At 47.0% G+C, this 511,235-nt stretch overlaps 8 protein-coding genes across 16 annotated transcripts; 2 read left to right on the forward strand and 6 right to left on the reverse strand.

Moving 5' to 3' along the window:
• Positions 1 to 9,508: 9,508 nt before the first annotated feature.
• On the reverse strand, positions 9,509 to 97,103 carry FAM219A (family with sequence similarity 219 member A). 3 transcript variants are annotated; one of them, XM_061477251.1, is made up of 6 exons: positions 96,885 to 97,103; positions 44,547 to 44,646; positions 15,298 to 15,400; positions 11,131 to 11,211; positions 10,714 to 10,768; positions 9,509 to 9,803 (listed from the first exon to the last, which is right to left on the reverse strand). In XM_061477251.1, exons 1-6 carry the CDS (start codon positions 96,909 to 96,911, stop codon positions 9,645 to 9,647), a joined length of 525 nt encoding a protein of 174 aa, XP_061333235.1. In that variant the 5' UTR covers positions 96,912 to 97,103; the 3' UTR covers positions 9,509 to 9,644. The 3 variants fall into 3 exon arrangements, with proteins under 3 accessions (XP_061333235.1, XP_061333234.1, XP_061333233.1); XM_061477250.1 differs by having other exon boundaries at positions 9,509 to 9,800; positions 96,852 to 97,103; XM_061477249.1 differs by having other exon boundaries at positions 96,852 to 97,103.
• Positions 97,104 to 97,304: 201 nt separating this feature from the next.
• On the forward strand, positions 97,305 to 251,183 carry DNAI1 (dynein axonemal intermediate chain 1). 4 transcript variants are annotated; one of them, XM_061477139.1, is made up of 20 exons: positions 97,305 to 97,432; positions 108,641 to 108,709; positions 110,493 to 110,591; positions 111,489 to 111,569; positions 113,129 to 113,255; positions 114,636 to 114,715; positions 116,720 to 116,875; positions 119,144 to 119,203; positions 121,443 to 121,583; positions 131,259 to 131,343; positions 131,658 to 131,775; positions 134,403 to 134,446; positions 165,879 to 166,120; positions 189,810 to 189,899; positions 194,588 to 194,675; positions 196,470 to 196,549; positions 203,588 to 203,736; positions 204,603 to 204,702; positions 219,440 to 219,625; positions 250,901 to 251,183. In XM_061477139.1, exons 1-20 carry the CDS (start codon positions 97,400 to 97,402, stop codon positions 251,003 to 251,005), a joined length of 2,133 nt encoding a protein of 710 aa, XP_061333123.1. In that variant the 5' UTR covers positions 97,305 to 97,399; the 3' UTR covers positions 251,006 to 251,183. The 4 variants fall into 4 exon arrangements, with proteins under 4 accessions (XP_061333123.1, XP_061333125.1, XP_061333124.1 ...); XM_061477141.1 differs by lacking the exon at positions 219,440 to 219,625; XM_061477140.1 differs by lacking the exon at positions 119,144 to 119,203.
• A 927-nt stretch (positions 251,184 to 252,110) lies between these two features.
• On the reverse strand, positions 252,111 to 253,976 carry ENHO (energy homeostasis associated). Its single transcript, XM_061477136.1, has one exon. The coding sequence runs from the start codon at positions 253,509 to 253,511 to the stop codon at positions 253,326 to 253,328; it is 186 nt and encodes a 61-aa protein (XP_061333120.1). The 5' UTR covers positions 253,512 to 253,976; the 3' UTR covers positions 252,111 to 253,325.
• Positions 253,977 to 256,398: 2,422 nt separating this feature from the next.
• Positions 256,399 to 257,771, reverse strand: RPP25L (ribonuclease P/MRP subunit p25 like). Its single transcript, XM_061477135.1, has one exon. It carries the CDS (start codon positions 257,658 to 257,660, stop codon positions 257,100 to 257,102), a length of 561 nt encoding a protein of 186 aa, XP_061333119.1. The 5' UTR covers positions 257,661 to 257,771; the 3' UTR covers positions 256,399 to 257,099.
• A 2,351-nt stretch (positions 257,772 to 260,122) lies between these two features.
• On the reverse strand, positions 260,123 to 264,995 carry DCTN3 (dynactin subunit 3). Its single transcript, XM_061477145.1, has 7 exons — positions 264,840 to 264,995; positions 264,637 to 264,721; positions 263,325 to 263,411; positions 262,631 to 262,714; positions 261,927 to 261,985; positions 261,144 to 261,203; positions 260,123 to 260,513 (listed from the first exon to the last, which is right to left on the reverse strand). Exons 1-7 carry the CDS (start codon positions 264,984 to 264,986, stop codon positions 260,424 to 260,426), a joined length of 612 nt encoding a protein of 203 aa, XP_061333129.1. The 5' UTR covers positions 264,987 to 264,995; the 3' UTR covers positions 260,123 to 260,423.
• A 3,200-nt stretch (positions 264,996 to 268,195) lies between these two features.
• Positions 268,196 to 288,138, reverse strand: ARID3C (AT-rich interaction domain 3C). 2 transcript variants are annotated; one of them, XM_061477172.1, is made up of 8 exons: positions 287,920 to 288,138; positions 286,920 to 287,255; positions 275,710 to 275,788; positions 271,792 to 271,975; positions 271,352 to 271,596; positions 270,781 to 271,050; positions 270,514 to 270,603; positions 268,196 to 269,626 (listed from the first exon to the last, which is right to left on the reverse strand). In XM_061477172.1, the coding sequence occupies exons 1-8, from the start codon at positions 287,956 to 287,958 to the stop codon at positions 269,484 to 269,486; spliced, it is 1,386 nt and encodes a 461-aa protein (XP_061333156.1). In that variant the 5' UTR covers positions 287,959 to 288,138; the 3' UTR covers positions 268,196 to 269,483. The 2 variants fall into 2 exon arrangements, with proteins under 2 accessions (XP_061333156.1, XP_061333157.1); XM_061477173.1 differs by having other exon boundaries at positions 275,716 to 275,788; positions 287,920 to 288,137.
• Positions 288,139 to 294,336: 6,198 nt separating this feature from the next.
• Positions 294,337 to 296,812, reverse strand: SIGMAR1 (sigma non-opioid intracellular receptor 1). Its single transcript, XM_061477129.1, has 4 exons — positions 296,610 to 296,812; positions 295,689 to 295,889; positions 295,087 to 295,179; positions 294,337 to 294,800 (listed from the first exon to the last, which is right to left on the reverse strand). Exons 1-4 carry the CDS (start codon positions 296,761 to 296,763, stop codon positions 294,574 to 294,576), a joined length of 675 nt encoding a protein of 224 aa, XP_061333113.1. The 5' UTR covers positions 296,764 to 296,812; the 3' UTR covers positions 294,337 to 294,573.
• Positions 296,813 to 296,858: 46 nt separating this feature from the next.
• GALT (galactose-1-phosphate uridylyltransferase) lies at positions 296,859 to 300,388 on the forward strand. 3 transcript variants are annotated; one of them, XM_061477126.1, is made up of 11 exons: positions 296,859 to 297,021; positions 297,246 to 297,415; positions 297,493 to 297,568; positions 297,700 to 297,748; positions 297,968 to 298,097; positions 298,341 to 298,397; positions 298,690 to 298,812; positions 298,941 to 299,073; positions 299,515 to 299,598; positions 299,685 to 299,839; positions 299,939 to 300,388. In XM_061477126.1, exons 1-11 carry the CDS (start codon positions 296,895 to 296,897, stop codon positions 300,002 to 300,004), a joined length of 1,170 nt encoding a protein of 389 aa, XP_061333110.1. In that variant the 5' UTR covers positions 296,859 to 296,894; the 3' UTR covers positions 300,005 to 300,388. The 3 variants fall into 3 exon arrangements, with proteins under 3 accessions (XP_061333110.1, XP_061333112.1, XP_061333111.1); XM_061477128.1 differs by lacking the exon at positions 297,246 to 297,415 and having other exon boundaries at positions 296,915 to 297,021; XM_061477127.1 differs by lacking the exon at positions 297,246 to 297,415 and having other exon boundaries at positions 296,998 to 297,021; positions 297,700 to 298,097.
• The last annotated feature ends 210,847 nt before the right edge of the window (positions 300,389 to 511,235 follow it).

The raw sequence follows: 511,235 nt of genomic DNA on the forward strand, positions 1-511,235 counted from the left end.
CTTGGATATGACCAGTGAAGACCCATGTCCATCTTGGCAGGCTGAATGCCTACCCCTTTACCCCCTGGAAGGGCTGCAGAGCCCTGCTCTGTTTGCTGGTGGAGCTGGGCAGCCTGGATACTGTCCTGGGTTCAGCAGTAGCAGTCATCTTTTTCCTTCTTAGTAGCTGGTGCTGTGCTGTGATTTTGACTTTCAGCCTGAGAACAATGCTGATAACACCGATGGTTTTAGTTGTTGCTAAGTTGTGTTTACTGTGATCAAGGACTTTGTGAGCCTCATGCTCTGCCAGGGAAGAGGGGAAGCGGGGAGGAAGCAGAGACAGTACCCCTGACCCAAACTAGCCAAAGAGGTATTCCATACCACAGCACGTCATGCCCAGTATACAAAGTGGGGGCAGTTACCTGGAAGGGCCAGATCACTGCTCGGTCGGGCTGGGTATTGGTTGGCGGGCGGTGAGCGGTTGTATTCTCTCCCCTTGTTATTTATCATTATTATTATCGGTGGTAGCAGCAGTGGCTTGTGTTATACCTGAGTTACTGGACTGTTCTCATCTCAACCCGTGGGAGTTACATTCTCCTCCCCATCACTCCAGGAGCAGGGAAAGGAAGAAGGGGTGGTCGTGGGGGGGAGTGAGCAACTGCGTGGTTCTGAGTGGGCTTAAACCATGACATATGGTCTAGTGTGAGGTGTCCCTGCCCATGGCAGGGGGTTGGAAGTAGATGATCTTAAGGTCCTTTCCAACCCAAACCATTCTGTAAGTCTATGATTCTATTATCTGGGCAGAGCCACTCTGCAGAGATGTGGACTCTGAGCCTCCCTGTTGAGGAGGGATTAATCCTGCACTGCACCAGCTGCCAGCATGCGCCACTGCCTCCCTTGTGGCTGTCTTCTGGGGTTTCCAGGTGTTGGACTTTTCACATTCAGTGCTTGGCTCTTGTGCCAATGGCTTTGAGGGGCCAAAATGGCTTCAATGCTGGAGAAAAGGTTATTTCACCCATTGATATCATACAGATACAGCACTTCTACTTCTGTCACAGCCCAGACACACAAGCATGAGGGCTGGCACCCCCTGATTTCAGTATCCATGACTGCCGGGGGTCAAGGGAGATGGTGCAGTTCGTATCATCCAACCTCAGTTCACTCCAATGAGAAAGGCTGTCAGGCTGGTTTTCATATGTATGCTTTTTAATATCATTAATTCTGTTACACTACACACAACCAGTAACAATGATAAATACTGCAATGGAAATGTTAAAAAAAATATTATACATGTTTCATGATTTTGGGAAAAAAAAAACCAAAACCAACCCACATTTTTTTTAAATAAATTAACGCATAAAACTGATGGTAGAAAAAAAGAAAACCCCAAACAAACCACAACACAAATGATCTGTTTAAGGCAATACTCTACGCAGACAGGAACAGAAGTACAACAGTGTGCTACATGTTCTGAATGAGAAAGAAAGAGAGAAAAGAAAACCTTTACAAGATGCAGACTGATGCTTGCGGAGCAAAAAATCTCCCCAAGCCAGCTAATAAAACCAATGGCCAAGTTAAGTGCAGCATTAATACGCTCTGCATGTCAAATGATTAGCAGGTTCCTAACACAGACTAAGGTCAAGCTACAACAAATTTATCTTCCTAATTAAAAGGTTATTCAGGTCAAACCCTACATTTAACTCTACTCTGCATTTGGCTGTTTCAGCTATGTTTCACTATATGCAAGGACAGCCGGAAATCCATCTCCTGCTCTTGATTCTAACGCAAAGGTCGGAAGGTTTCTCCTCCTGAAAGATATTTCCATTCCACACATCCAAAAAGGATCTCTCCTTTGGTGATCCCGAAATGCATCCCACCACCCCCTACCCTGGGCACTGCACAGGGAAAGGAGACCGGCAAAGCATTTGCTTGGGTTGAGTTCTTCCCAAGCTGAGGACATGAAATGGAAGTACAGTTCTGATCCGGACTCGGAGTGCAGTTTCCCTGCCTCCCATAAATGTCTGTCTGGAGCCTCCCGAAAGTGCTTTGCCAGCATGGGAGAAACCCTGCCTGTATCCAGGCTCTGGATACAGCCGCAACATTTGCCGTTAAGGTTGGTGTGAAGCTCCATACCTGCCTGGACAGCCAATGATCCCCGATTATTAATGCAGCCCTGAACTTGGCCACTGAAAGGTGGACTATAATCACAATGCCAGAAAAATCCCCCTCTTCTTCAGGAAAGAAAAGAAAAAGGACAGCAGCCACTTTCTGCCAGCTTCCCCCAGCGGATCCCCATCAGCTGCCACCTACACGAGATGAGCAGTGCAAGATCTCATCAGCATCGACCCAGTACATTCCCAGTAAGGTGCATGTCTGCAAGGTGCTGTCAGGGGGCAAGGAAGCTTCTTGGGACACGGTCAGAGCCTCCTGTACTGCCCTGCTAGGGTGTGCATGAAGCTATGGTACACAAGGAAAGAAACCCAAGCGGAGTTACTAGATGATGGCCAACAACTACTTGAGGCTGCCTTGGGTTTGAATGGGAGAGGGGGATGCAGAACTGGACTGAGTCACTTTGGTGCAACTGCCTCTGATGCTCATCACTAGTGCATGTGGCAGGGAGGAGGAAAGGCAATGACTGCTTTGAGAAAAGAGATGGGAAGGACATGTGCAATATAACAAGGCTTGCAATTCTAGGACTAACCACTGGACACGGATACCAAAGATTACCTGTGACAACTAGCTATCCTACCATTGCTGCTCCTTCCTCCACTTCTTGGTTTGATTCTTCTTCAGTTTGGGAAGCTGTGGCTGGTTGGCATGATGGCCAGCACTGACTCTCCTACCCCAACCCTGCACAGCACACGTGGTGACTCAGCTACAGGATGTAGAGTGAGGTCTGGACGCTGCATGTTCAGCACAGACCAGCTCTGCATGCAAGCAGCACCTGCTTTCAGACCCTTCAGAAAGCTTTTTAATGGTGGCTCGTTTCCCTTATTAAACTGAAGGTTCAATAACCTCTGTGGAAGGAGTAAAAATGGTTTAAAAATGTGCAAAAAGGGAGGGGAAAAAAAGCAACCTTCTGAACTTACTCCTCTGCAAAGACTTCATCCTCTGCAAGAGTCTTTCTCCCTAAAGAACGACAGCCCTACCAGCATGCCTTACAGCATCCTGTGGGCCTCAGCACAGCCCACAGGCATCCCTCCTGTGCCTCTGCTGCAGGTCTGAAGCCTACACCATGACAGCACATGCACTGTCAGTACTGGGACGTGGTTTGTGGGTCCCAGACCTTCTGCATCTCCGAAATGTCGAGGGTGAAGGCGGCTGGCTCAGCTTGCAGGATCACACCAAGTCTTCACATGGGCCTCGTGAACCCTCAGCTCCACAGCCTTCAGGAGGGTGAAGAGAAAATCCCAGCTTGCTCCCTGGCTCACCCACCATCACACTTGTTGGATCTCCCACTGGTCTGATGTTTGGGTTTGTCTCAGCTACAAGATGAACACAGCTGCTACTGCAGGTTTTCCATGTGAAAAACTAAGCAAGAAGTCTGTGAGTTGGGGATGGAGGTGAAGATCATAAAACCCATAAAGACTGTTGTGAAGAGGTTGTCCAAGTGTTCCAGCCCTCTCCATGCGTCTGTATTACATCTTTGCGTCCCCCAAATCATGCAGGCTTGAGGAAGGTGGGTAACAAATGGACTCACAACATTTTTTTGGGGTGCAGAAGCAAGAAGGCAACCTGGGTGGAGAGCAGTGCTTTCCAATGAGCTCACCTGGGGGAGCTGGACAGGCAACGAGCATGGGAATGCTGCTCCAGGAGGGCAAACATCTCAGCAAGTAACAGGACTTATCTCAGCATGGCATTTTGTTGGCCTTTTCTTTTCCTGGTGCCTACTGTGCTGGTTTCCAGTGACATAATGAGTCTTCTTTTGTACTTTCCACTCCCTGATGCAGTCCCACCACCACCTGTATCACTATCTTTTACTATAGAAATGGCTGCATAGACCAGGCACAATCAGAAAAGCTGCAACCACCCCTGCCAGTGTCTGCATGGCTGCATGGCCCATGATGCTCTGCTCCATGTAATCTCAATTAGTCCCTGGCTTTTGCCTCCCCAGCAAGCTGTCAAAGCACTGCTCAGTCACCATTTAGCTGCTGTGGTCCTGATATTGCCACCAATGTCAAGGCAGGCTAAAGAGGGGATGTAGCTGTAGATTTTTGGAAGCAATGCCTCAGCTCAGCTACAAAATACAGGGAGCTGAAATATGGATGCGAGCACCTGTGAGAAACCTGCACTAATCTTCTGTAGGTAATTCCAGGTCACAACCAGTTCCTCTATGCTAAATTCCTGGTCCTTCTGCTTCAGGGCTCGTGTGGCTCTGTAACAGATGTGGCTTTGTCTAATGAGATGTTCAAGGTTTGGAGCAAGTCCTCTCACAGGACAGGAGAGCTGTGAAAGGAAGTGACAAGGACGCAGTGTTCTCCTAGAGGTAAAAACGCACCTCAAAATCAAGACCTTTCCATGCCTTCCCCTTATACTCAACCTAGCCCGGATTACCCTATGCTGCTGCTCATCAATGTAGATGTGAGCCTATGTGACCCTAAAAGGAGAATGAGAAGTGAAGGGGGAGTGTAAGCAAAACTGCCAGTCTACATCCTCACACGGTTACATGGATGTAAGAGTGTTAAACTGCCAACTGAGCCCTTCAATGCCCTCTTCCCTCTCATAAGCACTCTCTGTCCCAGTTGTTCTCCTGAATTCCTTAATTCTACTAGCAGGGGATGGAGCTGTTGGGACACCAAATCTTCTTACATGCTCCCTGTGGCATCATGCAGATTGAGAAGCCAGTTGTGCATGAGCCAGCTGCCACATAACCGGGAAACACATGATGCCAAAATTTAATCTCCCTACTAACCTCTACCCTGTCACATGCAAGCAACACCAGAAGCTGGTAAATAGGAGGAAAGCAAATTAGTGCTTTGAAAATATCCATAAAATGTCTATAGCATGCTTTTTACATCTTGCTGGCACAGCTATCCTATCAGTGGTTCCCGTCACACATTTGGCAACATCCATGCAGGGTGGTGGTAGCACCTTCAAAAGGCAGGTTTCCTGTCCATTCCTTTCTGTGCTGCAGAAGGGAATGGACATCAAGAGGGTACGTGACTTGCCTGAGGTTAGAGCAAATGTTTACCATGTGCCAACAGCAGCAAGGGACTCCAGATCTCATTCCCCTGCTCTAACAGTCCATCAGATTCTCCACAGTTGTATTTGGCTGCAGTGCTGGCTCAGGGACACGGTGTTTCTGGTGTGTGCATCTGAAAGTGAGCTTTGCTCCCTGCTGGTTTCAGCACTGCACTGAGATAGATTAACTGGGACAACTGGGATCTGCCCTAGGCCAAGACAGCACTTGGCAACCTTTCTAGTTACTGCTTGTTTTCCCTTTCCTGTTGTTCCATCTGGTGCCCAGCTGGGTCCTTCCTTTCTTCAAAAGCATCTTCATGTTTCTGTTGAGTCACACACAGGGAGCTGTACTTTTCAAGCCTCCTGCCTGCTGTTGTACATCTTGCAGGCCAGCCTGAGGACAGACTCTGCATGGAGAGGAAACGATGCTGCTCAGTATCATGGATCAATGTGCCAGCCAGCAGGCAGCTGAGCTGAGTGGGTGCTTCCTTTTGGGAAAGGAGCTGGAGAGACAAACCAGAAGCAGCTGAGTCCATCCTGTCCATGGGTGAGCATCCTGAAGTCCCTTTGTAAGTTCATGCAGCAGGCTTGGTCACCTGCTTTTGCAGTCACAAGGCATCTGCAGGCAAGACATCCAGAACAGCACAGCAGACCCAGCGACCAAGCATACATGTTGGGGGTAGACGTGTAGCAACATCAGATATGATCCAGTGGCTCTTCCAAGGGTTGGATTCAAGATACGTCCAGTAGGACATCAAGCGAACCTTAAAGATGATTGCTTGAACATCAGCCTCCTTTCAGCCAAAGTTTATTTACAACCACCATGACTAAACCATGCTATCTAAAGACCTTCCTCACACAGACATCTGGAAATAGGGAGTTCGTGGACAAGAGTTAAGTGCTGAGACACTGGAGTTCAAAGCCAGCTTACACTAAAGAGCAAAATTATCATGTGATAAACGGAACTTTGCTTAAACTTGAGCAATTTGGTGACTGAAATTACATAAAATCCTAACAAAAAGCCAGTCTGGCTTTAGGAGGAATCAAATGCAAGTTCCTTTGTGAAGACACCAGATCAATATCCTTAAATCCTATTTGCATGGTAATTTAGATGGACAGCAATGTCTTTCATTGTGCTCCTCTCCTTGGTATTCTGTACAACTTTGGCCTGAAAATGGGGCCTGAGAAGACCATATGGTTTGGTGCAAAGACTGGAATACAGAATAATTTGCTTTTTTGCATGCAACCTGCATTTAGGAGAATGCCTAGCAGCTCTGCAGATTCTAGGGCTTTATAATACTATGACAGAGTATAGACAGGGCTTACACTCTTTGTTTTTCCAGGCCATGGTGGCAAAGACTGGTCTAAGGAGAGCAGTGCCAGAATGGCCATGTACCTGTACACCTTCCCACAAAGTTACTACAGCATAACCTGCACTGAGGGCACAAAGAAAACCTTCTGGCAGAAGCAAAGGTCTGAACATGAGACCAGATAGGGAGAGCCAGCCTTATCTGCCATTAACACAGACTGACAGGCTCTCCACCACATTCCATAATGAGCCAGCAAACATGCCATGTGGTTGTAACCTGCTTAAGGGGCTGTGGTTCAGAAGGGTTAGTGTTCAGTTTTCTATGATAGCCACATGTGCGTTGCCTTAATCCATTCAGCCTTCCTGATAACGACCCTACACAGGTAACTACTTTTCCCCACCCTTTCTACTTTATCCCCCTGATAAAATATACGAACACAAAGCATAGAGAGGAGAAGCCAAAAAATTGCCATTTTATGGTCCTGTACTGTCATGCCAAAACAGCTATTTGTGCAACCAACTCCTTCTGTGTGTGCACGGAAAAACACTTGGCCTGTGCTTTGGTCTGTATTTGGTGAAAGCACTGGCTGTTACATTTAAATTCGTCTCCCTCCCTCCCTCCCTAAAGGGTTGTGCAAGAAGTAGATGCACATTACACAATGCAAAGGGCTGAGGGCAGGTGCAGGGTTGAGGAATGCCTCAGGGCACATGGCAGGCAAAAACCAGCAATAGGGGCAATAAAAGGACTTGGTCATGGTGCCATGGGGTTATCAGGGAAGGTCTGTCCTTTGGAGGGGAGGTGTTAATCCTGGGAGACACAGTGTCAGCAAGCCTCATTCTGTCTTAGGCCAAACACAATGGCAGCATGACACAGACCTGTGGGACCTGCAGCCCTTCATGGCTGACCCATGTAAACAGATGGCTTGTTGCTCTAGCAGGCACACCGAAATGCTCCTGAGCAAGGGCTGTGGGAAAGGCGCAGTGTGTGCAGCCCGGCTGGAAGGCACAGAGACTGACCTAGAAGGATAAATGTGATGTAAAATGCTGCATGGTACCAATGCTGAACTGCAGAGTCCCTCTTGAGAGGAGTGATGATTTCAACAGACTGGGTCATGTCCTACAGGGTTTGGTTTGACCATGGTGTTTCTGTTAGATTTTGACTACAATCCCCATTAAAAAGACTCCTTAAGGAATGTTTTTTCTCTTTTATCTTTTGTCTCTACACAGTGTTGTTAGAGCTCTCCCTCCAACTCCAGACAACTTGTTAACTTCATCCTAACCTATTATGTATCCCCCCAGCATTACCAAGTGGTGTGAAAGGGAGAGGAATTCACTTGAGGAACACCCTTCCTAGAGGAGCTGGGAAGTTAACCAGCACTTCTGCATGAGGAGGCAGGGATGCTTGGTAAACAGCACCACTCAGTCCTCTTTCTGTGTTCTGGAGCCAGGGTGGCAGCGTGCTATTTAAGGGATGGGGGGCCAAACATAGCTTTAACAATTTTCCATACCAGCTAGTGAACAACAGAGCCCAGAAATCATGTGTGCCTGCTCTTTTGCTCACACGGTGGATGGTGTTGTGCTTCACGCTGCACAGACTGAAACCACAGGATGTCAAATAAATCTTCTAACCATGAAAAGGATTTCTTACTCAGCTCACTTCATGCAGATTTCAGATGCGGGATCTGTCTGCAGGGATGGAGCTCAGGCTCTGCCTTGTGACTCAGGAATTCTGATGGGAAGCTCAGAACTGTCTTTGCTTTTTCCCTTCCCCAGGCAATAAAGCAAGTGATACCCAAGGCAGGCAGTCCTTCCTCCTGGCAGGACAGAAAAACACACAGTTGTGGCAAAAGATTTCAACACGGAGAAAAATACCAGCCCATCCGTTGCCTGAGCCCCACACATGCTGAAGCCAGCGATGTAAGACCAGCCAGGAGAGGATGTATTTCCTAATTCCAGAAATTATGCTGCATTCAAAGCAATCTGCTGGTGAACTGGCAATCCAGTCCAGCAGATGTAATGCCAGCTCTCCTGACTATTCCAGCAACAAGTAAACACAATTGCTCCTGATATGGGACAGCTTTAATACAGAGCAAGCATGGCTCACAAGTGGGCAGAAATGGATAAACAGTAGTTTCCTCTCATGGGTTTTTTTTCAGATGAAGCTGCTTATAATCCTGCTGTTGCTGAAAACTCCCCTAAAGTCTGATGCCAGCACACAGATGCCTTCAGCCTTAACAAATCTCTCCCACAGGCACCAAGAGGCGCAGTGTCAAGAGAATATCAATAGATGAGTACTGTAAAAGCATGCTTTCTTTAAGTAGCTTTTCCAGCACTGACCTTCAGGCTGTATGGCTCCAGACCTGTCTCATGCAGGACTTACTTTTTCTTAGTTGAACAGAGTTTAAGATTTTTGGAAACAGATGGGTCTCATGGGAATTAAATAAAGGCCGGAGTCAGTATATGTGACTGGACTGAACTCAGGAGTACGGTGTTCTTAGGCAAGGACTGATTCCTCAATGGATTGCAAATCAAATTGGATGTGTTTGGTGATAATTTGATGTGAAGCTAAGGGCAGATTGCACTGGATATGTGACACGACCGTTAGTACTGACTCACAGTGAAATGCTACCTATTTGTCCTCTTTACAAGTGAACAAATTGTGCCATGCTAGTCCTGGCTAGCCTTGCCATGAGAAAGGATGCTCTGCTCATTCCTGCGCCCCAGTATCATTGCAAGTGAAACAAGGTTAGTGAATGAATTAAAACCCAACATCCTCTCACAGGTAAAACCTCCTGGCTCCTCAGACTCACCCCTGATCTTGCAGATGGATTATTTTTGGTGGGGCAATTACCTGCATCCCCATCTGACCCTTCCCATTCTGTAACAGACACCTTACAAAACATCCCCAGTGCCTACACAAACCAAGGAGGTATCTCTGGACAACTCTGCATTCACTCTCCAGACCAGTCAGTTTTGCCAGGCACTGCCTGGCGCTTTGAGCAACTTTTGTTTAACCATAATTTAAAATAACTTATCAACCAATCATAAAATGCATTTTTTGGTTTCTCCTGGCTCCATGAACACAAAGAGGTGCACGTCCTACCATAGGAGGAAGCAATGGCTGTTAAGTTTTACAGTTATAGTGGAAAGCATTGATCACAGCCTGCCGGCCTCACTACTGGATGTGACAGGCGGTGGAGGAGGTGGCTTGGCAACACATGCAGGTTGGGTTGACCGATTTAGGGGGGATTAGGTCGAGGTCCTCGTCATCTGGGATCTCATCTAACCGGTACCCATCCTTTAGCAGCTGGATGTTCAAGTCTTGGTTGATCTGCTACAGACAAAGGGACAAACAGTCAAACACTTGAGACTTCTGATGGTCAAAAGGTGAAGATGAAGGAGGTCCCTTATTCTGGAATGCATTCCCCCATCATTAGCAGCTGAGCCATCAATGAAAGAATCCCAGTTTTTGACCACAGGTGAAGACTGCCTTCTCTATTCTAGCTTCTTCCAGAATAGGAATATCTATGTCTAGAGTGAGATAATCCAGAGGTCGATAAACTATTATATTGTGGGATAATCTTTTAATGAAGACAAACCTTGATTTAAACTGATGTAATAATAATATTAATAAACCAACTGACAGTGAGGCACCCGTCTCACAGACTGGGGCACCCTATAGCACTTGAAAAGTGGTAAACCCTTTTGCCTCTTTGTAATCTCAGTTTCAAGAGCTGTCTAACCAGATCTGGGTGAACACCACTTTATCAGGGCCCACAGCTGGCCCAGATAATTTGATCTGGTCTCTGCTCTGGATGAACACACACTGGGTGACCTTGACTGCCCCAAGAACTGGAAATCACAGCACACCCTCAGAACCTTTATTTGTATCCTTAGCAAGCATATGGCTTCTAAGCTGGCACGACAGCCAAGTTGATGCTTCTGTACCACATGGGCCAACACCGCAGAACTGGGAAAAGCCTGAGTGAAGCCAAAGGTAGCTGTGAAAACAGCCAAAAGGCAGATCTCTGTGCCACAGAAGTGTGGGGATGGAGCCAACTGGATCACCAGGGAAGAAAGAAACATGACACAATTTCTGCAATGGCCCCTTCCAGACTCACAGTCTACAACTGCTAGTAAACTGCTGTGTAGCCATTTCTGGCAGTACGAGGCCACTTTAAGCTGTTTCTGGATGCTCTACTATTACCATTCATGGCAAGGACACATAGGAGAGTGTAACTCACCTCAGCTGATGAGTATCCCGAGGAGGAATATCTGGACATGTCAAAGTCATCATCACTGCAGGGAAGGACGAGATAGAGCAAAGAAGGGAACATTTAAAGAGACCTGTATTCCCTGGTTAGACCTATCTGTCTCACGTGAAACTGTCCTTGAGGCACAGAGAAGTTACCTCAAGGGGGCCTGGAAAGCAACTTTCACCTGTGACCCTCGTATGTTTCCATCACAGTGCTCCTTACTCACATCTCTTCCTACTTGTTTACACATACAGACGAGGTATGGCATATGCCAGAGGGCACAGCAAGGAAGAAAATGAGTGGTGCACAAAAGCAGTTTCTGCAGGAGTTACCTTCAGTTCTGCACTCTGGCACGAAAACTTTCTAGCTCCATAATGTATAGTGTCTTCTTAGCACTTTGCATACCTGTCTGTATCCAGGGCTACCAGTGGCTTTTCATCTGGACTCTGGTCTAATGATGAATAGCCTTTATTGGGAACGACGAGCCTGAAACAATTAAATGTCCATTAACCACACAGTAAAGCTCTGTACCACACACAGTCTACAGCAAAGCTATATGATAGTTAGGCTTTCCCCATCCCACTTCATTGCAAACCCTCCCTTATCAATGAAGATGTTTAAATGGGTGCAAATTACAGAAAGCAAGCTGTGTCTCTGGGCAGCTCTGCGCAATTTCCCACAGATGAATGCTGGACATGTGCTGGAAACATGCTCTTCCCTGGTTAAATAAAACACTGGGACACTCCACCCTTCATTCTGGTGAATTAGCACTGCCTGTCTTATCAGATTGCTGGGTTTTGTGGTATTTTTTTCCAGCAATGAGTACATGACACAAGCAATAAGTAAATAGGAGAAGGAGGCTGCCTAGGGAAAGGCAGAGGCCCAGTGCTCCTGCTATTCTACTGCTGGAAATCAGGGATGTAGTCTTTCTGCCTGAGTCCCTATCTATCCTCCCACAACTGAACTCTTCTGAGGTCTCAGTCCTAAGTTTAGAAATATGAGATGTATGAGCTGGTGGGTGCAGCATAACAGCCCACTCTGCCTAGCACTTTTTCAAATCCCATTATCTTATAATGACTTTCACTTCATCAGGAGTGTTACAAAGTCTGACAATGACTTTGCACCTTTAATTGCCTGAGAGCATGTGTAAAATGGAATACAGGCTTCAGAGCTTCTAGGATAAGGAAAATCCATTAATACAATGGTATCTAGTTCATAACAGGGTTCTTTCACCCACAGAAATGAACAAAGACTTTGGTTCATATTTAACATAAGATCAAACAAACAAAGAAAATGGAGTGAGATTCTGTGTTCAGCAGGTGGGAACCGTGAAAGTGATGAAAATCAGCTTGTTCAGTGGGTTAACTCGAGTTCTCTCCCATACAAAGAACTGGTCTTCAACAGCACACAATGATGCACAGTGACGCTTCACTTAGTTTGGGAGGTAGAAATTTAAAGGTTATAATCCATCTCATGCATGCTCCAACTGCTCTCTAACTACCTGAAATGTTTTTCTGCTTCTGCTCAGAAAATTTCAGGAAGCCACTACAATTTTAGCAATACAAAGGCCTGCCAGGAACTGAAGAGGAGTTAGAGAGAGTCAATATATCAAGTGTTATCACAAAGCAGATATATAGGTTCAAGACTACTTGTATTTTCTTACTGTGTTGATTGAAACACAAGATTAAAGAAATCAATTTACAAACTGATGCATCATTTCCAACTTGCTGCACCAGGGGACTGAAGAAAATGGGACCCACTTGCAAAATTCAATACCCCTTCTCATAGCACTAGGACGATTCTTCTGCTCTTGAAGCACATAGGAAGGAACTCAAGAAGCAAAGAGGACTGAAACAGAAGATGTGAGCTGGCAGCAGCAGCCTTTCCATACAGATATCAGAAGTATTGACTTCCATTCTCGCTCTCCAGTTTTCAAGTCTTTGATCCATATATACTCACTAATGATTGTTACTATACCAACAGTGAACAAAGCATTATCAGGGGATCAAAGAGAAGAACCCTTTCTGGTGCTACCTATTTAACTAAAAAAAAAATTAAAAAAAATCACTACATCTTTTTCTTGAGAAATATCTTTTTTTCTCCTCAGTAACATAGAAATTCAGTCTTTCTGCAACAGACAAAAACCGTGATAATGTCTCTTTCCCTCACATCCTGATTGTCCTTATTTTTGCTTCCCACTGCCCTTCGAACAAAGCTGCGTAGCAGTTGTAGCTGCTTTCATCTGCAACTGTCCCAGTATGAGCTTCTTGTCTCAGTGCCTTTGCTCACTTAACATGAAATATGTTATGACATATATCTGAGTTTAGGTTATCCTCAGAGTAGACTGCAATATCTGGCTGTGCCCAAGTGGTGCAGGCTCTGCCTGTGCTCGTAGCATGTGTGCCAGCATCACCCCAACCTTGGTCACATTTTATTTGCTCTTAGGGAGACTGAGTGTATTACTGATCCAGATCCTTTCACCTCTAAGGTTGGCTGTGCGCTTGCTCCAGGAGAAGAATGAATGGTGAAGTCAACCTGGAACTAGAGGCTGGATGTCAGAAATCCATACAGGTAACACAGAAGAACAGAAGCCTTGGGGAAGGAGGAGGCGGTGGAGTAAAGACTAGAAGAGGCAATGTGGTTTGCCTGAATGAAGGAAAACATATTTGATGAGAACAGCAGAACTCTTACAAGGGGGGAAACGGCTTTATTTATTTATTTATTTTTCCTCCTGCAGAGACCAGAGAAGGCTGACAGTTAAGACTAGAAACATAACCTGGATGTTTTGCAGTGTATCTTCTGTTATACTGCAACCTTTACACTGTGAAAAGAAGCTGCTTGAATAAACTTGTGCCATGTCTGCATTCCCTGGGTTGCCCTGTCTGTGGCAAGAGAAACTGAACCAGTCCCAGGTATTACTAGGGCTGTGCTCATGGTACAGCTTGGTTCCCAGAAAGCCAAGGAAGCTGAGGGATGAAGGCACTTGGACTGGTGAGACTCTGTGCCAGAACCTCCCAGCCATATGGGAACAACAGGGCTGGCTAAAGCAGTGGCTGCAAACCTCAGTTTTGCCGATCCCAAGGGATGCTTCTAAAACGATGTGCGACAAGTTACTAAGAAAAGCAAGGCTAGTGCCAGGAGGCTATGACTGGCTGTGGAGGGGTCTAAATGTCTTCTGAACAGTGCTCACATGTCCCCAGTGGAATAAAACTTAGCTGCTTGTTGGAAAGCTTTTGTTAATAGATGTCACTGTCACTGCTTTGCTCTTCCCCACTCAAATAACTTCTTTCATCAGCAGTTCGGAAACAGCCTCTCCAAGCAGAAGTCACTGATTTTACAGGTACGCACCTGTACTTATTCCATCTTCTCTCCCTCTGCTAATTTCAGTGCTTCTGAATCTCTCAAGTGACAAGTCTACTGTGATTTCTCCTGGGAAGCTAGCACACAGCCTATTGCCAAAAGAAGCCAAGTCTTTCCAGCTTGTATTTGCAAGACAAGGAGGAAGAGTGGGCATGGAAAACCCTGCATTTGCTGAATTTCTTGCTGCCACGAAGGGCCTGGCTCCTTTGCGTGCCAAACTCAGAGCCGGGAGCAATGCAGTATATTCCACCAACATTGCAGAGGCTTACAGAATAAAACTTGACAAAGTGCTGGCATGATTTATGACTACTAGTTTGGGTTTAGGGAATTAGTGGAACAAGGTACTTTATCTGTTGGATGTGTTGCATACAGAGAGGGTCTGACCTGCAGCTCCTGTTCTACTTAATACATGGTAATCTATGCAACTTTCCCATTCATCAGTAAATACTCAGCGTTCATGCAGATTCTTCTGTCTTTTTAAGTGAGATCCTGTACTAAAACTTGCCACCTTTCTAACTGCATGCAAAGCATGCAGTCCCATGGGCTCAGGGGGTTTCCTGCCTCCTGAATGCAGGTAAGTCATACACTGGTGTACTGGAGCTTGCACGAAAAAAATGGAAATACTCTAAAGCAACGTATTCAGCTAGGAATCTTTGTTCACAGCGGTCTGCAGCACTGCCTGATACTGTCATACAGAAATGTGCCAAAGCAGCTCCAGCAAAGTATGGCCATGCTATTCAAAGTGTGGAGGAGGTATATGGCAAAGCCATATGGCAAAGACATGGATTATTTACAAGCCTTAATGAAGTCTGTCAGTATGGGGAAGGGGGACATTGAAAAGGAGCAGGGGTACCACTGTGATAAAAGCAGCCAAAGAAGAACTAAGCTCTAAACCAATTTGTGTTACATGAAACAGCATCGTGCCTCTCCAACTGGCAGGTTTACATGGTACATGAGGCTACACAAAACATGCAAGACAGCCATGTCAAACCCCAGACTTTGACCAGGCTGGCCTGCACTGTCACTGGTCCTGGGCTCAGCTGTCCCTGCAAATCCCCAGGGCATGGGATGCAACACAGCTCCAGGAAGGGTCAGCACTGCTTTCCAAATGTCTCTGGCAGGGGTCAAATGGTGATGAACATGACCTTGCCCATTCTAAGGCCATTAGGGATTGCAGCTTAGAGTTCAGCTGAGTCCTTTTCAGTCCCTTACCTTGTTCGTGCCATCACGTTGTTCTTCTTGGGCTGCTGATTAACTGGGCTTCCCATGTTGCCATTCTTCAGGGAGCCCTTCCGAGCCAGCTCTCTCTGCTTCTCTGCATATGGGATACAAAGGGAAAAGCAAAATCAGGGCAACAGCCTGGCTGGCCATCATACAGCTGTAGAAATCCAGATCTGAAAGGTGCAAAAGGCATAGCAGAATTAATAGCAAAGTATGTAAGCTATCCATCTCCCAAGGAGGGACACTGCAAGGGCAGGATGAGCTGTGTCCCACTGTGTCCAAAGTCACTAGGGGTAAAACTCATGTACCTTGATTCACAGTAGCTTGTTGAGAATGCCACACTAAGATGCTCATGGAGCTTCTGGATGAGACCCAGACCCAGCTGAGGAAGAGAAAGGGCAGCGAACTTGTCTGTACCTGCACCCAGATGCTGTATGGACCAGAGGACTGTGCTTTGTGCCAGGCAAGGGAATTTATCCTTCTACCTTTTCTCCTTCTACTGAGGCTGCTGCAGAGAGGACCAGTGGGGACAGAAAAGCAGCACCATCATTAAGCGTTAGTCCAGCCCAGCTTGACACCATGCCTGAGTTACTACTGTTTCCCTAGACAGCAACTCACCAGACCAACACACCCTACAGCAGAAAGTGTTGCTGCCTTTCCTGCTTCTCCTCCTGGTAATCTGTGATGTCCCCTGTGTGCCTTTCTCTTTTATCTCACATTGATTCTTGGGAACATGCTTTCTTTACTAAAAAAAAACCAAACAAACAAGCGAAACATTTTGCAACTGTATTTTTAAACAGCATATTGTTCGCATAAATTTTCAGATATGTTTTATTTACTGCTGAAATGTACCTTAAAGCCATCAGAATGGCAAACTTTATGTATTCAGTGTAAAAGGGGATTTAAATTAGCTTCTCTTTTAGGACAGATTGTTTATTTTAACTTCTCACGACAGGATCACAACTAGAATTCAGGTCCTAAAGCTAAATAGGTATGCAGTGTCTGTTATTAATACAGCCCTGACTCCAGCAGGGATAGAAGCCCATGGATGATGAGGCTTTCATACAAACCCATGTTCAGCTTTCTGATTCAAAGTCCTTCCTTGTTTCCTGTGGGCAGTCAGTTGAGTTGAGTTAGCAATTGCAAAAGTGGAGCTAACTGCCCCAGTCTCATCCCAAAACACCAGGCAAGGCTTGTAGGTAAAAGCTGAGTGTGGAGTCAGTAAGGCAGGAAAGGGACCAATTAGAAACATTCTCCAGAGCATTGAGAAAATGTTGATAACAAATTTGGTGGCATGCCTGAATAATAGGGGTTTACCAGACTGCTTGCTGAGGAACCCGAATAGTGAATTTGTTTTGCTTCCCCTGCGGTGTGTGGAATATTCTGCTATATTGCAGATTTCATTTGCCTCGGAGAGGCAAAAAAAGAGCACTTTTTCCCCACTTGTTGTGGAAAAGCAGCATGCCTACCAGGGTGTGCCAGTGCAAGGTCTCTGTTCCCCCCCTTACCATACAGGTAAGAGTAGGGGGCACATGTCCAAAGCTGCCTTTTCTGAGGGACAAATAAGCTGCAGAGATGCCTCATGATGATGAGAGTGGCTGAGGAACCTGCAGAGAAGAGTACATACTCCTACAAGCCATGTTCAGCTCTGCTGACAGCAGAGGTGAATAAATGCTCATTAAACTTGGCAGGAAAAGGATTGGATTAATAACTCTCTGTGGCAAGAGCAACAAAGACTGATATAAGATTGAAGTCAAAACCTTAAATCAGGGTAATTTCTCTGGACTGGAACTTGCAAATTCACTGGTTATCTCTGTCTCCAGCATAAAAGGCTGGCGTTTTGCAGGCCATGTGAATTTTGGTATTCAGACATAGAGGAATAAAGGGTGATTCATGGAGGCAAATGTGCACAGCCCTAAATACAACACAACTGTCACCCATTCACACCAGAAGCTCCATCACTGATCACAAATACACTGTGCTGAGACACCATGCCAATGCTTTGAGAGGGTGTATATCATACAGAGCACCTGACTTAAATACAAGGTTACAGGTTTCATTTTCTGTCAAGGCAGTTAAGGCCTGTCTGAGCCCTTTAAATGGAATGGCACTCTCTGCTGTCTATTGATTGCCTGGTACAAGCACTAATGCTCTTCTCCAACTCAGATTACTCATTCAGCTGATCAATCAGGACTTTCGCTAAGCGCCTTCTTCCTTCAGTAGGTCTCTCCATGACTATTTCTGTGCTATTACTGAGTGCCGTCACACCATGTGGGTCTGAACAGCACCAGATTTCCTATTTAACCCTTTCTTTCTCTTATTTAGTGGCTTGGAGTGAAAAATCCCAATGCACTGTGTTTGCAGTAGGATCACCCATGCTTGTGTCCCCAGCCAAATTTCTTACGCGTGAATCAACAGTTCATCTCCCTCTTGGATGCTATGAATCCTGAGGCCCTAGTGGCTAAAACGTGATTGCTTTCAGGGTAGATGGGAGGCCTACTCAGCCCTGGTGTGTCAGGAAAAGTTCCTAACACAGTGGGGATATGCATGAGTCACGCCAGGCTTTGAGGCAAGGGAACCTAGTATTTGAGCTTTACAAGTATTAGGAACTACTGCTGCTTCCACCATCACCCGAGGGAGCTTTTGGGTGCCCATCTCTTGCAGTAATTCTGGGCTATAAATTCCAGCTTTGCACACCAACCTTCTGGTCCATCCAAATGGAGGAAGGAGTTTTTCAGTGCCTGTTTTCTGCACGGTGCTTCCTTCTGGTGTAGCAGTTGGAGTTTGCAAACCCTATTTCTAGGCAGTGAGCTCTTTCCCTCTGTTCTTTTAGAAATTGACTTCTGAAGATGTTACTTTCAAGGTCCAGCATTTTAGCAAACCCCCATAATTTCACAAATTAGTATTTCTCATAGCATCTGCGATCAGACACACACCCAGGAAAGAAAAGACAAGGTGAGAGAAGGAACAGCAACCTACCCTTGATACATAAATGGCATTTTCCTTTAGAATGTGTCCCATATTGGCTGATGCTACGCCCACATAAGTATGAATCCTAAGCTCGCAACCCTCCACTGACCCAGTTGTGCTAAGCTTTGTATGAAACCTGGCAACTGTGTATATGGGCAATTCACTGGGAATGAAAAGCCAAGATGCTCTTTCTTTTTGGGCCATCCCAGACTCTCAGATATGGTAGTCAGGCATTCCAAACTGGACTTAGATGAGACCTGTGTTCCCATGTGCCTCCACCAGCCTCAAAGCCACTGCTTAGCTTGAAACACTGAGAGCATGGTCCCACCAGAGGGGATAGGCATAGTCTGTCCTCAGCACTTGGTGGTTTTTGGTGCTGGGTATGGAAAGGGTTTCCATGTCTGTGACTGCCTGTGCTGCCTGCAGTGCTCCAGTACTTGTAGCAAACTTTGAGAAGGCAACACAGCTTGATGGAAAATGGATGCTGGCCCTACAAAACTGCCTAATTCTGTACAACTTTTGGGCACCAGAAGGATGAAGGAGGGTTAACGGGCACTCCTGCCAAATACAGAGAAAATGGGACATAAAAGAACAACTGAAAAAACAGAAGACTGTGATTTAAAGCCACTGGTGGTATTTTGTGTTCAGTAAGTTGGCTGCTGCTGATCAATGAAAAGCTAATACAGCAGAAATACAAGGTGAAGGATAGAGAGTTGGAGATGGGGAAGCCAGAATGAAACAAGGCTGCTCTTCAGCTGCTTCAGATAAATTACTAATAACTGGCACTAAAAGAGCAGTGTAACAGCAGAGCTCCAATACTGCTGTTTACATGGCAATTGCAAGTATTTGAAATAAGTTGATTAGCTTTCATTTTACTTGGCTGTTCTACTTTTTATCATTGTACCTAGTGAAATATGCACCCTCCTGTGACACCCCTTCCCATGAAATGGTTATGGGTGACCAAGCATACTCTGAGTACATGTGTGATGGCTTGCAGAGCCAATAGGCAATCATTTAGCAATACCAGCAGTGCAGGTACAGCTGGGGGAGAGACAGCTTTAACCAAATCCAGGCTCCTGCTGGCTTTCCACTAATTTTCCAGACACTTCTTTGAAGCATCAGCATAAAGCAGAGGAGATTGGAAGGGTGTGAAGCAGCCTGTGTGTGCCTTTGACATTAGGAAGTATGCTCAATTAGGAGTCTGAACATTCTGTCTTATCATTAGCAGGGTTGCTGTGTTGAGTAATATATTTGGTTTGCAGGGCAAGGCTTTTGTAGCAGCAAGGATACAGAGGGAGTTTTTCTGTGAGAAGCTGCTAGAAGCTTCCCCCATGTCTGATACAGCCAATGCCAACCAGCGCCAAGGCTGGTTGAACTGACCACAGTCCCCATTCTCCATCTCCCTGCTCTACTTCGTGGGGATGTAGGTAGAGAAATCATGAGTGAAGTTGAGCCAAGGAAGAACAGAGTGGTGGGGAAGGTGTTTTTTTTATGACTTGATTTTATTTCTCATTACCCTGCTGTCGAGGTTTAAACCCAGTCAGGTTTGATTGGCAATAAATGAAATTAATTTCCCTGAGCTGAGCCTGTTTTGCCCATGACAGTAATTGGTGACTGCTCAGTTGGTGAATGTTCTCTCCCTGTCCTTACCTCAACCCATGAGCTTTTCATTTCTCTCCCCTGTCCAGCTGAGGAGGGGAGTGACAGAGCGGCTTTGGTGGGCACCTGATATCCAACCAGGGTCAACCCGGCACAGGTAATCTACCTGCTCCGTGCTTGAGTGGAGTGAAGCAGCATTAGCTTCTTTTAGTGTGAGGCGTGCCTGCCTATGGCAGGGGGGTTGGAACTGGATGAGCTTAAGGTCCTTTCCAACCCAAACCAGTCTATGATTCTATTCCATGATTCTGTTCCAGTGGAGAGCTCTGTGAACCCAGACACAGCTGTGCTGTCAGCATGATTCACAGGAATTCAGCTGCACTAGCTCCATTTAAGCTACTCCTGGACATTGTGTCAGAAGGGGAACACATGTGTGTGTACATGTGTGTTTGTATGTGAGGAGGGGGTCCACTGTCCTTCTGACACCACAATACTGCTCTGAACAGCACACGGGGCCTTTTGTCTGGACCTGCATCACATCATGCCTCTCCTTTCTTGTCCACTTTAAGACACTTTGTCTCCTTATGACATTAAAATAATTTAAAGAAAGAACATGAATCTGCTCAATGAGCAAGCTGCTACCTTTGTGCTAGCCTCAAGCTAGCCTGACCCCATCTGAGTCATTCAGCATCTGTTCCGAGTGCTGCTTCAACGTAAGCTCTACTGGTTAACAAGACAACAGCCAGAGAAGGCCAAAAACCTTTCAATGAGGCAGCAATAATACCTACATACAGCAGAGCAAAGGAAATGCATTTTACAGACGTAATCAGGATCACAACTCTCCCAGCCTTGCATCCTGTCTGGAAGAGGTCTCGTATTATAGCTGTATGCAAAGGTCCTCACTAAGATGGTCCTCCAGCATGCGAAGCACTCAGCTAACCATCCCACTGTGCTTTCACCTACCTGATTTAGGATGTGTCAGACGACAGGCATGCTGACAAATGAAGCATGGTCCCACAGGGAACCTCTGTTACAGAAAATAATGTTGAGAGGAGCTGAATTCTCCCCTTACCACTGGGAACAGCTACAGCCCTTACGGATGATTTCAAGCACTGCTGTTTAGTGCAATTTAAAATGGTTACCTGTTCAGCTGGCTGGATGTGTCTAGCTACTTTATGATGGGGGAAAACAGCAATGGAGTATGTGAAGGAGAATGGACTTAACATGGATGTGTTTATGTCAAAAATCAGACTAGAATAAATACTTAACATTATTCCTCTAGTTTTAGTGTTTAAACAAAAGCACAACCAGTTTTAATAACATCTTCCTGTTTTAAAAAAAATTAACATCTTCTTTGGTACATGTTACTGTGAAGCAGGGGCATTGCTCTTCCTTACATTCTGCCCTGAAACAGAAATGGCAAAAGCAGAAACATGCTTCAGTCTCCTGCTTCTTTTGCAATATGAGGTAAAGCAGACAACCCAGAATTTGGTCAACATCACCCTGTACTATGCTGAAGAGCTATTTGGAGGGTCAGATCCCTCAAATCTGTGGTTCTCATTTGTCCCAAGATAGTGAGTGTCTCTGGCTAAGGTCAGACAGTGGTGAGTGGAGAGCATTTTAGGATGCCATTGCCTCTCACTTTGTTCCCTGACTACATGCATCCTCTTCAACCGAGGCAGCCTCATCAGCACAAATGCCATTCAACGGCAGACAAGGCTGATTTGCTTCCTTTGCACTGTGGGTTGGAAGCATGCAGATGCTGACTGCTCCTGTCTCTTTGCTGAAAGCTGCTGGCTGAAGCTTCCTAACTCAATTGCTTGTGACCTGCCTGACCAGGGAGAGATGGAGCTTCCTGCTATGGGGACACTGCAGTGTGGGTCCATGGGATTTGCTTCAGGGGGAAGAGAAATTAATCCGGTGTGACAGAGTGGTATTTTTCCATCTTCAAGGTCTATGAGATGAGGTTTGGGGATATATTTGCCTCTCTGTTCCCCAGGGTCAGCCAAACTGTTTCAGAGCCTGAGGTCTGCAGTGATTCCCTGATGAATTCTACCTTCTCAAGCAGGCTGAGAATTTAAATGACACAGTAAATAAAATTAATCTGTCTGTTCAGATCCCACTGAGTGATGAAGAGAGTCATGAGCAAACAGAGGGAAAAAGAGCAAAGTCATGACTACAACTTCCTGTTCAAGCCCAAGTCCTGCTTTCGGCTCACTTGCACCATTTAGCTCAGGGACATTAGCATGCATCTGGTTAACACTCAAACCTTCAATAACTTTCACCTCTAACAGAGTATTTGTCAGTGGGGACTGTGTCACTTCTTGGAGAGATTTCAGGGTACGTACATCAATAGGAGCTTTGCCTGCAGGCTGTACAGAAAGGGAGGTATAAGAAAGCTGTGTGCTGGAGCCATCCTGATCCCCGTGAGGGCTGCACTCCCTCAAGAGGTTTGGAGAGTGTATATGTGACCACATGCATGGCATTAGCACAGCTGATGGCTGTGCCTCCCTGCATCCCAAAGAACAGAAAAATAAAAAAGTTATTTTTACTAAACAGGGGTAGCAGAAGCAGAAGGGATCTCTCCGTGGCCAGCTTTCTGCTCTCAATATAGGGAATATGGTTTCAAGCTGACAGGTACTGGGTGTCAGTGCTGATTATTCAGGACAGGCCATCTGAATCTGAATCTTAATAAGGATGGTTTCTCCTAGCTTCAGGAAAAGCTGTTGAGATATATGTCCTGGTTTCAGCTGGGATATAGCTACTTTTCTTCCTAGCAGATAGCACAAGGCTGTTTTGGCTTTAGTGTGAGAATAACGTTAACAACACAGGGATGTTTTAGCTGTTGCCAAGCAGTGATTATTCTAAATCCAGGACTTTTCCCTTTCCCATGCTATGAGGAGGGGCACAAGAAGCTGGCAGGGAGCACAGCCAGGGCAGCTGACCTGAATTAGCCAAAGGGGTATTTTATGCAACATCCTGCTCAGTATATAAACTGTGGGGAATTGGTTGGGAGCCACCAATTGCTGCTTGGGGCTGGGCTGGTCATTGGCTAGTGCACGGTGAGCAATTGTGCATAACTTGGGTTTCCTGAATTTTATTTCTGTAGTTGTTGTAATTTTTTCTATAATTATTATTATTATTTTACTTCATTTCAATTATTAAACTGTTTTTATCTCAATCCATTAATTTTACCTTCTTCTGATTCTCTTCCCCATACCACCTCGGGGAGAGGCTGAGCAACTGATTGCATGGTATTTAGTTGCTGGCTGGGATTAAACTATAACAGTGGTCAGATAGCTAAGTTATCCAACTCCCAACTTGGGCTAGACATAGTATTTTTATCTGAAGTACATTACTTCTGCTGACCCACCCAAACATGGGGTAATTAGTGAACTACATCTAATTGTGAGACCTGGCTAGCTGGCATATAAATCTGTCTGCCAAGGTCTCTCTTGGACCAGGTTTTAAACATCCAAGTAGCTACATTTCCTTATGTTTTGTTGATCTGGCTGCTGTTCTGTCCCTCTGGCATGGCTGATAGCTGGCACAAACAACAATGGATAGCTGGCACAAACAACAATGGGCTTTGGGTGCTTTTAGCTCCTTTCAGCTTCCAAGAAGGCCTGAGCAGATAAAGAACTGGTAAATGACATAGGGAGTACAAAGGTAATGTTTTCATCTCTTATTCAAGGATACAGCTCTTCAGCTTCTACAGGAGGTACTATAACAAGGGCTCAGTGCATTGCATGCACAGCAACACAGGGCTCATATTGGGTCGGTGCTCACCTAAAGCACTGCCTGCACAAGCTACAGAGAGGTTTATGATGGCCTGGCTGATGTCACTTTTTGCATTTCCCATCAGAAAACACACCAAACTGAAGTGCCATGCTATTTGTTAGCACAGAGGAGGATGGGTGAATAAGTGCTTCCATCCTGACCAAAGACATCATCTACTTACATTACAAGCATCTCCAGAAGTGGCTTTATGTTCTAGCAAGCATGTTCCAATCTCCTAGCCATGCTATCCCATCCCCAAAGCTCATTTATCTGACCCTCATGTGATTATAGGAAGGAGTGACTTCTCTGTTACTGCGATTCAGTACGTAGGAGAGTAGGGCATCCATGCAATGAGCCACCTAGCAAAGAAAATCTTGTGGCTTCTCCCCTTAGCCAAAAAAAAAAAATCACTATTTTGAACACTATTAAGAGCATTTTACCTCTTCAAGGCACAACATAATCACAAACCATCTTTCTTACACAGTAAGTTGTGTTTTACTGCCAGGAGAAACTATCTAACTGCTTTAACCTTAAAGCCACGTAGAACATCTGTGGCAGCAGGGAAGCACAAAACCAGGATTCCTGGCTCCCAGTCCTCTGCCTGCGCTGTCTCTGCAGCCATTTTAGACAGGTTGTGACTATGTAGCAGCCAGCAGCAATTCATCTCTCTTCATCTCTGAACATCCCTCTGTACTGATTTCAAGCACACCTACTGTTGCAGCTCCCAGCCCACAAGGACATTCTGTTGCGATTCAATCTGTGCTTTTTCATGTAATTTTAAGGGTTGAGACTTTTATTCCTAATGGCTGCAAAATACTGCATATAAAGATTTCATTTATCACTGTCAAATTGGAATATATGAAATCAGTTTAATTTTTTTTTTTTTTTTCATTTTTCACATTTACCTTCAGAAAGGGATTTATTTGGTATTTTCATGTACTTTTCAAAGAATATTTTTCCTGCCAGCAAGAAGCACAAAGTTAGATAACTGGGGAAGTGTTTGCATCCTGACAAACCCAGCTAAAAGGTTTCAGTTTATAAACTGAACTCTACAAGATGTAATTCATAAAGCTCAGCTACTCTGTCCATTAACATACTTTAAAGGGAGAGAGACAATGAAGTTATTTCACCTAGACAGAAACTTCTGCAAATACCCCATTTCTACCCAACTGAACAGAGGTTTACGTAAAAACCATCTGCTGGACCCTGCTGAATGTCTATTATCTGCAATTTTACTCTCTTCATTTAAATAGCTCTCATCATTTAAAGCATCACATGCTAATGGCATAATCTGCCAGATGAACAGAGTTAATATTAGCACACACATCACATTTGTTGTGGGTCCTGATGTTCTGTGAAGAAGCATTAAGGTCATTGAGGCATGTAGTTAAGTAGGGTGTATATTTAGGAGAGTAACAATACAGACTTGCTTAGCTGAATATTCACAGCCTTTGGTTACTCAGGAGATCATCATATAGTGCATATTTGTATAATAAGCACTTGAATAGAGCCTGACGTAAGTAGGCCTGAACTGCATGCACTTAGTCAAATGTCCACACTTACATGAGTCTAAATGCACATTAAGTAACTGATCTACAGCAGAGAGCATCTGTTTTATAGCCTATAAGAACTACAGATTTAGTTCATTTGAAACACAGTGTAATTGTGAAAGCTTTCACTGGCCAGCAGACACCACTGTTTGCAATGACTTGTTGAGTTCCCATCTAGTAGCCAAAACAAATGACAGAAGTGCTAATGCCACAGGCAGTCCAAGAGCTTGGAAGGGACTCAGCTCCTGACTCCAGCTTCCTGCTTGGAAAGAACCCTTGGAATTATTCTTGTTGCCGGAACTGGACTGCAGCTGATGCTCCCAGCTGTGTTTCTGGCTTTGATTTAGCACCAAGAAGTTATATATTTGATCCATTCTTCTTTATCACCTGCTGCACTGGGTTTCTACAACCCTGTGCATTTGAAACGAAATTCTGTATTTTCTATTGAGTAAAATGAAAGCAGACGGAGAAAGGCAATGAGGCTGGTTAACACAGTGAATGGATGCATATTCCTCACCCCACCATGATTTGAGAACTCCCTGCTCTGCAGTAAGATACATACTGTTTTCTTCCCTGGAAAACAGAACGAAAGAGTGCTATTAACTCTGCTCCCCACAAGAGGACTTTCAGGCATTGTTTCACTAGATGAATTGCCTGTTTATTATGAATCTCTACGGGAGAACAGGATATGTACAGCCCAGGGTGCCTCTTCCTGCTATTCAATTTATCAGCCCAGTTCCGGGTACTTGGATCAGCAGTGGCTCAGCCAAAGAGCCATCCTGCACAGCAAACCTGCTCCCTTAACAGGATTAATGACCTGATCTCTCCCTTAGCGAGACTGCCATTGTCTGGGAAATGTGACGAACAGCCTTAGAGCTCAATTAGTTATTTAATAAGTTTATGATTAACCAATCTGCTGATTAAACTTTCATTAATTAGGTTGCCAGAAATTCTATTTAGAGGGATGGTGGTCCCTAATTTAATACGTTTTCTCTTGGAGCAGGATCAGGGATCTCTGTGGGCCCCTGTGTACAGCATATCCTGGCAATTCTCTCTCCTGCTGCAGCAGTACCTGCAAAAGTTGTTTGGAGGCACCTGGGGCATCACTGGGGCATGGTGGCCCTCGGGGACAGCTCGACATTGCAGCCTGGTTGTTACACATCATGCGGCTCAAAGACTCCTGCTCCTCTCTTCTAAAGTCTCGCCAAACAGCGTGGAGAGAGGCAGGCAGGGCTTATCTAGGGCAGCCACAGACCTCACAAGTACAGTTTCAAAGAGCCTATGCTGTTATTTTGATATCCATGCTGCTCTCATCTGGGTTTGGGTGGGTGGCCCACCCCAGGGAAGAACAGGAACTCCTTTCCTCTTTCTTTTTGCAAAGGGTTTAGAGAAAGCTGATGGCTTCATCTCTGGCTCTGTCCTTTGCCACATGCTCTGAAGGATGGGGCCCACCACGTGCTGCAATTTGTTCCTTGTAGGGTGTCTCAGCAGAGGGGGCAGGTTGTTGCCACTTTTCTCCTCCAGCTAGGACCCTGCTTTGGAAGAGAAATCAGAGCTGGGCTCAGCAATTAGTGCAAATCTATCTTAAACGATTAAACCTTTTCCTATCCCCAAGGGATGCTCTGTCTCCTTTCTCAGGTAGGTTTGTTATCTGTCAGTCTTAGCCAGTAGATGCTGGTGGAAGGGATGCTATGATGCAGTTGCCAGCTATTTTACATTCCATAATGTCCTTCTCCTTTCAGATGCAGGGCTGAGTGTTTGGCAGCTGCCTTTTCCTTCCACCTCTCAAAGGGGCTGGTGGTAAAACATAGCCATGCCCCAAATGCCAGAGGGAAACAGGACTGCCCAGGGAAAATTTGTCCCTGCTGAAACCCCTGAGAATAGGGCTTGAAAGACAACATGAAAGACAAGGTTATCGGCTGCATCTGCTTTGATTGCTGCAGGAGGGGAAGCAGGGCTGGGGGATGAGAGATGTCAACCCAAACTGCAGAGCCCCACAGCTGGAAACCAGATGTGCACATTGCTGAGCTGAAGCCTCTGTCAAAGGAGCAGCAGCTATAGTGGCAGGGACTCAGGGAACAACTGACTCACACTGAAGGCAGCTGTATTGTACAGGTAAAGATGATAGCTCTTAAAAGGGAGCTCTAAAACCACTGAAACACGATTTAGTATTTTAATGCTGATGTATTTTACATCTTTGTTACCCTTTGTCAGGGCAGCGCATTTAGGAGTGATTTGCTAACAAAAGCTGTCAGGTGCTGGTGTGCACATTCAGGGTTGTGGTTCTGGCACTGCCACCCCAGCGCTGCTCACTGCTGGACCAGAGGCAGCCCCAGGGAGAGAGATTGGCTGCTAAAGCACTGATGGCCTGGGCAAGGTTTAACACTGCTTTTAGGGGGACTATAAAAGAGAGTCTAGGCAAAGGGGAGGCAGGTATACCCTGGACTCTGAGTGTCAGACCCTGTTCTTAATCTTGCACAGACTTACCCTTTCCTGTCTTGCTGCAGCTAAACGCCTGATGAGATCCCACTGATTGGCAAATGAGCCCACCTCCTGGAGACAGCAGGCAGGGGAGGTTTCCCACTCTGCCTCCCAGCTGCCAGCTCTTAACACTGTAACACCAAATGAGATTGCTGAAAATGCTGCAGCTGCCAAGTCCCTCCTTTCTGACCCACTCTCCTAAATGACCCAGTGAGGCAGAAATCCTGGCAGACTAATATTTTTACCTCCCCCCTCAATGGTCAGCTGTATGTACTGAAGGGAGGAAAAATCCCAGCTTCGATTTGCTTATCGAAAGACCATTAGCTGAGGATTTTCTACAGCATTTCCAAGAGAAAAAGGAAGAGATAAGCAAAAGCAATTACAAGAACTATCATCATTTCTGTGCCCCTTGCATGCCTGTGTCAAGATAGTGCTGGGCCACAGTGTACACATCCTCAGCTTCACTTGGCACATATGTATCTGTGAGCTAAATTGCCTACTGCATTCAAACATAAGGCTTATTGTTGTACAGTTACCTGTTTGGCTACCTAACTGGAGCTGGAGGCGAGATGACAGGAACAAAAGAATTGTAAGAGTAGAATAAAAGAGAAGAGAAATAGCCTACGGGTGTCAACAAGCAAGGCTTTATTGCAGTAAGTGCTAAGGGACTAGTGAGTGTGTATAGAAGATGTGTAGTTCCTTGCCTGAGGAAATCAAGACAGAAAACAGACTGCACGTAAGGAGTACAAACAGCTAAAATGGTGGGTATTTCAGTGATGTACCTCTTGGTTCCAACTTCAGATTGAATTATCTTTCAATACTTAAGACTTACAACAGGCCTTAACTTGTATACACAGATATTTAAGCACAGTGAAAGTAGGTTGAACTTAAGGATGAAAAAGTGGAGTGAGGGTTAGCTTTTTTTCCCCTCATAAAAAACTTTGCCAGAGCCTGTGCTAATTCCAATCCCTTTCAAAGGACTTTGTAAGAAATGACCCACCTGCCCTTCAGCCAAGTGGTACTGCAGAGATGAAGGGGAGGGATGCAGTGGGGAGATGCTGGCTGGACACCCCGCATCTGCCAAAGGAGCAGGCAGCGGGATGTGCAAGGAACAAAACCCTACAGACTCCAATTTAGAGCCAAAGACATGAAGAGCAGGGGTTTGTTATCTTAAGGCATGGCAGTGTTTCAGAGAGCCTCTGCAGAGATAGAAGCTTGCTTTATTGGTTTATTTTTTGTTGGTGGTGTTTGTTGTTTCTTTTTTTTCCCTCCCTTATGCATTTTTGTAAAGAAACTTATTTTCCTGTTCATAATCTGTTTTGAATCAAGAACACAGATTTCCATTGCCAACCGACTGGACGCAGGGCTATTAGTATCGACTGTCATCTCTTCTTCCTCATTATTTCTCTCCATACAAGCACTAGCAACTTTTAGATCTCACTGTATCTCAAATTACCCAGGGGACAGTACACGAGGGTGATGGGATCGTGTGTCCTGAAGACAAATTCAGTGTGAAGCAACATGAGAGACTCCCGGAATACAGGGGCTGGGGCATCTGCAAGAGACTGGGAGTGGGAATGAGATACTGGTTCCCTTAAGGCAAGAAGTTCAAGCAAGCGCAGGGAGGAGGAAGGAGCCGTGGTGTGTACACACACACACACATTCAGTGACTCATCTCAAGCCTCTAACCTCTTTCTCAGGCACAATATTCTGGAAAGAGCCTGGCTTTTGCTAAGACCCAAACAGGAATAGCTGTAACAGATTTCCTTATAGTCCCTCCACCCCATCGATGTTCGCACATTTTGGTGCTCAAAAAGGACTCGAAAAAGCCATGAACAGAGGGAAAGGGTGGCAGAAAATACTCTCTGCTTTCAATAGGCCTTCGTGGCTGCTAACAGCTGTGCTTGCAAGGTGAACAGAAACGTGATGCCAAGCTTCAGGAAATAAAACACCTTTAACTTTTCTCCAGCTCAGCACCAGTGGAGATATGGAGGAATCCCAGGGACAGACTGCCTTGTCCTTTCCAGGGATGGCACTTAAGCCAAAATCTGGGGGCAACAGGACCTGCTGAGCTGTCTTCAATTGAGTCTCTCCTTGGGCAGCATGTCCACTGCGGGAATGAGAGGAGGAATCATTTCCCAATCACCTAGTACACAACTCAGCAAAGCCATCTGATTGAGAGGATGTGTTCTGACTTTGAGCTCACAGGGATAAAAAATGAGGAGAGACAGAAAAACAATTCAAGCTAGCATTTTTCTATCCCCTGCATCTGTTCCCCGGGTGCCATAAATCACATTGGCTCACCCCAATGACAGAAACAAGTTTTCTTCCTACCAGGTCTCCAAGGTCCTGTAAAATATAAGGGAAGGCAAGCTGCATCTCCTCTCCATACCGCACTGTGACACAGCTGTCAGAGCAGCTCTGACAGTGTCACCTCTGCAGCAGTGTATGTGGGAAAGGCATGGAGAGCCATCGCTCTTACAAATATCTCTGGAGAGGACGGTATCAGAAACCAGGGGCAGAAAGTCTTTTCTCTGTAAATGCATCAATTTGATGCTTAAAAGCAGTGAACTGGAATAAATGAGTATTCCAGCAAAATGCGCCTGCTGGTTCTGTGCTGATGAGGGTGCTCTGCAACAGCAAATTCCAGTAACACAGAGAGGTAAATTTGGGAGTTAAATCTACCACACTTTGTCCCTGGGCACTGGGACAGTGACTGGTTTTCTTAGTTTACTTGCAGTGTTAAATGCACTCTGCTTATTTTGCTCGACCTTGTGAAAAATCATACTTGGGATTCGCCACTGGGTCCACAACCTGATCGTCTGCAATAGACCTCACAAAGGTCAACCAGCATCTACCAGTGACAGTGCAAGGTGCTGGGGACCTGGCAAGGCATCACCCTGAGAGAGTTTATCAGGTACATCTGGCAGTCTCCAAGGGAAGGAAGAAAGGAAAAGGCAGTGCCTGGGCAGATGGTGCCCATGGGGCACTCTCCCTCTGGAAATCCCTGAGGACCATCACTTAAAGGCTACCAATTGAAGCCACTTGGGTGATTTCAGCTCTGCTGGACAGGCACAGGGATCTGTATGCAGTAATCACAGGGGCTCTGAAGGACTGCCCCAAAGAACAGGTTTTACAGCGGAGTTGTTTACAAATGCCAATACTTACGCTTTTCTTCCACCTAACATAAGCCCGTTTCCACCACAGAACACAGCTCAAGAGCACTCAGCTTTTCAACAGCCCTGTTGGTAACCATTGCTAAGGGCCCTTTTGAGCACTAGCTGCATGACGAGTACTCAGAAAGCTGGAGTGGATAATTCGTTGAGATAAAGGACCCACGAATCTTCACTTTTAGAACCTCAAATATCCTCTGTTTAGTTTTTCACAATTCTGTGATTCTGCCTCTGGATAATAGAGCTGGTCTATGACAAGTTGCTTTATTGTTGTATCCTGCCTTTGAAAAGTTTCAGTATTGTTCTATAACCTTGTTAGATGTAACAAACAGCTTTTCATAAGCACCTCTTTGTTCCAAACTCCAAGACCATGAAAGAGAATTTATTTCTTCTTGGCTACAGATGACACATCAGTATACATTTTTTCCCAAGGCAATCTCCACACCTTTAGCAATCTTGAACATCTGCCCACTGCCTCCACTCTTGCCCTGAAACCCTCACAAGAAGATCAAAACACTGTTTTTCAAGTTATTAAAATGGTGGACCTCATTCTCCAGGATAGATCTTAACTTTCTCTGCTTAAAATCCATTCATTCACCTGCCCTACAGAAAAAAAAACATGGATGCAAATGAGAATAAAACATGGGATGGGAGGATTCAGGAGGATTCTTTCTTGTAATTATTGTTGGCATGCAGCAGGCAGGGATCTGTCTCTGATAGCCAGCCTCTAGGTCATTATCTTTTCCTGCAAAGTCCACTAAAAGCCCCAGATCACACTAGAAATAACCTCCTCTGCCAATCTAAGATTGAAGTGCATTTTCCAATTGGCTGGTTGAGACATCAGCAATGCTAGGACCAGCTCAAATTGTCCTATGAAATGGTGGTGTTGTACATCTGCCTTAGCGACTGCTTGATTGTCACCTGTGCTGCACCTCACACAAACATGTGCACAACCACCTGGAATTTGGTTTTGCTTTGTAATATTCCATCGGTACATTCTGTGAATGTCCTTCTTTTGCTAGGACATAGAGGGTATAAGAAATGAGCTGCTTCCCGCTATTAAAAGAGCTCTCAGCATCAAGAACTATGGATGAAATGCAAGTACGGAAACGTGTCTGTAAAAGAACAAATTTCTCTGTCTGTACACTGGAGCCTTACCAGAGATACAAGCAGAGGAGAAAATTAGTTCTAATATACTCTAAAATTCAATCACTGTACAGTCGAGGAGGGTGAATTAAGGAGAAGGAACATTTTTGATGGAGTGAAAATCAAGTAGCAATTGGGTTTCTCTTGTTTACCAGTGGGCATACCAGTGCTGATGGAAGAGGACTGCTTTGTGCAAATGTATGCAGGTTACCTAAATTTACCTCTGGAAATTACTACCTACGATGCTTGTGTTGGGAACTCAAGAGAATAACTAGATAGGACTTAGACAGGCTTTTTCAGTAGCAAGTAGAAAGTATATGACATTTATATAACTGCAGTCCTAACTTGGAATAAGTTCACAGGATACTTCAATTTGAAGAGCCCTCAGGACCTTTCCAGCCCAATTTCCTCCTCAAAGCAGGATGAGCTATGGGATCAGATTCTGAGCTTTAGTCAGTCAGGTTTTCAAAACCTTCAAGAACGGAGATGCCACTACCTCCCTGGGAAAAGTTTTCCAGTGCTTGACTGTCCTCATGGTGAAAAAGGATGTTCTTATAGTGATTAAGGTGAGAAAAGGAACAGGTTGGGAATGAAGCACCCAATAGATACTACAGGCAATTTACTGCCAAATCAGGCATGCTGGTATCATTTCTCACTAGCACAGATGAAGCCTCACGAAGCTTTTACACGCTTTTTACATCCCTCCTCATTATCTCCTATCTGATGGTCATTACCAGATAAATGCAGGCAGCAGTCACTGTCTTTGCCTCCTTTACTCCTGCCCTTTTTGCTTTCTCTTTCTGCCCTGAAGGAGAGGAACTACAGCCTGGTTCTAGGTCAGATGCATGCCCTGTAGCCCCCCTGGATGCTTCAATTCACCCAGGCAGTAAGACCCAAAGCAGTCATAGCTTTTTTCTAACGCAGTCATGACACTGCTTTCTATGGAGGTGGAAATTTGCAGGTACCCATGGATGTTTAATTGCAGATAGAAAGAAGAACGCTGGTAACAAAGGAGCTGAGATCACCTCCTTGTGTTATTGGTCATCCTCATTCCATGAAGAGAAATACCCAAGGGACTGTCCAAAGAACCTAAAGCCAGATTCAAGGACTGTCATGTATTGTAGCTCTTCTGCACATAGGCAGAAGCGAGTCAGCTATGTGAGCTGAGAGGAACTAGAAACATAACATCTGCCTGCACAGAAAAAACTATGTTGAAGATTTGCTTTCACATTTTGCTTCACCCCCTGCCCCACAGATCAGAGGCTGTGTAAAGCCACATTTTGTCTTGGTGGTTAAAGCATTCAGGCAGAAAAAAGGAATTTAACTTGCATCATCCATGTTCTGGCTGAAAATAAGGAGCTCAAAGAGGCACAGCTATTTTGTGACCAATTACGTATTCTTTCAGTGAAATTACAAGCAGTTAAAAAATAGTGCTAGGGTTTACTAGGGAGTTTTTAAGCCCAAGATACTTGTTTTTTCTTTGAAAATTGTAAGTAAAACCTGAAAAAAACCCCTTAATTTAAGTGGCCTCTATTCTGGATTCAAACTACCCATGCCAACAGCATCATTTTAAATATTAAATATGCTAGCCTTGTTCAAGATATATTTTTAGCACAGTGTTATTTAGTATGTCAAAGACGGCTTCTCAGATGAACTTATACAAAGTACAATTGTCTCACTTGTACTATTCATCTCTTTTCTCAAGCCCTTAGTCCAACAACCAGTATTTAAAATAAAGCATAGGAAATCTTTCTGTTCTGAAAACCTGCTCTTAGTTTTGGGCTGGGTAATGATGGGGGATAGAGGGGCTGTTTTCAGGAATGGAGTGGCTGATGTTACTTAGGAGGTGCACTGCAGTGAAGGGGCTGCCAACAACCTGCAGCTCTGAAACACCTGATGTGATTAAACTTCATTCTCATAGCCATGTTTACTCATGGCTCATGTGCCGGGCAGGAGAACTGCATCATTCCTCCAAAAGACATCAGTAATTGCTGACTTGATTGTACCAATTTCATAGCAGGGAGCAAAGAAGAGAACATGTAGATTGCCTGTAAAAACTGGGTAGTGTCTTGCATTTAGAGCAGAAGGTAGAAACCTCAAAGTTACAGCAAACATGATAGTTTTGGGTTTACAGTAGAATTGCCTTAAAACCCCATAGAGAATTTACTTTATTGTGCTATAAACAGTGGTACTCTACAGTACAGTTCCCCATTCGCACCAGCTTAGGCTGAATCATTTCAAGCTCTTCTCAAGGTAAGCAGTGAACAGGGAGGGGAGGGGATGATAGATGACTTCACTGATACGGAAAGTGGGAGGAAGCCTGGAAAAGGAGCAATTTGCAAAGCAGAGTGGAGAGGACAGGAATCTGCTACTTACACTGTGCTGAGGCTGGAGGTAGAGATGAATGGATTGCAATGGCTACACAGGAGAAGCTGGAGATGATACTTTGAGCAAATATATGAAGATTCAGATCTACCTGCCAAGAAAGTACTTGTTTCCCTTCCTCTCCCCTTGTAACTGGACCCAGAGAGAGGATGCAAATGTTTATGGGGCATGCTTTTTCTTTAGGTCAGTTTGGAAAAAGGTTGTGGGGAATGCTCAAATGTTTTAAAATCTGATGAACAATTCCCAATTCTCCTTCTGGAAGAAGATTCAAAACTGCAGCTATTTTGCACAGCACCAGACCACGACATCTCATTTCCATGACGATGCAATAAATGCTTACCCCCAGCACAAGCTTTTCAGCCACGATTCAAGCAGTAATTAAAGCTTTTTGAATGATAGTTATGTTTAACAACTGGAGAAATGGGATTAGTCTGTTCAATTACTGCTGTGACTTTACAGCTTCTTAAATAAAACCTTGTCTTGGTAAATATATGGTATCTATAAAACCAGTTTTATTTTCCTTCGGTGTGACCTTTTTTATAGAGAATGACTGCCAACCAGAACAGAAAAAGAGAAATGCTGAAAGTTTAAGGTTTGAAAGATAAGGAGGAGAAGTGCCAGAGGTGCTGCACACAGCAGAGCCCAAAGGCAGTGACTAGTATGGGCTGTGGTCTTCCCTGGAGAAGCTACTACCTTGTCACTGCCAGGAGTGAAGCCACTGTCAGGGAACAGGCAAAGCTCTCTCTTAATCCCAGCCAAGACTCACAGATCCAGACGCCTCTTTGCACAGCTAGTCCCATCACCTGCACTGCAGCTTAATTCCTGGTCCTGAAACTCCATAAAGCAGTTGTTTGGTTGGTGTAAGAGGCTGGTGGTATTCCTGACCCCAAGTTGACATACTGAGAACAGATGAATTTGCAGTAGAGTTGCTTCTAACGTCTGCTAATCAAGGCAACAGCCTCTTTTGCATGTGCCCAGCATAGGTCCATATTGCTGCATGACCTGCTTCAGTCAGTGCTGAGTCCATGAAACCTTTGTGGTTTCTTCTGTGCTGTCCCCTGCTTTTGGGAATTGCTCCTCCCCAGGCTTCTGAACCAAAAATGATGGATATGATGAAGTCTGACAGTTACTAACTGGGCAAAAATTGTGCTTAGTTTGTTACTGCTGCTTCCATCCTTCCTCCTTACCATTTCATGTAGGACATCTCCCTAACTGCCACATTAAGAGCTTGGCCATGTAGGTGATGCTTTAGCTGCATCACTTGCTGGGCCTGGCACATTGGGCTCTGTCTGCCAGTAATGCTGTCAGCTATACTTGGAGCCATGACTGTCCCTGGGTTCAGAGGGAGAAGGGCTTCTTGGGTGTTTCTCTGGTCATGCTCAGCTGAGTTCTGCATCCAAGACCACAACAGTACCCCCACCTAACCAGGACCCTGATACTGACAGGACACATGCTATTGAGGACCTCCTCATCTGTTCTGCTCTCCTGTTGTGGCACACCCAGGTTTATGTGTTTTTCTGAGCTCCAAAGGATCCTTTAAGATCTCAGAAAAGCAACATGACATTTAACAGGGTGCTGTGAGCATGCTCTGTATGTAAGGATAGTGGATAAACAAGAACTGCAGTGAACTTCCTATACCAGCAAAACTCTGTGTATTATTTCTATTTAACAGAGCCTTATCTGCTGATGGAGCACTTTAGCTCCAACACTCAATAAGCAGACAGTAACCTTCCCTGGCTAAGAGCTGAGTGTGCAGCACAGAAAAGACAAAGGACAAGCCCATGTCACTGAACAGTCAGAACAAATTCAATTAACCACCAGGTACAATTTAAGGCTCATCATTAATGAATCAAACACATTAAAAAATATTATCATCCAATACTGTCCACAGATGCTGTGATCTGCTCTGGAGCCAGTTTACATTAATTACACTGGGCTCTGTTTGCTTCCATTGAGTGCAATGCCTAAACTCATCTACCTATGGAGACATCAAAAGGAATACAGAAATAGTAAATCCTGCATAATTCAGAATCAGGGAAATATTCCCCTGCGGTGGGCCAGAGGATCAGGCTGAACCTACATTTAAGGACACAGGGCTCTGAGAAGCCAGAAAAAAGTACTAGTGCCATTTTCTGTGTTGTTTTGTCAAAGATGCCAACACCTGAGCAGGCAGACTTGTTAACTCAGCTGGTGTTAAGACTTTTTAATTTCAGGAACAAGGTGAAGATCACCTTTTGGTCATCACTCTCCTTTAAACCAGCTTTCTAAGTACTTGATAGAGAACAATGATGAAAGTATAATGAGACTTCTGAACAGACCATCAACCTATCACTGCTGCGGTGCTGCCTGCTGGGGTTAGGCTTTGCTAGACCAGGTAGTTTTTATTCTCATCACTACTTTAATTACTGAATTTTTCCTTCCTTCTATCAGAGAATCTCAATAATCTACTCTATTTGTTTTGCCTCACAACCTCTGAGCTGCTTCTCCTATGAAAGGTGGCATATTATGGTGGGTCAGGACAAAGAAAACCTGTGATCTGGAGCCCTGGTCTTCTGCTTCAGGCAAAAAACCCCATTCAGACAGCAGATGCTTTGGCCTATTCTCATTACAAAGTAAAACAATTTGTGTAGAAGTGGATCTTCAGGGTTAGCTCTTTCCTGGACCATCATACTTGCAGGCACTGTAAAAAGCTGGAGTGGCTAAAGGGTGGCCAGATAAGTTTAAGTTTGGGTTCAAACTTAAACAGGGGAAGCTCAGGTTAGATATATGGCAGAAGCTCTTTACTGTGAGGGTGGTGAGCCAGTGGAATGGGTTGCCCAAGGAAGCTGTGAATGCTCCATCTCTGGCAGTGTTCAAGGCCAGGTCAGATGGAGTCTTGGGTGACATGGCTTAGTGTGAGGTGTCCCTGCCCATGGCAGGGGGTTGGAACTAAATGATCTTAAGGTCCTTTCCAACCCTAACTGTTCTATAAGTCTATAATGCCCAACAAAATTATTCAGCTAACTTAAAGCTTCCTCCCTCATGACCTCTTATCTGAATGTGTATTAGCCAAGAGTGATGTGTACAACACAAGATGTGTGTCTACCGGCTTGCTAAGTCTGTGGGTTCCCCCTAACATGTCATGGGAGAGGTGCACATATGCTGATGGAGAAATGGGAAAGACCAGTAAAATACTGCTGAGGTGCCAAGCAAACTGTAGTGACAGAAATAGCACGCTCATTTGGTGAACACCATGCCACATCATGCTCATATTCATGTACTTAGGCTCTGCTCCTGGGATTTGCTGACTGGCACCTCCCTTCCTTCTGTCTCACCCACTAACATACTCCCTCCTTCCCAGAGCACTCTGCTGAACTCCAGTGAATTGCTCTCTTCCAGTTTCTCTTAATGGCTTTACTGTTTACCCAAGTCTGTGTCAGCTACAGTGTCTCACACGCCTCTTCCTTTCTGCCCTTCTATTTCTCCTCTAACTGACCTGCAATAATATGCCTGCCACAACTGTTTTCCTGCCCTCATCTTTGCTGTTCTGTCCGCAGACAGCTCTACTGCCCTTAATGTGATGCAACTGTTCATTCTCTCATCCCCTCCAAAAAGACCCTGGAGATGCCCTACAGGAAGGATGCTTCAATAAATTGCGTACACAATTGCTATTATAAATGGGAAGAGTAATAACACATGAAATAATGTTTAAATAAATTCCTCCCAAGCCTCAGGAGGCCTCTGAGTGGTAGGCTATGCTTCCACCTTCATGAAGAAAATCAATAGCAGTGCTACACTGCCACTGCACTCTGGCTTCCACACTACCATCCACCTCCCCCCCGTACGAAATACAGACAGTGTTCAAGGAACTGGGTGCTCCTAGGGGACGAACACGGCTCTGTGCACTTAAGGTAATGATGTCACTTGAGGTCGCCATGTAAACAGTTACGGGTATGGAAATCTGCAGTTTTGTCAACAGAGGTGGAACCTGGGGACCCAGCTCAAGAGTGGAAGCTTCTTTATAAAACGTATCCCTAATTTACCTTCAGAGCTTCTTCCCAGAAACAACAGATGCTATAGCTAATTAGCATTAATCGCCTTGTTATAGAAACGCAACTGGGAATAGCCAGCACTTGAGGTACTGACAAGGATACACTAATGGCATTGATTTGTCCAGCCTCCTACAACCTCCCTTTACTATTCTGTCTTCTGTGTGAAAAGTTTAGAAGTCTGGGGGTTGGGCTGCATCTCCCAGTGCCAGTTTTTTCATCTTGATCTGCTGCAAGAGCAGCCCTGGAATGGGATTTCTGAGCGAGGCATTCTTCTGACCAGCTCTGGGATAGGATGCTCTGCTGTGTGCTTTGTGGATTTTACCACAGAGTAATAGAACAGTTACGACTGGAACGGACATTAAGATCATCCAGTTCCAACCCCTCTGCCATGAGCAGGGACACCTCACACTAAACCATGTCACCCAAGGTTTCGTCCAGCCTGGCCTTGAACACTGCCAGGGATGGAGCATTCACAGCTTCCTTGGGCAACCCGTTCCAGTGCCTCACCACCCTTACAGTAAAGAACTTCCTCCTTATATCCAATCTAAACTTCCCCTGTTCAAGTTTGAACCTGTTTAAGTTTTTCAACGGAGATGCTTTAGAACAAGCTCTGAACCCACACCCAACCCTAGGAGAGGGGTTAAACAACTACATCAACTGAAAGATCAGTCTCATGAGCCACATGGGGAGATAAAGGCATTCTGTTCTTTACCAGGATTAGAGACCATCTGTAAAGTTTCAACCATGAATGCACCAATTTTGTTATGTTGAACCCTGAGGTCTTTGTAGTTCTCAGCTCATTGAATGATATTCCCAGTACTACTCCTCCCTGATTGTACAGCAATTCAATATCTGCCATGAATACACAGCAGCAGGCTGGAAGGTAGAAACTAACACCATAGATTTGTCACCAGCCTCTGTCTTTAAAACAATTCTCTCCTCTGTCCACTTCAGTCTCCACTTTCCAGCAGCAGGCTGGAGGGTAGAAGCTAATACCACAGATTTGTCATCAGCCTCTGTCTCTAAATTGATTATCTCCTCTGTCCACTTCAGTCTCCACCAAGACAGGACACAGACATAAATCAGATTCTCAGTTTTGTCCAAATCAAGCATGCCAGAGAACAACATGCTACATTTCCTGACCAATCTGGTGGCCTTCTATGACGGAGCTATAGAAGTGATGGACAGGGCAGAGAAGTTGATGTCAATCGACCTGGACTTGCACAAAGTGCTCTACACTGTCCCACACGGCATCCTTCTCTCTAAACTGGAGCGACATCAATTTGATGGATGGACCACTCAGTGGATAAAGAACTGGCTGGATGGCCACACACAAAGAGTTGTGGTCAATGGCTCAATGTCCAGCTGGAGACCAGTAATGAGTGGTGTCCCCCAGGGATCGGTGTTGGGACCGGTCTTGTTCAACATCTTTGTCGCTGACATGGACAGTGGGATTGAGTGCGCCCTCAGCAAGTTTGCCGATGACACCAAGCTGTGTGGTTCGGTTGATACCCTGGAGGGAAGGAATGCCATCCAGAGGGACCTTGACACACTTGTGAGGTGGGCTGATGCCAACCTCATGAAGTTTAACCATGCCAAGTGCAAGGTCCTACACCTGGGTCGGAGCAATCCCAGGCACAGCTACAGGTTGGATGCAGAAGAGATTAAGTGAATAACAAGACTTCCTTCACCTCTCCCTGAGCCATCTGCTTGGCTCAGACACTACCATGGCCACTAACTTGCTCTCATCCCCTTCTTGCTATACAAAAAGCCAAAAGGCCAGACTGGGGTGACTCAAGAGGCTTTTACGCTCACCCCTGCAACAGGTTGAGGCTCCTGGTGAATAGAATTTCCTTCCAGTAGTAGTTGGGCTGTGGCTGACCTGCACCATGTCTCCTAGAGAAAAAAAGCAACATCCTACAATGCAGCTGGCAGTAGGAATGTGTTCATACCCCTATTAATTAGTGAAATAGCTCTCCTCTGTTAGTGTTACAATAGCTTCCTGCCTCTTGAAGCAAGGAAACTTCCTGGTTAGGCTGGTGGATTGATTATATATACTTGATCCACAGCAGCTGACACTAAAAGCAACTTTATGACACTTGCTTCTCCTTATGGGGTTGACCAGAATCAGCCACTGTGTTTTCTGGTATTTTTGGCAAGCTAAGTACCAGCATGAGATCTAAGCTTGGAGGGGAACAAAACGGTAGTTAGGGTTTACAGCCAAGTTCCTGGTGTGATGAAAATGCCACTGCCACAAACCCTCATCGCCACCGTAGCTTGTTCTGCAGCACTCCAACCAATTGGCACATTGCCCATTCTGTTTTAACATAATCTGTAACGTCACTGATTGCTGGATAAGACAGACAGACAGTCTGCATGGGGATTTCAGCACAGGGAAGAGAAATTAAAAATGCAAAATAGAAAAACAGATGGCATAAGCTTCATTAAAATAATATCTCATCTCCTGGGGATCCCAGGAGGATCCATTGCTTTCTGGTGGATATGGTGCCCCTGAGACTTACACTTGGGGATTATTCTGTTCCTACATCTCGCCTTATCACAACTCTCTTCTGTTTTCACAAAGCTTGTGGTATATGCTCCATCTGGACATGCCTCCTAATAAGGATGTGCTGGAGACATCCACACTAAGCACTAATGTATACCCAGACTTCCCTCCTTCTCTCGCCTGTGCCAGGACCCTCCTTATCAAGTGATTTTAAAGACAGAAAGAAGCAGTTCCTGACAGAAAGATGAAATGGGAGTGTTAGAAAAGTAAGAAATACATAATTAATATGGACATAATATCAATAAAGGTTTAGGATGATAAACTACACGAACTGGGAGATGTTATTTCCACTTAGTGTGAAGCTTTCCTCTTTTTTGTTGTGTTCCCAGCAGCAAGCTGAATGTTTTACTGGTTCATTTATAACCCAGGTGTAATCCTTAGGAATTCACTAGAACTATGTCACCTGCAAAGTTTTTCTTGTATCTAACTGACCCCCAAAGCAAACACATGGCCAAATGTATTTATTCAGAGGGGGAGAAACAACAGAGGAAAAGACCATTCGAGCAGTAGGATGAATCTGTGTTCCATGCATGCAGCACAGGAAATTCCTTCTGTCACACTTCAATCACTGCAGCCTCTGGAAGCAAAAGCTGTATTCATGCTGGGTTGGTATTTAACTGAGCTCACTTGAACCAAGCTTCCAGCAAGCACATGTGACAGATTTCTATATGAATCTTCATGGACTGAAAAATGACATTTATCAACCTTCCATCCGAGCATTTGACATTTGAACAATTGATTCTGATTTAACAGTGAAAAATGCCACTACCCATATGGAAAATCCACAATAGGATTAAAACCCTAGTTGCTACCATCCCAAACAATGGCTCCGCCAGTTAAGCTATCAAACATTTATGTATTATTTTAACTTTTTCTAGCTTTAAAGAGATTAAAAAACCAACCCAAATCCTGAGAAGTTTAATGCAGAAGAGACAAAAAAGTCTAGTTGGAGGAACAGGGGCCAGAGCTAGGAGATGTGAGCCATTAAACTGCTCGCAAATTGTAAAGGCTGGGCAGATTTTAAGAATAACAGCAGCAAGAGCTGATGTGGATTAAAAGCACGCTACACTGGCTACCGACAATACCGTCAGTCTCATTTTGCCACAGGTAATTCAGAGTTTATCTGAGTACGGCTAAGAGTAGAGTGTCAGTCCAAATGCTACTAGATATGTGTTCACCTAATTATAGAGACATGCTGTCTCCACAGGCAGAGAGGGAGATGTTTGAGCAGATTTCTCTCTGGAGACAAGACAAGATGATATTTGGCAGCCTTGCAAGACAATTCCTCTTAACCATGTAGGTTTCTCCCACTATTACCTTCATGAGAAGCCTGGAGAAGAGAAGGCTGTGTGGAGACCTCAGAGAAGCCTTCCAGTGTCTGAAGGGGGACTACAAGGATGCTGGAGAGGGACTTGTCACTAGGGACTGTAGTGACAGGACAAGGGGTAACGGGTTAAGACTTAAACAGGGGAAGTTTAGATTGGATATATGGAAGAAGTTCTTTACTGTAAGGGTGCTGAGGCACTGAAATGGGTTGCCCAGGGAAGTTGTGAATGCTCCACCCCTGGTGGTCTTCAAGGCCAGGTTGGACAGAGCCTTGGGTGACATGGTTTAGTGTGAGGTGCCCCTGCCCATGGCAGGGGGGTTGGAAGTGGGTGATCTTAAGGTCCTTTCCAACCCTAACTATTCTATGATTCTATGAGTATATAGTGGTCTGCATTGAGGGTAAACCAGGCAGGATCACTAGCTGGAAATGAGGTCCTGGCAATACTACACCTCTATCTACAGCAAAAAGTGTTCAGACTCTTCCAATACCTCCTTTTACCTCTCTATTGATGAATAGCAGCATTCAGCAGTGGATAAGTGAAATAAAATCTTCCCTGTGTGGAAAAGCAGAAGTTCTGGAAGAAAGACTAATCATTCCGTTGTATTTGATCTTGGGAAAAATATGGTAAGCTATGTAACTGTGGCATATTTTCATGTATTAGGCCATTGTAATAATCAGTTGTCTTGCATTCAGCTAATGTAACAGGCTTCCTCTTAGTCACCTCCAGTTGCTAAATTCCAGTTTACATCAGACTGTCATATTTTTCTCATTTCTATTATTCCAGTTTTCATGTTTCCTCTGTGGTATTTCATAGTCTTTGTTGTACTTTTGTCTCCCAAATATGCTATGACTAAATTTTCTTTGCAGATTCATGCATTTTATGTCAAAGTCATTAATAAACACTCCATTAGCAATGTCCTTTCATCTGATAATTTCTCCCTCTCAAAAAACATAATCTGATGTGTTTTAAGTTCCTGGGTTTCTCAAACTACTGGCTTTGCTTAAACACTTAAGAGATCTACCTCAAATTACTTTTTCATTTAATTTGCATGGTTGAACTTGTTAACTCTGAATCCAAATCTATTTCCCATGATCAGATCACCTATAATGTCCTCATCACTAAAGCCAAGTCATGTCAGCAAATCTCTGGAGGGTATTTTTACTGCCTACAAATGCAAGACTATCTCAGACTTACCAATAATAGAATCAATTGCTCTCCAACTTGATTCTTGATGTTAAATTACCTAAAACAACTATTGCAGTAGTAATTATCATTCTAAGAACATTACAGAACTCTCTTGGCAGTAAAAAAGGATCCTGGTGGCATACGGTATGCTGGCAGTGACAATCCTTAACCAAACTGTGACTGGTGCTGTCAATAACACATAGTGCTGCTCCCTGCCTTTTCCTGAGAAGCAGCCACTTCTTTCAAAGCCTTCCCAACATGGCACAGTCACCCTCAATAAGCTCCAGCAGCATCCTCTCAATGTCATTTGTACTGATGTGAAGGACAACCAGGGGACTGCTTCCTGATCCCACTGCAAAATTTTTCAGATTTAAGATTCTATTTTATATCCACATTCTAAGCAAAAAGCACACTGTTCCTTCATCAGGTTCTTGAGGCTCTGTGGCAAAATAGTGGCCCAGGTTTTGGAGGCAGAACAGCCATGTATGGACTGCTGTCCTCCTGTAAGCGTTAGCCTTGCAAGGAAGCAGTGTATTGTGCTCACTGGATGATTCTGCTTCCAGGACTTAAAAAATACTGCTCAGAAGTAGAATGAGGTATGTGAACCTTTACAGACCTACAAGTCCTCCATCTCATAGTAACACAGCTCTATCTTTTTCTGATAGTGGCCCAAGTCTCTGATGCCTTCCCTTTTGTTTGCAGTTATTCTGTCTTCTCTCCTTTTTTACAGTCCCTCTATATTATCTACATTCTTTATCTGGCCAAGCCTTGATCTTAGCTTGATAAAAATCTGTGGGTTAAAAAAACTATGTCTTCCTTTCAAGGAATAGCTTTCTTCCTCTACCACAGCCCAAGGTACAGGGTCCTTACATGTTTGTAGGTCAGTTCCCTTAGCAGCAGAATCGCAATGATAAAACTGCTCTGAGAGTTGTTTGATCCAAGCTGGCTTGCTCAGCCACATATGTGGAGATCTGCATACGATCCCATGAGTACCTCATTGTATTTCAGACCTTGGATTCAGCCTTTTCACTTTCCATCAGCAGACTCACCTAATTTCACTTGAAGTGGGGACGGCTTATAGTTCATGGCTACAGTCTCTCCCTCCCTCGTATCACAATCTCTGTCCGAAATAGATGCAGCTGTTGGATCCTGTTGAAAGACAAAAGGAAACAAAACAGAATGGTTTAGCTAAAAGTTATGCAGTCTCTTCTCTAACTTGCTGTTAGGCAAGTCCATCCCCACCCGCATTCAGAATGAACAAAGAACATGCCAGTGTTTTGAATGGCTGAAACCCAGAGGCAAACCACAGGACTTTGGAAGCACATTTAGTATGCTAAAAGTACCTCTGGAAAAGCCAGATTTCAACATCAGACTTACATGATGGATGATACTGGGAATATAATGTGGAGGGTGGGTCACCAGTTCAAATTCAGCCTGGGTTGGCAACCGTCCCAAACCATTTTCACGTGATGACTCTGGGGTGTTGCATGACATGCATTTACAGTTTCAGCCGAGTCCCAGGTGGACCAGTCAACCTCATGATTAAAACTAAAAAGTTTGTGACCAGCTCTTTGTGAAAGTCCAGCTCAGAAGGAATGAGGACTGAATGAGTGGGAGAATTCAATCTCTGGTCCCCTTGGGAGAAGAATAAAGATGCACGTATTTCCAATACTGAATCACTTTTCATGGCTAACTGGGGAGATTTAATTTCAGTTATCTCTCAGCAGCACAGCATCCTTCTTTGTCACTAAAATGCTCCCAAAACCCAAAGCTCCCCGTTATGCCTACTTGCATACAACCTAGTCTCTGCTACCGCACGCCAAAGGGTTCAGAGAGGGACAAACTACCAATTCAAGCACTTCTACCAGTATCTAAGAATATTTAAAGTCCTTTCAAGCAAACTTCACACCTGTTGGAACTCTCTCTACTCAGCACCATCACAATTAAAAATGTTTTCAACCATGTTCACTTTTTTCCTCCACTAAATTGGACATGCATGCATATACATACACCTATATTTGTATGCAAATTTGGATTTGCCACACTGAACAGCAGCTGAATGGCAAAAACACAGCAGCTGAAATTAAATGAAGCCAAAAATGAAGTGGTGCACCAAAGAACAACAATCCCAACTTTATAAATTAAAATTATGAGCTGTAGCTAGCTAGTATCACTCAAGGAAGAGATCCTCGATGACAGGTTCCATCAGGTAATAGGCACAGATCTACAGAGGGTGAGAACTAGGGAGGCACCACCACAGGTTCATGATGTTCTTGTACTCTTGGGGATATGATATAGGGGTAGCCGAGACCTTTCATATGACTTGAAACAGCCATCCTTACTTTTTGTGTTAGAATCTATTCTATGATATATCTCAGCCAAAGGCCAGTTCTTGTGGTATCCTCTAAGTACAGGATCGGTCTCAAACACACTCAGATGTAGGAGCTAGATCAGAATCCAGGCCCTAGGAAAGGATATTCATGGGAATAGCCAGATAATGTAAAGGGCATGTCTGTTTCCCAGGCATGCTAGAAACTCTCCAAGAGGAATGTGGAAGATGATAAGTGGCACCACCTGAGTGCAGGCTTCCTGGATGAGAATCTTACATCCAACAGTCTGGGAAAAGACAGGATATAGCCATTTTTAAGGAACATGACTCCAAGAGCTGGATGCTCCCTTAGTGCTACTGAACACAAACAAGTCCTTGGAGCCCTAATCTGCTGGCGGCAGGAAGGCATGGGAGTTATTACAGTTAAGGACATGGTGTGATGGCCATATACTGCCTCCTATGATGGTGCAGTACAGCACAGAGCCAAGTGAGCTCACAACCAGCAGTTCACATGGCAGAGAAGGAGCCTGGCCACCCAGACTACCAAAGATTCACGTTGTTAGAATCATGTTTGAACTCTTTAAATCAAAACCAGACCTTACTTTTCTCAGCAGCTGATGTGCTGACAGTAGCTTTTCCTTGTGGGTGACCTGCCAGTGAGATCAGACATCCATCTGCATGAACAGAGTGAGAGGAGAAATATTTTGAGGTGCCTGTGATGATTCGGACTCTGGTCCTGGACCAGAGGACTCAGCTGGAGCAGTCTCAAAGCTAGGCTCTAGACCAAACAAATAGGAAACGATCCTTAGAACTCCAGAAAAAAAACAAAGATGATTTTCAAGGAGCAATTCATTCCATCATGTCTTAACACTCATCTTAAAAGGAGAAGAATCCACCCTTGGAGATGTGTCTCCCTCTCTCCACTGCCTATAGAGGAGGCCTCGCAACTGGTGGAGACTGCATCCCTGCTTCCGACATGGGGCAGATGAAGGACACAGCAGCAGAGTCCATAATAATGCCAGTCCATACCAGGAATTCATCTCCAAGGTTTGGAACAACACTTTTCTGCCCTAGCAGCATGGCATCTCTACAGCAGACCTGCAGGGCAACATGTTATGGCCACACAGCAGACCCATGGCTTGCACAGAGGGATAACAAAGCACCAGCAGCTTCTGGGTGACCACCACTGCATACACAGGCAAGACTGCTCTCTCCTGAGAGCAAAATGTATTGAAAAGGAAACCAAGCTGGGCCAGAGACAGCATCCCCAGTGCCAGTGGGTATTCATCCCCATCCCAGGAGTGCCAAGGCACTGTCGTATTTCCCATCCATCACTTCATATATGTTCTGCAGCAATGCACAAGACTCCATAGTAACAACCCTGGCTGCGAGAATGACAGCATTCCCACGCAGCTCGGCTGGAGCTGCCTCTTTGCACGAACACGCTTTTCTTCTGTGCATACTGAACGGGTTCTTTCTCTATATCTCATCCACTCAGAGAAATGTTTACTTGACTAATTAGCCTCTTGCTTGTGAATGCCTGTGAGCACACCGAGACTCACCGCAGGCTTTCGCTACCGCAATTCACTTGGTGATTTTGTCATTTTTTACAAGCCTCTCCAGGCTGATGCATTCAGCACTGACCCCGACATCAAAATCTCAGCTACGTGGTGAGACCAGTCCCAGGCCAGACAATGTGATTTTTCTCTGCTTGCTGGGGGTACACTCCCAATCAAAAGGCAAGTGCTGAGATGTAGCTGCAGGGGTTCTAAATGGTGATGGAAATTTAATATTTTCAAGGGACTTTTTTGTTCCTGAGGCCTCCTTGTAATTTCATTCCTAGGGGGAAAAATACATTAAATGAGGCCACTTTATGAATATTTGGCTGGAACCAGCGTTTAACCAAAGTTTTCTCCCCACATCCCGCATGCTCACAGCTTGATTGGGTATGCACAACTACAGCATTCAAACGGTGGGGTGGTTCCTTACTAGTTTGTTTTTTTCTCTAGGTTTGACAAAATGGACCTCAAAAACTGCTCTCCTGCTAAGTACGGCCACGTCCTACTCTGTGTGTACCATGTGCTGTTTCTGAACAACAGAAATTAATTGCAGTGAACCTTTATGGAGCATGAGTGCTGTGAATCCTCAATGTACAGGAGCACAGAGAGAAGCTGAAAACACTTCAAACCAAAATCAGGAGTTTAAGGAGGATGACACACAGCAGGCTTTTTATTCTTCCTCCTTTTTAAAATCCCTCCTTCTGTTTTTGCAGTACTTAGCAAAAAACACAACATCTGCCTTAATGCAACAGGTCAGTAGCCTTTTTACTCTTGTCACCTACCTCTCCCAATAGCCCACACTGGACAGTAGCTTAACAAACCTCTTCTTTCCATCTGTCCTCTGGGACCCCAGTGCATGTGGAAGAGAATGGACACACACACAGTTTCTGAGAGCTTCAGCTCCCTTAGAAACATCCTGGCGGTGTTCAAGGCCAGGCTGGACAAAGCCCTGGATGACATGGTTTAGTGTGAGGGGTCCCTGCCCATGGCAGGGGGGTTGGAGCTGGGTGAGCTTGAGGTCCTTTCCAACCCTGACTATTCTATTCTATGATTCTGTAATTGCAAACTGAGATGTCTGTACCAGCCCACTCTTGCCAAGTGGAAAAATCAGTCACTGTTACAGCCCTAAGAAAATGTTCTCCACTTTGCTGTCTGTGGGAAATTCAATGATCATTAAAGCAGCTCTGCTGTTTGATAAAAACCAGAAGGGCACAATTGCCCTTACCCCCTAATTCTGAGGAAAGACACAATATACAGGGCTTTACTTGCCACTTCTCTCCATAGTTCAGAGATTTTGCTCTGATCACCAACTGAAACAGTATGAGCTGACTGCTCAGGAATACCATCCAGCTACCTTTGTCTCTCTCCGCTATCAAGCAATGATGTGCTTGCTGTCTTCTAACTTAGAGATGCTGGTACTCTCAGTACCAACGTGTGACAGCCTACAGTGAGTGCTTGCAGCTCAGCAGACTTCTGCTTTCTGAAGCTGCCCATGTGGATTCACTTGCTGCAAACAAATGCTAACAAGAAAGGACAAGCCCAAGCATTTTGCTTCTTTTCTACATCAAATATTGAGTTTGGAGAAAACTGATAGATGTTCTGTGCATGGGAGACTGACTTAGTGTGCAGGAAAACAAGTGAGAAACCGCATGCACCCCCAGTACAGGGGGTACATTCAGGTCACTGAGCAGTTTCTATCATTCCCATGTTGTCATCCAAGACTCTCAGGCAAGAACATTGCTACTGCTAATAAATATTTATGCCTTCAGTCTCTCTGCCCTGGGAATAGAAAATCCTATGCCCTTTGCAGATTTCCTCTGCCTCAAGCTGTACTGCACTAGGTTATCCTGAGAAAGGCAGCTGTAGGCTGCACGCTTCTGGGGAGTCCGATGTGCACGGGTGGTTAAAAGCAGCATCTCACCAGTATGTTGGACAGCAAACCTTTGCAGCATCCAGGTATCACTACAATACAGGCATCAAATATCTATGGACATAAAGTGCTTAAACCCCCCACATCCCCCCTGGGAACCAAGATATGCATCATCTGTCCGTGTAAGAAACTGCATAAAAGGAGAAGCTCAGATTTACAGTGGATGAAGCTGAATCCACCATACAGACGAACAATGGTCAGTAATGGCATGTCCAGCAGGAGAAAGGAAAGCGCCACTGGGGAATGAATGGCATGAATGGAACTTGTAAGCCTCACAAAGGACTCTGTAATGCTCTCCTCTGCATCCTTTGGGCTTCTGCTTCAACACAACTGTATGCTTAAACATACAGTTTTGGACCTCATTATTTCATGGAAGATGCAATCCCCTCAGCAGTCCTATAGATAAAACTTGAAGCTGCAACCATACAGGAACACTGGAATAATGGGGTCGTTCAGAGAAGAAAGGGGAAGACTAAGGAGAGGTACAATAGCTGCATTCAGATATAGAAAGGGCTGCCACAGTGAAAAAGGGAGTAATATTTTTTTTTCATGTTTTTTGTAATCAGAGTAAGAAATTATTACTTTAAATGCAGCAGGATTGGAAGGCAATTTCAGAGCAAACTGCAGAGGTAAGGGTAAGGAGCTGTACATTTGCCCGATGAAGTTGTGAAACTGCTGCTGCAAAACCAGATTAGAAAATAATTCGTCACACAGGAAAGTCAACAGAGCTGATTTGGTTTTGAAGAAGCCTGATCAAGATTTGGTACAAGGTGATGAGATCCCTGATCTTTTTAGGTCCCTTTCCCCCATCTGTGTTAAGAGAAGAGGAGCCTGCTTCTAAGGCAGACTCATTTAGGCAGAAGACCAGTTTATCCTGGGAATGAGAGGTTCTGCAAACTCCCCTACCTACTGCCAAGGACCATAGCTGGCCTTCACCTTATCTCTGGGTGAGCTGAAGAAAACCACCTTTTTTCTAAGTCTCACATGTTAAAGGACCTCCAGAATCACATAGAGACCAGAGCAGAAGGCTCCCAGGAAGACATGGTTGTCATTTTATATCCACATGTGCATGCTGCTGGATCCAGAGCACTAACTGCTCATCTCAGCATCACCACCCTGTATCAAAGTGAAAATAAATGCATTTTGGTGACACAGCAATTGATGCACTGAAATGCATCCTGACAGCTACTGACTCAGTTTCAACAAAGCCATAAACAACAACTGTTTATCAACTTTCTTCTAGCGCTGCCAATGCACAACACTGCTGTTCTTCTTCTCTGAGCAACCCCTGAACAGATCTTACTTAGCAGTAACAAATTAGGCCTGCAATATCCCTACAAGATCTGAATTTTGAAACTGATTCATTTATAATTGTAAGACAAACTGGTAGTTGAAGCCATTTCTTTCAGCAATTCAAAAGCCAGCAGCATCAATTTTCTGCATGATTAAGACGTCAAGTCGTATCAATTAAACTGAACCAGAGCGTCACTGAAGTGACTTTTTACTGTGTACACCTGCTGTCGGGGTAGCTCAACTCACTGGCATGTAAGTTCAGATCTTTGCTTCATTTCAAATGGGAGCAGAGGAGAAGTGCTAATCTGCCTGTGTGAGCCACACCGCTTGTGCTGAAATGCTCCCTTGGAGCCATGGATATGAAGGGTCTGCCTGACTGCCACATTCAAGCCGAGAAAAAGCAGCAAACAGAAAGGCATAAACTGTGGAAAGGGAACAAGATGTTTCAGAGGGTCTGTTTTCCTAATCAAAGCCGATGTACACAGCACAGGGAAGGAAGTTTTTTTAGATGATGATGTATGACTAATCCAGGGAGTCTACGGTAACAGAGGAAGCACCAGTTCAGTAAATAGACCAAATGGTTTTGGGAAAGCAACTGAGCGACAAAGAAAAAAGGGACTAATTACACGATTTCTGTTAGATTTCCCTCCAAGAAACCGGCAGCACAAGCAGCCCCCAGTCCTTTCCTTTCAATCATGATAGAGTATATTTAAGACTGTATTTCCCTCCAGGCTCTTCTCACGCACGTAAACCATCACTATTAACACGTGCTTTTATAGTTTTGGTACCTTGTGCTAACTTTACATTACTTAAATTGGATCATTAACATTGCAAATTAGAGAAATGCCACACTGCACTCCCCTAACTCCCTGAAGCCCTTGCCAGGCAGCTGGCATGCAATAACTATTTAAAACCAGCTATTAACTGAGGTATGCTTTCAGGATGCTTCAATACCAAAACATTTCCTTCCTTATAAAGGATATATATATGAGGACATTACACCTTTCCTTTTGTACCACTTTGGGAGACATATGAGCATTTAAGGCAATAAAGCACCACAAATTCCTTGGTAGCTATTGTCAGAGTCAGTTTAGCAACCGGCATCTGGCCAAACCAGGATCTCAAGAAACCCCCAAACAACTTTACAACTGCTCTTTAAAACTTGACTCATGAGGAAGGATACCCTCAAAATGACTGAAAATCGAGAAGCATGTCAGAGACAAAGTCAGGCTGTACTTGGAGGACAAAGGCAAGGATAGAATCTCAGGCTCTTGGCTACTGTAGCTGAATCCTACAGAAAATTTCAATGCTCTACATAGTCCTAGTGCTGCCCATAAGGGACCACAGCAGGATCTTGTAGTGACTTGAATTCATGCTTGTTAGTTAGTATTTAGACCTTCGTTCAAAGTTGTGTCCCATCTTTACTCCTTCAGGACTTTAAAGGAGCCTCAACAAGAGAAAAAGTCTTTTTTCAAAGAGCAAGTTGAGTTTTCTAGCTGAAATTAAGACAATCAGAGACTCTCCCACATAACAGAGGAACTGTGCTTCCTTCCCATGGGCAACTCCAACGTCTGGAGAAACTGGCTGAGAAGGTGGAAGACAAGCAGTGCATCTCTGCTGAAAAGCCATGGTCTTGGGCATATACAGAATGCTTTACATATCCTCTCCACATGCACCTAGGCTGTTCCAGCTGTACATGGAAGACGAAATCAAAGTCTGCCCAAAGGAAACACTAAAAATGTTGGCTGGTTCTGGTAGATATTGCAGAAATGATATATTCTGACAAAAATATCCCAGCACAATACAAATAATAGTAGGAGAGTTTTGTTCCAGTGATCTAAGTAAGTGCCCTCCCAAACCCTGGAAATTGGATAATAGCTTTTATAAGCTACGGACTGGATCCAATGTAGCAAATATGACATTACAAAGCTTTCGAAGCCTCTGGCTGTAAGAATAATAGCAGGAAAAGCTAAGATGGCTCCACATCTGTACCTTTCAATAGACCAAAGTCTCCAATCTGTGGTTCAATATCACAGCTATTACTAGCATTCCTCTGGGGCCACTTGTTCTTTTCCAGTTAGCAGTCAGGACCTTTAGTTTAAAAAAGCTGGCTGATTTTTACGCATCCAACTCCTATACATGTATGATGAATGAGGTCTTGCTTTTTGCACCTGGAATTCACCTGGCACCTTTAATCCAATGCCTCAGGATCCCATTCTGAGCTGTTTGATTGCTTCTCCTGTTCACTGCTTCACCATCAATCATTTTTGATGCTGCCTTTCTCCTGCACCTAGTAAATCTCCCATCTCCCAGATGGCAGGGCTAATCTGGCTCTGCAGGTTCTCTGACTGAGGCCTCAAGTCATCGAGACCCCCACAGTGGACAACGCCACCCACTGAGTGTTAGCTTAACGTCAGACATTTCTGGAATGAAAACGTGTGCAGACTGCAGAGCATTTTCTTAGCCTCTGGATTCATGTCAAAACCACAGGATGCCCTCTCATCGCACACCTACTTCATGTTTGCCAGGTCTATTGCCTTCAACCCAAGGCACCCTCAGCAGGGTGTCTGCTGTCTACTTGTGTAGACAAGCAGACAAGTCTACTTGTACTATTGTGCTGAACTTGTACACCTGTACTTTGCCTGCACTCACAATCAAGGGCACGGATGGATGCTGTAAGTGCTATCAGCAGGGAATCAGTGAACCTCCCCGTGGGTACTCAGCCAAAACTGGGTCAGGAAAGAGTTAGAGTCACCAGCATGGAAATCTCAAGGACTCAGCACCCTGCATTCTAGGGAAGATGAAGATCTGCAAATGCTGAGTCAGGATATTGAAGGAAGGATGCTGAATGTAGTCAGGATGCTGAAGGAAGAGCAAATACCTGTGCATTTGTCCAAGATCAAAGCTACCTCTAGCCCCAGGAAAGAAGGATGTTAAGAAAACCAATGAAAGGAGACAGGCTGTAAGCAGGATCCAAACAAATGCTTGAAGAAGCACTGTGAGGGCCCACCATCCTAGGACGGAGGTTTAAAGAGACTTCTCAGGAATAATAATGGATTCCCAGCGGCGTCCAAAGATTTTCAACAAATCTAAACCCAAAGACTCTTCCAACACAACCCAAAAGATGAGCAGCTGCTCAAGGCTCATGCACCAAGCTTATCTGTCACACTGCAGACAGGAGGGGATCTCAGTGTTGGACACCACCCTAGGCTATGCTTTCATACCTACCCAGTGCTGCCTCCTGACCCCACAGCCCAGGCTGAGTAGTTCAGCCAGGATCATGGTGGGTAACACTAATGCTTTTGAAAGGGTAGCCCTGGGCAGGACAGCTCTTGTCCTCATCTTGCCACGCTCAGTGTGGCCATCAGTTCAAAGTCTTCGGCAAATTGCTGTGAGCATGGCCTGAGAAGTCATTTGCCCATTATGCAAAACTGGATCCCAGCATAAAAACCATCCTGTTTTTTCTCCACTAGTACAGAAAATAAAGCCACCAAACTGACTGCTCAGCAGCCTTTTTCTCTTTAGCACGCTTTCAACTTGTCCCAAGAGACAGAGAGCTCAATCATCAGATTTCCATATTTATGAGGAGAGAGTTTCTGTTTAGCCAAGCTTGTGACAGAAATAACGCCACAAACAGCAGCAGGAGCAGCAGCACGGCAAACACGTCTGAGGAGTGGGGATGTGAAAGCCAAGGGAGATCTCAAGTCACTCTCTACCTTGGCACAGCTTTCCAGCTCTGGTGCGAGGAACTGTGAGGGCACAGAAGCTGTGAGGGCTTCTAAAATAAGAGCTTGCCTTGCCCCTGCTCCCCATGCCTGTGTCTCCGTGGCTAATTAGCAACCGGGGGGATACAGATTCTCCTCTGATAAAGTGCTGTGTGGCTCCCCTGACATGTTGTATTAGAAATATCCTCATTATGTGACTGATCAGGGAAGCTGAGACAAAGGCACAGGAGCTGACTTAAAGGGAAATGGTTAATTTTTATAAGTATGGCTTATAAATTATTGTCTCCAACAGGCAAGGATGCTTCTTGCCCTCCCAATCCTGACGAAAAAAGTACAAAATTGAGGACCCTGAAGAAAAATCTATTTTTATACCCAAAAGTGGCAGATTTATCATCTCCCCTATTTGCTAAGCTTGCTCCCAATTCCCTCGGTTATTGCACGGTTGCAGCTTAGGTCTTGGAGAGCCTGCCAGCCCCATGCTATCTGCTGGGGCTGGGGTCAGCAAGGTTGTCCGACAGCCCCAGTGCTGCCATATACTGCAGATGGGAGTGACAAACCTGGTTAGCATTTTAACACATGGAACTTAAAAGTCAGCGGCACACAAAATGTCAGTGGCATTCCCAGCCATCCCTTGACAGCGGATGAAGATACTCAGCGCTGTTATCTTTCATGTAGCATATCAGGCTGAGAAAAGACCAGAGCATACCTTAAATATTAAGGTAAACTGGGCTTAGCAGGAGCTGTCTGAAATAAAGGCAAGCAGACACCATTTAGCAGCACAAGGAGAGGGTTTTTAGAGGAGAATTTGTCTCCCCTTGGTGCTCCTTCTAATGGAGCTGATCTCTATCCGGCTCCAGCTCGTCTCCTTGGCCTCCCGTTGACAGCACCAGAAAGAGATATCAGACCAGACGGCTTCCGCCTCTCTTCTCCTTTGAAGGCAGCCCCTTTATCAGCTGAAAACAAGCCATCTGTCCCTGGCCCCCTTTGAGGAGCCGCAGCAGATTGCAGCGCATGGGAGGAAGCACCACTTCAGGTGGGAACAGGAGGTCCAGGGAGCTCACTGCACGCACAAAAAGCCAAACCAGATCCCTGTTTGAGCTGGGGAGGCAGATGAAAGGGTGGCCACAGCATCGGTGGTCCCTGGGACTGGATCAGGCACATGCACGTCCGCTCCTGCTCTTTATTTGGCTCCCTCGGCACCGCTGCTGCTTCTGCTGCAGAGGTACGGACCAGCCCCAAAACTCTGTGTTGGGGCTCCCAAAGGCCTTGCTGGAAGGCAGACTCCTGTGAGCCATGAAGGGTTTTGCCTGCTTTGCTCAGCAAGTGTGACTGCCCAAATCTCTGCATTTTGACATTTGCCAAATGTCCACTCTTTGGGGTGAAATTTTGCACTCTGGACACTTCTCTCTGACTGATCTGAAATGCAGATGTATTTTTACATAATTTATATTATATATAAAAATTATTTTACATTACATACACAATGATTTATTTATATATAGATTTCTATTTTTTGTTGTGGTGAGGCGCTAAGAACACATTTTGCCACCCTGAGCTTTCCCCTCTAAATAACATCCCTCTCAGCATCTTCAGGCTCAGGCTGAGGCTGATGAGGGCAGGGGACTAACAGGGGATGAGCAGGGAAGAAAGGCATGGTTTGCCAAGAGGACTAGAGCTGACTGGAGAAAGGGAAACAAGCTAGACAGGTAGCCAGGAGGGAAAATAGGAATGGCTGAGTAATGCTGCTAGAAGAACACGTCCAAGTAGACAAGGAAGAGACAGGGCAGGGACAGTGAAAGGCTACCAGGGTTAAAAGACATAGCTGTCAGACATCTGTGGCACAAAGCACCTCTGTGCTCTGCCAGGGCTTGTGCACATGAAGGACAACAACCTGCCTTTGCCATTACTTCCCCAGCCAGTCGTAGACTACCTTGGAGTGAAGCTCCAGAAGGATTCTTGCACTGAAGGGATTTAGGAGCCTAACTGGCTCTGTAGTCTGCACTCAGCTAAGGCTGGTGGCAGAGCAATGTGCTCAGAGTGGCTGTGCAGGGCCATGCTGGCTTTCCCTTGTGGTTCACTTCCCCCTGTTAACACTGCAGGGAACTGACATTAGAAAAATCTAGCAGGGCTGGTTTGCCAAGCTCTCAAATATACCTACTGCAGCCTAATTTGAGCCCCTGCAACCTATATGCTGCAAATTGGCCTTTTAAAGACATATTCATGTAAACCCTTCCCCCTTGGTAATTCAGGAGCCAGCACGGTCCCACACTGGAGATGAATCAGGGCTACACAAGGAACAGAAGCCCAAGTATGTGGTTTCTTGTATAAGTTGCAAGTCACGTAGGTAACAGGGGAGTGGAGCGCAAAGAAAGAAAGATGTGGTTATACAACATGGGGCTGTCCTTGAGAACTGGGAGCTTTATGCTCTTACATGAAATATGCCAAGTCTCTAAAACCAGGTTTCCCACAAAAGGTCACTAATAAAGTCTCCCTCCTCTGCTGGGCTCCTGGATCACAGCCCTGCAGTGTGATATGCTAAGCGCTTACAAATGCTACCAAAGTGAGCGGGAGCTGCGTAGGTGAAAAGATATAACTCTGGAGGGGGCGAAAAATCATTAGGCCTTAACAGGTCTCTGTCTCAAGACCTTATTCATCCAGTCACACGATCATGAGAGGGAAGGGATTTTAAAAGGATTAGGGGGATCTACGCTTTCCAATCCCTCACCTTGCAGTAGGGCTGCAGAGATGAACAAGGACTTTGTGAAGTGCTTAGACACTATCTGTCATACCAAATGCCACGGAACAGCCTACAGAATTACCTACTTGGCTGTCAGGGGAATTTTGGTGTTATGCCTTCATCATATGTATACATAGCTCTGCCATGTCGTTCTGTATCTGGCAGAGCCATCCTTCCCCCAGTGCGCTGGCATGTCTTGCAACCTGATTTGCAACCCTGGCAGTTTTCTTGCCAGCAACATGCCGAGTGCCTGCACAGCCATTCTTATCTGAGAGTTGGGAGAGCAGGAGTACTCCAAGTAAGAGCAAGAGAACAATTATAGCAAATCAGAGCAGCAGCCCTGATCTTTACCTCCATCTTACCAAAGGCCTGTGCTCATTGACCTCAAACAAGGTAAGAAATGTCTTTGGGATGACATGGTGCTGGGGAAAGCTCCCTTTCAAGCTCCAGTAATTAGATGGCTGCCAGAGATACTGAATAGAGAATGTGCACTCCTTCTCAGACTGTTTTTACTTTGTGTAGAACCCTGCATCCTCCTTGTCTGTTAACTGGTATTTTGTACCAGCAGGTCCATAAACTGTAGGAATGGATTTGCATCCCAGCCTCCTCCACTCCCCCCACTGACTGAGCTTTGGGATCAGTGTCTTTTAGTCCCACTAAGGTCTTAGTAGCTTGTGTTTTGGAGCAGGAGTTCAGGTATCTCCTAACCCCTTATCTCTTTTTTTACCTCCTTGATTACTTTATCTAGAATGCCTCCTACTATTTCCTTCTTCTAGAAGAAACAATCTCAGTATTTTCATTGTTTCTTTCTTAACAGACTCCCAAACTCTTCCTGATTCCACAATATCCTTTATAGGTCCCAGGCAATACATTACTGATCTAGAATGACTTCACAGTTTTTTTGTCTGCATTTTAATCTCCATGACCTTTTGTTTGCCTTTTTGTCTCTGTTGTCACAATGCACAGATGGCTTCATTCGTGTTCCATGCAGTGACACTAAATTATTTTCCCCACGTCTCAGCCTTTCTACCCTCCTTTTCATCTTTCAAAGTGTTTTTGCAGGAGAGGTCTGAATCATTCCCTATTTTATATTTGGGTAAAGTGAGATCCAGAGAAGTGAGGCTGTTCGACACAGAAGCAAGAGAGCTGGGTTCTCCTCCAGGGTTCTGGCCCCTGCAACTGAGCATCTTCATAAATGCATTTCTACTGAATACATTTGATAGTATGCACAAGAAGGCAGTAAGTACCAACATTACATTTCTAACCACACTGCAGGGAAAAAAAGAGCAGTCAGGAGCTGCAGTTCCAGGGCTGTATTGCAATCCTGAAAAGTGGTCCCTTCCTGCAAGCGCTTGATATTAAGCAGAAAATTACATAAACAAATCACAAGTCTCACAGGCCAGACTGTTCCCCAAACATTTTGAAGGCTGGTCTCAGAATACAGGCTTCTTTCTTCATCCAATCATCTTCCTTTTCCAGCAAAATGTTTTTCCAGAATTGCCTTGTGAACAACTTCATGCCCTTTGCTCAGTTAATTTTCTCAGGAAGTTACTCTCATTATCATCCAAACTACTGTAATGCAGACAGAGCTCCCCACTGTCACACATCCCCAATCAATGTACAGTTGCCTCTCTACCAATCTCTCACATCTGAAAATTTCTTCTTCCTGTGGTTCTCATTCATATAGGAATCTTGCAATTAAAAGGGGAAGAGCAACACATGACCTTAAAAAGCAAGTAAAAATGCACAGCTACCCTCTTAAGGTGCCTTCTTGGTTGTAAGTTTGGAGGCTAGGTCCATGTTTGTGTCTGTTTCTTCTGCTGTGCTCAGGGTGAGAAAAGTAGAGACTAGAGAAGAGTCAGCAAAATGTAAGCATGGGATTTTCCGCAAAGAGTTTCAATCTGGTTTGTAAGCTGCCTACAGAATTAATAAAAGGGGAAGCATTAAGAAGACCTCTTATGACCACTGAAGCCTTTTAGCTTAATGAGGATAGCTTAGACAAACACAGGAGAGATGGTTCACATAAACTTTATGCAAGGAAAGTCCCTTGAGCCTGGTTCTACCTCTTTGTCTTCACAGCTTTCAATTAACATGTGGGTGGGCACAGAAACACTTTTGGGTCATTATTCTCTTTTCAAATACCAGTGGACATAAGATACTTAGCTGAAACAGCCCTTTATAGATCTTTTAAATGCCATTACCATTAAGAAGACAGTCATGCGAAAGACATACTGTTTTCCTTACCTATTAGTTCCATCTTATGTGGTGTAGAAGCAGTTTTGTGCATTAATTTAAGGTTTGCAACATCTACGCTGCTGGAAAAAGCTATCTGAAATGTGTATCTTCAGAGTAATGATATATTGAAGCTGAACTCAGGCACTTGACTTACGGAGGAACAAATCTATGGAGGAACACATCAGGAACGTTGCTGGCTCAAATATCCGGAAGCCTCCCAATGAAATAAAAAATGGTAAATAAATTGATGTCTCTCTGGGTGATCACTCTCATTATCTGGCTGTACAAGATAACAAGAGAATCAGGGAAGAAAGCTTGTCATTAGCTGCTAATTGAAGGCACTTTCAGAAAGTGCTGCTTAAACCCTTGAAAGATGGACTGTCTTTCTGACCGCTAACTAATGTGTATGTTAGAGCTGTACTAAAGCAGTCTCATTAGGTCCCTGCCTCCAGCACCACAGCTCAGAGAGAGCTTCTGATGCTTTAGATGAAATGCACGTTTTAAAAAGCTCATCTACATATAGCCTAACGCCTGGGTGTATCTTCAGCATACTTTACTGCACACAGATCTAAGCTGATGCTCATGTTGTACAAACAAAAGATACCTAAGTGCATTGTAATGACCTTCAAAAGAAGCAGCAGAGTCCTGCCCCATTACAATGCATAATCACAAGATGTACCGACAACATAAATCATAATGATTAGCTTGTAAGCTAAGTGCAGCTATCTCAGGACATGATTTTAGGTTGGCTTGTTCTTTACTGCTCTTTCACATACCTTCTTTTGCTCTTACCATTTTCCTCTCCTTATTCCCAGACCTTTTATTTCCACTCACTAATGGGAGCCCATTAGTCTTGAAGAGGGTCTTTTGTAAAGAGTTAATAATTCCTGGGCGAGACATCTCACTTCCCATGAAGCAGCCAGCCTCTACCTTACCTGTAATGTGTGCTCTAACTTGACAAAACTTGGGAGGCTCTCAATTTACTTTAAACTGGTTACATTTGCACTTCAACTCTTCTTCATCTCTACAACTGTCAAAGAAAAATTCCACCTTGTACCTACTTTACTTCCAGGGCAATGTTTTCAATCTAAGTTACACGACCATCTATCATATCTCAAAATTGGGCATCATCACAAGAGCTTGTGTAAAGCGTCTGCAGAAACATAGCTTTTAACGGAGGGGTGTGACGTGGGGTGATCCTGAGACAGCACACAGAGGTGGCCTGGGCCAAACAGAACAGCGTCACAGAAACGGGTCATGACCAGAAAACATCTCAAGTGGTTCACCTGTGGCAGGGAGATCAATAATTTAGCTGTAATCTGTGTCTCACCAAGTTTGCACAGCCACAGAATAAACATCATATGCAAAGAATGACATTAAGACTGAATTACGTTTACCATCAGGGCACGGTGTACATCTCCCCTGTCTCTGCCTTTTATGCTTCCACTTCTGCAGAATTTGCAAGCATCTGAAGCTGAGCAATATTCAATACTGACTATACACCTGTGCTTACACAGAGCAAATGTAATTCTCTCAAATTTCCCACCTCAGTCATTTCAGAGTTATCAAGAAACTGTGAACTATTTCCTGTTTGCAGGAGAGCTAACAGAATTTAACACAGCAAAATTAAATTATTCTGCTCTTACACTATGTGAAATCCCTGCAGAATTGCTTTGAACAGAAATGGATATTAAATTGCACAAACAGTACAGTTTAGGGCCATTTACTCCAACTGCTCCAAGGGTTTTCAGATATAACTACTCCCACAGCTGTAATGGAGCAGGGTTCAAGGAATCTGTGACTGCTTTTGAAGTTTCCAAAACTATACGAATGGCTAAACTCCAGTTTGAGCTGCGAGTTCTCAGGTACAGCTTTTATATCAAGCAAATTATGGAGGTAGCTGCCTCCTGCCATCATGCTCATGACAATCCTGAGGTGCTGACAGTGACACATGCACAAAGAGGCAATGTGTAGCATCTTAATTATACAGGAGCCATGCCAAACACATTTTCATTTACAGCCATGCCCAGCACCTTGAACTCATGAACACTCCTGCTCATCCTGCATAAACATTTCAATAATTGTTCTATATTTCCATCACACCAGTGGGTATCCAACAGCACTAACACGTTATGTTTTAAATCCAGAAATTAAAAATACCCCAAGTAGAACAGGAGCTAGTATTGTGGTTCATACAGAGCCAAGATGTATTTCACAAGAGCACTGTCATGTGGAGAACACAGATGCTAAAGTTGCATTATCTCCCTGCTTCAGTCTAACTTCTCGCTCTTCCTGCCATATCCAGCAACAGCTGTAAGGCTTTTCTTGAAGAATATTATTTCCCCAAAGGCTCCAGAAGTAGCCTGGGTCTTGTACCATCAATACAGTTGACTGAAGGCAATTACCACAGCGAAGGTGTTTTCCTGTGGGAGTAAACAGGGTTTCTTACTGAACCCCTGGAAGAGGGACCTCCTGCTCCTTCTGTCAATGTGACTCCTTGAGACTTCTGCCTGCAGATGACGGATAAAAAGAAAAGTTTTGAAAATCACTTTCCAGTCACATCCCCACAGACAGCACAAACTAACAGAGCAGGTGAACACAAACCAGTCTATAATAACAACCTGAATCAGAGCCTCGTACTGCAAATGCAACGCATTCCCCCTTCAACTGCAATCAGCTGCCAAGCTGACAAGTCGTTCACCCACAAATTGTGACATTGCTCACAGTATGTGTTTGTATTTCCTCCATCACTTACAACTGCACAGTTCAGCTGGCAGCCCTGGCTGGTATGCTGCTTTTTCCTTGAAACAGGGTGGGTTTGGCTCTTCTGGCAGCATAGGCTGCCTTATCATCTGATCACCTCCACAAAGTTGTGGTGCTCACCAGCCTGAGCAGCTCTTGCAGTCCTTGAGGGGATGGAATGAGGCTGGGATCACACCACTCCTTTCTCATGCATGCAGCCCAAGTTCTTTCTGCTGGAGCCACGACTGCATCAACTGGTAGGATCCAGCTCTGTGAAGCCGCTGCAGCTGGGCTACACTGATTCACGGACTCTGCTGGCACATCAAAGGAACAGGGTTGGTGGCTCCCATGTCATATTCAAGATGACTGTCACAAAAATGCCACAGGTGAAAAAATAGACTCTGAGACTCCCACATCTGTGTAAGTATGTGAGGTAAGTGTCCACGCGTCTCTGCAATGTGAAGACTCATCCCTGCTTCAGAAACAGGAGATTAAATGGTATCTGAGCAAAGCTGGTATTTTATATGCGAAGTATTACATGGTCCAAACACCATCTCTTCTTTTTAATAAACCTTCCTCAGTTAAGGCAATGGGGGGGAAGAAAGTTTCAAGGGCTAAAACAAGTGTCTTTGACAAAACTGGCCCAGTATCTGCCTTGTAAAACTATTTCCATCTGGAGGAGCTTTACATTTCCATTCAGATCTCTCTAACTGAAAGGTTGCACTAGTGCTGAGATTTAAGAAAATAAATCAATACTTTTGTTCCCTTGTTTTAGAAGAAAAAAATTAACGGGGAGAGGGGCAAGACTTCAGTGCAGAATTACAGAGGCAGCACTATAGTTACACTGCAATGAAAGCAGCAAAGTCTTACTTGAGCCTTCTCAAGATACCAGGGTCTAAGAACAAACAAGCCACACCAGGATGGAATATGCTGGTTTCATCCCAGCCAGTGTGACAGCCATCTGCTAAGACATTCACTTATGTTGTTGGGTAACAATTCCACAGCTGTTCTCCATGAATTGAAGACAAAGTACAAATTTAAAAGAATCATGTGTGTTTCAGATGATGGTTAAAGAGACTATAATTCCTTTTGCTGCATTTCAGAAAAACACAAGAAGGGAAATGCCACTGGCAAAGTTCTCTTTTTTCTCATGAGAAAACAGCAAAGCACATCACTTTAATCCGAAACACATTAGTGGTCTTCTACATCTTACAACCCAAGGAGTTTCATTTAACACATATTACATCCTGTAACAGAACATTTGAGAACTGTATTAAAGTATTGATCCTGTCTGCTAAGAATACCTCCCAAAGTTCAGATATATTCAGAACTGAACGCCCTGAATATTATGTCACCTACAAACAGAGGCGGAAGTAAGCGAAACGAAACATAAGGATCTCCAACCTCTTCCCCAGCACAAGAACTGCTTATCTACAGCTCTTCTTTTTAGCCAAGTGAAAGCTCCTCTCCTGTGGCTGTTGAACAACTAGGGCAAGCCTCACGCAAACTGGCACCTATTAAAATCCCGCAGGAGGACAAGATGTCAGTTTTAATGTCCTGTGTCCCAAGCCAACTAACGTAATTACTTAAGATCCTACCAAACTATCTCTGATGGCATCTGAAATGCCCTTGGCTCCCACTGCAGCTAGCAGATGAAGAAGAGTCTGTATTCTGACTGCTAGCTCCAGAAGTCAGTCTCAGCCAGCATGATGGCTTCTTTTCACAGACCAGAACATTACAGCTTTAGACAGTGAGTACTCTGAATTACTCACTGCTCTCTGGAACCTAGATGCATGTGGTCCCAATCCCTACTCACTCCTTTGCAGCTTTAGTTCATTTCTTCTTGTGCCAGCTGTGACATTGCTGCTCTTGTTTCTCCATGATCACCGCGATGAATCAGTGATGGCTGAAGGTGTGCACCACAGCCTTTAATTAGCAGTCAGCAAAGCATTCTCATAAAAGCAGCCAGGCTGGACCATCAGGATGCAACTCTGCACATGGAATTAAAATCCAAGCAAAACTGCAGAACACACACACACACAACTTAAATTACAATTACTATTACTCTTCCCTGTACAGAAATCTACACATAATTATTTTATTTCTTTTTAATTTTTTACCCTGCAGATACCAAAACCATGACTGAAAAACTAATTAAACGTAGCCCTTTCAGGAACGTTGCCTAATAGATCTTGGTAAAGCAAAGACAAATTACTTTCCATTTAAACCAGACTAATGTGCAAAAGCCTGGAAATGTAAAAAAAATCCCACAACAAACCCATCATAAAAGAATTCTTTCCAAAAATTAAACTGTTCTGCTTTCAAGAGACTGTCCTCTCAACTTTATGGACTCACTGAACATTACGGGATGTGTAGGCCGTGCAGCACCATAAACTGTAAAGATCAGGGCTACTGCTCCAGGCTAATAGTGTAATTTTCCGCTGGATGGTTTTCATTTACAATTCCCCTATTGTATCTGGAGGTCTAATTGTATCCAAGTACATTTTCGGGTTGTTCAAGGTATAATAAAGAGCCAAACAGCTTAGAAAGGCAGCTTTAACTTTATAATTAGAAACGTGCTATTTTAGGTGGCTTATCCCTAGCATGTCTGTAAGTTTGCTATTATACATTTCAGCATGCTGTAAAAATAAATTATGACAAACCGCAGTGATTCACATGTACAGCAAGAAACAGGGAAGAAAGCAACTACACAGGGGGAGTCTGAATAAACCTGTGACAACAGAGTATCTGGATGTTTATAAGCAAAGCGTCTTCCCGTAGGAGTGAGGACAGACAATGAGCATCTGCATTTGATTCCCGGGAGGCCCATTAAGCAGGAGGTGACAACGGAAATCAGTCCCCATTTGCCCACCTATGAGATGTGAATAGGTTTACCAGTAGATTTCAGAGGCACATGCAAATGTTGCGCACTGGTAGCCATCACCCTAGCGTAACCTGGCAGCTCCTACACACTGGAACAGCTAGAAGTGCTCGTTCAGCTACTTCATAGACCCAGTTAATCCTAACACTCTAGACTGGCACCAACCCAGCCTCTCCTAGGAACAGTGTCTGATAGCAGTCTGTAGTGGTGGGGGCAAGGCAGGACATCCTGAAGAGCCTTGTAGTCTCTCCAAGTTAAGCATAAACATGTGAAACCAGATCTATTGCTAGTAAGAAACAGCAAATTCATTATCCTGGGGTGATGGCCAACACTGGTTTCCTTTGCAGCTAGTTTGGTGAGCCCAAGAATGAGATTAGTACAAGATGTGTTTCATAGTAATTTTTCACATGGGCTCTGGTAGAGTAGAACTTGGTCTTGATGAAAAGCTGTGGTTTTCTGTCCAAACAGCTTTGTAACAAACTCTTGGTTATTGTTTTCACTGGGCTGGAACTGGCAGTTCAAATGTGAAAAGTTTCCTACCATCTCATCAGTTCTCCTACTCAGCAATTTGCCTTGAGAAGGACTATGAAAACTATGCTAGGGAAGACACGGAAGACAAAAGCTTGAATTTAAAAGGCCCTGAGCTGGTTGTTCCAAATGGAAGGGTTATATAAATAGGTGGTTGAATGAAAATATAAGTATTCTTTAACTTGGATCGGAATTTAAGACTTAACACTACTGTTGCCCCTAAACGAGGTGTTGAACAATGCTCAGCAGCAAGCACTTACTGCTTTACTTTCTGAACTGTATCAAGGCAAGTTATTTTTGCTTTAACATGTTTATGGTTATGGCTGCCATTCCAGAATATTCAAGCAAGCACCACACATCAATTCTTCTGAATACTCTCTCCCTCTTCCCCTGCTAGCATGGTTTGAATGTTGCTACAAGCATCCTGAATGTCATGGGTGATACACATAAGCTCTCCTTACGGCCATGTGTCACAAACATCTTGTGAACAGAATCACACACTAGTTTGTGTTGGAAGGGACCTTAGATATCATGCAGTTCCAGCCCCTCCTATAGGCAGGGACACCTTCCACTACAGCAGCTTCCTCTAAGCCCCGTCCAACCTGGCCTTGAACACTGCCAGGAATGGGGCAGCCACAGCTTCTCTGGGCAACCTATGACACTGCCTCTCAGAGTAGAGAATGTCTTCCTCATTCCTAATCTTAAATCTCCCCTCTGTCAGGTAAGCCATTCCTCCTTGTCCTGTTATTACCTGCCCTTGTAAACCATCCCCCCTCCAGGTTTCCTGTAGCCCCTTTAGGCACTGGAGCTGCTCTAAGGTCTCCCCTTAAGGAGCCTTCTCTTCTCCAGGCTGAACCAGCCCAGCTCTCTCCATCTGTCTCCAGAGCAGAGCTGCTCCAGCCCTCGCAGCATCTCTGTAGCCTCCTCTGACTTGCTCCAGCAGGTCCACAGCCCTCTTGTGTTGGGGGTCCCAGAGTCAAATGCATAATTGCAAGGGGGATGTCACAAGAGTGGAGTAGAAGGGGAGAATCACCTCCCCTGCTGGCTACACTCCTTTTCATGCAGCTCAGCATCGGGCCGGCTTTCTGGGCTGGAAGTGCACACTGCCAGTGCATGTTGACCTTCTCATCAATCAACACCCCATCAATCACAAAAAGTAGGTCAGGATTCTACTAAATAAAGAAAGCAGAGCTGGACATAAATACAAGATCGAACACCACCTCTTCCAAGAAGTTCTGTGTGGCTGTAAAATCATCCTGCTGCACTGCTACAAGATGTACAACCAACCAACATCCTCTTGCCCGCCCTGTGCCACACACAGCCAGTGCTGTGAGTGCAGCTCTGGATGCCAGCAGTACCTGGGGTCACCCCATCCAGGCTGCACAGATGTTCAGTAAGCAAAGGGACATGGCCTGGGGGTGTTTCTTTCCCTTTTGCTGCTATTTTTTGGGTGCTCTGTGCAAGCGTACACGTTGCTGATGGCTGGGTTTTCTACTTTGTAACTTCAATCAGTACAAAGATATACATGCTTAAGACGCTACAAAAGAGTGCAGACCGCACTCTGCCTGCAGTCCACCAAAGAAACTGGAAAAAAAAACCCTTTTCTTTAAAGGCATTGCTTTAAGTTTTACATTAGTATAACAGCATGCTTCTGCAGTCCCCATTGCCTTGTTAAACACTCTCATCACTGTAAAAAAATTATGAGAGAGAATGCAACATCTAAGATGAAGTTCTTCTCTTTCTGTATATAAGAACATGAATGCCCCTATGCAATCAACATTTAAAAGGTATATTTACATTTAATATCTTTTGTATTAAATTCACATTAGGCTGCCTAGCCAGGTGATCTGTTTAAACACACAGAATATTGAAGAGATGACAGGAGCCAGCTATCTTGGCTCTTATGCATATAATGCGTGAAAGTCTGAACCCTAAAACTGTATTTACATTTATTATAGAGAAGAAAGGAAATTTCTGACTTTGCAACCTGAGGAAACATTACCTGCAGCCCAAGGAATTAAGTCAGGAATTAGACAACCTGATAAACAGTGACTGTTGATTAGGTAAGCTTAAAAGGAGACTAAAATTAAAATTCTTGCAAGTTTCACCATAAACAAGAAGATCAGAGAAGGTATCAAACATATTACTGCCTGTCCTGCTAAACAGGCTGCAGCAGACGGACAGGCTGGGAAAAAAGCAAAGATACCCAAGGCTTTTCCATACAGCAGCGCTCACATCCACAGCGCTTGCAGGATGCAGGGCATTCCAGAGCATGTTCGCCCAACCACAAGGGCTTTAAAAAATGAGACTTTTATCTATGCTAAAAAGCAGTGAGATCCACCTCAAAATAGAGGCACCAAGTCTCACCTTAGGCTTAGATATGCAACGCTCATATACCGAACAGCAGCTGAGTGGCCATCCATTCATTATCTGCGACGCATATTTGCCTAAGCAGCATCTCCCCAACAATATCCTGCAGCAAGAAGGATTTGGCTTATTATAGCCAGAGAGCACAATTGGCTCTCAAGTGTTTAGACTCACTTGAATGTGACAAGGTCTTCCCCTGTTATTGGCTGGCCGCAGTCGTTCTAAGGACCACTACCTCTCTGCCATACAAATTAGCTCTGCAGGCAATGGATCACACACATGTCCCAAGACAGTGCTTCTGCTCTGAAGTTGTTTATTTTATATAGCTATCAGGTTAAAAACCATTCTGCAAGATGCCCTAAAGAAGAGGCAGGTGCTCTCTGGAGTTATTTTCTTCAGCAGTTAGCACTGCATTGCATGTCAGGTAACACAGGGGCAGTTTTGTGCCTGCAGTGCTGTTGTTCACCTTTCCATTCAAGGCTCCAACAATTTTCCCTCCTCCACACTGGCCATAGTGCTGCATCATCACACCAGCTCCTGGCCCATCAGCTGAAAGTAATTGAGGGTTTCCCAAGGCCATTTTTCAGGTTCTCCTTGAGCTTACGTCTAGGCTCAAGAGAGAAAATAGAATAGTTTAGAAAGGTTAGGGTAAAATGGTTGCAGATAGCACAGTTGTGCTAGCAGACTCCAGCCAATGGGAAGGAAAGGATAACTAAGCCATTCTAGAGTTAAAATCATGTCACTGAGCCTATGGAAAATGTTTTAGGGCCACAGGAACACCCTGGTCATAATGATATGCAACATGCACCTACTTATCTCACCTACAGCAGCTTACACAGAAGAAGAAAAGAAAGAATTTTCTTTCAATCCTGCGGTATCTTTAACAAGATTCTCAGGCCTAAGGTAGAACAAGGAATGCAGGGAAGAAAATGAAAATGCTAGAGATTAACTAATTTCAGAATCAACCACACGCTGTTTGCTTGCAGCTGGTGACTGACCTTTGCATTATTCTGTGCTAGCAGGAAATTCCAATCTACATTAATAAGCAGAATATTGCTCACTCTTCCAGCAGCGCTTGTTTTAAAGGTTTTCTTGCACACACAGTCCTCTGGCATTTTCTATCCACTTCTTCACACTGTCTGCTCATCTCAGTGCATCTGAATCAGTGGTTTGCAACAGTGGTAACTACCATGTGGCTGCTCTCTCAAATGAAACACAATATTTAAAGAATTTTATGCGGGAAATGAGAGAGATTGTCTTCACCCTTCATAGCTATGCTGTAACAGGCATTTCCAGATGGCCACTGCTACAAGACAGTTACTTTTTACCAGGGATTCACGCAAAAATTGTCTGAGATTATTTTAGCAGTGGAGGATTTTATGAAGACAAATAGGGAGCCATTTGTTGCAGATACACAATTTTCATTAAGCTCAATAATGGCTGTACACAGATGTGACTTGATTTCCAGGTTTTGGCTACAATGCGCTGAAATATGAATTCAAGCTCCGTATTGTTTTCAGCCACAACCAAGCAGGACTACAGGCTGGCTGAGGTTTGCAGGGACCTCTGCAGGTCATCTGGTCCAATTCCCACCCTGCTCAAGGACCATGACAAGATGGCTTTTGAGTATACCCAGGGATGGAGACTCCACCTCTGTGGGAAACTCTACCTCTGTCCGTGCTTTCATCAGAGTATGTTGCTGTTGCCTCCCACTACCTGCATCATCTCTGAGGGAAAAGCAGACCAAGGCAGGCAAGTGGGTGCTCAAGTGAAGAGTTCACTTGGCAGAGGTCACTGGTGAAAACTTTGGCAGCAGTGTTAAGTACAGGAATCCTGGCTTACACTAGGTTTCAAGCATTCAAATCCCATAAGCATACACACTTCCAGTAGGAAGGCGTTTAACCAGCTAGGGAAAAGAGCCAATTAAACATTTCCCTGCAGGTCATAACCATAACCAGAAATTCTTAATTAAGTTAAAACTCATTTACAAAAGGCTTATTAAAATTTTTAGGACCAGTACACTCATCTTGCCAATCAGAACATAGCCTGAAAAACCACACGGGAGTCACAAGATTAGAAGGCAGCCAGCAGATTTACCTCTTTTACAGTTGACTTCTCCTCTTGAATTTGTCCCAGCTCACACACAAGTTTCAGAAGGAGGAATCTAACATGCTGAAGGTGTATTTATCTCAGGGGTGTTTTCACTAATTAAAAGAGCCTTAAAACTTATATTTGGCTTTGGAAACTAAGCTTATATTTAAGCTTATAATTGGCTTTGGAAACTATGTCAAGGTATTTACTGTCCAAGACAGTGATCTGAAGGTTTTGACTCATTTAAGTGTCAGTGGATCCAACTGATCACCACAATCCAAAGGCAGCTAGATTAAAAAAACAATGACTTGTCAATCTGCCAATTCCTTTCATAAGATTGACCCTGATGGCTTATGTTGTAAGGCGCTGATGAGAGAAGACAGAGCTTTTCACCTCGGGGCCCTGGTTTAAATTGTAGATTTTATTAGCAGTCATTTATGTAGTCAATACAAAACAACAGCCTAGGACTCAGTCCCTAACACAGATGACCACACCTTATGGAAAAGCAAACTGCATGGGAAAGCAGTAAAACCCTGACTGCTCTGCTTCCGCATGTGAGGCAACGTGATGCTGTCTTTCGCCTGCAGATGGACAGGACTTCTGCGGCTGTCTGTGCTCTGCCCACCAGCAGCACAGCGAGAACAGACGTTCTACGTACTTGTTAGGGAAGAAAAAAGGATCACGAGCAGTAAACCTTAACAAAACTAGCTCTGTTTCACTCTGCTGATTTTGGAACAGTCTGGTTAGCAACTATCTCTTATTTAAAAATATCAAAAAACAAAAAGAAGGATGGAAGAAAAGACAATGGAAAAATCTCTCTTGGTCACAACTGAAACACAGGTTCAAATATGTAATGCTCCTCCTTTCCAGCAATGAAACTAACTGGAAGATCCAACTCAGATGCCTCAATTTCTCTAGGTGCTGCCTAAACTAGGCTCCACCATACTAAAGAGCAGGACTACTTTATCAGGAATCGTGACATCTTTTAATTCCAGCAGCGGCTGTGACAGACAATGCAATGTCTCTCCCCCAGTCTTTTGTCCCAGCTCTGAGAATACAGAGGTGCATAAGTATGTCTTTTGAGCCCCATATGAGCTACAGAACTGACGTACTACTCCACCTATCCAGCACTCTGCCACATGGAAAGCCTCTGTCCGAGTTTCCTGAAGCTTGTCCTTTACTTTGAAGGTCAGACTGTGCAATCTTGGAGAAGGGGGATATAGATTTCTGGCAGAATGAAGCAGCTCTATTGTCCTCCAGCACTGTGCTCCTTCACCATTTTCCACCATCCTCAGCCAGCTTGGAGGATACTGCTCCACTCTGGCTACACACAGCTGGTAGAGGAGGACCCCAAGGAGGATGAGGGTTTACAGGTCATGACGACTTACATGTCATAGCTCCGTCCGAAAAATACAAAATGATCCTCCCCTGCAGTGCAGTGTTAAGAGACAGCAGCTCTGAAATCTAAGATAGTGGGAGAAAAGCCACATCCACCAAGACCCTTCCTTCCCTCTTTGAATTAAACAAATGATCAGTGATTAGCAAAACCACCCCTAGAGCTGCAGCCTGGTAGCAGAAACAGCAGAGGGCTGGGAGAGATGCTCTGGGCTGTGCAGAGAGAACAGCTTGTTTCCACAGGGACAAGCACAGTGCAGTGGACTGCCTTCCCTGCAGAAGTGGCTGTGCAAGAGCAGCTCAGTGCGCCAGGGCTCAATCTGTCAGCGCTGCATGTGGTGGAATGACTATTTTTAGTTCACAGCATCACCATCTCTGCTAACCCCTGGCATCTGACCCACCCCGGATTCAGCTGGTGCTTTCTCAGCCTCTCTGCAGGCTGGAAACGTTTAGGACTTCCTTGCTATCCACCATACGAGAAAGTGTTTGCACAAAGTTCTCAGGGCATCAAACACGCCAAGATTGTTACCCAGCACTGCTGTGAAGGGCAGATGGTTTGCACTGAATCTGGCTGGTAGGCTGGCCCATGCCCCGCTGCCAAGGCTCCCCACTCACATGGGATTTGCACTGTGTGAAGGCTAGCAAAGTTGGGTGACAGATGATTTTGTGCAAGAGCACAGTGCTTGCACTTCGCCCCGGAACATCAGAGCAGCAGAAAGGGATTAATTTTCATTTTTACTTAGATTTTGAAATGAATTTGTACAAGCAAAAAGAACTCTGCTAACGAAAATGGATGGCAGCATGACTTAAGTGGCTATGCTCTCTTGTGATGTAATGGACAGCCAATTCATTTCAAGGATCTGAAACACTAGTGCATGTTTCTCCCAATCACATCTTCCTATATAAGACTGTGTGGGAGACGGAAATGCCAACATTATTGTAACCGAGGCTTTCACAGAACAATTCAATCTGTTACTTAGATTTTATTTTTCTTCCATCTTCTGCCTGAAGGAAATCATGATTTATCATTTAAACAACAAAAAAATCCACAACCATCAAAACCCCAAACAATACATAGAGGAACACTGGCCTACTGGGGACAATAGGAGATGCATCATAGAAGCAGCAACAAAGAAACAGAAGCACAGGGTGGAAGGAATTAAGCTTACAGCCTCACAGAAACAAGATGAAAGTTAAGAAAACATGATGCTCAGAGGTCCTTTCTGAATCAGCTCATACTGTCCTGACCTCTAGTGCTCTGCTACCATGTGGTCAAAGCTCACCCTTCATTAACATGCTTTACACTTCACAAGTTGTTACATTACACTGATCCATAGCCAGATTTTTCTCTAAATATCAACCTTTCTAATTTCCTTCTAAAAAAAAAAAAGTAACAGGCTGTTCCATATTCAGAAAAACTAATGAATCTTGGTTACGCTAAGATTTATTTTGCCCTTTAACCACCGTCTCCTCAGCTCTCTGCAATATACCTTCTAGATCATCACTGTTAGGAAGCATCACACGGACCAGGCTAGAGCACGGCCCAGCTTGCAGGCAGATGCCACAGACCCCAGCCTGCCTGAGTTCCATCCGTGCTTCCCACAGTGGGGCGCACTCATTTGGGTTCCTTCTGCCTTCTGCTGTTTTTCAGCGAACCTGAAATATGGTGTCCTAATTATCTTCGGAAAAGAGCTATAAAACTGGCTTGTATCAGCCAACAAAAACATATGCCAGAGGAAAATGGACAGATTCACTGTCGCATAAGCCTCCTGTCCTTCCGCAACCAAACTGTGTTATGGAGGCAGGCTCTACACTTCAATAATTATCTCATGATACGCCTTTATGTTTCCACGTGCTGCTGAAAACATGCTGTCATTTTCTTGTGTGACACAAGTGCTTGAAAGCGGCATTTACCACAGCTAAGAAGCAGGGCAAATCAATAGCATTCACCTACATTTTAACCAAGATGAAGTGTGTAATAGCATTTACCTCTAGAGATCTGAGCATTATTTAAAGATTGAAACATACTGGGCTTTTGCGCACATGCCTCAAAAACTGGAAGAAACTAGTGAGAGGTTTCCCAGGGTCACTCTTCTTCACCCCCCACCATGCGTATATCAAGACACAGTCCCTCTATTAAAATCCTTTTCTACTCACCCAAAGCTACAAAGCAGCAAGTTTTTAATTTCTAATTAGACCCATTAGACACAGACGTGCTTCTTTCAAACCCGATCAAGCATTTATAGGGGTCAGCCAACATGGTATTCTGGTCCTGCACAGAAATTAAAGCATGGCTCTACATTTGGAAACCAATTCTAAAAATACCATTGCAGAATTCAAAGTTAGCAAATCTCAATGGCCAAGATCAAACACATTCCACTTAGCACTCTCTAGGAACGTTTTCCTGGTGAGCAGTGTGCAATGTAACCCTGTGGCAGCATCCTTTCCCTCACCTGGAACTGAAGTGCTGAATGCTTTTAAGGACTCACAACCATATGCTGCCAACAGAGAACTGGTAGTGTCAGGAAGTGTGTGATTCGGCCCGCATCGCTTCCATCACAAGTGATGCTGCATGAAGCAGCATGATGACCTTTTGTGGCCACTTAGTTCTGGACTGAGCTGCTCTTATAAAAAGAGCATCTTCCTACCAATGCAGAAGAGCTAACGCAGCCAGCAGACATGGAAGAGTAATACAAGTCAGGACCACTCTTCGGTTGAACATTTGGGAGGTTGAATTCATCCTTTCAAGTTCAGAGTTTATGCTCTTTATGCTGGATTCTTTTCCTTATTTGCTCTGTACCCAAAACACTGAAGTTTTTCAGTCTTACAGAGAACAAAACCCAGCAAGGTCTCACCTCCTCAAGTAAACCATCCTTTGAATCACAGAAATGTCAGTGGTAAAAAAAATCAATTGACTTACTAAGGCCCAGAGAGAGGTGGGAAGCTTCCTGGAATAATGTACCTACCCTCTGCACAACTCCATAAAGCAGCACTTCCTTGTGGCCCTTTGTCCCAGTTCCACATAGGGCACTGTGCTGTGTCTATGATGATGCTAATGAAGGACTTTCAGACCTAAGTCTTACCAGAAAATCCCGCATGTCCTCCCAGCACGCCCTCCACAGCCAGGACTCATGAACTTTATGCCTCAAGATTAGGACCAAAGCTATTGAATGAAGACACAATACAATGATTGTTAGTCCACAGGCAGCTGTTTCTCAGATGAAAGTTTATTTGCAGTGATTCCATAAGCATACATTCTTCTTCAGTGAGTGTCATGGGTTCAGCAGTAGCAGTCATGTTTCTCCTCCTTGGTAGCTGGTGCAGTGCAGTGTTTTGACTTTCAGCTCGGGAACAGAGCTGATAGCGATGTTTTGGTTTGGCCAAGGACTTTGTGAGCCTCATGCTCTGCCAGGGAGGAGGGGAAGCTGGGAGGAAGCAGAGACAGGACACCTGACCCAAACTGACCAAAGAGCTATTCCATACCACAGCACGTCATACCCAGGATGTAACTGGGAGTGAGCCGGAAGGGCTGGGGGACTGCAGGGTTGGAGGTGGTATCGGTCGGTGCTTGGTCGGGCTGAGGGGGGGCAAGTTATCGGTCTGCTGGTGCTGAGGTCTTGTATTCTCTTCCCTTGTTATTTCCTTTATCATTATTATCACTGGTGGTAGCAGTAGTGATTTGTGTTATACCTTAGTTACTAAACTGTTCTTATCTCAACCCGTGGGAGTTGCATTCTTTTCGATTCTCCTCTCCGTCCCTCCGGGAGCAGGGGGAGGGAAAGAAGGGGGGGAGTGAGTGAACGAGTTACCTGACTGGGTTTAAACCACGACAGTTCTTTTTGGCGCCCAACGTGGGGCACGAAGGGTTGAGATAACGACAGATTTGACTGGATTAATAGTCACTCATCACAATCTGATTTATTGGCTCTCAGAGTTGTGCCTCTTGATCTCACAGCTTCAGAATGTTGTAACTTACGTAGAGCCGGTATTTGATGTGTTAGTGTTTATTAAGTGTGGGGCCTGGGCTAAGGTTCTTGTCTCACTGTGCTTTATGGCAATGGCTTGTAAGACGGGCGGGCTCCAGCAGCAGGGCGGGACGGACGTGGCCGTGGACTTGTACCTGGCCGTCCGGCTGCTCTTCACCGCCCTGGCCCTCACCCTACTCTCCATCTTCGTGAGGCTGCGGGGAGCCGAGGGGGAGCGGCCCCGGGAGCCGGCGGCAGCCGAACCGGCCCGGGAGAGCGGCCCCGGGGACCAAGCGGCGGCGGGAGCGGGGCCGGAGGACGCGAGGGGACGGCTGCCGGTGGAGGAGGTCGGGGCGGTCGAGGAGCAGAAGGAAGCGGCTGCTGAGCAGCGGGAGAAGGCGGCGGAGGAGCCGAGCCCCGCGGAGGAGCCGAGCCCCGCGGAGGAGCCCAGCCCCGCGACGGCCGAGAGCATTCCCCGGAAGCCGCCCGCCGAGCCCCAGGAGGATGCAGGAGACCACGCAGCATTTCCCAGCAAGGCAGAGGAGGAAGAGCTGGACTGAGGAAAAGAGAAGCTGGCGGTGGGAGAGCCGGCAAGCACAGCAGCTACACCAGCCCCAGTGACAAGTACAGCAGCATCAACTGAGAGTTCTGAAGGCGCTGAATGGCCTTTGGTATCCTTGGGACCTGCCTGCTGATTGTGATGGGGATCAGCATGTTGGCACACATACAGACTGTGTTCTACCCACAACCATTTTGTCTGATCTCAAAAGTTAAGCAGAGTCAGGTTTGGGTCTTGTCTGGGGTTAGACGACAATATAGGGGGACCAAGAGATTTTTCCCAAGGCTGGAGAGTCATGAGTGGCAGGGTGTGTGGGACAGTATGGGCAAGTATCTAGTCCACTGGGCCCCCCCAGTGCTTTGGAAGCGTCGGAGATGGAAGGCAGCTGTATGGAGTCCCCAGCAACAAGCTGCAGAAACTGCTGAAGGGGACAGTGAATTATTTTAAGCCTGGTGGGCCCATGGCACTTCAGGCCATCAGAGCAGAGATGCAGCACAAAGATGGACCCATGATCGAGGGGTGGACTTAGCAATGGACACTATTGCCCTAGTTATTCATGAGTGTGAACACTGCACACAGTCTCTCCTATTCTGGAAGACTGTTACAAGAGATGGAGCCTGACATCATGGACCAGACGGACACAGCAGCTTTATAGGGACTGGTCTGTGCACTAAGATAAGAGTGATGGTATATTGAAAATGTGGGATCTGATCATGACGTGAATGGTATGGAATAAGGGGTGGATAATGTCCTGGTTTCAGCAGTAGCAGTCATGTTTATCCTTCTTGGTAGCTGGTGCAGTGCAGTGTTTTGACTTTCAGCTCGGGAACAGAGCTGATAGCGATGTTTTGGTTTGGCCAAGGACTTTGTGAGCCTCATGCTCTGCCAGGGAGGAGGGGAAGCTGGGAGGAAGCAGAGACAGGACACCTGACCCAAACTGACCAAAGAGCTATTCCATACCACAGCACGTCATACCCAGGATGTAACTGGGAGTGAGCCGGAAGGGCTGGGAGACTGCAGGGTTGGAGGAGGCATTGGTCGGTGCTTGGTCGGGCTGAGGGGGGGCAAGTTATCGGTCTGCTGGTGCTGAGGTGTTGTATTCTCTTCCCTTGTTATTTCCTTTATCATTATTATCATTGGTGGTAGCAGTAGTGATTTGTGTTATACCTTAGTTACTAAACTATTCTTATCTCAACCCGTGGGAGTTGCATTCTTTTCGATTCTCCTCTCCGTCCCTCCGGGAGCAGGGGGAGGGAAAGAAGGGGGGGAGTGAGTGAACGAGTTACCTGACTGGGTTTAAACCATGACAGTGAGAAAACAAACTTGTATTATAAGTTGAGTTGTTAGCAACTTTACAAAACAGCAAGTAGTGTAAAGAAACATTTATTAATGAGAAAACCAGGCCACGTTGAAATAAGGGCTCCATAAAGTTTTACAGAACATTAGAGTAGAGATCTGGTTGTGCTGTACCACTCAGAAAAGCATGAAGACCCAGGGCTTCACCAGGTTAGAATAACCTGGTACATAGTGCTGGCAAGGAAAGCACGTCTTTCCTACTGCCAGTATATTCTTTGCAGCACTGTTTTCATTGCATTGAATTGCATGGTAAAGGTAGCAGGATGTGTTTAAGCCATTTATGCCCTCATAACATCAGTGACTTATAAATAAAATCAGCAAGCATGGAACATAATTTTCAGTCACTGACTAACTTTCTCTTTATGCATTAGTTTCCACTCCGATGACGGACGTCTATCCATTTTTCAGACAAGGTTAACTTTCAGTTTGCCACTAAATCTAGTCTTACATCACAGTATTATTTTTTGCTACTGGTAACAGTCCGCATACAAAAGTAATCACCCACTGATATGTTTATCAAGTCTCTGGTGTCATGATAAATTAATCTGATTTCCCTTCCCCCCCAAATTCCTAATTTTTTGTTGAAGCTACATTTGAATAGACCTGGAGGGCAAGTGCACAAATCCAACTTCAAACAGCAGTGAAAAGTATTAAACCCCACTGCATTGTCTAAGATTATAAATGCACATTTTGAAGCAACGTGTTGCAAAATTGATAAAATCTCTGACCACAGATCCAATAAAATTTCAGGATAAGCAGGTCTTTGCCTCAGACCCCTTTCACAGCTTGAGAAAAGGAAAGACTTCTTCCTTTTTACTAACTCTCAACTGATTTCTCAACTGTGAAATTATTATTCAACTAGTTCAGCCTAATAACCTGAAAAATCTCTCATGCCCCTGAAGAGATGACTACCAAAGAAGGTGGGGCTTTGCACATCAAACCTAGACACCAGGTGTTCAGCTAGTGACTTTTCCAGTTTGCCAGTTTGACCATGAAGTGATTTTGTCACACGGTCTTCTGAATGGTTTTATTTATGTAGTAGCAAGTTTCATCCACACAGGTTGATTCTGAAATAAATATTTGTCTTGAATCTTTAAAATAGCTGATTTGATTTAAAATCAAATTCAATTACATTAGGCAGTGAAATGCTTGGCAAGTTCCATATGATTATCTCTTGCCACCAGACAGACGTCACTGGGTTGAGATTGCAACAATGAGCAATATCATCATCCAATTTTTTCCTGCAAAGCACTGTGTCTGCACTATCTTTGTAATTTTCCTTCTACTACACCCTGAAGCATCTCCCTCTATTCCTAGATAGAGCCTTTAGTAATCACTACATTCCCTACTTTTGCAGGATTGTTCCCAGAAAAATCTTTCTTTAATGTGGCAACTGCTTTTGGTCTGCAACATGTCAATTCCTGTACCTTTACTGACCTTGTTTGTGCAACCCACTTACCGGGGCAGGAAAATATGATGGGTCTAGCAGAAAACAGAGGCTTCTCCCCATGTAAATTCTGAAAAGGGAGGTAAATTTGTCTTGACTTGTTTAGAAAAGGAGGCTTGTGCTGAGAGGACCACAGCAGCCACCAGCCACAGCTAGAAGTCCACTCTCAACGCATATACCAAAGTATTGTATTTAATATTCCCTGGAAAAGCTCCCAACATCCCACTAAGTTTTGGTGGAAGGTTTGTCTACCAAGGTTTCAGAGATTCTGATCTTGGAAAAGATTTGAGTTTCAAGGGCTGTGCCTTCCCATCAAAAGCCTTGTTGGAGGACACTGGATTCTGGGATTTCTTTATCAGCCCTACTGCTACCTAATTACAGCTTAATTGCTGCTTTCATGGCAGAAATCCCATCCCACTGAACACCAGACAAGCTTGTGGCTCCCTGTTCTGCATGTGGGACTGATGGATGGGTTGTTGCTTTAAAGTTCTCCAGAGGCTCTTTTCCTTTTATCAGTTAGCAACTTGTAACAGATGCAACAGCCTGTGCCACATCTCAGGTGGTCCCATGACCTGTGTGCTGGTGTCTGCTGTCACTGCTTGCCAATAGTTACACTCAAGCTAAACCCCTTACAGACCTCTGCTGGGAAACTGCAAGCCATCTTTCCTTATCTGCTTCATCTGCAGTCTTTTGCAGGCACGCACAAAGCTCAGTGGCTCTCACATTAAGGACAGGAACCTGCAAGTTGCACATAAATACACTTGTCTGCACCCCAGTATTTAAAGTAGGATCTGACCCCACAGCAATCTGAAGTAACATGGTGGGGCACAACAACAGGAGGTCTCGCAGCGAGAAAGACTGCTTAAGGTAGGCATGTTTAGTGATACCTTTGAAAGCAAACTAGCTGATCTGCAGAACTGTGTCATGCAAAATGCTGACACCTTAATCAAGGGAAAGTCTCAACCCAAACAACCCCCTGCACAGAAAAGCCTCACGTCTCTGCTGAGATATGTATGTTTATGAACAAAAGGGCTGTGTCACAGAGCTGAGTGCCTTACAGACTGGCCAGGAAACACCTCACATTCAGTCCTTTGGCACTACTTGCCCGAGAGAGACAAAGCCCTGCAAAGCAGCCTGAAGCCAGAACCAAGGCACAGCCATACTACAATCAATTGGCACCAACCTTTTACATCAGTCTTTTTTTTTTTTCCCACTCAACACACTGACCCAGCAAGCACCTAACAGAAGTTTCTATTTTAGCTCACACATTTACTGTATTTGATATGACTGTTCTGAAACAAATTCTTACTAAAGTAAAGGTCCTGTGTAGTTGCTCCTTTGAACATAGCCCTCAGAAAGCAGGTGGAGGAATCTTCACATGAGTCTCCATTTGCCCACCCATGCATTTATTTATTTTATAGGCACAGCCAAGGCTTTCAGGTAATTTAAAACTCTTACTTTACGGCTGTCACAGGGGCATTGTAGAGGTCTTCCTTGGTTTCCAGTTGCCTCCAGAGCCTAGCATACCTTGGCAGCATAGGGGTCACCTATGGAAATCACTAGAACTATTAAAAAAGTTTTATTGAATAAAATTATTCCAAGTAAAACCACAACAGATAGAGGCAGATTCACACAGCTTGCCCTGTTCTGAAACACTTCTCCAATAACTGCAAAATATTCTCCTCCCAAAACACCTTACAGACAGTTTTTTTAGCAGGGAACATATCAGCAGAGTAACTCCTGTTATTCTGTAAAACCTCTAGCCACTAGCCCCAGTAATCACTGCCTTCCCTAAACTGCAAAGTTGTGCAACCACATGCAATATTCTGCAGCACTTACAGGCTTCTTGGAAGTTTAACTACACTTTGGTTATGAAAGTGACTGTTGAGAGACAACAAGCTTTCCTCCATATTCTTTAAGGAAAGACACTCGTGCCCAGTTTTCCATGCTGGCACCCCTGGAGAGTTACCTATAAAACACATCCTTTAGGCCCATAAAACTAAAGTTGAACCAGTGAACATCAAAAAAAGTCTCCCTCCAGACTCTCTGTCCACAAGTAACCTCACCAGAAGCTGCTTAAATACGTTAGTAAGTGGAGACATGTAACCAAGAGGCAATACAACCTCTGCATGACTGGCACGCACTCTTGCATAGCTCAGAGGCAAATCTCTTCCATGTGGCTAAGAAAATTACAGTGCTCTGAGGGGCTAGATACTATCTAGGTTACTGCAGTGCAGCTGAAAGGCAGCTTTAACCAAGTTACCTGAAGTATATTTTTCATCAGAAAAGCACAAAGCTCACTGAAGGCTAAATTACCTGCCTTTTGGGAAAGACCTTGTAGACCTGTTGGCTCTATGCTGGTTTGCCTGGACAAAGACAGTTTAGCATTAAATCAGGAATCTCTACACTATGTTGGAGTTGTTGGTGTGGTTACAGCACAGATGCACCCTCAGAAGTTCCTCATAATGGAGAGCAGTACCACATACCCATTCATTTTCGCAAGTGGTTTTAACAGCCATCACCACCATGAAGCCAAAGACTACCCATTTACATAACATCTTATTCTATACCAGACAGGAGGTTTCCTCCATGAAACAGACTTAAGAAACCCATTAGGAGAAAATGACACATCACTCATAATGAAATGGATAGTTACATCCCATGCCAGTTAGCTGAGAGACATGGCCAAAGCATTAAGTTGTAAGACACAAAAGCTGGTATAGAAATATCTTTCATTTCTGGTAAAGGCACATTCATATACTTCTTGTCTATATAAAAGTGAAACCACTTCAGAATTGCAGGTCCTATATTAAGCCAGCTTGTAACAACATCCTGTTTGTAGAAACAAGATGAGTGGTGGCTGTTCAGGGAAAAGAGGGGATGTGGACATCACACTCATCGCAAAAGGAAGTTTCTAGCCGACAATGGCTGCTGACCATCATCTGACTTCAGTGAGAACACCCAGAAGGTATAAAGACAAAAATCAATGCTGCAGGATCACAGAGATCTGTGGAACACAAGTACCTAGCACGCAGGAGTCGTACGGCTCCCCACACTGCTTCATTGCCAGGACAGGATTAATTTTGATTTGGGTTGTTTTTGTTGGAGAATCCCCGCTGCTTCCAGGAAAGCCAGAAGCTGCTGTGCTCCAGAGGACATTTGATGCAAACAGTCTATTCATTTAGCCCTGTTTCACCCTTATCTGCCTTGTTAGTTTCTTAGGAAGGCAGCCAGTACCTGCTGCGGGGGACCTGCCAGAATCTCAGAGGCGATTGCTTAAGTGTAAAATCAAAATTCACTTTTTAGCCTCAGACGTGCAGGGTGAGCTTTGTGTGGTTCCAGTGTGTTTGCCCCTGACCACCCAGGATACAAAGACAGACTTAAACAGAAAACCTCTTCTACAGTGGAAAGACATTTAAAAAATAATCAATTGAGAGCAGGCATCTAAAGCCCTGATCTTGTTAGCATTGGCTCTGTGTACTCACAGGGCTGTCAGAGCTCCCTTCATCTATGAGAAGAAACCTTGTTTTTAGCAGAAAGACAATGGAAACATTAAATATAAATCTAATATTAAGTAAGTTTACAACGTGTTGGTTGCCTATAGCAACACAAGGGTACTATCACCAGACACTATTTAACTGAGACTGCAATTTTAATCAATATTAACTAAGTGCACATCCAATCAGTGGTTTTTGTCTTGACACATAGCTGACATTTAAGTACAACTGTCTATTTCAAGAGCTATTTTTCTAACACCCGGACCTGTTTATGCGAATATTTAAAGATACAATGATAGAGCACCACAAAATGACCATTTTTGTAATCAACACTGCATACAGAAAAGTTAAACCTTACAAAGAACAATCATTTATTCTAGAGAAAATACTTTAAATTTGAGGTGTCCACTGTCTGCCATTTCCTTCCTCAGGAAAGCAGAAGTCACTAGTTTCTTCCCTACAGCTCTTTTTAGAGATATAAGTGCCCATAGAAGCCCAGCGTGGCACCAAAGAGCGGTACAGCAAGGCTTTCCCACTATATCAAAACCAGCTTTCACAATATGAGGGTACACCACCCCAAGTGGACCATAAGCTTCTTTGATGGAAGTTTGGGCAGAAAGTCTCTTTCAGTGACCAGAAAATGTTACTGATTTTTGGCTCATCAGGTTTCTGTGACTCTTACCCACCTTCTATACAGACAGAACTAAACCCCTCCACCACCAGTTGTCCAGGTTCACCCCTTTTTCAATAGCTCTTTAGTAGAAACAAGTTCACAGATAGGACAGACTCAAACAATTTGGAGCAGAGAAGAAATATTTTGCCTTTTTAAAAAAAAACAAACAACTCCTCCCTTCAACAGAATACAGTGCACAGACCTTGAGTACAATTTTTACCTTAACCAGGGAAGAAGAAGCTTTCCTCAGGGCAAGGCCAGATGGATGGAAATAGCAGTGTAGGCAAAGGGGCTATAGCAGATGACATGAGCAAGTATGATAGTTTTAGCTGGCAGCCACATATCAGATGCACACTGCCCACATCTCAAGTCCTATACACGTGCTTTTGGAGTAGCCCACAATCTTCTGATTTCTTTACACAGCTAAGTGTGTGGCTGCTAAGCCAAAACAGCAAAATGACAGTTTACAACAAGGCTTTTACCTTGCAAGCCCTGAAGTACAGGTAGCAAAGGACCTGCCTCATATACCTCCCCACTATCCATTGGATAATCAGTCAGATGGCAAGTCACCAAGAAAGCCACCATAAGACAGTCCATATTCCTGTTCAGTGAATCTTATAATGCAGCTTAATTTCTCCAAGCTAAATACCAAACCCTGAAAGCTGCTATATCTCTTGCCCATTTTCTAGATAACATTAGTATCCAGAAGGGAGCTGTTTGCATTAAAAATAGAACGTGGCACATTAAGCCATTGGTGCATTTTGTACAAGCTGGAAAAAAGCTTCTTAAGAAAGCAATCCAAGTAATACTTGCTTTTCTTCTTGCCACCTGGTCTCTGCATTCAAGGGACATTCAGCATAGTAAAGGTTGAGTTCTAGGGAGGAAAGTCCTATCACCACAAACATTGCTAAATCTGTAGAAACCCTTCTCTGACCTATGAGAAGGAGATAAAGACTTCAAAGCGCAGGTCTTCTGGAGGATCATGAAGAATCCCTGCTAGCTGCTTTACTAGCAACTTTTAACCCAGCATCCTGGATTTGTTTTCAAAAGCTTTAGCTTAGCAGAAGAAGTCACTCCATATGCAGCACAAGGCACAGCCTGACACACTAGGGCTGGTTGGTGTCCTGGGATGCTTCCTGGCACATATGGTCACAAACTCATCTCTGTCTGTAACATACAAGAAAGACTGACCATACAGCTTGCTGTGGAACAAGTGACAAAAGCATGCCACAATACCACATAAGGTGGAAGGCAGCTGAGTTTACACATATGTGTAAACAGAACTTAAACACACTGAGGATGTTAAAGACTGGCCATTGCACTGTAAATATACAACCTAGTGCTCATGTGTATTTTTAAAGGCTGAAAACAGGACTTCGGACTTGGATGATATTTGTACTTGGAATATTACAGATTGAAACATGTTAAGCCCTCTGTCTTGTCTCATACTACACTCACCACTTGCTGCTGCAAAAGTCTTCTTCAGGAGGTATATACCTGTATCCTCCTTCCAGTCCACTCTCCCCTTACACCTCCTTTCAGTTCCTCACCTTCACCTGGAGGATTCCCCTGCCATGAGTCTCCCTGTGCTCAGACCATCCTCCTTATGGCCCTGAAAAAATCTGCCACCTGTAGACTAGTAGGGTCCTCCTTTGTGGTTCTAACAGAGATTTTTAACAGATGTTCTATCCCTGAGGCAACAGTCACCCTGATGGTCTTCCTCAGACCCTCAACTTTGTAAGCCCTTCAGAGCACAACCTAGTGATGCAAGACAGGACAGAGACTGACCTCAGTAACGAGCAAAATGGCTTTCCACCTACTGACTCATAGGTATGATGTCCTCAAGCATGTCATCAAGACATGACTTGGAGGCACACCATGAGGTAACAGCTCCTTAAATCTCTCTAAGATACTATTCTCTCTCTGCTCTCATCAGTGGGGCTGAGATCTCAGGGACCAACTCTTCTATCCCAAGAGACACCTTTACTTTTCAGTTTACAGCTCTTTGATATACATTTATTGCTCAGCATACCCCTCTGCCCTAAAGGTTTTGCTCTTTCCTGGTACAAACCCAAACTTCAGAGCAGCAACCAAACTCAGAAAACATTAATTAGGCTGAAATAACTTGCTGGACACGGTTGGTAGTTTCCCAGGTGCTCTGCCAAATTGAAAGATGACCAGATTTACAGAATCACTTACCACAGTTCAGCAAGCAGTAAAACAATTTTGAATAAACCCCAGTGGTTTATTAGCCCTTTCTCCATCCTACTGTAGAGGAATTACCAAGACACCTGTAAATATTAGAGGGTACAAACAGGACAAATTCAGACAGAGCTGCTAATTAAACTGGTAAAATACATCAACAATTCCTTTTTAAGATTTTGTTTTTCCGATTTTCAACAAATGTTTCTCTAAGACAAAAGTAAGTAGTTTTAAAACAACTCCAGCAGACTCCCATCTGGTTGCTCTAGCCTTCAAGTCTGCAACTTGAACAGTTGACACTTGGGAGACAGTTATGAGACAGCTGACATTTAGGGAAGGTTTAGTCTGAATCCTGATCATAAGTAACCATGTCTGTTAGGTGACTCTTGCCCTGTGAAGGGGATGATACATCACACCAGCACTGGAAGAAATCACAGCACAATTCTCTCTTTCAAACAATACCATATGTACAGAGGACTTGGCTGCAGCACATATTTGCAGGACTTTATTGAAAACTAAGTAAGTATCTCTGGTTTAGAGATACCACATGAGCACTGCCTGCACCAGTTAATCCAAAATGAAATTTGAGTTCAGACAGTGTTTGCTTTCAATAGACTCTGGCTGTGGGCAGGCACTTGAGGTATTAACTAAAGGTCACGATGACCAATACAGCAAAACTTACCTGGAAATCCAGGGAAAGACAACAGGTGGCTTTTGAAAAATCTAACCAGGCAGTACAAAACAGAAATTGCTATCAGCAGGCTGCTTGAGTAAAGAATGGTATTTCCACATGCATAACACTATTTTGAAGTTTGAGAAGATTCTAGTAACAGTGACACAATCATAATAACATTCACTGTTCACTGTACTACACGATGCAGAGCAATGCAACCTGCCAGGGAAGCAGCCTTGTCTTTGAAAAGCCGGCATATGTCCATCTAAGGACTATTATTTAGGCACATTGAGGAGTTATTCCAAAAGATAAGACAGAATGAGGACAACTGCAATTACCAGAATACTCCTTTGCATGTGATCCCCACTGAGGTTTTTAGATTTAGCAGTTAAGCTAAAGGGGTTTCTATCATTGGCAATCAACAGAATTAAGTCCCATGCCCCTAGTAATGAGCAAGGAAGAGCACTTCTATCTTCACATAATAAAAAGGATGAACTGACTTTAACATTGAAAAAATAAAGGATTCGTCATGTTTATCAATTAAGACCACAGCCTGAAGTACAGCTTCAGACTATTAAGAGAAGTTCTTCAGCCCTGCTAAACCAAAAGAACAAGTTTGCAACATCAAGGGAATAAAATCTCAGCAAGAGCCTAATACACTTCAGAAGGTCAAGCTTGGAGCAGCATTTAATAGGCCTGCCTCAATCATGCCTCTTGGCTGTGTGTGTATCAGCATGAAAACGTTATCACCATTGCAACCAACTGCTGTCAATTCCCTGTGATGTTAATGAGTTTTGAATTTATGCAAAGTCTCCTGGCAGGTTCTTCCGCAATACCTACCAACTGCCATACCAATGGAGGATACCTATGGTAAAAGCATCTAGCTTTCTATCAGCTATTAATATAGCAAGCCAGACTTAAGTGGCTATTTGAAAAATCTTTCAAAAACCCCAAAATCAACTGGCCTCAAAAGAAGGAGTCCACAAAAACATTAGGACTGGTTTTGAATTCCTATATATCTATTAAAAAAAAAAAGCTCACATGTTCATATAATTCTGAATAATCTCTACAAAAGACAAGTCAGAAGCCAAGTATGAAGTATTTGATCCTCAAGGAGATTAAGATTTACAAGAGCTGTCAGGATCTTGTGCTATCAAGTGAATCGGCAACACTAGAATGCCCTAACAGCCAGATGGATGCAGAAATTGAGAACTCTGAAGACTTAACATTGAATTTTTCTGCTTTTTACAGAGTTATCAACAGCCATTCACCATCAGAGCCACTGTCAAACTACCAAAACTTACTAAGAAGAGTAAAATTGCTTGCTAATAACACAAAATGATAAAACATATGAGGAAATTAAGTAAGCCAGCACCAAATACACACCTCAACACCAGAAAAAGCACCAGCCAGGTGCTAGGCTGTTAGCCACCAGCTACTCAAATCAGCACTGCTATATAGGCACATAGTACTAAATATTGCTTCAAGGGTTAATCATTTGGACAAGCAAGGGAAAAATTTGGTGCTATCTGTCTGCATCATGGACTACTATTATCCAAAGCAGAGATGAAATGAGCTGCTGTCTTCGCAACACACACTCTTTTTCCATCTCATAAGCAGACTGAAAAACATGCAGGGCCCTCTTACTGACAAGAGGTTAAGCATGCACCTAATTCATGCATCTCCATTTGTCAAATAGAGCGCAGCCTGTGGCCACAAACCAAGTACCAAGCACTGCAAATTTCACACCTCTGCAAGTTAATACATAAGCACCTCTAGATTTAGTATGTCCTACCATTTAACCTCATGGGACAAACTTTTTTTGCTGGATTGGTCTCTACCTGAAGAAATTTACCCCTCAAATTCAGAGATTGATCTTTAAGAATTCAGTGTTGCAAAAAAGGAACTAAGAGTTAATGAAAGAGTGTATCTGACATTTCCACTGCAGCACAAGGAAACTTCCCTGCAGAAAGCACAGATTACAAATTCTGTGTAGCTACGTAATCCAAATGAAGCATTCTCCCATAACCAGATAATCTCTTTATAATAATTCTTACATGCACAGCATGGATCATCTCAGTTATTTTCACAATTTCTTTGCCCTAATTTTTGCAAGGGTTACAAGATACTCTTTTCAAGGAGAAGTACTTTTATGATATGCCATCTGAAGTACATACACCTAAGGGAGGGTTTCACTCTGCTGGAACAGATGAAGACAGGAGTGGTTTTACTTTTTACACCATCAGAACAGCAGAGGAACTGCTACTGCTTTGCAGAATTCTAGAGTCTATTTCAGGCTTTGCATTAACATCCTGAAGTGACAATTCCTGTAAGACAAACTTCAGTACTGATGCATCACAATTAATTTTCAAGAAGAGTTTGACTTCTTTTAACTTTTCTACCATACCCATTCCCCTTAATCCTAGCACAGTGGTCAAAACAGTACTCTAAATCCAACTTTTGACACACACATTTGCAGAATTGGAATCACTAGCCAGCTAGTTTCTCCTAGGCTTATCAACTGCCAACAACCCTAAGTGAAATGCAGCTTTTACATGCTCCAGTGGGCCAGGTGACCTCCATCTTCAAATCCTGTGAACATGCTGTTCCTGTAACTATTCTTGTGACTGCTATTCACTTTTTTTCTAACCCTTACATTACGGGAAATTAAGATTAGGGATCTAGATAGATCCACAGACCCAACAGATGTTGGCAGGGGGAGAGACAGGAATGGTTAAGTGTTTCCCTGGACTACAACACTATTTTGCTTCAAGATTGTTTGAAGTTTAAGAATTCTAAGCTTAAGGAAAAAGAGGTTTTCCTGCTACTTCCATATCACACAGATCCTATAAAAATCCTGTTACACATCCCTATCATGTTCATACCCCTCCAGCTTGTCTCAAGGGATATCGTGCCTGGCTTTCTCTTACTCCATATGTATTCCAGAGCCAGATGCTACAAGAATCAAGGTTCAGTTACTGCACATTCCCTTGTGCTTCCAAAAAAGTCCATGTCTGCAACCATTAGGGGTCATTGCTACAATTCAGAAGACACTACACCATTTCCATGATATTGATTGCACTTACACTATGTCCGTTTTGCCACTGGAACAAAGCTGTCCCACAGAAGCATGGTTCCAGAAGGGCTACTGCAGAGTGGAGGCTATACCAGCCTCGCTGGTCCCTGTACAGGCACAGGAGCACTGCACATTTCTCTGTACACCAAGACACCCTACTCCAAACTACACAAAGCAAGCCTGGAAGGGTAACCCTTCACTAGTTTCAGCCCATCAGTGCAATCACCTTTTTCCATGCCTCAGCTGACAAAGAGATGCCTGCAGAATGTCTATGTGGTGTTCAACTGAAGGGTCTGCTCTGCCCATCACATGCAATATATTTTCCATTTGCATCACGTGCATGTGGTTGGAAAGAAAATCATGCTTTCATACAAAGGAGCATATTATTTTTAGACATGTCAGTTACAAGATTCTGCCAGACCAAAGCTTTGCAATGCCAGGAACACTCCTATTTTTTTTTTTCTTTTCGATTAACAATAGGCACCCCATGCAATGCAGAGCTCTCTCCCTGCCTCTCCCATTTCTCAGGTCAGCCTGCTCTGACAGATCCGTGGATGTTCAGGTCCTGCAGACTTTACAAATCTTGAAACTTTTATTTTACTACACCTTAAGCTACTTGCAACAACTGACCACAAAACAAGTTTCAGATTAAAAGTTAAGCCCCACAATCGAGTCACTACCATTGAGGATGAAGCCCCATGAGTATTAAAATAGCAGGTATATTCTTCTACTGCATTAACAACTGCAGGCAAAAGCCTTTACTTTATAGATTTATACCGTGGCCACAAACATTAGGATTTGAGCAGGAGAGGCTACCTCATCCCAGCTCAAAAGCTCTTTCCATGCCTGTAGCAAACTTCGTGGACAGCAACACACCCCAAATTCACTGGGGGGATAGGGAAGGAAATATTAATTAGATTAGCATAAGCATCTCTGACATTGAAACAGGAACCAAGATTTATTTTCACCTGGGACCACATAAAAACCTGAAATAAGACATAACCTAAGTAAACACTTTAATTGAATATGGGTGTACTAAATGACTAACCTACATTCCCATGCAATCAGTAGAACACCAAGAGAGAGAAACGATGATCATTAGAATACCACTGCTGCGCTTGGTTTAGCAAAATGGACTGTCTACAGGATTTATTAGACTGAATGTGGCAGAGCCCAAATGGTGAGCTACTCATATTAATGGATGTTAGTTCAGGAAGGACACTGGAAAGAAACTAAGAAAAACAGGGCCAGACAGGTATGAGGCAACTCACCTAGTAAAACCTGTTGAGATGCACCAATATACTCTGCATGTATGTAAGAGAGCGTTTCCCTGCTAAAGGCTTTCCCAAAGTAATAAACCTTGCTGTCCTGTCAATCAGTGACAGATGTGTCCAACACCCAAACAGATTCCCTAGCAAGTACTGCTCAAAATGAAGAAAATTTCCACCTACAATTTTGTTCACTCAAACTCCATCCATTCACTGATACAATGGATACTGAAGATGGACTCTTCATTAGGGACTGCAGCAATAGGACAAGGGGGAATGGGTTTAAACTGAAATAGGGGAAGTTCAGGTTAGATATAAGGAAGAAGTTCTTTACTGTGAGGGTGGTGAGGCACTGGAATGGGTTGCCCAGGGAAGTCGTGAATGCTTCATCCCTGGCAGTGCTCAAGGCCAGGTTTGACAGAGCCTTGGGTGAGATGGTTTAGTGGGAGGTGTCCCTGCCCACGGCAGGGAGGTTGGAACTGGATGATATTAAGGTCCTTTCCAACCCAAACCATTCTATGATTCTCTGATTCTAACTCACTATCTTCACAGTCAAACCAGTGAAGCAAGTATTTGCTTTCTATTGCATACTACAAAATGGACACCCATCCATTTCACAAGATTACACTTTAAAACTCCAAAAGAATAACAGCCAAGAACACTACACAGGGTTCAGGCTGGACTGACAGATTTACTAGTTGCAAGTGGCTGCATCATTATGATGTCAATTTTATAGTGGCAGATAAAAGAATAACTCCAGAGGGACCTTATATTCAAAATGGCATAAGACTTCACCGAAGATGCATGGCACGAGCAACTGTGAGTGGAAGGCATAGATGCATTTCTATGTAAAATTTCTACCTGGCTGCAGAAAGTGACACATAACTGATGTATGTAGAAGCAAAAAGGCAACTACTCCAGCCAACATTTTAAATGTCTGGAAAAAACAGGTATATTATGATGACTGACGAACTCTCAGTCTTACTGTTAGCCAGCTCCACTCTTAATCTCCTGTCCCATAGATTGCACCAGCGATGGGGTTTGATCTCTAATCAAAGATTAGAGATGGAGTTCCTCCTCTAATCTTAATCAAGTTCAGTCTTCAGTTTCACAGCAACGAATATGTAACTCTAAAGAGGCCACATACTCCCTACAGCCTCACTGGTAAGTTGAGGGCTTTTCTTGAATGAAGGCTTGCAGAATTGAAGGCATGTGTTGCTCTCCTCTTTCACCCTGGCATTTTGCTCATCTTGTCTGACTCTATACACACCTGCTAATACCCACTGGCACAAAGAGTATACAGCTCTATCAGTAGCAGAAATTGGTGTCTGAGTACATATTAATATCAAGCTACATACAGACAATGAGCTCTTGGGAGTCACAGAAGAATCCCAAGAGGGCACTGTGCAGGTTGAATTCCTCATAAGAGTACAGCGCCCCATTTTAATCATCTTTCTTCATTCAAGAAGAGATTGCCAAACATGACTGACAAAACAACCATAGTCACAATCATTTCTGCACAGAGCTTGTGCAAAAAAAGCGGAGAAGACAAACCAATGTGCCTGCAGAGACAGTGCCAGCCACAACATGCTCCCATGTCACGACAGGTCATCCTCTAGCTACAGCGGCCACATCCCTCACCATGGCTGTTTGGGAGCCTGTGCTGGAACACTGCTGGAGTTTGAGGCTGGCATGGAGTGGCAATAGAAGTGCTCCTGTATCTCTGCACTGAAGGTCTGATACAAGACAGGGAGGGGAAAGGACAGAACACCAATGAACTGAAGTATTCAGGGAAGCAATGCTTAGACTACCGTTAAAGATGACACTGCAGCACACCAAAACAGGCTGCATAACTAAAGGCAGCATTATCTGAAATAGTTCTGCTTCAGAACTCATAGTGTTGTGACATTACAAATCTCATGTACTGTAAGCATTCACAAAACATATAGCTGTGTAACCCTTGGGCTACATTACAATGAATATACATACAGACATTTTCATTTTAGAAATATTTTCCTTCCAAACAAGAAAGTGTATTGTGTAGCTACACTAGAGACCTAATGTTACATTAATCCACTATTCCGAAGCCCTAGATGTATAACCTTTCTCTTCACCTCTTGCTTAATTTCAGTTTTCTATTTTTAGGTTTTTCTCCATTTTAGGGATGCAGAAGACAAAACAAAGAGATCATAACACACTTCCTTGGGATGAGATAATCAATATTTTCCAAAAATAAAGAATTCACATTATATAAGCATGCTGAGCACTTACACTGTCCACTGACAAAATAATAGTTGGGTGTTTTTTTTTAAATTAAATACCCAATAGATAATATTTTTCTTTTCTGTTTTTCTCCTCTAACGTTAACATTTTTGGCTCTGCAGCATTCAGACTAGAAATGCATCTTCTGTATTTTCAAAGTTTCTGGAAATTTTACACTTCCAGGACCAGCGCAGATTTGGCATCCCAGCTAAAAAGCCTACAGCATGACCGTAGGATGCTGTTACTAAAATCCTTAGGTTGGCTGTCATCATCACAACTAAAGCTACCAGTCTGAGGTCCCACAGCCTGACAAACTTCTGCAAGGAACCTGCCTGGCCACCATGCTTCAGAATGAGATAAAAGAACCATCAGCCCAATTTCTTTGGAAAGAGTTCCCATTTCTCACGTGGGCAGAGAACTGGGAAACCAAAATGCAGCATTCCAGCTGCTGCCTTCAGGAAATGAGCCAAAGCCTTAAGAGTTTTTTGTCAAAGCTCCTCAGAAGCTACTGCACTTTGACAGGTGCTTTTTCTTAGGAAAAGTCATACTGGTGCCATGTGGGCAAACACACTTTTACTCTAATTCCATTTTTGTGCTAAAAACAGAAACTGCCTGCGTCAATGTACGAGAGCAACGTGTGATCCAACACTGTCATCTCTCAGTTTGCCATCATACGCCAGCAAGTACTTGGTGTGTGATTCCAGCAGAATTCAAGATACAACCCCACTGCATTGTGCTCAGTACATTTTGTTTCAACAAAAATACTACAGATTTTGCAAGAGTTTAGCTAACATCACAAAATACAGACTTAGAAATCTCAGGGAGAGCATGCAGGGAGGCTTCAGTGCTAAAGAAAGGATGGGTCTACATATAGTTGCAGACTCCGTCATTCCTATTTCAAAAAAGTATTTTGATTCTATTTCTCTGCAGCATCCTCACTGTGCATATGTCCCTTCATCTCTCTCTCAAAGATGTACGTACCCTCTGTAATCAGAACTACATGTTAGGAAACCTTCCAGACAAAAAAAAAAAAAAAACAACCCCAAAACCTAGAAAAAAAAGTCAACACACATCATCATAATGCACCAACAACAACATAAGTTTGAAGTTAACACATCAAATACCAACCCCATCAGCCAAGACAGCTATCTACCAAGTATAAGTGTCACAGAAATAGTCAATTTCAGACCTCATCACACCACGCATTCCCGAAATCCTGGGAATGGACTGTCTGTTATGAACCCACCACCCAGGAGTTAACAAGGAGAGAGACCTTTTTGTGAGCGCAGAAGGATCATGATGAGTTGAAGATCAAACAGAAACTAAGCAGAACTAAGAATTTCCACAGTGGAGACTGCATCGCATTGATAAGGAAGACATGACACTAAGAATCCAGAGTAAACAAACCCCTTGTAAATTAGCCTGTATTAATTTGAAGAAGCAGGCATTTTTGGGATGGAAGCCAAGAGTCACCAGCATCCAAGAGAGGAAACAGGAATCAGAACAAACCATCCCATTTTCATGGAAAGGAGCCACATGAACGAGGAGAACTGATGGTTACCAGCCTTTCTTTCCTTCCTTTACGAATATGTACATAATTGTGCCACAATATCAAAATAAGCAAAGTAATGTGTCTTGCAAAGATACAAAACACTAGGCTTCATCTCATCCTACAGCCTGCCAGCGTTTAACCAGGGTCCATATGCCACCCTGTCCACCTGCCCACAGCAGCTCCCCCTCATTAAGTCCTGCACTGAACCTCTCCCTGGGTCTGCATTAGTACACAGTTCTCGCTACACATGTTTGCAAAGGCCAAGCAGAATCAAGACAGCTTAGGCTTATCCAAACCGTCTGGAGACAGGAGAAAATGGTTGCCTCCCTTCTTCATATCCCCGCATCCAATGCGGTGGTAGGGTAAGAAAGTCACACATAAAAGAGCAGGCCAACGTTGAGCCTGCAGACCAGATGCTTCCCGGCTCAGAAACACAACCCCCATCTACTTGCTATTAGCAGAGAGAAAACTGCAGAGGGATCTGGTGGGCTTTGTTGGAGCAAGCAGTACTCCACACAGCTCCTGTCTGTACTATCTAGGTACCGCCTTTAGGCCTGCAGTGGGATGCCAGTGCACTCCTTGGTTGGTCAAGGCTGTCAAGGAGAAAAGATTCTCCCACCAGACACATTTGAGTTTTAAAGAACTTACTTTTGCAAGAAGCCATGGATATGTCAGGTTCTCTGTCTCTGCTCAGTAAATACAACACTGGTTATTGTCAGGATGTACTCAGTGGACATCAGATATTAGCATACTATCATCCCTGACAGACAGCTCATCAATAGTGTCAGTATCAGTGGCAGGTTTGGAGGCTGAGGGGCTCAGAAAAGCTTCAGACTACCTTGCAAGAATGACTTCCCTTCAGCATTTAACAGCCGTACCTGTCTCTTGATTTCGAACATCAGAAGATTAGCAGACCTGCCTGTCAGATGGCTTTTAGACAGATCTCTGGCAGACTGAAGGTGCACAAGATGTTGGGAGTGAACACAAACAGGACAACTGACCTCAACTGAACCAAGGGATATCCCATACCAAATGGAGTCATGCTCAGCATACAGAGGTGGGGAAGGAAGAAGGAAGCAGGGATGTTCAGAGTGATCTGTTGTCTCTGCTTGATAAAAACTCAGACAAGTAGCACATGCAACAAGCCTGTATCAGCTTGAACGGACAGTTTTCTTTCCCACCACAAAGGTGGGAAAAGATCCAAACAACAACAAAAATGAAACTAAAATGCATGTTCACAATTTGTCAACACTCGCACCATTGAAAGGGCTTTTTTCTTGCCACTAAGGGGTAATTTGAGTTTGTAGACCTTCACAGGGTCCTTCTGTTCATGAGACAATTACAGTGTTCTCAACTTTTTACAAACACCAGCTGCAACAAGAAACCAAGGATTGATAGATAACTCTAATGTACAGTTTGATATACTGGAAATCTCAGTAGCGTCTTCAGTGGTAACATAAACCTGCCAATAACCTACCCTCACCTGCTGTCAAATGGATCCATGCAAGTATTTCATTAAAGTTCTTTCCACCTCTTCAAACATTTCATATTCCCATCTCACACAATCAGAGGCTGAGATGGAATGTGCTTACTCCAGGTGCCAAAGAGAATCAGCAACTTGAGTGAGTCAGCCCATTATCCAGCTTTCAGTTTAATGCCAAGGTGAACTGTATTTCAACAGGTCCCAGGTTATACGTAATAATACAACAAGCAGAGAGCGAGGCAGACTGGAATAAGGGCAAAGGAACCCACCAGTACCTCTCTCAGATGGGAAACAGAAGTGGAAACATTCAGATGTTCTGTGGCATGCAGCTGGGGCACAACATCATACAAAGGCAAGCCTGTAGCATCAAAGCAAAGCAGCTACGTGCTCATAAGAAGTCTTTCGAGTGCTTAGTCTAGCATCTCCTATGGCTGCCAGCCAGCTGGCCTTCCTTCATAACTGTCATTTCAAAAGCTACCAAAAGCCCAGGGCCACTCTACCTGCCCATTTACACAGCTGTGAAGCCCCACAAGCCGTATACTTCCTTTGCTGCAAACATTCCCCAGGGTCCCATGTAGTAGGGTAACCATCATGTCAACCTCTTCAGAGCTCATTAACTGAATATAATTGCATCTATGAAGTGAAAAAACATCCTGATATGAAGAACACACGCCCTGGCAAAGGGAAGGAGGGGGAAGGAGCGGAAATCAAGCACTCACAGTTTGGGGGGTGTTTTTTAATGTAAATTATTTTGTCAGCAAAACGGATTTCCAGAGCTGTTTCTTTGTAAAACACCTGGACTTTTCACACGACGAGCATCCAACAGCAGCTCCGTACTGAGAGCAGCGGCTGTAAAATCAGCCATGGGGAAGGTCCTCCAGCCTCGCACCGCACTTATTTCACACCCAACCCGGGAGGCTAATCCAGTCCCTGGGGATCACCGCGCCTCGCAGCTCCCAGACCGCGCTGCGCGCAACCACCACCTAATTTTCACCCCAGATCTCACGTATCTTGTGAGACCCAACTAAAACCCCGCAGTCCCCAGCGCACCCGGCTGCTCTGGCAGCCCGCCCTTCGCTGGGGAGCCCGGCTAAGGCGGCGGCGAACACCCGCCCCATCGCCAGCCAGGCCGGGATGATGCTCGGGAGAGGCGACGGCTGCACGGAGGCAGGAGCGCAGCTGCTGCCACCCTCCCCGCAGGCGGGTTCTGCCGTAGCTACCGGCGGCGCCGAGGGGATAGGACGATCGAGGCGGACGGGCAGCCGTGCCTACGGTGACCGCGGGATGACACAGCAGCAGCCGCCGCTGGGCACAGCCCCGGGGCCCGGCGGGGATGGCGGCGGCGCTGAGGGGACGGCCGTTACATAACGGTCGCGGCCCGCAGACCCGACCCCAGCACTGACACCGGTTCCCCCCCTTCCTCTTCCTCCTGGCACTGCTGCTCCCGCTCCGTCCCCGGACACCGCGATGAGACAGCGGCGGCGGCTCCCGGGGACATCGCGGCCCCGCCCGCCCCTCCCTCCCCTCACCAGCGGCTGCATCTCGGCGCGCACGGCGGGCACCTGGAACCGGTCTATCTCCTCCATCATGGTGGCGGCGGGGCTGGGGCGCGGCACGGGCGGACTGAAGGCGGGCGGACGGGAGAGCGCAGGGAGGCTCCTCACGCGCCGAAGGACGACACCGACAATACCGCCACCAGCCGCGATCACTGCCTCAACGCCGCCGCCGCCGTGACTCAGCCGCGCCGCTTCCGGGTCCGGCCTCCACAGCCCCACCCCTTATCTGCATATTCATGAAGGGAGGGAGGGGCGTGGCCACTGTCAGCACCCCAGGAGCCCGGATGCTGGGTTCCCCGCTGCCCCCCCCCGCCCGGCCGGCCGGGACGTACCATTCCCCACCTCGGGGGGAGGTAGCGAGGGCACTTGGGGTGAAGGGAGGGGAGGGGAGGGGGAGAAATAGCTGTGGCCAGCGGCTTTCCGCACGCCGCTTCCGGTACGTTGCCATAGTTACAGCTGTCAACTTCCGTCCAGCTGCGGTGAGAAGCGGCCGGTGTCGGGGAGCCGCCGGGGCAGTCGCGATGCCAGGCAAGGCGGCCGACAAGCACCGGCAGGTAAGGGCTCGTCCCGTGTCGGCATCGCAGTAGGGCGGTGGCGGTGTGAGGTCACCGCCGCCGTGACGTCGTCCCACCCCGAATGGCGTCACGGCAGTGCCTCGTGCAGCGGGAGGTAGCGGTTCACACGAGGGAACGGCGCTCCGCTCCGCACCGCCTTCTGTAGCCCTGCCGCCCTCAGTCCCTGCTCTGGCGGGGTGCCACAGCGTGAGGGTGACATGACGGTTCCCAGAGCTACCGTATGTTATGCCATCATGTGTAGCCCAGCTTGTTCCCCCCCCTACACCCAGAGTGCCCTGCAGACCTGTAATCCCACAGGGCTGGGTGAGGCACCAGGGCTTGGAACTGCTTACTGCGTGGTTACACGATGTGGCATCACTGTCCCAGCACTGAGGTGCGTCATCACCCTGGTAGGACACCTGTGTGTTCTGTATCGATTCGTAGACTCAAAGAATCAACAAGGTTTGGAAAGATCATCAAGCCCAACTGTTACCCCAGCACTGCCAGTTCACCGTTAAACCATGTCACTGAGGGCCTCATCTACACTGCTTGTGAACACTTCCAGGGATGGTGATTCCACCACTGCCCTGGGCAGCCTGTTCTAATGCTTGAGCACCCTCCTGGTAAAGATTTTTTTCTTAATATCCAGTCTAAACTGGGTATTATTGTACACACCAGGCAAACAAGCATGTCCCAAAGCTGCAGCACCCCACACTCTGTCACTGCTATAGCAACCCTACATAGTCTTCAGATCATTGTCATGCTGTTTCATCACTGTTACAGCATATGATGCTTCCCTTCATGGCAGGTTTTAATGCACTTAAGGTGTCCCCAGTCTGCCAGAGAATCTTTGAGGGACACTGAGCAGACAGGTTGAAATCCTGTTTTTAAAAACTTCCGTAAAAATTCTTTTAATTACACCTAGCTGTAAGTTTTGTCACTTTCCTTTAGTTTTACTATTTGGTCTTTGCTCAGTTCAGACAATAAAGTGAGGCTGTGTCCTAACCTTTGTGGCTGTAACCCTACTCTGGGAGTAGTGGTGTGGGATGTATTCCGTGAGACCTCACTGTCTGCCTTCAGGCTCTGCATGGGTATGTCTGTGTGGATGCCTGTACAGGATGAACAGCCCAGTCAGATTTATTTCTGGATCTCATCTACTAGATTTGCAAAGTGTTTGATTTAAAAGCAGAAGATGACCTGGCTGATAAAACCCTTTTCATATCCCACAGACTGTGTTACATCAACAAAGGCATCACCAGCAGAGACAAAGATGTCATTATCCCACTCTACTCAGCGCTTGTCAGGCCGCACCCAGAATACCGTGCTTAATTGAGGTCCCTGTTAAACAAGATAGATGTGGTCAGGCTGGAGTGGGTCCAGAGAAAAGCCACAGATGATCAAAGGACTGGGAAGCCATAGGAGGAAAGGCTGAGAGAACAGGGTTTGTTCAGCCTAGAGAAAGATGGCTTAGGGCAGAATTTTCCACCAGGTTCCAGTATTTAGAGTGTGGCTACAGAGAAGATGGAGACTCCCTTTTTGCAGGGAATCAGATAGAAAGCATAAGGGGTCATGGGCAAAAGTTTTCCTGGGGAGATTCTAATTGGACAAAAGAGGAAACTTTTTTCCCAATGAGAACAACCAGATATTGCAATAATCTCCCTAGGGAACTGGTGGATTCCCCAACACAGGACACTTACAAGGTTTGGCTGGGCAGGGTGCTGGGACATTAGTCTAGCTCATGCTTTGCCTCGAAAGGTTGGACCAGATGAGGTCCCTTCCAGTCTGGTATTCTGTGATTCATAAATGGTTTAGGTCAATCTGAAAATATTTGATCTTTGGGGTGGGGAGAAGAGCATTAGCAGTAGTGGCCCACAGTGACTGAGAACAAGCAGCCTCCTTCCTTGGTCCAGAACATGTGCCAGAAAGCCGTAACTAATCAAAGAAAGCAGAAAAAAAGAGGGACCAACGTGATGGTCTAGAGCTGTGAGATGGTATCTGAGATTCCTGGACAACCCCCAGTGATCTGCAAGAGGATCTGCACAACAGGAGCTCTTTCAAAGAGAGAACAACAACCCTTGCTGATCATCTGATCCCCTTCCAGTTACACAAGCATGTTTCATCTTGTTGGTCTATCCATGCTGCAGCTGTATAGACCATACAGACCCATGCAACTTCTGAAACTTGAGCTAATAAAACTCAGTAATGTGAGCTGGCTTTGTAGAGCCTGAGGACATCTTCTTGCTCCTGCAACCAAGGGTTGGAGCCCAAAATCCAGAAGTACTGAAATAGTTCCTCATGGCCTCTGAGGTCTCTGAGAGCCACCTGGGTGTTTCTGCAGCTGTAGTAGGAGGGCTTGTGGGCTTTAGAGCAGGCAAGAAGAAAAGAGGGGATCACTGTGACATTCCTAATTTTGTACTAAGAGGTAGAGATTTAGTAATTTTCATGTTACAAAGGGCTTTATAAAGTTTGCAAATGGCACAAATTCAGAACCATAAACCAGATCCACTCCTAGATTATGATGTTTATGCTAAAATTGTAAAACTCAATAATGATGACGCAAGCTAAACATGAGATGAAATGCTTGCTCTGAATTTCAGTTTCTTTTATTTTTAGATTTCCACATAAATATTTTCAATCATTTTTGGTAGCCATTATCTCAAATATTCTGGAACAGAGAGGCTTTGATTCACAAGTTATTTGAAAAACTTAATTAATGTGCTATGAAGGCATTAATTTTATTTTAAACATCTTGGAACATTATATGAAATTCTTAAGATTTTTGGCTTTTCACATAACTTTCATTACAGTAACTTAAAAATAATTTTAACTTCTCCTGTACTGCCTTTCCTATATTTGCCTTGAGCTTGTTAAGGCTGAGGCTGTTTCATGTCCTTTTATCTATCAGAATATTCTTGCAGTGGATGAATTCTGTAGTTGACTAGCTGGCTCTGGAGTCCGTAGACTTTTGCTTTGTTTTCCCTAAGTCAAAATATAGCCCACATCTCAGTGGCTTTGGGAGTTCAGGATGTAGACGGCAGTGCCTTTGCACTTCTTACTACCCACTCAGGGCCTGATGATTGGAATTTACTGAGCCATAATGGCCACTATAAAGTTAATTGGTAAGTTAGGGTATAGATCCCAGTTTTTGACAAGAAAATCTCTGAAAATAAGTAAGCTCCTACACTTCTCCCTCATATGCATACCTTCTGTGTGCCAGTGTTTGTAGTAAGGCTGGAAACAAGCCTGCTATTTGTTGCTGAGGCTGTTTTTTCTGCTAAGCATCATTTCCCTAGGCTTTCAATCCTTGTCCCTTTTGTTGCTAATGCTCCTCTACTACTGCTCTTTTCCACTGTCCTCTGTTTTTCATTCCTCTGTTTCTGTATATTGCTTTGTTCTGATTTGCCTCCTAGGTTTTTTCAATGCTGACTGCTTTCCCTTCGAAAATTTTCTTCTTGAGGTTGTACTCAAAGCTGAGATAGTTACCCAGGCACTATCAGGTCCTTCTCTTTTAGTGTCTGTCACTTCAGTCCCTCCTCTGCTTTCATGGTTGTGCATTCTTCAGGTGCTTTGTGATCAATTCTTTTTGTCGTCTTCTTTTCCCTTACAGGTGGTGGTTGCTTGCCCTTCTTCTGCACCTGTGTTGTATCTGCCTTCTTCTCTGACTCCAGTTTCTTGCTTTATTTCACTCTTTTTTTTGTTTTTATCTGGGCAACTTTAGCCTCCAGTTCAGTCTCCAGCCATCTGGATGTCTTTTTCTTTGAAAGAAATCTCCCATATTCCCAGGTGAAAATATGTAAAAGACCATCAGAGATAAAGGCTGTGGTCTTCCAGATTAATCTTTTGGCTTGATCTGAGCCTTGATTAAAAGCATCTTCAGGCTTTTGCATGTTTTTGTACATAAATAAGAATGCATTTGTATGCCTGGATCTTTGTGTTCCCAATGCAGCTTTGTAAATAGCTTTCTTATGCTCTGTTCTTCTATAACATCCTTCCTTTCAGGTCTGTAATGTGTTATGGACAATAACAGAGCTCCAGAGCATTTTGGAAAGATGTGGGATTTTGGAAAGGCATAAACCAGTAACCCTGCATCAGACAGAAGGGAATGGAAGAATTAGATTCTCAGCTTTCCTGACATGACTAGGACAAGAAGGACACTGAGAAGTGCAGTATGCTTTTAAAACACTGACCTTTGTGGCATATGCATGGAAATACAGAAAGATGTTGATAGGGCCGGGATTAGCACCTAACCTGGTGTCAGGCCCACATGTAGTCCTGGGTAGTGAGAGAAAGGGGCCAATGCTCCCAAGATTATTTTAAACATAGGTATCAGGTGTGCTGTTGAAATACAGATTTCCCTGTCTTTGCTTTATGGCTTTTTTTTGAGCTGTGGGAAGCACTCTGTGCTGCTGTGTACCTCTATAGCTGAACCCCCACCAAGCAGAAGCAAGATTGCTTATGGTTTCTTAACTGACATTGCATACACTTCTTCACATTTACTGTGTGCAAAACGAGACTGGCTGGTCTTACCACTTAGGGTCAAATCCTCTGTCAGCAACGGATCACTTATGCAGTGTTAAGAAAGCATCTGAATTTTGACAGCAGATGTTAAAACACTTGCAGTCTTGCACCCAGTGACCTGTCAGCAGCTCCTTTGCCGTTCAGCAAGATGTCAAAGAGAATCAGAGACCCTCTCTCCGAACACAGTCAACAAGTAGACACATTTTACTTTTTTTTGCCAGCCAAGGCTTTTAAGGTGCTTACTGGCTCTTAAGCATGCATTAAACTGCCCACAGAATATAAAATAAACAGTTTAGTGTTTCTCAGAAAACAGATTATAAGATGTATTGGCAAATAGCTCTTCAGTTGGCATCCCTAGTGTGTGTAAATGGATGTCTACTGCAGGGCTAGCTGGAAGTCACTTTGTTTCCTTTGGCTTTGTTTCCATTTATGTGCTTATTTGCTCCTTGTGTCTTGTGGTGGTTTGGTATGTAGTTTGCTAATAATCAAAACAAGAATAAAAAGCTAGCAGGAATTTATTAAATGGTTTTACAGAAACATCAGGCTTAGCTCTTAATGTCTCTCCCTCTTCACTTTAGAATCCTTCAAGCAGCTGTGTTCTTTTCATACTACATGCTAACCTCTATGCTTCAGAAGTTGGAATGAAAATGTCTTTTCTCAGAAAGATGAAATAAATTTAGCAAGAGTGTTCTGTGATTGTTCAGCCTTGTAGTCTGATTGTCTTATGCTGATGGCGAGCATGGGAAGCAGAAAGGCTGCAGGAATGTCTCTTAAATGGTCCTAAAAAATATAGTTTGGGTTTGTCATTGCCCTGATGAGTGTTTCATTACTTTGTAATTGATTTTCAGCCCTTGGAAAATTTGGTTAATAGGAACTGACAGTTGAGCTTTGCAGACTAATCAACCTTCATCATCCCTGCCTCCTGAATTTCCTGGTATTTTGGGTTGGGTCTGCAAATCCAGATCTATTCAGCCCAGCTGATGCTTTAAGCGTTGTTTAGTTTCACTTCACCTTACTCAGTGAGTTACTGTATAGTGGTGTGTCTGGGTCCTCACTATAATGAAAAGCTGCAAGAGCTAGTTTGGAAGGGGCAATTTAATCTGACAGTATAGGAGAAGGATGCACCACCCAGCAAAGGCTGTAGTGAAGAACTTACCCTGGATGGCAGGACTACACATGTGGTAGCTTCATTGCATCTCCTACTTGATTTGTCATTGGATCTGAAAGTGCGGGATGGATACATTTTTCCCTGAAGGATTTCTATGGTCACAAAATCAGGATTCAACCCAGTTCTTGAATGAACACTTGCTCTTGAGAGTAAATCTCTGTTTGGTAGGACACTAAGATGATTTATTTGCCATCAGCATTGCCAGTGACAAATTAGGGGTTTTGTACAGTGAAGGATGAAATAGTTGAAAAACTGGGCCATAGAAAATAGCTGTTAAAAAAGAATCATACATGATTGTTCCAGGATATAGAAAAGCTTCAGAGCTTTTGCTATTCAGTCAAAAAGTCAGGTACTGATAGTCTTTGTCTACTTTGTACAAATTCAGTTAATGAGTCTCAGAACAGCAATTTGTGGCTGTCACATTGCCAACAAAAAGAGAGTAGTAATCATTGTGGATAGAGGGAGCAAGGACAAGATTAGAATGAATGGTTGGGTGTGATTGTTTTCCTCATTGCAGGACAAGCTGAACTCAAATTGCTAGGGTCTTGAGAGCAAAACTTCCACTAGCCATCACATCTCTTAGATGCTTTCCATCCTATTACATGTTTCTGTGTTTAGAAACAAGATAGCTTTTAGGAAATGCCAGCCTGGAGAGCTTTTTTCTTTTACAGCTATGTCCTTTGGAAAGTAGCCAATAGTTTCTTCTTATTTTATTTTCCTGGTTTGTAACTTAAATAATAAATAATTAGAGGAATTTCATTTGGAGACAACCCAAGTATCCAACCTAAAAATATAATTAGAAATGCTTGTTGGATAGTTTAGCAGTAGGAAAGCTTCCTGCTGAAGGACTTCATTTTGCAGCTATTTGCACCTCTTGATGGTTTACCTGTGTGAAAGAGGGCTGTGGCAAGGGGAAAGAAAATTAAATGCATTTAAAGCATCAATTTTCAGCTGTTTCCTCTCTTAATCTGTATCATCCTGTTGGATTACTGTATCTTTGCTATATTAAATAGTCAATTTGTCTTGTAGCGTAGTCGATGTCTGTCCCAGTTTCTAGCTGCTGCAATCATAAACACATCCTGGAAGAAAGGTCCAGAAAAGAAGTCAACTTAGTTTTCTGTATCCTTAATTTAAATATTGTGACTGTTATGGAAAAAATGATAATCTGTTAATTTATTCAGTACAAGATGCTCATCAGGGTAAATCATGTTTAGCATGCATAAATTCTTACTCTGGAATTTTTTGCGGGAGCAGTGGAACACCGACCAGGATGGTCAAAGTTATGATGATGACCTGGAGGTGAGAAATGCCTTATAGCTCCTTAATGCCTCCTACCCATTCCTTAGTTCCCTAGCAACAATGTCACTTTTTTCCTAATATAAATCTTTCATAATTATTCACACTCCTCCTCTTGTTAATTATTATTAAAGGCAGGGATAATAGCACCATTTATTAGAAAGATTTAGGAAGACTGTTAATTTTTTTCTGTAGGAAAATCATCCTCAGTTTATATGGAATTCACTAAAATGTTAGTGTTTGGCTTGTGATTGAAATGTTCTTTGCTGGGTGTCTGATTTAGGCTATGCATTAAAAAAAAAGAAAAGATTCTAGATGCTGAACAACATTCACCAAAGCACTAGTAGCAACATATTGTCTGAACTCTGTCCATGTTTGTAAGCCTGGGGGAACTTAAATGAGGAAGGGAACTTACACAAAACAAAGTGTATGGTTATGGAATTAAGCTGTGTACCATGCCTGTCCCTGATGGGATGAATTGAAGGTTGCCCAAGCAACCTTAATTCTCACATTTTCTAACTTCTGAAATGCTTCTCTTTCAGATGCTGATAATAGTCTGTTAACTTTTTTTTTTCCTGTAGCTAACAACAGCAAAAATGTGCTTGAATTTTAGAGATGTGTATGAAGGCTGGTGGTTGTGAGTATCTTGCTAGTGAATATACAATCCTTATGTTAATTCACAGTTATCCTTTATTGTTTATTTGTATTGCGGGTGCATTTGTGACCTCCTCCCTGTTGTACAAACACTGCGCGTTGTGGAACAAAGAAAAGGCTTTTAGAGCAAAAGGTTTGCATCTTAAATAGTAACTTACGGATACATTAAAAAGAAGAATAAGGAAGCAATGGCTGTCATTCTGAGCTGTGGTGGAAGTTCATCAACTATCTGGGTGCTGTTGAGTACTCTTTACAGCAGATGTGGCAGAGAAGTTTTAATGAAAGGTGTGAAGGAGGACAGTGTGCAGGCTTTGGGGAAAGGTTTACAGGGAGAAGGAGCTTACAAAAGAGATAGCAAAAGGACAAAGCACAGGCGCACCAATAAAAAGGAATGTCAGGATTGCCCTTTTCAGCAAGTGGAACAGCAGTAGACTTTGTGCTGTTACCTGAGTTAGGAGGCTATGTAAAACACTTTATATTTTTGGCTGACACATAGAATCACAGAATAGTTAGGGTTGGAAAGGACCTTAAGATCATCCACTTCCAACCTCCCTGCCATGGGCAGGGACACCTCACACTAAACCATCTCACCCAAGGCTCTGTCCAACCTGGCCTTGAACACTGCCAGGGATGGAGCATTCACAACCTCCCTGGGCAACCCATTCCAGTGCCTCACCACCCTTACAGTAAAGAATTTCTTCCTTATATCCAATCTAAACTTCCCCTGTTTAAGTTTGAACATGTTACCGCTTGTCCTATCACTGCAGTCCCTAATGAAGAGTCCCTCCCCAGCATAATGTTTGGTCCCTGTTTTGCTCCCTGTAATAATTTTAGAGATCTAGTCATGATGAGTGTTGTCTAGTGATAATATTGCCAGAATACTAGGATCTCACCTCTTCATGTTTGTGTCACCTTCCAGCTGGATTCCAACAGTTCTAGACCCACTTGGAGTTTATTTTATGTTAGCTAACACAGTTCCACACATTTCATCATTGGTATGGCATGTAGTAGTATGCTAGATGCTATTGTTTTGTTTTCTTTGTTACCCCTAAACCCAATTTTCTTCAGTTCCTCCCTCTGCAAATCTACATTTCTCTAACCGGCCAGTGATAAGATGCTTACACTTGTGGGGTCTCCCTGTGTCAAGCCTGTGCCCCATCACTTATCATCACCTGCCTGTACTCCTCTATGCCACACCATGGGTCTCCTCAGGGTCTCCCAGTCATATCAGGACTGTATTATATCATTAAGTTACAGTCTTAAAACCATGAAGGTACTGTATGAGGACAAAAGAAATAAAGCAAATTAGCCATAGGCCTCTGGTTGATTAGAAAAATTGCTCACGTTGTGTTCTACAAACAGTACAGTGCAGGGAGCAGGGCAGGGTTTGTGCTGTCTCCTTCCAGTGCACTCTAGCTTTTCTTCAGTGCCATTTTTGTGTTTTAATACTGTTGCATATATGTATTCACAGGTGGCTTTTCGGATTATGTTAATTGAAATCTATGCAACTGCCAAACCAAATTACCCTCAGATTGCCTTGTCGATGCCTTTGCTGCAGGATAAATGCTTTTATAGACTCATTTACAAAGGGCAGTAGTGAGTAGGCTTTGTTTCATGTTTAAAATCAAAAGTTTGATTTTGATTTGGATCTGAATAAAACTCTGCTCTGAAAATCTGTTGCTTAAATTGTGTTGCTTAAATCACCTCTGATTCACATGTAGCATGCTCTCTGTAGGATAGGATGCGCTGGGGACCCAGGACAGTTGTGTAATCCAGTAGTCTCAGCAGCGGTTGTGATGTAGGGACTCTTAGGCTCTCTGATCTGCTCTGCTACCAGCCCACTGCAGGATTATAAAGGAAATGTCATAACTCTTTATTTTTCCTACTTGAGTCATAATAATTTGTATTTCAAAGCAAGGCACATTTTCTAAGCATATAAATGTATCGGACTGTTCATTTTTCATCGGTTTTAATATGTATCTTCCAGAATAAAAGTAAATGCAGTTTTAGGTGACTTAGGTGGTACAAGGAGAAGTAGTACTGAAAGACACAGCCTCACATTTCTGCTGCTGTTTCTTCTTCTCTGAAAATTTTTCTTTTCTGAATTCTTATTGTCGTGTCTTAACAAGTAAAAGGACTTTAGAAAAAAGGCTTGGGGATCCTGGGTCGAAGTCATTATAGCTGCTTAATTGTTTAATGCGTAGGAAGCAGATGGTAGAAATGAATATTTAATTTTCCTAATGAAGGGGAACTATAAGAGGCATCTAGGAATCTCTGTAGAGACCATGCTCCTTAAGGTGTTCATAAGAAGTATGGAAAAGGGGATGAAAAATGGATAATATGATAAAGCTGGGATTGTGAGTAGAATAACTAGGAAAACCAGATGAAAACAGCAAGTGGCAGACTTGAAAAGCAAGCAGGGGTTCTTTGCATTTGCATGTAGCTGTACCATGGGAATCCTTGCTGTGGAAGCTGTGCATGCTAACAATGTGCATGGATTCCAAAAGGACTGAATAAATTTGTAGAGAAAAAGGTTCACTGGTATGAAATAAAAATGACAGCATTTCTGTTTTAAGTCCCTGTGGCAAGCTGAGGGGGTATCCTGGAGAAAGTTCCATAGATATCTGCTTTGAATACTGCTGGAGGGGGATACTTGGCTAGTTGGACTTTTGATCTGATCTGAAAGGCATACTCTAACATTCTTCTAAAGAAAATCAATAAACCCTTGGGAGCTTGCTCTTCCACACCTTCATTTTCCTTCCCTCTTCTCTAGTTTCCTTTCTTTCCTGTCACAAAGACAAAAACTTTTTCCAAGTACCTACTTCGGTGTTCCTATCCATCCCATCCAGTGTTTTTCTGGCATCCATCTTGAAACCTGTTCTTGCCCAGGTTTTGAATATTATCTCCTTTGTTTAATTTATCAGCTCTCCCTCCCTGTGCCATATGGGTTTTTGGTCTTGTCTGTCCTGCAGTGTCTTAAAAGGATCCTCTTCATTTCCTCTCTCACCTTCTGTGAAGTTTTCATAAAGCTTTGTCACTGGTGCCCTTCTGTTATTCCTTAAACTCTGTCAGGCTCCCTATAAACAACTATTTCTTTGTTTTCCTTGAAGCCTGTTATAGATGTTTTTTGGTGCTTGGGGAGGTTGGCAGTGGTTAACTTTCCAGCTGTTCATCAGTGTTTTCCGTGTTTTTTTTGCACTTGTGTATTTGTAGGTGTGGATCTGCTGTCTCCAGTCTCACCATGACATGCAGGCATTTGGAGAAAAGCAGCTTTTCTGTGTGTTTGAGCAAGGCACTAGAACGCTCTCTGTGTGTGACATTTAGGGGTATCACAGATAGACAGTAACAAGCAGAGAGCGTAGTGTTTCTTCATCCTGAAAACTGCCGTCTTGTATTGTTAAAGGGACAGCCTTTCAATTAAATTATTCATAGACAAAATACTGGAATGTTTGGCTTTTGAAACATACCATTGGAGCAAACATTATTAAACACATTAAAATTTTATTCTGCTTTGATTAAATTAGGAAGAAAAGGTGCTTTGAAGGTTTACATCTGGTATGTTGTCGCTTCAGGGCCAAGGTGGACCTTCAGGAGGAAGGGCAGGACTACCAAGGGTTTTGAGAGCGGCAGCTAAAAAACGGGTAAGATCCACAAATCCACAAGTCTCAAAAAGTGTTTTTTTCATTCTTTATCTGTGAGGTGAAAACTAGATGCAGTCCGAACAATGGCCTGTTTTATGGAATTGGTAACATTCCAATTGATTTAGCAATAAGGTTAGGAAGCTCTAGATTTCCACTGAGAAGGGAATTACACCAGCACTTTAGAATAAAAGTGGCAGCTAAAGCAAAAGTACAATGTAGGTAATTTGCAATATGAAAAGATTAAAATAAAATGTATGGGGTGTAAATTCCAAAATATCAGCTGGAGAGGGTGAGAAAACTGACTGCTTGATTTAGAAAAATCAAAACATATCCCATATTCACTTAATTAACATAGAAATGCAAACATTAAAAAAAAAGGTAGTAACTTTTTGATTACAATCCTTATTATAATGTTTTTACTTTTGAGCAAATAAATGCTTAAAATAGCTATATTTAATCTACCTTCCCCTTATTTTGCTGTATTGGCTTGGATGGAAGAACGACAGTTTACGTGTCTTTAAACAGACATGGTAATAAACAGCTTTTCACTTTCTTATAACAAATCACAGTCTTGTTAAACGTTCCTCTTTTGACCCTTTTCATTTACTTTTAAATGAAAATCATAAATAAAAACATTAAACCCACAACACTTTTTATGTGATTCACTGGGGAAAACAGCCACTGATCTAGTTGGCATCGAATTGTGAATGATAAATGTCCTACAAGCAGGTGGGGAGCATTAAATCACAAACAACTGTTCTGCCGTCATAATCTCTCGTGTATTAGAGCGCCTGACCTTCCTTACAGCTTGCCTCATTTCAGCTCCTTTAGGGAAGAAAAAGGCTGCAGTCTGTGACTTTCCCTGGATGCCTGGCATATGCAGAATTCTCTCAGCCACTGCATGGTTTTACACATCCTTGTGCTATTTATGTTTGTGGCACTCTGCAGATAGCAAAGCTTTGCTGGGTCCAGTCTCTGTACCTGCAACCAGCCTTCACTTATTCCCGGCATTCACCGCCAGCTCTATAATGTTTAGCAGACCTGAGAGAACTGTATTTAAAAGAATGATTGATTTATTTTAAATCAACCCATGACACATTTCTGACTGAGGGATAAATTTTGCCTGGAGCAGTTAAACACTTTAATCAGCAACTTTGTGTTCTGGCAGTTTATCTGTGATGACAATTAATTGAAATTCATCCCTGCAATGATTCATTTTCCTGTTAATGATATCATACCATGACATCAACCCAAACACAGCCTAAGGAGAGCAGCTCTCTGTGTTGGGAGAATGCAGACCTGCTGGCCTTCATGAGAAAATGGTTAACATTCCTCCAGGATCCCCATCCCTGCATCTTTGTATCTCAAACTAGTTTCTAAGTGTAGCTTATAGAATAGCCCTTCGGAAGTAATTGCAGGTCCTTGACTTGTGCCCTTGAGTAGTCCTAAGGTATGACTCATTTGGGTGTATATGGTCAAAAGAAACAGAATTGCCAACTTTTAAATCAAAACTGAAGTACAGTTACTTAAGTTTTGTTATTGGAGTTATTCCAGTTTTGTTACAGGCCAGGAATTATCTCCAGACAGCAGCTCCTCGTTGCTGAACTCTTGCCATCAAATGTAGCCATTCAACAATCTTCAGATTTGGGCCTGCCTTTTGGGGTTATCTGCTCTGCTCAAAGTACAGATGAGTTGGGGGGATGCTGCTTTTATCTCCTTGTTCCATGCCTGGAGAAGTGCTGCTCTGGGAGTTGTACTAATGGGTTTGTCATTCCTCTGCTAGGATGACGATGTCTCCACGGAAGCAGGAGACGTGGCAGATGCAGGGGCAGGAGTAAAGGCTCTAGTCAAACCCCCTGATCAACTGGAGCTGACTGAGGCTGTGAGTAAAACAGTGCCTGTAGCTGTCATGAGATGTATACAAAATTCTATAAAATGAAGCCTACCTCTTACCCATTAGTTTTGGAGGGATTCCTGTGAGATGAAAACTGTACTTGCTGAAGTACAGTGTCTGCTGCATAAACTGAAATGTCTTTCAGCAGGAAAACAGAGAATGTGCTTTTAATCACAGTTCTGGCCTTAAGGCAGTGTAACTGCGTGGAATTAATCCAAGAGGGGAATGGGGCAAAGGCGTCACTTAGACAAGGAGGACCCCAGACCCAACCTTTTAGCTTTTCAGGTGTCTGTGTGTGATATACAGTTCTACAGTTTTATGGCCATTTTCTGTCAGCTTGGTTCAGTACTATTGCTGTCAGTCACCATTTCAGCTGCAGTTGGCTCTCTCTTCCACTGCCATATAAAACTCTAGTCTGCTTCCTGTCCTTCAAGTGTTCTCAAAGGGAAGATACACCTCCCCCTACTCAGGTAGTGAAAATAGTTAACTTGAGTACTGCATTTTGTCTGCAGTGGTCAATCCTGCGAGCACTGCTACTGATCTTATTGTTTATGCATTTTTGGACAGTGTACACTTCAAGGCACTGATGAGCTTCCTTGCCCTATAGAATGCAGCTAACATAGCTTAGATAAGAATTAACGTCAGCTAAAAGATTCAAGAAAGCCCATTGAAATACAATGGTGGGAAGCAGATGACTGTTTTGGATTCCACTCTGAGCTTGCTTTGCCGCAAGCATTGTTCTTGTGAAGGCATCAGCTGTACATGAGGTATCTGCAGGAAATGGAACATCATAGAACTGACCCTAAACCTGCTGATTTTTGTATTGTGTATGTTGTATTAATAGTGGAGTTTTATTTACAGTAGTATTTTTTTTCCATTCCAAAGGAATTAAAAGAGGAAATTACACGCGTCCTGAAAGCTAATAATCCCCATGCTCCCCAGAATATCGTCAGATACAGCTTTAAAGTAAGTGTGGCATGACCTGTAAATCACAATGACATTTTTTGCAGTTAAATGGTTTTGTGTTTACTTCTGATTTATAACTAGGTAAATTTCCTTTTAATGTGACTTCATCTTGTTACATATTTGCTGCCAATGGTTCTTAAAGGGTTTTTGCAGAGGGCAAAAGTATAAAAGCATTGATGTATTAATTCATAAGTAGGGTATAACAATTATTCAGCTAGATCTGGCAGTGAACATAATTAGTACAGTTAATCTCAGGCGGTAACTTTCTCTATTCTGTGGTGGTTAGAGGACAAAAGGCATTGCTTTACTCAGTTTGTAAGACAGTTATACCTCAGTATCCCCATATTAAGATTCAGTTTGAATTACAGGAGAGCTCAGAAATGTGCTTTATGAAATCACTGACAAGCTCTGTTCCTGGTGAGTAGGAGTGGGCAGGAGAGGGTGCAGGAAAGACTGCCAGGAAACATCTAAGAGTCACACCTTCATGTCTGTATGTGTACAGCATATGTTGCATTACCCTGGAGCAGTCTCTCCAGGTAGCATGAACATCAATGCAAGCTGTGGGAGGGGGAGATTGGAACCGTGTCTTCACCTCCCACTCCTCCCTTGCAAGGGTTACACCCCCTGAAAGAAAGGACACAGGGACAGCTCCTTCATCTTTGGCACTAGATTATTCACAACCTTAGGTAGGGAACAGTCAAGTGGAATATCCCTGGGCCTGTCTTACCTCTGCTACAGTAACTAGTTTGACCAACCATTACATGAGATCACCAGGGAAGGGAAATCAGTTTTGTGGAAACAAATAAGGTCACTTTATCTTCCATTTGGAGTTGATGTTTTCTGTATTCATGGGATAGAAGCAGGTGATGGATGATCCGTAACTTCTAATCCTGCACAGTGACTAGAGTGGGCTCAGTGCTATACTTGGTGCTATGCTGTGATTGGTACAGAAAGCAGTCATACTTTTAAGAAGAAGCTATTGAAGCATCTGTGGTCTGCAGTGGCTTCTGATCACTTTTAGCTGCAGCTTAAAATCTTAATAGGTGGTTTGAGACCAGGTGCTTGCCTGCACTGTACAATGGTCCACAAGAAACTGCCAATCAAGCTAACATCAAATAGCTGAATTAGTACAGTGCTTGTAACCAGGGCACAGTGGTAAGAGCCTGTACTATCCCCAGGTCAGAGTTGCTTTCTACATATGGTGAGGCTTTTGTGTAGCTACAACAGCATGTTCTGGGATCTCAGGGCAAAAGGACATGAGAGTCTCCTACGGAGTGCTGTGTGTAGTAGAGGTCGATTAGAGCTATATTTAAACTCACTTGCTGTTACAGTGCTGGGGAACTAGAGGTCTCATGTTGTTGCTTCTTTTTGTGGTATTTTTAATTTATGGCTCTCAAGTGTCGAGAGATATAGGAAGAAATTCAGTGTAAATATGCAAATAGCAAACATATATTTATCAGTATGGATCTTCTTAGCCTCAGCAATTTGGTCTACGCAGTATTTCTGTTTTTAAAATACTTTTCCTCTTCTGATTTTGGTGTTTTTTTTCTTCTTGGTAGGAACGAGCATACAAACAAATAAGCCATGTGAATCAAATGGCCATTCACTTCTCTTATAATGGAAACCTGATACCCAAAGATTCAGATGAAGGCAGGCGACAGAGTATGAAATCAACCACTGGAGCAGGTATGTTTATTATCTGAAGCCACAATAATCTTCAACTGGGTACTGTTGCCAGTTACTAAACATGAGGGAATGATCATGTTTTATCACCATGGAATTGAACAGCTCCTGTTTTGGCTTTCATCCTTCTTGGGAAACAAAACTAGAAAAAACAATCAGCCAGATGTTTGCTGCTGTGTAGAAAATGGTGCATGCTTTCTGAGCCATGTAAACACTAACACTGAAACTTTCAGAGCTATTTACTGTCTTTTAAACATCTTCAATTACCATTAGTTGAACATAAATGTCTAAACTCCCTAGCTTGATTTGAAGGTTTCAGACATGATTTAAAGTATCAAAGCAGAAATGTTTGGAGGCTGGGTGATCATACAGGAAACTGGGATACACTTCACCAATTTTCACACTTTAACAGGGACATCTCCTTCTAGACAATGTGGGATACAAGATATTGGGCTAGTTAGACCTTTGATCTGGGCTATTATCACCATTCTGAAGTTTTCAGTCCAAAGACACCTTAATCAGAGGCTGAAAAGCTCTGTTGTTAGTAAAGAGTTTTAGGTTTGAATTTTCAGCATGGAAAGATGTACTGCCTAGCAATATTCTTGTATTTCTGTTCTTTGCAAAAAGAGAAGTTGTGTCACAAAGAGTGTACTTTCAAGGTGGTAACTGTCAGGCGCAATGAGAACACAGGATAAGCTCCTGGGAGAAGTTGTTACTTGCAGCTTCTGAGGGTCAGCACCTCTTTTATTTTACACTCAACAAAATGTGTATGATGATTTGAAGTAGGACAAAGTGCTGTAGGGGATCTTCAATGCCACGAAAGCACGGATTATTGTTGTGGGCAATGTTTTTTGTAGATTCATAAATATCTAGTTTCAAGCAGCTTGGTGCTAGCATGACTACACACTCAAGACTGTGATTGGAATGTTGACATCCACCATTCTCTAACAAGACTAGTATATACATATTGATCCATATAAACAAGAACAAAATATGCTGTAACTCTTACATGCCTTGAAGGCATTCTTCACAGTTACATAAAATTCCAACCATTTTTTGAGGGCAGAGAGGTCCAGAGCTGATTGGATACCCAGAGACAACTATTCATGTCAGAACTGGATTTAGGATTTGATTTGAGTTGAAATCAGATTTTTTATTTCAGTACAGCCAGAATGACTGCAGTTTTGTTCTGGTAATAACATTGTCTCTTTCCATGGCTTCAAGCAAAAAATCAGCTTCCAAATTAGGAATTGGTTACTGTGTTGTCTAATGAGAAAAGGATGCATCTGTGTGTTAATACTTCAGAAGATAGAAAGATCTGTGGAGTATGGGATAATACATCCTATTATCCTGGACCTACTCACTTATCCTTTTTGTCATCAGAAAAGGCTCCTGCTGAGACTTCTGCAGAAGCATCTGAAGAAACACAGGTTAAAGATGAACAAAGCACAGGAGATACTCAGGTAATTCTTCATAGTCATCAAAGAGCTGTCAATTTTATTTTTAGTATCAGATTTTACATGCCTTTCTTATAAAATGGGCTTGGTGAGATGCTTCTGTGATTGATTCTTTTATGCCTGAGATGTCTCTGCTGTAGGTGAGATCCTTCAGATTCTACTGAACAACTAGGATCCTGCTGCCATTTTTCAGTATGCAGAAGCTATGTAGGAGGATGAGGTCTCTCACACCAGCTCTGTCTTTATGCAGATATTATATCAAGGTAGAGTGTAATTTGAGGGGATCTGGAATCGTCCTGCAAAGGATGTCCATTCCTGAAAGAGAAATTGGTGAAAAAAAATGTGGAGGGGTGAAAGCAGCAAGCATAACTACATAGAATCATAGAATCACAGGATAGTTAGGATTGGAAAGGACCTTAAGATCATCCACTTCCAACCCCCCTGCCATGGGCAGGGACACCTCACACTAAACCATCTCACCCAAGGCTCTGTCCAACCTGGCCTTGAAGACCACCAGGGACGGAGCATTCACAATTTCCCTGGGCAATCCATTCCAGTTCCTCACTACCCTTAAAGTAAAGAACTTTCTTCTTATAGCTAACCTAAACTTCCCCTGTTTAGTTTGAACATGTTACCCCTTGTCCTATCACTACAGTCTCCAATGAAAAGTCCATCACCAGCATCTCTATAGCCCCTCTTCAGATACTGGAAGGCTGCTATGAGAAACATGCAGCTTCTCTTCTCCAGGCCGAACAGCCCCAACTTCCTCAGCCTGTCTTCATACAGGAGGTGCGCCAGTCCCCTGATCATCCCTGTGGCCCTACTCTGGACTTGTTCCAACAGTTCCATGTCCTTTTTATGTTGAGGACACCAGAACTGCACACAATACTCCAGGTAAGGTCTCATGAGAGCAGAGTAGAGGGGCAGGATCACCTCCTTCAACCTGCTGGTCACACTCCTTTTGCTGCAGCCCAGGATACGGTTGGTTTCTGGGCTGCGAGCACACACTGAAGCCAGCTCATGCTCATTTTCTCAACGACCAGCACTCCCAAGTCCCTCTCTGCAGGGCTGCTCTGAATCTCTTCTCTGCCCAACCTGTAGCTGTGCCTGGGATTGCTCCGACCCAGGTGTAGGACCTTGCACTTGGCATGGTTAAACCTCATGAGGTTGGCATCAGCCCACCTCACAAGTGTGTCAAGGTCCCTCTGGATGGCATTCCTTCCCTCCAGGGTATCAACCGAACCACACAGCTTGGTGTCATCGGCAAACTTGCTGAGGGCGCACTCAATCCCACTGTCCATGTCAGCGACAAAGATGTTGAACAAGACCGGTCCCAACACCGATCCCTGAGGGACACCACTCGTTACTGGTCTCCAGCCGGACATTGAGCCATTGACCACAACTCGTTGCGTGCGGCCGTCCAGCCAGTTCTTTATCCACCGAGTGGTTCACCTATCAAACTGATGTCTCTCCAATTTAGAGACAAGGGTGTCATGTGGGACAGTGTCGAACGCTTAAACATTGAGTTAACATGAGTTAAGCAATGTCTTGATTTAAAGGCAGTTGGCTGATAAGGAAAGGAGTATGCTGTGAGAAGTTTGTTCTTATCCACACAGTGTCAGGCCTTTGAATCAAATTCAGACTAGTTTCAGATAAAGCTCACTGTCTAGCAAGGAAATGAAATCACAGGTAGTGGGATTTTAACACAGTCTCCTGATCTCTAAGTCCATTTTCGGAAAGGCAGTCATGATGTATTATGTTGCTTATGTCAGGCTTTGTTTTAAGTAGCTTCCATTCCTGTTTTTCCATATTCCTGTTTGAATACCATTCCAGAACCTCATTGCTCTAATTGCTGGAAGTCTCCTAATTTCCATCTTAAATATTGAATCTTCAGTTATAATCTGACTTACTAGGCAAAAGAACTGGAGCCGTCTGAGAAGAATTGCTTCTGAAGAAGGAGAGAGATGTCAGGTTCTTTCAGGGTGGAGTCACTGCTCTATTTTGTTGCAGGCTGCGGGAGAGGAAACGGCAGAGGAGTCAGGACCAGAAGTAGCTGAGGCAGCGGAGGATGAAGAGGCTCCTCCCCCCAAAAAGCCAGAGAAGAAGCTTGCAAACCAGTTCAACTTCACCGAGAGAGCTTCAAGGACACTCAACAACCCTTTGCGGGTATGCTGCTATTTCCTTGAGTGACTTGAGTGATCTTTACTTTGGGATCATCTGTGTTTGTTTCATATCCTGTGATCTCTATAGCTAGTATTAGGAGGAAGAAACAGTGTTTTACTGTGGTAAAACATTCTGGGTGATGAAAATGGTGACAGGAAAGTTCTTGCCTCTTGTACAGCCTAAAGAAGTTTTGCTGCTACTGTAAATCCTTAAACTTCTACTTGGATATAATACTTTTTATATCTATTTTATCATCTGCAAAAGTATAGAGCAGTGGTTAGGGTAGTAGCTGAGGGCTTGGAATCCATTAATTCAATTTCCTTTTGCCAGAGAGTTCTTTTATGGCCTTGTACTTCAGTTCTTGCCCATGGAGCAGGGATAGAAGTGCTCCTATGTTACAGAATCACAGAGCAGTTAGAGTTGGAAAGGACCTTAAGATCATCCACTTCCAACCCCCCTGCCATGGGCAGGGACACCTCACACTAAACCATCTCACCCAAGGCTCTGTCCAGCCTGGCCTTGAAGACCACCAGGGACTGGAGCATTCACCACTTCTTTGGGCAACCCATTCCAGTGCCTCACCACCCTTACAGTAAAGAACTTCCTCCTTATATCTAATCTAAACTTCCCCTGTTTAGGTTTGAACCCATTACCGCTTGCCCTATCACTACAGTCCCTAATGAAGAGTCCCTCCCCAGCATCCTTATAAGCCCCCTTCAGATACTGGAAGGCTGCTGTGAGGTCTCCACGCAGCTTCTCTTCTCCAGGCTGAACAGCCCCAACTTTCTCAGCCTATCTTCATATGGGGGGTGCTCCAGTCCCCTGATCATCCTCATGGCCTCCTGTGGACTTGTTCCAACAGTTCCATGTCCTTTTTATGTTGAGGACACCAGAACTGCACACAATTGAAAGGATAATGGTATTTGTGCTTGTATTAAGCACAGGTACTACACTAACAGACTCGCGTAAGTACGACAAATATTTACTGCTGCTACATGGGACTTTTCGCTCCGTCTCGATGCATGCACTTTCCTATCAGTACAGATCCTAGACTTTCCCCAAGCTTTTTACTGAGCCTGCAGCCACTCCCATTGAGTGTGTCTTCAGCAGGCCTTCTGACTGAGCCGTAGTGGTGATGCTGGCCCCTGGTTCAGTGCTCAAAAAGGAGCTTTCTGAATTGGTAATACAACTTGCAGAGAGAAAGTTCTCCTATTTTGCTTGCTGCCCTGGAATCAGAGTACATACAGCTTCCCCAGAGAGCCTGTCTGCCTTCTTGCAGCTATTATACCTCAAGTGACATGTCTTTAAACTGATGGGCTTGGAGAGATCTAGGAGTTACTTTATTGTTGGAGCTACTATCTCCTTGAAGACATACCATCTTTGCCCACTAGGACAGATGGAGGATCTCAGGAGAGTTTGTCCAACAGAGGGGTGCTTACTGCAAAATCTGAGCTAAGATTCTGCAGCTCAAAATCCCCTGTGGAGGCCACTGAATTTGTTAGTTCTCTGTTCTCAGGTCTGCATGTTCTCTTCCTATTGATTTTACTGGGAGAGGCGCACGTGCCGCTGTGTGATTCTGCATTTGAAAGCAGAATATAGACCATGTAGCTGTGAAGTGCCACAGTATGGGGTACAGGATGTGCAGTTTCCACCTCTGAGACTGCTCCATTTCAGAGGTCAGTGAACTACTACAGGCAGCTTCTTAAAAATGTCCTGACACAACAGTTTTTCGAACGAAAATGCTGCTCAATGAAATGAAAGTATCAGAAATATATTCATTTATTTCAGAATGTTTATGTAAGGGTGATAAAAATATGATTTAAGTAACATGAAACTGACTGTTTATAGGTTATCATTCTGTTCAACTCTTTTGCTTTGACTGCTGTACCCAAGTGGGGTTTTAACATGTAGGTCAAAACTTTTCAAATTTGGTGGGATATCATAGCTGATACTGTAATCAGTAGCAGATTGTTTCAAATGGTAAAATGAAAGAAGCCATTTCAACTCCTTCAGAATGAAATACTGAAATTAGTTCTTTTAAGTATGTTGGAAAAAAAATAAGAACAATCTTTTGGTCCACCAGTAAATCTATTTGTAATTGCATGATCACTTACAATGTTTGTGCAGTGCTCTAGGAGTCATTTGGATGTTGAATTAATCTTAGATCAATATTAATCTAACTACCTGCTATGAGAAGGCTGTTTCCACAGATGTCACTGAAAAGAGTTTCAATGCAAAGATTACACTTCTTTATGCTTGTTCTTTATTCAGGAAAAAGCGTGTCAGTCGGAGCCTACACCTTGTAAAGATTTCTCATCCACTGTTAACCAGGTATATTCTTTCAAAGTTTTTTTAGAGTTTATGTATGAAACTGAGATATGAGAAAGGAAAAACCTAATTGCTATGTTTACGTTCCTTGCAATGGAATGAAATCCCATACTGTGGCCTTGCTCTTTGGCTTAAATTTGAGAGCAAACTAGTGTGGCCCTCTTAAATGAGTGAAAATGGGGAAACCACAGTGAGAGCATGATTCTGGACTCAGCAAGAGGTGGACTGCAGCTTGCAGGCACTGTCTCCTCTGGGGCATGGCTCTCTCTGGAGTGGGGACTGTCCTGCTGCTGAAGATCTCCCATCACTGTGTGGTGAGTGAGCTGGTTATTTAGGAGGAGCTGTGATCCAGAATTTAATACCTGGTCAGCTGCAGGACACCTCTATCAGCTGATCCCATCAGAGGCAGGATCAACGGGGACTAAAATACACAAAAAACCACCAAAGAAATAGTGCTTAGGACACGTCTGCATGCTAGCTCCACTTTGAGCACTGTGTTTAGAGAGTGGAGAACTCTGAGGATTTCATACAGCTGGGATTTCAAGAAGGTTCTTTGAAGTTTTAGGAAAGTTGTTAAGAATTTGATGTGTGCAACACTGTGTTTTTTACCTTGTCTAAGTTCAGCTGTATGTGAAAGCAGGTTTCTAAGCCTGAAGCTGAAACTGGTGAGACCTACTGCATTAGGAATGTGGAAGGTCCACACTAAGCCTATTGCAATAGACTTAGCTCTATTTTGTGTAATGGGAATGTGCCAATTGATTAATGATGAAGAATTATATAATATTTCCTCTATCTCTTAAAAATGTAAAAAAAATGTGCATGCTATTTTACACATTAAATATGCTATATCTTTCACTGGAAAGGCAATCCAGCCAATTCTGCTAATTAATTTTCACAGATATTTTCAACATGTATTTGTGTTTGTCACTGTGTTGCAAATACTGCTTAAAGTAGTGTACCCAACTGGTATTTGTTACCTAGTGTACCACAGGGGAAGGTATAAGGTAATGGAAGCAACTTAAAAAATGCTGTTATGGAAAACTGATAGGAAGCGGAGCGAAGGTGTCTTTGTAACCCAGTCTATTCCTGAACTTGAAATCACAGAGTAATTGGCCTAAGATCTCCCTCCCCTCCAGTTAGTTTCCTTTCTTTTTTGATGACCTGAGAATTAGGGAGAACAGAACTATTTAAGACAATTAGGCTGTTGCTGAAGTTAACCTACTGGACCAAACTCAAGCAAACAAACTCATGAATTTGGACCCCACCTAAGTTCTGCATGAAATGTCTGAAAATTAAAAGTTTTCCCATGTTTTCCTTTTAGTCTGCTGGATTTTTGAGTGGATACAAGATGAAATCTTAACACAAACTCTTTTTTACCTCAATTCTTTTTTCTTTTATTCTTCCTTATGCTCACAATTTCTTATTTCGAAGTTTTCTGTTCTACTCCTCCTACTCTTCTTATCACATCTTCTTTGTCATCTTCCTGATGTCTGGAACATCTTTCAATGTCATTTTTGCCTGCAAATTTAAAACACAATGCAGGGATTTTTTGCTACAGATTTCTGTTACCATTTTTTTTTCCCAGTGCTCTAGTCTGTATTTTGTGTTTGAATCATACCTGCTTTCCTAAACTTATGTGTCAGAATTAGATTGCCTTTGTTTTGCCCTGAAAGTAATGTACCTGTTTCAGATACGGTACTAGCATTCCAATACTGATGAATAATTCTTAAATAGAAAAATTACTTTTGTATCTACTCAAGTAAGGCATTTGTGTCATGTGGCATAGCAGAAGATACAAAGCTGCTCTCAGTTTGCATTTGATCATATGCTTCAGAGTTGGAGTCCAAGATTTCAACTGTGTTAAGCAGCTACGATTTAATTTTCCAGCGCCACATGAGAAATGTCATAGAGCGATGTTTAATGCATGTTTCCTGTTAAGCTCTGGTAAACTGACCAAACACAAAGTCCTACAAAAAAGATACAGGGTCAAAGCACCAAGAAGAGTGTTCAAGGAATAAATCATCAAGAATGCAATAAGGTGTTCTTAAAAAGTAAGACATACCCCATCAAGCTTTAAAAATCCTGGGCTTCAATCCTCTACTCTTTGTGCAACAAGCCAGCTGTCTTCAGCTGATTCCAGTGGCAGTGTTTTTGTTGTGAGGACACATGTTTTTTGATGGTGTAGGATAGCTGTTTTGTGGCATATAATCAGGTCCTGATAAATCCTGCCTCTGTCTCTCAGTGGGAGATCTATGATGCCTATGTGGAGCACATTCAGAAAATGGAAAAGGAAAAAGAGAAAGAGAAATCAAAACCTCAGGCAATAAAGAAGGAAGAGGTGAAGAAGAAGAAGGAAAGAAAGTTTACCTCTCTGGAGTTTCAGGTACATTTCATAATGCTGGAAGAAGGCTGCTCAGGGTGGTGGTGGATGCATCCATAATGAAAGTCAGGGGAAATATAGCAAGTCATGCTGACTGTGTAGCTAGTTGTCTCAATTGTCAAGTAACAACCGTAAGAAATGAAAAAAATTATTTTCATTAGGAACTGTGTTTCCAAAACAGGATTTCCATTTTGCTGTACTTGTATGGGAACACAAAACAGGGTTAAGCCATAATCTTGTCTTAAAACCTGATTTCCCCTTGACATATAGCTCTCTTTTTTTTTTGTGCATTATCATGGTTTTGATAGTGGATATCTCATTTTTAATTAGCATGTGAGAGATAAAAGAATGAAATAAGTAGAAACAATGTGTGACTTTGCAAAGAACTCCAAGTGATGCAGAAGTTTTAGGTACAATCTTCCAATCTGAAAGGTAAAGAAATTTAGGATTCTTTCAAAATGTTAATAAAGCACTGCTATTTTAATGATAATTTTATAGATTTATAATTTATATGTTTTATAGTTATATGCATATAAATGGTATATAATATGTGCTTTATATAAAAGTTAATCATGGTTAATTAAAATCAAAGCCTACATACTTAAATAACAATTCTGTGAGGCTTGACCTAATTTGAAGGGGGATTTCGTGCATGGCTTATTCATTCAGTTGGAAAGTGACAGAAATGTCTCTCTCCAGTGTCTGAACTGCTATGCCACAGGCAGTAATTACACAGCATGGTGATACCTCAGTCACAGTGATGTGATCATCCCAAGAGGGGGTCAGCCACTCTGATCCCTATGAAGCAGCAATGTGAATGTCAAAGACTGCTGATCTGGAGTGGCCTCCATTAGACTGGCTTCTCAGATTAGCAGGTATCATAACTCCTGCCAAGCTCTCAGATGCTGTTTTTGTGATCTTGCTGTGAGGGTGATACTGACTCCTAATCCAGCATACTCTGTCAGGAGTGCCTTGCAGGGATGCCACAGTCCATTCTGCTGAAGTGACAATGTCCTCATCTTAAAAGTGTGATCCCAAGCACTGAGAATACAATACGGTGGTGCTGAAATGTGGGAACTGCAAGCCGTCCTGTTCCCGCTATGTGGATAATTAAGGAAGAAGAATTGCTGGTAACGCACCTGTGTCTTGAGCAAGCCAGGGGGTGTTTGAGTGCAAGGTTGGGATGAAGCAGCCTGGGGAGTGATGTTTTATAGAATAGAATTTATAGTGACTGAAAACAGTCACTGGGAATGATGTAGTTGCTATTTGGCTTCATGGCTCAGACCCATATCTGTATGCTGTAAACTACCATGCTTGCGTGAATAAAGGGGAGCTAGTTGTGAAAGCGGTGTGTGTGTGTGTGTTTAGCCTCTTTCTTTACAGAGGCCACACTGAAAGATTTTCTTCATGTTCCAGAGTGCTTAGAGGGATGGGGGGTTTCAGGAAGTTTCCATTAAGTTTTAACACAGTTTGATCTATACAGAATTGTGGGTTGTTCTTTCCTCCCCAGTCCAAGTTAAACCAATTCCAAGGCAAAGAGAAATAATTTCTGTCATGACTGGAGCAAAATGCACTGAGAGCAGTAATACAGAAACAGGGGAGTAAATATTTAGTTTGCCCCTGAAATAGGTGTAGATATATCAGCATAACTAGGATATGTCTATGTAATAGAAACTGGCTTCTGAAACTGGCTTTAGCACTTTCATACTATATTGCTGATTCAGCTGTAGAGGATTTGGATTGCTTAGCGACCCCAGCAACAGTATGCCAACAAAAGCCTTATAGTATAAACAGACCAGGAACATGTTTTGTCTATTCTTCTGAGAGGCTTCTTCTTGTGAATTGTGCCACCGGAATTCACAGTCATTTGGAAAACTAGTAGATCTTTCACCTGAGTCCCTTGAAGAATTAAACCTGAAGTCAGTGGTACAGTTAAATGGTGTACGCTAAAAGCTGATAATAAAATGAAGCAAAAATTCTACCTATGAAAACATATAGTAAAAAACCTTCTTCATGCTCCATGCTGGAGCAGGGGGATGCCCAAAGGAGGTTGTGAACCTGTGGGAGGACCACACCGGAGCAGGCTCCTGGCAGGACTTGTGGCCCCATGGAGAGAGGAGCCCTGGAGCAGGTTTGCTGCGGGACTTGTGACCCCTAAGGGGACCCACACTGGAGTATTCTGTTCCTGAAGGAATGCATCCCATGAAGGAACCCACGCTGAAGCAGTCTGTGAAGAACTGCAGCCTGTGGGAAGAGCCCACATTGGAGAAGTTCATGGAAGACTGTCTCCCATGGGAGAGATCACACGCTGGAGCAGGAGAAGAGTGTGAGGAGGAAGGAGCAACAGAGACAATCTGTGATGCACTGACCACAGTCCCTATTCCTCTCCCCCTGCACCACTTGGCAGGAGGAGGTAGAGAATTTGGGAGTCAAGTTAAGCCTGAGAAGAAAGGAGGGGTTGGGAGAGGTGTTTTTGAGATTCAGTTTTTATTTCTCACTACCCTCCTCTGATTTGATTGGCAATAAATTAATTTCCCAAGTCAAGTCTGTTTTGCCCATGAGAGTAAGTGGTGAGTGATCTCTCCCTGTCCTTACCTCAACCCACAAGCTTTCGTTATGTTTTATCTCCCTTGTTCAGCCGACATGGGGAATGACAGAGCAGCTTTGGTGGGCACCTCATGTCCCTCAAATATCAACCCATCACAGTCAGTTAAATGGATCTAGAGAACAGAGAGAGGATGTGCTACATCCAGAAGCAGTGGTGCAACATTTGAAACTTTTCCTCAGTTTTCAATAAAGGCAACAAACAGAACATGTAGAGCACATCATATCAAAGAGGATATCAATGATACAAGATTTTCTGAGCTGAAAATAATTGGAAGTGGAGAGAACTAGGCAGAAGTGTTGTATTTGCTTGTCCTGTTCTCACTGTTCCCGAGCCATCTGCTTATGGTTCTGATTACAGGGAGGATTCTGGCCTGAGACATGCCTGGTCTGATCCAGGTTGACCCTTCTCATGTTGTTATATGAGTGTAGAAATGACAGTATCTGAGGTAGAAGCAAAATGCAAAGAGCTTAATGCAATTAAATTGATGCAGGCTAGCTCCTCTCACCCTGAGATGACAAGGCATGAAATCACAACTCTGATAGTAAGGATTTTTAATGAATCTGTCTGAAGAGGGGTGGAGCTGTGTAATTGGAGTATAACAAGGATATATTATACGTCAGAGAGGTAGAAATGGTTCCATAAGTCTGATCTTTAACAGCATATAAGGAAATAGAGTTAATAGTGATGGAAAGAATAGAGACTTGGGAGTATATATGAAATGGAATAAAATAGCACGTTTGCCAAAGGTAGGTTGTGTCAAAAAAAAACGCCTCTTTCTTATTAATATGAGAAGAAGTTGTGGTTTCCTTAAACAAGGGAAGTATAGTAAAAATAATCTGGCTGAAATTCTGTAAGGCTATTCCTATAGTGCCTTTAGGAAAAGATCAGATAAGCCAGAAAAGTTGTTATTAGTACAGATTGGGAGGGATAAGTGGATAGGAGGACTGCATTTTAGAGTATCAGAGCAATCTTTGATAAGGTGAGGGTTTATAATTTGAAAAGACAGGGAGAAACGTGAGTGTATTGCTTGGTGAGTTGTGATATGGCTATGAAAAGACAAGTATATTGCTGGAATATATTGTGAGGAATAGCAGAGAAATACTTCTCTTGCGTAATGTGGGGTGATATCTGGAGTAGTACAGGGATATGTGGTTTTGATCACATCTCTACAAAGATGGTAGATTACAAGCCTGCATAGATATGGAAAAGAATACAAGAAATGGTAAGCTTCAATACAGAAAACTAAAAAAACCTTTGCATATTTCTCTGGTAATCCAAATTGCAGAGAGGGAATCTGAAGTAACTGAGAGGGAGAAGAATTACTAAGGCAGAGAATAGTGTTGACAGAAATACAGATGGATGTGAACCATTTAGGAATATGTTACAGCTGTAATTTACTGCACTGAACAGTCTCTAATCTCTCCTGAAGCAGAGGTTGAATGGTTTCTTCAGAAATCCAGATGAAATTTATATTTATCAGAGAAAATATGCAGTCCTGGTTCAGACTGAGGACTTGTCTGACTTGCCTACCTCACTGTAGCCTTATCCTTTCTGAGGGGCGTATGCCTTGTGAGACAGCCCAGCCCACAGGGTCATAAGTATAATTCGGGCCCCATAAGTATAAAACTGGCCACAGTTTTTTTCTGAAATAACAGCTGAAATTCAAATGTAATTAACCTTCACATTACTGTTAACCTGTTCCTGGTTATTCCTAGGGGTGAATGAGTTGTTACTGATCCCTTTGTCTTCAATCTGCTAGTATTTTCTGGTGGAAATGAACAGATAAGTACAACCTGGAAATTAATACCTACCTGACAGGATTCATCCTGGTAATCCTTACTTAGAATTGGCAGTGGGTTTTTGCAGTGCATGGAGGTGTTGGCTGGGTACTGTGCTTTTTTCCTTGCAAGGCAGGAGTTCTAATAGTCACAGTATATAGGCACAGATGGAACTAAATCTGGCCACTGCCATAAAAGATAATAAAACATGCTTTTACAAATATATTAGCAATAAAAGGGAGGACCTTATTGCTCTCTACAACTACCAGAAAGGAGGTTGTAGTGAGGTGGGGGTCGGTTTCTTCTCTCAAGTAACAAGTGATAGGACAGAGGGCATGGCTTGAAGCTATGCCAGTGGAGGTTTAGGCTGGATATTAGGAACAGCTTTTCACAGGGAGGGTGCTCAGGCATTGGAACAGGCTGCCCAAGGCACTGGTGGAGTCACCATCCATGGAAGTGTTCACAAACCGTGTAGATGAGGCCATCCCTCAGTGACATGGTTCAGTGGTAAGCTTAGTGCTGGGGAATGGTTGGACTTGATGATCTTAAAGGTCTTTTCCAACCTAATTTACTCTGTGATTCTATATGTATTGCTAGAGGTATGAGCAGTTACTGCACTGGTTTTAGGATGGGGTTTGTCTTCTGGATATACAGTTTTACACCAGCAGAAGGGTTTTTTCATGCTTTAGTTTACTGCAGTTACACACTGGAACTGACCAGCTGCTGAGAGGCAAATGTGAAGCAATTAGTGTTAATGAATAGTAGAGCAAGACCAAGACATTTATTTTCAAAATATTATCCCATTATACATCTTACATATGATTCAATTAACATTAGTGCTGTTCTAAAAATAATTTATGCACAGAAATAAATGAAACAAATTCGTTAGCTGACGAGCTCTCACTACATTTGGCTAGCTAGATCTTTCAGAAATAAGATAAATTAGGCCTATAGCTTCCATTGAAAATCTATTTTGGTAACACACGGAATAAATCAAACCTGAGATAGGACAGGATCCAATAAGAAAACAACTTACTCTGATCCAGTGTCATGCCAAAAATGTAGTTATTCATGTCTGTATTGCTGTCAGCAAAGCTACCTAGCAGGAAAGCTGACTTTAAGCTTTTTTCGATTCATCTGAGAGTTTCCTGCATTGCAGGAAAAATTCCATTGAATAATACATTATTTCTGTATTTACAGGTGTGTGTGGGGGCATGCTGTTTAAAGCCTACTTTCCACTCATCAAAAAGGAAAACCATCATAGATTCTGAATATCATACAATCCCAAACTGGTTTGGGTTGAAAGGGACCTCAAAGCTCATTCAGTTCCAACCCCCTCCCACAGGCAGGGACACCTTCCACTAGACCAGGTTGGTTCAAGCCTCATCCAACCTGGCCTTGAACACTGCCAGGGATGGGGCAGCCACAGCTTCTCTGGGCACCCTGTGCCAGCGCCTCAGCAGCCTCACAGGGAAGAACTTCTGCCTGAGAGCTCATCTCAATCTCCTTTCTGGAAGGTTAAAGCCATTCCCCCTTGTACTGTCTTTATAGTACATGCCCATGTAAAAAGTCCCTCCCAGGTTTCTCATAGATCCCTTCAGGGTTCTCTAAGGTCTCCCCTTCAGGAGCCTTCTCTTCTCCAGGCTGAACCAGCTCAGCTCTCTCAGCCTGGCTCCAGAACAGAGCTGCTCCAGCCCTCACAGCATCTTCTTGGCCTTACTCTGCACTTGCTTCAACAGGCCCACTTCCTTATGTTGGCAGCCCCAGAGCAGAGCACAGGACTGCAGATGGGGTCTCATGGGAGTGGAGTAGCAAATGACCCGCTGGTCACACTTCTTTAGATGCAGATCAGGATATGACTGGCTTTCTGGACTGCAGGTGCACACTGCTGGCTCATATTCCATTTTCCATCCATCACTTCCCTCATACCCTTCTCCTCAGGGCTACTCTCAATCCATTCATTGACCAGCTTCTATTTGAAGGTTTGGGATTGCTCTAGCCCAGTTACAGGACTTTGCACTTGGTCTTGTTGAACTTCATCAGGTTTGCACAGGCCCACCTCTTGATCCTGTCAATGTCCTCCTGGATGGCATCCCTTTCCTCCAGTGTGTCAACTGCACCACACAGCTTGGTGTTATTACAGATGAGGCAGGATCTAGCATTCAGCTTTGTGTATGCATAAGTAAGCCTTATCCTCTGATCTTCAGCCCAGAATGATGTCTTAGGATGAAATTCAGAATGCTTGCAGTGCAAGTTTCCTGTTCTTCTAGCCTTTAACAGTGTAAGAGAACAAGAGCCATGATCCTGCTCATGTCTGCAGGGTACAGCACTGCCATTTATCTCCAGCTTTTTCCAGTAGCAGATGCATATTAAAACTGAAGAGAATTTTTTTCCTGCATAATAGGTGAATGGAAACTACCACAACTGATGGATCAGCAAGGCTTGGAGGATCTATTCTTTATGCCTTGTATCTCTGACTTCTACAATACTGGAGAGAAAAAGGTTTAATTCGTTTCTGTTTTTTAAACGAAAATGTAACCTTTTCAGTTTTTAACCCATGTCAATTAAGCTTACTCAGAGCAATACGGTGGTGGCAGACAATGACATTTTTATAGTCATGATCCCAATACTGCTGGGCAAGTGTTGACAAAGGTTAATTGCCTTTTCTTGAGGAAGTGTTTTAGAGAAAGACAGGTCTTACTGCGGCTGAAGCAATAACGGCAACTTGAAGTCAAAAGAGAGAAATCCCAGCAACTGAGAATATTGATTATTACATGAGATGCCTCAAGCATCCTCATTCTCTCTGTCTTTGATTTCTCAATATTTTTGAATTCCTGATGTCTAAGGAATATCATGCTGTGTTAAAATGTGGAAAAAAAAAACAAACCAAAACCACCATTTATTTTCCTATGCTTTGTTAAATTCTGAATTTGGCAGTAAATGCTCTGTGCTGTTCTCAAGAATTTTGCCCACAGATCGAGGGAAAACCTGAAGAACATTATAGTGGCCACACTGGTTCAGATCAAGGCTCTAACCATAAGTGAATGTGTAAACTGTAAGAACACAGCAAGAGTATATCCCAGTTCCAAATAGTCTTCTAGCCTTCAACTGTTTCCACCTATTTGCTAAGCTTTATGTGCTTTAACACATAGATGGAAACACTTGTTCAGTCTTCCTTGAAACTGTGTAAAATTAACACATAGATGGAAACACTTGTTCAGTCTTCCTTGAAACTGTGTAAAGTTCGTGCATCTACAACACCCTTTGACAAGGACTTTCACAGTTGTGTCATCCTTCTGTAAGAGTCACCTGCTTTTCTTTATTCTGAACTTGGTTTCCACTAGCTTCACTTGACAACCCTACTTTTTTTGTACCAGAAAAGACAGTGAACAATCAGTTCCTGCTCATCCTCTCAGGGCCATTCAGGATTTCATAGACATGTCTCATATCTTCCCAAAGCATCTCTTCTCTAGACTGGGAAGTCCCAGCCTACTCAGTTTTTCCTGGTACAGAAACCATTCCAGACTTGAACATGCCTTGTTGTCCTTCTCCAAACTTGGCTTCAAGTTCTACTTTATCCTTTCTGAGATGGGAGAATAAAACTGCACACATTACTGAAGGTTTAGGCAAACTATGGATTTATTAAAAATATTGCAAATTATAGAATTGCTATTCTTTTCTCCTTTGCCCTGTCATCTTTGTGTAGTCCTGTAAGTTTCATGCTCTTGAAGCAATGGTGTCAGCCACCCTCAAGTCTGTACAGAGCCCAGGAAAGAAGCAGAGGTCTGGGACACACGTAATATGAAGTCATGTTCTTGGTTATGACTCTGTCTGTGTGGTCTAGTTTTGGCAACTCATTTCACTATTTCTTTTCATGTTCAGGGCACCTTCTGAGCTGTGTCAAGGATGACAAGTTTCTTTTGAGTGTTGCCACTGTGGAGGAAATCATGCTGTGCTGGCAGTCACCAGTCCCTAGCAGGGTTTGAAGATGAAAGGCTTTGAAACACTAATGGGGCTTTGGGGCAGGAGAAGGTAGGGATGCAGGTCCTTGGAGCAGTGAACTTTGCGTATGCCTTGGTATTCTCACACAATGTCACAGAGCTCTGCTGGCATCATCCTAATGGCTCAGCACAGCCTGAAGACTTGGCAGCCAGGCTTCTTGTCCTTGCTGGTTACACCAGTGTGGATTTTCCTGGTGGCTGGACAACACAGAGGATGGAGAGCACATTCACATGAAAACAGGAGTAGCACTTAGTAAGATGGTTGAAAGACTGTGGTGATCAGGGCTCTGTCAGGCAAGCATACCAACCCGATACCTGCTGGCAGTCAGAGACCCCCTGTTACGTTCTCTTTTTTCTGTTTTTCTCTGCTTTTTTCCCCCTCATCCACCTGGATTGTTCCCTCTCTCCACCCTTTTCTTCTTCCACATCAACAACCTGGTTTTAATTACTTTTTCCCTATCGGTCACATTTTTGCTATGTCCATACTTAAGTTTGCTATTTCTGGCATAGTTTCCTAGGCAATCTTAGTCTTACATGATATTACTGATAGAGTTATTAAGGGACTGCTGGCCTTGCAAGATGCCACTCCCCAAGAGGTTTCCAATACTTGCATACATGCAGGTGTATCTGCATACCTTCACATATGCAGGCTTGCCCACTTGAGTTCCCTGGCCAGGAAGATTGGATTTTCCACAATATAGAAATAGTTTCCAAGGGGCTAGAAAGTAATTCGCCCTTTTCATATTGGTTTTGTATTGTATGAGCTTATGGATCTGTGAACTCATCAAGTTGGAATTACTCAGGGATTGACAGAAGGACTCAAAAATCCTGTGATCTTTACCTAATACATGAGACCTAAAAGCTCTCCAGCTAGAGATGAGAGGATGCTCATGCATGATCAAGTATCTGTGATTTCATTACTGAAGCTAATGAACTATTATCAGGTGAAATGAGGGTGGGATCACATGTGTGTTTTTATCTCATCCCATCCTGAGGTAACTTGAACGAGTTAAGGAAGACAAGACTCTAACTGCCTTCACAGATAAGTACCTTCTAGTTGAGCTAAATCACTAACATTGAAGAGTAGCTCATCTGTGGATGGCATCTTGCTAAACATAATAAAGTAATTGCCTTAATTCAAGTGCTTTTATCATTAGGTGCAGGTGTGAGGAGCTTCAAATTATCCTGTATTCAAGATCAAAAGACTCAAGTTTTTCGGTCACAGGAGATCTGAAGGACTTGTAAGCAGACAGAAAATACATTTTCTCTTCCTTGTTTTTCTTTTCAACAGAGTAATGAAATAGCCAAGGTCTCAAAGGTTGCTAAGATAATGGAGCGGATGGTGAATCAGAACACACTGGATGACATTATACAAGGTATGGTCCTGCTGGGAGAAAGCCTGCAGATGAGTGGACACAGCTGTAGGAAGAACAGAACAGAGTAGAATAGAATAGACAGGGCTAAAATGAGCAGGGCTAAAAACCTTGTGATTCACACAAGGCAAACAGTACAGCAGGCTGTGGGCATGCAGAGAACATTCCACATCAGCCCTGCTCTGAGCTGGCTAGCTAGGCTGTGAGGATAAGAATGTTCTTTAAAACTTCCCTGGCACTGCACCGTGCTGATTTATTTCCAATTTATACACGGTGGCCTTCTCATTTTTGTTTGTTTGTTTGTTTGTTTGTTTTAGATTTTAAATATTTTGAGGATGAGTCGGATGAATACAGAGATCAGAAAGGAACCCTACTCCCACTGTGGAAGTTCCAGTATGACAAAGCCAAGCGATTTGCAGTTACTGCCATCTCCTGGTAAGTCTCTTTATTACAAACCTACTCTTGGTTCGCACGGAAGAGGAATTGCATGTGATGGCCCTTTAGAAGTCTGGGCTGGTTTCTCTTGTAACACTGTCTTGAAGAATTAGAGACAAGCTTCTTTGGCAGCACCTGGACATGCCTGGTGCTTCTGGATGCAAATCCTCTTGTGTAAGGCTTGAATGTGCCAGGCTTGTGGCATTCAACAAAAGTGAAGGCACGATAGGCTCTGTGAAGCGCTAGGGCAAAGTGAGTTCAGTTAGCAGAGCAAAGAAGAGTTCCTTCTTGGGAAAACTGGGATAAATAATCTTGTCTTTGGACAATGTGCTGTAGGAATCAACCCTGGAAAGGCCAGGAGAGGAGAAGGGATAGCTGCTATGTTTTTGACAGGTGTCAGCGCAGAAGAATTAAAGCAGCAGAAAGGGAAATGCAAATACTGCATATGCCAGACAGGCAGCACCATAGACTGTATGATGCTGAGGCACTGATACCCGATAAGACCTTTTATGCATAGTACATATTCAGTCACTGACCAGACAACAGAGGTATTTGTGTACTGGCATCTCACGCAATTCAGTTTAGTAGGTATTTGCCAGGCGGTCCACTCTTGCATATTTATTCCTGGTTAGTCAAAACAGGATCTCTGATACTTTCAAATCAGTTATAGTCATGATTATTACCATGAAAAAAACACTTGTCACAAACACGAATGGGTCCTTTTACTGTTTACCATGCTTGATGCTCCCCAGAACTGGCCTGGTTCATGCACTGAACATGACACATAGTCAGCTCCTGTCCTGTGCTCCTTTGCAGCTAGGCCTACCCTCACTTGTCTGTGAGGCAGTGTGAACCCATGTCTTGCTAAAGAGGGTCTATGGAGAAACAGAGCAGGATTCTGTCATTTCAAACCACTGCAGTAATTATACTTTAATAGAATACCAAGGATATTCTCACAAGAATGCAATTGTGAGAATTGCAAAACAATAGGGAAATAAGATGTAAAATTGGGAGATAAGGGATCTTTAACAGTAGTTTGTGCTGCTGCTATTCTTGTCTCCAGGAGGTGATAACAGAAAGATGGCCCTGAAATGGGAAGAATTACTCCAAATTTCCTTATGTAATAAGATTTTCTAATTTTATGGAATCACAGAATAGTTAGGGTTGGAAAGGACCTTAAGATCACCCACTTCCAACCCCCCTGCCATGGGCAGGGACACCTCATGCTAAATCATATCACCCAAGGCCTCGTCCAACCGGGTCTTGAGCACTGCCAGGGATGGAACATTCATAACCTCCCTGGGCAGCCTATTCCGGTGCCTCACCACCCTCACAGGAAAGAATTTCCTCCTTATATCCAATCTAAACTTCCCCTGTTCAAGTTTTAACCCATTACCCCTTGTCCTGTCACTACAGTCTCTGATGAAGAGTCCCTCCCCAGCACCCCTATAGGCTCCCTTCAGATACTGAAAGGCTGCTATGAGGTCTCCATGCAGCTTCTCTTCTCCAGGCTGAACAGCCCCAACTCCCTCAGCCTGTCTTCATACAGGAGGTGCTCCAGTCCCCTGATCATCCTCGTGGCCCTTCTCTGGACTTGTTCCAACAGTTCCATGTCCTTTTTATGTTGAGGACACCAGGACTATACACAATACTCCAGGTGAGGTCTCACAAGAGCAGAGTAAAGGGGCAGAATCACCTCCTTTGACCTGCTGGTCAGGCTCCTAATTTTGTTTTTGTTCTCACATTGTTAGCAGTAACAGTGCATTTAGTGGATAAAACAAGAGCATGAGAATACCTAGATACTAGCCCAAGTGAAAAGAAGTTAAAAGAGAGGTGGATTTATTTTATCAATTCATAATAACAAATCAGAGACAACACTCAGATAGTTTTCACATCCATTCATTTCATAGAATTGTTAGCCACTAGGTGTGCTGTGTGAGCTCAGGAACAGCAGCAGTACTGACCTTTGTCCCGTGTAAACCCTTCTGTAAGTGTCCACATAAAGCAGAAGTTGTAAAGAAGGTATATGTTTTTCAAATACAGGGATTTTAGAAGGCATAGTAGATGGCTAGTTGCTCAGGGCCAGCATGCCTCAGCAAGTATACTGTTCACCAAAGGGAATTTCACTTTGGGAATGGTCATGAAGTCATGAATTGATAGCTGTCTCTTGAAGTATCCCTCATTATTTAATTACAAGTAGGAAGATAAGTTTATTGGGTATTATTCTGTTGTGGTTTAGAAGCTCCTTGCCTCTGAAAATGGAAACCGACACATTCCTACTTTTTTCGTTTCCTTAAAGACCTAATTTTTAACAGTAAACTTTTTATGATTATGAAATAGATAAGCCAAGCAATGCTGGAGATTGACATCATGTCTGTCTGTGCCTTTTTTATTCTTTTTATCTATGTTGCGGTCTTCTGATGTTCTACATTTTTATGCATCCTGAATCTGGAAGAATACACCAACTTTCCTAGTGCGCATGTTCAAATGTTCAAAAGTTCAAGCCCTCAGACTGTATGCAATCCTGTGAGAATGGACTCTTATATTTATGTGTGAAACACTGTGCATTTCTATGGAACTATATGGTTAATTAAGAAATGCAACTTATGTATGTTTTCTCATTACAGGAATCCAAAGTACAAGGACCTATTTGCAGTGGGATATGGCTCTTGTAAGTAACAAATGGAATAGAATCATTGAGAGATTTAAAATATTAAAGAGGTGCAGTGAGATCAAATAGTATAATACTCTGGGGCATTGATTGCATCTCACAGCAAGGACTCATCTAATTTCAAAGCAGTAAATTGAGATTTAACTGAAAATAAGGATTAGGCCATTGTATTCCATGACATTCTGAATGCATAGCCAAAGGCAGCACTAGCCAGGGCTTTTGGCTTATGGCAGTGCTGACTTTCCCTTTGGTCAAGGACTTCCCTCTAGAATCACCACTTAATCTCTTTTATTTTACCTCTTGGGATCTGATTTCTCTATTCCTGCCCTTCTAATTGCTGAAAGATCAGACATGTTGTACTTTGCCAGAAGCTGATAGTGAGAGGCTTCTCTAAGTGTAAACTCATTGCTTTCTTGTTAGGAGACACCTTTCAGGGATGTCTCAGAGAATAAGCTCTCCATTAGGACACATTGGTCTGGATAATGTGAAAGGCAGTTTCATGCCTGTAATGTCTGGGATTGGACATGGAATAATTTTCAGTAGCAGTGAGCATAAAGCTTGTGGGTCCCTGTGTTACTCCATATTAATCTATCCAACATTATTGTTGTTCTCAAGTTCAGGAAATTGAAAAAAATTCTAACAAACTGATGTTTTCTTACCTTTTGTATTGTTTAGCTGTTGCTTAGCATTATAGCTACCTGCTCAGTTTATTACTATTTTTTAAGAACATGGGAGTCCATATCAACAACCTTGCATTTCCTCCTTTTCAGTATCTCTTACTGCTTACAGACAAACTGATTGCTGTATTCTGAGCATAAACAGACTGGGAAAAATGTTGTATGGATCTGGGGCACAGGGAAAGTGAAAAGAAGTTAAATGTTAATTATTGCCCATAATACCAGAATGAGGGAGACATTATGAAATTATTGAGTAACAGGACAAAGACAAATATGAAACAGAATATGATACACAATGAAATTGTGGAACTTTTCATCCTTCCTTTGTGATCTGGAGAACAGAGGTACACATGGATTCAAAAGAGGTTAGATGTATTCATGAAGGGCCAGTTTGCTGTTGGAAGGACAAACCATCTGATTCAGAGCGTAACCAGCAGGTTGAAGGAGGTGATCCTGCCCTTTCTCTCTGTGCCCACTCTGCTCTGGTGAGACCTCACTTGGAGTGTTGTGTGCAGTTCTGGTGTCCTCAACATAAAAAGGACATGGAACTGTTGGAACAAGTCCAGAGGAGGCCACAAGGATGATCAGGGGACTGGAGCACCTCCTGTATGAAGACAGGCTGAGAAAGTTGGGGCTGTTCAGCCTGGAGAAGAGAAGCTGCGTGGAGACCTCATAGCAGCCTTCCAGTGTCTGAACGGGGCCTACAGGGATGCTGGGGAGGGACTCTTCATTAGGGACTGTAGTGATAGGACAAGGGGTAATGGGTTAAAACTTAAACAGGGGAAGTTTAGATTAGATATAAGAAGGAAATTCTTTCCTGTGAGGGTGGTGAGGCACTGGAACGGGTTGCCCAGGGAAGTTGTGAATGCTCCATCCCTGGCAGTGTTCAAGTCCAGGTTGGACAGAGCCTTGGGTGAGATGGTTTAGTGTGAGGTGTCCCTGCCCATGGCAGGGGGGCTGGAAGTGGGTGATCTTAAGGTCCTTTCCAACCCTAGCTATTCTGTGATTCTATGATTCTTAACTGCGAGTTGCTGGAATCTCTCAGTACATAAAAGATTCTCACAGTATTTAAGCAGTTGCTGCTCAGTACTTTTGGAAATAAGTTAGTTGGCTACAGAGTCATGGTCCCAGATAGTCATTTTATGTATTTCTTTGTTCTCTGACAATGAAACCAGATAGATTGTCGTCATTTATTCTAGTAAGGATTGCATTCTGCTTGCAATATTGTGACATTTCATTTTCCTCTTAAAATGACAATTTTCTCTTCAAGTTCACTCCATCTGAGCACTGGAAATGTTCCTGTCAGTTTGCCAGGAAGCCTAAAATGGCCTGACAATCCTTTAGATCTTTGGTTCTGCAGTGTCCATAATTACATCACCAGTCTTTTGTGCAGCATGCATTTGGGAGAGCTGCCAAGATACGAGTAACACCTTTGTTCTACAGCCCAAATAATACCTTTTGAAACAAAAGGCCCCTTGTTTACTGTAGGTCCATTTCACTCTAGTGTGGCAAGTTCTGTACAATGAGGGCCCTAGGCTGTGCCTCGCTTTTCTATCACATTTCTCGAGTTTTTACCAGTGATTTATTTGGATGGGGTCTCTGATGCTAATGGCGTTTCTTTGGCATGAGGCAGCCTCTTCTGAACAAGGAAATATTGTCATTTTAATTTGCAATTCAGTATTTATGCTACTTGGGTGGAATTAATTTTTATTCCCATCAGGAGGAGCTGTCTTTCTGCTTTTGTTTTTGCATAAATGAGATTGCTAGGTTTCTGGCTAGACTGACAGCCTGCAGTGCAGGGTTCAAAGAGGCTGTTGTGGGTGTTGGGCTTGTGTTCTGCCTTGCTGATGGGAGCCCTACAAATACAAGTTCAAGTCTTAGCAACCACCTCAGTTCATGTTCCAGTAGCACGTGTGCCTCTGACAGCCTTCAGAGATGGCTTTTGATGTGTATCTCCATCTGTTAGCACAACTTGAGTAGGGAAAAATAGTATATGTATGGCCAATGTATTTTATATCCTACTGTTTCTTTGCACTTAGTGAATCTAACTTGCCAGTTACAAGGATGCATGAGGAATATGGACTCACACCCGAAGCTCTGGCAATCTGAAGTATCTGGCAAAGATATCTTCACAGCGCTCAGTCTGTAGTGAGGTCTCATGTGGACGGAAATATACCATGTAAAGACACCTGTACTGCTCTAGCTTTCTTGTGTAAAATCAGCATGAGGAATGCTCGTACAAGGTCCTTATACTGGTGTGACTGCATATAAAATAAGTTGTTATGACTCTGTGACTGAACTAAATTGGTGTAAAATCTGGACCAGCGCTTTCAAGGCTTGAGCTGGTACTTAATAGATGTCCTGGTGCTGAAGTGTGGTAATTTAACACTGAGATCATGGGGCAGGTCTCTCCTACAATGCAGTGACAGGTAATTGCAGGAGACTGGGTGTGCTTATGGGCGTCCTGTATTTTCCCATTTCTCAAACGCACTGCCAATGACCATGGACAGTATTTTATTTACTGCCCTCCACTGATTGAGACTGAGGGTTGGTCATTGCAATAAGGATATTCCTAAATGGGACATGCTCAGCGTGCTTCCGAGGGAGAGAAGAAAATGAGTTAAATGGCTTTAATAGTAAGGTTGTGCAGCTTTCTGCTCACCTTCTTGCTTCGTGGGCATTGCTTGCTCTGAGGGAGGTCTCATGCCTCAGCAGTTCTGTCACACTTCAAGTCTATTGAATCTATTCATCCTCAGCTGTCCATGAGCACTAAAGAATGAAGTACAGCTCCTTAAGGAGCTAGCTCCTCGGTAACATTGAGCACCAGGAAGGGTATTGAAGACAAGATAGCAAGGTGAATATCAAATAAGATTGGCATGGTCAAGGAGTGTGCTTTTGTTACCTTTCAGTCTCTCAGCCAGAATCTGATCCTGTACAAACAGCTGAAAGGAGGATTAATTGCTGCACACTATAACTGATGAGTGATGGTGATGAATGCAGAACCAGGAATTTGAATTAGAGATTAGAATAATGAAAATGACTGGTAACAAAACAAATTCACTTACAGAGGAGAAAAGTTATTCTACAGGGACTGAGAGAGTATGTTTGGAAATATGCCATTTTTTCCTCTACCTCTTTTTGTGCAAAAAGCCTGGGTCCCCTCTGTCTAAGAAGCACATAGTGGAAGAAACAATTAGTAGAGAATTCCCAATCCACTATTCACTCCAAAGATTTAATGATAATTGATATCAGCTCCATATTACACACCACTTATTTTCCTATACATCCTTTCTAAGCTTGAAAAATTTCCACTTGGCCAAATACATAGTTTTCTAGCAAAATATTTCTCTGCTAAATATGAATTTGAGAGGCACAAGTAAGGAATCACAGACTGGTTTAAGTTGGAAGGGGCCTTAAAGCTCATCCAGTTCCAACCCCCTGCCATGGGCAGGGACACCTTCCACTAGAGCAGCTTGCTCCAAACCCTGTCCAACCTGGCTTTGAGCACTGCCAGGGATGGGGCAGTCACAGCTTCTCTGGGCAACCTGTGCTAGCACCTCAGCACCTTTGCAGGGAAGAACTTCTTTCCTGTATCTAATCTGAATGTCCCCTCTGCCAGGTTAAAGCCATTCCCCCATGTCCTGTCCCTACATCCCCTTGTCAAAAGTCCCTCTCCAGATTTCTTGTAACCCACCTCTTGAGCCTGTCCAGGTCCCTCTGGATGCCATCCCTTCCCTCCAGTGTGTTGACTTCACCACACAGTGTCATCAACAAACTTGCTGAAGATTCATCAATCCCACTGTCCATGTCCCTGTTGAAGATGTTAAATAATACTGGCCCCTGAGGGACTCCACTCATTACTGGTCTCCACCCAGGCATTGACTAGTTGACCCCAACATGGAGCACAATCATCCAGCCAGTTCCTTATTCACTGAGTGGTCTACCCGTCAAATCCATGTATCTCCAGCTTAGAGCAAGGTTTCGTGTGGACAGTCTCAAAGGCTTTGCACAAGTTCAGGTAGATTATATCAATTGCTCTTCCCTTAGCCACCAGCGCTGGAACCCCACTATAGAAGGCTGCCAAGTTTGTCAGGCATGATTTGCCCTTCATGAAACAATGCTCCTGTCAGTAATAACATCTCTGTTTTCCCATGTGTTTTAGCCTAGTTTCCAGGAGGATCTGCTCCATAATCTTGTTGGGCACCAAGGTGAGACTGACCAGCCTGTATTCGCTGGGTCTTCCCTTTTTAAAAATGAGGGTTATGTTTCTCCTTTTCCAGTCAGTGGAAACCTCACTGTTCTGCCATGACTTCTCAAATATGATCTGCCATTTCTCTCAGGACTCTCAAATGTGTCTCATCAGGTCCCATGGACTTGTGAAGACTAAGCAAAAACGTTGCGTACTTCGGCATTCTCCATGTCTGCCATGTTTAGCCACATCTTGTTTTGTTCATTGTTGGGTATAGTTTCTTTCATCTTACAGAATCATAGAATAGTTAGGGTTGAAAAGGACCTTAAGATCATCTAGTTCCAGCCCCCTGCCATGGGCAGGGACACCTCACACTAAACCATTTTACCCAAGGCTCTGTCCAACCCAGCCTTGAACACTGCCAGGGATGGAGCATTCACAACCTCCCTGGGCAACCCATTCCAGTGCCTCACCATCCTAACAGGAAAGAGCTTCTTATATCCAATCTAAACTTCCCCTGTTTAAGTTTTAATCCATTACCCCTTGTCCTGTCACTACAGGCCCTAATGAAGAGTCCCTCCCCAGCATCCCTATAGGCCCCCTTCAGATACTGGAAGGCTGCTGTGAGGTCTCCACGCAGCTTCTCTTCTCCAGGCTGAACAGCCCCAACTTCCTCAGCCTGTCTTCATACGGGAGGTGCTCCAGTCCCCTGATCATCCTCGTGGCCTCCTCTGGACTTGTTCCAACAGTTCCATGTCCTTTTTATGCTGAGGATGCCAGAACTGCACACAATACTCCAAGTGACCTGTGGATGGATTTCATCAGGTCCCATGGACTTGTGCACATTCAGGTTCTTAAGATGTTCTCCAACCAGATGCTCTCCTACAGTGGGCCTAGGGTCTTCATTCTCACAGTCCCTGCGTCTGCCTTCCAAGACTTGGGTGGTGCAGTCAGAGCCTTTGCCAGTGAAGACCGAGGCAAAGAAGTCATTCAGAACCTCAGCCTTCTCCAAATCCTGTGTAGCCAGTTCTCCTGAGAGCTTCCAGAGAGGGCCTACATTGTCCCTAGTCTGTTTTCTATTTGCAACATACCTATAGAATCCCTTCCTGTTATCTTTCACATCCCTAGCCAAGTTTAATTCTAACTGGGGCTTTGCTTTCCTAACCTGGTCCCTAGCTTCCCGGACAACATCCCTGTGTTCTTCCCAGGCTGCTTGTCCTTGCTTCCACCTTTTATAAGCCTCTTTATCCATCCAAGGAGCTCCTTATCCATCCAAGGAGGTCTCCTGGCCCTCCTGCTGCACTTCCTCCTAGTTGGGATGCAACACTCCTGAGATTGTAGCAGGTGATCCTTGAATACCAACAAACAGTTTTGGGCCCCCCTGCCCTCTAGGGCTATATCCCACAGAACCTTACTAAGCAGGTTCCTTTGTTGTCCTATGTACCTGAAGAAACCCTTCTTGTTATTTGTTGTGTCCCTAGCCAAGTTCAGCTCCAGCTGTGGCTTGGCTTTCCTGATCACCTCTCTGCACTCTCGGGCCATTTCCCTATAATGTCTTCTGGATGTATATCCCTGTCCCCACTGCCTATGCATGCTGCTTTTGTGTTTTAGTTTGGCTAAGAGGTCTTGACTTAGCCAAGCTGGCCCCATCTTCCCCTGCTAAATTTCTTGCACATCAGTATTGAGAGCTCTTGCACCCAAAGAAAAATGTCTTTAAATATCTCCCAGCTCTCATTCGCTCCTTTATCTTGGAGGGCATTTTCCTAAGGGATCACATGCACTAGCGCCCTAAACAGCTGAAAATTTGCCTTTCTGAGGTTAAGGACCCTGATTCTACTTTTCACGCATCCTGTACCCCTCAAGATTGAGAATTCTGCCAGACAATGATTGCTGTAGCTCAGGCTACCTCCAGTCTGGACCTTTCTGTAAGTTCTTCCACACTAGTGAGCAACTGATCTAGCAGCACCTCTCCTCTGGCTGGGCTTTCCATAACCTGTACCAGGAAGTTTCCTCCTACAGTCGAGTAGTTTCCTTGATTGCTTGCAGTCCACTGTGCTGTTTTTCCATCAGGTGCCGGGGTAGTCCCAGGATCAGGGCCTGAGAGCCCTTTCCTGACAGGAAAGGCCAAGGTACCCTATATCCAGGTTTTTCCAAGAGAAGGAAATGTATTAGGCACCCTATACCCTGGTGGTTTCTGAGGGTTGTTCTTACCTCATGATGCTGTAGAAAAACATTGGAACATTAAAGTCTTGGCAATCTAAGTTAGGGCAGATACTCTCTGACATAGAGTGTAGAATCCTGAGCATGTAAGCAAGACACTTGTGCCAGGCTTAAGAAAGGACTTATTCTATCACTATTCTGTTCATAGAATTGTGAACTGCCCTGCTAAGTGTCTTCCCTTCAGCTATGGGCGGTCTGTTAAGATAAACTTGAATAAAATGCAAATCTAGGAAACCATTACTTGCTGATCCCAATAGGAGAGCAATTAAAGCATTGAAGCATAGGCTTAACTATCCTAAGGCAAGTCTATAGGTGTTCTGAGCATGGGGAGGAGAATCTTCTTGGAATCAAGAAAGAAAGTAATGGATAACAGGCCTGGATCCTATCCTATCTTCATGTGCTGGCTGGAGGATTTGTCTTAGAAGCTGGATCAGATCATATATTTTAGAATGATGCCCAGTTTCCCTGTCAAAACTCCATCTGATGGTTAATCCTTCACCACCTCTGTATACTGTTCCAACTTTGAACTGGTCAGCCCTCTGGTATATGATATCCCATTGCAAGGTTGGATTTGGCTAACTTAAATTTTCCACTGTTGAAACTCATTATTCTCTTGACAGCAAGCTCAAAAAGCTTTTCCAGCAAGTCCTTTTTCTGTAAGTGATATAAGTACCCATATACATTGATGAAGACCTCTCTCATTTTTCTCTTTTTTAGGCTGAACTCATCAAAACATATGCAAGATTTACTTTCTATCTGCTATGGTATTTCAGTGGCCTTTCTCTAACCTTTCTCCATCATACCCACATTATTCCTGAGTGCAAATGCCATACTAGGCATACTCACCTAGTTTCTCTTTTATGCATGCCACCCACTGTTGTGTCCTCTCAGACTCTCATCAAACATTTTATATCATGATGTACACTATATCATTACAATCATTATAGCAGACAAAAAACATAACCAGTGCTGGACTAAGAATGAATCTGCCCTAGAAACCATCTCTATTCATTTTTCTTTCTGTTTACATCTCTACTTTAGGCTCTGGCAATGAACCACTTTTTAATCCAGCTAGTATGTGCTCTGCTAATTCCATGTAATATAAGTTTTTAATCAAATCTTATGATGTATTTGACTGAATGCTGAATGAATACACAGATATATTCTGATTAGCACAGTTATTTCATCAGTCATCCTGACAAGAAGGATGGCACCTTTGAAAGGACATTTACCCTCTCCATAGGTCTATGGATCTAAGTAATAGGGGAGATAATTTGGTAGGACTCATGCCCTCACTCTGGAAGAATCTCACTGCATACAAGTAAGGTCTGGGAACATCAGTTTATGTTAACTACTTGTTAGAAGTCATAATTCTTTATCTGATCTTGAAATGTAGATAAATCCCTCAAGTTTTCCCTGAGATCTGTCTAATTATGAAATTAACAACTTAGGAAGCCCAGCTGAAATTCACAGATACCTTAGAAAGTCATAAAAAATAGAACTGAAAAGGACTTCAGAAAGTTATTAGCCCATCTCCATGCAAGATAATACTTTATTTAAGACATGGGTTTGATGACTCACCTTAGTCCACATAATGAAGATTGCATGCAGTGTAATTCCTGGCACAGTTGAGAGAAGCCCTATAGATGATGGGCAATCATTGTGACATTGTGACAAGGACAGCAGCGTATGTTTGAGAAGGAGAACCCCAAAAGCCTGAAAACTCTGATATTACTGTATAGGCTGTGGGCTTAAGGAGAGACAGTATTAGAAGTTGCACCAGGCATTTGTGAGTAGTTCTCTTCAGTGGTAGATTTAAAGGTTGTGATGGAGCATGTGGAAGAGAGTCTGGATTGGATTTACGTAACAAGTTTCTATTATATTTGGTATTTTCTGATGAATGACCAGAAAGCTTCAAGTGAAAGCTTGAAGTGGATTGAGTACTGCATAACAAATTCAGACCTCTGAACCAGTCCGCAAAAATTCTCTTCCAGATGGCTTTGCTGCTGTTTGTATGTTTAAATTACATTCCCAGGACAGGCAGAGAAGACTTCAGGGAGCAGAGATCCCTCCTAATCTTCCTTAAACTCTATTTTTACACTTGGAATAGAGATTGAAGATGTTGTCAGGTAGAGAAAAAGCATTTTAGATTGCTTAGACACACTTGCTTGTCTTGTATAAGGCTGTATGCATATGTGTTTCATGTGATGGTTGTGCTGGAGAGTTGGGGCTGGCAGGCGTCCAGTCACATAGTGGCCTGTGTGCTGGGTCAGGTCCAGCAGTGAGTTTCAGTCTTTTGGAATTCCACACAGTAAACCCACTGAAGTTTTCTGGTTACAATACCACAAAAAGCTGATAAGAGATTCATGTGGCCAGCACACCTCAAAGAGAAGTTCATATTGCAGTCTGGATTTGGTTTGTTATTTGTCCTACATTTGTATAAAGCCCTAAAATACCATAACAAATTCCAGATCTGGGAAAATGTCTCTGTGTCTATTCAGAGTCATGTGCCCAACACTCTTCTGAAGTTGATAAAATTAAACAAGTCTTCAATGATAAAAGACCTGTGAGGTTCACTGAATTTTTGGTAACAGTTTTGAGAACTGCATTGTGCCATCATGGTGGCTGAGTGTTTCCTTTTAGCTATGAATATATTGTTTATTGACATGTTGAGTATTTGTACTGTAAGTCAAAAGACTGTCACCTTTTGTGAATGCTGGTGATGCCAGTTATTATTGGTGGTTGATATAATAATTATATCTAACTATCAGTAGTGAATTTATGTTGAGGGGGGAAAAAAAAGAGGCAATAGCAGAATTAAAACATAATGGTTGCTTAGTTCCCAGTGATTTTAATTTATTATGTTTGTTCTGTCAGGCAAACTGAAGCCCCACTCCGTAATATGCAAAGTTGCTACTGGTAACAGGTTAAAACTTAAACATGGGAAGTTTAGATTGGATATAAGAAAGAAGTTCTTTCCTGTTAGGGTGGTGAGGCACTGGAATGGGTTGCCCAGGGAAGTTGTGAATGCTCCATCCCTGGCGGCGTTCAAGGCCGGGATGGACAGAGCCTTGGGTGAGATGGTTTAGTGTGAGGTGTCCCTGCCCATGGCAGGGGGTTGGAAGTGCGTGATCTTAAGGTCCTTTCCAGCCCTAACTATTCTGTGATTCTACTGTAGGGGAATATTGTAAGAGAGAGAACAAGTAATAATAAAATAAGCACAGACTGAAAATTGAAAGGGAATATGTAAGTCTTATATGTGAATTGTTGAAGAACATTTGTATGGGCATTGAGTATCCCCAGAATCAGAAAGGAAAACCCTGGAGGACATGGGCCTGTTCTGTGTTAACTTATGAGTACTGTTTGTGACATGTGACTTTTTAATAGCTGTAAGGAGTTTTCCATGACTACATTGTTTTCATTAAAAGAGGCTGCTGGCGAAAAAAAAGGCAAGAAATAAACCATAGCGATCAGATGCCTCTGAATGCATAACAGAAATCCTTAATAACTAGGTCTAACACAGATTTATGTTTTCATCCATGAAGAAGAAATAAACTAAAAATTACTGCTGAGAAAATGTTTTGATGAGACAAATATCTTAGAGGTAGTAAGAAATGGAACAATCACATCAAAGAACATTCTAGATTCCTTTGTTACAGAGGACAAAGAATCATTCTGCCTTACAGTGTCCAAGTGTGTGTTCAAAGGAATTCAAGTCATGCAACTACAAAGGGGGAGCCCTATCTTGAGGAGTAATGATTTTAAAAAGAGCCTGTGATGAAAACCCTGTGCATCAGAGATCCTTGGCTCTATAGGGAAGGGGAATTGGAGCAGAGGGGCTTAAACAGCCTTTTTTATTTAGTGCTGGAATGACCACTCTGAAAAGGCATGCTCAGCACTGGTGAGGTGCCAAGGAGAAGGGTGATAAACTGGGAAGGGTTCAAAAACAATGAAAGAATGATCTAAGAGCAGGACAACTGACCTGGGAAGCAAATTCAAGGAATTTGGTTTGTTCCTCTTGTCAAACAAACAAACAGCTTATTAGGTAGTTGGATTACAGTCTATTAACTCCCTGTATTGGGAAAGCAGATCATGTAACAAAGAGGTCTTTAATCTGCAAGACAAATGATGTAACAGGATCAAAGAAAAGCTGGAGCTACATGAATTCAGTCCAGACAAAGTGTGGCTTTTTAATAGCAGATGGGTAATTAAGAACAATTAATTTTGGCATGTGGTAAATTCCCAACCACTGGAGGTTTTAAAATGTGGAAATTTTAAAGATGTGATGTTTGTGTCTAAGTTTTGGTCTTTTGCAGCCATGATTTCTTCATTTAAAATAAGGTTTAATGTACAAAATTCTTATGTTCTTTATATCTTACATTTTTCAGGATTCTGATTTATTCACTCTTCTAACATTTCTAGAGGCTTCTCTTTGCACTGTCTCATGTTGGAGGCTTTGAAGTTCATTTGCAAAACATCTGTACCTCCTCCATGGTCTGACAGGCCTGGAAAAACCTCCCTAGTGGAATTAGTGTTAGAAATTTAAGCCATCATACATTCGTTTTATTGAGATAACTAATTGTAGTCAATTAAACATAATTACACTGAAAATTGCAACACTTTGAAATCTGTTTTCCAAATACCTGATATCTCTTAACACACATACAGGCTCTGGGAGTAGTAAAACTGACAGTACCTATTAGACTATCAACTCTGTTAGTAAATAGAACCTAGTAAGTATAATAGATTAAGTGAATCATATGAAAGATTAATTTCAGTTGGTGACTTCATTACTGATTTGTAATTTAAATTCTGCAAGCTTTGCCTAATTTTTCCTAGCATTAACCTTTAATTTAATTTTAAATCAACTCATAACATCATTTTTTGCTGTAGCATTTTGTTAAGCATGAAATAGTAAAGAGATCTGTTGTTGTGTTTGGGGGAAAAGGTGTATTAACAGGTTTTATGTAGCCTGGGGATCAAAATAGCTGCTCAGCCATCCTGTTGTGTCTCTGATGCATTGCAGGCCATTAACTTCAACACACTTACCTCTCTGTCTAGCCTAGTTAGTTTGATTAGTGCATTTTTATCCACAGGAGACTAGACATTTGTGTGCCATAGAGTCTTCCCTGTTTGATAAAGCCAGTCTGACACCTTTCCTTTCTTAGCTTTGTCCCCGGAAACAGCTACATTTAAGTTACTGTGGGAATTCTTTTTTTAGCATTTGCACAACAGAAACCAAGGAGAAGCGGGTTAACTCTTCTTGTTATTGATGTCAGGGCAGTTGTCCTGTAGTGAAAATTTGCTAAAAGACTTTCCACCTCTCTGTCCTGAGAGACCCCTTAAATCAGCAGGGGAAGATGATCAACAGGTATTAAGGACAGGCAAAACAACTCTACACACTGTCTTTTAAAGCATCATTTTATGCTCTATTTCAAAAGATTCATTTTCTGAAATACGGATGTTCTTATGCTCATGTTCTATAAGCCAAACATTATTTGTTTGGGTTTGTATTTCCTGTTCTTTCCGAATACAAGGGTTACATTATCATCATAACTTGACATAGCAGAAGTCCTGGAATCAAGCCTGCTTCTCACACTAAGTAGAGAAAATATTGTCAGGGCCTTAAGGGCAGTAATAGGCTCTAGTGACCCTGGCCAGCCTCACCAGCCCTGGCTGTCAAGCCCCCTTCATTGTTGTATGTTATCATGGTTGGGTATCAGCTTCCCATCTCTTAGGGAGCAGCCAATGATTCCTCCAATCAACCCCAACATGTATTCTGTATACCCAGTGACCCAATGCTGAGGTAGATAAATGGCAAAGTAAAACCTGGATAAAACTCAAGCCAACATTACTTAGTTATGATGTATTTACTTATGCCAGAAGCTTATAACAACTTATTTTATTTTTCATTGCTAAAATCTTGATATGGGCTACAAAGCAGATTTCCTAATCCTGAGTGCTTTGAGTTCTATTTGAGAGATAAGAATTGCAAGACTGAAGATCCAGCCTTGACTGAACTCCTTGCATTAGGACTTCAAGGATGAGGTTCAATAACACGTATAGATTTATAAAGAATAATAAGTTTGTAAAGTCCATTTGCCTAACAATAATCCAAATTTATATGGCACTTTCTTCAGAGGAATTCCAGAGCCTCCATGCAAGGGAAGACTAAATGAATTGATTTGTTTAGTCTCCATAGTACTCCAGAAGTATAACAGGGCTGATAAATGCCAAGGAGGTGTAAGAGCTGTTTAAGGCTAGTGCAGGCACATAGTTTGAGTTTGGTATGCTGTGGATTTGCTTTGGTTGCCTCCCAGTAAAAGGCTCTGGATCCAGTGCCCTGAGAAGTCTTTCTGTTTCCTCTGCTTCTCAGAGGCAACTGTGGTTGTGAAATCAGCCACACAAATAAGGAATGCCACTGATTCCATGAATTTTATTTATCACCTAACGCATAGTTTACTGTGGTTAACCAGCTCAGTATTAAAGCTTAAAAGTTTTAAAATCCTTGCTAAGAAGTTAGAGTTATTGTTAATCTCTCATGACTATAGGAATAAAAGCTCAGTGATGATGATACAGCTAATCTCTACAGAATTCTGTTCTGATATTTTTGAACTTAACTGTTGCAGGTTTAGATGATTCGGTGAGCTGCATTTTACAGTCACATTCAGAGTCTTTCAAGCTAAGGAGACGTTTTAATGGTGGAACCCTGAGTGAAGTCTTTAATTTAGCAAGCAGTTCCCTGAGAGTAAAAGAGGGTATTTTGTGTGTTGAGGGGGTTGGTATATAAAACGTCCTTGTTTCTGTCCTGTGATGTGGAAGGTGCTGCAGGAATTCTTAATGAGCATGTTGATGTGTGGCTGAGATACAGTGGATATACTGGCTTGAAATAAATTTTAATGACTCTCTGCTATAATGCTTACGTACCCTCAAACACGATGCTCCTATCAGTTTGTTTGGGTTAGATTACCTTATATCATGACAATACTTTTGTATCTGCACTGAGCTGAAATTATCTGTCTCCTCTCAGATAGGGAAAAGATAAATCACTGTACGTGAGGTCTGCAGAGCCAGCACTCAGACCTTCTGTACAGACATTATTACTAAAGCAGTCTGTGGGATAGAATTTAAAGAGACAGGGAGTGATAGAATATATATGTCCTTGTCTATGTTAAAAATAACGTATTTAAAATTTTGGATGCAATCTAAGTATTTATGATGTCTTCACAGAAAGCTATTTGACATATGAAAGTGAGAAAACAGGAAGAACTAGAAGCAGAAAATGTAATACTAATAAGCATTGGGAGTTCATGTTTCAGGGAATACAGAAAATTTATTCGGTAGTTAGGAAGCTTTTCCCTGAGGGTGGTATGGTACTGCCAAGTCTGATCATTCAGAGATCGCAAGGCAGGCTCTCAGAATCATGAGATTATTACAAATGATAAGGCTTGACTACTTTTTATTTGCCTCCTGTGCTTTCAGGGTGGAATCTGTTTGGTGTTTTAAAACTTTCCTTTATTGCCATGAGAGCTTAGCAATGTTTTGTTCGGAAACGAAGCAGAAGCAGAACTTGTGTTTTAATATTGAAGCTGAGGTTTAGGAACAAAAAGTACTCCTGCTATTGCAGTAGTCCTGATAAACTTTCAGGGATTAACAGCCCTATTGTGGCTTCCATCTATGGGATGCCTAGCACAACTCTCTAAGCAGTCAGAATGTATCCTCTTATGAATGCAGAGGCAGTGGTTCTCGAATGAATGGACTTCTGTTACCTAAGATGAATCCCAGTGGGCTCATGGCTATGCAAATCTGATGACAGCTATTGCCATTTTGCACTCCTGTGAGACCAGCTCACAGCTCCACTCTGATCCCTGGAATACAGTAAGAAATCCCTCCTAAGTCACAGATCTGGTCCAGCTTTGCTAGTTTGATGATCCTTGCTGTTCATTTGTTTCCTTCAAGCCATTTTCGTTTATCTATTATGATCAGGTAGCTGTTGTGGCTGATTTTTTTAATGTAATTTTCCAAATATGTGTTCCCACAGTACTAGTTTTGCAAAGGAAAGATTATTTTTTTTACAAAGGAAAGTTTGAAATGCATTTTCAGATTTGTAAAAGGGTTTTCAAGATTTCCAACCAAACCATAAGCCCCACTGGGATCTACTATACTTTAAAAGCATCAAAGCCTAGCATCTTCCTTTCTGCCTCTTGTACTATAGGATCTCTGACAGCCTCTAATCCTTCCAGGCTTCACAGCGTGCTCTGAAAATTGCAGTTTCCTTCTCTCCTTTGAAACAAATTCTTATTATTTCTTGCATATGGTATTACAGCTGACAGTATGTAGTCCCAGCTTGAATACTAATTCTGTTTCTTGAGTTGTGCTAACATTGTATAAATGATTGCAACGGAACTTTCAAGAAAGGTGCCACCAAAAGGAAATCTTAACTAATTTACAAATGACAGTCAATTGGGACCATGTTCTATGTTGACCACCAGCTGATTCACATTTTAACAAGCTATTGTTATCCCAATTTTAAACCTATTATTTCTTGAATTGTCAGCTTTCTCCAAGACTCAGTGGGTGCCATTTGCACTATTAATCATGCATTTTGTCTTTCACTTAGCACTTGTATTTACATAGCTGCAGTATTAGTTAAGTGACAGGAGGGAATGTGACTTCCAGCTGAAGTGGAAAAGAAACTCTTGTCAGTTTGTGCAAACAGCTGCAGAGCTGGAGTTATGAAAGCCATATGTGATCACTAAGATAGCTAGAGAATGAAAGCTTACTGTCAGTTGGGATGATTACCACACCATACTGGTGTTTTCTGTGATGGGTAGGAAAGAGCAATCAGGCAATAGCCAAAATCCTGCTAGGTTTTATTCTGATTTCATGCCTAGATTTACCAGTGTGTCTGGCTATAGCATTATACCTAATTTCTGTTCACATAAACAAGATCAGAATCAGCCCACTGTTTTCATTGGGAAGGTATCTGACAATGCCTGCCTTCTGCCTTACAATGTAAGGTTTTTCTTTGTTTGTTGGAAGGAACTGTAAATTAGCAGATTGGTTTGATTTTAATCTGTGACTGTTGAAGTGTTGATTTCATAAAAAAGTCAAAGTACTAAGTTAAAGACTGGTATAAAATCAGGCTGGGGTGGGCCTCCAGAAATCATTTCTATGTATCAGGACCGGCTTAATTCTGACTAATGGATTCTGGGAAATGTGTGGCACTTTGAAGAGCAGTGTCTTTAAGCTCACAACGACAGGGGCTTTTATTTCCTCTTAGGCAGTTTGTTCCAGCATTGTCAGATTCACTTGCTGGAGAAAAAACTTGCAAGAGTGGACCCCCTTGCCAGAGGGCTTGTTACATCTGAAATTCAGATGTAAAGGAGCAGAGGTTGGACTGGAAACCAGATGAGGGATTTCCCACTTCAGGCAGGTAGGTATGGAAGAGCACATACTTCTTGGAGGAGAGTCTCTTTTCCTCTGGCTGTGCTGCCTTATGGCAGCACCTTGTATGGGCATGCAGGGGGTCTTGAAGCTCATAGCAGGTGATGTTAAACTGACTTTAGAGAGAGTCCTGCAAGGGAATACCTACCCAGAATAAGGTTCTGTTGCATGAAAACATCCACAAAGAAACATGCATGGGTTAATGACTGGCCATTTATTTTGCTCCTTGTTGGGAGATTTTCAAAGGATACTGAGTACCAGGGAAGCATGGCTCATTCACATCCTGAAACACTGTCCCCTAATTTAAAGAGAGGGCTGAGTGCCTGTGTCTCTGAGGGTGCTCTGGTGCCCTCCCTTTTGTGTGCTGTATAGAAACAAAGCAGAGCAGGACACCCAATGTATCCCCTGGAAACTATGCCAGCTCCTGTCAATCAGCTGTTTACAGACTGGATCTGTGGGAATGCTGGCTTTCTACAGGCAGAGCTGGTGAAGTACCACATGTGTTAATGTTGGCTGGCATCACCTCTGTATTATAAATATCCCTACTGGGTAGTGGTGCAGCATTAATTATTGCATGTTTTCATGCCAATTTTACTTGCTTTTTCTAATCAAATATTTACAAACAATCTCACCATGCTCTTTGGCATCATGAGGCTGCTCTGGAGGAAACCATTAATTTTCTGCTGTACAGCATCGGCTGATTAGATGCTTTGTGGCAGAATTGGTATGAAAGCACAGAAATGAAATCAGCAATACTGCTGCCAGACACTGTAGCCTGTTGCTACATGTTGCTTTCATTCATCATCTGGTTTTATTCATTTGTCTGAAGCAATGCTAGTGAGTGAATCTTACCAGAGAGCTACACAGACTGGAAGCAGTGCTCAAGAGAACAGGATTTTGCCTTTCTTGCCATCTTCTCTCTATACCCCTGCTTCCAACACCAGAGGTCAGCTTTCTACTATGCATTTGAAGCTGTGGCATCTAGCAGTTATAAAATACGATGAAACTAATGAGGAGATCTGACCCTCTTCCAAGCCAAACCTGGCTTGCAGGAAGGATTAAGTAGAAATAGTTATGGTTTGGGTGACCTGTGTTGCAGTTCTCCCAGCAGATCTGACTTTTAGTGCTCTTGCCTTCCGGCCCAGTGCTGAAGATACCTGTTTGTTGTCTAGACTGACTTCAGAGCCAATGGATGTGACAGCTCCTCCACGGTGACGGGGATTGCGGAGGGGGCAGGAACTCTACCTGCCTGGTTTAGTTACTTGAATGGTCTCCATTGCTGTGGTGTCTGAATTCTTTTCTGCTTTTACTGTCTGTGTCTTCCTATGAGATCAGGCAGTGCTGCTTCCATTCTTATTGAAAAAGCCAAGGGCCCTACAGAAGACAGCTTATATCCAGACCTGCATTCATCTCATTCACCTACGGGATTCTAGATCCCATAGGGCAGTCCTAGAAACAGAAGACTCTATTCCAGCAATTCCCATAAAGGGACTGTGACTCTAGAGGCATTTTTTTTTTCAGAGAGGTTATCAAACCTGGATTTCTGCTTCTCCAGACTTGTGCCATCATATTATGATCCTGTTTTAGAGAACCACTAACTTGTCCCAAACATCCCCTGCTCCTGCAAAGACCAGGAAGCTTGATAAGTCATCTGTCTGTCTTTGCTGGCTAGCATCCTGTCAGAGAGCTGGGTCACCATGCAGCTTTAGAGACCCAGTCCTCCGCAGGTGTCATTTAAGAACGGCTGATTATAGAGTGTTTCATGCATGTAAGATTACCATCAGTACCTTAAGATGACTGCCATTTCAAATGATTGTTTTTTTCAGCCACATCAGTAAGCATGAAGTCACTGGGGTTAGAACACAGAGGAGGGAAGTAGAAACAGCAGAGCAAAAGAGAGGTCAGGATGTTTAGCAGCAACCCGTGGTTATTTTTCTTTTTTCCTGTCAGTTATGAAATTGGACTTGAAAATACTTTCCTATCTTGATGTACACTCTGAGATAAAATCTTCCAGCTAAATCTGGAAGAGCAGTTGCATAAGTGTGTCTTACGACACACTGACAAGGGATGCTGAATGCCTTCATGTACTAGAGAACAGCAGGAGAGAGGAAGTGCTACTTCTGTGTATGGCACTGATGAGATGTTTACTGGAATGTTGTATCCAGCTATTAACATTTCAGTGTTCAAAATGGATGTTAAAGTTGAAAAAGGTTGAGAGATGAGCCACAATATGGCTCGTGTTTGGAAAATCTGTCTTACAGTGAAATACACGGCTCAACTTAGCTTATTAAGAAGTTTAAATAGTGATTAGATTACTCCCCATTACTCACTTGAAGGGAAAGAAAGGATATATCTTACTCTTTCATCTTGCTTTTTCATCTGGGACAGACTCTGGCAACTGGAATTAGAATTCAGAAGTCTCAGAAAGCTGGAAATAAATTGAGTTTTTAATGGTGGAAGTAATTAAGCATAGGAAATAAATACAGGATTTATTCATCACAACTATCTCCTTTGGCCTTAGAATATATAAATCTGCATTGGGCTCATTCCATCACTAATTCTAGCAATATGTAAGTTACTTTGTAAGCTCCTCAAGTTAGATAGCTTGTCATTATTGTTAGGGCAGAATGGTACAAAGAAACTGTGTAAGGCCCCATTAAAGACTTTTTCTTCAAAGTCTTTTCTCTTTAGTCTTTTGTTCTAGAGATGAGTGAGGATCATTTTTCAACAGAGCAGATGAGTAAAACCCTGAAGGAAATCTATCTAAGTTAATGTTTTCGTTAGAGTGAAAACTTGTGAGATGTCCAGACTCTTCTTAGCTTACATTTGGTTTTTACCTGCTGCAGAACACAACCACGTATTTTTCAACATAGAATTTTGCTCCCTGCTTAGGGAACTGAATCATGGTTTTCAGTTATCCACTTCATGCTTGTTAATATTTGCTACGCTGACAAACTGTCCAAACATACCCAGGAATATTTGGATGCTAAGCTCCACTGGCTCGTATTAGAGGATGCTTCAGGTTAAGATTCTATCAGGAGCACTTTAAAAATTTTGACAGTTGAAGAAATGCTCTCATGTGACCTCACTTGGAGTATTGTGTGCAGTTCTGGTGTCCTCAACATAAAAAGGACATGGAACTGTTGGAACAAGTCCAGAGAAGGGCCACAGGGATGATCAGGGGACTGGAGCACCTCCTGTATGAAGATAGGCTGAGGAAGTTGGGGCTGTTCAGCCTGGAGAAGAGAAGCTGCATGGAGACCTCAGAACAGGCTTCCAGTATCTGAAGGGGGCCTATAGGGATGCTGGGGAGGGACTCTTCATTAGAGACTGTAGTGACAGGACAAGGGGTGAAGGGTTAAAACTTAAACAGGGGAAGTTTAGATTGGATATAAGAAGGAAGTTCTTTCCTGTGAGGGTGGTGAGGCACTGGAATGGGTTGCCCAGGGAGGTTGTGAATACTCCATCCCTGGCAGTGTTCAAGGCTAGGTTGGACAGAGCCTTGGGTGAGATGGTTTAGTGTGAGGTGTCCCTGCCCATGGCAGGGGATTGGGAACAGAATGATCTTAAGGTCCTTTCCAACCCTAACTATTCTATGATTCTGTGAAATTAGTGCAGAACAAATTGTGACTCTTCAGAAAATTCTAACACTAGTTATTCCATACTATGCACATCTTGTGGCGGGTTGATGTTTTTGTTTAGTTTCTTTTAGTTATTCTGACTGCTTCATATTTTGTCCTCAAGGATATCTCTTTGCTGTAATATGTGCGAGAGAGGATAAAAATGAGTTTTAGGATATTGTGGGATGAAGTCATCTAAGGAAGGTAGGAAGAAATTATTCAGGGATGCTTAAATCTCTGTATCAGTGAGGAATCGAACTAGTGAATCCTGTAACTGCTTTTGAGTCGTGTCTTCATCAACTGCTCTACACTTCTGTTTTCCTGGCTATAAGATAAGGAGAATACAACTTTCTTGTGTCAAGAACTTGAGGCTGCTTGCAGTGACTGCTGTTGGAAAAGAATGTCACCTGCCATAAAAGAAAGGCAGCAGGTATTGCTCCAAGATCTATTGCCATCTCACTCAGTTCTGAGTTATTCTCATCAGAGTCTTCCAGTTATGAAAGATGTGTCTGGCATTCATTGGCATTTTCCAGCTCCTCCTATAAAATGATGCCTGATGAAGTGGTTTCCAGCACTGCTTAGGAGGTCTTCATAAAGGGTCAGTTGTATCAGCTTTTTTATTGTTTGGTGAGTTCTTAAAAGAGAAGCCAGCACGGAAGATTCTCAAGGTGCTGGCACTGTGGATGCCAGATTGTGGAAGCCAAAGATTTTGAAGTTTGGAGATATTTGGCTCAGCATTCCTTAAGCACCCTTGGTGCTGTATGATTGTGTCTTTGCATCCAAGCTCTAAGACTGTGCTTAGAAGAGCAGGATCACCCCAGCAGAACACTGGGAGCTGTTTTTCACAATGTAACAAGGTATTCTCCTTCTGAAGTACCTGAGTGTTTTGCTGTGTTCAGTATCCTAGGCAGTTAAGCTTTGTCTTACTGGGGCCAGATGCAACTCTTCTATATACTGAGGAGGTACCCAAGTAGACTTTCTTCCCTGCCTCGGCTCACACAGGACAGTAGAGTGATGATCTAGAGCAGCATATAGTCTCTAGATGCCATGCAGTCCCAGGCTTTGTCTAATTCTGCAGAAATGGTGGGGGAAACCAGACTGTCCAGCAGCAGCCTGGCTGGTGGCAACAGGAGGTAATGGAGGGCTAACCTCTCCTTTAATTGTCACAGTGAATCCATGCTTTTGACCCAAATTGTAGTCTGGTTTGGCTTATGTAGTTGGTTTCCCAGAGCTGGGACTCTATAGAGTTGGCTGTCACTAGAGAAAGTTTCTCCTTGTGCGTATGAATACCTGATGGGGGTGACTAGAAAAACCAGAGCCAGAGTCTTCTCCGTCATGACAATGGACATGAACTAAGATAAAGTCCCTTTAAACATAAGACAGAATTTCTTTACAGTGAGGGTGCTTGTTCAATGGAATAGTATTTCCACAGCCTAGAGAGACTGTGGAGATATCTCCTTAGAGGTACTGAAAACCTGACTTAATACAGTCCTGGGCATTGCCATCTACCTGACTACGATGTAGGCGGAAGGGATTGGAGTAGATGCTCTCCAGAGGTGCTTCCCAACCTCAGCTATTCTGTGATTCTTTTTCTCCTTTTTCATATTTTAACCAAGTCACAAGCAGCAGGGCAAGAGATAACAACCTCAGGCTGTGCCAAGGCAGGTTTAGATTGGGTGTTAGGAAAATTTCTTCACAAGAGAGGGTAATCAGGCATTGTGACAGGCTGCCCAGGGAAATGATGGAATCACTGTCCCTGGAAGTGTTAAAAAACCGTGTAGATGAGGCCCTTAGTAACAACCTAGTTGATTCTATGATTCTATATCTAAGTGTGAGTCAAAATTTGGCCCATGATTTGCATAGATACTTGATGCTTTATGTCAGCCTTTCAGACCAGTTCCATTCCTTGGTTTCCAAACAGCTAGCTGCTGTTTAGAAATTTCAGCCTGAAGGATCCTCTCTCTTCTTGCTATAATTGCCTTATCTCCCTGCCTTTGTTATCTGATTAAAGGGTTGAAAGCTATTGCTTTGTTGCCATATGCATTCTGAACTGGCTTTGAGACTAACAAATATGAAAGTTACTTACATTTTCATTCGGTCATTCAGTTTTTTGGAAAACTAATGGCTTTTCTCTGAAATCTACTTTTAGTAGCTCTTAGAACCCATTTACCCTAACCACCAGTCACACACTTCACATATCTACTTGAGATGCACAATATTTCATGGGCTAAAAATAAAAACAAGCCAAAGGGAAAAAAAAAATACTTTGAGAAGAACTGAGTATCTGGTATATATTCCTTCCTTATACAAAGATGAATACTGAAAGATACTGTCCAGATTAATGATCAGTAGCTGGTTGCACAGAGGAGTGGGAAGAGAACCATTCGGGACCTGGGAGATGCTTCACCACAAATCTGTAGGTGCCCAGACAGCATTCTAGAAGAGGTAACACAAGGTTTATATCCTGGTTTTATACAGTCCCCTAAGCATTTTATGTTAACCATTGCTGCAGACAGGGTAGGGGCTGAGCTTTAATGGCTACCCTTAATTTTCATTGTTCTTGAAGTTCATACCTGTGCAAAATTTCCTGCACGTTGGCCTGTGTCTGTAACTGTGCTGCTTCTTTGTGTCTCAGTCAAAACTAGGTCTTCTGCCAAATGCCTTCAGAAGAGTTCTGAGCTGCAATATAATTTCTAATTGCCTGCTTGACGGTCTGGGCTGTGTATGTCCATCTCATCAGGCATCTGTCTGCTTTCAAGAGGCCACAGCACCACCATGAAATTCTGACATTCCTGTCCTTTAATTATGGAATACACAAGCATCTCCTGCCGTCTGTGCCTCCCTCTCAGAGCTCTTCAGGTCAGGAATACTGAGGTGGTGACAGCCTGGCTTGTTTGCAGTAACAGCAGGCTGGTGTGATCATCCAAAAGCAGCACATTTGTACAGGTCTATTTGTTGCATGATCCTGGGGATTTCTAAGCGGTGTGTGCCTCCTGGAAGACCCCACTTGGCCGCTTGATGGCACTCTTAAATACTTAGTTGGCTGCAAGTGCTCTGAAGCACGCCAGGTTTTTGTAGAACTGGGATAGAGGAAACAGAGCCTCAGATATTAAATAGCTAAACACGATCAAGATTGCGTCTTAAGTCGACCAAAACAAGAAAGGCAGGAGTTGTGCCGATGGCTGCCAGATATGTAATGGGAGGATTAGCGTTTGTCCAGCTTTCCACACGAGTGCTCTGCCTCTTCCTGGATGTTGGAGCCAAGAAGTGTCTTTCACTCCCTTGTTTCTGAGGAGCTATGGGAGCGAGTTACATGAGATTTTTAGTCGGTCTAGCTGAGAGTCAAAACATAAATGCATTCCTGAAAACAAGAGTGTTGCTTTTGACCTGATTGATAAATGGAACCTTTGTAGCCCTTATCAGTGGCAATTTTCCCCCCTCATCTGTGGTGTGTATTCATAGAAGCGCTGTGAGAAGCATGGAGAAAAAACGACCAAGGTCACAGTAGCTAATCTTGGCACTGCAGGGTGTGGAATACAATCTCCCTGTTGATAGTATTGCACCTTTATTGTACCAGATAAAGATATGGACTCTCCATTTTATTTGTGTATCTTCAGAATAGAAGTTAGCATTCATAACATGTGGACAGTTGCACAGTTGCTATTTACATTGTAAACCCAAGCCCCTATGAATATCTTATTTAAAAAAGAAAATCTGAAGAACTGTAGTGCCTGCTAGACCTATCATTCAAAATCCTGTCTGATCAGAATGAGAAAACTCTGTTTTTACCTACAGCACTGTAAACTCAGCCCAGTTGCATATTCTTTCTTTTTGCAGTGCTCACCTGCTCTCCTTTATGTGAACCAGTGGAGAGCTGAGTTGCAAGTCAGATCCTCCTCCTGCTTTCAGGGAGGCACTATATCTTTTAACTCCTCTCCTCTCCTCCCCTTTCCTCCCCCCTCCTTTTGCTCTGAGCCTCTGCTCTCACATGCCCTAACAAACAGCACATTGTTCCAAGCATTTCCTAAATCTTTTGGGTTTGTTGGCCTGGTTAACTGTGGTCTTTCTTGTATTACTTTGCCAGACTGTATTTTAGAGTAAGATGCAAACATACCTAACAGTGTGTTTTCTTAAAGGCTGTTTGTACTTATCCATCCCTGCTTCTGAGGGTGTGTCTTGCCTCTGACATGTGCAGGCACATAGCAGTTATTAGGGCTGTGACATGGCCTCAGGATGTATATAAATTACAGTTTGCCATGTCAGCTGTCAATTTTGGCTTTTATAAAATGTCCAAATGATTTAGAAATTCTGTTTTTTTTTTAACCTCTCCTTTCCAAACTGCAGGTTCTGTGCTTCCTAAGCAGAGCTCCAGCTAATAGTATTAACTTGATCAAGAGTATTGGATGCTGGAGAGGAACTCTTCAGGGACTGGAGGGATGGAACAAAGGGGAATGGCTTTAAACTGAAGCAGGAGAAGTTCAAGTTAGATATAAGGAAGAGATTCTTTACTGTGAGGGTGGTGAGGCAATGGCACAGGTCGCAGAGAGAAGTGGTAAATGCTCCATCCCTGGCAGTGGTCAAGGCCAGGTTGAACAGAGCCTTGGGCAGCGTGGTCTGGTGTGAGGCATCTTTACCCATGCCAGGGGATTGGAACTGGGTGATTTTAAAGTCCTTTCCAACCCAAACCATTCTGTGATTCTATGAATTAGCCCAACAGCTTGTGAAAGTTATCAAGCAGAATGTTAGATTTAACATTCAAACATCTGTATCAGCATAAATTAAAATTATTTACAATTTGCCTGCAGTGCATTGATGTGCTTGCTCAGAGCCTGCAGATCTTGCGGTGTCAACGCTGCTAACCAGAGGGTACATATTTCCCTGGGTGGGAGGGAAGTGCCCATGCTCACTGAGTTTGTCAGCACACGTGGTCTCAACTTCCACTGACATGTCAGAAAATACATAAATGTCATCTAAGACAGTGTCTCAAAGGGGGGGCTGTTGGGATCCGTGGTGGCCCTGGAGCTAGGCATTGTCTTCGCTGGTACTCTGGATGGAAATATAAACACACAGCAGATGAAACATGTGACTGATGAAAAGGCAGGTGGAGTTGTAAATCATGCTGGGAACAGGGCTGTCATACAGAGTGATTAATCTTATGGTAAGCTGAAATTATTCAAACCAAATGCATTCTAATGCAGCCAAATTTAGCATTATACCTCTCTAAACAAGGAGGAGTGCTGTGTTTTGGAAGGCAGCAACTCTTTAAAAAAAATGGAATAAAGAAAGACTTTTGTGGATAAGCGATAAATTTAAGTTCCCAGTGTGGTATCTTGGCAAGGAGCGTGAGCACGGTCCTGGAGTGCAGGCATGGAGCCCTGAGCAGCAGCAGAAATATGATTTAAGCATTGGTGAGACTGATACCGGAATATTGTATTTGGTTCTAGAGCCAACATTTTTCGAGGCATGCAGAAAAAATGTAGATAGTTCAGTAAAGAGCCCCAGGCTGATTCGAGAAGATGCCCTAAAGGTGGAGACTGGACAGTATCTGGTTGAAATTTGGACTGCAAGTGGATTTTGTCTGGCCCTACCACCAGTTCGATGCATGTGATGTCCTCCACATATCTGTGGAACGTTTCCTAATGTTCCACTCTTCTCTACATCTGTTGAGAAGCAGCTTACTCTTTGCAGCTGTGAAGGCAGTGTCTTTGACTGGTGTGGCAAAGCTTGTGTTGGCTCCCAGGTTTTTTGCTGAGCAAGCCTCCCTGTGCAATGCTGGTGAAAACGAGTGGGATTTCTGAGTTCAGGCTGTGAAGGTTATCAAATTATGCTAAAAGGAGTGTTGCGTTTTAAAGTTTGTTAATGAAGAGAAAACACCAGATAAGAAAAAAGTCCTTCATCCAATCAAGATAGGCATAATAAGAATTAACAGTGGGAAGCCAGATAAGTCAAGTAAGGAATTAGGTGCAGCTTTTTAATCACTCAAAGCGATTAAACATTGAAACAAACTGCAAAATGAAACGGTGGCCTCTCTGTCTTTTGAGATCTTCAAATGAAGTATGCATATCCTCGCCAAAAACAAGTTATCAGGCTCAAAACAGGATATACCAGTAATATTTGTGAGCTGTGAAACGGAGGAGGCCAGGCTTTCTGGCCTTGAGCTATGAAGTAATGAATTCTCAAAACATTTTCTTTTTTGGAAAGGGACTGTTTTGAAAGCTCACTGTTAGTGTTTTCCCTGCCCACAGCATGGTTCACAGTCATATCCATAGTGATCAGAGTGCTTGTATCAATACAGCAGTAAACTCAAGTACTTCTGGGCATTTTAAGGAATAGGAACAGAATGGGTGTCGGTGATTCCAGCTTAAATTTCCCAGGGATCCTGGAATGGGGCCCCCATGAGCAGAACCCAGTGAAGTCCCAGTTCTGCTCGCTGTTCTTTCAGCTTGCTGTAGTGCCTTTGGCTCTCCATTCCTTCCACTGCCCTTTGTCATTCTCTTGGCTGTAAAAAGGAGTGCTGCGGATACAGGCACTCTGACGTGCTATAAAAGTTCCAGTTACTATTGTTACTCCTCAAGAGCCTTTGCAAATGCATTCAGCACATGCCCAGATTCTCTGAGCTCCTTGGAAAGATTTGTTCTTCCCTGATTTTTCTGAACAATTGGCATACAGTTAAGCTCAAAGTGCCAGCTGTTTCCTTTCTTACAGCACATCCATACTGCAACCGCAGCAAAGTGTGGAGTTGGCAGAGCTACTTAAATGAGCCAGGATAGAATCTTGCTGAAGCAGTGCAAGCTCAGCCAGCATGTTTCATAGTGGGTTAGATTAGCCTGTGCTCGGTGCCATGCTGCACAGCTTTTGTTCACTGATAGAAAAAAAAAGCATTGGGAATTCATTAGTTTGTGACTCGTTCAGTCATCTGTCTAACCAAATTCTTAGGTTGGGCTCAGGGTCATGTAGACCTGGATAATAATAATAATTTGCTTGAGGAAATATGCTGGCCTACAACCAACCTTTTTCTTTTTCCTGTCCTCTATATTTTAAATATCTGAAATACAAGTAAACAGATTGAGCCATTTCTTTGGGTACCAAAATTTTGCTTTTGGAATTGATCTCTTTGCCCCAGAGGAGATCACTTAACTGGGTATAAAGCACAGCCAGCCCCTTCCTTTGCTTGTCTAGTAATCCAAGCCTAAAGGGTAGAGCTCCAGCCAGCAAGCTTTCAAAGTGTGGGCATAACTAGAAAGGAGAGTGGATGGGCTTGTGCAGCTGTGATGCTCAAAAACAAGCAGCTGTTCACAGCCATGCTTCTCCATCTCACTGTTTTTTTTCAGAGGAGAAAGGACATATTTTAAGCAGCAGTGGTTCCTATTAGCATGGGTGATTTCTTGGCCCAAGCCATGTAGGCAGGACGGCTGGTGGACTTGATGTACAATGTGTCACAGGATCTAAAATGTAAGGGTGCAGTCTGGGGGGTTTTAAATCCTCTGAAGAGTTTAAATTTGCCAGTTTATCACAGAAGAAACTGTAGCACTGGCTTTTTGTGTAGTAAAAATAGCTTTTAGTGGTGACCATGGAGATTTACTATGTGAATGCAGTATTTACCCCAAGCCTTGTAGCTTCAACTTGAAGATACTGTTGCATTGAGCATGCTGGTTCAGCCACTAATCATTTTGGAGGAAATGGAGGAAAACCTCATGGTCCATCAACCAACATATTTTGATCTAATACTGAACATTTGCTGATTCTTTTAAGTTCAGCTAAAGAAAAGTGGAAATGAAAAATCTGTTAAAACAGACATATCAGAATGAAAGATTTAGATGCTTTTCAGATTTTTGTTTTGCATGAACTGTTTGGTGGTAACACAGTCATATTCTGAGGTACTATGTTAACACTAAATCACTGTTCTTCTGAAAATAAGTTTGGGGGTTTGGGTTGAATCTCTCCAGCCTTAAATGCAAATGTAAATGGATATTTTAGATAGCGGTAATGGTTGGTTTGAAATCTATTTCTCATTGCGTGAGATGCTTACAGGCTCAGTTCTCCAGGCTGAGACCAGAAAATATGCTATCTACATCCTCTCTCCCCACATATACTAATTATGTGTCAGGATCTGAAATCTAACCTTTGTTCAGGTGAACGCTGAGGATCATCATGACAAGGCACTTTTCCTAATTACAGCAAGAGTCTGTTCACATCCTCTTCTTGCTGTGCTGCCTTGTGTCGTCCTGTAGATGGGAAGAATAACTCCTGCTGGCGCTGATTGTCAGAATAATTGTCTAATATCTCTAGTCTCCAGCCCATGTACCAGTATGCATTTTGTGGGTAGAAGCTCTTTCAGTGCATGTTGGTGCATGCATTCAGTTCAGAGCAGTTGTCTCCAATCTAAAGCTGCAGGTTTCACCTCCATCAGTGGTGTAGCCATTACCAGCTCTTGGGTCTGCACCTTCTGCTTTGCTGTGTGCCTTGTGGTCTTCTAACATTGGTTCAGTGAGCTACCTGCGTCTTGACAGACCAGCTACACAGGATTTGGGGCACACTGCAGTGCTCTGCTAGTTTTTAATGAAACACCTTTCTCTTGAAAAGTCCATGCTTCAAAGCTATGTGACAATATGCTGTTGTGGGTATGTGCTGTCCCTGCCATTCCTGGAACATTGAATATCACTAATGAAATAATTCCATTCTTTTTTTTTCATTTATTAAAGAACATCTTGGTACGTCTCAGTTAGTACTTTGGGTTAGAATTCACCCTTTACTGAAATAGATTTATATGCCTGCTCTTAGAAGGTTATTGTTTTACTGATATTTATGTTCCATGCTTCAGTGTTAATTGTGGATTATTGCTACTGCTTTGCCTTTCACCAGAAATAAGCTGTTCTTTAGCAATCATATTATTCAGACTTATGTGCGTTATTCACACATCTGTGATTTAACTCACATCTGCAATATTTCATAACATAAAGGAGATAATGAGTAGGATTCAGATCCTGGATTTGCATGCGTTTAGCAGTTAGTAGAGAGCTGGCCATTACAGTCAGTGGAGTCCAGAGAATAAGTCAATGGACCCAATATAGGGATCTTCTTTAAGGTGGGTTTTCTACGCTCAGTGAGCTGGATATATGGATCTCTACTCATAGTAGCAGGATCTTAGACTCTGAGCACTCAGACAGACAGACACACATAGACCTGCGTGTGTGTGTCTTAGTCTGCAAATTAAATCCCATGTTTCACTCTGCCAGAGCTTCTTCCCAAGAACTTGCTTTTGCCCTGCCTGGTTAACATCCAGGTGGACTTGCTAAAGCTGCTGAACTATTTTACCCAACATTAAAGGCCTGCTCCATCATCTCTAATTGATGAATGTGGCTGGCCTATGTTACTGCCAGATCAGTGGACAGAGGAGCACCTCCAAAGCCCAATTCAGATCTTTGGTGGCTGAATCAACCTCAGAAGGGGTGTCTCCTCTGCTGTCTGTGTAGGGAGCATGGGGAGCAGCTGTCTGAGGCTTCTCAGCACAGTGCCAACAGGTACAAAAATGAATATGCACCAGAGACCTTTTGGAAATATGCCTGGCTGGTCAGTAGTCCCCAGGAGAAGTAAGAGCATGAAATAGGTTGAATTCAAAGGCTGTCTTACTAATTTGACTTCATTCTGCTGTGAGTCATGCCTGGTAGGTCATTTTCACAGCCCTCCCAAGTGTTTTTGCTCCTGAGGAGAAGTGGATTCATCCTTATCATGGCTGAAGCTCAACTTCATATAAGTTCAGTGACATTACTTGGCTAGGAAAAAAAAATAATTCTGTGAATTGAAAGGACAATTTATTATACTTCCTGCTAGAGAAAGTGTAATCACTTCCTTTTCAGATAGAATTCTAGGAATAAGCTTTCCCTAAGTTAAAAATGTTATTTGGATTCCAATATGTTTAAAATAATATCAGCACTGAAATCTATGATTCTATCATACCTTTCTGCAAAAAAAAAAAAGGAAGCCATTCCTCCTGCTTGGCTCAAATGTACAGAGAGACCTGTGAAAATAGAATATGCAAAACAGCAGTAATAGTTTTGTTGATGTGTTTTTATTTACTGGTTCTTTGAATGTCTTCTTTGTGGCCCTGATATATTTGAGGTAAGCAAAGTCTGTACCTGCATGCTGATTTGGGATCAGCTTGCTGCCAAGGAGAGGTGTCTGAAGTTGGTGTTATCACTGGAGTACACATTTACCAAGTCCTTATCCTGCAGGCTGGTCAAAATGTTAAGAAAGGTAGGAAGCGCTTTTATAAGAAAATGACTGTTCTGGAAATAGGATATAGAGTGGATACTTGGAGCATGGGCAGCAGTAAATTTGCTTGCTGTATACTGTGTGCCCGCGGGCATTTGACAGTAAGAAAAAGCATGTGGAGGGATAGCTAGGGTGCTGTCAGAAAGCATTGTTTTTGTAGATTAGGAAAGCTCCTTCTTTGCTTCTGGAGAGCTTATTTACATCAAAAACGTAGAAAAACATCAACAGTTTTTTGTCCCTTTTAAAAGAAATTGGAAATTGGTATTTAGATGAGAAAAAAATCCAACAAAAACCCCAAAAAACCCAAAACCAAAAGACCAAACCCCTCCTGGCAGTAACACATCATGATAAAAATAAAAAGCACAAAAGAAAGATGGCCTTCTTCAGAATAGGGAGAGCTAATTTCAGGCAGTGCAAAGGAAAGATTAAAGTAAATAGAAAAGAAAATTGAAAGTCTTGGCAAAAAATGAGAGCTTCTGTGCCAAGCAAGGAGGAGATGTTGGACATAAGCAGAAAATAAAGCTGTAGTGACTTGTGCATTTTACAGTTATATGTAATGCTTTACAGATACTTCAATGAAATGTTTTTTTTGAAGAAGCAGTGTAATATCAAGTATTGCCGATATAGAAATTGACATGCCACTATCCTTGGTTCAGCCTACATGTCTGCAATGTTAGTGAAATCGTAGCCCAAAGAAAGAAGTGCCCACAAGACTCTTTTTAACTCTGCACGTTTTCTCCAAGGCTTCTCAAGTCTCTTTCCTAGAGAGAAACTGCCAGAACAGTAGTTCTTCTGCATGAGCACATTGTCCCTTTGTCCTGAGGGTGGCATATCAGTGGAGGACAGGATGTTCAGATGTAGGCACACCAACAAGACTGTTTGGTCCTGTGGCAGATGTCCTTCCCAAAATGTCTTTGCATTCAGATGGGTGTGAGGCATAGGTGAGTGGTCTCAAGTTATAGAGAATTTTGGAAACTGATCTAACAGCAAAGCTCCTCCTTGTTTAGATGACTTCATGAAACAGAGCCAGGGGATGCTCCTGCTCTACACCATGAAGAACCCCTCCTTCCCAGAGTATATCTTCAGCAGTGAGAGTGGCATCATGTGCCTGGACTTCCATAATGACTACCCCTACCTCATGGCAGTGGGCTTCTATGACGGCAACGTAGCCATCTACAATGTGAAGGCAACCTCCCAGCCCAGCTACAAGAGCTGTGCAAAGTCAAAGCACACAGAGCCAGTGTGGCAGGTAAGGGTGCTTTTCCTCTCCTTTGAGTGGACTTTTAGTTGGGCTGAGTTTGGGAACAGTGGGAAAAGTGCTGAATGGGAAAAAGTATTGGTTTAATACAAGCATTATCTATTGATTATTAAGATAATTTTGAAATATACAGAAGGCAAAACAACCACATGAATCCTTGGTCCTCAATAGAAATTGAATATGTGAGCAGCAGTTCACTATAAACGATTATTTCTCTTTAGTTTTCATGATTGTAAATTACTTCTGTTTGGGGAGTAACTGATCTTGTCTCAGCAGGCATGCAATGCTATTTATGTTCCAAATACAAAATCACAGAGCAACAAGTGATGAGCAGTGTTTAAAACATGTATCAACCCTAAAAGAGAGCTCTTTTGGGCACAATAAACCCAGGGGCAGCCACCTATGGAATTGACTGCCACTGGGATTCGACATACTACTTTGTAGTTGATCTGAAATATTCTAGTGAATGAAGGATGGTGATGTACAGGTAATGCTCTTAAAGCAACGCCACCCTGACATCTGTCATAGAGAGTCAACACATGGATGATATTGTGAAGGACCGAGATGAATATGCTGTTACACCCAGCTAACTTTGTAGTTATGTCTACAATATAATCCAAGTTAAGACTGAAGCACTGGAACGTATTTGTGCTTCTGATCTCATTTATAGGACTAAAAGTGTGGCAGCATGTATTTCAACATGGTCTGTGCTTCTGCTGAGGTGCAGGGGTGTTTGTGGGTATTACTGCAAGCTTCTCCCATTGACACTTAGGCTTCCAGTATAAAAGCCTCACACGACAGTAAGTCCTATGTTGCTGTCACCTGATTTAGGCTGTCATACAGTCATGCATCTAGGCACACTGTCAATGTTCCTTGTACTTTGGCAAGTGCCATGCATGGATTGTCCCCCAGCCATGGCTCCTTGTTATTGCATCTTCCAATAGAAGTCCAAGAAATCAAGGGATCCTGATGGGACTGCAGATGAATGTGAAATATGCCAAGAGCAAGACAGGCGCTTGCTATAAACAAAGAGGTTATGCAAATGTAACATTTCAGAAAAGACCTGAATTTTCTGTTTGTTGCTTGTCTGTCTGAAGCTTTTCCTCTAGCAAAATTTTCAGCTCTTCAGGTTAATATGGTACCCCAGCTATAGGTTGTTATCATAATACAGCTTGTCAGGCACACAAAGAATTCCAATCTTCTCCCATTGCCACTTAGGTTTCCAGTATAAAAGCCTGAAAAAATGCTAAGTCCTATGTGTAGCTTCTCATGGTCTTGCTTCAGCATGATACTTGAAGGTCAACATTTGTTTCTGCACACTATAGACGCCAGAATCCCAGATCATTTGTGCCCCAGATGATAGTGGGAAGAACAGAGTGTGCTTAAGGCGTGTTAAAGACCAGAAGCAGGTATGTTCAGCACTCGAGGCAGTTCTGTACAGGGTTTTTAGAGATAGATTTACATGTACCACTTGGCAGCAAAGTGGCTCAGAGATGAAAAAAATCGTAAGGTGGTCTAGGGAGATAGCTCTGAAAAGGAAACAAACTACTTCATGGATATGGATAGATATAGGTAAAAACAGACTTCAGTTCCTGCTTGTTTGTTTTATTTCCAAAGGCTGAGTGGTAAGAATCATTATTCTTGGTTTTCTTCTGCAATAAGGTACTGGTATTTCTAGTAAACATTACAGTTTTTTTACTTGCTACAAAACTAGTGATTAAGGTTAGTAAGATTGCAGAGCAATCAGGAGAAAACCTTGTACTTCTATTGGGAAAAATCAGAACTGTAGGTATTTGTCAATATCAGCCAAAAGGCTTAGTGAGGTTTTCACTTCATTTGATGGGAGGAAAAGCAACATGGACTAACTGTTAGTTTGAGACATCAGATTGTTATTCTTCATTCAACATTAAATGATTCTAGAAAGTGATGCCTCATTTCCCATATTAAGTTCAAAGACGCTCTATTCTCCTCCGCCAAGACCCCAACTAGTCTGAAGCCTGGTCTTTGTCTAGACCACTCTGTGCAGTCCTCACTTTTATAGACACTGCAAGTCCATGACTTTGAAGATCAATTAGGAATGTAACAATGTTCTCCCAAACAATTAGGAGCCTTTGTTCTCTGGACTGCCTGGCTCCTTCCTTTTGAAACAATACAACCCTTTCACAAGGGAAGCAAAATAGGAAATGAGTGAAGCAGACTGACAGTTCTTTTCTTGTGCTATTTCATTTTCAGTAACTTAGTAATATCTCAGTAAGTTTGTATAAAAGAAATCTGATGTAACATAGCCCATTATTAAGAGCAAAATAGAATAACATAAATTTTCTAATTCTGTTACCTAAGAATGAGTTTGTCTGCCTGATACTGCTCCCCATATTTTTAAAAAGCATAGCAATGGCTACTTTTAGGTTTGGCAGTTGTCTTCCATGTATTAAGTGCTACTGCATTGTAAATAATGTAAAATTCTGCTTGTTTTAAAGTACACATTTCTAACTCCTTACTACCAAATGATTAAGGTCCAAAGCCAAATAGAAATAAACACATACACAGACAGATGAATGTATGTGCATGTAGTGCAGTGTGGCTAACACATCACTGAAACCTTTGGTCTTAGAGGAATATAGAACCAGAAATGGTCTCCCAGGTCAATAAATTCAGGCCTCTGCCTTTGGCTGTGAACACCAGCTGAAATGGAGTTAGCTACTGGGAAATGGTGTCAAACCTGTCATGTACTGCTAGCCAAAAGCCTATGTGAGGTTAAGCTAAACCCCACTTTAATCAAAACAATGCTCCAAATAGTCAACAAAATCCTCACAGCCCCAGCATCTTCAGCAATGACTACTCCTAGAAAGCAAGCCCCTGGACAGTGTATCTGTTTTAGCCAATGGCTCAGTCCCAGGGCTTTGCTCTGAATCTCAATGAACATGGCAAAAGTGGGACAACATGGCTAAACTTTGGCTCCCAGAGCCCACAAAAGCAGTCTTCTCTGGGGAGAAGTGACACTCTGCTGGTAAAGTTCTCTCAGCATAGACCCTCTCCTTTTTCCAGCCTTTGTGCTTTGTTTTTCATGTCTCCTTTCTTTTAAAACAAATATGATGACTAGAGTTTATTTACAGCTGAGAAGAATGTTTCTTTCTTACCTTTCATCACTGGGATATACTAAATATTTTAGGTTTGAAGCATTTTGAAGCTGGAACTGTTCAGAAACAAGAATTGATAACTGAAACTATCTGCTGCATGACAGCTTGTTTCTGCTGTTCAATCTCCCTCCTAAAACACATCCCCAACACATTTGTTTCCACTGTGTGCTTCTAGTTTACTTTCACATCAAACCAAAAGGACGCTATTTCTGCTTGCTGCTGGCACTGGTGCAGAGCCATGACTGAGGCTGCTGCAGAGGGGTGGAAATACATTTTTTTTACTTGCTCACCATCACAATTACTGGTTAAATTTCCACTGCAGTGTTAACACTAAGGTCTGCAAACAGAACATTTCTTTTGGCTGTGCATACAGCAAATTTCAGATGGGTCAGATGTCCATGTGCACAGCGTGGATTGGAATTGCTATGGAGAGATCACTGGTTAGAAAAGCAGCTTGGTTCATTGTTAATTTACTGCAGATATCTGGCCTCTCTGAGGAACTGATACCATGGAGATTCAGATGGCATCCTGAAAGAATACTTTTCTGCCTTGTATTCATTATTCATGCATGGTATGAATATAAGGGGGGAGAAACGGGTGGCCACTGCTTAATAATTCTACACCAAATGCCATTCAGGTTTAGGACATGGTTAGGACTTGCTCATGGTTAGGACAGAAAGGACAAGGCAGACAGTAATAGCTTGCAAACTGCCAAAGGAAACTAGAGGGAGTGTGCACTTGCAGAATAGTTTTCCAGTAAAATTTGTGGAAGTCCCATTTCAAATGTAAACCAGATAAAAGTAATCTACCCTGCATTTGGAGAAGGCTGAGGTTCTCAACAACTTCTTTGCCTCAGTCTCTGTTCTGATCATGCCACTCAAGTCTGAGAAGGCAGATGGAGGGACTGTGAGAATAAAGACCTTAGGCCCACTGTAGGAGAGGGTCAGGTTCGAGATCATCTTAGGAACTTGAACGTGCACAAGTCCATGGGACCTGATGAAATCCATCTGCAGGTCCTGAAGGAGCTGGCAAATGAAGTTGCTAAGCCACTGTCCATCATATTCTATACAAATGCCCGTAGCATGGGGAACAAACAAGAGGAATTAGAGATGTGTGCACATCTACAGGGGTATGATGTAATAGGCATCACAGAAACATGGTGGGATGGCTCCTATGACTGCAGTGTCGGAATGGAAGGTTACAGGCTCTAGAAAAGACAGGCCCTGCAGGTGGGAAGTTGCTATTTATGTTAGGGATAAGCTGGAGAGTATGGAACTTTGTCTGGGGAGAGGGAGCAGTTAACAGAGAGTCTGTGGGTCACGGTTAAAGGGAAAATAGCGATGGGGGACATTACTGTGGGGATCTGTTACAGACCACCTGATTAAGGAGAACCTGCGGATGAAGCACTCTATAGACAGATAGGAAAAGCCTCATGCTCGCAGGCCCTTGTTCTCATGGGTGACTTCAACCACCCTGACATCTGTTGGAAGGACGGTACAGCCCAGCACAACCAAGCCAGGAGGTTCCTCGATTGTGTGGAAGACAACTTCCTTCTGCAAGTAACAGAGGAGCCAACAAGGAGAGGTGCCATGCTTGACCTCGTGCTCACCAACAGGGAAGGGCTCGTTGGAAATGTGACTCTCCAGGGCAGCTTGGATGCATCGACCGTGAGATGGTCAAATTTGAGATCCTCAGGACAGTGAGAAGAGCGTGCAGCAAGCTCACTGCCATGGACTTCAAGAGAGCAGACTTTGGCCTCTTCAGGAACCTGCTTAGTAAGGTTCCATGGGATACAGCCCTAGATGGCAGGGGGGCCCAAGATTGTTGGTTGATATTCAAGGATCACCTGCTACAATCTCTGGAGTGTTGCATCCCAACTAGGAGGAAGTGCAGCAGGAGGGCCAGGAGACCTCCTTGGATGGATAAGGAGCTCCTGAGGAAACTTTGAATGAAAAAAGAGGCTTATAATAAGTGGAAGCAAGGACAGGTGGCATGGGAAGAACACAGGGATGTTGTCCGGGAAGCTAGGGACCAGGTTAGGAAAGCAAAGGCCCAGTTAGAATTAAGCGTGGCTAGGGATGTTAAGGATAAAAGGAAGGGATTCTACAGGTACATAGCAAATAAAAAACAGACTAGGGACAATGTAGGCCCCCTCCGGAAGCTCTCAGGAGAACTGGCTACACAGGATTTGGAGAAGGCTGAGGTTCTTAATGGCTTCTTTGCCTTGGGCTTCACTGGCAAAGGCTCTGACTGCACCATCCAAGTCTTGGAAGGCAGACGCAGGGACTGGGAGAATGAAGACCCTGGGCCCACTGTAGGAGAGGATCTGGCTCGAGACCATCTTAAAAACCTGAACATGCACAAGTCCATGGGACCTGACAAAATCCATCTGCGGGTCCTGAAGGAGCTGGCAAATGAAGTTGCTAAGCCACTGTCCATCATATTTGCGAAATCATGGCAGTCAGGTGAAGTTCCCGATGACTGGAAAAAGGGAAATATAACCCCATTTTCGAGAAGGGGAAAATGGATGACCCAGGGAATTACAGACCAGTCAGTCTCACCTCTGTGCCTGGCAAAATCTTGGAGCAGATTCTTCTGGAAGGCATGCTAAGGCACATGAAAATCAACAAGGTGCTTGGTGACAGCCGGCATGGCTTCACTAAGGGGAAATCCTGCCTGACCAATTTGGTGGCCTTCTATGATGGGGCTACAGAACTGATGGACAGGGGTAGAGCAGTTGATGTCATCTACATGGAGTTGTGTAAAGCGTTCGACACTGTCCCACATGACATCCTTGTCTCTAAACTGGAGAGACATCAATTTGATGGATGGACCACTCGGTGGATAAAGAACTGGCTGGATGGCCGCACACAAAGAGTTGTGGTCAATGGCTCAATGTCCAGCTGGAGACCAGTAACGAGTGGTGTCCCTCAGGGATCGGTGTTGGGACCGGTCTTGTTCAACATCTTCATCGCTGACATGGACAGTGGGATTGAGTGCGCCCTCAGCAAGTTTGCCGATGACACCAAGCTGTGTGGTTCGGTTGATACCCTGGAGGGAAGGAATGCCATCCAGAGGGACCTTGACACACTTGTGAGGTGGGCTGATGACAACCTGATGAAGTTTAACCATGCCAAGTGCAAGGTCCTACACCTGGGTCGGAGCAATCCCAGGCACAGCTACAGGTTGGGCAGAGAAGGGATTCAGAGCAGCCCTGTAGAGAAGGACTTGGGGGCGTTGGTGGATGAGAAAATGAACATGAGCCGGCTTCAGTGTGTGCTCACAGCCCAGAAACCAACCGTATCCTGGGCTGCATCAAAAGGAGCGTGACCAGCAGGTCAAAGGAGGTGATCCTGCCCCTCTACTCTGCTCTTGTTAGACCTCACTTGGAGTATTGTGTGCAGTTCTGGTGTCCTCAACATCAAAAGGACATGGAACTGTTGGAACAAGTTCAGAGGAGGCCACAAGGATGATCAGGGGACTGGAGCACCTCCCGTATGAAGACAGGCTGAGGAAGTTGGGGCTGTTCAGCCTGGAGAAGAGAAGCTGCGTGGAGACCTCATAGCAGCCTTCCAGTATCTGAAGGGGGCTTATAAGGATGCTGGGGATGGGCTCTTCATCTGGGTCTGTAACGATAGGAAAAGGGGTGATGAGTTCAAACTTAAACAGGGGAGATTTAGGTTGGATATAGGGAGGAAATAGTGCACTACGTAAGTGTGCTGAGGCACTTGCACAGGTTGCCCAGAGAAGCTGTGGATGCCCCATCTCTGGCGGTGTTCAAGGCCAGGCTGGGTGGGGCTTGGAGCAACCTGGGCCAGTGTGAGGCATTTTTGCCCGTGGCAGGGGGGTAGAACTGTATGATCTTAAGGTCTTTTCAACCCAAACCATTCTATGATCTTATGAAAAGACAGCTGAGACTTGCTCACTGGAATTTATCCTGTAATCGTGTGATCCCTTCTTCACCTTTACTTTCTGTGTACTTAATCTAAGGTCCTTAAATAAGCCTACTCTGAATCTTAGCAGCTCATGAAGCCATCCCAGACTCATTGAAGTCTTGTTTTGCTGATGAAAGTTCAGTTACAGAATCCCTTTAAAGTCATTGTGACCTGCTGTTTTCTACCTTACTCTATGCTGCTGGGCACACCTCTGCAAGAAAAAAAAATGCCTCTCCAAGAAACTGATTGTATTCACTGCACTTAAGGGTCACCCCAGCACATTATTTCATTTCTGATGATGGGCAGTCTCCTAAATCTGGCATCTGCAGTCAGACAAACAGATTTTGCAGCTTGGATTGTTTCTGAGAAGTTACAGCTTCATCTGATATTTTGTTCCTTTGGCTTCAGACAAAGAGTTTGATGCAAGGGAAATACAAGAAAAAGAGTGTTTCTATCAAGGTCAGAATAAAGATCAGCTTTCTCAGAACGGGCTCAATGCCCTTCCTGTTACCTTCACTGCTATGGAGCAAAAAAATAGGTATTTGTTGGGGATAGTTCAGTGGAAAAACCTTATTCAATTCCAAGAGGATACTGTTAGGGGATAACTTTAGAAGAGAAACAGAAATCTTTGGAAGGAAGAAGAGAAACACAGATCTGAAACCAAGGATGCTGGACCTGAGGTAAGGATGAGGAGCACCAGGATGTGAGCTGGCAAGTAGGAGAATGTTGCCTAAAGGGATAATAGGGTAGAAACCTGATGGTGATAATCATTTAGTACGAAATCTCCAGAGTTATGCAGAAAAACTGCATCTCTCATACCAGGACAGTGCAGTGTCTGCATAGAGGACTTTCCAGCCCCAGCTTTCTACTGCTTTTTTGTTGCTACCAGCCCTGCATTGCATGTCTGGCACAGTCTAACCTCAGTGTTTCAGGAGTAAAGGAGGACACTGTATCCTCACCAGAGAAGTCACTTCAGTCATTCAGCACACGCACAGAAGAACAGAAGAGTGCAAAGAGCATCCATGGACCTGCAAGGGTGTACTAGGGGTCCAGGGACCTCATCAGGGGCTTCCTTGTTGCAGCAGTCAGTCCTTAGCTGCAGTCCCACTCCCTACACTGAATTCTGCAAGCAGCAACTGGCTATTGTAGCAGCAGTTGCATTAGTCTGTTGGACCTGACACTGAACTCCTCACTGCAGCACCATGAGACATTTAGTGGCCCACAAACACATGTTTGCTCCCTTGTCTTCTCCTGGAGGGATATGTGAGCAGGAGGGGCTGTGCTTGGGAAGGATTGCCATATGCTTTCTGCGTGACACAGGGTCAAGATCGGCAGCTTTCTGGTTGTCCTTATTCTCTGGGAGAGCTCACTGCAGCTTTATCTACTGGAGGAAATCCTGTCTGTAACAGAGTCATGTTTTACTGGTTTTTGGAAAGGCTCTGCTGAGCCACAGAAATTCATCTGAAAGGTTTGGGGTCATATAGGCATAGTGGAGGTGACCAAAAGTGCAAAGACATCACTGTGGCAGAAATGATGGATAAAATCTCCTGCAACGTCTTTGTACCTTGTTCAAAACCTTTTGACACTTTTTGAGCCACTTTAACATTAGGTAAGGTAAGTGTCTGAGTGCTTATTCCTAAGTGTCTTTGACAATAGTGACCAAATCCCTGATCTTTTAACTTCAATGTTGTATTTTTTGAGATAACATCAGACTGAACCTTCTGGAGATTCCATTTCTATAGCTGTTTTTTTTATATTGTGCCTTGGGTATGGATTCTTGTGGATTAGAAATTCTCCTGAAAAATGTTTCTTGCACATCATGTAATGTTTGTCTGAAAATAATGTTTTTCTGCTTTGATTCTGCACTTCCCTCTGTACTTTATCCAGATGCTGAACTTCCTTTCTGCAGTCTGCTCCCACTGCTGCTTGCTAAATACATTCTTCTCGAGTGCTGTATTGTTATTTTCCCCCTCCTTCCTTTTACTTAAGATCCAAACCATATTATTGTGGGTTGCAGGCTGTTTCTTTTCTAGTGTCTGCAAGCAATATATAAATAATTTTCTTTGCCTGTTAGTCTTACTGGTCCTAGTTTGTGGAGGAAACTTCACTTATAAAATTCAAGAGTCTCTGAAGGCCTTGGAAAATCCTAGCCTGAGGTTTAAAAGGGCAGAGAATTTGTAATGCCTTTGTTTGGTTGCTTGGATCTTTGAATCCTTTTCTATTGCTTTATAGCAGTCTCAAAAGTTTACTAAGTATTTAATAGGAATCAGGAAATTATGTTGGATCTTAGTGGAAAAATTTTATTTCTTTTCTGTCCTATGAAATGTGACTGCTGATTGTTGGATCTTCAGAACAGGTGTAGAAAGCATATGGACCAGATGGGTCTTAATGGCACTAATGCAGCCTGTGAAAGAGCAGAATGCTTCTCTGAAGAGGATGAAATAGAGGCAAAAGTGATAAGGGCAGAGCTAGAAGGAAGCTGGGCAGGGATGGTGCAAGCAAGCTTATGCAGATATACAATGAAATGTGCGGACCTGAGGCTGGCCATTGCTCCCACTCCTGGTGCTATAGTGAGCTATCACAGCTTAGTGTGGTATCCAGGACCCTCAGCACCTGGCAGGCCCTGGGCCATCTCTTGCCATCCCTGCTGCAAGCCCACTCAATCCTGTGATGATGGGAATCTTCTGTCAGTCACATTACAGATGCTCTCTCTGATTTAGCAGCATCAGACAGCTTGGGGATTTGGATGTGAGCCTGCCTGCCATGTGTATCTACTTTCCCTGCACAGGGAGCACAGGAAACTTCGTATTTTGTCTGTAAATTGGAAATCTTGCTTGATGAGCACAGTCAGAATTGAAACCAAGAGCTGTGAATTGCAGTTGGTTAAGTATCCATGAGCTTTGCTGGCCTTTGGTACCCATTGCTCAGCTGAGTGCTGTATCTATCTGACTTGGGAACATGGCCACTGATGAGACAAAAAGGTTAAGAGTCTAATGTCTGTTTCTTCACTCCTCAGCTGTTAACATACCAACCTAATAAATACAGTTGGAAGAGGTGTGAGGGAAAAAAGGAAGCAGGTTCCTGGTAAAATGCTGTATGAGGCCTAACATCAGAATCCCAGCAGAAAAAAAAACAAACTGAAAGCAGGGCCAGCCTTATCCCGTGCTATTTATAGCTGAGCTCTGCTTCCTCCAGATAAATCTGAGTCTCTGAAGCATGAGTGATGCACAAGCCCCAGGCTCGGCCTTTGCCCTGCATCAGTTGTGCTCCCATGTCCGTACTCTCTGCTCAGTTCAATGCTGAGTCCCTTCCAGTATCACCAAATGTGCTCTCTGGTAAGAGAGATTTTGCTGCCCTTTTCCTGCACCCCAGATTTGTGGGTGATGTGTGAACACAGTGATCTGGTGGTCTGATTCTTTGCCTCTCTCTGCTGATTTTGTGCCCTTGAGTTCACTGGCACTCAAGAGGCAGTGCCTGGGGCTGTGAGTCCCAGTGTCATGTTTAACCCCAAATGTCATCGAAGCACACACAGCCACTTGCTAACTCCCTGCCTGGTGGGATGGGGAGAGAATCAGAAGAGCAAAGGCAAGAAAACTTGCCTTTGGGTTTGCATAGGTCAAGGTAAAGACAGTTTAATGGGTAAAGCAAACCCGTTCAAACAAGCAAAGCAAACCAAGGAATTGATTCACCACTTCCCATGGTCAGGCAGGTGTTCAGCCATCTCCAGGACAACAGGGCTACATCACAGATAATGGTTACTCCGAAAGACAAGCGCCGTCACTCCAAACCCCTTTCCTTCTTCTTCCCCTACCTTTATATACTTAGCATGCCTCTGTATGGTATGGGATATCCTTTCGGTCAGCTGGGATAGGCTGCCCTGGCTGTGTCTCCTCCCAACTCCTTGTGCACCTCCAGTCTACTCACTACCGGGGTGGTGTGAAGAGCAGACAAAGCCTTGGCTCTGTAAGCACTGCCAGCAATAAAGAGAATACCCCTGTGTTAATAACACTGTTTTGGTTGCAAATCCAAAACACAGCTACTATGAAGAAAATTAACTCTACAAAATCAATGCACCCGAGAAGATGCGGTGAAAGTGGAGGGCACTTGATCTAGTTGTCTGAGAGAAGTGACTTTCAGAAGAGGAGTGTTTATGAGGCTAAATGTGAAATGGAGTTTATTTTACAGTGTGTCCTAGTTGCTGGTGAACACATGAGCAGTTTCTCCCCAGCTATCAGGAAGCTTTCAAGGACTTTAAAGGAGAAAACCCCAAGAATGCTTATAGCAAAGCTTGCAAGTAGCCACACACTGCTAGAATGAGAGAAAGCATTTGTAAATTTTTCACATGGGAAGTTCCTGTTACTGCCTGTAGCAAGAGCAGCCATCTTTGACTGGATAAGCCTGTTTTGGCTGATACTTATGAATAAATCCATCAGCCAGCCTTACGCCCGTAACGCAAGTGACTGGTGGCCTGTGGTCAAAGGCTGCTCCTGAAGCATTCAGGCATTGTGTGTTCTGTTCCAGGGTGTTTTGAAATGCTTTTGGTAATTATAGCAGTAGTTTGAAGAGTTCCTCCTCCTGTATCCTAGGTTGGTGAGATACAGTCCTGCCAAGCTGGCTGCCTTGGATGCTGCCTAAATTCTCTATAGATGAAGCAGCTGCCACCTTTCCAGTGCCTATCTGCTGTTACCAAGCCTGTCAGCCACCCTAACCAGCTTCTAACCAGCATTTTTATTATTAGGAAAGCTGTGTTACATAAGAAGGCGGTTGGTAAAATCAAGAGACATCTGACTAAATCCCTACATCTGATACAGATAAGATGACATGAAGTAGCTTAAGTCAAAGTTGCTCATTAAAGGTGTAAGAAAGATGAAAGAAGCCCAAGCTGACTGGAAGGTGCTGGGATCTTTAAACATTTTGACATACATCAGTTCTCTAACCCATTTCTTCTCTAATGCAAACAGTCCAGCCACGTATTTAAATATTATTGGCTCCCATTTAGGAAGAGTTAGTCCTTGCAGACCTTATCTCTTTAATGGCTTCTGTCGTGGTGGCAGGTTTACTTCCTAAGCTGATCATTCTGTCTTGTTGCATGGTTTCACAGTATAACATCAACAATTTTTCTACAAAGAACAGAACAGCACTGAGAACCCTCCTTTGCTTAACAGCTTCCTTATCTGCAGCTTACTGTCTTAGCTGAAACATTTGCATTTAAAAGAAAATGCAGATTTTAAGATAAGAACATTTTTCAATGAATTTATTTTGACGTTTATATATATATGTAAATCAAAGTAATATTTATTTTTATCTCAGCTTTTACTCACACTCAGAAGACTTGTCTGCTATACAAAGCAGTCTCATCTATTGCAGTGAGTGAAGCAGTAACAGTGTGGTTGAACATGACATGCAGTAAACTTGTGAAGGGTGAAACTGAATTTAAAATCAGACTGAACCTTCCTTTCTGAAACTGGGGGATTTCTGTGATTCTGCTTCTGAATCACAGAAATGAGACCTGGCAGAAGCATTGAGAATGTCCTCTTCTTCCCACAATGCCATCACAGAAGTTGTGTTGTTATTCCTGAAGTGCTTTCTTCGAGATTGAGCAGCCTAGCTGTCTTTACCGCCAGTGATCTGAAGTAGGTACTGACATAGTAGGTAATGACTGCTATTGACTAATGACTAGGTAAGTCAATACCTACTATGTCTGAGATAGTACACAGCCCTTAATGCATTTGAAAAGGTTTTCTGTAATTCTCCCACCCCTCCAGCAGTATCACATTGCTGATTCCAGCACCAGACTCTAATCCTTTTCTGCACTGCTGTCAATTAGCCAGAAATTTACAAATTTCTCCATGTTTATATGGTTTCTTCTTCCTGTCTGTGTCCCTTTGCACTTGTCTTTACCACATTTCACCTTATTGTTTTCAGACTGTGCCTCCAGTTTGTCCAAGTAGCTTTGTGTCTTGATGCTAACAGAATTCTCTGTGTCAAATTGTGTATTCTGCAATCCACTGTGCAAGCTGATAATGAAAATATTGAACAGAATTGGATCCAGGACAGTCCCTTGTAGGAGCCATCTAGAGATACTCTCTCAAGTGGTCAGGAAATTGCTGATTTCTCTTGAAAATTCATTTTCAGTCACTCATCCGTTTCACAGTTATTCCATATAGACCTTCTTTTCTTAGCTTGCTTCTGAAAACATCAAAGGGAGTACGGTAAAAGCCTTGCAAAATTAAAGGTAAATAACATCCACTCCTTCCCTCTAATCCTTAGATCCATTACTCTGCCAAGGAAGGAAATAAATTCTGTTTGACAAGATCTTTCCTTGACAAGCCCATATTCACTGTTCCTTATCTTTTTACCCGGTACATACATATGGATGGCTTAATACTTTGTTCCAGCTTTCAAAGTTCAGCATTAGGCTGACTGCTTCATAGACCTTTAACCTGTCCTTCCAGACAGGTTTTGTTTTGGGTTTTCTGGAGGCATTTTTTTCCCTGTTCCTATCTTCCAGGATCAATCCTGACCTCCAGTTCTCATAGACAATTCCCAGTGATTCAGCAGTTGCTTCTGCTGCTCACTTAAGCACTCTAGGTTGAATTTCAAGAGGCCTTGCAGAGTTGGATATATCAGTGGTTCTGGGCTGTACTCCTTCAAGTACATATTGTCAAGTGTCTAGTTACAGTTTGCCTTTTATATGGCACTGGAAGAAGGCAGATATTAATACTTCTCCTTTACCTGTGGTTTGTTGTGGGACCTGCCTTCCTCTTAGTAAACGATAAATGGGGTCTAAGAGGCAGAGGCTCAGATGAATCTTTCTGGGCTGACTTTGACTCCATACAGGCACTGTCATCCTGGCCCAGAAAGTCACTTGCCCTTCAAAAGAGAGTGTCCAACTTCTTCCCCATACAGGTGTCTCAGGCAGTGCTCTCCAACTCATGAGGGCAGTTTTTCTCCATGAAGTTGCTGGATGCACAAAGGCTTTCGAGTCTGACAGTGGCAGCCCAGCATTCCCCTTATGGCAGGCTGGTTATTTGTTCCTGGGGTAGCAGCTATTCTTCAGCTGTGTATGGATTCATCCATTTGCTGTGTGTTTAAAGCTCCGTGTTTAAAGCTCAGGAATGTAGATGGGGACAGGGACTAGGCTGTCACAAAAGGGCTTCTGAGAACAAAATCAAAGACTAACATCTTCTATGACAGTGTTTTCCAAAACTCTTACTTTTTTTGAGATCTTTCATTCTTGTTAGGTGTTCCAGAGCAGAAATGCTGTCTGCTTTGCAGTGTAATAGACAGAAATGGTAAAAAGCCCTGATACAAACCAGCAATCTCTTTTTCTGAGCATGCACCACAGGGCAGGACCCCTTTATGCTGTACATTGTCATCCTGGCCCCAGTACAGGCATGGTGGTCACCTCATGGCTCTGGTCTCCCTCACTGAGATATCAACTGGGGTTTACCATGGGTCCTCCTTGCCTGCCTGCCAAGGTTTACCTTTGCAGGTTGACCAGACCCACTTGCAGCCGGGGCACAGCCAAATCTGCTCCTGCCACAGTGGTATTGTCTGACCAAAGTGCAACCAGGACCCAGGAGCTCCTTTTCCCCTGAGTATAGACTTAGCCAAAGAAGCTAGCTGGGCTGCTTTCACGTAAATCTCAGAGTACTCACTTACCATAGCTCTTTAAAAAATTCATTATTGCCTCCAGTCAAAATGAATCATCTGAATTTAGCTCACTTTTTTGGTAAAGAGTGAAGCTTTACGTCTTTCTTCTTCCCACCTCCACATAGGATAACTTGTACTGCTGTCTAAGATCGCACTGGGGACTCCAGACACTGCCCTGCTCTTCACCTCTAAAATTTGCTTTCCCTGTCTCTTGCTGCACAAAGGCTGATGCTGGAGATGCTTTGTATGTGAGTGAAGTGGTCTGTGCTTTCTGGGTAACCAACTGAATAATTCTGAGGGGATTCCTGTGACTGACTGCAGGAGAGCAGTCTTCCTTCTTTCATGTATCCCTCCAGGTGCCTGGCCTTGGCTTCACTTCTGATACTAGGCTGAGGATCCTCAAGTGGCAAGGGCCGCTTACGGTACCAGGCTGGGGTGCATGTTAAGCATCAAATGAAGAATAGCTGGCAGTGTTCCTGGTGGATGGCATTTGGGGACTTTGTTGTAGAAGCACTACTTTGTCTCAGGAGCAAGAAGGGACAAACGATTTGCTCCAGCAAAACAGGAAGTCATCAGACTCAGGATGAGTTAACTGTCTTAGGGGAATTTCACTGCAGCAGATCCCTTAGGCAAACAGCAGAGGCAAGGGACAGAGAGAAGAGAATAAACAACAAAAACCTCAGCAATTTGTCTTTGACAGGAGGAGAATGTGAAAGATTTCTTCTCTGCTGATAATGACTTGATGTTTCCGGATGCCAATCTGTTGAAAGTTGCTGGCAGGAACGAACAAGAAACACATTTGGAGGTGACAGAGGGAAGAAATGAGATCTGTTTCCTAGCTCAAATCAGACACTGCTGTAGGGGAGTCCAGGAGAATATTCACACCAGAGCACAGGGGAGATCAGTCTGGCTCTGGAAGATGTGACCTATGGAGCATTTTATTGTAGATCAGCACTTCGGCATGAGCTGAAAAAGAGGACAGCAGCAAAATGGAGAAAATATCTTTTACACAGACCAAAGGTGCTCGCCACTGGACTAACACATCCAGGACTAGAAGGGTACTCTTGGTTGAAGTCTCTGTCTGCCTTTGCAAACATCCCATCTTGTTCATCTGTCAGCTGGTGACCTGCGGATCATGTGGTGGATGAAGCCAAACTGCATTCATGAGAGCTTGCTGTATCATAGCACACGTTCAACCCTTCTGCCTTGATAAAAGAGTTTTGCTGGTGCTTTGCTTTGACACAGGCTTGTGCATAGACATTGAAGAAATACGGTTTTAACAGTGGGCCGCAGGGCAGGCACAGCTAGAGCAAGCTGGGGGCTGATTCCACCACTGTGTTTGTATGCTTGCTCAAGGAGCAGGTGCTTGCCAGTGGAAAGCCTTGAGTAAAAGCCTTCAGCCAGTGTGAGTGTAACAAATGTCAAAATGTCTCTTGTTAGCCCTTTGTGCCCAAGGTATGGGGAAAATTGGGTGTCTGGGAAAAGCCCAGAGGGGCTGGGAAGCACTTGTGCTCCTGTGATGTACAGCTGGGCTCCTGCAAGACACTGTAGCTCAGTTCAGCTATGGAGCCAGATGGGTGAACTCCCTGAGCTACAGGGCTGGGCAGAATGGCAAGCTCTCCAAGAGGTGCCCATACGGCTGCATCTAGAGCACGACAGTGAGTTATGAAGAAACTTCTTAAGTACAGACATCTGTCTAAAGCTGAGTATTAGAGAAAAGCACAAAGACAAACTAATAAAGTGGAAGTGCAAAAGGAGCTGTGATTATCCTGGGTCATAAAACAGAAGGGGAAAATATTTGGTAAGTGTATTAGAAGTTAAAGGAATGAAGAGTATAGGCTCATTAATAAAGAAAACTTTCAGCTAATAGTGAGTGGTAGAAGAGCATGAAATATTTGATGCTGTATTGTTTAATCTTACAATAAGTGTCTGAGATTGGCTGCTTAGTATGATTAATGTAAAAAGAGGGTGAAAGCACAGGTCAGAATAGGGAAAGAGCGTGTTAAAGAATAGTTAGATAAGACAAGCCCTTGTTCATCAACAAGATCAGATTAAATGTACCCTGGAGTACTTAAAGAACAAGCCAGAGCGATTTCAGACCACTAACAAGCATTTCTGAGAGGTTTTGGGCTACATCTATCCTGCATTTTAAGCAGAGGCAGATGTTTATGTGCAAGTCCATTTACGGCATCTGAGCTGATTAAGTACCTTGACTCAGACTCAGGGGTGGCGTGTGCTCTGGGGTGTGGATGAAGGGAAGCATCATTCTGCTTTTCCTTGTGGACTCACACACATTCATGTGTGATGTGGGCAGACTGGAAAATGATACATATAAAGTCTGCTGTCATCAATCCTAAAGCATTTTTCAGTGATGCTGAAGAGCAAACGTCTGGCAAAAGAGATTTCTGCAGGTGCTTCCCTCAAAGGGACTGTCCTTGCATACAAGAATAATGACATGGGCAGAGTACCAGTGTCTGGATGATTCATCCAGGTTAGAGGCAGCTGAAGCCAGCCACGGGGACACACAAAGTGTGGGTGATAGCACAGAAGTGCATCAGGCTGCACTCTGGGCTGTACGAGAAGCATGGCCATGAAAAGGAGGAAAGGTCTCAAAGGACCCAAAGAAGTGAAAAAATAATTGCAGGAAAATGGTAGGGTTGGTCCCAGGGAATTATTGGCTAGCCAGACCCATTTGACAACTGGGAAAATGGTGGAACAAAGGCAAGACAGTTTATAAGTGTCCAGATAATAAGGTGATTCAGAGAAGCCAACATGGATTTGTCCAGAATAAATCGTCAAGCCAGTATCGTTTCTTTTGCTTCAGAGAAATGGTCCTCATGAAGAAGGAGGAAGCAGTTAAGGTTATCACTTCTATCCATCTTGACTTTACTAAACCTTTTGATATAGACTCACACAGTGACATACTCATAACCAAATTAGAGAAATATGAATTAGGCAAAATACATAAAGAGGCTGCTCAGATGGCTCAGGCAGTATGCTCAAAGAGCATTTATACAGAGCTTGCTGTCAGACTCTAAAGATGCTTCAAGTGAGATCCAGCTGTCAGTCCTGGTCTTCTTTTGATCAATACTTTCATTAGCAGCTCCGATTACAGAATAGGGAAGCCCCTTTGGGAGGACAAGGCACTTTGCAGGACATGATTATGTTCAAAATTATCTTGATAAATTGAAAGAAGAACCCAAAATCAATGTGATGAAATTCAATAAAGGCAAGAGCCAATACTGTGTTTAGAAAGGGGAAATTAAAAGCGCAGATACAAAATGGGATGACTGGATAGGCAGTAGGTTGCCAGAAGGGAAGAATATATCAGATCACTGCCAGTGGTCCACAATACAATACTGTTGTACAAAGACATGTGTCATTCTGATTATTAGCAGGAATATAAGTTAGAGGAGGTTGTAACTCTGGTCTGCTAGTGCCTAGAGGTGGTCTGATACCATGTGTGTGCAGCAGCAGGGAAGGGCTGAATTTGAAGGACAGGAATGGTGAAGGTTTGAAGAGCAGGACCTGGAAGCAACAGTTGAAGTAAGTGATTTTGTTGGGTTGGGAAAACAGAGGAAGGAGCAACATTTTCTTGTCCATTTAAAGACTGCTGTAAAAAAGGAGAATAAACTGTTGTTCTCTGTGTCCACTGGGGAGATGGTAAGGAGTAGTTGGCTTAACTTGTGGTAAAGGAAATTTCCTGTATAAGGCAAATTAAGCTCTGACATATTTATATACAGGGAGGTTGTTGATTGCCTATAGTTGGAGGCTTGTGAGAGCAGCCTGTGTGAGCTGTCACCAGTGATAAGCAGGAGTCTACTCCTGCCGTAGAGCTGAATAGATACCTTTTTTGTGTACCTCCAAACTCTGCATTGCCATCAAGGCTTTTCTCAGCACTGTACTGATTGCCAGGTGGGCACTGGCAGGAATTTGTGCCCAGGTCATGTTGGCCAGGACTTTCCTCAGCAGTTGTTTGTTTGCTGGAGTCATCTGATCATCATAGTGGGCCAGTTCATGTAAAAGTGATTTGATAATGCCTTTGTCTTTCCTCTTCTCTACCTGTGGCAGACTTTATTTGTGCTTTTTAGACACTGAATGACCGAAATGCTCTTATTTCACTTAGGGCAGGTGACAGCAGGGCTGTGGTACTCAAGTACTGTCAAATAGCTCCTTGAAGGAGAATCACAGACTCACAGAGCAGTTGAGGTTGGAAGGGACCATGCGGCACTCATCTAATGCAACCTCTCTGCTCAAGCAGGGTCGCCTACAGCATGTTGCTCAGAACTGTGTCCAGGTAGATCTTGAATATATCCAGGGAAGGAGAATCTACAACCGCTATGGGCAACCTATCCCAATAGGTCACTCTCACAGTAAAGAAGTTCTTCCTCATGTTCAGGTGGAACTTCCTGTGTTTTAGTTTATGCCCGTTGCCACTCGGCCTGTCTCTGGGCATCACTAAGAAGAGTATGGCCCCAGTCTCTTGACACCCTCCCTTATTATACACATTGATAGATCCCCACTCGAGTCTTCTTTTGGCTGAATAGGCTCAGCTCCCTCAGCCTTTCCTCATATGAGAGATACTCCCAACTCTCAATCATTTGGGGGTTGGAACTAGATGATCTTAAGATCCTTTCCAACACTGACTATTCTATGATTCTGTGATTCTATGATGATTCCAGTAGCCCTTTACTGGACATGCTCCAGGAGCTCCATGTCTCTCTTGCACTGGGGAGCCCAGAACTGGACACACTGCTCCAGGTGAGGCCACAACAGGGTTGAGAAGAGGGGGAAGGTCACCTTTTTCAACCTGCTCTTCCTAATGCAGCCAGGACTCCATTGGCCTTCTTGGCCACAAGGGCACATTGCTGGCTCATGGACAGATTGTTGTCCGCCAGGACTCCCATGTCCCTCTCTGGAAAGCTGATGCTTTCCAGCAGGTCATCCCCAGCCTGTGCTGGTACATGGGGTTATTCCTCCCCAGGTTCAGGACCCTGCACTTGCTTTTGAATTTCAAAATACCCTATCTGGGAAGCAATTTCTTGTCTGTCAATGTGCTTGTGTTCCATATGGCAGCCCGCAGTTGATCTTTGGCAAGCCGAGGGCCAGCCAGAGGGATTTGTGTTTGCAGTATCAGGTCTTACCTTACACAAAAGGCAGGCAGATGCTGCTGTGGCAAAGCACTAAAGTCAGCCTCATGACCAGGATGATTTTGACCATATTTTGTCAGCATGAGTGACTAACAGCCTCTGTGCCATGAAAACTGATCAAGCAGTATTTTTTTTGTAAGAGTGGCGTCAGAAACATGGGGATTTTCCAATTCAGATTGGATAAATGGTGTAACTTCCAGTTGCCATAGACAGAGATGCTAGTATTCCCTTGCTAAGAATGAATGGATTATTGCCCTGCTAACCTGCTGTACATAGCAGTGAACAGCATGTTTTAATCTTTATTTTTATATGATCAAACAGGGGGTTGAGTAGTCTCAACTTCTCTATAAACAGGATTTAAGAAATAAACATTAAAAAGCAGTAGGCGCCTCTAACAGCAATGATTTTCACAAACTTTACACTGCAAAAATAGTCAGGTTAAGATCACATTTAAAAAATAGCAGTAGATCCTTGACTTCATAGCAGGTCTCATCATGATCCGGCACAGCAAAAGACTTGCTTTTCTGTGTTTACTTGTCTCCTCTCTGCTGTTTACATGCACATTCCTTTCTCATGTGTTTTGTCACTCTTCCTGTATCATAACTGAACTTTTGCTGTAAGTAGTTTCACACAGCCAAAATACTGGTTGATTATCACGTGTTTCAGGAAGAATTAACTTCTTGCCACTCCACACACAATTGCCTGGTTCTCTTGTCAAATGCCTAAATCTGCACAGCATGGACACTGCTAATGACAGGAGGTTGTGCCATGTTCATGGGTCTCTGGGGTCACAGAAAAGGCCAGTTCTGAGCAGATGCCTGATTTGACTGGAGTATCATGAAGGCTAATTAATAAGCGTTTAAGGGATTCAGAGATCAGGAGAAAAAGCTCACAGACACTATTAAGGTGTTAGCATGTTGAAGGAAAATTGAAAGTATAAAGTGACAATTTCTGTTTTCTGAAATCCAGGCTAATGTCACTGGGAGTGTTGATAGTCATCTGAGGGCAGATCCTGATGCCCTTGTGGGAGTGTGTTCAAGCTGTCTACAATACGTACCCAACTCAGGTACCATTGACTGCTTTGAATATAGCAAATTAGCCTCGTTCTTACTTTTTGGGCCTGATAACTCCACCTGTCTGCATAATGAATGAAGAGAAGGAGTTGTGACACCTAACTGAATACTGATAGTAGAAAACTTGAATAGATATCCATGAGGGAGAGGGTATTTGAAGTGGGCAAACCCTGGGGAAAAGCTCTTTGCTTGGGGAACGCTGAAAGGGATTGGCTTTGGAAAAAAAAAACATGAGCTCGTGATAGTGCTTACATTGTTGGTCACCTCCAGACAAGTTTTCTGCAACACATCGTGTTAGCATAAACATAAGGACTCAGGAGTTGTGTCTGCATGGGGTGATCAGGATGGACTCCAGCCACCAAGTCTCCATCCATGTATTTTCCACTGGTGTGATGGGCTGTCACTTGGTTCTAGCTTGAGTGCAAAACATCTACACTGCACTTAGCAAGAGCAGAGCTGGGAACTCAGTTGCTGCTGCCCCTGCATAGCTCAAGCAGGGTGTAATGGGTGCCTGAATGCACACTCTGACAGTGGGCAAGCTGGGACTCTCTCTTCAGAGAGGGTCTGGACCAGCTCTGATCCTGCATTGTGTAAGTAACCTGGATGGTGGCTCTAGACTTCAGGATGGTTTAGATGCACACTGACTGCAGTACAGGTATGTGTCACCTGCATTTATCTTCCACATGCATCTCAGGACATTGCTGGGTTCAGGCTGCAGGTTTCAGGTACTGGAGAGCCCCTTTTCTTGCAGTTCAGTGCTGTCACAGTAAAGGATATATGAGCCACTTGTGCTAACTTCTCCCAGGTTTGAATGGCAAAACCTTTGTTTTCATAGGAGGTACTATCTTGAGAAATAGCTTTCCCCACCTCAAGTGCGGTCAGTTTGACTTAGAAGTGGCCTGGGAAGCGTGACTGTTTTTCCCAAATATTTGGGGAAGTGAACATATGAGGAAGAACATGGAGAGCTGTGCTGGACGTACTAATAAAAACATCTTGTTGTCAGATAGTTTTAGTGCAGCATTTTAAAAAGCTGTGATTTTGAAACATGACCCTTTTTCTGTGCTCAGTATGAGACAAGTTGGACGTATTTGCAATCCTGAACTTGTCATTTCTCACTTTGAATTAAAACTCCTCACTACACCTACCCCTTCATCTGAAGAAGCTACTGGTGACCATCACTGTCAGCAGAAGCTATTATCCCAGGGAGATGTTCCTGGAATAGATATACCGGCACATTCTGCGTGCAATGGCCAGTCTAGAAAATCAGTGTCCTCCATATGTGCCATTGAACCTTCTTTATATTGTTAGCTGTTTTATTCTGGACCACAGTGAATAATGGCATTCCTTTAATGCCAGATAGTAGAACTGATTCCACCTGGAAGACTTAGAATGTCTCCTGTGCAAGGATGTTCAAAGGTGTATGCCACTCAACAGTCTTCAGTTGCAGCTTACGGACATGAAACTGGCATTTTCATATACTCTCAGGTGGATTCCTTTTATATTTTATTTTTCCTTCTTCAGAATAATGTGTTCTAGGTCCTGTTTAGTGGGAGATTAATTACTTTTTGCTGAGTCTACTGGTGGATGTTCGTGTTCCACAGAACTTGACAGTTTTACAAACCAGAATTAACACCGTATTTCCCAACGAAGGATACCCAACCTGTGTAAAGTAATGAGAATGCTACTTTATTTCTGGAATAGGTACCAGATAACTAGCTGGTCGTAGACAAAGTATTTGCTAAGCCCTAGGACAATTATGCCCATTTATCATGTTTATGGGATGAAGTTTAGGGAGATGTAACTGCTGCACTGTTTGAACAGGAAGAGATACACCTTTGAAAACACCAGCACAACCTGACAAAGTGCTTGTCCCCATCCTGAGCTGACAGATGCCCACAGAAGTGTATGCTAACAGGCTCAGTGACAAGTCATCCTTTTCCCTTCAATCTGATTGAATTCCCAGATCTGAAAATTGAGCATTTCTAATGCTTTTGGTCTAACTGTCTCTTCTAAACTGTAAGCCATTTATCTGAGTTCTAATCTCTCCTGCTCAGCTGTCATAGTCAAAAGGCAAATCTCCTTACCAGGCAGACAGATGCTCTGAAGGTGTAGGGGATTTCAATTTTAATGGAGACATTTTCATGTCCCTGGAACAGAAGTGTCCCAAGGACCCATGTCACAGGTTGCCTGCAAGGGTTTTCTATACCCCACATAGAGACAGAAAGCTAATTTGAGGTTGTCTGGCTGAAGGGTAGCCATATGACACTGCACTTGGAGTAATTAGCCACATGGGAAGGGGTTAGTTTGTGCAGGGTCAGTGATGTGTTTTGGGGAACTTTCTGAGGCACCTCTGGAGTTGTTTGGAGACGTCTTAGGGATCTCTGGAATGGTGTTGTGCCACAGCTCAGAGTGCTGCAGAGCTCAGACACCTCACAAGGCCCATCGTTGATGTCGATGCTCCTCCTACTGCTGGAAGAGATGGACATGGGTGAGTACAGAGTCCACAGATGTGAGGTTTTGCCCCCCCTCTGGAGCATCCCTGCAGGAAAATGAATGCTCTGTGCCCTTCTGAAATTGGTTGTGGAGGTAAGGATGTTCATACATGCTATGCAGCAGCATGCCTCTGGAGTGGAAACCAGCTGCTCTTTAGGAAGGAGTTCAGAAGACCCTGCTGAGGATGTGAGACTCTGCCCTGCTAATGCTGACTGGGATTATGTTCTTGTTTTAAGGTCAAGTGGCAGAAGAATGACATGGACAACAATCTGAACTTCTTCTCTGTCTCTTCAGATGGACGGATTGTTTCATGGACTTTAATTCAGGTAAACAGTGGAAATTTCTTTTCCTATCCAATTATAACCAATTGCCTTCAAAGTCCAGTGATGCATTAAGTTTATTGTTATATATAAAGAACCGGGTTTGAAAAGAAGTGTCAGCAGAAGATTGTGGGTGCAGTTACAGCTGGTCTGGGGCACTGTGTTAAACTCCAAAATGAGCAGAACCAGCCTACTTCTCATTCAGGACCTAATCTTCATCATACCTGCACTGGTAGTACCCAGTGATGAGATGGGTGAGCATTTTCCTGCTTTGCAGCTGCAGGAATTTAAGGCTGGTCCTTGCTCTGAAACTTAGCTTGTCCCAGAAGGGTCACTGACAGACAGACCAGAACAATCTGCTTTCTTTCACCGCTTCAAGACTCTCAGCCCCAGAATGTTCCCCTACAGATTGTGCTTAAGAATGTGAGAGGGACGGTGCAAATTTCTCCCCTTGTGGCCAAAATAGCACAAAGTAAGCTCACATTTGCAGTGAGGCAGCAACATGCAATCAGACAGGCAGAGGGTTTCCCACTGCCATGACATTGCCAGCTTCTGTTAACTTGTTTGCATGCCCTGTCTTTGATCACTCTTTCCTTGAGTATGTATGTTGATAGACACTTAGCATTCATGTCCCTAAATGACCCTTAAATTCATGTCTCTGAATCTCAACATTCATTTTTCTGTTGGCTTTTGAAGATTTCAAAATCTTTTCCTTAGAAGATGATCAAGTTGTCCTAACTGTGAGTTTGAAGCAGCTGTTTCATTATTCTCCATCAAAGAAATTCCTTTATGTCCTTGGATGCTCATTTTTTTAACCTGTTATACCAAGTTCTGCAAAGCTTTTCTGTTTCTGAACATTTCAGGCCTTGCTGCCATGGGTAGGGATTCATATCTAACACTATATAAAATTATGCAATCATAGAATGGTTTGGGTGGAAATGACCTTACGATCATCCAGTTCCAACCCCTGCCATGGGCAGGGACACCACATAAGTCCTAATCTCACATTCACTTCAGGAATGAGAGTGTCTTGTAATGAACTCTCATGCAGATGGCCTTGATTATTCAGTTCTTTTTTTATAAACTCTTCCAGATTCATACATGCAGCTATAGATACAAAAATCCCTCCTGCAAGTGTGCCCCAAGTCCTTCTCCCAGAAGAGCTCTCAGAACTCCCTAGACAGGGACAGGCTAACACTGTCCCAGCTGTAAGCTCCAGTTTTATCCACTGAATAGAAATTCCCAACAGGTTTGTGTGGAAGTGGGTACACACCCCTTCAGCTAAAGACATCTAGCTGGGGTTACTTGGCAGGTTAAACCGATCAGCTGAGCCTCAGTATCTGAGTGTGCTCAGTCTTCTCCACTTAGGAGGCAAGAAACACTGGATTAAGTCTCTTAACTTCAAAGAAATGCCACAACTGGGACAACCTAAGAGCCTGCAGATGCACTTCGATGTCAACTCAACTGGTAAAAGGTCTTTTGCAACACTTCTGTGATTCATCTGTTCTTAACTGTGTTCCCACACTGTAAACCCTTGAGCATGTAGATACACCTAATTAAGCATCCTTGGTGTGACTTCCAAGTCCTGCATCCACATAATACAATGTCATTTCTACTTATTCCTTGCACTTCTGTTATAAAATTGGCTACACCCATGTGAGAAGCAGGCTTTTAAGATTTTTCTGAGGTGAAGTTACCTCTGAAATTGCCAGAACTGGAATGTACTTAGCAGGCAGGGCTGGAAAACAGCAACATTTTAGGTGCTGTTTGGTTTCTCTTTTTGGACAGAGATTCATCAGGGAAAGCAAGAAACAGAATGGAAAGGGCATTTTGTTACAGGAGAAGAAGTGGACAATCTGATTGAATTCCAGTTTTACAAAAGAGCTATCTCTGGGTTTTACTTAGAAAAAATTAAAGAAACTCCAGAGGCTTTTTTTGTTCTTCAGATCTATAGTGCAAATCATGAATAAATGAAAGAGACCTTCATTAATCTTTTTGACTAATCAGGACTATCCAGAGCTAAAGCTTCTTCCAACACTGATAGCTGTTTGACACTTCCAAAGCTGAGAGCAGAAAGTTGATAAATTCTTTCTTACAGCTGAATATTTGGCAAGCCACACAAAAAATTTAGGTAGAAGACTTGTTGAATGTTAGCTGGGGACAGTTGATCTGGCTTGCCCACAGTGGTTGTCTGTTAAAAGTGGGCACAATCACTTTGGACAAACTCCATGAGAGAGTATGTGAGCTGCATGTGCTTAGGTTGTCTTGGGCTTGGTTTTGGGTCATCATGAAGGTGTAAAATGGCAAGGAAGAATGCAGAACTTCTGCAGCTGGATGATGCTACTCTCCCTCGTTGCAAGCATACCTTGCCTATCAAAAAGGAGGGCTGTAGAGCCACATCAAAGAGTGGGATGCAGCCTGGCACTGCTGCCCAGGCTGATGCTCAGCAATCCCAGATTTGATTAGTAGCTGTAGTTCACCCTTCCTACGTGACCTAGAGCTAAATTACTGAACAGGTCTGTGCCTCATTCATCACTTGAGGCTAATAACAGCTAAAGAGAAACAGGCAGCTGCAAGGCCTAATTCACTAATGCTTACAAAGTGCTTTACAATTGTTAGGCAGAAGCAATGTATTACTGCTCAGTATTCCTGGAAGGCCAAACTGTCGACAGTCTGTTTACCCAGAGGAATATACAAATGGCTTTGGCAACAAACAGCCCCAGGAACAGATGCATTTTCCAGACTGTGGAGCTGGAAAAGCTGGGTACACACTAAAAGCAGCACAACAGGAAAGTCTGCATGAGAAAGATCGTTTGTGAAGGCAAGAGGCTACAGAAGCTGTTCACAGAGGCCTTGACCAGATGAAGGTGCTGGGTGGCATCTTCAGAGAAAGGCTGCAGAAAGGTGTGTACTTACAGAGAAGATCTCATGTGGTTTGCCTTCCTAGCAGCACAGAGAGTAAGTGTGCTAACATGTCTTTAGGTCTGCTCAGATCATGTGTCTGACCTTCGTTAGACACACTGGGTATATCAATATCACCAGAGACAGGCAGCTCCAAAGCTGCTCTTCAGACCAGACTCCTATGGCAACCACCCATGGCTTGGACAGGGCAGACACTCTATGGTGAACAGGCAGACCTGGGAGCCTGAGCAGAGGCAAGTAGCTGCTCAGCATATCCTGACTGTGCTCCCAGCACCCCACTAAGACTCCTATTTGGGTACACAGTGAACAGCACATGGAATATGCTCTGCTGCTGGGTGCTCTGGGCATCTCTCTTCCCAGTTCTTGCACATGTACACCAGCATATATGTCTCTTTCTTAACATCACTCCTGCCTTGACCCACTGACTCCAACTTGATGTAACTCACATGCTACAACAAGAGTCAATAACAGAAGGTAGGACTGCGCAGGCTGCAGGAGTCTGTCCTGCTGCTTGCTGATCTCTCAGAGAACAGTTCCAGCCATCAATAGGTCAGGGCATGCTGGTATGCAACAGTGCAAATGAGTAAGAAAAAAGTGCATTATTTTAGGGGTTTTGGCCTTTCTTGATCCTTCTGTAAATTTGTACTTCTAAAATATGATAAAAATGTCTTGTAGATCACTGTCCCCTCTGAACTGCAGTACTGAACTCACAAGATCTTCTCCCATCTTCCCTAACATGCAATTCCCTGGGATCGACTTTGCCAGGCAGAATCTTTTTCTACCTGAGTCCTGCTCTGGGCTTAGAGGAGGTCCAGCTAAAGCTTGATTCACTGAGCTAAGAAGTTATGTTTTGTTCTCACAGTGCTCCAGTGGGAAATCTGCAGATTCATTAAAACATCCAGTCCTCAGCCCACACTGCTCACTAATTTAATCTTTAGTTCTTTGTTCTTTTTGTCAGCCCCAGGGTATTCTTATATTCACAACCAACTCCATTCTGCAGTGGTATTTTAATTCCCAGCACTAGTCTAAGAATGGATCTTTGCCCTCTCATTGTTTCCTCATATTCATCCACATTGTGTCTATTTTCATCTGTCTTCTGTCTTCCACCTTGACTGTAAACTGTTTGGGGCACAGCCTTTTTGCCCTGTGTGCATACATCACCTGGCACAGCAGTGCTGTGGCCTGCAATGAGAGCTATTTAGAGCTCTGCTGATAACAGCAACACTTGGCATTTTTCCTCTGGGGAAGCTGCTTGCTAGATGTTCTTGTTATTTGAATCTCAGAACCCATGAGGTTGTGAGTATTGGGAACTGAGGCTGCTCTGGGATTAATAGGAAGATGGTAAGAAGCAAAGACTGGCAAGGTGGTGAGTTACTATCCACTAGTGTGGGTTTTAATCAGCTCTATAATGGTATGCAATACCCATCTTAAACCATGCAGGGTGATTTTGCATAACACAATGATTTAAGGTGGCAGTGTCGACCTCCACTCAAAAGCATTGACCCCAAAGCCCAAAGCTTCCCACATCATCTGCGTGTGTCTGGGTGGTATACCAGTGGCTCTCAGCTCCAGTGCATCAAAGCATCAGTTTCCTGGAGGTTTTATGTAAAAGTGACACGTTATCAAGTTGCCAACTGTGAGCATGAAACATTAAGCAACATTTGGACAGCTTTTTAAAATTCCTCCATAAAATTTGCCATTTCAAATTACTGAATGTCTCTCTATTGTTGCTGTAAACCATGTTATTCATGTGGAATCTCCTCTGCCTGCAGAATGAGCTGGTTCATACAGATGTCATCAAGCTGTCAGTAGAGGGAACAATGGCGCAGGGGCCAGAGGGGCTGCAGCTGAAAACACTTGGTAGGAGCCCAAGTCCTTTCCATGCTGATTAATTACTGACACAAAGCCTCTAATCAGTTATTCTGGGAATTAAATTAGGAGTAGAGTGTTGAGATGGAAGGGAGCTAAAGAAGGGTTACACCTCCTTGCTTTCATCATGTAGTAAGGCAAAATCTGTCCGGAGCAATAGCTGAGTCAAATTTTGCTGGTTACACCTTGCCTGTACTTGGGAAGAAAGATGAACATCAATTCAAAGCATGATGATTTTACTGGGATATCCCAGTGTGGACGAGGCACAGGCATTACCTGTATTTGTCAAAACTAAGTCAGTTTTGTTCTTCCTGCCAGACAATGGTCTGGACTGGCCAAATCAAGACAAAAAGGAAACTTTCCCTTTTCCTGGGTGCACAGCTCATCCAGTCAGCAGTGATGAACCTCAGCAGGTTTTGGCTCTCTAAAAGCACAACATCTCTTCTGAGCTACTATGTTAGGCTCCCTCTGTACAAAGTAGAGACAGTGCAGTCCTTCTATATTGAATCACCTCAGCCTGACCATCCTGTGTTTGGGATAAGATGGGATGAGTCAGCTCTGGAGGTCCAGAACTACACAGGGAGCCTTGAAGAATCTCCTAATCATCTTATTGCACCTGCTTTTGGCTGTGAAGCTGTGGCCTGGGTTTGGAGAAAGCGTTTCATGTTCAGGAATTGCTGTGTTTCTACAGAATAACTGCTGAACAATTTGTAAGAAGGTTGCATAGGTTGCAAGAGACCAGCGAAAGCAGTACACTGCAGAACTCCCAGGGGCTTTGGGATTATTTGTTAGCGTTTCTGTGAAATGGATTTTCAAAGACTTGTCTTGAATATTTAACGATCTATTTAAATGTTAAAAATGCAGACAGTATTACAGAGTTGAATAACCTTAACAGTTCCTGTGAGGACTATATTTTGTTAACGTTTAAGACATAATCTTTAAGACAGCTGCCTTTGCAGAAAGCTCTCTGTAACTATGTGCTTCTCAGCCTTGTCTGCTTGTTTATCATATGACGTTTGCTCTGGGTGTCCTAGCTGGTCAACAGCCCCAGGTTGCTCTGGCTCTCAGCAGACATCCCATCTTCTGCTCAAGGACCCTGCTGAAATTTTCTTTCACCACCATCCGAATTGGCTTTCCTGGATGATGTTGCATCTGCCTCAGGAACAGAAGCCACAAAATCTCAAGGAGTCACAGCCTGTTGTGGTTGACACCTCTTCTAAATACAGTTTGCAATGTTGCTTCATTCCGGGCTTTTGAAGTTAAGAGGATGCTTCTGTGCCTGGCAGAAGATTTCTTCCCAAATCACATCCTTTGCTTTACTGAACTGAGCCTGCTAAGCTTCTGAGCTAAGGATGAAAAGGGAGGTGTGATGTGGTGTTTCCTCTATGGGCTCCTTTATGCATAAGAAACCATTTATATTTTCTGTGAATACTAAACAGACAGAAAGATCTGTTCTTCCCCAACAGGAGGCAGGCCTGGTCCTCATGACTTACCAAAGTGAATCCCTAGCCAATCTGTTCTTCCAGTGCCCTTCCAGTGTTTCCAGTTCTCTTTTCCATTTTTCCATGTTGGTTCTTCAAATTGCGGGTCTTGGGGACAGGCACAGCTCGGTGTGGGTCCGTAAGTGTTTGCGGGAGGGGTAGAGGTGGGTCTAATTTCTCTTGGGAGCTTCTGGCTGATAAATCACTCCTGAAAACCCCAGCAGTGTGTGTGTACCATAGGCAGGAGTGTGTGCTGGCCAGATGAAGCAATTCTCTGTCTGACAGACCTTTCTTCTGTTACCAGGCTGTGGGACATCATTTGATTTTCACAAAAAGATAGACTACTTGTTTCTCGTTGGTACTGAAGAGGGGAAGATCTATAAGGTAAGGACGGTTTCTTTGTCCCTTGTTTTACACCCCCTGACCTGTGCTTGTCTTTTAGATTCATCATCTTAACTGTTTGCTCAGGCAGTAATAATGTAAAAACTTCAGAGCCTGGTCATGCTCTCAGATCGCTGTGGTGAGCCTGAGACCAGCACAGAGACACAAAGGGTCAAGGGGAGCTCTCTGCACAGACTCAATTAAGACCTTATTTTGCTGAATGTTTTTCATGCAAAATGCATCCCAGAATGCTTTGCAGATTGTGGCTGTGCAAGCAGGGGCCAGCTACAATCAGAGCGGAAGTTAAAAGGTCATTATCCTCTGTCATCATGGCTATGGGGAAATGGTAGGAAAAATCTCAGCTCTTTTCTTTTTCAGACCTGTTACCCCATGAGCAGTGAGGCTAATGAAGCCTTGTTTCCTATGTACCGGTGTCCTACAGCCCTTCCCTTCCACAATTACATCTAGGTCCTTACCCCAGTCCCACTTTTTCCTTGCCCTGCTATCTCCAGTTCCTCACTATCTACTCTGATCATTCCTCTCTCTGATCACTCCCATCCTATCCCCAGCTCAGTGATCCCACCTCCATGCTATAGCCCTTGATTCCTGCAGGCAGGGCTGGCTATCTCCTCTCCAGTGCCCTCCTGCAGCCTGTTCCCTTGGTGCTCAACATCAGAGGGGAGCTGCGGCCAGCCAGCTTCAGCCATGAAGTAGCCAAGCTTTGTTTGCTCTTCCCAGGATGTAGGCACTGCCAGATGTTTGTGCTCTACGGCCATCCCTTTTTACAGAATATGCAAGGCCTTAATATTGCCAAGTCCCAGCTTTGCTTGAAGTTGCCTATGAAATCAGAAGTTGTCTGGGAGGAGAGGCAAGCAGGCAGCAGGACGCAGACATTGTGTTTTCTTAAGAAATCAAGACAAAAATAGAAAGTTTTGAGCTCTGCCGTATATATCCTTGAAAATAAAGCCAGTAGCTGCTTACTCATGTAACTTCTGCTTGCACAGCGTTCCTCTGAGCTAGGTTTGGGTCTTTGTTAATATTGTAGCCACATCCCTTCAATGTGGGGGGTGGGCCATCAGCAGGAGGCTGAGATGCTGAGCAGATCCATCCAGACATCCCTAGAGGATGCAGTAAGCTCCTTCACCATGTCCTGCCTTAAAAACAGAAACAAAACAGGGAAAAACAACCCAAAGGAAATGGTTTTCTGAAATAAGTATCAATCATTTAGACAGGAAGGACTTAGCAAATATATAGCCCTTCCACAGGGATAATGCTGATTGAAATCTCTCCCTCTGCCAGGAAGTATCTAGGGAAGATTTCTGAGTAATGCTCACTTGCATTGCACTAGGCAGATGCAAAAAGAAGGGAGGTGGGAGGCTGGGCTGATGGGTGATGGGCAATGAGGTAGGTGTAATGGCTTTTTGTTACTGCTTTCAGGATACAAAGCATATGTCCAGTCATGGGCAAATATTCTGAGTTGGCTGGTCACCCACAGGGGTTGATACACTAAGTGTTGTGCTCCAGATTTTTAGGTACTGTTGTGTCTAGTCCTGATCAAAAGGCAGCAGGGAATGACATGTTTTAACTTCCTCTGTGCTTAGGTGAGTGATGGATGTCAATGAGTATGATGACAGTGCACGTTTGTGACTGGTGGGGACCATCAGTTACCCTTCAGGAAGTATGTTCAGGCTGGTGTCATAGAATCATAGAATAGTTAGGGTTGGAAAGGACCTTAAGATCATCCAGTTCCAACCCCCCTGCCATGGGCACGGATACCTCACCCTAGACCACGTCATCCAAGGCTCTGGCCTTGAACACTGCCAGGGGTGGAGCATTCACCACTTCTTTGGGCAACCCATTCCAGTGCCTCACCACCCTAACAGTAAAGAACTTCCTCCTTTTATCTAATCTAAACTTCCCCTGTTCAAGTTTGAACCCATTACCGCTTGTCCTATCACTACAGTCCCTAATGAAGAGTCCCTCCCCAGCTTCCTTATAGGCCCCCTTCAGATACTGGAAGGCTGCTATGAGGTCTCCACGCAGCTTCTCTTCTCCAGGCTGAACAGCCCCAACTTTCTCAGCCTGTCTTCATATGGGAGTTGCTCCAGTCCCCTGATCATCCTCGTGGCCTCCTCTGGACTTGTTCCAACACTTCCATGTCCTTTTTATGTTGAGGACACCAGAACTGCACACAATACTCCAGGTGAGGTCTCACGAGAGCAGAGTAGAGGGGCAGGATCACCTCCTTTGACCTGCTGGTCACGCTCCTTTTGATGCAGCCCAGGATACGGTTGGCTTTCTGGGCTGCAAGCACACACTGAAGCCGGCTCATGTTCATTTTCTCAATGATCAGCACCCCCAAGTCCCTCTCCACAGGGCTGCTCTGAATCTCTTCTCTGCCCAACCTGTAGCTGTGCCTGAGATTGCTCCGACCCAGGTGTAGGACCTTGCACTTGGCATGGTTAAACTTCATGAGGTTGGCATCAGCCCACCTCACAAGCGTGTCAAGGTCCCTCTGGATGGCATTCCTTCCCTCCAGGGTATCAACCGAACCACACAGCTTGGTGTCATCGGCAAACTTGCTGAGGGTGCACTCAATCCCACTGTCCATGTCAGTGACGAAGATGTTGAAGAAGACCGGTCCCAACACCGGTCCCTGAGGGACACCACTCGTTACTGGTCTCCAGCTGGACATTGAGCCATTGACCACAACTCTTTGTGTGTGGCCATCCAGCCAGTTCTTTATCCACTGAGAGGTCCATCCATCAAATTGATGTCTCTCCAATTTAGAGACAAGGATGTCGTGCGGGACAGTGTCGAAAGCTTTGCACAAGTCCAGGTAGATGATGCCAACCTCTCTACCCCTGTCCATCAGTTCTGTAGCCCCATCATAGAAGGCCACCAAATTGGTCAGGCAGGATTTCCCCTTAGTGAAGCCCTGCTGGCTGTCACCAAGCACCTTGTTGATTTTCATGTGCCTTAGCATGCCTTCCAGGAGAACTGCTCCAAGATTTTGCCAGGCACAGAGGTGTGACTGACTGGTCTGTAATTCCCTGGGTAAATGGGGGATCAGTTCAAATGTCCTGGCTCAGTTACATAGAAAAGGAAGTCCTTCAAGGAGGAGCACTGAATAGAGCAGAATTTGTCATCATCTGCATTGACAAAGCTGTAGGTGTTCCTGCCTTGGACAATCATCATTGAAACTAGAGCTAGGATGGGGTTTTAACATAAGGAGTGATCCCTGCCATGAAGCCAGATATTTTAACTACTTCTTGGGTGGACAATTGCGGAAATACTGCTTTGTTGGTAAGTAACAAAACATTCCTGCATTGTAATTTCATGTAAGGGAAGTCTTAGTGAAAGTTGGAACACTCTCATATTGTGAAACACTGTCCTATAAAACTTGGGTGTTCCCATGCGAAGGAAGGGCAGTCTTCCATCACATTGTCTGGGCTAACACATAGAAGAGAAATCATATGTCTAACACAAGCACAAAACCAGGGGGAAGACTGCTTGCACCCTAGCATCCCCTGAGTTTCAAAAGCTTTGGGATCAACTGCTCCAGGCACTTCTCAAGGACAACCATGCATCTTCATCACACCCTTTATTGAAGTACTGCATGTCTGAAACCACTACTGACGCTACCTGTGAACTGCTTCCCAGAGCCTTGCCCTGCTTGGATGCTGAAGACAGTGACAGTGCCACAGCCGTTTGAGCAGGTCTTGGGACCTGTGGCTACATTGAGCAGGAGTTGAACTGTTCAGGTGTCTGTGCTGCACTTCCCTTGCCACTAGATGTTAAATGAAAGGGACAGTCTCCTTACATGCAGTATGAGTCAGGGATCAAACATGGGCTCCTGTCCACATGGGCTGGATTTTAGACTATTTATTAAGTAAATTGGAAAGTGGATTTCAGGGAGGTGTTTTCTCAGAGACCAGGCATGCCCACAAATAGAATGTTAATATGTTAATTCTTCAGCTGCAGAGCAGTTATGGTGAAATTTTTAAAATGGCTTAGTTAATAGCATTTCTGAAGCCAAGAAATCATTATCTTAATTACACACAGACCTATCACCCTTTTTCATAGAGGACAAACTGTTTCTGCATTAATACGATTCTGTAATGCAAAACTGCCTTTTTGCATATCTTACTTGCTGTTTAGGAATTGTTCAGGTTTGGTAATAAAAAGTATGGTCTCTGTGATTCATACTGAAACATTATTGAGGCTTCAGCTCTTTGGTCAGAATTACTTCTTAATAAACAGGCTTCCGCAGAAAAATTGTGATGAGATTAGAACATATTCATGTAAGAAAGGGTGTTTTTTTTTTTCAGTCTTAGGCAGGTTGTTTGAGAGTGTAACAAATGAATATAATAAAACTCAGTGCAAGACTGTGTAGAAGGAAAAGGTGAGTCTTTGAACTCAGTGTTGTGAGTCAAAAGGCTGTTTGTGGGGAAAGATCAGGGGGAAGGCCAAGCAAGCAGATATCCTGGTAGGAGTCTGATGAAGTGTTCTTCTCGCCACCTTGTCTTTGGGCTTCTATTTGTCCTGTCCTGTTATCTTGTCACTTGACTGACTGCATTTGCCATCAAATAATACAGGTTCTTTCTTTTACCATTTTCTGTTGTTTCTCCCAGTGCATTCACATGCCTCTGTTTCCATTCATAAGCCTTTGTACAAATCTTAGCAGGTCTCTACAAGAAGGCACTGAACAAAAACCAGGGAGTCTCAGTGTTTCTGTTTGTGAACTAAAGAAATGCTCTATATTATAAGGACAGTAATAACTATCCATTCACCATGGATGCAGAGGAGTTTTGCATCAGGCTAACACCTAGCATAATCTGAAGTGCTGTTAATGAAGATTAGTTTTACATTTTCTGTCCTTGGAGTTCTCCTTTCCTCCCAGAATTCATCCCCCATGTTTTGTAGCCCCGTCACCAATCATCTTCCTACTGATTTCCTGTATTGGTGTAGACACATTCTTGCTTTCCCATCTCATCATAAAAATACCATTTACTATTCATACACATCTACCACCATTTAAATAGGAGAAAAACACTCTCAGCAAATTGGAGCAGTGCTCTAGAAGGTCAGACTGTTCATCCTCTTTGAAGCTAACTTGTCAGAAGTTAGGCATTTGCCCTACAGAACCCTTTTTGCTGCTGAATTCGTAAGAAACCCATCGATCCCTTTCCTGTTGGGACCTGGACCTCAGCTCTGGGCCAGGATATCCCAGAGCATGAAAGGGCTCCTATACAAGTGCCCAGAGAGTTGCACTGATCAGGGTCTCAGCTCCAACAAGGCTTTAAAAACAGAGTGCTGAGCATTACAGTTCTGGTGGATGCAGACAAATCTGGTTAGTATCCCACTCTTCGAAGTCCTCAGGTATTAGGGACCTTCAATACACATACTTGGAAGGACAGATGGCTAAAGCAGCTTCTCTCTTGTGTTAATTACTCGTGACCCATTCTGTCTATTCACAGCTAGAGTGACTTCCAAAAGAAGCCAAGTATCAATTTTCCTGATGGCTGAACATTAAGAATTATGAAGTGAAGTTATGAAACATGCCATTAAAGGACATTTCAGTCCCATAATTACACACAAGGACAGTAACTCAGAGACAGAGTATGCACCAAACAGCAAGCTATATACACTGTCAGTAAATCTCAGTGGAACATGAGCTACTTTCTTGTTTCTGTTTCCTATCACAGCAAACCTCCCAGGGATGCAGGAGCTACTGCTGTGTGACTAGTTTAGCACCCTCAACCCTGTACCAGTGCGCCAGGGCATTGAAAAAACAGGTCTGAATATTCAGTGAGTGTCACGTGTAATATACAGTTAAGCTTTATGATTATTAAGAGGTTTGGTTTGCGGGAAGTAAAGTCATATAACACTTCAGCAGTCCTGCTGCTTGGACAGATGATGTGTTGCTGCATTCGTTAGGGATTAACAAAAGGTACTGAAAAGTCCTTGTAGTGGCAGTACCAAGGCAGACCAACAGAAAATCCTTAAACCAGCCCCAACCTACTGTGTGGATACAGCTCGTGTGAAGGAACACAGCCAAGAAGACATTAGTTGTGAGATGAGGTCCTTGTGGCTAACAAGGGAAGCCTCCATTACCCTCAGTGGGGAGGAGGTGTGGGGAGTATAACCTAGTTTTTTTGTGTACACAGAACTGACACGGTCTGGATCAAGTCCCGTATTCTGCTCATGTAGACAGCAGATTGTAATTTCTCCCCCACTTCATGAGCTCATGCACAGAGTGCCTTTTCCACTGCTCCCAAATGTTTTCCAGCTCTTGCACACATCCTATGTTCTGCTGTTCATCAGCTGTAACACTGCTGGCCTAACCCTCACATGCATGTGCAGGCTTTACCCAGTTTACAGGCTGTTGTCCCCCTGCCCACTGAGTTCATGCCTGAGTGCTGGCCAAACTCTTGTGTTTCTCACATCCCTCTGGGAAGTCACGAGTAGCACAAGAGAAGAAACTGCAGAGCCATGTGATGGGGCAGGCTCTCAGAGCAGGCTGTCGCAGCATCGTGGCATGGAAGGCACTTCTGGCATGTTCCCAAAATCCTTACAACCAAAGGGTCCCATAGGTCATTGTTGTGCTGAGAGCACTGTTACTAGAGGTCTTAATTGCGACACTTCAAATGCACACAGTGCTATGTGCTCCTGAGCAACACAAGAGATGTTTTCCTCTTCCTTTTCTGAGAACCTTTTTTTAGGGGCATGGCAGGAACCCAAGCTCACAGGAAGATGGTGGAAGTCCTGCAGTGAAGAAAGGGCTCAGGGGCCTGACTGTGGCTGTAAATATAACTAGAAAACTTAATTCGTACCTCTGTGTATTGCAGAGGGGAGCTTAGTGTTGTCTGGAAGTGAGATGAAACAGCATGTGCTAAGTTATTTTGTTTCTGCAGCCCCTCTGGGTATCAGCCAGCACTTCCCAGCCAGCCCAGAAGAGCCTAGGAGGCCATACAAGTGTTCAGAAGCATCTCTCTGCAGAAGAGGTCTCTGATTACTGACTAGTTCTTTCCTTTACAGTGTTCAAAATGCTATTCAAGCCAGTTTCTGGATGTGTTTGAAGCTCATCACATGGCCGTGGACTCAGTCAGCTGGAATCCCTACCACTCGAAAGTCTTCATTTCCTGTAGCTCTGACTGGACAGTCAAGATCTGGGATCACACCATCAAGTACGTCCTGCTGGGTTCTGGCATGGTCAGGGAGGTCCAGCCTGACATGCCAGCCACCAGATACCAATTCTACTTATACCTCAGCTTCAGTTTACCTCTGAGGGGTTGATATTGCTAACTGCTCTCTTATTTCTGTTTTTGAGGCTTGTGACTCAGATTTGTACTCCTCAGGTATGAGATTTAGCATCATCTGCCACAGGAACTTGCCAAGCATTGCAGCTCAGTGCAGAGCCTGACTGCTTGCTTTGGACCTGGCTTTCTTTGGGCAGGACCTACTGTGGTGGGGTTATTGTTCTGGAGAAATGCTATTGAGAAATGTCAGGGGCTGGCTTATGGCCTCGGAGGCCAGACACCTCCTAAGAGTCAGAGAGAAAAAATAAAATAAAAATTGGAACATTTAAGAATACACAAGGGAGTTCAGGGTTAGTGGTTGAGCAATGTCTGGTTTCAATCAGAAAATTGATTTTTTTGCATATCAGAGTCAAATATTTCCTGTTGCCAATAATGCTCTAATATTCAGTGTTGTCAGAAGTCCAGAGAAGGAAAATCACTTTTTCCCATATGACTATTAACCAGAGAGACTCCATCTTTCTGTGTGTGTTGGGGGGAAGCTTTCAAAATGCTTTAGGAAATAAAGAAGCACTTTTTCTTCTCATCACAGCAGGACCAATCCCAACCCATTTGATTTGATACTGTGCTTTGCTTTGTCTGTGGCTCAGATGATAGCTGTTATCTGACATAGAGGATATGTCTTGAACATCTGCATCTGGTCTTGAACACAGGCTGCAGCATCAGTATTTATAACTCAGGTTTCACTTCCAGAGTGACATGTGTATAAAAGAGTTCATCCCTCTTTTTTTTTACAGGACTCCAATGTTTGTTTATGACCTGAATTCTGGTGTAGGAGATGTTGCATGGGCCCCTTACTCCTCTACGGTCTTTGCTGCAGTCACCACTGATAGCAAGGTGAGAGCCTGGAAGCAACACTGCTCTTATTTGAGCTGAGAGGAAGTCAGGGGGAATTAGGGTTGAGCATGGAGACATGTCAGCCCAGTCCTGGCCTGGCATGTCAAGGAGCTGCAGATCTCCCATCAGCAGTTATCCACCACAGTGACAGGCTAAGTTGGCTGCAGCTTGCCTGAGCTGCTGGCCTCAGGATGGGAGGCTCATTTTGGTAGCTCAAGGCCCTAAAATTCCTTTTTGCTCAGTCTGATTACACGGACACAGAAGTCATAAAGTAGTAACAGAGATGAAGAAACCTGGGCAGCAGCCTTTGGTACTCCTTCTCCCTTAAGGTCTACCACTCCCCTACAAGCAACAAGGCCAGAAATCTCTCAGCTGCAGCCCAGTCATCCAAACAGCCGGTTTAAATCAGAGGGCTTTTAGCAGATGCTGAGGATCAGGGGCACATCTCTCTGCAAACCCATGACAAACCCATCAGAAATGCATATATGGGCCTTCTCTTCTAAGCACAGGTGCTTCTTGAGGGCCAAGCCTCCCAACCTTTAGTATAAGAAAGCTAAACCTGCTGCAGCCATAGTTTGCTCCTCTTACTGCAGGAATGGAAGTACTCAGAGGATAAAGAGGAAAGCAAGGTTTGGGCAACAGGCTTCTTTTTCCTACGCTTTCCTGTCTTTGGTATGCATGTCCCCAGGCATGAGTTGCTAGCTCCTTCTCAGCGCTGCTCATGCTGCATTAAGGTAGGGGTTGCAAATGCATGAAAGTCCCTGCTTGCTCTTGTGTTGACCACATCAATAAAGGTGTGCAGCTTCCACATGCCAGGAGAAAAAACACTTAATTCCCAGTGTGGGAAATCGGCTTATTAACCAGTGAATCCCTGGGGATGGAGAGATGATGCTCCAGATCAGATCAACCCTAGTACAAGCTGACATTAGGGTGTTGGTTTGGAATGTCTAAGGTATAGAGAAGCAGCAGAATAAAGAGGTTATATACTTGCATTGATATTTAAAAGTCAATTATAGTAATATACACTGGGTCAGCCAACAAAACTTTGTTCCAATTAAATAAAATCAACATTTTTCTACTGTGTGAGGCTGTGGTCAAAAGTAATGATTTGGTAATGAAATAATTAGACCAGTCCCAGTATTAGGATGATGGCAGTTATATCTTTGCCCCTAGCCATTCATTTGAGTAGCTCAGATGGTTAATTTGAGCCTGGTGAGTAGCCAGGGGATGTAGCTATCCATCAACTCTGCTTTTGTACTTTAAGACCAAGGTGCTCTGTCTCCATGGTCTGAATGTTTTGCTGGTATAAACTGGAAAGTCTGTGCAGTTTGGTCAAATTACTCTAGCAAAAAGATGGTCTTTATATATCTCTATTATTGAACTGATGCCTTGGCAACTTCATTGCAGTTTAACCTTTATGTTATAGCAAAATATTCATTTCACTGATACACTGGCTCAGGCTGTGAATTTGTTTCTCCCAAGTTAAACAATAGAAATCTTTTCACTGGGCACCTGGTCTCCCTGAGAAGCCACAGCCTACAGAAAGCAGTATTGATGCTTTTCCCTTGCAGGCAGGGTCACAATGAGGCCCTTTGTTCATGAATATGTCTGTCCCCATTCTCCCTTATATGAAATGAAAGGTCTGCATGAATTAAATTAATGCATTCATAATGTGACTCATCCTCTGATTGTTTTCCACAAGTGAAGTTGTGTGCATCCTCAAACCTGGAAAGGGTCATGCTGACCTTCACAGCTCTGAGTGATGGGGTGAGTGCTGCAGAGACCTGTGGGTATCCCATCTGTGTCCTGGTTCCTAACTTTGGGGAAAAGGAGAGAGATACTTTCAGGCAGTGATACATCTTGGGCAGCACAAGCAGATGGAGAATACTTGGATTCTTTACTGATGTGTTCAAGTTTCTGCAGTGATAGCTCTATGGAGGCTTCATGCTGCTCGCTTGGGACAGATTTGTCAGAGCTTCACCTGCTGTGGAGAATCTCCTATGCAGTTAGCAAGAGTTTGTGCAATATGGTCCTTCCACCCCACCCCTGCGTCTCCTAGCCACTGCTGCAGTGATTCTAGTTGTGTGGCTGCAGAGTCACATCAGCTGCAGCATCCATGGGCCTGGAGTTTGTAAGAGGCTATAGATAAGACAGTCAGCTGTCTGGCTTTGGCAGCACTGCATCCAGGATATCTCACTTTGTCTATCCTACCTTTGATCTAATTCAGTAATCCTAATCTAGTAAAATCTAATTCTGATTTATGCTGGTAATCCCAAACTCTGAGAAGAGTGGTCATCAGCCAGGAGCAGCCCAGAAGTGGGCTGCTTAGCAGGAAAGGTTTAGGCAAGAGCTGCCTTCCCATTGCAAAAGGCTGGCCAGGTCTGATGCTAATAGAAATCCTGGGCCTTCGTGTTAGCCACTAACCATGATGGTTCCAGCAGGGTTTCTCTGAGCCATGGTTTAGGTTCTATTTTGAGCAGAACCTTCTAGATCTGCAGGGGAAGAGGAATGAGTAGTTGTTTACAGCCTTTTCGTTCCTGGATATATTATACTTTGTGGCACAGTGCACTTCTTGGGAATAGCTCAGCACCTCGCACAGGGTAGCCTCCATTAATGCTGGGAAAAGGTCTACATTAACAGGATATTAACAGGATATTCTAAGATTCTATGATACAGAAAACAACAGGACATGCAGCCAGAAAATAAAACATTAAAGACCTCCTGTTCATAAACAACCTCTAGCTTTGCATCCGCACATAATTATGCCTACAAAAGTTGAAGGTTGCCTGGAGGTGGTTTTAAATCAGACCCTAATTGCAGCCTTAAAGGGATACCTGGTGTATTTTTGAGAGCACATTTCCTTATTCAAGCTGAGGCTATGCATCCAAAAGGTGTATGTCAACCCCCTAGACTGGAAAACTGACTCAGAAATTGGAAATCTAAAATTCTCTCAATCCCCATGATTCCAGGAGTGAAGATTTAGGAAAATCTGTAAGTATCATGGGCATTATGATAAAACGTGTGTGTTGGCAGCTGGGCATCTGCTTCAGACAGCATCACCTCTTCATAAATAATCCAAGTATGCGTGTTCTGCTGCTAATGCATTGGATACTAACTGCTACTAGTGCTCTCTATTATGTTCTGGGTAATTTCCTTAGTCTCCTGCTCTGCCCGATGGCCATTTTGTTTCAGAATGAGCATAAATGATTTGCAATGAAAATTGAAATAAAATAAAATGATCACTGAAACATGTGCATGCATGCCAACACTGCCTGGAAAAAAACCTCCCAATTCTCTAACTAGGTGTCTAAATAAGTGGCCTGTTTTAAAAAGACTGGACAGCCAGCTGTTTTTATGGAAGCTAGTCTCTGCTGGATGCACTCAGAGTGGTTGCTATAGAGCGTTCAGCTTTGGTTTCAATCAGTGTGCTAAGTTTACTGCAGTTTTGCTCCGTGATTGCATTTCAGATGACGCTTACATTCCTTGAAGACTCTACAGTGGTTCCTAAAGCAGACAAGTGGAAAGATCTGTTATTTCTAAGCATGAGTCCTGCAGCTCGTTTGGCTGGCAGCGGCTCTGTGGTCCCTTCAGGCCATTTCCTACAGAGACCTGGGTGCAGTTACTGATGTGATCAGCACTGAAACAAAATGCGGTAGAGAACACCTACTTTAGTTCATGTTGTAAAAGGTAAAAGCCTGACAGGAAGAAAAAGGTTAGCTTTGGAGAGAAAAAAAAAAAAAAAGAGAAAAAAAAAACAAACAAACATGTGGAGATGGATTTGGATACCTAGACTCTTAAATTTACAGTGCAGGAAATCTAGGGGATGCTGGTCAGAGAAGCGGGGAGGGGTGGAATTTAATCCCTGTGGCGTTTGGTAGGATTTGCCTTTGGGAGTTTGCTTTAATCCCATCTCAAACAGGCTTAAAACAGGAAAGAAAAAAAGAAACATGTAAAAGCAAGAATCATACTTGAAATTTCCTGCTTGGACTTCTTTTACTTACTTTCCTTAATAAGGAAACAGTGCTGGCATTTCTTCCGCTTCTGGATCACTCCACACATGTGGTTGCTTTCTTGTGCTGAATTCATGCATGGATTGTTACCTGTGTTTAAAAAGCTAAAGACACCCATGTCACAAGTGTCCCTGAATGGCTGGATCCCAGGCTGTGAGCCACAGCTGCCCCATGCAGTGGCTGTAATGGTGTGGTTGAGCCTGGAGAAGGAGCCCAGCAGCAGCCTGCCAGTGCCTACAAGGAGGTCATCAAGAAGTGGGAGCCAAGCTCTTCACAGTGGTGCATGAAGGAACAGTAAGACACAACAGCTCGGTTGGGTTGAAATGAGAGGTTTGGACTAGATATTAGGAGAAACCTTCACCGTGAAGGGAGTCACGTAATGAAATAGCTTGCCCAGAGAGGTTGTGCCATCACTGTCCATGGAGGTTTTCAAGACCAGCTTGGATGGAGCCCTGACCAGCTGCATCTGACCTCAGATCTCACCCTTTGGCCAGGAGGTTTGAGTAGAGACTTCTTGGTGTCTCTTCCAACCTGAATTACCTTCTGACCCTATGACATTATGAAATGTCCTGTGTGAGAAGGGCGATCCCAGGGGTTTTACTACAGGCTTGCACTAAGTGCAAGTCCATTTTCTCTCATGTTTTTGTGGTCTGTGTCCTTCATGACTAATGCAGCAAGAGCAAGGTGATGTTATAGCCATCTTTAGTAAATATTGATAGCCTCAAGATAAATGCCATCCAAATGTGCACTATGCAGAGAAGGCCGCTTAGACATATGCTCTAGGGCTTTTCCCCATTACTGAAGCTCTTGACCTTTCAAGATGTGAAATACTTGAAACAACGTAAACCTTCAAGAAATTAGCTGATGGTTTGTGCTGCTCAGGAAGTGAGTGTGCCCTTTCCTGCTTATACACACATATTTTACTGAACAACTGTTCTGCATGAGAAGTCTTGAAGACCACGTTCCTGTTGTATCTCAGCATTGGATAAGATGCTGAATAAATGCCTGTTGTCTGGATACCCACTGTTTTCCTTTCTGCTCTTGGGAAAGAATCACTTGTTTAGCACTGTTGTGTGTTTGTTCATAGAGCAATTTGCAGAGACTTGCTTGTAATTTAGCATTGACCAGCAGCACAATCCAGTTTCTTACTTTAAAAGCATGAATGATTTTGCAGGTAAGAGGCTTGCTAAACCTTTCTGGTTTACAAATATTTCACTGGGTATTTTGGGGCTAATGCTGCCTCTCCTTGTAGGGCATGAATCAGAGGTGCCAGCAGACCTCCCAGCATCAGTCAATGCTTTTCCCCAGGGGAGTCAGGACTGTGAACCCCTCGTGGCTACAGATGTCCCTGCTGCATTCAAGTCCTTCCTCCTACCCTTCTGCATTATCCCATGGGGTTTATCTAAGTTAGGGGTCCACAACAAGCTCTGCAGGGCTGGGATGAGGCAGCTTGTGGCCTTCTGCACCATGGCCTGGGCACTTGCTGGGGTGTAAAAACACCAAATGAGTGCAGGTCCCCTTGTCATCACCCAGAAGGACCTCTGAGTAGGCTGAAGTAGGCAGGGGCTTTCTTAAATTGGCTTTGAAACTGCATTCACAGCATAAGTGGTTGTTTCCGGTGAAACTGTTCATTTTCTTCTGCCACGAAACCTAAAAGGCTCTTTCTTTTTTCCTGCTGAATTTCTGAGATTGATGTAAACTGCTGGGCAAGCTTTTATGTCTGCTTTCAAACAAGGGCTGTTGGCATATCAAAGCTCAGTGAGGTAGATGGTCAGAGACCCTGGAAGTAATGCTGCTTTCTTTGTGCCAATCAGGCTATCCTTCCTTTCCCACAGCCACCAGGCTGCCTGTGTACTACTTCTAGGGAATAAAGCTGGCCTGGAAGACTTTGGTATGCCCTGCAGGGTGTGAGCCCTCACCTCAGAGCTGCTGCAGCTTCCATCCTATCCTAGGTTGCTCTGGTGGGCTCCAAGCCTCAAAATGTGCACCTCAGGATGCTACTGCTCATTCACATCCCTCAGCTACTGAGCTGACGTGGGGTGAGGTCAGCACAGTAGTTGGTTTCAGTGCAAAACCATACATAAATGTAAACCCCTTTTGTCAGTGGTGTTGCAGGAATTGTTTCTTACAGAGATGCTCACAGGCCAGTTTTTCATCACAAGGGCTATTGCTTTTTCAGGTTATGAAATACAGCATTTTAACAAAACCCACCTGCTGAGATTAACTACTTCGTTCAGCCACACAGGAGCCAAGTTTGCCTTTTCCTGCTTTCACACGTATATGAGTGGAAAAAATGATTTGGGTATTATCTCCAGATTTCATTGATTCACTTATTAGACTTTGCATGAAAACATACCAGGGGCACAGAGCCCATTAAGAGTATTTCTGAGAATAGAAAGCTGCTCCTAGGTGCTTCTCCACTCTTTGTTATGTTCCTCTATTAAGAATGGCCCTTCACTTAGGTTTCAGTTTGAAAGTGGGAACCATTTGTATTCGGACCACTGAGAGCCCTCAGCTATCTGCCCATCCTGCTGCACAGAGACAGCAGCTCCTGTACCTTGGTGTTTGTTGCTTGGCATTATATAATGACCTGAAATCTGTGCTGATTCATTTTAAATGCCAGTCTCCAAACCATTACAGTTCGATATCTGCTTTATGAACAGCTTCTCTGGCCTGCTGCAGGGCTGCAGGTGCCAGAGAGCAGTGACTGATTCTCCCATGAAACCAATGCTGCCCTTGCTTGTGCAACTGCCTGCCTTCACCCATGCCCCAGCCTCTGTGCTGGGTGAGTACAGAGGGTGCTGACTCTGTGTAGCAGGGCATAGCCATTCTAGGGAGAATAGCTTTAAGATGAAAGAGGGGAGATTTAGATTAAATATAAGGAAGAAATTCTTCCCTGTGAGGGTGCTGTTGCCCAGAGAAGCTGTGGCTGCCCCATCCCTGGCAGTGTTCAAGGCCAGGCTGGACAGGGCTTGGAGCAACCTGCTTTAGTGGAAGGTGTCCCTGCCCATGGGACAAATCAGTGAATGATCTGTTTGTAAGTACTGGTAGATCAAGGAACAGTCAGTCTAGTAAGGCTTTAGTAAGGTCGTATAACAAAAACATTAATGATTTTGAGAGTAGCAAGCCTGGTCTATCAGAGGAGGGAGGTGTAATACATGTTTGCAGGTTGACCTCAGGAACACTGTTGGCACAAGCCCATAAGCAAACTATAAGGCAGGTGAGAAGGTAGATGTGACATGATGGAAGTCATCCTCAACAGAGTGTGCAGTGCAGCTACGGATGCTTTGGGTACTGAAGCTGGCACTGAAACTCAGCAGCAATTTGGTGGGGGGGGGGGACTAAGCAGGCAGGATTTACAAGTGCTTTGGTGCCAGAATTGAAATTGTAAATGAGGTTGATAACCTCAGCAGCAATTTGCAGTCAGTGAGATAAAATTCAATAAAGACACAAACCAAATGTGCAACATGAAATGATCACTAATTGGGACAGCAGCAGGACTGTGAGGGATGCTGGGCCAAGGGACTGCCTGTGCTGCTGTGTTCTTGCTAATGCTGTGCTGCTGAGTCAGACCCTGGAACATGCAGGGCAAAGCCACCCCATGGGCACAGCCAGGGCTCAGGCTGGAGTTTGGATGCTGGTCTCTAAGGAAGGGTCATCTCTGCTGCTGCAGAAATGGTTGGAGCACAGTGCAGAGGTACCAGCTGCTTTCGTCATCCTAGCTGTTGCATGATTTCAGCGCAGATTAGCTTTTCTGTTTGATTTTAACCTTTCAGAAGTGATTTGGAAAGTAACATTACATTTAGTACAAAAGTGAAGAGCAGAGGGAGGCTTTGTGATTCATTCCAAAGCACACTATTGAAGTTAAAGAGTCAAAAAGAATAAAAAAAGAGTCATGGGCAACATAAGAGAATCATATTAGACCAAACTGAAGTGCAAGCAGCAGGGGTAGGATGCATCAGCTGTTTAGCACCAGATTATAGCATTCAGAAGTGAGCAAGACTGAGACTGAAGGAGATTATCCTAATCACTGAGACTCTCAGAGCAGAGCCAGGCTGACAGAATTGGTAACTGACAAGTTAGCTTGGATAAACAAGCACTTTCTTGTAGAACAATGTCACAGGGTTTCCATGAAGCGTCAAATGGTCCTCAGCCTGTCTGAATGAATAGCAGCTCTTCCAAGTGCAGAGGCTTTGATTTCTTACTGACTCGTGGGAGATGAGTCAAATCAGCTGAGGCTGAGGCTGTTTTCCTACCATGTCAAATTGGGAATGACCCAGTTCTTACTGAATGAGAAAGAGCAGAGATACGCAGCCCTGCAATGAAGCAGCTCCTACAGTTAAGTCAGGTGACACAGATGCTCTCTTTCCCTTGTGTCATGCACCCTGGAGCAGTGGGCTGGCATGATGCAGGGCAGAGGGATGTGCTCAGGCCCTCTCCCTTACCCTGGGACATACACCCCACTCTTCACTGGCAAAGCTCACCTGCCTCAGCCCTAAAAGCATCTTTCACAGATGTGGGGTCATCCTTAGAATCATAGAATGGTTTGGGTTGGAAAGGACCTTAAAATTATCAATTTCCCTTGCCATGGGCAGGGACACCACACCTTAGACCATGTCACCCAAGGCTCTGTCCATCCTGGCCTTGAACACTGCCAGGGGTGGATCATTCACCACTTCTTTGGGCAGCCTGTTCCAGTGCCTCACCACCCTCACAGTAAAGAACTTCTTCCTTATATCCAATCTAAACTTCCCCTGTTTAAGTTTTAACCCATCACCCCTTGTCCTATCACTACAGTCCCTAATGAAGAGTCCCTCCCCAGCACCCTTTTAGGCCCCCTTCAGATATTGGAAGGCTGCCATACCTCTGAACATACTGTAACAGAGCTGGGGTCTGTCCTTTTGCCGTTAGCATGAAAGTGCTGTGAAACCCCATGAATTTTGGGGTCTGCCTAGTGCTGGTGTCAGGGCCACCAAGGACCAGCATTCCTGTGTCATCACAGAAGCAGGGAGGCAATGACTGTTTTCTGAGTCAGGTCTCCTTTCCTCCTGCCAAGCCCCAGGCTTCAGAGGAGACCAAGGGCTGTCTTACAACCCTTATTTGTAACTCAAAAATATCCTTGCAGAGCAAATTAACTGTATTTGAGGCTGTTCTGCCTGCAGTGGGACTATAGAAATCATGCAAAGTAAGGTCTCCACTGCATGGCAGCTTGGCTTTGATGTAAGCTGGAGCTCCCCTGCCTCCCCACTGTCTTTAGGATGCTCCAGCAGCTGACTTGGTGCTAGACAGAGGCTGCCTGTTACATACATTAGCTGAGAGTTTGAAACAAGTCATCTGTGGAGTTTGCAACTGGATGAGGTATCATGGTTCAGTCAAGAAAATTAGGTAAATCCATCATGAAGACAGTGAGAGCCAAGCAGTGAAAGAGATGTCAAACTGGTAAAGGGCAGCATTATATTAAATTATCCCTCACCTTTTTGCTCTTACACCAACTTTGTTCTTTGTTGCCAAGTTACCAGGTACATCTTCCTTGTTCTTACCACATATATATTTCGCCTCAGCCTTGATTCTGGTTTCTGTCAGGTTGGTTTTGAACATGACAGCGTTGCCCAGATCACTGCTGGGGAATAAAGGCTTGCAAGCCTGGAAGAAAAGGACAGTGTAGGCTGCAGCCACTGCAGGCCCAGCATTTGTTCAAGGCATGCAATAAAGGCAGGGGAGGACAAAGTAGCTCTAGAGCTCCCTTCTTCATGGGCCACAAAACCCAAGTAGCTTGTTCTGCTGGCAGAGAGGTTGGTTTCTTTCAGGTGGTGCCCTTTGGAGGGTCCAGCTCTCCACCAGATCTTCTGGTGCTCACAAGGCTTATGTGCTTTAGGGCAGTGGGTGACAGCAGAGCATAAGGACAGGGGGGTCCAGGTGACCTCAGAGCTGTTGAGCAGATGGGAGTCTGGGCTGACTTTCAGGCTGTATGTGCAGTTTGCAGAGCGGGCAGGGGGAAACGAGTTGGTCAAAACTCTGAGCTTGTTTTGATGCTGGAGCTACAGTAATAGCCTTGGACATGCACTGTGCCATGCTTTCAGAGCAGCTGTGTGGAGCCTCAGTGGGGAGCCACTCGATTTTGGGAGGTGGAATATATTTGTGTGATTCATAGACAGAGGGACTGATGGTCTGGATGCAAGTGAGCTGGATTACTTCTCCAGCTGAGAGTCAGGAATGAAAGCAGCTCATTTATGTCAAATATTTTCTGCGACTGTAACACAGCAGAGTTAGATCCATTATTGCCTGTACGTCGAGCATGCAGGCTCTGTTGATACCCTGATGGCAATTTTAAAATGTTCCTATTGAGTAAAAAGCATGAGAGACAGACTGCAGGATTCACCTGATCCCATCTCAGATAACTGGGCATCTGCTTAAATTTAATGCTCCTTTTCAGGGGTTACTGACTTTCCAGAGTTACTGTTCTTCTATCAAGAAGTTTGCTTTGAGCATCTGCCTGACATATCTACCATCAGACTGTCCAGCGCTTTGGTCTGGGTTTCTTTTGATGGTTGTTGATGCCAGCTCATAAATCCCTGTGCTGCAAAGAGTGGCTTAGCTCAACAGCTTGGGCTTCATTTGGAGGCGCTTCTTGTCCTCCGTCACTTCCCTGCAGTGGGCACACAGGTTTAGAGGGACCATAAATAAAACAGCTGTTGGAGTCACTGGTTGCTGCCTCATGCCTTATTCTCCCTGGAGATCTGCATCTAAGCTGGGAGAAGCAGGGGAGAGTCCTTGCACTCTTCTATTTCAGACATTTTAATGTTTCTTTTACCCCTCTCTCTGTGCCTCACTCAGTATTTCTTGTTTTTGGAGTCTGAATCATGTTCCTCTAAGGAAGTGCCCACATCTAGTTCCTAAAGACTCAGTAACAAAAGAACTGAGATGCCCTTTTCCCGTTATCTGAATGCTTATTAACAGAAAGAATGAGGGTGTCTGCCAGGGTCTGCAGACCCTGATTCACTTTTATGCGACCTGCAGAAGGTACCTGAAAAAAGCAAGTTCATTGTCAGAAGCTCCAACTCTCTCCCTGGGGATGTGCACTGCAGTGGAAATTGAAAATCAGAGGTCTGAAACCTCCACTCTGCAGTTTCTAAACCACTTCTGGATGAGCATGAGTGAGTGAGCATTGTCCCAGGTCTCAGCACTTGCAGGGAGGGAAGTGGTGGGGCCAACCTAGGCAGCGTAAGAAGGAGTAGCAGTACTGGCAGGGCAGAGGAAGCTATTCATAGGGACAACTTCACTGGTTTGTAGGCTGTGACAAGAGCATTGACATGCTCTTTGTTCCTTCACAACTCTCAGTAACATTAAAGTCCAAGCTGGTGTCCCAGCACAGGGCACTAAACTGCCCTGTTCCTATATGCTGTCTCCCTATCAAAGCTACACTTTCTGCTTTAGGAGCCCTGGCCATATTACTGTGTTTCCCATGGAGTCATTGAACTGTGAGATCTCACATTCTGACAAGCATCACTGCTGTGTTGGTGTAGATAACAGTCTGGGTGATGCTATGGTACCAAGCGAGGCATCAGGGGCCAGATGGGTGGAAGCAGGCCTGCCCTGTGAGCTGTGACAGCCCAGGATAACATGTCACACTGTGTATCAGTGAGTAGGTGGATATGCTTGTCTGCCACATGTGGAAAGTTATACAAATATCATCCCTTATCAAAAAATCCCATTTGTGCCAGCTGCCTGACAGTGTCTGGGTGGCAGCTCTCATCTGGATGCTGCTGGATGAGTGGCTCCTCTAAGCAGAAAGGTGCCCTATGGAAGACAATCTATAGTTTGGAGGGATAGAGGCCACCAGGGCGGTGCAATGGGGAGAAACTGTATGATGTTAGTGAGTCTCTGTGGTGGGAGATCCAACTGGATCCTATTCCACAGTCCTTAATCCCAGGATTTGAGCCAGCAGGCAGCTCATGGAACTAGGAATCTCAAGGAAAAGCTGCAAGTTTTCAACCTCCCATTCTTTCAGCAGGAAGCCCTGTCCCAAGCCCCGGGCACATGGTACTGGTTGAATGCAGCTCTGCTGCTTTACATTACTGTTAGACTACCTTAGGTGTTATTGGAAGCCCTGTGCACCTTTTAGGTTACTCCCAAAGCACCAAAACCAGTGTTGATCTGACCCCATTTCCCTCTCTCCTGGAAGTGCCTGATTTAGAGCAGTGGCTCTAAATCAAAGCCACTGAAGTCCTCCCTAAGGCCTGTGGCCCACCCCTCCATCTGGAGCGTCTGACAGCTGATATGAGGCTGGTGTTTCCAGCTGGAGAACTGAAATAGATTGTTCTTTTCCATGATTCCCTTGGCAAAGGAAAACAAGCCCATTTGTTTAGAAGCTCATAAAAGAGGAGCATTATAGTAGGAACATTCATAAACTTGTTTGCTTTTGACCTTCTCCACAGTGCTGATGGTTTCGGGTTCTTGTCCCAGGCATTGTGCTTGTCTGGGCTGTCAGTGACATATTTGAAAGGCAGCCTCACCCAAAGTAATTTGCATTAGTAAAAGAGCCTTTGGCTTTCAGACATGCACTGCAGTGCTGGGTAGGGTGTGCTGGTGTGATACATTGACAGCCTTAGAGATAGACTTCAGTGACTGCTGAAAAGAAACCTGACCACTTATTCCAAGCTGGGTATTTTCCTCCTACATCAATTGATGCCTACTCAAGTGGTGGGCACTTCACAGGCTCTTAGGTTACTAAGCATTGAGCTTGTGCCATTGCGCGGAGGATGGTTGTTAATCCTGCCCTTAAATAAATAAAAATGTATTCTCTGAAGGCAAGCAATTAAATCTTCAGTGAGTGTGGGTCATAGAGGGCTGATATGCTTGAAAGACAGCTTGTCCTTCTCAGAGATGGTATGACAGGAGGTGTAAAGTACAAGCCAGGACAGCTACCTTTATTTATGCCTAGATGGGATTATCTTGCCTGAACTGTGGGACCTCAGGTGTCAGGTCTAGATTCAGAATTTAATGCTGGCATGTGATATATTGAGAAGATAAAATTGAAAGCTTTTTTTTCCACCTATGCTTCTGTTGACTGGGGCAGAACTCTTCAAACTGCAGATCCTCATCTGTGGCTGATGCTTTGGATTCCCTTCTTGAATTATATTGCCATGGCTTTCTTCATAATATGTCTGAGAACCCTCTCCACTTTTCAAGCTTTTCCTTATCTACAAATGCCTTATTTTACTTCAGTCTGGAGAGAGTCTTCCTCATCTTGTTTTCTGCATCTATAAAAGCTTTTCATGATTCTTCTGCCCAGACCAGCAGCACCACAAATTGCTAGATGTTGAGTCCTATGAAGACACAGCAGCTCATGAGACTGCTTGGGACAGGTGTTTGCACATCACACAGCCCATTGCTGTACATGAATTCAGATAAAATTCACCAACTCATTGGTCTGTGCTGGGAGAGTACATGTACTGATTTGATACAAAACCTCCCATATTCTCTGGAATAAGCTTTTATAGTGTAACACGATTTCACATAATTCCTAGATTTAAATTGTGAACATGGCACAATGTTGAAATGTCTCATCTGATTCCTAAGTGCTAGTAAACAAGACACAGCTGGCAGGAGGTATACAAGTACTTCAGTCCTTATTTTCCCCATATTCCCACTTACTTGTTAGCATGAAATAATCCCTTCCTTAGTTCTTCTGAAGAGAGGAAAGGGAAAAGAAACATAAAGCTGGAAGTCTCCACAGTGGATTCAAGGTGGGAGTCCAGCATACTGGAGGCTGCTCACTTCAGCACCAGGAAAGAGAGAGATGTCATGTTTTATTAGCCTTTACAGGCTGTATCAATGATGGGAACTAATTGCAGTTGTTGGGAGATAACACTACATGAACGCATTTTCTTGAGTAACTACTACTGTTTGCTCTGGGTTCACAATGAAACATGCATTACCGTGCAGTTGGTGATGGGGCAGGTCTGTGTCACTGATGTATCACTGCTGTAGGTCTGAGGTCTGTGCCAGTGGGAAACCCACCTGAGTGTTTCCCTTCATCCTCACGTTTTCTGTTTGGCCAGTTTTCACCTGGCACTTCTCTTGATGCTGTGGGAGAAGGACCTGTGTGCGTAGCATCCAAAGCAGCTAGACTAGAGTGGGTTGCCAGCACCAAGCCGTCCCATGCTTTGCCTGTGTTTCCCTGGCTTTACACCAAGGTACACCCTTAATCATACTGTCCATGTTCCCTTCACTTCCCTCTTAATTACTGTTTCGAGTCTTTAATGTTATTATTAAGCTGGACATTTTGGAAGGCTCTACTATAAGGGGTAGTAAGTATTTCTGACAGCAGTCCCTGCTTTGTGCATCAATCTCTGTTAGACCCTGAATTAACACCTGGTTGTCTCATTACTTGCAGCACTGAGAAGAGAGAGTAAGACCTGTGGGGTTAGCAGTGCTGGCTCTAAGCCTTCTCCAGTCCAGATCAACTGGAGCCTTACCAAGAGTCTTGGTAAAAGCTTGCATCCACAGCAGGGAACTCCATGAGTCCCTGCAGGAGGGGGACAGGCCCTGAAAAGCATCAGGCAGCTTCTGCACACTGGTTACTTAAAAGAAGATGAAGGTCGTGACTGCAGATAGTAATTGTGTGCTAAGGCTGCCTTTCCGTGGGACCTTTTCTCACTTATTTCAACAGAGGTTGTTCCTGCCAGGTTAATCCCTTTTGGGTTCTTTGCCTTTTTTTTCCCCAGGCCCATGTGTTTGATCTGAGCATTAATAAGTATGAAGCTCTCTGCACACAGCTAGTGGTGACCAAGAAGAAGAATAAAATAACCCATGTCCAGTTTAACCCTGTCTACCCTGTTATCATCATTGGAGATCAACGAGGCCACGTTATCTGCTTGAAGCTGTCTCCCAATCTGCGCAAGATGCCCAAGGTAAGAATGACTTGCACTCCCCTAATGAAGGTACAAACCACAGCAGGTCTCTTCATGCTTTATCACTGTCCCCTCTCCTTCTTTGCAATGATATTGGCAAAGTTGCCCTGTCTAGCAAGGTCTTAATATTACCTCAAGCCTTTTGGGTACGATGTCTGGGAAGCTGCATCCTTGCCTCTGTATGAGTAAGGCTCAGTTTGCTCCTGGACAGGAGTGGAGACTGGTGGGAAGGGGTTTGCTGTCTGTGGGCTCTTTCTCACCATGGTCCACACAAGCCCAGAAGCTCTGCAGAGGTTCTTTTTTTTCCCAAAGCTCACATCTTTTCTGATCTTCCAGTTTTATTTGCAAAACTCATTGAAACCAGGTAAAGGAGGTCCCAGCTCCTTTCCAAGTCTTCCCACAGAGCCCATGCTACCTGTCTTCTTGCCCTCCTCAGTGACGAGAGCCTGTCCCCTGACCACCATGTCATCTCTCCTGTAAAAGAGCAAGTACTATGTTTGATTTGTGAGGAGACTTGGGATCCTTGTCTCAAGTGACAGCATGTGCCTCTATGAGCTGGTGAAGCCCCTTTTCCAACCCAGCCATGTAGGCCAGTTGTGAAGGATGATGACCTCTCCCACATGGATCCTTTACTAGACTTTCTTTCTGGGCTTCATCCAGCTATGAGCTAAATGGCTGTAAATGCACTGTCCTCTCTGAGCCCATGTAATTCTCATATCCTCTTGTTTAGTGGAGCTATTTCAGTTTCAGGCTTTTTTAGCACTGATCCAAGAAAGCAGTCTCTCAAAATTATCATCTTTTCTTTATATACCCCCAAAGGTTTTAATACTCTACTAACCCACTACGTTAGGCAAGGTCTTTGGCCAGGAACTAATCAACTTAGTGTCACTCCAGAGTCTTCTGTGTGATTTTTAAGACATTTCTTAAGCTGGAAACCACTAGAACTTTAAATCTTCCCTATGCTGAAAGGCACAGAAAACACAGAAGTGTGGCTGTCTATTTGGGGCTGGGCACGAGAGCTTTGGAGGAGGATGTCTCATATGCTTCACGCTGTTCTGTTTCCTTCAAAACCACAGCCTAAGACTGTCTGAGCTCTCAGGGCTGTCATTAGCTTGGCTCAGGACACATTTCCTGGTTGCTTTATGAGTCCTTCCTGAGCATGGACAAGCACCATATCTGCCGTAGACCTTGGCTGCACAAGGGTTCAGCAGTGGAGATGGGTCACACACACATGAATGTGGCTGCTCTCATCCATGCCCCAGCTGCAGGCTGTGCAGCACCCAGCAATACTGCATTCTGGGTCAGAATGAATTTGAATGTCTCCTTCCACTCCTTGTGGCCAGCAGCAACCCTCTGTGCAGGTACCAATGTTGTCATCTCCCTTTGCCAACTTTCTTCAGAGGCTAGTTGCATCCAGTTGATAAAGCAGTTTAAACTGAGTTTGGTAATGGCTCAATCACTTATTGCTGACTTTAAACCAATAGGTACCATGTCCTAGGCAACATATAGATGGGATGGAAATGGACTTGCTGCTCTGATGTTATTAAGCTATCTGTCTTCTCTTTGCTTGGTTAGGTTTGAAGGGACACTGAGCTAAATGTTTCCTGCACATGTGGAGAAGGAGGGATGTTAAGGCATGGCTGGTGTTGTGTACAGGTGCCCTGACTGTAGCCAGCACTTCTCTGAAAGAGATGAGAACTCAAAACAGGTAACAGGCAGTGCAGTGGCAAAGTGGCAGATCTGACCCAGCCAGCCCAGCAGCCTTTCTGTGCCACAAGTGAACAAGCAAGCCTGGATCTCTGAGCCCATCTTTTGTAGCTGATGTAGCATCTGCTGCACCAAACAGTGGTGTCCAGGACTCTATGGTGTGAAGGTTTAGCTGCTGCAGCAGGGTGCTGTAACAGAGGGAGACCAAGTCCTGGCAGAACAGGCAGTGCCATCGACTGCCTCATCCTGTCCACCTGCTTCCTATGCCAGCAGCAGCCTTTGTCCATAGTTAGCCTAAGTCTCCAGCTGTATTTGCAAGAGTATTGTCTTACTGTCAGATGTTCTTCCAGAATACTGATCCTAGCTCCTCTGAAGATCAAGACAGCATGCTCTTTAAACCCTTACCCTGTGCAGACAGCTTTCCTCTGTAAAATGACTTCACTTAGAATCATAGAATGATTTGGGTTGGAAAGGACCTTAACATCATCAAGTTCCAACCCCCCTGCCATGGGCAGGGACACCTCACACTAAACCATGTCACCAAAGACTCTGTCCAATCTGGCCTTGAACGCTGCCAGGGATGGAGCATTCACAGCTTCCCTGGGCAACCCATTCCAGTGCCTCACCACCCTTACAGTAAAGAACTTCCTCCTCATGTCCAATCTAAACTTCCCCTGTTTTAAGTTTTAACCAGTTAACCCCTTGTCCTACCACTAGTCCCTAATGAAGAGTCCCTCCCCAGCATTCTTATAGGCTCCCTTCAGCTATAAGCTGTTCTCCATGTTCTCTGCAAGTCTCCAGAGCCAAGTTAACAGTTTCAGAATATCCATAGATTTTTGTAAGTGGGTCCAGAACTGTGCAGGGGAGTCCTGGCATCCCAGCCATCGCTTTGTAGGTAGAGAAACCTGTCTGTGCCTGGGTTTGTACCCAGGTGCCTCAGTCTGTTCTTTCCAGCACTTGATCCCCACAGAGCTCTGTGGGAGTACCTGCCCAGCACCCAGGAGGACACATCATGGTCAGTGCCTCTGGAGGCTGGGGCCTTCGTACCAACCCCAGCACCTGCAAGCTCACCTGCCTGGTCATTCCCATCAACTCCTTTGGAGGTGGGGAGATGCCTTTTGTAGAGGTCTGACAGAACTCAGGGTGCCAATAGGACAGGGCAGCCAGGGGCTCATCCAGGTCCCACTACCCCTCTGTTTCACATAGGAGCTTACCTGTGAAGCTTCTCCACCAGCTTCCCCACACCACTGGGGTAGCTCCTTTTGGCAGGTACGACCAGCACACTAACCACCCGTTTTTAAGAGAGCTATTAATAGCCACATGTTATTCCAAACCCCCTTCTTTCCCTTAAAATAGACGTGGTTCTGTCTGCTCCATGTTCTGTGGATTCCTTAGCTGTTGCTGGGCTTCCAAGATGAGGCCCACCACAAGAGACTGAGCTAACTTCATCCCAATAGGATTTCAGCCTTTTTGAGTTTATTCTGGTTTGTGATGGAAAAGTTGAAATAGAGAGGGTAAGGACTCTGCAGCAGACCTTGGTTCATTCCTCTATTCAGGTCCTTGAGTGAGGAGCTGAGGTTCAAGAGCTCTATAAATAATTAGGAGGGTTGATCTGCAGCTTAATTAATTCATGTTTGTAAAACACTCTGGGATCTTTAAGAAGTGTTATTTAATGCCCAAGTTTTGCTGTCAGCAGTGTTAGCACAGCCGCGTTTATGAACACTTGGTAGAACAAATATGCCAAGGGGCAGAACTTCTCAAAAGCACTCATGTGGTGTTTTCAGAATAGACTTTCATAAAGACATACAGTAAAAGCTTCAAAAATGCCTAAAACTCCCTATGAGTTTTGGCCTCTAAATCACTTAGTGGCACATAGGAAAAGTGAATTTGTTACTGAGGGTATCTGGGCACAGGGTCTCTACCATCTATCAGGCCCTTGTGTCAAGGGCACACAGAATCATAGAATGGTTTGGGTTGGAAAGGACCTTAAGATCATCCAGTTCCAACCCCCTACCATGGGCAGGGACACCTCACACAGAGGGTATAGAGGTCCCTCTGCTTGTGCCAAGCACAGTGGGAGTCGTTGTGTCTTTGCCCTGGCGATTTGGGTCCTGGAGACCTCCCTAGCCCCATGGGCTGAAGTCTCTGCGGACAGAGACATCCCTTCGCCCCAAGGCAGTGAGTTATATTCATTTCCATGAGGTATGATCCTGATGGAGGTTTTCCATGCCTGTTGCTGTTGTCTCTGTATTGTGTGAGTCCTCTTGGAACAGACTACCCAACTGCTAAGCACCCACCTCCCTGAGCAGCAAGCCCTGCTTGAGCAGAAAACTCATGGCAACAGCTATTGTCCTGTGCAAGGAAACCTGGTGAAAGGTGAAACTGGGTTGAGTCCTTCTGCTCCGAGCTGGGACAGAAATGCTTGCAGTATTTTAAGATGCAGGGGTATGAACAAGTGGCTCTCTGCTGTTGTCCAAGCCACTTTTGGACTCCAAGTGCTCCTTTAAAATTGCAGTTGTTGTCAGGCAGGAATTGTTTAACTAATAAAGTATTGTTCCTAATTTATAACGACCTTGTGGTTGAGTTCACCAGAGGGAAGCATTGCTGTAAGAAGAATCAGTTTGGGGCAGAGATGTTTAATTAGTAAGTCTTCTGGGTTTTGTTCGGGGGTTGGAAGAAATTAAAGCATTTTGTCATCACAGTCAGAAGAATGTAGCTGCTCGTGGGCTTTGGTTTGTTGTTAAAAAACTGCTGAAATAGCCTGGCACAACCCCTGTCAATGCCAAAAGTAAGCAGTAAAGAAGAGTGTGAGGAGTTTTTAGAAATGCTGGGAGACCACAGCTGAGTGGGAGAGAGAAAGAAAGCAGGTCAGAGAAAGGTTACAGTACATTTGCTGAGGCTAAGGCAATTTCCTGGCCAGTACCCAGGCTGACAGCCAGGGAGGGAGCCAGCTTCTTGGCCTGATGCTTCTACTGGATATTTATCTTGGATTATCCAAGATGATTATCTCAGTTTCTGTCCCTGCTACTGGTTTCTTTACCTGCGAGTCACCTCTTTCTTGTCCCCTGGGGACAATTGAGTTCCTTCCTAGGCAGTATATCCAGGCTGACAGGGTCTAGCTTCGTATGAGAGGATAGGGAAGAGGAACACAGCTGCACACCCATTGCAGGATGCAGTGTCAGGGCTCTGCACAGCTCAGGAGCTGTAGACACACATCTATGAGTCCAGCACAGGGTTCCTGTGAGCAACTTGTGTTTTGGGGACAAGTGAGGGGCATGAGGTAGTTCTGAGCCTTCCTGTATGCATGTGGGGCTCCCTCTGTGCCTTATCGCATCAGCCAGTGTCACCTCTGGACTCCCTGTGCCTCTCTGCCTATTGGCAGCCCTGATGGGTTTGCCCTTGGCCAGATCCAGCCAAGGAAGGGGCATTGAGTTTTATTGTCTGCAGCACTTTGGCTCTTTGACCATAACTGATGGCAGGGTCTGGGAGGGACCAGTTAGGATTTGGGGGACTGTGATGGACAGTGGGAGGGTGTTGGGATTTTCAGGAGGTGAAGAAGGGAGGGGAATTTGGGGAATATTGGTGGAAGAGTGTGAAGTTAGAATCATAGAATCATAGGATAGTTAGGGTTGGAAAGGACCTTAAGGTCATCCAGTTCCAACCCCCCTGCCATGGGCAGGGACACCTCACACTAAACCATCTCACCCAAGGCTCTGTCCAACCTGGCCTTGAACACTGCCAGGGATGGAGCATTCACAATCTCCCTGGGGAACCCATTCCAGTGCCTCACCACCCTAACAGGAAAGAATTTCCTCCTTATATCCAATCTAAACTTCCCCTGTTCAAGTTTGAACCCTTCACCCCTTGTCCTATCACTACAATCCCTAATGAAGAGTCCCTCCCCAGTATCCCTATAGGCCCCCTTCAGATACTGGAAGGCTGCTGTGAGGTCTCCACGCAGCTTCTCTTCTCCAGGCTGAACAGCCCCAACTTCCTCAGCCTGTCTTCATACAGGAGGTGCTCCAGTCCCCTGATCATCCTTGCAGCCTTCCTTTGGACTTGTTCCAACAGTTCCATGTCCTTTTTATGTTGAGGACACCAGAACTGCACACAATACTCCAGGTGAGGTCTCAGGAGAGCAGAGTAGAGGGGCAGGATCACCTTTGACCTGCTGGTCACGCTCCTTTTGATGCAGCCTAGGATACAGTTGGCTTTCTGGGCTGCAAGCGCACACTGAAGCCGGCTCATGTTCATTTTCTCATCCACCAACACCCCCAAGTCCTTCTCCGCAGGGCTGCTCTGAATCTCTTCCCTGCCCAACCTGTAGCTGTGCCTGGGATTGCTCCGACCCAGGTGTAGGACCTTGCACTTGGCATGGTTAAACTTCATGAGGTTGACATCAGCCCACCTCACAAGTGTGTCAAGGTCCCTCTGGATGGCATTCCTTCCCTCCAGGGTATCAACCGGACCACACAGCTTGGTGTCATCAGCAAACTTGCTGAGGGCGCACTCAATCCCACTGTCCATGTCAGCGATGAAGATGTTGAACAGGACCGGTCCCAACACCGATCCCTGAGGGACACCACTCGTTACTGGTCTCCAGCCGGACATTGAGCCATTGACCACAACTCTTGTGTGCGGCCATCCAGGCAGTTCTTTATCCACCGAGTGGTCCATCCATCAAATTGATGTCTCTCCAATTTAGAGGCAAGGATGTCGTGTGGGACAGTGTCGAACGCTTTACACAAGTCCAGGTAGATGACATCAACTGCTCTACCCCTGTCCATCAGTTCTGTAGCCCCATCATAGAAGGCCACCAAATTGGTCAGGCAGGATTTCCCCTTAGTGAAGCCATGCTGGCTGTCACCAAGCAGCTTGTTGTTTTTCATGTGCCTTAGCATGCCTTCCAGGAGAATCTGCTCCAGGATTTTGCCAGGCACAGAGGTGAGACTGACTGGTCTGTAATTCCCCGGGTCATCCATTTTCCCCTTCTCAAAAATGGGGGTTATATTTCCCTTTTTCCAGTCATCGGGAACTTCACCTGACTGCCATGATTTCGCAAATATGATGGCCAGCAGCTTCGCAACTTCATTTGCCAGCGCTTTCAGGACCCACGGATGGATCTCATCAGGTCCCATGGACTTGTGCACGTTCAGGTTTTTAAGATGGTCTTGAACCAGATCCTCTCCTACAGTGGGCCTAGAGTCTTCATTCTCACAGTCCCTGTGTCTGCCTTCCAGGACTTGGGTGGTGCAGTCAGAGCCTTTGCCAGTGAAGACCAAGGTAAAGAAGTCATTCAGAACTTCAGCCTTCTCCAAATCCTGTGTAGCCAGTTCTCCTGAGAGCTTCAGGAGGGGGCCTACATTGTCCCTAGTCTGTCTTTTATTCACTACGTACCTGTAGAATCCCTTCCTTTTATTCTTAACATCCGTAGCCAAGTTTAATTCTAACTGGGCCTTAGCTTTCCTAACCTGGTCCCTAGCTTCCCGGACAACATCCCTGTACTCTTCCCAGGCTGCCTGTCCTTGCTTCTGCCTTTTATAAGCCTCTTTTTTCATTTGAATTTTCCTCAGCATTTTAGGGGGACTGTAGGAGAGTGGCTGAAATCTCTTATTCAGCCTATCCCCCTCACCAGCACTGCCTCCTTTGCAATCTTCTTGCTTCCACCTCATACTCTCCAGCAGCACCCACAGCACACAATGCTTTCTCAGTAAGTGGCCCTGTTTTTGCCTTATCTCCAGCCTCAGTGGGATGCATCTGAGGTCCAGAGCTAGGATGTTGTAAATGGACAGTGAGGTGCTTGATCCTGAACCTCAGTGCTTTGTAGCTTTGTGTTGCTGTGACAGGGAGAAACTTGAAAGATTTCAGGACCAGAACAATCTGTTTCTGTTCTTAGTATTTTCCTGTAGCTGTGGAGGTGTTTCAGTGGCTGTGAGGAATGAACCAACCAGCACAGGAGGTTGAATATGAACTCTCTCCTTCGGTCCCAGGAGGAGACATCCAGACATACCCAACTGCAAATGTGATTGTATTTACAGAATGAAGCTGTGCATTAGATATTCTCAAGTCACATCAGCCCTGGACTGGTGAGTGGTCTAGCACTGAGGGAAGTACATTTTATCCCCAAATTTTCTATCATAACAGCTCTTACATGACATTATTCTGAGAGAAATTCTGAGAGCAGCTGCCCATCTCTGAGCAAAAAGCACTCACCTCTCCTCTTCAAATGGCTTGAGTCGTGCTCTTCTAGTGCCATAATTCTCTGTCTTTCTGCTTTCATGCAAATGCTCCTCTCTTGTTGAGATTCCCACAGTCACTTGTGTGCTGTTGGAGCAGTGGCGAATGTTCATGTGTCTCTTTCAGGGCTGGCTAATTGCACAGTGACCCAAAAGCACAAGGCACAAGCAGTACTAGAGGAATTTGGCATCAAGTACTGCTGTGCCTTGCTTACATCAGGACTGCCTCCTCCAGATGCGTCTTGACCCCCTGATAAGGAGGCACACACAAGTAAGCTTGGGTCTCATAAATGCTGACCTGCAGCTTCATGGCTTTGCTTCCTCTTGAGATTTGCAAATGCTTTTTGATTTCCTGTCAGTCCCTCCCCTGTTATTTAGGCTGGTTGCAGATAGCTGCTTTCTGTGCTGTTAAGGGAAAAGCTGAGCACCTGTGGCATTGATCCAGGGACTCGTGAAACCCTTTTTCTGCCCATTCACAGCTTTCTGTGTTGCTTGTGTAGGCCTTGTAAAGACATATGCACTAGCTTTGACTCCTTGATACAGGAAGGAAGCCCAGTGCTAGGGGCCTTCAACAAGAGTAAGAGACACATCTATAGGGAAAGGTTGCCTGAGCCTGCCTTGGACCAGGAAGGGCTGGAGATGATTGCTCCATCAGTCCCTGCTGTTGGCACATGCTGGCCTTACCACACGCTGAAGCCAGCAAGAGGCTTGTGTACAGCTTGCCAGGGTGTGAGCAGCATTACTTGTGACCTATGGCCATTTTGCTATGCAGATCTGTGACTCATAACTCTAAATCAACATCTACTGAAGAGAATACTGATGTGCACTGGCAAAAACAGGCTTTACTACCCCTTCTGCCTGCTCCCTCCCTGCCATGCTTTCCTGCCCTGCCACGCTTTCCTGTCCTGTCACTGTGCTGGGAAACCCATTAGTGGGAAGACCTTCACAGCCCCCTGGGATCCCTTTTTCCTCCATTGACCCACATCAGGGTATCTCCCAGTCTAGCATAGCCTGAGATAAAATGAGGGAACTGTTTGGATCTGATAACCTGTTTCTTGAGGAAGGAGATGGTTCATGTCCTTCTTGGGCAGAACTGAAGCCTTTGGGTATTTATCTAGAGAGCCTGGATATACCGATTGTGCAAAGGAGAGTGGCTTTGTGGCATAAATCTTGATGTCTAAGAGCATCACATCACACGTACAATGAGTCCTGAATCCCAGACACAGATGTGACAACCTTAGATACTGGCAGTGTTTGAAGAGCTAACCCAAACCAACCAGCAGTAGATCTGAAGGACTTGAATCTTCTCTTATTAAATCAGTTTTCTTCATTTTTTGAGAAATAACTTTTGAGTTATTTCAGACAATGTGAAGGGAGAGCTCTGTATAACTGCAGGATTGCTGAACCCCAAGGTCAGAGAGCTGGGTTTTTATTCCTTTTCACTGTTCCTGGCTGCATGTCTTCAGCCTTACCTCTGGTGTGTAATATCACTTCCTATGACTACTCTGTTTGGCAGTTGGTGAAGAAACATCAGTGTATTTACAAGTTATTTTAAGCTGAAGTCAATTCCCTGTGGTCAGGATAAAGTGTGTTTAGTACATTTAATGGAAACGTTGGCATTTGGAGCATGAAAAGGTCCCATTTTAAGAAAATTCAGTAGTACTTATAAATTATTTCTAAAGTGCAAGTCTCATCCTGTGAGGTGCTGCGTGGTGTCAGGGTGGTACTGTCAGAGTCAGAAGAACTGTCCTTGACTTCCTAATTTCCTCTTTGAAGATCTGTGTAATAAAAAGTGTTGACTGTGTTTAGAAGTGATGCAAGACCACCTCATGTGCAATTCTAGGGATTTGGAGTAAAAGTGCTAGTTTTTCTAGCACTAGCATTAGACAAATCACTGAGCTGAATGCCCCTCTCTAGACATAAATCTGATGTGTGTCCATTGGATTTGCTGTCCTCTGTATTTTTAAGAGTAACTGTAATCTGAATTTGGCCTTATTTTGGTGAGGTCTTATTTTACTCTTTCCCTTATATTTCCCCACGATGGTACAGTTGTGTTCCTACACGAACTATTTTATCTGCAGGCATTGCATCTTCTTCCCTATGAACCGGTTGTGCCTTGCTGTGCGCCATCCTAGAGCTCCCCAAGCTCCAGCAGATTGGGCTTTGCTCCTCTGCAGCCCAGTGAGCCCTTCACTGCATGATAAGGAGCCCTCCTTCATGGCTTCAAAGGACTTGAATTTTGGTTAGATCTGCAATTGCCTGGATATGCCTGTTCAGTTTGAACAGCTCCTCTTTGGGACAGAGACTCTCTTTTCCTCAGTGCCTTGGCAAAAAGCCGTGGCAGCAGAGATATGGGCACAGGGTAACGTTATGGCAAGAGAGGCGCTGCCCAGGCTCGCGGGCAGCTTGGCTCGCCTTTCCTCCTTGTTTCTTTCTTTAGCTGGCCTCTGCGAATTTATTTCCATGCGCATGACTTCAACCCCCTCCAGGAAACTGAGGGATCCAGTTCTTTCCCTGAATAACAGCCCTGGTACAAAGGCAATGGGACCCCCGGGGGAACAGGCTGTTTCCAAAGCATGCCTTTGGCAGAGCCAGCAAGGGAGACTTTTTGGGAGACTCATTCTCCCTGCAGTGTCTGGGTGTGAGAGCAGGTCTATCAGCCTGCAGCCTCTCCTCCAGAGGCTATCCTGTGCTCAGCCCCCTGCCATAACTGATCATGACTCTCTGTGGATGGAGGCAACTTGGATGCATATCTTCCAGGTCATCTGAGGGTGAGCTGATCTTTGGACAGAGCCCCAAGGAGCTCTTATGAGTGCAGCTATTCCTGAGCACTGGCTCTGCCGCAGGGGTGTGAGGAGTAAAGCTTGTTAACTCAGCCCATAAGGCACATTTGAAGGGCAAGGTGATGGCTCATCATGATGATGTGGAGTAAAGCAGTGGCTGGGGCCTGGGACACCCAGCACTGGTCCTGGACCTGGCCTCTGCATCTCTTTGGATGAAATGCAGTTCTTCTCCATGTGGAAGTGGGATGAGGACACGCATCTCCCTGGGAGCTGTGAGAGGTGTCTGTAGATGCTGTGTATCTGCTTTCCAACAGCCTCTCTTCTCGATGCATCCCTCCTGCTGAGTGCTGTTGGGACACATCCAGTACAATTAAAAGAGGAGACAATATTGGAGTCCTGATGGACAACTGTGTCTCACCAGGGCCCAGTGTCACAGAAAGACAGTTGGATGTCACAGGCTACCAACCCTGAAGTTTCAAGCTGGGGCAGCCATGTCACTGGAAAACTGGTGAAAATTAGGAATGTGACACCAAAAGATGCTTGCTGACAACAGGAAGACACAGCAGTGATGTGTGCACTGTTACAGCCTCAGCCCAACAACCCTGTCTTGGCCCTGTGCTGCCCCTCAGCTGTCTGTGCTGGCAGACGGAGTGAGAAGGGAAGGATAAGAGAGCAGGTCCCTGTGTGGGACAGAGGGAAGAGGTGGCAGCAGTATGAGGAAAAGGACAAGGAGCAGGATCATGGCATGAGCTGGGACAAGCAGGCATTCTGCAGGTGTCCTGTCCAGAAAAGCACACAAAACCCTGGGATGCAGGTGAGCAGGTCTGTCTTGGCTCTGCACCTCCATAAGTGTTGGTTCGGCTTCCATTTGTGCTGGTCATACAATTTAGGTGGAAAAGTGTAACCAATTCTCTCCATATCATGGCTGTGCAGTGTCCTGGACACTTGAATCCTCAATTCAGCAGGTATGGCAAATGGGACACTGGACTTCATTTGCGAGACCCATCCTAGTCATGGTTTTTGTGTTGCCTTACTGGACCTGGCAATGGCCCATAGCTCAGAGAAAGTGAGCTTTTATTGCCCTTGGTTGTGATATTACATACCTTGTCCCTGGGCATTGTCTGGGCACCCTGGGGCAGTCTCTCCCTGCAGAACACAGTGGTATTTACTGCAGTGACAAAGGAAGGAAGTTTGTCATGACGTGAAGTAGAGAGAGATGAGGCTACGAGAGCCAGAGGAACAGCTTGAGATTTGGCATATCCCTGTAACTCCTCCTGAGCCCCTGCCAGAGCCTGACACAGCCTTCCCCAAACAGTCGGCCTGGGTTGGAAAGAGCTGAGGCTGCTGAAGGAGACACAGAGGGCAGCTCCCTGCCTGGGAGATGATTGTGTCTGTGCCACTGTAAAACACATCCCTATTGCATTGCTGTAAAAAGCTCTTCATTTGCAGGCTTTGCTTGTGTGTTTCCTGATATTGGATGCATCAAGCTACAAATTTCTATGTACCTTTGCATGCCCTGATCAAAACCATTGCCTGCTCCCAGTCTTTGCCATGCCTTTCCCCAGCTCACATTCATGCCACCTACCAGCATCCTCTGAAAGAAAAGAAAGGGAGACACCTGCAGCAGCAAGCAGGCCAAATAAATGGCCCTTGCTCAAATTAATTTGATGGGCTCAATGGGGAATTGTTTAAATGAGGGAAAGGAAGGAATTGCCGGTGAATGAAATATCTTGCTGCTCACAGTGATGGAGCTGACGCAGAAGGATTATTTTTATCCCATGGAGAAAAGGAAGAGAAGAGCCCTGCACAGCAGAGAAGAGGGGCTGCCTTACAGTCGTGCTGGCTATGCGAGATGCAGTGATGGCTGCAATCAAAGCAGCTCGAGGGTTCTCCCGGAGGGAAGCTGTTACGCTCCAATTCACTGACTGTTTCTGTGACACAAGATACCAGGCACCAACTGTGTGAGGCCGTCTGAGGGCAAATATGCTCCTTCTCTCCCCTACTGCTATGTCCCACCAGGGAGCTGGCTATGATCCCACTGTGGGTGTCCAAGCTCTTCACCCCCAATAGGGATCTGGTCACTGAGACACTGTCCTGCCTGAGCAGTGTTGTGTTCCCCACCTGCAGCCCAAATCTTCTCATTGTCCCTGATCCCATGAGCTGTGCCCTTGCTGCATGGTGTCCTGTGGGTGCAGGTTTCTCCCTGCCCCCTCCAGTGCAGAGGAATCCTTTTACCTGCCTGGCTGTGATCATAGAATCAACCAGATTGGAAAAGACCTCTAGCATCATCGAGTCCAACCATTACCCCAGGACTGCCAAGATGCTCCCATTTCTCTGCAGACTGTTTCACAGCATCACAGGACTGCTAGGTCCTATCCACATGATCATCCCTCTAACCCCAGCCCTGATAGCAGAACACTTCCATCCCCACAATACTCTATTTGTGCAGGGAATTGTCCCTGCTCATTTGCAGTATCTTGCTTTTGTCCCTGTTAAATCAGGTACAGGTTTTCCCGGTCACATTGCTGGTCCAGCAAAGTAATTTCAGATTCTGGTCCTGCCTTCCTGGACACCTGAAGCCTTCCCATCTGTCCCAGTGTCCAAGCACTAATAGAAATGCTGACCAGATTGCTCATGGAGCCATGAGCATCACACACAACTCTGTGCTGACAGTTCTGGCACAACTATTCAGCTGGGTTTTACCAGCTTCTACCTACTTTATATAGATCTTTTGCCTCACATGAGAATTGGAACACACAGGTAGGCAATGGGAAAGTCTCCCTGAGGTTAAGAGTAAAGACTTCTGTTTCTTTCCTGTCCACAATGTCTAGTATCTTGTTGCAAAATGAAATCAGAGTGGTTCAGCATGACTTTTGTGGTACAAATCTGTGTGAGCTGTGATGCGTCTCCTCACAGGCACTTACAGGTTGTTTGTTGTTCCACTCATCTCTGAAAAGTGAGGTTAGACTGGAGTCTGTCATTCTTTTAAGTTAGTTACTGCATTTACCTTTTTCAGCTTTCTGATCCCTGCCATCCTCTGAAATTCCCCAAGGTAAATGCTTCAGATTAAAGCCATTAGGTCAAGTCAATGTGAAAATAGCTGCCTCCCAAGGGGCTGGGATGTTGTGACCAGGATGGTCTCAAACACTATAAGCAAGCAAAAGCATGTGGGCAGAGATTACACCCTTTATCAGGCAAACCAATATCCCTGGGATGAAAAGAGAAGTGCATGTGCCTTAAAGCTTGCCTTTTATTCCCCAGATATGTATTTGTTGAGCTAATAAAAGGCATTGCGTCTCCCTGCCAGCCTGTGCTGTCTGAGTACATGCTAACCCCTGCCTTGCTCAGCCAGAGCAGATGTCTCCCCACATGGTTGCTGGTTTCAGCTGTGGTATCCTGAGGACCTGAGCCTGCAGGAAAGGGGAAAAGTGCCTTTCAATGAGTGCAGAGAGAACATGGATGTGAGCACTGCTCAGTCTCTGCTTTCTTACTTTTTTGCCTCCTCTGACTTTCTGACTATATTGACTTGCTGTCAGAAGGGAGGCACTGAAACCAGAACGTCCAGAAACTGGTTTTGCAAAGGCAGCTGTGAGACTGGAGGGTGCTCATCCCTTTCCAGGATTAGGCCTCCTGCTCTACTCTGCACTGAAGCCAGCAAAAGGAAGGCAAATGTTCTCATTTTGTCTGGCCTGGGCAGCCAAACGGCATCCAGTGGAAGTGCAGGAAATCAATAATTTAGTGTTTTTTATGTCATTAAAAAGAGCGCATCAGGTTGTGCACGGTTACAGTTTGTAACACAGCAGAGCAAAACGCTGATGGATTGTGTTTCAATTACTGCTTGCTCAAGAAGAAAAACTGTGCTATAAAAACACTGCAGCCCAAATGGCTCCTGCAACCTGGGGGCTGGGAAACTTGCGCTGCACAAGGACAAGGGAAGCCCAGCCTGAGAAACCTCAGCTCATCCACTGCCATGAGCCAAAGGTAGTGCTATAGAGATACCATCTCACTCAGCCTAGCTTCACAGAGTTTCTCAGCCTAAAGCATCAGCGAAGGAGAGGGGTCTGGGTCCTGCTCCTGCAGTGGGGAGAGGCCTTAAGTGCAGGTCTTGAGGATGAAGATCCTGACGTAGCTGTAGGGAGCAAGGGCTTGCAGAGGGATCTGTCATCCTTCTGCAGTGGCAGGGGAAACTCTCTGGTTGCTTCCCCCTTGCCTGTGTAGGGAAATATCACTCTTCAGGGTGTTTATACCCTGCACATAGCCAGGGATGTGCTGCCAGGCATGATTTTTCACAGACTGGTGCTGTAGGCAAGGTCTTCTGCAAGCAATCACATCTTCATTTTGAGTCAAGGTTAGTCTGAGCTGTAACTCAGAAGAGCAAGAAGAAAATGGAGCACCACCACTGCCTCCCTGCAAAGGGAGAAAGAGACAGGGCTTGGCACAGAAAGCTCCAGCCCTTGGTTCCCTTTTCTCTGAAACAGTCGTAACAGTTGTGGGCACAGGCTGAGCATGTTTTCCCAAGAGCAAGGCAATCAGCTTCTCCCCTTGACCCAGCTTGGAGTCAGTGGCAGGGGTTCACTGTCCCCCCACACTTCACAATGCCCCCTCCATGATTCACAGTGCTTCACAGTGACAGTTCTTGCTTTCTGCAGGCTGCAGTGAAATCAATGACTATACCTTGTCCTTGCTCCTCCCTGTGAGTGAGTGAGTAAGCCCCAAGTCAGTGAAAGGCTTGGGCAGACTGGACTGAAAGGTGCCGCAGAGGTGCCACAGAGTGTGTGATGTGGCTGAGGGAATTTGAGGAAACTTAAACGCTGCAATCAAGCTGTTTTTCCCTGCTTCAGAGAGAATTGCTTGTCTATCAGTGTGAGACCTCTTAAACATGGCCACACTCCCTATGCACTCACGACTGTGTGCTTTCAACCTTGCTTGGCAAATGTTGTTTGACTCAAGCCTGTGATAAACCTGAACCAAGGTATTATTTATAGCCTGAAAGAATGGTTCGACATGGACTCTGTCTTAGGAATAAAAGCTCTGTTTAAAAGAAAAAGCACTTCACAAAACCTTCATGGATTCACTTTAAATTTCTTTTTCTTTAAAAGAAAAAGCACTTCACAAAACCTGCAAGGAGCTGGGACCAGCAGATCTTTCAAGGTAACTGTAGGTAGGGAGATGAGTCTGGCAAGGTTTGGTAGGGTATTTTTGTGACCCAGCTCTTGTTGATAGTGCTGTTTGTATCAGGTGTGAGTGTTGCTGCTCAGTAAAGAGCACCAGCAGCAAGATGGACTCTGCAGCAAACCCAGATGACTTGGTGCTGTGGTATTGTTTTAACAAAGCCCATCAGAGCTTTGTTACCAGCCAGAAGCAAGGTAGCACAGGGTGGATATAAATCCCATGCAAACTACCCTCAAAGCTGTGGGGCTGCATCCTGGAACTGGAGATGCTGAAAGAGGTTTGAATATTGTAAAGGAAAGCATGAACTCACAGTGTATCACTGAAATACTGACCAAACATGGGGTCTGGCTGCCTCACTGGGTTGATTCAGGAATGAAACCAGGGTACTGTGTTTGAGAGCAGTGTTACCAAATCTATCTCCAGCTGCAGTAGACACATCCAGGGTTGACGCTTCAGTGGAGGTGATTCATTGACCAAAAATGCAAACTAAAGAGAAAGGGGGTTTATCTGAGGTCTGGAAAATGTAATTTCAAGGAGCTTTTTAAGAGCTTACAAATAAATTAAGCCTTAACTTCATCTCAGCCTAAAAGCACCTGTATACAAAGGGATTCACAGCAGTGGAAGCTCTTTATATTAGGAGAAAGAGACAAAATGGGATTTGGCTGCTAACCAAACTCAAACAAGGACATATTTATCGTGGCACTAGCTTGTCTGTGTCCCTCAAGCGCCTTCTGTTCAAAACTCTTTGTCTTATACTGAAAGGTGTGCTTTAGCTTCAAGAGGAGTCGTTGGTGTGATGAGTTTACTGACTGGGGCTGTGTGAATCATGATGGTTATTTCTGGGCCCAGTGTTAAATCTGCTTCTGCTTTTGATCTTCTTGAAATTATAGGGGATTGACAGGCAGCATCACAGAAAGAGACTCACACCTTTTATAAAGAGGTGATCCCAGTCTGGAACAAGCCAGGTAGCTGTATAGGAAGAGATTTACAGACTCCTGAACTCTTCAGTTCTCTTTATTCTGGTTTATTTATTAGCTTATGTGTTAAATAACTGTAAACACTCAGAGTCAACAATGTGTTACAATAACAGCAAGCATAAGTCTACATTAAATCAATGTTATCCCTTTTCTGCCATTGAGATAATGCTGGTGGGAAAAGATATACTTGCCCCACATTCTCCCCTCTTCCCAATAAGGACAGGGAAACAGTCCTCACTTTGTGATCCCTGTGGTGCCAGCTCTCACAGATTCAGTCCAGCTTCCTCCTTGGTCCTCTAGCCATCTGCCTCAGGATTCTGCTCTCCGTGGGTTTTCTCCAGTGCTTCCTGCTTGTCATTTTTCACTGGGAGACCTTCTTCCTCTCTTTACCCCTCTAATACCAGCATTTACCCCTCCAATACCAGGTTTCAAACCCACCTGTACAGCTTTCTGAACCTTCCAGTACCCTGGGAGGAGGGTCCTGGGGAGCTTATTCCCTCTTACAGTGTGCCAGTATTCCCCAGGGGCTGGGAATTGCCCTGTTGAGGGTTGGATTGCTCTGCACCAGTCCCAACGCTATGAGCAATATATGGTTAAGAGAGTATTTGCTTAGAGATGCTGTCTGTAATAAACAGCACAACAGAATAGGGTAGACCTGCAAAATTCATCCTTCAGTTTACACTTGGTAGGGAAGAACATCCTGGGATCACAGAGTCACAGGCACACTCAGTCTGGAAGGGATGTTGGGAGTCTGTATTTCAACCTCCAGCTGAAAGCAGGGTCAGCCCTCACGTCAGACAAGGTTGTTTCAGGGCTTAGGCTAGTCTTAAGAACCTCCAAGGCTGAAGATCTCACAGACTCTTTTGAACCCCGTTCCAGTGCCTAACTTGCCATAGAGAAGAACTCTCTTACGTCACACTGAATCCTTCCCTGTTTCAGTTTATGGCTGTTTTAACTCATTCTACTGCTGCACTCCCATGTAGAGAGCCCATCTCTGTCCCCTTGATATATCCTCCTCTTGGGCGCTGTTAGATCACGCAAACTCATCTCTTCTCCAGGATGAACAAGCCAGCACCCTTAGTGTCTCCTTGGTGCAAATTCTCCAGCTCTCCTCAACAATCTTGGTAATCTCTGCTAGACTCAGTCTGTTTTATCAATATCTCAGTTCAGCCATTAAAACACCTTCTGCCTCTTCCCACAGGTGAAATAGGAACCTTCCTATCCATTAGCTGAAAATGAAAACTTTTTACAGCCTGTTTTTCATCACCAGGGGCAGAGAACAGAAGCACTGAGCCAGCACAGCCATCACCTCCTTATCTTATTTCTTTCCTCCTTAGAAAGTGCCTTTTTTTCCAGTGACTAAGTGGCACCATATAGCATTAGGACAGGAGGTGAGAGGGGTTCACCCTCTTCGCCTCCTCCTACCTCCCAACTTTCATTAACCCTCACACAGTGTTTCTTAATTAACACATTCTGGCTTGGAGCTGCCTGCCTGTGTTACAGCCTTATGGAGAAAATCTGCTGAAGCTTTATCTATTGTATGACAGGAAATATTGAACACTTAGGCTTCTAGTACTAAATTGACAGCAGCTCTTATGCCATACATCACACACGGGTGAAGCGTGGTTCTCACCTTCAGCATCCATAGCCATCCTTGGCTTTACCTGTCTCTCCTGCAAATCTTCTCCTGTGGTTGTGTACTTGCCTTTCTTCAGACTTTTGATGCCAATCCACAATGACAAGTGCATGGCTGAGCTAAGCCAGGAGATTGCAAAGGTTAGGCCAGACGTGGGAAGAATAACGGGCTGAAAAATCAATGGAGCAGTTACCAGTAGGATAAGTGGGAAGATAGCTCAGAGCAGTCTGCAGATTTATTGTGGGCATTGTCCTCACTGGCATTTCAAATTCCCCATCGATTACTTGGGGTATCTATTAGAGATCTAGCAGAAGTCTTTAGCAGGCCTGATAGAAGAGGGGGTCAGAAGGACTTTGAAAGACTTTGCATCTGGACTGAGAATTTGGCTTGTTCAGCCTGGAGAAGGCTCTGGGGAGACCTTAGAGCAGCTCCAGTGCCTAAAGGGGCTGACAAGAAACCTGGAGAGGAGCATTGGACAAGGGCCTGCAGTGACAGAGCAAGGAAATGGCTTTAGACTGACAGAGGGAAGACTGAGATGAGACATTAGGAAGTTCCTTCCTGTGAGGGTGCTGAGGCGCTGGCACAGGTTGCCCAGAGAAGCTGTGGCTGCCCCATCCCTGGCTGTGTTCAAGGCCAGGCTGGACACAGGGGCTTGGAGCAACCTGCTCTAGTGGAAGGTGTCCCTGCCTGTGGCAGGGGTTGGAACTGGGTGAGCTTTAAGGTCCCTTCCAACCCAAACCACTCTGGGATTCTTTAATTCTATGATTCTGTGACATCTCAGAAGGAGATGAATTCACTGAAGACCTTTGCAAAATACCAAAAAAACACTGGTCTGAGCTGTCTTTGATCCTGCTTTGGTGCAGAGCCCAGACAAAGTTCTTATGGTTGAAGGACTCAGATATACAACAATAAACCCAACCTGCTTAGCAATCCCATGTCTGCAACATGATGTGATTTCCGTGGGGAGCGAGGTGAGTTTGGCTCGTATGTTCACCACAATAGCATTCAAGCCCCAGATGGTCACAGAGGAAATGTTGCATTTGTCTGTGGTTAAGTCAGGGTTTGCTGGAATAAATCAGCTCTGTTACAGGTTCTTTGCTGCTCTCATTGGATTTCTGGCTCATTTACAGATGATTGCTGGAGAGGTTAAATTACAAACAATGACCATTCACAGTGACCCAGGCTTCTTAAGGATTTTACAGGCTAGGGAGAGGCTGGCAATATTTTCCTAGCTAGCTTCTTCTCACCTTTGGAATGATTCAGCTCTCACTTAGCATTTTTATGCATCTTTGTGGCAAATAGGGTGTTAATGAAAGTATTATTACTGGAATTAAATTTGGATTTAATTTGCTGAGCACAAGTGTCCCCTTTCTGTCTTCCTTTTGTTTCCTGCTTGGTTGCCAGCTGTGAAAATATCTCTTTTCAGGATCGCTCTGGATGCCGAGGCACTTGCGCTGTGCCAGGCGTGCAGCAGCGCAGTGGGCTCATCCCCTGCTGGGCTGTGTCTCACCCGGCTCTCAAATGATGCTGAGCACTCCTCCGCAGTGAGAGGGAAGAGCAGGATCAGCAGAGTGCCTGGAGAAAACACTGTGTCCTGGCGTTTGTGGTGTCTGTATCTCACAGCACTTTACGCACGCAATCCACATGGTTTTACTGGAGAAGGAGGGGTGAGGCAACATCACTTTATAAAACAATTGCATCCACCGTTCCTCTAGGTCAGTTTAGGCATCTCATATGTGCTGGTGAGGAAGGGCAATTTTGGTCATCATCTTAAGGACTCTCAAAACATCACCAGGTTCTTGTTCAGTCTTTATTACTTCCTCCCAGACCTGCAGCCTGACACCATGTCTGGGTTTCAAGCAGCTCCTGACATTAGGACAATACCCGGAGGATCCATACATGGGCTCGGATCAGAACAGAAGCAGGAGAGTCTGGGAAGAAGTGACCCCTCTGATACGCTGATCTGACCACACTGGCGGAATCTACAGTCAGAATTAATATCCAGATGTGGCAAAATCTCTACCATCTCCATCAAGGAGGTACCTCCTCCAAGGGCCCTCCAGGACAAGTGCTGGCTGTTTGCCTCCCAGCATTGTCCCAGCCGTGTTCCTCTCTCCCAGGTCCAGCAGCACAAAGAGCAGGGCGAGGATATTTGCTGGCATGCTGAGGTTTTCAGACTCAGTAAGGTGACGTGTTATGCTGTTAATTCAGCATTTAGTGTTACACATGTGCATCAGCTTCAGTTAACCTCTGCTAACGGGTTCCCTGTAGTCCTTAAATCTGCAATTAATTGTCTGATAGTTGTTTCTGCCAACTTGGCCACTGTCTTGTTGAAGATGTCAGCTTATGCCTAACCTTGTTCTATCTCTGGTCCTGATGGAACTTGCTGAGCGACGGAGAGATTACCTTGGAAGTGCTTACCTTAAGGACCTTAAATGACTTCTACATTGTCTTCTTCCCAGCCTGCCTTTATTTCATAATACTACATTGCAAAGAGACTCCATTAGTTTTAGCAGCCTGTTTAGCAGATGGGTTTAACTGGTCTATGGCCCTGAAGTAATTACATTTTGGTACAACAGAGACACAGCAGTGAACATGTGAAATTAATTCAGATGCAGCATCCTGGTCAGTCACTCAAAGCAAAGAGCAGTTTAGGGAGGCCATCTCCTGCCACACTGTGACTGTGCTGTTGGCAGCATGGACAATCACTAGGAATAAATCCCTCTTACATTTTCCATAGACAATGTTGGATTGGCTTTTCCTATGGTCAGTTCTTTCTTAAGATGTTTATTAGCATCAGAGAGATTGATTACTGCTCATATCTCTCTTCTGCCTCTGTTATAATTAAAACAGCAATATATGCATGAAGAAATTAGATTTTAATAATGCTTTTCTAAATAGGATGTCAAGGAGCTTAGTACAAAGACTTGGGCTGGAGCCAGATCAGCATCTTAAGACTGGATTGTCATTAAAATGACTGCCTTCTGCCTGGAAAGCTTACCCTAACACAGGGTTTAGATCTGCTTTTTAGTCAGACTGCACTTCATCTTTGCCTGCAGACAATATCTATGCTTCTGGGTGGCAGGGCCAGAGTCAGACATGTGTAGGCACGTCACCAATGCGTGTGGAATCTAGTCCTGCTGGTTAGACAGGAGCATCCCCAGCTCTAGCCCCATCACCATCCCCATCACTGCAGGTCAGGAGCCAATATCTGGGTCTGCCCTGCGTTCCTTCATGCAGAGAGGTTGTTGATCGGGTCAGAGCGGATCTGCTCATTGGTGGCAATGTATCCTGGAAGGAAGTGAGGTCCTCCACAGGTGCCTGTGCCCCAGAGATGCAGTCCCTGAGCTGCCTCCCAGCACATCACTGACTTTCTCCTGCATTGTTTTATCCTGCCTGCTTCTGGCTGATAGGCAACCCTTGGGCCCTGCATTTGCGGTTGGGCCAGGATAAATCCTCTCCTTTGTACAGCTCTTACTCAGACCCATATGGACTTCGAGGAGACATCCCAACACACAGTGATGAGCATCATTCACTAAGCAGCACTGCGTCAATCCCACCTTCAGAAGATTGACACCAGCAAAGCTGCTAACCAGGAGCTCCCAGGCAACGGGGCACTGCGGTGGTGAGCTATATCTATGTGTGGCAGGAGGGGATTTCTCAGCAGCTGTAATAGGGTCAGATTCTGGGAAGAGCAGCAGGATTTCCCGTGGATGTCCTGCATCCAGCTTCTTGCTGACCCTGTTAAAGCTCTGATTTACATGCTGCAGCATAACTCAGTCATAACTGATGCGATTTAGCGTGACGTCCAGCATAGCCCAGACTAATAGTGTATCTGTTTTCCAGGCATGAGAGTGTTTTTGTGGTGTTTATCATTTGGTTGGCCGTTTCCTGTGCAGCAGGTGGAGAGAAGCCATGCAAGTTGTTTAATCCGTGGCAAATGAAAGGCATAGTCTGAAGTAAACAGGGTGTATTGTGGTGAGGATGGCGGAAAAATAGGAAGAGAGGGAAATGAGGTGGGAATAATCAACCAAGGAGCTGAGCAGAAGAAGATCTCACTTGCCAGCAGTGGCCTGCCATAGCAGAGGTGTTGTACTGTTGAACACAGGCAAGAGAAGGGTGAGAGGGACACGTGAGCTAATCTGTCTGCACAGCTTAGCAGTGCAACGGCCTCAGCTCCAATTTGGGATACCAGGCTGGAAGGACGTGAGGAGCAAGAAAACACCAAGGACAACGTGGCCAGTTGAGAGGTTGGAATCAGGGAGATGCAGCGAGATGCGCACTCCTAAAGGGGTCCAGGGCTGACAGGGTGAGGAAGGCAGTGCTCTGAGGTTATAAGACGGCAGCAAAAGGCTTAGGGAAAAGGTTTCATTGGGTGTGAGAGGGACACGCTAGCAGCCGTCAGGAGATGGGTTGGCAGCAGCGTCGTTGAGGGGGTTGGTTCAGAAGAAGTGGCATGCAGGTGATGGGATCAGAGCATGACAATCCGCTGCTTGGGGCACACTGTGGGTCAAGTGCTGGACAAGCATCTGTCAAAAGCAATTTAAAAGTAGCTGCTCCCACCATGGACCAGGGTGGATTAGTGCACTAACCCTTCCCAGCCCTGCTCCATGTGACACTGATTTAAATGAAAACTACGCACAAGACTGTTGTCGTTGAGATGACACAACTGCTCACACAGTTGAAGTACCTCGTGCTGTTTCTGGAGCATCCCTGAGTTCAAGTGCAGCCATGCAGAAAGGGAAAGAATGCTGTGGGCTGACATTAAAAGGCAGACTGAGCTCTTTCAGTAAACTGAACGGTATCAGTTGTAATACATCTTTCATGCCATTGACATTTAATGTTATTAAATATCGGGCATCTATGAGTGAAGACATTTCTTTTCACTTCTATTTATAGTACAACTAATTTTCCAGCATACTTGTTATTTGTCCAGAGTGAAGTATATTCACACATTTTCATGTTAGTAGCAAACAAGAATAGCTTTCTATGAAAATATTCCTATGAGCTGTATTAAAAAGTTTTAAAGAAGGTGCCATGTTAAGAGAGAAGCAGCAGCTGAACTTTCTTAAGGCAGATGAAAGGTGATTGCAGGGGGTATGCGTATATATTAACAGTGGTGGCCAAAGACAGAGGTATTGTAAAAATTACAACGTTTAAAAATATACTGTTTATGCAGCTGCAGATGATCTCTCATGAGATGCTATGCCTATGAGATAACAGCAGTCCCAAGGTATTGCAGGAGCTGCGTATACACATCCGTGTTTGGTTTTATTAAACTCTAATCGGCAACTGCTTACTGAGCTGTCACACAAAAATGATAAAGTAATGCTGAAGTAAGAAAAAGAGATGCTGAGTAATAAGGAAATGTTGCTGTGTGGCTGATGGTGCTACCTGCCAGCTGGCATCGAGGGATGCAGCTTAAGACTGCCATTGTCCCTGCGCATTGCAGAGCATCTCCTTGATTTTGCCCCTTTGGATAGGTTTGATGTAAGTGCCTGTGGGTGCTGTGTGTGCCTGAGCCTCCTGCTGCAGGGCTGCTAGCATGAGTATAGGGGTGCTGTAGATGTGGTAGACACAAGAGCTAGGGAAGCTGGGCATCTTTATAACTGTTTAGGATGCCTTGAGGCTTGGTGGCTGGGCCAGTTCACTGGAATTGTGGCAACACTTGAAGTCAAGCTAGAAGCCAAGGTATTGCCTCTCTAGTGGTTTCTGTGGACAATCTCAACCAAAACCCACTTCTTGCTTACTTCCTTCCCACCACTTAGGTCTGAGAGATCCCACAGCTAAAACTTTGGGCACTAATAATCCCCACCAGCCTTACCATCCAATGCCATTATAACACGTGGCATGTGGACAAGCTTTGGGCAATGGGGTTTCCTATTTGGGCTAAGAGCTAATCCAACCCATGCAGAAGAGCCTGATGGCACTGCAGAAAGTCTGAACCTGGAAGGGGTGAATCTAGGGTTGGAGGGCAGTGGGGGATGCACTGCCTGTATCACAGTAAAGTAAAGGAAAGAGTATCCCATCCCTCTGTCCTTAGCCTAACAGTGGTTTACCCCACCAAGACTCTGTGGGCTGAAGGCAAAAGCTTTTGGGCTTGTTATGGCACCCCAGCCCTTTTGCAAAGCCTCTGTGGGTCTAAGAGGGTAATTAGCTTGCACACTGAGCACACAGATCTGTGGACTGACACTCCATGCATCTTGTGAGGAGTTTGTCATCTCACCAGGCTGCTCCGTTCGAGGCGGCTGTTGTTGGCTTGTCTCAGTGACTGAGGGTAATGATGCCCAAAGGCAAAGCTGCTCTCCATCCCTCGCACACGTACACACAGACACACACACACTGCTCACAGTTAGAGCGCGGCCAAACTGTCCCCAGGGCTGGCAAAACCCCGTGTGACCTCCTGAAGGAGCGGGGAGCCTGTTGCTGATGCTTCCTAATCACACCATCTGTGCAAGGCAGTTAAGGCTATTTGCTCATGTGGCCTGTTTCAGACCATAATGTCTTTGGATAACTTTAAAATTTATCCTTCACTCAGAGATTGATGATATGTGAACTAAGGATCATGAGCACATCCCTGTTTCGAACCGTAAGTGTCAGATATGGAAAAGGCAGAAGACCAACTGGTTGAAATGGGTTTGGTGGGTTTCTGGAGCTGGTACTGGGATAAATTCAGGCATTGACAAATCACTGTAATGCCCAGTTCAGAGGAGCTGAAGTCCCCCTGAGTTCGTGGGCTCTGTTTGTGCTGAAGTTTGGACTCTTTCACTAAAGTTTTCATGCATGACTGCTAAATGTAGTCTTACTATGGCTATATTTAGGTGCCTAAATTAGTGGTGTGTAAGAGACATTACTCATGGCTCTGGAGTTAGCAAGGACAGGGAGCTTTCAGTGTAGTTGGAAGCCAGATCACTTTGTCAGTGGCCTGAGCAGAAGCGCTCAGTGCTAAACCTTTCTTTGTCCTTAGGTGAGCCTGGCCTTGCCTGTCCTGCACCCTATGGAGCCCACAGCACCTCATGCTGCCCTGTGTACAGGGCTGGTGAGGCCATGCTCCACACTGCAGTCACTGTGAGATGGGCTATGGTCTGAGCAGCTTCCCGTGCTCAGCCAGGGTGTACAGCTAGATCAGGCCAGCTAGCAAGTGCTTTCAGAGGGCTCTGTCAATGCTTCATTAAACGCTGTTAGCACAACGTGCTTTGGAGGCACACTGCTTCATTTTTCTCAAGCTCCTTGCTGAGGGCCAGTAGAGATTGCACCAGGAGACCTATCAGCATGAAAGCAGAAGTCAAACTCCTCCACAGCTTTGCCTGAGGCTGCTGAAACCCATGGGGAAGGGTTTAGCTGCTTCTGTGTGCACAGCTTTTGCTTGGCCAGAGAACGCTGCGAGGGGGATGAGCAAGAGTGTGAGGTCCCAGCCAGCCTCCAGCAGAGCAGACACAGAGCTCTGATGATGATTGTCCTCCCTTATGGCCATGGATAAGGGCCTGACCTTGCTGCTAGCTCTCTGCTGCTGCAGAGCCTATCCATGCCATCAAATGATCCCTTTCTTCTCCCATGGCTCTCCGTAAGCCAGCCAGCCCTGTGGTGTGCTGCAGGCAGGTACCTGCCATTTAGACATAGGTGAACCCTGCCCTCCTCCTGCATGTTGAACATCACTGACGTTTGCTCCCATGCCTTGACCAGCTGCTGAACCACAGTGCTGTGTCTTTGCTGGTTCCAATGGCTTCACTGGTGCCTCCCAGCAAGCAATGGCAAATCGCTTGAGGCCATGGGACGTGTCTGCCCTGCTGTGCCTTGGCATGGTCCAGTGTAGGTGCTAGCAGAGATCTCTGACTCAGATACGTGAGCTGGAGCAAGGAAAGGTGCTTGACCTGAAGTGTTTTAGCTGAAGCTGGAGGGATGAGCATCTTTGAGGCCAATGATCCTGTGTGGCTGCTGACGCCTGAATGACCCAGTCATCCCCAGGGCGTTTCTGCTGGTTTCATTCCCTGCAAGGAGAACATTTCCTGCGTCATTTATTTCCAAACAGTAGCAGAATAAGCCTAAATCCTTATCTCCAGTCTGTCAGCTAATCCTTCCATGGGCCAGGAGCAGTGCTGTCAGATCAGGCTGTGAGTGTGACTCGAGGCTCTCTGTGGTTGATAAGCACGTTGCTGCTGCATGTAAATGGGCTTCTTAGGAGCCCAGATGTGGTCCTGGCACAGGCATCATCCCCACCTCAGTGGAACTCCAGCTTCATATCACAGCAGGTTCTATCACACCCCCATTGGTGCACGTTTGGTCAGAGGCCCAGGAAGCAGGTGTTGTGCTGTGTTGATGAAAGAATTTGGGTTTCCTTTCTTTTTCCTTCCGTTTCCTAACAGAAATGCTTCAGGGGAGTCTCTTTGCTTTCATTTATTGAATTCACCAGACCCATCATCAGTGTGTTTGCTAATGGAGGAGGCCATACCCTGGAGGTATCACCTTAACCTACCCCTGAACAGGATAGAAGACACAAGAACAGGTCTTCTCCAGAAGCAACATACCTCTGAAGACCTGTCAGGCTGTGTGCCCCTTTGCACTGAAGATAATGAGGATGGGAGTTTTGGGCAGCCCCATTAACGCCTTCTTGGATCTTCTCACCCTCTGCAAAATCAGTCTGTAAAAGCTTAAACCTGTTTTGCATGGGAAGCTGGTGTCCCAGGTCACTGGGCTGCTGCGTAAAGTGTCCAGATCCTGTCTCAGAACAGCTGTGCCCAGAAATCCCATCCCATCAGGAATGTCAGAGACTGGGATTATCAGTGTCATGAAGAGAGCAGGGCAGGGCCAGGCCTGTGCCCTTGACCAAGACTCCGCAGAGAGAAGGGTTGCCTCTGTTCCCAGGGAAGTTACTGGGACTTTTCTGTCTGTTAGTGCCAGTGTGGTTGACTCCCTTGCTACTTTAAAACATAAACAAGTTTTGCTTCATTTAATTGAAACCCTACAGCAGATGTTTTATGATTATTACACCGATGGGGTGGGGGGAGAAGGATGCTGAAAACTGCCAGCTTTTATGGGGGAGTTTTATTAACTTGGCAGTTTACTGCTCAGCAAGGGAATCAAGGCATCAGCTGAGACACAGGAAATCCAGCCTAAGTGACTCCCATATCCTGGATGTAGAGTTCAGGATGTGCCAGTGTGGGTAAGGCTTGGCCTGGGGTCTTCAAACAGCCAGTCCTCATCCTTGTCCTTGCTCTGCCTTCACCCCTGGGGCTCCATCTCAGTCATTTTCCACCTCTTACTTCACTTCTAGTGTCAGTACTCACCTCTGGGGCTGAGAGGACCACTGAGGGCCCTGCAGCAGTTGTGCCCATGTCTATAGGGCCAGGACCCCTGTACCTCAGTTTATTTGCCTGGAGAGCCAGAACAGAGCCCAGGCATAAGGCCAAGGGAGTGTGAGTGCAGAGGGGGATTTGGCCATGAACACAGCAGCATGAGGATATGTAGGGGGTCTCCTCCCCATCTCACCTCCATACGGTCATGCTCTGTGAGCAGGGCAGAGTCCATCCCCACACAGCACCTTTTCTGCCCATGATGTGAGCTTTCCTGGCACGTCCCTCAGCACCATTTCAGCCAAAAGCATTTTGCTCTCCTGCTGGGAACTGTTAACAATAAAATTGATGCAAACACTACTGTGAGCAGCTCTGGTACCCGCTCGATGAGCTCCTCAGGGACAGACTTCCTCTGTAAGCACAGCTCTGCATCTGTCAGCTCCAGAGGGGGGATGCTCTGCCCTGGCTCCCCCTCAGCTCCCGATGAGCCCTATGGATGTGGTGTATAAGCAGAGATGCAGGTGGAGAACGGGCTCAGCTACATGCCATGTGGAAAAGAGTACCCCTTCCCACGCATGGCATCCGTCAGGAGAGAAAGCCCATCAGCAGCCATGCATGGAGGTGATACTTCCCTGCACCCTGCATGCTCCAGGAAACTGCAGCATCCCTGCTCCAAGAAGAGCTGTTCCTCAGAGGCCTGATGCAGGCAAAGCCCCTGCATCCAAGCAGATGCCCCGATGCTATGGTCATGTGTGTGACAGCAGCTTGGCCACTCACATGCACAGGCACCCTGGGAAAAGCAGATGGAGAAATAAAGGGAAACTTTCCATTCCAGTGCACCCAAAAGGACATTGTAATCTTCCTTCCCTGTGTCATCCTGCTTGCCTAGTTATGTGGCGTTAAATTAGGGCTCTGGTTTGGTTACGGCTCATTACAGGCTTGTGTGTGGCTTTGTTGCAGCTTGTTTAAAAGCACCAAAGGAGTAGCGTCAGTGTGAAAGTCAAGGTCTAAGGGACAGCTCGGTGACAGGAGCTGGGCCTTACCTGTGTCTGGTGACTCCAGCAAGGCGCAGGACCCATGGACCTGGCTTTACTACCTGGAGGCCATCAGTCAGACTCAACCAGTGGAGAGAGCAAAGGGCTTGGGGTGGAGGCAGGTTGATGGAAGGTGGCTTCATCATCACCTTTTCCCAGCTGAGCAAAGCAGTTGCCTCTTTAGTTAGTGTCCCACGGACCTGCGTATGGTGCTGTGCGCGACGCAGGGTGCCAAAGGGAGCGCTTTGAATGCTGTCAGGCAGCAAAGCAGCTTTTCTGCAGAAATAGCTGAGTCCTAAAATATCCCCAGCAGCTGTGTTTATCCCAACGCTCCCGCTCGGAGAGATGCTCGGCTGTGACGTGGGCCGTTAGTACAAACACCGCTCGCAGTGCCCGGACCGGAGCCACGAAGGGCGTTGCTCACTTAGAGACACTAATACAAACCAGCACTGTCCTGGCATGCAATGGATGGAACTGGTAAATCTGAGCACTCAGATGAGCAGTGGGGCTCTCTGTGAGCAGAGGGCTTTAGGATTGTCCCCGTTCCCCCCTCCAGAGCTGCTTACATCCCATCCATGTCCTCCAGCAGCTGAGAAACCCTCTGTTCTGTCAGGATTGTGCTGGGCTGGAAGAAGGAGGAAGCCCAGGGATCATAGAATCCCGGAATGGTTTGGGTTGGAAGGGGCCTTAAAGCTTACCCAGTTCCAACCCCCTGCCACGGGCAGGGACACCTTCCACTAGAGCAGGTTGCTTCAAGCCCCATCCAACCTGGCCTTGAACACTGCGAGGGATGGGGCAGCCACAGCTTCTCTGGGCAACCTTTGCCAGAGCGTCACGGCCCTCACAGGGAAGAGCTTCTGCCTTATATCTAACCTGAACTTGCCTGGTTTCAGTTTAAACCCATTACTCCCAGGGACTTCTAGAAATGTAGAGAGATCCCTACAGCCCTACAACTTCCTCTTTGTTGTGCATTGGCATTTTTTTTGTCAGTGCTGAAGGAAAGGTGCGTGTTTCTAATTGCTGCGAGGAGTTGATTCAGTAGGAAAAGAATTGATCTTTCCTAAGTGGGGAGAGAAGAAAGCAGATGCTGCTTGCTGCCATCTTGGTCTCTGAAGAGCATCCGTGTGCAGAGGCTGTGCTTTGGGGATCCATAGGGCTGGGATCCCGCTGCCACCTTTCCCAAGCCCCCCCTGCCAGACTGGGAACCAGCCTGTGCTTGGCATCTGGAGTGCCCAGAGCCGTGCTGACACAGAGGAGCTTCCCAGCCCTGGGGCAGGGACCCACACAGCTCCAGAGGCAAGGCACGAGCCGGCAGGGTGGCAAAGGGCAATGGTGTGAGTGGAAGGCAGCACTGAGCAATAGGATGCAGCAGCAGGTGGGTGCTACTTTGGAGGAACCCCACAGGGTTGGACGCTCAGCTGCAGGAGGCCTTGGTGGGCTGAATGCAGGCTGGAGCGCTCCTCTGCTGCAGCTGTGTCTGCCATGACATGTGTCTGGACAGCCCCAAGTTATCACTTTCCCAAATCCTCTGAGCTCTGATGAGAGCAATGCACTGATGCTGCAGCCCACAGCCGCGGGACATGCTCTGCCCAAAGCATTGGGTGGCACTGGTACCCTCAGCAGGGACATCATCCCCCAGCAGCTCCTGCTTGGAAGCTCCTGATGCTCTGAAGCAAACGAGGACTGAACTGGACATGCTTATTTCCCTCATGCAATATGATTTCTCCCAGGATGCTGGTGGTTTGCTCTGGCACCCAGGGAGGGAGCTGATGGGTTGGGAGAGGTGCTGGGAAGCGTGGGAAGGTGCTGGGGTTGGCAGAGGGGTGTGCAATGGGGGACAAGGCTGTCTCATGGGACATTCAGGGTATGCCAGGGAAAAGAGAGCCAAAGCAAGGGCCTAAAGCTCACCTGGGAGCCCTGACTCACTTCTTTACCCCCCAGGTTAGGGGCTCTCAGCAGCCACTGAGAGACTTTTTCCCACTCCTGGGAAAAGCCATTTGAATGTGATCCCCCCTCCTGTGACTGCCTCTGCCCAGGAGCACTGCACGGGATGGGCATGGTGGGACCATTTTGGGGAGGTCTGGACACTGCACTGATGTCACTGCTCTAGGAGTGGTGCATGCCTGGAGCCTCCCCGTGGGGCCTGGGGGGAAAGAGAGTGGTCCAGTCTCACGGAGCTGAGAACGGTTGGGGGGAGAGAGGCAGAAGAGGGTTTGTGTTGCTCTGGATCAACAGCTCCATTTCTATCGGCACCCAAACCCTTCTGTACCACCTTTCCCGATCCACGGGGGCTTTTGCACATCTCACGGCACCTTGTGCTTGCAATACAGCCACAGGCAGGTGCATCCCCCTGTGGATCAGCTCCCTGAGAGCTGGGACGCAGCAGCCCTCCCTCCAGCGCTCCCTGCTCACAGCTCTGCCTCACTTGCTCTCTTTGCAGGCGAAGAAAGGCCAGGAGGTTGAGAAGGGCCCCGAGGTGGAAATCGCAAAGCTGGAGAAGCTGCTGAACCTGGTGAGAGAGCCGGCGAATAAGACAGGGCTGTGAGCGAGGGGGAGCGGCGGCTCTGCTGGGGCCGCCGGCCGAACAAGCCCAGCTTTGATCGGCGGCTGCTTGGCATGCAAGCCACGGCCCCGCGCCGCCTGCTCTTTGCATAGCAGGAACACTTCGCCTCTGTGCCCGGGCAAATAAAAGGAGGTGCCGGGAAAGCTGCGGCAGGCAGGCGTCTCTGGGGTCAGGCAGGCTCCACTGCACCCTGTCCCGCACCGACCTTCCCACCCTTGGTTGGGCTTGCGCAGGAGGAAAGCCCTATGGAGGGCTTAAGGAAACCTCAGGGCTGCAGCTTCAGAGCAGCCAGCCCCACCAGGAGCGCGGCCCCAGAGGCTGAGCACTGCGCTGCAGCGCCCCATATATGTGGGGTCAGCCACACGTGGATTTGGGGTGGTAGCCTAAGCCGGTGGGTGGCTGGGACCTGGCCTGCCCCCCCATGGCTGTGGAACGGGGATGCGCCGTCACTGCAGCAAGGACTTAACACCGGCATCTGGCCACTAGGATTGGGATGCTCCTGCTTCCCACGGGGGGCTCAGCCCGCTCTGCCCTGCCGGTGTCGATGGGAACGGCTGGAGGTTGGCAGAGCCCTCCCTGCGCTCGGCGCTTTGCAGCACAGGGATTAGCGTGGCTGTGGTGGCAGCAGCAGCCGCGGTGGCCTCCCCGCATGCTGATGAGCAGGGACCTGCTGTCACCGCAGGAGCCCTACACACGGCTGCCGGGACTGGGGACCACAGATGCTCGTTCCACCAGGCAGGGTGGTGACGGCTCCTCCAGCTCGCTTGTGCCCCCCCATAAGCATCCCTGTGACTTAAAGCCACAGCTTTGAAACTCTCCAGTGCCTGTACCACCGACACTGGGGGTGTCCCTGCTGACAGCTGCCCCTGTGCCCCTAGCCCACAGCAGGCATTAAACATCCAGCCAGGTTGCTCACCCAGCATTTAAAAGCCACATAAAGATGCAGACATGAGCCCTTGTCACCACTGCCCAGCAAACTGCGGGCAGTCCTGCAAGGACCAGCCCTGGGGCAGCCACTCCTCAGCCCTGCAGGACACACAGCCTCCGCCGAGTTCACCAGGCACTGGGCAGAGCTCAGAGACACCTCCTGAGTCCTACAATCAGTTTATTAGTCTAGTAAAAACAACGCTGCAATGGGAAGTGTTAGCTACACCTGATATGGGGAGGAACTGCAGGCTCTGCCAGGCCTGGCCAGTGTCCCTCCCAGCACAGCCCGTGTTTCTATCCCCATATTGTAGAGGCTGTGCCAGGGGGGCTCGGGTATTGCTCAGCTCTAGGATGGGCAGGATAGAGCCCTCCAAAAAACTCTAGGCAGGGCAGAAGAATGCAGCTGCCAAGTTTAGGGGCAAACCAGACCACCAGCATCCCTTCCCACAGAGCCACTGTGGTCTCTAGGGAGCGATGGGGCTGGAAGACCCTCCAATGCCATTCATCCGGGCACCGTCATCTCCTCACTGACTCCCACCTTTCCCAGCAAAACCCCATCCCAAGCTGCTTGCAGGAGGGGTGGGGATGCCAACAAAGGCACATCTGCTGCCCACAGACAGGTCAAACCCCACTGGCCATGGCTGGGAGCAGGCAGGAGGGAAGGCAGGGACAGGCAGGGAGCAAGGAGGAGGGCTGTTTGCCTAGCAGCGTTGGTGCTAATGCTGGAGGGGATTGATAGACCAGGGATGAATGGACAGACCATGCAGACTCTCTTGTGACTCATTAAACTGGCTGCTGGGGCAGATAGATGCCAAATGCCTTCATGATTCTGGGGGCACTTGGCACCCCAAGGCCATCCCCAAAGACACCCAGACTAACACCCTGCTCTGCCAGCCAGGCTGGGGCTGCAGTGATTCCCCCAGGCACACCCCACTATGGGACAGCGTGGGGACAGGCGATGCCAGCCCCGCTGCCTCCCCTCTCCAAGCCCCATTCAGGTCTGTGATACCATAGCCAGTGTCCCAGGCCACGAGCACAGGGAGAAGCCCATGGGCTATCCCCAAACAGGGGGTGTGCTCTAGCGCAGGGCTCCTGCGGTGCTCACTCGCCACTGGGACAGGCAGGATTGACTCCGTAGCACATTCCAGCCTCTGTTTCTCCATCCCCATGGTCACTGTGGGCATCTGCAGGGACTTCACACACCAAAACCACACAGGCAAAGAAAGGGCTGTGCCCTGCGTCACAGCCCCAGCCAGCAGCTCCGTATCCCTTCTGCTCTCACCGTACCCAGTCCAGATCCCCAGTCCCAGAGCAGGCATCCACACTGGCACAACAACTCCTTCGGCACAGACGGGTACCTGGGTCCCCGGGCAGCTCAGCGCTGCAGCAGGTACTTCTCTTCATTCTTTGCCTCATCCACTTCAGCACCCGGATTGTTCTTGGGGCACGAGGGGGTCCTGCAGGCTTTGCAGAGGATGAGGAAGAGGATGAGGATGAGCAACGCGATAACGCAGTTAAAAGAAATGGCCACAATCGCCCCGGTGGAGAGCGCAGCCCCCATCGCCGCCGTCCCGCGAGGAGAAGCGGGTCCCGCAGCTCGGCCCCACGCTTGCGGTGCCAGCGCAGCGATCGAGGGAGCAGCCTCCACCCGCCGGCATTGGCGGGGGACGAAGGGGGCGGCGGCGGCACTGGCGGTCGGACGGGGATGGGGACAGGCAGGCAGCAGGACCCCAGCGCCCCGTCACAGTTTGGGCGCTCGCAGCCGTGTCCTGGGCTTCACCACGCTGCTACAAAGGAGTGATGGGAGCTCTCTCTTGGCCTGCCCTCCTCTGGCAGCACAGCGGGGGGACACGGGGACCCCTCTCCTCCCTCCGGCATCTGGAAGGGAGAAAGTCACCGTCACCACCACCATGAGGGGACAGGCTGCCCGACCCCTCCGGGGGGAATATGGGGTGCCAGCGGGCAGCGGACCCGGGGCTCTGATAGCGTCTGGGGGCTGCAGAAGATCCCAGGACCCATCCCGTACCCCACACCCCGGCTTTTCCCCTCATTCCCTGCCGGAGCCACCAAGCTGGACGTATCCCATGGGAAACCCACGGCTTCATCCCGGCACAAACACCCCTCCCCGGCCACTCCCAGGCTCTTTCCTACTTGCTGGACCCCACACCCCAAAACGGGGCGAGCGGCTGAGAGGGCAGCAAGTGGGGTGCGGGGCAGCCGCCCTTGTGCTGTCGGGCAAAGCCCCGGCCTCGGGGGTCCCCCGTGCCTCTAATTCCCGCCCCGCCGTGCAGCGGGACTCCCGCAGCAACAGGTCCCGCCGAGCCCGCGCTCCCGCAGCAGGACCCCGTTGTTACCCACCTGCCTCCGCTCCGCCCGGGGGCCGCCGGGACCCCGCCGGTGGGGAGCTGGGGGGCGGCACTGCCGGGCCGGGTCCCGGTGCGAGAGCGGAGGAGGGTCCCTGCGCGGGGTCCCGGCGCGGAGCGGGGCTCTGGGGCCGGGTCGTGGTGCTGGTGCCGGAGCGGAGCAGGAGCAGGAGCAGGAGCAGGAGCAGGAACAGACCCGTGCTCGAACCCGCCACGGGCCGCCCGATGGACGCCGCAGCCCCGCGCGCTGCCCGCCACCTCCCGCCGGCACCGGGGGACGGGGGCGTGGCTAAGGGTGCCCCACCCCCGGCCATTGGTTACCGCCCCTCGCCCGAAGTGCGCCATTGGGCGAGCGCTCGGATCAGGTCCCGCCCTCATCGGCCGGCGGACACGTGAGCGGCTGGGAGGGCAGCTGGGCAGCGCGCGCTCTGCCGGCCTTGTCCCGCACGTGCTGCCTGCTTTACCTGCCTGCACTGCCCGGCCCAGGCTGCCTTCCCCACACCGCCGTTGCCTGCCCTGCCCTGCCCGGCTCTCCCTGCTACTGCCTCATCTTGCCCTTCACCACCTGCCGCTGCCTGCCCTGCCCCTGTTCACACGTGTGCACACACGTGTGCGACACACGTGTACCTCAAGCCCTGGGCTTGCGGATGTTCAGCGTGAGCGGGCAGGACCGGGCTGGGGTCCCTGCTGGGACACAAGGGCTGCAGGCAGGGTGGGCACGGGCACTGCCACGGATCAGGCGTTACAAGTCCCTTATGGACCTTCAGTGCTTGGGGATCTGCCCTCCAAGGCACAGCCGCTGCTACCTGCCCTCTGAGGAAGCTGAAGCAGGAGACAGGTAACTGCAACAGCCCTGCCGGCGAAGGACACAGAGGTCGCACACAGGGGAAGTCGCTGGGAACACACAGGGGCTCTCCCCACTGTTGGAGGTCCTGGTGGAGCTGCTCTGGAAAGCCATGGCTGGGCTGCACGGACATACAGCAGTGACACATGGGGGGATGTGCTGCAGCCAGCCCCAGGGGGCTCAGTCAGCCGAGGGTCACTCGTGAAACAACAGACCAACTCTGCAGGTTTGGTGAGAAGGCATTAAAATCTGCCACCGCCGAGAGGGGGGATTACACTGGCTATTTGAGGATCAGTGCTTCTCCAAGAGGGTGCATTTAACAGTAAACAAACACAAACACATCGCTTGCTGCAATGTCAGAAGCTGTTTGTTCAGACACTTGAGCATCTTTCCTTGGCATTTATCACTAATCTGCTAATTAGTCAAGAAAAGCAGCCTCCTCCTTAAGACATATGTGAGCAGCAACTGGGAGCAACACCAAGGTAAAGCAGCTTAACTCTGTCCCTTGCACCAGCACCACAGAGGAGTCTGGTCATTTCCTGACCTCCTGCTGAGCTCCAGGGACAATGGTGGGGCACAGCATGAGGCCACCAGAAGGCAAGAGGACTAGGCTTTTGGCTGGTGAGAGCTCCTAGTGATGCAAGGGCACCATGAGAGAAGCCTTGCCTGTGCAGGCATTGGGTTGTGCAGGTAACCCACCATCTCTCCTGCTGCCTGGATTTAGATAAAATCTTTTTAAATGCTTATATTGTTTCTTGTTGACTTGACAAGGCAGAGCATCGGGTCCTGCTGCAGCTTGCCAGCACAGGCAGCGCTGGGGACAGTGTGAGCAGGGGTTGTGCTGGTGGGAGCTCACCCCGTCACCTGAACACTCCGTACTGCCCAGCAGCACTCTCCAGCAGGAAATTATAGTGCTAAAAAGGACCTGATGTCTTTTTCTTTGCCTCACTCAGATGCTGGGCTGAGTCCTTCCAAAACTGCAGTTCTAGTTGGTTTAAAACAAAATAGCAAAAAGCTCCCCAGAAAAACAAGCCTATAGCGCTGACCTTTCTTGGGTATTACAGGTGATCAGCAAAGCCAGGAAGAAAATCTCCCACTTCACATCTGTTCCCGGTCAAGAGGAGCAGTGAGTCCTCTCTTCCTCTGGAAAGCTGAAGGAGCAGAGCTCCAGCCAGTAGCCGCAGCACCGGCGCTGACAGGGTGACCTCCAGCGGGGTGAGGAAGACATGACAAATTTCACGTTACATGAACAGGAAACTTTATTTCAAACCCACCCTTGTGCGTTATAAAGGAGCAGAAACGGGAAAGAACAGGGTCCTCTGGAGCCTACCACCACCACCCCGGGCACTTGCGCAGGTACAGGATTTCAGGTTGATTACGACACGACCCGACCCCCTCCCACTTTGGCAGAAAGGAGGATAGAAAGGGAGCTACGTGCATGCAGATGGAGTTGTATTCCTGCAGTGTTACATTCAAACTGCCCCACAAGCTCAGCACAGGCAGAGAAGCCCCGTGCTCCACTGTCTGGGAATGCATGTCAGGGCTATCTCCCCTCCACACCAGTGAGAGCCTCCTGACTGCACAAACAGTGCTTGGTGTGCACAGCTCCTGTTTGGGCCACTGCACCACCCCTCCTGAGAGACTGATGGCCATTGCTCATGCAGAGAGAACTCCCGTCTTCCCTGAACCTTGCTCAAGCAGAGACACCTCCTGTGATCCCTGAACTGCAGCTAATGTGTACAGCCTGGCAGCCCTTTGACAAGGGAACTTGTCAAAACAGAGTTTCAGACACCTACAGACACACCCTATTGAAACAGTGAACTCCTCCTGCCCTCCCCTGACCACTCTGCAAGCCCCCGTGTTCAGCAGCAGCTTTCCAGCAGCAGCAGCTGGTTTGTTTCTGATGCTCCCCCAAACTACACCCAAGCTCAGTGCTGGTGTGTCAAGACTTGGTGCAGGGCTCTCGAGGTGCTCCTCCAGTGAAGTGAGGGTGCTTCCCAGTGCTGCCAGCTCCCCTGCCTCCACCCTGCTTCCTCTTCACCTGGCCCTGGGACTCTGCTGCAAGTGTCTCAATACAGAAGGCATCAAAAGAGCCCGGAGCCTGGTACCCCGGCTCCTGAGGATTGAGGGCGTCTTTGCTGAGTAGGACACATATGGCGGGAATGTTTCTCTTCACTGTCAAGGTATCGAGACCTGCCTCAGGCACAATGGGTTCCCAGATCTCTTCAATCTGTTTGAAGAGCACTTTGGTGATCTGGTGCAGTTCTTTGAGCCTCCGTTTCATGATTTCCACACATGTGATGGTCTTGCTGACAGCCTTGCCTGAGCCAGTGAAAAGAATCTGCCTCACTGAGTCCAGCTCCATCTTGCTGATGGCATAGCCCATCAGATTCCTGATTTTGCTCCCATCCTTCACCTTCATTTCAATAATGTCAGGGGGCAAGTTGGTGAAAGGATGAAGACAGGGTTTCTCCACAATTTTGGTCTTCTTATAGTTCTCCATTCTAGAGTGCGGAAAAGGAAAACAGATCTGTTAATACAAACTCCCACTGAAAGGAACCCTCACCACAATCAGCTACAACCTCTCCTCTAAAGGGCACTCCAAGCTGTCAGAGCTGGGGATCCTGAAAAGGCATATCCAAAAGATCAGCAGGAATACCATCATCATGCCGGGGAGCCACCTGTCTTCCTCAGCACATACCTACAGCACAAACACTGCCAGAGGTCAGCCTTGGTCCCGACAGGCAGGTGGTGACAGGAACAGAGTTGTGGGCCTAAGCTGGATGAAGTAAGAAATACAGGCTGTACCTCAGAGCAAAACAGAGAACAAATGGGTGAGCTGAGATTACCAGGAACAGAAGCCAGGGGTACACTGACCACATCTGCACCCTGTGAGACACACCAGAACATAGGCACGATGAACCGAGGCATGGCTCAACTGCACCAGCTCACTTCTGTCTCAGAAAACAGTGTCCTGGGGCTCCGAACCCCATGGCTGGCCAGACCAGGTGAAAGGGCAGGGACTGGATACTTGATAAAGCTATGCAGGGCAGACAGGCGCAGGTCAGGGGCTGCAGGCAGAGACACGTCACCAGCTGATGAACAAAAAACGTGCTTTCTGGGGGAAAGACAGAAAGGTCCAGTCTTATAGCTCCCCTCCCTGCCAAGACTGGATCCCTCTACTGCCAACCCAACCAAAACCTGCCTGAGTAGAGCATTCCTCTTCCCACCACATAACGCCCAACGTGCCAAAGCACACAGCACTAAGGCTTCGTTATCTGCAGGGTCATGAGCCCTGTTTCACCCACAACCAACACATTCTACCTCATCCCCTATGGAAACAGGCCTGGCCAACGTCCCCCCTCTGTACATAGAAAGCACACACTCTCCACGAAGCCTTCACCCTTACGACGGCAGTGGGCTGACACAGGGGCTGGGGACACTGCTGCTGTGGAGATGGAGATGCGGGCTGCCAGAGGATGCCAGGGAAGGGCGAGCTCCCTGTCGCTTGGGTTAGGAAAGACAAGCCTGGAGAACCTACCGCTACTGGGACGTGGGGGTGGGTGCGGGGAGAGGCAGGCGAAGGCCTGGGAAGGGCCAGACCGCTGTGCAGGGAACGCACACTGGGGGAGGAAGGCGGCCAGAGGGGAGGCCAGGCCGCTGCTGCGGGGCATGAGGCGGGCGGGGAGGGTGGCAGGCCGCACCATGGGGGGCTGCGGGAGGCCGGGCGCCTCAGTGGGGTCCCGGTGGAGGCCGGGCTGCACCAGAAGAGCCCATGGGGAAGCCAGTCGGGCCCGGTGGGCGGCCGGACCAGGGCAGCGGGTCGGGGTGCGGGAACGCGCCTCACCTGCGGACGCCTCAGAGTGCCCCTCACCACAAGATGGCGGCCGTGCGCAGGCGCGGTAGAAGGCAGGCGGGGCGCCGCTTCCCGCCTCTCGCAACGTCACCGCGGTGGGCGGTGCCACGGGTTGGGTGTGGGTCTGCCCCCTGCCGGCCCGGGGCCGGAGCTCCCGCTCGCACCGGGGTCCCGGTGCGCACCCGGCCGGGAGCGGGGAGCAGCCTCCTCGACAAGCTCCGTCTGGGTGCTGTGGGTGCTGTGCACAGGGTCGGCCGAGCTCCTCCGTGCTGGGGCCCCGCACCATCCCTGCGCACACGCAGCTGGTGCGCGTCCCACCGAGGATGAGGGTTTGGGACCCTTCTAAAAGCGAGACTCGGGAAGAGCTCTGTGGGAGAAGAAACTCCAGGTGATGGCCAGAGCAGGCGGGGCACAGCTCACACCCCTCTCTGAAGGGGAACGAGCCCACTGTGAGCTCCAGCTTGCAGCAGCTGCTGGGTGAGCAGAAGCAGGGTTAAAGCAAGAGCCACTGCCTGCTCTCAGCTCAGGCATGGGAGAAGGGCCCAGCGGAAGAACCCCATCAGGCCAGATCCCCCTGGGCACTGGCAGCTCTCATGAAAGGGGAGAAAGAGCCGTAAGAGCTTGTGCCACAGCCTGGGGAAGGGTGCAGGGCCGGAAGGGGTTTACCTTGGCCCAAGGCTCAGTGAAAGTACTGGCAATCTGTAGGCTGCCACAGGACCTCTGCAGTTCAGAGCCTTGGAAATCCAGCTGGTGGGGGACCAGGGCGGCAGGATGAGTCCTTAGAATCACAGAATCAACCAGGTTAGAAACAACCTTGAAGATCATCAAGCCCAACCATCACCCCACCTCTGTCAAGTCCACCACCGAACCATGTCACTGAGGGCCTCATCTACATGGTTTTTGAACACTTTCAAGGATGGTGATTCCATCACTGCCCTGGGCAGCCTGTTCCAATGCCTTAGAACTCTCTCTGGGGAAGGGATTGTTCCTAATATCTAATCTAAACCTCCTCTGGTGCAGCTTGAAGCCACTACCTCTTGTCCTATCACTTGTTGCTTGGGAAAAGAGAATGACCCAAGTCTTTGCACCCAGGGAGGACAAGAACCCAGTCAGTGTTTCAGTACTTTACTACAATTCACAGTACAGCAGAAAGGGATTTTAAAGTATGTTAGAAAACAAAAGGTGTTTCAGGGAAGACTTGCGAACTGTGATATTAGCGTGGCTTCACATTGGAGCTGACACAACTTGGACACAGAGCCAGGGTGACCCTGTGTGCTGCAGTGTCATTGGCAGCAAGCTCACGCCAAGTGGGAAGATGCAGATATCTGTGGGGTGGAAGCAGAGGTCTCTCTCCAGAGAGACCAAAGGCCAGCAGGGTCCCCTGGGTTCTCAGTGCTCCTGGGTTGCCCATTACTCTGCCACGGGTTTGGCTTCCTTGGCAGTTTCCAGCTGAGTCAGTATTTCATTCCACTGGACAAACTGCTTGGAGAGAAGCAGGGTCTGGATGCGACTCTTAAGGAAAAAGATGTGGGAACTGGAGGGAAGAAACCAAGCTCAGAGCACCGCAACAGTCCCAGTACAATCCTGATTCCTTGGGTGAGGAAAAGCCCTGGACACCAGACTGCAGAAATCCTGCATGGACTCAAACCACCCAGGCGCTGAGCCACTGCCGAGCACCAAACAACAATGGGAGCTCAGGAGGCACTTCTGAACACTGCATTTCAAGGGTCTTTCTACAGAAAAGAGCAGAGCCTCCCTACCCTCCATGGTTTTAGGACGTGTCTCAGAACTGGGATTCTATGCAGACAAGAGCAGCCGCTGTTTAGCTCATGCAGGTTGCAGAGACCAGCAGTCATCTGGCAGAGACACCAGCACACTGTGAGCAGATCCAGCACAGGGACTCTGGTTCACAGTGGCACCCTGCCCTTCTCTTCTCACAAATCAGCAGTTTTGGCCCTTAGCTCCGCTCCTGAGAGGGATATCACAAGGACATGGGGTCACCACATCAGAAAGGACACTGGCCATTGAACCCAGGGGTGTGGATCCAACAACATCTGATGGTAGGAGTCAGCCCAGGAGACAGGCTGACACAGCAGTTCAGCTGTGCATGGCTCAAGGCTCAAAGGATACCATCTTGTTGTAGTCTTCAAGGAGTGTCTTGACATTGTCAGTGAGCTGGTGACGCTGTTCCTGCAAAGAGGGGAGCTGCAGTCAGTGAACAACAAATAAACTGAAGGACATCTGCCTTCCCAGTCCCTGCCAACACCCATTCAAGGCCAGGACTGAGACTGCAGCTCAGACTCTGACTGTGGCCACTCATGGAAGCTAGAAGGATTTAAACATCCAAGAGAAAGGTTACTAACACCCATGATTACAATGCAGCAAAGCCCCTGGGCTTGCACTACTGCCTGCCTCTCCTCAGCATCCATGCCTTGCTTTCCCCAGAATGGAAACTTACAGCTAAATGCTCAAAGGGGCATTAGGCACTACCCAAGCTACTCACTGCCAGCTTCAGGAGTGCTCAAACAGGGAAGGAAAGGGTGAAGTGACAAGATGACAGAAGTCAACAGCCTTCCAGAACAAAGACACTGGAAGACTGCAATGCTTTACCTTAGTGTCCCAGTGAAAGGGGAAATTCCAGCTGGTTAAACCCACTGCCACTTACTGTCACTCAAACCTCTGGTTTGAGCAGTTACAGTAGGCAAAGTGCTTTTCCAGCTCAGACTCAGTTGTCAGAAATCATAAGTACTTCCCACCCAAGTGCTTAAACTTAAGACTGCACTATGAATATCCTGGGACTGAAAAAACCCTGCTATAAATTCAAGCAATTGCACATATACCAGTGTCAGTACAGCTACTGACAAATGGTTACTCCTCCCTGCTAGTCAGGACTGTCAAGAATATTCATGCTACCTGCTGCTGTATGTGGATTTGAGACAGTCGCTGTAGTTTGGCTGCCTGGTCAGGAACCGCTGAGAGCACAGAAGAGAAATCCATTTAGTTTGTTTCACAGCACATGGGATTAGTTCTCAAAATAAAGACCATTCCTTCTCCACCAGAGCATCACAGTAGAACTCTACTCACTGAATGCAAGTGCCACACACCACAAACACAACTTTTATATGATTAAAAAGCACCACTGGCTACCCTCCATATTAAATACCAAGTTTATCTGCTAACTCTTCTGGATAGAATGAGTTTGGGGATGCTTGCAAGTTGAGGGCTAATCAAGAACTACATCAGAGTAACCTACTTGGATGAATGTTATGGCAAGCAATTAAAAAGGCATCTCCATCTATGCCGGGAACAGGAATAGGTTCACAGGTAGGAATTCCCTGCCTGTCTCCACCCTCTCTGCCATGATGCTGTCTCTAACCTGCTTCCTGACCTATTCTATCACATCCCTGACCTTGCCTGAGACATCACTGCAGCATGAGAGAGGCAAAGACATCCCACTAAGTTTATACCTATTCTACTCACTCTGGTTTGTGTGCTTTGCTGTCCTCTAGTTTGAGGCTCATGAAAGAAAAGAAACACAATAACCACAAACCAAAACAGGACAGGCAACAGCCTGGGGGTGGCATTTGCAGCTTAAACTTGCAGCAGAGTATGTATACCTTGGATACTGGTAATGTCCAAGACGGGCTGAAGGTTCTTCACCTGCTCCAGAAGGGCTGCTCGGGAAGGAATCAGCTGCTCCTCTAGGTGGGGAGGGACAATAAGCAACATCAGTAAGTACAAGATGCTGCTTTGGTTTTTCACAGATACTGGTGAGGTAACTTTTCCAGGTGACCTAGCTGTACATAATGGGGGTGTTTATGATTTTGTTTAGACTTTCGTGTTGTTTATCTCCGGATCTTGGTTCACACCAACTTAAGGCAGGAGAATCTCTACCAAGTTTCATTCGCAGACTTACACCAAGATGAGGCTGAAGCAAATTCTTTGGAGCAAAAGAGGACAAGCCTAGAAGGTGTTTAAAATACATCCAAAGGTCTTCCGCTTTTGTTAAAGCCTAGAGAGTGCTGGAAGTGAGGTGAGAAAATCTGATCTAGTTACAGTTTTTCTTTCCAACCTTTTATTAATTCACTGTTAAATTGATCAATACTAAAAAGATCCAAACTGATAAAACTGCAGCATGGGAGCACTAAGGATGACAGACATGCTTGTACAAACCATCTCTCTAATAGCTGTAAAGGGGGTGCCTTACCAGATCTTTAAAACTAAAGAAAAGACATCTATCCCAATCCAGTTTAGGTAAAAGACAACTTTTATAGCACTAAAAAGACTCCCCTGTCTCATTTCATGCCATACCTGCCAAGATGAACTGCAGCTTTATGGTGTCTGGAATAGCCATACGATCAATGTACTGAGGATCAAGGTATTTTATTACATCTTCAACTAGAGTGAAAAATAGGTTTGGAGACAAAAAGTAGCAGAGATATTACTGCATTTACAAGTACAATTTTCCCCCATGCTATGCATCAGGTTACTGTCTAAACACGGCACATTTAGGGTCAGGGGTTTTCGGATTACTTTCTATAGCACTTGAAAATAATGTGACTTTGGAGTGCTGTGACCAAGAACTAACAAATGCTTCAAGTCATGTAACTGCTTCATGATGGACACCTGCAACACTTCTTCTTATTTGGATTATGACAGATGTCCATAAAGGGAAGTGAAATCTGCTTCTTCCTGCCCTTGAAACACAACCAGCCATTACCCCTTCATCCTGGTCCTCAAAATCATCTACACATGCGCAGTTTACATTTTTATACTGAATGTCTACCACAGCCTTGGACAACAATGATCCTCCCTAAGCAGCCTGCTCCTGCTGCAACACCACACAGCAAAGCTTGGCCAAGAGACAGATTTCTGGGTCAAAGCACCACTCTGGTGTCTGCTCCTGATATCCCCCAGTTTGGAGGCAGGTCCCAATATCCATCCACCAGTGGCTGTGCGTGATCCTTACTCCTCCCACCACACATAGGTGTGCGCAGGAAGTCTGGGTGTGCAAGAAGACATTTCAGGAACTCATGCTCCAATAACCCTCAAAGGCTGTACTTCGGGTGGTGCACATCACTGCACCCATACAGGCAGATATCATGCAAATAACAGGTTGTGGAGCCTACAGGGACGCCAGAGAAGGACTGTTCATCAGGGACTGTAGTGATAGGACAAAGGGGAACGATTTTAAACTGAAAGAGGAGAAGTTCAGGTTAGATCTAAGGAAGAAGTTCTTTACTGTGAGGGTGGTGAGGCACTGGACCAGGCTGCCCGAAGAAGTGGCAAATGCCCCATCCCCTGGCGGTGTTCAGTGCGAGGCCGGACAGCGCCTTGGGTGATGTGGTCTAGTGTGAGGTGTCCCTGCCCATGGCAGGGGGGTTGGAACTGGATGATCTTAAGGTCCTTTCCAACCCACGCTTCTGTGACTTCCCACACCCAACAGCGATGCTGCAGAATCCCAAGCAGAAAGACCCTTATTTCTCCACCAAATATGTGAAACAAGAGCCCCGAGCCAAAGGCGCTCGCACGGGAAGCCATTTTTGTTTAGAGGAGCAAAACGCCACATAGGGGTTTCGAGCTCCTCCGCCCCTCTCCGATACCCCCGTCCAACTCCACTCACTTTTCTTAAACAGGATTTTGATCCTCTCCCTCTTGCTGGCGATATTGTTCAGCGCCACCTGCACCTTCACCAGCTCGTCCACCACCTGCAGCGGCACAGCAAGGGGACGGGCCTGTCACAGTCCGGCGGGTAGCCAGGCCGGCCCCCAGGGCAGACAGAGCCATCCCCTGACAACCGGAGCCCCCCCACCCCACCCCCGGCACCTTGCGCGTTCCGGAAGCCCCATCGCCGACACCGATGCGCTGCTCCACCTCCTCCAAGCGCCACTGCAGCCGCCGCAGCTCCACCGCCCCCGCCGCCATCTTGCCGTCGGCCGGAAGCACTCGCGCGTCGCTTCCGCTCCGCACCATGGCACGGCGGTGCGTTGCTAGGGCCGCCGTTGTCAAGGAGAGGGGAAGAGAAGGGAAGGGAAGGGAAGGGAAGGGAAGGGAAGGGAAGGGAAGGGAAGGGAAGGGAAGGGAAGGGAAGGGAAGGGAAGGGAAGGGAAGGGAAGGGAAGGGAAGGGAAGGGAAGGGAAGGGAAGGGAAGGGAAGGGAAGGGAAGGGAAGGGAAGGGAAGGGGAAGGGCGTGAGGCCCCTCTCGGTATGAAGGAGGGGGGGCTACGGTTGGTCGATGGTGATTTGCACTGCAGAGGGAGGCGCAGTGGCCGCTGGTAATCAATGTCTGCTTCATTCCAGAGTGGTCCTCCAGGAAAGAGACACTCGGATATATTAAAAGAAATTGATAATAGTGATCTATGGACGAGTGGAATCAAGGGCCTTTGAAATCCAGGAGTCTGCTGCGGGCTTTCCCCCAGGCCTCAGCCTGCCCGGGTTCACCTTTATCCTATCGACCAGTGCAGAGATGCTCATAAGAAGGGATGTGCTAATGAAGGCAGCAGCCAGCCCCAGTCCCACCGCTGCCTGCAACCAGCACTTGCAATGACAGGGCTCTCTCAAAGGCATGGGACGAATTCATGGTACCAACATCCACCACAGAGGAAAACCTGGAGCCTTTCCAAACTGCAGAGGGAGAAGCCTGTGAGCTTTCAATGCACCTTCAAAGTGATGTTCCCTGCACACGAGGGTTCAGCTTGCCCGTGTAGCTTTATCACTGCACTAGGCTGGAGTGTTGAGTCTCTGTTCCTTGCGGTTGTGAACATGGAGCTGGGTGTTGCATTTGCCATGCCACAGGGAGCGCCCAACCTAGGTGCCAAGCCAGGTTCTTAGGTCAAAACCATCTGTTAACAGCAAATACTTTGTTAGCATGGCTGGCAATGCAAGGCTGGATGACTCTGGGGACCCTTTCAGTGCCCTTTGCTGAGAACAAAACCCACTGTGCCCTGAAAAAGCTTTGTCCTAAATGTGTTCCTACAGGGAGCTGTACAGGGCTGGCAGGTTGTAGGAGGGAGCTGTGGGGTGGCCCAGGGCCCCAGCAACCCCTATGGCCTCCCATATCTCCCTGGAGGAGCTGTGCGGAGCACTCAGGCAGGAGAAGCAGGCAGAGGCTCTGTGCACTCTGCCTTTTTTCCCAGGAATCGATAGCGGGGCTGTTGAAGAGGGATCTTCAGGGAGGAAGAGCTGTGCTTTGTTCCACAAAGGTGACAAATAGAAACAGCTTCATTAGCAGGAGTGACTGCGGGCTGCACAAAGGGCTGCGAGCTGCTTACATTGTGCTGGTCTGTGTTTAGAGGTACTGGATTTGCCCAGCATGATGGACAGTGCCCACAAATACACAGACGACCATTATGGAGGATCTCAGATCACCCACTTCCTCAAGGTAGGAAATTCAGGCAGTCCTTGCCTGGGACTTTCGCACTAGGGGTATTTGGGATTGGAGGACATCCACCCTTTAGAGTCCTATCCAGCCTGTGAGGAGCCTTGAAATGGGGCTGAAGGCACAGCACTGGTTGCCCACAGCCCAGGGCAGTCCACAGATGTGCCCCACACTCCTTGGGGCTGGGAGAAGGAATTCAACCCTGTCTCTATCCTTACAGTGATACTGATACCACAGCCACCTGCCCCCAACCCAGCTCTGAAGCCAGATCCAGCACTCCTCCTGCTAATCTGGATCATCCCTGCATCCTCCGTCTCTTGCTTCCCACTCAATTACAGTCCCTGCGGGACATGGGAAGTGGGCATCAATCAAGGCTGGTTACTCAGGTGACAGCAGCTGTGTCTCCGAGCCCCCCAGGGAGAGTGGCAATACACATCGCCCCCTGAGCTGTGTAATGAGTGGAGATGCGGGCCTTCGTGTGCCCTCCAGGCTCCCCAGGGCCCTGGCGCTCGATGAGCTGTGGCCAGCACTGCCTGGCAGTGACAGGGGACATGAGACCCCAATTAAGGCTGCATCGATTCCACTCCAGCTCTGCTTCCCGTGCTGTGCCGGGCTGTGCCGTGGCTGCAGGAGCTCTGTGCCAGCGCTTAGCTGTCTCACAGCCCTACAGCAAACACCCTGGGACCAGCCTGGGACACGCACAGACACACAAATACACACACACAGAGGGGAACCCCACTGCAGCCCGGTGTACACTCAAAACACACACACTCCGCTGTTCACAGACCCCCTCACCTTCATACCCACCTACAGGGCTCCTCTGGAAGACCCGGAACGGGGCAGGAATAGGGTCCTCTTCAGGGGACCCGTGTCCCCATCCGTGTCCCCTTCCGTGTCCCCAAGTGCCGCTACCCCGAGGTCCGGGGCGGGCAGCGCCGCTGCAGCACCATGGACAGCGCCCGCGCCACCCGGTGGGGTCTGCGGGTCTGGGCTGGGGGTGTCCTCACAGGTATTGGGGGGTGTCCCTGAGTGTCTGGGGGTCTCCCCAGGGGTGACCCGCGAACCAGGAGGTTTTGTCCCCTTGTGTGATAGGAACCTGGCTTCATGGCTGCCAGGGTGAGCCTGTCCTCATGGGTGTGATTGGTAGAGTCCTCATGGGAGCCCCCCCTGTGCCCCTTGAAATACAACCGTGCACGTGTGAGCCTGTGCATTTGCACACAGACGTGCAAGTATGAATCTGTGTATGCCACTGAATCCGTATGAGTGTGGTGACTTACAACATCTCCATGCTTTCCCACATGCACCCATATATGCACCCATGAGCACCCATGTGTGTGTCCATGTCTTCCAGCTCCAGCTGGATCACCCATGCCCTTTGTGGGCACTACCCATGTGCCGGGCTGGCCCAGCACTGCTTGCATCTCACCTGGTCGAACATCACAGACCCATGGCCATGGCTTGAGCAGCCTCAAAGCCATGCTCCTTGCCTCACACAGGCAGCCTAATGGTGTTCCCTCCCACGGGTGAGCTACCCCTGGGCAGCTTATGGGGCCAGGAAGCCCCACAGCCTGGCTAGCATGGGTGGGGTTGGTGCTCAGTCTGATCCAGCTGATGCTTGAGGGCTCTGGTGGCACCTTTTCCCAACTCAAAGCCCTCAGAAACAGAGGCAACCCTGTGCTGGAGGAAAAGGCGAGGCGGGCTGTGAAGCCTCAGGCACTATAATTGGGCTGTGTGGGTGTCCTGGACCTCCAAACTGTCCCCATCCTGTGCTCTGGACCTTGGCGGGTGGCACCATGTCACACATACCATCATGCTCACCCTGGTTTGGTTCAGCAGTTCATTTCCTTTAATAGATACACAGAGTTGCGTGGCTGCGGTGGGAGTGCCGTGGGGAGCCCGGCGGCACCAAGCACCGGCCCCCCGCGCTGAGGTAGAGGTGAACGTTGCTCCACGCTCGCCTGCTTTGGCACCCAGGGGTGCAAGAGGGTGGAGGAGGCGCCCGCCTGGCCCCAACGAGGTAGTTCGGAGTGCCCTCTGTCTCCTTGCCCCCCAGCTGGGGACCCCAGCAACTGGGTGGTCTTTGGTGGTGGGGGACACTTCTGGGCCTCCCTGCCCTGTCTGTTCCCCCCAACAAGCTCCTTCCAGTGCACAATCCCCACTCCCACTCCAATAATCCCCATTTCCACCTGTCACATCTCACCCCCACCAGTCCCACTGGTCTCCCCAGTATCTGCCCCCCAGGGCGAACCCTTAGCTGAGTGAGGACTTCGGGGGCTGAGATGCCACCACCCTGGTGTGGCCAGTGGGGACCCAGGGCCCTGGGGGTCTCTCAGGATGGGGGCAGCAAGCCCAGGCAGTGCAGGAGGGCTGGGCAGGAGGGTCTGCAGAGGGTAAGGGGTGCAGTATATAGGGGATGCAGTATATAGGGGATGCAGTGTATAGGTGATGCAATGAATAGGGGATGCAGAGTATAGGGGATGAAGTGTTTGCACTGAGGTTGTGCATGGATGAGGTAATGTGGGCACCAACGGTGCATATAGGGGATGCAGTGTGGGCACTGCAAATGTGTGCAAGGGATTTAACGTGCAGGTGATGCAGTGTATGCATCGAGGGTGTGTATAAGGAACACAGTGTGCATAGAGATGTGTGTAACAGAGACAGCATATAAGAGATGCACTACGTGTGGCAACACAGAGGATGCAGTGTACCCATTAAGACGTGTACAGAAGCTGCAGCTGCATGCAGTGATGTGGGCACAGGGGCTGCAGTGTGTAGGGGATGCAGCATGCGGGGCCCAGGGGTGCCCCAGGCAGCAGGACAGGCAGGAGCTGTACGGGGTGGGTTACCTGGGGGCAGCACTAAGGAGGAAGATATGTATGTCCAAGGGCATGCGTGTGGGAGGGACCCCAATCATGGGGATAAGGGACAAAAGGGACCACATGGGTGCTCACAGCCTTGCATGGACACAGCTCAGTATTGCAGCAAGAGGCACCTTTGGGTCCCCCATCCCACCTTGGTGTCCCAGCTGGGTCCCACCGCTCAGCCCCCCCCCAAGGCTCTGGGGACCCCCTGCTGGGTGGGGGGATCTCTCCTTACGGTGAGGTGCTGCTGGGAGTGTGGTTGTGCGAGGGGGCTGGGAGCAGTGGGTTCGGGGCAGGCATGGGGTTCGGCCGGCTCTGGGTGCTCCCTCCACTGGGTGCTGGGGGTGCTGGGGGCCGGCGGGCAAACAGGACACCTGGAGAGCAAGAGCAAGGGGGTTAGGGCAAGCCACAGGTTGGAGGCCCTGCTCTCCTGGTCCCCAGCATCCCTGCGGTCTCCATTCCCCCCATCACCTTTGGTGTCTATCCCAGCCCAGCCACCCTCACCCACATGGGGCAGCCTGTGGGGTGTCCCAGGGCCATTTGGCTGGCAGCCCCACATGCTGATGAGACCCTGCCCTTTCCAGCCCCTTAAATACTTAAGTCCTGAAGGAAAAGCCATAGATATTAGTTGGGGGTGCCTCAGCTGGGCAGGCGGGGAGCTGGGCGGTATGGGATAAACTGCCTACCCAGGTAGGTGCACAATGTTACCCCAAAGCCTCCGTGCTGGCAAAGCACCCCAACATCTTCCCCTGCATCCAACACCATGCTCTGCAACCAGCCAACCCTTGCACCCAGTCACTCTCTGGGAATACCAGCATTTGGTGACCCCAAATCCAAGCCCTGCCCCCACAGTGGGGGTGACTTTTTGTACTTTAACAGCCAAGTACATGCGTCCATCCATCCATCCATCCATCCATCCATCCATCCATCCATCCATCCATCCATCCATCCATCCACTCATCCATCCATCCACTCATCCACCCATCCATCCATCCATCCATCCATCCATCCATCCATCCATCCATCCATCCATCCATTCCCCAGTTTTACCTTCCATTGCTAGCCCCTGCTGGGGGCCAATTTCCATCCTCACTGACCCCCTCCTTCTCCTGCCCCCTCTCCCCAGGCCCCACCACTTCATTACAATGGATTTTATAGTAAAGACATCAGATTGAAGGAAGGACTTGCTGGCCAGGCAGTGGCTATAAGTTATTGGATTTCCCGGCCGCAATTACACAGGCCAAGCGGCCCTTCTATTTACCTGTGTAGACAACTCCATTTATTTCTATTGACATGTTGATACTGCTAATGCCATTGGTGGACAGGTTCAATGCGGTCTCCTGTCTGTCATCTGGGGAAAGGAAATACCAATATGAGTGTTAAGAGAAACAGAAACAAGAACCTGCCCAAGAGAGAGAAGAGGGGCTCCGGCCTCTCCAGGCATCAATGCCCCCCTTCAGCCGCTGCTGCTCCCCGCAGGGGCGCCAGGGGATGGGGTGACACAAGGTGAGGTGTTGCACCTCGCTACCTCGGTTGGAGATCTTGATGTTCATGGGGAACTGGGAAGCCACGGCCAGGAGGTTGTGCTGCAGTGCGTGCTGCACCAGCCGCTGCTGCTCCTCCACCGTCAGGGCCACCTTCTTCTCCGGAGGCTCCCCCGTCTCCAGCTTCTCCCGTAGCTGCTCCAGCACCACCGCCTGTGAGGCAGCTGCTGCTTGGGCTGCTGCGAGATGGTGGCCGGCCAGTCCCACCGGGATAGCGATGCGCCCCGGCACTGCTGCTGCCAACGTGCCATCCTCTGCAATGACCAAGAGACCTCAGCGCGTCCCCCACATCCACCCCATTCACCGTCCCTGCTGGTGCCACCTCCATCCCTTTAGCATGGGGCAAGCAAGCCACCACTCTGGGCTTGGTCCTTCTCCAAAGACAGGAGAAATATAAACCCTTCTCAGTCCCAGAAAGGGACTAAGAGAACAAAATTGTTCCTGTTTTCCCCAAGCAATAACAGCAAGAGCAGACAGGGAACATCCCTGCTGCTGGAGTTGTGTCCATCCCTGGAGAGAGATATGTGCCAGGGGGAATATGTGCTCCTCACCTACCTTTCTTAACTGCATGCAGTTGGCCGAGCTGGCCACAGCTGTGTGTGGAGATGCTAAGAGCTGGCAGAGGCAATTTTGGGGAGCCCAGCAGGGTTGGGGTGCTGACTGGTGAGTAGTTGAAGAGTGCTGTGCCGAAAGCCTGCCTCCGTCCCTCCCGACGGTTGCTGTCGATGGCAGCTTGGAGCTCACCTGGAGAGCTGAGCGCTCGCTTCTCACATTCATAGGGGTACAGGTACTTCATGTATCTGCATGAGGAGAGAGCCAGGATGAGACCCACACCATGTGCCTCCCAGCCAGCCCTGGGGTGAGCAGGGACCATGGTGGTGGTGGCACCTGCTAAGGGTCAGAGCCCTTTATCCCCTTTTGGGACACCCCATGAAGGAGCCCACTTGGGGCTCTGGGACACTGGAGGCAGTGGGTGCCCCTGGGGGGGTGCTCACTGTGTGCGGAGAGTGAAGGCAGCGCTGGTGATGGAGGTAGGTAGGTTGAGGCCCTTGGTGATCTCCCGCCAGATCTTCTTGTTGATGACTTCAACCAGGCCACCCTTGTCCGTCACCAGCTGGTACAGCGTGTACAGGTCCAGCACTTGCTTGGCCATGATGGGGATGCGGTTCACAGGCGTCCCTTACAGCCGCACATAGAAGAGAGAAAAGGGTATTGGGTGAGCCTACGGGGACCCATACTCCCCGCGGATGTGGTCCCCACTTTGTCCCCACTGCTAGCGTGGGTATCAGCTGCCCCACAAGGGGAGACACATATGAAGGTGAGCACCCATAAGCATGGAGAGAAGCACCATGCCCATGAGAAGGGCAGACCCCAGCATGTTGGCACACGGTCCCTATTGATGAAGCTGCTGGTGGGGATGGGTACACACTCATCTGGAAAGTGTGGGATGGGTGAAGTGCCTCTTCCAGAGCACCTTAGAGAGAGTTATCCTATACAACTCTTAGAGCTCCCAATAGAGCATCTCCCCAAAATATCTCTCAGAGCATCCTAGAAGGACTCTCACTGTATCCCTGTCAGAGCCACATAAAGAGAGACCCCATCAAACTTTATACAGGGTCTCTGAAGAGAGACTTCTCCCCTCCCTTCTGGAGGGACTCATCCTATAATCTCCTTATAGAAAGGTTTTCTCTCTTGAAAATCCTCTCCAAGCTCCATTGAGAGGGAGTTCCCTAAGAATACAGAGGAGGTCCCCACCTACAGATCCTTCCCCAAAAGCCTCCCCAGCTGCTTAAGGGCCTTCTGTGCCCTGCCTCAAGAGGCCTGACCCCAAATCCCCTTCAGATGCCCCCAGTAGAGATCGTGATCCTGGTCCCTCAACATCACCCCCCTCCCTGAGGCCATGGGGCAAAGGGACATGAGGTTACTAGGGCTCTGTGAGCCCAGCATGGACCAGAATGGTCCACGTAGCCACCAGGTCTAGTTACACCTCCTTCACCCCCCACTTTCCCAGCACCCCCAAATAGTCCCATAGCCTTACTCTGCCCCACTGCACCTCAGGGCAATGGTCCAGGCAGTGGCTGAGGGCTGCAGTAGGGTAGAGGAAAGATAAACATCTCATCCCATCCCATCTTGTCCCATCCCACCCCATATTTATTCCTCCTGCGGGGTGTCGGGGCTCAGGCAATATCGGAAAGCCATCCATTTGGCCAGGGGAGGCTGTCACAGCTGTGCTTCGCCCCTCAAACGAAGCCGTCACTCACCGCCATCCTCCAGCATCCCTAATTTATGGCCCCAATATTGGCTTGGCTTCTTCACATAAGCCTGAAAAATGAGCTCTTTTTATTCCTTTACTGAGTTCATTTAACTTATTTTTTTGTGTGTGTGTGTCTCTGTTGTTCGGCTGCTCAGGAAGAGGGAGAGGAGTTTATCCCCCTGGGAAAGAGGCAGAGATATTGACTTGATACCTGCCAGCAGTCCATCGCCAACCCTGCCTGGGGGCTGCTCACAACAACCCCATCACCTCATGGGGGCTCAACTTGAGGGCTCCCCATCACCCCAACATGCCAATGAGTGTGCTCGGTCTCACCCCAATTGATGGATTTCTTCCTTCTTCCCCCATCCCCATGCATGGTGGCTATCCAAAGGAGCTCATCATTAATCTCAGTGCTGTGCAGGGCGGGCTGCCAGTGCCCATCCCGCTGACAAAGGGACCTGTCTGCATCCCTGGAGAGTGATGGCCCCAGCCCCGGCCAGGGAGAGCGGCACAAAAGCTCAGGGAGGTGATGCGGCCATTGTGGTGCTGCAATTAATTCCTTGATTGATTAATGGCTCCGTGTTATCAGCAGGGCCCTCAGCTTGGCAAGGAGATGGCGGACCCTTGCTGAGCAAATGCAGAATTATTCCCTCCATTTCCCAGTTGGCCATTTCTGGAGTGCCACAGGGGTTGGGGCATGGGGATGAGGTGTTCCACAGCCTGTATCCCATGTCTGGCGGGGGTGACACAATCACCCCCCTGTGCCACTGGGGCTGGGTGTCCCTGCCTTGAGCCATCAGGGCTGTCCCTAACCCATTTTTCAGCCCCTCTGACAAATACCAGTGCCAAAACTGCCCTGTCAGACATCAGGGGGACATGGCCCCTTTCATTAGGGCTCACCCTGTGGTCATTATCCCCACTGTCCCACTGCCACCTTTGGGATGCAGTCTGGGGGTGGGGGCAGCTGCCTTCTCATGCACCCCTGGGTGTTCCTGCAAGCACTTATGCTGGTATCATGGGTGCTGCTTCTCATCCAGCTCCTGATGACCCCTGTGATGCTGTCCCTGCCCTACTGCCCTCTGTCCCTTTTCTTTGCTACCTGGCTGTAAAATCCAGCACTGTAACACGTGAATTCACACTTGCCTGCCCTCCTGGGGGGCGAAGTCACCCACTCGGAGGAGATACAGGACAGATGAGACAGGAGCAGGACAGCCAGACACACAGGGATGAGGAGCTGGGAAGCATCGGGCTCCCTCCCTCCTCCCCGCACCACCGTGAGCTTGCTTAATTAGCCCCAGCCCCAGTGGTGAGGGAGTTAATTAGCTCTGGAGAGAGAGATAATGAAGCCACAGAACAGCCCATGAATCTTGTTTCTGATGGATGCTGGGGGGAGCCAAGGCAGTGCCGATGCTCCCACTTACTCCCCAAAGCCCTGCACTAGGGCCAGAGGGACTTGGGAGGCACTCATGGGGTAGTACCCATATCCCCATCCTCACCTCAATCCCAGCTCCAGCATAAGCCCCATGGCTGCGCCAGCCACCTCAACACAGCCCTGAGTGAAACCAATTTGTGGGGTCTCTGCTTGACCCACAAGTTGACCACTGCTGCCCCCCCCCAAGCGGGCAGATGTCCTCACCACCCTCCCCATGGGCACTGACTGGGGACAACAGCCCCTTTCAGCTCACCCTTGTCCCACACACAGCCAGCCCCACTGCTTCCACACACCCCCCGCACAAACCTTCCCCCGTTAATTAGCCCGGCATTAACCTCTGCCTGGGGTTTACTGGCTATTGAGCGGCATGTTCATTAATCCACACACCAGCAAAAGGCTCTAATTAATACGGCTGGCCACACGCCCGCGCTCGGCAACTTTTAATTGTCACAGGCCCGGACGGGGAGGGCGAAGGTTAAAGCATTTATCGAGTCCCCAGGAGCCAGCTCGGCCCCCCATGCCGATAGCAAAGATTTCCAATGCGGCAGGGCTGGCTGGTGAGCCCTTAACCCCTAGGTGCCTGGTGCTGCCAGGAACACTGCCTGCACTCCTGCAGTGCAGCTTTGTGGGCATCCCTAAGGATGCTGGTGATGAGCATCCTCATTGGGCACTGCTGGTGGGCATCAGTAATGGGCACTGCCCAAGGCATCCCCAGCAGGCAGCATTAAAATGTCCTACTAATGGGCATCATTAGTGTCTGATGGATGCTGGACGAATTAGGGCTGATGCTCCCACTTGCTCCCCACAGCCCTGCACTAGGACCAGGGGGACTCGGGGGACATTCATGAGGTGATGTCCAGATCCCCATCCTCACCTCCAGCCCACCTCAATGGGCATTGCTAACGGTTGTCACCAAGGGGTATCCCTGTTGGGCATTGCTAACGGGCATTGTTAACAGGCATCTGCATTGGCATTGCCACCATCCCCAGCCTTGGGGCCCAAGGGAGAACCTTCTGCCAGCAGGCACCCCATAGTGGGTGCTGCCTATAGAAATGGGGTCAAATCTGCTGGGTGTGAGCTAACACATGTGCATGTGTAGATGAGGATGGGAGGCACTGCAGGACCTACCTGAGGGGCTCACAGAGACTGGGAGTGGCTCAGAGCACCGTGAGCCCCCCCCAGGCAGCCAAGGCAGGGGTGCCAGTGGTGCCCACCCCTGCCACCCACCTTTACCTCTCTTCTGCATGAAGCTGAAGAGGTCATCCAGGAACTCCTTGCGCTTCGGGTCCTCATCCAGTTCATAGAGCTGGGGGCAGGAAAAAGAGCAGTCAGTGCTGCTGGTACCAGGAGCAGGCATCACCCCTGGCCCCGCCAGCCTCCTCTGCCAGCAATAAGAGGCAATCCCTTGTCACAGACAGGATACCCCAGTGCACCCTGCATGCTGGCAGCACTGTATTCTCCCTGTGCCTGGCATGGGCAGCCCACACACCACTGACTATTCTGCACCCTTGGTGCAGAGATACTGCATCTGTGTCTCAGTTTCCCCTGCCCTCACTTCCCTAGGTGGAGGGATGACTGTTTCCCCTGGGAAGATGATGCCAGTGTAGGCAGGACAGCAGCAAATCCCAGGATCTCCCCAGGCAGGTCCCTGGGATGTGGACACTCAGCCCTGCTCTGGCTCAGCATCCTGCTGGCACTGTCCAGTGCTTGTGCTCACCATGTCCCACATGGGATCAGCATCCTCACTGAAGGGACACAGTGCACCTGCACAGTGGAGATGCTGGTCCCATCCCAGGATGAGCCGGCAGGACCATGGCATGGGTGCCAGTGGGGGAGCTGCCAGCACTAGAGGCTGCCACACAGAACCGGGGTGACAGGGCTATTGACAACATGATTAGCACAGCCTGAGCTGTGTCACCCTCTGACGGAGCCTGATCGATGGCCAAGGACAGCAATAAGTGCCTCTTCAAAGGGCCATGATGCCAAATCCTCCTCCCTCGCTTGGGCATGGGGACCCCAAACCCATCTTCCTCAGCTGTGCACGGGGACCAGGGTGTGAGCATGGCAGTGACACGTCCCCACAAAGCACACGGACTTCCTGCAGTGTGTGTGTGTGCAAAGCCAGATGTGTGTGCACTGTGTGCCAGCGCACGAGCACGAAGTGAGGAGTGCAGCACGAATACTGGTGCTCGTGTGTCCCAGCAACTTCGTGGGTGCTCTGATGCGTGTGCAAGCTACTGAGTGTGCACACGGTTACACAGATGCACACATTCAGCTGTGAGGACACTTATGTGTATTGGATGGACACGGGTCCGGACACACGGACACAGACCCCAAGGCTGAGCTGACGGATGACACCGCAGAGGCAAGTGAAGCCCCTACATCAGGGACATGAAGTGCCGGCTCCGTGCAGAAGCCAGGGCTCGCCTGATTCCAGCACAGTGCCTAGGTGACCATGACAAATTGGAGCCCGCCAGATCGATGGCCCAGCAGTAAAAGTCAGAGCACATGAAGGAAAAATTAGCACCAATCGAAGGCGCTATAGACACCAATTCCTCCCAGCAAGCCCGGCAAGAATTTAAAGCCATTGAAAAGAAACAAAACTCAGCAGTCCAGAATGGATTTCCAAAACATATACAAAGAAATGCAAGCTGGAAAACAAAGTCAGGCACAAAATTGAGTCGTTTAAAAAACAATTGTGCTGGGAAAGGCCGTTAAAAACCAATAGAGCAGGAGCACTCTCCCCCTCCACACAGCACATCATTCACTGGACAGATAAAGGGAGCTTTGCTGTGGGGATGTCAGGCTATAAGGACGTGGGGATGTGAGGATGGGGGGGATGCAGAGACATGGTGGGGACACGTGAATGCAAGGATGTGGGGATGCAGGGACATGGGAATGTAGGGAGGTGAGAATGCAGGGACCGGGAGGACTTGGGGGGACACAAGTCCTACACACACCCCACAGTTCCCATCACTGGACAGACACATCTAACGCAGACCCTCATATAACCCATGGGGATAGGTGTTAAATGCCTGTCCCTAACCTAGTCTAATGCCAGTCTCCTACCAGACCCATGGGTGCTGATGGTCTGGCTCTGAGTCACTCCCTCTCTGCCCCTTCCTTACCCTCTGGGTGCTACTCATCTGTGTCCCCTCCTTGCAGAAGAGTGCTCTCGGGATGCCCTGACCCCTGAGTGCCATCACCCTGTGCCTCTCCTCCACCGTGGTGCTCCCTGCTCTGCTCTGTGCCCACTCCTCATCGCCTGCCCTCTCCCCAGAGCTCCTCAAGCCATCGATTACAGTAACTAGGTCAGGCTCGGAGCAGAGCTCCAGGGGGGCTGCTTTGATTTCTGTCCCAGGGAGGCTGTGTGAGCCAGGCTTTGCATGCATCTCCCTGCCTGCAGCAGGGCTCTTACCCCCAAGGTTCCACACAAACCCTGTTTCCAACCCTGCAGTCTCCTGGCCTGTCAAAGCAGCAGCAAGCATCCCAAACCAGTAACCTCTACCTATCCCATAGCAGGGAGAAGCCACTGACTTCAACCCAGCCAGTGGCCTCCTACATCCGAGCGTCACTTGTGTTTCTCCTCTCACCACAAAAGGCAGGATCCCACCTGTGCTGCCATTGCCTCCAACCCCCAAAACGTGTGATTTCCAAGCGCTGGAATCTATTTTTACACCATTTATTAACCTCTAACCTTTTATCTGCAGAGTACAGGGATGCAAAGACACATTACATCAAACAGGGAGCAAAGGTCAGCTTTAAAGTGGAGACGAGAGCGGAGCTGAGTAGCAGGGAGCAGTCAGCAGCCTTTGGTGTGCTGGGGATGCACTGGGCATCCCATCGGATTTGGGGATGCTCAGGTGGGAGAGGAGGTGGTTTGGGGGAATTCTTGCTGATGAGGGGTGGGGTGGGTCCCAGTTAAGGCTGGCTATGGAATCCAAGCATCACTTTGCAGAAGTGGCACATGGGTGGTGGCATGGGTAGTGGTCTGCTACAGCAATCAGGCCAAACAGCCCCAACCCCTTGGAAGAAGCCAACTCCATCCCTTACCTAGGGCTCTGGGCCCTGCCACTCACCCTGTTCCTCTTCCTGCAGGGTGAGCACCGTGGTCCCCTCCTGCCTGACTTGGGGACTGACTATCTAAGGAGCACATCAAAACCGCCCAGCATCACGCACAAGTTTGCATGGGCATGTGCAACCCTGCACAAGCATGCACAGCCCCGCATGGGCACACAGAACATCACACAAGTGTGCCCAACCCTGCACAAGTATGCACAGCCCTGCATGGGCACACAGACCATCACACAAGTGTGCACAACCCTGTATATACATACACAACCTGCACAGGTACAAATCTGTACACAGGAATTTGGCTATTCACAGCCTCCTATGGGCAGGCAAAAGCCTGGGTGAGAATACAAAGCCTTTCATAGGTGCACACAACTCTGCATGAGCATCCACAACATCAGATGTGCATGCACAACCCTGCATGGGCATGCACCCCAGATGTGCATGTACAGCCTGCATGGGCATGCACTCCAGATGTGCATGCACAACCCTGGATGGACACACACTACCCCAGACGAGCACTCACAACCCCAGCTGGGTACTCATAACGCCATACACATGTGCAAAACCCTGTATGGACAACCACAAATGCAGACGGGCACGTACAACACCACGCATGCATGCACAACTCTAGACAGGCACGCATAACCCCGGATGGGCATGCACAGCCCCAGGCAGCATGCACAGCCCCAGATGTGGCATGCACAACCCCAGAGACAGGGAAACCCCTGAGACAGACGCCCCAAACCCTGCAGGGGCACACATCACCCCAGAGCCCCCCCTGCACCTCGGAGAGGTCCAGCAGGCCTTGCCCAGGGGCAGTTGTGCAACATGAGCAGTGGCTCCTGCTTGCGGTGACCTATGAGCAAGGACCCTTTTAATCATGTTTGTATTGATATAATTAGTAACTCATTTAACGCCATCGATGTAACTATATTCCTCTATAAACAGAAGTATTAAACTGTCAAGCCGTGGGATCGATATCCCACCGATGCACACCACGGCTCTGCTCTGCTGAACTCAGGGACCCCAACCACAGTGCTTCATACCCCCAAAAACCACAGCAGTCTCAGCACTATCCTACTTCCACCCAACACCACCACTTGGGTGCTGGTGCAGGACCAGAGGGGGATGTCCTCATACCCATACTCAGGTCCAGGGACCCCGCTCCCTCCCATCATCCCATTGCCATGGCGACATCTTTATTCCTTAAGGGATGGGGATAACGGGGCTTGTCAGGCAGGTTAGAGGTCAGCGGGTCGAACATGCTTTATTAAAGGGATACGAATAGACCTTGTGCCTGCCCCTCCTCCTCGCTGCGATTAAATAACATCATTAGCACCTCTCACTCACCCAGAAGATGCCTCTCATGGAGCTGGGACCCCGCAGCCCAGCTGATCCCTTAGAGAAAGGATGCAGTGAGGTGATAACGCACCCTCAAGCATCTCAGGGCTGCCCTGTCCCTCTGGACCCTCAGCACCCTGCCACCGAGGGGAGCAATAGCAGCAGGACCCCCCGCAGCTCCCGCTCAGCTCCCACCTCCCACTGGCAACAGGGGCTCAGATCGGCAGCCAGGATTTAATCCACTTAATACGAGCTGTATCGATCCCCGACCCTGCTTGGTTCCCCCCTGCTTCGCATCCCTCCCCCCCCCCCAACCCTGAGCCGCTTAATATGCACCACATTGATTAGCGTGCTGCTAATTTTTCTATCTGGCTGCTGTTCACGCAGGGAACCCAGGTAACGCTCATCCCCCCACACACCCCACCACACCATGAGTGGCTGACTGGTTTGGGGTCCTTGCACCCCTCCTGAGCACCACTGTCACCTCTGAGCTGGGGTCCCTGGCTCCTATCCCAGGGAGATGGTGCACAGCCAGACACTGGGGTGTCCTCTGTGTCTTGATAGCATGGAATCATGGAATGGTCAGGGTTGGAAAGTACCTTAAAACCCGCTGCCATGGGCAGGGACACCTCACACCAGGCCATGTCACCAAGGCTCTGTCCAATCTGAAGGCTGGACACAGAGGGAGACAGGAAAGCCATCCATGCCTCAGTTTACCCTTCATGCTTACAGTCACAGGAACTGGCTATTCCCAATGCATGCCCGGCCCTGTGCACGCTGGGGTGCAGGGACACCAACAGTGTCCACAGTCAGAGCCCCCCCCAGCCACGGGACACACACAAAGGAGCCGAGGGTTTGTGGATGCCCTCCCTCCTCTCCCCAGTGCTAGAGCTGGGGGGCAGTTCATTCCCTGCCGGGCACAAACCACCCCCTGACCTTGTGAGCCACCGCTCGCCTCCGCCACCAGTCGTTAATAAGTTAATGGTTATGGGACGGCTTTGCTGGGACACCGGCTGCATTCGAAGGTGCTGCCAGCTCCCCGGGAAGGGGGCTGCTCTCCTGCTCCCACAGCCCTGATAAGTCCAGGGGTGCTTGCTCACCCCAACATCCCCAGCCCCAGCAGTCAACCCCACTGCTGTGGCTGGACCCCTCCATCCGGAGCCCTGTCCCAGTGCTGCGGTTCTCCCTCATAAGCCTTTCATCATGCTTAATATTTAACGGCGCTTTATAGAGCAGCAGGTTTAATCAGCACTGATAATGTGGCGGATCCAGCAGGTCATTAAAACCCCCCTTCCCCACCGCAGCAGGCATTGCCGCTGCTGGGAGAGCTGCCTGCTGCAAACATTAACCCGGCTTCGCTCAAGGTTGGGGACTGTTTGATGGCAGCATTGGCCTTGAGACAGCAGTCCCCCTACCTACAGCCTGGCCCCGGGGTGAAGGAGGGGCTTGCAGGGTCCCTAATCTTCTCCTCAACACACTTTGCAGGAGGGGAAACCGAGGCACGGGGTGCTGGCATTGCTTCCCTAAGGGCTGGAGCCACAGGAAACACGCCGCATGGTGCCACCATGGGTACCATCCGGCCCACATCGCTCTGTCTGGGGGCTGTGGCACAGGGAAGGGAGGGTCCTGCCTCCCAGTGAGCTTGTGTCCCCCGCGATCGGCCCCTTGTTACTCGTTCATGGCTGAGCAGGCAGGGAGTCAATGAGGGGATTTGTTCGGGTTAACCTCGCTGACCCGTGGTGCTTGCCATGCCACCGCCTCCCCCTACATCCTTGCTTTCCCCTCCATCCCTGCCTCTCCCTCCTTGTCCTTCCTCAAGTCATCCCAGGGTGACTAAGGACGGGGACACCCCCCCAGCACCAGCACCCCACACAGGCCCAGATGGGCTCTCTCTCTTCATAGAGACTCCTGTGCACACTTACACACCACTTACACACTTCTCCTGCGCACGCGCATTTATCCTGTGCACATTCCCACAACATGTGCACCCACACACACCTTTTATACACAACCCCCCACCCTGTGCACACTCACACGTCCCCTATACACTCTATGCACATATACACACCTCCAGTGCGTGCTCACACATCCCCTATATATGTTCCTCCTGTGCACAGATCATCGTGTACATACTCATACATCTCCTACGCATTCCCCTGTACATACTTTGCACACTCATGCAGCCCCTGAACACACCTTCCCAGCACACACTCACCCCTGTGCATGTTCATGTGTTCCCTATACACTCTCTCCCTGTTGCACTCTCATGCACCTCTATGCACACGTACCCCCCACACAGGTGAGCTTGCTCCCATACCCCCATGAATCTGCAAAAGTCCATGGGCGATGTTGTGGGGCAAGGTCCCATGTCCCCACCACAGTGCTTAAGGCACATGGAATTTACCTCCAGTATTAAGCCAAACAGTGGATTAGCAGAGGCAAAGTCAGTGAAGGGGTGCATCTCCCCAGGTTCCTCACATCCGATTCTGGGGCAGTAGCTGAGAGGGAGCCAGGGTGGGAGCTTCTGTCAATGCTCCTCTCCCACTCTGATTAGTTTTTACACCTCCTATCTGGAGGTCCCAAGAGCTTGGGATTGAGACTGTTTGGGAGACGGTGTCGCAGCAGCAACTGAGGTACTCGGCATCCCCCGGGCTGTCGTGGGGCTGGGAAGAGCCCTGGGAGCACCCACCAGGACTGCTCAGCACTGTGGGCTGGGGCAGGGGGCATAGGGGTGGTCTTGGAGGGGAGATCAGCCCCCAAACCCTGTCTCAAACACCCATGGATTCACATGCGGAAACACTGGTCCATGAACATACAGGAGTGCCCCCACACACTGGGACACTACATGTGTCCCTATACATACACACAGGTATGTTCAGACATGCGTGGGCACACCATATGCATGTGGGCACATGCATGGTGCATACACACCCCTACATGCACGCTGTTGTTCTATATGCACACACACAGAGAACACCTCCATATGCACTCCCAGCCATACACCAGCAGCTCCTGCCTTGTGCCCCTGCACTCGTACTGGGCTGCTGGAGCTGCCAGAGCTGCCGCTGCAGGGGATTAGCACACTGACCCTTGCCACCACCACCACCTCCCCGATGCAGGTGGTCCCAGAGCTCTGCTGCACGTTTGCTGGTGAGAAACCTCCAGGGAGACACAGACAAGAGCAAACACCACGTCCATCATCCCCCAGCTCTGCATTGTAACCAGAGACCCTCTAATTTAGCTCTGGGAGTCCTTCGGTGGTTAACTGCTGCAGCTGGGTTGAAGATGCACTGGGGGGGGGGGCGGACGGGACGGGTGGGGACGGACACGGACACACTGGGGCAGGGAGACCACCTCCCTCTCCCAGGATCCCCCTCCCGAGCCGCCTCCATTCCCTGCAGGCAGGGACAGCCCTACAGGAGAACGGAATGGGGACAGAGACAGGATGGCGTGGAACGCACTCTGCCACCCCATTCTGGGATGGCCCCAAGGCATGGGGCTGAGGTTTGTGGCACAAGGAGGGCTGCAGCCAACTCAAAGCGCTTTCCTCCAGGCTTTGAGAGGCACAGCCAATGAGCCTCACTAAATATATGTAAAGGGTGAGTGGGTGCAAGAGGTGACTGCCGGCATCGGGGGGGCAGACAGGGCGGGAGCAGCACGGTGGCAAGAGGAGGAGCAGCCACACCGGGGCTGGCAGAAGATGGTGACAAACCACTGCATCCCTATATTAAATACTGAGGCTACCCAAAGGGCTGGCTGGGTCTTCACCCCCCCCCCCCCCCCCCCCCCCGCTGCTCCCAGGCAGGGAGGAAGGAGCTCCAGGGGGGTACTGATGCGCCCCAACTGCATCCAGATGGGTCTGAATGTGCTGGAGGGGCCCTGGCAGGGATGGCACCCTCCTGCCAGCAAACACTCTGCTGCCAGAGAGATGGACACAAACCCAGATGTCTGAGACCCTCCTGCCCTGAGCCTTCCCACAGTGCCGCCTCTGGGAAGAGCAGGGGGATAAAAAGGGAAGAGCTGGGTGCTGCTCTTCCGTCGCTTGGAGGAAACCAGGGCATGCATCCCTATGTATGTGCATGCTTTCCAGTGAGGAAAGCTGAATACATGGGGCTGAGCTGGCACCAGCAATGCCAGTCTCTTCCTGGTGCCCTGCAAGTCAAACGTGATGCAGCACTGCAGCACTGTAACGCGGCGGCATTCCCATCCCCATGGAAGGGGTATTCATGGGTAGTGCACAGTCAGACCCCAGTCGGTCCTGGGGACAGGTCTGCCTTGCAGCATTGACTGCAGACCTCCTGGACCTTTGCCCAGGGCTCTACCCATATGTCCTTATCAAGTGTACATAGCCCGGCGCCGGGGGCTGATGCAAGAGGCAGGGGTGAGGGGGTCTTACAACCCTCGAATATCACAGTAGCCCTCCCAGATGAGAGCAAAGGTCTTGCCAGTCCCCCCAAACCGGCGCCACAGGAAACATATAACACAAGGGCAAACACAAGGGATATTTCCCCAAAATGCTCCTCTGGGTTGAAGCAGTGTTTGCCTGTTAACCCTCAATGGGTTTCTGCGCTGCAACCTTATCCTCTGCTCCCATTTTTAGCACTACAGCACTGCGTGTAAAACCCTGAGCAGCTGGTCCTGCACCAACCTCACACCCTATCCCCATCAGAGCCCCCTCCTTGCTGCGGAGAACCCACCCTCTGCAAACCAGCCTGGATTTGGCGGTCCCCATTCACTGAACTGTTGCCCCCCAGGAGATGACAGACCCCAGACCCATCCCAGGTGATGCCAGCAGTGCCATCCAGGGTGTCCCTGTGGGAAACACAGCCCCATGCCCACACTGACTGTGCTCCATAAGCTTGTGACCAGGCATGCGCTGCCTTCCGTGCCCCACACACCAGAGCCCCTGCGAAAGCTGAGCGCGGACACCCTCCCAACATAGCCCCTGCGGAGAGCAGAGAACCTGTTCCCCAGGCTGGGCAAGGCACAGCCCTGCAGCCTGGGGGAAGCCAGGGGAGACACGTCCCTCCCAGGCAGGGGTATGTCCCCTCCCAGATGATCACAGGGCAGAGATAGGAGTGACAGACACCCTGCAGACCCCAAGGCAAGCCAGCACCGGAGCCTGATCCAAACTGCCACCCCAGAAGAGGCAGCCCCACGCAAAGGCAAGGAAGGGCTGGTCCTAGAAACTCCTTTCCCCTCTCTCTGTCCCATCCCATATAAGCCATCCAGAGGCACTCGGGCCTCTTGTCCCTAGAGTATTGAACATAAGGGACATCCCATTGTCACCTGCGATATGCCACCATGTAGGAAACCCACAGTGTGGGTCTTTGGAGTACAGATACATCACTTTTCCAACCAGAGTTGGAGAAAAAGTAGAGCAAGCAATGAAGAAGCCAGCTCTCACCCTGGGAAGCGGTGGCAGGATTTATCCCCTGCCATCCACCTCCCGGTATTCACACCGCACTGCCGGCTTGGCTCCTGCCCCGCATGGAGAGCAAGGGCAGCCCCCGCCAGGCGTGAGGCTTAGGGACGAGAAATGCCGGGGATGCTTTCACCTCGTAAAGCCGGGGAGGGAGGAGCCGCTTCCCACCTCCGGGCTGACCCGGGAACCGGACAGTCCGCCTTTCTCGGCGCGGCGGGGTGTAACGCAGCACTTCCCGGACGAGATACTGGGGCTGTGCGGCTCACACGGCCCGCACCTCCCCGGCTTGATTGCGGGGAAACAGCTTACCCCGAGCACAGCTACAGGGCACATGCTGCCCGTGCCCTGCCTGCACGCAGCACAGCGGGATGAGCCTTGGCCCCTCTGAACAACACAATAGGCAGCGGCATGGACCCCGAGCACCCCGCGAAAGTCGGGTCCCTGCTGCTGTCTTCATCCCTTCCTGCCAGAAACACTGTGGATGAGCCAGGAAGTCCCCTCACCTCACTGCCCTCTGAGCAGTGCCATCCTAAACAGCCACACACCAGCTGCTCAGGGACGTCTCTGTCTCTGCTTTCCCCCCCCCGCAACCAAGCTGAGCACACGGGAAGCGCAAACCCGACCTGGTGCTGTGCTGTCCACACCCACACCGTGTACAGAGAAGCACACACTGCATGCGAACCAGGGCAGCACGGATGGGATAAACACACAATAAATACAGACAGGCCTTTCCTTCACCCTATATGCAAGCCCCCAGAGCCTTTTCCCTGCACCAGATCTCAATGGCATGGGAGTCTTCCCTACACTCACAAGGAGTGAGGTGACAGGGTTGACACATGGCCTCCTCCAGCCAGTATGAGAAATCAGTGTGCCACACTGACCACCCGTAATATACCCTGGTCCTCACAGAAACACAGAGGAGCTCGGCTCATTGGCACGCCAGCTCCTTGGGGTAACCATGCACTAGAGCCTTTGCCCTTGTTTGTCTCTGAAAAACCTTCATGGACAGGGGACACTGTTTTATCCATTACAGAAAGCATCAGGGATGGAGCCTGCATGGGTCAGTGGGCACAGGGTACCAGGTGGCTGGACACTGGGCACACTGTCATGCTGTGGGGCATGGGAACAGGCACAGAGGACACCAAAGAGATGGAGGACATGAAGTACGCGTGAGATGGAGGAGACGGTGGCAGGGAGATGGAGAGCACATGAAGATGCCTGTTGGAGTGGGACACGGCTCAGGGACAGGGCCAATGAGGAGTATTATGTGGGTACCCATTTGGGGCAGAAAGGGTCTCTGGGACAGGGATGCTGGGTTGCACTGACTGTACTTGCCTGGGGTGAGGTCTGGGGGCAGTGGAGGGAGACTGGGTGGTTCACATTTAGGGTGGCATAACGTCTGGGGGAACAGATGCCTGGGGTGGGACGGGGATGAAGCTTGGGACAGTGGGGCTGCACATTTAGGGTGGGACACAAACAGCGGGTAGTGGGGGGTGTAAGCAGCATCCATTCAGGGAGGGCTGAACCCTGAGTTCATGGGGGACACCAGGGATGCCTGCCTGGAGCAGCCGATGCTGGGGTGGCGGATGCCTCCTACCTGCTTGAACTGCTCCTCGTAGGTCCACTCGTGGTGTGGGGGAGGCGGAGGCTCCCGGGGCTCCCCTTCTTCCTCCTCCTCCTCTTCTTCTTCCTCCTCCTCTTCCTCCTCCTCCTCCCCAGCGGCGGCGGGCGGCGGGCGCTGGTCGGGGACCGGGCGGCGGCGAGGGGCGGCGGGCAGCGGCCCGGGGCCAGGACCGGGCTCAGCGGGAGGCCGTCGGGGAGCGCCGTCGGGGCCGCGGGCCAGGCGGGCCGCCTGCTGCCGCTGAAGGCTCTCCATCACCGCCGCCAAGCGCAGCCCCCCCGCCGGCCCCGGCCCCCGCGGAGGGGCGGCCGGCTGCGGGCACAGGGCACGGCCTCAGCGCTGCCGCCGCCGCCGGAGGAGGAGGGAAGGGAGGAAGCACCCCCCACCCCACCCGCTCTTCCCCCACGCTCCCGGGGGCCCTGCCCAAAAGTTGGCGGCGGAGCCACCGGCACACCGGGAGCGGTACCCGCAGCCGGAGGGGCTGCCCGTCCCGCCGGGACCGCCCGGCACTCTGCCCTACTGGGGACCCAGCCCTCCGGGACCCCATCCCCGCTCCGCGGGGGGACACCCTCCCCGCTCCCACCGGGAATAGTTCCGACGCGGGATCCCCGTCGCTGTCTTGCGAGGAGCCCCCCTCCGCGTTCCGCATGGGAACCCGTGTTCTCCTGGTAGCCCCCGCCACGGTTCCACCGGGGACCGGGTCTTACCGGGGACCCCCTCCGCGGTCCCACTGGAGACCTCCGCCCCGACGGTCCCACCGGGAACCGTCTCCTGTCGAGCGCGCGGCGCCCCCGCCCCTCCGGGAACCCCGTCCCGCTCCCACCGGAGATTCTTCCCTCGGTGCCCTCTCCTCCCGGGACCCTCCTCCCGCTCCCACCGGGGACCCCGCTTCCCGTTCAACCGGGGATGCCCCCACCCCGCTCCCACCGCGCACCCCTGCGCTACCGGGGCCCCTCCGCTGCGTCCCGTCCCTCACCAGGGCGGGTTTGGCCGCCAGGCTGGGGTTTTCCACCATGCCGCCGGCTCCGAGCGCCGCCCGGGGCTCGCCCCGCCGTCCCGGGGGGCACGGCCGGCTGCTCCGCCCGGTCCCGGCCCGCCGCTCACATGGCGCCGCGCCCGCCGATATTTCTTTTATTCCGCAGCAGATGAGGGTGGGTGGGATTTTTTTCCTCTTTTCTTTCTTTCTCTCTTTCTTCGTTTTTTTTTTTTTTTTTTGTTTTTTTTTTTTGTTTTTTTTTTTTTGCTCCTCTCTTTTGCAACAAGTGGCACGCAGGCAGCAACACCCCTCCCCGCTCCCATTTGCTAGCGCACGTCAAGGGAGTCATCCGGGGAGGGCCGGGCTTGCGGCAGCCCCGCGGGATCGCCTCGGGGACTGGTCTGCTGAGAGCCGGGTCGGGCAGCCCTGACCGGGTCCGCGGGAGGGGAAGGGGCCGGGGGTGCAGGGGGCTGGGTGGAAGCGGTTTGTGTATGCGAGAGAGTTCATAGTGGGGTGTTCAGAGGTGAATATGAGTATATACTGGGAGAGCGGAGAGCATAGGGGGGTGTGCGGGGTATACATGTATGCATGGGGAGAGGGAAGTGCATAGGGAGTGTGTAGGGTGTCCAGGGGTGCATGCATGTATGTATGGGGAGAGAGGATTGTGTAGGGGCTTGTGCAAGGGGTCTGTAATTGTGTCTCTAAGAGCTGAACCCATTGCACGCATACACAGAGGGTTTATGTGTGGATACCTGTGAGTGCTGGGAGAAAACAGTGCAGTGTGTGTTTGTGCAGTCAGTAGGTGCTTGCATAGGTGAATGTGTGCACATTGGGCAGCCCAGCATCCACCACGTGCATGTGTGCAGGCTGTCTGGGCTTGCATGTGTCCATGTGCGCTGGGAGAGGTGAATGTAATACATGTGTGTCTGAAGGGGAATCTGTGCACATGCACCAGGAGCGTGCACTGCTTTTGTGTCTGTACATGCTGTGTATGTGTCCAAGTATCTTTGGAGGCATCCTTCCCCCCAAAGGGCTGCTTCATGGTCACCTTTCCCGAGTACCAAGTGATGGGACAAGAGGAAATGGCCTCAAGCTGTGCTAGGGGAGGTTTAGACTGGGTATTAGGAGCAATTTCTTCACCGAGAGGGTGCTTTGGCATTAGAACAGGCTGTCCAGGGCAGTGGTGGGGTCACTGTCTCTGAAAGTGTTCACTAAAGGTGTAGATGGGTGACATGGTTTAGTGGTGGACTTGACAGTGCTGAGGTGACAGTTGGGCTTCATGATCTTAAAGGCCTTTTCCAGATTAGTTGATTCTATAATTCTATGATCTGTACAGCTACGTGCATTGTCAGAGGGGCCGAATGCGTGCAGTGTGTGCGTGTGCATGTATGCATGTTGTTGGGGACAGCAATAAGTGCTTGTACGAGTACATAGATCATGGCAGCACACCCCATGCTGGGGCTTCCGAGGGGTCCTCCTGAGGGGTGCTGTGTGTGACGGTACCTTGGTTGGGGTCAGTGCAAAAAAAAACAGGATCCCAGAGCCCTGGCCCCTGCCTGGCATGGGCAGGAAGAGGCCATGCATCTCCTCTGGCACTGGAGGTGCTAAGTGCTGCTGGCTTGCCCTTGCAGCAGGGTAAACTGAGGCACCAGGTACCATCAAGCATGCCTCCAGACATCAGATGAGGGTGTAAGCTGGGATGAACATGGGATGAGCCTGACCACTGATGCACCCACAGCACCTCACAGCCCCAGGAGGGCCAAAGCCCCTGGGGAAGCACAGGGCTTTAGCCACAGTCACATCCCCGTGATGTCCCCACACTCCGTCTCCACCTGCCTGCCTCCCAATTTTCTCCTGACCCCTTTTTCTATGCAGGCAACTTTGGCAGAAGGTAAAGGAGGTGCCTGTTCTTCCCTGGGCTTTTTATGCGAGTGCAGCTGCAGGACTTGCATAGATCCCTGTGGATGAGCATCATCATCATCATCATCCTGCAACACTGGGACACAAGGGACAGAAGCTTTAGCCCTTTCCCACCATCAGCTTGACACCAAGACCTCACACTGCTGCACTGGTGTTAGAGGCATGGGGTGATAGAGGCTTTGGGTGCCAAGAGCTGCTGGCTCTGTCCCCACTGGGACTACCTGCATGCTGCAGGGGCAGCTGGTGTGAGCTGAGTCCTTCGTTTTCCTTGGGACATCTTGTGGAAACAGCCACTGGCCACAGCTACGGCAGGAGCTGGCTTTGCTCTTGGGCTCCACAGCCCGGGATGAGCCTCTGCCCCATTCACTGCACCCCTCTGTGGGGAAAGGTCATGGCTTTTGAGCATCTGTGGAGAAGCTGCCCCTCATCCTGCCATGGTGCCGGTGACTCCCGGGGCTCCTTGAGCTCATGGCAATGCAGCAGCACCAGGCATGGAGCAGCATCCTCGCCAGAGAGGCTCTTGTGGAAAAATGAGCCTCCTTCCCGGGACTCAATGCAGCTCCCGGCCCCGCGGGGCCCCCGGGCTCTGTTTATCTTTGCGCAGGAGATAAATTAGCTGTCAGCCATCCCATTTCGGGGCTGGGCAGCTGTAGTTCGCACTGGCCCATCTCGTTTAGGCAGGGCTAAGGCCCTCCCAGTGCTTGCCAGCCCCTCTGAGCATGTTTATTGGTGGCTGGACAACGTTCCTGCTGTGTTGCCCCTGGGAAGACAGGACCTGGCCCTGTTTCAGAGGACCAGCTGCTCCCCGGGTCCCTGGGATTTTCCCAGGAGATCCCATCACACATGGGTCCAGTGTTGCTGTGTTGCACCTCAGGGTGCTGGCATCCTCTTCTGTGCCCCATCCGTTGCATAATGGGTTGAGAAGGGAGCTGGGGCTGGAGGCTGAGCAGGTTGAGTCAGGTGCGGTGATGGTGATGGGACTTCTCCATGGCCCAGCAGGAGCCCAGGCATCTGGGGGATCTCCACTTCTCCAAGGCAGAGGGGTTGGGGTGCTTGGATCAATGTGGAGGATGTGGTGGAGGATGTGGCTGGGCTGGCTAGTGACAGCACTGGGGTCTGCATAGGGTGCAGTCTGTCCCATTGCCCTGTGCATGGCCACCAAGGGAGCTGGCCCTGCTGGACCAGCATGACTTGCTTCCTCCCTAGAGCCTCCAGAGTGACAACAGTGGCTCTGGGGCTCTGGATGTGTGCGATGAAGTGTGTCCATGCTCAGCCTCTACCTTGGGCAGCAAGCAGGACCGTCTGTGTTCTCTCCACTCTCTGCTCAGCATCTTTGCACCACTGTGGTCTGGTGATGCTCCTGGCTGGAAAGAAAGAGAAATCCCCCAAATGGCTATCAATGGCTGTGGTGGAGACGGCACAGATAGATACTGGAGGCACAGACAGGCACAGCAGACAGCGGAGCAGAGTGAGAGATACTAGGAGCAGAGAGATACCGCAGGAGGGATTGGGAGATAGATCCTGTGGGCTGATCAATACCCACTGCAAGTAGAGGGACAGCAAGATAGAGTGAGCTGCAGGAGGAAAGTGTTTGCTGGGCAGTGATGTGCATTTGTCCTGGTGATGGCTCCAGGGAGATGCCACTCATGGTCACTTCAGCTGTGGCTGGGACAGAGGTGGACCCATGGTGCAGGTGCCTGTGGCGATATCTCTACCCATCTGCAGCCACCCGCAGGGGGTGGTATCCACTGAGATGCCCTGGGGTCACACCTGGGTGCCAAAGGGCGTGTTATCTCCCACCATCCTGGTCACATCCTCTAGTCCAGCAGGGATGCTCCTGCCATATGTGGGCATCTTGGAGGGTGCTGGGTACCTGTGTGTCAACAGCAGGGAGCTGGGTCAGTCCAGCATGGATGAGGTGGAATGGGGAGAAAGGGCCAGAGATAGCAAAAGCCTGCTGTGTTAAGGACCCATTTCTCTGCTAGTCAGTGGGCTGTCTTATGTGATCCTTTACAAGCTGCAACCCTGAAGGGAAAGGCTGCTTTTGGGGACCTTTGGTTACCTGTCACTGTCCCTGCTTGGTGCTGGGATGGGGACAACCCCTCCTGCTGCAGCAAAGCAGCTGGGACTCCTGCATCCCAGCCCAGCTTCATCCCGGTGGCACTTGCCAGAGCCACCCCATGCCAGCTGGTTTCTCTGCTGTGCACCTCCCAGCTTAGCTGGGGATGGTGAGGTACCCCTGGAGAAGCCCTCTGCCTGGACGGCTGCCCTCACAGCCAGGCTGGGGGGGATCCCCCACCCGTGATGGAGTTATTGACACGGGCGCTACAGAAAACACTGCTGAGATTGTTCACACTAATGTTATTTAGCAGCAATATTTCCGTAATAAAAGAAATCAATGGGCAAGAGAAAAGACCTGTCCAGACCTTTGATTTTCTCATTTTAATGGCATACTTATTTACTCCCACCAGCGTGCCCATCGGATTTTCATTACGCGGCCTTCGCTGTAAGTGGAGCAGTATTGATACGAGCTGCTGAGTTAGCTCCTTCCCGTGTGGGCCAGCACGGGATTGCTCGTGTTCCTCGACTGTGCCCTGCTAAACCCCAGGGAATGGGCATGGCATGGGGCCAGGTGTCCTTGCGGCCCACGGGAACACACACACGTGTGCACATGGAGCCTGCCCAAACGCATGTGTGCACATGCGGTCTGCTCATGGGGACACACGCACACACACGTATGTCCTTACGGTCTGTACTCTGTGGGCCCTGTGCATACATGTGTGCACTCACTTGTATCACCTGCATGGGCACACGACTGTTCTGCCCACACACATGTGCATACACAATTGTCCTACACGCTTGTGTCCAAGCATTCACACACGTGCAATTGATCTGACTGTATGGACAGATGCCTAATTCTTCTACCTAGGTACACACATGTGCAATCCCCGCCTGTTCCATCTATATGCATAACACACATGTGCATGCCCAATACACATGCACACATGTGCAAGTGTGACCTGTCTGCATGTACGCGCGCATACACGCACACACACACAGCCTATACACTGTGTTTTCCTCACGTGCACCCCTCATGCTGGGAGGTGGTGAACCCATGTAGGTGTCTATGTACACTTCCTGGAACCGCCAACCTGCCAAATGTGGCTCCATCCGTCCCTACGGCCACATGGCCAGTACTGGAGCAGGATGGAACCCCCCTACTCTCGGGTCCCCCATGGAAGCAGAGGCCTGGCAACCTTGCAGGCTTTTGATCCCCAGCAATTACAGTGGAGAGAGGAGTAACAGCACCATCTCCTGCCGGTCTCTGGGAGCAGAGATGGGGCTGATACTGCCCAACACCATACCCCCAGCTCCCAGGACCCCAGGTGGGATGCTGATGGCTTCCCCAGGCACACCCAGCAGGACCCCTGTTGAGCTGAGAGCTGGCTGCCATTCCCCATGGCAGGGGCTCAGCATGCTCCACAGACTCTCTCAGGGACCCAAGCAATTGGGATGAACAGTTTTATTACCGATACTTCTTTCCGGGTGGCAAATTAAATGTAGCCCATGTGCAGGGCTGCAAGTCAGCAGGACAGGGACAGTCTGGGGAGCAGGAAGAGACATGCTACAGGACTGGTGGCCAGAGACACACACGTGTTTGGCAACAGCATGGAGGTGAAAGCCCTCCACCAAGCAGTGAACCCACACAGGTCTGGCTGCAGGGCTGCAATCAGGGTCTGCAGACAGGCTTGGTCAGGGCCTGCAGAGTTCCCTTGGCTGGGACCCCACAACAGCAGCCAACAGGGGTGGCTGTCCCCAGAGAAGGTCTCACAAACAGGGGAAGCGTTTTGAGGGGCAAAATCCTATCCTGAGCAACGACAGGTTTGGGCACATGCAGACACTAGGTATGTGCATAGCCCTGAGGCCACACAGAACGGGCTCTCCATTAAGGCGACAGACGGTGGCTTTCCACCTTGGAAGGGGACTGCAGGGAGGGGACTATGGGGAGGGGACTATGGGAAGGGGACCCCCTTCCAGCTCTGGCTATCCCCTGGGACAGGTAACACACAGAAGCCCAGGAGGGACCTCCAGCACAGAGTCTGGGCATCCCCCCATTGCTGAAGGGTCTCCGTGCAGATCCTGCCCCTTGCCAGAGTGACACTGTGTGCTGCCAACCTACATCAGCAGGGATGGAGCCATGGGGGATGCTGCCAGCTGAACACAGCATCCTGTGCTGCCCGCAGCCCTGGCACACTGCCAGGGAGATGGGAACTTCTCAGCTGACCTTTACAATGGGTGCTCTGGATCAGAGGGCGCACCCTGCCCTGAGGGTGGCATCCTCCTGCTGATGTCTCAGGAGCAGCAACAGCTCCAGCCCCTCTCCTGCTGCATGCTGGGGGCACACAGAGGTGTTTGTATCCCACAAGGCCACTCCAGCTGGAAGAGATGGAAAAGCAGGACACGGCTCCAACTGAAAGGAGGGGAAGAGGTGGGTAGTGAAGAGAACTGGCGGTCTGTATTGCTGTGACCACCACAGTCCCTCTGTCCTGGCACCCAGCTGGCCCACGGGGAACAACAGAGCAATGTAGGGAAGGCACGGGGGGGGGTCTCCTGCTGCCTCTGCTAGAGCCTGGGCTCAGGGAGGAAGAGGAGGAGGAGAGTAAGGTTGGGAGGAGAGGAAGGTTGGGAGGAGAGGAGCCAGCTGTGCACAGCAGGGCGCCCCGGCAGCTGAGCTCAGCAGCCCATGGTGCTGAAGAAGGCACTGGCTTCCAGGAGCAGGCCCTTGGCGTAGACACGCAGGGTGTAGAAGAGGGTGACGAAGTCCTGAGTGCTGAAGAGGGTGTCAGCCAGGGCGAAGGCGAGCGTGGAGGGGATGAAGCCCCGGCCATACTCCACCATCCAGGTGCCTGCGCTCCACTGCACCGACGTGGCCTCTCCTGCCTGGTGCACGATGGTGTCTCCTGCCAACACACAAAACCAGCACGGCTCCCAGCAGCTCCTCTGCATCATGCCCAAAGAGGAGATGTCTCGGATCGCGACCTGCAGGGCCGAGCACCCCAACCTCTCCCCAGTCTTGCTCACTTTTCTCTTACTGGCACTCACTGAGATGCTAGGATGTGCCTCTGGGGACACAAACTGCCCCATCCTGAGCTCTTGGCTTATGTCAGCTGGAAGGAAGAGGCTCAGTGACAGTGGAGTGGCTGTTCCCCAGGATGTGGATGCAGCTCAGAGAGCTGCTGCACTTACCTGGATAGTAGATCTCACTTCTGGTGGTCCCCTCCTTCCACTGCCGAAAGGTCCCCGAGATGACAGTGTCAGAGATATCTGCCCAGTACCGACCTGCAGGAAGACAGACAGCACTGGCTCAGTGCATCCATGCCTGGGACAGCTTCGGAGTCCAGGGCTGAACTACAGAGCAGCCCTCCAGGGAGAAGGATGCCCAGGGCCTTGACTCAGTGAGGAGTACAGCTGGGTCTGGTACTCAGGCTGCTTGTCTGACTGGTCACATATCATGAGCCCAGGCTGTTTGCTGTCCTTAAGCCCCATCATTTCCAGTGTCTGGCGTTTCCTCCCTGCTGAAGTGCTGGGAGATGCAATGCCTGCCACTGCTTGCCAGCTGGATGCGGAGAGTCCTGGCCAGCCGGCACGGCATGTACAGGGACCTGCACGTGCTGCAGGACACCAGGGGGGATGGTCTCCATGTAAAGAGTGTTTTCCAGCATCCACACCCCATAAATGGACCAGTGGGCTCCATGCACTGGGTACCCCACGGCCAAGGCAGATGTATCTGAGTAAGTGGAGAGAGCTCAGAGAAGGCCGTTGCCCACCAGCCCTGTCCCCCTGCTTACCTGAGTGGCCCCCAGTGTCAACAGCCGTCCCGAAGAGCAGCACATACTCAGTGAGCGAGGCGTGCAGGAGACACATGGAGCCCATCCACCCACCCGCGTTCACAAACACCCACTGCAAGTCCTCGTCTGGCAGGATGTGGCCCGGGTGCTTCTTCCGTAGCTCCACAATGATCCTTGAGAAAGCCAGCTCGTGGTCCAGCCCTGCAGCACCCGGGGTCACCGTGAGTCCCTGGCACAGAGTTCTACCAGAACCCCTCCTCTACCAGAACCCCCCTTCACTCCCCTCCGTAGCCACAGGGTCCCAACACATCTTTGGAGAGGTCTGCCTAGGGAAGACATCTCTCTCCAACTTTCATCCCCTGTGGCTGCTCCCCAGACGGTGATGGAGGACATGCAGTCCAAAGCACTCCAGTCCTATGGCCCACCCCAGGTGCTTGGCAACATGGGGAACCCAAGCAAGGTGACGGTGGCCCTGCTCTGGTGACATGCAGCCCCACCGCTGCCACTGTACATCTTGTGTCCTACGGGGGGAGCCCTCCCCTCCTAGTTGGAGATCGGTCCTGCCCCCGACCTGCCCCAGCACCGAGAGCCGCTTTACCCGCGATCCCGCCCTATCCGGGCTGGGCGATGCTGCGAACCTTCAGTCCTATTCCCCCATCCCGCTCTCCGTCCCTGTGCCCCGGTACTGATTCCTTCCCAATACCCATGCTGCTGCCCCACTCCCAGCCTCCCGGCCCCTCTCCGACCCCGGTCCCATCCCCGCCATGATCCCAGTCCCCCTGCACCGGAACCTCCTCGATCGCCGTCCCCGCTACCGCTCCCTTCCCCAGCGCCGCCACGTTCCCCCGCACTCCCGCTCCCATCCCCGCTCCCCGTCACCCCCTCCACGGCCGATGGGCCCCGTCGAGGGGCGGCGCGTACCAGCGTGGTGCCGTGCGAGCTGTGCGATCTCGGCCGGGGTGAACTCGTACCGCTTGGAGGCCAACCAGCCCCGCAGCCCCTGCAGCACCAGCGCCAGCGCGCCCAGCGCCAGCCCGGCCCGCAGCGCCCGCCGCCCCGCCACCGCCACCACCATGCTGCCCGCCCCGCTCCGCTCCGCCCCGCCGGCACCGGGACGGGCACCGGTACCGCCCCCACCGCCGACACGCCATGGCCGGCCACCAGCGGCCCTGCGCCGGCGCGGCGGGGCGGAGCGGAGCGGGGCCGATGCGGAGGGAAGGGGCCGGTGCCGAGGGGCGGTGCTGCCGTCGGGGCTTCCGGGAGCGCTGGGGCATGGAGCCGTCGTCGTCGGGGGAGGAGGAGGAGAAGGGGGGCGGCAGCTTCTGTGCCAGCGGTACGGCCGGGGCTGGCGCCTCCGGACCCCCAGCGCATCCCCGGGGAGGCGGGGCTGCGGGGACCCTCCCTGCCCGGGGGGGGCAGCGGGGAACCCCCCCGGACTGGGGGGGGGGGGGGGGGAGAAGGGGGTGAAGCCGATGGGGCATAAGGCGGGGTGCAGACCCTCTTGCTGGGGGGCATGGTGGGGTCCTTCCCTGACGCCCCACTGTTGTCTCCCTGCAGAGCACCAGCACGCTCGTTACAACCCCCTGCGGGATGACTGGGTGCTGGTATCGGCACACCGGGTGAAGCGGCCGTGGCAGGGGCAGCTGGAGAAGCCGCCCCCCGAGGATGTGCCCCGCTGGGACCCCAACAACCCTCTCTGCCCCGGGGCGACGCGGGCCAATGGCGAGGTACCACCAAGGACCCAGGGCATCCGGGCTCCCCCCACTGCCCTGGTCCCCTCTAATCCCATCTCTTGCCCTGGCAGGTGAACCCCCAGTATGAGGGCACTTTCGTATTCCCAAATGACTTCCCAGCCCTACAGCCTGATTCTCCAGAGCCTGGTAAATTCTGGGGGGAGAGCAGGTTGATGGGGACTCCCAGGCTGAGATCCTTGGGGGGCTGTGGGGTGGCCTGGAGGGACATGGGTGCTCCTTCAGCATCTTCTCCTTCCTCGCTCTCTGTCCTTCCCCAGGTGACAGTGATCATCCCTTGTTTCGAGCTGCAGCAGCCCGGGGGGTGTGGTAAGTACATCCATGGCTCTGAGGGGTCCGGTCCGTGATGTCAGCCAGGATCAATGGGTTGAAGCTGTAGTGAGCCTCCTCCCCTCCTTGCTCTGCCTGTTCTTCACACACCTGCATTTTGGGGATCTCATCCCTGTCCCTGGTTCCACTGCACCCAACAGGACTGTGGGGGTCCCCAGAGATGCCCCACAGTCCCAGCCATGTGTGTTTCCTCTGCAGCAAGGTGATGTGCTTCCACCCCTGGTCGGACCTGACGCTGCCTCTCATGTCCGTGGCAGAGATCCGGGCTGTCATCGATGCATGGGCAGAGCTGGCGGCCGAGCTGGGTGCCTCCTACCCCTGGGTCCAGGTCCGGGGCTGGTGGGGGCTGCCCTTCTCTCCCTGCCCTGGGGGGCTTGGGTGGAGGCAGGGGGCCAGCAATAGGTGCTCTGGCAGTATTTGAGGTTGGGACAATCCCTGTCCCTGCCTTGTGCCCCTTTGAGCCTTTTGGATGGATGTGAGGCTCTGCTCTCCTTTGGGATGCTCTCCTGGTGTGAAGGGACACTATGGACCCTGGGGCTGGAACCTGCTGGCTGCACCTCTTCTTCCACAGATCTTCGAGAACAAGGGAGCGATGATGGGGTGCTCCAACCCTCACCCCCACTGCCAGGTGAGGCTGTCCCACCCTCACCTGCCTTAACTGCGAGTTCCTGCGGGCCACCCTACAATAAACCAAAGGACAAGATGTGAACGAGAATCCCCCCGCGCTGGTCCCAGGGCTTTTTGCAGAAGGATACCCTCATACCTGTCCTATCACCTTCCCTCCTTGTGACTGTCCCTTGTGGTACCACATGTCAGACTCTCCACCTGGTGGCAGCACGGGACCTGCAGATGGGCAGCGTGTCTGGGGCACCCCTGTAAATGCAGGGTGCAGGTAACCTCTCCCCCCATGTCCCCTCCAGGTATGGGCCAGCAGCTTCCTCCCGAACGAGGCGCGCCTGGAGGACCGGACCCAGCAGCAGCACCTGAGCCAGCACGGTGTGCCCATGCTGCTGGAGTACGCTGAGCAGGAGGCTCGTCGGAAGGTGAGGATGTGCCTGTTGTCAGTATCCCTTCCCTGGGAGCTGGATACGTGCTGGAGTGGGACCCTGGGAGCGCCCATCCCCGGGGCTTTGGAGCTGCCTGTGTCCCCATGGAGCGCCATGTCCTGCAGGAGCGGCTGGTGGTGGAGAACAGGGACTGGCTGGTGGTAGTGCCGTACTGGGCTACCTGGCCCTACCAGACCCTGCTGGTGCCACGTCGCCACGTCTGCCGCCTCCAGGACCTCCACGAGGGAGAGAGGGACAGTGAGTGGTTCTTATCCCCTATTCTATGTCCTCTGGGATTGGCCTTCATTAGGAGGCAGCTCTTTGGGTCCATGGACCCTCTAGCTGCTGGGCTTGGCTTGGGGGACAGAACTGGCACCCCCATCTTGCTAGGATAAGAGCTGGATTTCCAGGTGCAGCCAGTACTGGTGGAGGGTCTAGTTTCCTGTTTGGGGTGATGAAGCACATGGTGCTCCATACTTCTGGGGCAGTGGCTGTTGAGGAATGGGGACTCCCACCATGTTGCTTGGGTTGTCTGCATGGGGGGAGAGGGGAGGAACTGCCAAGTGCATCCCTTTCTCTTGGCACCAATGTTCACTATGGCGAGGGGTGCCGAGGTTGACCCCCTCCAGCCTGGTGTGCTGTCTGCCCTGAGAGGGGGCTGGCCAGCTTGGGTTGTGATTCCCCAGCACTCCTTTGCAGGCCTGGCCTCCATCATGAAGAGGCTGCTCATCAAGTACGACAACCTCTTTGAAGTCTCCTTCCCCTACTCTATGGGCTGGCACGGTGAGTGACATGGCTGGGGACCCCCACAATCCTCTTACCCACGGGGCTTATCCATGGGGCTCATGAAGTGGCTGCACCCCTGCCAGGAGCTCCCACAGGTCCCTACCTGGAGGAGGACTGCAGGCACTGGCAGCTCCATGCCCACTACTATCCCCCTCTGCTCCGCTCTGCCACTGTCCGCAAGTTCATGGTGGGCTATGAGATGCTGGCACAGGCACAGCGGGATCTCACCCCGGAGCAGGTGAGCAGAGCGCGGGGGGCATTGTGGGGAATGGGGAGTCCTGTGATAGGGCCATCCTCAGGACCGGCTGCTGGTTGTCCCTTGTGCCGTGTCCCACAGGCAGCTGAGCGCCTGAGGAGCCTCCCCGAGGTGCACTACAAGCAAAGGGCTGAGGAGAGGTCATGATGGGGAGCAGCAGAGCCAGCCCTTGCTGTGCTTGATGAGGCCAGGAGGAGGAATCAGCTGAGGATGGTGAGAGTTGAGGCCTGGCAACTTGTATCACTTGTGAGCCCTCTGATCTCGAGCTTCTCCTGAGCCTTGTCATGGCTTGTCCCCACTTAGGGACTGGTTTTGCCTGTTGGAATGCTCCAGTCCTAATCTTGTGGCATCATCACACAGGTGGTGCTGTTCTGTCTCTTTCCCTATCTCTTCTGCCTCCACAGCATGCTCCTACCACCACTAAAGGTCTTACCCTCCTTACTATTCCAGTCTTACTGGTGGGACTGGGAGTGCTACCTATCTGTGGAGGAGCACAGATCCCCCTAGTCAATAAAACCTGGAAGCAAAGTGCCTCTGCCTGTACCCTCGTGGCTCTTGGCCTTAGGTGGGAGGTTTGGGGGTCTCTGGAAGGGACCGCAAGTGCTGGGGGGGAGTAACACTGGGGCTGCAGGGGATGTGCTGGCAGCCCCATGCTACTTGCTGCTGTCCTTATCTCTGCGTTGCCTCCTCTTCCTCCCTGGGGGGAGCTCTCAGCCTGTCTCTGAGCGCTGCGGGCTTGGGTGGAGTGGGAAGCAGGGGAGTACTGATGCTGCCCAAGGCTTAACCAGCTTCTGGAGAGGGCTGAGGCCTGGCAAACTTGCTGCATGGATGCTTCTGGAGAGAATACTTGGCTCCAGAGCTGCTCCTCTTCCTCCTCTCTGCCTGAGGCTGCCGGGGTTCAGCCCTTGTCGTGCCTGCTGCAGGTTCTGTGGCTGCTGTGCAGGGCTGTGGGGATGCCCACCAGTGGTGTGGGACAGCAGCAGTCTCATCCCTAGACTGAGCTGAGGGATGCTGCAGCCAGCTCTGTGCTGTCCCCCACTGCGGCCCCTTCCCCTAGGGAAGCCCCAGGACTGTCCTGGGGTAGGTCCTGGACAGTGATGCCCCACAGCTGATGTGGGGGGATGCACAGTGCCATTTGCCATCGTTTTCTTTGCAGAAATAATCTTTTATTTGTCACTAAAGAGCCATTCTCATAACTCTTTAATGAGGCCTTGTCAAATCTGTGAGTGGGCTCCTGGGGGCTGGAAGTACCTTGCAAAGAGAGAAATGCTTTCCGCCTACCTACAAGATGACAATTTTTGGCGAGGGCTGTGCCCCCCCTTGCCCTGTCTGTGCATCATTTCCCCATCCCTACACATGGGGCTGGGGCAGAAAAAAGGGCTGGGCCAGTGTGGGGGTCAGAGCCAGGCTGGATGTGTCCTTCCTGCATGCTGGCCCCATCCTCTTTCCCAGTCACCCCATCCCAGAGCCCATAAGCCATCTCACCACTCAGCCTCCCCACATGCCCAAGGGGTTTGGGGAGGGGATGGTGGGTTTTGGTGAGACCCTTGATCTTGGAGCCATCACTGTACACAACATACCCCCTGCATAGCATGGTGGGGTGCCCAGCTCAGAGTCAGGGCTCTTGCAAACCGTTTTCTTCCCTCCTGCTATAAGCAGAGTCTGTCTGGGCTCTGCAGCCATCCCCATCACCGCTCTCAGCCTTTCTCATCACAACAAGTGCCTTCACTCCAACCTCCGAACTTCTGCGCTTTTCCCCAGGGCCCTGGAAAAGTGGCAACGAATTGACTTAAATGTGTGAATCCAGATTGGGATAATTAGCCGCTGAACCAGTTGTAACGATGCTAGTCATCTCCTTCCATGCACAGTTAGCTGTGATTTAATAGCCCACCGGCTCTGAGCCTTGGCTGCATTGCGTTGGCCCGGGGCCGTAAATGAAACTCGCAGTAAGTCAAGCGGTATTAAACTTTACAGTCGCCGTCTTTTAAAAACGAGACTCTCTCTCTCTAATAAATCAGAGCAAGTGGGATTGTAAATATCGAGGCAGGATCCATATTGCTTAATTAAACAGCTCCTAATGAACAGCCTGTTTGTTGTGTTGTGATTTAGGATGGAGGCTGGGGATGCGGTGCGTGCCGAGGAGCGCTGGTACTGATGCTGGGATGCTCTCCCCAGCAGGTAGCGGCTGCTGGAGTTTAGCTGATGCTAAAATAGATCAGAGGTGGACTGAGAATTAATTACCTCTTTTATTTTTTGATAAAAATTAGATTTACCGCTCCCAGATGTTGCTCCTGACTTGGCAGCATCAAAGGGAAACTGAGGCCTGTTGGGATGTGCCTTGATGTTTAACTTTTGCCTGGGAGCTGTTGGAAATCCCAGGAAAAGTGTCCCTGCAATGGGATCACCCTCGTTCTGAGCTCCAGTTCCCCAGCATCAGGGTGAATACATCCTTCACACTCCATGTCCTGAGCTGTTTTGAGAGGATGAGCAGAACAGGCAATGAGGGGAGTGAGAGGAGCTGCATTGAAGCTTAAGTGTGGAATTACTACATTAAAGATGCCCTGAGATCCAGTGGAGGCGTTTGCTCCCTCTGTGGTGTGTTAATAGGGCTGTGAGTGATTAGCAAAGGGCTGTGGTGCTTCTGCTCCAGGCTGGCACGTCCTGTGCTCCTCAAGGAGCCAGTGATAAGCCCAGTGGGAGATGAGGAGATGTACAGATGCCTTAAGGGAGATGGCCAGGATTTTAGCCTTATTTCCATCCTTTTTTTCTGATGCCACTGAAACAAATGGGTCAATCTTCCAAGGGATGTGGTTTTCCCAGAGTTGCTGGGGCTTTGTCTCAAGTGAGACAAACCAGTATGCTTGACTGTGTTGTAGCAGTGCCTGTCTCCATAACTGCCCCTGTCCTGAATGCCTGGGAGACCCAGGGCATCTCCAGCTCTTACACGGACTTCTTCTGCAGCCATTGCCAAGTCCTGGGATGCTACTCTGGGATGCTGCCCTGTTGCACAGAGACTGTTGGTGTGAGTACCATCATTACTGGTGGTACTCAGTGATGGAGGGTAACTGCTGGAGGTGCGTTCATCACCTTTGATAATGTGTCCATGTCCTAGGCAGCTTACAATGGCTGCAAAGCTGCACACAGACCTGCTGCAGATCCCGAGTCCCCAGTCCTGCCCACCCCTCTTCCTCTCTTCCCTGCCTCTCAGTGCAGGTGAGACAATAAATATTGAGCAAAGGAAGTTAATCTGTGACCAGAGTGTTTTAATCAGGAAAAAAAAGTTATTAGTGCAGGCCTGCTGGCTCCTGCCAAACTGCAGTTTTACTGTCCCTCCTGGTACTGGGTTTACGGTGTCATTTCATTCCAGTTTTACTGTTGTTTTTGCCCTTATCGTTGAGTTTCTCCTTGCTTGCTGCTGCCTTTAACTGAATGGGGCTTTTAGGAATGTAATAAGGAAGAAATCAGTAAATTTTTAGGGGAGGGAGAGGAGAAGGAAGGGAGGAAGCAAGTGAAGGAGGCAGGGACGAAGGGTGGATGAAAAGGAAGGAAGAAATGGAGGAAGAGAGGGAGGAAGGAGGAGAAGGAGGGAAGCAGGGAGGGAGGGATGGCTGTTTCTATCTAAAAAGACAGCATCAGGCGCTGAACATGAAAACAATTAGAAATGTTAAGCAGATGCTAAACACCCCGGTGCCCTGCAGCAGACGGCTCCATGCTGGGGGGAGATCTGCTATGCCACGAGAATGAGAAACAAAACCCAAACCCCTTCTAGTTCTTGGCTTAGACAGACACACAGGAGCATGGGAGCAGATCCTTGGGCAGCAAACAGCACCCAGCTTGTCCTGGGCTGCTCAGAGCATCTCCTCAGGGCTTGGCAGCTGCTTTGGAAGGGGCTTTCCAAAAGGCTGAGACCAGCAGGAAGCAATTTTGGAGGTGACTTACCCATGCCTCAGCCAGCTGCTGTTTTTTCCCTCTGCTGATGGTCACTGAGACCTCCCTGCAAGGCATTTTCAGAGCTCTCGGGACCATGTTTCGTGGGAGGGCTGCTGGTCCCTGGTGGACACAGTGGGATGCCTGGATGCTGCCTGCCAGCAGCAGAGAGCCACAGGCTCCGCATGGGATTTAGGATGGGTGGAATTTAATTTGTTTATTGTTTGGATCGTGAAATACCATCATGCTGCAGCGTCCATGTGGTCACGGAGCAGTGGATTCCCTCAGCTCCCCCTAAATTTTCTGCATGCCCAACGTTGGGAAGGCTTGGCTCTCAGTGATGGAGACCTGCTATTGCATGTGATTTTCAGCCTCTCTCCTACATGGGACCCCACTGTGGGGCTAGGGTCTCTGTTTAAAGCAAGAGAAATTCCAGAAGAGTCTGGATTCCTGCTGGATTCACCTAAAACCCAGGGGAGGGAGGGAAGCAGGTACAGATGGGAGGGCAGGGGGCTGCATAGCTGTCATGCTTGAACAAAAAAAGGTTATCCCCCAGTAGGAAAGATGCTGGGAGAAGGCAGGAGCCCTTGCAGGACCCAGTATCGTTGCTAAATCCAGTTGAATCCTGGCATGGGCATTATCAGGCATCCCAGCTGTGCCTGATACCCCCTGCTGCTGGAGCCAGCTGTGAGGGCTCACAAACATCTGCGCCTGCCCAGTGGCCACTGGGAAGGGGAATCCCCTTCATGCTGATGTTCCAGAGAAGGAAACTGTACGTGTTTGTTAATTATCTTCAGTGATGCTGAGGAGTCGGTAACAAAGACCTGGGAGCAGTGAGACATGGCAATGCCAGCACGGATCCAGGGTGGAAACTCACCCCCCAAGCTTTGCCTGGGCACAGGGTGACTCCTGGCAAAGCCCTTGGGAGAGTAAAGGGGGTGGACATATTCTAATTAGATGCTAATGAGAAAGCAATTAGTAGGTCTTCAGCATGCCCAGTGCCCTCAGGCTCCTTTGCTCAGCTCCAAGCCAAACCACCCTCTCCAGTGCACCCAAGCTGGATTAAGCCTGCAGGGTACAACTGGAGCTGGGATGAACCAGCTGCTGCTCCCCACTCTCAATTGCAATAAGAAGTCCTCATAAATTATCCCTGCAAAACAAAATGTGACAGATAAAAAACAAAAGTGCATTTGCAGCCTGTTTGCTTTTGGTGTTTAATCCCTTGCTTATTTTGCTCACAATTGTCTATAACTCATGGCAGCCTGTCTGCTCCCTGTGGGCTATATGCTTGGGCTGGAAGGCAGTACTCCTCTGGGCTGCTTTGTTGTCCCTGTGGACAAGTTGCTGCCCTTCCCTGTGCCTCAGTTTCCCCATGGCTCAAATAGGATCAACAACACAGAGGACAGACCATGTCCACCTCAGCTGACTGGGCAGTAGGAACCCTTGTGCCAGCTCTGCAGATGCTCCTGGGCTGTATGAGGACCTGTGTGACACCCATGATTTGGGATTCTCGTGGTGCCTCTGCCTTGGACCTGGCTCCATACCACCTGGCATGGGTTGTGAGGGAAAACTTTCCCAGCCCTGGGTCTGGCTGCTGTCCTGCAAACTGCTGGGTTTGGGCACCCGAACTGCCACTGCAATACTTAATTCACACAATGTCCTGCACAAAATCCTTGTCTCTAAACTGGAGAGACATAGATTCCAGTGAACTACACAGCGGATTGTCTGAATGGTTGTATCCAGAGCATTGTGGTCAATGGCTTGGAGTGCAGGTGGAGACACCAAGCTGTGTGGTGGAGTCACAACTTGGAAGGAAGGGATGCCATCCAGAGGGATCTGGACAGGCTTGAGAGGTGGGTCAGTGCAAGCCTCATGAAGTTCAGGAAGCCCAAGTGCAAGGTCCTGCACATGGGTCAGGACAATCCCAAACACAACTACACGCTGGGTGCAGAATGTATTGAGAGCAGCCCTGAGGAGAAGGACTTGGAAGTGTTTGTTGATAAAAAGCTGTACATGACTATGCAGTGTGCGCTCGGAGCCCAGAAAGCCAACTGCATCCTGGGCTGCATCAAAAGGAGCATGACCAGGTCATCCCTGCTCTTGGGAGAGCAGACCTGCAGTCCTGTGTCCATCTCTGGAGCTACTGATGTCAGAAGGATGTAGACCTGTTGGAACGAGTCAGAGAAGGCCATGGAGATGCTCCAAGAGCTGAAGCACCTCTCCTGTGGAGACAGGTTGAAAGAGCTGGGCTTCTTCAGCCTGGAGAAGAGAAGGCTCTGGGGAGACCTTAGAGCAGCTCCAGTGCCTAAAAGGGGATGACAAAAAGTCTGGAGAGGGGCTTTGGACAAAAGCCTGTAGGGACAGGACAAGGGGAAAGGCTTTAACCTGGCAGAGGGGAGATTTAGCTTGGATATAAGGCAGAAGCTCTTCCCTGTAAGGGTGCTGAGGCGCTGGCACAGGGTGCCCAGAGAAGCTGTGGCTGCCCCATCCCTGGCAGTGTTCAAGGCCAGGTTGGACACAGGGGCTTGGAGCAACCTGCTCTAGTGGAAGGTGTCGCTGCCCATGGCAGGGGCTGGAACTGGATGAGCTTTAAGGCCCCTTCCAACCCAAACCATTCTGTGATTCTCTAATTCTATGACTGAATGATTTAAATTAAATCAAATTAAATTATTTAAAAAAAAAATTAAATTCTCACATGGACAGGAAACAGAGCGAGAGTGAAGCCAGAATGGATGCCCAGCATGTCACCTTGCTTTTTAACCCTTCCTGCTTTTTAATTCCCTGGAGGATCAGAGATGCTCAGAAAGCACCTGGCTGGTTCCAGCTGCTTCCACCATGCTTCTGTAACAGCAGAACCCTGCTCCATCACACTCCCAGCAGGCACCCTCAGAAGTAGCCAATACATTGGCACTAGAGAAAAGAAATGACCCTCAGCCCCTGCAAGGGTCTAAAATTCTGCCCCCTGAGGACTAGCTGATGCACTGGGGACTGGGGATGATTATGATAAAACCTGTGGGACACCAAGGGCATCACTATGATTTGTGCTGTCTAAACGTTAATCAGAATAATAATGCCTATTGAGACAGCTGTTTTAAAAGGCTGTGATGTCGGAGTAAAAATTCCAATAAAACTCTATTAGCCCTTCCTCGTTACACTAATGGTGCCTGCTGCTAAAAGCCCCCTGCTATAGACACCCGTATTAATGGGCTTATTACAGGAAATAAAATCTGAGGCTGAACATTACAGTGAAGCCTGATTAATTCAGCAAGGTAATCTTTTTTTTTCCTTCCCCCTCCTCTCTCTCTTTTCTTTTCCTCCACCTCTCCCTCTCCCCTTTATTTAATGAATGTGCTTCTTGAAGTGCCAACTTTGGAGCTTCGCTTGGAGTTTGGTGATGATTTTGAGCTGATTTTGTGCATGAAGGGATGAATCTCTGTGCCGGCTCCTGGTGCAGATCGGGGGAAAGGCTTCTCAGATGTCTCCATCAAACCAGGGAAGACAGGAAAAGCCATCAGGCCAGGAGTGGAGATACTAGGGAGTGAGGGATAGTCAATACTCTATGGATGGTGCTGCTGTGGTGGCTCTCAGGCTGGAACAGCCTGTTGCTTGTCCCCATGCAGGGCACATTGGCCAAGACAAAGCTGCTGAGAGGCAAGCAGCCACCCTTAGCTGCTCCTTCACACTCCTTTTTCTCCAGATTTCTCCTCTTTTGATCCCCGCAGGAAGGGCTGGAAAGGGCCCATGGCTGCATTCAGGTTTGCTTGGTGCTGTCCCAAACCCAGCATGGTGGTACCCGGCGAGGCTGGCACCCCTCGCTCATCTCAACCTCAGCACAGGATGAGGTGTAGAAACCCACCGACAGGCACACTGCTATTCACCCAGGCTATAAATAACTCCCATAAAAATCCTCTTCCCAGCCTTTTTTGTGCTCTGCCAAACCCTGCCAATGGGAAAGGAGACGGCTTCTGTTTTATGGGCGGCTGGAAGCCGGCTTTGCATTTTTCTGGCTCACGTAATCCCACAGGTACCCTTGTTTCTTTTCTTTTTTAACAGCATTTGATTCACGTTCTTCCCAGCAAAGTTTAATTACAGCTTCAGCTCCTGCTGCCCAGGGATAGGGAGGGGAAAGGGCAGCTCTGCCTGCCTGCGAGCATGGGGCATGGGGTGAGAGGGAAGGAAGGAGGGAAGACAGGAAAGAGGGATGAGGAGTAAAAGTAAGGAGCTGGCAGGCAGTAGTAAAGGAGGAAGGAAAAGGAAGAGGAAGATGAAGAAAGAGGGAGGGGGAAAGAGAGAGGGATAGGGGGAGAGACAGGGAGAAGGAAAGGAAAACAAAACGGAAAAGGGAAAGGAGAAAAAGGGAAGGAAAGTGCAGCACAGGTCTATGCCCATCCTGGGAAGCCCAGAGTAATGTCCAGGTCCCAGTGGCTGTGTTTATCAGCCTAATTTTGTTTTCATTAACCACAGCAAGAAGCTGTGAACACTGTGAGCTTTCTGACTGTTCTGGGGCTACTGAGCAATGGGCTAGCAAACCCTGATCTTCCTTGTTCTTGATTTCTTGAGGACCTGTTGCAGTCATAGACTTCAAGTTAAACACCCAGCTCATGGGGCCAATGTGCTACGGGCTTGTAAATTGAATTATAGTGTAGGGAAGTTGAATTGCACTGGAAAGAAAAAGATGGTGGGATTGCACAAACCCTACCAAGCAATCCTCAGGGACCTGCAGGTAGAGCTGGGGCTGGGATTTCCCTTTGGCAACCTGTGGCCATGTTGCCTTGGAAAAGACAGTGTGCTTGGACTGGCTTTGGCTGGAGCTCCCCACACAGCCTGTGCCCACCATGCCTGCCAATGTGAACACCCCTTACACATAACCATCATGATTTCTGGTCTCCCTGGATAGGTTCTTGCTGTGATTGCCTCCCCATCACATCCTTATTGTCACCAGTGAAGTTGAGGGTCCCCGTGTGAAACCCTGTAATGAGGGAGGACAGTCTGGTGAGAAGGAAGAGGGGGGGGGAAATACAGAAGGAAGAAAAAAAGAAAAGGTGAAGAAATCAATTTAGTTACAATAAAGCCTCTTACTGTATTAACTGCTAATCCATAAATACACAAACACACAGAGGGAGTCCTTGGAATAAAGGCATTTAATTAAGCTATTTGCTCAAAGCTGGCTCTGAAAGGTCTGGCACGATGGAGGAATGGGCACAGGGGGACCCTGGGGAGATGCTCTCTGCAGACACCGTTGACCTTCCCCCTTCCATCAAGTGCTGTCCCCTCCACGGGGATACGTCTCCCCCCCCACCAACATCTGGATCTCTCTGAGGTTCCCTTTGCCAACTGGGGGGATATGTCTTGGCTCTCCATGGATCCTGGGGAGCTGATGGGTTGCTCTCCAGCTGGGGTGGGAACTGTTGGCATCGTGGTGCTGTTTGCTCTTTCCTCCTTTCCTTTTCCTCGCAGGGAGGAGGCCAAGGGTGGTGGTGGCGGGGAAGCAGGGGGGGGTTATAACTCTTCTCTTTTCATTTGATCTGCCAGCGGGCTCAGCAGGGGGAAGACCCTGTCTCGGCAGGCTGCCCACGAGATAAAAGGCAGAGAAGGCCCAGCCAAGACATTTTTTCCATTGTTCCCCCCACCCCTTCGCCCCTTCCTCCATCCCCCTGGTTTTCTTGGCAAAGGACGAAACAGGAAAATGAGTGTACTCCTTTCAAAGCCCTTCTTCTTTCAATATTGAACCGGGCCTGGATTCCCTTCTGGATGCCTGATTGCTGGCATTCCCGCTCCCCACGCAGCCTAAACTGTAACAGCTGAGTGCTGGAGATGATGTCGGGGGGCTGTGAACACGTATGGGGAGGCTGGAACAGAAACACCAGCTCCCTGCTTCCCACCTGGGCATCCCTGCTGCTCGGCGCCCCTGGCAAGACCCATCCCACTGGAGTGCCCCACTCCTATCACCACTGCCAGCCTATGAAGCAATGCTGCTCTGACATGTCACGAGTTGTGGGGTCTCTGCTGCTGGCAAGCACATGGGTTGAAAGCTCTTTGTCCATGTCTCTATGCCCCACAAGCCTCTGCTAGGGTGGGGATCCAGACTCACTGTCCTGGGGCTCTTGTCAAGACTTGGGAGTCCTGTCCTGCCCTGAGATGGGATGAAAACCCCCAGGGAACCTGGCAGAGTGCAGCCTAGCTTCCACTTGCTGCGTTTGACTGAGCCGAGCATTTCACTTTAACTTTTTCCAGATATTTTCTTTTGATTTCTTCCTTTTCTATTTGATTTTTTTTTTTGAAGAACGATAACGATCTTCCATTTCCAAATGAAAAGTCATTTGGCACCTGGGTGGGGTGGGGGGGGGGGAGAAGATTTATTTTTCATTTAAAGCTGTTGAAACAGGATAGTTAAACCATTACATGTCTTTCTCTTTCCTTTTTTTTCTTTTTTTTCTTTTTTTTTTTTTTTTCCCCAGAAGGTTTTTGGAAAAAGAAATTCCTCTGAAGTGACCTTTTCTTAGGAAGTGTTTTGATGAACTGGCATTTTCTGGATGAAAAAGCATATATGTCCAAAGTTCCTGGCCGTTCCCAAGGGAAAGAGCAGGAGTGGAGGGGTTGTGGGAGCTGTGGGTGGAGGGAACTTGATTTTGGTATTTCTCCAGAGCTCTGGGAAGGATGCTTCGGGTAGCATGGTGAATTCAGTGCAAGGCTGATGTCTGAGGTGGTGGGGAGGGCTCTGGTGTGGTGGGTCTCTGATGGGCTGAACAGAAGGAGAAATGAGATGGGGCAGCCCACATCTCTGGCACAGCGTTCCCCAATTCCTCCTTATCTTCTTATCATTCAGCATCTCTTATGTCATGTAACTTTGAGAAGGAGGGCAGGCCACTGGTCTGAGTGTAAAGCTTCAATAGCAGCTGCTTCTGATTACTGCTTGAAATCCTCTGAAGTGAGGGGATTTGGGTCTGTGAAGGGGCAGTGGGTCTGGACGGCTGCTGGGTGCAATGCACTGTGCTCTTCCTGGAAGGGTCTCACATCAGCACATCCTCCCCCAAACCCCAGTCCTGGCACTGTGCTCTCACTGGGGTTGGAGACAGTTTGCCTTTGCTTTGGCATGATCCTGCTTTACATCCAGGGATGCAATAAACTCTTCAGCTCTAACAGCCCAAGGACTGAGCTGAACATCCTATGGGGCAGCATCCAGATGTTCTGCAGAGCTGCTGCCGCCAGCCAGGGCACCCGCCCTGTCGGTGCAGCCCAGGCTGTCCCCACTCGCAGGAGACTTGCATCTTCTTTCTTGCATTCCATGTGCACATGTGACGGACAGGACTTGGGGAGGCCCCAGGAAATGCTCTCTTTGGGGCTGCTTCTCTTTAATCCCATTTGGGTGTCCTCATTTGCTGTTTTTCCGCACATCTCGTGTGCCATGTTGATTCGCTATTGCTCTGGCTTATTAATCAGAGTGTCAGGCAGGGGCAGATCAAATGGCTTACAAGAGCCTAAGTACATTACAGCAACGCTATTATCTCTCTCCACCAAATTTGTAATCTCCATGAAAAATTAGAGCAAGCTGCTCCGACGAGCCCCATTCTCCATATGCCCCATGAGTGGGACCCTAATTATTTTACCTTTCTTTAACTCTTTATTAATCCCATCCTCTACCAGCCGTCTGTTATTTTGCCTGGGATTGATGCAGTAACAAAGAAGATCGGCTTCACACATGCTTTTAAATCCCTGTGCTCACAAGCTGCTGATGGGGAACCGCTCTCCTCGCATTGTGTTATCTGCCGGAGAGGTAGGCAGCTGCTTTTGGGGGGTCCTGCACACTTTTTGGGGTAACCTTGCCTGGAAGGGTGGCAGTGGCTGGGGATTCTTTCTGCGATACCCAGCAGGTGGTGGTGATGTATAACTAATTTGTCCCGGCCTTTTCTTATCGGAGGCTTTTAATGTTTTATTCGGCTGCAGGTTGGCATTATCCATTGCTTGGGAGTTCAGTGGGGGTTTAGCCCTGCAGCAAGACCTTTCTCTTCATGTTTGCTGAGCTGGGCACAGGCATGGATGGCATCCTTTGGTGTTCATTTCCCTTTTCGTGCTCTCGACGCCATGCCATGTGCAGGCTATCATATGGAGGGAAAACAGTTAAAACCTCTTATCGCTCCTGCAAGTCTAGTTGACACAGGCTCTCTGCTCTTTGATTGTACTTAATACCTTTCGTTTCACATCTTTCAGCACTTTACAATAGGAACATAAAATACTGTGTCTATAATAATACCTGTTTTGAAGGGACAAGAAGAGGTGATAGTGTCTGGGTGAAGACAGCAGGGAGAAGCTGGAGATGGGGCATGGAGAATGCTAGGGAGGAAGGTGATGGCAGATGGCTTGCTGCCCAGGGGTTGGCTTGCCCCTGCCTGGGATTGCTATCACTGAGCAATGGGGACTTGAGCTTCAGCTGAAACGTTGCTCTCCAGGACACTGATGCAACCCATCAGGACACTGGTGTCACTAAAGGGGCTGCTGTTGCTGCATCACCACTACCAACCTGGAACCTGGGGTCATGGATGGAGACAGGATGTCATGAGACTGAGATGAGAGGAGGATGCAGACAACATCTCTGCTGCTGGCTGCTGGTATGGTTTTGGGATGCACCAGTGTTTGGAAGACTGAAAAGCTTAGCTGTGAGGGGCGATGGTGTGGGCATCCTTGGCCAGAGAAGAGCATGGTGAAGCTGGAGGGCCCTTGTCCACTCTCTGGGGATGACAAACAGCCCCATAGCTCTCACCCAGCACCTTCCAGGCAGCTATTAGGCCAACCGTTGGTCTCTGGGGAAGAAACTGTGACAGATCTTGTGAAAACTTGTTATTTCTCCCCACAAGAACTGCAGCTGAGCTGAACAGTAAAGAAACAAGAGGGACATGGCAGGCTGGAGGACATGGAGCCAGCACATGGTTGGAGCCTGGCTGGGTGTTGACAAAGGGCTGGGTGTGCAAGGGCTGGGTTTGGCTCAGTGCTGCTGGGTTTACAACCAGCAACTCCATTTCATCCTGGGGATACTCAGACTCCAGCTGCATCCCAAGGCTGTCAGAACAGACAAACAGACACAGCTGTGAGGCACAGTGCTCCATGCCACTGCCCCTTCAGTGTGGAAATGCCTACAGACACCGCTTCCCAAGAGAAGCCAAAGAATTTCCCAAATTCAGCATCCACTGACCCCAGTGACATTGCTTTTCATGGGAAGTAGCTGATTCCTCTTTGCTTTTCACTCCTTGCTGCATTTACATCCAGGTGTTTAACTCTGAACTTGGATCAATTTGGAGTTATCCATTTTTCCATGACAAGGGCCTCTGAGATGATGAAAAATCGACATGGTGTAATAGCAGAGAAGTGCCTCTGGATCTGCAGCCAATCTCTCCTGCAGTGTGGAAATAAAGCCCTTTGAACACTGCAGAATATGTGAGCAAATCCAATAGTGTCTCATTTTTATATGGGTATATATATGCGTATGTACATGTGCGTAGCTTTAAACACATGTGTATTAATATTCTCCACCCATTTCATTGCAGCATCTGGCCATCAGAAGTGAGACTCAGTGCTGGGTGCTAATGGGATATGTTTTTATTTGTCCTTGTTATAAAATAGGTACCTCCATATTAACTTTGAGGGCATTATATTGATGTAGGGCAGTAAACTTTATGGCAGATTTCACAACCCTGTTAAGTGTACCATCTTAGACTGCAATATCTAGCTGGGAAGACAAGAGAGACCACCTAGGAAAGTGGTGTGAAGCTGGAGGAGGAGAGTATAAGTGATGCTGGATGCCTGCAGGATCCTAGAGTGTGCAGAACACTCCCCACGTCCTAGGGAAAGGGGTTTGGTCCCTGTTGTTTGGCTGCTCCCAAAGTCTCCCAAAGCTGTGTCTGCCAGCAGTGATTGCATCCCTCAGGTTTCTATCTGGCTGCTCTGAAGGCTGTTTGCTCTCCTGTTCCTCTGCCTTCTACATCCCCAGTAAATCTAATGCGATGCACACTGTGGCCGCTGGTCACAGATAACTGCTTAGCTTAAATCCTGCTCGAATCCCCTCGACTTATCTGCTAAATGGGATCATGGTCATAAATAGAGTCCTGCGGACATGTAGGACTATTTGGGCAGGGGCTTGTTTGACAAGGAGTTTTACAGAAGTTTGAGCAAATTGCTGGGGAGAAGCTGAGCGATAATAAAAAGGAAAATGATATTAAACTGACTTCTCTGCTCCCTCCTTATCCCTCGGCTGTTAGCAACCCATCAGACTAGTGCACCTCTCAAGCACACAAGATGACATGAGTCTCTGCAGCTCTTATCCAGTGACTGCAGAGGTGAAACGCTGTCTTGGAGCCACGAAAATGAGGGGAAGGTTTCCCCATGTACTGTTCTCAGTGATGGACAGGAGGTCTGGGTCCGGGCAATGTGAAAGTGAGCTCTATGCCCACTGAGGCACTGATGCTGCAGGGATGCTGCTTTCCTTCCCCAGCTCTGGTGGCTGGCTCCCACTGCTGCCAGCTAATTGGGATGGTGATAATTATTACTGTTTCATGATTTAATTTTCTCCTCATGACACCCTCAGCCTTAGTGGGGCTGAGTGCATTGCTGTAAAGACTTCAGGAGATGGAGGGAGTAATCCTTGTCTTGCAGGTGAAAAAATACCAGATACAAACTGGCTGGAGAGACCGGGTCAAAACCCCATTGCTTTGGAGATGCTTGGAGCCACAGCAAGGACCAGGCTGGGCAATGGGTTAACAAAGCTGAGTCTGCAATGGGAGAATTAAGGAAAAGTCTCTGGGTTACAAGTTCCGCAGCTGCAAAAGGCAACCAGTCAGAGGGGCTGTGTGGTACCAGAGGTGTGTACAGGACAAAATCCCTGTTGGTGCTGTGTCTTTCAAATCACTGTACAGACAGTGTTAAAGGTAAAAAACAGCTCAAGAAATTAATCCACATGGATTTTGGCATAGGGTAAAACTTGCCTGGGGAAATCAATTCATTGGACAGGAGAGCTTGTCACTGTCTGGTGGTGACTGGAGTTTCCATCACAAGGGTTCTTGCTGCTGTATCTTCAGCTGTGCCAGGAGAGACTCTGCAAAGCATTATCTTACTCAGTTCTTGCAATCTTTCTGGCGTGATCCCACTTGAGCCCCTAGGACATCCATAATTCAGTGCCATGTACATGGCAAACATCTCTTCAATATGTTGACAACACACAGAGGACCATCCTACAGGACCATTCCTATTGACAGCTTACAAAAGTCTTGCCTCTGCACAGGGCAGTCACTGCTTCAGCAAGGACACTTTAAGACGTGTCACTCAGGATGAAGATCAGCACATTTGCAAACACAGATGATGGATAGGATAGGATAGGATAGGATAGGATAGGATATAGGACCATCTGAAATTCTGACCTGAAGGAATCCCTGAACATTCATCAGATACTTAACTGTGAAGCTTTCATGGGGACATTTGCACCCAGCATGGGTTGTAGGGACTTTCTCCATCCTTTTGCTGGCAAAGCTGTTTTCTTTCTTTCCCCTGTCTGGCAAATAGACCTCAGCAGGGAACAGATTTTCCTGGAGACTTGGAGCTTTAGGGTGCTGGAGGGAAAGGATGTTTGAGCAGACATTATTGGCTGAAAGTCAACACCAAGGCTCTCTTTTCCCCTGCTGAGCAATGCATGGTCAGGGCTCGGTCGCCAAATGAGCTTTGGCTTGGGCCAGATTTTCCCCATGGCCAGAGGGGATGGGTAGAAGAGGGACTTGGTGGCAGGGAGCCTGAGCTAGTGCCTCGAAGCAACCCAAGGGCCCAGCGAGTGAGAGTCCAGGTTGATGCCAGCACTAACTGAGGTCACCTTGTCCCTGGGCTTGTCTTGGGGACGTGGCGCGGTGTAAATGGGAAATGAGAGAGGCAGCTTAACAGAGGGCAATTTGGGTAAAACAGCATCAAGAGTGTCAAAGTAGATTTGTTTCCAATATGGAAAACACCTCTGCTGGGAGCATAGGGGAGACTTAGGAGTTGTTACTTTTGGACGAGAGAGGCAGTGAATTTGATCTGTGAACAAACGGGAACTGGCAAAGCTGACAGCTTTTGCTCTGATTGCTTTGCTTCCTCTGTGCCGGGCTTTTTTTTTTACTCTCCTTTAATTCTTTTTTCCTTTTAATTTATTGAAATGGTCTGGATCCCGATTCACTTTCTTCACTTTTTATTTCTTATTACTTTGGCTGAAACATTAAATCCCCAGTATGACTTAGGATCAGGGCAAGAATAAAAATAACCCATGGAAAAACAAACCGGCCCAAGGACATGAAAACAAGCTGCAGTGTTTCTGCTGTTCAGTTTTGGTAGCAGAGGGTGGGTGACTGCTGGGAGCTGGACAGGGACATGAAGATGACAGCTTCTGGCTTGGAGGGATGTTACTTATCTCTGCACAATGGGGTGGCTGAAGTGAATTTGTGGGCTACCCTCTGGCTCTTAAGGAGCAGGGTGTCTGCTAAATCATCTGTATGACTTGATGGGCAGAATAAAGGAGAAATCTCCCTGCCAAGGGGCGAGGCCGGAGGTTTTTCCTGCAGCTAAGGAAGTGCCAAGAAGGAAGCCTTGCCTTGTGAAAAGTCCTTGGGGAGCTGCAGGGGCATGGAGAAGTTGCTGCCAAGTGACTTCCTTGTCTGATCCTGCTTTTCCAGAAACGAACATCCTTTGTCACAGGAGAAAACTGAGCACCAGGGCAATGACGTGGTACCAGTAGGTGGGGAAGGCTTGGAGCATCACCCTGCATTCCTGGGCATCAGCCACTTTCCCTCTGTGCAGACATCTTGTGTAGTCAATGTGTCACGTTATTCTCCTTTCATCAGCCTGAAATTTCCATTTGTAAAAAAGGAGAAAGAAATCCAGATCTTCAAGAAGCCATTCAGGCTGTTGTTTGATTTTTATTTCTTTTCTTTTTTTTTTTTTCTGAATCAAAGAGGCAGATGTTTCTCTTTGATATTAAAAGGGGTACAGGGCTGGATTCTGCTCTTGCTTTCAGCACCAATAATCCGGGACAAAGCATCCATGTCCCCAGTGGGGACAGGCATTCCTCTGTACCATGGGCAGTGCCTGGCTCCCAAAGTTTCAGGAGAGGGATTTTCCCCCTTTTGTGGCACCTTGCTATTAATAAGATCAGTCACAGATGCATTTACAGGCTGCCTGCTGTGGTGTTGCTCTGGGTATATTTCTCCTTCCTGATTGCTATTGTGTCTACCTCAAAACGGGGCCGCTGCTGCCTTGATAACTCGATTGAAAGACTGCTCTATTGCTGCAGCCTCCCTCTGTGCCTTTAGCTCAGCTTCTGATTCAATGGCTCTTTTCTAGAACTCTCTATGACTGCCCCTCAAAGAGACCTGGATGGCCCATGGCAACTCAACTCATGGATTTCCTGGGGGAAATCATTTCCCAAAGGTATTCCTCAGCCCCACTCTTCTCTCAGTGCTGGTAGGTGTGTATCAGCCTCCTGCAGCACCCTCTCTGTATGGGGACTAGTTTGGAGGGTGCTTTTCCACAGCAGATGGGCTGTTACTGCATGACCCTTCTTGCCTTTCAACTGCAAAGGAGCTGGTGAGTAGCTATGTGCCCTGCCAACAACCTTGAAGCACGGGACCAAGAGCTCGTGTTCAGATGAAACCTCCTGCACACGCTGCATGGACATGGTCTGCTGTCATTGTCTGATTCTGCCAGCCGTGATCTCTGGCCTGTGTCAAAGCTGGAGTTAGCTCCTGGTAAACAAGCTTAGCAAGCTGGAGCTCGAGCAATGTGGAAAGCTGGTTCCTTGGAACTGCAGTTTATTATCGCTTTCCCAAAACCAGATTGTTGCTCTACAGATCATAACAACTACTGGTATCTGCTCACAGGGACAAGCTGAGACTAAGGAAGGAGCTCAGGAATGGGCTGAACCACTGGGCTGAACCTCAGCAGCAAATTGCCAATGGGGCTCAGCAAGGTTAGGAGCTGCGACACCCAGAGAGATGCCTGGTGGAGGCAACAGCTTCTCGTTCCTGCCTCCTCAGTAATCCTGTCCTGAGAAGGGAGTATGTATACCCTAGAAACACATCATAGTGCCCATCAGCAGCATCCTGCTTCTTTGAGAAGCAGCATGTCAGTGGTGTCTGAGATGGTGGCTTTCTACCACCAAATTTAACACCTCATGCAGGGGAAGAAGACCGTTATTCGGGAGGGATGTGCTGCTCCTGCTCATACTGCAAACAGCGCCGTCCATGCTTCCAGCAGCTCAGATGTCTTGACAAAGCCCAAGCCGCTCTTGGAGGACACTGGCCACATTGCGTTATAGGTTTTGCACTCTCTGATCAATGCCTGAAGTCTCTCACTGCTTCACATTAGGGCTGATGTAGAGGGACCGTAGCTGATTAGATGCAGAAGAAAGCTCAGGGCTGGATCAGAGGCATCCAAGATGTCAGATCCTCTTACTCATCAAAATACAAAAGCAAGAATCTCATCTGGCTGCTTGGCTGTGCTGAAATAATAGTTCCTTCAGAAGGTGGAATTTAAGCCTAAAAAGCTAACATTTGCGGTATGTATTTATAACAGGCAGGCACAGGAAACCTACCCGTACTGCATTTAATGCCCTTCACAAACTCCTTTGATCCAGGCATTGTTATCCAGGGAAAACCAGCACAAATTTCATAGCAGGCATCATCAGCTGTGAGCTGCCCAGCACTGGGACTGAGAGTAGCTGTGTTATAACTCATGTTAATTGAGTGTTTGGGCTAGCCACACTGGACAGAAGTCTTGCTCCAGCTTGTCACCATGAACTTGTTACCTCTGAAATCCAAACACTTTCCTGCCCCAGATAGGAGGTGCAAAAATTGGGCATTTGCCCAGGCACCCTCATTGGGTCTCAGTTACAGTGCATTGGGTGATGTACAGGCCAGTGCTGGGATGGAAAGGGGTACCCCATTTGGGTGAGATGGATGGAGCCACTGGGCTACTTATGAAGGCTGCTGGATGCCCATGGGATGTGCAGGGTGAAATCCCTGCAGAAAACAGGGTGGATTTTGGGTTCCCAGGATGTTATTACTCTGCCTGCCCTAGGATGAGCAGGAGGAGCCTTGGGGAAATGAAGCATTCTCTTTCCTTAGAAGGAAGGGAGGTGACTGCTGGAGTCAATGGTCCTGCTCCAATCTCCTCCCACAGCCAATTGTCCTTCAGGACACAGTTGCTCTTGAAAAGAAGGAGAGGCAGTGCTGTAAAGTGGCCCAGGCTCCTTTCGAGCACATCAGAGCCAACGTGGACCAGAGGCAGGTTGGGAGGGGAGACAAACCCACTACCTGGGCTCCTCCAGGAGCCTGTGCTTAGCACATGCCCAGCAAAGCCTCCTCCTTCTCCCAAATAATATTTCAGCCTGCCACAAACACTGGGCTTGCTGGAGCAAGGCAAGTTCCCTTGCTGACCTCTCCTTCTTGTACTAAGAGACAGCGAAGAACATATTTATTTCCTCCATGCTTTCTCCCTGTCTTTATGGACCGTTACTCTCCCTGGCCCTGCACAATCTGTTTTCCAGGCATCAGAGTCCTGCCTGACTCAATTCCTCCTGGTGCAGAGGCTGTCCCAGACCCCGGGTCGTCTCCATTTAGTCTCTCTGAGCTGGGAGAGAAGAATATAGTGTCCATGGATACAGATTTACACTGTGGCATAGTGATGTTGGATATTTTACTCTGTTTCCTGACAACTGCTACCGCTCCTGTGCTGATCCCCATCACACACACAGAGCAGCAGCACCCAGCTCACAAACCCAGCAGAGCCCTGAGCAGTTTATTTCTATTGTGTTTATAGACCCTGTATTTCACTTGTCAGCTCATGGCTGAACAGTTTTGCTGGATCTTTTGGCACATGATGCAGGCAGAAGATGTCACCTCACTGTCTGCCTCCTTCCCTAGCTCATTCATGAACAGACTGAGCAGTACAGGTCCCCATGCTCCCTTTTTGCAGGACTGCCCCTCCATTGGGAAACTGGCCTTTTTGCCCATTTCTAGCCAGAGAAAACTTCCCTGCTCTTCTGTGCCACCTTAGTTCCTTTAAGGGTTGTTTTGCTGCTTGTCTTCAGGTTTATTTTGAGATGGGTCTTAAGAAAGCTTCCATGGTGGGCAACTTTCCAAACCTGCTTGCAGTGTGTTGGAATAAAAATGGTCCCCTACTTCTGTTAAGGGCTGTCCTCGTCTGGTAATCTCATAGTCCTGAAGACTCTGATGGTCCTGTGGCTGAAAGAGAGACCATTTGTTATTATGGCTGTGGCAAATTAATTTTAACACTCTTTTCTGGCTGCCTTACTGTGTATTTACATTTAACCTGCCAGAAGCTGTGTTCTTATTTAATTCCTCCTTTGGACAAGCCCTGAATGTGTGAAGACTCTCTTTTCCTCCTTTGCCTGAAAGGGCATCCTTAAACAGTCCCTGTGCCACTCACACACCTTTCATCTCTTTTGTTCTTTACCTTATTTTGACTCTTTTTAGTGAGCACTCCTGTTGCAATGTCATTCTCTTTTCCCAAGAAAACACTGACAGGGTGAATTTTTGCCATCTCTGCATGAATGTAATGGTCACATTACATGTGGGTTTTGGTTATTCTTGGCTCAGAGGACACAGCAAAGTGGTATGGCTCCTTTTGTGTAGCCCCAAAGCCCATATCTCAACATCACACAGGGAAATGCTTTATAAATGCTAATTTGGTTTCAGAGAACCCCTGGAGTCATGGTAGGAGGGGAGCCTGGAGATGTTCTTCAGGCTGGAAATTGGCAGCAGTGTTGTCCTCACCACTTCCCCCAGGAGAGGTCTCTTCCTCTCCTCTCTGAACCCACATCTCCAAGGGCTTGTTGGTTCTGCACCATAGGGGAGCACAGCAGACACCCCTGCCTGCCTTGCAACTCCTGTTTTGTCATAAGAGGGAGGACATACCCAGCTGGATCCAGAAGATCCCTTTCTATGGCCATTTTGGAGAGAAATGGTTCTCCAGATGGCAAAAATGGCCAGTAAAGAAGAAATATATGCCAGGCCTTTCTAAAATGACTTTTCTATCAACCTTTGCTTGTGCAGCAGCTGAGGTGTCTTCATTAGTAACTTTGCAGCTCACAATGCTTGAGCATGCTTGCTCTGGGCACTCCCCCATGGCCAGCCATGCTGTGCCAGGAGTTGTTCCCCAACACGGAGATGCTCTTGTACGCCTGCAGCAGACCTAGAGTGCAAAGGTAAGATATTTCCATGGCAAGCTGCAGCATGACTGGCAGCATTTACCAGATTGCTCTTTAGGCTAGACCTGCTTTGCCCTACACGGATGTTTCCTACATGACTCCTTTGGAAACCAGGCAGAGCATGGTGAGCAGGAATGGGATGGGGTCCCCCAAGGACATGGTCCAGCCCTGCTGCAGCTCCCTTGGGGTCTACATGTTGAGGTTTGTGTCTCACTGTTCCCTGGCAGCAGAAACATTGGGTACCCAGATCAGACAGAAGAAGGACCAGCAGGAAGAGCTCCAAGCCTGGCAGCTCACCATCCGCCTCCATTACATTGCAGAGCTGAGCTGAGGCTGATCTGAGGAGCCTTTTTGCACTGGGATCAGCCAGATGATCAGGGGTCTTACAGTATTAATTAAACATCTGGAGAAGCTGGCAGGAAGCCCAATTCATTATCCCTGGCGCTCAAGGATGCTTTCACGAGTTCTTCCCCTCCCGTCTCTTCTCTCAGAGCTTCCTTCCAGCACATCACCATTTGTACACCCTGGAGAGACCCTCACTTTTGGTCCATATGAGGAAACAGCTCTTCCAAACGCTGGGGGCCCACAGTGTCCTTCCATCTTCAGATACACTGTGGGCACCATGAGATGATGGGGAGGTCAAAATGGGCCAAAAAAAGGTAGGCTGAATGGCATCTTCCCGTGGGGCCCCGCTGCATTGCCTGGACCTTCATTTTGGAGTGTCCCTAAGGCAAGTTGCATTTCTCTGGCTGAATTCTGTGTTTGCAGTGCTTCTTCTCTGGTGCACATGCAGCTGGGTGAAAAATCTCTGGGGTTTCCCTTCTAGCACTTCCCAGGCTCAGAAAATAGCTGCTCCTCTGCTCTGGGATGTGTTTCCAGCCCTACATTCCCAGCCTGCACCCAAACTCCAAGCAAGCAGCTCTTCAAGGGACAGAGCATTTAAATGCCTCATCCTTACTTTTAACTGCACCTACCTGTGACCTGTTGGGCAAGAGGTCCTTGCTGTTTGCACAGACTACTTGGTGGCTGCTTGTAGCCTTGAGACCCTTATCTTTGCCATCAGCTCACAGAGCCTGGCTTTGCAGCCTCCCAAAGAGACACTGGCAATATTCCCTAGCCATCTGACGAAGCTGAGAGGGCAAAAGAGCCACCGGTACGAATGCAGCAAGCTCCTCTCTGCAGTACTGTTGCCAGTAACAAACATGAGGAAGGCCAGCTCCTCCATACTGCAATTGCAGCTCCAGGGTACGTACAAAAATGGGAAAAACAATGGAAAAACACATCTGCTGCCTGGATCCTTCCTAAAGTTTAAATGAAACTGGTAGGCTATGTGAAACAGTTAGTTTGCAATTAGCACATGGGAGGCACAATGAGATAATTGGCCACCAGTTAACAGGATGAATGTGATGACCACATTCCCTGCTTACCGATGTTTGGATAATTTGCCATCAGCGGCCTTGTTAAGCAGTTATGAATTACACAGGCAGTGCAATTGCTAACAAGGGCACAATGATGCATGGCTTGCACAAGGGACATTTATTGCTCCCAGGTGACTGTTCCCACCCCACATGGTTATCTCCTGTCCTTGCTGCTCCCTTTCCCCAGCTAATGCAATGGCCCTGCCAGGGATGTCTGTTGGTTTTGACCCTGTGGAGAGGGAAAGCAGGAGCCCAGCTTGGAGATGGACTCTGGACCCTGGTGTCCTTCTGGACAACCATGACCAACTTGGCAAGCCCATTCTTCCACTCTCTCCTCTCTTTGACCAGGATCAGGCAGAAGCATCTCCCCTGATAGTGCAGGGGTGATACTAGGGGACATGTCAGGGATAAGGAGGTCTGGTAGGGTATGTCAAGTACAAAAAGATGGCTTTTGCAGACAAAGAAGCAGCCTATTGAGGGATAAGCAAGTATTCAAGTGGGTGATGCTAAAGAAAGGCTAGACAGCGCCAAGTTGAAGACAAAGGAGGGCGGAGAGGAAGGGAAACATTTGTGATGGCCCACAGTGAGACCATCCACATCCCGGAGGATGGGTCTTGCAGGGTGGGGAAGTCCTGAGCTCCCTCATGGACCTGAGGAACTCTTAGAAATGCAACTTTTGTCCTAGGCAGAGGGAATGGCTGAGAGATGTGAAGAATGCCCTTGAAAGCATGGGATGAAAACAGCTTGAAAACAGCTTTTGGAATGTTTTAGGACTTTGCCTGGGAATTACAGCCTCTCTGCAAGGAGATGTGAAATCTTGGTCTGGGCAGGTGCCCATCTCTGTAGTGGTTGTTTTGCTACCCTCACATCTGGACACAGCAAGGAACTGAGGAGGGGAGGGAAGCAGGCAGTTCTTGGTGCCTGCCCAGACTTTGAGACAGGCAGACACAGATGTGCCTGTGGAGGCAGCCGTGTGGCTGGGTCAGCACTGTGCTGGACCAAGCCAATTGTCCTGCTGGGAGATGGAGATAATTAGCTTGAGCACAGAGTGATGCTTATGGTACTTTTGGAAGATGCTGCCTGAGATATTTCAAGGGCACACGGCTAGGCAACCTGTTAAATGCTCTTACAAATCTAACAAGATAACCAGCCCCCTGAGAAGCTGAACAAACAGTTGTATTTCCATGAGGAGGAGGTGAGCAACCTCTGCAAACATCAAGCCGTTCATTAGGAGGCTTGGGGGCAGTGCAGGAAAAAAACCCAGGGCCACAAAACGGGAAGAGAAACTCTCGTAAAGCAGCTTATCTTCAGCGATTTGTCTCTTTTCTCCCTGGCTCTAAGGAGAAGCTGCAGAGACAGCATGAAAATGAAATATAAGCAGAAGGAATACCCTATTTCAGCTCTCCTGCGTCTCTTACTGCTCCCTCTGGTCCCTGCTACTCGTCTGCAGAAGTCCAAGGCAAAGTGTTATTGAGCTGCTGGATCTGATTGATTTTTTTTCGTATCCCCAAAGGGCCACAGTAACTGGAGCACTGCTTCGAACAGAAAGGACATCATTAGCCAGCTGGCAGGACTGGTCCTCATGAGACCCATGCAGTGCCTGGTCCTGACTGCTGAATGACTGGGTAACAAGACCCAGCTTTCTGGGTCTTACCATGTGGGAGGTAATGCAGATATTTGAAGCAAGGACGGAAGCTTAGTTTAAACCTGCCTTGATAAGACACTTAGAAAACAGTCATATGCCCCACAATGTCTCTGTGGAGAAGAGCTCTCTGTGATTTCCCCTGATGACTTTGATGGGCTCCAGATGCACCTTTGGGATTAGATTTTAGGAAATGGTCCTTCCTGTCCTTTGATTGAATTTTCGGCTTGGGTCTCAGACTTGGCTCTGAGCTGCTCACCTGCTGGCAAGTCCTGAGGGGCTACCAACTTTCCTGGGAGAAGAAGCAACTCACAGCTTTAAAAAGGGCCCCTCAAGTCCCATAACAAATCAGTGAGTGAGCATGGACTTGGAGATGCCTTAATGGATGCTGAATTATCTTTCCTTTGCAGGCAACGGTGTATGGATGCAACGGACAGCCCTACTGTTTCTATCACACAGTGGTGAAACGAGGAAGGTGACATCCTGAAACCTTTTAGGGCACCCTTCTCCTGAAAAGCCTGGTGAGTGCATGGCCACCATACTCTCTAGGAGAGCTCATCTGGGAATGGCTGTTCTGGGTCCAGGAAGTAAGGATGAAGATGCTGTTGCTCTCCGCTGTCCCTCCTTAGACCCTATTCTCTTGTAGTGCTTCTGGGGAGGAGTGTTGACAGAGGAACCAGCCCTACTTTTCAAGGTGTGTTTTGCCACCTCCTCAAGCTCAACCCAGCGGACTCTGTATGGTGCAGCTCAGGAAACAGAAGCACAACCCCTTCCCTGGCTGCGCTGCAGGCAGGAAGCACGAGGGCTCTGAACCTTTGAGATGGGGGAAGATGCACTGTGAGATTTTGCAGCTGTTTGCAGAGTCCATCCATGGTTTTTGGGCTCTCTATCATGTTCAACAAGCCAGCTGAACCATAGACTTCATCTCTCTCCCTCTCTGGGAGAGCCCATCTGTGTCTCCGGCTTTCAGATGGAGGGTGCTGACCAGTTGTTCGTGCACAGAGGGACATCCAAATGGGCTGTGCGTTTGCTCCCAAGCCAAAGCTGCTCAAGCCTGGCATTGGAGATAGCTTTGGCGACATCAGGCTGAGCTGGGAGCAGAGCTGGCTGGGAAGCACACATATTTGTTGGCCAGCTGGCCCCACCAAAGGCAGGAGGAGAGACCTGGCTGCAGTACCTGTTTCCACCTCCCCAGTGCAGTTGGTGGGGAAAAGCAAGCCCAAGCCAGCAAGGCAGTGAGTACAATGGATGACCTGAGAGGAGCTGAGCTGGGAAAGGAGGCTGGTGGTGGGGCTGGACTGAGCACACAGGAGCAGGACCATGATGAAACCTGTCAAAGGGCAGTGGTGGCTTGTACATCCTCCTCCCTGTTCCTTGGGAGCGGAGAGAGACCTCAGCTCCACATTTCTGTGGTTTCTTTGCTCATTATAGGAAAAATGAAGGGTGAAGACAGGTCAATGAATCATTACTGTTTGGTTTGGCTGCGCTGCTGCACTCTGTTTAGGAATGGCTGATTCTTTTTCTTCTTGCGAGTTCTTCTCTCTTCCCCCGCTCCTTCGGGTTTTGGGGTTGTTTTGTATTTGGTTTTTTTTTTTCTTCCCCTCGATTATCCTGAATTATTGCAAGATGGTGAAACAGAAGAGCTCCTCCTTTCCTTGGGTTGGCTTCCCTTGCAGCAGATGTCAAATAAAAGAGGCCGGCTTTTGGATAACTCATCCCAAAAGGGGGTTGGTGCATCCTGGATCTTTCACCCGTCCCATGCTGAGACATTGCAGGGAGCCACTGGCAAGGCCTTCAGGCTCATGACAGCACTTTCCAGGGAAAAAAACAAAGTAAAAAGGAACAGGATTCCTCTATCTATTTCTTAATTATGTACTTTTTTTTTTCCCGGATTCTTGCTGGAACATCTGTTCTGCATTTGTGCAAGACAGTATCTCTCGATCTGTTCATTCCTTTGCTGCTGGGATACTGGGGTTGCATGGCGATAGGGGTGAGCACCCCACCATGCACGTGAACATAGGCGCACGTGGCAGGTATACCTAGTGCCTTGGGGCCGTGCTGGTGAAGGTGTTTGAAGAGCCATCTCCCTTGTGCTGTTGAGGCTGGGAGGAGACACAGCACTGCTGTGTTTGCAGTGATGAGGGCTCTGGAAAGACAGGGGGCAATTTTCTCATTTGAATCTGTGCTGGGTTATAATTTTTCCTAATTCCTCACCTGTCATGGCACAGAAGCGGGGGATGAAAGCTACCTCTTACATATCACTGTCTGATTACACGGTGTCAGAAAAGGCTTCAAAAAATTATTCCGTAAAGGTGACACAGAATTGAAGAGGACTTGGAAGAGAGCCACACACAAAGGCTACAGCCTTTGCTGCTTTCCCAGGGGTGAGGGATGCTGTGGGGACCAAGAGGTGGGGAGATGCTCCTCCTTAGCGTAGCCCCACACTCCCAGAAGCCAAAAATCCATTTTAGATGGAGCTGGATGGGAAAAGGCAAATCTCCTCTAGAAATCGGAGTGTGGCTGTCATCCTGATGACATTGTCCCTTGAGAAGGCATGTTACTGCCACTTCTGTCCTCCCAGGCTGGGTAGGGATGGTGATGGAGCAGACCAGCATCCTGATGGAGGACAGGCTGGGGAGCTGTTAACCGCGCACGTTAACCTGCTGGGGTTTGAAGCAGGTAACTGGAGGGCTAATCAGAGAGCAAACTGCTTGTGATATAATCAAATCAGGGAGAGACTGCTGTGAGAATTGGAGGTGACATTGCAAAGTGGTGGTGGTGGTGTTGTAAAACAAGGTATGCGCTCCCTGAAGGAAGGCAAGCAAGCAGCCAAAGGGTGACAGTGGGTCTGGCTAACAGAGCCCAGCTCAAAGGTGTGTGCTGGGGGTGAGGTTCAAGGGTTTTCTTCCATTTTTTTCCACCCTAGTAAAGCATTTCCGTAGGCTCTTTGGGAAAAGCCATTTTGTGTTCCTTAGATGTCTTTAATGGCAGAGTGTCCTGCAGGGGCAGTGAGGGGGCACAGAGTCATCAAAAGACTGTGCTAGTGTTGGCTGTATGAAGCAGTGGCACAGCATCATAAACTCATCTACCACCCTCCTGCCAAGCACAATTCCACCCTCTTGCATTCTCCCTCACCAGTGCTCTTGTCACTGCATGATGAGTCAACTAATGGCAGTGATCTGTCTGAAAGAAACATATTTTGGGGTGTGTAGGGCATGTCAGGTTCTTTTCAGCCAGAACAGCTCCATGAGAGGACTCATTATGCCTTGGTATGACTAGTGGTTCCCAAGCAAGGGGACATGAAGGGTATGGGACAGGAGTAGAAGTGGGGCTGGGCTGCTGCTTTAGGAAGAGCTTTAGCACTTGAATGGGCAGCAAAGCCAAACCTGAGGCTTTCTTCTCCCCTAAATCACCACATGAACTCCACAGGGTCTCGATTCTCAAGCAGTGAGCCGTTATCTGCAGCAGCACAAGCATTAGAGAGCCTGGACTGTGAAACCCATGCTATTACACTTTATCCACATGAAGAGCTTGGCTCAAGCATCTGCACTCTTGCGGGCTTGAATTCCTTCTCTCTCGCATGGGTCTTCCTGACCAAGCTTGAGCCAGGGACTGGCTGTAGAGGCCTTGGTGTGAACAGATTGCTTGGGTCCACAGAGAGCTGAGGCATCAGAGGTCTTTGATCCATATGCTGTCCATCTCCACCTCAGGCTGTGATCAGGGCAGTTGCATGACTGCAGAGGTGGTCCAGACTGCGGTGAGTAATAGCCACCAGGATCTATCAAGATTGGAAGCCTTCAGCATGGTTCTGAGGAATAGGTGACCAATCACAGTCCCAAACAATGTAGGGCCCTTTTCTTCTTGCCTTGTGAAGTCTGAGTGCTGCCTTAGCTGTTTATGACCTTTTACTGACTATGGTCTAGAGACCTGGGGGTTGTCCAAATTGCAGCTACCCTCTGACTCATCTCCTTGCATGTGCCGTACTAGCTCTGCCTGAAGTGCTGCTGGCCATCTCATAGGGTTAACACCACTTGCTGCGCTTCGACACGGGAAGCACAGCGCTGTGCTTGAGCTGCCTGAAGCTGCCAAGGAGATTTAGCTGGTCCTGAAGCTGACAGAATGGGGTATTTAAATGATCCCTTATCCACGCTGGCTACGGAGGCCCCCTTCCATTTCCCAAGTACCAGAGAGAGTCAGATGATGGATGTGGTAGGAGAGCATGAATAGATAACACAACAGACCAGGAATAAATTAACAATGGGCAGTGCCTCACTCAGCTCCCTTAAGTCCAACTCTCCTGCAGTGCAAATGTTTTCCTTGTCTGCATCTCCAGATTCGTTGTTTAATCTAGTTTCAAATGTCCCAGGCTTTTCTTGGGATAAACTTCTCCACAGTCTCATAAATCTTCTTCTCAAGAAGTTTTTTCCTCTTGCTACAGACCTGAGCGTTTCCCTTTCTTAATTTCATGCTGCTTATCCTTCCCTTCTCTGTGACAAGCCATCCCCTGGACAGGTGCTGTAGTGTGACAGGAGCACTGGTTATCTCATACTGCTCTCTTAAGAGGTTATTCCCCTCTCAGTGATAGTTACCTTCCACGTGCCCCATCCTGCCTGCAAGCAGTGAGGTCTCTGGGATGTGGTGGTTGTGGTGGGAGAAGCATAGGATGAACCTGATTGGGGGTACATGGGTTGGAGAGGCTCTCTAGAGCCTCTGGTCCTAAGATCAACTTGTCTTAGCCTATCCTGCATCTAGCATCTTCCTAATATCCCCTTCACTCCGCACATCTGGCAGTTGGGAATGATCCTGTGATCCCCTCTTTTCTGGTGTCCAACCTACATTTTCTTTGCTGCAGTTTCAGTACCTCCCTGTTTTGCTTTGCCCAGCATGGCCATGATGATGATTCCTATCTACACCCTGAGGTGACAAGAAATGCTGGGTCAGAAAGTCCTTTGGGGTCTCCTAGGAAAGGGCTGCAGGCTGCTGCTTTTGCTGTTCATGTATTGCAAACAGATGAGCAGTACCTTGCAGGGTAATCTTGAGACTCTAAATGTGGTCAGGTTGGGTTGCAGATGTTGAAGCCAGAGTGTATTTATTCATTTCACAGTTTTGCTTATTTATCAGATCCTGTGATCATTAAATTGTGCATTACCATTTGGCATGTGGCAGGTTTTAATTCCTATGGCTGGTTTATGCCCTCTGCAGGTATTAGCCTAAATGCATTTCCTGACAAGTGATGGATGCCCCGAAAAGCTGTGGCAACATATTTATTGATCAAAGCTCTCCGTAACCCCAGCTCACTAATGCAAGCTCTCGCAGCGCCAGGAACTATTGTCTCCTCAGACTGTTTCATTAACTCAGATGTGAGGGTTTGGACTTTCCTTCCACGCAGGATGGAGTAAATCTTAAGCAGTGTCAGCTCTGACGAGTTCCGGCTCACTAAGTAGGGTAGACCTGGCCCATGCTTGGCAAGGGGACCTCTGAGGAATATTTAGGGATAGAGAAGCCCTTCAAGGGCTTTACTGGGAATGTGGGGTCAAGAACAGATCTGACCCCACAGAGGGTGCCCCTATGACTGCCTCTCTTGCAGATGTGTCTGACTATGTACTTGGGCCTGCAGCAGAAGTTGGGAGAACAGCATCTGGGTGCCGTTGCAGTTTCTTCCTAGCACAGATGGAGTTTGCTAATGTGCTAACTCCAGGCTCCCTGCAGGGTCTGCAGTGCAGAGTCACTTGGTGCTGCAGAGAATGGGATGCACGTGCTGACCGCAGGGCTGTGCTTGGAAAAATCTAGTAGGAAAATTTCTGCTTAGAAAGCTATGGTTTTGTATAGGAAAATGCTTCTGTTAACCCTTGAAGAGATGGACGAGCATGGATGTACCCTGAGTTGTCCTCTCTTTCATGGAGAGATATATGGACTCTGATGGGCTTGGACAGGACTACCATAACAAGAAGAGATGAAAAGTAGCTAATTGTGGGTCCAAGCTGGTTAGAAGGTGGTCAGGAAACAAATTCAGCTCAAAGGTGAGGTATGGAGACTTTGAGGAGTGATAGGTCACCTAGGTAGCGGCAGCAGGGCTACTGAGTGCTCCTTGCCTGCCCATACACATGGCAAAAAGCATTGTTGAAAGCTTTTCCCTCTCTGCACTGGCAGAGCACTGCTCCTGACTGCTCTTTCCAAACCCACCCTGAATGAGTCTAACTTCTTCAGGGATAAAGGCCAGAAGCCTTGAAAATCTCCACAGACTTGTGTGAGTGACTGGGGTAGACAAACGCAGGATGTCATGCCCTATCCAGGGTCCCACTAGAGCTAGGGTTTCATAGGATGAAATAACCCTGTAAACAGATCATGCCCAGAACTGTGGAGGTGGCACCACTGTCCTTGATGATTTGCAAACCTCATCTCCCGTCTGAATTTTGGGAATTGTTTCACCCCTGGAGCAAGGCAGGAAGCTTCTCGGCACCTCCACATTGCAAGATCCTGTGGATGCAGGCATGTTGCTTGGGGCTGGCTGCTAATGACTGCTGCTAATGCCTTCACTTCTGCTCTGTGCTGTGCTCCAGTGATGGGAGAGGATCTTTATGCACCAGAAGCAAAACCTAGCAATGCAAGTGGCTGCTACAGGGGACAGACCATCCTATCCACTTCCCAACACACATTTTTAGGCTCCCTTCCCTTAGTTTGCATCTTGGATCCATCCATCCCGCTGTGCTCACAGGGGCCATGCCACAGCATCTAAAAACCTCAGCCCTTCTCCATCACCTCTCCTCCTTGGAGAGCAACAGGGTGGGAAGGATTTGTCTGGGGGGGTTATTGCAGCCCAGTGCCTTGAGGGCAAAGTGTTGAGTTCATGCTGCATGACAGCAGCTTTGCAGACCACAGCTCTGGGGCAGATGGAGGTGAAGCTGCCAAACCCATAGCTGGGAGGGAAGAGGTGAGTAAAGAGCTGGTGTAAGAGCGGTGTGGGATGCCGTCGGCTCCTCGGTTACGGGAATCCAGCTGATTCAAAGCTGCTGGTGGGGCTGTGTTTGTCTGCTGGAAACGCTGCTCTCTGCTCGCCCCGGGGAGCAGCGACAGCCCACATGTTGCAAACATTTCCGGAAACCAGCTCCTCTCCCCTTTTCCTGCGGTTTGCATGGCCTGAACGCCCTGGTGGGAATAGACCAGGCTGTCAGGAGGAAGAACTCCACCTCAGTGTGACACCGGAGCGCTCTGCAGGGCTGCCTGGCTGAAATCCCTATGGCTGGTAACCTGGGCATGGGTTATCTGGTGTGCCTCAGGGCAGGACTCTGGCTCCTGTCCTCTGACCTCTCATTCACACAGCGCCTGGTTTGGGGCTGGAAGCTGGAAATGAAACCCTGAGGCCAAAAGGCAGAAAGCTGTGCCTTTGCCAAAGGACAACATCACCATCATGCTCATGCCATGTCACAGCTACCCAGTGTGACCATCTTTGTGGCTGAATTGGCCGCCAAGGTGGCAAATCCACCACCCACCAAAGTCTGTGGTGAAACAGGCAGAGTTTCCTGCTGTTCTGTGCAGTCCTCCCCAGAATGCTGGAGGTGTCAGGGGGTGCCCATCCAGGTATCCACCACTTAGAGAGAGATACCCTCCTGTTTGCCTCTACAAGTACCTTGCCTCTCCTCAGCTTAATGTCCCTGTGGCTGTTAGTAGCCACCTACTAGACTTAAAAGCCCTCAGCTGTCCCCACCACTCGATCACCAATGTTGGTGACGGGTGAGTTCACAGTAGTGAACTGGAGCCAAGGACAGCTGTGGTAAGGGCAGGGTCAACCCTCCTGCCATCTCATGAGCTGGCAAATGCCTGGGCAACTAACCAGAAGAAAGATATTTTCATCTGGAACAGCACAGACGAAATGGCTCTTTCCCCCTTCGCCTTCCCTGCTGGAGGCTGGTGAAAAGAAATAGTTGTTTTATAGCAAAAAAGTGGGTCTTACACTGATAGAGAAAGATTACATCTTAATGTGAGAAGAGAAAAGCTAAACGAGGTGCTGATGCAGTGAGGGAGGATCTTTATTGTTAAGCAGAATCTTAATAATGCATAGTGTTGTACTCATGTTTCAGTAGTTTTATTCCACTATTGTAAATCTGGTTTTAGTGATCCCATCATTTTAGCCTTAACTCCTTGCTTAGAGCTGGCCTGGTGAAGCCATCTACCAGCCAGGAGAAACTCTTCCCTCCCTTTCCTCACATCAAATACTGGGAAAAGCCCTGCTCTCACAGGTACTGCTCCCAGACACCTGGAGGACAGCACTGTGTCCAGCACAGAAATCCCACATCCCTTCTAGGGCAGAAGCACCTCCTTGGCATTGCAATGGGGAGGAATAGTCTCTGGCATCCAGTGGGAGAGCAGAAATTGGGCAGGGAGAATTCCTGGTGGGAATGGAGGTACAATTGAAGAGGAAAACAAAGCCAGGTTGGACGGGGCTTGGAGGAACCTGGTCTAGTGGAAGGTGTCGCTGCCCTGTGACAGGGGGCTGGCACTGGATGGGCTTTAATGTCCCTTCCAACACAAACCATTCCAGGATTCTATGACAATGCCAAGATAGTGCATGTAGTTGGAGATGCCATCCCTTTCACATAGGCTTTCCAGAGAGTTGCAGAAGCACTCTTAACTTTCTCTTAGAGAAAAGATAACAACCAAACTATACATGGTTTGTCCTGGAAATCACCAGGACATGATGGAAGCCAGCAGATTTCCTCCTGCACCCCATTAGTGCCTGAGTCTCTTTGCTGCTCCTGTTAGGCTGGAGACAAGTTTTGGGAGCTGCTCTCTGGCCGGTCGGGCTGCAGCGCCCTGAGTTGAGTTTTAATTAACAGAAAGTGGCAGCCGTTCTGCCCAGCACAGCAATCTCAGGCTTCAATTGCTGATTGAGGCAGGAGCCATTTCTCACCAGGTAGAGGAAATAAGGCTTGCTTCAGAACATAAAAGATTGTTTTAATTAAACCTGGTATTTGTAAGCCCGCTGCTGGCTGCAGCCAAACGGAGCACGCAGCTGGAGTCGGTCAGAAAATTCCCACAGAAAAAGGGCACTTTTTTCACTTTGTAGGCTACAAACGGAGCACGATAGAGCTGAAATAAGGCTTTTCTTTTGTTCAGAGGTGTATTTGCCTCTTGGCAACATGGGCTGAAGGCCTCATCACAGAAATGCAGCTGCCTATGGGGTGTCACAGAGGAGGAAGACCTCTTCTGCGCGTAGCTCTGGAGGCTGTGTTTGCCCCAGGACTGACTGCATCCTGAGGCCACCCAAGGAGACCAAACCTCAGCATCACCCATCACTCTGCCTTTTGACTTTTGAATGTTCTCACCCCTCTCCAGTTCCACAGGAGCCTTTGAAGGAAGGTTGGTATCCAGATTAGTTTCTGCCTTGGCCACATCGCACCCATGTACCAGAGTGAAGATGCTCAGACACTGCTCAGTGTTAAGTGCAGCTCCCTTTCTCCATCTGTTTTGTTGGGGTTCTTTGACAGGCCAAGGAGCCTCATGCTGACTGTGCCTGCACAGGGGCTGGGTGATGTGGGCAGGGCACTGGACTGCATCTGTGAAAATGGGCTCCTCTTGAGCCCTTTGGTGGTGCTCAGGGCTCCAGCACCTCCCAGACCACAGCTATGAGCCAGCGGAAGGGCTGAGCCATGGTGGTGAGAGCGTGGGATGTTTAGCAACACCATCAGGCCATAGCATCCAAAATGGAAACTTCCCAGCTTCTTTTGTGCAACTAGTTGATATTAAATCCTCACTTTATTGACTAAAATAAACACAATTGAGCAAAGACTTAAAAATATGTCTCTATCCACAGACAGAAATACACTTACACGCCACATATCTGGAGTTTCAAGTGTTGCGTTTGCCCAGAATGCTGCTTCAGCAAAACCAAAACTATTTGCAGAACGGAGTCAGTCACACAAAAAAATCAACTTTCCCAGCTCAAAAATTTTTGGGGGCAAAAGAAAGAATGGCTATTAAAGTGAAACCGTCTGCCAAGGTATTTTCAAACCAGAGAGCTGCAGATGAATCCAAATGGGCCTGTCTCAATGTTGGAATAGATTTAGACAAACAAACAAATAAATTGAGACTAGCATGAAACTACTTGAAATGATCAAACCAATTTGAAGGTAACATCAATTACCTTCCTTCCGCCCTGGAACTACCAGCCTGAAAGAAGATAAAAGATCTCACATTCTCATCTTGGAACAAGACAGGAAATGGTTCTGCAATCTCAGATATTTCCATGAATCATAATTTTTAAAAATTATTATTTATTTACAGTGTCTCACATTGCTTCTGAAATATTTCCTGCCAATGAGTGATCTAAAAATTACTTTACCTGACTGAGCTGAGGAACTAAAGCATTTTTGTAGTGCATCAGGGAGGTTTGTCAGCTGTCTGGGTCCCAATGAGACCCAACCGATTTAAACTGCATAGGCAAATCTTAATTAATTAGCAATTAGGAATGGTAGCTTTGCGGGAATGTCAGATTGCAAAGCCAGGCACACAAAGACTAGACTCTGGCTACTTACTGTCAGTGTCAGCCCTTAGCAGGACATGGTTTAAGCCATTACAACAGGCCATCAAGCTATGGGCTTTGAAAACATCCAGCTCAGTTTCAAAGAGCAGATAATTGATAATAATATGTTGGAGAGGGTTTGTCCCTAATTGCCCTGCATGGGGGAAAAAGGGGAATGTGGAGCTACAGGTTGTTATCTCTCCTTGCAGGCTAGGTCTGCATCCCTGGCTCTCCAGCCAGATGTCCTCTGGCGTGGCCTGGGGACACCAGGCAAATATCCCAGCTTGCAGATGTAGAGATCTGCCCCTCTGGAGTCCTCAATAGCCCACATAATAGCCCACCTCTCATCCGTGCCACTGCTGGGACTAGCTCAATCCATGCCAACAATGGGATTTCTCTGAAGCCAAGTTTCACTTTGGATCATCCCAGCTGGAGCCTGTGGTGCTCATTCCTGTGTATGTGTGCACCAGGACAGGGCATTGGGCAGCTGATCCGGGGCTGTGGTGGTACAACACAGCGGTGGGTACAGGGGCAGGGCATGTTTCCCACCACAGCCTCTTTGCCCTTTGGGAGGCACTGCTCCCCTGCGCTACTGCAGCGCTGCCCACATCCAGCTGTTCTGCAGCTGGGGCCGGTTTCACATCCCTACCATTTCCAGCATCCCAGTATGTGTAGGAGGCTCTGGGCAGGGAGGATGGGAGAACAGGACAGCCAGGGCTTGGATACCCCTGGGAAAGCCACATCTGCTGGAAAGCCCCCTCCAAGGGTTTTTCTCTCTAAGCTTGCGGCTCACGTCCTGCATCCTGCCTCTGCCATTAGCCAGCCTGACCGGTTCAAATCATTCATTTCCCACACAGCCTGAAAACCCCACATTTATAACCGATTTATTTTGGGGACCTCTACACGTTTTCCAATGCATTTTCCAGCAAAGATGCAGATTTCTGGTGCTTTAAAGCTCGCTGATCATTTCCCTGATCTCTCTTGTGGACCCCACAGGATGTTCATGTGTACTCCAGCAGGACTACATGAGATGAAAATCATTGACCTACATTTCCCCAAGAAATGTTCAAAGTGCCATGCAGGAGTAAGACCACCGCTTTGAGCCAAATAATGAGAATGGCTGCCCATGTTCACCTGCACTTAAAGCCTTCACCATCAAGAGGGGTCTAGGAGCAATGGTGAGAACCAGACAGGGTACATTAGAGACCCCCACAGGGATACTATTGTGCTGCTGTGATTTTAATATCCTTAGACAGGAGATAACCCATCTCCACAGATAAAAACAGGAACCCAACATGAAAAATGCAGCCATTATCCAACTAGACACAGTTTCCTCATCTCTGGGAAGTGCTGAGTGGAGGTAAATGCACACAGGATTGAAATTTCAACCTGCTCCAACTTCCTCCTGGGGCCAGAGCTGTGTGGAGAGAAAGAAAAAGATTTACCTCTTTCAGGAGAGGCTTAAAGCTTTTTACACATGACTAGGTACTTGGTGTGGCATGCTGACCAGGTCTATGCATTTAATCTCTTTTCATCTCATTTCGTTAGAGCTTTAATCACGTTAATGACAGTCCTAATATTTCAGGATGGCTCTGGATCAGCGGCTGAACTCTGAGAGTTTTACTGCAAAGGAGAGGATGCCAGAAGTTAGACACTGCTCAGGTGTCCTGGCATCCCTTCTGCTCTGCACCAGCATGTTGGGAACATCTCCTGCAGAGATGGAGAGGCGGCAATCATCCTCTCAGCTCCCTCCTGCCACATTTTCTGCTCTGGCTCTGTGCACTTCAGAAGCCTCCTTCAGGGGTTCATGCCTTGAGCAAGACTTGCGAAAATAAAGACAGCTTAATCCAGAGCAGGAGGAGCAGAAGGGAGACAAGAGAGGTCTGCAGCCACATAAAAGAGAGCTGCAAAGAGGACTGGAATAAGCAGAGATCGCCTCTACTAAGCACGGACAAAAACAATTGCAGGCGCTCAGTGGGGAAGGTTTAGGTAAGACATTAGGGGACATTTCCCAATTATATGGGCAGCGCAGCACACGAGTCAGTTGCCAGGAGGAGGTAGAAGCTCTCATCAGCTGTTTTAAAGAAGCAGTTATCTCCCTGCCCAGGCAGGCAGTGCTGGGCTCAGCTCGGGGCAGGAGCATGGGGTTGCTGGCTGCCCATGATCACTCGCAGCATGATGACCTCCATAAAGCAACATGCGCTTGAAGTGCACAGCAGAGATGAGACAGCCCAGTTATCCCTATGTTGGTACCCACCGCTCCGAGCAGGCAGGGAGCAGGGGATGTTGTGTCTGCAACAGCATCCTATGGGTCCTGTTAATCACGCTGAAATAATCAAGCCCAGGGAGTCAAAAGTATTAACTGCTAATTACAGGCATTGCTAATCCTGCAGGTACTCTGTGCCCCCTGTCACTAAGCTCAGCCCACAGGCAGGGAGCCTCACACTGTGAAGCGGATGTGACAGCCCTGGGCATGATGTGCTGGCCTCCCCACCCCATTGCTACCAGTCCTTCCTCTCTCAAGGGTGCTCACTGCCTCCTGGACACATGCACACTGCACTAATTGAAGGATGTGCTAATACTGATGAAACAGCCTCCCTGTTGGCTCATTCCATGAATTAGGGCAACTTGCTTCATCCCCCTTGCAGGGAGGCAGAAGTGCTTGGCTAGAGCCTGGCACAGGGCAGGGGGAGAGGCTGAGACCCAGATCTGCAGTGCTCTGGTCTGACATAGCATCATGTGTCCATGTGGGGAAAACACGAGAAGCTTGAATCCTGCTGGCATTTCTCTTCTGCTTGCCCATTTCAGCTCTGCTCATCTCCACCCAGGACTCAGCACTGCAGCAGATGTGGAGCAGTCTTGAAGTGACTGTGACAGTCTTTAGCACAACTGGAAGCTCTAATGAAATGAAGTGAAATGCTAAAACACGCCTTTGAGCTACCAAACACTTCCTGAAATGCAAAGAGCCCTCCCTAGGGAAAAGCAAATCTTTTCATTTATTCCCCATGGTCTCAGCTCCACACCAGCACCAGAGCAGGCTTGAATTTCAAACCTGAGCTTTCTCTCAGCAGAAGAGGGGCCAACACGGCACATGAAACAGGAGGTCACAGAACTAGGAATATGAAATCTCACATCAAAGCAACAACCGTGCCTGTGTGTGTCATCACTGCAACCAGACACCCAACTGCTGGGCAGCCACTGACCTCAGCTCACAGTTCTCACAGACCTCATTTCAAATAGCACACCTCAACCGCTTTTTTAATTGCTTGATAGTTATCTCTTTATGAATTGCTAATTACTATGATCTTATTCGTGTTTTCACTAAATAGATGCCCAGACAGCATCATGCTCATTCTGCAGTGCTACTTGCCAGATCTTTTACCAAGCTGTGGCTGCTTATCTTCTTTTCCAAATGAATTTTATTCCTTGCATTAACTTGGCTTTACAGACAGGCTTTGAGCATGGAATAAATTAACTCATTAGCCTCAAATAACCCAGAGGGCAAAACAGGCCCTGTTTCATGGTCTGTTTTCCAGCCCATACTGTCCTGGCAGCAGCTGCAGTCAAGAGGGTATGACATTTTCTCGGTGACTGCCCCGGGGATCTCCTTGCACGTACACCAGCTTTAGTCCTCACAAAAAACACCAGCAAGTTTAGATCAAAAACTGGCCCCAAGTTTCTCCAGCAAAATCTTTCTGATCAAAACCCAAACTATATTCACCAGAAAAAGAACAACTGGAAGCAAAACACTACAGTTCAGACCCGGTAAAAGGGGGATGCCCGAAGTGTGGTCATGAGCTATGAGAAGGAATCTCATAAGGAAGCCTCACCTGCCTCTATTTGTGTGTGTGATGTAGGGTCAGACCCATCACCTGTGATGCATTTTATCCCCTTCTGTGGGTCACACATCCCAACATGCCAGAGGAGCCCTTTACCAAAGGCCGTCTCCCAAGACCTTTGTAAGTTTATTGCCAATGAAGCCCCATGGACATCCACAGCATTCCTCCTCTTACATTCAGCTCCAAAGCAAGCTGCTTGTGTGCAGGCTTGCAAGGGCAGGAACTCAGCCTATGGCCAGCCAGCTCCCAGCCTGACCCCCAGCCAGGACTCTATACCAATTGCTCTGCACAGGCTTTTATGGCTCTTTCAGCTGCACTCAGCTTTAATTGTGCCTGATCAAAATGCACACGGCCAGCTTTGATAATCACTGATGATCAGGAGCTTTTAGGAGGCAAGTGACAGGGCCAGTGCTAGCTTGATGGATTGGGTCATTAGGAGCAGCTGTTTCCCTCCTTGACTTTCTTTTTAAAGGGAAGTTGTGTTGTTTTCTTTCTTTGCTCCTCTAGGAAGCTGTGAAGGTGTTTTGGGGGTCCTTGGCTATTACGCTGTCTTAAAAGCGTAAGGATATTGGTGGGTATAATGAAGGAGGTCAGCATAGTCCTGCCATGTCATGGCTAGCATGTACAGCAGTGGATTTGAATTGTAATTTCTGCATAAGTAAACTGCCAGCCCTGTTGGTGCTCAAACAGCTCTTCTGGCTGTGAATGGAGCATCTTTATCATCACTGCTCCCCATGGTGAGGACAGAGATGCAGGCAGGGAGCAGAAACGCGGAGGGATTAGAAGCAGTTTCCAATGCAGTATTCACAAGCCTGAACTTTGCCTTCTGAGCTGAGTGGGCTGGAAGCCTGAAGGGCTTCTCTGTAGTGGTCCAGCTGTGAGCACCACCTGGAGATTTGGGACTGTAGGTCTGCCTGTCTCTCAGCATCCTGCTTGGTGCAACCTTGGTGGGATGCTGTGCCGTGTTGCCTGCCTTCGTCAAGGAAGAGCTGTCATTTTCCAGTTGAGACTTCAGCCCCTCCAGGACACTGATTACCACACAGCAGTGAAAAAGAGTATGAACACAGTGGTTGTAAATAGAATTAGAGAATAGTTTGTTTTGGAAGGGATCTTCCCAGGTAAACTAGTTCACTTACCCTGCCATGAGAAGGGACATCTTCAACTAGATGAGGTTGCCAAGGTAACACCCCCTTGCTATAGAAGAAAGGAGCTGCTGCCAGCAATTAGTGAGTTTGCTACAAACCCCAGAATGTTTCCAGCCCATCTCATGCTACCTTTCCCCTTGGGATCTTTGAGCTGTGGCTTGGGAAGCCCATATGCACCCAGAGAATGATAGATCCCCAGCATCTCTGCCAGCACCACTGTCCTCAGCCTGGGAGGGTCTCTGCAAGAGAGTCAGTGCTCATGGCTAAAATCTCTGCCTTAAGCCAGGACCTGCTGCTGTAAGGGGAGCAGCAAGTGTCTCCAGACATCAATGGCCTCTCCAGAACATGTTCCTACCCTACAGACAGAGCCAAAAACCTGCTGAGCAGCTGAACTTGGGAAAGGATAGCGAGAACCAGTCTCCAGCCTCTACCCAATGAAAAGCCAGGCAAGGCAAAGTGAAGCTGTATTAGGTAAGCCCATCAGAGGTGCTGTGACAGCTCACTCTGCTTACAGATCTGGCAGCCCTGGGCTAGAGGCAAGCTGAGCTGCTTTATAAAGGCACAGTAGGGATTTCTGCCATGGTAGGGCTGAAAGCATCCTTGGAGCAGTTCGCCCTTGGATGTCCCAGTTAGCCTTTGGGGATGGGTGTGCGTACAAGGTCAACCGTAGATGCTAAGTATCTGCTTCCCTGAGGACACCTACTTCAGCCTTCCCTGCTCTGCAGAGATGCCATCAGTTTAGGAATTAATTACAAATGTGAGTTGGAAAAAAAAAAAAAGAATAATTTTGTTTAATAAAATAAAAAGGGGGGGTAGGGGAGAAAATTTGCCAGAGCCGTACATTAAAAACAAATTATGTTCAGCAGGCAGGTGAGCCAAGGCCTGTCAGGCAATTGGGAAGGCAGTTTGCAGGTGGTAATTGAAAAAAGTGAGAGGCAACAGAACCACTTAGGCACTGGCATAATAACTCCCAACACTTGTGAGCAATCACCAAATTAACTGCTAGCAGTGGGGAGAGAAGCTGCCATATCCTGTGCCCGTCCTGGGCTCTCCACTGGGTCTGTGTGCTTGGGACCACAGTAGGCATCTCAGCAGTGATTCCCCACTGTGCTCCATTACTGGCCCTGATCACCCCAGGGGGTTGTGGAATGTCTGTGAGCTAGTGGCTGGGCTGCCTTAGTAGCTCAAAGTACGGGTTATAGCAGAGTGTGAGTATTAAACACTTACTCAGGAGAGATGCAGCTGTTCCATTGCAGTCAGTTCCTTCTCTTTCCACCTCCTGCCTTGGGGAAAGCCTTGGCATCTCATCCTGTTCTTCTCCTCTCAACATCCCTGGTGGCTTCAACCTCAGGCAATGCCCAGGAGAGACTTTGTCCCCAGAGAAAGCAACTGTGCTGTCCCCAGCTACTTGGGAGTTGTGGGCAGTGTTGCCCAAGGCTATCCCTAAGGCTGCCAATCCTAGGTAGCAGCTGAACTGGATGTGTGCAAGCATTCAGCCCCTTTCCTGGGCTGTCATGGCTGGGAGGCACTCCTCCTCTAGTGTCAGGGATTTCCTTACTGTGTGACCTCATGAAGTGTGACAAGGACGTTCCCCGTGCTCTAGGGCCCCTCTCTGCAAGGGGGTAGGGCTCTTGCTGAGGAGTTGAGTCCATGCTGTCTCTGGTGCCTGGGTGTTCCTGGTGAAGGGCTGAGGAGTCTTTTTGTCTCCTCCTCTTCACCTCCTAATCTAGAGGAAGCCTTGAGAAACAAGGAAGGTGTGGATAGAGTGAGGTCTGGGAGTGTTTTCCATCTTACTGCTTCAGTTGGGTTGTGTCCACACGCTGGCAATCAGCAGGCAGGCAAGCCCTGAGTTTGCACTAGTGAGTATCTGCAGAACATACTGCAAGGAGTGCAGCAGCTCCCTCACTTAATGGCTAGTTTGGCCCAATTCCCATCCTAGCCCCTCTCACCAGGATTTCTGCCTGGTTGTTCTTTACTGTAAGGGTGGTGAGGCACTGGAATGGGTTGCCCAAGGAAGTGGTGAATGCTCCACCCCTGGCGGTGGTCAGGGCCAGGTTGGATAGAGCCCTCAGTGACATGGTCTAGTGTGAGGTGTCCCTGCCTATGGCAGGGGGTTAGAACTGGATGATCTTAAGGTCCTTTCCAACCCCAACTATTCTGTGATTATACCCAGGTTATGTTTAACCCGGTTTTGTTTAACCCTAGCCACTGCTAAATAATCCATTCTCTAACCCTGTTCCCACCCTCTTCCATCACTCTGTCCCTCCTTCACAGTTCCCCTCTGACCATTTCACAGCACCTGTATGTTAAAGATTCTGTTGCTTTGATTGCTTCACTTCCAGTGGGTCAGCCGAGATCAGGACTCATTTTTGGGAGATGCCGTACATGCAGAGATCATCCCTGTCCTGGGATACTACAGCTAGCTCGACAAGCCATGATTTATCCTGGGATGAGAGAGGAATAGAGACTCAGAGAGATGTGGTAACTTGCCCCATGCTGCACAGAGGACCCTGTGCAAGGAGCAGTTTCAACCTGGGTGCAACCACGGCCCTGCAAAAGGCATACGGAGTGCTAAAAACAAGATGAACTAAGCGCAGCTGGCATAAAATCCATGCAGTACATTGAACTGTAATGATTCTGACAATAAAGTAACCCAATAAATATTATGAAATGAAAACAGCCCTCCGGGAGCATTTGCTATCGATTGCTGAGAGCTGGCATTTGTGCAGCAGATTACGTGCAAGACAGGTTTGCTCTGCCTTTTCTTCTTTTCCTTTTAAATGCAGAATGAAAAGAGCTCTCTGGAGTGCATGCTGGAGGGAGACCCCCTCCCTCTTGCACTAGGGCGCTGTCAGAAAGGGAGAAAAAGAGGTGAGCAAGATGGGGAAGGCTGTGAAGCAAGTGGGAATGCAGTGTGGGGATGCAACTCCTGTCCTTGCAAGCGGTGACAGCTCTCCTGGTGTACTCCGCATCCCAGCCTGCAGAATTAGGGATCCTTCTCCATCCTTCTAACATTCATATTCCCATGGCTGATGCACAGCTTGGGTCTCCTGCCCCAGCATGGGGTTGGGGAGAGCTGGCTGGTGCGTGTGGCTGAGCAATGCGATTTCAAGTGAGTTTGTCTGTACTGGGAGGGACTTGATATGGTGGGAGGAGGATGCTTGCCATCAACACCTTGCAAAGCTGCAGTTCTGGCTTTCCTGCTTCCCTGTCCCGTACTGAACCACGTGTGACTATAAATGCTCCTTGGCTGGCCAGGCATGTGGACCAGCTCTCGGCTTGGTCCCATTGGTTCTACTGTGAGGATGGGAGTGCTGATGTACCCTGAATCACCACTTGGGACCTCACCCAGTTTTCCTGGTCTTTGTCTGCCACGGTCTGAAGTGGTGTCCACACTTCACTATCACCACCTGGAGTTTCCTTTCCCATTTCCATTGTCCTCCCTTTCTCTCCGTGCTCCATGAGATGTTCAGCTGAGGCAAACCTCTCCCTGTACTGATCATCTGATGCTGTGTGAGCAGCGGATATGAGCTGGGGACTATGTAGTACAGGTAGGGTCCCTGCTACTGCTCCTTGGCCAGTGCCAGCCATGGATCTGAACCTCCCTCACACACAACTCCATACTACAGGGCATGCACGCCCTCTGGTTTCACTGAGCTCCTGCCTGCTGCTTCTTCCATCCTCTCCACCTGACTAATTAACCCTGTTACCCGTGAGAGCCTTCCTACTGCTGTTAATTACAGGAACACCAGCCTGTGAGGTAAGTGTGATAGACTGGTCCCTGCCTGTGGTTTCTAAAAAGGATGAGCAAATTTACAGGACGTGAAAGGGGGTAAGGGAATTCCTCATAAATTCAAGACATGAATCAGGAGAGCAAAGTATGTCTTCTGCTATAAGAAATAGGATCCTTTGGATAAAGCTAGGTGGAGATAGGTTTTGAAGTAAACAAATAGTCTTTCCAGCAATAGGCGGAGGATGTTCAGCATCCTTGTCACGGATGCTAAAAGCTTACCTGGACTGAAGACTGGGCAATTTTATAGAAAAGAGAGGTTCATAGTTACACTGAATCACGTCTTGCTCAGGAAGCCCCGGAGCTGAACGGCTGCTGCATCTTCAGCAAACACTCAAACACTGCCGAAACAGGGCCACTGTCAGCAAACCTTGGTGCTGAGCTGGGTTACTCCAGAGCATAAACTCTGAGCACTGCTCCTCAGCTGGGCCCTCTTCCCCTCTGCTTTCGGCTGTCACCGTTGCAGCACAATCTTCTCTTCTGTAGTCTCAAAGCAGGGCACCAAACACCGAGAACCGTTGCTCAGGCACTGTTGGCATGTTTGCTGTGAGCAGCTCTGTACTAAAAGAAATAAGTTTAAAAGCTGCTGTGACACAGCAAGAGATGTCCTAAAGCATGCGTTATCTCATCAAGAGCACCCAGACTGAGCTGGAATCTTTCACCAGCCTCGTTTTTCTGAGCAGCAGATTGATTGTGATTTGCAAACTGACATCTCCAGAACTCTGGGTTCTTTTCTGATGTATTTTATTCTTTCTTTCTGTTATTGCTGTTTTCTTTTTTATTGCAGAGAGGTCTACGGCAAACAGCTTAAACAGGGACAAAAAAGAAAACAAGAATGAATAGTTATCCCTCATTGGGAAGAGAGGATAAAATAGCTGCATCTATTGCGGGCATTTCATAGATGTTATGATGTTATGACTGACTGCTGGGTGCATGACAAGAATGAGCCCAACTCTGCTCTAAGATGCTTAAAAGAATAAATTTGAAGTATCTGTGCTAGAGTCAATAGTTATTATGCCAGAATTTTATCAGTGCGAGTGATAGCAATTGAAGGGTTTTTGAAGACATTTATGAACAAAACATTCCTGCTGGCTAAAGAGATACACTTCTTTGCTAACTGGATATAATTGTATGCATTTTGATATCAGCATCTGCTAAATAAGTCCAGGGCTGTGTATTAATGAGGGCACTGCAAGAACTTTGGAGGACAGGCTCGGAATTCAAAATGATGGGGATGGATCAGAGCTAGTGTCTGGAATCAGCCAGACGAAATTTAGTACTGAGAGCTCAGGGTGCCACATTTGGGAGGGATAAATGAATGCATGAATGCGTAGGCAGGAGAGCCTAGAGAGGCAGCGGGATGGCAGGGAAGGATCAAGGGGTTGAGACGGATCACTAACTTAGCATGAGTCAATAGTATGATGGTTTAGCAAAAAAGGGCAGCTCACCTCCTGGGATGCATTAATGTTGGATGCTGGATGTGAGCCATGGAAGGCTGCAACTGTGCTTTGTCTGAGCTGTTTCCAAGTCTGGGCACTGCAGCTGAGGGCACCTGCAGATGAACAGGGGAACAGCAGCATGGTTGAAAGGAGAGATGCTAGAGTGGGCCAAAAATCAGTGTTTCCTTCCTGTGAAAACCTCTGTTTTTCAGAGGGAGAAAATAAAGGGCATTGGTTCCTAAAGGGCTCAGTCCACTTCTGAAAATGGACCTCAGTTTGACTCTGTGGGACAATGGCCCTCACTTCTTGCTATTTCTGTTCCTCAGACCTTGCTCCCAGGTTATTAGATCCTGCTCTGATTGAGATCCCACACTTTGACATACCAGGCTTCTTTTGAGGATGTCTCATGATGGAGAGCAAAACACCCTCACCTCCTTTTTTGCAGCTCTACTCCATTTACATTTGGATTCCTTGGGTTCACCTGAATACTTGATGAGAAATGGGCTTCTTGACTGACTTCTGGATAGGGAGCCTAGCTTCAGTGTTCATACTCCAAGGTTTTCCTCTGCTTTATTCCTTTTAAAAACTAAGAGACTTGTGAAAGTGGCTTCTGAGCCAGCAATGTCTCTTGGTTTTTGAGTTATGCACTCTTAGGTCTGAGCAATGCTTGGGAAAAGGGTAACCCAGGCAGCAAACACCACCTCTTTCCTACTGCCCTTGAGACCTGTGTTCAGAATATCAAGGACAAATAGCAATAAACCAAAAAAAAGCAGCTATTTATATATGGTAGCAGAACTGCTTTGGGGCTGACCCTTTCCCACTGGAAAACGACTGGCCCCTCTGCTGCAGAAAAACCTGTGAAGTCGCTGGGAGGCTGCACAAATGGTTCATTATCTGTTGCTTGACAAAAGCAAGAGGCAGACTTTTCTGCACTGACTCCTTCCTCTTTGCAATGCACGGTGCATACTGGCTTCTGGGTGACATTAGCCTTTAGGCGGGTGCATGTACACCAGAGGAATACAGGAATGCTGAGCGTATCCCAGAGTGGCAATACAGGCTGTGGATTAGGCTCTTCTTTCAGCGATACTAGGACAAACCTGCAGGAGGTCTCTTGAAATCAGAGGGGCAGATTATCTTGATAATAAAAGCAATCAGAATCTGCCCTGCCCACCCCTGACTGCAGGAGTGTCAAGGATGTGCAGTCAGGGTTGTGAATGGGACAAGGGTGAGCAGGATTTTTAGCAGGGTTTGTGGAGTGCCCCTGCAGAAGGAGGAAGGATGATGTGCAAGATGCCCATTGCCTCTGTACACCCCAACTCCATGTTCCCGCTGTGTGGGGTGGGCTAGGGAACACAGTGGCAGGGCAGTATGAGAATGAGTGAGAATGCCTGCCTCGGGAAAGCTGCAACCTAGGTGTGATTTGTCTCCACCAGCAGTGGCTAAAATGAGTCAGATGAACAGTCTCCTCATTCATTTCCAGTTCCCTTAATCGTGCCCATCTCCCCACTCCTGCATAGAGGGAACCCAAGCAGGCTGCTCCTCCCCAAGGTCCCAGCACCCCAGGTACAGCCCTGTGCCCAGTACTGGCCTTTGCAAGTGCTCCTTGCCACTCTTCCTCCTTGTCCATGTCCTCGTCCTCACACTGCTATCACAGCCTTCCCAGGCATGCCTCTGGCTGGCAGACAAACCTGCCTTCATCCAGATGCCTGTGTTGTTTGTGGCACCCTACAGATGCCATCAGGGCAAGGGGGCTGTAAGGCAAAAGGACACTCTCCGGCAATTTGAGGGGTTGGGAGGGCACTTGTGCAGGTGAGCCCATGCCCTGGGGGCCTTCTCCTAAACCTGCCCTGATACCTGCCTGGTTAGGCTGGGGAGGGGAGGCTGACAGGGGGATGCAGAGCCTAGAAACCCTGACTAGCCTATAACTCCTGCCCCATCCCACCAGCCCTAGATGAGTGAGCTTGCAGGGCGAAGCACTCGCTCTCTGGCATGTGATGGGAGCTGATACAAATCAGCACTCACACAAGCCGAAGCACTCAGATGCCTGCTGCTTAACAGGGCTCGTGAGCAGCGTCTGAAGTGCTAGTGTTCAGATGAAACATGTCCTCTTCAGAGGGATGCACTTCCCCGTCGGCTTTGCCTTTTCATTCCTCCTGGCCTTTTTGTTTTTTTTTCTGTCTGTCTGTCTCTCTTCTTTTTCAATAGGGGTTTAGAATGAGGTCAGTGCCGGAATATGAAATACCACTTAATCTTAAGGTATAAAAGACAGGATGCCCTGTTCAGCATCTGAACACTGATGTCTCTGGGTCGTCATGTCCTGTCTGCCAGCAAGGGCTACGCGGACTAACGTCAGCCCAAATGTTAAACACACACACAGAGGCATGTACAGGCACCTGACAAAGCCCTTGCACATCATTTCCCACACCAACATGTGCATACAAAAGCTGTCTTCCACATTCCCTGTCATATAGCCATTACTGACTGAATGCATTGCCAGAGCATCCTGTTGCACCCAAACGCTCCAGCCTAAGGAGCCTGTTGCTTAGGTGCTTAAGCTGTACTTTTCACACACAAGCACACCACCTCTCTCATGCACTTCTTCAAACGAACAGAAGAGTGCACACAGAGGCATGGTCTCCTGTACGCCATTACCTAGACACAGTAATCCTCCCTGACACATACTGTATGCCCTGTTACAACCTCCTCCCTGAGCTCAGCCCATGCAGTCAGTGCCATCCTGCACCCTTTCTCCCACACAGGACTCATGGACATGCTCATGTGCCTGACCCATAGGCTGTTGTTTCCCCTCCAGCATCCCTGCCTGATGCATGGCTGCTGTGAGAAATTGCTGCTCAGTCCCTTAAGTAGCAAGGAAACCAAAACTAATCAGGAGCAGCAGCAGCTCAATGTCCTGCCTGGGCAAACAGAAGGACTGAGCAAGCCCTGAGTGCTGTGCACAGCCACGTCTCCTGGGGCTCGGGGTGTCACTTTCGCAGTTGAAATGAGAATTGCTACAGAGTGCGTTTCATTTTGTCTCACAGGCTGCATGCACAAGGGTGTCAAAGGCCTGGCTGGGAGCAAAGTGCAAGGCAGAGATAAGCCCCCTGTTTATTTATCAATAGAGTGATGTCAGATTTTGTTCTTCTCCTCCAAAAAATAGACCTGGTGAAGGCATACAGCTCAGTCCGCTTGGGGAGAGCTGACTCCAAGGGGCAGGCTCCTGAGGATCCATGGCTGGCTTTGCATCTCAGGAGCAGGGTATCCTCTGAAAGACACCCCAAGCAGCTTTCTCCAGCCTCCCTGCTCCAACAGGCTGTCTGGACTTACAATAGGTCGCTGCCACCAGTTGCCAGTGCTTCCCCAACCCAGAGGATTGCTGGTGTCTGTCTCTGGCATAAGCTTTCCTAATGCACTTTGTTCCCTCTTTACCCTATCTCTGCCTTCACACCTCTCCTTTCAGCTCTGCCAAAACCTCTCTGCACTCCTGTCTCCCTGCAGCTCCCCACCCCTCATGCTCCCGGCCATGAAGTGGGGACAGTGGAGCATCAGTCACTATGTGCTGCAGGGAAGGGAGCCCTGCAACCAGGTGAAGTGTAAACGGAGTTTTTGAGTGATCTGATTCTTGCTGTTTCCTTTTGTCCCCTGTCTTTCTCAGAAAAAAAGGGGCCTCTGACCTCGCCACTGTGTTATTTATCAGCCACCGCCTTTGATTCCCTGTACCGAGGATGAAGTCAGCTCCGCACCCAGGTTTGATGGCAGTCAGCCTTCTGGGACTGTGTGTGCTAGAGGTTTGATCTTCTTTGCTTTGTGCTTTTGCAGCAAAAAAACCCTGAGCTGTGTTGCGAGGAATTCCTCAAAAGAAAGGAGGGGAAGCATCTCCTTGGCAAGGCAAGTCACCCAGCTCATGAACTGCCTGCCTCATGCCCCGGTACCTCTAACAAAGACAGGGACCTGCTGTCTTTTGGACAGATGGATCTAAAGGGAGGGGAATCAGCATGGGAAGGGAGACTGGGTGTAGGACAAGGCACTAAAACTGGAACTCCTGCCCCAACCTGATGATGCTCCTCTTGCCCTGGGGTGGCTGAGCAGGATGTGCACGGTGCAGCATAACCTGCCTGCTGTGGCAGAACCCCAGGGATGGTGTGGGGCCAGTATAATCCCCTTGGGGGTGGAAAGGTTGCAGGGTCTGCTATAGATACCATGTGCAAGCCCTGGGTTTCAGGGCATGGTGTCAGCAGCCCCCAGCTACAATTGGAATGGGGAAACCTAGCAAGACAAAGCAGGAGGAGGAAGCAGTATGATGCTGAGACCCTGAAGCCTATAAGGGGCACATAATGCCATTCTGTCCTGGGGGACACTGAGCCCCAGGGGTCGTGGCAGTGTACTTCAGCCCCTCAGCCCTCATCTCTGCTCTGGCCTTGATGGGGAGTCAGTGCCAAGCACGGGCATAAACTGCAGCCAGGCACATCCCGTCACGGTGATGTGCTGCGTGCTGCCTGCTTGCATACACAAGATGCAGTTTTCCACTGTTTCATGTGTCTATAAGACAGGTGTTCTCCAGCAGCAGGGACAGATTTACAGCAGTTTATCTGTTTCTAGACGTGCAGAGCAGCTCTAATGTGGTTTGGGCATTGTTTCTCCAAGGGGCAAGCAGAGAAATCAGGATGCCTGCACTCCCAGCTACGATATGACAGCATTGCTAAGAGATGGGGCTGGGGAACTGCAAAAAGATGCCCTCAAAGTCCATCAGTGTCATCCCAGGGGGAAAGATGCCGATAATGGTGGCCTTCAGCCTGAATATATTTTAGCTTCACAAATACCCTGGGGGTTGATGGATCCCGGTCCCAGGCACTGTCTCCTGCCAGGAAGGACAAGTTCCCCTTTGTCCTTCCTTCCCCCTACACTTCTGGGGTGAAGCAGAGCAGCCGCAATAGCCCCAGGGGGTTAAGCATGGGGAGACAGGCAGTGCAGGCATGGAAAGAGGGAGGGGATGAGGAGGAGAGTGGGCACACTGGAAGAGGGGAGAGCATGCCGGGGGAGCACTGATAAATGGAAAAGGCAATTAAGACACAAAGAAAGAAGAAAGCAAGACCTGAAAGGTAACTGACTAGAAAATTGAAATTATTCAGCTAAAGAAAATAGATCTAATGGCTTTGATGGGATGCAGTCCTGGCAGATCAGCACAAACAGCATGCCAGGGGAAGTTTCCTTAAAGGGATCAGGGACAGAGAGGAGCCCTAAGTCCTCTGGGATCTCCAGAAACCACTTTTCTTCATGTCCACAAGAGCAGCCTCCTTCCAGGCTCCTGCCCATGGTTTCCTGCTGCAGTCCGCAGGTCCCTGGCTGCCAGACTGCTCTCCCCAGGGTGGACCAGGCACACTGTCTGCATACCACAGCCTGTGGCTTCAGCACATCATGGCCAGGTATGCAGGAGGCCAAATGTGTTCTTTGCCTGCAGGGCAAAATGCCTCCTCAATGGCTTAAGGGGTTAGTCACTCCACCCTTGGTGCTATTACTTCGCTTCTGTTCTTTTTGAATCACAGCCTGTATTTTCTTTTTGTGATTCCACCAATTTGATGAGATTGTTTCAGGTTCTATAAGTCCTGTCCTCCCTGGTACGTGCAATCCCTCCCAGCTTGCTGATGCGCTTGTGGTTGAAAGAGGTACTCACAGCTTTCCATCACCTGAGCCATCACCGGAGGCATTAGCTGAGCCAGGACAGCCCTCATTCACCTGATTCACCAGGCTCATCAGAAGACTCATGGAAGACTGCATGAAAAGAGGGAGAGGTGATGGGGACCAGGGTTGTGGACACAAGGAGGGCAGGAAGTGGGGGCACTGGGTGCAACACTGGTGATGCCAAGAGCTGGATCCCAGTTTTGCTGGGGCTAAGCCAGGCTGTGCATGTTGCTGGAAGGATATAAGCTTGTGCAAAGGGGGATGGCAAAGGTGCGCATCTGATCTGGAGGAGCTGGTTCAGCCTCTGGCTGATGAAGCCCACTTTGAGCCTCATCAAAGGCCAGCTTCATGGCGAGGGAAGCCTAAACCATATCCAGGGTATTAACTGGAAAGGGACAACAGGTATTCCCAGAGGGTGGGAGAGCAAATCACCCGGACATCCCAAGCCATCCCTCCTGCCGTCACTGCTAAAAGGCGGATGTGGGAATATAGGTTGTGTTCACCAGTGCCAACTGCCCTCATGTGCTTGACAGCAGCCACTTTAAGGATGGATATGAGTCTGGGTAAACACCACAGGGTGCTATGTGTTGGCTGTGAAGGGTCGCCTTACTTCCCCATTCCCTGCATTTCTTGCCTAACACCTTGTTCTGTCTCTCTTTTCATTCAGCCTGGGCTCCCAGCTGCTTGTCTGCTGAAGACATGCTGAGAAAACATTGCATATTATAGAATGAGAAACGGTAAACACAGGTTTCTTGCTAGTTTTTCACTTGTTTTTATTCTGTGAGCATCGGCTAAAGCTGTGGGAATAGGGTATTTAATTAGAGTATTGTTTTTCACCTGCCTTTAGGCTCTGCAGGGTCTTTACAGGAGGATCCGGTTCCAGCGAAGTTCCAGAATGCTTTAATGTGGAAGGGATAGGGGCACATCCATTTAGTGTCTTGACTGTGCTGAGCACAGCTTGTGCCTTGGTGTTGTTCAGCAGGGGGTGGGATGGCAGCTGGAGGACAGGGAAGTCCCAGATCCATTTCAGGGCTTTTTCTGGGCTGGACTTAGAACCTGTGATGGATCCTGCCAGGGTCTATCAGACTCCAGTGTATTCTCTGTCTGAGACAATACTACCCTACAAATTTGTTCCACTTTAATATCAAGTTCTTGGAAAAAATGCCTATGGTTTACACTCAGTGTGTTGCAGCATCTTCCCCTGAGGGTTCCGAGGTTCTTTATGAACTGTAATTAATAATGATCTCCCTTACCATCACAGTAATACATTTATTCGGCACTAAGGCATGCTGCCTTGCAGACAAAAATACCTCACGTTCTTTCAGTGGTGCTGGTGGTAGCTGGAAGTCTTGCTTTGAAACCAAAATCATGTCCCAGAGTGTGACGAAGGACACCAGCTGGTGCTGAGGCTGCAGCCAAAGGCCTCATCCTGCATTTGGGCTCTGCGGGGCTGAGCAGAGTTGCTCCTGAGAGCTTTTGAAACCTGCTTTGCATCAGCTTGGGAGCACTGTGCCAATACCCTCCAGGGATATCTATGGGCTCTGGCCTGGAGCCTTCTGGCTGGTGGGACCAGAGCTGTGAGACCCAGCTTCTCACCCAGGGATGCTCAGGCACATACTGCCTTTTGGATGAGTGAATCACGACCTAAACGTTAGTTGAGTTTAAACCCACCATAGGCTTGTGTAAGGCAGCATATATGAATCCACCTGAAGCCCTTCAATGTCCTTTCCCTTGCCATGCACAGAAGCTGTGCCTGGGGGTCTTGGTGGACATACATACATGCCAAGGATGGCCTGGCACTCATGTGGGTGCAAGTTCTGCCAAAACCTAAACACTTCTATTGCAACCTCCCTGCAGTTTGTCGCCCTGTGACTCTTCTTTGGGAGAGGAGAGCAGGTCCCTCATGAGTACCCCCCAGTCTGCAGAGCAGGCAGTGCCATGGGGCTTTTAACCCCCTGATACCTTTAGCAGAGATGATACTGTCCAGCTCCAAGCTGAACACATCTGCAGAGCAGCAGCTCAACCCTTCCGGACTGATTGGAAGCAGAGAGGTGGGAGGAGGCAGCTGATAAGCCGAGAGGTACAGGATGCCCGGTAAGATTTATTGTGTTGTGTTTTCAATTTGCACATTGACACAAGACAAACAGATGAGATTTCAGTACAGCAAGCTCAATTAATCAGGGCTTTGACAGCTGTGAAGCTGGACATTATTAATCCTCTTTGTAGACAGACCAAACGGGTAATAATTATACTTTCCCCCAAAATAATAAGGAACGGCATTCCTCCTGCTGCCCCCACCCCCTTTCCCTTCAAGAACATTCCCTAACCACAGTCCCTAATACTATACTAACTGCAAAAATACTTCAGCTCACCCATTGCTTGAAAAATAGGAAATAAAACACATAAATGTAAAATCCTGAGAATATTCTTCCTGGGGCTCTAAGTTTCATAGGGAACAAGGCACCTAAAGCCAGGACCTTGCGATTCAAGAGTTGACACACTTCCCTGCGCACTTGCAGCCATGACATATGTGTGCTGCAGTATGGGACACTCTGGATCCATTCCCATTGGGGTGTGTGGGTAACAGGGAGGCTGCATATGCGGGATGCATGGCAGGGAGCTTTGAAATGGATCCATCACTCCCTGCGAGCAAGGAGGCTTGGGAAGTTTGGCTGCTCACCTGGCCATGGCACCTGTATGATCTGAAGATGCTTGGCTGAGCTTTCAGCATGGTCTTAATGGGGTACTCCAGCCTGTGCCAGGGCTCCATCCCTCAGAGCACAATTTACCCTTACCTATGCCCCTCTAGGAAAGAGAGCTGCAGCCAAGACATCTGTATCCACCAGGAATGGGTAGGATGGACTCCTCTAGGAGCAGGAGAAGGGGGATATCCCCACTCCCAGCATGAACCCAGTTTTCCATGTCCACACTGCAAAAGCCACCCATTCCCGACCTTGCACTCATGGCTGGAGAAGTCAGACAGGCAGAGCAGCCTGCCACTTCCCTGCACTGCACTGTGCAGACACCACCCTGATCCACCCACCTCCAGACAATGTCATCTTCCAAGCGGGAGACATTTAAACAGTGAAATGCCAAAGGAGCACCATGGTATTTAAAGGCAAAGATGCAATTACTGAAGTTCTCGGGAGAGCAAGCACACAAATGAGGGAGGTTTGGGGAGGGGTTATTTATCCTGCTCCTAAATCCGTGGCAGCACCATGTGTTTGTTAGGAAGGGGATGTGCAAACACGAGGCTGATCAGAGCGTCTCCAGAGGGGATGGGTTTGTTTGACAGTTTGCCATTAGAGCATCTGAAAAACCTGACGTTGCCTGCGGCCACTGGAAAGGTGACAAGCTGTGGTTCTCTCAATATTACACCTGACTGAAGCCTCATTACAAGCATTAGTGGCAGAGGGAGCACCAAGGGCCTGGCTTAGATCTGCACCCAGGAGATGGGAGATGCAGCCAGAGAGGAAAACAGCCAAGAAAAGGTTTTAGTGGTAGGGTTGATTCTGGGCTGGGATGCAGATCATGTCCTAAATCCTCTGCCTGCTGCTTCCTCCTTTCCCTAAGCCTCTTCCTATATTTTGAACCCCTACCCTCCTCTTTATCATCACCCATCGGTGCCAATGGGGAGGATCTGTTTTGGCATGGAGATGGAGACGTCTGCATGCTGATGCTGATACTCTGACCAGTGCAGCGATGCATGGGGCAATAGATCCTGATGTAACCCTGATTGTACAAGCCACAGTCTGTGATAGAATTGCCCACATGGACATGGGTCTGAAGGTGTGGACAGCACAACTGTAGCACCCTGGGAAAGAAGAACCCGGCCTCTCCCCATTTGCCTCTTCCCCTGTTTCAGCACTGGACACATTAAGAAGCTTTCTGCCAGCATCCAGCCCAAATCTTTGTTCTGCATCTGTCAAGTGCCTTTGGTGCTGGGTAATGCTAAATAATGCTAATTTTATTCCAGCTGCCTTGCTTGTGCTTAAAAACGCTGTTGCAAAGAAAGAAAAATCAACATCAGCTGGAAGTGCCATTTTTGAGAGAGAAATGTCAGAGAAGCAGAGCAGGCAGGACTGAAATGCTGAGAGGGGTTAGCGGCTGAAATGATGGACGTGTCTGTGTGAGGATGGGTGAGGAGAGAGAATGTGGGGCTCAGACCCCCTGCAGCAGCCACCCCTCAGCATCTCCCACTGAAGAACAAAATCTGCTTCTTTCTGGCCCTTGTAATTTTCCCTGTGGTAGAAGGCTGTGGTTTGGCAGCTCACAAAATCCAGCTGTGGGGCACGTGGCATGGCCACATGTGTGAATGGGTGATGTGTAAGTTTCACCTTTTCATTCAGAGGTGCTGGAGCACTCTTCTGTGTCCCCTTTGCACCTCCAGCTTCTTGCAAAGTACAGAGCATTGGCTGTGGCAGCTGTCTGGCTTCACAACTGGTTTAAGGCACCACCATCTGTAGCTGCACATAGAGGGGCAGATACTTTTGCTGAGGAAGGATGGCTGCCTGTGCAAACCACATTGACTTTGCATGGGAGCAAAGCAGGGAGCATCCCCAAGCAGCCAAGGGGACACAGTGCCAGCTTCTCCTGCTTCATTTCCATCCAGTGAAATGAGCCTCTGGCACCTACCATGGTGCAGGTCCTGCTGAACCTGGGCTCCCCTCCTGCTGGCTTTGCTTTCGGACCCTCATCTCAGGCAGCAAGATGGGATTTTCCTCCCTTTCCCAGACACCTCTGGATGCTGGTGGGCAATTTCCACCTAAGCTTTAAGTCAACCCAGTGCGTTATTTTATTTGACCCTCATTTTTTTTTTGAGAGGTAAACTAAACGGAGCGGAAGGTAAAAGCATTTCCCCTCTGCCCTGCCCTCCCTGCTGGAAGGTTAACACATCGGCCATTTCCTGCCTTGCAGATGGGATATGCCTGGAGTTTGTCAACTCAAATTCAAATTAACTCTCAATTCAGTGGCTTCGTGTGAGGCCCCGGGGGCAGGTGGGGTGAGCAGCAGCTACAGATGTGGTCCGGCAGAGAGAGAGGTAAGGAGCAGAGGGGAGCTGCCAGCTGGCCCTGGGGAACTCATTCCCTAAACCCCAAGGTTTACAGGAAAACAGAGAGCAAATAAGGGAAAGAGAACACAAAAGCAGGGAAGAAGGATGAAAGGTGAAGGACGGAGAGGATAAGATAAAAAAAGGAAAGGAAGGAAAAGGGACCAGGAAAGGGAAAAAGAAAAGGAAAAGGGAAAAGGAAAGGGAAAGAGAAAGGGAAAGGGAGAGAAAGAGGGAAAGGAAAAGGGAGAGGGAAAGAGGAAAAGGGGAAAGGAAAGGGAAAAGGAAAGGGAGAGGGAAAGAGGAAAGAGGAAAAAGGAAAGGGAAAAAGAAAAGGAAAGGGAAAGAGAAGGAAAGGGAAATGGAGGGAAAGGGAAAAGGAAAGGGAAAAGGAAAAGGAAAGGGAGAAAGGGAGAGGGAGAGAAAGAGGGAAAGGGAGAGGGAGAGAATGAGGGAAAGGAAAAGGGAGAGGGAAAGAGGAAAAGGGGAAAGGAAAGGGAAAAAGAAAAGGAAAGGGAAAGGGAAGGGGAGGGAAAGGGAAAGAAAGAAAAAGGATGGGAAGGGAAGGAAGGGGAAGGGAAGGGAAGGGAAGGGAAAGAAAGGGAAAGAAAGGGAAAGAAAGGGAAAAGAAAGGCAGAAAACCTGGGCTTCCTAGTCTAGGAGAAACTCTTCGGAGGTGTTAATCTGACCTCCCACATGTGCCAAATGATTGAAATAGAACTGAGCAAACACAAGGTGAAAAAAGTCCCCTGAATACTTGCTTGTCTAGAATAATGAATTTGCTTGGTCTGGGCTGTGCCCTCGCCTGTGTTTGCTGTCTGCAAATGCCCAGCCCTTGAGTTCTACCTGCGCAGACATTTAGGGAGAGCCAGTTGCAATCTTGTGCACACAGATTGGTGCGGAGATAAATTGGCTGTTCCCACATTCCAGGTGGGGAGCAGGACCCGGCGAACTGCTCCAAGCAGCCGTCCCGCCGCTATGGGGACCAGCCTCACAACAACTGTTCTTAGAAATATCACGGATTTTAGCAGCACGTTAAATAACTGTGACTCTCCATCTGCATCTGAGGAGTCTGCAGTCCACTTCCAGACATGCCCCAGGCAGAAAAACAGGAGGATGGTTTTACTTCGCGTTCAGTTGTGACTTTGCTCCTCCACGCAGGGGTGTGAAAACTGACTGGTGCAGGGCTGTGTGCTTGAGTGCAGGTGTGTTTGGGGGGGATGCGTAAAGTTCTGTGTGTTCACAGGGCTTGTACATTTGGCTGTGACCTGGTGCATGGTTTTACAAGGTCAGCAGGATGCTTTGTAGCCCTCAAGGCTGCTCTAGAGGGAAACCTCTGCCCAGCTGTGGCCAGATGTGGAGACCAGGTGCTGTCTGATTCTACTCAGCCTTTCTGCTCTGTTCCTGCAATGATTTCATTGATTTCGTTTGCACTACCTCAACTCTCCAAAACTCCTTCCCATTTGCCCCAGTCAGTCTCATGTTTCAGTCCCAGCACTGTGGCTTGGTGCAGATGTTGTACTGCAGGGATGGGCAAGACAGGAACTGCACACTGCTGGCACTGTCCTGCTGGGATGTGGGATATAGGACACACTCCTGGTGACCCTGAACGGCTGTGGGGACAGACGGGGGGGGGGGGGGGGGGGGGGGGGGGGGTGTCTCCCTCCCAGCCGTACTTCTCCCAGCTCCCCATAGATGGGAGCAGAGGTCTCCTTTTCCTCCAGCTCCAGTTTGGTGGGACAGAGCAGACCCTCTCCAAGCAGGGGATTTGTTCAGAGAAGGGGACATCGTGATTTGCAGTCCCTTCTTTTGCAGTCCCTTCTTCACTCACTGATTTTGAGGTCTCAGGAAGGTATCTGGTCTGGAAGGTCGGCCCTGCTGTGGTGGGGGATGCTGTCAGTGGAAGGGGCCACACTGAAGTGTGCTGTCCTGGAGCAGTGCCATGCTGTGAGAGAGAGAGGATACTGAGCAGCTTTGCGATCTCTCCCCAGAGCAGAGAGAGCCTGCACAGAATGGGAAGGATCACCTTTGGGTATGGGGAAACCAGGATGGTGTGTTCAATGGGTCCCCAAGGTGCCTTTGCAGGGTGGGCTGGTGCATGTCTACTTGCACTGATGGTGCGAAAAGCTTGGATCCACCTTTCTCCAGTCAATGTCAGCAGCAGTGTTGTGGGGTCACGATGACCTATACCCACATCCTGTGCTCCCCATCAAAGTCATAGGGTGATTTATTTTCCCACTCACCATCACCTCATATTTTCTGCAATTCTTCCATGTAAATTGTGACACTGATTAATAACGCTTAGTGCTTTCCAGCTACCAAAACACATTGCAAGTATTTCCTAATTAATCCTTGCAACACCTTCATCAGGGCAGGCAGTGTGCCACCGTCCTGTCTTCCCAGACTCGCAGCCTTCTGGCGGACAGAGATGGAAGTGTTCATCTGCACGTCGTTAGCCCCACGCTGCTGCTGCTTAATGAGTTTCCTTGCAGTAGAAGGGAGCATTGTGCAGCGCGGTTTGGAGCAGATGGAGCTTGCTTGCATGATGCTGCGAGAGGATGGGGAGCAGTGCAGTTTCCCAACTTGCTGTCTCATTGTGGGGCTTGTGGCCAGGGGCAAGAGGATGGCGTCTGTGGGATGCTGTTCCATCCCTGGCACACGGGTCCTGCAGCTCCCACTTAGCTGCAGCCCAGCAGATTTAGCTGTGTCTTGGGGTACATGGAAAAGCCAACTCTGCCTCCAACTTGGGAGCAGTCTGCAAGCACACAGAGGAATGAAGAGTCAGTCAGGAGAGGGTTAACAGCCTTCTCATGGAGACATGCTCTGAATTGTCACTTCCTTTTAGGTACTGCAATAGCCCAAGCCATGGGTGCTGCTGTATCTCCTGGAAGATGGAGCCTGGGAAAGGGTTAAAATGTAGAGTTTCGCAGCTGCAAGTGAGAAGCAAGGAACAGATCATTTTTACCCAAAGCAATTTCCCTGGTAGATCATTTTCCCACCTCCCCTCTGCTATTATGGCAGGTAATTGCGGCTGAATGACAAGTTCACCGCTCCTTTCTTGGTCCTGCTTTTCCTCCTGCTCTGTCTTGCAGCCAAGTCATGAAACTGGCTGCTGAAGATGTCAAGTTCCAAGGTACAGCCCTCAGCCTCCCCACAGTGTGCAGCAGCCGAAGGCAAGGAGCTTGGCTGTCTAGGACACTTACCTGGGTGCCAGTGCACCCCATGGGTTGTCATACGTCCTGCACCAAACCCATAAGCTTTAAACATGCCTTCTATAGCCTCAGGCTCTGGCAAGAGATACTTAGCTCCAGTTTTTCAGGACAAACAGGGTTGGATGCTGTTCTCACCTGTCCAGGGTAGCTGGGAGGGATGTGGAACTCAGCTGCCTTTATGCTATCTCTCTGCCATGGTTCATCGCTCCCCATGCTGAGCCCCTTGCTGTTCATCCTCTCCCTGCCAGCCCCATGTCTGCATTTCCCTCCCGTGCCTCCCAGAGAGGTGGGATGGCCCCAGCAGCCTCTGCCCCTTGGGCTCATTAAGGAGGCTCACACAGTGCCCTCTTGACACTTGTAACATGGGAGCACATGCCTTCAAAAAGCCAGGCTCTGGTGATATCCCCTGGGCCTGCCGCTGGCTTTCCTTCCCCTGCTCTCGCAGCCCTCCCCAGAGGGGCTGTAAATTTGGCAGGAGCTGCATTATTTCCAGACCAACCCTGTCTCATGTTTCCCCTGCCACTAGCTTCCCACTGGCCCCATATCTTCTCCCTGTCCCACCTGCCTCAGTTGGTGCCTGCTGCCCACCCTGCCAGTATTTCCAGGCATAATCTGGAAAAGTGACTGGTTTTCCAGGCAGAACCAGACTCTTGGCTGGCACAGGCATGCCTGGGGATGGATCTGTGGGTACCCCTGCATGCCCACACTGCCCTCTGTGCACACACACACGCATGCACACTCCTACAGGAATGCAGACACGCATATGCGCAGCTCTGTGAACCCACAACAGTTTGCACCCCCTATCCTTGCATGCAGCCTGGGTGTCTGGAGGCTATCCACAGTGCATTCTAAGATTTCAGATGCTTTGGTGCCAGGGCTGAAAATCATCTGCCTTTCTGGTCCCTCTTAGGGATGGAAACCTGCTCACAAGCACCATCATCATGACGGTCGGTCCTGCCCCATGAGGAAGGATCTTGGCTTCATGTAGCCATGCGCTGGATCCTCCAAGACCTCTGTGCTATGGTGTTTCACCTCCCTCACTGCCATCACACCAGCTTGAGGACTACTCCTGGTCCGAGGTTTGTGTAAGAAGGAGATACAGCAGGGCTTGTATCATCCTCTCTTTCTCCCATAAAGTGGTCAGAAAAATCACTGCAGCTCACTGCTTGGGACGTGACTCTAACCACATAGTGCCTTGCAGCATCCTTCACTGTGTCACCCAGAGGCATGTGTCCCTGGATCTACTCCCAAATACTCTGTCCTCCCCATCACTGCATGGCAATCTGCTTCGTGGGGCTTTTCCTGCTGTGAACATGGTGCTAACAGTAGTGTAAGGAGGGCGCTTTTCATCTCACCCTCTTTTGGGAGGTTTTTTTGGCAGAAATCAGAAAAGTTGCTTCCTCCTTGCAGCCACCAGATCCTCAGTGTCTGGGTACAGCTAGCCTTGTTTAGAGCATCTCAAAGGTTCATTATTCACTAACCCTACAAGACAGTTTCCTGGCAATTAAGTTTTAATGGGTTGAAAAATTCTCTTCCTAACTCTGCTTTCCGAGGAAAAAGCCTGCAAATCCCTGCTCAACCTCTTGATGTTCCTAATCATTATCTCCCACATTTTTTAGCTGTTTTAGAAACCAAAACCAGGGAAGAAACTGGGAAGTGTTATTATTTCATTTGGGTTAAACTGTTTTGCTTCAAGTTCCGTCCCCCTGGGCACCATCATCGGCATATCTGATCAGCAAACATCTGCCTAAGCCACCCGCTCACCCCTCCCAGGAAACTCAGGGGAGGAAAAATCCCTGAGATGAAGTCACTGATGTCACCTCCAGCCTTTTGCTCTTTCTCCCTGAGTTTTATTTCTAAGGGACATTTGCATAGAAAGGGGATCTTTGTTTCTGGTGGTTTTGCCGGCTCCCGCTGCTGATTCACCACATCTGGAAGCTTAAGCCTTTCCCTGTGGCCAGTGCAGAGATTGGAGCGGCATGCTGGTGTGGTCCCTTTCTCCCCTTTGAGTTTCTTTCCACCCAGAGGTCCAGCAGCCCCATGTGTGCACCGTATCACCCTCAAAATATGTCAGCAAAGGAGCTTGGGCACCAGTATGGGACAGCCACTGTGGAAGTGGGTCCTGGTGCTGTGGTCTCAGCATGCCACCGTATCTATCCCATGCCTCAGTTTCCCCAGGCAGAGCTATGCAGCTGCATATGAGTTTCAGAGAGCATTCATGTGGATTAATTACCACCCATAAAGTTCTTTCAACACATGAAGAGTGACACTTATGCATAAACAACAAGAGTAATCTGTACAGTGCTCAAAGGGAATGAGGTGCTAAATTAGTAATACAGCAAACATGGCCATAACAATATATCAAACATTGCTGGCGCAGGGACAAGCTTGGCTATAGCACATCACAACCCACCTCCTGCACAGCCTTGAAAGCCCCTGGATACCCAGGACCCCTTCTCCCGCTGCCCCCCAACAGACCTGTTGATTTTATTGGCTAAAAGGAGATTTTTTACGACTCAGCTGGTTAAAACATGTGTTTTTTTCTGGTGTTTCCCCTTTTTCCCAAGTCATGCATGAATTTATTTATTTTTTTTTATTTTTTCCTTAAGATGAAAAAGAACGGGATGGGGACAGACTTTCAAAGAACACTTTTTGGTAAAAATACCCACTGGTTCTATAAAAAAAAGGAAAAAAACCCACATTTTTACGTTTAGTTCTCCTCCAATGGAAATTTTTAAACAAAACAAAATTTTCCCAGGGAAATAACACTTTTTTTGTTTTCTCGGTTGTCAAAAAGGCATATTTTATCCACTCCACTCCTAGAAATAATGTTGAGATGAAAACCATCTTGTGGAGTTACAAGAGCTCTCAACCTCTACAGTCCGTGCCATGAAAAGGGAGGATAGCAACAAAAGCATCTTCCTCAAGGAAGTGAATGCTGCTTTAAGAGAGATAGCTGCAGGGATAAATCCTATGGGATGGGCTTTTTGTTGCTGCAATCTAGGGACTGCAATGTCACCTTTAAATCACCATGAGCAGAGGATGCAGAGGTGGGGACAATGTATTGGGTTGTATTTCATCAGCAGAGTGACGGAAAATGCATATGCAGAGTAGCGCCTTGGGCTGCACCATCCAAACGCATCCCACTATGTTCTAAACTTATGCTCTGAAAATCAGGAAGGATGCTCTGGTTCTTCAGAGCATCATTACCTGGAAAGGAAAAACACCTCTGGTTTTGACCCATGGGCAAGCCTCCAGAACAGGAGGCTTGGAAGAACAATGCAATTCTTTTACAGAGTTTTATAATTGATCTGAAATCACAGGGAAGCAATTAATGTGGAGCCCTGTGGTATTGCTTCAAAGCAAGTCTGCATTTTTGACCCTGTAACAGCTAAAACCAAAGAAAGGATCCAGTGGAAACTGCCTTTTGAATGAATGAAGCTCCTCCTGCAGTATTTGCAAGTGCAGCTGGTTTTCAGACAGATTCCTTTCCTTTTATTCTTTCTGTTGAAAATGCCAAACTGTTGAAAGCAAAACAGCCTGTGAAAATGCGTGGACCATGAGGAAACTTCATTCTCACAGAAATAAAAAGGGAGGAAGTGGTCAAAACATCAAACTGCTTGTGCATAATACACTGTAATGTACATAAAATAATTTAATAGTAATGGGTAATTAAAATCAGGACAAAACATTTTGATTTTATCCAACTGTGCCTAGTTGAGTGGCTCAAAATTATTAAATTCCAGTTCACAGGGAAAACTCTGCCTTTGTTTTGCTCCGTTTTGGAATGAGGGCTGTTTTGAAACACTGGACTCTCCCAAAGAGCAAACTCTGCATCTCCTCCCAGCAATAGCTGCTGGGGGAGGTGGGCTGGTCTGATGGAGGAGAACAGGGATCCCTACCAGGGAGCTGGGCAGGAGCTGGAGTGAATTCCTAGAGGAAAACCAAGCATGGGACTGACCTGCAGCACATCAGAAACTCATCGTGGGGAAGGGCAAGCTGCCGAGGTGGGCTGGACTCTGGGGATGACTATAGTGGTGTGCACTGAATATACAACCTCCTAGGACCTGTGTGAGCCAGCTGGGCCAGGGACATCTAGATGAGAAGTGGTTCTCAGTGGGAAACCAGTTGGTTGAAAGCACATGTGCAGTTTGGGGTAGAGAAACACATGCCAGGGTCTTCTAGCAGGGCAAAACCACCTCATCCCTTTGCTCATGTGAGCATCGCCTCCACTCCTCCGCACTGCACAGCCTGTTGCTAGCCCAGACGTTACAGCTCTGGCTCATCACTGCCCCCCACACACCCCGTGTTTTTCAGGGCTGCTTTATGAAAGCAAAGACAACCTGCTGTGCTGGTGACACAAACAAAGATGAGCAATTAAAGCCATGCTCATCTCCAGCCTCCTTTCTTACACACTGCTGGCAAGTCGTGAGTAAATCAGAGATAGTGAGCGACTATCTTTCTCTGAGCAGAGCCAAAGGAAGATAGGCCTGTTTTTTCATGATTAATTACTCATTAATTCATTTTACATTAGAAGATACTACTTTCTGTTTCCTCATCGTGGGCCGCTTCTATTTTTTCCCGTTTGTTGTTTCAGAAAGGCAATAAATACATTTAGCCGAATGGTTTTCAAAGCGTTATTGTGAAATGGAAACTTGAGCCTTGCAAATGTGACTTTCATTTTGGTTGGCTTCTTTTTTTTTTTTTGTTTGGTTTTTGCCTCACCCTTGATTAAATATAAATTCATTAAAAGTTTCAGTTGACTCAAACCTGCATTTCTGGGGCCAGTAAACTCTCCATCTAAAACCCTCACTCACACAGCCCTGTAAACAACATCACCTGCCCTTAGGCTGGGTTCATTGAGGGTCTGCTGCAACAGGCAGATCAAGAAGAGGGATGTGGCCATGGAAACCTTGATGCTTGAGGGCTGCTTTATGGATGGGGCATAGGAAGCTGCAGTCATAGTTTCACAGCACAGTGCCTGGGGTGATTTTGTTATTGCTCACTGGATGACATGGAGAGGCCTGTTATTGGGAAAAAGACCTCTCTCACCTGTTTTAAGAGCAGCTTTGAGAGCCTGGTTGTCCTAAAAGAGCCCCCTATCCTCTGAAAAGAGTATACCTTTCTCTTCATTAGGCAACAGGAAACATCTGCAAACTCTAAAAATCACAATCTCATTTGCAGTAGCTGAATAATCAGTTAAGGGGTAAAAGCTCCCTCTTTGAGGAGAAAGAGGGGGTCTAGCGGATACTCTGTGCAAACCCTCTCATGCCTAAATGTCATCTTAAAAGCCTTCCTCCAGCACTGTTTTAGTTACAAGGCCAGTTCAGGTCACTTTGCCTCTGATGGTAAGAGCATGGGATTTGCATGTCCAAATTCGGAAGTCTCAGCCTAGCTGTCTCCACCTGAGCTGCTGATTGTGGACTTCTCTTATTGCTGGTGAGGCAACACCTTTCTTCCAGGGCAGAATTCCTCTCCTGCTTCACCTCCAAAATACATGGTCCATGCATGGTCCAGGAGGAGCTAGAGCCTTCCCAGGTCTTACTGTGCAGCACGGTAGGACTGCCATGGAGAAAGTGCAAACCTGAAGCACAGCCAGGATAACAACAGGACTAGCCCCAGCTCTGCCTGTTCCCTTTTACCCTCCCATGCCCCAGTTGCATCTTGTGCTTCCCTTCCATGGTCAGCTGTGCCCACTCCTGGTGCCCCTTTGTTTGGCTCTCTTTTTGGTTACTTTTTATTGTTCTCCCATTCCACTGCAATTTATTTGGGTCTGAATGTGACAACTGCACATTCAGGCTTTTTTTAAAAAGCCAAATATTTGTGGAAAGTAATATTTAGCCATACTCATATTCCATCCTTAACACAAATCTAATCCAGATACAAGCCAAACATCAGGAAGACAACTCCTCTTAGTACTCACCGTGTTTCTAGCATCACAGCTTTCATTAAAGAGAGAAGGTAGCAGCTTTTTGGTTGCTTCAGGAGTCCTTATGCAGGCTGCAAGGCCCACCCTGGGCTTTTGAACCTGCCTTCTGCCTTGCAGGGCTATCTCTGACCCTTAAACCCTTGATCTTTCCCCCCTGTTGCTCCAGCATGGCCTTTCTTAACCCAGGTTGTTGAAGAAGCTGAACTGTCTGCATGCGTGGGAGTGTGCAAAGATGATCAGTAATTGAGGTGACTGCATTTTCAAAGAGGATTTGATTTAGTCTATTAATTGGATTTAGTCTATTAATTAATTTTGATTTGGTCTATTAATTTTCAGGCTTGGTTCTGATAATGTCTTTGTTATTCTCCTTGTTCTCTCTAAAGGCTTCCTTTTACATCTGTCTACCAAGCTCCTGCGGTGCTCCTGGGCTAAGAGGTGCAAATGCAATTTACAATTCCAAACGTTTCTTTGTGGAGCTCGTAAGCAAGTGTTAATCCACAGAGATGATTAACAAAACAGCTCTGCTTCATCAAAGGGGATATCAAAGCTTTGATGGAGGGGCGGCTTCTGGGTCTTGGCTTCACATCTGAACCATTCCCAGGTACCTCCCCAGTCCAACTCAGACCACTGCAAGAGGACAGGGTTGGAGCATCCCTATCAGAGAGGGGTGACACTGTCTCCTGTCCTCCAGCATGAAGGAGAAGCGGTTACAGAGGTACTGCAATCACAAGATACTTCCCTGGCTTCCCTCTCTCCTCCTCAGCAAGCCTTTCTGTCTCCAAGGAGTCCCACCATGTGAATAGGTCTTGCTCCCAACTGAAAGGATATCTGGAAGCTATGTCTAGCTCCTTGTTCTGCTGACTACTCGCTGTCTTCTTCTGAGCTGGTTTTCTTATGGTCCAGAAAAGAGGTGACCAAGGATATGTGGTAGAAGGCATGGGAAGGTAGCAGGAAGCAATGCGAGAAGCAGAGGACAGAACAGATTGGTTGCAGGTGTTAAGAGCAATCCAAAGGATGTGATTCCCTGTGCAAGGTGGGATAGACCTGTGGAACTGATGGCTGCACATTGGTGTGAATCCTCAAAGTCTGCATGGCATTGAGGAAAGACAAAATCACAGGATAAAAAGCTCTTCAGTGTCAGTAACTAAATACACAGAAACGAACAAGCAGCTCAGGGTGGCTCCTCGCAAAGTGGGGTGGGGAGTGTGCTGCGAAGATCTGTTATGACACACTTAACTTTCATCTTAGGGGCTTTCTGGGACACTGGGGAAAGGGGTGTTTCATCCTATCCAGCATGGGCATCCTGGTCTTTTGAAGGCTGTGTCTCCTCTACTGAAGCAGCTCCCTGGAGCTGGGGTAGTGTTGGCACATTGAGGCTGAGCTAACACCCAGCAAGCACCGAGTCTTCCTGCATGAACTTCTGCATATGAAAGGCATGATTATCGAGACGGGGCTGGAATATCTGCTGATATGGGGCTCCTGCACCATGATCCCTTGATTCCTCAAGGGTGCATGAGCAGGATCCAGACCTTTGCTCATGCACAGGACCCTGCAGAGGCTTCCCTTGTGAAGGGTCTGAAGGGTCAAGGCACAGACAGAGTGTGCATCCCACTGTGTGCTTGTATGCAAGTGTGCATTCAGTGCTGCAATGGGACCTGTTCCCACCAGAGCCGCTCTGGTTTGGATCTGCTCTGAAGTGTCTGTGTTTGGGCTGCAGATTGGCACTCTGTGTTTGCAAACTGTGCTTTGGGTGGGTGGGAAAGCAGTAAAGACTATCTCATCTGCCTGTTTCCTGTATGATTTTCCCAGCCTGAGGCTTCACCAGCTTGCAATTCGTTCCATGGACACAGCCTCTCCTGAGCTCACCTCATCCCCACGCACTTCCCTGTAAAGACTTTCCTCTCACATCTGTGCTTTCCAGGCAGCATCTCACAACCCTTCCTGCCTCCCTATCCCACATCTTCCTTGTTACCAGTCTCTTGAATGATCCAATTCAGGTCCCACAAAGTACTTGAACACTGATATGTTCTGTGATTTACAAAGCACACTGCCTCCAGTGAATTCCTTGCCTGATGTTCTCAGAGACCTTTTGGGTAGCAAAGCAGCTATACATCACAGAATAGTTGTTTTTTTTCCCCTCCTTTTTACATTTCAGATGATTGTGGAATTTCTGAGGGTTCCTCCAAGCAGTTAGGAGTGTTTTGAGCTGAAAAAATGAGCTGGACTCAGATACTTGAACATAAAGTCTCTACATATTTATAGGAGAAGTTAAATCTCAGCTCCAGGGGCCTTTCTCATCTTTTTTTTTTTTTGTGAGGGGGGGCAGGGAGACTGTAAGCAATGAGCTAGTACAGAAGGACAGCAGGATTTTATACCCTGAGCAGGCGATAAATAGACTGTCCTCCGTATGCACCCAGAAACCCACTGAGGAGTGTGAAAGCACCATCCTGGGAGCCTCTAAGAAAGAGATGAGCTCTTCCCCAGCTTGTGAGGATCCATTTGCAGTTGTGCAGCCCTTTCTCTCCTCATGTGTGCCCTGGAGCAAGCAGATGCTGGGTGCATGCATGCAGATACCCACCCTGCAACAGCTCCTTGACTGAGACCTGGCACACTCATTTTGCTGGAGGAGCACAAGCAGCTCACCCATTGCCGTCCCAGCAGACCATGGCTGGGGTGGGAGTGTTGATGCACTGCAGCAGAACAGTAACTGAGCAATTTTTATCCCACCATTGCTTTGGCCAGGGCACAGTCTGTGAGAGATGGCAGCCAGAGAGGCTGCAGCTTGGAAAGGATTTCAGCATCAAGCTTTGGTTATCCTTATGCCTCAGGACAGAGGGCTTGTTGAATCCCTGAGCTTGCTGGAAGACATGGACAGCATTATCCTGGTTCCCTGGGTCTGGATGGGGAAATCTGAAAGCACAGCTCTCTACTGTGCAGGAAGCTCGTGTGTTGGGCTATGGAGGAGAAGGGGGCTGGCTTTCAGATGGATGGGTCCCTGCTTTTTCCTTGCAGTGGAAGTGCCCTGCCTCAGCTCTCCCTGGGGCTGGCTGTGGGGGAAATGCATGTGTAGGGATGATAGCCAGGCTGGCTGGTGCCAAGGGTGTTGTGGGACCAGGCAGACCCTCAACAGTAGCTGAAATCTCAGTGTATGCCCAAGCCTTGAGAAGAACCATGCAGACACCACACATTTTATCCAGTGAGGGCCTGCAGAGAAGAAATTGTAATGCACCTCTCTGGGGTGTTGAGCTGAAGGTTTGGCAGCTGGGGTTCCCAGGGATATGCTGTGAGAAGCTCTTCCACTGAGATGCTTCTGTGCCTAGCTGCATCCTTCCTGCAGGGATACCCTCAGGAGAGGCATCCTTTCCCTGGGCTCCCCTGGTGCTCTGCCCAAGCGTGTCTGACACACCATGAAGTCCTGAGCTGCCTGTATGTGTGGCAGAGACACTGTGGAGGAGCAAAGAGTCTGGAAGGACATGCTTATCATACTCATTTCTACAGACCTGCTCAGCTAGTTGCAAATCTAGGTACCACAAAGCATCATGCCCGGGTGTTTAAACCCTCTTGACAGCTGGAGTGGTCCAGGGAAGGCACCCCGGGGCTGATGCTGCAGGAGCGAGAGGGAGTGTGTCACACCAAAGAGGACTGGTGACAATTAGTTCCAACCACAGCAAACTGTAATCACTGAATTATTCAGGAATAATTATGCCTTGATAACAACATTACACTTTCTATTTCCCTTATTGCTGTTCTTGTTAAATATAATTACCATGCAAATTGCACAGTGTAAGCAAGCCCAGGTGATTAACGGGGCCATGGGGGACTTGGGAGCAGACTGAGGTGACTGAAAGTACATCTCTCTCTGCTTGCTTGCATGTCTGTCCAGATTTGCACTTGGGAGATCAAAGAATCATCTCATTGTTCAGCTTGGAAAAGATCCTGCAGATCATCAAGTCCGAACATTAACCCAAACCTGCCAAGTCCACCCCTAAAACCATGCCACTAAGTGCCACATCTACACGGCTTCCAAATACCTCCAGGGATGGTGACTTAACCATTGCCCTCGGCAGCCTGTTCCAATGCTTGACAGCCCTTTCAGGGAAGAAATATTTTGTAATATCCAGTCTAAAACCCCGTTGGCACTACCTCTTGTTCTCACTCGTTACCTGCAATAACAGATGGACCCCACCTCACTACATCCTCTTTTCAGGCAGTTGTAGAGAGTGATAAGGTCTCCCTGAGTCTTCTCTTCTCCAGACTAAACATCCCCAGGTACCTCAGCCGTTCCCCATCACACTTGTGCTCCAGGCCCTTCACCAGCTCCTTTGCCCTTCTCCAGCCCCACTCCAGCACCTCAATGTCTGTCTTGTAGTGAGGGGCCCAGAACTGAACACAGGATTCGAGGTGCAGCCTCATCAGTGCCCAGTGCAGGGGGATGATCACTGTCCTGGCCCTGCTGCCACACTATTGGAGATACAGGCCAGGATGCTGTTGGCTTCTTGGCTGCCTGGGCACAAGCTGCTCATGTTCAGCTCCCTCAGTGAGCACCCCCAGATCTTTTCCCATGAGCAGTCTCCAGCCACTCTTCCACAAGCCTGGAGCATTGCATGGGGTTGTTGTGGCTCAAGTGCAGGACTCGGCACTTTGCCTCGTTGAACCTCATGCCACAGTCCATTTATCCAGCCTGTCCAGATGTCTCTGCAGAGCCTTCCAGCAGATCAACACTCTCACCCAACTCGATGTCATCTGCAAACTTACCAGGGGTGCAGTTGATACTCTTGTCCAGATCATCAGTAAAGGTACTAAGCAGAACTGGCTCCAGTACTGAGCTCTGGGGAACACCACCTGTGACTGGCTGCCAGCTGGATTTAACTCCATTCATCACAACTCTATGGACTTGGCCATCCAGCCACTTTTTACCCAGCAAAGAGCACACCCATCCAAGCAGTGAGCAGCCAGTTTCTCCGGGGGAATGCTGTGGGAAACGGTGTCCTCACTTGACTGTAAAGTGAGTTCAGCTCAGGGAAGTGAGAGACATGGCTCCGAGCTGACCGAGTGTCTGCCAGTTGGTCTGGGGTGGACTCCACTGTGAAGACCTCTGGATGCACTGTGGGCCAAACCAGGTTCTAACTTCTCACAGCTGACCTTCAGGAGCTGCCTTACATAAGAATGCCATGGAGTAGGATTTCCCCCCCCCCGTCCGACACCCCTGGCCAATCCAACGGCCATCTCACACCCTTAATCATGGTGGTTGGATACCTGCTAAGCTTTGCATGCTCATATGGCTTGTGGTTCATCGACATTGCTCTTCTAGGTTTCACTGTGCAGCTACCTACACAGGTAGGGACTAGAAGATGCTGTTTTCTAACTTACTTCCTTCCTTCCTTCCTTCTGTTCTCATCAGCACATAGGTATCTTAAGGACGTGAACAGGAAGGCAGAGGAGGATCTGTTAAGTATAATGAAGTGGAGGAGTATGACAGAAACTGCTGAACAGAGTTCCCTGGGGGAGGCTGGGAGTGTTATCACCTATATCAGTGGAAAAGCTGCTGAGCTAGCCTGCAGCATGGAAGGACTGTCTCACAGGACAAAGATGGCTCCTCACTGTGGGGGATGCTCAGCCCTACGGACCTGTGTGAGGTTAGCCCTCCACACAGTCTCCTGCTGCCTCCTCGTCTGCCTTCTTGTGATGTTAATGGACATGGTGTTTCCCCTACACCTCTCATTTCTGATTGACCCCAAAGCTTCTGGTTAGAGGTGGGTCTTGGTAACTGACCCTTGTTTCATGTCTGCAAAACAGTCTCCTGATTCTGGCCATCATGTCTTTAATGGACTGGGACCTGGCAGATGCTTGCTACCTCAGATCTTCACTGCAAAGCCAGCACTGAAAACCAGAGACCTTGTCCAGCAGTCATCCCAGGGCTGCAGCTGAGGCAGGGATGGACTGGGAGGCAACCTGCTTTTGCCTTCTCCTTTGGGCCATCTCTTTTTTCTCTCTGTCTGCCTTTACTGAGCTGAAAACAGCGGGTTAAGAGCATTAACCTGCTGTGCTTCCTTGTGCAACTGTGAGAAAAGGCTAATTATAGGGTGCTCAGCTCCTCAGATGAAATTCTCTTTCTATATATACACGCATCCATACATATGTGCTCCGGGTTTATTATTATTACCATACCAGACAATCCTTCTTCATTAGGGCTTGGAATTTGCTTTCGATGCTTTTAGTCAGATCTTTAACATTATTTAAACACAGTGGGTTTGAGAGAGTTTTTGCTATTTTTAATGCGGACCAGATTTTGCTGGGATAAGAGAATGGAATTGCTCTTCGCCCAGACCAATGAGCTGCTTCCCTGACTGCAGAAACCAGGAGGGTCCTCATTGCTGAAATCTCTGCAACCCCTTTGAAATCACAGCCAGTTTTCCAAGGAGGGGAAGAGGAGGATGAATCCCTCTTTCCACCTGTGCCGCAGCTCGGGGGTCAGCATGGATCACGGTGGCACAATGAAGGCTCTGCCAAGTTTGGAACGAGCTCCCTTCTCTCCCCTGTGCGTCACAGCACTCGAGGACGTCAGGAACACATCTGGTGCGCCCAGGCGCGTGACAGGGATGGAGTCCCCATGCTCGGCACAGCTGGGGTTGTGTGTTTGCTCACAGGCGCCTTTGAACGCCCAGCCCTGCTATGTGGTACATCCCCACTGCAACGCTGCGCTGGGACCACTGTCTCTTCAGGACCCCATATGTCAGAGGCAACACGTCATCTTGGATCCCCCCACCCAGCTGGGTCTGGTATGTGGGTCCTGGAGGAGGGAGAGGCCACAGCCCTTCGCTGGGAATGTGTGAGATTCAGGCAAAGGAGGGAGGAAGTTGCCTGAGATTCACATGCTGCAGGGATGGGGCAGTGTCCAAGCAGTCCTGGCTGTCCAATTGTAGGAAAGACAGGCACAGACTGCTTTTGTGAGCAGTCCCTCCGCACCTAGAACATATTTAGTGGAAGAAACATGTTCTGGTGAGGGCAGAAAGTCTTCTGGATGATATTCCTTTTAAATGTCCTCTTTGAAGGAAAGGGAAGGAGGAAGGAAGGAAGGAAAACATAAAAGGAAGAAACAAAGAAAGAGATAGTCTTCAAATTATCTTAATTGGCCCTAAGATAGGCACAAATTGGGTTTCAGAGTAGCATTTCTTCCAGAAAGTGTAAAAGAAATCCCTTGGGAGATCCCTCTGGTGTAGAAGCATTCGGTGGAAGAGATGGAAGCAAACCACCATGTTGCAGAGATGCCCAGGTGGAAGGGAGAGTGACTGAAGCTGAAATGAAACACTGGCACTACAACAAACATCAGCAACTGGGCCATGAATAAATATAAGCTGGAGATGAAAAGAAACTACCCAACTAACAAAAGTCCTGGAACTGCTTTCTGCAAAGCAGTGATGAGGGGAGAGAGATTAAAGAAAACACAGACTGTGCCCTAAGACTGAATGAGCACTTTGCCTCAGTTTTTGATAAGACCAGTGCTGCTGCCCATGGGAACAAAGGCATGAAATGTAATTAGAAATGAGGGTATGGAAATTATCACAGCTAGCCTGGAAGCAGAGCTTGATGATCCCAATGCTTTGAGTTTACTGGGACTGGGTAACCTCCATCCTAGGCAATGTGCAAGTCGGCTAGTGGGATTTAAACATCTCCCAGGACATGGTGTAGTGTGGTGGGGTTAAACTGGCTATAACTGAGGATGGGAACCCAAAGTTATTTCCTACCCATGAGTGCAGGAGGCTCCAAGGGGCTGCTGCTGCTGGCAGGAGATGGTGGTAGGGCTGGAGGTGCCAGCAGGGTTTTTTGTTGCACTATAACCAGACTCATGTTAGACCCTGGAGTTTGCAGAGCAAGAGGTGCCCTCAAGCAGTCCCCTGCAGCAAGGCGGAGGGGGAGCCGCTCCTCCACCTTTGCTTTCCAAACCACTGCCTCCCTTGGCATCATCAGTCGAGAGAGCTGCCATCCACTTGAGGCTCTCTCCTTCTTCTTGTCCTGATTATTATGATCATTACTGTCTCATTTCAAGCTGTAAATCAGAAATATTGTGCCTCGTATTTTTCCTCCCTGGGGAACGCATAACTAGGGGTGAGATTGGCTCTGAAGTTCAGTGCTGTTCTGTTGAAAAACTGCCTCAACAAATCGAAACTGTCTCACTTTTTAGAAGAAGTTTTGATTGGAATCAATCTTTTTTTTTATGAGCATAAAAAGGGAGTAGTTAAAAGTAAGATTTATTCCAAATTCATCTTATCAGCTCTGAGACATTCAATTTTGTAATCAATTCCCACAGGGGCTCCACCAAGAAGCCCATATTCAGAATCAATCTTGTATTTCATTAGGTTATTTCTGGTGTTAAAAAATAAGATTGATTCTTACTTTATGTTATAGCGCTACAGCAATTTATTTTTTAATGATATGAGGTAAGAATCAATCTCTGGCTTCTTCCTTTTTTCTTTTTTCCTCTTTTTCTTTTTTTTTTTTATCCTGCTTTTCCTTCATTGGTTTCATTAAAGCCAAGAGAATTTAGCAAGTTCTGAAGGATTTTCAAATTATTCTTGTACAAATTTAGACCCCGTTGGTCCATTCTGCTCCGCAGAGCAGCAAGAGGCTTGTTAAAAAGCACAATCCTCCCTATCCTGGGATTTCAGTAGCACATTCCAGAAAACTGCTGCAAAGATCATTCCCCACTGGTTCAAAGCTGTTTGTGTCAGAGAGCCAAATGCAGGGTGCAGCAGTGCAGCAGTGCAAAGTCTCCAGGTTTTAAACTCCTGTGTCCCAGGAGAACATTACCCTTTGTTTGTGTGGAGTTTTGCTGAGACCTACAAACATCCCCTTTCTATCTCCTTCCCATCTCAGCAGACAGGACATACAGACTGCCCATGCACTGCTCTCCAGTCCCTGGCATTTGCCATCCTGACCTTCGCAGACTCCCACACCACATCCAGCATCCCCAGGAGCAGGTTTCCAATCGTCCTCTCCAAGAGTCCCCTGTCCTGCTGTCCAGGAGCAGATGAGCCTCTGAGATGCTCACCCAGGCAGCAAACAAAGAGTACAGTGAGAAGTGGCTGCTGGTATCCTGATTTCCAGGAGGGAGAGGGAGAGCTCATCTCCACTTGCTCCCTGCCTGCCTCTTATTGCCAACCTGGGCAACGATGTGCATCTTAGCCCACTCTGATGCTGGCACGATGCTCCTGCCTTCTGTGAGAGGTCTTCTGGCTGGTGCAGACCCCTGTCAGGGCTCTGCTACCCACCTGGCACCCTGGCAGCATCTTTTGGAGGAGTTTTGACTCCTGTCCACTCACAGCACCCCACTCTTTGCTCACTGACAGTGGTTGTTAGCCATTCCACTAATCACAGTGACAATAATTATAGAATCATACACTGCTTTGGGTTGGAAAGGACCTTAAGCTCATTCAGTTCCAACCCGCTGCCATGGTCAGGGGCACCTTCCACTTGGAGGTTGCTCCAAGCTCCATCCATCCTTTCCTTGAATACTGCCAGGGATGGAGCCTGGCTTGGGCTTCCTATCCAACTTCCTTGGGCAGCCTGTTCTAGTGCCTCATCTCTCCACAGTGAAGAATTTCTAACCTAAATTTCCCCTGTTTAAGCTTGAACCCATTACCCTTTGTCCTATTGCTACTGTCCCTGATCCCTCTCCAGCACCCTCGTAGGCCCCATTCAGATACTGGAAGGCTGCTATGAAGTCTCCACACAGCCTAAATAGTCAGTTGTCCATGACTAAATCAATCCTTAACAACTTATAATGAGTTTTGATTCATCATGAGTGATTCAGAAGTTCCTCAAGCAAACACAGGTGCTTTTCATAGGTAGCTGAGAAGTTATATTGCTCATGGCACTGGGACTTGGATGTCACCGTGTTGGTATTTGCATAGCTATTCTGAAGATATTTGGCTTTTAATAGTGGGACTGTTTAAAGGCTCCACTTTCCTTTTTCTTCCTTCTGTTTCCCTTTGTGCCTAGAAACAAAGGTTAGTTTTCCAGCATACTCCGGAATAAACCTCTGGAGTAATTGACCAAGGAGGTAGCCCATGAATAGAAGATCCTAAAACTCAAGAAAATGGACCTCATGGAGTCTTGCTGGTCCTGGTGGATTGAAGCACCCAAGGCAGCCATCCTTCACCCTCCCAGGGTGCAGAATCTGTCCCTGTGTTGTGCCGATCTGATTCACAGAAAGCAAGGGCTTTGTGGGAGTTACTGGGGCAAGGTGTTCAAATTCTGTTCATGGTGGAGGGATCCTTGCTGCTCCTTAGTGTCCCACCAGCCATCTGGGCTTGGAAGAATGATGTTCCCCAGGGCTCAGCCTTCTGTTTGCGATTTGGCCAACCCAAAGAGTTTGGAGGAGAACCTGTACGGTGACAGCCAGAGCAGCAAAGCTTTTTCTTCTCCAGCACCACAGGAGCCCTCTGAAGTCCCTGCCAGAGCCCCCATTAACAAAGTGTGACCCAAATATCAGCATCCAACAGAAGTGAAAAGTTGCCAAGAGCTTTATCTTACACACCAGCAACAGGACAGCTCCCATTCTCCAGCTCCAGGTCTCCATCCTCATCTGGGAGGTGGGGTCTCTAGGGGTTGGTTGTCCTTTGTGGCTTTGGCTCAGTCCTGATCTCAAGGGAGGGCTGAATCCTTTTTCCTTCAAGCATCACTTTACTGTGACTTCTCTCCCTTCCTTTCTCCGTGAGGTGATCCTCTCCAGATCAGCTCATACAGAGGGCAGACACAGGCATGGCTTGGCTGGAAGGACAGAGGTGTGCATTGCCACGGGGAAATTGCTGCCAGGTTTAATCACATACTCTTGGGACTTCTAAAGCAGCCTGGCAGTAATGGGAAATGCAGGAAAAATGAGCAAGTTGCACACCCCAGATGCATGGCTTGAGAGGTCTGTATGAATCAGAGATCCCTCTATCTGCTCGTTCACATGTTATGTCCTTGTGCACATTATGGGTGCAAATCTCCGATTTTCTCTCTATTTACCCACTAAGCGGGCTGTTCCCTCTTGCATGTCTCTTGCTTGTCTCCATCTTTGTCACTATGTACATATCTGTCTGTACGAAGCTCTGTTAGTCTTCAAAGGCCCTGAGTTCATTTGATTTCATATCATTTCCCATCTCTTGAGCTCTATCTCTTTGTTTTTCCCCCTTTTCTCATTATAATTTACATGCGGCTTGGGTGCATGCTGGAAATGAAATGCGAATTTGATAAAGCAGCCATGGCTCTTGCTCCCAGCCATGGCCTGAAAGCCGTGAACCCCTTGGAGAGAAGCAGGGCCTTTTTTTTTTTTTCCATAAAGGGGGAAAAAAACTGTTTTTTTTTTTTTTTCTATTGCACTGGCACAGAATGAAATTCTTCCAGCAATTACCAGGAGATAATGGCCTGAAATTAAACAGTCCTATCTCACTCTCTAACTATAGGACTTTTTATTTTTTCACACTATTGAATACCAAGTGAATAATAATCAGGCAGGCATTAGGCATTCACATTCAGGATACCTAGGACATGAAAGTACATACACATGGCAGAGCTCCTTTTATTGTTTGTTATTAACAGCAAACCGTCAAGATACAGAGTTGTATGCAAATGGAGAAAGACATTAGCCTTGTGCCCAGCAATGCATTGCTAAATCAGCTATAGATATCAGTGTTGCCTTGCTCATGGGAACATCTGATTGATGGAGAGCCTGCCCTGCACCAAGTGGGTGGGGGAACAACCTTCACAGCTCTCCTCTTGCCCATCTGTGCTACCTACATTTACTGCAGTGTAAATGCTTGCAGTCGTGTCCTCACTTTGCAGTGTGGTGCCAGGAAGATGTAGATGTAGAGAAGGAGTTTGGAAGAAGGATGGAGATTGGGTCAGGTCTGGAGATTTTCAAAGCCCCAGACACTCCTGATCTCTCAGGGGGGAGTTGCAGAGCTCTGCTATGGCCATGGAGGTGGCGCACATTGTCTGAGCAGCATGGCACATTGAGCCAGCCCATTGCCTCCTGCTGAGCCAATCACCCAAATTACCCAAGAAATCTCAGCAAAAAAATGTAATTCAGCTGTTCTGATTTAGACGTAGCCTGATGTACAAGGGGAAGGGGTTAGGGTGGAGGATGGAACATGAGTCCTAAAACTGGCAAGAGGTAAAAGGAAGTGAAGAGATGGCTGAGACTGAGCACCCTGCTCCCTGAGGTGTCTAATACCCCGTGCATGACCTCTACAAAAGGTTTGCAAAGATGAAGCACAGGGCTGTGGGCAGGCAGCCTCCTTGCAGCAGCAGAGATATATATTCAAGGAGAGCCTGGAACTTGCAGGAGCTGCCTCCCCTTGTTGTCAACCTGCAAAAGGTATCTTAAAACCAGGCACTGAATGTCAGAAAAAGCAGGGGGTAGGGAAACATCCTGTTGAGAAAGGAGCATTCCCAACCATGGCTCATCCCAGAGGATACCTGGAGAAAGTAGTAAGGCTGGGGATGGTCTGCTCCAAACTGCATGTGGCAATGACCTGCCATCGCCCTATCACCCACACAAGGGGACAAAGCTCACTCAAATACACTCCAGATTGGGAGCAAGCTGTGATTTCTGCCTCAGAGCATTGTTCACTGTCTGTCCTCATCCAGTAGCTGGGGTGCCTCCTTCAATTATGACTTGTGTTGAGCTGAAGCACAAAGGGTAGGAAGGAACAATGGAACTGAGGGAATGTTCTGGAGTCCTGAAATGTTTTTTCCACCAGAAGCTTGGATTCATCTCATGTGGATCCCTCCTGCTTCAAAAATATTTTTTAAAAGGTCTTTTAAAAATTGTTGAAACTCCTGCCTTCAATACCTGCATGACAACAGACCCTTTCTTTGCTTGGAAATACCTTCACTGTATAATACTTTTCAATTGACAGTCATGATTGCAAATCAAAATTAAAAGGGAAATCACATCAAATACTCCAGAATTCACCAAACAGCGTGACATATTTTTGAGTGAGGAGGATTGATGGATGGCTTTTCAGTTCCCAGGAGTAGTTCTTTCTCCTGAGGTGAGACTGGATGATGTTTCAGCATGTCAGGAATCCTCCTGGACCAGGCAGGACACATGAGTGAGCCCAGAGCTGCCAATTGGCCCATGGCAAGGGTTCTGCCTCTCTAACCTGAGCTGGAATCCTCCAGAAGGGTCAACAAGATAACAGGGAATGGTGGAGCTCTGCCTATAATTTATTTAAGCTTTTGAAAGGCTTTTGATAAAGCCCCTCATAGGATGCTATTAAGGAAACCTGGTAACCATAGGATGAGAGGAAAAGCCAAGGCTAGGATTAAAACTGAGATAAGATGGGGAGGGAAGGGAAGGAGCAAACAGCCAATTCTCTGCAGGCAGAAAGGTTAATAGTGGAGAGCCCTGAGGTCACCTGAGGCCCTGAGTGGTTGAATATATTTGTTAGTACAAGCACAGAGGGGATGGGAACAACGTGACCGTGGCAGTTGCTGAGGGCTACTGCAGCAGGTCCTGGTGAAGGTGGATGGGGTGAGATGCAGCAGAAGTTCTGTGGCAGGGTGGGATGAAGCAGATGGTGAATGATGCTCCACTCAAACTTCAGGCTGTGATTGGGGCTGGCATGAGAGCTGGGGCACCCCAGTGTATTGTACCTGTTTGTGGGATATGAAGTGGGGCAGGTCATACAATACACTGCCCTGGGCTCTGCCAAAGGAGACAGTTCACATCCAACGCCAAGGCACAAAGATAAGGTTCAGCTTGTAACAGCCCCAAAACAGAGCAAATAGGCACCTCTTTTCATTGTTGTACTGATTTACACCAGCTGAAGAAATGTCCCAAAGGCCATATTTCAAAAACTTATCATCTATAGCCCTCAAAACCAAACATCATTTGCCACTTTTCGTATCAGAAACAAGGGTGGCATCTCCTTCTCCCCAGTGAGGCAGGACTGCAGCCCTTTGGACTCAAATGGCGTGCAAAAGCTGAGTTCATGAATTTAAATATTAATCTAAGGGATAAACAAGGTCCAAAAGAGAGGTCTGGAAAAACTACCTGATGAGCATAAAAAAAAAGTATTGGCTATTGCCTCAGTGAACATTATCTGTCCTGTGCAAACAGCCCTGTGGAACAAACAGTCTGTGGACACCTGATTAAACAGTGTTTATGATAACTGCTTGAGAATGTCCTTTTAATTACTTTTGTGTGAAGGAATGCAGATTTGTCTAAGAAGTCTTTTTTCCGTTGTTTTTCTGGGCACAACCAGCTTGAAAAGCTACCTAACTCGAGAAACAGCTGCAAAGAAGAGTTTGGAAGTTGGGAAAGAGCTTTTTGTGTTTTCTGGGACAGGAAGAAGAGATTACACTTCAAAATGTCTGCTCATTTTAAAAAACAACATGATTGGAGGTTAAAAAGAAGGGAAAAGAAAGGAAAAGCCCAAACTGGTACAAACCATTTTGAAACTATAAAAATTATTAATATGAGGTATTTCCTAAAATGTTCATTAATTCAAGCCACTTTTTTAATTAATTTTCACAATTACGATTTTTTGTTAATTTTCACAATTATGATTTTATTTTTCCCGTTAGAAAAGTTAAATTTAGAAAATTGGTGAAACTTTTGGTGACAAAGCCTTTGAAAGAAAATTACTCCCGACTCAAACCCATGTAGAGATGAGCCGTGTAAGGAGGAATTAGATCTCAGCAGTAATCTCAGTCATGGGGTTTCCTGATTGTTTGCTCCATGTTTTGAACATCCGCACCCTTTTAATGGATTTTCCCAGGTTAATTATACCATTATTTCACAGGGCATGTATAAAACTGGATGTTCAAAGTCAACTGTAAATGAAAATTACAGTTGTTAAACCACTGGGGTGGCTAACTTGCTGGCTGCAAAACAAAACCAGCACCCACTAATTGGCCTTTAAACAAGGATGGTGGGGAAATGCTGAGATATGTCTCTGGCATCCATCGGGCACCATCCAACAGCAAACTGAGCATCAGGAAGGCAGAAGTCAATTGAAAGACCCTACTGCTGCCAAGGTCAGCGCGTTGCCGTGCTGTGGCCCAGGGGGACAATCTGGGAGGCTGAGCTGTGAGCACACTTTGTCTCCTCTCCCAGGTCACTTGCTGCCTGCAATGTTAATTATCCATTAAGAAAACAAACAAGCAAACCCATCTCCCTGCCCAAGGTGACTCCAGAGGATACAAGGAGAATGGGACAGCCCCTCTTGTCTGCTCTGCTGGCAGAGGGAAGTAGGCATACACTTGACCTGTGTCCACACGACTGCTGACAGCAATTACACAATAAAATCAAACATATGAGCAAAAATCATCCAGGAGATGAGCTTCCTGCTCTGCTGTTAGCTAGCTTAAGAGGAGACAGCCTGTGATTTTTTTTTTAGCCTTTCTGGATCCTTCTATTCCTCTTTGCTTTTGTCCTCTTCTCCTTCATCCTCACCCTCATTAGACACAGATAGGAAAATAAGATGCTAACAAAACATCCTTCAGCTGAATTTGCCACCTTGTGGATGTCGCAGCGTTTTGCAGAGATCCCTCCATGGTGGCAGAGAGCAGCAGGAGGCAGGCTGCATGTGCTGGGACATCCATGGTTTTGCCACTCGTGCCCTTCAAGCTGCCCCTGACCTCTCACTGGGCAAGCATCAGCAAGAACATGCAGCCCAGGCAGATAATGTCACTTTAAACACCCTGCAGCTGCCTGGGACTCCCGGACTGCCAGGACACACCACAGAATGCGTCTGCTCCGTTGAAGCATCCTTAGATAGTTGTTTTTCCTGCTGAATAGAACAAGGTCAAAGTGCCAAAGTCTGCCATTGAACAAAGTTGTTGTCTTCCACCAAGCATTATGTTAAGTGGCAACCAGCGTTGCAGTTATATTTAGTTCTATCTCTGGAACTTATGATGCTGGTCTCTAAAAGAACTGATTAGAGACTAGGAAGCCTTTGTCCTCGAGGTCCAGTCCCTCCAGCAGGAGAGGTAAAGGCAAAGCCATGCAGCTGGGATAAAAGCAGGTACCACTGATTGCAGCTCTCTTGGCTGATCCTGGAAGGACTGTTTTGTGGACATCATGTAACCAGGGAACTGGAGGGCACAGTCAGGGGCTTTTCAGACTGTTTCTTGCCTTGGGGTAGAGCAGCTCTAGTGAAATCAAGCACTTATTTCTCTCACCATCCTTAAAATGTCAGGCAACGTAGCCTTAGCTGTGAACAAAGCTTTTTTTAATTTATGCTTCAACAAAACCTCTCTTGCTGCAATAGGCAAGTGTTAAGAAAAAAAGAAAAGGAAGCTAAACAATCAAGTTTACCAAGGAGCTGTCTTTCTCACTTGTTTGTCGTGAGCTCCTGTTTGTTGTACCACCTCTTCAGCGCTGAACACACATCTCACTGGCAAGCAAACACTCACTGGGATTAATGATAATATAGTCTGGGACATAAGTTGTTCAAGAACAGTACTAGAGACTGGTGAGTGGGGTATCATGTGGGTACTCAGCAGATCTAAGAGGACCTCTATCTTGAGATGTGGGTTCTGTGTTGCACTAAGGTGCCAACTATACACCTTCAGGCATCAGCTTTGGTGTCTCATCACCAGGCTCATGAGAGCCAGTGTGAAGGTGTGCACATACACCGGAATAAGTCAAGTTGAGTTTCAGTTCAGCTGCAGGTTTGGAAGGGGATTTGCTGTGGAGGAGCCTCACTGGCCTGAAAACAGTACAAACTTTAAAAGCAGGCTACGTGCCTCATCAGGTTTTTGCATCACTCAGCAAGGTAGTGGTCTCGTTTAACATATTTATTAATGATCTGGAAGGAGAGGTAAACAGCTTGTTAATTACATTCTCCTGCCTCAGTTGGGAGGCATTGCGAATGCCAGCACAGATTGGGTAATAATAGAAAGAGACACCAGAGATGTTAGAAAGACAGGAAGGAAAGAAAATGAAATCCCTCTTGGGCTCGTGCAAGTTGCAAAATAATCCAGGACTGGGGGTTTTAGCAGGAATAGTGAGACTGTTTGGGAAGAGACCAATGCCCAGCAAAGAAGAGAGGGATTTTAGAGCAGCTATACAAGTTAAGGTACTCTTAGGAGGGGTAGCACAAGAGATGGCTGAGCATGAGAGTGTGAAATGATCCTCCCCCATCTCCCCACCTGCATGCTCAGGCTGCCATGCTCCTCGCTGTATTATCAAAGCAGCAATGACGAACTGATGCTGTCTCAAGGAAGAGTTACAAATATGATCAGAGGCCCTGGGGAGGGGGAAATTGCTTCATGAGGAAAGATTAAAAGCTCTTACGTATGTCAAGCTCAGTTAAATGATGTGTAGGGAGGTGGGATAACAGCTGACAAATATTTGAAGGGCATAAATCTAGCAGTGACAGATTTATTTGTCAAAAATAAATATGAGATAGGAGCTCTTGTGGGTGCAGGTGTCATTGTGGGTATATGTAACATCTGTCACATCACAGGTCAGGGAAGCTCTGGTGCCTGTATGGATGCTCCCCAGTACCAGGATCTGAGGTACTGAAGGGAAGGGTGGAAGGTGAAATATCCATGTTTAATGCCCCAGCTGATGCAATAACTCTAAGGAGGTTAGGTCCAGCCTTCTCCTTATGAGAGGCTGAACTATCTGCTTGTAAAGTAATGAGGAAGGGAAAAAGTTTCTGCGTCCCTTTTGGCTGCTGGGAAATGGGAAAGGAGCTGGGAAAAAAGATGGTGTCCTGGATGGTCTCACCAGGTTGGGACCTCCAACACAGGTAAGCCTTGATGTGCCTCTGATGCACAAGGAATTGATGTCATGACTGCAAACATAGGCTAAAGCAAGAAAATGTCTGCAGACCCCCGGACGGTGTCTCCGTCTCTGTCAAATATAGGTATTTTTAAAATTGTAGTTAAAAAATATAGACTAGGGATGAAGAAAAGCTCTGCCATAGGGACTGATGTGTAAGGAAAGACCTGTGCAAAGCTGCAAATATGGTGTTTTGTCACAGAGAGTGGCAAGTGGTGGGAAAGCAAGAACATGCCTGTCATTGCAGAACAGGGGTATATGCCATCAATACCTGTCTGCAGCCTCAGCTGGCCTTCAGATCTTTCTGCTTCAACAAAGGTGGCTCAGAAAGCTCCTCAGGGTTGTCAGGGGGGATGCTGCAGATCTATTTATGGATTCACTTGAGAAAAATGCTCTTGTCTGTAATCTGTCAACCCGCATAGGTGGAGGAGGGCTCTGGAGTTGGGACCGCAGCAATGTGAAGACAAGCTTCATCTTGGCTCTGTTTGGAAGTCACTGTCTTGGTGAAACAATGGTATAAAAAATGAAGCTTCTAGACTCAAAATCCTGGCTCTGAGCCCTGGGAGTAGCTCACTGACAGCTTAAGGCCATGGAAGTTGGTTGGTGTAGGTCAGAAGTGATGGGTCTACCAGAGGATCTGTAATGCTGCCTTCCTTACTCTCCCCTGGTCAGGATTTTCTCTCTGTTGCAGAAGCTCCCTAAGCAATGCACGGGAGGTCACTTGTCCAAGAGCCTTTAAAGAAAGATTAGCAGAAGTAGGTGCCTTGCAGAGAGCGTTCCAGTTCCAGCTCCAGGGAAATGGACTGATAAATCTGATGGCTTTTTGCCATACTAAAAATGACAAGTGGCTTGTTTTCCTGATTCATGACACAGTAGCCTTCCTTGTACTCCGCAGGGTACTTATGCCCCCTCATACTGGCTTCTGAACAACTCATCAGCCACTTCAGACTGTATCTGACTGCGGGATCCTCTCAAAAACCCAAGCTCTCTATGCGCTGATAACAGAGAAGTGTCCTTTCAAACTTAAATTCCTCTTCTTCAGCTCCTGCTAAATACAGCACTTAGAGCTTTTACAGTGCTTTTCATTTTCAAAGTACTTTACAAACATTAATAATACAACACACATGAACTCCACTGCCACAGTAATACCCTAATCCTTTCTTTTATCTCCTCTCTGGGCTCAGAACTTCTAGCCCAACAGAAGCCCACAGGATCCGGAGTTCTCTGACAAATAAACACCATTAAAAATAATCTCTGGCTACTTTTCTTCCTCTTTTAAAAGGCATCTCCCTACAGCCCTTTATGCCAATAATCCATTAATCCCATCAGATGCAGGGTGTGAACCACGTATGGTAATTGGCTTGAAGAACACTTTATTTCCGGGTTAGAGCTCTCTGGACTAGCTTCACAGCAGCCTTATAGAGCTTTATATACACATAAGGACCACATCCTTGTGATCCTGAGACTCAGTGAAGGCACTGGATTTTCTGCCTGTTGATCTAAACACAGCTCTAGCAGGAGGCTGGTACCTAAGAGCCAGCAAGTCCATCTTTGCCATCCCTAAGTGGTGTGGCTTGTCCTTGTGCATCTTATACAAAACAATAGGATGCCCTCCCTAATCCTGCTGCCTGCTCCGTGTGTGCCATACAGAGCAGGCAGCAGCTCAGTGAGCATAGCTGACCCAATACAAATTGATCCCATCATATATTATGGAAAAATTAAATTTTCTGTAACTTACCCTAATGTGCCAGGCTGCAAACTGCAGCAGTTCTGTGGCTGTTTCATAAGAACCCTGAATACCTCAGCAGCGTGGTAGGGAACCTCCAGAACTGAGCAAGACAGGGCTCAATCATTTCATTCGTCCCAAAATACTTTGTCTCTGAATCAAAGCTACCAGCCACGCAATTGTATGTCATTGTGTGACTTCACTCTTGTTCCTTTAACAGAGAAGTTTGGCTTGGCTTGGCTTGTATTCCCTAAAACATCCCTGTCTGTTGCTCTGGATGCTGTATGGGTGCACACTGAATGATTCCACTTAAATCTGTGAATCAGACAGCAGAGGTGTCAGCTGCAGTTTCCAGGTAAGATGTGACAAGGCTAAGGGTTCAGCCTTGGTGTGTCTCACCTCTGACTGTACTGGGTTTGTGGCCCTTGTGACTCTTCCAGCAACACAACCAGGTCATTGCTAAGTGCTTTAAGAAGCTGTGGATCAGGTAGGAGGTCCATGGCAGGAACGTGGCATTGGTCCAATGTCCTCACCACAAAGCTATCCTTCTCTGGGTCATGCCTTGCTTTCAGCTTGCTGTGGTTAGCAATGATCTTTGCAGCCACCTTTACAGCATCTGCCTCTAATGCTTGTTTGCGCATTTATGTTCTTTTTCCTATTTCCCCCCATTCAAATTTCAGCAACCTTAAAAACCAGTCAGTTTCTTCCCTTGATTTTGCATTCATATTTAGCAACCTGCATCACAAATTTATGCTTAATAATTCTCCTTATCAAGCCATCAAGTAATTTTCCTCCCTCAGATTACTACCTCCCCCACTCTCTCTGCAGCTCCTCCTCCTCTTTCTCCATCTCTTTTTTGTATCTGGCAATATTTCAGACTCCTTCCGCAATTTGCTTGACTGTGTAATTGATCAGAATAACTCAGTTTTACTACAATTTGCTTGAAATCCCTTTGTTAGCAATTAGAACACTTTGTTTAAAGACAAATAAGATTTAATGTGACTCTCTCTCTTCCTTGGCAGCCTCCCAGTCTGTTCTTTCCATGCCTCCTTGCGGCTGTCTGCTCCCTGCTCTCCTATTCAACAGCTGGCAACAAATCCTCTTGCCTCCGGGATTCTGCCCTCTGCCTCTCACACCACTGCCACCAGTGCTGTCCTGTTCACCTTCCTCGCTGATTTCCCAGGGTTTATTATACTGCTATGGAGCACGTGGCGTTCCTTCCCCTCTCTTCTTCTTCTCCCTCTCCCTTAAGATGCTCAGGCTTCAGCTGAAGGAGCAAACAGGTCTGCACCATCCATCAGGACACTGAAGTGTTTTTGGACCACATTGGTAACAGAGGGCAAAGAAGCTGCTTGTTATAAGACAGCACGAAGAATTTATGACAGGGATACAGGAGTGGGTAGGTGATGTGCACGTTTCTGGATTCAAAGTCTCCTCCATTGTATGTCCACTATGTTATTGTACATGCAATAGCAGTACCTCGAATGTGACAGCGACTTTGACAGGCTGAGAAAGTTGGGGCTGTTCAGCCTGAAGAAGAGAAGGCTGCGTGGAGACCTCAGAGCAGCTTCCAGTATCTGAAGGAGGCCTACAAGGATGCTGGGGAGGGACTCTTTGTCAGGGACTGTAGTGACAGGACAAGGGGGGATGGGTTCAAACTGAAACAGGAGAAGTTTAGATTGGATGTAAGGAGGAAGTTCTTTATTGTGAGGATGGTGAGGCACTGGAATGGGTTGCCCAAAGAAGTGGTAAATGCTTCATCCCTGGCGGTGTTCAAGGCCAGGTTGGACAGAGCCTTGGGTAACATGGTCTAGTGTGAGGCATCTCTGTGTATGGCAGGGGCTTGGAACTGGACAGTCTTAAGGTCCTTTCCAACCCAAACCATTCTGCAATTCTATGATTCTCATGTGCCCTTGGTGTCTTTTCCTGAATATCTTCAGCATTTTCAGCATACTGGAGACAATCCCTGCATGATAAATGCCAGAGATTAGCTTTCCTTTCCATTGGGAAATTGCTCTCCAACTGTCTGGATTACTGCATCTCTAATGCTGTCAAAGTCCAAGGCCTCTCTGGTGCTCCCCTGTCTCACAATCATCTCCTTTGCCTGTCTCTGGCTCCAAAGGTGACAATCAACTTCAGCCTGTCTTCTGTCAGGAAGGTTGTTCCTTCAACCTACCCAGCGTGATGAGTAGGATACAACTGTTGCTGCAGAACTTGTTTTTTTGTCTGAGACTTTTGCTGTGATCTTGGCTTCACTTGGCAATGTGAGGACCCAACACTGGGAAGAGCCTTCCTTGCTGTACTGCCGATACCTGATGAGGCAAGAGGCATCACCTGAGACCTGAGAGAGACCTGGGCTGGCAGTGCATCATTAACCTGCACCAACACCAGTACCTTGAAGCAAGTGGTGGCAAGCCAAGCGATGCCAAATGCAGAGCAAAACTGTTTCCGCTCCCTGGAAAAGCCTCATCAGAAGCATTGTATTCAATGTCTGCCTTGCCTTGCTAAACTGTATATACATCTGCCCAGGAGGATGCAGCCGTGCAGGCTCCAGTCCTGTGGTTATTTCTCCCAGGGGATTTTGGATCTAGCAACATATATTCAATAGCCTGTTGCATTGTGTGCTGGCCCGGGGTGGGGGGGAGCCGGGGGAAGAGCTCATCCAGACACTTTGCTTTCTGCTTGAGCGGGTAGCGGTGTCTGTCAAAACGATGGAGGAAATCCATGCGGTTATCGTGGTGTGTCATGGAATATCAAAACATGCCGCAGGATTTCCGGCCAAAATGTCAAGTAGGGTCTCCTGAAAATATCTGACCCCAGAATTACCCTCTGCCAAAGCTCAGTGGAATTCCAGTGCGGCCGGACAGTAAGAGCCTGTTATTTGCAATCGACTCAGAACTGCTCTGTTAGCACTGGGATTTGGGCTGTTGAGCTCCTTCCAAGTACGTTTCATAAACCTGGGTTTAGCTTCTTGCTCTGGGAGCTTTTTCTGTAGAGCAGTTTGTATTCAGCAGCCGGCCCCATGCCCTTTGGCTCTTCACATTTTGAACAAATATATGCACGGTTTTAAATATTCTAAAATGGGCTCAGAAGGTGCTGCACATAACAAATGAAGGTGACCAGGGACCTACAGTCTCTAGCTTTGTTGGAGCTGTGACTAGCTGATTTAAAACTCTTAGCTGATTTAAAAACCCCAGCCTAAATCGATACGAGTTTTGGAGTTAAATGCTTAACAAGAGGAAAGTGGTATTGAGTGACAGCACACTGAACGGCTTTCCATAAGCTGAATATCAGGGGAGCTGCCCGTTTGGATTGGAAATAACTTCTTTTATACCAGCATTTGCAGACTGACATTTCTGGTCTGAACTGTCACCTGCGACTTGAAAACAGCAAGGAAGGGAAGGAGGGCACAGCCGGACAGAACGAGCACCAAAAGACACCTTGGATCCACAACTACTGCTTGCACTTTACCATAGGATCTGGTGGTACCCAGAAGGGGAAAAGACCAGAGAAGGCACCCAGCTGTTGGGATCACAGGCAGCTGTGCTTCACAGCAAGGGACATCAAATAAACCACCATGTTATTTGTGTTGTGTCTGGGTTTAATTCCTAATTCCTGTTAGCTGAGCCGGGTTTTGAAAAGAGCCTGTTGCTTTTGTTTATCTGTTTTGGATCTTGACGCGTTAAAGAGATGCAATTAGTGATGCAGTGGTGAGAAAAAATGTAGGTTACTTGCTTCAGGGAACGTATCAGAACTACTTATTTTCCTTTACGTTGCTGCTGCTGTCCCTCACCACCACCAGCCACAAGCAGCACTGTTTTTCCCAAAATGGCCCTTTAAGAAAAATACTTACTGTCAGGGTATGAAATCTGAGTATTGAAGGATCATTTTACTCCTCAGGCTGAGAAATGGTTAAGTTGAGATGGTTGGTAGGCAGCAGCTTTGTCTGCCTGCCCTCTGCCATAGCAGGAGGGACACAGTACCTCTTACTGCTGTGCTGGGGTTGTTGGGCTGGAGACATCCGGGTGCTGCTGGCTGGGATCCTGGCCCAACCAGCTTGCAGTGCTCATCCTCTTGGAGCTCAGCAGTGCTCCATGCAGGGTGAAATGACTTTCTGTATTTGTGCAGCTCCAGTTCTCAGTGGTGAGATGCGTCCTTGGGAAGCAAGCAAGTTGCAGATGCTGGTGGAAATTAACTGGGAGCAGATGTTTTAAAGGTAAATCTTCCTGTGTCATCTCAGTCCCTTGGAGCTTTCTGGGTGGATTTCTCTGGGAGTCCAGGATCAGAGCTAAGGAGATTTAGCCCCTTCCTATACTGAAGTTGGTTATTTTCACATTCATATTCCTTTGTACCAGTGCAGGTCAAAGCCAGGTGGCATCTCCTCTTCCTCCCAATCTGATGAAGCAAAACTTTTGGGTAAAGCATGAATGACTGTCATAGTCCACTGCTGAGGATGGTGAATACCAAGTCCAGATGTCATTGGGCTAGCTGACTATGCCTCTATTTCTTAATATGAATCTTGCTGGTCTTCAGTCTTCATTCAGGATGTCTCATCTGATGTAAATGGCAATGCTTCAGCTTATATTAGACTTCTACTGTTTCACCCTGACATCCCTTCAGACTCCTCTTACAGGGTGGAAATCCACTTGGCCTCTGTCTCCCTCTCTCTTTAGCTCTGCAAGGTGATGGTGAGAGGCAAAAGGCTGCTTCGTTTTATTTTCACTTCCATACAGATCCTTGAGATCCTGCAGCATGACTCCTGCATTATAACTCCTCTGCATTGCTCCTGGCTGGTCAGGACAGGCCTAATGTAAGCTTGGCCAGAGGAGCCAAGACAGCAATGGTCAAAGTAGCAGAGCAAGCAGTTTCCACAGTAAAATCCCGATCCTTGCAAAACATGCAGATGAGATTCAAATTTACCCCCCTTTGCAATACAAGTAGTCATCACTCACGCTGTCCTTCCTTCCCTCTGCTCCTCAGTGGGGTCCAGAGGCCAGTTATAAAACGTTCCTGTCCCTGATCCCATCCCGATGGCTCCCGATGCAACATCACATTCCTTCTGCCCGCGGACTGAGCTCCTCTGGCTCGGGGGACGGGAATCCGGAAGGCTGATGCGTGCCTGTGTTTATTTTTTACACACTCTTGCTGTTTTATGGTGTTTTTTGTGGTCGAGGGGTCAGCTGGGAGCAGAAATAATTTGCCTGCCTTGGGAAAAGAAATGTATCCATTAGCTTTCTTGGCTGTAGCTGGAAGTGCTCTGCTCCTCCCTCCTCCTTGCCGGAGAGGCAGAGCATCTCCAAACAGCCCCAGGGTCAGTGAAGTGCTAGCTGCATCCAAGTTCTGTCTGGCAGAATCAGACACCACCTCTGGGTTAAGCTGTCAGAACAGCTCTTAGTGGGTCACCAGCAGCCACGAGCTTCTCAAGCCCAGGCTTGGAAATTGGCAGGAAAGATGCTGCTACCCAGGCAGGGAAGGGTTCTGCCCAGGGAGCGCTGTGGTCTGTGTTCTAGGGATTCAGCTGAGAGGGGTTCTTGTGTTTCCTTTGCTCGTCCTCTGGAAATCAAACTGGTAATGGCCACACTCCATCTCTGAAGGCTTCACTCAGTTCCCCTCTGCTGTGTCTGGTGTTGCTGGTCAGGCCTCATACTGGGCACAGATAACCAGGACTGTCTGAAGCTCCTATATGTATTTTTGTGGGTGGAAACCTTGCCAGGCATTGCCTTTTCAGGCAGTCTTTCCAAAACATTTCAGCATTTCCCTCCCTCTTGCCAGCATGACCAGCACTAGTCACCATGGTTGTGGATAGAGGCACCGCAGCAACCACAGCCCAGAGACATCAAGATCTGCTCCACTGGATTCAGCACCCAACTTGGTAACTATTAAGCAGACATCCGTCCCATCAAGGACCACACAGGCCCTGTGTGCCCTTTTACAAGCTGCAGAGCATCCATGACCTTGTATTTCAAAAAGCATCTCCCAAAACAAGGGAAGAGTCAAGATCCCTCTGCAACCTTTGTATGGGTCAGAGAAGATCCACTGCTGAGCTGATCCCTGGGGAGAAATTTTTCCAGGCCAGCTGGTCCTGGCCAAGGGTATCTTTCAGATCTGCTGCTTGTATGTTCGTCACCTTTCCAGTCCCCTGCATTAAAGACTGTTTGTCTGATCACCAAGTCGAAGAGCAAATAAGCCGGAACACTGCAAGAGATGGAGAGGCAAGCATCATGAAGAAGTCAGAACAGAGTTAAAAGATGAATCTTCCCCATGACATGACATAACTCTTTCTCTGTGGCTTTAAGCAATGTGCTGACAGCAGCTTTACCATCATCACCTTCCTTCCCCCCATCAGAGTGAATTTTGTGTCAGCAGATGGTCCAGTTTGACAATCCTGGGGGGTGAAATCCTCTGTCTTACCCTGTAGAGGAGGGCGATGGACAAAGCTTCTCATACTGAGTTTCTTCAGCCATGCCCAGAAAAGAGGAAACTGGCACGTGAGGGCTATGGATCAGAGTCCAGACTATGTCCAGCTATGGGAAGATGGGCAGGGCCCACTGCAAGCTGGGTATTTCTTGCAAAGTGATTTTGTCTCCTGTGAGAGCAAACCTAACCCTAACTGAGCTCTTCTATAGGTCTGACAACAGATTCTGGTGTGCACACAGCCCTGTGTGACTGCTGAGCTGTCAGGGGTGTAAATGCTATAAAGAAGCAGAGGTCTGGGAATCAGAGGATCACAATGGGACATCCAGTGTTTTTGTGCTGCCAGATTACTCACACACCCTGCCCAGCAAGGCAGAAGTTTGACTATGGGTCTCTCATCAGTGCAAGAAGGATGTCTGAGCAGCCATATATGCCTCTGTCAACAGGGACGTTCTTGGACATGATGGATGTGGCACTGAACACCTTGAGTGTACTTCTGATTCAAGAAGTTTGGGGGTTTCCATGTATCATAGAGAGGAAATGATCCTTCAGTAATTAATCAAGGTAGTGATTAATGCGTTTTTACCTCAGCTGAGATTTAGCGGCATTATTTCTCAGTCACAGCTGGAGGTGAGGAAGATAATAAATCCTGAGTGGCAGGGGAAGCAAGCACAGGGAAAAGTTGCTCATTGTCCTTTCCAACACAAGTACTGGGGACAATGAACGAAATTAGCAGGTGCCAGATTCAAAACAACCACCTAATGCAGTTGTGAACGTCTTGCTGTGGGATGTTGGGGGTGCTAAAGACTTTAATGCTTCAAAAAAAGCTTCTGGAGACATCAATGGAAGCCACACTTTTGGCAGAAAGTCCTGAGATTCAAGTCACGAGGCAGGGAGAAATATTGATTGGATATGCTGGCTCATGCTCCTGCTCCTCTCTTGGCATCTCCTGTTGGCTAGTCCTGGATGCTGAGCTAAGGGGACCTTTGGGATGATCAGACAAAGCTGCTTTCAAGCAGCAGTTGATTGCAAGCTTGGTTAAATTCCAAGTGTCCTGTTGCCTTCTTCCCAACCTGCTCTGTGTGGGCAGCTCTCACAGCTCCAGCTCTGATGCTGCTGCCGAGCAGCTCCCAGCTTTCTGTATCCCTTGGGTGTCTCTGTGTGATCATCTGCTGTAGTACAGGCTGCCACAAAGACAATCTTGTTTGTTAAATGAAAAGAGTCCAAGAAGATTTGTCATTTGCATCGCTGACACTAAACAATACTCTTTATTTAAGAAAATAATAAAATAAAATGAAATCATTACTAGCACTGTTTTCTTCAAACTTGTAGTGATAAACACCCAGGCAGAGCTTTGCTAAATAATCTTGCAGCCTCCCTTCTGCAGCAGGCGATAAAGCAGGAATAACAAACTACCTGGAACTGGCTACACACCAGCCACCGCTCCGTCAGCACAGATAGGAGTTAATTATTTCCTATCAGCCGGATAGGTCTGGGAAATAAGAGGCAATGATTTCAAGGCTCTTCTTGTTAAGCAACAGCGACAAAAAAGGGAGGATATTAGGATTATTGTCTACTCCTTTCATGAAGAGTAACAAGGATGGTTGGAGCAGAGCAATTAAGGAAGAAGGGATTTCATCTCCAGCAACTGAGTTAATGAAATAAGAGATATGTCTATGAGAGGAATCCTTGAAAATACTGGGGGTAATGTAGTTTATCATAGGGAGAATATTTGAATAACAAAGATTTCAGTCCGCTATTGTAATGCCATGACGGATATGCATAGTGATGGGAGAAACACATACTCAGGCCTTGAGCTGAGCATATTCTGCAGGGTATTATTCCACTGTGGGGGCTGCCACCATCACCTTTTCTCTTCACATCTTTCCCATTACATACCCCTCTATCCCTCAAATGTCAGTGGTCTTCTTAGGAGCCCTGGAGGATTCCTCTTCTGCTTAGGGAGTTTTTTACCACAGTCTTCAGACTTCTTGTATGGAGATGGAGTAGGAAATGCATTAGGATTCAGCTTCGGGCAGCTGTGACCTGAGCCAAACACAAAGGACCTGGTCCCAAGTCCTCCTCTGTCTATGCTGGCACTACACTGGCATGTGTCATGGGCATGTGCACACGCCCATGCGCAAATGTGAAGCAAATGGGTCTATTTTCCTTTGCTGTCTGTGACTCAGTTCTAAGGCAGAATATGGTCTCTGTACTTATTTCACTGTGATGACCAAAGCAGACCAGTATACTCCAGTATGATATTGAGGCAGGACCGTAGACAGGGATCCTAAACCTCTTTTCCTATAAAGGTGGCTTCCACATCAGGAATCCCCCTCTTTGGAACAAGACTTCTATTCCTATTTCAGCCACAGCTCCATTAAACCGTGTGGTTTTTGCCAGTTAAAGCTATGCCACTAAAAGCCTCAATTTATAGTTTCAGGGTTATTCTTCTTCACACATGGAAATAGTTATACAGACATAAGGCACCTTTAGCCTGAGATAACCAAGTCCATGCGAGGGCAGGTTGTACCACTTTTAACAATACCAGCACTGTTAGAGAGTTAGCTATCACTTGCTAAACACAGACAAGCCCCGTGTTAGAAACTCCTTTTCTGACTGCTGTTTTTTATAAAAATGGTGCTCCATTCTTCTCTAAGACTAATGAAATATGATACAGGAAATCAACATGGCATAGGATATTTATTAGAATTGTAACCTAAACCTGAGAAACATGTCAATGCAATAAAAATACAGATTTGCAAAGACAACAGAACATGACCAAATGCATCATGAGAAATAAATCAGAGACTACCTTCAACTTATATTTGGAAAGATGACTGTTCTTTATTCACTTTAATCATAAATTCCTCAAAATAAGACCTCATTTATACCAGGAACAAGCTGCCAAGGGTTATATTGCATTAACCTTCTAGGGATTTCTTCAGATACGATGGGCTAGGCTTCTTGGCTGAGCACAAACTGCCAGACTCATTACAGACAGGATGTCTGGACAGGTTGTAGTGAGGGGTTACACTGCCTGAACCTGCCCCTTCTGGCCATGCAATCCAAGGCACTGTGGGTGCAGGAGATCTCAGCTTTTGTCCTAGTGACAATGGTGCTGTAAAAAGAAATACAGACATGTCCAGCTAATTATTTATAACCCAGCTCACAAAGGTCCTTGTGTCAGACATGGATTTATGGGAAGTCACACATATACATACTCACAGGCGTGTTACATCTGCCCTGGGACTGTGCCAATCCCACATTACCTATTAAGCAGCCGCCGATGGTGTTCATCATCTAAGACGGCAAAGCTTTATCATCCCCCACTGCTTGCAGCTTCATTTGTGTGATCCTGTGTGATTTGCGCTGTCTGTGTGTCTCTGAACGTCTTTATTGTGGACTGGAACACCCTTGTCCAAGGGGTTTTATGTGCGCATCACTGGGATAATCCTGAGGGTCTTCTTTGCTCCCACTGGGAAATTGGGATAACCAAAATGCAACCCATGGGCACTGTTTGCTCTTTGCTGATGAGCAGTTGTGTCTGTCAATTGTCTCCTGCTCTGTGAAATGTCAGATTGTGCTCACGCAGGACAGGCATAGGCACAGGATAGTCATAGGAGTCACTGCAAGTAGGGTTCAAGTAGGGACTGTAGGTCCAACTTCAGCTGCTTATGTCCAGTTGGATTCATTGGCTTTCCGCAGGCATTTGTGCTTGGTGGATCAATACTCCATTGAAGAAGCTGGCTGCAGATCTGCATATCAGAAGAATGATGGATGTCCCTTGCCAGGCAAGGGGAAGTCTGTGTGACTCAAATGAGCTGTCAGCCTCAGGCAAAATGAACATCCTTGGGGCTTAGCAGCCACCTCAAGATGCTGAAACCTCTCTTCAATGCTCCAGTCTGCCCTCACTAAGCCTCATAGCAAACATAGACCTCTGCCAACCCCCCCACTGATCCAGCATGCTGCTCAGAGCACATAAATGCCACCCTTCGCGTGAAGAAGCCCATGTAGCAGCAACTCTCTGCTCAGCCCTTGCAGCACACCTGCTGTAGCAGCTCATTAGCGTGGTGCTGGAGCTACAGCTTTAAAAGCAATGATGGGGTGAGCAGGCAGCTCCCTAAGCACGGCAATGTGATCGGGACTGTGCAAATTGTCCCTTAAAGGTATTGGGGTGTTAACAGAACATTTGCCATCAGTGTGGCTCCATGTCTGCTGCCATCCTTGACTAGCCCCTGCAGGGGGCCTGTGGGAGTGGATACAGGTATGTGCTCCCATGAGGAGCTACCTTACTTAGGAAACCCCTGCTCACTTGATGCTCTGTGATCCCTAAGACCAACAAAGTATGAGAGCAGGTTCTGCTTTGGGAAAGCTGGGTGCCGAGCTTAGGACTCATCCTTTGAAGAGGTCCACTGTGAAAATAACAACCTGGTAGACTTTGGCCATGACAGGACAGACCACAGCTGACATCTAAACCACGTTCTGAGGTGGAGACGGAAGGGGAAATGCAGTAGTCTTTTCTGGGCTCCCACATGCAGCTCTCAATAGCCCTGAGAGTATCGAAGGAGCCAACACTCTCACGAGATTGCAGTGCCTACTCCAAGGACAGACACCCATGTCTTCAAGAGGGTTTAGGAAATCAGTTCTCATCAGCTCCAGTACCAAAATCTTTCAAGGGGCTTGTCTTCCCACTTCATCTTTCGGATCTGTGACATCCACAGCATTGTTAGTTTAGCTTCGCATCAGAAACTGGCTGCAATCAATGGCTCTCTTGGGCTGTTTGCTGTTGCAGTATAAATGGCTTCAGAACAGCAGGCTTTGGTGCTGTTCCTGATACTGTGGTTTGTGTTCTAAGCACATCAGGTTTTCCATCCTTCGTACCGATGCCTGTAAAAAACGTGGTCTCCTGTTCTCCAGTGGGTTAAGGGTCTCCTGAGCACTCTGCCCACTATATAATCTCTGCTCCACAGTGCCTGCTCTTTATCTGTCTCAGTTATTTGTGCTTGACATGTGGTGCTTGACATGTGGACTGATCAGTCCAGCTGGGAGTGCTCAGATATGCACCTGTAAGCTCAGCTTGCTATTAAGCTTCTTTGTGAATCTTTTATTCTTTGTCTTTTAAACTGGTAGACTCAGAAGCACCCAGCTAAAACACAAACCTGTGTTGTGTCTGTTGTTCAGACACACAGTGCTTGGTAGCTCTTACTTCGTACAACTCTCACGCTATACAGATGAGACAGACATAACATGGAAGAAAACAGCAGAGACAGAAATAATCACCCAGCAGGGACCTGCCAAGATAGTGAAGTTCTCTACTTTCCTCTTAGCCGTGAGATAACACCTAGGTTATGCTTCTTCCCAGTGCACCCCTCTGAGGTGGTTTGCTCTGGAACACCTCTGCTAGCTGAGCAATACAGATGGTGCTTGGGAAGGAGACTGTGGTACATGGGATTGCAGCACACAGAGGAAAACCACTCAGCTTTCTCCCACAGTCTCCTTTGGGGTCAATTCCAAGCAACGTAAGCTCCAGCTGTGCCTGTAAATGTGCTCCAACAGTGCTCCTGCAGCACTTCTGGTCGCTCTCATCAGAGCTACACCCGCTCACACTCACTGGCATAATCTTGGCCAAGTATATTTGGACTTTGTGTCTAATTCCCAGTGTTTCTGCCTTGTCTTGCGTGGATCTACTTAGCTTTGATCAACCTGAACACATCTAAACAGCCTCATCATTTCTTAGCTTTTGTACTATTTAAGAGGAGCAGACGCGCGCATCACACTTCAGTTGCTGTTCAGAGCCACACAGATTCATCTCCTGATGACTTCCTCCTTCCCATGGAGCCAAGCTATCCTTCCCACAAAGTTGCATTCAAACTTGGAAGCAGCTTCCTTCTCCAAACAAACTTGATTTTTCTCCTCAGAAGGTTTATTTAGGCTTGTTCCTTCATGTCATAAACCAGTTATTTGTATGTCAGAGCGCAATACGGCTGTATCGAACCATGATGTCTGTTTTGTACCTGTATTGAAAGATTGGCACTGTAGCAGCATTTGTTTGAACTTGCCTGCAGGCAGCCTGTTATGCTGGAAGACGGTAAGGCTTCAGTCTGGGGCTGTTGGCTTTGATTTGGCTTTGAATTGCTGGCTCAACTCCAATAGTTTAATGGTCTTCCTGCAAAGGTATCAAAGCAAGCAGATGGGGGAGGGAACAGAGGCTCTATTTACTGGTGGGGCTCTGATCCATGCAGGGACCGAATGTCTGAAAAATAAGAGCTTACAAACAGTCCAGGCTTACGCAGTGCTAACCCTGAGCAAGATTTGGACCAGAATAATGATGATTTTGTTACAAAGCAAGCTCCACATTCAAAGTGCAGCATTGCTCCTTCGATTACATACGTGTAGCAGGAATTTCCCTTAGGATAGTTCTGGTTGGAGGTTATCCCTCACCACAACTACATCAATACATCCAGGAGTTTGCAGCCTGTACTTAGTACTTGCTTTTAAGGTCTCAACTGGAAGTTCAGCCTATGCAAGGTCATTCAAGGTCTATGGTGCCTCTCCGAAAGAATGATGTGTTATATCACCTGAGCTATGAGGACTAAGTCTTGGCACAGAACTGTTGCAGAAAAGCTACTGCATGATGAGGGACAGTAGGATGTCCCAGGAGTACAGGGTGCTGTCAACTGTGGCTTAAGACAAACAGTGTGCATGGCTTACTGCCACACCAAGAATCCTTCTACCACAGAGAAGTGAGATTGGACCTTCTGAGAGGTTCATGACTGAGACCACTCAGTACTTGCTTTCGGGGTAAAACACTGGTATTGTGCCTGATGTCTCCCCTCAGAGACATGCAGCAGGTCACTGAAGCTGGCTGTACACACTTAAGTGAGTGTAAATGAGAGGTAAACTGTAACAGCATGACAGTGTCCTCGGTCACCATATGTTGGGTAACTTGCTCAGGGAGGAGATGTCTCATAGCATGTCTGAGCCCTTGGAGGGTAGCATGTGCTGGCATGTTCATCCAACCACAGGCAGAGCAGGGAACTTCATTCTTGTTTTAGTATCCTTCCTTGCAAGCACAGCTCTGCATCTTCACTCCCCAGGACAGTAACTAATGGCAGAGGTGATCATCCTCAGTGTGTGCATATCAAATTGAACCAGCATGCCTTTAAGGGGACATTTTGCAAAAGAGACACCTCTGTCAAATACCAGCCTTTCAAGAATAATTATTCTTTGGTTATTTTTCATACAGCTTCCTGTATCTTGTGACACCGTGTTAGAAAGTGGGAATTAATGTTATGCTGCTCAGCTTTACTCCCTTTCAGCAAGCACTGATTGTTTTTTTGTTGTTCCTCTCCTTTCTTGGCAGGTTTATTTCTCATATATATTTGTGATAGACTTTAGTACCAGTGAAAGAAGCCAGACTGACAACCAGCCCAGGGGAATCTGTCTCTTGCTTGCTAGAAAGCACAGTAGCAAAGGCAAAATCTTTTCCCTGCACAGCCTGTCCCATCTGGACCTGGGTGCTCTCTCTTGAAACAAAAGTACTACTGCATGAAAACGTGAGAGAAAACATGAAAAAAACCCAAACACATCCTGCTGTCAAAGGGAGCAGGCTGACTTACACCAGTTCTGCATCCTTTCCCCAGCTTGGCTGCATTAGAGGCTAATCCTTGAAAAGCCCCAGGTAGGGGTCGATAAGCAAATGTTATTCCCCCGGAGTGCAGCAGGGAAATTGAGCCTTTGTGACTCATTCAGCCCTCAGCCTCACTGTTGAGACTGCAGATTGTGGAGATTTCTGTGATGGAAATGCTTCAGCAGAGTATCGCAAGCAGGGCACTTAAATGCAGGTTTTGGCCCCCAGGTAAATGGTCTGATTGGAAGCCAAGTGGAGCTGCAGTGGTAAATTGCTATTCAGCTCTGCCTCATGCAGGCTGGATGTTGCGCAGCTAATGAACCAGGACTCGCATCAGCAAGGATAAAATCCTACTTTGTGTCAATGACCCCTTCCCCAGCACACCCCTGGGGCAGCCTGACCCCATCCATTGGATTGTCCCCTCCCAGCATGGCCAGGAGAGGCCATGGCACTCATACCTGGTGGGGACATGGAGATGTGTGTGTCTGATGATGCAGCTGGATCCATGGGGGTGTTGGAGACAGTTCTGTGCAGCCAAAATAAATGGTGTTCATGTCAATACAAAAAAGTTTCCAGCTGAGCCGGGGAGCCCCAGGAGGGAATCGAGTTGCTCAGCAATGTTAGAGCTTTAGCGACCTCCATCCTGTTCGCCCTCTTGCATTTGACTCACGCGTGGGCAGAGTTCAAGCTGTCCTATGTAGCATTCACCTGGGAATTTCCTGACTCTTCAGCTGCATCTTGTATCTGAATGACACATTAGACTTTCTAAAAGCTATTAAAGCTGCAGGAAAGACATTACCTTATCAGGCTACAGCTGCAAGCTCTAAATCCATGAGGGCGTTTTGATGGGCTTACACTGGGTGCCATTCAAAAAAGCAGAGCATGTCTCTGGGCTCCTTATGCCTAAGCACTGCAGAGGTTTGCCTGTGTTGATAGTGTGCGAGGGTCTTGCAGAGACAGACAGCAAGTACAGGGTAAGGGAAAGATATCTCTGTGTACATGGTGATGGATGGTGTCTGTAAATGAGTAATATGCCCTGAAGTAGGGCTGTGCTTTCTGAATTAGGGAAGTGGAGATATTTATGCATCCATTGAACACACGTAGTTACAGTGCATATGTGTGTTTGTTTGTATGTACTCATGTTTAATGCTATGATGTATTTATTGTATGCTTGCAATGTGCTGAATGTGTGTGTGTGCTGTACAGCCTGCCTGCTAACTGTGCTGATGAGCACAACTTACGTGTGTTCATGGTCAGAGCATAGGGGCATTGCATCTGTGTATACAGGTGTAATGACTGTTTCTGTACCGCTGGGGTCTGTGTTTGTGTGTATTCCTGGGGTGTATAGGCATCCTGCCTGTGTGTGCCTTCTGCCCCAGTAAATTACTGTTTGCATGTGTAACACTCCATGTACTCAAACAAACCGAGCTCTCTTTTCCTGCGCTGTGTGTGCTTCCCTGTGGGCTATTCATGCCACCTCCTGTCTCCCTCTCATTTCCAGCCACTGCTGCTCTGTGCTTAGGTGGGAAACACTGAACAAATGGTGTAAGAGCACAGCAGTCTTCTGGCACTGGAAAGACCCTGCATGGTTCTTCTGTGTTTTTGCCAGCTGCAGCAGCATTCAATGCCTACTGTGCAGGATGTAACCCAGAGTGGCTGTGGCTTGGCTGGAGGTTCCAGCGTGGAGCTGGGGATCAGCACCCATCACACCGCTTGGCGTCAACTCCAGACTTGCCTTGCAAAGATTGCTGTCCCTACTGTGTGCAACAGGGAAAGATGACTTGGGTAGGCATGTGTCTGTAATGTCCCGTCTTTGAGTTAATTAACCGCCCTCCATAAGGAAACACAGTCCTGATTCTGCTTGCACTTCACAGACCTGAATCTGCACTTGTTGATGGTGTAAATCCCACTCTAGGGTGTCAGTGCCTTGTGCAGGACTTGGACCAGGTCACTGCAAGCATTCAGGATCCCGAATCTTCCAGGAGTTATTGCCAGTGAGCTTAGCCTTGGTGCGATCAATCTCTGCTCATGGGCTGGCCCTCAGGCCAGGTCAGCCTGGGCACTTCCTAATGGAAGGAGCCAGTCCTGAGCACAAAAAGTAGTTTCTGTGGGAAAATCACATGAGGGAGAAGACTGCCAATAATAACTCCACTCCCTGGCCAAAGGCATTTCTTTTAGGACGGCATGTTTTCTTAGTCCGTTGCAGAAGTCAAATGCCAAGAGGAGGAAGAGTTCATCTCCAGGTGTTCATTCCCTGCCGCAAGGCAGGATTGTCTTCATCCTAGACAGGTATGCATTTAACTTCTTTATAGATGCCTCAAGAAATGAAGATTTCACCTCTACCTCACGCAACCTGTCCTAGCACCTCATTATTCCTAGTGTTAGAGGTTTCCTAACATCTAATCTGAACCTCCCTCCTAGACGAGGACTTCTCGTCCCATCCCCAGTGTCCACAGAGAATTCCTTTCTGATTCGAAACAGCTTTTCAAACATCTAAAAGCTATGCTCCTGTCTTGGGCTTCTCTTTTCAAGACAAAAAAGCCCCAGTGCCTTTGATCTTTCCTTACATTGTTTTCACTGCTTTCCCCTGGACAGCTGCCAGAAGGTCCATCTGTCTCCTGAAATACCGCACACACCTTGGACACAATTTTGCTCGTATCTGGAAGCCCAGATTTCTGCACCATTGCATCTGTTTCAAATTCAGGTCACATTCACAGCAGTTGAGGTTTGCAGAAATGACTGGTAGAGGTGAGCAGAGAAATGTCCTGTGAGAAAACCTGAGCCTGTGGCACCTGGGTGCTTTTTCTCCCCCCCACCCCATCCAGCAGGAGAGCTCAACAGATGGGAACTATTCATGAGGTGCGCTGCTGGTTCCCAAGCACGTGGAACTGCTCTGAGTGCTGCTGAATTTCATTCCCAGTTCACCACTGTGGTCAGGGCAAGCTCAGTGCTCTCAGCATCCTGTCTGGCACTTCTCCAGCCTCTCCAGCAGATAGAAAGGGACGTGTATGGTGGAAGCACCCATGGCCTCAGGAGGCTTTGGGACTCAGCACCAAGCTGTCAGTCAGGAAACTTCGGTGAGGGTGGAACCCTGTTATCTAAAACAGTTGGCTGCCTGCTCCAGGAAAGGGATCTGAGATGCCATGATGAGAAGTTAGGGATGTGATTTTTAAGGGATGCACATTCACGGTTTCTTGCCAAGACGCATTATCCTACCACATCCTCAGCAGGAGAATCCAGAAGCCACAAAATCCTTGTTAAATACAAAGAAGTGCTGTCTGTACTGTTTTCTTTTGAAGTATGAAAGATGAGAAAAGCTCACAAATTCCATTTAGACCAGAAAAGCCACAGTCATGGCACAGGCCTGCGCCTTCCCAGTGTATTGCTTACTCATGGGGTGCATCTTCTCCATCGGAAGTGGGGTTACCTTGCTACAGCAGCTCTGGGAGCCCTTGCCCACCCATTAGCAGACCAGCATCAATGCTGGTCTGAGTGCTTCAATGAGATGTTTCTGTCAACGGAAGGAAAACAGCTTTAGTGGGAACTTCAGAATCAGCAATTTTACCTTTTATCAGTAAGGTGCTGAGGATTTTTTTTTAAATTATTATTCTTTGTTTGTTCTCCTCATTCATGGGGATTTTTTTATATTTTTTTTAATGAGAGGGGGAAAGAAAGTGAATGGATGAAAATCCATTAAATATAACTGGTAGCTTTAATGTTTATGCCATGTCTAACTGCCTGATCCTGCCATTACTTTCCTCTGCATCCTGCTGTACCTGCAATTCAAGAAAATTGCCTCCCAAATTGCCATCTTTAGTTTGAGATCCACGTACAACTTGGCTGTAAGCAGCGGATGGAAATGAAATGGACTAAAAATTTAATCCAGCCAGGATTTCCTTGTGTTTTTCAATAGTCCTTGCTGTCAAACTGCAAGTCCTGCTTATTAAAGGTCATGTATATTAGAGAATGAGGCAGGGAGAATTACAGAAACTGACATCTTTAGCAGTGCAACTAAATAAAAAGAAAATAAATTGATCTTTCCTTGCATCTACATGTTTGCCTCTGTGTACAGACGGAGAGACCTATACAAAGTTGTGTTTGTTTCAGTGACATGTACATGCAGAAACCTTTGGCAGAAAGCTTCGACATTCAAGCTGCACTGAGATTTGTCCTCAGAACAGGCTAAAATCCCTCTGCTTCACACTTAAGTGATTGGATTTCATCTCCTAATTTGACCTAACGGTCTCCAGGGATTAATGAAAGTTTCCATGTAGGTTTTTTTCATTTTGTTTTCCAAGTGAAGTACTCTTCCATCCCCCACCCTTCCCTAAGGACGTTGTTAAAAATTACCCTTTTTGGAAATATGGTCCTAGTTATTCCTCCTTTATTAAGGATTTTCTAGCTAAACCACCACTGTCCTAGTTTCCAGTAAACTCACAACTTCACACACAGATGCACACCCTAATGTCTCAGCTATTAAACTGGTTCTCAGATCATCTGCACTGAGTTCTTCTGTTCCCAAAGGGCAACCTCTTGCCTCTAACTCTCTTTCTCTTTCTTTTCCCCCTTCTCTCCTTTTCTCAGCCTTCTTTCAGTAATCACTTATTTTTAGGACCATTAATTTGAAGGTTCCAAAACTCAAGAGCATAAAAAATAAATGTAAAAAGAACAAAAATCCTCATTGCTTTGGAGAGTGGTGGTGAGCCTGGGGAGAGATGAAGAATAGGGATGAAACAGAAGAGAAGAGCAAATCTGTGGAAGAATGGTTCTGTGGAGAATCATTAACCGCCAGTATATCATCACTGGGTCAGGATGTCCCTGTTTCACAAATTGCTGACAGAAGGATTATCTTTTTCTTCTTATTCATCCGGGTATCTGCTGTTGGCCATCTTTGGGAGCGGGATATGGGGTCTCTGGTCTTACCTAGCTGTGCTAAGAGCTGGACCCAGGGTGCCGAGTGCTGTAAGGACTCCTGTGCCTGGAGTCATGGTGTCTACCTGCATGTTTCTAGCTGGGGAGACCACTCTAGGGCCATGCCTGGTATCAGCATGATCTTAGGGACATACCTCTGGATCCATAGTCCACTGGGGTCTGAATCATGTGCTAGAGCTGACTGTCTCTCTAAGAGCAATGGGACACTGGGTTTCCTAGCAGTAAGCAGAGCTGATGGAGAATCCATGTGCCAGCCACCATTTGCCAGCATCAATAGCAATCCCACTATGGACAAGGGCATGCATTGCTGAATGATACTGCCCACTGCCTTGTCCCACTCCTGCTTGCTACCGCATCATGTCCCCACTGAAGGGACAGGCACAATAAATATTCATAGTGCACTTATGGGTCTATTAAAAGCTACATTTTTTTTTCTCTAAGGTAGGTTCATCTATTCTGATTATGCTAAGGGCCTACCAACTCACTCTCTAAATATGCCATCGCCCTAGTGATAAATGCAGCTGCTGGAGTGGGTCCTTTCTGGCGTTAATCAAACGCTTTAATGAAGTCAGTGTGCTGTTCTTAATGCATTTAAAATGCTTGGTCCCAGCCTGAAGAGGCACAGTACCTGTGTAGCTCTTGTGCCTCTGCAGCAGAGGTAAATAAAGCACTTAAGGCCTGTGCTGGGAAGGGATGAATACCTATTTATTGCTGCTCATCCTTTAAGCACCTCCCAGCCTTTTAATTAAAAGTATTATTAATACTTTAGTGCCTCCTCTCCCAGGGCAACATAGTCAAGCATGAGGTGCCCCTGCCCATGGCAGGGAGTTAGAACTGAACGATCTTAAGGTCCTTTCCAACCCAAACCATTTTATGATTCTATGATTACAAAGGAAAGTGACACAGACAGGTTCTGATGGCTATTTATTCTCTTTCATTCCTTTTGTGTGTGACAAACTGGTGCACTGACTCCAGATTCCCGGCTTCCCTTACGGACCATTGTCTTCCCAGCAAGGAAAGGACACTGTCCAGAGTGAGGGAGCCAAGAGGGAGCTGTGTGGGCAAGCAGGGAAGCATGTTAGCATGGTGAGGTGGCATCATGCACTTATAGGCTCTTTACCTACTCGTTCATGGTCTTGTACTGTTTCTGGGGCTGGAAAGTTGTGGAGTTGCAGAAGTGAAGAAGGGTTTCCCTGGGGAAACATAATGCTGGAGGGATGATGACTGGCTTCAGGCGGCCTTTAAGATAGCTGGTGCAGTCACTGGTGTAGTCAGTAGCTTGCACATGTGAAGAAAGAGGGAGCCAAGAGAGGTGAAGTGAATGATGAGGAGTCCATGAGGAATACTATCCAGAAGGCCTATAAACCTTGGGCAGCATAAGGGTAAGTAAAGCTGCAGCTTGAGGCACTTACGTCTCTGATGAACACAAGAGCCTGGTACCCAGGCTCCCATGGGAACCCGAAGAGCTATTTCTCCTACCCTGACGTAGGCACTGATGTTTGGTCAGCTGAACTGCTTTCCACTTGGTTGCATACATGTAAACATCTGCTGTGTGGGTGTCTGTATGTGAGCTGGGTGCATGCATATCCATTGTGGAATATGAGCTTCCAATGAATCCCCACCTCCTTTGACAGTATTTGCTGTGGCTCAGTGTACACACACGCAGGACTCTGGACCACCTGGGACCTGTACCATGCATTTGGGCTCTATGGTGGCACAGAAAGATGGGTATCCTATAGGTCCTGCATTACATTTGGAAGTACTGGCTATCATGAGATATCTTAGATGCCTCTAAATGCCTATGGGAAGGCAACTGAATGGAACTATAGTTCAAAGAGAGCTCAAATTGCTAAGATAATGCTGCAAGCAAGCACCTGAGTTCAGGTGACTGACATTCATCCAAGGTATTTTCTGTCCCTGACTGCGAAACTCCATGTTGAAGAGCTAGAAGGGTAGTGCAAGATCTTTTGTACATTCAGGCAACAAAAATTTCCTTTTGTGGATTCTGTGTGTGGAATTTTGTGGGAGGGATGCAGACAAGTAACTCCTTAGGACCAACACAAGACCTGTCAACAAATTTCACATAGGTGCAAAATAACAGTGCAAACATCACTACCAAGTAGACCCCAAAACAAATACTCATGGGAAGCAGTGAGACTTCCCATTCCCTGAGCATCTTGCGTTTACTTATTTCACATCCATTTTGGAAAAGGAAGATACAGTCCTTAGTTGGAGAGCTGAGTCAGATGTCAAATTGTGTTTTGTACCAGACCACAAGCAAATATGGTTAAACTGAGCATGAGCACTTTAAAGGACACTGACTGCTCTCCTGCTCTTTCTCATATCCAACCTCTCTTTTCTTTTTCTTTAGATTTATAATCTGTTCTTTAAGCCATTTTGTCTCTCCTCCCACTGGTCCTGCCTTCTCTCTTCTTTTTGTCTTTCCCCCTGCTCACCTTCATGGATGGTAACCTCATTCGCTGTTTCTGAAACATGCTGTCAGCTGAAAAACTGACACTATGAAAGGACTGGATTGCTGAATGGATCCCTATCACAAGAGTCCAGGAATCTTCTCCTGGACAAACAGATTCAGAAATACACAATGTGTAAGGAGTTGTCTAACCATTAAATGTTATGTCAGTAACCTATGCTTGATTAAAATACCTCTTCTGAGATGATCTCTTCTGAGATCTTGTGACCTGAAGACATCAAAAGATAGAAGCTTGTATGTTTCTGTTCAGTGTTTTCTCCAGTCATATTTGGAATTAAAAATCGGGATGTATTTTCAAACTTGAATTTGACTTCATGTTCTTCTGAACCATGACACTGGTCCCTGTCATGCCTTTTTCACTCTGTTGAACAGCTCCTGAAGATCTGTTAGTGACTAACAGCAGTATTATCCCCACTAAGACGTGTATGTGCTGTTAGAGCATGCCTCTTGATCATGTTTTCACTGGTGTAAGGAGGTTGAGGGCAAGACTCAGACCACCTGCTTCAGTAGGTAATAAGAGAAGTAAACAGAATTCATGCCCGTAAACTGGAGTCAGCAGTTAGAAAACTTGGACTCCTGCTTACCTACACTTGGAGAGAAACTCAGCTACTTGTGCCAAAGGAGGCATTCAGTGTTCATCTTCTGTACTTGGCCCCAGTCTCCCAAGAAAGGGGCATTTGCTCTGTCCCAACAGGGGTAATTTTTTTGTGTGGTGTTGCAGAAACAGTTTCAGTAATCATTCCCTACTCTTACACTTGCTTCTACTCATTAGTACCTTGCACCCTGTTTCTCTAATATAAATATATAAAAATGTATACATTTCTCTACTTTTTGTGTAAATATTAGACAATAAATCTGCCATCAAAAGAGAGGACTCTTTGCCCCTTACAAACTCTCTGCTTTCCAGAGACAGCACGTTATGCTGTCAGTACTTCCTACACACCATGGCTGAAGATATCCAACTCACTCCTTCCTTGCAAGAAGACACTGTCCAGCCCTGAATAGGTGTCCTGTTCTTATAAACAGAGATCATCTTGCTAATCTTTGTTAACAAATAAGTTCATTAGCAGCAATTTTGGTTTTCGTCCCAGATTATGGATGACAAGACACAGTCATGCCAGACTTCCTACCAGCTCCTGCAGACCTTGCCTCCTCGGAAACACCCCCATCTGCCCTTGATGCCTCATAAACAACCAGTTCTTAGCAGATCGCTTAGCAGTTCCTAATCCATTTAAGGAGTGCTTCATGGACATTGCATCACACTAATTTTTAATCAAACTGTCATGAACTACAAAGTCAAAGCTCTATAAAAGTCTAAATATATTATAGCTGGGTAGTCACCTCTATCATCCCAACTTTTTATATCATCAAAGAGTATTTGACAAGTCCTACTTTCTATTTGTCTGGGTTAACTGGCCCTAATTATGTTCCCATGAGTTAATTCTGTTGATTGACTCCTATATTTGTTTTTTTCATTACTGTGATGAGATTATGTCAGACTTGTGACTTTAGAGCTGCTTGGGTCAGACCACTTTCTCTTTTCTGATACTGGCACACAGTGAGAGGTCTACAACTGCTCTGGAATTTCCCTATTGCTCCAGGAGTTATTCAAGACTGATGTCAAAGGGTCAGAAATTTCCTCAGCCAGTTCTAGGAAGACGCTTGGCTGCAAGTTTGCAGATTCTGTTAGTATAAAATGTGTTTATCCCTAGAAGAAGTTGCTTAACTTCCTTCTTGGTTGCTAGTAGAGTGGAAAGTATTTCGACATCCTTGTGCATATAAACACATCCTCTTCTTTCTTTCCAAACTCAGAACAAACCTATTTATTGAACATTTCTGCTGTCTCTAAATAATTATTCACATTTTTTCTATCCTCACGTGGTAGGCTCATGACATCGTTGGCATTTCTTTTCTTCCTAATTAGCCTAGAAAACTCCTTCCTGTTCAGTAATTTTGATCTTTCCTTGCCATCTTTATCTTCTCGTTTCCATTTTCTGTACTTCCTATCTTAAAATTTACACTGATTTGCAGTTCTGCTTGATGTGCTTGTTTGACTTTGCTATTTTAGAGCTAATTGCTACCTTCATGTCAACATTAAACTAAAGTGTGTGTTTGACCAAAATCGTCCTGTTCTTTTTCTTATTAAATCATAGCTTTTAGGGCCTTATAAACCCCCATTAAAGCTGTTCTGATCCATAGACATGCACACATACATACATGTATGCATATTTTATATATGTGTGTGTATATATATAAAAATAAATATAAATGTATATATTTATACACATTTTTCCCCTGCTCAGTTAAGCTCATACTTTCTCTCAGCCTTGGGAAACAGTTTTCTGAAGTTGCAGCACACATCTTTCAGAGAGAAATTGTTTTTGTTAGGAGTCATGAACAAGAGTCCAAGGAACAGAACCACTTGCGTAGTTGATGCCTCTGCGCAGGCACTTTGCTGTACCTTCCAAGGGCTTTTGCATTCTTTAGAAACAGATGTAGCTGAACATGACTGGTCAGGAGGAGGAAAGTTGTCCACACGAGTCAAACATAAAAAAACCATTGTGTTTTCTTGCTTGTCCCACCTTCCTCAAAATGACCTCCAGGCTTACAGCAAGTTTTGAGTCTAAAACACTCCTATCAGGGTTATAGACATTTTATATCAGTTCTCAGGACATTTCTGCTGATAAGTAACATTTGCTCTTGACTGAACACATCCATTTAGAATTACAGAATCACAGAATCAACAAGGTTGGAAAAGACCTTTAAGATCATCAAGTCCAACCATTACCCCAGGTCTGCCAAGTCCATACTAAACCGTGTCACTGATATCATCTACATGGATTTTCAACACTTCCAGGGACAGTGATTCCACCACTGCCCTAGGCAGCCTGTTTTGAAGCCCTTTTTTGAACCCCCTTTCAGTGGGGAAATTGTTCCTAATATCCAACCTAAACCTCCCCTGCCACAGCTTGAGGCTGTTACGTCTTGTTCTATCACTTGTTATTTGGGAGAAGAGACCAACCCCACCTCACTACAACCTCCTTTCAGGCAGTTGTAGAGAGAGATAAGGTCCCCTCTCAGCCTTCCCTTCTCCAGACTAAACCCCGCAGGTCCCTCAACCATTCCTTGTCACTTGTGCTCCAGGCCCTTCACCAGCTCCATTGTTCTTCCCTGGCCCCACTCCAGCACCTCAATGTCTCAATTATTGTAGTGAGGGCCCCAGCACTGAACACAGGATTTGAGGTGAGGCCTCACCAGTGCCCAGTGCAAGGGGGTGATCACTGCCCTGGCCCTGCTGCAACACTATTATTCCCATGGGGTTTGCTAGGAATTCAAACTTTGTGCAGATAACATGATTTTACCCCAGTTGTGAGCCTGAGGACTATTCAATAGTGACAGTCAGTTTGGTTTGTTTGCAAACTCCGTTTGTTCACAATCTCCGTTTGTTCTCTGAGGTCTGCAAGGATGCCAACAACTGCTTTACAGGCTTCAAGTTGGAGGAATATGAGAAAACTTCGGCAAAGTGAGATGAAATTGTAGGTGAAAAAGCTTGCATAAAGCAGGTTGTGGCTGACAGACACACTCTTAAAATCGTTACAGGCAAAGTTCAACCCAGTCAACTCAGCATTAGTCAATGAGTCTGAAATGGATGGTTCAAGTCATGATTAATTTATTCAAATTGGCTTTCCGTCTTGGTGTGATAGACAGTTACTATATGCCTATCCTCCTTCAACATGTTAAATAGTTCTTACAACAATGCGCCAAGCAGAGTTTCACCACTAGTAATAATGCAGAACACTGACCTGTGACACTTGAAAATTAATGATGGGAGCAAAAATGCACTTCCTCCTGAGCAATCACGCTTTTCACACAGGTGAAACATTTTTGTTCCAACAACCATTTTGTTCCAGCCATAGCATCCGGCTCATGTCAATCACACTGAAGATTCAAAAAAGCCTCGCTTGTTCAAAAAACAGAAGGAAGAAATTCCTCTTACAACATATAATTAAGCTGCCAAACTCTTTGCCTTACAATGCTGTGAACGGTATACACGAGTTTAAAATGTGACTGGACAAATTCATGGAGGGGAATGCTACTGCTTGCAATTAAGCACAACATCCTCACCTGCCTTAGGATGTCTGTGTGAGGGAAATTGCTAGATCTTGACAGAGAACTCAGGGGAAATATTGCTGTATCCTTGCCATATTCTTATACTTCCCATGTAGGCATTTGTTGCTGTCCACTGCCATAGATAGGACAATATTATAATGGGCTTTTTGCCTGACTGGGTGCACCTATCCTTATATTCTTAATCAAATCCAATGTAAATGCCTGATCATAATTAAAATGGGCTTGGGAATGGGCTGAGGGCTTCTAAAAGTTTGGCATGGCAGATCTTCATCTGAGAAAGTGTCACAAAAGCTGACGTATAGCTTGGTGCAGTACCGCATCAACAACAAAACAGATGTCCTTCTTGGACAAGGATTTCATAGCTGAGCTTGTAGTCTCCTCAGCAGACACTATCTTAGTGGTGAACGAACTTCAGGGTAGACTGCATTTGATGCAAGATAGCAGTCATTATTCAAGCTGACATTGGCAAAATGACAAAGTGGTAAAATAATGGCACGTTCTTTCATACTGCCTTCAGGGTCAGGATGCTCACTGTTACAGGATGGCTTATCGATTGGGCTTGCCATTTTAAGAACCCAGACAAGATGTCAGGAGGAAGTTGCAACTGGATAATGATAAGAATTAAAGGATTTATCATTGGTTTGTGGCCTCCATGGAGCACAGACACGCAGGTTTCTTATGGTCTCTGAGCAAATCATCTGCAGCTTGTGTAGCTCCCAGACAAGGATGCCAGGGATAGAGGGTACTTTGATAGCCAGCAACTTTCCTGTTGCTGATCTCATAATTTTATTCCTGTGAGTCTCCAAGAATACCACATACAGGGATGGATTTCATTTTGGGGCCCACAGTGACACAAAAGAGCAGCTCTGATTTCATAGCTGTATGCATTCCTCTGAAGAATGAAGGTTTATGCAAAGTCTTGGTGCACAAGGAAAGATGCCAAGCCAAATGTATTTTTAGCTGCTCATCCAGCTGGGTTTCTTGTGTCTGTACAATCCACTGCTTTTCCCCACAAGGATGATCAGTAACATCACTCTTGCAGAAGTTCTCACTAAAGTATCTGTAAAAACTGGTGAACCCAAAGGTGCTGTGAAGATCCCAGCCTTTTTTGGAGGTCATCCAGCAATGACCGAAACACTTTAGTTTTATGGTTATTCCCTCTGAGGAGATGACGTATCCAAGGAGTTGCACTTTAGTGAACTTTCCATGTTTTATGCACAGCCTGTTCTCTCAAGCACCAGCTAGAGAGGACCAGCACTGTCCATGCAGCCAGCCAGGACTGAGCTTCATACATCCATACAGACATTACTTGATGTAAAGCACCAACAGGAACAGGCTGAACACTGTAGCTAAATATTCAGAGTAAATGTGTTCTACATAGACTAAGACCTTCTAGTCAGCACCTTCATAAATACACACCAAGCTGCAAGATCTATTTGAGCCCAACTCCACAAACATCCTGGCACTCTATGTCCTTTTCAACAGTTCATTAATTAAAGACAGATGACATTTGGTTTTGATCATTATTTATTTTTCACGGTTTGATGCAGTCAACAACAAGGCATAAAGACCCATCCTTTTCTAACAAACATGACGGAGGTACCAGAGGGAGAAATATGAGTAAACGAAATTCTTTGTAATGTTTCTTTTTAAGGTATTCCTGAGGGGCTTGAAATCTAGTCTGGAGAAGCAGTAAATTACTTCAAGTGAGGTGATGGCTTCAAAATTTAGACCGTTTAGATAGCAAAGGCTGAATTAAAGTACCTGTCAGCTTTCATCCAGGTAATTTTCACAGGTCACTTGGGCTTGCTAGCCACAGGTGTGGTCAGTGTGACCAAATTATTTCAAGGACATCAAAAGCTGGTACAAAAAAAAAATGGCCACTTTGGAAAAACTGTGTCCTTTCAGATAGGATTTCTGTGAAACGGAGAGGTGATGTACCGCAAGCAAGAGACGTCAAGTAGCAGGGAAATGCATCACGTCAGTCAAATTCAAACTGTATGTTCATAAGGTGGTCTAAGATCAGGATGAGGGGAGCTCACCCCGACACAACCACCAGCAAAGTCAGGAGGAGACCTGGCTGTGCTGGACCAGAAAATCAAGCTTTAGGGTAAGCCATGAGGTTCCCAGATGTGACAAAGTCACTCAAAGAAAAACCATGAGGCACAGCAAGCAGCCCTGACTTTCTGTGTGCGTGGAGAAGCTGGCTTAGCAAAGCTATCAACTTTCAAGTCACACTAAGGCTGGGTGTTTCACACATTTCCTTGGCTGGGCAACCAGCAAGAAAATGGGTATTTTCAAGCGTGATATTAACAAAGCCCAAGGAAAAATATCCTGGATAGTCCATCTGGTGTCTTTTTTTTGATGCCTTCCCATTGTATCAGCCGGCATTGGTGTATATACAGGTTCTGTGTGTGGAAAGTAAGGATGATCTGGGCGGGAGAAAGCTTTACTTACCCTTGATTTCGTACAATTTTCAGGCCTGTTAGCAGAGTTAAAGCAGGGGCGTGTACAGGTTTGGAGTGTTGACCCCAGCCAGCTTAATCCTTTGTATCAGCTTTGGCAGAAGCAGACTATCTGAGGCACGTCAGCCTCCTTCCCGGTCAAAAACCATGCGCAGCAGATCAAAGCGGGACAGACAGTGTCTGTTGCTTGCCAAGAAGACCAGGTGGCAGAAAGCTTCTCACATGTCAGCAGGCACTAGGAGAAGTTGGGGAAACATTTCTAAGGCAGCTGATGTCTTTGTGGAGATCTCAGGCTGCAGCTATTGAGAGTTCACCGCACCTTCGAGCACAGCTGCCGAGGAGTCAGGGTGCGTGCATCTGGGAGGGATACAGGGCCCAAAAGCATCATCACACGTGTTATCCTAGAGTGGGTCAATGCAGAGATGACAACCAAGAGCTGGTTAGGAGCAGAGGCAGATGGTAAGACAGAAATATGAGTCCTCGTACCCATAATAACTAGCTTTGTCTTTCTTCAAATCACAAACAAGTGTTTAAAGAGAAGCTCATCCTCTTCTCTGGGTGGCTTTGGTGGTCTGGAATAGACTCCAGGAATTGCATCCAGTCAGCCGCCTTTGTTCCTACGCTCAGCTTGCGAAGAGATGATGCCCCAAATCTTAGTGGAATTTAAATGGAAAAAGGGCAAAAAGGCTAATCCAGGGAGGGAGCCAGGAAGATGTTTAGAAGCAGGAACATAGTAATGCAAAATTAGTGTTCCCAACAGAACTTTCGGTCTCCTCCCTAGGACCAAGGATTAAATGGGACAGAGAGCTGCTGTGATTTGGCTTCTGCTTTTCATATGTCGAATTTTATTTTCCTATTTCATTTTTTTATTGTTCTTTTTTCTTTTTCATTTGGGAAATGACCCAAGAAACTGTGTTTCCCACATAGCCGTTTCAAAGGAAATTTGATGCTGCAACAAAGACCCTGGGGGAAACACTTTGGGAAAACAGCACCAGCTCTGTCCTTCCTCTCTTTTTTTTTTTCCTTCATAGGAAGGGAAAAAAATAGAAGAAGGGGAAAGGGAGAGAAGAGGAACCCCAGTGTGGGGAGACGTGAAGCTGGGGGAGATTGTGTTTCAGAAAAACAGGCGGCGTGGCTGCTTCATCCTGTTTCTCAAGCCAAGGAGACTCAGCCTCTGCTCAGCCACAGAAATATCTCACTCTTCAAAACTGATATTTTTGTGATCCCTTTTTTTTGTCCCTTTGCTTCCCTTGTCCCCATTCCTGATTTGTGTCCCCACCACAGAAGTTTCTGGACATTCCAAGATGGAGGCATGATCCTTTCTAGCTGTCTGTAGGAGATGAGCACTTCAGTGGGGAGAAAACCATGGTCTGGTTGTGCAAGCCTTGGCAGCTTCCTAGGGGTCCAGAGACCAAGCTGTTTATGCCAGGGGCTGATACTTGCAGGCTAAGTATCCTCATACACCCGACACCTCTAACATCTGCCCTGAGAATAAAGATCTAAGTGTTTTCCAAGGTCACAGAGTGATTGCCCAATGCAGAAAAGCAGGGACTGTGAGGATACTTCAGAGACTGATCCAAACATTCAGTATCCTGAAAAGAAGCATCCCCCTCCCCAGAAAGCCCCAGTTTGCAAAATGATTTCTCCAAGCTGTGCTGAAGTTGGCTGAACTTGGAGAAAGGAGAAAGAGCCTTTCCCAGCAGGAGCATGTCCAGCTGTTTACCTTGCTTTGGATAACTAAACAACAGCTTTGATCAAAGTTGCTGGCATAAGCGTTTGTCCCTGCCTCTGAAATGCAGTTTGCTTTGCTCGTTTGGAGAGTCAGAATGCTGGAAGCTGGAAGCACAATGTGTGAGGCACGTCCTCCCCCTCACCCTGGCTGGGTGAGCAGAGGGCATTTGCACCTGAGCTGCTCAAGCTGATGCAGCTCGTGGGTAGGCTCGGCTCAGACAACTCTGGGACCACCAGCTCCAGCGGTGGTAGGATGGTTGATGGGTACCAACCTCTGGAGGCTGCCGAGACAAACACTGTCTGCCAGGGGCTCTGACACAGTGGGTTGAGCAGAACTGGAGAAAAGTTGGTATTTTGCCCTCCAGCTCACTGTCATTCTGCTTTGGGGATAGGAACAGTGACAGTACTGCTCAAGGTCATACACAAATGCCCTGAAGCATCCAACAGCTGCCAAAATACTCATCTTCAGTGTCCTCTTCCTCATAGGGACTTCACACTCATAGGGACCCACAGAGCACTGCTAACTGTTGCTACCAGTCTGGTTGGATTTAGTGCCTTCAGGCGATGAAAGCAGAAACCCATTTGTCCCATCCTCACGCCCCTGAATATGTTTGCTGTCCACCTATCAGTGTGCTCCTTCTGACAGAAAGACACTAGGAATCACTCCCAACTCAGTACAGCCCCAGTCCTCACCCTCTCTTACAGCATGAATTAAAAAGTCTGCAGCAAGAACTTGGAAGTCACTTGGAGCAGCAGCCTCAGATCCCAGGGGTTCACTCAGGCAGTAGGCTGCTCCTCAGCTGTCCCTCACCATGTCATCGTGATGTGGCACACAAGGGTGTGCAGATCTGCCACTTGCACTTGCAGATCACAAGGGTGTCAGAGAAGGTGGGCATCAGAGCCCCAATCCTCTGGAAAGCACCTACCAATGAAGTCCCTACAGAAACATAGAATCATAGAATTATAGAATAGTTAGGGCTGGAAAGGACCTTAAGATCATCTAGTTCCAGCCCCCCTGCCATAGTCAGGGACACCTCACACTAGACCATGTCACCCATCTTCCACTAGACCAGGTTGCCCAGTCAAACCTTACCTTGAACGTTTCCAGGGTTGGGGCCTCTCTGGGCAACCTGTTCTAGTGTTTCACCACACTCATTGTAGAAAATTTCTTCCTCATATGTAGTCTGAATCTACCTTCCTTTAGTTTTAAAACCATTGCCCCTTGTCCTGTGTTCAGCTCTGAGGCCCCAAACACAAGAGGGGTGTGAACCTGCTCCTGTGAGTCCAGAGGAGGTCATGGAGATGCTGCAAGGGCTGGAGCAGCTCTGCTCTGGAGCCAGGCTGAGAGAGCTGGGCTGGGTCAGCCTGGAGAAGAGAAGGCTCCTGAAGGGGAGACCTTAGAGCAGCTCAAGTGCCTAAAGGGGCTACAGGAAACCTGGAGAGGGGCTTGGGACAAGGGCCTGTAGGGACTGGACAAAGGGAATGGCTTTAACCTGACAGAGGAGAAATTGAGATTAGCTCTTAGGAAGAAGCTCTTCCTTGTGAGGGTGCTGAGGCGCTGGCACAGGTTGCCCAGAGAAGCTGTGGCTGCCCCATCCCTGGCTGTGTTCAAGGCCAGGTTGGACACAGGGGCTTGGAGCAACCTGCTCTAGAGGAAGGTGTCCCTGCCTGTGGCAGGGGTTGGAACTGGATGAGCTCTAAGGTCTCTTCCAGCTCAAACCATTCCATGATTCTGTCGCCACAGGATTTCCTGTGGCAAGGCACACTTCCCTGAGCAATGAGGCTGCAGGACAAGGCTGATGGTTAGAGAGGCCAGTGCTAAGCCCCGGCCCTCTCTGCCATAGCCTATGTTGATTCCCAGAAGATCCGACTGTGCATTTCCACATTTCCCCTGATCCCCTCTGGTCAAACCTTCCTGAGCATCTCACAGTGTGTGCAGATCAGGAGCTGGCAGAGCGGGAGGCTGCATGCACCACGCTTGTGGCCACAGAGGTACGGGGTGTTTCCTCCATCAGTGTGAGGGTGTCCTGGATGTGCACACATGTGTTCATGTGCATAGAGGGAAGTCTGTTTATGCCAGCAGTCAGCTCAGCCACACCAAGTGATGCAGCCCAACAGGCTTCATCTGCTTCCCCTCCCATCATCCAGTGAGCCCTAGCTCTGCCCCAGAGCAAGCAACATCTTTCAGAGCAGGAGAAGACTCATCAGCATCCAGCACCCTCCCTTGCCCTCAGCTGGGACTCCAGGCAAAGGATTTTAGATAAGATCAGCATCTTTTTCTTTCCATGTAGAGATTTAACTCAACAAGGATGGACAGAGATCCATGAGATTCATTTCATGGATGGCCTCAAACAGCTGTGACACAGAAACAGCTTTCATTTGCTCTCAGCCTGCCTGCATCTGAGCAAGTGTCCTGGGGGCCTGATTTACTTTATAATTCATCTACCTAGGTATTTCAACCACATTGACACTGCAGGATCTCAGCCTCAGTTTATCTCTATATCCTACTGCATATTCCCAAATGGTGTTGAATAATGTGTCTCCAATATTACTTTTTAAGTAACCTTAATTGTCTGATTTTGATTTGTGTTTAAATTACTCTTTTCCCTGCAACCTGAGAGGCATAGGAATTATACACATAGGGTTTCACTGGAGAGTATTTTCATGTGCTCGTTTGGCAAGCACTCCTGTTGGAGGGCATATGCACGAGGGGGCAGAGTTAAAGCTTCTGGGGGAAGATCAGCTTCTGAGTTTCTTCAGGTTTATGAGATTAAATCCTCACATTTAACGTTGCATTAAAAGAGAGCTGTCAAGTTCTATTTCACAGAAGATGTTGGTTTTGCGAATAGTGCTTTTTACAAAACATATGGCCAAGGTAATTGTTGGTGGTTGGGGGGGCCGGGGGGGGAAGAGGGAGTTATTCCAGGGAAAGCATGTCTTTTGAACAGCACTGGCCTGATGAATTTGGAGCTCTTGGTTAATGCATGAAAACAAAGCCGACTTCACAGAGCAATGATGTTGACTCTCCTGCTTTCTTTGCCAGGAGGGAATGAAGCAAAGAGAAGCAGGCTGCTGTGAGGGAAGCTCGATGCAGTACCTCAGCATGAGCCTTAGACACCTTTCGTGGCTCCAGATTCACATAAAGACTGGCTGAAGCACCACAACCCGAGTGGCCCATTTGCACATGGGTGCATTTAATGGGCAACACACTTTGTTCATTACGTGCCTTCACTTTAAATCATAAAAGATTTCATGAAGGCTTCTCCTTTCCAAACATATGTAGATCGGTCGCTTCTCTTTAAGGTGGCTTTTGTGTTCACAGCAGAGAAAAACGCTCAGCCAGGCTGAAGCTCAGTGCTGACATCAGTGGGAGCTTTCGTTAATTGAATTACTGTTTTGTGGCAGAATGTTTTAAAAATAAGCGGAAATGTCCCACATACTTTTTTGGCTAAGAGATCAAATGTATCCAAAAGAATTCAATAATATTCCTACATCTGTGAGTCCTGCATGTCCCTGGAGGACAAAAAGTCAAATTCAGTCTCCACCATTGTTTGTGTTCATTATATTCCCTTATCGTCTTTTTGGCTCGTGGGTAGCAGGGGGGAACTAGCAGAGTTCCTCAGGCCTCAAATGGAAACATATAGAGTCATATGCATATCACAAGAGCAGGAAGGACAGTATCAGGGAAAAAAGCTTCTTCACTGTTCATCTGAATAAGAGCCATGATTTGCTTTGAAGGCCTTCGCCTCCCCCATTGTTTCCTTTTCGTGTGAAAACTTGCGGCAGAATCCAGGCTGAAAAGGTGTAGGTAAAAAAGGAAAGTGTGAGGTGACATTCTCTGAACCTGCATTCGCATGCAGAGCCGCATGTGGATATGAATTTTCAGGCCAGTGTATCTTCAGATATGTATTGGCAGGCAAATCCCAAAGCAACTACCTGCGCTTATATGAACTGATGAGGATTTATCTGAGAATTTGCTGGCAAAAGAAGACTCATGTGAGCACTTATTCAGAGATATCCTAACAGGGAAATACTTGTTCACGGGCTTGTCCACAAACGCATTAACTGCAAATTCACAGGTAAATACCAGTTCTACAATCCCTCCATATATGCCTGGGTGAGGCAATATGAGAGTGCATGAACAGGTGAGCAAGACAAGCAATGAGCAAATAAGAGCAAGAATGTGAAGTGAGAGGAAAATGGTGTTTGATGCTCTTGCAGATAAAACTGTGTGAGGGCATGACCTAGGATGCTGGTGTGATGGCACATGCAAATATATTCAGATAGGGCTTTCCTGTGACAGAATCTCCTGAATATTGGCAATGCAGTCAAATGTGAACATGCATCCATAGCCGTTGCTCAAGCAATCAGGTATTAACTGGTGATTCTATAGTGGCACAGGAAAACAAGAACTGGAAGGATTGAAGTAACCAACCCTTGGCCGTCTGCCTGAGAATCTTTCAGGAGTCCCCCTTGATGGAAGAAGAAGCAAAGTCACACAGCTCACACCGAGAAGAGAAGCAGCCTTAGCTCAGGTCTACACTAAACTCATAGAGAAGGAACGCGGGTGGAATCTGCTTGCCAAGTCCTTATGTTGAGAAGTCAAGGCAGAAAACAGGAATAGCATTGAGTCTCTCTGGATACATTTGATCTCCTCTACCAGAAAGATTGTGTTGGACATTTCAGCTTATTTTGAAAGCATTCTGCCGCAAAGTGGCTAAATTTCCCTCTGACATCAGCTCTCAGCTTCAGTGTCAGGTCAAGCTTTATTTAAGCTGTCTTAGACATTGCAAAGCTGGAAAGAAAAATAATTCTATGAAACATCTGATACTTAAAAAGCAAAGAGTTATTTCTGAAAGAGGCAGTGGTCGCTCCATCCCCCAAGAGCACACTCTCCTGCACCACTGCCTTGCAGTGTGGAATTTATCAGGGGAAACAAGGAGGTGAATCCCTTCTGTCAGAGGCTCCATTGCAGGAAGACCACACTAGTCAGTGCCAGGCTTTTCACTGATCTTAATAGGCTTCGGGCAGTTGTAAATAGTTCAGCACTGGACACTATTTGTTGCTTACTTAAAGCCTACTGTGTCCTGTGTACCTGCAGAGGGAAGGGAGCTATACAGCTGCAGAAGAGCTAGGATGGTCCCTACATGACTGCCAAAGCTGCCGCATCCCCTTGAGCACCCAGTCCTGATGGAGCCCTGCTGCACGCTGTGCCCATGTCAGTGCTGCTTGCACAGAAGAGCTGCATGTGGTGGGACTGGCTGGAAGAAAACGAGGCTGTTGAAGACAGAAACGGGTGCTCCCTGGATCCGGCTTTGGAATAATCCTCCTCCTCACATGTTGTCTTCATCTATCTCCCTCCCTTCGTGCAGGTCTGCTTTCCATCTCTTTCCAGCACATGCATGCACATCGTAAAGCAGCCCCAGCACCAACCTCACCTTTCCCCCCCATGCCTGCAGGAGTTCAGGATGCAAACGCACCTTGCCTGTCATCAAACGCGGACGCGCACCCCCTCCACACACCCCATGCTAAACGAGGCAGCCAGGCTCCCCGGTTGAGAGCTTGGGGAGTTATAAAGAGGTAGATGTGTTTTTCAGGAACACGAGCAGCCCAGCTGAGCAGAACTTCAAGGGGGCCACTTCTCACTCCCTTTCGTTTCCACTCCAAAGAGCGCGTGAATGATGTCCAGTGGGAATGAGCTCGCCAAGAAAAATGCAGCTGAACTGCTGTCTTAAGGACTGTGTGCTTCACGCCATAAAACCGGAGTGGAAGAGCCGTGTGAGAAGCTAAGACCCTCACGCACAGGCCATAATGTTCTTTCCTGCTTTGAAGTGGATTTAGGGCTGGCTCAGTCTCCCCAGGTGCTGGAGGCTGCTGCTTATCCTTGCAGCCTAGAAGCAGCAATAAGCAGCCGAACGTCCTCAAGCCTCCTCTGTACGGATAGCAGAGAATGCTCTGCGTCCCTCTGCAGAGCAGTGGCTGCAGTCAAGGAATCACAGGATGGATTGTCACAGTGCACCTACTCCCCTTGCTCTGGCATGTTTTGAGCCTAAAGTTTGTCCCTCTGAGGTCTGTTAGCATCTCCTCATTTTGACTCTGGATGGGACCTGGGTACCCTGTGGCCTCCCCACAGCCTGTCTCCAGACAGTTTTCTGGACAGCATGAGGCTCCTCCTTATGGCTGAAGAGAGGTGTATGCTGTCTGGTTGGGATTTGCCTGCTTTATTTGGCTTATACCTCTCCTTTATTTTTCCTGCATATAGGGTAATCTTGGGTTTTTCTTCTCTCTTCCTGATTAAGAGACATGGATGTTCAGCTGTGGATGGACCCAGGCCAACTCTTTTCTTCCAGTCCAAATCAGGAAGGTCTCTCACCAGTTGCCAGATTACTGGACTCATCCAGTTGCCCTGGGGACTTTCACAGAGAGCAAGAGCTCTGGTCAGGTAGCTGCTACTCACAACTGCTCCAAGCTCTCTGCTCTAACTATGAACGTGTTTGGGGTATAGTCCATAGGAGCTGATCACAGGGAAAGACACTCCAGCACTGGGACACTGTGGCAGAGCTCATTCAGGGGGACGTTTCTTCCTGACCCCTTATCTCTCCCCATCAGTGTCTGGTTATGCCTGGCCAGGGTAGAGGTATAAAGCCCATCTTATCTGAAAACTCACTAATGGGGAAAGAAGATTTTGGAGGAAATGCAGCTCTGGATGTTTGAGTTGCTTCACTGCAAGCTGCTGCTTCACAGCTGCCTTGCATAGGGTGGCCACCACAGCACACTCTCACAATCGGAGAAGACCATCCAGGGCTCAAGAGCTAAATCCTACTTTGGCTATGGAAGCCAGCCACATATTACTACAGCCCTCCTGGGGTGCTGCAAGAACAAGTAGCTACTAAAATGTGTGACTTTTCTCCACCAGATGCAGCTACCTGAAAGCTCAGCATCTAATTTGCAGTTGTCGTCTGGCATATCTCTTCTTCGTGGAACACCTTCTGATGCAGATTCACTCTGTTGAGCACCCTTGTATGATGAAGGACTGATTTTTCTCATTCCCTGGAGGTATTTGTTTCTCTTCACTGGCTGTGAAAGGAACAGACAGAAGCTGCAGTGTAGATCAGAACCATACCATTAACACAGCCAAAAATAGGTGTGATGAGTCCTACCCTCTGTGTCAGACAAGAGGTCACCCCAGCATCACACAGCATGCCCTTTCTCACTGTTTGTGTATAAAAAGAACTTTCTGATGGTTCTGATACACTCAGATCTCAAGAGTTACACTAGTGTGTTTCTAGTATAAACTCCCAAGTGCCTGGGAGTGACGGAGGAGACCAAATGGAGATTTTCAATACCCTTTCTAGGATATAACACTATTAAATATGGTCTCAGAGTTACCCAGATACCCCACTTCTGCCCTGATGATGCCCCCTGCCATAAGGATACCTGGATATGCCTTGTACCCACCCCTCAGCCACTATGGTTTGCAGCCTACCATTCCATTAATGTCCACCCAGGCTCACTTTAGCTCATGGTAACATATTTTGCCTTTCCTACTATGGTTGAGGGGATCTCTGAAAAAAATCTGTTTTAACCATTGAAGCTAAATGGGCTGCCAGTCCAGGGGTCATCATGTGTGTCCTATGTCCATTGCGACAGAAGTCTTCCTGCTCAGCTCAGCACGACGAGCACAGTCTCACTGTGAACCAGGCATCTGCAGCAAACGTGCCAGTACTCATAGAATCACGTAATGGTTTGGTTTGGAAGGGACCTTGAAGATCATCTGGTTCCAACCCCGCCTCCCAGTCAGATCTGCTAGAGATTTCTTGCTTTACTAATGAGAGCAGAAATTCCTGGGAACAATTAAGAGTTGCTGTAGGCACAGACAGCGCATGTGCAGGCTTGTGGTGGTCCTTCAGGTACAGTGCAGAGATCAGCGAAAGGCTGATAAAGTCAATGGCCAAGAAACACTTTTTTTTACTCAATTACAGTAGTTTAAAATAAGGTTGAAATCTTGGTTCACCACTGTTGCCCAAGTATACCTATCATAGTTCATGTCACAAATGGATGTATTAGATACGTTCAGATGGCCTGTCTAGGCTGATAACAGACTTGGGGAATGACCTCAGGTTGAACTTCAGGGAAAAGAAATTGTTTCCTCATTAATATCTCTGCAAAATAAATGTCAACTGGAAAAACAGTTTCTCTGTAATCAATCTTGGTTCATAGACACTGTGCTCCGACAATTCCTCTCATGGAAAGGAATATATTTCCCATAGACCTGTAGTGTTTCATACATTATAGCTTTTATAATAGCAAAAGCCAGTGCTTGGGTTACATTGAGCTTTTCTTTCTAACCCTTTGGTTAGAAGGAAAACTAAATGATCATAATTCTCTGAAAAATTTCTCTGTTCAGACTAAAACTTTCACACTTTGTATAGGGCAAGAAATGATGATTTTTCTTTCACTGAAGAAAATCCTTTTAGCTATCTTTGATTTATTGGAATGTGTGTAGGGGAGAATTACACTTTTATGGCTTTTAAAATGTATTTTTCTTCTTGGCAACTAACAAGGCTAGAAAAGCCCTTTTCCTAACTTACTTGGCATTTTCCTTCCTGAGAAGCTGAACTTTAGTCGGGGGTGGGCTGGAGAATTCATCTACAAAAAACCCAGCAATTAAAAGATCACCTCTCAGCGTGCTTATCTGAGATATACTGGGACGTTAGGGGGAGGGAGGAGAGTTTAGATCTATTTCTTGCAAGACAACATCCTGAACAGTATGTGCTGCTGAGCCTGGGGCTCATTTAGGTTGGTCACCAGGTTAAGGGCAGGAATGTGTGGTTGAGGCACAAGCAAATCTCCCCCAGATGCAGAAGGAAGGTGCATCTCTGCTTGCAGTCTCCAAATCGGTGATTCAGATTCTGAAGACATTCACTTTTGCTGGTTTTCTTATTAAAAAGCTCCAGCTCTGAAAGTCAAATAATAAGGGGGTATCTCATGAATTATTACAAAGAAAGCACTTTCTCAATTTCACCTTTATGCAGAAAAGCATGAAAGCACGGCTTGGTGAGACTCCAAGATCAACCTCACATCCTGAGACTGGTTCCCACCTTCTTCCTTTGGCCTTTCCTGTCTGCCCATGGCAGAGGCAATTGGTTGCAAAGTCATTGGTCAAGTGGTCCTTGGTGAAGGGTCTTTCCCTGCTGCAACCCAGTGCCACGTCTTCCCCAGCATCACATCCCCTGAGCATGCTGTTCTTGTCCCTGACATACTGGGAATAAAACACCTGCAAGACCTGCAAAATATCAAGGTGAATGAAAGAACCTCATGTTTTCAATAAAGAACTATTTTTAATCAGTGTCATGCTGCCTGTGTGGACTGGAAAATGCATTTGAGCACCAGACGTTGTGAACTCCACGAGCCAAGGGGCAGCAGAATACAAAAGAAATGCAAACAGCTGCACAGTGCTTTCTTCAGCTCTGATTTTCCCTCACAGACAGGAGGTAAGAAAATGTCATTCAAAATGAGTCTGTTAATGCGACAATAGGATTATATATCCATTCAGCGATGGATGGCAGGAATTTGAAAGGTTGATCCCATCTCAGCCACAGTAATTTGTAGCCTGTATTTGTCGTCCTGTCTGTCTTCAGTTCTGGTGACTGTGGCAGCTAATTCTAGCAGAATTTCAGTAAAATCCTAGGAATCTTAGCTGAAAAGCAAATTTGTCACCACCACTGGAATTTTGAAAGCACGTAAGAATTCATGTTCAATTTATTGCCTTGCTTTCTGACTTGTGCAATGCAGCTTGTTCTGTTCATCTGGCCGTTTTTTTCCATTTCTTTAAACCTCATATATATTCCCTGCATCTATTTGGAGACAGGATTCATCCTGCTCAGAGCTTTTGATATCTCTGCTTTCTGTGCAAGAAAACTGTAGATGGCATTTGCAACTCATTGTAACTATATCGAGGCATTACCCTATTCAGTGCAGTTGGCTACACCACAGGGTTCCCTTGTGTCATAATGTTTGTCCTGGGAAATCTTGATTGTAGACCTGTTATTATTGCACACCACTACTTGAATTTTGACCAAAGCTGGCAGTGATTGCTTGATCTCAGCCTGTTTTCTGCAACATCTTTTACAAAATTTATTACTTAACAAAAATCAAAACTCAAACAGCACCATGACACTAATATCTCGAAGTATTTGGGAGAAAAATCTGCCATCTGCTTGTCCTCAACAATCTTGACTGACTTCAATAATTGGGCTGGGAAAAAGATCTATTAAAAAGATTAAGTGATGCATTGCTCATGGGCTGTCAGCTGGATCCCTCCAGCCTTGAGACCCTACATCACGCTGACTCAAATTGGAGGGCAGTCTGGGGTTACATGGCCATTAGTAGACATTTTGAAGGAAGACACGGAATTACAGCCGGCAGATAAGCCCTGCAGGTTTCCCACTGATGCCTGAAGCATGAAGTGCATTCCCGCTGAAGCCTTCCTAAAATGTGCTGTCCCTAAGATTGAGAACTGTTGGTGTTTTATTACCTGTAGAAATAACCCTGGACAAAACAAGAGCCTGTCACCCATCCAGCTTTGGACTTTACTGAGATGCTGCTTTTTTTGGCAGGGAGCTGCACAGCTTAACGCCTTTGTCCCATGCCTCACCCAACCTTAATTCTGTGGAGCAATTCACAGGGTTAATGGCAAACTGACTTGGGACCCTACACCGTACATTTAAAATACAGCCAAGGAGACCAGTTGTCAGGAAATGTAGACTCTACAGTCAGGTAGGAACATATTTTAAGACTATAACACTGCGTATTAAAAGTATATTTACAACATAATAAGCCAGGCTGTATATTTCAAAGATCAATGAGAAGGGGCCAGTTTTGGTGATGTTTGAAGTCTATCTCCTGGCCTGTCACATATATTCGAAGAATGCCTGCTATACATTTAGATCAACCCCCATCCTAAATGGAGGAGAACGCAGCTTTCTCCCCATATGGGGCTAATCTCCGGGAAGGCGGCTTGAGCACATGGTACCAATTCCTGCACACTTTGGTCCCTTAACTCAGTCCTGAAGGCGGGGAGCTGAGATGGGGGCAGGGGTAAAAGTCTGGTGTCACCCATTTGTCTTGCCAGAGAGGGGTGCCTGCTGCTCACAGGTGAGCTCTGTTGTGCTTTGCTCTCATAGCACGGGAGAGATACGAGGGGACTTATCACAGGGAGTGATGCCTGGGGACAGGAATGGCTCCTGATGGAAATGCAGAAATTGAAGCTCCCTCCCATTTTCTGGGGCAACAGCAAAAAGACAAGTCAGAATGAGCTGCCACCGCTCTCCATAGCTCTTTTGGAGCTGAGTCCTGCAAATCCAGCTGCATGGCTAAGTAAATATCCTGCCACACAAACAGCAGGTTAGTGGGGAGAAGTCTGACACTGGGAAAGCAGGTCACCTGCTAACAGAACTGCCCTTTCAGCCCCAAAGGGGCCAGCCTGAGCCCACAGGAGCCATCCACACAGCACTTGCAGGTTGCCGGTGTGAGAAGCAGCTGGGTACTGCTTGGGGTACAGGATGGTTAAAGAAATGTCGGCTCTGTCTCTGAAGAAGGGAAACTGCAGTGGTGATTGCACTGGGAAACCAGGCAGAAAGCAGAAACACCATGGGGGAAGAAAAACACAGGCTTTCCTGGAAGTTTCCAAAAACTTTTACAATATGTTTTTCTTCACGGTGCCACATTATTAGAGTAAATTCCAGTTGTCTAGAATTTTTTTTTATTTGTTTCCTTATCTCCTTTTGTTTTATGTGGAACAAAAATGCAGAAAGAAGGAAGAGTAATAGTATGAGCATGTAGTGCAAGAAGACATAATGTTAATACCTCCAAACCTGGGAAACCGCCATTTTCAGGTGAACGTAAGAACTAGGGGAATGGGTGGGAAGAAGATCTCTTGCTTAAAATTTTGAAACAATAAATACTGATACATTTCTTTTTTTCCCAAATTTTGTTAATTTTTACTCTGCTAGTTGCATTAGAGAAAAGCAGTTTCCAAAAAAATCCATGATCAGATGACAGAGAGTCAGAGCTGTGACTTTCCTTAAGACAACTACATTCAGACATTGTCTAAGACAGTTGAATAAGGATCCTGTTCTGGTTGTGTTTCAGGTGCATGGCAGGAGAGAAGACTCCTATAACCTGTTAATGGTGGCCATACAGTCTCAAGGAAGTGGAATAAGCTCTGGGTACCACTTTCGGTACAAATAAGGGATGCTCAGCTTCATGTCCTTGTTTCTGTACTGCTTTGGAGGATCAGAGCTACATTGGGGTGGTCCTGTTTCTTAGAGCTTCTCATCCCTCTCAGATCCCATTTGCTTCCTGAAGGGAAATGGCCTCGAGCACAGACTCCCTTCATCCCATTCCCTGCCCATGCCCCAGCAGTCACTGTCAGACCTCAAACTCTTCAAGCAGCTTCGTCAAACTTTAATTACATGACTACAATCTGTCCAAGAATTTTATGACATTAATAACAATGTTCCTAATTAGCATTTATTGTTTATATTATTGAAATTCCAAATTACACGACCAATTGATTTTTCCCCATTGCCCTCATTAAGTCGCAGTGAAATGCATTCTAAAATAGATTGGCATTTAATTCCTTTAGAAAGCGCTGATTAGATCAAGGGCCTATTTCACTGCATTTGGTTGTATGAAGTCGCGTTAGGTTTTAATTTCTTGTTAGTATGAAGCTGAGTCACCAGCTGAGTTCCTCTTCCCCTGCCACACAGGCACCTACTGGAAAAATACCCCTCCATGGCTTAGTCGAGGATTTAGGAATAAATGAAAGCAAAAGAAACGTCCCCAGACAGCAGATTGGATGTGGGATGAGATGCAAAGCTCAGACAGGTGTTGGAAGTATTCAATTTGCTTCATGAGCCAATCTGAAATTATTAAGGAGTGTTTGGCTAAATATGTAGAATTTGGTCTTTTCTTGTGTTCTTAGGGAATGGTCTGTCTGTACTTGTCCCCCGTCCTCTCCTCCACATCAGCTACACACACCTCTGGTCTGCCATTAAAACTCAAGGCATGGATGGGGATGAGGTTCAGCAACCAGGACACATCTCTGGTTGAAGCACAGGTTTCTTACATAGCTTCATCAAATCACTTGATCCTCATTAAGGTTTCTTTCTATGTAATAGCATAATATGTGTTTAATAGGACTGAAAAATACGTGGCTATATGAGGACCTCCATAGTTTCATAAATATTAAGCCAGTTTTTCCCTAAGCGCTCCATGAGGATGCCTTGTATGGTCTCAGGGGTATATCTTCTTGACTTCCTTGCAGATCCTGAAGCATATTCAGAGCAATGTCACAGAATCAGAGAATCATGTCCCTGCCATGGGCAGGGACATCTTCCACTAGATCAGGTTGCCCAAGACCCATCCAACGTGGCCTTAAACACTGCCAGGGATGGGGCAGCCACAGCTTGTCTGGGCACCCTGTGCCAGCGCCTCACCACCCTGACAGGGAAGAACTTCTTCCTTATATCCAACCTGAACTTCCCCTGTTTAAGTTTAAACCCATCATCCCTTGTCCTATCACTACAGTCCCTGATGAAGAGTCCCTCTCCAGCCTCCTTGTAGACCCCCTTCAGATACTGGAAGGCTGCTATGCAGGCTCCATGTAGGAGATGTCACAGGCTGCCCTGTGTCACAGACTGTCATATGAATTGCTCTTTTTCATCATCAGTTGCTTTTTTTCATCACATTTATTGGTTGAAACACTCAAGTACCTCTGCAGACAGTGAGTACTCCAGCAGACTGAACACTGTGCTGAGGCAGGGAATGAAGAGGTGCTGCAGTGTCCTGTCCTAGCGAGGACCTAGCCAGCAAGTCTATGAAAATCCTGTATAAGTAACATGGGAATAATTCTCTGGAGTCTGAGATTAGTATAGTCATGGCAAGGCACACATTTTGGGGAAGTTCTTCCTCTTTCATTGCCTGCTGTGATTTCCTGTATCAGACAACTCACACAAAGACAAGAGAAACAAAGCAGAATTTATGCAGACAAGTGTCCTGAAGAGGGACAACTCACTCCCACCCAGCTGATACCTGGAGTTTCTGTCCTAATTGAGCACTACAACTAGTGCAGCCCTGTGTTGGGCTGCAGCTGTGGTTGTGCTGGGACAGCCATGTGCACAGGTTGAAGGGCACTGGGGGTGGGTGTATTCTCACAGACCCAGCACTGGATGACGCAGAGATACCCAGTTATATCAGCTAGTAATGCAAAAGGCAGAAACGCATGCGGATGAAAGTGGTTGTGTAGGTGGTTGAAGAGGGATGTTGAAGGACACTTCCCTTCTGTGCTCTGTTTAACACAACGGAACTTTGCTCCGAAGTGGGAACACTGAGGGCACTTCCCAACCCCTTTTGCTCCCGCAGATGGACACGATTCCTGTCTTATAAGTGGCTTTTCTCAAAGCTCCTCTCAGAATTGTTGCTTGTTTTCTTTCCTTTGTACTGGGGTAAGCCTCCTTTTTTTTTTAATTTTCTTCTTCCTTATAAATCCAAATTTAAATTTGCCAAAATGTTTTTCTAGGAATGCTGTTTGCTGAGCCCAGACTGTGTCTGCAGCTGAGCGTGTTGGGGCTGTGTGTGCTGGATTGTTGATGCAGGGCACTGGTCTCAGGTTGATGCCACCATCTGCTCCTGTAAAAGCAGTGCAATGAAAACGCCTGATGCTGGGGCTCTTCTCATGCTGCTTTTACACGTGAAGCTTGACAAAACATAGTATTTACTTTTATACAATCCTTTTTTTTTTTTGCCAAATGATTATTTTTGTTAAGAAAAAAAAAACAAACCCACATTTATTTCTTATTTCACCAGGTTTGTCTTTCCCCCAGAAAGGGTAAAGAACTGCCTGTATAAACTCTGCCAAAAGCAAAAAAAATTCTCCCCTCCACCATGTTTGATCACATGGGAAGCAAATATGTCTTCCCATCCCTTCATCAGCTAAAATATGGGATAGACCTGCCCTCTAAAGCAGGTGGTGCAGTGTTAGTTCACCTGCATGAGGAGCTAATCCTGCATCTCCATCCCTGCCCCAAGCTGCATCCAGGGAGTCCTGGGTTTTACATGCACTGATGTTCCAAACGACCGTAAATACTTGACACAAGTCTTTTACAGCACCTATTGCCCAGAGACCCTGGGCTTAGCATTGGTCTGGGGCTGCAGTAGTCAATGCCACAGAGAACATGTTGCAATGGTTTTGTATAATGGGATATGCACGGGAGACGATGGCATCAGGGACAATTTTTCTCTCTCTGATAGCACTCTGTACTGTGCCAAGACACAGGAAGGGGTAGGCTTAGGATTTCACTTCGTAGAGGGGGAAACTGAGTCACAGAGCAATGGAGCATTTGCTGTGGTGCCAGAGCTGGGAAGAAATCCAAGTATCCTGATTGTGAAGCCCTTGACCCAGACACCACCCCACGCTGCCTCTTTATTAAGCATCTTCTAAGACGTCTTAAAAAATTCTTACAGAAAGGCTCCGTTGTTCTCTTGCAAGCTCTATATTAGCATCTGAAACACCCGTGCTAAATTTGAGGAGGGAGGGGGAGGTGAAAACGCATGAGTAGCTACTTTGATTAGGTAATAAAGTATCAATTTATTTTTTTATAAATACAGGGAAAATTCAAACCAGCTGGCACTTGCAGTACCTCTTTGCACGCCACATTTTCAGGGAAATTTCCTCCAATTCTCTGGAATCTACTCTGTGCACTATCATGCCTGAGGGTTCATGAACACTCTCTTTGCTGTCTCCGTGCTGGCCAGCCAGTCACATACAAAGGCAAGGAATTGGGAGACTTTTACAACCACTTTCCGTGATTTTTTCCCCCCTTTTGAATGCTAAGGGGCTGCACAGCCCATGGCACATGGGGCTTTGGGTAGAGAAGGTTATTTCTCTGACAGCCCAAAGACCTCTGCTGATGCCGGCTCCATGAGCATTGATGGCTTGCAGAGGATGCTCATGGAGAAAACAGGCTGAGTGCAATGCATGCTTGGAAGCACACCTGCGTGTATGTGCAAGCCCATTTGAACGTATCTCTTGGGTGTCTGCTTCTTTCGTCATGTTTGTGACTGAATGTCTACCTGAGGCGCTCCAACATGACCTGTAGAGAGAAACAAAGCTGAGGGCTGTGAGGAAGAAATGGCTATATAGAAGCAGGAGTACAGTTATGAGGCTGCAGAGAGGGTGGGAATCATCCATAGCCATTGGACAGGAAAGAAGAAACAGGTTTAAACTGCAGGAAGGGAATTTCAAGCAAGATACAAGTAAATCACAGTGACAAGAATTAAGCGTTTGCTGACACTCTGGAGAGGAGGAGACTTAATGTTTTGAGGAATCTTCAAGAATAACGTATCTGCCAAGAAAGCTGGAGAAAGGCTAGTTTGGGGAAAGAAGATGACTGATGGCTCTCCTCATCCTTTTCAACCCTCTCAGCTGTGACCCTGTACCCCATAAGCTACAGCAGGAATTGAGCTGTTGTAGTGCTGGTGGGAAGAAAAACTTCTAAGAGCAGTCTGAAGGCAATCCCCACTGTGCTCTTTCCCCAGCCACAGGGTCTATGCTGAATGAAGCAAAACACCTGTTGAACTGAGATTTCCCAAACCCCCAGTGTTCCATCCCAAAGAAATAGCATCTTCTGATACCATTTGGTTTAACCATGACCCTCAAGAGTGACTCTAGGTAAAGGAATATGTATTCTCCCATCTTCATGTTGACAAAAGCAAAGGTGGAATAGCACAGAATAGAAAGATTCTGTTGCTGGAGGGAGTTTCCAGTGGAGTCTGTGAGCCTTTGGGGCTCATCCTACAGAGACGGGGCAGATTATGGGACCTGGGTGCAGTCCTGCCATTATCCAAGCCATGCTGCACTGCACCTTACATTCATAAGATGCTGTTTCTGATCTTTCCTTTCCTGTGATTTCCTTTTTTTTATTTTATTTTATTTTATTTTTTTTTTTTTTTTTTTTTTTTTGTCACAGGAGAGCTATATTCTGCAACACGCTGAACTCCACAAACAAACTAGGATTCTATTTTAGACTCCAAATTGATGTATCCAACTGGCAAGGAAATTAGCATGAATTAATTAGGAGGAAGATGAAAGACTTTGGTAAGCAGCGTTATGAGCAGCAGCCTTTATTAAAGTTCCACAATACATTCTCCTCTTATCGTAGGATATAGCATGCAATGAATACTAGATCTGAGCAAGCCACTGACTGGAGCTGACAGGATGGTAGTGGTGCTTAACTGGCACCTCCCGTGGTTAGGAAACCCTGCGCTTCACTTGCCAGAAGGCATTTTCGTGCTCTGACACCCGCTTTTAGCCATGCTTTCCTGCATGGCTCCATTGGGCTCCGCAGACTCTCAGAGATGTGTGAGGCTACTTCAGCTTCATACAAACAAGCCTGTACAGCTCCACTGATAAAGAGGCTAACAAACAATCTGATAAGTAATAGCTTAGCTGGCAAACAATTCATCACATCAACAAAAGCGTTTAAAGGGGGGAAAAGGGAGGCAGAAGCGAGACAAAACTCAAAGGGTTCTGCTGCTGTGAGCTGTTAGTAAGGCAACATGAGGATTTTGCAAAGGAACGTGCCTCCCTTCTCCGTCCTCCTGTGCAGTGAAGGCATTGAACTCTCTGTTCCCAGACTTTCAGATCAGATTGGCAGCCCTTGTCACTTCAGAGCTCTGGCTTCTGTCTCTCTTTCAGCATCCTGGAAGGGCACAAGGATGCACCAGCTGAGCTAATGAAGCTTGGGGCAGTTAATTAGAGCAGAGCTCAATGCTCTGTAACCCTGCCCTCAGCTCATCGGGTCATTTCTAGAAGGTGGATACAGCATGTGTTACACTCGGGTCCTGCAGGACAGCAACGAATTTTAATGAGAGATTATGTGCTTTTACCCCTGCAGATTTAAAGGCATCTCTTGACTCCTCGGCAATGCCCTCCTTTGCCTCCTCTTCCTTTCCTGCTCTTTAATTGTTTCTTTCTACCCCCTGCTGCTCCCTCAGACCAATCAATTCCCTTCAGTCTTCTGATACACATTATATATTTCTCATTATTTGGGTTTATGCTGTTAACTATTTGCTGTTTGAAATCCCTCTTGGCCCTCAAGTTTCCACCATAAATGTGATAAGTTACAACATCTGTTCTGCCAGGGCTGGATTTCCACTCTCAAAAGATTGCTATTTTGCTTTAAAAAGCCCCAAAGCGCTGCAACTCACAGCTCTCGGTGCGTCTTCCTCCATTTTCATGGGAGCACCACAACCCCCTGCATGACACCTTTGCTGCTATGGGAATGCAAAGAAACTGCACTGTTTGGGAGGAACTTTCTGCAGTTTTGTGTGACCAGTGCATTCTGAAGCCTTGTGTCTATTTTGCAATTAATTTGGGTGAGAAAAGATGCTGCTTCAGTTCTAACGCTCTTAAATTACATTTTGACAATTTCCACATGAAAACGGGATTATTTTTTCTTTACAGAGATAGTGTTAGGAAATGTTGGGAAGCTCTAATAGGAAACAAGGGGCTTTGAGCCAGAAGAATGCTTTTCACCCTTTAAATTCATCCAAAGTTTTACTTCTAGGGCAAAACCATTTTCATCTATGTTGTTAAAACAAGCTTAAAAGAAAAAAATGCAAGGAAAAACCAATGTTCTGTTTCTCCAAGCCCAGTTCTGAGCCTAGCTTCTCTGAAGTAATTATTTCTTTGCTGACAGGGATTTTGTGTGTTAACCAGCCTCATGGCCTCGCTCGGTGAGGTGCTAAAGGACTTCTGCATGTTGTGCAACACCCCGAGCAACAAAGCAGGATGGAGTGAAAAACATTGCCTCAAAGGGCTTCCAAATGCTGTAGAAAAGATGAAGAGAGGAAAGAATCTTCCTTCACCTCACAAACCTGGATGGCAGCATGAAACATGGTCTTCTACCTCCCAGCTGCCAGCACAGAGGTAACCTGTGTGATCTGGGATGTGGAAAAGTGTGTTACTATGGTGCACCGGCTGATGGTGAAGAAACAAGTGTGAAGATCATGCTAGGAGTGATGGAGAGCTGGTCTCAGTGGGTGCTGGTGTCCTGATGGTGTGAATGCACGTGTTGTAGGCTCCCTGCTTGGTCCATGCACAGATCCCAACCATTCAGAGCTGGCACAGCTGCTGTTGCCCACTGCATCTCCAGTGGCAAAACCCAGAGCTTGTCTTCAGGGAAATTCATGAAAGTGAAAGGCATGAATAGCAGTGGAATAGCAGCCGTGGTACCTAGCTTTTTCTCTTTCAACTTAGCAAAGAATGGGCACATTCTGTACCAGCTCTCTGCCTTTTTTAGCAGAGCACAGCGTGGGCTGGGAGGATTATCTGGGCAGTTGAAGAGACAGGAGGTGATTCGGGTTCGCTATCTTGGCTTCCCACCACAGAGGTCATCCTGAAGAGCGAAGAAATGGTTGTGTGAGAACCTAGGGGAAGCTCAGTGATTTTAAGAGGTTTTCCGTTCCAGAATGGAACAAAAGCCAGGGAGATTTAACCGTCTTCTTGAAGGAAAACAGCAGGGGAAAAAGAAAAGATGTGGGGATGACTCAAAGGGTTCTGCTTCAGTTTCTGCTTTTTTCATTTTTCATTTGGTTTTACAATGCATTTCCCTTTTTGAAAGATGGGAAGGACTCATCTTGAAACACTGCACTCCAGAAAGACCCGAATGAAGCCTTTCAACCTTATCAAAGGGCTCATCTCCCTTTTTTCTTCCTTTTCTTTCTTTTTTTTTTTTTTTTCCTCAAAACTAGTTTTGTCCCAAAAGCAGCACTTTTAAATGGAACACTCTGCTTTGGATAAATTGACCTTTTCCAGTGGAATATCATTCCAGTGGAAGAATTTTGCAGCTTGGGAGGATATGCTGTCCGTGCCCACACCACTGGGAAGGAGGCTTAGATGTCTCCACAGTCCCTTCCTTCCGTGTAGGAATACCTAAGACAAGACCATAAGATCACAGCAAGCCAAATCAGAAACCTCTGTGAATAATCTTCCCACCACTACGAGGTCCTCAAACTGTATCAAACCAGGACCAATGCATCATGATTTTTTCTAAGAACCATCTTCAAGCTTGCAACAAAACACAACTCCAGGATTAAGCAATTTTTGATTAATTATCCCCCTGTGACATAATCCATGTGTTTTTTGTAACACTTACAAACTTTTACCACCCACAACATCCTGTGGCAAGAAGTTACACAGGTTAACCTTCGTATACTAAAAGTCAAATCTCTTTGCTTCTCTTGAACCTGCTTCCTTCTAGTTTTATGTGCTCCTGCCTCAGAAAAGGCAGAAAAGCATCAGTCCACAGCCATCTTTTGCTTACTGCTTCAGACTTGCTGGGCTCTTATCCTACCTGTCCTTAATCATCACACAGACTGCCCTAATCTGGTAGTCCATGAAGCCCTTCTTCCACTTCTACAGGGAGGCTGCTCCTTGTCTCCGGTTACTCTTCAGCTTACAGGAGTCCCAATTAACCCTAGCCCTCATAAATTTGAAAAAAAATAAAATAAAAAAGAGCTGGAAGTTACCGTATATCTCTGTAACTCTGATCCTGCTGGTACTTTTTCCTTCTTTCTTTATTTAGGTCTTACACAATGCCAAAATTGCCTCCATTCCAAGTTGACGTAGGTAACTTCTTTTTTAAATTACTTAAACTTTTCCTGTTTTCCATCTAAATATATAACTTGATCTGAGGGGGGTATTTCTGATATTTTTATCTTTTTTTTTTTTCAAATAGCTTCGGTCTGAAAATACCCTGAAAATCATCCCTGAAGGGCTGGAATGTGTTTGGTTTGCATTTTCAAATTTGGATTTTTTGTTAAATGGTATTTTGCTTAAATTTAGAATGGGAAGTAAATGATTTCCTATTTGGGAACAGGACAGCATTCATCCCCTTACCACAGAGGAACAGTAGGATATGAAACCTGTTAATTCTACAGCATTAGGGGGCATTGGTCAGGCTGGAAGAAAGAAGCTGTAGCCTGGGAAAGAAGAAATAGCCAATGGGATGTAATTTAGCAGCTGGTTTTAAATTGGCCAAACTGCCTGCACTGAAATTCTCTCTTTTCAATGAAGAAAAGCCCTCATCCCCACCATCTCAATCTGACAGGCTAAAATCACCGAGCTCCCTGCAGGATGCTGGTGACATCCTGCACACTGCAGCTCTCAGATGCATTCCTAGTTGGAGATTAGCCCTCTTAGGAGTGATCAGGCTGTGATTACAGCTTCCTCAATGACTGTCTGGCAGCTCTTCCCCAAAAAATCAGGCTGTGAAACACCATCTGCCCTGCCCAGGATAGTCCTTCTTCAGAGGATGCAGTCCCTGGACTCTGGTACCCTCCCGGCTGCAGTGCAGGCAGCAGAGTGAGGAGGTGAAGTGGGTGGGAAGAGGAGAATGATTCTTGTTTCAGCACTCCTGAGCCACTGCTTAAATCATTTAACGCCAAATAAATTATGGTGTAATTTAGCTGCATAGTATTTCACGCTCAATTAGTGCCACTTTAGAGGGAGGTAGTTCTTTATGGAGGATGAAGCTCAGGAATTTCACTCTGCACTGGGGGGGGGGCATGTATCTCTTAAAGATAAAGGGGTAACCACGGCAACAACACAACTCTGGGAGAAGAGGGAAGAGGAGCGGCTGCAAAGGAGGAAAAGGTAGATAAGAGACAGGCCACCAACAGGTCTTGTTTGGAAAACAGATGTATCTGCTGGAGCAATGGTGCTGCTGGCTGTGCAGGCAGTGTTTCTATAGGAGCCCACCAGTTTGGTAAGCGTGGTCTGCCCCGGGGACACAGTCACCCCCGGCCAAAGCAAACCCAAGAGTCTGGGTCAGTAAGCAAGGGAAGGCAAGGAAGCTCTACAGCCAGTATCCTGCAGGAGAAACCTGGTAGGGAAAGCAAAGTGGGCTGGTGGTCACACTTGGAGCTTGGAGACCACTGGTGGACCTCATGCCCATGGGGGTGTATCAGCTAGCTTTGACCTTCCATTCATCATACCCACTGCAGTGCAGGGGCACTGGTGTGGACATCAGTGTAAGATGTTTGGGATCCCTGAGGAACCCTCTTCTTCCTGCCCATCTCCCTTGCCACTGGTATCTGAACAGGTAAGGTGAGAGATATCCAGGGGTACAACCATGGGGTGAGGATGCAGCAGCTTGGGGCTGAACTCCATGAGGAGGGTTTGTCTCCCTTCCTCCTGTGGAAATAAACACCTCAACATCCCAGTGGTGCACAGAACATGTAGCAGCACCCTCTGAATGACACCGTCCCAGTGGTAGAGTGACAGTGGTACTGAGACAGTCCAAATTTGGCACAGCTCCGAGACACTGACTCCTCAATAGGATGTTTCGCTTTGAGCTCAGAGGCTCACTGAGTATGTCTTGAGCAACCATGTCCTCGCCACGTGCCTAAGGAGGCAATTCCCCGGGCTAATACATCTATGTGACAGAAAACATTTCCTGATGTTCAGACACGATTTTTCTTGCTCGATTTCACCCCCTTCCTCTCAGAGAAACCACCAGGGGACCTTTAATAACCTTCCCCCTCCTCCTCCCAGGTTCTAGCAGACAGGCAAGTCCCCCCTTTTACTCCTCCTTCAGGCCTTTCCCCACAGACTTTTCATCATTCCTGCCCTTTTCTGAAGTGCCTTCATGCTTCCGGCATCTTTATGGTGTCCAGGAAGTCACACAAGCACTGTCCCCTGGAGAGAGGTCTGATCCAGATGGGTCCTGTCTCCAGATGTCTCCTTGCACAAGACCCATGTGCAGGCAGCAGCACATTCAGCCAGCTCCCTTATGGAGTGCAATGGCAGGGTCAAGCCTACCACACTCTTGGCCTTACCTTTGTTGTTAACTTAAATAATAGCAGCAAAAACAACCTTCAGCCTTTCTCCTCCACCTTTACTTCTTCCTGGAGTCCCAGTCCCTCTATTCCACCGCTTCCCCCTCCCACAGCATCTGAGCCTCCACTGCAATTTTAAGTCAAGGTGCATTTATCTGTGGGTTGAGCCAGCCAGAACCTCTCATGAGATGCATCAGTTCACCTGATAGTAGATTGACTCAAGAGAAGATGGGGTTATGCTGCTGAAAAGGATGCTGGCTTCATGACTGAAAAGACATTTAACAAGCAGAGAGTAGAATAAAGCTTTCCTAAAATGGAGCACAAAAGTTTACCTCTTTAACAAGATCCTGCAGGTCTGGGAATAAAACAGAAGCTGTCCTATAGAGATCTTAACCACAGGTGTGGAAAATGCATGGGGAGCAATGGGTGGTGCTTTGAAATGACAGACAGCAGTGTGGCCTGAATGCAGACACTGGAATACGAAACACAACAAAACCAAATACTCCACAGTGTATAAACAGGACAAAAGAAGAGGAATGAGGATACAGAGTTAAGACTGTAAAGAGGATATAATAAACTGTTCCATGTATATGCCAGCAGTTGTGGAATGAAAAGGAATGAGATGCAGCATAAGGTATTTAAACATCCTCTTCCAGCCAAGCAATTCTGGAAGAAAACCACAGGTCATCTGTCATGACCCCCTTTACAGCACAGCCCTCTTGTGTAGAGCAGGGAGTTGCATCTGGTTCCTACTGAACGGCATCCAGCAACATGTATTTGAGTGGAGCATCTTACAGAAAATCATCCCTTGCTTTAAAGAAGTGAAGAAATTACCACATCCCAGAAGTTACCACATCCCTGGGATTTTGACTGAATGTCTGGTCACATTTTCTGCTGCAAATCTGGGCCTTAAGTCTTACTGGAATTTGTCTGACCTTAATTTCCAGCTGTTGGATGTTTTGCTCCTTTCCCCATGTGATTGAAGAGTCTTTCACACCTTGTATTTTCTTCCTGGGAAGGTACTTACACATTGCAATCAGTTAAATCTCAATCTTCTTTTTGATGAGCTAAACAGATCAGGATTTTTCAGTCCCTCATTGCAAGGTTGTTTTAATTCCAGCACCACAGTCATTTTTGAGGCTCTTTCTGCATAGCTTTCATTGGTTCAACATTCAACATCTTATTTTCCTGCTCTCATCTTCCTCCCGAACAGTTTCACTCATAATTCCCTTGAGATGTGGAAAATTAGTCTTTCTGAAGCATTGAGTGTGCATGTGATGTGTGTGTTTCCTCAGCCAGGACTTTCTTCCAAAAGATGACATAAATGAAATAAAATTACAATTGCTGGTATCAAGCAATCACCAATTTCCAAAAGCAGTGATCTTACTGATCATTTCATGCTTACTTATCTTACTTCTCCTCTCTTACTGACACAGTGTTCCTCAGCGCTCTGGTGTTGGGAAAGACAGAGTCTTTAGTTTTAAGCATTTGCCTGAAGCTCCCTTAGAGGAGTATAACATCTTGAAGGAAGAATCTAGCTGCAGAATCATAGCTGCTAATTTATACAGCCCATTACATGTACATGCAATGCCCCTTCATGGGACAAAATAATGGCTCTCAGAGGGCTGTGGCGTGGGATTTGCCCCATTCTTGCTTTTCCTCGATATCTCACTGTATTCGTCTCATGTTTCTTGCCTAGGCTCCTCTTGTAGACCCCTTTCACCCAGTAACCCTTCTCCCATAGCCTGTCCCCAGTCTATGCCTTGACCTTGACAACATAAAGCAAGCAGCTTTTCAGGGTCAGACCTTGCTTTGCAAATTCTTCCTCTTGGCTCTGCCTAAGGGGTTGTGCTGTTTAGTATCATCCCAGGATGTTATTAATGTGTTGTTTACTTCCTCCTCCCTGTCATTAATAAAGATGTTAAACTAAACCAGCTCCAACATCCATCCCTGTGGCACTTTCTGGACACCTCTCTCCCCACATGGTCCCCTGTAGTTTATCATGGTTCTCTGTTTACGCACCTTAAGCCAATTTTCCATCAGGTGTCTCAGGTTGTACCCATTTCAATTCAAATTCATTTGCCAGGTATGGGTTCACAAGGCACTCTATCCAATGGTTCATTAAGGGTGGCCTCTAGATATTTGCATTTTTCTTCTGTTAATACAAATGTCTTCACCTGAAGAGATAACACACAGGTTGGAAAATACATTAAGAAGAAGATAGGGCCATGTTTTGTATACAGGCAATGGTTATCAGCAGAGGTGTTTAAGTTCAGGGGAGCTAGGGAATGCTAATTTCCCATGTTCCTTGCAGGGCAGTGCTTGATTCTGGTCACCATTACTCAGTGTGAATGTTTTTGCTTTGTTTTGTTTAGAACACAGTGCCTATTTTTTAAGAACTTGCTATATCATGCAACAGGTTTCTAAACCTAGGTGATGTGAGAAGTTTCTAAAGTGCTTGACAACACTCAGCATAGGTGTATTGCATGGAAAACACTGATTTGCTTAAAAACTGACCCGTCTTGCAAATTTGGACCAGATCTAGCAAAGAATTGCATGGGAGGGGATGTCTGTCCAAAGCATTGTTACATCCTGGCTGTTCTAAATGTGAAGTGTTTGATCTATGGATCAGAGCACCTATGTGGGTAGTAGGAGAAAGCCAAGTGATGGACTTGCCATATGGATGGGCTTGAGACATGCCTTTCATCTAGGAGCAGGGAGCCTGGAGACAGTTCTGGCTGAGAGGGCTGCGTCCCAGCCGATGATAACCCTGTCTTTGCTGCTGGGGGAGGCTGGAAGCTCTTGCAGCCTGCTGACCTGGGAGAGGGTCTCCAAATGTGGTGATCCTGCAGAGAGCTGCTCTTTAGGGGATACAGGTGGCAGAGAAACTAGCTCCGGGACAAACCTTGGCATGCCGCAGGCAGAGTCAATAGGCGTCAGGGCAGGTCAGAGAGGGATCACATTCCCATTACCCTAGTTCATCTTTTCCTCTTCCTTCTAGCAGGCTCTCCATTACGAAATGCACAAGTCAGGCAGAACAGCCCATCTCCCCTCGTTCATGTGCGTGTGTGTGTGTGTGCAGTCATTTTTCTCCTCTGTCAGAATGTAAAGCTAGCCTGTGAAGAAGCCATTAATCTGAGCCCATGCCTTGTGCTCTTTTTCTGCTGTGCAGGACTCTGGAGGACGTGCTGGAACGAGCCATTCTGCTGTGCTAATGCCTCCTAATCTTCCCTTCTACCCTGATAGTCTTCAGCAAACCCTCACTGAGCTCTGGGGCTATACGTCTTCATGGCTGCTCACCAGGGGCATCATTAGGAAAGGGCTCTTAAATGGCTTGACATTCATGGCTTCCCAGAGGAATGGAGCCGCTGACAGATCTCTCCATTTGGAATATGAAATCTATTTGTTCAGATGCGTAATGACCGATCTGTCTTCTCAGAGGGGCTGCTGCTGAGTCCTGGGACAGCTAGTTACAGTACTACAGGCCAGCAGCTGCATGCTGAAACCACAGCGGGGCCAGCCCTAGAGGAAGGGGTAAAAAAAGTGGCCCTGGGGGACAGAAGAAGGTGGAGAATTACAGGACTAGTTCAGGGATGGAGAAGGTCTGGAGAAAGAAGGAAGAGTCCTAAGGCATCCAAGAAAGACAGCGTGCTGGACCACTCTGAAGCTAGAAGGAACAAAAGGCAGCAGAGCCACCCTGGAGGAGAGATTGGGTCATGGTGCCATCTCCCATAAGAAGTCTTGGAATTGGCCACATTTTCTTGTTTTCAGGCAGCACCTGGGTGTTCATCCTATGCTGCACCAATACCGATACTGAGTGACTGTGGGCACTGCTAGCTCCTCTGTTGCTGGTCAGAGCAGTGTGGAAAGCAAAGTGGAACAGAAAATCTGCACAGTGCACTGCTAGGGGCCCTTACCCTCCTTATTTCACTCAACTCAAAGCCTTGGGCAAGAAAAGAGACTCTGAGGCAGAGAGCCCTGATGGGAAAGCAGAGAAGAGATGCGGGACCTCAGAAAGCATTGAGGAGGAAGAGAAGGTCGCTGTGTTTGGGGTCATGTAGTCAAAAGTCAAAGGAGGACACACAAAGGGCAGATGTTGGAAAAGCTTCACCTGAAACAGGTGACACCTTTCTGAGACCTGGAGAAGCAACCTGGAAAGAGGGCTTGTTCTGCAAGTGACCTGCATAGGGCCAGCATCCTGACTGACTGCCTGCCTTGTAGTGCCACTGATGGGAGCTGCTTGGAGGCTGCAGGCTCTGTTTCGGGAGGGATAAGGGCAGGAGATGCCCAGGGTACTTGAAAGCTTTCTCCCAGCCTTTGCCAAAGGGCCCACCTACATCTCAGGGCTCCCAGCCCCTGACAGTCTCCTATCTCAGCTTCATCAAGGTTCTGACCTCTCCCACTCAGACATGGGTTTTTCGCTCCAAGGGGAATCCCAGCATTTCACCGTCTGCTTGTTTTTCCCAAAAAAGGAATGGAACAGTTACCATTTCGAAATTTTCCACAGAACAATAATTAAACAAACAAACAAACAAAATCAGAAACAACAGAAAATTTGGACTGAAGCAAAATGTTTCGATGCCGTGAGAAGGTCCAACAGAGTGTGCTGCAGGAAAACTCAGATGGGGTTATATGAGAAACTAATGCAAAATAATTCTCAGGCCTGAGCTCCCCTCTATCCCCGTGGCTTGGCATCAGTAAGTCAGAAGAGGAAAAGGCATCTGGGGACAGTGCCATACCTGCTACTTCAATGCCAAAGCATCTGTGCTTGGTCTGCCTCCCACCTTCCACCACAAATGAATTCTTTCTCAAAGCGGAAAACAGCTGAAGACGCCTGGGCTTGTCCCACATGGATGGGAGGGCTTCCCAGGCAGACAGAGCCCGGACTGCCATGAACGCTCCTCAGCCCTGCTGCCTGCTAAATCAGAAACACGTTAATTGAATCAGAAAGAGCCACTTCTCTGCTTTACTGTGCTCCATCAACAAACCGGTTGGCTATGCTGGACCTGAGGGGCTCTTTCAGGGACCTCTTGGCAGAACTCATTACAGGATTGTTTGCCTCTGTAATTACAAACAACACCAAGGAGATGCTCAGTGAGCTCAGGGACGCCGTCAATAGCAGCATTCCTCTGTTTGCATTGGGTTATCAGTGTACCATGAATTTCTGGGCGTGTGAAGAGGGGCAGATGCCAGCTGGGGTCCAGAGAGGAGGAGAGCTGCAGGGAATGCTGAGAGCCCTGAGGTTCCCAGCAGCCATGCTCATGTCTAGCACTTGCCCTGATCATTGTGGTTAGATGAAAAAGCTATGCAGAAGCTCTTCCCTGTGAGGGTGCTGAGGACCTGGCACAGGTTACCCAGAGAAGCTGTGGCTGCCCCATCCCTGGCAGTGTTCAAGGCCAGGTTGGACAGGGCTTGGAGCAGCCTGCTCTAGTGGAAGGTGTCCCTGCCCATGGCAGGGGTTGGAACTGGATGAGCTTTAAGGTCCCCTCCAACCCAAACCATTCTGTGATTCTATGGTTCTACAAAGGGTCTAGCAGGCACTTGTGAGGTGGCTTTCCTCACTGAGGCACCACTACGTGTGCAGACAGCATGGGTGTGGAGCTGGAGGTGCAGAAAATGCCTCTGGGGTTGGGGTAGGAGCTGTGTGGTATGGTTCAAAATCAAAACAGCCTGGAATATGTCACCTCCATCACTATCTCCATGGCCCCACAGACTCAGCCTGCTCCCCAAGCAATCACCTGGGCTTCTGCCTTGCTCCTTATCCTGCTGGGTGTGATAAGAGGAGGGTGATGGTGTTACTTCACATGCAACACCCCGTGCTGCTGTGTTGCTGTAGAAACAGCCTTGGAGCGTGCAACAGGATTCTGTGTGGCAGGGCCATCTTCAGCAGTGAGGAGGAAGAAGGGAGAGCGGGCAGCAGAGCCCAGCCAGGGCACCTAAAATGCCTGTCTCTGTCGTAAACAGTTCTCAGGTGGGAGGCTGTCAGGATGCCGATGTGATACAGCCTGAGTGCTTGCTTTCATCTACAGAGAAGGGAGTGGAAGTTTTGCTTCAGCCAGAGCTGAACCCAAATTCACAGTCATATCCGTTCCAAGCTGAGCCATGATGACAGTGGTGGAGCTTTGCTTGGTCTGTGTAAGCAGAGGTGTGTGTGAAATCCTCTTGCAATATATTCATCCCTGTCTGAAAGCGCACGTGTTGGTATTCACCAAGGACCAGCTGGTCCATGGAAAATCACCCACCTGAGAGTCTGATTATTCCCCCAGATGGAGTTTGGTCCAGGATTCAGGAGGAGCCCAGATAACTAGGACAGGTATGGATGTGGCTTTCTCAAACTGTATGCGAAAACATCACTCCTGACACAGCAGCAGAAACATCAAGTCCCTTGGGACTGGGGCAGTCCATAACCATATAGATGGATGAGGATGCAGCCTTGTGGTGTATCTTGAAGGTGATGGAGCAGCCCTGAGAGTGACAAACAGTTCTCAGATACTGTTCTCCAGGGACTGGTACCTTAGCTCTTTGTGTATGTAAAAGCATGGGTGTCCCAAAAGAGAAGCTGTCTCCTCTGCTAGCAACTCCCGACAAAAGCAGAGCAACCCAACTACTCATCCTTAAAACAAAAGAAGCCCAACCAAAACACTGCCTTCCTTAGCAAGTTTTCTCCTGTTTTGAGATGGTGAATAAAAAAGACGCATGTTTGCCAATGAAGGTGCCAAGGGTGCAATATCCTGGCTGGAGTCACACCGGAAGAACTGTGCAAGCAAGATAAACCTTGGGTATGGGCATTTAGTGGGCAGGCTGCGAAATGCAACATCAAGGCATTTCAAAACCAAGTGATCCTGATATGTCTTATACCAACATCTCCAGCACCTCATTGTAAGAGGAATTTATTTCCTGCCTAAAGGTCCCTTTTTCAGAGTGTTAAGACATCTCAGTCTGCCGGGTGTCAAAGCTTATTCTGGAGCAGTTTACTGAAAACAGGTCCCACCAGTCTGGTTTTGTTGTTCATTCTGCAGTCTCAAAGGCATCCCCTGGGTGGGAGAAGGTCAATCTCTTCATCCTCACCAAGAAGCAGCTGCAAAAGGTGGTGACATGCCAGGAGCACAGCAGAACCAAAAGCCTGATGGAATCTGTGATGTCCCTATGTGCTGAAGGTTTGCATGGAGCCCTAACTCTGCTCCACAGGGACTGGTATCAGATGGGGGGCAGAGTGGCTGTTGGGGCTGAGATGGGATCCTGGATGTGAAGGCCTCCTGCTCGTGCCTCGGCTTTCTCCATAAACAGATGGGGCAATGCAACACCTCAGTAACCTCACTGACCCTCAGCTATAAAACCATGACAGCCTTTTTTTTTTCTCGTCAACTCCATAAAAAGCAGCTGCCATTGTACAGACACCTTGCCACCACTGCAGGCATGCATTTTGTCTTCCTCTCCCTGTTCTCACCCAATAGGATGCTTCCAGGAGCATCAGCACCCCAGGGCCACTTTGCAGTGTTTGGCCCTGCTCCTGTAGAGGCACAGCATGTCTTGCAGATCTGGCTCCGCATTGTACATCTGACCCAGCACCACTCACTGCTCAAGGAGCAGAGCTGAGCTGCCAAATAAAAGCCTGGCACCTTTGTTGCTGGTTTCTAGCAATGAAAAAGTGCTGTAAACTTTATGCATACTCCCAGGTGACAGCTGCAGAGCGGAGGGATGCATTTGCTGTATTTTTTATTTCCCCTCTTTCATTTGGGATTTTGTTCCCCTTTAACCGTGGTACAAGGGCATATGCATGGAGGATGCCTCTTTCTTTCCTTTGATGACCTCTGGCAGCTTCTGTTGCCAGAGCTCCCTATGTGGGATGATTTGTCACCAGGAAAGACAGTCATGGTATGGCAGGGTAGAGTCTAATGGAGGAGCCGTGTGACAGAAGTCAGCTGCCTGCTAGACGTTGTGTCCATCTCTGCTCCCTTGCAGGGACAGGGCAGGCTGTGTAAAACAGGTTCCCCTGCAGACTGTAAAAGCAGGAGTATCACAAGTGTGGTACAGGATGGTGATAAAGCCCATCTCTTTGTCTCTGTAGTCTCTGCTGTGCAGATTGGCAGTGCTAGCAGCCAGGGGGAGGGAGCAGCACTGGCCAGGATAGCCCCTGCTGCAGCTGCTTTTGCTTCCCAAAGCTGAGCTTTGTGAATGTGCCTTGCAAAAACCCGTGCTCCCATGAGCTAGAAGTGGTTGTTAATGGCTCAGTGTCATTTCCTCCCCAGCTCATCCTACTGTTGCACACAGAGGTGTGATGTGCCTCTATCCTTTTCTTGTCTCCTTGGCTACACAGGGGCTAAACGCCCCCTTGTCTCTGTTCATTTAGTTGCTCAACATAATGAAGTTTACAAGGAGATCACAACTAATCATCCTCATCCAGCTGTTGTTCAAGCACCCTCATCAGCTCCCCCACCTGCTGTTGCAGGGCTGTTAATGGATGCATGCAATGCACGAACATGAAAGAGAGTCAGCAATTGAAGTCACTTGTATTGTAAGGCATCACTCCAGTGAACCCCTGGAGCAGGACAGCTTTGGTGTCCACAGCCACCCACTCCCACCAGGATCCTCCAGCATGAAGATTATGTGCAGTCCAAGTGCTTGTATGTCCATGCAGAGTGACCTTCGCAAGCTCTGGAGGAGCAATTAAGTGAAGGGGGCTGCTTTTCACCTCAGGAAAGAGCTATCAGAGCACAACTTGCCCTTCTGCTTCCCCTGCTGGCAAGAGGAGATCACTCAGACTGAGCCAGGAGCGTGCTTAAAGAAGCTCTTGTGTGATTTTCGTGCTGTTTCTGGTGCTTCCCTCACAGTGTTCTTTGATGTCTCACCTGCTTTTGTTCTCCAGGATCCACCTGCTGTTGGGGCTCCTTTTGTTCCCTCAGTGCTTGTTCTCCTCCTCCCTCTCTGGACTTTCCATGCCAAATGAATTTTGACTGCCTTTACGCGGAGATCAAGCGCTGCTCTCTCTCATTAGATGCAATATTTGTTGTACCAGGACTCGAATGACCCTGGCACAGGATGCTATGGAACAATCCTTTTAACTGCTATGCAGAAGGCAAATATTTGCCAGTACAGAACACTTTGGTTGATGTTATATGGAAGATTTGTACACACATCGTACGTGCAGCAAAACTGACATGCCTTTTCACCAAGCCACAAGTACCCTGACACCTCCTCTGTCTGAAAAGCTGGAAAACAACAGTTTTATTTTACAGGGAAAACGTGTTTATTGAAAGGCTGTGCCTTTCCTCCTCCCCTTCCCCCCCTCCCCCTTTTTTTTTATTCTTCTCCTTAACTGGACTGAAACCAAGGTTCTTAATTTTATTTTTAATTTATTTATAGGTTGTAGGAGATGAAATGGAAAGAGCAGCGCTAGAGACTGGCCAACAGCCAGCCACCACTTCTTGGTGCAGGACAGCTGAAACGAGTCTCAGCCAGGCTGATTGCCCCCTGCCCACCTGAGTGCTCTGACTTGGGTTGGCTACTTCAAGCCTCATTGATTTTCATTAAAACTCTAATCAAAGACTCCCTGAATTTTCCCATCAAAAATTCAGTCAAAATCGGTTCTTCACCACTGTATGGTTTTGTTTCAAAACTGTTCCCCCCCCCCCCCCCCCGAAATGATCGACAATGTCCTTTGCAAGTAGAAAGAAAGTGAATGAACACTTCAAGCTGAGAAACAGAAGTGGAAGAGGCATTTTAAGTGGGTTTTCCCTTCTTCCAAATCTTGGCAGGAAACAGCAAGTGGCGAAATCAAGTTAACATCCTTTTCTAACTGCAGAGAATGTATTCCGAGTGAACTGGGCTCTGAGCTTTGAGTGAAGGATCAAGGTCCTTTTCTAAAGCATCACATCCTGCAAAACAGCATTTCTGTACATAATCACACAGAGAGGGAGAACCAGAGCATGGATGCTTTCCAGTCTTCAGTTATCCACCCAGTGGGGGGACCAGATTGTTCAAAGGGATGGCAACAGGTTGTGTGTATGGCAAGAGATGAGCAGATTTTTCCTTTTTCCCAGAAAATCTGGCTTGGGCTGTGGATGCTGAAGGCAGGGAAAGCTGTCTCTGTCTTCCTTAGCAGAGAGCAGGTGGGACTGGGAGGTCCCTTCCTGCAGCTGGCTTCTTCCAGGGCTGCTTCATCCTTTTTGGGATGTTCATTTTTAAAAGCTAATGAGACATGCTGATTCCACAGCTGGGAATTTCTTCTGTGATAATAATTATCATCCTTTGCCCTCCTTGAGCTGCTTCTAGCCCAAGACCTCTGTGCCTCCATCCAGTAATAGATCTTATCTTACCAACCCTTCAGTAGACAGATTATCTGCATTTCACAGACAGGGGAAAACAAACCTGGATAAAAACAATGGGTGTTTCTTTCCCTCAGCAATGTCTTACCCAGTGTCCTTTCCACGGCAGAAGGGGAAAGGTGCTGCTCACTCCTCCTTGCTCCTGATGAGTGTTGACTAGTGCACACCAGGCTGATTTCTCCCTGTGACACAGCTTTCTGAGTTTCACAGCACACTTTAAGCCATCCAGCCATCAGGCAAAGCCTTCCCGCTGGGAAATAAACCCCTCACTCATGGAACTGGCTGGGCTGCATGTGAGGACCTGGGATGCCCACGCTACAGCTTGCTAGGGCAAGCAAGCATCACGGTCCTGCTGGGAGGCAAAATGAAGCACAGTCTAGCAAAGGAAAGGGGAGAAATTCCCTGTCCCAGACCCAGAAACTGCCAGAAAGAAAGAAAGAAACAAACAGATGAGATACGGTGTCTGAGTGCATCGGGCACCCAATGAGCTTTACTGGAGCATGTCAGGGCACGTCACAGGCAGAGCAAGTGAAGAACAATTCAGCAGCCCCGTGTTTGGAAATGTGCTATGCCAGTGAACAGAGCCCTCCTCACCCAGGACAGGCCAGAGCAGCCACCTCTCCGGGCTCACTCCTCTTCTTCCAGACAGGAAGGAAAGGGGAGTGTTATGCTGTGCTTTTCCCCAGCACTCTCCCTCTCATCCCACATCTCACACAGATATCCAGGTATGAATGTCATCCCAGTGGTCTCAGGGGACCTGCTCCCTCCATGCAGCAGCAAGGATGTGGAGAGCAAGCTAATGGGCAGATATTTACCCTTCCAGGTAAAACGCATCTCATGTTGCTTCCCAAAAGCACTACTAGCGATCTCATCCCTGGCATCTTCTCATTCCCAATGCTTGCAAGGTGAAGGGTTTAAGCAGTGTTTAAAAGTTTCTGGGTGGCATCCCTAGTTACTGGGTTGGCATTTCTAATAATATACTTCAGCCAAAATAAGATTTTTGGAATACAATAAACCTCTAAATCTTAAAAAAATAGGATAACCCTCAAATACACATACCCCAGTCTCCCTCTTACACTTAACTGTCCTTAATGTGCTGAGCCACAAGAGGTCTGGGGAGGTCTTTGCCAGGATCCTGCTGTTACCAGCACTGCTGGATTAGAGCTCTCAGGGCTCCAAACCTTACTCCATACATCACACAGTGCTTAACCCAAGAGCACAGGGAGCCAGAGAGAAGAAAATGCGGCTTGATTTCTCATCTATCAACCCTCTGATGCCTCTCTTAAAGCTACAATCTGCCCTTTCCCACTGAAGAGACAGAACTGTGACCGTAATGGGTAACTTCTTTCCCCATTCAGCTGCTTGGGAGCTCGTAATGACACTGCAAAGTGTCTCTTGCTCTGCAAATTCTCCTTTCAAGTTATATTAGGGTCATTCTTTTTAATGGGAAGGAACAGAGAGGGGAGGAGGGAACAATCCTGAGGGAAAGAGATAAATAATCTTCAAAGAGAACAATTAACAATCAATTGCAGCACCGCTGTAGGGCAGAGATGGACACATATTTCTGGCTTTTATGTCTGATTAATGAGAGAAAGGCCTGGGCATCCCCACTCCCCAGTCCTGAGAAACTGGTCTCCTGATTATGTCACAACTGATCTGCAATTGTTCTCTCTGAAAATTATTTATTTCTTTTCTTCATGACTGCCTGCTCTGAGACCTTAACAAATTGGATCCAGCCAGCAGCAGTGCTTGCTAATTTCCCCTGAAGAGGATTTGAGTTTTTGTCAAGCTTTTAGGGAGTCTGTTTGCTTGGTTTCTATTGTTTTTTTAAAAGACAGTGTTTAAAACATCATTTTCAAACACCGTAGTGTCAAGGTTGTTAGTAGTTATGGAGTTAGCAGAATGGCTCATTCTGTACTAGGTGGTGTACAGAGAGGACCTTGGCAAATTAGGTTTGTAGGGTTCTGTCACTATACGCTATGGAGAACACCTTTCTGTTTTCCCCAACTTTCAACAAAGGGTTGCCAGCTGCTTGGAAAAGCCCAAGGCTGAGCCAGCTGGGGCCAAGACAAAGCGACAGGAATAGTGTAAAGCAGTGGATTTTGGGGTGGTGCTCCCGTAGCATCCTAGCAGGCTCTCCTAGGATGTCTGGCAAACTGAGGGCCAGTTCTGCAAGAGATCTTTCTTGCCACCACCTTGCAAAGGACTTTCCATACTGCAGTCAAGCTGTTGTATGGATATGCGGTGAGGCAGCCCTTCCCTGCCAGTGCCATTCTCTTTCAGGAGGGAGGAGGAGAGAATTGAATGGTGTCATTCTTGTGGGCAGCTCAGAGGTGTTGACACACTTGTTTATTGCTCTGCAAGTGTAGATTAAAGATTTCTTGCCTTGTTCCTTTCCCATTCTCAAGACAAACCTTTGCATGTGTGTGTGCGTGTGTGTCTGTGTAAGTGTCTCTCTTACTGCCTGCATGCATACAAAGGTCTATCTTGCATTAATGCAGTCAGATAAGGAGATCTCCTTGGGGAATCATTCCCCACTGTTTTTATTTTAATATGACAAACATTGCGTGCTTGAGTGGTAAATGAGACGGTGTTATTTCTCTGACTTCCTTTATGTTCTCATCCTAATCTTCCCTCCTATTTCAAGCTGTTGCTACAAATTCTCTCCCTCTACTCCATTTTTTTCTGTGACTCTCATCCTTCAGATGTTTAGGCTAAGTCTCTCCGTGGGGTCTGATGGGATCAGCTTCATAAACCTTCCTGCTCTTAGGTTTCTTAGGAGAAAGGCCATGGGAAGGAGTGTTACCAAAGGCCATGCTATCCCCAGGGCCGTATACTGTAGCCTGCTTTGTGATCTGAGCGTTTCCTCTTGGTTGGAGTGATGAAAGCTACACCCCTAAAAGCCTGCATAAATATTTCAGCTGAAAAAAAGGGGAGAAAAAAAAAATCATTATGAGAATGGAGAGCAGACTGCAGCGCCAGCTCTGCTGGAAACAGAGAACCAGGACGTGGGCTCTCTAAAGGTCACCCTGAGCCAGAGAAAGCCTCAACTGAATTCAAAATACTTCCCCTCCTTGCTGGCAGCAGCACATGCGATTGCAGATAGACTCTGGATTTCACTCTTACTAATGCTGTTTCTCTTTCTTGTGTGCCAGGGTCAGTCCACAGCTTGCAAAGGGATGGGAGCTCTCCCTGGTTTTGGGTTGGCACAGCCCTGCATGCCTGGATGGAAATGTCTTCTCTCAAATTGATGCAGCTAGACCTGGTAGCAGCACCAAATTCAGCCTCACCCTTTGCAACAGTGACCATGTCATCAGCCAGGTGGGGAAGGTGCCATGGGCATCTCCTGTTAGAAATTCAGTGCTCAGTACATAAAGCCCACCATTGCCCTGCTCAGGTGAAGAATGTCATCCCATCAAAAACGGGAGGTACATTACAAAATCCTGCATAGGTAGTAAAGCCAAACAGCCCCTTTGGGCACCCGTGTGGTCCCAGGGCTGTGAGAAGTATGTGGCTGCCTCCTGCTTGTGAGCATTAAATGGATAGGCTTGGGTACAAAGGGAAAAAGCATTGAGCTCTGCCTTGAAATGTGACAGTGGTTTATTAGTGGGGCTGCAGCAGCCTGTGAATGGCACAGCCCTTGATTTAGAATTAGGTTGACATTTTATTTCAAACCTATAACATGTTATCATTAAGGAAAAGTGCTGTTCACACAGCCTTGACCAGTGCTTGGGAAATTGGCTGGGGCAGAAAGCCATGAGCTGCAAGGGGGATTTGAAAAGACAAGCTGCAAACTGCCAGAGTCAGCTGAGCTTCTGAAAGCATGGCCATGACTGCAGCGTGCTTTGAAATCATGGAGTAAAGCCGCAGATCAGGTTTGGACCTGTGCAGTGTAACCTCTTTGCCCACATATGCATCCTCTGCTCTCAAAGCAGCTGCACTTTCATCCTGCTCTGGGACCTCTCTTTCAGACCAAGCTGTCTGGTGACCACCTCAAAGTGCAAGCAGAGGTGTTTCAGGTAGGGTATATATATTTGCTAATGGCTTTCCTAGAAACCCATGTCAATCTTGCTGGTGCAGGGAATAAGTCATCTTCTTAGGGCTGAGACTGAGAAGTTAAGCCCAGAGCATAGTGCTGGACCTGCCAGCTCACAGCTTTCTCCCCTTGGCTTTAAATAATCTCATGCCAAACTGTCTCATCCGTAGATGTCTCATCACAGATAGAGGTCCCATCTGGGCTGGAAGGACACCCTGTTTTCAGCAATGTCCCCTACTCTCGGTACCAAACCATCATCCGTGGAGAGAAATAAACTTCCTACGTCCTGTGATAACTTCGCCCTGCAGCAGGGAACTCAAGCAAGACTTGCCCTCCATGCTTGTGACCGGGAGGCGGAAGTGGCTGGCTCTGGCTTGAGTAACTTGGTTTTTGAGCTTCCAGCTCTGGAAGGTGGGACCTGCCCCATCATTGCTGATCCCTGGCATCTTGGCCAGCATGTGAGGACACTCCTATTGTGATGCTGAGCTGGAGTTGCCCCTCTGAGGGCCACCACTATGGCCAGCCAAGTAGCTGAAATATTAAAGATTCTCATCACTGAATGACAGTGGTAAGCAGGAAGGCACTAGACACCGAGGAGAAGAGTTCTGCAACTGGGCCAGGATTTCCATGAGAGGCTGATCATGCTCAATGTATTTTCCTGGAGAGGGAACTTTAAGAACAAGCCTTATTCAGAAAGGAGGTGATGTCTTGCACTAACTCACTCCTGCTTCACATCTCTGTTGGATGGGTTGACCTGCCTATGGAAAGCATAGGGATGGAGAAGAGGTCACTCCACAGCAGGTGGCACTCCCAAGTGCCTGGAAACACCAGGGCTGCGCAGCCTTGCTCACTAATGGGGAGGTCTGGCCCGAAGACTGCAAAATGTATTAGTTTTGCAACTTCCATCCCTGCAACTACATGGAGTATAACAGGGAAGATTATCTTGACAGCTCTTTTACCTTATTCTCTCATTACAGCTCATCCAGCAAAGATAGGGTGGGGGGAGTGAAGCGATTTTAGGAGGCTACGCATTTTTTATTGTTATGTCTTATGATGTATTAATTTGCCAAATCAAATATATGTCTCAGCACTTCCACCTTTACCTCCCGCATGCCTGCAAAATAAATAGTAGTATTAATCATACTTTGCTGTTCTCTCCAGGGATTAGAAAGCAATTTGCAAAGATTGGCTAGGCCAGCCTTGCTTGGCTCACTGTGAGGGTGTGCTGCAGCCATGGGGAAGCTGAGGCACAGGGAAAGCAAAGCAGCTTGCTATGGGGCAGCAGAGTAGTGGACGGTTTAGTTCAATGTCTCCAGCTCCACCCCCTACACAGAGGGAAGGTGGCCAAGGACAGGGTGAAGAGGACCCACCAAGGGGTTTAAACTGTCTTGTGAGCACTCACTGCCTGGCCTAGCTCAGCATTGGGTAGTGGAAGGAGAATGGACAAGGGGTGCCAGAGAAGTGAAAGGGAGCAATGAGGGGAAAAAACACCCCTCTGTAAAACCATCTGGGAGCAGAAAGGGAGGTAATTGTTCAGCTGCAAGCAGCTGAGGCTGAAGCAGTGAATCAGCTGGGTATTGAGGAGAGGGGCTCTAATGCTTTAGTATGGAGTCTGTTCTGCTTCCCCTTTCCCTCCCGCCTGCTAAAATAATCTTACCTTCCTTTCCAGCCATGACTGTGCCTGTTTTTCCTCTTTCATAATCTTTGATAACTTCATTTACACTGGTTCCCTGTCTGCTGATGCCTGCCATCAGCTCTGAGCCTTTCTCTGCTGGAGCAGGCTGCGACCCATCAGCTCCAGCATGGTAGAATATGTTATTAATAAAAATAATGTCATCCAGCAGCATTCCTAGCCAAGAAAAAAATAATTTGTTGTCCACTGTTCCCATTAATGGAAGTGTTCCTGGGGATCTGTAATGAGAGGAGCCACCATGTCCATGTAGATCTGAGCTGGCTGTTTTCCTGGCCAGACTGCCCAAGAACAAATCAGTGTTGCTCATTGCAGACAGCTTTCTGGGATCAGTGGGCTGTGGGACGCACTGGGATGTGACCACTGTGATGCTGAAGGCAATCTCTAGGTGTTTAAAACCCAGAAAACATGACATGGAAAAAGTAGTTCTCTAGGTGGCCTACTTTATGACCAGTGTACTGTTGAACATCCAACCTGCAGACAGAAGACCTGTATAGGCAAAAAATCCCAACAGTCCTGCAAGTGAGGCTTGGATGGTGCTACATGCCTCATCATCTCTCTCTTTGTGAAGAACCATGTCCATCCATGACCTTGACCCCTCTGCAAGCATCACAGGTATGTCCTTCCCTGGAGGCATCTCACTGAGTGGCCTCGTAGAGGAAGGGCTGTGCCAGGGTGCAGCGCGTAGCGGAGATTTCTGCAGAACACCTCACTCCTGCTTCAGAACCCTCCCAGGTATAACGGACTGTAAAACAGAAATCACTCCTTTCAGTGGCATTGGTATGTGCAGTGCCAAATCTGTGCAGCCAGGGAGGAGATGCTGAGGCGATTTGGCCAAGTGATAGAGGAGGTTAAAATTAAACGAGTGACCTTTGTGCTCTTTATGGGAGACCTAACTTTTCTGACTTGAGGTCAAGAGACATAAACAGTGCCAAACAGGGAGACAAGCCCCTCACAGCTAAAATCCCACCACACTGGCTTCTTACTCAGGAATCCAGGGGCACTTGGTCTCCAGACTCCCAGCTCTGGCCATACCAACGTACCATTGCAGCTTTTGGAGAGGTGTCCACTGATTTACACTGAGGAGCACTGATTTGCTCCTCCCATGAGATGATGCTTTAGGTTTCCATAATAGAGTCAAGTTGATAGATCACACCAGCAAACCAACACACCCCCCCCCCCCTCCATTCACACTGCAGGGGAAACCTAGCATGGTGAGCACGATACTCCTCCTGGTTTCTGACGACTGGGCCAAGAACTAAACCCAGCATGAGGTCAATGTGCTTTATCAGTCTTCTGAGGCACAAACCCTCACAGGGCTGGCAGCTCCATGAGAAATGGGTCACATTTGCTCTGGGCATCCTATCACGTCCTCCACAGCAAGTGACACTTTCTCTTGCCCTATGGCCAGGGTGTTGCCAGGTCACCCTGTTGCCAGCACCTCTCCTGTGTCCCTCCCATGCACAGGCTGGCAGCCCCGTTTCAGTCTCCTAGAGCTGTTCTCTGTGTAGAGGACGAGATATAGCTGCAATAACCTGGCAAGCCACTTACCCTCACAGCATGGCTCAGTTCCCACCTTCCTTCCTATTATGTCCTTAGTCTCAAACAATTTGCGTTAAGGTCATGGGATGAGACCACACTGGCTTCCACATCTTCCATTGGTTTGGGGAGGAAAAAAATTGACTGAGGCAGACGAAGATTCCAGTGGGTAATTCACATTCAGGGAAGGACAGGAACCAGCTGCCCATAATGCGAGGTAGGAAACACTGGAGATGCCTGGTTCCCTGCCTGCGTTTGAAATCGCAGTTGCTCACCAGCTCTGTCATGCAGCAGTTTTAGGAGGGAGGGTGGCACCCTCCAGCGCCCTGTTCCCTGATGCCCAGGAAAGCAAGGCAGGTTTTGTGCAAACGTGCTCCCTTTGGAGGCTGTGGTGGGCTGAGACCAGCGAAATGCTGATGTGCTCAAGAAAAGTCTGTCATCTGAATGACTTGTGGGCAGCGGCGTGGCTGGGGATGGAAGGTGTCAGAGGAATTAAAATGACTGTCTCCAGGCTATTCGCTAGCCAAGGATGAAAGCATCCATCAGCGAGTCTCCCTGTAAAGTACAGCTCCCAAACTGCTCTGCATTTTCTGCTGTAATGTGTACATGTGTCTTATTGCAACAGAAGAGACAGCCTCTACTGTCCTTGGTGACACCTCCAAGGACCAAAAACTGCACAAGGCTGTCAGAGGTTTTAGAGCACTCAGCCTCTTGCACCCTTGTGAAGGTCAGGTGTATCTCCTTGACGTCCCCCCAGGGGCTGGGAAACCTCCACCAAGTATGGATCTACTCCCTGGAGTAAACAGAGTGGAAAAGCATCTGGAGTTAGTTCACCTTTCCTTTTTTTTTTTAAATAAAATGGTCATTTTTTCTGAGGAATTACATCCTAGGTTTTCTTTTCAAGAATTTCACCAGGAAAGAAAAGGATTCCTCTCATTTTGTGAACTTTTTCTTAATGCTCCGAATTGACTCGTACAGTAACAGCTAAAAACATCCTGAACACCCCTAAGTTTTTATTTTTTGCACACAAGAAAATTTGCATATGCTAGCATATGTATTTGATATATACTGTGTATATCCTCTGAAAAGTAATTAATGTTTTTTTCAACCAACTGCAACGATCGCATGTTCCCAGGCTCCGTGCTGGCATAATTGGATGAAACTCTGTTGTACGTGTTATACTGCCGGCTTGAAGAACTGATCCAATGTTCCCATCTGGCCTTAAGATTTCAGAGTATCTGTCAGTGCTTTAAAGCATCTTTACCATGGACAAAAGGTCAGTACAACATGGGAGGCCGCAAGGACAGCCTGAATGCTAAAGGTCATGTCCAAAAAAACCCATCAGAGCTTCTGCTCACTCCTGAAATCAGGAGACTTGGGAGAGAAAAGAGTCTTGAAAGCCCCAGTACCTGACAGCACACGTGAAGAGTGGGTGAAGAGTGGGGGCTATGGCTGAAATAATCTTGTTACTGCTTGTTTTCAGTTATCACATCATGCAGGTAACTTGGAAAGCCACTGCTGACAGCAATATGTCATGGAAGAAATGGTTTCATCTGAAGACAAAGTGAAGGTTTTTCTGAGAATAGAGAACAAGACTCATGCAACTTGTTAAAGAAGCTGTAATACAGCAGGAAAACTGCTGAAAGGAGAACTCTGTGTATCAATGGAGATATGAACTACCTGCTTAAGAATGACTGCCAACATACTCCTGCTGTGAAAGGGGTGGGTGAAAGTGCTCCTCATCCCCTGCACTGGCTGGAATTTGTCATAGAGAATGTCTCAAGAGGTGAAATAAAAGAATTATTTACATGTTTTCCAACAAAGCAGCTGGAATATTTTTTTTCATCAGCAGATTTATGATGCTTTAAACTTTGTCAAGAGTTTGGGTGAAGAGGATTTTAAGAAGTAAGATGAGGCTAGCTTTCAAGTCCCTAATTGACTTGACATCACCAAGTTTTGTTGATGCCTCTGAGCAAAACACTTTGGGCTTGAGTGTGGCTAAGTTTCCCATCTTATAAAAGTAGGTCGCTTGCATTTGCCCACGTTGCAGGGGCATTGAGGAGATAAGTACTGAGAAGTGCTGAGAGGCTACAGCATTCACACATACACTTGAATTGGATGGCTCCTGTGTTGCCCAGGGGTAGTCATTTGCCAGTTGGAAGCTCACTGCACTGAGAGGTTTTGTTTCAAGGCAAACTCAGCAACAGCAGCAAATGACATCCCAGTGGGTTTGTAGGTGAGGGATGCCATACCATGAGGAGCTCTAACAGCAGACTTTGAAGCACTTTTGAAGGAGTGGGTCTGGGCAGTCATGCTGGTGGATGGAAAGCAGTGTTAAAGGCCAAGGTGAGGTTGTTATTTGCTGCTTGTGATGGAAATCAGGCTCTGGACATGGACACAGGCACCTGGATCTCCAACTCAGACAGCAACAGGGAACATTTTTGCTGGTTTCTCTGAACACAGAGTTGAGCTAATTGCGAAATGTGAAGGAGGATGAAGAGCAGCAGAAAACATGCCCAACAACAGAAGGCTAGGGAAAAGGCACTGTATGTTCATTAGCGCCTTGGACACTCAGGAGCAAATGCTGGTTCTCTTCTAGTCAGGCATCATCAAGAAAATGTAGCTACTGTCATAGGCAGTGCAGAACCCAGAATGTTAAATATGGAGAAACTTAATTTAGAAAGGCTGAATGGTACAAAGAAATTCAGGAAAATTGTATTTCATTGCCCCACTGGAGATAAAACACAGCAGCCCTGGATTTCACAGTATTCAAACCTATTACTCTGTGCCTTCTGCGAGGGGAACCTGGGCTTTGTGGGTGTCCTCTGGTCAACACAGGAACAATTCATCTCAGCAAAAGTGTTACTGGTTTGCTGACAGGGCAAGCTGGGCCCTGGCATGAGTACAGAATGTGCAGCATCATAACATGCAAACTGCCAACCTAGCAATAGCAGACCTCAGTCCTTGCTTGCCTGGTAGCCTGCCAACATGCTGTGACCAGCAGGAAAACCATAGCCAGAGACACGCCATAGCATCATAGAATGGTTTGGGTTGGAAAGAACCTTGAGACCATCCAGTTTGAACCCCCTGCCATGGGGAGGGAACCCACACGTGCACCATGGCCAGGAGACAACTGCATGCACACCATGTAACACCATCTGAAGGTAAGTGGTTTTAGACTCTGTTTTCTCACTCTGCAACCTTCCCCCTCACTGGCCAGGAGACTCCTGTTGAGGCTCTGAGCGTTACCATGGTGTTCAGGGCAGCAGGGTCATTTTCCCAGCTCTATCAAAGCTCCCTGTGCAACAAACTGCTAAAATCACTGGGCATGTCTGGGCATTCAGCTAGTGACAGCTCTCCTTTGTCCCCAGAGCAGATGCTCTGAGATGTCTAAGGGTTTTATGAGCCCAGCCCCAGACCACCTTTCCATCAACTTGTGCAACTTGGAGGCAGAACTGTCCTCACCCTGACGCCCCTTGGTGAGCTCTCCTTGTGTGTGCAGTGGCATGAGGGGCCCAACACCACTGTGCTCCTCACACTTGCTCATCTCACACCCTTATGAGGGGTGCAGAAAGGCAGCAATGTTTTTTTACACCTTTCCTCCAGATGTTTACTCCATCTATCCCCTCCCACCTCTGGTGATACAGCAAGAGACCCGTTCCTAGAGCTGGGTTAAGATCTTCAGTTCCCATCTTGGGCATAAAATTTTGGGGGATTGCTTTTAATTTGTCTTTTCCCAACTCTAGGAACTGTTAAGCCATTGCTGGTTCTTCCTTCTGCTGCTTGCCATGGCAGTAAGCTTGTTCTCCCCTAAGAGGATTTTGTTAGCTTGAGTCCATCCCTGCAGAGCCCATGTGAAGCACAGGCAGGCTTCCATGGATGCATAATTTTCCATTTATCTCACAGTTTTACAGCTGCTCCATTTCCCGTTTTGATCCAATCTTCCTAGGGCTTCTTGTAATCCTTCATATTTCTGCTCTCCTTTCATCAGTTTCTTTCCTTTTCCGTTAACAAATAAAACCCTAAATAGTTAGATGCCACCTGGACAGATTTCACCTCCTCCTCTGTCCTCTTGTTTCTCCTAACCATTAATAAATATTTTCAGTCACACCCCTCCCAAAGCTAGTCCCTTGAGACTCTCCCATTTAACCTCCCCCTGCTCCAAGGACATTCATTCACTCCAACCCTTTGTATCCTGTCGCTTGAGCAGTTTTTGACCCACAACAGGATGCTGCCCCTTACCCTGCAGATATTTATTTTCCTTAAGAGTCTCCTGTGAGGGACTCCATCAAAAAGCCTTTAGAAAAATCCAAGTAAATTATGTCCAGAAGTGCCCTTTATCCCATTTGCTGCATTAACTCTTTCCCTGGTTTTGGCTGGGTCAGAAAACACAGTTTTCTGGGTCTGACGTGTTTGTGCTCTTCCCCATATGCTGCCTGTTTAGAAATAACCAGATTTCTGCAGAGCTGGGATGCTCCAAGGGCCTCACCCAGCACTAGATCCACCAGGATCTTGCCAAACCAAAGGTCCACACCAGAATATAGTGCCATCTTAATACAGGGAAGGATTTGACAGTAAAAGCAAAGCTGTGAAGCTCAGATGAAAGTTCTCACTTTCATTCGCCTGACCTCCTCTATAGAAAGTGTATCGAGAAGGCAAAAATAACTTCCTTGCATATATTCACATTCTGATTAATTCTCTGTATCTTTCATTTACTGTCTTTGTTTCCTTTTTAACTTTCTATTTATTTAGGACTTTGTTATGTTTATGTTGTTGTTATGGCATCTTTTAGGCAATCATAAGTCTTTTTCAAATAGAAAAAAAAAGCCTTTTTCAAATAAGAAGAATTCATTTTTCAACACCCACTTTTGAAAACAAATGTAAATGAAATTCAAGAGAAATGGAAAAATATATTAACGTTTTGCCAACCGACTGATGTTCACAATTGCCTGCATGGGAGGCGGTTGCAATTAGATCGGGACAAAACATGTTTTTTCGGCATATAAGACACTGGCGAGTTCTTTCTTTGAACATCATCTTTAAGTTTGGTGTTCAGCTTTTAGAAACATGCTAAAAACTGAAAGAGTGAAAAAAAAAAGCTGTAAAAATGATGGGAGGCCTAACAAAAAAAAGCACCTTGGAAATGAGTGTGAAGGAAGTTATTCTATTTAGCCTACCAGAGTGAAGGGTAAAAAGCAATTTGACCTGTAGGTATCTAAATAGGCAGATGGTATTTGATATTACAGTGCTCTTTAATTGAGCAGACAAAGCAAAATGAGGTCCAATGGCTGGAAGCCGAAGCTGGAAATATTAAAGGTGGAAATAAGGTGCGGCTTTTTTTTTAAATAGGCTGAGCAATTAACCACTGGAGCAATTTGCAAGAATGGGAAAGATTATCCATCACTCGAGGTCCTGAAGTCAAGACTGGATGGCTTTCTGAAGTGCATATCCCATGTCAGTGCCCAGTCATGAAGTGCTGTGCAGCACTGTGGTAATTCCATGGACCAGGTCCTGAAGGAGGTCAAAACCAATTACCATAATTGCACTGTCTGACTTAAATTCCCTGAATCTCCATGGCCTGTTCTCCACCGTGCTTCTAAGACATGGCTATTAAGAGCTGCACAGCAGAAGCCTCTTTTTAGGTTGAAAATATATATGAAAGAAAAATCACCATGATGTACTTTTCCTTTGGTCTCTGCAGATGGCCTTTGGGAGCATGGAGGCAGCACTGAATCCTGTAACATCTCTCCCCACCATTCTTGCCTCAACTGCCAACAGATGGAAATGATGTCTGAGGCTGATCTTTCCCCACCTATCACTTCCCAGAGTTGGGCAGTGGATTTCCCACCTGTTGTTGCCTCTCAGTCCTGGCATCCCAAACCCAAGCTATTCCCAAGCCAGTGCTTCCCGCAATTGTGTTTGTGAATTCCCTTCACCACGCTGGCTTTTGTTGAGGTGTTTACCCCAATATTGTCAAAACACAGCTGTATGGGCCCTAATACCACTGCCTGAAACCAGCCTCATTGTTTTCATTCATTTCCCCCAAATGTCTGCCGCTTCCTAGTGTTTCACACCCTGCATTAGGAAAGCAAGGTTTCCATGTGAACCCAAAACTGACAGGCCAAAGGTTCTCTTAGTCCCTCTGCCTGTCCCTGGTGGTGAGCCACAGCAGATGAAAAAATGAGAACAGAAACTGGGCTCTCTTTTGAGCCCCCATTTCCAGGAAACTCCTTATTGTGTGTTTACATCGTACCTTGCAGAGCTGGCCTACAATGTAAGTTCCCCAGGGCCATGCCAAGAGGAATTGTTACTATCAATTATTGCAATTATTGCAATTATAATAATTATTATTCTGTCACTTAAATTTCAGCAATTAATTTTTCCAGAGTCTAGTTTAAGCCATTTTCTCTCTGCCAGATGCTGATCACAGCAAGAGTGAGGTGCAGCATCTGCTGCTGATCAGAATCTGCTTTAACTCATGAGACACCATGGAGGCAGGTGCCTGGTGAAGCACAGATCTGCATCTCCTTGACATGCTCAGAAAGAAGCAGCTGGGTGTGTAGCGTAATCACCGAGCTGCACATCAGTCATGACATCAGTCTGGGGACACTGCAGGATGAAATAAGGTCACAGTAAACTGGGCTAGAATGGTTCAAAACCAAGATGCCCAAGATACCAGTTTAACTGGTTTATCAGGTTAATGTGAAGAATAGAGGATGCATTACTTAGCTTTACGCAGATGAAGACTATGCCTCCGAGCTATGCTGGACATCAAAGAACCCACCAAGAGAGCCTGGCTGAGGAGCAGTTAATTCCATGCTCTTAGAAGTGCTTCTGACCGCAGCATCACCTCACCCCAGAGGTGATCCACTGATATTAGAGAAGCCCAGACACCTAACTAAAGTGGGAGGAGATAAATCCTACCCTTCATATTCTCAATTGTAGGTTTGATGCTAAGGAACCTTAAAATGTGAGAGGGATCCATCCATACAGAGGTTAGGGAACCACCAATTCAAGATAGATGTAGGAAGGGCAAAGCTAGCAACGGTTTCCTCTCATCTGGCAGTATCAAGTGACACTAATAACACACTGCTTTGGCATAAATTAATGCAGAGTATCCAGGTCATCTTCCTGAGTGACAGCTCTGAGACCTAGAATGAGTGTCAGTTGTACAGGTCCATTTAGAAGTATTTAGCCATCTCCATTTGCATCAGCTCAGAGCTGGCTTACGCCACATTCAGAATGCAGCATTAATCTCATACAATGAGATGCTCTTTCTTTGGGCATCACTGCTGCTTCCATTAATAAGCCCTCTTTTCTACTGCAAACTCTATTGAGGAATTTCACATCCAGGCCAGAAAACCTTAAAATGAAGGCAGGAAACTATATCTCAGAAGGCAGTCACTCTTGAAATGAGTGAAGGTTCATAATAGATATTCAGTTCACTGCTATAAGGAAGGGACTGAATGGTATCTCCGAATCTTTCTGCAACAAGGCAGTAGGCAGGAACCAAGAGATTGCTGCTATCTTCTTACTTGATTCTGTGTCTTATTCTGGGTTTCTGCTTTCAAAAAAGTGTTCTAATTAATTAGAAGAGGATGAGAAGATTTCTGCTATAATGACTTGATTCTGGGGGAGGTTGTCTTCTAGTGAGCAATTCACTTACGTTATTTATCCAAGGAAGAGGCAATTTGGTCATGGCCTGCAGGTCTGGGCACTGAAAAAAAGGCCCAGGGAAATAAATTGTACTTTCATTTATTGGAAAGAAGACAGATAAAAATACAGTGGTGGGAAGCAGGAAAACGAGTCACACTGGGTAAAGAGTGCAGAAACTGAGGGGATAACTCCTTTGAGGGGTGTCCCTTACTGATCTAAAAGTCAAGATAAAGGATATGCCCTGATGAACACAAATATTATGTGATTGATGGAGAAATTAGTGGTGCCATTCTTTGCTCTCCTTGCTGCTCTTTGTTCTGTTGGATTCTCTAATTCCCAGAGCTGCAAACTGTTGCATTACCTCCACGAGCATTTCTCACTTTCTGTAGTATGAGTTAACAGTGTAGCAAATAATCTGTCATATAGGCATCAGGGAAAATACCTGTTCTTTAAAAAACAATACTTCACTTACATGTTTGCTCAAATGTTTCTTGGCGATCCATGGGAAGACATAAGGAGAAAAATATAAACCAATAGACCAGAAACCAGACACGAAATATCTTCCTTTCAAATTTAGAAAAAGATGATTAAAAAGGGTCAGCCTCTTTAGGATCCATCAGTAAAGGCCATGTTTAAGGCCATGGAAACTATGGGGAAGCTTTCTGTTATTTCAGTAGCCTTTTCAGTGAGCTTTGCTTTAGAGAAGTTGTTGCATAGTTCCGTATATGAGAAAAGGAAAATAATCATAAATTTTCCTATAACATTGGAGGCTGCAGGCTGAAATGCAGGGCTGTGAGTGGGGTCCCCAGGGTGGCCTCAGGGTGATGCAGACCCTGGCTCTGCTCTCACTGAGCACGTTTTTAAAAGTCTTTGGAACAGCAAGACTGGAGGACTAAAATGGGAATAAAATGAGTCTTGCTCCATGAAGGCAATTCACCAAGGGATCTGACTGAAGAAGAAATGGAGAAGTGGGCAAATAAATTGTATAATCACCTTCATGAGTGTGCTGGATGATGATTCTATGATAACTTCATAGAGTTATTTTTTTTCACAGTAGCTTGGATGCGGCTGTGTTTTGGATTTTTGCTGGAAACAGTATTGATAACACAGGGATGTTCTCCTTCTTGCTGAGCAGTGATCACAGAGTCAAGGCCTTTTCTGCTCCTCACATCACCCCTCCAGTGAGTAGCCTAGGGGTGCACAAGATTTTGGGAGTGGACACAGCCAAGAAGGCTGATCCCAACTGACCCAAGGGATATCTCACACCATACAGAGTCATTCTCAGTATATAAAGGTAGAAGAAGAAGGGAAGGCAATGATATTTGGAGTTATGAATCTTATCTTCCTAAGTAACCATTACCCGTGATGGAGCCTTGCTGTCCTGGGGATGACTGAACACCTGCCTGACTGACCACAGGAAGTGGTGAATCAATTCCTTGTTTCACTTTGCTTGTGTGCACAGCTTTCACTTTACCCATTAAACTGCCTTTATCTCAACCAATGAGTTTTCTCTCCCTATTCCCTCTCCATCCCACCAGGCAGGGAGTGAGCAAGTGGCTGTGCAGTGTTTAGTTGCCAGCTGGGGTTGAACCATGACAATAAGGAATAAATACTTTCTCTTTATCCTAGAGAATGATGGTACTAGCAAGAACCAGCAGCTAGAATTCAATCCAGGCAGGCAAAATTCAATTTAGAAGGAAAGCACAGGTTTTTCACTGTGAGACTGATTAACCACTGAAACGAACAGTGAAGCAAGCAGTGGTTTCTTTTCCAGCCCTGCTCACATGCTGGTTTGGCTGAGATACCATCAGCAACCACATGTAGATCCAAAATGGGGTGGAATTCGGATAAAGGAGTTGAGGGAACATCTCCTGGTGGTGGTAACCAGGTGAAGCTCTGCACTCTACATTGCCACTGGCCAGAGTGGATAACTGTGATCTCTTTGCTATTTCAAACACAGACTGGACTTCTTAACAAGGAACATGCAGAGAGACATTTCAGCAGGTTCTGCTTAGCTACAATTGCATAATAAAGTCCTTTAAGGAGTAAATGTTTCTGCTTAGTTCAGTAATAGGGCTTCATTAAGAGCATTTATAGACCAAAAGGGGAAGAGTAACCCAACCAAATGTTCCTGATGAAGAGAAAACAGCAAAGGAAAATCAGAATTTACTACATACCAGGAATGTGTGAGCCTATTCCCTGCAATGAACTGAGATACAGTTTCTTCCTTTACTTTACAAGGACATTTAGTGCTAATCTGTGTAATAAAAATCTGTGCACAAAGCATAACCCCAGGTAGGCGTCAGTATTTTCACAGATCATCCCTGCCTGGGATGGGGCACATCCAGCTTGTTTTACAGACTGCAGGAAGTACGTGTGAGAGCCTGGGTGGATGATGGGTGCATTTGGAGCAAGGGGGTCTGGGAGGGCAAGAGAAACTGCAATGTGGTGCTGCAAACAGACAAGATCCAGCCGTGGCCATGTTCTGAGGACCCCACTGTGCCCATTTTGCACTCTGCAGGACCAGCCACATACCTGGATGGCCCTAGAGCTGAGCCTGATGTGGATGGCTGCCCAGCTGCAAGTGTTTCAGGAGGAAATGTGCACACAGCTACCAAAACACCTCATCTCTACAAGCCTAATCCAAGGGTGGATTATCCCAAATCCCCCAGTGCTTCTTTTGATGAAAGGCAAAAGGTCATGGACAGAGGGTACAAATATGGCCCTTTGACCTGGCCTTGTTGCACCCCAGAAGAAGACCCGCCTCCACTGCTCTTGGTTTTGACCCTCTTTCTTTACTGTCTGTGTATGCTAGTAGAGAAGGGTGGCTGGCAATGACTGCAAAGGGATCCTTGCAGACACAGCGTCTCTGCAGCTTATTCTTTCCTGGCCATCAGAGATGTGCAGTCCCAGCTCTCTCCAAGAAACAGTCATAATCCCTATGTCATGCCAGCCAACACCAGGACCTGTCAGTCCTGGGAAAAGGAGACCTTTCTCTCATGGAAAAGAACAGAGTAAAACCGAAATATTTCCAACAGCAAAACTTACCATCACAGTAAACTGTGGGACAAAATTTGCCGATGGAAAGGACCTCCTAGACAGTTGCAGTCATTCATCCGTGAGAACTAAAGCTTCTAATCCCATTAAGAAACTTATCTTTCCTGATGGACAAAAAAGCTTTCTCCCATCAAACATCTATTCTGATGGAAATCTTTACACCAGAACTCTTTCTATCTCACAAAGGGCCAGGGTGCAATCTAAGCCTTTGATGTTGTGTTTGGAGTATAATGAAAGGCATTAATTTGAATAGAATTATTGAAATGGTATGTCTGTTTCTGCTATTAATAGAAAAGAGTCTTAAAACAATGAGCAGCAGCGATGGGTCTACTGCAGTGAACAGGAACAAAGGCAGAGCATTTTGCTTTGGTTGTATTACAGGAATGGCCTGAGGTCTCTAATGTGCTAGGCTCTGGGCAAAACAGAAATAACAAACCTTGAAGGAGGAAGTAAGAGAAAATCTTTGGACCTGGGCTCTATCTGCAGATCTCTTACAACTCAAGAGCTTCAGGGCATTAAATGAAGCTGGCACAGAGCAGACTCAAAAGGAATCAGAGGTGTCAGGTCTTCACTTAGCTGGGGAGCTTCTTGACAGAGGTTGCTGTGGCTACTAAAAGTTTACCTGGGTCCAAGGGGAGATTGAATGAGTTCATGAAAGAGAGTTCCACTTAGGATCAAGCCTGTAAGTCTAATATTTGTAGCCTGGGAAGACTGTAGGATGGGAACATCATGCCTTGGCATGATATTATGCTTGCCACACTTGTCTACCATATACATCCACTTTTATGAGGATGCTGAGATATCTGGGCTTTGATCTGCCTTAATAATGTTGTTCTGATAGTCTTGAGCTCTTCTGATCCCTGTATGTAAATAAGTATTTGTATTTTTATATCTGTGCAGCATTGTATAATAAGCTGAAAATCATAGAAGTGGGTGAATTCTGCAGTGAAAAAAAGAAACCCAACAAACAAACCTTCCCAGGGGCTTGAATTTCTAATGAATTGTCTCACTGCCTTTTGTGTTTGCTTCCCAGGAACGGGCTGGCAAAGCAACTCAGTGATTGGTGCTCATATGCTGGCATAGCTTAGGAGCAGAGTTGTGACGTGGTATGAAGCAGCATGGGCTTAACTATTCTGGTTCCCCAAGAATCTCACAGTGGGAAACACCTTGAGGAAAACTGTCTGCATGGGATGAAGTAACATACTTCCTCTGTGGTCAGGAGGAGACCAGCAGCCTCTGCAGAGAAGTGGCAGAAACATGTCCTTGCTGTAGAGTGCAACACTGAGCCCAATGGGAAAGGGCAAGAAGTACCCCCAGGAAGAAACTACCTAGTGGCAGTTACAACTCCCAGATCCCGCTGGTGTCCTCAGTAGTTCTTTCCATGAGGGAAGGATCACATGGTGGGATGTGAGTTCATCCCCTGCTGTGCCCTTGCCCAGGGGCTTTCTGCAGCTGCCTGGCTGGGATAAACACCTCACCTGTATCCACTAACTGCACTTGTGGAGGTGGATCTATGGGCACAGCATGATGCCTGTCCCGGACACAGCTTTTGTAAGAGGTTAAGGGCATCAGTGGCAGCATAGGGTTTAGGTACCAGTTGCCACAGGATTGTGGAGACAGCCCATCCACTCTGGGATGCCTTTCCCCAGTGCATCCTTCTGTCCCTCACCATGAATGGTGCAAGAAGACCTGCCTCACACAGATGCTAAGAGGCCCTTGCACAGCTCTGCTTGCTCCCCAAGGCACCGACACCCAGGCTAGCAATGTCCTCTCTTCCTTCTGCTCTTCTGCAGCCCAGGCTTACAGCACACACTGCTGGGGTTTGAAAACATGCACACACACAGGTCCTGCAGGGCTTTGTCTAAATTTAATGAAGGGTGGAAATGACCCAGGATACAACCAGAAAGGAGAGAAACAAACAGTTTGCAGGACAGAGGAGCAAGGGACGGGGATGGGAGGGTAGTTAAAATTAAAGCTGTGAGATGGGGGAAACATGAAGCAGTTGAGACCAGGAGGCAGCACTGCAATTACTGATCTGCTCTGGTTTTAATTACATGGCAAAGCCTCCTGTAACATTCCCAGTCCTCTCATTCATCGCGCTGGGATTTCTTTCCTGGTAATCACCGCAGGCGAAGCCAGTGCAAAGTTTTACCTTCCCCATCTTGGGAGAGCAAGACTGAAGATTTGCATCTAGGCTACAATGGGAATGGGCAGCTTGGCAGACAGAACTGTGGTGTGTTGCTGCTGTTACGTATACGTACCGCAACGAGGAGTCTGCTCTATATCAGTGCCACTGAGCTTTCTGCAGGAGCCGGTAGGGCTGGGCAGCCATCCCACCAGCCGTGCTGCATGAGTTAACACAGCCGCTCCAGTCCCTATGGGAGGGTGCTGGATCTGTCTGTGGGCCAGCAATCAGCAGACTGGTGGCCACCATATAACATTTACCGCTTGGGGAGATGCTGCAGTAGCAGAACATATTTCATCTCCACTCCACGGCTGTAACACAGCCCAGAGACCCCCTGCTTGAAAACCCTGAGCTGCTATCGCTGCTGCATCACTACTACTTTTGCATGCTACTGCAGAGTAATGCTAGTGATGTTATCTAGTAATGTCAGCAACTTAGGGCATGTCTGTATGTATTCAAGAGCATGAAACAAACTTTAGTATGATGTGCAAGAGGATTAGATGAGAAGCTGGAAGCAGGAAATCTGCCACTGCTTATTAGCCTGGCTGGCTGGTTGCCGGGTTTTCACACAGGCTTTCAGAAGCCTGGCGTCCCATGAATACCAGCAGAGAGGACTGGAAGATGAGTGTAAAATGGCAAAACCAATAAAGCTTTTAATGTGGTCAAAGTGAACATTTACAGCTAAGGTAGACACACATATCTTACAATACCAAGGATGCATTTAAAGGGTTACCTCTTTGCTCGTGATCACAGTATCACACAGTATCACAGTATGCTAGAGATTGGAAGGGACCTCGAAAGATCATCTAGTCCAATCCCCCTGCCGGAGCAGGAACACCTAGATAATGTTACACAGGAATGTGTCCAGGCGGGTTTTGAATGTCTCCAGGGAAGGAGACTCCACAACCTCCCTGGGCAGCCTGTTCCAGTGTTCCGTCACCCTCACTGAGAAGAAGTTTCTTCTCAAGTTTAAGTGGAACCTCTTGTGTTCCAGTTTGTACCCATTACCCCTTGTCCTATCATTGTTTGCCACTGAGTAGAGCCTGGCTCCATCCTCGTGACACTCCCCCTTTATATATTTATAGACACTTATAAGGTCACCCCTCAGTCTCCTCTTCTCCAAACTACAGAGACCGAGCTCCCTCAGTCTTTCCTCATAAGGGAGATGCTCCACTCCCTTAATCATCTTAGTTGCCCTGCGCTGGACTCTCTCCAGCAGCTCCCTGTCCTTCTTGAACCGAGGGGCCCAGAACTGGACACAATACTCCAGATGCGGTCTCACCAGGGCAGAGTAGAGGGGAAGGAGGACCTCTCTCGACCTACTAACCACCCCCCTTCTAATACACCCCAGGATGCCATTGGCCTTCTTAGCCACAAGGGCACAGTGTTGACTCATGGTCATCCTGTCGTCCACTAGGACCCCCAGGTCCCTCTCCCCTACACTGCTCTCTAACAGGTCGCTCCCCAACCTATACTGGAACCTGGGGTTGTTCCTGCCCAGATGCAGGACTCTACACTTTCCCTTGTTATATTTCATCAATAATTTCACGCCCGGCCGGGGAGGTGGAGCGTGAGCGTCCGTGCTAGGACCCGAAAGATGGTGAGCTATGCCTGGGCAGGGCGAAGCCAGAGGAAACTCTGGTGGAGGTCCGTAGCGGTCCTGATGTGCAAATCGGTCGTCCGACCCAGGTCTAGGGGCGAAAGTCTAATTGAACCATCTAGTAGCTGGTTCCCTCCGAAGTTTCCCTCAGGATAGCTGGCACTCGGGCCGTGGGGCAGTTTTACCCGGTAAAGCGAATGATTAGAGGTCTTGGGGCCGAAACGATCTCAACCTATTCTCAAAGTTTCAATGGGTAAGGGGGCCGGCTCGCTGGCGTGGAGCCGCGCCGTGGAATGCGAGTGCTCAGTGGGCCACTTTTGGTGATCAAAGGGAGTTGCAATGAGAAGAGATTTCTCCAGTCTTCCTACTCCCCCCCACCCTTACTCTTCCCTGAAACTTGTTTTTGTGGAGGAAATGGCAAGACCTGCAGCAGGTGGGAGGAAGAGAGCACATCACACAAAGCCCAGGTCAGGACCAGCAGCAGGCAAAAGTCCCTACTATAACCCAGGGGTAGGTTTGCTAGAGGCTGGAAACTCTGCTTGGTGCTAATTACTGCTGCACCCATCTGGATGCAGCAGGGCTGGCACCTATGGGTTAGCACCATGGACGTATGTGGGCCCACAGGAGCCCCCACTCCACCTCTCCTTGGCATTACTCATCACCTCGCTCCTCTTAGCCCTTTGGTAGATCTGTCCTGCTCGTTTGGAAATGATGAGCTAAAGCCGCAAAAATGAAGAGGCTTTGAGCAGGTGTTGGATCTATCGATTCATCTGCTGGCCTTTCAGTCAGCGGCGTTCACATCTTCAAGTTCAGCCATGAAAACACTAAGTCTATGAGCAAAGCAAACAGGCTGAGATTTTCCACAAGGCTCCAAGTCACTACCAGCTTTAATAAAACAAAGCACCAAGTAGTACAAAAGTCCCTGGGATGTACATCAAGTGAGTCAGGCTGAAGTCCACAAACATTTTCCTTACCAGCCACATAGGTGAACACATCTCTCACCATCTCGTCTGCCTCCAGTGGCATTTTCTCCCCCATCTCCACACGATTTCCCCAGACACACTTGTACAACATGTTGTGCGGACAGATGATGAACTGGAGCTGATTGGGCTTAAATATAAGTGTGCGTGCATATTGCCATATTATGATGCATATTCCTGTACAGGCAGCTTGCTTTATGTCAGTTCCTGTGACTTCACGAAAAGGGGATGCTTTCTCATCATTTCCACCATTCTCTGTGAACAACCACTGTGATCTGTCTAGCCTGTCCTTAAATCACTTAAGCAGGGAGTCCTCTGACACTTTCATATGCAGAGAGTTTGATAGCCAAAAGCAGCTTGCTATAAGAGCATTCCTCACTTAATCTTCAGCATAAATTTCCTTTTCCCTCAGCTTTGCGCGAGGGAGCTGTGGTACAACGGGTGTTTTATTTGCAGCAGATCTTTCAGACAAACCCTCCTGGAGTTAAATACAGCGGTCAATGTGCAAAAGCGGCTCATTGAAGGGGAAGAAGCTGAAGGGGGGGAGCACAGATGGATTTCCTGTAGTGGCATGGGACTGCTGAGCTGGGGGAGCCGGCAGTGCACTGTGGGAAGCGTCCCCAAGACCTCTTGTGAAAAGAGGGAAGATGAATGAGTGCAAGGAGACAAGGTTCAGCAGAATGATCTATGGCGAGGCTGGAAAGTGATGTTCATTTCAAGGAACGGTTTCATGAAGGGAGTCTGAAGGCGATGGGGGACCTCCAAGAGGTGCTAAAGGTCACCTCATTTAAGCTTCCTTTTCCATTGCCAGAAGTATTATCAAGAGACGGTTGTGGGTGGACATTCTGGCTGAGGATCCTGGGGTGTCCAGTTCTTGTTCCCGCTGCTATCTGCTCTCTTGTGTGCATTTTATCTGGCTGAGCCCCCAGAGCAGGTTGCTTTGACTCCCTGAGGCACAGAACTGAGCCACAGTAACTCGGGGTGGTGCAGCCAGAGGTAAAGGCTGAACCAGAAGTGGCTTTATGGCTGCAAGTGAGGGGGGTTAAAAACCTCAGCCAAGAGCAGAACAGCTGCATTCTCCTACCTGCTGGCATTGACAGTCCTCACTGTGAATGCCACTCAGTGACAGAAGTGCTTACGCTAAAACTGCCTGTGCTGCTCAGGGCAAGAAAAGGGGTATCAGTACACAGTGAACTGTACATGCCACTGCCTGGCATTTTACTTACATCTGGGACTCCATCTCTCTTCTGCAAAATGGCAGTTTGCAGTTGAATTTCCTTCTTCCCAGCCTTTGCAAGCTCACTGCTGTGTATGTGATGCACATGCAACCAAGGTTCTGCATTTTAGTGGGCGACTCTCCTGGTACTCACATTGGGCTGGAGGAAGTGGGGCTTGGAGCTGCAGCTGGGTGGATTCTCCTTTGCCTAGTAAGGTGTGAGCAACACTACTACACCACAGGGCCTTTCTGTCAACAGGAACATTAACATGGTTGTCAAAAGGCATGTAGATGTGGCACTTACGGGACATGGTTTAGTGGTGGACTTGTCAGTGTAAGATTTACAGTGGGACTCGACGATCTTAAGGGTCTTTTCCAACCTAAATAGTTCTTTGATTCTGTGGTTGCCTCTCCTCCACCCGTTGCCCACTGCAATATGCCGGAGGCTTCTTGCTCTTCACATGCCCTGTCTCCTGCCAAACAGGTTGAATCTGGTCTGCATGCTCCAAAAGAGAACAGGGAGGCACAGCAGCTTCCCCTGTGCCCATCTGCCTGATACAGTGCTTGAGCAGATGCCTGTCCCTGAGGAAACTGGACAAGGAAAGCGCAGTGTGCCTCAGCCCTGGGAGCTGATGTCCCCTGGGGGTATGAAACTTGGCAGGGAAAGTACAAGGACAATTCAGCAAGGCAGGTGGTAAAATGTAATTTCAAATCCCATGCAGGCAAAGTAAGAGAAAAAAAGAGACTGAGAAGACTGAATTATTTGCTAGCTTGAAATGCTTATTTTTTCATCTTCTCTGAAGCATTTGCATAATGTTTTGTGTGTGTGCCTACTTTTGTTTTGTTTAGCTTTTTGCTTGGGAATGTTTTTTAAAAATGAACCCTTCTTTGTCTGTGCTACCTTGGCAGCCTCTCTTTGAACACCAGCAAAACATTCTGTTTTCACTGTCATCATAAAATGCCAGATTCCAGGAGCCTCACAATGCAGTTACATCCAAAGTCTTGGAAGGGGAAGAAGCTAGGCACAGGGAAGAGGTCACCACTGTGGCTGGTGCCATCACCCCCAGAGGGCAAATCCTTCCTGCACCCAGCCCCATTTCCCTGTGCACATCTCATGCCTGCATGGCTATCGTGTGTCCCTTTGGCTTTAAAGCCCATGGCTTTGGGTTCAGGCAGGGGATGATGCCCAGTGTCGTGTGGGTGGAAGTGTGCTAGGCAGAGCCAAATCTTGCTGGTCTTTGGCTCATTCAGCATTTCTCCTGATCAGAAAGTACTGAAGCCCAGAAACTGTGAGTGAAGGCTCTGCCAGAGAGTTCCTCCTAGCTATTGAGATCCCTTGCTAAGCCCCTTCGGCACATCATCAGGCTGAGAAACACAAGCATCACTGAAAAAAATGGAGACATTTCATTTAGAAAATTTGCTGAAATCCAACATTCAGACTTCCCTGCAAGAAAATGTGATTAAACATCCCCTCTTTAGCTTGGAAGCACTTGCCAAATTTAATCTGAAAGTTCATTTCACCCTCTCCCCACATATGTTTTCCAATGAATAAACTATTTATCTCCCCCTCATGAAAAAGAAGTATTAAAATCTGTCTCTTGGTGTAACACCAGACCTCAGCACTCATGTTTGAGTAGAGAGCCAGACTTGTTCTGAGCCTCTTTGTTCCCAAGTCCATAGGTATGCTGGAAATTAATGGAGGATGGGCTTTCAGTCACCTCCCGTGGAAGGGAAAGGCCACTCACAAAGGCAAAAATGGGTTAAATCATTAAAAAAACTCCAACCCAAAAACTCTTGGGAAAAAAATTAGCAACCACTATCTCTCTGGTTGCCTTGAAGCACTGGGGAATGATCCTTGATGGCTGGCACAGCGCTATCCAAGTGCTTCAAGTCCTGATCTCCCCAACCCTCCCCCTGATGGGAAATATTTATTCCGTGTTGACAGAAATGTGCTCCGAGGTGGGAGCTAGCATTAATTATGACAAACACATCCTTGGGCAGTGATTTGCATGCAGCCTTACATCAAACAACTCAAGGTCCTATAAAAGAGGAGCGGAGCCCATTCCCGCTCCCTGCTGCATATCGAATGAATCCAGGCATGATATTTGACTGCTGTGACCTTCGGGAAGGTCTGAGTGTGTTTCCAGCCCTCGCAGGTGACTGGCTTTGTGGATGTGGCTGTCATGGACCAGGCAGCTTGTCCCTATAGGGCTGTTCAAACAGTTTGGAGAAATTCTGGTGCAATACCCACGGGGGTGCAAAGGCACGTGGTGTCACAACCTACAGGCTTCCTCCTTAAACCAGCATTGTATTTACAGCTTTCTCATCTGCAAAGAGCAGCTGGTGCCTCATCCTGCTGCATACTCCACAGTGTGACTCTAACTTGCGGGCTGATTTATGGAGCGTGTCTTGCTTTTCTCAGTAAAAATTATAAACGACACCAGAAAAAAAAAGAGCAGAAGGGAAGTGACTGAATCTCTTCACTTCAGGCTCTGCCATCATAACTGACAGGTAAAAGGGCAGATGGGAAAATACCTGCTGAGAATGAAGGACGATCTACTAAACAGAAATCTATCTCAATTCCCCATGGGGTTATCAATGCCTTGGTGATCATAGTATGAAAATAACATATTGTCAGAGCTAGGTGCCAGCAGAGGAATAGCCTAGCTAAGCAGGGCCTCATAGAGAAACAAATCTGGGGTATTTAGAGTGGCCCAGCCAAGGGATATTTGATCCCAGAGCTGTCTCTTATTTTGCTTATCCATTTCATTACCCATGGTTGCCTTTCCCTGCCAGGAGACAAGGAAACAGCACCGTGAAATCCTCTGGCTCAAGGGGATCAGCTTGGTGTTGTTTGGGAAATCTTATGATTTCCCCCCTCTCCATCCAAAAAATAACTAAATTCTGGTTTCTTAAAGCAAAAACTTGCACTGAGAAATGGTTGGGATTGATGGATTTCCCAACTCCAAAAGTAATTTTTCCAAATACCTTTTGGTATTGTAAAACGGGTCTCTGACTTCTTTCAGTGCTCACTTGGAAATGCAACCCTAGGGTAACAGAAATGTTTTGAGGCAAGAGCAGAGCAGTCGGCAATGACAGGAGTGAAATACTTCAATTGTGCCAAACCAGTCTTGAAGGATTATTATTCCTGCTCTAGCCCAATCTGGAATAGACATTTTGTTTGTTTTCGTCTTTCTTCTTTTCCCTTTTTCTTTTTTTTTTTTTTTACTGTCTTAAAAATGTGCACAGCCTGGGAAAATAGCTCTGGGACAGACTCCTCTTCTGCCAGCATCCCATCTTCTGTGTGGGGACTGCATGGATATGCTACCAGTAGGAAACCACAAGGGTAAAGGATCAAGGTACAAGGCCAAAGACTGACCTTGGTAGAGTGGAGTTCCCCATGCCCTAATGATGGGAAGCTCGGGAAAGCTGAAGCAGGGAAAAAGAACATAGGCATTAAATCAAGTGTGTCTTCTTCTGAGTGGCCCACCACTAGGTTGAACCTTAATGGCTTGCAAATAAGTATAAACCACTTGTGTGACGTGTCTGAGGAAGATCACTCTCAAATGTCCACCACCCAGAACTGAGAGCTCAATGGCTTCTTATATCCCTATTTTCTTTAAACTCTTTGCTTCAAAATTCAGCATTTGTTGGTCTTTTGCTTTGCTTTTAAGTTTCCCTGAGCTCCTCTCCCATAATATCTGGACCTGCATCCCCTTCTCACTGGAGGAAATAATTTTCTCAAGGAAAGTGTGCAGGTCCTGCTAGTTTTCTGCCTGGCCTCCCCTTTAACGCAGGGTGCTGGGAATGCTGGGAACACCACAGGGTAGGATGCAGGGAGTCTTACCATCAGTTACAGCCAGAAATGATGCTTGTCCAGGCACAATTATCAGACATCTCACTCATTAAGGTCAACATAACCTTCAGGACATGGGGTCTTTCTCTTTTCCTTGCTGTTGTTGAAAAGCCCAGTCTATATGGGAATTTCCTGGCAATCCTGAGACAGGCTCCACCAAGGATGGAAATAATTTAAAGGAGGCTGCAGAACAAAAAGGAGGGAAATGAGGGGAAGATGTTGCTTGATGGTGTGAGCACTCTGGAAATCCTAGTATCAAGTGATAGCAGCAGAAAGGGAAGGTTGAAACGTGGAGAGCAGAAAGACAAAAATCTGAGGATGAAAGAGAATGGCAGCTGCTGGTAGTGTGGCTTTGATGAAGAAAGGATATACACAGCTGCCAAGGTTTTTTTTTCCACCTTTGTGTGTGAAAATTCATGTGAATTATTTAATGAGAAGATTTACATATTTTCAAATGATTTTCAGTTTCCACCTTCCATTGCTTCTCATATTGTTGCTGTTGCTGGAAGCTGATGTTAATCTTGAAGCTCTTTTTGTGTAAGATTTTATAAGAGATGCTTTCTGAGACACTGTTGCTCCTTCCAGGAACACACCAGGAGGAGGAAACACCCAGTAAGCAGATGTGATTTCTCTTAGGACCCACACCAGGGTCTCATTTCCTAGGGAATACATAATCTTTTTCAAACTCTGTGCTCTTTTCCACCCAGGGTGGGAGGAAGCCGAAGCTGAGCTTGCAATGGTGTGAGGACCAGAGGAGTTAAAGTATGGGGAGAGGTCAGGAGACTCTACCCTCTGCAAAGTGGCAAGCAAAAAAGGAAGAATTAAAAGTAAAAAAGTGAACTGAGGTGTATTAGCAAAGACTGGGGTTGTTCTTCTATAAATATGTCCAGGGAGTAAGCACCATGGGGGAAGAGTAGCTATTTCAGCCAAAGGACAGTGCTGGCATGAGAACAAATGTATATAAACTGGCCATGAATAGACTGGAAATAGGTTGATGGCTTTGAACTATTAGAGCAATTGGGTTTGGAGCACCCGCCCAGTAGGAGCCACGAGGCAGAAATCCAAATCTCTTATAAGAAAGAGCAGACTCCAGCTCTGAAAGGGCATTGTGATGTGTTGCTGCAACAGCAGGGGCTGGATTTGGCAAGCCTGGAAGTCCCTGCCAGCCCCACGTTCTTGTGTTTCAGGCATTTGGGATGTTTGACTTCTTTTTTTCTGGAGATAAATATGGCTTTGTGAGCAAAAACAAATAAACTGCTGCTGGAAAAAATATCTGAGCACTTTTCAAGATATTTTAAGACAAAAATTGTTGAAAACATGAATTGAAAAGCCAGATCTCACCTCCCTGTCATTGCTGTGGCAGCCTGGGGTGTCCTTTCCAGATGGAGGAAGCTGAGAAATGAGGGTATACTGAAATAGCACCAATCTGTGAGCTTAAAAGGCGCATGGATACAGGGAATCTTGCAGGCAGTGCCTGATGGGTTTCAGAGGGATCACCCCATCTGAGGCAGGAAAAGTGTCCCACCAGGGATTACTTGATGGTGGAAAGGATTGAGTTTGTTTTCTGTACCAAATTCCTCTTCACCAGTGTCTTGACAACCTTCTTATTAAAGGCTTTGTCTGGTTCCTGTCACAAACCAGTAACAGATCTCCTTCCTGTCCTGCCCCAGCCCATGTTTTTATTTGTTAGTTCCCACTAAGATGTGGCCCAGCTCAGCTGTGAGCAACAAGCTGACTTCTGCACAGGGATGTGGAGGTATCCCTCGCATTCACACCACGGCCAACAGTAAAGTCTAAGGAAGATATCATAGAGCAGAGAACTCTCACAGACATCCTAAAGCAATACTGGCATCCTTGTGGCAAACACAATAAATCCATACACACTCGCCTTTCAAATAACTTTTTCTTGGACCCATGTAAAGGTTTCATATTGACAACATCCTGCAGTTTGTGAATGAGCAGCCCTGTGGGCCAGCATATGCTCAGGGCCACTCAACTGGAAAACAGCCTGGCAGAAAAGCCCTTGGGGTCCTGACCAACACCAACTGGCCATAACCCAGAAATGTGACCTTGCCATTAAGAAGGCCAGTGATGTCCTGGGCTGCATTAGGAAATGCCAGCAGGCCAAGGGAGCTGATCCTTCTCTGCTTAAGCTGGTGAGGTTACAGCTGGCGTGTTGTGTCCATTTGTGGGGTCCCCAGTATTAGAGAGACATGGACACACTGAACAGAGTCCAGTGAAGGAACACAGGGATGATGAAGGGACTACAGCATTTCTTATGTGGAAAGACTGAGACAGCTGTGACAGTTCAGCCTGAAGAAGATTGAGAGGGGATCTCAGTGTATATAAATATCTGAAGGGAGGGTGTAAACAGAACAGAACCAGGCTCTTTCCAGTGGTGCCCAGTGACAGGAGCAGAGGCAATGGGCACAAACTACAACATAGGAGGTTCCCTCTGAACATTTCTTACTCGGAGGATGACCAAGCACTGGAACAGGTTGCCAAGAGAGGAGTCCCCATCCTTTGGGATATTCAAAAGCCATCTGGACCCGGTCCTTTGCAGCCTGCTTTGGTGGTCCTGCTTGAGAAAAGGGTTTGGACAAGGTGCCCTCCAGAGGTCCTTGGCAGCCTGAGCAAGCTTGTGATTCTGTGTAAGGAGTTGCGCAGGCAATGATGTGTTGTTTAAAACTATCTACTTCATTTCCAGTCTGCCACATGCAGTTTTTATTTGATACTTTCATTTTATTTGATATTTTCTTTTTAAGAAACAGAAGAAAATTCACTACACTCCATCCCTTCCTTCCACCTCACAGTCTTGCAGGCCTTTCTCACAGCTTGCATATCAGTTTGCCAAATCTTAGTCTTAGGTTATTTGGCTGTTCTTCACACAACTGCAGCTCTAGTGTTTCACTTCTGTTTTTGCCTTCCTCCAAATCTTTATCAAAACTACTTACACTGGGAAAGCATCATGGCACAAGGAATTCCCAGCCCACAAGAAGCAGAAGACACGATGAATTTACAGACCCCAAATATAGATAGAAGATGAATTTGAGATTGTAGACACCAGAAGCAGGTGATGGACCAACAGACAGCTTTGAAATGCTGAGTCTACTTGGTTCCAGCAGGAGCATCGCCCTCATAGAGGCGCTCCAGATGGACCTCCTAAACTAATCTTAAAGCTGTAACTCCTCACCCATGCAGGATGGCCAAACCCCATTAAACTGCCTGTCCCACTAGGGCCGGAAGGGGACCTGTCCAAATTCAGCTCTAATAGACTCTGAGCACGTTGTAATTTGAGTTCAACAGCCATTCCTCATGGTGAGAGGTCTGAAATCTGCTACTAAGGTATTCCATGGCTTTCCAACATGTCTCCTACTATCCTTCCTGGCACGTGAATGGAGAAACAACAATTGCCAGGAGTTCTGAAGCACTGTAATTTAGCTCCTTGTTGCTGGGCAGCAACTTAAAACATTGCAATTTCAGGAGACTCAGAGGACCCCTTCGCTAATTGAGTGGTTTTGCTCCAATCAGTCAAGGATGTTTATATAGAAGACAAGAAGTCACTATAGGAAACATCAGGATGAGTATGTCACAGGAAGGGTACAAGACAGAGTCCAAGCTACTCACAGACTGACTGCAAATTTCAATTCAGCAATAGCGTTTTATAAAATCAGCCTTCTTTATATGTTATTGAGAGCTGCTTGTTAAGACAAAAACAAAACCAAAAACCAACAAAAGAGGAGACACACAAGAAAATTAGCAATTCTGTTGTTTCCCTCAGAAAATGTTTTCTGGTTCATGGAGATATGGGAAATGAATTATGAGGCAGATAAAGATGACTAGGAGCTCCTTGCTTCTAATAAAGCAAAGGGTGAAGCCACTGCTCCTCAAACCATCTTATGGTTAGAACAACTGATAGTGTGAGAGTCTAAAAGGGTGGCTCTGGGACAGGGCTGTGACTCACCACCCATGTCCACCATCCTGGGACCACTTCCGCTTTAGTCTGTGGGGGCAGAGGGGTATAGGATATGTGCCTGGGAACAGGATGTGTGCCCACACCTCAGACTGTACCACCTGTCCTTCCTCATTAATACCAGCCCTGTTTCCTTGCATTTCCCTCATAGCTCTGACCCCTGAAATTCCTTCTTCTAGCCCCAGCTTCTGAAAATGCTCCTTAGGAGCAGTTGCCCATGGGTCCCCATCTGGGACCAGTCCAACTCAGTTTGCAGGTGAATGTCTTTTCAGTATTCATCAAGCTTCATTCTCTGGCTCTTGGTGACAATTTTATCTTTCTCCGGGGACACAAAACAAGGAGAGATGATGTTGCTGTAAAGAGATGCTAATCGCGCTAGGGGGATCTCCTGAAGAAATCACACTGCTCTTTGTTGCGGGATGCAAAGTCTCGTCCTCGGCTCTTTGTTTCTCCTCTGATTTCTGTAAGACGCTACTTGGACAGGAAGGGAGAGCAGAATTTATAAAGATATTGAAGGGCAAGGGAAGGGCAGTCCTCAATATTGCACCATGGAGATTGCTACAAGCTGCTTCCAACTGGGTCTGCCTTTATATTGCGCATGTGTGCAGTGCCAAGCTGGTGTGGATGGGGATCTGCTCTCACCCCACATCAGTCGGGTAGCTACTTTCCTTACTGTTATGTTTTCTGCTTTTTCTGGCTTGCCAAGAGCTCCAAATAGATCGGATGGGTTTCTGAATGCCTGGGAGGCTCTGGCCTCTTCTGCACGGACATATGGAGCCAGGTGTGGAAGGAAGATGTTTCTGGATTGACGGTGACTGCTGGCTTCACGTGAGTGGGTTTCTTGCAACACTGCCAGCAGCAGACACCACCTCCTAACAGAAAAACCCACGGGCCATGTGCTCCTACTCCAATGCAGTCTGTGCAGTCTGAGGGCATCCTTCTGCAGTCTGTAGCTAGGTGTGTCCCAGATCTGCTTCTCTGCTCCCAAGTACAGCCTAGGAAATAAGTCACATTCTGCTCGGGTCTTGGTTTCAAGGTACAGCAGCCAGCTAGACTGTAGGCTGCTGGCAGAAAGGAAGAAATGTGCCCATGGTCCCTTTGAGTGCTGCTTTGCTATGTCCATCAACAGCAATTTCTTCAGGTCCTTCACCATCACCACTAGTGAAGCTGCACATGCCCCATATGCCTGGACTTGCCATGTAACTTAGTCCCATGCCTGAGAGACACGTCTTACCTCTTAGCTAGCCTGGCATGTCCTGACAGTGCCAGCCCTCTGCAAAGCCTTTTGGCTATGGTGATCAAGGTACACGCCACATCCCAGCTGTGTCCCCAGCATGCCCCATGGACTGGCAGCTTTGGTGCCTGAGGAGGACTTCAAAGTAACTTCCATCCAGATACTCTTAGTAGCTCCCTGAATACAATGACTCGAATCAGGGGCCAGCAGCAACACAGCAAAGACAGAAGCAAACCATATGCTTCTGCACAAGAATAACAGCATCATTAAAATCCTGAACCAAGAACTCAAAGGAGCATTTGAAGTGTACATAGCAGCGAGTCCTGAATCCTAACTATCAGCTTCTCTTCGCCTCGGTTCCTTTGCATGGGCTGAATGTGAAAGCAAAATGTGTACTCAATCACAGCAACACTCTTCCTCCTCAAGTGACTCTCAGGCATATGCCCTCCTCAGGAGTGAGCTGTAGTCTGAAACAGCAGAGAAATAGAGGAGAACACGTGAAACAACAGAGAGAGAAAGAGTACGGGAGAGAGAGAAAGAGACAGACCCTGGTCACTGCTTAAACTTTGCTTATTTACAGCAGCAGCATACATATGAAGATCTATAGCACTTACACCCAAATAAATCCTCCCCTGGAGACAAGTGGCAGATTTTCCCCTCCATTATTTACAGCCACTTCTCAGTGAAAACTGCAAGCTGTAAAATGCCCATACAGTGTTGGAGAGATTTATAGTCCTTCTGTATTTCACACACTGCCTTGCCCCGCTGTGCTGCCTTTGGGGAGACATGGCAAATGGACTCCAAGGTGTTTGACAAAGATGAAGACTCATTTATTACTTGATGCTTTGGAGAGAAATATTTGTACGCAGCAGCCTACACAGGTGGCAAAGGTTAATCCTCCCCTCTCCTGTCAATTCAGCTTTTTATGAGCGAGGGGAAAACAATGTGTTTGAGAGGAGAGGAGTGAGGGAGGAGACATTGAACAGCACCAGTGGCCTGTCACCCTGCACCCTTGACCAGGGACAGAGGAGATGGGGGACTTCACTCTGCCACCAACCCATACCATACCAAGCTTGACCTCAGCCTTTTCTTGCACAGATTTGGTCCTACAGGAGGACAGTGGTGTCTCCACTTCTCTGCAGCAATGGGATTTCCTGAACCCTGCTATTAGAAGAAAATTTTGGCTTGTAGGTCGAAAGCACCCATGACAACCACCTCCCTGAAATCCCAGTGTGATGTACACAGTTCCCTCTGGCACACTGGGGCATAACAGCACGAGGGCTTTCGGAAAAGTGGGCTTCAGAATGTCTTAGCCTATGTAGGGGCCCCTATGCTGGGGCCCCTATCTCTTGGTCCTTCTCTGCTAGCAGGGAAGCAGTGATGCTCCCTTGTCAGTAACAGTGATCCCTGTGAGTGGGATTGAGGCAGAGAGAGTCCTAGCAGGCTGCTAACACACTGCCTTCTCTAGATATAGACAAAGATCTTCAATCTCCGGGGCTGTCGATAGGGTGCTTTTCAGCAGCACTAAATTCTGGCAAAAACGTGAACGTGAAAACATAAAAATAAAAACACGGTGTAAAAAACACACAATAAAAATATAATACCAAATATATAACTTAAATAAAACGCTGACCCAGCGGCTTTGATGTTAATGCATTGTCTCTTACAGTGTGGTGTTTCAGCTGAATACTAACTGGCTGCAGAGCCCGAGCCCAGCCTTGCTTCAGAGGTTTCTGATTTTACTACCCTGATTTCTGCAGTCAGCCTTCCCCTCCTGGGGCTTATTAGGTCTCCTCCCTTGCCACGATCAGCTAAGAGCTGTTTTCACTTTCTCCCCAGTGTTAATTAAAGCTGGGGTATAGTAACCCCCAGAAGAGTACTCAGAGGAGAAGGAAGAGGAAAACTGGGCCCAGCATGATAGCAGGGCTCGATCAGTGGAGGGTTGTGTTAACAACAGCCCTATGGATGTGAGAGGGTTGAACAGTCAGTGGGGAAGGCAGGGAAGAGATGGTACCCAGCTACACTTAGTACAGCTCCTGGGGTCTGCAGGATATGCAGAAGCTCCTACTTGCTGCATAAGCTGCCTCATGCCTAATGACAGCAAGAGTCACAGCCTCTGCAGAGCCATCTCTATCTGCTTCTGTACAGCAAGCAGACATCGCAGAGAGGATCTCTCCTACTCCAGCCCTCGTATGCTGCTAGCATAAAGCCAGAAGTCACTAACCACCCCTCTTTCATGGCAAGACATACGGGAGTTCCTGTGCAGACCTCATGTAAAAGTGGCACCTCTGAGCAGTTACTCAATGGCCACGTGCAGGATAAAGGCTGAGTGAAAGTCTGGCCTGAATCGAGACAGAAGAGGAGTCTGAAGTGGAGACAGTTTTGAACTGCGATGCCTGGAGTCACAATCTTTGTCTCACATGGAAGATGTAAGGGTGCCCTCTCTGCTGGTTGCTCAAGTTCCTGCACCATGGTAACAGTTGAGGAGCAGGAGCTGCGGCAGGACACAAAGTGAAGGGCTTCATCCTGGAGGCTTTCACTGCAGGCAATCTAAAGATGCTGCTTCAACTAAAGCTACCGGTCCCAGAGGGTGATGGCCCTGGGTGGCCATGACCCAGCTCCCATTGCTTGTTGAGACAGCAGTTGTCAAACAGACAGCTGTTTGGGACATCATCCATCCTGAGCCTATAAATCCACACCATGAGCAGCTCCAGCCATGCTCTGTCCTTGGATTTCAACAGGTGGAGTCATGTAGAGCAAAGCGATCCAAACTTCCCATTCCTGCAAGGTCGTGGCTACAATTCTCTCTTCCAAAGGCAGCATCCCATCTGTGCATGGCTGCTTCATGCTGCAGAAGGCAGGTGTCCCTCTTCTGTCTCTGGCTTAGTCAACGTTTATTTCCACACCCAATCTTCTTCAAAACTACATTTTTATTCTCTAACAGAAATCCTAAGACAAGCACCAAGCAAAGTGGCTGCTATGTTCTGTGGCTCCGTGGAGCTACTCCCTTGGCCGCTTCCCTGCTGCTGAAAGCTCCAGCCTCCTACCTTTTTCTTGCCTTGGTACAGACCATAGTGCTGGGCTGAGGCCCACGGTGAGGAGGTGGAGGTGTGCTTGCTATGTTTTATCCTGTGGCAGAGGAGAAGAACAAGGCTGCAGCTGGGACGTGCGTTAGCAGTAGTGTGGCCTCTTGACAGCTCTCTCAATTTGAAGGTCCAGCATGGCTGGCCAGTGGGGAGTTGGTTAGCTAAGGCAAAGAAAATCTATTCTGAGTTGGCAGAGAACGTGTCCCACTTGACCTGCCAGAATAAGAAAGGAATCTAAGAAGGGACTGAGGAGGAACTTAAACGTTAAGTACAATCTTGATAGTCTGCCCTCTTTTTCTGGCAACTTACTCATCATTGCAAGTTGGTATTTGCTCTTGCTTTAACCTAGCTCTTGGCCATATGTGACTCAACCCATAGCAAGCTTCTCTCCCACATTATGACACAATTTGCTTGAAAAGCTGTGCAAAACTCTTTTATTCCTCCAGGCACCCCAAAGTGTCCAGTGATGCTGCTGCTTGGCATCAAGGGAGATGAGGGGGGGGTCAGGAATAGGTGAAATGTTTCCTGGTGATGAGCGCTGAGCAGGGAAATTCCTCCAGCAAGTGTATCTGTCTACTCACTGGTGCCAGGCAGTAGGAAAGAGACCCTAACAGTCTCCCACTGAGGGTGTGATTGCTGCCTGCCTGCCCCTCTCACCCAGTCCTGAGTGCTTCCTGCAGCAGCTCCAGAGTTGTGGCTCCATTCCATAGCCCTGTGGAAAACTGAGACGCCCATCTCCCTCTGCTCTCTCATGCTCCCTACTCCCATCAGAAGTCCCAGAGGAGCATGATGCTCCATGGAGGGTCCAGGCTTGCCTTCCTGTGCAGCTGTCTGCACTGTCTTACATTGGAAGCATTTCCCAGTTTTAATAAAGGCTTTGAGGACCCAAGTCAGGCAGAAAGAGGACAAAATGCTAAGAACAGCTAATTTCTTAAACTGCTCTCTGGCACCTTTTGAAACTTACCTCATAGAGCAAATTAAAAATGCTAATAGATGGCCAATAAAAAAAAACCTAAACCCCTTTCTTCTTTGTAATTTTAGTGAGCTGAGTGGCTCTGTGCATCAATTAGTGGTGGGAAATTAGATTGTCTCCATTGGGAAAGACTGGGGTGGAGTCACAAACCCACAGGCTGGCTTCTGAAATGGTTCACTCTCCAGAATGTCTTCAGCCAAGGCACATGGGGCCGTGCTGAGCTGCCCCTCTCACTTTTATAACACTTACAGACTTACTGCTCTTCATTACCTATTCTCTCAAGGCAGACTAAGTACGTACACACAGAGATGGACACTTGGAGTAAGCAGTGTCCCTTGTTTTTCAGAGGGCTTGATTTAACTTGGGTGCAGCTTTAACAGCAGTAATTAATACAGAATAAGAAGAGGCACGTGCAGTCACTACCATTGTGCTGCCTTAAGTTGCCTTTGCAAAGATCCTATCTGTTATGCTCCCCAGCTGCTTGCTAGAAGCACTTGTGGCTAGAGTGATCTCAGCTTATGCTAAGCTGGGATCATAGCAGCTTTATGAGTTTAGAGAACAAATGTGCCTTGAAGGCCTTGCAGATCCTCGGGATAAAAGATGGGAAGAATTGCCTTACCCCTCAATCACCCTCTCTCACTACAGGTTTGCGAATGAAAAATGGAGACTCTTTTCTCTCTAGTCAGAGATTTGAGTAGCAGGCTCCTGCTGGGCAAATAAGCACTGTATTAGTGAAGTCCAGAGTTTTGGAGAAAGGATGAGTATTGATGACAATTGAATGGTTTATCTAAAGCAGGACAGCCACCAGAATAAAAATGGCAATGGACACCAGCTGAAAACCTTGTCTCAGGTACACCTGCTTAGGATATCAGTGAGTCAAAGGAGAGATGGATCTTGGGTCTCCCACTGTCAGGAGATTGCCCAAACCCCTGGAGGGCCATGGAACACATGGAAAGGTTTGCAGTCCATTAGGTCTTCCAGGCTGTGCATTTCTAGTGTGTGATTTTGCCTGGAGCAAGAAGGGGGACTATGCTACTTCTACTCAACGGCACCAGTTTATTCCTTCCTTGCACCAATGTTTACACCCTTTTTATTCCGATGTCTCAGTTATCTTTTTCTAGAAAAACCTAGCAGTGATCTACATCTTGGAGGCCTTGGCCCAAGACAAGCACTCAGTTAAATATACAGTCCCAGCATATTGATTTTAATGGTCAGCTGGAGCACCTGGGAGGTAAAAAGTCCAGGGAGCCTGAAGAAGGTCATGGACAGCATCACAGTCACACAATTTGGCCCATATCCAGTGGCTCTGCACTTAAAAGCTTTCAGTCAACTAAAAGCAGCCTTGGAGCACCAGGAAGGTCTGAATAATAACTCTTGAGCATGGTTAATGAAGCTTCTGAATTTGATGTATTTCAGCCACATCGCGTGTTCTTTCTCCTCCCACCCTCCCACTGCTGCAGTGGAGCAGATGGGAAAGAATGAGCAAATTGCAGGTGGAAGTTTCTACTTTCCCCCTGAAATTGTCTTGGCTTTTGAGTCCCTCGAGGGCTGCATGAGTTTGTCGTATGGCAGGCCCAGCCAAATGAACAGTGACACCTTCGTAATTGCACAGGGGTGGGAAGGCTGCTTGGTGAGAGCTGGGTGAGAGGACAGTGTGTTCCCAGGGGTTCTTGGCCTCTTCTTTCCCTGTCACACAGGGAGCGGGGAGATAAGGCAGCATTAAGGACCCCAGGGGAGCAGCAGCTGGGTTTCAAGCTGAGCTATCACACACGAAGTGCTTCACAAGGTATGGAGACCGCTGTGGTCAGGGAGCATCTCTGAGGTGGTTTAAGGCAAGAGAAAATCTGTGTGGCTGGGAAGACAGACTGCTGCTTCTGTGGGGCAGTCTTAACACAGGGACCCCAGTTAGGTACCGGCATTACTCCCCAGGGCACAGCAAAGGAAAAGATGAAGCTGTCCAGATTTAGAGGGTTGAATATTTCTTCTCCTCATGTCCAAAAGGAAAGATCAACCTCTCTACACTTGGAACCACCACCAACCCCCCCCCCTCCTTCAGTGCAGCACATCAGACACAACTCAAGGGCATATCTCCATGGGAGCAGAGCCACCTTCCACTGCTGGAGTGCTGCCACAAAGGTATTTCCCCCTGTTTTTTGCAGCTCTGTAGCAAATATTCTTCAGGCTCACCAGTAGCTCCCTTACATTCACAGATACTTAAGGAAGAAAGAAGGGCAGGTCAATAGCTCCAGCTATGCCCGGTAGAACTGGGAGAGAAAAAAACAGCATAAGCTTGCAGGACCTTGATGATCTACATGTGGCTGTATGGTGATGGCATTTGCAAGGACTTAGGAGCAGAACCTTTTGCATTCTAATATTTGTTTTTTTAAGTAGATGGCTGGAAATCTTGAGAAAACAGTGTCATTATGGTTGTTTCTGAAGATTCACCTTCGTTCGTGGTGGGACATGATACTCTGTCCAGGCTTTGGGAGCTTTGCAGTGATAAGTGGTATCTAGATACTTGCCTTATTTCAGGTCACTTGCAGACAGCAGCTGTCTCAGGAGAGATTGACTTTGATTTCTAGAGTTTCAGCTTTTCTTCTGTCACTACTCTCCAACCATACACACCAGTGCAGGTGTCACAGCCACAAGGCACACAGTGGACCACAAGCACCATTTTCCCTAGCTTGGCACCTGGCTAGGACAAGCTTCTATGGCGTTTATCATGTTTTCCCTTTCTTCTGCTGGGGGTCACTGCCTGAAACTCCTGAGAAGGCTAAGACTGGTTCTCCAGTGAGATGTGGTTGCACTGTAAGCTTGTCAGAGCTGAGCTATCAGCAGCTACAGCTGAGAACCCAGGCACCAGGGGCCAGGCAGGAGAGGACCATGCTGCCCTAAGCAGTGTCCATGGAGAGCTAGAACCAAGACATCCAGTGCTATAAACTCTTTATCTTACACAAACATTAAATTCAATACAAAGGAGGGAAAAATGAGATTTAAATCTCCCAGATTCTGCTGGCCTGGGACACAAACTTAATTAGAAAGACTGAAATGTCGTCATCATCTCCTGGAGGAGGGTGAGCATCTTTTTCCAAACCCTGAGCATCTTTCTTGGGTGTAATCACTGGCCGCTATTTCTTAAATGGCAGTGTCTCATTGTAACGAGAGGGGAAATGACCCTGTGGAAAAAGAACAGCCCCCTGTTCATCCTCTAGTCCATTTAAGGAAAATTATTGACCTAGCATTACCTAGACTGTGAAGGTTTTAAAGCAAATCCTCAACCTGACTGTGCTTTGCAGCCATGTACAGCTCTGGGGAGAGTTGGAGTCCTAGCATCTCTGAGCTGTGCAGCTCCCGGCTGTGGCAGCAGCTGCAGGCAGGGCAGAGAGCATATGGAGGAGCACAGGTCACTGCCTCTTGTTGCTTGCCTCGGCTCTGCAAAGTGTGAGCTGAGCAGAGCTGCAGTGACAAGCAGTGATCTTGTACTGGTACACGCTGACATCTCCAAAGGGGCTGTGAATTTTGCAAATTATTATTTAGCCTATCAGGTGAGGAGCAGTCTGACCTGGATGACTTCCTAATGGAATAAGTGGTACCTATGCTTGCAGGATGTCAGGACTATGGTTTGCAAATGGGGACCTGCTTGTCTACACCATGACAAGTAAGTTACAGCAGAGACTGCTCCTCAGGGGTACAAACAGCCTTAAAACATCTTGCCTCTGCCATGGGAAAAGTGCCAAGGTCGGGCTGTTCCCATGGAGCAGCCAGGTTATGTCAATGTGATGTTTCATGTTTTACATTCCAGCTCTGCTCCATTCTCTGCAGCATCTTTCGCAGCCTGGGGAGGGTGGGTAGAGGGTGGAAAATCAGGAGGATGTGGAGTATGAGATGAAAAGCAGAGATAAGGTGGAAAACAGGGGCTAGGGAAGGCAGAGAGTGCATTAGGAGGCTGGGAAATGGACCTGGGCTTGGAAGCTTGGTTTAGGAATATGTAAGAGTATGGAAGAAAGAGAGATGATGATGGAGGGACAGGCATCGGGTGGGTCTGCAGGATAGCCTCCAAATCTTTGTGGCAGTTTGCATTATCTAGGGCCTGTTGCTCTGGGTTAAAATGTTTGAAGACAAGTGTACGGGCAACAGCCAGGCAGTGGTAGTGGGGAACAGGGAAGATGAAAGTTCAGGACTTCTCCAGAGGTACTTGATCCAGCCACAGAAGGAGGAAGAGACTGGATTATTCCATAAGATACCTTTGCGATCCCAGATCATGCAGATCTGACATGAATACCTGGATTTCAGGTGGCCTGAGGAAGGCTAACTTATGGAAGCTCCATGAAGAGATTTGCATTCAAAGAGAGAGGGGACCATCTTCTCCTAGCAGGACTCACTACTGGACACTACTGCGTGGGACCACCCGTAGTCCTGTCCAGCTGAGGTGAGAGCAATCATAACTTACCATAGCAGGTAACTCTTGGTTACCTCTCCAGGTCACTCTTGGACATGCCCTTAGACATGCCTTGCTGACAAGCCAACCCCCAAGCCTTGGCATCCATTCAGTTTGGAAAGAAGGCTGGCCACAGGTCTATGTCAGTGCAAGAACATAGGTATGGCTATGAGACAAGAAGCCCTTTCCAGAGAGATGTCAAGATGAACAACACAGACGTTTCCAAGGAAGGCTGGGGGTTATATATAGTGCTGCGACCTAACTAGGATGGGTCCCAAGCCTTGTGCCCAACAGCAGTGGTCTCCCTGCCCCAGCATGGCCCACAAAGCACACTCTTCTCCCAGATGAACCCCATTAAATCATCAATTTCTCAGTTTCCTCTCAATTACTGAGATCAATGACCCCTTAGCTCTGCTTTCCTCCATACATTTCCTGCTTCTTCCAAATGTGGAGTAGTTAATTGCAGTTCACTGCTCATCCTAATGTTTCCTCCCTTGCTCACTTTCTCTCTCTCCTGTAATTTACTGGCATTTCCTAAGCACGTTTAGGCTATGTTGGCAGCTGGATTCTGCGATAAGGTTTTTTGACATCTAGTGATTGTTGGTCGATAACATATCTATCCCATAATGAACAGAGGAGGGGGACAGGGAGGGGAAGAGTGGAGAAAGAGCGATCTTCAACAGTTAGAAGATGAGATCATTATCTCTTGGAAATATAGGAAAGGCAGAAGTGAGAGCAGAAAGGAAAGGCTGTCATCACAGCTGAGAACAACCTAATAATTGCCTTTCACAGGGCAGGCATCACTTGGTACAAACACAGGTGCCCCAGGATGCCCCCTGCTTTCCTGGCTCCAACCATGGGACATCTCATAGAGGGACTCTGATCAAATTGCAGATGATGTGGATGGAGAGGTGGAAATACAAGTCTTGCTTTCCCTCCAGCTAGTGGTATTGCTTGCTGGGTCTGCCAGTGTGTTCCTGAGTGCTAGTGGGCAGCCAGCCCTTTGCTGGGGTCTCCAGGGTGGGCAGGGTAAGTGAGTCTCTTCCACCCATCGAGCTGGGGGACCACATTGTTTTCTGTCTTCCTTTTTCTTTCAGCTGATAGAGTTTAAGACCATATCTGCACTGACAGAACCACGCTTGCAAATTCCAGCCTGGCTGTGAGGCAACAGGGTGTGAAGCTCTTTATACATAGGCACTGTCAAAGCAAATGGAGCCTGCTGAAAGTCAGGATTTGTGTGCTTGGCTCATCAAGACCTGGCTGCACCAACCTAAGATGGTAAGGCTTCAGAGTCTTCCAGTGTGTGATGCGCACCCACTGTGTGGTGTTTGTCTCGGATCTGATCTCTGTGTATGGTTTGTTTTGCAGGATGGGCATGCTCTTAACAGGTTGAATGCACGTGGATGCAAATGCTGTCTCTGGTGAAGAGGCCAAGGCATTTAACATAAATGCCCCTGTGTGGGAGCATGGACAGGGAGTCCTGTTCAGCCTGTGACAGGCAATTTGTGTGGACTTGGCATGACGACTCCCTTAGTCCTTCTTTTGTCTCTCAGGCTGCAAAGTGATGACACTTCATAGTCAGATAGCTCCTCTGGTCAAGGGCTGCCTATTCCCTGACTGCCTGGCACTCTGAATCTTTCTCCTGAGCTCCCAGGATGATACTTTCATCAAGTGTCTAGGCTAGAAGTGCTTGTATGAACTTGAGCTTGTGGTATGGGTCCTGTGCTGCTGTGTGAGCCTTCCTGGGCACTGATCCATGCCTTCAGCACCATGGGACGTGTGGCCTGGAACTGCAGCAGTAACCTGGAGCAGACAGGGAGATGCCAACACTCTGGGAATTGTACACCGCTTGCTGCTCACGTGAAGCAATGGCAGGTGAGACAACACATTGCTCCTGACTCTACGCCCAGTCAGATCTTCAGCTGGAATAAATCAGTTGAGAGCCACAGAGATTCACCAGGCAGCTGGGCATCTGCCTGACACTGTCTAATGGCATTGCAGCCTTTTGCAGCCACAAAATTAGTGATGGAGTTAGTGAACAGAGAACTGCTCACTGCTGAGGAAATCCCAAGGCAGCAGATTGTTGGCAGCAGGGATATGCTGGGGAAGCACCACCACATGCTTGTCCTACTGTATTTGTTTAAGATGGACAATACTGGCTCTTGTCAGTGGATTCTGGTGAGCCTCAGTATGGTCATCCTTATCATCTGCCCTGTGACAGTGCCTCCATCTCTACTGGCTGAGAGAGCGTTGAAAGCAATGGTACCTTTTGTCAAGGAGCCAAGCTGAGCTGTAGATGGAGTAAGGCTGGACCTGGTTTTCTCTTGCTGCCTAACAAGTCTTTTCATCACTGGAGCCTAAATGGTGCTTATGCCTGCTTCTGCCCATTACCTACACCCAGCCCACCCCAAGTTTTGACCAAAGGCCATAAGAATGGGCAGTGAGGGTCAGGACCAGCCTCCTCCTCCCAAATCTGCCCCTGACACTTTTCCACATGCAAAAATTCTGGGGAGAAGCCCAAGAGACAAGGCACATATGGCCATACCCTCTCTGCTCCCTCCCATACACCTCTCAGGATGGTATCTCTGCCTTTAATAGCTCTTGGTGGGATCATTTTTTTCAATTCTGTTGCTTAGTCACTATTGGGAACATTTGAAACTCGTCATCTACAAGATCTGCTGGCAATAAGCTCCACGATTTAAGTACAGTTCAGGGGGAAGCATCCTTTTATGTTCATTTTAAGCCCGTCACCTGGTGGATTCCCTGGATACTTGTTTGCCCTTGCATTGTTAGCAACTGCAAAGCGAAATTCCTCATTTGCTACCTTCCTTTAACCTATCAGTTTTTTCCCGACATCTCCATTCACCTTTTATTCTAACCTGCAGAATCCTAACTGATTTAGTCACTGTGTGTCCAGAACTGTTCTGTGCCTCTGATCAGTCCTGTTACCTTTCCCTCTGCTGTTTCCAGCTCTGTGTCTTGTCTGAGACAGAGGTCAAGGGCACACACCGAATCTGAGATGTGGTTTCACCGTGGTCCACGAGATTGCACAGGCCATCTTCTCTACTCCTCTCCTATTAAGCCACAACTTTGTATTTGCTTCTTTGACTGCTAATGAACAGGGGACAGAGGCTTTTATAAATCTGTCCACGCCAAATCCACTTTCATGAGGATAATAGCTTGCTCTCTGTTGGACACAGTTGTGTGCATCTCTTGGTTTTTCCCCAGGTGCATTGCTTTGCATTTGCACAAGCCACACGGAGCCAGCAGTGCTACAGGCTACTCATTGCAACCTTCATAACTGAGTCAAGTCACAGTATGGAAGCAATAACCTGACTCAGCCACAGGGTTTCTGCACCCCAAATCAGTCAGGCCAAGGTGGGACAGGGCTTGCTTTAGGCTGGTAAAATATTAATGTCTTTGTTGGCTCCTGAACTGTTTTTTAAGGATGTTTTAAGACACTCTCCTCTTCTCAGCCCTGCTGCTGTCTCTCCTGGAGGACACAAAGCCTCTGCTTCTTCAGCACACCCTTTCTTCTTCTTCCTCTTCACACTGCTCTTAATTTGGTCCCTTATTTATTGGGTCAAAGAAAGAGAACATTCCATACGTTCTTACCAATCACTCCAGATAAAATTAATGGGATTTCAGGCTGACAGGGCTCAGAAAAGGGTATTTTATCTGACTGAGGAAAGTAACCGCATGCTTCAGACTAATGAAGAATTACCTGTTGAGAACCAGAAATGATGGAGAGGAGCTGTTGGATGCTCTGTTTAGCTGTTAATCTCGTCCAACTTTAAAAACCCCTTAGTTATCAGATTCTGCAGATAAGCTTAAAAAAGAATTGCAAGATCTAAAAAATGGGAAGCATTTGCTCTTTGCTATTTTAAGAATACATTGCCCAGCGTTTCTCTGCAACTACGAAAGTAAAGACTCTAGAAACTAAAAGAAAAAAGAGCCCCAAGCTGAAATTCCCTAGAAATAGCCCATTTCCACCGTGGAGGAGGGCTGAATTAAGATGAACATCATCAAATACACAGATTAAATGTCAGGAACTGTGTGTTTCCATTCATTCAGCTAGCAGGAGAGCAATGAGAGAGGGAAGTAATGCCTGGGGCAGGGTGTTTCTGGAGGTGCTTGGAATATACTCCAGGAATGAGGCATCTGAATTTTGTGTCCTCCTTGGATGGGAAAAGGAGCTCAGAGGCATTTCTTCACCATCCTCCCAGCAGAGGGAACTATAGGTCCTTACTGGAGACAGGTCGCTTTGAAGATGCGAGGTTTTGAGTATCTTCAGGAGACACATATAGGGATACCAGGGGTGTCCTCTGAGGGTCACAGACCTGTGCTAAGGTGTCAGGAGATGTCTGCAACCTCACAGGCCTGTTTTATCACCCACATTATGAGTCCATGCAGCAGACACCCTGACCTGCCACGTCTTAAGAAGGGTGATGGTAGCTCCTGCTAGCTTTCTTCATCACTTCCCGCACCAAGATGGTTCTCTTCTCCTCTTTACACACATATTCCTGCAGAAAATCAAATGGAAAATGGGTGTTTTGTCTCTCCCCTAGCACAGCATCTGTCCATACAAACGCTGCCTGGATTTACCACCTCAAGCCCAAAGCCCATGTTAGCTCTGTTTTCCTCCCACCACCCAAGGGGCATCCTAAGTGCACTGCTGCACCTATAATATAACCTCATTTTTATTTAAGAGTCCTCATAAAAATGCTAAAAGCAAAAATAAAAAAAAAAACAAATCCCAAAATCTCTAAGGGAAAAGCTGTATCTAAAAAAAAATATCCACCAGATTTGCTGTTGCCAGAGTACTTTTATTTCTGCCCCTTCCCACCTATGCTGTCTTTAATGGCACTAAAATTTACTATTTCTTTTATAGGTCCCCATGCCCTGTTTAATCCAGGAGGTAGATGCTTAAAAGAGGGCAAATTAAAGTTACTCAGATAATCATGAATTTCCCTGTTCCCAGTTTGTGCTGCTTGACCCTGCAGCCCAAGGAATGTACTTTTGGAGTAGTTTTTATGCGATGCCGCTGTAGCTGCACACAGAGCCAGACACACACACACTGTGGCCGTGCTTTCAATGCAGGCAGTGCACCGGGGGTCTGAGAGGAGGTGAGCGACTCCCAAAGAGCAGATTACACCTCTCTTCGCAGGCACGTGGAAGCATTCAGTGCACTTCAAGCACAAGCAAACGGCTAAGGAGAGGAGGGAGCAGGCGTTTTATTGTGCAGTATAATAGAATAGCGCAGCAAAACACAATAAAAGGCAGACAGCCATATCCCCCAACATAAAGCTGGCTGGGCTTTGGAGCACTTGGGGTCTATTACATGAAACTCCACATTCTGGAGAAGGCAGAGGATTTCAGCTCCATTTACTGACATTAAGCAGGACTGCTGCTAGCATAGGTTCACCCCATTACAGTCACCTGGAAGGCTCTCTTGCAAGCTGACTCTGAGATATTCCTGGAGTTATCTTGGGATATCAACCCAGGAGAGCAGGATACTCCGGTAGGTGCCACAGCTGCCATGCCATGGTCCTTCCTAGTCTGGCTGCCTTGCTAGGTTTTTTAGAGTGGCTTTCATGCTGCCCCCCTTTCTGCTTTTCACATCCCCACTTTTAGTCCAGCCCCATCTGCTCAAGGCTCCACAGGCAACTGGTAAAATGCAAGCCTGTGTGTTCTCTTGGTGTCGTGGGTGATAGCTGTGTTTGGTTTGACTTCTCACCACCTTGGCTCAGAAGATGGATGAGCTTTGTTAACCAGCAAGGGGCTCTAGAGAGGGAACTAGGGGCTAATATGCCCATCACCGAGAACCTGGGTTTTCTTCTGCTTTGATGTTTTGTAACGCATATCATACCTGAGAGAAGGGGATTTGGAACTCCACAATTAGGAGTTCTTTAATTATTCTTTAGCATTCGCTGAGCATATATCATTCCTGTGTGGCAGGAGCTTTGGGCTCTTTCAGTCTGTGTTATTCAGCATCTCCATGAGCAAACCCTTTTTCTTTTCTCTTTTCCCTGCCACATGTGAGCCTTCTCCCTCTTCTGACCATTCCTCCTGTAATGCTGAGCTCTGGGATATGCTTGGTTGCTTATGGACCTCAGTATCTCCATCAAAGATGCAGGAGAAGGTGGGTGCCCAGGTGTACAAAAGCTGCCAGAGCACATGTGACTTGTCCTGGGGAATTTGGGTTTGGTTTATAGCAGGGCAGATGGGGTGCTCTGCTTAGGCGCATTTCACATCCCCAGTGTAACCACACACTGCTTCCTTTCCCCTCCAGCCACCCCTTCTGCCACAGCAGAGCCCCAGCCTAGGCAGCTGCTCCCCAGCCAAAATCCAGCCCTCTGCTCATCTCTGCCAGTATCCTCTAAACCATTTCCAGCTTCATCTCGCTGAAAGATGAGGAGCAGAGCCGCACCTCATGCCCCAGGCAGAGGTGTACGTGGCTCTATCCCACACCATAATGGCATTGGCAGATCCTTCCTAATAATCTCTGGCTCTTGCTTTGTAGTTTTCATCACCATAGTTCATCAAACTGATGTTTCACAGAGATGTCTGCGGCTCCACGATTTTGCTCCTGTGCAGCAACGCCTTGATCAGAGCAAAGGAAGTGCTCTGAAAACCTAAAGAAGCCTTTTAAATACTGTTTCAGTAGGCTGCTCCAGCAAGACAGACTCCTAACACCTGCTGTATAACACACAAAAGTACATGCTGCAGAGTCTGCCCTCCCTTCCTGTCCTCTCTCTGTTCCCCACAGCCAGGTTTCACATGGGCACCAGTACTCTCTGTAGACCATCATTGCTCCAGGCTGCTAGCACAAACCTTCCCAGCAGGACAGAGTTTGCAATCAGTTGATGTTGCTCTTGTATTTTTCCCTCCCTGGGAGCAATGAGTCCTGTGCATGGGTCAGTGCACATCTGCGGGTGTGTGAGAAGGCAGTGTGAAACAGGAATTGTGATGCTTGCTGTAAGAAAGTGGGTTTCTAGCAGGGATTCTTGGAGCAAAGAGTCCCACTGGCAAGCAAGAGTCATGCAGGGAAGAGGCACCACTGCTCTGCAAGGCAGACAAGGCATATAAAGCCCAAAGAAGCAGGGGTAAATCCCTGACCAGGGCTGTCCCCACCATCCTTGTGGTAGCATCTCATCATGTGCAGTCCAGAGCACCCTTGCTGCCCTGCTATACATTGCAATGCTGTATTAGAGAAGCACAGCTCCACACATGACACCTGAAGGGTGAAAGGCAATGGATTGCTTTGAAATTATGAGTCCTCCAAAAAAAAATCCCTCCTAGAATGGATGGATGGATGGATGAACGGGTATGGAGGGTGGAGGCAGGGCTGTGGAAGAGCCAAATGATGGGGTCAGCATCAGGCATCTGCTTGCTGAAGTATTTGAGGAACTCAGAAGTCCCATAGTAAAAGGGAGCAGAAGGCCTTAGAGATGAGAATGAGAGCAGTTCAGATGTGCCCAAAAAGGCAATGGTAACTAATAGGTTAATAAGGCAGAGTCAAAATCCTGCCTAAATATAACCACCATGCTGCAGGGTAGTTAGGCCATGTATCCATCAGGTCATTCTGGTCCTTTCCTGACCCAGTCACAGGGACATGAATAGCCATCTGTGAGTTTTGGTGTGGAAAATATTACTAATTAAAATTAAAAAAAGGAGAGCAAAACATCTGTACTCCGCAGCATCTGTCGTTCTTGCTTCTTCAGGGCATCGTGCTTGGAAACTTTAAAATGAGAGAGTATTTTTAGTTCGAAAAAGAAAAAAGTAAAAGCATGATTTTAAAATTATATAAAAAAAGAAATAGCAACTTTTTTTTTCCTCTTTTCCCATCGCTGCTTTGCGCAGCCACAGAGAAGCCCTCCAAGCACCCACTGAGGTGCCAAGCATGGGGAAGGAGGGCAGGGGTAGCAGCCCATTCCCTCTGCATGAAGACCTGGCTTGCTTCTCCTAAAAGCGGGATGGCTCCATGGGGATAAGGTATGGCTGCAGGGCTGCCTCTGCCCCTTAACGGGCTGGCAGTGTCACATGTGTTAACAACAATGTTTTGTTAATTAGGACAGGCATGGGTGGAGGCAGGGGGAAGCAAATTGGGCAACTTTAAGAAGTCTTCCCTGCTGGCGTATTGGCAGCAAACAAATAGATGTCCATGTCAAGCCAGTGAGAGACAATGTTAATGTAATTCGGTGGAAGAGAACAGGGAAGGTGGAGAAGAAAGCAGGGGCAAGGATGCAGGTGCTGTGTGAGCTCCTCAGCAGTCACAGCCTCTATGACTTCAGTTCAGCCCCATGGTCTCTCCATTTTCACACCCCAGTGCCATCCTAGAGCCTGCTTCTTGGCCAACACCCAGCAGTGCTCCTGTCTCAGAGGCACTGTGCATTGCCTCCAGAGCTGTGGAAAACAGGAAGGAGAAGCTAAACCTTCTGCCTAAGCCATCTCCCCTCTATTTCTAAATGCCCTTGTTCTCCTCTCTCCTGCCCTATAGCCCTCACTGTCTGCTGGCAGAAAGCCTTACCTGCTGGGGATGGAGGGCCATGTGCCCTAGAGACAGCCCCAAACCTGTTCTGCAGATCAGTTTGATTCCTGAAGCATCTGTGTTGAGCTAGCTGAAAAATGGCTTTTCTAAAGAGCAGAATTGGTTTTGGGTTTTCTCACGACTATTTAATAGTTCAGTTTGTTTCAGGGTTTGTTTTTTTTTAGCGGATGGTAAAATTACCCTAGGGCTTGCGTGGTTGCCTGCTTTAGTCTTGAGAATTTTGCAGTTTTTAATTGGGAACCTGAAGGATTGTGAATAAAGCAGAAATCTTTTCATGGAGGACTGGGTCTGCAGTAAGTATGGAAATCCTAAGGGGACAGGGCCATCTGGGGGTATGGGCTGCTCTATAAAATCACTGCAGGATGCTGGCCAAGGAAGTGGGTCTCTGTACTGTCCAGGCTCTCCTGTACTCCATGGATCAATCACTTCCAGGGTTTTTATCCATGGTGGTGGCACTGGCCTTCAAGAGCATGCTCATCATTTCTTGGCTGCTATTAAGATGAAGGGCAGTCATCCATCCTCTCCACCCAAGGTGAAGCTAAAGCTAGGGATATCCAGGTGAGAAATACCAGGATTTATTCAATGGCATGGGCTTCCTTTCACTCATGGGTCTTCTGGCATGGGCTTCCTTTCACTCATGGGTCTTCTTTTATTTGGTAGGTTCAAAAGAAAAAATTTCTAGGAGCAACCTGATAGGTACAACTAGTTTTCATACACACTTAGGTGCCTACATGTGCATTAGAGTCCAAGCACCACTTCGGAGCCTCAGAGAGATGTACTCTTCCTGGGAGCAAATGCCTTCATCTATCTGCTGAAACATACTGGGGATCATGGGGACATGATCAGGTGTCTCCTACTCTGTCACCTTCCCAGTAGCAACGTGCCTTTGAGCTGTGTCCTTCACCCGTGCCATAGATGCCTTTGCAAATTAATGGTCAGAGCAGGGTATTGGAAGAGTAATGTGATGTGTTGGGAGTGCATATTTCAACCATTTCAACCTCAGAAAGACAAACAGAAAAGGGACCTGTGCCACCAGGACTGTGCTATCTCTGCCAGGCTGCAAGATGCAGTTTGCCTCTCTAAATCAGCAAGGAACGAAGATGGTAATTTAAGGCATGGGTAATGGAGGGGTGGGGAGAAAGCAGGGCAATCTGTGACTCCAAAAGTCTTTGTGCTTCCCAGACAGATGGCACTTGGAAGAGGCTGCTGTCGTACCGCTCGTGCTTGAAGCCTGGCTTGCTTTTCTGGAGGAGGGTAACCCATGGAGCGGAAGCCGTAAATGCTCCCAGCCTCAAAATCTCGCTGATAACAACCCATTAAGCTTGGGGATTCAGGAACCACTCGACATTTGGGGCAGCAATAACTGGTTTGTTATTGTAGGGTCACTTGGGAGCACATTGAGCAAGGGCAAGGCAACATACATGGGGACACATGGCAAGTGCCAGAAGGGAAGGTCACAAGTTGCTTAGTCCCTATTTCTCAACAGCTCACGTGGAGGGGAGCTGCTTCTCAGAAGGTTTGGTGATTCTGATTGATACCTGGAGGGTTTCCAGCTCTTCCTGGCCAAGGATGTGTTTCAGGAGCGGCGGGCACACGCGTGTGCACGAGGAGAGCCCGAGTGCATGGGAAGCCGCTGCGGAGACAGGAGCGTAGCCCCGCATTGCCTCAGCTGCAGCCCATTAGCTGACCATGCTCTCTGCTCCTAAATCATTTCCTGAAGGGCTTTTTTCAAACCAAAACCAGAAAAAAAATCGCCTCAAGATGGTGTGTGTGTGGGGGAAATAACAGTGAAATGCTGAAACGCAGCCTGGTATCCCCACACTGCTCCATCTACCAAGAGCCTTGCCCGTGTGTGCCAAAGGTAACTCCGAGCACCATCAAGCCCTCCCCTCCATGGGGGTGGGAGCCCAGAGACCCAGACTGAAGCTTTTGTCTTTTTTCCTCCTTTTTTTTTTTTTTTTTCCCCTGCTTGTGACTTTTTAGCAGTCCTTAGGGGACATTCCAAGTATGTGGCCAGGCATGGAGATAGTTTAAAACACATTAAGTTCACGGACAAGGTGTCATTAGGGCTTCTTTGGAGGGGGAGAGAAGGAGGAATTATTTGAAGTTCATTTGCCCAGAGGGAGTGTTCTCTAAAGAGGAATGGTTTCGGGGCACGGCCGGTCTGTTTCAGGGTTTTTTGCTCTTCCTGTGACTTCGAGGAGCTGTTTCTTTTGAAGATGTCGGTTGTTACGGTGCAGGACGGGACGGGGAACAGAAAGCATCAGGAGTATTTTGCCTGCTCTCTGCTTTTAAAGTTGCTTTTCCCTAGAATGTCTAGGAGAGCGGGTCGGAGCCCCAGAGTCCCGTTTCGTGGGAAATATTGACCTCTTTGTTGTTGTTTTTCCAAATAGGAATGAAAAATGTAAATTTCTGGTCAAGCAAACATTCCTCAGGGCTGTTCTGGAAAATTGAAGTGACACTTTCTCAGCATTTTTGTTATATTAAAATTCAGCAAGCAAATCGGGTGTGTGATATACGTTACGTAATGTATATATGTTACGTAAGCAGGTCGCAATAGAAAATAAAGTACAAATCTAAACTTCAGATACATTACCAAAATGATACCTTTCTGGCAGAAAGTTCGGATTCTACTGAAACAACTTCTTCTCCTTTTGTTTTGGAAAACTTGCCTGTTGCAAATAAACCCGAGCTGTCTGCAGGCATCATCTCAAGCCAAGCCTGCCCTTCCCTGGGGCCATCTTTCCATCAGGGCCATCTCCTCTGGGAAGAAACGGCTCCTTCCACCACTTCCCACTCGGATTTTGGAAATGCTTCCTTGTGGCCAGGGCTGGATTTTATCTGGGTTTTATGCTGGGTTTTGCTTTCCTCTTTATACTGATTGCCTACTTTCTTGGAGAAGGAAGGCAAGAGAAAATTGGCCTGACCTGGAAGTTTCTCTTTTTTCTCCTGTAATAAGTCTGCAGTAAGTTCTGTAATAGAGCTGGGGTTTATTGCTTTTTTCTCTTTCTTTCTTTTCTTTTGGTGCTGTTGTCTATTTGAGGAATGCTGAGAGGTTTTTTTTTCATAGCCTTCCCAAGTAGGAATTCTACTTCAGTGCATGCACTAAAGTGTGTTCTGGGTGCTGAGGAAGATAACAAAGATGAGGAAGGGGTGTAAACCGGAGCTGACAGTCACTGGTGAAAGGCTGGTGGAAGCCTGGTGGACTTAGCAAGAGCTGATTCAGCTTGTTACATGGCCACTCAGCAAGCTGGGGGTCCCATCGTCTTCCCTGTCAGTGAGCCCTTGCTCTGCCCTGGGATGCTGGGGCATGAGGCACCACCTCAGCATGATTTGCCTGGGGGGGTTTGCTTCCATCAGCCCTTCTGGATTTCATCACTACAAAAAAACCCAACCAAATACGAAAATTGCCCTGCTTCCTTCAAGATGGTGTACGGGTTTGTTTGAGCTGTAAGCCATGGGTATTGATTAATTTGCCTGCAAAGAATTAATTTGTTCACCTCCCAGGCTGAAACAATATAACCCAGCCACAGCTCAGCATGCCTTGCCAGTGCTGGAGTGTGGTCATGTGTGGGGACAAGGAGAGGATCTGCCAGTCTCTCCAGGATGGACGGAGCTGGATTGACACCAGGCTGGGTTGTGTGCTTGTTGGTGCATCTACCTGGGGCTCAGCAGTGTTTCCTTTTGACTGTGCCACTGAGTCACTGCGCGGACTGGGGCATGTTAGGAGGAGCTATCCCCTGTGTCCCCGGTGCGGCAATGAAGAATACCTACTTGTCAACTTGACCCTCTGCTGGCAAGTTTGTTCCTGGAGTTTTCTCTGAATCAATTTGGCGACCCAGATGGGACCCTCTCTGCTCTGCTGCAGTACCTGCTGAGGACAGGGCTCCCTAGGGCCCGCAGGAGTTTTTCCCGGAGGGACCCCTCGACTAATTCGGATCACTGCGGGAGCATACCTCATAAACAGCATTTCTTCTTTTATACAGTCTTTAAGATGCATGGGGCATCTCGGTTTGGTAAATTGGTTTGGTAAGTGTACGCATGGTGTGGAAGCCTTACGTAAATCAAGATAGGAAATGTCATGGGTAAAGGCGTATACCCGCCTGCTACTGTCCGTTTGGTATACACCCACAAGAAGCAGGGGGCATCTTGTGGTTTGGGACTTGCAAGACACAGTGGGTTGTCTTGTAGAAAAGGTTTTGGTTTTACCGGTGTACAATCACAAGAAGCAGAGGGCATCATGTGGTTTGGGTCTGACAACACGCAGTGGGCAACTTGCACTAAAGGTTTTACGTTTTATTCGTATATACGCACAAGAAGCAGGGGGCATCTTGTGGTTTGGGTCCTGCAAGACGCAGTGGGCATCTTGTAGAAAAGGTTTTGGATTTTACTGGTATATGACTTATGTTGTGTCTTGTTATACTTACAGTTTTGGTCTTGTGATTTTGGTATTGGTGACAGACTGTTCCAAATGCATTATTAATTGTTGTCTTTATTTCAAGTGTAGTAAGACTTTGTTCTTGTGATTTTGGTGTTGGTGACAGATTTTCATGTTCTTGTGATTTTGGTATTGGTGACAGTCTTTTGTAACTGTTAATTGTTAGTTTGATACAATGCTAGTCTCTGTCTCGAGTGCTGTAACTGTGTGGAGTGTGTCTGTGGGATCCCGTGTGTAGATCCCGTGTGTGTGTGTGAATGCGAGACTGATACTAGGAAATCAGCAGAGTGGAGAGATCTTGAAAAAGAGTCCTTTAGAGTGCATTTTGTATGCGGATATGTTTTTCACTTTAAGAAACCGCCCCATGTGACAGACAGAATGCGAAATTATTATAGCTCCTACAGATCCCTTAATTTTGGCTTTGGAATAGGACAGAAAAAAACCCTGAAAGCTAAGCTGGAGAAATGTTCAGATTGTGATACTGGGGAAAGATGCTTAAGGAAAACCAAGGGGGAAAGGAGGGGAGCTCGGGCAGCTCCTGTGTTTGAGCGTGGGATGAGTGCTGGGGAGGCAGAGGTGGAGGGATGTCGGGAGGGAGTGGGTTCTTCTCCTATGGGACTGAATCGGGGTGTGTGTGTGCTCTGGGGAGTTTTGGACTTTGGAAGTGAGACTGCCCTGGGAGGGGGGAGAGTGCCATGGGGTGGCTCCGGTGGCTGAATTGGAACTAGACTGACAAGGGACCTGGGGAATCTACCCTAGCAGATCCACTGGTTAAATTGAAACTAGGGACTAGAGGGAATAAAGTGGAATTTTAGTGGATACAGGAGCAACTTCTTCAGAGTTAAATCAGAGGGTAAAGAATTTGTTACAGATGTGGGAACTACTGGCCACCAAGGAAAAGAGAAAAAAAAAAAGAAAAGGAAAAAGAAAAAAAAAAGGAAAGGAAAAAGAGGCATTCTTTCTGAAACTCTTAAAGTACAAATTGGGAAAACAAATAGGAATGCATAAAATTTTTATCCATGCTAAATTCTCCGAAATCTTTATTAGGGCAAGAAGCAACATTTAAAGAAGGCAAAATGGAATTAAGACCTGTATAGCAATTCGGGGACACACGTTAGGAGGAGCTATCCCCCATGTCTCCCGGCGCCGCTTGTCAACTTGAAACTCTGCTGGCAAGTTTGTTCCTGGAGTTTTCTCGGAATCAGTGGGCTGATGCCAACCTCATGAAGTTTAACCATGCCAAGTGCAAGGTCCTACACCTGGGTCGGAGCCATCCCAGGCACAGCTACAGGTTGGGCAGGGAAGAGATTCAGAGCAGCCCTGTGGAGAAGGACTTTGGGGTGTTGGTCGATGAGACAATGAACATGAGCCAGCTTTAGTGTGCGCTCGCAGCCCAGAAAGCCAACTGTATCCTGGGCTGCATCAAAAGGAGCGTGACCAGCAGGTCGAAGGTGATCCTGCCCCTCTACTCTGCTCTTGTGAGAACTCACCTGGAGTATTGTGTGCAGTTCTGGTGTCCTCAACATAAAAAGGACATGGAAGTGTTGGAACAAGTCCAGAGAAGGGCCACGAGGATGATCAGGGGACTGGAGCACCTCCCGTATGAAGACAGGCTGAGAGAGTTGGGGTTGTTCAGCCTGGAGAAGAGAAGCTGCATGGAGACCTCATAGCAGCCTTCCAGTATCTGAAGGGGGCCTATAGGGATGCTGGGGAGGGACTCTTCATTAGGGATTGTAGTGGTAATACAAGGGTTAATGGGTTCAAACTTAAACAGGGGAAGTTTAGATTGGATATAATGAGGAAGTCCTTTACTGTAAGGGTGGTGAGGTACTGGAATGGGTTGCTCAGGGGGGCTGTGAATGCTCCATCCCTGGCAGTGTTCAAAACCAGGTTGGACAAAGCCTTGGGTGATATGATTTAATGTGAGGTGTCCCTGCCCACAGCAGGGGGGTTGCAACTTGGTGATCTTAAGGTCCTTTCCAACCCTAACTATTCTATGATTCTATGATTCTATGTGCTGCACCCAAACCTGACTCACTTCTCCACACCTGAGATATGGGAATGGAAAACAGGATCTGAACACAGCATCTGGAAAGCCACTGTTGCTACAGCATCACTGGAAAATGGTTGGTTCCCTTCCTTGCCCAAGCACAACTCTGGATTAAGGAGCTCCACAGAGACTCATGCCTATTCCCAACACTTCGGATCAGCCCTGTGTGGGAAGGAAAACACAGGGCTGGCCTGCAGGATGGCAGCAGAGTGTGTTTGCTCCTGACTCTGGGAAGGGCTGGACAGTGGCAGCCACAAGCCCTTGAAACACATATAGCAAGGTCCCAATGAGTCTGTAGCATCACCAACACCCAGTGGCACTGCACTGAGCAGTGCTGGCACACCGCAGGCTGGTGGCACTGCTCTGCCATACCTCAGCAGTGGGTCTGTCCCATAGCAATGTTCAGGACTGTAAATACCACTGCTAGGTGTAAAAGCTCCACAGGAGATGGGAAAAGGGCTCCTTTGCTCTGAAGCTAATCACAAGTGAAGGAGAGCAGACCTGGAGTGACTTCTGAGGTTTCTTCCCATGAGCAATTTCCGCAGCACTTCAAGAAGGTAAAAAATAGCTTTTGAAGGCACAGATGACTTTGTATTCACATTGCATATGGCTGGAGCACCTCTCCAGGCTGAGCTGGGGTCGTTCAGCCTGGAAAGACCTTATAACAGCCTGACAATACCTAAAAGGAGCTGACAGGAAAGCTGGAGAGGGACTATTTGCAAGGGCATGGAGTGACAGGACAAGGGGGAATGGCTTTAAGCTGAACAAGGGAAGATTAAGATTTGATATTAGGAAGAAATTCTTCACCATGAGGGTGCTGAGGCTCTGGCACAGGTTGCCCAGGGAAGCTGTGGCTGCCTCATTCCTGGCAGTGTTCAAGGCCAGGCTGGACAGGGCTTGGAGCAACCTGGTCTAGTGGAAGGTGTCCCTGCCCATGGCAGGGGGTTTAAATTGGATGAGCTTTAAGGTCCCTTCCAGCCCAACCCATTCTGTGATTCTGTGATCAGCTATAACTGCTATGAATCTGCCCCAGGTTCAGGGAGTATATAAACCTGAGTATCCCAGTCTGGTACTGCAGTTCTCACTGCATATCTGTGAGTCTGGAGGGAGATTCCATGGGGAAGGGGATTGGTATAGGCTGCAGTACAGTTACAGACAGCTGAAGCCTGGCTGCCCTCCAGCTTCCCAAACCCTTGTCCCTCTTGTCCATCACCCCACTGGTGACACAAACAGCGTATGAGACAGGGCTACAAGTCTTTATAGCCATGTTTTTAAATTCAAAAAGGCATTGAGGAAAGCAGCATATGTCATTGTGGGATGGTTTGGAAAGGTATATTTTTTAATGTCAATCACTCTGGAGAAGGCCACAAGAGAAATTAGCCTTAGCCTGTTTTTTGTTGGCTTCCTGAAGGTGCGTGCCATCAAATTGGCAAGTTAAATCTGGGGAAGGATAAGAAAGTTGGAATTGAGTGGAATGGGACCTGAGCCCCAGCTCTGCAGGGAGGAGAGGTGTTAGCACTGCTCCAGGAGAGCACTGATTGCAAACTAAAAACTTGCAAGTTTTACAAATGCCTTTGTAACAGTGAAAAGGGCAGCAGGGGGAGTGTGGGATCTGGGAACAAACGGGCTGTGATCAAAGCCTCACCTGGAAACCTGTTTACTATGAAACGATGTACTTTGATCCTGTGTTACCAAGCACCCTCGCCGCAAGAAGTGTTGCTCTTCGTGGAGCAAACCACTCCATGGAAGAGACTGTTCAACCCCAAGGCTGGTGTTCATGGTGTGGAAACAGGCACTAGTGCATCTCCATCAGGTCTCCCACCCAATGTCCTAAGGCAAACCTGGGAGCTACGAAAGTGCAGAGCTCAAACAGTGCCCTGTAAGCATCTATGTTTTCCTATGGGAAATCTCTGGTCGACTGCTCGGCAGCCAGCCTCCCTGGGATAGAGGCTACTGGTAGAAGGTGAATGACACTAATTAACTCCATCCATTTCTGAAGTGAGGCAGTTAAATTTGTTACCCCATCTCCACACAGCGCAGTCCAAGGAAGAGCATCTCTTCTGAAGGGCTTACAGTGAAACCATGGGGTGAGACACAGTGGGTGGAGGCAGAGAACCAACAGGTAGCTAGGAGATAACTGTGAATAATGTGACAAGCAAATTACCTGTGCAAGTAGGAGGAAGGTTACAGCAAGTTTCATTGCTGTGACAATTCAAGCACCTAGGCAAACCAGAATTTAAGGGAAATTTAACATCTCAGACTAACTAACGTTGTCAGAAAAAAAAAACCAAAACGAAAAACAACCAACTTTCTGCAGGCACGTCAAACCTTTTCCAGGTCTGAAATACAAGGACCAAACTTCAAAGGGGAATGCAAATACAAAAGCATGGCTGGCAGTTTAATTGTACTTGTTAATCAGCTAGAGTACTGGAGTGAAGAAGCAGCTGATACCTGCAGCACAGAGGAGATCTAGGGCCCTGCCCCACTGAGATAAGGATGCAGGAGCACAGGCAGCTCACCATATTGCACCAGATTGATTAAAAAAAATAGATGAAAATCAGGCAAATTACCCAAGCTAGGCTGTGATGAGCACCCTGATGGGTGGCCTCTCCGGGCTTCACAGAAATACTGGAGGTGACCAGAGATGGGAGTTTTCCTTTTACTGAAATCTCTGCTTTGTCTCCAGCAGAGACATCACCGGAGACCTCATTGAAGTGTTGCTGGGGAAAATATGCTGCAGGAAATAAGGAAACCACCTTATTTCTGCTCACTAAGAGCCCATTTTGGGGTCACAGCCCCAGGGCTACTGCTTGGGAGCTGAAGAGGGATTTGTGCCTGGCATTTGAAATAGGCATGTCTGCCCCCATGGTGAGAGAACAGGAACAGGCTGCTGTAAATCCCAGCAACACCAGCTCCTGAGGGGGAATCATGTTCAAAACCCCAGTCCTGAAAAGCTTGACAGTTTTGTTTTCACATTTTTGGTCGCTACAAAAGAAAACTTTCACCTTCCCCAGCCTAAAACACTCTGCTTTAACTTCCTGAACCCATCCCAACTGACTGGAGCCGAGTTAGCATCTCCTTGGAGCTGGGCATTGCTTTGAGGATGTTTCCCTTCAATGCTGTTTTTCTTATTGAATCCTTCTCCTGTCTATGGAGCTGCACCTTCCAGTATCTCCCTGGGTCACTGATAAGCTTGTCTGGAGCAGTCTGTGCCTCATGGTGAAGAACGAGGCTTTTGTGAGGGAAACTGCCACAGGAGAGGCTAATTCACCAGCTTTAGGAAATGCAATCCCTTGTGGGAACAGGCGGGTAGATTTGCAATTCCTCATCCCTTCCGCACAGCAAGGAAAGTTGCAAGACAACATCTTGCCAACCTTGAGATGCAAATCTCTGGGATTTCTGGAGGTAGCAAAGGGCAGAGCTCCACGCTGGGACCATGGCAGCAGCAGCAGTGTGTGACTGGCAGGAACTGATTTGAATAATTGGGTGTCACATCTCTATTTTTCTTTCAGTTTAGCTACATGTGCAATTAATTAAAATAATAACCTAAACGGTCTCCTGCTGGGGTTGTGTTTGCTGCTCTGCTTCAGTCTGCCATAAGTGCTGCTGAAAGAGCTTTATCGAGAGCTGCTTCTTGCTGAGAAGAGCTTGAGCTCTCCCAGCAGAAAGACCTTTAATGTGCGTGGTGTCTGCGATCTTCCCACCCATGCTGTCTGGGTGGTGGGTAGACAATAAATAGGGCTTTAATGCATCACTTCCCACATCATCCGCTTGCTCTGTGCTTTGCCTGGCATAGAGAATTGCCTTTTCCATGTCATGGGAGATGTGGTCCCTGTCCTGCGTCCAAGGTGGCCTGGTAGTGCTGCAGGAGGGCTTGTGGGGAGTGCTTTGAAATCAGGACCCCAAATTATAGTCACTGGATAGCCCTGCATATATCTAATAGCAGAGAGAAGGTACAAGAACACAAGAGCTATGCTGTTGAGAGGTGCCCCAGGACAGCCCATAGACTATCAGCATGCCCAAGACTCCCCCACTGAAGTTTTACTGGAAGTGTCATCTCTTCCTCCTCGAATTAACTATTTCCACCAGCTCATCACATTGTAGCTGCCTCCAGACCCCATCTGCACCATTTTGCTGCCTGTTTCAGCTTCATTCCATTCCTCACCTCTGCTCTGCAGCTCAACGCTGGCAGGTGCCCTCAGCAGCCTTCACAAAGGGAGAAAGCTCTGGTCCGCAGGGAAACCACGATCTTCATCCATTCACAGTTCTTCCCAAGCAAAGGCCAAGATTTTGGTATGCACTGGCATGACCGCATCCCTTGCAAGATCGTAGGGCAGCTTGTGCTTGCTGCTCCCACACTGCAGATCTCTGTGGAAGAGATGGAATTAGTTGGGAAACTGTGTTCCCACTTCTCACGCTCCTCTCAAATAACCTTTATCTGCAATATATACCAATATCTGCAAACACATGCTGCTTCAGCAGCAGCAGGAGCATACTTTAAAAAATCAGGATGCTTACATCCAAAGCCCTTACTTATTGCTGTGTTCATTCCTGGTACAAGAAATATTGTTACCCTGCAGCTGAGCACATTCACATCTCATCTTGATCCGTTTTCCAGTGACTTTTTTTGCCTGGCTGATTTCCTGTCAGCAGCCAACACTAATCTGTCCCTGGCAGTCCTTTCCCTCCCTGCTCTAGCTTTAAGGATGCTTGGGATCCAGCGTATTGTCCATAGTTGTGAGTATGGTGCCAACCAGCCCCTCATTCAGCAGCTCCTGCTTTTTTCTGGCAAAGCTGACATAGTGTTTGGGGTCAAGCTGTAAGGCAGAGCTGCCTGTCCTGAGATGGCCCTTTTCATCTAGGTTTGCTTGGAAAAGGCTGAAGCAGCCTGAACTGGATGTGCAACAGAAGACAATGCTAGAGATTAAAGCGGCTGGATGGCAGAAAGAAGATGACAAACTTGTCCAGAAGAAATTGAATTGGGATTTAGCTGAATGGGAAAGCAATCAAAATTCAAAGGGGTTTCTTTTTGCTTTAACCACCTGACCGAAACAAGCTCCCAGTACTTTAAACAGCATTTATAAACTTCAAGGCCAGCGAGGACCGTTTTGATCATCTGATCTGATTTCTTGCTAGTCCCTCCTGCCAGCCTGAAGACTCCTGCACCAAGCACAGGACTTTGGTACCTGTTAAGAAAAGGTACCTCTGTGCCTGTGTTGACACAGACACATCAGGAAAACACCAAGCCTCTCACACTCTTCTGTGGTCTGTAAGTGGGGGTTAAGATGACTTATCAAATCTCTGAATAAAAGAATGCCTCATGCTTGCCCCAGAGATAGTGAGGACAAGCTTCTGCACCAACTTCTAGGTGCAGTACTCCTAAAGGATGTACTAGGAGGAAAAGCCAAAACACTGACACAGAAGAGAAGGGGAAGGAACCCAAGAGCTTAATCTTCACTGGTTGGCAAAATGCTCTCTACAGTCTCCTCTCAGCCCATTATCTGAAAATAAGAGTTGATGTGCTTTTGTTTCCATCTCTAATTTAGCACTGTAGGGATACATTACCATTAGTTCCCAGCACACCTTGACAAGTGCCATGACCTCCACAAAGGCCTCTAAGTACAGATGTGGTCTACAGGGGAGGACACTCCAATTATGTCAGGAGCTGTTTCATCCCATATGCCAGGGTTACAGCACATTCATAGCATGGGCTTGAAATAGTGCTGATGGGGGAGTAAGCATCTTTTCTCCAGCAGGGTACAGATGCTTTGGAGGTGCTGAGAGTCAGAGAAAAGCAAAGCTCCAAATTGGGATTTGCTCCCTGGCTGGCTCAGAGGTGGAAGGAGCCCATGGGAAGAATCCAGTCGGGGTGTACGCATGGAATGCTGCTGACCTGGACTCAGCCAGAGCCATGTAAGACCACTGGTGGGGACAACCTGGGATCCAACACACAAAGATCTGGGCTGTCCCAGCCCCATGAGGAAATTTAGTTCCTTCTCTGTTCCCTGATCTCTGATTTTCCTCTGCCTTATCTGAGGGGTTGCATACCCTCAGGGGTACACTGACCCTACCAGCTGACCAGGGGGTGTCTGCTACCCCCGTGTTCTGTATTCACTAATGTCCCACGTCCATTTCGCATGGGGAGCCAAGTCCAGCCATGAGTATACCCCTGCTGCAGCAACCTGTGCGTATCTCAGGTGAGAGCCCCCACACTTCTAAATCCAAATACACACTCCCAGAAGCAAACCTGGGTCTCAAAACCTCTGATGGAGCAAAAGCTTCTTGGAGGGGTGGAAACCATCGCTTCCCAACTCCACTCCTCCTCCATACCACTGCTGGTATCCCAGGAGTGCCTGCAGAGCCCAGGTCCCACTAGTTTGCAGACACAGGAGGACAATCTCTTCCTGCCCCACATCACTGCAGTTACAAGCAAATGACAGGGGAAAGACATGGGGACAGCACACACAGCTACAGAAGCTCTCAGGGACCTGACGTGCACGGTGCTGCAGTATCCAGCATCACTCTGCCCCCTCTGTCCAAGCATCATATTTAGCAAGGGTTTTTGTCACCCTATATGTCAGCGAAAGCTTGTGTCATTTAGAGGCCCTACATGCGCAGCATCTCCTATATTAATGCGGGGAAGAGCGGAGCATCCGCGGGCGGTCCCCGAGCAGGCCCTGCCGGGAGATGGCACTGCAAGCAAGGACAATCATCCCGCGGAGCACTGAGAGGGGCAGGACCTGCAGAGGCAACGGAGCCCCGTTATTTGTATTTCCTTCTCCGTCCCCCGAGACCTTCCTGGAAAAATCCTCCCCTTGCCTCCTGTGATGCCTGCATCCTCACCGCTTAGTATCATTTCCTTCACGCCAGGTGAAACTGGCTGCTAACGAGGCAGGCAGTGACTGAGGGATGCTTGGAAACAGCTGGCACGTTATCAGCACCGGAGCACAGAAGGAATGGGGGGAACCTCTGTGCCTGTCCTTTGGGCATGAAGACAGCCCATGCAGGGGATTTGAAGTCTCAGGCTTGAACCCTCCCATCAATATTTCTGCTCCAAAATCACTCAAAACTTCCACGGGAGCTTTTTCCAGTTTGGACAAAGAAGCTGTGCAAGTATAATGAATTTCCCCCCCTCTAGATGGGAAGTTTTGCTGAAATGGCTGTCAGGGAATCATAATTTACAGCACTGAAGTTTTGCTAACTTGCTGTTTCACATCAAGCCATCGGGAGAGATGCAGATTTCCTCGTTTCTCATGAGACCTGGAATCTCCACCTGGACGAAACTCGGAAATTTCGGCAGCCTTTTGTGGTGCCGGCCCAATTTCCCAAGGAAATTTCATGGGCTTTTCCACACCCTGCCAGATTTTTCAACACCTTTCAGGAAGTCACAGCTGAACGGTTTTGGTCCGGATGATGTTGCGTTTCGGGGATAATATTTGGACCATAAGACCTTCTCTGCA

Source organism: Pezoporus flaviventris, unplaced genomic scaffold (genome assembly GCF_033815535.1).
Source record: "Pezoporus flaviventris isolate CSIRO_AGI_PZ_B2104156 unplaced genomic scaffold, CSIRO_AGI_Pfla_v1 ptg000100l, whole genome shotgun sequence".
In the NCBI taxonomy this organism is placed as follows: domain Eukaryota; kingdom Metazoa; phylum Chordata; class Aves; order Psittaciformes; family Psittacidae; genus Pezoporus; species Pezoporus flaviventris.

Coding starts and splice junctions, on each gene's coding strand:
- FAM219A (XM_061477249.1), bottom strand. CDS start 96,911: ATGATGGAGGAGATAGACCGGTTCCAGGTGCCCGCCGTGCGCGCCGAG. Junction 15,401..44,546: donor CCCACTTCAAGTGAAATTAG/GTGAGTCTGCTG, acceptor TCCCATATGCAG/AGAAGCAGAGAGAGCTGGCT. Junction 9,804..10,713: donor CGGGATACTCATCAGCTGAG/GTGAGTTACACT, acceptor CTTTGTCTGTAG/CAGATCAACCAAGACTTGAA.
- DNAI1 (XM_061477139.1), top strand. CDS start 97,400: ATGCCAGGCAAGGCGGCCGACAAGCACCGGCAG. Junction 114,716..116,719: donor AAAGCACAGGAGATACTCAG/GTAATTCTTCAT, acceptor ATTTTGTTGCAG/GCTGCGGGAGAGGAAACGGC. Junction 131,776..134,402: donor GCAGTTACTGCCATCTCCTG/GTAAGTCTCTTT, acceptor TTCTCATTACAG/GAATCCAAAGTACAAGGACC.
- ENHO (XM_061477136.1), bottom strand. CDS start 253,511: ATGGGGGCTGCGCTCTCCACCGGGGCGATTGTGGCCATTTCTTTTAAC.
- RPP25L (XM_061477135.1), bottom strand. CDS start 257,660: ATGGAGAACTATAAGAAGACCAAAATTGTGGAGAAACCCTGTCTTCAT.
- DCTN3 (XM_061477145.1), bottom strand. CDS start 264,986: ATGGTGCGGAGCGGAAGCGACGCGCGAGTGCTTCCGGCCGACGGCAAG. Junction 264,722..264,839: donor GGGCTTCCGGAACGCGCAAG/GTGCCGGGGGTG, acceptor GTGCCGCTGCAG/GTGGTGGACGAGCTGGTGAA. Junction 263,412..264,636: donor CAAAATCCTGTTTAAGAAAA/GTGAGTGGAGTT, acceptor TTTTCACTCTAG/TTGAAGATGTAATAAAATAC.
- ARID3C (XM_061477172.1), bottom strand. CDS start 287,958: ATGGTGGAAAACCCCAGCCTGGCGGCCAAACCCGCCCTG. Junction 275,789..286,919: donor ACGAGGAGCAGTTCAAGCAG/GTAGGAGGCATC, acceptor TCCTGCCCCCAG/CTCTATGAACTGGATGAGGA. Junction 271,976..275,709: donor CATGCAGAAGAGAGGTAAAG/GTGGGTGGCAGG, acceptor TGCGGCTGTAAG/GGACGCCTGTGAACCGCATC.
- SIGMAR1 (XM_061477129.1), bottom strand. CDS start 296,763: ATGGTGGTGGCGGTGGCGGGGCGGCGGGCGCTGCGGGCCGGGCTGGCG. Junction 295,890..296,609: donor GCTCGCACGGCACCACGCTG/GTACGCGCCGCC, acceptor CGGGTGCTGCAG/GGCTGGACCACGAGCTGGCT. Junction 295,180..295,688: donor TGACACTGGGGGCCACTCAG/GTAAGCAGGGGG, acceptor GTCTTCCTGCAG/GTCGGTACTGGGCAGATATC.
- GALT (XM_061477126.1), top strand. CDS start 296,895: ATGCGGAGGGAAGGGGCCGGTGCCGAGGGGCGGTGCTGCCGTCGGGGC. Junction 298,813..298,940: donor AGCAGGAGGCTCGTCGGAAG/GTGAGGATGTGC, acceptor CATGTCCTGCAG/GAGCGGCTGGTGGTGGAGAA. Junction 299,599..299,684: donor CTACTCTATGGGCTGGCACG/GTGAGTGACATG, acceptor CACCCCTGCCAG/GAGCTCCCACAGGTCCCTAC.